This window comes from Equus caballus, chromosome 3 (genome assembly GCF_041296265.1).
Source record: "Equus caballus isolate H_3958 breed thoroughbred chromosome 3, TB-T2T, whole genome shotgun sequence".
In the NCBI taxonomy this organism is placed as follows: domain Eukaryota; kingdom Metazoa; phylum Chordata; class Mammalia; order Perissodactyla; family Equidae; genus Equus; species Equus caballus.
In genome coordinates, this window is record NC_091686.1 from 6,044,253 (window position 1) to 6,620,968 (window position 576,716).

General features: G+C 41.8%; 2 protein-coding genes, 1 long non-coding RNA gene and 1 pseudogene across 4 annotated transcripts; 2 read left to right on the forward strand and 2 right to left on the reverse strand.

Annotated features, from left to right (window-relative positions):
- Positions 1-22,183: 22,183 nt before the first annotated feature.
- RPGRIP1L (RPGRIP1 like) lies at positions 22,184-121,434 on the reverse strand. Its single transcript, XM_005608265.4, has 26 exons — positions 121,198-121,434; positions 118,517-118,608; positions 116,771-116,915; positions 113,314-113,612; positions 109,838-109,940; positions 108,370-108,513; positions 97,352-97,457; positions 95,253-95,399; positions 93,563-93,636; positions 87,773-87,912; positions 82,646-82,752; positions 82,365-82,415; positions 81,508-81,687; positions 80,871-80,988; positions 76,332-76,784; positions 73,254-73,405; positions 69,945-70,323; positions 66,714-66,904; positions 66,506-66,589; positions 63,371-63,472; positions 62,758-62,920; positions 61,422-61,495; positions 39,149-39,332; positions 31,634-31,718; positions 26,219-26,352; positions 22,184-23,641 (listed from the first exon to the last, which is right to left on the reverse strand). Exons 2-26 carry the CDS (start codon positions 118,599-118,601, stop codon positions 23,529-23,531), a joined length of 3,813 nt encoding a protein of 1,270 aa, XP_005608322.2. The 5' UTR covers positions 118,602-118,608; positions 121,198-121,434; the 3' UTR covers positions 22,184-23,528.
- On the forward strand, positions 121,080-469,612 carry FTO (FTO alpha-ketoglutarate dependent dioxygenase). 2 transcript variants are annotated; one of them, XM_023636997.2, is made up of 10 exons: positions 121,445-121,623; positions 170,016-170,156; positions 212,496-212,573; positions 226,385-227,012; positions 243,065-243,208; positions 263,623-263,702; positions 271,094-271,237; positions 278,347-278,466; positions 317,878-318,002; positions 467,295-469,612. In XM_023636997.2, exons 1-10 carry the CDS (start codon positions 121,579-121,581, stop codon positions 467,446-467,448), a joined length of 1,659 nt encoding a protein of 552 aa, XP_023492765.2. In that variant the 5' UTR covers positions 121,445-121,578; the 3' UTR covers positions 467,449-469,612. The 2 variants fall into 2 exon arrangements, with proteins under 2 accessions (XP_005608321.2, XP_023492765.2); XM_005608264.4 differs by lacking the exon at positions 170,016-170,156 and having other exon boundaries at positions 121,080-121,623.
- LOC138923562 (uncharacterized) lies at positions 285,443-296,080 on the reverse strand. The gene is made up of 3 exons (XR_011437308.1): positions 296,018-296,080; positions 295,277-295,362; positions 285,443-285,527 (listed from the first exon to the last, which is right to left on the reverse strand). It is a non-coding gene; the product is annotated as an uncharacterized lncRNA (long non-coding RNA).
- Positions 469,613-494,302: 24,690 nt separating the features above from the next.
- On the forward strand, positions 494,303-502,773 carry LOC100060600 (ATP synthase subunit d, mitochondrial pseudogene; annotated as a pseudogene).
- Positions 502,774-576,716: the final 73,943 nt, after the last annotated feature.

A 576,716-nucleotide genomic window follows, 5' to 3' on the forward strand; every position in this document is an offset into this window, starting at 1 on the left:
CTTCTGGGGAAGAGTCTTGGAGTGGGGCGGGCAGGGGGCTGGGACACGACCAGCACTCAGGGAGGAGGGGGTGACACCAGATTCTTCCTGACAGCCCCTTGGGCTCTGGAACTAAAGAACCCTGAGAATGAGCGGCATCCCGGCTGTGTGCTTGTCCATAATTTCACCCTCCATTTGCATTCATTCCCTGGCCCCCCACTGGCCCGCCCTGAGCAATGACATATGTGGCAGCTTCGAACATCTTCTTCCAGCATTTGCTCCCTGCCAGGCCCCGATCTGAGGATAGAGAGGAAGAAGACACAGCCCTTACTACTGGTGGCTCTGAGTCCTGTGCACGGACGATTAGATCCTGTATATCATGGGAAGGGGGAAAAGGTTGGTGTAAAAGTTACTGCAGTTGCAGCCAGTTGGCCCCCTGGCGGTGCTCCACACAGAGGGAAAATGCTTCTTGCAGTTGCAGAGAGCTTTCATGGGCCTGCTTGACACGAAAGGCGTATGCCCCACGGGCGTGACCTCTGTGAAGAGGTTTAGACAGAGACGAGTTCATTGTGTGTCACGGCAAAGAGAAAGGACTCCTGGAGTTATCCGCTGAGGCGTGGAGAAGGGGTCTGGGGTCTCGGAAAAAGAGGTGAGAGTGAAGAGCCCCCCCAGTGTTGTCTTTTGTTCGTAGGACCTGTGGAGGCTCTGAGACAGGTGATGGTTGATGAGATCTGGGAAAAGTGAGGATTAGAAACTTCCAATTTAAAGTTGTTTCCTGCTAGTTCAGTAACTATTGGCTATGATCACCTGGGGCCTCCCTGATCCGCTCTCCCCAAGCCCTGAAGTAAAAGTCAGTCACCTCCAGTAGCGTGCAGGGGAAGTGACCTGCACGAGAGGTCTGGGGCCAGGCCAGCAAGACATGATGAGATGAACACCAGTAGAGGGACAGGATGCAGTGCCCACCAACCAAGAACAGGTTCCTAATAAACCCTCCCCCATCCTGGAAGGGTGGATCTTGACAGTGTGGGAGGGAGGGTGGGAGGCTGGATCCTGAGCGTGGGGCTCAGGGCCAGGCCAGGGTAAGGCGGGTGAGGCCCTGCCTTGGGCACATTTCAGGGTGTGCCCCAAAACTCAGCCATCAAGATGAATCTTATTTTAATGCAACATTAAAAAAATCAAATTAATGCAAAAATTTGTGATGAACAAAATATCAACATTTTAAACAAAGACAAGGTAAGTAGCACCAATTTTTCCTTTTGCCTCAGGCTCCAAAAGGGCTGAAATGCATTACTGTGGATCCAGCTTTACTTAAAATGTTGACAATTTATTCATCATGGATTTTTTGCATTAATTTTGATTTTTAAAATATTACATTAAAGGGGCTGGCCCAGTGGTGAAGTGGTTAAGTCCACTCGCTCAGCTTTGGGGCCAGGGTTCGCATCCTGGGCACAGACCTACACACTGCTCATCAGGCCATGCTGTGGCAGCATCCCACATACAAAATAGAGGAAGACTGGCACAGATGTTAGCTCAGGGCCAATCTTCCTCAGCAAAAAATTAAATCATATTCTAACGCAATATATATTTTTTTTATCTTGATGGCTGAGTTTTTGGCCCACCTGAAATGTAGTGCCCCAGGTGAATGCCTCACCCTCACCCTGGCCCCACCTGGGGGCTGGAGACATTTTATTGGGCTGGAACAAAGAGTAATCCCTGAGCCTGTGGGTCCATGGGGCAGGGCTGCTACCCGGAGGCTGGTTCACCAGTGACAAATGTCTCCCCTTCAGCCCATTAGTGCCGTCAACTGACAAAAGTAAAACGACTTAGTAATGAGCTTGATGTCCTTTATCCGAGGGGAACAAGCCATGGGCTGGGGGAGGCCAGGGCTCCACAAGCAGTGGGGATTGAGGGCAGGAGCCGGTTTTGCAGAGCGTTAGAAGTGGCACCGTGGAAACAGGGCATGATGGGCTGGTGGTCAGCGATGTCCTTACAAAGCAGGGGGGTCCTCGCTTCCAGGGTAAGGTCAACAAGCCACAGCTGAGTCGCAGGACTGTGCCAGGTGTAGTCAGGTTTCCTTGACAGTGAGTCGTTTCCTGTAGGGGCCGGCAGCTGTGTTTAGATTTGTGATGCGGGCCTGGCCACAGTGGGTGGGCTCTGCTTTGTGGGTCCCCATATAGGAACTGCCTTTCTCAGTGCCCCCACTGAGACAAGCCCGTGTTCACACATCCCTGCAGGAGGCCGGGCTGGGGCCTCCCTGGGCACAGATGGTGGGCACAGAGCCAAGGGGCTGCCTGGTCCAAGAGGCAAGTGTTTGTGGGGGTGGCGTGTTGATTCGATTTTGTCTCAATGGGAACTTTCTTTGGATCTCTTTCCCTGACTTCATGCACATTTCAAAACAACATTCTTTTAGGAACAAGCACCAGGACATCAAATACTTCCACATCCTATGCTAGAAGCGCTTCAGGCCATGTTGTTCTTTTCTTTTAAATAGTTCCATGTAAAATCAGATGTTAACTCTCTTTCAATAAACCCAAGTGGAAAGGCTTTTTTTTTCTTTAATAACACCAATGACAGTCAGAACAGATAGTAAGAATATGTGCCCTAACGTACAGAGCACAGTCATTTAGGAGGGCAACACTACATTGTTACATATGGAACAAACAATTCTTATTTATTGATGGTGAGAAAAATGAACAACAAAGCGTGGAGGGAAAGCAGAGCAGGAAGAATGTCAGCAGGAAGAATGGCTTATGTCTTCGAATGGGGCTTGTTTCTTTTATAAATGGATTTTGTTTTGCATCTTGGTCAACACCGGCTCCGCCTCCCATTTTAATTATTAAAGCTTGTGTTGGGTCCGTCAGTTGGTGCAGCTTTTTGAAACCTCTCTTCAGCCAGCAAACTAGGAAACAGACAGGATTTCCAACTCAAGTGACGTGCGTGTAGTCTGAATCCTGAAATTATGAAATGCTGGAGCTGGACAGGATCTCAGAGGTTACAGCCCCCACCTTGACCACCCCACACCCTTTCCAATTTACTATGAGGAAAATGAGACTGTGAGGGGAAGGGAGTTCAGGCAGATCACATGGTTGGCTGGTGGTGGGAATGGATCATTTTTTGAACAGATTCAAGACCTAGAATTCTAGACTTGGTTTCTTTCTTTCATGTTTTTCCTAAAGTGCTACATGAAAAACAACCTCATTAATTGAGGGGCTGGCCCCGTGGCCGAGTGGTTAAGTTCGAATACTCTGCTTTCGCAGGCCAGGGTTTCACTGGTTTGAATCCTGGGCGTGGACATGGCACCACTCATTGGGCCATACTGAGGCGGCGTCCCACATGTGACAAATAGAAGGACCTACAACTAAAATATGCAACTATGTACTGAGGAGATTTGGGGAGAAAAAGCAGAAAAAAGAAAAAAAAAGAAGATTGGCAACAGTTGTTAACTCAGGTGCCAATCTTTTTTTAAAAAAAGAAAAGAAAAACAATCTCATTAACTGATATTGAGTATAGAATAGGTAGGTGACTTTGACAGTAACTCATACCATCCCAACAGCATTCAAATCTTTGTTTCCCTCAAAAGATTGCCCATGGCATTGTTTGGTCATAACTCTTTTACATTATTATTATTATGTTGTTTTTTTTTGAGGAAGATTAGTCCTGAGCTAACTACTGCCAATCCTCCTCTTTTTGCTGAGGAAGACTGGCCCTGAGCTAACATCCATGACCATCTTCCTCCACTTTATATGTGGGACGCCTACCACAGCATGGCTTTTGCCAAGTGGTGCCATGTCTGCACCAGGGATCTGACTTTTACATTATTAGTGGCAGGTTTAGTGGGGAGTTTCTATTGTATACTGTTTCCCTTCAGCCTGAAGAACTTCCTTTAGGATTCATTGTCATGCGGGTCTGCTGGTGAAAAATTCTCTTATCTTTTAGTTATAGAAAATGTTTTCATTTTGCCTCATTCTTGAAGGATATTTTTGTTAGACATAGAATTAAGAGTTGACAGCTTTTTCTCTCAGCATTTTAAAGACATGGTTCCACTGTTTTCTGGCCTCCACTTTTTCTAATGATAAGCCAGAGGTCATTTGTAGCATTGTTCCCCTACATATAATATAACATTTATCTTTGCTCAAGATTTTCTCTGTATCTTTAGTTTTCAGCAGTTGACTATGATATTTCACTACTTTGCATGTTTCCTGTTTTGGTTTCTTCAAATATTTTTTCAGTTTTGTCTCTACCCTCTTTTTAGGATTCTAATTACCTGTATTCTAGACTTTTTCATATTTCCCATGGGTAAGTGAGGTTCTGTAACTTTTGAAATCTTTTTTCTCTGCGCTCCTTAGTTTCTGTTGATATAGTTTTAATCTCACTGTCTTTTGTTATCTACAATCTTCTATGCATTTTTTATTTCAGATTTTAATTTTTGGCTTTAGAATTTTCACTTGATTTTTAAAAATTGTTTCTATTTCTCCGATCAGATTTCCTATTTATTCATTTATTACAAGCATATTTTGCTTTACATTATTGAGCATAGTTATAATAGCTGCTTTAAAATCCTGTTTGTCAGTCCCAACACCTGGGTCATCTTGGGGTTAGTTCTCATTGATCACCTTCTCTCTTGAGTGTGTCTCTTTTCCTGTGTCTGTGTATGTCTAGTAATTTTGGATAATATCCTAGATATTATGAATGATATGTTGTAAAGACCCTGGATTCATTATATTCCTCTGAAGGTTCTTGACTTTTTTTGTTTGTATATTTAATGAGTAGTTAATTTGGGTGAATTCAAACTCCAAACTTTCTCTCTTCTGTGGTAACTGCAACTGAAATCTCAGTTCAATTCTTTTATCCTCAGTTGGACTGCTCAAAATCTGCCCCTTGCATGTGTAGGTCAGGAACAGCCAGAGATCTGAGAGGAGTTTATACATGGAATAGGGCTCCTCCTCTGTGGATCTCTTCTTTTCATGATGTTCCCCCTGCTTTCTAACTGCTGTGGTCACTCTGAACTCCTCTGATTCTCCATGCCTCTTAGACTGAGGGTTCTGAGTTTTAGCCACCTTCATAATGGCTGACTAAGGCCTGTCCTCAGGCAAAAAGCTGTGTATGTGTGCATGTGTGTGTATGTGTGTGTGAGAACGAGAGAGAGAGAGAGAGATGTTTCTCTAGTTTCTCTACAGAAAGCCTGCTTTGAGGTTTCCTCCAGTGCATTCAGATATTTGTTTTCTATATTTTATCCAGAACTTTTAGTTGTTATTCTGCCATCACCACAAGTGTAATCCTCTTTTTACCTTTTAAGAAGATAAAATATGGTAAATGTTCACAGCTCTTTTTCCTTCCATTTCATAAAGATCTTCTCCATGTGTTTTCTGTTATAGCTGCACCCCTTCAAAATATCCACACCGAATCGTTCAGTTCTCCCAAACTGGGGAGACAACTGTCCTTGAGAACCTCTCTGTGCATCACAGTGCACCTCCACCAGTTCTGGATCTCTCTCTGCAAAGGACAGGGTACTGCCAAGTTTGCTGGCTAATGTCTCCGGGATCTGAACACATTTTTTTACTCAAGTCTCTGGTCCTGCAACATCCTTCCTGTTATTTATCTAATACAAGTGACTTCCTGACTTCCAAAGTTCAGTTCACTCTAGAATAATTGGGTCCAGGGGGACGATGACTCTGAAACCTTACCACTTTCTGACTACGGAGATAAATAATGGAAAAAGGAAATAAAAGAATCACAATTTCAAGGTGCAGGTGATTTTAGAACCTTCTAGTCCAATATGCTCATATTCAGGTTAAAGTGAAAGATCCAAGGAATTTGGCCTGATTATGGACATATGGTCAGTTAGCAGCAGAACCAGTCAACCTCATTCAGTGGACTCAGCTGTTTCTAACTCTTTCATACAGTTTGAAGCTGTATTTTTCTACTGTCACCCAAGAATCTTATACGAAAGAGCTTCTTAATATCTAAACAGCCCCCGGCTTCAAAGAAGGAGGAATGTGGGGAAAACATGCAAGGCTCTTCCATAGTTTTTTCTTTTTTAATACACTTTATTTTTCAGAGCAGTTTTGGGTTCACAGCAAAATTCACTGGATAGTACAGAGGGTACGTAAATCTCTTCCCTTCTGCCTGTCACCCTTCCCTTTGCACACGCAGTCTCCCCCACTATCAACATCCCCCACCAGTGGTACATTTGTCACAATTGATGAACCTACATTGACACATCGTAATCACCAGATCCATAGTTTACATTAGGCTTTGCTCTTGGTGGTGTACATTCTATAGGCTTGGACAAATATGTATCCACTATTATAGCATAAAATAGAACAGTTTCACTGCCCTGACAATCGTCTATGCCTCACCTAGTCATCCCTCCCTCCCTCTAACCCCTGGCAACTACTATCTTTTTACTGCCTCCATAGTTTTGTTTTTTACAGAATGTCATATAGTTGGAATCACGCAATATGTGCCTTTTTAAATTGGCTTCTTTCACTTAGTGATATGCATTTAAGTTTCCTCCATGTCTTTTTGTGGCTCATTTCTTTTCAGCACTGAGTAATATTCCGCTGTCTGGATGGACCAGTTTCTTTACCCACTCACCTACTGAAGGACATCTTGGTTGCTTCCAAATTTTGGTATTATGAATAAAGTGGCTGGAAACTTCCTTATGAAGTTTTTGTGTGGACATAAGTTTTCAGCTCATTTAGGTTAATACCAAGGAGCACATGTTTAGCTTTGTAAGAAACTGCCAGACTGTTTCCAAAGTAGCTGTACTGTTTTGCATTCCCACCAGGAATGTTTGAGAGTTGTTGTGCCACATTCTCAGCAGCATTCGGTGCTACCACTCTTCCAGATTTTGGCCATCTAATAGGTATTTAGTGGTATCTCATTGTTGTTTTAATTTGTAATTCCCTAATGACATATGATGTTGAGCATCTTTTCATGTGCTTATTTTCCATCTGTACATCTTTTTTGGTGAGGTGTCTGTTCAGATCTTTGGCCCATTTTTTAACTGAGTTGCTTATTTCCATATTGTTGAGTTTTAAGAGTTCTTTGTATATTTTGGATAAGAGTTATTTATCAGATATCTCTTTTGCAAATATTTTCTCCCAGTCTGGTTTATCTTCTCATTCTCTTGACAGTGTCTTTTGCAAAGCAGAAGTTTTAAATTTTAATGAAGTCGAGCTTATCAATTATTTCTTTCATAGATCATGCCTTTGATGTTGTATAGTTGATTTTAATAACAAAAACAATGACAATAACAAGACTAATCCAAAATGGGATGTTAATTGCCAGAAAAGCTATCATTTGGTATTAACTAGAGCTTGATGGTAATGTTTTATTTGGCATTTAAGGATGATCCTCAAACATAAATATTTACAATTACTTCATCACTGCAGCTATTTCAAGTGAAATGTCTGCGGTAGAAATAGGCCAGGCTGCATATGTCAGCCCCGGCGTGGTATTAGCAGGCAGCAAGCACTCCCTAAGCTGCTGCTCCTGACATTTTGCTTGAACTCAAAGCTGCATATTATCATCAGAGGTGTTTTCCATTCCCTGGGAAGCTAGTAATGGTGTTCCATGGAAGAATGCCTTCCTTCATTGTTCCCAGTAGCAGAGACCACACTTGCTAATGACTATACCCTGCACACATGTTAAACATCAGAATTTGTAGTAGGAGTTGCTATGCCATGGCAAGAAATCACAGTGATAATAACAAGATAGACAGTCACATTCCAAGGAGCTGGACTCCAGTGAAATACATGTCGGGCAGATTTTCTGGAAAAGATATGGGCAGTCCTGGGCCAAGAGATACCACAGCCTGTGTGTTCATCAGCCAACGAGCTCTGATGGATAGATAACTGAAGAGGAACTCAAAGAAAACGGGGGACTTCTTAAAGGCGATGTTAGGAAATGACATAGTATTACTTCCACTGTATTCTCTTGGTCAAAGCAGTCACAAGCACAGCCCAGATTCAAGCGGGAGAAAAAAACAGATCCCACCTCTCAGTGGAGGGAGTTTGTGCCGCCTGGTTGTCGGTCTCACCTGTGCTCTCTGGATTTCTCTCTGCATAGGGCTCTTGGGCCTGATCCCGAACGGACCATTTCTCCCATTCAGTAGATTGCTGCAGCATGAGTACTGGCTAAGCAAGCTCCTCCTCCTCCTTTTTGGAGAAGTTGCAGAGCAGAAGGCAAAGAATACGGTAGGCACGTGGGGCAAGGTGCTGTCAGAGTGAAGTGAGTTGAAGCCGGCACAGAACTGGCCACCCAAGCCACAGCTGGAGCCTGAGATGTGACAGAAGGGATGTGAGGCGGGGCCCTGGGGGCATCCAAAATGCACCCCATCTGCTTCGGCTGTTGCCCTGGACTGATTTAGATTCTCTGGCCCTGACTCTGTCAGTGTTTGGAGAAAACACAATGATCCACTGGGAAAGCAGAGCCTGAGATCTTGGAGGATCTGGAGCCATCAAGAAACCACGGGATGCCCATGATACATCCCCTCTGTTAAAACAGCTCAGGTCAAGTTTTACTTTGTTGTTTGTGGCTCTCAATTCTTAAGGCTATTCTTTCTGTATATATGCCAATTTTATCCCCTTCTGTATTCCTGTGAGATGATTTTGGAGCTCCCAAGTGTACTCTGAAGTTCATATTAATTTTTTTTTAATTGAGAAATCTGTTCTATTTACTGTAGATCATTATACTTACCAATATAAACCCGAGGACATTCAGTGGGTTCCTGACACCAATCTCCGAGTCTCCAATCCCTCATTTTTGAGAAACTGATAATAACGAGCACGTCAGTGTTCCTCAGGTTGGCCTTGGTCTATTCAATGTATGCTAGAATATGTCCTGGTTCCTGGGCTTAGTGTCTTAGTCCTTAGCTGTTATTTTAATTAATGCACCACTATCTTACTCCCACCTACCCCTTGCCCTTGGTTTCTCCCTCCACCCTTCCAAATCATTGTTAGCACTTCGATGTGCATCCTTCCACACATTTCTCCCTGCTCATATTATCATCTTTCACTTACATGTATATAGTGTCAGACTGTGTTCCCGTTCTTCCTTGCTAGTAGAATCCTGGTTTTATTTGCCATGCATCAAGCTTAGGCCTGGCCATGGGTCATGACTGACCAAGACAATAATGATAATCCTTTCCTCCTATTCCTAGCTTACCGTGAAGCTGGAGGTAGCCACCTGACCCTGTTTTAGCCAAGGAGAAGTCAGTGGAAGTTGGTTGAGTGGGGCTTCCAAGAAAACTTTTGCTGACTCATTTAGAAGGACCTTTTGCCCTTTGCCCTTCCTCCTGTCTAGAATGTGTATATGATACCTGTAGATACTGCAGGCATCTTGTGGCCATGCCACGATAAACCAACGCATTAAAGATGGTGGAGTAGAAATACAGAAAGGATCTGGGGCTTTCAGGGCTGTACTGAGCTGCGGAACCAACGCTAGAAACCGTCTACATTCAGACTACCAATCATGGAAGAAAAATAAACCCTTATTTGTTTAAATCACCATTAATCTGGTTTATTGTCATCAAAAAGCATTTATCACTGATACAAGTTGCATATGCATGCACACACAAATATTTTGGTTTTCAATTTATAAAAGTATAATCATATATATATTTCTCTTACTTTATGGTTTCTTGCTTAAGATCCTTCATAATACATAATGGAAATCTCTCCAAGTCAGTGGGTATAGCTCTAATTTATTATTAAAAAGTATTTCATTAATAGTTTTGAATAGGTAATACTAGCACATGGTCCAAAATTCAAAATGCGTAAATGGAAAGTGGTGCAGCCATTCTGGAAAACTGTCTGACAGTTCCTCAAAAAGTTAAAACATAGAGTTACCATATAACCTAGAAATTCCACGCCTGGATGTGTACCCAAGAGTAATGAAAACATACACCCACACAAAAACTTGTACACAAATGTTCATAGCAGCATTATTCAAAATAGCTCCAAAGTGGAAAAAAAACCTAAAAGTCTATCAACTGATGAATGGATAAACAAAATGTGGTATAGTCATACAACAGAATATCATTCAGCAATAAAAAAGAAATACTGATGCATGCTACAATGTGGATGAAACTTGAAAATATTATGCTGAGTGAAAGAAGCAAGTCACAAAATCACATATTCTATGATCCCATTAATATAAAATGTAGAGAATACGCAAATCCATAGAAACAGAAAGCAGATTAGCGTTACCTGGGGCAGGGCTGGGGAAGCTGGGAGAGCGACTACTATGTGTGTGTGTTTTCTTTTTGAAGTGTTGAAAATGTTCTAAAACTTGATTTTGGTGCAGGTTGCAGAACTCTGTGAATATATTAAAAATCACTGAACTGTACACTTTAAATGGATGAATTTTACGGTATATGAAATGTGTCTCAACGCAGCTGTCAAAAGTGTTCAAATGGAAACACAGTAAAAAGTAAGTTTTTCTTCTACGTCTTCCCCTCGATACCCAATTCCCTTTCCCAGAAGCTACCACTTACCAACTTCTCAGGTATACTTCCAAAGATATTTTATTTATATTCAAACACACATGCACACACGCACACACGTGTTTTTACATAATTTATTGCATAACCCACACACTACTCTTTACCTTACTTTTTTCACTTAAAAATGTATCTTAGAGACGCAGACACAGAGAGGAGAACGCCTCATGAAGATAAGAGGCAGCTCAGAGTGATGGGTCGACGAGCCAAGGAATGCCAAGGCGTTACCAGCAACCCCCAGAAGCCAGGGAGACAGGCATGGAGCAGATCCGCCCGCAGAACCCTCAGGAGGACTGTGACCTTGGTTTCAGGCTTCCAGCCGCCAGAACTGAGAGAAGACATTTCTGTTGTTTTAAGCCAAAAAAGAGACTAAAATATGTCTTGGAGATTATTCCATATGAGCACAACTAAGGTTGACTCCCTCTTTTAAATGGTGGCATGGTACTCAATGTCACGACTGACGAGCTCCCTACTGGATACTGAAGGTGTTTCCAATTTTTGCTTTTTTAGAGAATGCTGAAATAAGTAACTTTTGTCCATCCGTCATTTCTTACATTTACAAATACATCTTTGGGATAAATTCTTAGAGGTGGAATTGTTAGACTAAAAGATGTGTACTTGTCATTTTGGTATAAATTGCCAAATGGTCTCCACAGCATTTGTGGGCAATCGCCCTCCACCAGCAGTGTGTGAGTGTGCCTGTTTCCCACAGCCCTGCTCACCCGTCTATTACGAATTTCTGATCGCGTCAATCTGGTAGTTGGAAAATTATATCTCATTGTGGTTTTAATTTGCATTTTCATTATTATGAACATGCTAAGCATCTTTTCTTCATTTAATATCAATATCAGATTCAACAATTTAATGTTATATTCACTTCATTAAGTTAGCTAAATTTTCTTTTCTGTAAAGTGTTCATATCCTTTACCCATTTTTCTGTGGGTGGTGTTCTTTTTCTTATTGTTGTCTTCTTTAGGAGCTCTGTATTTAATCAAAAAATTAGCTGTTTGTCCCATTTTTGGCAAATATTTTTCCAAGTTTTTCATTCCCTTTTTGATCTTATGGCTTTTTTTTTTTTTTGCCATGAAGAAAATTTTATTTTTTTGTAGTCAAATTTATTACTATTTTCTTTCAGGTCTTCCAAATTTTGTGTCATACTTATAGAGGCCGTCCCCACTTGGAATTGTAAAAATAATTATTTGTTTACTTCCAATGCATTTATGGTTTCATTTTTTACCTGTAACATTTATAGAATTTATTTTGTTTTAAAGTATACGTAGTGACGCAGTTCACTTTTCACAAGCCTTTTGAGTGTTTCTCCACCTTACTGAGTAGTCTCCTTCTCTCCACTAACTCGATACGTCACTTTCCTGTGCCAACTTCTTGTATGTGTTTGGGTCTCTTTCTAGACATTCAGCGACACGTTGCCCCTTCCTGGAATAACACCTCTGGATCATGATGCATTATATTTGAATGTGGTGTTCAATTCTATTTGCTAATATTTTACTTAGGATTTTTGCTTCAATATTCATAAGTGAGATTAGTCTATAGTTTTCTTTTGTGTATGTGTGTGCTGTGTTTATTTGGTTTGCAAATCAATGATATATTCACTTCTTTAAAAGATCATGGAATTTTTCCTTCTTTTTCTATCTCTGGAACGGTTCTAATAGCATTAAAATCATCTAGTCTTTGATGGCCTATTAAAATTCCCCTATAAAACCTTCTGGGCTTACTGCTTTTTTGGGATTAACTATTTAATAGCTGTATTTCTTCTATGGAAATTGATCTTTTAAACTTTCTATCTCTACTAGGGTCAATTTTGCTAAGATGTATTTTCTAGAAAATTATTTATTTCATCTAGGTTTTCAAGTGTATTTGCATAGAATTGTTCAATTAAGATTCATATTTTAGAATAGCCTCTGATTCAATAGTTAATCTCCAATTGTTGTGTTTTAATTTGTACTTGTGCTTTTTCTCTTTTATAGTGATTAGATCTATTTTGTTGATTTTTTCCAAGAAATATATATATATATATTTTTGGCTGAGGAAGATTAGCCCTGAGCTGATCTCTGTTGCCAATCCTCCTCTTTTTATTTTTGCTTGAGGAAGATTAGCCAATCTTATTCTATTTTATATGTGAGCTGCCACCACGGCATGGCCACTGACAGACGAGTGGTGTAGGTCTGTGCCTGGGAACTGAACTCAGGCTGCTGAAGTGGAGAGCACTGAACTTAACCACTAGGCCACAGGTCCAGCCCCCCAAGAAATATCTTTTTATTTATTAGTTCTACTATTTGTTTTCGAACTCAATCATTTCTAATTTTATCTTTATTATTGCTTTCTCTCTACTTTCACTACATTTACTCTTTGTTCCTTTTCTAAGTTTTTAGATATTTAATTCATTTATTGTTACTTTCATTTTCATTCTTATAAATATTCAATCTATGCCTTGTAACCTCTGCTTTAGTTGTATCTCAAATATTGTTATATAGTGTTTTCATAATCATTATTTTTAAAATAAATTACACAATTTCAATTTATCTTTCTGCTTTCACTAAAGAATTGTTTAATAATTTTTAAATTTCCAAATGGAAAAGACCTCATGCCTTTTGATTTTATTTTTAGTCTTATTGCATTGCAATAAGAGAATGTTGTTGGTTTGCATTATTTTTACTTAAAAGAACTTACTGAAGTTTTCTTGGTGACCTCACATATTGTCAGTTTTCATGAATGTCCCACATGTATTTGAAAAGAAGAAATATTCTTTGATAAAGTGTGAAAAGTTCCATATGTATTCATAAAAGCTACCTTGGGATTATGTTGTTTAGGTTTTCTGTATTCTTTTTTTTGCCCATTTGCCCTGTCTTGAACTGAGAGTGGATCTTATACTCTCTTCTAATTAACGTACTTCCATGGGTTTCTCTTCTTAGCTCCTGAAGGCTGCTGAAGTGTTATTTGATGCAGTTATTAATAGCTTTTATATCTTCACTGTGAATTACGGCCTTTAGTATAATAAAGTGTCTTTTGTCTCATTCAGTGCTCTTCCCCCACAAATTTCATCTTGTCAGGGAGTTCACAATCCTTGATTTCTTTATGTGCATTTGCCTGGTATCATTTTGCCCATCCTCTTACTTTTATTGCACTTTGTTTTAGGAGTGTCTCTCACAGTACAGAGTTGAATTTTGCCTTGTAAGAGAATCTGAAAAATCCTTTTTTCACAAGTTAGTTAAGAAAATTTACATTTATTGTTACAACTTAAATACTTGGTCCTAGCTCTGTCCTATTATTTTATGTTATATTTACTGTGCATACTTACCATGTTGTTTTCATTCTCTGGTCTGTTTTGCTTTAAAAAAAATTTTTTTTTTTTGAGGAAGATTGACCCTGAGCTAAAATCTGCTGCCAATCCTCCTCTTTTCGCTGAGGAAGACTGGCCCTGAGCTTACATCCATGCCCATCTTCCTCTACTTTATATGTGGGATGCCGACCACAGCACGGCTTGATAAGCAGTGCTATGTCCATACCTGAGATCTGAACCAGGGAACCCCAGGTTGCCAAAGCGGGACGTGCAAACATAATCACTGCGCCCCTGGGCCAGCCCCTTCTTTGCTGTTTAGTTTAAAAAAATGTTGGTGATTAGAATGATGTGTGTTGTTGTTTTAGTAATTATCTTTCCACTAACATCTTTATATAATGTGCGTTTTCTTTATGTTTCTACTATCTGATTTGTTTGCTTTAAACGATATCTTTGATTCTCACCTCTAATCTACGTGAAATCAATGAATTTATTCTACTTTCCCATTTCTTGTTCTCCTATTCCTCTCATTAAAAAAACTTGCGCTGTGTCTACTTTGTCAGAGCACATAACATCTACATACTATTCTTCCATCTTGTCCCCAGCTTTGGTGGGTCTAGGATCTAAAGTTAAACATTGTCAGTGCTCATCACCAGTCCTTTTAACACTTCCTCATCCATCTCTTAGTTGGATGAAGGTGGTCCTCTAGTAGATTTCTCAGGAAGGACTCGTTAGAACAATATTCCCTGAATTCTTTTTTTTTTTCCTACATTGGTACAACCACTTTGGAGAGCCAGTTGTCCCTCATACATTCCAAGAGGCATAGAGCATATGGCTCAGAATTTTTTTTTCTTTTCTTTTTTTTTAAGATTGGTACCTGAGCTAACAACTATTGACAATCTTTTTTTTTTTTTTCCTGCTTTTTCTCCCCAAATTCCCCTAGTACATAGTTGTATATTTTTTTTAGCTGTGGGTCCTTCTAGTTGTGGCATGTGGGATGCCACCTCAGTGTGGCCTGACGAGCGGCGCCATGTCTGCGCCCAGGATCTGAACCAGCGAAACCCTGGGCCGCCGAAGCAGAGAGAGCAAACTTCACCACTCTGCCACAGGGCCGGCCCCTCCCTGAATTCTTGCATGTCTAAAATTTTTTCTATAAACAAGCACGTGGAAAGATGCTTAACATCATTAGTCATTAGGGAAAGACAAATGAAACCATAATGAGATCCCATTTCACACTCATAAGAATGACTATTAAAAATTTAAAAAGGGAAATAGTGTGTTGAAGAACATGGAGCAAGTGGGGCCCTGTGCACTGCTAGTGGGGGTGTTAAGTGGTTCAACTGGTGTGAAAAACAGTTTGGCGGTTCCTCAAAAATTTAAACAGAATTGTCACATGACCTAACAATTCCATTTCTAGATACACACCCAAGAAAGTTGAAAACAGGAACTCAAACTAGTCCTTGTACTGCAACGTTCATAGCAGCACTATTCACAAGAGCCAAAGGCAGAAACAACCCAAATGTCCACTGATGGATGAATGGATAAATTGTGGTTATTCATAAAATGGAATACTATTCAGCCATAAAAAGGAATACTGAAACATGCTACAACGTGGATGGACCTCAAAAACACTATGCTAAGTGACAGAAGTCAGACACAAAAGGTCACATGTTGTATGATTCCATTTATATGAAGTATCTAGAATAGGTAAATCCATAGAAACAGAAAGCAGATTAGTGGTTGTCAGAGGCTAGGGAGGGAGCAACAGAGTATAAATGTGTAATGTGTACCGAGTTTTAGTTTGGAGTGATGGAAGTGTTTTGGAACTAGACAGAGGCGGCAGTTTCGCGACACTGTGAACGTACTAACCGCCACTGAGTTGTTCCCTTTAAGTTAGTTAATATTACGTTAGGTGAATTTCACCGTAGTAAAAATTGTTTTTCTAGAGCCTTGATACTTGAAGGATGGCTGAGTTGGGTGAAAAAAGTCCTTGGTTCACACTTGGTCTGGGATTTTGATAAGAGCATCTCACTACTGTCTTGCTATATAGGTTGCTCTTAGGAAATCTAATGCAATCAGATTTTATTTTCTTTATAAATGACTTGTTCTTTTTGCCTGGGGGACCAGAGGACTATTTTTTTCTTTAATGTCTTGTGTTTTATTAGGCTATGTTTCAGAGTCAACCATTTTGAAGCAATTTTCCTACATGGTGGGCCTTTTCAACATGTATTCAGGTCTTCTCTTATTTCAGGAAAGCTTTCTTGAATTATAGTCTTACATATTAGTTTTATTCATTGCTTTCTTTTTCTCTTTAGCATTGCTTAATTATGCTTATTTTGCCTATTATAGCTATCATTTTCTGATTCTTTTTCCTTCTTTAATTTCATTTTCTTGGCTCCGTTCATTTCTATTGTCTTCCTTAGTCTACTTTGTTATATTTATTTTCTCTTAGATACCTTACAATTTAGTCATTTCAAAGTTAATTTTTTTCTTTCTTCAATTTCTTTCCTAATATCAGTTCCCATTTTATAAGTTCCAGTTTTTCAAATTCTATTTTGAATTTTTAAATTCCGGATCTGTGCACCTCAGGACTGTCCATCACAGGGGGAGTGTTCATCCACTGGCTCCTGGCTCTCATTGGTCAAGAGTTCTCCTGAGGCATTAACTTCCCCGTTTGTGACTAAAAGATGGGGAGGGAGGATAGGAGCCAGGGGCCAAGAAATGTTTCATACTATTTGCTGACAGCGTCCACTCTTTCCATTAAGAAGTCAGCTATCAGTCTTAGTGTTGTCTTTTGTCTCTGACTGTTTTAAAGGTCTTCTCTTTGTCTTTGGTTTTCAGGAGTTTTTCTGTGATATGCCTTAAGTGATTATCTTTGTGTTTACCCTGCTTGGGCAAACAGGATGAAGTCATTCTTCTATCTGTGCCTGATGTGTATTCTGGAAAGTTCTTGGGCATTATCCTTGGAATATTGATTCTACTTCTTCTTTACCTCTCTTGGGACTTCAGTTATGTGTATAACTTTCCACATAATCCCCTGTCTTTTAACTATCCCCTTCCCTTTTTTAGTATTTTCCATTTTTCTTTCCATGCATCAGAATGGATATTTTCTCGTTTTTTTTTTTTACAGTTTACTAAGTCTCTCTTCAATTGTCTGATTTGCTGTTAGATCTATCTAGTAAATTCTTAATTTCAACTACTGTAATTTTCATTTATAAAATTTCCACTTGGTTCTTTTTTTAACAATGTCCAATTCTATGTCAAATTTCTCAAGATTGTCTTTTAACTCTATGAACGTATTAAACATTGTTTGCTTGAAGTTCACAGATGGCGACTCCATTATCTGAACGACTTATGGGTAGTTCACTTGTCTGTTGTCTTAGTCTTCAGTCACATGGTCTCCGTCTCCTTATGTGCCCAGTTAATTTTATATGTGTACCAAACACTGTACATAAAAAATGTAGGAATAATTTGAGGGCAGAATAATTTGAGCCTGGGGGATTTGCTGGGACTCCTAGTCTTTGGTGGACCCTACATTACAATTTTTGTTCTTCAAAGTCCTGAGTCCGTTGAAAGCTCTGTTTAGCTTCTGACCCTCTTACCCAAGCTTTCCGATGGGCAGATGCCTCCAGGAGAAAATCAGCCTCATGCCTGGCTCATCCTCTGAGCTTTCCTCTGTTCCCAGAACTTGTTCCTGTCATTTCTTACAGCCTAAGTAGCTGGTGATACTTAGATGTTTTCAAACACTTGAGAGAGATATATATAAAATTTGGGTGTGTGTGTCAGCTTTTCTAGTTGTTCTTAACAGAAAGGGTGGTCCAAACCACCAAATTCACCATTACTAAGGTAGAATTCCGTCGTGCTGAAAAGTTTTGATTCTCATTTTGTTTTCTTATGGAATACGGATGCAGGATTCTTCTTTTTCCTCTCCAAATCCCCAGTACTTAGTTGTATATCCTAGTTGGAGGTCCTTCTAGTTATTCTATGTGGTATGCCACCTCAGGATGGCTTGAGGAGTGGTGCTAGGCCCAGGATCCGAACTGGCAAACCCTGGGCCACCAAAGAGGAGTGCGCGAACTTAACCATGATGCCACAGAACGGGTCCTGGGATTTTTTTTTAAAATTAGAACTTATCTGTATTGGATTTTCCTGGACCAGCCGGGGCAGATAATCATATGGGTGGAGGAGGGGTTTGGGTAGCTTACAAGGTTTCTTAATAAATGAGCTCTTTTTATTGATATTGATACCATTTAACGCTACTGTCTTGTTTCTCTGGGGCGCACAGTTTCAGCTGGTTCCTTCTTTGATTTCACTACCACGTCTCCCAGGGAAACCTCCCCTTCCAAAATGCCCCCTTCTCTTTCAGAAGAGCTGTCTTTCCAAGGCTGCTACCTCTGGTCCTAGGCCCTTTCCAAGCCCATCCTTTCACCTCCCGGTAGCCAGTACTCTCATCCACCAGGCCTCAGACTTGTTTTCAGTATTCCCCACGCAGAGTGGACATCTTCTTTGGGGGAACCTTAGTTGACATTTTCTGTGTTCTACCACCACCAGAACCCTGTCACATGCTCTTCTCTTATGTTTAACCCTCGCCTTGCTCTCCCTCTGGTGCAGGCATTTGAGCTGATGTTTATTTCTCCTACTGACACATAAAGTGAAGTGTGTAGAATTTTGTCTCCTAGTTATGTTGCAGGAGTGGGTTATTTCTTGTCCTATTGGAATCCAGAAAAATAATACATATTTTGAACTTTTAGAGAAGATTATTTTTTAGCTATTCTTTTACTACTGATTTCTAATTTCACTGCATTTTGCTTAGGGAAACAGTCTTTAAGATTTCGAGTCTTTGGAAATTGAGAGTTCCCTTGTGACTGAGTACATGGTAGATTTTTCTTTGAATGTTCCATGTGCATGCTATACTCATTTGAGTTTAGTGATCATATTAACCAAATCTTCTAGACTTTTAATTTTTTGATCTGTCACTCTCTGAGAGTTAAAATCTACCATAAATCGATGTACCCACAGTATTTTGCCCATAGTTCTGTCAGTCAGTTGTTGTTTCATGTATTTTGAGGCTATCCTGTTAGGTATATATATATGTGTTCAAGGTCATTGTATCTCTGACCTGTGTAAAATGTCCTTTACCTGTATAAAATGTCCTTCTTTGTCCCTTGTTTTCCATTTTGAATTCTACTTTGTCTGATATTAAAACTGTTACCCTGCCTTAATGTTTACATACTCAATACATCTATCTCTTGTTTTATAGTTTGTCTTTCGTCCCTTGATTAGAAAAATATTCCAACCTCTAGGTTTTATGTAGTCTCAATTTTTCTTCTAAAATTTCCTTTATTTTCCCTATTGTTAATGATGACATGTAGCTACAAAAAAAACATATTTACACCAAATAAAGCTTGACTTTAATGACACATTTCCTTAAAGTTTAAAAAAAATTCTTATGCTTCAGCTCCTTACCAGTGATTCCTGAGAGCTTTCTGAATTATAGCCTCTGTTACTTCACTGTAAAAAGGTACAAGAAGCAGAGATACAAAAATTAGCTTGCTGTTTCCCCTTAATTTCATAATGGCCAAGAGTGCCCCTGTCATGTCAAATGAAGAAGAGTGTTAACGCAAAAGAACATTTTGGGAAAGCTTTGGAGCTCTCACAGATGCTGGCATCTAAAGAAGTGGCTGTAGCACCAAGAAAAGAGGAAGGAAAAAAATGTGCTTTCATTAAAATTGAGTAGGGGGACAGACCGGCAGGAGGGGATGGTCCATTGAAAATAGCTGTGAAGAGAACAGATGACAGAAATGTCAAGATGACAAATTTGGAAACTACTGGCGTTCAGTGAAGAGAGAGGCGGTGCTGTTACAGAGATGAGAACGGCGACTCTCAATAAAGAGTGAGAAGCGACAAAGGCAGGAGAAAGGCCCAAAGGTGTCCACCTCAGGAAAGAGGCCACGTTCTGAGAGAACTGGATTTTTCTTCTGAAAAACATGGTTTAATATGTTAGGCAATGCTATATGGAAAACGAAAGGGCAAGCAGAAAAGGCGTAACAATACCAGGAAGGTGGGCCCACTTTCCCAGGAGGTTAGAGTGTAAGGCGCAGTCCGCTGGCGGCGCCTTGAAATGGAAGGGAAAATTCTATCTTGCTGGATAAAAGCGATTAGGGATGAGGAGATGTTTTCTAATTCTTTATTTTCAGTTTTAAAACAGTTGTTTCTACAGCTTTGATATTTTTTAGCTTTCTGGTTGACCTGGAGGTTGTTTTTGCTCTGAACAAAAGGATGTAAAGCTGTGTTTGCTCCCATTCAAGGATCTAATTCGGCATGTTGCCCAGTCTATAATAAATCACGGGTTTAGTCTTTCTTTGTTAAGGTAGTCAGAGGCCCGCAGGCACGGGTGACTTACCGAAATGTGCTCTTGTAGCTGGGGTGAATTATCATCTTGATATTGTCAATCACTTGATAATTTTATGTCCCAAAAGCTCTCTCCTGGTTGTTTTCTGCTACACAAAGATGTCATTTTATTCTCATGTGTTTTCACAGACATGATTCACATTTTGCTATCTAGTGCATAAGGAAATCATTCTAAATTCAGCAATAGTGCCAGTTTGACTAAAAAAAGCTATTTTCCACATCCACAAAAATGTTAATCAGATTCTTGTTAGAACATGTGTAAGAAGTGGTTTTCACTGTCACAGCTCTTGATGTCAGATTACTACAATAATTTATGTTTTGTTGCGGGAACATGGGTGCACGCAGAGCCTCCCCAGTCACAGGCCCCTCCTCAGCCTGCGCTTCTTCACAACACGCAGAAATTGTTTGTGTTTTGTGGTACCAAATGACTGGCAGGAACAGCAGAATTTCAACGTGGCTGTTCTTTATTTGATTAAATATATTCTCTATTTATTCTTAAAAAAACTAATTTAAGTTAAACGGTAATAAACCATAATTTAGAAAATATGTTGAAACTGAGAGTGAAGAGAAATGTTCTGTATGTAAACCACACTGTAAACCATGAAACTTATTTTTGTCAACTGCCTCTCATGACAGTGGCTGGGAAGCGAACATTTCTACTACAGTAGGCAAAAAAACATGTAAAATACACTCTCCCACATACCGCATCACGTCTCTATTTATATTCCCAAACTAAAAGCATTACAGTTCAAAAAAGTGCTGAGAGCACTGTGTAGGTTTAACCAGGAGCTGTCAGTTCACACAAGCATACCTTAAGTTGGCGTACTTGTGCAGCAAGGCCACTGTTGGCACCCCCTGCCCCCAGGCCACATTTAACGGCCCAGACTCAGCTCACCAAGAGAGAACCACTGCTCTGTAATCCAAAAGGGGATGAACTTTTCACTGAACTCTGGTCAACACAAGACAAAACAAAAACTATTCCTGGACAGATTCTGAAACCCAAGTGAAGCTTCCACATGATAGCATTCAATACCAATTATCCACTTCAAAATGTGTCAGCAGCTATTCAATTACTTACAAAATGAGTTTTGTGAAAGTTTACGTAGTTTGCAAGTATTTTAAAACTAGAAAAGGAATCTTTAATAATCTATTCTGTTAAACATGAATGTGACAGGAACATGGCTAATTCTCTAATTTATCTGAGATATACACTCCACACAGCTGACTGGATCTCAGGAGTTTTCTAATAAAAACTTCCCCTTTCCACTTAGAGATCATAAGAAGTCAGCACAATCCGGCTTTTCTCCCTGCAGAAAGAGCATTTAGTTTGGGATGTAACATTATAAAACAATAACACAAGCCTCCTGGGAGAATACCACAATAAATGTCTCAAAACCACTCAGTCCGGCCCAGGGCAGAACCGGCGGCTTTAAATGACTGCAGGGAATGTTATGGCCTTAATGACACTGTAACTGCACGAAGCCAAAGACAGCTAGAAAGAGAGGCCAAAGAGACGAGCGCAGAGCCAGCTGAAGTGACAACAAACATGTGGCTGTTTACTAGGTTTGGAGAGGTTTAGTCTGCAGATGTTTGTGGTCTCTAGAAGGTTCCAGAGGAATGAGTTGTTAGGAAGATTTGCAGAGTTTGATGAGAGCAAGATCCTTCTTGGAGATGGCAGGCCCCAGACAGGGAGGCCCAATGGTAGAGACAGAATTTATAGATTTCTCTGGTCAGATCATACTCTAGTGGTCCCACAATGTACATCAACAAATTAATATTGTACGGACGTCATTTCAAAGCCCCCTAAAGATGAGAGTCATTATTGAAGCCATTAGAGCACAGATGGTTCAAACTATATGCAGATATTCATACTTGCATTTTTGCATTATAGCTTTTTTTTTTTCTGTTGAACTGTAATGAATTGTCTCATAATCTATTCCATCTTCTTGCCATTAGCAGGCTTTGAATGTTCACAAATAGGAGCAAAGAACTCATTTTCCAGAGCTTTAATCACACAAAGAGGGAATGCCTAATTCTCTAAATGAAATGGTCTGTGATCACTGAAGCAGAGATTTAATATATCACGGCAAATTAGGTAGATTTTAATAAATTACTTATCTCCCTGAATACTTTACATATGCTTAAGAAGGAACATAGCCTGTTTGCAAACAGTGAAAATCCACAGCCTATAAAAATCCTTTGAAGAAAATGACAAATAAAAAAGTAAATTAAAAAAGGAAATGCATTATATCCTAGGCCTCTAGAGACAATTCCTTTGCAGCACTGACTCACAGCTCCATTAAAAATATCAATTAAATCCTTCAGTGAGACTGAGTAAAAGCCAGAAAATTAACTTTCTGAGCTCTTTTTGAGGATCTGGTTATCCAGATACACCCCAGCATTGTACAAGCTTGATGTAAATTTAAAAAATGATAAAAAGATACTCCTTTCAGATCTAACTAAGCATATCAGAATTTGAGCCATACTTTGAATAATTCCTTTCTATGTCATAAGCTAAGTTTTCAAAGTGTAAATTTCATGCATATATATGTATCTACCTCCTCTTTATATACACACATCCCTGGATCCCATATCACCATTACAAATACATGAAAATAATACAAGTAGGAAGAAGTGTAATTTTTAAGGGAAAAAACCTAAGAACTGTTAATTTTTAAGGAAAACACCCAAAAAACTTGCAGTAATTTAATAAGTTGGTACCAAGTCTTATTCTTTATATTTAATTGATAGAAACTGCATGCATCAAAGGAATGCATACTGAGCTTTAATGTGCATAAAATGGATATTAGCATTTTAAAGAGGAAGATTAACACATTAATCCAAGTAATTTTCATATATTGCTTCTAATAAAATCTTCACAGTATAAAACTCTTAATGAGGCTAATCATAGGCATTCCATTTAGTGGGACGATTAGGGATAACATAAAAGTATTTCTTTTTCATAGGTTTTCTCAAATTTATGCTTTTTGCTTATTAAAAAATAAAAATGGGAATTGCATTTCAGTTCTTCATAAGGAAGTGTTGAAAATGCAAATCGACTTTCTCCTGCTATCATGTAGGCATAAATTATTGAGAGGGTGTTGCCCATTGTGGAGAACTTAAGTCCTGAGGGTGGCAGTCAAGGGAAGGAGGGAATAGGAAAATAAACAAATGAAAAAGTATACAAAACTTGAACACTTCACTCCCAGGCCTCCCCCCTCCCAACTTCCCATGAATTATAGATTATATACAACAGAGTAATTACAAAAACCTCGTCTAAGAGCTTTCATGTGCGCATTTACTCAGGAGTAGGAGATGCCTCTGGAGCAGTTTCCTTCAAGCCTCCAAGTCATCTCTGTATTGCTCGTAGACAGACCGCAGAGCACGGAGCGCTTCGACCGTTACCTTCAGCTTGCCAATACCTCCACCATCTGCTCGTGCATCAAAAACTAGGGAGAAAATAACAGAAAAGCGTTAATAGCATTCAACAGAGTCTTCTTCAGATAGGTTAGCTGAAACAGTAGTTGAGAAGAGGAAAACAGCTCTATCAAAGTTCAAGGTTCAGTGGCATCTCAGAAATCCAGAAATTCAAGCTTGTGGCGTGTGTATGAAGATACTTGTTTCAGATGTACTGCATGTATGTATACATATTGCTTACAGACCTAAAATGAATGATCTAATACTGAAGTTTATCTACTAGAAAGGCTACAGGAGAATGAGTCCTATGCAGAATCAGAATTTCTAAGCTAGAAAGAAATAAAAAGTCTAAAAGAGATCAAGATACGATAATGAAGAATTTGTTCTAATATATAGTGTTAGCAAATTTGGTACCTGATCGTAATTTGGATTGTTATTTATCTTTCTAAGGAAGCATTCCATTTAAAACAGATTATATGTGAATTTAGAAAACGTTAAAACGGTAGATTTAGGAATGTTAAGTTCTGTCGATTGACTCTGAGGGTCCACGAACTGAGGCTGAAGGTAAGTAGATACAGAATTTTGAGTGTATGTGGGCTCTCCTTGGAAGGGGGCCACAGCTTTCAGTGGTGTACCCAAAGCAGACTGGCGGAAGCCTTGGGGCTTCTCTGAGCTCAGTGGTGGGGTCCAGACAGGATGCTGATTCAGAACCTGGGACTCCGTCCCTCTGTGGACAATGATGCTTGCTAGTGACTCAAGGCCAGAGTCCTGAACTTTGTAAGTTTGACAGCACTTAGGAGTCCACATAGTTTCCTGTTTATATTTCTTGTGGTTTTCCCCGAACTTTTAGTGTGTGTGTGAGTTTAATTCCAAGATAATCTCTAAGAAAATGTTCAAACAAAACTTGGTACACACAGACAGGTGGAGAAAAAGAGCAGGCAGGGAGGTTGCAGGGGCTTAAGTGGTCTCCACCTCATTCCCCTGAATTTTCATCTATTCTCTGGGACTTCTCACTTCTATGTCTGGCACAGAACAAAGCATTAAGATCCTGACCTGACCAGCGTTTAATTTTTGACTCTTTCCCAAAACACAGGCCACAATAGCTGTCTCTGTCAGACCAGTATGGTCATAAGTGGTCTTGCAGAGTGACAAGATGGGTTGCTAAACAGAACTGACTGGAGAAAAGATTAAGAATATAAAGCATAGGTAATTATGGCTATTTGCATCAGATTCTCTCGGTTCTGGGTATCTTTAATAGAGTTTAGGGTAATATTTAATCTCATCTTTTTCTTTTGTGCTTGCCAAACAAAGTTGTGGAGTTGGATAGATGTAGTTTATAAAGATTTCCCAGATCAGGTTTCTAATTTGGTCATTTGGTCTAATTTGGTTAATTATTTGGCTTGATCTGACTTTTGAGCACTTGACACACATCCAGGTCAAGCAGCCCTGACATATGAACCACGTGGTTCATGAAGCCCTATGGGGTAAGCAGAGCGACTGCACTTAAGAGGTGCTCAGTTAAGAATGAATGAATACATGAGTAAATAAACCAGGTACATTTCCCCAGAGATGGCTCTGCTAATGCAACAAATGAGACTAGGACTTAGCCTCATTTCTTCATTTATTGTGTACAGTTTACCCTTGGTAGCTGTGGCGGACTGGTTTCAGGAACCCCCACGGATACCCAAATCCACGATGCTCAAGTCCCTTATATAAGATGGTGTAGTACTTGCATATAACCTACGCACGTCCTCCTTTAAATCATCTCTAGATTACTTACAGTACCTAGCACAAAGTAAATGCTATGCAATAGTTGTTACGCTGTATTGTTTAAGGAATAATGACAAGAAAAAAAGTCTGTACATCTTCAGTACAGACGCAACCATCGCAGGCCTTTCAATCTGCAGCTGGCCGTCTGAGGATGCGAGACCCGTGGATACGGAGGGCCGACTGTACGGCCCAGGCCACCCCGATTATGATTTTAAAAGTGCGAGTCATGAAGTATAATTCCTTCAGCACACTCTGAACACGTTACACAAGAATAGAAGGTAGACTGAGCATTGTTGAGACTTGCACCTGGTGAGGTGAAAATCGAGGAGAGAGCATTTTGTCAGGAATCCCTTACTCCTTCCTCAATCCTGGTGGGAAACAAGTGACCAAAATTATTCAGAGTTATTTGCAGTGACTATATCACTGGCTTGTACACTGAATGACACTGAAGCCTTGCCCAAGACACTACAACGATCACTCAGAACAAGACGCCTTAGCTGGAAGAAGGCTGTGAGCATGAGGTTTCCATAAACAACATTAAAAAATCCAAGGGCTGAATTTTTGTCACATACACACCCACTACTAACAAAACGCGTAATTCCTTCTGAAATGTAGTTAATTGTTTTTAAATTTCTGTTGATTCGAAGGCAGGCAGAGGGGGAGGGCAGAAGAGGGGTGCAGGGAGAGGCTTCCAGTTTCAACAAAAAGTCAGCTTGAGTTGCAAAAGATTCAACTAATGTGCGACTCAACATCCTTGCAGCCAGCAAACAGGTTCTAATAAAGCAGCTGGATTTCAGCCGATGTTGCTTGTACAAACTGAGCAATACGTCCCCCCATACCGTCGATGTTTTGCTCGATGATGTCTCTCCCCTCCTGAAACATGTCAGCGAGGTCGACGTGAGCAATGCCGATGTCCTCACACTCCAGATCCTGCTCGTCCTCTGGAGGGTCGCTGACCACAGTGAAGCGAATGCTGAGAAGGGAAAGACCAGAGAAAATCACCACAGAGTGAGAAAAATCACGCCGAAACAAACGCCCAAATAGGTTTTTATCACTAAGTATGAAATCTCAAAGTTTCCAATTATTCCAATAAAACATTCCATTAGGTTAGATAAGCTGTGATACGAACTACTAGAATTATTATTACAGCACACTCAGCCTTCAAACGGACATTAATCTCTAGAATCTGAGCGAGTTAATTACCAGGCGAAGAGAAGAACCAGCTGTTCACTCTATTACACACTTTCTGGTCATATGTTGACAGATCTACTTTTAAGGCTAAAGGGATCAAGTGAAAAAAGACCATGGAGGTTAGGGCAGCATTTTCAATAGAAATGCAACATTTTCTACAGAAAAGCACGACTTCGGAGTTGCAACTAAGCAACTGAACCAACTGTCTGTGTTCCATAAAATGCAGGGATTAACGCGAGATCAACGTTGCAGCTCTGCCCGACAGCTATAGGAAAGGTCTGTGTTACTTTAGCAGTCTTTGAACTTACAGTCATAGCATCCAAGCTTTATTTTACTTTTAGACACATAATGGTAGGGTTCTGATGGAACTGATTTGAATTAGTGGCTTGTGTTGAGGCCAAACACACTTGGACTGACCAAATGACAGGAATTTACAGTTAAGCACTCTTTTGATACGTCTTGGCAGCAGAGTTGAAACCATGGATGCTTGGAAACTACCATTTTGACCATTTTCAAAATGTATCCATCCGAAATCAGAAACAAAGCAAGAAACTTGTTTCTTAGATAAAAATCTAAGTCTCTGAGAAATCATGCCTTGAAAAATATGCACAAATAAATTCTTTTCCAAGTGCTGATAGGTAACCACGACACTATTTTTAACTAATTTGCTGAAAGTAAGTATTCAACATTTCATTTAAGTCCTTGTTTTTAGCTAGCAATAGATTTTGATTAGAAATAGAAATCCCTTAAGTTGAAACCAAAGGTAATACCTATTCACAAAATAATTGTAAAGAGTGCAGATCCTGGTCTGCAAGTAGATAAGATGGATATTTTATATGATATATAAAACAGAAGGATTAAGATGGAGTTGTTAAGGGATCCATTCTGGGTTCAAATTTCTGGTTCCCTACTTATTAGCTGTGCGACTGTGGACAAATTACTTAACCTCTCTGATCTCAGTCTCCTTATCCGTAGAATGAGGATAATTATACCTATCTTATAGGGCTCTTGAGAGCATCAAATGAGATGATACATGTAAACAGTGCCTGGAACATACTAAGATAGCACTGAGTAAATGCTCTTTTTATAATTACTATTTTCATCTACATAGAGCTGCTTAAGCGTCTGCATTTTTAAGGGGAGAGAAAAACAAGGCATGGAAAAGGCTTGTTTCAATTGAAAACTGAGATTTCCAAATTATGCAATGACTATACCACTCACTTAAACAAGAAGAACGATGATGGAAGAAATTGTCTTAAAATGAATACGCTTGGAAGAATTAAAAGTGATATTTGATACACTTTTTTACATCCACGAGACTTACAGAAAAGGCAGAGGCTGCACGGACTGTAACAATAAGGTTAAGTGTTACCCTTCTATGATGTCTCACATCTAAGGATCACATCTGTATCACTTTACAAATGAGACTACTACTCCACTGAATATATGAGAATTCTGAGACAAAAAGGAAAAAAACTTCTAACTGCCAGAGAAAGGGCTGGAAAAAATGCAATATTTCTGGCTTTAAATTCTATAGAGAACAAAATAAGATGTCAAATACAAAATTAAAAAACTATAAAGTTAAGCTAAAAAGGGAGGAAGGTACACTAAAATAATTTAAAAACTACAGTTTGGCTCGGGGTAAAGTGTCCATACACAGACACACACAGACACGTCTTATATCTTACCTTTAACCCCCCGAAACAAAAAGGTGAAACGTCCTTTCTTGTCCGGAAGAGCCCACAGTCTAGTCTGAGGATGTACATGTCGGGTAGACGCTAAGAACCCGAGTGGAGGCAGAAACAGCAAGAGCCGCACAGCCGCTCCTGCTCCTTGTCTGCCTCTCCATGTCTCAGCGAGCCCTGGCCTCGCTAACGCACTGCCCAGCCCGGAAACACCCTCTCCGTGTTCCTGCACGCGGGATCCCCTCCACCTGGGATGACCTGCCTTGGGCTGCTCACGACTTGACTGGGTCCTCTCATCCTTCACTAACCAGCTTAAATGTCACCTCCTCAGGTTCACCTTCACCGTTATTTTCTATTTTAGCAACGTGTTTAAGTTTCTCTTAGTACTTCTTGTAATATGCAATTGGTTGATTTGTTTACTTGTTGTCTGTCTTCCTCAGATGTAAACTCCACGAGGGCAGAGACTTCACCTTCTTTACCATTTTAGCTTCTGATACTCATGTAGGGGATCAGAAATATATATTTCTTCCTAATTTTTTTTTTTTGAGGCAGATTAGCCCTGAGCTAACATCTGCCACCAATTCTCCTCTTTTTGCTGAGGAAGACTGGCCCTGAGCTCACATCCATACTCATCTTCCTCTACTTTATACGTGGGACATCACCGCAGCACAGCTTGATGAGCAGCGTGTAGGTCGGTGCCCGGGGTCTGAACCAGTGAACCTGGGCCACTGAAGTGGAGCGTGGGAACTTAACTGCTGTGCCACCCGGCTGGCCCTGGATCAGAAGTATTTGTCGAGTTACTCTGTGAACTGCAAAAAGGAAGTCCTTATTGAAGGCTGGCTCCTCTGTGGAAGGCAGGCCTTGGGCTGGGCCTCAAGATCCAGACCTCAAATGTCACTTGCTGTTATTTAGGAAATCAGAAGGCGCTAAAACTCCTTAAGTCATTCAACATGACTTCTGAGTCTCTTCTCATTCTGAAATAATTCATTTTTATACGAAACAGGACAGAAGAGCCTATGGGTTACATGTGAGTTTTGCATATTAAATGCTGACGGTTACGTTGGATGTGCTCAATATTACAGCATTAAAGAGAAGAAATGAAACCAAAAAGGAACCTTAAGTCAGTGTCAAAACCATGGCTTCAAATAAATACATTTTAAAGTCCTATTTCAGTGTGTTGCCACCCTTTTAAGTTGACACTTGTATGTTTGCAAATGTAGCCTGGGGCAGGATGCAAAGGTATTATATAACTCATTATACAATGTATGTGATCTTATGCACTTCAGGGAAGATGGGCCAAACTGCTCTAACCGTGGCTTTGTAAGTTATCACCAATAATCAAGAGGGTTGCTGTCTGAGAAAACAAATTCTTAGAAACTGGTAGGTACTTGAAGTAATATGACCTCCGAGTACTTCAGAGAGGTGAGAACCTTTTCTGGATGACAACTGTCTTTTGGTTGTGGAAAAATGTAAATGTAAACTCCCCTTTTTCCCCTTAAGAAAATGATACTGTCAGGAGAGGAAAGCGGGACCCGGCTTTTGCCACCACGGCCCTGTCCCTCCCTGGCACTCAGAGGAGCCGGCCACACTCAGCCTTCACGCAGCTGTCAGCAGCCCTGACTCAGTCTGTCTACACCTGCAACACCTCTCTTGGTTTTTCTCAAGAATGACATAAACGTTTGTGTCTCTGTAGGGCATTTAGAGGTTTTTCAGAGAAACAATGATGGGAGAGTAGGAGTCATTACAATTACTGTGGACTTTTTTTTATTTTTAGAACTGTTTTGGTACAGATAAGTAGGTCTTCTAAGGAAAGGAGGGTCTAAGATTAAAGAAGAATCGGCTTTTTAAAAAATACACACTTTTAAGGAAACAAAATTGCTCTCCCCGATGAGGAGTGCTACTTATAATATGTTCCAACATTCCAGAAACAAAGTGGACACAGAGGTAGGCGAATATGACTGAACGGACTGGTGGGTCCAGCCCAGGGTTGTCCATGGGAACAGAGCTCAGTCCGGGCCAGCGATGACCCAGCTTGTTGACCACAGAGAAGCAGAGGACATGGCCAGTGCTGTTTAATCACTGGTGACTTGGGATAACCCTGGGGGACTGGTGGTATTTGAGGGGCCTTGAAAGAAGCCGAAGTATACAAAATAAGTAAGTAAAACCTAGGTGATTATCTGCCATCCTGGGAAAAACAGGACCTCAGGCTAATTAACAGGGTTGCACCAACCCTCCTTCAGAACTGAGATCCAGAGAAACGATATACATACAAGGAGTTAATGCAAAAGCTACCTTCAGATCCTAAAGCTAAGGATTCCAGTCTCCTTTCTTGAAACAGAAGATCAAATGCTAGTTTGGAAGCTCTGCTGAAAAATGTAACATCTTTAACACTTACTTCATGACCTCTAGGAAAGGAAAGAACACGAGTCTCTTTCTAAGGTGCTGGGACAAGCTCCGTTTTTAAGGCAGCGAGAGGCTGTTTCCTCTGGGCCATAAAGGCAAGGAGAAGAGCACAACTGAGAGATGCAGGGTCCACATGGGCCAAGGGGGAGAGCCAGCAAGGAGTGTGGTTGGAACCCAGCTCGGGGTAACGGGCAGCACTCAGATAATCCCTCAGACCAAACCGAGGGAGCTCACATGAAAGCACAGACTTACTAGATCAGGTTTTTTCCTTCTCAAACGGGTATAATTTCTCTACTGAACCAGAACTACAGGGTGTCCTGTTCAAATCTGGAAAAAAAATGCACTCAGAAAATAACATGAAATGATGAATTATTCAACAATAGCAAGGTAAAAATTAGTCTGGAAGGCTGACAAGCTTTCACAACTACTAATATTAACATTACTACTACTTACAGTAATGGTCACAATTAACACTGTGCACTTACTACGTGCATTCTATCCATCTTATGTAAACTATCCCATTTCATCTTCACAACAAGCCTATACGGTAGTAGTATCTCCATTGTACAGATGGAGACAATGAGGCACAGGGTTGCTGTCCGAGGTCAGACAGCTAGTGTGTGATAGAACAAGGCTTCATCCGCAGGCCATCTGACTCCAGTGTGCGCCCTCCTTGCACCCACCTGTTAAGCTCCGTGCGGTTACACCTGAACGGCAACAGAATACTTTAGATACACTGTGCAGTCTTTTGATTTGCAAAGCACTTAATAGGCTCTTTACAGTGACCTGCATGAGAGGCAGGGCTCCTATATTCCTAGGAGGAAAGAGACCCGGAGAGGTCACACACTCATTCCAGGACACAGAGTGACTCAGGGAAGTCAGGTGTTCTGAGTCCTCATCTTTGCTGTTTTTCACCACACCACGCTACAGAGATCTTTATAGAAACCATCAGATAATTTAGATGCTTAAATGTACCTTCTATTAGGCATCTCTTGTTTTAGTAGTACAGCTTTTAGGATGTCTCTCTTTGCTTGGTTGTTTTCTTTATCCACACAGATCACTATACCAAAAAAAAAAAAAAAAGAAATCACAAAAGGAAGTCACTCAGGAATATGCTACATTAGTGCCACTCTGTATTTGTATAAATACCTGTTTTTAGAGACTCAACTCATGCTACCTCACTTGTACATCTGGGAAAAGAAAGCGGCTCTGGAAATCAGAATCAAATCTGAAGAGTCATGTGATCTGATGTCATGTCACTGGCAGGTTTATGTGCACACTGTCAGAAAAGATACAAGCAACATCTAAGAGGGCCACACTGCTGTCACTGCCTGTTAATGGCACTGGCAGTCATGACAGTAAAAGCCAGCAGTCTTTATTGCTTTGTATTTGAGGGATTTACTGCGTTTTCCTTCACCCAAGAAGCGAGTGATAATGATAATGTATGGCAGAGAGCTTGTCCTTCCTGACAGCCTGGGTAATTTAATCCTTCTCTCCTGCCACAACATGCAATCAAAGAGGCATCTGGTGTATTGGGCTGAGGAAACCCACAGGCTGACGTCTGCGGTGTTCGGGTTGGGGGAACAGGAGAGAAACACAGAGGAAGGGAGAGAGAGGCTTTTCAGGGTGTGGAGTTTGTCTTTGGTTTTTCAAGGTACATGCTGGCATGCAGGAATGTGGCCAGACTTGACTTATCTGAAATGGAGATTGGATAACTGATCTAAAGTCTCACCAGAAAGAACATACTTGAAACCAGAAAGAGACCTGAAACTGTAAATAAGTGCACTTCGGGAAAATGGCAACTGAGTGTGAACATTCCCACTCTCATCCTGATGACTTTTTCTCAGCTCAGCAGCCTTTTGGTCACACCTTAGCTCCTGAAGACATTTATTCTTCACATGCCCTTTGGGAGGTAAAGGCTCCCCTGTGACCAGATCTCAACTTAGAGATAATCCCTGATCAAAACTACAGGAAGGGTGAAAGGTGCCAGGACAATTCTACAGCCAGGCCCCACTGGGAGCAGACATTTCACACTGAGAATGTTTCCCTGGACAGTGTAGTTCAATCTCAAATTACGATGTGACTGACTCATTTAATCGCTTGACTCAGTTGAGCAAATATTAACTGAGGGCAAAGATGTGCTGGGCACCAAGTTAGGCACACTGGGTGGGAGACACAAAGGGGTCTGTGTAGGGTAAGGTTTAAGAGCAGTAAAAACCAAGGGCAAACAGCCACTCTCAGCTTACTGCTCTTTGCATGATGCCAGATTAGTAAATATGACTATTTATACAGGTTACTGAGATTTACAGGAATCAAAAAACGCAATGGGTTCAGAGTATTTTGTAAATGTAGTGTTTTACTTATCAATGTTAAAAAGTCAAGCTTACAGATGCTAATAGATGAGTTCCACTAATGCTGAGAGATGTACCTCATTTTGGGCACCAGTACATCAAGCTAAATGGAAAATTTTTTTTTCAAATGGGAATGTTTTGTTTTTGCTGTTAATCACCAATTCAAGACATGGTAGGCCATATCCTCTTTAACTTCAGAGTTCTACAGCTTTTTAAGCCATAATGGTCTACATTTTTTTTTGTGATAATTCTTTCGGTAATTTTTTCCCAATTTTATTGAAATATAAATGAAACATAATACTGTATTAGTTTTAGGTATACAACATAATGATTTGATATATGAATATATTGTGAAATGATCACTACAATAAGTTTAGTTCCATCACCTCACATAGTTACAATTTCTTTTTTCTTGTGATAAGAACTCAACAATTACTTTCTTAGAAACTTTCAAATATGCAATACAGTATTGTTAAGTATAATGGTCTACATTGTTTGAAGACAAAGGTAATCTTAATGATTAAAAAGAAAAGACTGGGGGCCGGCCCGTGGCTGAGTGGTTAAGTTCTCACACTCTGCTCTGGCGGCCCCGGGTTTCGCCGGTTCGAGTCCTGGGCACGGACATGGCACCGTTCCTCAAGCCATGCTGAGGCAGCATCCCACATGCCACAACTAGAAGGACCCACAAGTGAAAATACACAACTATGTACCAGGGGGCTTTGGGGAGAAAAAGGAAAAAATAAAAAAAAATCTTAAAAAAAAAAAAGACTGAATTCAGAGTCTAGCATCCAAATAGTCTTTCAATTAAACCAGACCAGTTCTGATGAATCCTAATAGCTTGAAAAACTTTTAATGTAGTAAAATATACATAACTTAAAATTTACCATTTTAACCATACAGTTCGGAGACATTAATTACATTCACACTGTTGTGCAACCATTACCACTACCCGTCTCCAGAACTTCTTCACCAGCCCAAACTGAAACTCTACCCATTAAACAGTAACTTTCCACTCACCCCAGTCCCTGGTAACCACTACTCTATTTTCTGTCTCTACGAATTTAACGATTCTAAGTGCCTCATATAAATGTCCTTTTGCATCTGGTTTATTTCACTTAGCATAATGTTTCAAGGTTCATCCATGGCAGGTATCAGAATTTCATTCCTTTTTAAGACTGAATAATTTTCCATTGAATATGCGTTTTGTAAACAAAACAAGTTTTGTTTATCCATTTGTCTGTTGGTGGACATTTGGGTTGTTTCCACATTTTGGCTATTATGAATAATGCTGCTGTGAACATGGGTTCAGAGTCCTTGCTTTCAATTCTTTTGGGTATATATCCAGAAGTGGGATTGCTATATCATATAGTAATTCTATGTTTAACTTTTTTGCAACATCTTTACCATTGAAATTGGTAAAAAATGGTATAGTTGGGACACCTTCTGCTTCTGCTTCATCCAGTTGGCCAGCACACTGTATCTCCTATTCTTTTAACAAAGGTAAAAATTGTGAGAGCCACCATTTATTGAGTGATGTTTATGAACTAGGAACTACACTCAATATTTCTCTTACTGCAATCATATGTGTTAAGAACCATGCTAACTCACATTTTACAGATGATTAAACAGACCCAGAGAAGGTAAGTAGTTTGCCCAAGGTCATCTAGCTGGAAGGTGGCAGAGCCAGAATTTGAATCGAGTGATGTCTGCCTCCACAGCTTCCATATGAAGCCAAAACTTTTCCTGCTGTTTAATCAGCAAATATGTTGTTAGCACAGACTGCAGCGTGAGAAAGCGTTCCCTAACTGTAGCAGGTGAAGCCACTTCATTGTCCTGTCACTCCTTCATAAAGGGGTACTGCTTAGATACACCCAGTCCAGGTGCCTTAAACCACTCTCTTGGCTAAACACTTTTTAAAATTCCTTTTTGAAAAAACTCAAGCTACTTACCAATAAGCTTAGTTCTCCAAAGGTGTACCGCGTTACAACTACAACTCTCCTGCTTGCACAGACAAGGCCTACAGCGGGCACTTTAATTTAGCCCAAGGGTTCTCAGTCTTAAGGTGCATCAGAGTGCCCTGAAGCGCTTGTTCCAATGAGATTACCGAGCTCACCCCCAGTTTCTGCTTCACTAGGTCCAGGGAAGGGCCTGAGAATTTGCATTTCTAACCCTTCCCAGCTGCTGCTCAAGACACCGCACAGTGAGAACCACTGTGTAGTCCAACACTCCTTTGCTCAATTTGTGAACAGAAGCAGGAACTGTGAACGCTTTTGTATTGAACATGTGAGAAACAGGGACATTTTGACCACCTCTGGTTAGGCCATGATCCTAAGGACATCTATTTGATGTTCTGAAACTAGATGCTTAAAAAAAAGTCTACATTTCAAAACTTCAAATACATCTTTTAAAAAAGCAATTCTGGTGATTATAAAAAGTAGCAGAACTCTCCAAAAGTTAAGCTATTTACCTTTCATTCTCATCAGAAATCACATTTGCTTAGGACTTGATAGATTTTGACATAAACTTACTGAAAGCATGTCTCTCAAAAAAGATATGAACCAGTAGTCCAAATACTTGAGTTGATCTCAAATAGTCTACCATTAAAAACATATTCCTCACTTCTGCAGGTTGGAGAAATCCTTATATTCTTTATCACTGTCATCCGGCAGAAGTAAGAAATGCAGATGGTTTAATTACAAAGGGTTGATAACCTTGAATCTCAGATAACGTTTGTGTTAAAGTGTTTATCATCCCCCTAATCCTTATCTTTGCCAGGTTTCTCCTCCCATTAGTAACAAAATCTAAAGTTCTGCATCCTTTTCATCTTCTGAATTAAACTTTAATTGTTCCAAAAGATAGACTGTTCAGTGCTCAGAGACTAAGGGCCCAGATCTGCATAAGTCTCATAAAAACTCTGGATGATTTCATTAATCTTTCTTCTTCCCATTGTCAATTCCCTACAAGGCTTTATTCAGCCCAGACAAGATTCTTCAGGCCTCCCATTAATCTTATCTTTTTCCAAACTAATTTCTTGCTTTCTCAGCATTCTCTAAGCAAAATTTTAAAGCCTGATAAAATACAAATGTTTTGTTCTTACTACCAATGTCTAGCAAGTGAGTTCAACTTTATTTTTTTTTCAGTGTTAGTAGCCTTAAGAAGATATATTTTTCCGTAGGTGAAACTGGTATTAACACCTCTTAATAAATACTGAATTAGGCTACGAATAATCCTGGGGATCACTAGTAAAAACTTCTCATTTATGTACCTAATTTAGGCTTCAGCATACAAATCCCTTTTGAATAGATTTAGGTCATAATGCAGGGCAAAATCATTGGGAGGCTCAGTTAACTTCTCGACTGGTATGGTGCTCAAACAGCAGCTAGCATGTACTAAGTGTCCTTTAAATTTTCTGTCTAAATTAAAAAGTTAGTTTGAAAATAAAATTACTTTAATTAATATTTAATAAGATTTGGAAGATGTAAGGCAATATTATATTGACTTTTCACATCAAGTAACAAGTAAATGGCAAATCATTACAATAATTGGATGAGATAGTTACTTATTAACCAAAGATTCAAGAGTCGTCTCCTGCAATGAAGGACACACAAATAAAATAATTCAAAAACATTTCATTCTGCCATACATAAGTGAAAAATAAAAGTAAAACCTTCTACAAGGTTAACATTAATTATTTCTCAAATTTGCTAATGACCCAGGACTTAGTTTTTTATGACACAGTATAGAGATTTAAAACAGCATCATTTTGCTTCCAAGCACAAAGTACATTCCTCTCCTCACCCACTAGATAAATATCCTTAAAATTCTTAATTCTACATGGTCAAATCTCAAAAGGCAGCAATAGAAGCTGAAGAAAGGTACAGTAAACACTTCTACTGAATTCACTTTTAATAAATTATTGGTTTTCTTGTTGCTATCAAATGACGAATTCATTAGAAACATAAGCAACTCTTAAAATACCAATTAGACAGCAGGGTATCTTGCAGTAAAAGGAAAAAATTACAAAAAACCCCAAACCAATGCCACCCAACCAACTGACCAAAAGCCCCAAACAGACCTAGGTCACCGTGTGAGAAGGTACAAAATTCAGGACACTTGAGCATGTGTCACAGGTCTCATGCAAAGAGCGACCTGCATCGCTCCTTGAGCAAACGGAAACATCTGTTCTGCTGCAGGGCCGAGTTTCCCAATGTACAATATATTGCTAAAAGACAATTCTGTTGTCAGTCCAACGAAACATTCTACTCCTGACCTTTGCAAAGAATAATACAAAAGCCAGAAGGTTTGTCTTTTTTCTTGGGGTGTCTTCATTACAATTAGTTGACTAAACAGTTCTTTCATTACTAATAATATTTTGATATGGTTTACTTTTCTAGAACTTTGCAGTTAAAAGATCTCTAGGAAGCCTGAGAAAATATTTTTGGAAATGATTCTGTTATATCAAGTCAATGAAAGGAAGCAGGAATCAGATCCTTGTCCTGACCACATTACTTACTTCCCATGTGATTTTTCGACCTACCTGGTATTACAGAATTTGAACTGCAAGGGATCTTAGAGAGCACCTTATTTAATAGATAAGAAAACAGGGAACTATGACATTTAAACATCTTGCTCTAGTTCACAAAACTAGTAAGAATTGTGGGTACAGGGAAGACTAGATCAGATTTCTGGATACTCCTACTAGTACAATAGCATGATTATACATGCTGATTAAAATGCAACTTAAAATACACCACTACACTGGCCCCGTGGTGTAGTGGTTAAGTCCAGTGCGCTCCACTTCTGTGGCTGAAGGTTGCAGGTTCGGATCCCTGGCGTGGATCTACACCATTTTTCAATGCTGTGCTGTGGCAGTGTCCCACATACCAAATAGGGGAAGACTGGCACAGATGTTAGCTCAGGGCTAATCTTCTTCAAGCCAAAAAAAAAAAAAAAAAAAATGAGGAAGACTGGCAACAGACATTAGCTCAGAGTGACTCTTCCTCACCAAAAAATAAAGAAAGAAATAAAACTGCAATTTATAAAACTGGTGAGAAAAAAATATTAGTGTTCAACTAGTATAAGATGGCCTGTTTTGCTAAAGATAAATGCCACACTCCATCTTTAGGGTTTGTTTTAATAGAGGGCTTTAGGAGAACTGAATAAGTAGTTTTAACTTAAGGACATGGCAGCTTGATATGATTCTTTAACTCCTCTCTAGTTTCACCCTGATACATACTATTCTTAAGAACGTTTTAAAGTTGATTGATCTAAGAATGCACAGGGTGCCTATTGGGTCTGTACTGGTCCAGTAGACGTACATGTCAACTAGCTGAAAGAGAAAGCCCTAAAAGAGAAAAACTGCCTGCTCCTATGAATGTATGTGTGGGCTAAAAAATGAAAAGGCGTTGTAAGAACTTAGGTCACTCAACTAATATCCAGAACATCTAGACACTGGGCGATATATATATATATATATCTCATGAAAACATCTATGTAATGACATTGATCAGAAAGGTAGAAAAAATTAGGCCAGTGAATTGTTTGAATCATATGATTAAAAAACCGAGTACTATTTTTCCACCTTGAAATATCACATTTTTTGATTAAATTCAATTGGAGACCTAGGTGGCACTATTCTCTTGATACTATGATATAGCAGGAACGTCCAGAAACATTTTTTTTTCCTGAGGAAGATTAGCCCTGAGCTAACACCCGCTGCCAATCCTCCTCTTTTTGCTGAGGAAGACTGGCCCTCAGCTAACATCCATGCTCATCTTTCTCTACGTTATATGTAGGATGCCTGCCACAGCATGGCTTGACAGTGGTGCATAGGTCTGTGCCCGGGATCTGAACCGGTGAACTCAGGGCAGCCAGAGTAGAGTGCATGAACTTAACTGCTATGCCATTAGACCAGCCCCCAGAAACATTGTTTTTGTTTTCTCTTAACTTTAGTATTACTTCAGATTTAATTTCTTAATCCTTATGCTACAGCTTTGACTTTTAATAATCTATTCTGACAAGGCTTCCATGATTTTGCGTGAACATTAGAGAATTATCTTTTTCCTTTTGTTCTTTCAGCTTCTTTCACAGATAAGACAGACAAAAATAAAGGTCTATATTATAAATGAACCATACGCACCATTGCTATAGTTATAGTAGACCCACTGCCCTCTCTTCGGTTTTGGAAGCGACACAGGTGTCTCTTCAGCAGGAAGACTGTAGAATCGGCACTCAACGAACAGCCTTTGGATAGTGTCATCCTCGGTTACTCGAGAATCATTAAGGCTTAGAGCTATGATCTCAATCCGAATTTTTTCTGATGGCTGTTTAGAAAGCAAAAAAAAAAAACACAAAGAAACAAATACAACAAATGAACAAAAAATCCTTTACTCTTTTTCACTATCAATTTTAAAATGAAGGCCAAAGGGATTCTTTTTTTGGAATGCATTGTATACTACTGTATAGTTACACATGATAGATTATTCACGACAGAGAGAGAGAGAATGAGATTCTAATGCCCCAGGGTCTCAAGTTAACAGTGTCATGGCAATAGTCTCCTGATTTACATCTGAGCTATAAATACCCCACTAGTAGTCTATCAAGAGTGGAGATTATGAGATCTTCATCTCCGATTGCGTTCAGAATGACAAGTATCAGTTAGCCTGTTTCAAACTATGTAATGAAGTACATGTTTATCACTGATTTTATTTAATCTACAGTACTCGAGAAAGTTTTGGTTCTTCAGAGATCAAAGCCTGTTGAATACTTTATAGCCATTATGCTAATATATGAGCTATCTAAATCCACATTAACCAGAGCAGCAACTACAGTTCATTCTCCTATGTATTCTGCCATAACGTTTCCTTAAATAAGTAATAAGTTTCCAAACAAAAGAAATAAACTTTCTATCTAATTTAACATATATTTTCTTGCAGTTTATTTTTTATATCATTTTTACAGAATTAACTACTAAAAAATATATTTGTATAATTTTCACTTCAATTCTTATTTAACACATTCTGGTGTCACAGATATTATTATGTGAGTCACATATGCTTCTTTGAGTAATGATTTAAAACAAATAATAGACTATGACTTAAAAATTAGACCACACGTGGGGCTGGCCTGGTGGTGTAGTGGTTAAGTTTGTACTTCTGCTTCGGCAGCCCAGAGTTTGCAGGTTTGCATCCCAGGTATGGATCTACACACGGCTCATAAAGCCACACTGTGGCAGCATCCCACATACAAAACAGAGGAAGGCTGGCACAGATGTTAGCTCAGTGACAGTCTTTCTCATGCAAAAAGAGGAAGACTGGCAATAGACATTAGCTTAGGGCCAATCTTTCTCACCAAAAAAAAAAAAAACAACTAGATCACACCAAGATGAACTCCTCAGTTAAATGTTTGTTTATACAATTTCAAATTTGTTCTTTATTACCCTTCACTAAATCAGTTTTTACTAAATTCAGAGGCATGTTACTGTAAATTATTAACTTCAAATAATAATTAGAAAATCCTGAAACTAAGACCTGTTTATATGACCAACTTTTAGGAACTCATTTTCAAACATAAATCAGTGTGCAAATTCACTATAGTGATTACTTAGATATTTCAAAGCATATAATATAATTAATCAAATTGAAAAGCATAAGTATCCTACTGTAAAAATATCCCCATGAAGAACAATTTCCATTGCTGTCAAACCCCCTCAATATTTGATGAAGTAATTTTACCCCCTTCTTTCAAAAGACATTTTCTTTTATTATGTATTCTAAGACACTTTAACTAAAAACCCAAATCTGAATATTTCAATAAGGTTATTTTATTATTCAGTAGATTCATGGAAATTTTACTAGGATGACAGAGAAAATTCCACACCATTCTGTCTCCACTAATACAGGTACAAGGCTGCAGCTGGCAATATTACTAGGATTAGCATAGTATGATGAAATATTTAAAGGAAAATTTTTTCTAAAACCTAATAAATCAAATGACTGCCAAATGTCATTAAAGTGATGGTCTTTGACTTGAATATGCTTTTCATATTCAAATTTGAAAAGAAAGAGATGAAAGCCTGGAAAGGTTACTCGGTTTCAACTAATAACCTCAAGCCCTCTCCGCTCACGTGCATAAGAAATGAAGTGGCTCTATTGTCTAATCTCACTTTAGAACAGCCCTTCCTTGCTTGCTCAAGACTAACATGGGAAAGAAAATATTTTAAATGATATTATTTTTTCCTTAAAATGTATTGTGGTTGTCAAAATACTACACACACAAACATTTTTTATAATTCTGGTTCAAATGCAGCACAATGCGTAATTAAGTCTTTTGTATAACTTGTAATTTGACAAATTAGAATTGTTACAACAATAACATCTTATAAAACATTCTTGCTTCTGCACAAAAGAATTAAAGGAAAACAGCCAAAAATGGGCAAAAGAGGTATACATGGTGATTTCTACATTGTGAAGAGACGAATGAACTTTTAAATAGCAGGAGAGTAAAATTTATTTATTTGATGATTTTATTAATAATATATTAACTGTACGATCCCCATATGAAAACTTGTTTTATTGTAAGAATGAATTTAGGCTGTTAAATAATACAATATACAAAAATATAATTCTAAATGAAAGTAGATACTTGGATCACAGCCAAACATCATAAACAAAAGCAAACGAAGCAAAAGAAAACTCACCATATTATCCAAAGAAATAAAAGAGCTTTAGAATTCTTTTTATGAAATCTATCTTATTTCTGGTCCAGTATTTTTTTTTGATTATTCCCCTCCCAGCCTCATTACCTTTATCATATGTCTTTTTTAATTCTCTGAGTAATATTATCGACAGAAATCACTGGTTATCATTTCTTTGTTCCTTTGATGCTACATGAGTCAACTTAAAATAAATCCAAAAAGGGCTAAGTTCCAAATAGCATATATCTAGGAAAGTATGCTATGAATAAAGAATTTTCCAAACATTATAAATTTTGGCTAATGGGGCTACCCAACTTATTTTTCAACATTAACAATTCTGGTTGTGTTCACGCCCCTGTGAATCAAAAGTTCAACTATATTATGTATGAAGATTTTGAAGATTAGGAAGCACATCAACGGTATAACAGACAACTCCAACTTCACGCCGGAAATGAACTCCTTCTCTCCCTTCCCACCTCCCCTCTCCCCAATCTCACTCATCCTCTGATACTTCTAATCTCAGATGACAACATCACCATCCATCTGGTTACCCGCAACCAGGAGACCTTGGAGCCATTCTTGCCATCTTCATTTTTCACCATATCCTACAGATCACCCATTCCTGTTCATTTTACTTCCTAAATATCTCAATGATTCATTGAATTACTGAAAGCTTATATTTTGACGCTGTGTCAACTATTGGGGATACAAAGACAAAACAAGATGTGGTTTCTTTTCTCATTTTCATCTCTAGAGAAACTTCTTTAGGTTCCCAGCTGATCTGAGACAGGAACTAATACAACAGCTTCCTAGTATTAGAAAGGGGAAATTTGATAGGATAAGGAGAGAGAAAACAGATGGAATCAGAGAACATAACTGGTTGGCAGAACTGTAAGCAGACAGATGGATGATATGAGACTATAAGCTCAGTGATATAGGAACTATTATCTTGCTATTGTATCACTGGTGTGGCATGTAGTACACACTCAAAAAATGAGTGGATCTACTCTCACGGCTGTAAGAGAGGTGAGGCATGCCTGCTGCTAACCCCTTGCCTGCAGCCTCAGCTACTTCTCTGGCAGAACTTTCTCCCTAAAAACAAATCAGCTATCAATCTTTCTGCTTGAAAAACTTTCTATTACCCTATAGTCTAGCTGTTTCCCCAGACCTGCAGTGTGCTGTTTATATTGCTCAGTTTTTTATCTGAAATCTTCTCCATCAGACAAAATTCCACTTGTTTGAGGCGCTGGACCACACATGCTCTTTTTATGAAAGCATTACTGATCTCCAAGAGTGAGTTGGTTCCTCCTCTGGGCCCTTGCTGTACTTTTCGGTCACATTGTACTGAATGGACTTGGTTAGATGTCTGCCTCTCTGTAGTCTGTGAGCTCCTGGAGGCCAGGGCCATCATCTTACTCACCTTGTGCTATGTAACATCCTCCCCAGGATCTGACACACACAGGCTCTCAATAAATACTATCATATAGAGTCAAGGGAGGCTGAATTTCTTTCATATATTACCAGAAATATGTGAAGCTGCAGTTATTAGTGTTTTCTCCTTTAACAAATATTTATTGTGTCTAGTATGTTTTGGGAAGTTGGGGATTATTAACTGTTGAAAAATATATAGAAATCTTGCCATTCTAGATTTTAACTGAATAAGACTACCTCAAAGACAGGTCAATACTGTAGCATCTAGGTGGTAGGGTACTATTATTTCAACTTTTCTGTATGTTTAAAATTTTTCGTAGTGAAAAATGAAAAAAGTTCAATTAGAAGAATTGGAAGGGGAAACAATATACTGATTCAAATGGCGGTAACTGAAGCAAAGCCTTTTCAGATAGATACATAGTAATATCTGTCCAGAGTTACTAGAGAAACATGACAGGTCACACCTCTGCAGGGCGTCAGCATCCTCCAGATACAGTACGCTGGCCAACAGGATAGGCTCTAGGCTCTTGCCGTTTTGTTTCTTTCCTATGTGTGTGAACCTTTGTTACTAGGTATGATGCCACCTCTCAGTAAATTTTTTGGTTTGTTCACCAATGGCTCTATTAGCTTCTCTAATTAACAAGATGTTGACATCAGCATGTAAAAAGATCATTTAAAAATTCTGATTGTGGTGAACAGATGTAATAGAAGTTACTCAAATAAGAACTGCATGCAACTTATTTTAGTTGTCTGTATAGATGGACACTACACTTTATGTGACTGACTGATCTAGAAATGTGATGACAGCTTGTATTACTCTCAGAGAAAAAAAAGCTATAGTTCTCATGATTTTGGCTCAATTCCACTACTCCTTCCTGACTGATGTTAATTCACATTTTAGGCCATATTTTTCCATAGTATTTACTTGGGCTCATTACTGGCATGCTTCAATTTTCTATGTTTTACTTCAGAGGATCATGCTGAGTTCTTCCTCCGGTTTCAACCATCAGAGCAGCCCCGCTGGAGCTGGACTGTGAGGCTTCTGAAAACGAATTCGACTTGACAGCCCTTAAACACGGTACTGCTTAACGGAGAATGGCCTCTAATAAAGGTTTTGCAACTTGTTTCAGTCAGTTAGATTTAAGTCTAACTATGGCGAGATTACATGTGAATTCTATTTCAGTCTAAATTTCTACAATGAATAAGCACTTTAACTTTTTAAATGATAAAAAAGTATAGAAAATAATTTGGCATATTCAAGTACTCAACATCTTAAAAAGATGTTACTATTTTGCTGCATCTGATTCAAACCTTGTTGTTGCCATTGTTGACAAAATAAAACATTATGGATACAGGTAAAGCCCCGCCTCCCGATTCCTCCCCCTTCCTCACGCCCGGAGGGAACCGCGGTTCTGAAGTTGGGGTGGATCATTCTCAAACACACTTTTCTATTGCCTACTACATATGTATATATCCCTAAACAACCTATAGTATTGTTTCCTGCTTTTAGATTTTTATCGTCCTCTATTAATCGTTCTGCAATTTGTGTTTTTTCACTCAATACATTTTTCATTTAAAGAAATTTTTTTAAGATTGGCCCAGAGCTAACATGTATTGCCCATCTTTTTTTTCCTTCTTCTCCCCAAAGCCCCCCAGTACAGATGTATATTCTAGTTGTAGGGTCCTTCTGGTTGTGCTCTGTGGGACGCTGCCTCAGCATGGCCCGACGAGTGGTGCCATGTCGGTGCCCAGGATCTGAACCAGCGAAACTCTGGGCCACTGAAGTGGAGTGAGCGAACTTAACCACTCGGCCACAGGGCGGTCCCTCAATACTACATTTTTGAGATTTATTTGTTCACAATTAAAATCTAATTCATCCATATTAAGTTGTATAGAATTCCGCATATATTGCACAAATAATCTATAGTCCATTTATTCATTTCTCTACTGAAGAACAATCAGTTGTTTACAATTTTTTGCTATTACAAACCACGTTACATTGAATATCCTTTTCTATTTTCTTGTATATGTGGGTGATTCTCTTAGGAGAAGAGTTGCTGGGTGATAGGTATGAGAAAGTCAACTTCATAGGATTATCAAATGACTCCCAAAATGTAAACGACTTTACATGAGGATTACATTTATCACCATAGAAATGTTTTAAATATGTATGTGTGTGTGTAAATAAACACAAATAAAGCTTACCTATAGGAACCACGGCACTTGGTAGAACTTGGTTCTTTATAACAAAACAACAGAGACAAAATGGAAATGGAAGGCAATAATCTACGTCTAGGCCCTCTAATAAGAGTTTAAACGTGAATTGGGGTGAGCTATAAGACAAGCTCAAAATAGTTGGCTCATACAATCAAACTCACCCTTGGTATTGACAGAGCCATCCTGGGATTGACTTACAACTCCCCTTCTTCAGGCTGGGGGTGGGCGGAGTCATCTCAAAGACTCAAAATAATTCCCCTCGACCTCACACTAGGCTCCAAAACTTCCTGTTATTAGGAATCTTATCCACTCTTCATAAAAGTTTTGATTGAAAAGTTTTTGATTTTTTAAAATAATAGCTTTCTGGGAGAAATAAGAGTAAATAGAAACTCAAACTGTTGAGGAAATAATGTTTTTAACAAACAAAACAAACCCAGTTTTTATCAGTGGCAGCAACCTATTTTTTTCCAACATGTTCTATTAAAAGGTATTACACTGAGCAAATAAATATTAAAAACTTCAGTGATGGACATCAAAATGGTGCTGGGGTAGACTGCTTGTTTTCAGAACACGGGCAGGGTCCCCCTCAAACACCATGTAAATCACTGCATCTGTAACGGTCAACCAGCAAATTAGAGAAGCTTGTTACCACGTGTTCTAAAGCAGCGCTTGAATATTTTTTCCTCTCCTAATACACCTGAGGGATGTGACACATTTCCATCATTAACTGTGGCTTACTATGGCATTAGTATGATGGAAGGAGAGACTTTAAAAACTTACCCTCAATTTCAGGTGATTTTGATGTGCTATTTCACTTTCCCATCATTGAGAACAGATGTTATAGTACACTGGGTCTCAATTGCGGCTGCACATTAGAATCACAGGGGGAGCTTTAAACAAAATTCAGATTTAACTGATCTAGGTGGAGCCAGATCAAGCCCTGGCACTTAAAAATGCTCCCTAGGTGCTTCTAATGTGCAGCCGTGGTGATAACGACTGCTCTTCCCCAAGGTGGAGGCTCCCGAACTTTAGCAAACCCCAGAGGAACCTGACAGGCTTGAGAAAACACGCAGATTGAGGCCCCACTCTCAAGAGGTTCTGATTCATTAGGTCTGGAGTGGGGCCCCAAAATTTGCATCTCTCAAAAATTCTCAGGGAATGGTGATCTGGGGACCACACTTCGAGAACCACTGCTCTAAACTAAAAAAGATTCAATCTACATTTGTTGACCTTTTCTAAGATATTTATAGAAAACCTTCTACAATATTCATATTAAACTGTTCCTTAGTTACTATTTAACATTTTAGTACAAAATTAGCTAATAAATTATTTCCATTTTAAAAGCTATCTACACTCATCATTAAAAATATTAATCCTAAAGATCCTCATCAACAATATTAATTCTAAAAAGTAAAATATAAAAGTTTCTCGGGGCCAGCCCCGTGGCCGAGTGGGTAAGTTTGCACGCTCTGCTTCGGCGGCCCAGGGTTTTGCTGGTTCAGATCCTGGGTGTGGACATGGCACTGCTCATCAAGCCATGCTGAGGTGGCATCCCACATGCCACAACTAGAAGGATCCACAACTAAAATATACAACTATGTGCTGGGGGAACATGGGGAGAAAAAGCAGAAAATAAATAAATAAATAAAATAAAAGTTTCTCATTTCCTCCCATTCCCTAACTCCAGGGTTGGCAATTTTTTACTGTAAAGTACCAGATAGCAAATATTTTTTGCACGGCAGGCTAAATGGTCTCTGTTGCAAGTACTCAATTCTGTTCTCATACAGTGAAGGCAGCCACAGATAATATGTAAATAATGGATGTGGCTGTGCTCCAATAAAACTTTATTTACAAAAATAGGTAGAAGGCTGCATTTGGCACATGGGCCACATGCTGACCACTGCCCTGACCCATGTCCCAGAGATACTCATTGCTAACAATGTCTGGATTATATATTACCGTTTTCTTGCTTACATAATCCTAAATGTTATGTCTGTATGCTCATATAAAAAAATACATATGTATGTATGAATACATCTTTTTGTTTGCTTCTTTTTAAATTGAATCACCAGTGAGGTATAATTTCTTATCCATTTGTTTGGCAAAGAGTGTGGTGTGAGGAAACAGGAATTTTCACACATTGTTCTGTATAAAAAGCATTTTAACCCAAAATGTTTGTATTAGCAAAAACTGACAGAAACCTAAGGGTCCATCAAAGGGGCTTATTTAAATAAATATGGTACAGCTATACAATGGAATATTATTTTATGTTACAAGAAATAGAGTATACTGCTATGGAAAGATGTCTATGGTATATTAGTAAGAGATAAGTTGCAAAACATAAAAAGTAGTCTGAAAAGCAATTGTTGAGAGTAATTCAACATTTCTGGTTTTACCTAAAATATACTTTGAAACCTACTCTATTTAGCTTAAGCTTCCACATGTAAAACATTGGGAATGACTTATTTTACCCACTGATAGGATATCATATTTGATTCTGAAGTGATTTAATAAATTTTAATACATGAATTCTAAAACTAGCGAGTTGCTTTATGCATTTTGCCTTTCAAAGTTTTAAAACATTTTGCTGAACATCAGTCTTGCAATCACCTGGGACTGCCAGCGCACACTGTTCAGGAGAATCTGGTTTCCAGGTGGAAGTGTAATTTAGTCCAGTTGAATAGGGCAGCTTTTAGGAAACTCCCATTGGGAGGGCGCGGGGAGGAGGGAGACGGAAAGAAGCACTGCACAGAGCCGCTGCTCTTGCGGCCGTGACTTCCTGGGCTCACCTGTGCGCACACTTGAAGAAATCTGTGAGCTGCCGGCAATACATGCAGTTGTGAAAACTGAAAGCTGCACTGCTTAAACGATAAAACTAGAAATAATGTGACAGATTGTTCATTCTTTTATTTTAATGCTATGGCAGATGCAAATTTTCAGTTTTGATGTCTATTTTGAGGACTTAAAACAAGGCTTTTAATCAATGTATTATACATCAAATTGATACTGTTAACTTCTGATTATTCAAATTAATAAAATATTCATAGAGAAACGTCCAAAGTTTTACATTTCTCAGACTCCCCCACCCTCCATTAATTATCATGCCTAGAAGCTTTTTAGTAAAAGCAGCAGTCGTCAGGCTGACGGAATCTGACAGGCCAGCAAGGCCCAATTACACTGGTGCTCTGTGGCACTTTGATGTCCTGGAAACGAAGAGCGATAGGGGCAAATTGGGTAGCACATTATGTTAATGACTTGATTTAATCCAGCCACTAAACTTTATGTAGCCTGTTAAAAAAGATGCTAACACTAATTATGCCACTTTGGAAAGGAAAGGAGGGGACAAGCATTTCATTCTGACAAAGTGAAGCTCATAAATGTTGTAAATGAAATGAAACAAAATGAAGTAATCTATGATTAATTATACATCACAGACATGAAGAAAAGAGGAAGAACCAAGTAATACGTCTAAGTCCTGGGAAATCTGTTAGATTCCTTTTAAGGATCAATATCTCCAAGAAATAACTATGAGCTGTCAGATTCTGTAATATTAAAAAAAGAAACTGACTGATCTTAAATTGCTTACATAGTGAAGTAGATAATTCAAATTCATAGTGTAATTGGCATAAATGATATTTACCCGGGACACAACTTCCAGTCTCAATTTTGTGACATTATAGGGTAGAGGCAATTAAAAAAAAAATCTATAAAGTGAGGATAACCTCAGAGTAGGGTTATCTAATTACTTTTTAATTAGTCTCTTTGCCTCTAATCTATTCTTACATTATTGACAGCATGATCTTTTAAAATGCGATTTCAAGAGTGTAAACTCCATAAGAGCAAGAGACTTATTTGTCTTATTCCCTGCTACAGCCCCAGTCCCCAGACTAAAGCTGGAACACAGTAAATGCTCACTAAATATGCTTAATGAATGAGCGATCTTCTCCCTCCCTTAAAAATCATCACTGCCTGCTCATAAAGCTTCAGGATAGACTTCAACCTCCTTAGATGATACACAGAAGCCTCAATGCTCTTGACATGCCTATCTTTTCAGCATATTTTCCTGGGGCTCCCCATGTATGTCACAGGCTTAGTCCATTCTAAAACCATTCTGAATTCCCATAACAAGCCATGTGCCACATTCTCTCAAATTCTCATGCTTTTGTTCCTTTGGTCTATAATGACCCCTCCTTGGCTGTCACTAACTCCTAATCATCTTCAATACTTGGCTCAAGCTTCACTGACTTGAGGAAGTCATTCCTGATGAGGGTCCCTTATGCTGAGTTAGGCACCCCTCCTGTACACTCCCACAGCACCCTGTGCATTCCATTCTCCTAGGGCTCACCACCATGCACTGTAATTGTGTTTCTCTCATAGACTGTGAATTCTCTGAGGCCAGGGATTGCTTCTTTTATGACATACAGTAGATGCTAACGAATGAAGAACTGTTGTGAGAATTAAAGGAGATATTACATATAACGTGCTTAGCACCTAACAGCCATTCAGTAATACCTTCCTTCCAATGAAAGCTATGTATCACTGTCCTGAGATTTCTACCTGAAGCAAACAAAGTAAGAGATTAATGAGCCACAAATACTTTTAAGCTTAAAAAAGGTTTTGTGACACAACAACATCAACCAAAGATACCATCATCAACAATCGGACAAAATGACATCCTATGCCTCCTGATATGATACACTGAAAAGGACACAGCATCGCTTCTGTAGTATTCCTACTAAAATGCATAACCTGAATCTAATATGAGGAAACATCACACAAATCCAAATTGAAGGATATTCTACAATATAAATGGCCTATATTCTTAAAAAGTGTCAATGTTATGAAAGACTACACAAAGAAAGACTGAGGAACCATTATGCATTAAAGGAGGCCAGAGACATGAAAACTAAATGTAATATGTGATCTGGACTGAATCCTTGACCAGATTAATAAGATGCTATAAATACTACTACTGAGACAGACAATTGGCAAAATATTAAGGAGAATTATAGATTATAGTACTATATTTTTATTCTGAATATTTAGGAGAAAAGAGGCATGATTTTTGCAACTCAAATGATTCATTACAACTATGTATGTAAGACTGTTTATATAAATACATACATATGTGCACATAATACACATATATAGGAGAGAGAATAGAAATGATAAAAAAAAAGTGTAGCAAAGTGTCAACAATTGGTGAATATGGGTAAAGTGTATGCAGGAGTATTTTATATCACTTTTGCAGTTTTTAAAGAAAAAGGTTCCATGAATCATATGAAATGATTTGCTAAAGTAGCACACAGGAAAACTGGTAAAATCACTAGAAAATGCTATATTTTACCACTGTGATGATCTCTTGAGTTTTTTCCTACACTTCTAGATTATTCTATCTTACTATAATTGGTATAAAATTTAACAGAAATGAATTTCACCTGCTAACAGAAGCTACTGGTCAGTACCTTCCAATAAAAGCAGAATGTTTCCTTTCAATTATTTTATTGAAAATATAAAGGTTTATAACATTGCATAATTTTGGGTGTACATTATTATGTATCAATTTCTGTACAGACTGCATCGTGCTCACTACCAGCAGTCTAATTTTCCTCCATCACCATACAGATGTGCTCCTTTACCCCTCTTGCCCACACCCAGCCCCCTTCCCCTCTGGTAACCACTAATCTGTTCTCTTTATCCATGTGTTTGTTCTCCCACATATGAGTGAAATCATGCAGTATTTGTCTTTCTCTGTCTCACTTATTTCGCTTGGCATCATACCCTCCAGGTCCATCCATGTTGTTGCAAATAGGCCGATTTTGTTTCCATGGCTGAGCAGTACTCCAGTGTATCTATACACCACATCTTCTTTATCCAGTCATCAGTCGATGGGCACTGGGGTTGCTTCCAAATCTTGGCTATTGTGAATAATGCTGCAATAAACACAGGGGTGCATAAAGCTCTATGGATTGTTGACTTCAAGCTCTTTGGATAAATACCCAGTAGCGGGATAGCTGGATTGTATGGTATTTCTATTTTTAATTTTTTGAGAAATCTCCATATTGTTTTCCATAGTGGCTGCCCCAGTTTGCATTCCCAACAGCAGTGTACGAGGGTTCCCTTTTTTCCACAGTCTCTCCAACATTTGTTATTTGTTGTCTTGGTAATCATAGCCATTCTGACAGGCGTTAAGATGGTTCTTATTGTAGTTTTGATTTGTATTTCCCTAATAATCAGTGATGGTGAACATTTTTTCATGTGTCTGTTGGCCATCTGTATATCTTCTCTGGAGAAATGTCTGTTCATATCCTCTGCCTATTTTTTGATCAGGTTGTTTGCTTTTTTGTTGTTGAATTGTATGAGTGCTTGATATATTTTGGAGATTAACCCCTTGTCAGATACATGATTTACAAATACCTTCTCCCAGTTGGTGGGCAGTCTTTTCGTTTTGTTCATGGTTCCCTTTGTCTTGAAGAAGCTTTTTAGTCTGATGTAGTCCCATATGTTAAATGTTTCTTTTGTTTTCCTTGTCTGAGTAGACATAGTATTCAAAAAGATATTGCTAAGACCAATGTCAAGGAGTGTACTGCCTATGTCTCCTCCTAGGAGTTTTATGGTTTCAGGTCTGACATTCAAGTTTTAATCCACTTTGAGTTAATTTTTGTGTATAGTGCAAGATAATGGTCTACTTGCATTCTTTTGGACGTGGCTGTCCAGTTTTCCCAACACAATTCTTATGTTCTTGGCTCCTTTGTTGAAGATTAGCTGTCTTAGATGTATGGTTTTATTTCTGGGCTTTCAGTTCTGTTCCATTGATCTGTGTGTCTGTTTTTGTACCAGTACCATGCTGTTTTGATTACCATAGCTTTGTAGCGTATTTTGAAGTCAAGGATTGTGATGCCTCCAGCTTTGTTCTTTTTTCTCAGGGTTGCTTCAGGTTTTTGGGGTCTTCCCTTGTTCCATATAAGTTTTAGGATTCTTTGCTCTACTTCCGTGAAGAATGTCATAGGGATTCTGATTAGGATTGCACTGAATCTGTAGATTGCTTTAGGTAATATGGACGTTTGAAACATGTTTATTCTTCCAATCCATGAACATGGAATGTCTTTCCATTTCTTTATGTCTTCTTTGATTTCTTTCAATAATGTGTTAGGGTTTTCAGTGTATAGGTCTTTCACCTTTTTGGTCAAATTTATTCCTAGATATTTTATTTTTTTTCTTGCGATTTGTAAATGGGATTGTATTCTTGAGTTCTCTTTCTGTTAGTTTGTTGTTAGTGTATAGAAATGCAGCTGATTTTTGTAAGCTGATTTTGTACCTTGCAACTTTTTGCTGTAGTTGTTGATTATTTCTAATAGTTTTCTGATGGATTCTTTAGGGTTTTCTATATATAGAATTACATCATCTGCAAACAGTGAGAATTTCATTTCTTTCTTGCCAATTTGGATACCTTTTATTTCTTTTTCTTACCTAATTGCTCTGGCCAAAACCTCCAGTACTCTGTTGAATAGGAGTGGTGAGAGTGAGCACCCTGGTCTTGTTCCTGTTCTCAGAGGTATGGCTTTTAGTTTTTCCCTGTTAAGCATGATGTTCGCTGTGGGTTTGTCATATATGGCCTTTACTATGTTGATGTACTTTCGTTCTATACCCATTTTATTGAGTTTTGATCATAAATGGATGTCGGGTCTTGTCATATGCTTATTCTGCCTCTACTGAGATGATCTTGTGGTATTTATTCCTCATTTTGTTAATGTGGTCTATCAGATTGATTGATTTGCAGGTGTTTAAACATCCCTGCATCCATGGTATAAATTCCACTTGATCATGGAGTATGGTCCTTTTAATGTATTGATGCATTTGGTTTGCCAATATTTTGTTGAGGATTTTTGCATTTATGTTCATCAGCAATATTGGCTTGTAATTTTCCTTCTTTGCGTTGTCCTTGCCTGATACCCTGGTACTGGGGTAACGTTGGCCTCATAGAAAGAGTTAGGAAGTGTTCTGTCTTCTTCAATTTTTTGGAACAGTTTGAGAAGGGTAGGTAATTAAATCTTCTTTGAATGTTTGGTACAATTCTCCAGAGAAGCCATCTGGTCCTGAACTTCTGTTTTTTGGGAGGTTTTTGATTACTGTTTCGATCTCTTTACTTGTAATTGGTCTATTCAGATTCTCTATTTCTTCTTGATTCAGTTTTGGGAGGTTGTATGAGTCTAAGAATTTATCCATTTCTTCTAAGTTATCCAATTTGCAGGCCTACAGTTTTTCATAGTACTCTCTTATAATCCTTTGTATTTCTGAGGTATCCATTGCAATTTCTCCTCTTTATTTCTAATTTTACATATTTAAGCCTTCTTTCTTTTTTTCTTAGTGAGTCTGGCTAAGGGTTTGTCAATTTTGTTTATCTTCTCAAAGAACCAGCTCTTAGTTTCATTGATCCTTTCTACTGTTTTTTATGCCTCTATTTCATTTATTTCTGCTGTAACTTTTATTATTTCCCTCCTTCTGCTGACTTTGGGTCTCATTTGTTCTTCTTTTTCTAGTTTTGTTAGGTATAGCTTAAGATTACTTATTTGAGGGAGCCGGCTCCATGGCTGAGTGGTTAAGTTCGCGTGTTCCACTTCAGTGGCCCAGGGTTCGCCAGTTCAGCTCCTGGGCTTGGACTACATACCGCTCATCAAGCTACGATGTGGCAACATCCCACAGAGAGGAACTGGAGTGACCTACAACTAGGATATTCAACTATGTAGTGGGGCTTTGGAGATGGAAAAAAGAGACAACTGGTAACAGATGTTAGCTCAGGGCCAATCTCCTCACCAAAAAAAAGGGGTTGCTTAAAATAAAAATTTTTTAAAAAGAAAAGATTACTTATTTGAGATTTTTCTTGTTTGTTGAGGTGGGCTTGTATTGCTATTAATTTCCCTTTTGCTGCATCCCACAAGAGTTCACATGTTGTATTTTCATCTTATTTTGTCTCGAGGTATTTTCTGATTTCTCCTTTGATTTCTTCATTGATCCAATGGTTGTTCAGTAGCACGTTGTTTAGTCTCCACATATTTGTGCTTTTCCCAGCTTTTTTCTTGTAGTTGATTTAGTTTCATAGCACTGTGGTCGGAAAAGATGCTTGATATGATTTCAGTCTTCTTAAATTTACTGAGGCTTGCCTTGTTTCCCAATATATGGTCTGTTTTTGAGAATGTTCCACGTGCACTTGAGAAGAATGTGTATTCTACTGTTTTTGAATGGAATGTTCTATATATATCTATTAAGTCCATCTACTCAAGTGTTTCATTTAAGTCCACTATTTCCTTGTTGACTTTCTGTCTGGATGATCTAACCATTGATGTAAGTGGGGTGTTGAGGTCCCTCACTATTATTGTGTCACTCTTAATTTTTTCATTTAAGTCTGTTAACAGTTGCTTTATATACTTTGGTGCTTCTGTGTTAGGTGCATATATATTTATAAGTGTTATGTCCTCTTGGTGGGAAGTCCCTGTTATCATTATATATTGCCCCTCTTTGTCTCTCATTACCTTTTTTATCTTGAAGTTTGCTCTGTCTGATATAAGTACGGCAACACCTGCTTTCTTTTGCTTGCCATTTGCTTGGAGTGTTGTCTTCCATCCCGTCACTCTGAGCCTAGGTTTGTCTTTAGAGCTGAAATATTTCCTGGAGGCAGCATATTGTTGGATCTTGTTTTCTAATCCATCAAGTCACTCTCTCTTTTTTTTTTTTGGTGAGGAAGATTGTCACTGAGCTAACATCTGTTGCCAATCTTCCTCTATTTTGGATGTGGGACACTGCTACAACATGGCTTGATGAATAGCATGTACGTCTGTGCCTAGGATCTGAACCCGCAAACCCTGGGCTGCTGAAGTGGAGAGCACAAACTTAACCGCCATGCTACCAGGCTGGCCCCTACTCTGTGTCTTTTGATTGGAGAATTCAATCCATTTACATTTAGAGTGATTATTGATATATGAGGGCCTAATACTGCCCTTTTATGTCTTGTTTTCCAATTGTTCTATATTTTACTTGTTTCTCTTCCTTTGTGTTTCTGATTGCCATCTCACTCTGGTGGTTTTCTGTGGAGGTTCTCTCTCTCTCTTTTTTTTTTTTAATGAATTGTGGCTCTGCTGTGATTTTTTATTTAGTGGTTACTGTGAGGTTTGTATTAAAGATCTTGTAGATGAGACAGTCCATTTTCTGATAGCCTCTTATCTCCCTTAACCCAAGCAGGTTCCATCTCTTTCCTTTTCCCCTTCTGAGTTATTGTTGTCACAAATTATTCTGTTTAGCATTTTGAGTTTGTGACTAAGTTGAAGTGTTTATAGTTACTTTCGATGCTTTCCTTCTCTTCAACTTATAATTAAGTATTTGCTACCATGTTCTGAAAGACAGCTGCAGTTTTCTTATTTTGTCTGTCTGTTTATCTCCTTGCTCAAAGATTTGTAGACGTTTGCCTTTTTGTTTCAGGTATAAGGGCTTCCTTTATCATTTCTTGTAAGGGAGGTCTAGTGGCAATGAAGTCCCTCAGCTTTTGTTTATCTGGCAATGCTTTTATTTTTCCACTGTATCTGAAGGATAGTTTTGCTGGATAGAGTATTCTTGGCTGAAAGTTTTTGTCTTTGATATTTTGAATATGCCATTTCAGTCTCTCCTAGCTTGTAAGGTTTCTGCAGATAAATCCACTGAAAACCTGATGGGGATTCCTTTGTAGGTTATTTTCTTCTGCCTGCTACCCTTAATATTTTTTGTCATTGACTTTTGCCAGTTTTATTATTATATGCCTTGGAGTAGGTCTTTTAGCATTGAAGTAATTAGGAGTTTTGTTGGCTTCATGTATTTGTAGGTTCAGTTCCTTCTGCAGGTTTGGAACGTTCTCAGCTATTATTTCTTTGAACACGCTCTCTGCTCCTTTCTCCCTCTGGAATACCTATAATCCTTATGATACTTTTCCTAATTGAGTTGGCTATTTCTTGAAGAATTCCTTCATTTTTTTTAGTCTTAGTCTCTCCTCCTCCACTTGAAGCGTTTCTGTATTTCTATCCTCTAACTCACTAATTCTTTCCTCCACAACATCAGGTTTATTTTTTAAGGATTCTAGATTATTTTTTCTCATTAATTGTATTCTTCATATCCAGAATTTCTATTTGGCTTCGTTTTTCATAGTCTCAATCTCTTTGGTGAAGTATTTCTTCTTTTCATTAATTTTATTCCTGAGCTCACTGAACTGTCTTTCTGAATTTTCTTGTAACTTGCTGAGTCTCTTTATGACAGCTATTTTGAATTCTCTGTCATTTAGATTGTAAATTTCTGTGACTTCAGGGTTGGTTTCTGGAGATTTGTCACTCTCTTCTGCACTGAATTGTTGCTGTGGTTTCTCATGGTGTTTCATGAACTAATCTTTTGGCAGTGTATTTGTAGTAGTATCAGGTCGCTGATTCCACCTGCAACCGTGGAGGGAAGCAAGAGCTGTGTTTCTGATTTCACCCTGTCTGCTGGAAGCTGTGTGGTATAGAGGATAGTCCCACTGGCTGGGAAAGCATTCCCAACCAGGCTCGAGGTACCGCTGCACCAAGGCGCGTTCCCACTTGTGGGGCTGCAGCGGTTCTATAGGCGCTCATGCTGGCCAGGAAAGTGCTCGCATGTGTGCACATCTGCCACCATCTCTGCTTACAGTCATGCCAGCCACTGTGCTTGGTGGCAGGGCTTCTTCATGGTGTCTGAGCCTGGGTCACTTGTTGGAACTGCGGTGGAAAGGTGGGCTCTCCTACCGTCTGGGAAAGCATTTGTGCATGAGTCCCAGGCTGTTGTGGCCCCTACCCACAGTTGTGCTGAGGCACGTTCCCACTTTCAGGGCTGTGGCGGTATTATGGGTGCTTGTGATGGCTGGGAAAGTGTTCAGGTGCTGCTGGGGAAGGGTAGGGGAGTGCTCACCTATCTCCACCACTTCCCATGGTGCCAGTCCATCCACCTTCAGATGTATAGTTGTGTTGGTCTCTCAGGTGTCCTGTTGTGCTGTGTGGGTTTCCTCCATCAGTCACTGAATGTCCATTTAGTTATAGTTCAAAGGTGGAGAGATAAAGGGAACAGCTCACTCTGCCATGTTGCTGATGCCATTTGTCAAGAGTAGGATTTTTTTTCTTTTGGAAGATTAGCCCTGGGCTAACTGCTGCCAATCCTCTTCTTTTTGCTGAGGAAGACTGGCCCTGAGCTAACATCCACGCCCATCTTCCTCTACTTTATATGTGGGACACCTACCACAGCATGGCTTGCCAAGCGGTGCCATGTCCACACCCAGGATCTGAACTGGAGAACTCTGGGCTGCCGAAGCAGAACGTGCGCACTTAACCACTGTGCGAGTGGGCCAGCCCCAAGAGTAGAATTTTTAAAAGCACATGGGAGCTGACTAATGGCTACTGAGAAACAAAGCATTACTTAGGGAAGTTTCTTGCTTTAAATGATGTTCACACATTCGAGCTGGCATGTAAAACCATTATTGGAAATCACATTTTGGAATGGCAGTAAAGGCTATATTAAGCTGTAGCAAAGCAACACAAATTACTTTCCCAGAAGTAATAAGAAAAAAACCCAGTTTATTCCAAAGGAAAAATATATCTATACATTAGAATTAGTTGAATATTTTAGAGGAACAGTTCTTTCAAGAAAGTTAGTTGTTAAAGTTCTTTATTCTACCTTAGCTAAGAGCAATGTACAATTCCACTGAGACGCTGGCAATGTTGCCAATATGCACATGGTTCTAATATAGGATTTCTCAACCTCAGAACTATTGACATTTGGGTGAAGATAGTTCTTTCTTGTATGTCCTGGGCATTGCAGCATGTTTAGCAGCAACCCTGACCTCTACCTGCTAGATGCCAGTAGCAGTCCCTCCCTGGGTGACAACCAAAAATGTCTCCTGACATTGACAAATGTCCCTTGGGGGACAAAACTGTCCCAGTTGAGAATCACTGGTCCAAGGCAGTATAATTTAGACATTTTCCCATACTATGAAAGTTACTTTTAGATGATGAATATGATGTTTACAACATAAAATTAACTACTGCATTGTCTCTCTGGTATCTATAGGATAAAATCTAAAACATTTAGCCTTCTGCATTGTAACTGAGGCTTTCTATCCCTTTATACAGAAAGTCTGCTCTAGTTAGTGTATTTTTGACTTCTGAAACACACAATGTGCATCCCTGTCTGTATTAGAGATGCAAGTGATTTTTCTCCCTACTGGACACTCCTTTTTACTGTGTGACTGGCCATAGCCGAATGGATCAAGGGTGCACAACTGATAACGATGGACCGAATTAAGAGGCAGACTTGGCTAATCAGATCTTTCTCCTTGGGGCTGGGCATTTTTCTCTATCTTTGGGTAACAAGCAAGTGAAGCACAGAAAGTTAGCTTAAAATGACAAAAAGCAGACATGCAGCCCACAAGAAAGCGAAGGAGGGCGGGTGGGCCAGCTCGTGGGGATATCTTCCATGAAGTCTATTAAAAAATCACTCCAAATTTTTCCTTCTCTGAACTTCTTTAATTAGTGGCATAATTGGGAGCAAGTCACTATCTCTCTCAAGATCTCAGTTTACTTATTTAGAAAATGAGGGTGATGGGCCAGAAAACAGCTAAGTATTCTTTAGTTTAAATATCTGACTATGGTATTAATTATTGGTACTATCTCCTAGCATTGTTTTCTATTGTAATTTAACTGCTGATTACTACTTGACTTTTCACGAGTACATCTTCCTGATTAATGTTGATGCTCCCTGAGGGCAGGAGCAGAATATTGTATTTACTTCTGTAGGGAGGAGTGATCACAAATTGTAGATGGTGAATCCCTGGAAATTACTGAGTTATAACAAGAAGGATGAATGCTGTTACTAGATTGACCAGATAAATATATCCCTTAGTACCTGCCTTTTTAGACCCTAGGACTGATTCGGTATCTCATTTCTCACATTCTTATGTTCAAAAGGCTAAATCATATAGGTATGGCAAAATCCTGATGAAGAAGTCAAAGTCTTGCAGAAGAACTAATGATATGTGAGAAAGAAATGTCTGAATCAAACATGCAGGCTTACTACTCTTGATGCAATAAATGGAGGGTTCTTAGTAAAATGATGTGATGGTTAATTTTATGTGTCAATTTAACTGGGCACGAGGTGCCCAGACATTTGGTCAAACGTTCTGGGTGTGTCTGTGAGGGTGTTTCCGGATGAGATTAGATTTGAACAGGTAGTCTGAGTAAAGCAGATTACCCTCCCTAATGTGGATGCGTTTCATCCAATCAATTCAAGACCTGAATAGAACATACAGGGTGAGTAAGAGGGAACTCCTCTTGCCTAGCTGCACTGATCTGGGACATTGGCCTTCTCATGCCTTTGCACTTGAAGTGAAATATCTACTTTTCTTAGGTCTCCTGCCTGCCTGCTTTTGGACTGGAATTTATACGATCAGTTTTCCTGAGGTCTTCAGACTTGGACAGGAACTACACCACTGACTCTCTAGCTTGTAGAATGCAGATCTGGGGACTTCAGAGTCTCCATAATCACATAGGACAATTCCTTATAATAAATCATTTTCTATATACAGTCATGTGCCGCATAATGACATTTTGGTCAACGACGAACTGTATATGTGATGATGGTCCCATAAGATCAGCACCATATGGCTTAGTACCATATGGTAGGCTGTCCCATCTAGGTTTGTGTGAGTACATTCTATGATGTCCACATAACAGGGAAATCTCCTAATGACACATTTCTCAGAACGGATTCCCACTGTTAAGCAAAGTAGGACTACATATACATCCTTTTGGTTCTGTTTTTCTGGAAAACCCTGACTAATATAAATGGCTATAAAGCTAAATCCCACACAGGAGTCCCATTTTCCCATTATCAAAATTTCCGAGAATTTTGAGATTTCTATTAATTAGCTTGATACGATAATTTAACAATTTCAGATTTGATAAAGCCAAAAAATTAAACTAAATTGACCTAAATGCTATAATTAAAAGTCTTTAGGCAACTATATGAAGATTCCTTCCTTGATTTATGAATTTTGAATGATAAAGATGCCATATATTAGGATGCTATAGTTTAGATGATGTTATTATAATTAATAATTATATAATCATGATAAAACTTTGGACAGATGATATATTCTGTTTGCAATTATCACTCACAGAAACAAAGGATTTCTCTATGGAGACATCTGCAACAACTGAAATGTTCTGTTCTATGGGTTTGTTCTGCAGAGAGATTAAGCTACAAATATGAGATTTTAAGAGTTGAAAGAAATATTGTAATTCTTACCAATAAAGTAGAAATTCTAAAGAAAGGAGTACAATTAATCATTTCAGGAAAATTAATGTAGATGAACAGAAAACATTAGGACTTTTTACTTTAATTACATTCACTTTACAAAAACTTTTTCTCTCCTTACAATAAAAAATGCTCTGGTAAGTGGTACACTTTCCATATAAATTAAAGTATAATTTTCTTTTCAAAATTTCAATTTATATACTACTTTTCAGCAAGGTGCTACAAAACAAGCAAAGTATACCTATATGAGATTCATTACCTTCTAAGAAGGTTTAACTTTTTGGCAGAAATGAAATAACTTTAACAATTTATCAGTGGACATATTTAGATATGAATAGTCTATGAATTCACAAATGCGAGTTATTATAGTGTGAAATGCAATCTCACATTTGGAATTCTTTAAAGTTCAGATTTGATTTAGTACATCTTTGTACAACGGTTCTGAAAAGGAGTCAGGGAAGTCAATTGGTTTTAGCAAGTTAACTCTTGAAGCTACTGATATGTTAGGTACTCTTGACATGTAAGCCAAAATAATGCCTGCCGGTGAAGGCTCATTACGTCGTGAAACTGTAAAGTTTTCTTGTACGAGATGATTATCTGGATAAGATTATGACAAAACATTAAAACTTTTCCAGAAATATTTTTGTCTTAAGATTTTCATATATGAAGATTAACATGCTATGAATGAAAAGCAACTTTATTTCAAACCATTTGTAGTTGGCATTTGGCTGCTGACCTGTTTGATACTCCTGGAGACAGGACCTGGAATAATACACTCATCACTGTCAGAAGCTGATCTGTCTTCTTCATCTGTTAAAAAATAAAATTTTATTGGTTTAAATCTGTTAAACCAAATATATATCTGTACATTGTGAAACAGAGAGAAATAAGCATACCTTATAAGGATAACCTTAAAAGAACAGTAGGAAAATCATGTCTGCACTTTTTTAGCAGCAGAGAGAGTTACATTTACATTACATTTTAGAAAAGAGAGAAAAAAGATTGAAAATCCCAAGTTTAGTTCTGGTAGAAATAAAGGAAATAAAAATATAGCTGTTCTAATATGAATTTAAAAAGTAATTTTTTTAAAGAGAAGGACATGGTAATAGGTGCTTTGTAATAGCTTAACCAGTAGTGTCGTGTAAAAATCAAGTTATTCTTACCACTTACAAACATTTTAAAAAGTTTTACAGTTTTGTTGTGATAAATTTGACATACAATAAACTGTATACATTTAAAGTGCAAAACTTGGTATTCTGACATATATATAATTCCATGAAACCACCACCACAATTAACATAGTGAACATATCCATCACCCCTGAAGTTATGTCCTGTTCCTTTATCATCTCTTTCCTCCCATTTGTCCTACCCTAGACAAGCACTTAACCGCTTTCTGTCACCGTAGACAAGTTTGCGTTTTCTAGATATTTACATAAATTAAATCATAAATTGTCATTTTTTGTCTGAGTTCTTAGTTTTAATTTTTAAAAAGTCAAGTCCTCTAGAATAATCCAGATGATAGTACTGAACTCAAAGAGAATATACAGCCATTTAAAATATAAATTGGGATTATGGCCAGAAATAATACTTGCATTCTGTTGTGGCTCTCCCAGTTGAGATAAGAAGATATGGAAGAATTTCACCTGACCATAGCCAACTACACTGAACTATATCCCATTATTTCTGCCAAGAAATAGGTATTGTGGGGGCCGCCCCCCTGGCCGAGTGGTTCAAGTTCTGCACGCTCTGCTTTGGTGGCCTGGGTTCACAGGTTTGGGTCCTGAGTGGAGAACTACTTCACTCATCAGCCATGCTGTGGAGGCAGCCCGCATACAAAAGAGGGGAAGACTGGCACAGATGTTAGCTCAGGGCTAAGCTTGCTCAAGCAAAAGAAAGAAGAGGAAGACTGGCAATGGATGTTAGCTCAGGGTGAATCTTCCTCACAAAAAAAACCCCAAAGCAGTACTGTGAAGTAGAGCCACTACAAAATGAAGATGTTCCATGAGGTACGCTCTAACGGTTACATGACACAAGGAGTCAAGTAAATAACATTAACAAAAAGAAAGTCACCTTCTGGTTCCAATTCTTCAGTTATTTCCGTTTCATCTTCAGAAGAAGGCAAACTTCGTTCTGCAAGCTGACCCTCGGACAGTAAGGACACATCATCATCTTTTCCTTGTTGCACTTTCTCAATATTCTCTTTTACCTTATCTATGCTGCTTTCTTGAGAAACCTGAAGAAATGAATGCACACTGATATATTTATTATTGCTTAGATCACATTTATAGCATTCTTGCTGATGCATTTGATAATAAAGCATGCAAACTTGAGACAAACATACAGACATGCAACATCTATACATGATTCATTGGAAAATAATCACTTAAATTGTACAAATGAAAATAGGCAGATAAATGAAAATCTGATTATAAACTAAGAATGAAAAGAACACTAATATGAAAATGAATTTCACATTAATACTTTAATTCACATATGTATTTACTATCTGCTAGTATCAGCATAATTGCAGCTGCTACATTTGTCATATTTTTGACTTTTCTATTCCAGGGAAGTCATGTAATAATAGGTTCAATGCTACGATTTCCTGATTCATGTCAATACAAAGACAAAATCTTTAAGAAACAAATTAAACCTTTCAAAATAATTTAATACAAATACAAACCTCGGGAATATGTGAAACAGCTGGCATATTAATTTCTATTTCTGGTGTATGCTCCACTTCTGGTGAAACTTCCTTCATGTCTTCAGGAGGAGAAGAGGTCTCCTTATATTAATGTATAAACATGCATGTATGTTACTTTGTATTTATTGCTAAATCCCAAATCATCCTAAGACTTTTTCATAATATGTATAGGCACTAATAAAAATTAAGAGCAAATATAGTAGTTACCCATAGGACACTGAATTTAGTTAGTGCATTTCAGCAAAATGGTTGATATTCTTCATGATACACATATGCAATGTAAGAACTGCACGTGCACTTCATTGAAGCATCGTTTATAGTTGCAAAAAAGTGAAAACAATGCAAATGTCCAACAATGTGGCATTAGTTAAATAAAATATGGTACATCCAAATACCTGAGTTCTATGTAACCATGAAAAATAATAATGCAGATCTGTACTTACTGACATTAAAGAGAGTACACAATATAATGATGAGTAAAAAAGCTAGCTATAGAAGAATATATGTAGTTCTATACTATTTTGTTAAAAAACAAACATGCAAATAGACAAACGTGTGTATATTTCCATGGGAAAAAATATGAAAGTAAATTCACCAAAATTCTCTCTGATATATAGATTTGGGGAAATTTTTTTTACTATTTTTATTTTTGTTTATTTGTATTTTCTAATATTTCTATGATGATTATACATTACGCATGTAATCTAAAAAACTGTATATGCTAGGGGCCAGCCCCGTGGCATAGTGGTTCAGTTCAGTTCAGTGTGCTCTGTTTTGGTGGTTTGGGTTCGTGGGTTTGGATCCCAGGTGCAGACCTACACCACTCATCAGCCATGCTGTGGTGGCGATCCACATACAAAAAAGAGGAAGACTGGCACAGATGTTAGCTCAGGGCTAACATTCTTCAAGCAAAAAAAGAAGATGGGCAATGGATGTTAGCTCAGGGCAAATCTTTCTCAGCAAGAAAATGAAAAAAAATTGTATATGCTAAAATAGGCATGTACTTTCTATGATCAACATTATCTTTTTATTGTATCAAATGTCAATTTATAGCCAACCATTTATTCAGGGTTTATAAACTGATGTTTATTTTTAAAATAGTTTATCAGTTTTGCTATTTTAAAAGTAAACATGTCCAATATAGAAAATGTGAAAGATAAACACGAAAATATAAAAGACATTAATAAAAATCCATATTCCCATTACCCAATGATAATATCTGTTAATAATTAGTTAGACTTCTCTTTCTTTATAATTACTTTTTAATGCAAATAAAAAACTTTTTTGGTTACACAGTGGTAATTATAAGTACAATATATCCCGTTACGTAAAAAAAAAACAGTGTTACAAAATTTTCTTGTGATATGAAACTCTGGGTAAACATAATTTTTTCTTTTTTTGGAGGAAGATTAGCCCTGAGCTAACATCTGCTGCCAGTCCCTTTTTTTTTTTTTTTTTTTGCTGAAGAAGACTGGCTCTGAGCTAACATCCATACCCATCTTTCTCTATTTTATATGTGGGATGCCTACCACAGCATGGCTTGCCAAGCAGTGCCATGTCTGCACCTGGGATCCGAACCACTGGACCCTGGGCCGCGAAGTGGAATGTGCACACTGAAGTGCTGCACCACTGGGCTGGCCCCTGCATAAACATAATTTTTAATGACAACATAATATTACAATGAGTGCATGTATCATGATTTAATGAACCATTGCACTAACATTGGACATTTAACTAGCTCATGATTTTTAGCTATTATGACTAACACTGCAACAAACACCTCTATTTATATGTCTTTTTTATATTAAGGATCATTTACTTAGGAATCAGGTTACCTGTATTTGAATCCTAGATCTAATACTTTGACCTTGAGCAAGTTACTTAACCTCTGTAAACATTACTTCCTCTATCTTTAAATGGAATAATTCTAATATGGACAACATAAGGTTGTTGTGAGGATTAAATGAGTTTAATGGATATAAAGCATTTAGTTCAGTGCCTGGCAGATAATAAGCACTTAATAAATGCTAGCTATAAAACACGGCCTGAATAATTATTCAATTTATTTATTTAGCACATACAGATTAAACGTTTTGTATATGCCAGGTATTATTTTAAGCCCTGGGGAGAAAGAATATTTTGATTTGGGTGGTGGGTATACAGGGCTGCACATATGTAAAAATTCATTGAGCTGTGCGCCTAAGATCTGTGTCCTTTACTGTACAGAAGTTTATCTCAATTACAAAGCAAACATTTCTTTAAATGTCCGTGAGAGATGACGGTGACTTGAGCGGTGACAGTGGAGGTGACGAGCACTCAGGATATATTGTGCAAGTACAGCTGACGGGCCTTGCGGATGAGCCGAGTTGTGGGATGTGAGAAACGAGAGTCAAGGGGAGGCCTTCAGAATTTCACAGCCGCACAGCTGTGTAAACGATTACGGCATTTACTGAGAAGGGGAAACAACCAAGACAGAAAAATATTGGAAGAGGGTTGGCGAAACCAGGTTTGCTTTTAGACGTAGGTTTAGGTTCCTATTAGAAACCAGACAGCACATGAAATAAGCAGTAAGAAAATAAATATGGAATCTGGCAGTAAGATCAAGACTGAAGATTATAAATATGGAAGTGTCAGCAGATAGATGCTTTTTAAAACTATGGCATGGGCTGGGATCTCCTAGTGAAGATAAAGACTGAGAAGGGGTCTAGGTCTGGAGTTTGACTGCTGAGGCATTTCAGCGTTCAGAGATGTGGTCCGGGAGAGTGAGAAGAAGAACCGGTCAAGTTAGAGGAGAACTAGGAAGGCACGGGATCCAAGAGACCAAGAGAAAAAGCAGCAAGTATTCCACTGTGTCAAAAGTTCCTAGGAGATTCCAATGGGCGCTGAGTATTGACTGCTCGGGGCAAAGTGAAAGTCATGGTGAATTTAGCAAGAGTGAGCACATTTAACACTCTTACACAGTGCCAAGTGACAAAGCTGACATTTTAAAGAGAAAAGAAGCATTTTATTCATCTGTTTCTATTTAAATCAGGTAGGGTATACTATACCTCTATCATTTATTTCTAATGTTTGCTACAGGGAAAAAAATCACTATTTTGAGTGTTTACTACTTACAGAAGGCTGATGTGGTGTGATATCCACAAAAGATACCTTCTTTTCTACAGGTGTTAAACGTTGTCTTGGTTTAGGTGTTGGTGCCTAAGATAAACCAGTACATCAGAGTGAGTATAGTGAACATATATTTTAGATAAACTTTAGCTATGTTTTCTTTTTTTGACTGTTTCTTAAGTTTTATAGGAAATTCAAAGTCACTGTTACTCACTACAATTAACGTGCTAACAGAGGATGCTGGAGGCAGTCTTTGAACAGCTTCTGACTCTGCTTTCAGTATGAAATTTCCTAAGTCTTCAGTTGTTATGGATCCACTTGGGGGAAGGTAAGCAAATTTCCATTTCAATATAACATGGATGGTTCCTGCAGGATGCTTTTTATGATCTGTTAACTCAAAAATTCCTGTCAAATTACGAAAATAATTGTAATTAGTGCTAGGGTGAAGTTTATGACCATAAGAATTAAAGAAGAGCAAAGAGAACTACCCACAACTTTAAAAATAATTTAGGCTTTTACTCACAACTCAAGTGACTTAGAGACTAAAATAAAGACAAGAGGATCTATGATAGGTTCATCTCTCAAGTAGACTGCTTTCAGAAGTCAAAGCATCAAAGATAAAACTGATTCAAAGATGAGAAAATTAACTTATAAATATTTTAATTCACTGAAATTAAATTCAGAGATTTTTCAGAATTCTTAGCCTTCCTCTAATTATCTGGGTTACAACTCAAATACTGATCTTCATTTTGATTTGAATATTCTTGCAAAAGACTTGTCTATATAGAAAAATATATTAAAAGTTCAAAATTTCAAGTAATTTATATATCTAAAGAAGTCTTTACTATATAACTCTATTATAATTTTAAATATGTTTTGCTGGGATTTGTTAAATTACTCTAAATTAATAGTAGCATACCAAAAAAGGTCCATAAAATAAACAAACTACACAAAACATACAGCAATAATAAACAGTATTATCTAGCTGAATCTGTAATATTGTCCCAAATTTTAATTTTGACACTAGATTTTTCAGTATGCAAAATCCCTCACTTGAAGAAAACAAACCCATATTATAAGCATAACTTTTATTTAGGGGTATCCTTTACTTGGTCCTCAAGTGTTTGACACTTCTTTTAATGGCTTGGCTGGGGAAAAAAACAAAACAAGACAAGGCTAGACTTTATGTAGAAAAAAGTATATAGGAGGAATATGGAGAGGTGATAAAATTCTATTATAGGCACAGGTGGGACTTCCAGATTGGCTGAATGAAGAGCTGAATAAACCCTTTCCAGGAAAAGCAATGATAAAACTGGACAAAATGATGAAAAATAACCATTTAAGGACTTTGGAAATTGATCAAAGGTGTACAACAAATTGAGAAGCATTATTCAAAAGAATCTACTGAACCTCAGTAAGAACAGCAGGAGTCAGAACAGACCCTAGTAAGCTACTTGTCCCTGGCTGAACATGAGAACAGTAGACTGCCTAGGCCTACTTTGAATGCATTACCCAAGCCATCAGCTCAAGGTGTTTAATCATAACCTCTGACCACGCATTGGCTGACCATGAAACTATGGTGACTCAGGCTTAAAATTAAAACAAGAATAAAACAAACAAAAAATTAGCAGAGACATCAGTGGCTACAGTGAGGGGAAAAGATCACAGAATTAGTCCAGGTAAGTCACCAAACAAAGAGAAATAGCAACAGTAACCATCACATGGAGTGGGAGAGGGCTGGAATACAATATAGAATCCTAAATATCCAATTTTAAACAAACAAACAAACCCCATAAGACATGTACAGAAACAGGAGAATGTGCTGCATACACAAGAAAAAAGCCATCAATAGAGTTTCTCATGGTGTACAGATGATAGACTTAACAGACAAAGACCTCAGAGCAGCTATTATAAACATATTCAAAGAATGAAAAGAAACCACGTTTAAAAATTAAATAAAAGTGTGATGACAATAACTTATAAAACACAGACTATAACAAAGAGATAGAAATTGTAAAAAAAGAAAACTAAATAGAAACTTGAGTTGAAAAGCACAATTACTAAAATGAAAAAATTCGACTGAGGAGTTCAGTAGGAAATTTGAGCTGGGAAAAGAATGAATCAATGAACTTGAAGATTGATCAAGAGAGATCAATCTGAAGAAGAAAAACGAAAAAAAAAAAAAAACCCAGAAGCCTCAGAGACCCATGGAACACTATTAAGCACACGAACATATGTGAAAAGGAAGTCTAAGAGGGGGAAGAAATAAAGGGCAGAAAAATAATTGAAGAAATAATGGCAGAAAATTTCCCAAATTTGGTGCCTAACAGTATCCTACACATAAAGAAGCTCAACAAATTCTACACAGGGTAAGCACAAAGGGATCCACACCCAGACACATCATAGTTGAAAGCCAAAAAAAAAAAAAAGGGAAAATCTTGTAAACAGCATGAAGCACAAGGGAAGCGTAAGAAGATGAACAGCTGACTTCTCATCAGAAACAATGGATGCCAGAAATCAGCTGTCTGATGTACTCAAAGTATTACAAGAAAAAAACAACTGACAACCAAGTATATTATATCCAGCAAGACTATCCTTCAGAAAATAAAAGCTATGTAAAGACAGTCCCAGATAACAATGACTAAGTGAATTCATTCCCAGCAGATCTGACTTACAAGAGATATTAAAGGAAGTTCTTCAAGCTGAAAGGAAGTGACACCAGATGATAACTACAAATCAACACAAGGGGATAGAGACCAGCAAGATTAATTACATAGGTAATTATAAAAGACAGTAAAAATAAGTTTTCCTCATTTCTTCTCTCAACCAATTTAAAAGAAGGTTGCATAAAACAATTGTAAAATTATATTGTTGGACTCATATGAAGAAAAAAATATGACAATAATAGCATAAAAGAGGGAGAAGACATGGAGTAATCCCGAGTAAGGAAATGACACCAGGTAGTAACTGAAATACATATGAAGAAATAAAGAATTCCAGAAATGGCAAATACATAAGTTAATATAAAAGCCTCCTATAATTATATATATTTTCCCTTCTTTTAACTTCTTTAAAGGACATAAGCTTATTTAAAGCAATAATTATAACATTGTATTTTTGGGTTTATAACATATATAGGCACACAAATATATGACATTAATAGTACAAAGGAGGGGGGAGGGAATGGAATTACATTGCAACAGATTTCCTAAATTTCACTGGAGTTGTTAGTATTAATTTTAAGTAGATTGTGGTAAGTTAAGATGCATATTATAATCCCTGGAACAACTACTAAGAAAATAACTAAAAAAACATAATATTAAAGGTCCAAAGTTTACAATTATCCGACAAGTTTAAGACTAGTTATAAAAAGATCATATCCATAATAATGAGGTATAATTTAGGTTTGTTTTTACAATTTCATAGATTCAAGAAACAGGCTTACCTGAAATACACCTGTCATGTGCCAATGAAATCAGAGGCACGTTGACTTTTCCTATGTAAATATTCTCCTGGGTATCACTATCATCAAACACATAAAAACTCAGAGACTCTGATTTAAGGTATCGATCCAAATCCATATTCATCGGCACTGGGAAACACATATGATCATCAAACTGTGGATCATTGCTACTGGGAATGATGGCTGTATCATGGTCTGCAAAATCAAAAAACTTGTACACAACATATGGGTGTGGCTGAAGGTGCCTTGCTCGGGCCTGCAGGTGGTTGCAGCATCTTATTGTAACATGAAGTTCATTTAAGTTGCCATCTGTGGAATCAGTAGAACTGAGCTGAGCAGTTTTGGGTGCTTGCTGACTTAACTGGAAAAATATACATATTTATATTATAGCAATAATACAATGAAAAGATAAACAACAGTTGCTAACCCTCAAACAAAAGTTTTGTACATGGACAAAAAGCTGCATATTTTCAATTCATAGTGAATTTCTCAGTAAAAGACTTTTGATTCTTCTTCAAAACCAATATTCCCTAGAACATGTGTGAACAGATGCTATTAGCAACAAACATAGAAGAATGAGCAATGCTCTTAAAACCAAATAAACCAAGAAAAAAGTTAATCTTATGCTCTTTAATTCTATTTAGTATTAATGAGTAAATTTTGCAGATAGGTCCAAAGACAAATGTCCTCTAGTTCACAAGTTTATTAAGAGCTAATCCTTCAACCATTCGAGCTATTCTGACCATATGCCATTCTTAAGTGAGAATCCAGTGAATTTGATGGGGCCCACTCATAGAGATGATTTTGTTATAGTTGGGTTGGTCCTCATCCTCAACCAATGGGGTCCGGGGAAACAGATACCGGAGGCCAAGATTAGCCAGTATATCAAAATCCAACGGTTATGAGAATAAGAGAACAGAGTCAGAGATAAACCTCGGAGGGGATAAAAAGCTAGGACTGACAGAACATTTCAGAAGAGAGATGAGCAAAAGGAGTTAGTAGGCAGAGCTAGAAGCTACTCTATGGACCCCTTTGGAACTATTTACTCAGGTAGCCAGTGCACAAATATTTTAGCAAACAATTGCACTGACTAACTGTTAAGCCCACCACAGCTGAAGCAATCTGGGACAAACAAATGTTAGTGTTTCAGTGCCCTGCTTAGTTTTGTGTTGGAGTTATTCTCTACCTTTCACAAAGGGACCCCTCTTTCACTGCATTTCTGAACTTGGATTGAGCATCTGGAACCTGTGACTCTGGAGAAGTTTACTGGAGAAGGAAAAATAGAGCCATAGTCATAATCTCCTTAGTGGAGACATCTGGTGGTGTGGGGAGGGGAAATGTGAGAAGGGAATAACGATACTGCTTTCCCAGGGCTCATTTGCATCCAGCTATAGAAGGCTGAGTGGAATGATTTGCAAAATAACCCCTCTGCTTCTCCCTGCAAGTACACCCATAAAAGCTAAAATACCAATGGCAAACAACTCATTCAAGCCACACGCCAGGAGTCTAAAAATCTTTAAACTCCGAAACTAAATAAATAATCTAGTCTATTTCTAATTCTCTTTTCCATAACAGCATTTCCCAAAGTGTATTCTGAAAAATACTAGTCTAGAAAGATGATTTCTGGGAAACAGGTGTCACTCTTTCTCAGTGTGGAAATCTATTAGTCACGGTTCTTTAGTTGAAAGTTACGGAAACTAAGCCCATGTAGCAAATACAACCAAAAAGAGAATTTGATATAAGGCTACAGGTTTATTTCATGGAACTGTATAGCAGAAACGTAGTTGGGCCTTAGGAAGGTAATGAGACTGGAAAATCATCAGAATTTACTATCTGGTTTCCATTTCTCTCTATATTGCTTGCTCACTATTCTCTCTCCAGACCCATTTTCTTTCCTTTGCTGGTTAACATGGTAGAAGATGGCTGCCCCACAGCTCCCAAATTTACATGTTCCAGGTATGTAAAAGTTCTGCTTTCTCTTGATCTCAGAAAGCAGAATCTGATTGGGTCAACTGTGGTCAAGTGGATAGTCCTGAATCGTTAATTAACTGGGTGGAGAGTGGGAGAGGACAGGATCCCGGAACACACAGCTGGCCACTGGGGGCCCAGCCCCGTGGATTGGGAATGAGGGGAGTTCCAAATGAAAAAAGATACTTATGACTTGAGCAGACATTCCAAAATATTTCTACCATCCTCTATCCCTCTGTTACTCAACACAAGCGCATACTTTCTGCTTCCTCTTGAGGTTCATGTTATACGTGGGAAGTCCTAAAGTCAAGGATCCTATTTAACTTTGCTCAGTTCAGTGCTTTCTGCATTTATTGGATCATGGAATTCTTTTGGAAATATGGTCATTAAGACTGCATGAAACACAGTTTGGGAAATGCTGCTCTGAGGAATTACATTTAAACTTCCAGTTCTTGGTAAGAGAATATTCATTTTGTATTCTACTTCACACTTCAGAAATCTAACATGAGGAAACGGTTGGAAAGAAGGACACTAACAGCTACTTATTTCCTTAAAGTAGAAACTGTAACAAAAGTCACTTGATGGGGCTGGCCCTGTGGCCGAGTGGTTAAGTTCGTGTGCTCCGCTGCAGGCGGCCCAGTGTTTCGTTGGTTCGAATCCTGGGCGCAGACATGGCACTGCTCATCGAGCCATGCTGAGGCGGCATCCCACATGCCACAACTAGAATGACCCACAACGAAGAATATACAACTATGTACTGGGGAGCTTTGGGGAGAAAAAGGAAAAAAATAAAATCTTTAAAAAAAAAAAGTCACGATGTGTGATAACAGCATTGCAATCCATCTTTCAGAAGCATCTCAGGTAGCACAAGGAAGTTCCTTTGAGGTGATGGAACAATTCTGTATTTTGATTGTGGCGGTAGTTACGTGACTAAATACACATGAAAAAACTGCACAGAACTCCTCCTCCTCCTCCTCATACACACACAAACACACAATGAGTGCGTGTAAAAATTGCTAAAATCCGAGTAAGCCTGCAGTTTAGTTAGTAGTACTGTACCAATGTACCAATGTCAATTTCCTGGGTTTGACATTGTACCACAGATACGTAAGATGTTACAGTTGGGAGAAGCTGGGTGAAGGGTACCCAGGACCTCTCTGTACTATTTTTGCTACTTCCTGTAAGTCTATGATTATTTCAAAATAAAATGTTAAAAAAAGTCACTTGACGGCTGTGAAAGAAAATATCAGTTTAAAGCATGACATATAAAGAAATAGTATAAAATTTGTGTCATAAAAGGGTCTTAAAGTTAAACAAGCTTACCCCTTGCGTTTGCCCTGGCCCCTTAAAATTTGATGTTATATATCCCAAAGCCTTTGCCCGTTCTCGATAAAGTCGAATAGCTTGATCCATGGGAACTCTTAATCGGAACCAGTATTCCACTGTGCCAAAATTTGGGATGTCTCCTTTAGTTCCTATAAACCAATACATAACTCACTGTTAAAAGAGTCCCATAAATCAAAATATATACCTGTAAAAAATACATCAATGGTCTTATGCATTAAAACTATAAATTTTATACTGAGTAAAATAATATATGACTTACACAAATGATGTGTGATTGGCAAATAACAGAGACGAGGAAAATAAAGTTACTTCTGCAAGTCTGAGTTTCAGCTTATGTTCAATATTATTAACGAATTATGTCACACTATGGTTGAGATATTCCAGTTTACACCGTTTCAAGCATTCCAAAATATAGAAAAGTCTAAACATTGAATCAAATACTTTACAGATTTTGATGCTCTAGTACTTTGTTTTTAACAAGTTGCACTCAATGCAGTCTGACAGATACAATATAAAACCTCAGAACTATAAGTATGATATTCCACATTATAATTCAGCTTTCAAGAAACCTTTGGCACCTTCCCATTTCTCTACTGCGCCACAAGTACAGGGAAAGAGGCCACAGCTCTGCCAGATATCTATCGTACATAACAGACCCTTGTCTGATGTTCGCTCTGCACACCTTAGGACTCCTTTCAACTCAGGCAGCTCTTCATCTCCCTTCCTCTGTGAAGACTTCCTGCACGGCTCTCGGGGGACTTAACAGCTCTATGCTTCCTTCAGAAAGGAAGAATATGTCCTCATTAGAGCACTGACTGCTTTGGCAACTTGCAGTTCACCAGTCTATTTCTCCACCACACTGTGGGTTTCTTGAGAGCAAGGGCCATGGCTTCTACTGATATCTTCCTACCAGAGGGACGAGTACATAATGGGTACTCAATGTTTGTTGAATAGAGGACATTCTATACATAAACTTTCCTGAACATACCATATTATTAGGAATATTACCCCATTCTCTCCTATGTCATCAATTTCTAAAGATTTTATTTTTTTTCATTTTTCCTTTTTCTCCCCAAAGCCCCCAGTACATAGTTGTATATATTTTAGTTCTGGGTCCTTCTAGTTGTGGCATGTGGGACACTGCCTTAGCATGGCCTGACCAGCAGTGCCATGTATGCACCCAGGATCCGAACCAGCGAAGCCCTGGGCCGCTGAAGCAGTGTGTGTGAACTTAACCACTTGGCCACGGGGTCAGCCCCAAAGTCATCAATTTCTTTCTCACTAATGGATCATTCTCATCAACATACAAACATGACTCAAATCTGCCATCACTAAAAAAAGTCCTAAAAGAAGAATATTGACACAACACACATTTGCTTGTGTATGCATAAAATTTCTTTGGAAGAATTTGTAGCATTTGATGAGGGGACCCATGGTAGGTGGGGGACAGGGTGGAAGACAGACATCTTATGGTATAAACTTTTGTGCCTTTTTGATTTTCAAATCATGTAACTCTATTACCTATGCAATCAACCACTCAACCCATAAAATAAAATCCCTCCCCAGAACCTAAGTCACCCTCCTTCCTTCTTAAAGGTTTCTTCACTTGGCCTCTAGGATGCTGTATACTCTTGGTGTGTCTCCCACCTCACTGCCCACTCAGTTTCCTTTGCTGGCTCTTCCTCTTCTTCCTGAACTCTAAATTTTGGAGTTCCCAAGGCTCAGTCCTTGGCCACATTCTCTTCTTTATGTACATTCACTCTCTATGTGATATTATTTAGGCTCAAGGCTTAGAATATATTCTGTATACTAATAACTCCCACTTTTCTATCTCTATCCCTGACCTTCAGACTAGTGTACCCAACTGCTTATGTGACATCTCTACTTGGCTGTCTAATAGGCTGGTCAATCTTAACTTGTTCAAACAGAATTCCTGCTTTTCTTCTTTACCTTTTCCAGGTCTATCTCAATAAATGGCCTCACCGTTCCCCTAGCTGCTCATGCTAGAAATCCTTGCCTCCTCTATTTCCCTCATTATCCTACATTCAATTGACAAGCAAGTCTTAGAGGAAGAGTTAATCAAATATACAGTGAATATAACCACTTCTTATCACTACTTTCATTACCATCTTAATCCAAGTCACCATGATCCTTCTATAGATTAATGCAATAGACTGATCATGGTCCTATTTCCCCTCTTGGCCCCTACAGACTATTCTTCCCACAGCCCCCAGGGTGATTTCTCTTAAACCTATGGGTGATCATGTCACTTCCCTCCTCAAAACTCTCCAAAGACTTTCATCACTCAGAGAAAAAAAAAAAAAATCCCTACTCCCCAGAACCTACACGGCTCTGGAGTATGATCTGGTCCCTCCCTACTGCTTTGACCTCATCTCTGCTCTAGCCACTGACCTTCTTGCTCGTCCTCCACCTGTCAAGTTCATTCCTCCCTCAGGCCTTTGTACTTGCTGTTTCCTCTGCCTGGAACATTCTTCCCCTGGATCCTGGTATGGATTTTTATTCAGGTCTTTACAATTGTCAACCCTCAGGGAAGCCCTTATCGGAATTAGCAACTTTCCACCTCTCTCTTTACTCTCTTGCTCTGATCATTTTTTCATATCTGACGAGATATATATCTGTTTTATGGCCTGTCTTCCGCTCTAGAAGGTAAGCTACATGAGGGCAGGGGCTTTGTCGGTCTTATTTACCACTGACCACTGTATTCCCAGTGCCTAGTAACAGTGATAACATGGTAAGTTCTTAAAAAAATATTTGATGAATGTACTACAATGAAAGTTTGATCAAACAATGGTAGTAATATGGTAAATAAACATTTGCACTTATAAGCTTTTAAAAAATTAATAGCCATTGTACTGACATCATCAATGACACTTAGCATAGCCCAATCAACTGTGGGCAGCTAAATCAGAGAATGCTGTCCTTACCCTAAAGGAATCTTGAATCTGTAAGAGAAGATACTAATGTGGAACACTATATTAATACATAAACCAAATTAGTGTTTGAAACATCCAAAGCTTATACGACTGTACTTACCAACCAAATTTGCTGTGCAAAATATTCGACCACTTTTTTCCAGAATTTCATGGAATCTCAACTGACATGCTGCAATTGTTTCATAATCTGTGCTGTAAGCTTGGTGCACCTCAAGAGTGATAGTATTCTTCTGAATATAATGTAAGAATAAGTCATTAACATGAACAAGATATTGAGAAGTAAAGTTATATTCTGGGTGAAGGCCTTGCACTATGGGAGTTGTCTGTAGTTCAAAATCATAGAAAGCATAGGTACAGAAAGTGACAGGCTCTTTATCTCCAGATGCTTGTAAAACTTCAGAAGAAAAGGTTACTTTGTTGATATGGATTTCAAATAGGTTTTCACCTCGTTCTAAGTGAACAGTTTCATCAAATTCATCAACTGAGTCATCTGGCATGATTTCTGGTTTAAATTTGTACTGCTTGGTGCCATAGGCAATATCCTTTAATTGGGCTGCAAGAGAAAACACACAGTTTAGAGATTTTTAAATACTGATGTATGAAGATACAGACTGGCTTTTGAAGTGATAGGAAGTCTGAGTGTTTTTGGTGAAGAGTCTCCATCTTAAATGCTATGACTACATGTTTTTCTGTAAATAATACGGTATTATAAAGAAATTCATCATCTTTTTTGAAATCACTTATTAACAATGAAATTACAACTTTAGTTGTAACACAGGTTATATCAAGAAAAAGAAAAAAGAAAAAAAAGGCCTTTGAAAAGCTGAGGTAAATTGTTTGGAGTCCACCTGCTCCTCTGCCTCTGCTCTATTATCTTCTCTCCTACAAAATTAATTTCTCTTTCCAATTGCTCCTTCCCATCAGCTTAGTAAAATACGTACTTTTCTACTTGTGGGGGTGGTGCATATGTTTATTATCTCAATTATGGTGATGGTTTCATAGGTGTATACACAGGCCAAAACTCACCAAACTGTACAATTTAAACATGTGCAGGTTAAATTTATGTTAATTATATTCTGTAAAGCTGCTTTTAAAAATGACATCTCTTTCTAGATACACGTCTTCCCCACGTTACATCCAAATTTCAAGAAAAAGTAATGTATACTTGTATCTCCAACTCCTCATCTAACAGACAATCTTCAAATTCCTGCAAACAGCATGTGCCTTACTTTTCTCGTAAAACTACCACCAATAACCAATTAATTGCTAGATTGAATGGCCTTTGGTCCTCGTGTTACCTGATTTCTTTGCTTCATTGACACTGTTGACCACTTTCTCTCTGGTGAACTTCTGTCCTACTGTGGCTTCCATGTCATCATCTGCCCTGTTTCTCCTCCTGCCTCTCTTCTCATTCTTTAAGGGTTTCTGCTTTTCTGCTAGTTTGCTAGAGTGCTGTTTTTATCCTTTTCTTAGTCTATATATTCTCATGGATAATCTCATGCCCTTTTATGACTTCTGCTATTATCAATATGCTGAAGACTCTCATATTTCTATTTTTAATTCAGATTTCTTTCCTGAATTCCAGACCCACAAACCCAATGGCTTGCTGAGCCCTCTAGCTAGACATCCCCTAGGCATATCAAACTCAATATATCCAAAATAGAATGTATCCTATTCTCTTCTAGTTATTTCTGTACTTTGATTCTCAGTGATGGTGTTAGCATTCATCCAGGTGCCCAAACTAGATAGTACAGAGTCATCCTAGTTTCCTCTTTTTCTTTTACTCTCCCCACATCTGTAGGGTCACTACTGTTCAACACTATTTCCTAAGTCTTTATCAACTTTGTCCCTTCCTCTCTACCTCCGCTGATGCTACCTTACTCACACTCCCAGTGTTTACTACTAGATTACTGTCAAACCCAAACTGCTCCCTGCCATCAAATCTTACTCATTCTTCCCAAGACCTACAGCATGGTCTCCAAAACGCAGCTCTGGGTGCACTATTCCCCACCTTAAAAATTTCTTAGTGGTTTTCTAGGTTAACAAGGTTCAAACTCTTCAGGGTGGCAAAGAGGGCCTTCATCATTTATGTCTTTCCAGCCTTATCTCCAGGTTCTCCCCTCCCTTTACTAATCCTGAGTTCCAGTTAGATGGATCCACATGCAGTTTCTCGAACTAATGGCAGTGCTTCACATTTATGGCACTTTTACTTGCCTCATCTATTGCCTGCCACACCTGTCCATTGCTGTTATTTAGTGGTAAATTCTGTCACTGTTAAAGACTCCAAACCTACTACTGTGTGGAGTCTTCTTGAATCTTCAGGTATAAATAGGCATTCTATCCCCAATCATTCTTGGCACCTTTTGCATTTTCCCAGCTTCACACTCTTTACAGTAAAGTGTAACTGTCTATTTTCTTCCTCACATCTCATGAGTTCCTTGAGGGTGATGCCTGAGCTTTTTCCAGTATTCTCACTGCCTAGTACTTTGTTTTGGATGCATTAGGAGCTTGACCATGTTTATGGAATAAATCAGTAAATTTAAGAGCAGATAAAATATATTGGTAAAGATTTAGTAAGACCTGAAAGGAATGAAAATCCCAAATTCCGTGACCTCTCTGTTATTCAGGAAAATTCCATTAAGCAAATTTTTATTGAGTACTACTTGAAATAACAGGTACACACTGCTCTTTGACTTTTGGAAAACCCTGTTCAGTCGGAAAAAATATTTACTGAGCCCTTTTACTTAGGGCAGTGGTTTTCAAAGTATGGTCTGAGAACCCCTGAGGGCCCCGGAAACTGTTTTGGAGGTCTGTGAGGTCAAAACTTTTTTTTTTTTTTTTTTAAAGATTTTATTTTTTTCTTTTTCTCCCCAAAGCCCCCCGGTACATAGTTGTATATTCTTCGTTGTGGGTTCTTCTAGTTGTGGCATGTGGGACGCTGCCTCAGCGTGGTTTGATGAGCAGTGCCATGTCCGCGCCCAGGATTCGAACCAATGAAACACTGGGCCGCCTGCAGCAGAGCGCGTGAACTTAACCACTCGGCCACGGGGCCAGCCCCTCAAAACTATTTTTATTTTTATTTTATTTTATTTTTTTTTTAAAGATTTTTTTTTTTTTTTATTTTTTCCTTTTTCTCCCCAAAGCCCCCCGGTACATAGTTGTGTATTCTTCGTTGTGGGTTCCTCTAGTTGTGGCATGTGGGACGCTGCCTCAGCGTGGTCTGACGAGCAGTGCCATGTCCGTGCCCAGGATTCGAACCGACGAAACACTGGGCCGCCTGCAGCGGAGCGCGCGAACTTAACCACTCGGCCACGGGGCCAGCCCCTCAAAACTATTTTTAAAATAATACTAACAACCTATTTTCCTTTGTCATTCTTATTCTCTCACAAAGGTATAATGGAGTTTCCCAGAATCTATATGATGTGTGATACCAACAGACTGAAAGAAGAAGCAGATATAAAAACCCAGCTGTTTTCTGTTAAGCCAGACACTAAAAAGATCTGCAAAAATGTTAAAAATTTTTAATAATTAAAAAATTTAAACGATTTAAAACAGTGCCACTCTTCTATTTTTTTTTTGGTATGGAAAATAGAGCTTTTTAAAAATAAAGACTATAACTTATGTTAACATACAATGGGTTTACTATTATTATTTTAGCCTGACTTAAAAGAAGTATTTTATAAATTTCTCACTTTCAGTTTTTAATATGATAAATATCATAAGTATAACTCATATAAGCAAAAGGCCTTTGGGATCCTCAGTAATTTTTAAGAGTGTAAAATGACTGCTGGCACAGATCACTGAATTAAGCACTGTACGGCAGAGAAGAGAGACAAAGTGCTTGTTATTGTAGAACTTACAATATTGCAGTCACAGAGAATAGGCCAAACCCCAGCAGTGAAGGACACATTGTACAATCCCCAAACATATTTTTGGAGTATATCAGAGGAAAAGTGGTGAGTGCTAAGGTAGTGATTTTCAAAGTATAGTCTTGCACCTGTGTCTGAATTGCTTTGAGTTATTTCTAAATACACAGAATCATGGGCCCAGGATCTCTAGGGGTGGGACCCAGGAAGCCACATTTGAAACAAGTTCCCCAAGTGATTTTCACACATGCTTAAGTCTGAAAACCACTGCAAGGGCATTTCAAGTAGAGGCATGGCTAGGAGCAATGGGAGCCAGCCTCCAGGCATGGGAGTGCGCTGAGTCAGATTCTGAAGGCGGGAAGGGTTTATCTTGGAATCAGGGTGGAAAGGAGGTTCAGTGGAGCAGACAAAGGTACAGTGTAGGACTGAACAAGATGCATCCGACAAAGAGCAAACTGATTTTTTTGGCCGAGATGCGTAGCTTGCTGAGAAGACAAATTAGCAATGAGGTGGTAAGTCAAGTCTATGGTACTTTATGAAGTACTTTGAAATCTTGCCTGCAACACTGAATTCGAAAACCAGAGAGAATTACTAAAAATTCTTTAGTATAAAAGAATCAGCTAAAAACAGCCTTTCTGGTAAATTATTATAGTTACGAATTGGGGAAAAAAGAGAGCAAAAAGAAATCATGAGTGTAGATTTGGATGACATTTTCAACTGTTATAAAACCCATTTGTCTAGTTACTGGAGACAAAAAACTGTGCACATTGTACCTTCTAGTTTCTGGATGCGTGCAGCCCTGACATCAAGAAGATGAACGTACTGTTCCACTTTGAGTTCATAATCTTGCTGCAAATTTTCCATCTTCTGGGTCACTGCCTCAACTTCCATCTAAAAAATAAGAGATAACAAGTTGAATACTTATGACTAGTTCCATATTCATTTTTTACAGCATTTCCTAGGGATACCAGGATCTGTAAACCATAGTTTCCTGACCTCAAATAGCTTACAGTTTAGGAAATAACGCTTGGCAATGTTCATAAATCAGAAATAAAATCAACAAAACTCTGGAATCCTTTTTATGGAGGGTTTTTCCCGTTAGTTAAGGGCTAATATAACATGTGGTTGTGGCAGGACCTCAGGATACCTATAACCCATTTGCAAAATGTGCTAACACTAGTAAAGGTGAATTCATTGCCACTATTCTCTAAAACCAAGGACTTAAAAAAAAATTTACTTGTATTTAAACTATTTATTCTAACTAGCCAGTTACAAGGCTAAATTCCAGTCATGTGGTAACACATGATAGTAGATTGTAACAGACGATAATACATGATACTGCTTAGAAAAGTAAATCACCAGTAGACTATTATAGGAAACCTACTCTCCCGATTTAGTGTATTACATTACCTGATAATCTTTATTAATTTTATGTTGCATAATTAGCATGTTTCTTGTCTTTTCAAGTTCTTGTACTGTTTCTGCATGAGTTGCTTGCAGCTCTCTCATGGAGCATTCTAGGTCTTTATTAATTGTATTGTCTACTTTCTCTAAAAAGGAAAGGTCTCCATTTTTTTGTGATTTTTGAGCCTAAAACAAAAACATGTTTTACTACTGAAACAAGAGTTTCTAAAATGTAATCATGTAAGTTAATACAGATACAGCAAGAAGCAATCATTAACTGAAAACAGATATAGTCCCATTTTCCACCAGGAATAAAGCAGTCCTGATATAGAAAATATTTTGGATAGACATTTGGAACAATTACAGAGAAATCAAAAAACAGTTTATTACTTCACGACATAAAAAAGAATCACATACATTTATTTCTATTTCTTCATTTGATTAAAATCTACACTGTGATGATCTAAAAGGAAAGAAATGCACTTTCTCATCTCTTCTTCTAAATAACAGAATATCCTAGAACTGGAAAATACCTCCTGTTAACATTTACAATTCAATAATTTATTTAAGATAATAGGGTGTACCAAGGGCTTTTAGGACAGAAAATTGTTGATTAGTTTTATAGTGAGGCATGTAAAAGTAAAATGATTGTTAGACTGGGAGAAAGTGCTTTAAGTAGAGTTTTTGAGGTCTATTTTAATGTAATTTTGATGTCATTATGAAATATGTATATGCTGTAACTAAATGCTGACCACTTTCCTGAATAATTCATTCTCAAGTATAAGGGTTACAGATAAGGGTCATCATTATGCTGAAACAGTTATACGCAGACATGAAATTCATGGTGAACTTCAGAAAGTTACCTTTACAAGCAGGAGAGCTTCGCTCAATTCATCAGCATTAATATCACTCTCCTGCAAAAGACAGAGCAAGTAAAAGCTCAAAATGAGGTATTAATGGAAAGTACCAGAGACATTCCAACTGTGCAGATTTTCCTCACGGAATAGAAGCTGCCTGACATCACGAATTAATAGACAAAGTAATATATTTGCATTCTTTTGCTTTATAGTATGGTGTTTTCTCTACACATAAAATACTTAGATAAAAACTTGGAGTTTAGTTCCTAAATAAGAAAATAGTTCACCTGGTTGTAAAATTTCATGCGATTTTTAAGTTCGTCGAGTTGTTGCTTTTGTTCCAGATACTGTAACCGGAGTTCTCTATTTTCTTGAATGAGTTTCTCATTTTGGTCTTAAAAACAAAGTCAACACAATTAGAAAAGTAACTGAGAATAAGGTATAAGAACACATTTTAATTAACTTAATTCCTGATACACACCAAGCTCGATCTACTATTGTTCTGGTCAGAGAGAAAACCGAGCTGGCACCTAGACAAAGGCAGCAGGGGAATGAGGAACAAATGAACACTATCATGTGTCTACCATATGATTCACTTGCTTATCGAAAACTTAAGACTTAGGTTCACAGTATTAATATAAGGAAATTGTGGCCTCTGGGACTTCAAAGGAACATTCTATCTAAAATACCCAAGAAAATATGTTTCTAAATCTATGATTTTTACTTACTTATTAAGGGTCCTGAAAGGCATGCAAGAAAAAATTTTTGTCTTTTAGTTTTTTAATTGACTTCCTTGAATTTTCTTTGCCCAATTTAGCATAAAGTCTTTTTATTAAAACAAGATCAACTTCCCTGGTAATAACTCTGAATCCATAATTTTAATCAATCACACTTTTAACAAATCTGTTAAGATAGGAGAAATGGGTTCTCAACCAGTACATGGTAGGATCAATAGTAATTCATGTGTGTTCTTTATTCATTGAGTTCCTGCTATTAATTAGTAGGACATGGACTCACAGCTATTGTTAAGGAGGAGAGGTTACATTTGCCTGGGCACTCATTTGCCATGATCCACAAACGGGCATAGGGCAGAGCTACAGAAGACTATAAATCCATAAAGAGACTAATTTTTCACTCCCTGCAGTAAATATGCTTAACTAAAAAAAAAAAAGCATAACAGCTTGCTAACAAATCTATTCTTTAGTCTCCTGTTCTTAGCTGTACTCTTCACTAGAGTTCATTGTGATGGTCAAGTGTTCTCCTTTGTTGGCTCCCTGTGGACTCACTCTAAACCATGGCATCTAAGGTGTCTCCACTAATTTCATCCTACTCTCAAAGATTTATATTTATCATGAGTCTTCAATTCAAGTTGTATATATTTTTGTTTCCTTTTCTTAAAAAAAGTAAATCAATACATTTGCCAAGAATTCTTCACATGAATATATTTGCACACTGACTGCATTTTATACAAAAATATGTTTCTAACTTTTATGATGCTTTGTGTTCCCAAGCTATAAATACTATATATAAGTAAAAAGAGTAAATTACACAGTTAAGAAGAAATGGAGTAAGTTTGGGTGTTTTTAATGTCACATATTTCCTGGCAAACCAAAAAGTAAAAACAAAAAAACTGTGGCCCTAGGGTATGCAGAGACATTTTAATATCAAATACATAAACACTTTTAACTTATTGATGAAAGGTTAAAAGGTTACCCAAGAGTATAAATTGCTAATATTTAGTGAACTAAACGAAAGAATTTCCAAATGTGAACAATACTTGGAAATTTTGAAGGTAAAAGTCAAATACTTGTCTGTAACTAAAAATTAGGATTAATAATAAAGTCTTGAGATAAACTTGCTTTTTGGTTAAAGAGTAGAATAAGAATGTGGAATTCTTTATTTTATATTTGTTAGGTTATTGGTTAAAGAGTAGAATAAGAATGTGGAATTCTTTATTTTATATTTCTTAGGTTAAACGACATCCAGATAGAATGATTAGGTAACAGAAAGTAAATATTGTCAGAAAGAAGTAAAACCAAAGGTCCCAAGGATGATATAAATTCCTTCTTTGGCCAAGAAAACTTTTAGGAATTTTGAGGGTGAGCTCAAGTGTAAAGGACATTACTGCTCCATCCTCATCCAGACATGGCGTATTTCGATTAGTCTAACTCTGCTCTAGTTTTCCCATTCCTTCCACTTTTCAGAGCAGAGTCTTAAGAATGATATGCTAGTAGGTATAAATAAACTTACTCAAATGTTTCTTCCTTTACTGATTTTTGTTTCAACAACTATGTCTCCATTACACTGATATGTTTTTAAAACTAGGCTGTTATTAGTGGGAAAATAACTTATTAGTGGGAGAAGACATGACTGAATACCAGTAACTTTCTCCCTATTGAGTTTTACGTAGAATTATCTGCTATATTTTTCTTTTCTTAAACCGTTTATTGGGGACATAACTCCTGGGTCCGTAAAAAGTACAGAGACGCTATAGTTCAAAGAGGAAAGAGACTTGCTGAATAATAATATGAAAAATCAAAGCACCCTGTATAAGATGAAAAATAACCTCCTTACCTTATGGTTTGACAAAAAGCAGGGTAAGCTAAACAGCATTTTATTCAAATGAGATAACATTTCACTCTTTTAAAATTATGTTCTTCAAGCACACCATTAATAAGCAGAGTGCAGAGAACAATTCAACTAAACAATTTTCAGAGCTGCTTTGTGCTAATATCTTCAGCTGTGATCAGTATAACCATATGCATTATGCTGAATTATGCATTTCAGCTAAAGATAGAAAGGAACTTTCAAAAGCAGGCCCTTAAACACATGCAGTTAATTTAAGCATTAACCAAATGCAAACTGCATTTACATATCCTTCCCCCACATATTCACACAATCTGAAACTAATTTGTACCTTGAATAAAGAGGTGAGTATTCTCTAAAAATAATTTGCCAGTTAGATGAATGACTACAAGAAGCCAGGGAAACATCTTCTGGCAAAGAACATTTGATACATGAAAAGGTAAATGTGTGAAGAGACTTCAAAGTAAAATTAAACAATTTCAAAATCTGTAATACCAAAAGGAACTATCTAAATATTAAAAGATTTCCTTAAATAGACAATTCCATTTTTTCTTTTTTGTTTAGTATTTCCCTGTAAAAAGTGGTTAAAGGCTGTGATATTTTTCTTATAATTTATTGTAACATTTTCACAAAGAAACCAAAACTTAAATCATTAGACCTGTACATTTCAGGTATGCAAGCAAAAATAACTAAAATAACAGTTGCATTAAAAAGAAAGATTCAGTTTGGGCAATTTTTCTTAAGAAAATAATTGGATAAATATGTAAAGATTTGTGTAGAATGATGTTTATAATACTTAAAAACACTGAAGCTATTTAAAAATTCATCAATAGAAGATTGTTAAACAATCTATGGTACATTCTCACACTGGAAAACTATGACAGCCATTGTAAATGATGATGTGGATTTATATTCACACTCAAGGAAAAATTTCATAATATAGTAAATAAAAAACCATGTTATAAAACCACATGTATACATGTAGAAACAACTCTGGAAGAACATACATAAAAATATTAATAGTGATTATCTCGAGGGTTGTGGGATTGATTTTTTTCGTCTACTGGAATTTTTTTTCAACATACATGAATTATTTTTATTATTCAAAAAATCCAGAAATACATAATAACCAGTAAAAAAGACGAGGAATAGACTAGCTGCATTAAAATAACCCAGCAATTGTAGTTTTAATAATTTAAAAGAACTCCAGAATTAATTCAACAATAAACAAATTTTTTAAAAAGACCACCAAGATTCTATCCTCTTAAGAAGAGTTTCTTTCCAAACACCAATTCAGATGTCTAAAGATAAGAGGTTTGGAATTCTTGCTATCTAGGGAAATAAAGAAAGCACAGAAACAAGGAAGGTTTATTTCATTTCTCTTTTCTTTAGAATGAGCCATTTATATCCGTTTTTGGAAAAGAGAGAGGGAATATAGAGCACTTCCACTTCAGTGAACAGGAATTTATTGAGGAAGTATTAAACAAAGCACTCTGTTAGGTATTGAATACTGCACAGTGAAATCAGGCACTATGACTCTTTGAAATAAAAACTTTTAAATATCCACCCGGTGATAATCATGTCACCATTTTATTCTACTCTTCTAGAGTCCACCCTTGTAGAGAAAAATTCATAAATCATCTGTCATCAAATTTAATCACTTGGTGAATAAATATTGAACACATATTTCATTGAAATTAAGACTCCATTGATTATAAGATGTATTCCACTTTCAGACTTCTTAAAATGTGAAAAAAGGTCAGATCATAATTTTAAGATATCACTTACAAGATGCGGCCCAATCTCAAGATGTTAAAATGGGGAAAAAAAATCTTTCTTATAGTAAATGAAGTTTCTTATAGCATTGTGATCTAAATCAATATATAGATTACTAGTTAGAATGTAATTTTTTAAAAAACTGAGTCTGCATTAAACTTTTAAACGTTCTCAATGCAACTGAACTGCAAATGTTCAAAAGGAGCAACCTTGTTATCACATCAGTTGGTTTATCTAGTGGATGAGTAAACAATACAACATGTGAAGCAAATATTTCCCTGGTTGTGCATTTGTGTGTATATGTATGTGTGTATAAGACAGCAAATCAGACATCTACTTTGATTCTAATTATTTTACTTCTAGGAGAGAAGAAGGGTGAGATCTGTGACTCACAATATGAAACTTACTGATGATTATTATTCCAGCAGGGACATCGTGACAAGGCTTCCTGGTATTTAAGTTCACTGTCACAGAGTAGAATTAGACATCTTATTATCAGAGAGAACCTCCCTGTTCGACTTATCAAAAACAGCAAGCAACTACTTCCGCTACTCTGTCATCTTAAGCCGCTTTGTTTTTACTCCTACTGCACTTGCCATCACCTGACATATTACATATTTATTTAATTATTGTCAGTTTCTCCCTATTGAATTTATGTTGCATGAGGGCAAGTCCTTTGTTTTATTCACTGCTGTATCCCCAGAACTTAGAACAGTGCCTAGCACATACTGGTACTCAATAAACACTTGCTGACTACCGAATAAAGAAAGGCTCAAAATTTAGGAAAATTAAACAAATTAAAGACAATGTGAATAAGAGTAATTCTGAGAAGAAATAATTCCTTTGGCATATGTGATAGGCTGAATACAGGGAAATTCTGAGCAACCAATAAACTCATGAAAATGGGTGGCTGTGAATGCAGGCTGTGTCCCCAGCCACAGCACGGTCCTGGCAAACAGGAGACACCACGGAAGTACTGACTGAGTCAGCGACCAACACCTGATCAATACAGAAGTCTGAAACGCATAAGTCAGTAAGCATTTTCTATGTACCTCTTTCAGTTTTTAATCTGTCAAGGATTTCGGTTTTGTCTGTTAAGTCAGATTTTAAGGCGGTCTCGAGCTGAGCAATCTGTACTCTCAGCTGCTGCTCCTTTAACTTCCACTGCTCTTCCTGGGCAGCACTGAAGGCACTGCAAAACACACGTGACATGCAAGGAAAGCTTGGAAATTAGCTTCACCCGAAAATAATAAAGAGAAAAGCTTTTAGTGGCACAGAGACCACTGTCATCATGTCTTAGGAATTAAGTAAACATATGCTGGTCTGCTGCTGTTGAAACCAAGGCGCCTTTCGCAGGCTGCGGTTAGGGAACATGAAAGAGTTTGTGGGATGAGCAAAGGAACTGGCCTTAATTTAGAGCTCTAAAGTCAGAAAAGTTGGCAGTGTGCAGCTTTTGTGGGACTAGTAAAGGAATTCAGATACTGTACATACTCCAGAGGAATCCACAATCCCAAACCTCAGCAATCGACATCGGACAAAACCACTCTCTCCCACATACAAACCCTCGTATTACAAGAAAAGGGACTCTCCACCTGATCTTTAATTCTAGAATCTGAAACTTTTAAAGAGTCTGTGATGATAACATATTCACAAAATGATAGCATTTTGAACTACAAGATGGCAGTTTGATATTAAGAAGTGGTGATAATGTGGTATTTGTCCTAAAAAACAAAGAGCAATTGGCTAAGAACATTTTACTTGTAACACACGATTGGGATGAAGACCCAATAAGACAACCCTGATAAAAATGACGAAGTAGAATTTTTATTCTGCAATAAAAGTGTAGCAGGTTAAACTATAGTTAAATTCTACCATGACCCAGCATATTGGAAGAACCAGTTGAAAAATAACTAAAGGGTACGCAGAAGGTATACACTAAACATTCATTTAGGCCAGCGACTGACAAATACTGGCCTAAACTAGACACTGGTGTTAGACCAGCTGCACGAACAACACTTAGGACATTTAAAAATGAAGATGCTGGGGCCCAGGAATTCGGAGTTTTATAAAGCTCTCCAGGTGACAGCCAGGTTTCAGAAAAGCTGATCTTGGTCTGTATTTCAGCAGAAAACTATCATCTGTGAAGCCTGATATGACTGAATAATTATCGCAGCTCTGACCCTTCTACTTATTTTAAACCCAGTAAATGAAACAAAAATTTGTAAAATCTGGCTTTGTACTGATGATAAAGCAAATGGAAAAGAAACTTGTTACTGAAAATTGCCCTTAAGGCTGTTCCCAGTTAGTCCTGAGGTTAGTCCAAAAGAGAGACTTTTCTGGGAGGCATAGTTTCAAAAGAACAAAACTGTGTATTCATTTTACATTTTGAGTGTTTTTATTGCATTTAAAGTAACATGACCTTAAAAATAAATGGAATTCTAGAAGTTTCTCTAAATATGACATCTGTTTCTTCTATCAATGGTCTCATTTCACCAATATTTTAAATTAATTTTATCAAAAGTACAAATACCTAAATGGAATCCAAATAAAATATATACTTTAAATGCTAAAGCAAAAAATATTCCTTTATACTTTGATTTTTAGATAAAGAACAAATACAATTTCTGTGTCTGGTCAAATTATATATACCAAACACATACATATATATGCACGTGAGTGTGTATGTATGTGTTTGCATGTGTCTTGTATTATTAAAAACATGTACTACCCGGAAAAAAATTAGCATGATGAAATAGGCACAACTATACATTCTATCAGATGCCAAAAATTAGAAACAGTAGTGTTCCAATAGTATTAGTACCAGCAAAGAGATCACCAACAGTTAATCTGGCAGAAACATCAGAAGCTGTATGTGTTTAAATTAAGAACAATTTAGCAGCCTGGTTTTTCCAAACCCACAAAATACTAGTGTAAATCAGCATAAGTCAATCTGAATTTAGTCCATGGCTATCTTCCCTCTAAATTTAGGATTACATTCCACTGGAGTTTCATGAGGAATTCCTTTTGAATTTACTGTATTCCTCTATGCTTGGAGCCATCTGTGTAACTATAAATGGTGAACCACATCTGGCTCCATTTTCTTTGTAAAGGCTGTGCACATGATTAAATCTGCATAGGAGAACAGTCTTTGAGAAAGTTTTATTCATGAAAATGTTTCTGTACATTGCCTACAGTGACAACTGAGGGGGGATCATAGTTGGTCTCTGCACACATTTCATTGTTACACAATGTCGCAGGAGTGATAAAATGTCAATCTGCAGTGGAAGGCTCACTGGTGCCTGTGGTCACTGGTATGTCCATTAGCAGTCATGGGTCAGCGTACTGTAAATACACACCCTTGATCAACAACATGATAAGACTGAAATAAGAGCTGAAGAATTCCTCTCCACCCTAAGGTCTTTTTTCTTACAGAAGAAATTCCATTTATTCCAACATTCAAGGGTTTCCTAACGTTAAAGACAGGGAAGAATAAGCTCTAAATCATCCATAAAGAAATTCATAGGTACTTTAGTGAGGGCCTAATAGAAATGAAACACATACTTCCATTGGGATATTTCCCTTACTGAAGGAAAAATGGTGCCCCAAATGTACTGGGACCGATTTCTGGGAGGCACAAAGTGCTCAGATTTGATCACATGAGCTTCCGTGATACCGAGAAGACTGCAGGGGACAGGTGCTCACTTTACAGAAATGCAGCACAGAGTCCACGGGCGGTCAGCAGCGCTCCTTTACATTTTGAATATTAGATGACTAGCACGTTGTAAAAACTTGATTTACCCAACTCTTAAAATGGTTAATATCATCTTCAAAAACTAGACCAATGGATTTTTCTAAAAAAGCAGGCATTGGATTAGTGTCTCTCAGGGAGTTAGTATCTTAAAATTACCGTTAACAGATTCTCAATTGGATCCAATCTCAATTGGCTGAATTCATTGGATGGTGGTGGGGCGTGGGGAGGAGGGCAGGTGGGCAGGCTCCAAAGGGGTGGTGGCACCTGCCTTTTGCTGTTTTCCAGGTTATTCACAGACATTACAGTGGAAGGACTACTGCATTCACCAGTTATATCACCCTGCAACTAGACCAACTGCAAAAATGGGACACAGCTTTCCTACATTATAGTATAGATCTTCTCTCTGACCAGGTAGAGAGATTTAATTGCAGAAAATGTATTCTGAATTTTTAAATTGAACATTTCTTAAAGTTATACTTATTTCTTGGCATTGTATAAAAAAAAATTTAGCATATTAAAAAAGGCTCATACCAAATACTAACATGAGGGTTTTATCTTACCAGATGATTCTCTAATATGTCATATGTCAAGTAATAAACACATTCAAAATTTCATTTGAAAAAGGAAGATGAGAATGCAATCTGCAAATCATATTTTTCTCCTGAAAATGAGCCAATTCTGAATAACAAACAAATGCTCTCCTTTTAAAAACATGCTATCACTATGACTAACCAAATGGAGTATATGCAGTTTTTGATGAGCATTAGTTGTTGGCAATGATGAATAACAGTGCAATGAAACACAAGAGCTGTAAAGGATCTTACGGGCGATGCGGATTTTCGTAGAGTTTCTCCAACTATGCTTCTGAAAACATATTATATATTTAAAAAAATTGTATTAGAGAATTTTATAGTTCTATTTACTACCATGTGCGCTTGCTGGATTTTGTGCCTAAGTGACATTAATTTTTTTCTGACACAAAATGTTTTGACATTCATTACACACATTTACTTCAATACACCTCACACAAAATTCAAGGGTAAGCAGCATAATCAAGTCTGTTTTTAACGTGACAGGAGAAAAATGTAGCTCAAGCATAAAACACTAAAAAAAAAAGCCCTTCAAAGTCAGATTTCCACTCTTAGATCATCTTCTAATATGGAAAGATAAAGTTTCATGGTGATACAGTAAATATGAGAAAAACATGTCTTTCTCAAAATTCCATTTATGCATTATTCGCAGCTAAGTTTAATGATTTTTATTCCAAGAAAGTATGCTCAGTAAATCCTCAAATTGAAGGGAAGTAGAAAATGTATAAGTAATGGCCAAATGGCACTTATTTTCTTGTATTAAGACTATGTTAAATTATGTGAAATTACAAGACCTTCAAGATAAATATAAATCAATAAAAATTTCTGAATGTATGACACTCCCATTATTCCATGAATGTTTCCTTTTCACATATAACATTCCCAATACAATTAAAGTCCGAGAGAGTGAAGCACAGGGGAAGAAATTCAAGTTTTAGAGTTAAAAGAATTGGGTTTTAGTCCTGTCCTGGAGTCTCAGGAAGGCCGTGTGACTCTGTACGAGTGTCTTCAGTTTTCCCGAGTCTCAAGTCCCTCATTTATAAAATATGGGGATAACATTATTTTCTCTGCCATACAATATGGTGGTTGTGTGATCTATATACTGAAATTTAAATTTTTCTAACACATAACTACCGAATACTTAGATATATATCAATATAAACCTATGTACTGTTCTATACAGATGGAAATATAAAACAGGAGATATAATAAATGCTTTAGATAAAATTAATCAGGGCTAATGAGAGAAGACTAGAAGAAACCCCTAGAGCCAAATGATCTGGAAGGGGGTCCAAGACAAATCCTACATAAAGATTTTTAGCCAGTTTATCTTGCTGCAGAGCCCCAGATACGATTTTAACTGATGTCTGAACCTACTATTAGTAACCCTTAATATAATGAGCCACTGTGCAAGGATCATCAACACCAGGAGGTAAACAACATAGATAATACACACCACTGGAACGATGCCCAACATTAATTCAAGTATCTTTTCAAAGTAAACCAAAATAATAAGCGTATGCCCACACTCTTTAGGTACAATTTGTTTACCAAATGTCAATTTAGTCTAAAATATACAAAACATAAGGCATACAGTTAAAAAGTTAAACTTATATTTGTAGATCAGTTGGCTATTTTCTGATGTTTGAGAATATCATCATTAGAAGCAATTGTTGACTATCAGCTGCAACATATATATTTCAATATATTTCAATTTACTTTCATGTAAACCTGTGTCATTTATCAGTCTCATATCCTGAAAAGGCTTAAAAATACACACACACAGATATCTGTATCACTTGTCTAAACTTAGCTGTGGAGTAGAAGTTTGCTTCTAACATTATCAGAAGGGATTAATTTTTTAAAATACCACAGTTATGCAGGAGATTAAAAAATAAAATTGAAGCAGCTCTTTAAAATTCATCTTGAGCTAGGATGCTGTGTTTCTCTTTATAAGGAACGGAGACATCTGTAAGTGAACACCTCTGCTTCCCGCCAACAGCAGCACTCTCAGCCAGCAGGCTGGGTAGCCCAGTGGAAGCTAAAGGGCTTGGAGAGACCAAAGAGGCTCACATGCGAGCTCCATTACTCGATGGCCTTAAGAATGCAGGCAAGATACTTAATTCTGGTTTATTTTCATTGTCTGCAAAATAGGCTTTTATAATACCTACATTCCCAGGTTGTTGTGAGGAGTTTATAATAATGTATGTAGAATGTTTAGCACAGGACCTGCCAGCTTTTAGTTTGTGTTCAATAAATGATAGCAGTTGTTACTGGCAACAAAGTGATATAGTTTTTTCAGTAACAAGCTACCACTCAGGTTAACGAACTTATAACCAATGCCTAAAAAAAGCTTATTTTTCTTTTATAACATATATATATATTTCTTACAACCATCTGTTGCTAATTCTTTAATCAATATTAGATATGCTGACATCCAATGCTTTGATATAAAAGACCTCAAACAAGAGAGTGAGAGAACACATGGAATCATGATTTACCTGTTATAAAGTTTATCATAGTTTTCCTTTAAAAGTTCCCGTTCCTTTTCTAAATCATTAATTCTATCCTGCAGCTAAAATGAAAGGAAAATTACACATTAGGTGATTATCATATAAAATCTCTTGGAGGTAAAAAAAAAAAAAAACATGAGAGGAGGCTAACATGTTTCACTCTTGATTTCTAAATTGCAGCTGCTAACTAGCCCACTTACAGTGTCTATTTTTTTTTTTTTTCCTGCTGAGGAAGGTATTTGCCCTGAGCTAACATCTGTTGCCAATCTTCCTCTTTTTCTTTTTTTTTTTTTTTGCTGGAGGAAGATTAGCCCTGAGCTAACATCTGTGTCAATCTTCCTCCACATTAAATGTGGTTCACTGCCACAGCATGGCTGATGAGTGGTGTAGGTCTGTGCCCGAGATGTGAACCTGCGAATCCCAGCCACTGAAGTGCAGTGCCCCAAACCCAATCACTACCCGACAGGGTCGGTCCCATTACACTTTCTGTACTTAATTTAGCATTGATGTCTTCCAAGTTGTTAAGTAAACATGAATTAATATTTCTGTTTTAATTTAGTAGAAACGTATGGACTGCTTTATGGGCAACATGTGCCAAAACTCAATAAAGAATGTGTTAAAAGCTTGCTGTTAAGTCTGGGGAAACATAGTATTTTTCACGTTCCTCCCTGATGATTACACCGTTACATTCATTTTGTACTAATTTCCAATTGGCCCACAAAAAAATAAAAGGATTGACTTTTCTCTCAGCTCATGGTTCAAGCACATTGTGTCAATCACTATTTACTCTGAAGATACAATTTCTCATGTTACTTGATATTTATAAAAAGCCAGTAGCACATCCTGTAAATAAATGAATAAATAAAATTGTATACTTTGTTTTATCCCACAGAAAAATACTTTTAGAAATAAATTCATGGAAATAATTATATCTATATGACTAAAATGTAGTTTTCTGAATTTATTTCTAGTATTTATGTTTAAGTTTTATTCACCAGTATGTTTTGTAGTTACAACCTTTTCCCACGAATCAGAGTACTCTTAAAATTCATTTCCATTCTCAAAATTCTCTTTTGATGCTAATATGAGACACAATAAAAGATTCTCCTAAGATCAGAACAGAAAGTAAGCATCTTATTTCATTTCCGTTCTCTTTAAGAACAAGTTTAACAGACTACAGGAAAAGATTGTGCTAGCTAGGAGACATGAGTAGCAAGAATAATAGGAGGATGAATTTTCAAACAATTTCTCAGAAAAAAAAAATTAAATAATTTCACGAAATTGCTGATGTTGCAGAACAGAACATCTTTCTTCTCAAAAACAGATACGCTCCTATAACTTGTTTTGGTGTCTTAAATCACTAATAAGATCTTAAGGGTAAGAGAGTTAAATTACACAGGTAATCTGGCATCAGTTTCAAAATGTTATGCTTTCTTTTTCCTCAAGGTTATCCGAATTCTTTAGGTAAACTGTGGATCTCAGCACATTTGCAACTATTTTTAAGCAGTGATTTCCCACACACATAATATACTGACTATATTTTGCTGTGCTCAAAGTACCACGCATGTAGTTTAGAATTTTTAAATAAACATAATATTTGAAATGTCTCTATTTTGCTTTTTCAACACAGTGACAGAGAAGTTTTAATGCAAGGAATGGCTAAACTCTGGGATCTTACCTCTTCTATTCTTCTTTCGGAAAATGTCATGGAATGTAATTGTTTCTCTAAACTGCAACATTTTAAACGCTGCTCTTTAAGCTGCATATTTAGCTCGTCTCCATTTGCCATCAACGCATCATGGCTGATCCTGAGAGTTCTTTGCTTCTAAAAAACAAAAAGATAATCTTTTCAAAGTTATTTTTTGGATTCTGCTTTGAATAAATGATCACAATTTTATAAATGAATTTACTCCTGAAGTTCAGGTTAAACAGCTTATTCTTCACCTCACAACGTATACGTGCTACTTGTCCATAAGGGACACACTTGACCTAAGTGTATCATGAGGAAGAAAACACAGGGCTGTCTTAGCACAGAGTCACATAACGTAAGCCGTTTTTGTTCTTTATTTTCTCTTAGTTTTTGACTTGTTGAAGTGACCAGGGAACAAATTCGTTTTAGCAATTAACTTTTTTCTTTCTGCTGTGGTTACAGTGGTTGAACATGCTAAGAGTGATGTTGCATGGGTCAAAAATAAATGCTGACCACAGATATTCAAACTGAAAGGATCTGTCACCATACCTCAAGAACAGCCTTGGAATGTTAGCTTCTAATTTTAACACAATTAAGATTTTCAACTTAGTAAAATAGTTACTAAAGTCTTCCTAAGTTTTAAAATGGCCCATTTATGAATATGTTTTAAATTCAATTTTATACACTTAAATGCCACACACTTCTTTTATAAATAAAAAAAGGTGATTAGACTATAGTCTTTTCATGGAAACCATATGACCATAGCATGTAACGCCGCATCTGCTAATTAAAATCACTTAAGTTCGACTGCAGTGCTTCTTCAGTCCTTTAGAAGAAACATGGCTACTGAGCTCCTTGAGCCCAGTTTTTGCTAATCTTGATATTACTATAGAAGGCTATCTCTAACCTGCTTTCTCTGGGCTTTCTACCTCATTGAAGGTGTCGGTCTGAACCTCTCAAATCTCTACCCAATGTCAATCCTCAAAAGAGGTAACTGTGCTATATCGCAGACTTCTTACTGCTAGTATTTAAACAAATACCTGGCATCACTGTTAAATGGAAATCAGAATAGTCAAAGTGATAAAAAATGTAAAATCACTTTTTAATTTCTTTCATAATTCATTTTAGAAATGGCTTTCAACACACGTATTTTTAATCTGCCTCTTCTATCTATTTGCAGATAGCAATATTATTTTCACTCTCTAATTAGCCTCCTCTCTTTCATAAACTCTTATTTATATGGAAGGCAATTATTACTTGACATTTAAAGAGGTTCCTGCAGGATGGAAAACATTACCCAGAATATGGGTGAAAAATGTTTATCTAATTCAATAATAAATTTAGGCTTCAGATGACCCTATGCTTTGCATCAATTTACTGCTTTCCTTGTCCCAGTACTTCAAAGGAAGTACTGCTGAATATGAATTTTGCTCATCTGGAATGTTTTGGAGTTCATTAATTCCAGAACCTATGTTAATTATGCAGTGCCAATAAACAGGAGCCCTCTGATGGCACATTTCTGTGGGGCCATAGTCCTTGTTAAAACAACCATGGGGAAGAAGAGCCCCAAGTATGTCAACCTGAATGATTAAGATTTAAAATAAATACACTGATAGGTGACATGATAGGTACTCAAATACGTTCTGATAATAGTAGTGACAAAACAAAACAAAACATCAAAGAAAGATTTACCCCAATCTGATTACTGACCTATTCATAACTTTGACCTATCTTGGGGAGCTGAAGATACATGCAAATACATCTAAATCTTCAGTGCTGTGAGTGCATATGAATTCAGACAAAAGGAGTTAAAAATAAATGTTCTTGGCATGAGATGACTTATGATAAACGTCTTTACTATTTTAAGATGACACAGATATTTACAAATAGTCCAAGCAGTTAGTTATTCCTTTAGTTATTAAGTTATAAACAAACAGTAAATGAAAGTAAAATTATATACACTTGAGAATAAAGAGAGCAATCTTTAAAAACTTTTTCGTATCACAACCATTCTAAAGGCAACCTGAACACTACTATTGAACTTCTGTATCTATGTATTACCATAATAAAATAAATGATCACAGTACCTCCTGAAGCTGAACAAACTTTCCTTCCATTACTGAGAGAGCATTGCTTTTCTCCACTAGTTGCTTATGTAGCTTAATCATTTCTACGTTGTCCCGAATGTTTGACCTTGAACGACGTGTTTAAGAAAAAGAGAGACAGTGAAAAAATGCAAGGTAAAAGAAAAAAATCTGTGGTACAATCACAATTTTTCATTGAATGCTATCTAGAAAAAATGTACATATTTGCATATCAATCACTGAGGTTTTCAGTTTATTATGCACTTAGGAAAGATTTATTATTTAACACCAACAACACTCATTCTTGAACTTTCATAAAAACTCAGGCTTTCAGAGTTTGAAGGGAGCCCCTGATGTGACGACTTGTCTCACATCCACAATAAGTGACTGAGGGAGTGAAATCATTTTGCAGTTTCCTGAAAGCGCAAAAGGACATCAGTCTGTAGCACAGAAATCGTTCCACTACCAAACTCCAGACTCATTTTAAGGAGGACGACCATACAACTTTTCCCTAAATGAAAAATATGCAATACAGCCACTCATCTTCTCACCGCTCCCTCAAAATAAATGGTATCATAAGATTACCATTTATTGGCGTTTCCTCCTGGAGTTTAAACTTTTCAAAATATTTCCAAAAAAAGTGACCTAGCATTTTCTACTAATAATGCCCAAAGCTGGCATCTAAATATGTTGCAGATGTGCCTTTTGCTGTAAGAGATCATTTAACGTCCACAGGGTATACAGAAACTCTATATGCTACAATACTAGTTTGTATTTTTTCCTACTGAGATTAAAGCAAATGTAGAATTTAACAGGAAGATCTTGTTAAATGTTAATCATAGATCTAAATGAATACCTGTTTTCAAAAGGCATTTATTTTCCTGACAGAGTTCCTTAATTAAATAGGTTTTGCATTCAAAAGTATTTCAAAAATTGTGAAGCTCGGTATTAGACTTCATTTTTTTAAGAAAAATAAATCTGAAAATTTTAAATTCAGAAAATTATTTCAGTATTTAAAGTAAGTAATTTTACTTCCAAAACTGATCTAGCGTACACATATTGGAAAAATTGTCACAATGCCCTACTGGAACCAGAAAATGGACTACAAAGCTCACACATCTGTAAGCCAGCTGAGGACTTGAAATACTTAATTTTTCTCTTTGCTATTTGCAAGTTCATTGCATTTTGGCTTTGGACAGTTAGTTGTCCTCACACAGAAGATAAACAAGTCTAAGTCCCTGGATCTGGCCCAGGGTACAGTCTTAACACAATGTTAAAATAATTATGTGTCTAAAGCATGTTATCTAGTAGTTCTGAGCACACGGCCAACAGCACACTCACTATTATTCCCCTTAGTATTATCTTTACTCACTAAAACAAACCATAATAGGAAGGGAAAAATATATTTGAACTAGATCTAAAGAAAATATTCACAATTTTCTTCATATTTAGAAGTCAAAATATAATTTATCTGTTTTCCTCAAAATTACTCGGTTTGACCACTCAATAGCGAGCGGCATTTATTGATATGGAAGGACAGAGTACTACTCAAATAATTTCAAATCTTTCTTATATTTTCACTTACACCTGATATTCTATTGTCTTTTTTTAAAGTATGCTAATATTTCCAAGAAGATACATATATATCTTATATATAGCAGATATATTTTAAAATAACTATTACTTAGTAACGTTAACAAAGAATTAAGCCCCAATAATCCATTCAGCCATAGAGGGGTCATAGAAATAACAGGTTTCAGTTTTGAATTTTCTGTGTGAGGCAGAGAACAGTGAGTATCTTTCTGAAACTTTCAGTGGTTTATGCTTTCTTGAATATTTTCCTAAACTCCTTGGAGTTTAAACTTTTCAAAATATTGCCAAGAAAAGTAACTTACTATTTTATACCAATATATATAATATTTAAAAAATAGTTTTTTGTAATTTTATACTAATAAATATAATAATTCATTATATACATAAAATAATAATGCCCAACAAGTGGGCACAAATACAACATAAATAGTACTTAGAAAACAGCAATAATAATGTGGTACTTTATTTTTTAAAGGATTTTATTTTTCCTTTTCCTCCCCAAAGCCCCCTGGTACATACTTGTATATTTTTAGTTGTGGGTCCTTCTAGTTGTGGCATGTGGGATGCTGCCTCAGCGTGGCCTGATGAGCGGTGCCATGTCTGTGCCCAGGATCTGAACTGGCAAAACCCTGGGCCACTGCAGTGGAGCTCGTGAACTTAACCACTCGGCCACAGGGCCAGCCCCTAATGTGGTACTTTAAATGTCAGTTTGCCAGAGAGTACACCTATTATTGGACAATGCAACATCTCCAAGTCGTTAATAATTATTTTTTAAGTGTCAGTTTTAGGGGCTATATACATAATAGTCGTTATTATGATTGGATATTTTTGAGGGTAACAATGAGAAGGAAAGGACGACATGCTGTTAAGCTGAAAATGTTGAGTCACTAATATAAAGTACATAAAAGTTAAAATCAACAACGTGATGAATGTGGTCTGGCCTCTAGGAAAGCATACAATGAAAAATCATCTCAAACTCGACAATCAACTCAAGATTTTTACATAGCTGAAGTATTGTAAAAGAATAAAGGCGGAAGTGAGAGAGAGAAAAGGGAAGGAGATGTCACAAAAAGCTAACAAAGAATGTGAGAAGGATGTTGAAGGCAAGAGGGAGCTAGAGTCATTGCTAAGTGGCCTGTCCAAGATCTCCATGCACGTGGAGGAAGGCCTCAGGTTGGTTTCCTTTGAAGAACAGAGACAGGGCTAATTTTAGGTGACTCCCATATAATATTTTCTTGCCTTGTTCCATGCACTATGATGGGAACATCAAATCTTTAAGATGATGACATTCTAACACAAAGAACAATGCATAGTGAAAACATTCACATGAACGCTGACGGTTGGTCACCCACCAATTCATATATGCTGCACTACACAAGGTGAAAGGATGTACAAACAGACATCACACATACTAATTAAGTGCTTTGTAATAATAAATTTCTCAAATTTTTCAACAAGGATTTTGAAAAAACTACCAACAATTCAGTTGGAAACCGCAGTTTCTTTCTCTTTTTTTTACAGACATATTTAGAATTATGATCAAATCTTCTAAAACTACGAAAAGAATTGTTGGCCATCTCTAGATTAAAAACAAACTCAAATAAATTAGATTTTATGTTGAAAAAAGTAATCCAACTCAACAAGCTATGTGCCAAGTTTCTCTCATATAATTTGAAACAGTCAAGCAATAAACTCTGAAAACGCAATTTCTAATGGAAGCCTTGAAAATACTTGACTCCAGCTTTGCTACTGGGTGCCATAATAAATCCAGAAACTTAAAACCTCAGATATACCGGAGAAGGAAAAACTTTCAGTGAAGCTCTGTAATGTACGGTCTAATAGGAAAGCTTAGAAGCAAACAGTTCTGCTCCAGGGAAAGTCTCTTATACTTCATTCCCCAGACACACAACTGCCTCACCCGCCACTTGCTCCAACCTCCATCGACATTTCGTTCTTTGCTACAGTAAGGATTACAAACGTTAAAAAAAGCATAAGATGTTATACTACTTACCACTATTTACAAGGGAAGGCTTTAGAATTACAGATGCTAGGCTATGAGATTCTGGGAAGTAGTTAGGTAAAATATTTGAGATAGAACGGAGAGGCTCTTTTTGAGCAATAGTTTCAGGCTGACTAAATTTGGGAGATAAGGTTGAAGGCAACGTTAGGACTAAAAGCAACTCTACGGTTTTTTTTTTTTAAACGGTGGCAGACATTCTGTAAGTGTACTGTTGAAAGACACGTAGGTCAATCATAGCTCTTATTAGGGATACACAGATAATAATCACTAGCAAGGTACTACTTCTGAACAGGATTACGGAAGGTTGCTAGTAAATTAAAGGGCATAAGGTTCACAAAAATAGCTGAGGAAAGTCTATTTGAAAGGTAATGGTTTTGCTCAAAGCTGCTACTTGAGTTCATAGGTGAAAACAATGCTCCCTGATTTAAGATTGCATAAAGGAAAAAATTTGTCTGTGTATGTTTATTTGCTTCTGGATCATATCTTTCTAGTGATGCTGGGTCAAAATGTAAATCAGAACTCAGTATTTTCTTACTCTCAACATCCACAAGTAATGGAGGGGACAGCTATGTCGCGCTCTCTACATGCATATAATCAGTCTTATGAAAGTGGAGGGAGCGCTCTCAAGAACTGGTTGGGGAGAGAACGAACCCAAATCCTGGCTCATCACCTCAAGGGGACTATTTTGAGGATCAAGTTTAACTGATTTCAACTAGTAATGAGTAATCTGAGAATTACGTTCAATATATCAAAAACCTCAATGGGAAGTGTAGATTTACTGGCAATTAAGTTGCAAAAGTGAACTAAAGGTTTTGTATTGTTTTTAACTAGTCAGTGTAATGATACAGGTTATTTCACAACTATCAGAAGCAATGATTGGCATGATATAAGTCTTTGATGAATTAAAAAGGGGAATAAATTAATAAATATTGCTTATTTAGTAGACAAAATCTTCCAGAAAGAGTCCTTACTGATAAAAGTGGCTGTTGTTTAAAAGGTAGGGAAGCACATACCCATTTCAGTCTCTTCATTTCACAGTTGAGGTGGCTACCTGAGGCTCAGAGAAGTAAAGAACTTGGCCAGAGTCCTTCCCTGAGGGAGCTGACACTCAAACCCAGTTCTAAGAGAGAAATTCTTCCCATTCTCCTAAGTTGCTTCCTTCCTCTGAGATGGTCCTAAGTTTCAGCTTTGCCTCCACTCTCACGCATGCACTAATACACTAGTTACTATGCATGGTGACAATTTCTGTGACTTATATAAAGTGCTGGGAAAATGACATGCTGCTATCACGGAAAAACCTTAGATACAATTAACAACAAAAAACGCAAGGATAAAAGAAATGGTATTTGAGTGTGATACTTTTCATTGGGCAAATTCTAAGGTATTCAAAATAACAGCTAAGAGCTTGGTGAACATATTTTCAAAAGAAAGCAGATCACCTCCCTGTGCAATAGAATAATGTTCGCACGGTTATCCCCAGCCTGTTACCCTCCATCCGAGAACCAGATGCGCCCTCTAAATGAGGGGGCTGGGCAATCAGACAAATCCAAACTGAGGAGCATTCTGCAAACTATCAATGGACTGGAAAAGACTCGGGAATCACTCTAGAATAAAGGAAGCCTAAAAGACATGACAATTAAATACAACACATGATCCTTGATTGGATATTAGATCAAAACAAAACAAAAATAGCTATTAAAAAAAACAGCTATAAAAGACATTATTGGGACAATTGGGAAATGTGAATATGGACTGTGTATTAGATGATGCTACTGTATCATTCACTGTCAAATGTCTTGAATGTGATAGTTGTATTGTGGTCATGTAGGAGGATGTCCTTGTTCCTAGAAGATACTTCGAAGTATAGAGAAGGTGAAGTGATATATGCACCTAACTCTCACGTAAGAGACAGAGGGAAGGAGAAAGGGAGGGAGAGGGAGGAAGGGCTCTTGCATGAACATGCAGAATGCAGAACAGGCTTGTATCATTCACGAATACACAAAGGGGTGAAAGGTATGTGAGTGTTCACAGCACCATTCTTACAACTTTTCTGTAAGTTTGCAATGTTTCAAAATGAAGAGCTGGGGAAGAACTCAGAGTGCCAGGAAGTAATCCTGTGTCTGTACATAGAGAGGAAAGATGAAGCCCCTGCAGCCAAGCTGCTTTTTATATTGGATGGCTCCAAAATGCCTGTTTTAAGATTTGACAGTCTGCTGTCAACCAAAGCAAGTCACAGTGTCTGAAACATTTATGGGTTAAATTTGCTCCACTGGGACATTATGGCACTTACATGATTTTTAATTAAGAAGGTAAACACCCTAACATTTACTTAAAAAACCAGTACAAACTAGTTACACATTTGGTAAGAGTATAAACATTTTTTGAGTTGAAAAAGTCAATAAAAGGTAAAACCATTCTGATTTTAATGTTCATGTACATGTGTTCACTGGTTACTGCTTTGCATTTAATTTAAGACGGCCTTTTTAATAAGCAGAAAATGTGCATTTTATATTGTTTAAATTTTAATACGGATTTTTGTTCAAAACAACACAGACATTCAGGCTACTTGTAAATGATACAAGATTTTTTGCTAATGAGGCATTATGTAGAACATATGCAAAAATCACAACTCAGTCTTCTAAAATAGACCACAATAACAGGAAAAAACATGATTTTAATAAAAAAGAGCAGCACTGGGCTTTTACTTCAAAGCAATTAAGGGCTTTGGATAACCAAAAGTTTATGTCAAACTGATGCCAAACCAAACTGGTCTATTAAACACATACTATGAAGAGTTTCTGTAATATTCTATGAAAAGGCTCTTTCCCATAAATATCAAGCAACGCACTCTGAAGATTACAACTATGTTAGGTTCATGTTTGAGAACAAGGGGTCCAACATCCAGATCAGACTTCTAGAATTTCAAATCTGAAATAATGGACCCGTGAAAGAGTTTAAATATGTTTTCCATTTTGATTTTTCTCTACAGTAAATTATACCAAGTTTTATATTCTCCCCAACATTTTCTTCAACAGTTTTCCATTAGTCTCAAAAAAACTGCTGCTCCACATAAAATTTTGAGCTATGAGTAAACATATAAGAAAAAAAGACCTGAAGACCCATATTTGAAGTCATTTCTTCAGTTTTTCAACAACTGCATTTCAAGAAACAATATGCTATTCACTACAAGTACCCTTCCTTCCAAGCAAATAACACGTAATTTTCAATTTTAGAAAATCAGTGAGGTGGGGTACAAATTGGTTTATTTCTTTGGCCTCTGCAACAAAAATTTCTTCACCTGTAATACTCATTTTGTTTCTACTTCTGGTTCTTTCTTTCTTCTCTTCTCTTTTTTTTGGTGAGGAAGATTGGCCCTGAGCTAACATCTGTTGCCAATCTTCCTCTTTTTACTTGAGTGAGATTGTTGCTGAGCTAACATCTGGGACAGTCTTCCTCTATTTTATGTGGGATGGCACCACAGTGTGGCTTGATGAGCAGTGCTAGGTCCATAACTGGGATCTGAACCTGCGAACCCCAGGCTGCCAAAGCAGAGCATGTGAACTTAACCATCATGCCACCAAGCCAACCCCCATCTACTTCTGATTCTTGATGTGACAAAAACCAGACTGCTATGGAGTGAACAATACAGCCTCAGGTGTTTTTATGGCAAACTCTTCTATTTTTGTATGTTGGTGTCTCTTTCTGACAATATTTATAGTAGAAAATATGTGTACCTTCTGTCACTCTATCTCTTCTGCTGTTCTAGTCTATTGAAGGCTTTTGGATCTCCCTTTCAATTAACACTGAAAACTCTAGCTCCTAGTTGGTCAGATCCCTTCGGAAGAACAGCCAACACCATGTCCAGCTTACTCTCTGGAAACTTAGGAAACATGACACAGGAAGTCGTCTCTGATCACCTTGTACTCAGCTGTGGAGTAAAGCTGACAGGGCTGGGTCCAAGCTTGGGCTTGGCCTAAGCGCAGAATTTTTATATTCAGATAGTTTATTAAATATGGCTGTTGGCAATTTACAAAGATCACCACATTCAGTGCTGGGGTCTGGTCCTTCAGCACTGTTCCTCACAAGGAGCCATGCCTTGGTTTTCCACGGAGGCTAAGTCTAATCAGTGCTTCTTCCTGGGGGGACACGGATAACGTCTAGTTCAATAGTTCAAATTACATCTCCTCATATAAACATAATTCTCAAAAATATTCATGTTTCTTTTGTCCTGCACTTAGAAGGGTAGATAAATGTCACTAAACATATAAAATTTCATTATGTAATTTAATTTTACACATAACATTTTAGGAACAGAAATTATTAGAGATAATACTAGTCGTTTAAATCTCTGACATATAAAGCTTTTCATATATTTTTAGCCCACTTAATTTTTTTAAAACAAGTCTCATATTACGCATCTGTTCTTAGCTTTTTCAAATATTACTGTGTAAGGTTAGTTTGTTAAAGGAGAATTAAACTCTGAATCTGAAATGAAAAACTAGTTAATCATACTTGGTTTTTTCCAAATAAGAATCGAGCCACATAAGCACGATATCACATAAAACGGAAAGGGGAAAAACAGGCAGAGGCTCTGGGGCTGGTTAGAAACATAAAGGGAGAAATGAGAGAGACATAAGGGAGAGAACGATCAAGCGCAATGTGCAGACCTCATCTGGATTCCAATTCAAACAAACAGTAGAAAGACATCGTCAGGGAAGTTTGAATATAAACTGGTTATTAGACGACATCAAGGAATTGCTTTAATTTTGTTAGGTGTGATAACAGCATGGTGGTTATGTTAAAAAAATTCCTTATCAGATAGAGATCTGTACTGAAGGATAGCCACATATGAAAGAATGAAACTGGACCACTGTCTCAGCCAATACACAAAAATAAACTCAAAACGGATGAAAGACTTGAATCTAAGACCTGAAACCATAAAACTCGAAGAAGAAAACACAGGCGGTAAGTTCCTTGACATACGTCTTGGAGATGATTTTTTTGAATCTGACACCAAAAGCGTAATTAACAAAAGCAAAAATAAACAAGTGGGACTACATCAAACTGAAAAGTTTTTGCACAGCAAAGGAAATCATCAACAAGATGAAAAGGCAACCTACTGAATGGGAGAAAATAATTGCAAATCATATATCTGATAAGGGGCCAATATCTAAAATATATAAAGAACTCATACAACTCAACAGCAAAAAAAAATCTGATTAAAAATGGGCAGAAACTCTGAAGACATTTTCCGAAAGACATACAGATGACCAATAGTTATATGAAAAGATGCTCAACATCATTAATCATGAGAGAAATGCAAATCAAAACCACAATGAGATATCGCCTCACACCTGTTAGAATGGCTATCAACAAAAAGATAAGAAATAACATGTGTTGGCAAGGATGTGGGGAAAAGGGAATCCTTGTGCATGTTGGTGGGAATGTAAATTGGTGCAGCCACTATGGAAAACAGTATGGAGGTTACTCAAAAAATGGAAAAACAGAACTACCATATGATCCAGCAATTTCATTTCTGGGTAGTTATCTGAAGGAAACAAAAACACTAATTCAAAAAGATATATGCACCCGCATGTTCACTGCAGCATTATGTACAGAAACGAACATATGGAAACAACATAAGTGTCCTTCTATGGATGAATGGATAAGGAAATTGTGCAATATATACATATCTATTATATAATGGAATATTATTCAGCCATACAAAAGAATGCAATCTTGCCATTTGGGACAACATGGATGGACCCCGAGGGCATTATGTTAAATGCAATAAGTCTTACAGAGAAAGACAAATACCGTATGATCTCTCTTATATGTGGAATCCAAAAAAAGAAAAAGCTCATAGATACAGAGAACATATTGGTGGCAGGGGAGAGTGGCAGAAATGTGTGAACTGTTTTTCTGATTTGTTTTGTTTTTAGTTTAAATAAATTGAACAACAACAATAATAATAAAGCACTGTGCTAGATACTAGAGGCAATAGAAACATGAAGCAGAACAGTATGTGGCCCCAAGGAATATCCAATCTAGGGATAGGTGGGAAACACCAACATGTGGAATAGCTATAACGTAAGCAAGAATAATACATGTGCCTAGGAGGTATAAGGTTGTGAGAGGGAGGCAGGACATCCAGTTAAGGTTATCAAGAAAAGACTCATGGAGGGGGCATCATTTGTGGTGGACTTTCAAGGATGGGTGAAATTTTGGTGAGTAGAGACGGGGGCTAGAGGCAAGACATTCCAGACAGAGGAGTGAAAAAAAATTGCCTTATCAGATAGAGATATATACTGAAGCGTTTAGAGGTGAGATGACATGGTAGCTGGCTGGGCTAATTAACTGAAGAAAATAAAGGTGAAGGGATAGACGAACAAGATTGGTAATATGTTGATGACTGTTAAAGCTGAGTGATGGGCACATGGGAGTTCAATATACTATTCCCTGTACTTTTGGGTACGCTTGATCCAAAAAAACAAACAAAAAGAAAAAAGTCATAAAGGGAAGAAAATAATTCAAGAAAGAATATGGTAAAAAGATAGGGGTCGGCCCCGTGGCTGAGTGGTTAAGTTTGTGTGGTCCATTTCTATGGCCCAGGGTTTCGCTGGTTCGGATCCTGGGCTCTGACAGGGCACCCGCTCATCGGGCCGTGCTGGGGCAGCAACCCACGTAGCACAAACCAGAAGGACCTACACCTAGAATATACAGCTGTGTACTGGGGGACTTTGGGGAGAAGAAAAAAAAAAAGATTGGCAATAGATGTTAGCTCAGGTGCCAGTATCAAAAAAAAAAAACAGATAAAGTCTTGTTGGAAGCACAATGTTGAAGCACAAAATGAGTGAAAGGTATTAGGAACCAAAATACGATGAAGAAGAACGTACATCATAAAACATCAAAAACGAAGAGGCAGCAAGGAGACCACTGGAGGGCCCCACTGTCATCCATAACCATCAACAGAATTTGATGCAAATTTTGAATATTAGGCGAAGTAACATCTTTTTGGGATAAAAAAACTGGTACCATATTATGGAATTTTCTACTTTTTAAGGTTGAAACAAACTTAAATAAGGCAGGACTTATTCACAAGGCACGCCAATGGCTGAGTCCTGGTCACATGTATTTCTCTCGGTAGGTACAATCAAATGGCGTCAGAACTTCCTAAGTCTTGGTAAATGGGGCAAATGAGCCAAGGAAACAAGATGAGGCAGAGTAGGTCAAGGAGAAACGCCCATGGCCTACAGTTGTTGATAGCAGTTAGCAGGTCTGAAGCAGGCTCATGTGAAGAATGTTAAGTAAAAACATGATTTTTAAACAGACTAGACTTACCCTTCTATGATAAAGTATTTTAAACTAATTTTGACCTTATCAAAGAGATATTTCTGTTTTAACATACCTTTGATCTGTAGCCTGCTGTTCTCGAAGCTGAAGAAGAGATAATTCAATTTCATTTTCTTTTCTCCTCAATTGAGTTTTCAGGATCTCAGCCAAGTGCTCCAATTCTTCTATCTGGCCTCTCTGTGACTGAATAACATTTTCTCTGGGGGAAAAAAAAAGAAAAAACCAAAAACCTTTACAAGAATTTGTAGTTTGAGAAAAATCTGCAGTATTTAATATTTAAGATCGGTACAAAGGAAGTTCTTCATAATAAAGAGCAAGCAAAAGTTAAAAATATTAGTTTAAGTGCCTCAGCACATAGTGAAATCACAGGAGATTAAATGCAACGACTCAGAAATACATAAGGAACAACTCAAGATTCTGCTTTTGGAAGACAATGCTGGAGGCAATGGGTTGGACTTTAGTTCAGTTTGATTCAGTGAGTATTTATTGGTCATCTACCACGTGCTCCACAATCTAGTCACCTTCAGAGAATTTATATGCTTTTGCTCCTTCACATGCACATCTGCCTATACCACCCAAATTAATACTTCAGAGAGGGATGGCAAGAAATTTGCAAAACATAACTGAGTGGTCTCTGGCATCTATTTATCTCTGTCATGTCTGGCAGCATCCTAATGTAAGGAGCCTCAGAAAAATGGTATGAACCCTGGCTTTTCAGCTGACTAATAGGTAACAAGATTAGGTCTAGTCTTTTAGTTTTATTCTCTCATAGCCCAATCATTACTGTAACTGGTATTTAAAATATTCAAAAGAAAAATTTTAAGCCCATATTATTCTTAAGCAACTATCTAAGGTCTTTGTCTCACGTTTTCTCTTCATTCAGAATTGCTCCTTTTTGACGATCCAGGTAGGAGAAGGCCTGTAGATAAGGTGGAAGCTCATTTTTGTGTGACTCACAGACACTGAAAGCATGAGGCTTTGATTAACTGGAAAAGTAAGCGAAATGTGGCAGGGGTAACTTTTTGAAACCATAGTATGATGAAGAATGCGGTACCGTAGAGTCACAGTGAAACAAAATCTGAAATCCATATGTATTTGATAACTCCAAACTTTTTAGCCACTCCTTCCAATTCTTTTTTTTTAACCACAAAAAGGCTAATTAATTCAAGATCTAGAAAAAAAATTATCTGCAATTTTTCTGAGAATGAAAATGTTGCCTCTAAAGCTTATAATATTCTGAATGACTGGGCTTTACGCCATTTTTTTGGGAGGAAATTATAATAAAGAAGACTGTTCTGTAATCCTTGGATTGATGCAATAGTTCCATCAATGCAGTTGGTTAGCTGTTCATTTTCCTGGACGGATGTCATATATCTGTTCTTACCCCACAGATCTAGCTGCATTTTAGTGGAGCAAATTATTTGTACATAAACCAAATTTGTCTAAAATTAAGGAAAGGGAGGGATCAAAAAAGACATGATCAACAAACAAAGTTTTAAAATGACCACAAAAAGAATACATACAAATTTCTTATTTCTCCTCTGGCTTCTTCAAGTAAAGTGTTGCCATATTTTGTAAGCATGGGTTGTAGAGTTTCTGCTACAGCTACATCTTGGAATCTAATACCTAAGAATAAATTAATATGATTATAAAGTGAAATTAGAAATGAAGGACCCTTAATTTCCTATCATAAGGAAATTTGTAATATAATAAAATTTCTTGAGTACTGAGAGATATGTGTTCTATAGTACAGAGAAGCAGACATACTCTGCCAAAGGGACTGTGAGATCTCAGCCACCAGCTGGCATGAAATCAATCACAGCAGCAAGTACTGTCCGTTTAACAATTCCACTACGGAAACCGAATCACCTAGAAATAATCTGATTCAACTCAGATTTTGAACTCCTGAAGTAATTTCTGAAAGAACCAAAGTCTTCAACTCATGTAAACTAAAGTATGAAGGAAAAAGGTTTCAAAAACGTGACTTTCGTTTTTTAGTATTTTTTGATAAAAGTTTTTTGGTTTTTAAATTAGTCATTCACCTCCCTTGACCTTACCTTTTGAATCTTATCTTCAGTTGTATGACTCATAGATACTGTGAGTATAAGTCAAATGTTTCCTGTACTTTGGTGTACTCCACCTCAATAAGAAAATCCACATTTAGTCAGTAACTGGACTCCTTTGTATGGAGCTGCACTCACATGGGGCTATCCCCAAGATAGGCCTAAACAAGATGCCAGCGTAAAAGGTTAACTAACGTTTGTTAAGTCTGTGTAGTGGGCTACTGGGGGGTGTCATTTTCTATGTTTCTTTGGAACATTACATAATCCCAAATTTAAAAATAAAAATTGAAAGCAAGATGATGAACAAGCTACAAAAAAAAAAAATGCGTATTTAAATAAAGGTAATTCAAGAAGGGATCATCAACAGGATTCCTTTAAATACAACATTTTGCTACTGCACTTAGAATACAATTTTTCTTACAAAAACAGTTACATGCAATATTACAAGCCAGGTCTCATTATTAAAAATGAGACATACTTTTACTTACCTGAGTTACTTTACACTTACAGAATAATTAAATGATGAGAATTTAAAGTAGATAAAGTATGAAAAATAATTTAGATTTTTTTTTTCATGGAGAACAGTCCCAGATATAAAGGTAGAGGAAATTCATTCTCTTTAGAAAAGTCTCCTTTCTAAAAGTGAGAATTTTCATTAGAACAATGGAATTATTGTTTGCTATTTCCAAAACTTTCAACACCTATTGCTGTAATCCAAACTAAAGAACAGAAAAGCCTCCGCCGAAAACGTTAAAATAATTTACTGTGTTAAAATTTGCCAATTATACTCTTTTGTCAGTAATGCTAATTCTTAAGCTTTTCCTACATCAATTATGAAAAAACTAAACATCACTAATGGAATTAAAAAAAAAACTATTTATACTCAAAGTATATCTTAAAACTTATAGTCTCATGGTGATTTGACAACGGTTATATTTTAAAACGTATACACTTGACAAAAATCTTTGTTCTACTGGTTCTTTACAATAAGAATTATTTCTACAATACACTGATCACACCTTAAGCCAGTACTTTTCATCCTTTATCCTGACAATGCACAAAAAGAAAATAATATTCGTACAGTAGCTTGGGCACAGAGCTGCTTGTGGCCAGAGAGGGTCTAGGGTTCCCCCCAGCCACCTCAGGCTGCGATATTTCCCACAGGTGTGGCCTAAGTCCCAGCCTCAAAGGCGGTCTTGAAGATCCATCGCTAAGGTATCGTGATGCCCTGACAACGGTGCCTCAAGTTTACTCAGAAAGACAGTGGTTAAGAAAGTATTCATCACTATTTAATGCTTTGGGCAGCTTCTATGTCCTGGCCTCTCTACCCGTGAAAAAGGTCTGAACTACTTAAGAGTGTAAACACAAGGAGAAATTTAATCTCTGTAGTCACATTTGAAAAGAACTCTTTTGCTCTGTGGCTTTTTTTTTTCTATAGGGAGAAACTTCCATCAAACTTCTATTTAAACAGCAATTCATAGCACTAGCTCACCATGTTAATCTAAAATTTGGGCATTGTTTTTCTTTAGTATAAAAGACCTTGGAGACCTTAGAGATGATCTTGCCTGACTATAGTCACTGATGAGAAAACTAAGGTTCAGAGAGGATAAGTAACTTTTTAAAGTTAAAATATATTATTGTGGAGCTACCATCTCCTGACCTTTTCTCTAACCTGGTGGTGTCACTCCATTTTACAGATGGGGAAAATGAGGCTCTGAGAGGCCAAGTGCTATATTCCACGTAAAAAGTTAATTAGTGGCAGAATGTATTTTCTGATTTATAATTCATTATGACTCCTTTGGTTATATTCAAAGTCTACTGCCAATCTCACAGAGATAGGAGTAGCCAAGCCCTTTCATCCTGCAGCTGCCTCTCGCCTGTGTGGAGGCCTTGTTGACTTCAAAGGGACTCTGCCAAGGGAATAGATAGTGTTAACATTTTGGCTTGAGAAAAAAATAGAACAAATTTCTTTCCCTTTCTGTTCATATAGTGTTTTTTTTTTTCCTTCAATGAATTAAAATGAAAGTTTTACAGGATTTTCTACGTCCCTAAAAATGTTTGGTCTTTTTATGAAGATCAACTAGAGCTGAAGTTTTACTTCCTTCCCTTCAGTTGAAACTAAAAAACTGCTACTTAAAGTATTTATCGACTTCACTTCATTACAAATAAAGTTTGTCTGTCAGTGGAGGGAATTGGGAAGTTTCATTAGAAGTATTTACGTTGTTTATATATTGAGTCTTGTCTATGCAACTAAACTGCTTTGTAAGCTGGGTACATTTTAGGTGATTCATTTTCAAAATGAGGAAAGTAAATGACGTATGAGCATTATCGGAGATGGAAGAGACCTTTCTGATCACTTGCTTAAATCCTTTTATTTTACATGTAAAGAAAATTCAAGTTCAGGATGATTAGAAGACTTGTCCAAGGTCACCAGACAGTAAGTAGAGAAGCAAAAACCCAACTTCTTAAATCCCTAGTTATGTTCGCATCCCACTGTCACGCTGCCTCCACACAATGAGAAAGATTTAAACAATTCTGCAAGTTTTATAAAAGGTCTTTGGATGAAGAACTTAGTGTGATCATTCAAAATAGTGCCATCATATATAAGCAAACTAGCTGGCTTCCCCATTTGCCTGAGTCAACGTGATTTCCATCCATAACATAAAAAACCGACTCACTAAACTCGTATTTTAAGTAGTTTCATACATGTCTCAACATTCAATGTCTCGCTAAACAAATAAGAATCTAGTGATTCCTAAATAAAATGATCTTCACATTAATATTAATATGATTTTATCAAAAAGCAAGTCAAAAAACTATTTTTCTCTCTCTTTCTGAAGACAATTAAAAACAAGAATACAGAAATAAAACTGTGTGTGTGTAAAATAACCTATTAAAAGACTTAAATTTAGGATTTAATGTAAGGCTTATTTTACCTTTCCTGGGGCATTCCTGTAAGTCTACATTTTCATTCGCTTTTCTACGCCCAGTGTTAACACGAGATTGCACGTAATTGTATGGTGTTTGCCTGTAACTCTGGATTTGAAGCTGTTGTTTGGCTGAAATTAGTCTGTTTTTGAGGACTTCATTTTGTCTTTCAAGCTCATGAATTTTCTCTTGCAGCTGCTCAATCATTTCTTCCATTTCCACATCTCGTCCCAGCCGCTTGGGGCCGCCACCAACCTGCTCATATCTTTTCTTGTCATTAACTAGCCGTATTAACTTGGTGGCCATCCTAGGGAAATAATAAAAAGATGAAAAGGAATGTGAGAAGTCAGCATAAAATGCATTCTGTTGAAAGGAACATAATCACTGTGAAGACTTCAGTGCAGAACCTGAATAATAAATTTCAGGTTTTGATGTAACTATTACTGCCTGTGAAGAATCCTTTGATGATAATTGAAACCACTGGGCAACAATCTGCTTTATAGCACTGACAAATAACAGTTTCCTAAGGCTTATCATTTAAGGTTAGTAAAGAGAGGACACATATTTACTCCATATGTTCCTCAAATGCAATTTTTAACGCATGACCTTATGTAGGAATGCTGGATGCACTTAAATGTACCTACAGATTGTGGATGTGGTGGGTTTTATCTGCAAGCCACAGTAAGCTAAAACTTTTGAAAAGTGTGCTAAGACTATGTAGCATTTAGATGATATATTGTTTTCAGTTTCTCTAGGATTAAGACATATTACAAATATAAAAATGTTAGAATGCATAGGAACACACATAAAAAAGCCCATTGAAAAATTCAAAAGAAACCGAAAGACCCTATTAAATGTTGCTTAGTGCTCTAAAAACATGCATGTTTAAAGGTAGAAAATAATTGGATGCAAAAAGTATTATTCTAATGCTATCTTTAAATTTAGACATAAATTCTGCTTTTGACATCTCAGGAGTTTCTACCTTTGATTCTTTTAAGTTTTGATAAAAACTGGTTAGACAGAACAAAAGACAGAAAGGGCACATGGGGGTGATGTAATATACACGTACGGAAAACATGCCTGACAGTGAATGGAAAAATCTTGGCAGGACAAGAAAGAAAAGGTGGCTTTGATGAGAGACACAAGTTCAAGACTTTACAAAATTGGTCGCACATCTTCAATAGCTGATTCTAGTTTATAGTGAACCTATTTTTATAAAGACCCAGACAGGAGATTGAAAATAAAAACACACTTCATTTTTCTTTAAACGGGGTTTGCTTTATTTTAGCATGGTTATGGACAGAAGCTTTTACTTAAGAGAACAAAAGTGAAATAAAAAAATCCTTAATGGCTTTGGGATGTCATAGAACCACTTTTTTTTGGCCCTAAGCAGAGTCCTCTGTAAAAGCAGTAGTAATACATGTCTATCTACACTTCTGGCTACTCAGCCTACAGCATGTGGCATCAGGGAGAGCTATGCATAACATAATCAGTTAGGATTGTTTTCTCTTTCCCTTGAGGCACATCCATTAAACATGCTTTACAAGGGATACAGGATAATAAAAACCAAGATGCAAAAGTACCACAAACACCCTGGTGAAATAATCAATGGATTAGTTCCTTTTCCACCTAATCCAGAGAATGACATATCATCAGGAAATGTGGACAGGTATCATGGCCCAACAGAGCCGCACACTCTACCTAGCCCGTTGATGAGTTTAGGATCCTGAGCCTCATCCAGTGGCTTATCCATAGAAATATGGCAGCTGTCTAACTGAGATGTCAACCTAAACATTTGAATCTTCTCCTTCAGAGAGACTTTCACATGGAGAGAAATCACATCCAAAAGAAAGACACAGATTTAATAGGAAAAAGCAGTCAACATCTAAAGAAAAATAAATGACCCCAATTTTTAAGGCGAGAAAAGGACATCAATAGAGTGGCTTTAAATTCCTTCAAAGATGTTCAAGTAAACTTTGTCAAGAAACATAACATTGCATGCATTTGTCTAGTAATAGCAATAATTTTCCTGTTTGATTTGGTTATTTCATGATATTAATTAATCATAAGTGATCTGGTAAAGTTTAAGTACTTATTTGAAAAGGCGGTTTATCAAATCTACATTTATACTAAAGTAAGTGATACTAATTACATCTTAAGGATAAATTTAAAGGCAATTCTATCCACGTGTGTAGATAGTGTCAGTGGTGTGAATGTGAGAAGGAATTTACAGCTCCGGGTCGTAGTGGTCATTGGACCGCTACTCTCAGGGCACAGCAAAATAAAATCTCAGGAGGTTAAACAGCTTGAACAGACCATAGGCTAGTGTCAGAGGTAAGAGAACATATGCTTACAAATTGACTCCCAGCCCAGTCCTTTCTCCATTAAACTACAAGGCTCATTATTGTTATATATTTTCTGGCTAGCACAAATTACTAATGAGGCCAAGGTTATGAATTCAGTTCTTTGACTAATTAGGCTCACAAAGAAAAACAATTGTTTAGTGGTCAGAGACTACATGCCTCCTTCTGACAGGCTGACGTGTGTGTGTGTCAATGGTCAGAAAAGGAATCAGGCAAGTGAGTCACATGTCTTGAAAAAAGCCATCGTCATGACTCCAAAACCACCTCAAAGTATAAGTCCCACACACAGCAGGTCAGTGGGTCACTAAAACAAAGGCTACCGAGTAGAAACTGCACTGGATCACCTCTTTACAATAAACTCTAAGCAGAAAGAAACCCTATCTTCCTTCTTCAATGGCTGTCACCTTTTCAGTGAACCTAGAAGATGAATATGAATACAGACCTGTTCATGCTTACGAATGTGAATGCACTTTTTTGTTTTTAATGCCACACATTCAGAAGATAGTCACAGTGTTCCTGAACAAGATTTAAAGAATACCTACCCCTAAGAACTTATTCCTGAGGAAATTCTTTGCACACAAATCAAAAGTGACAATATTTCTTCAGAAATAGTACAGACTTTTTGACATAAATATAGATTCCAGAATAATCCAAGCAAAGTTAAATATGTTTCAGATACTGATGTTTTCATTAGTAAATCCTAAATCTTAAGGGAACATGCATTGTAACAAGTTGGAATAGATAATTACTTTTTGAAACTGATTTTAAAATCAAGACATTTAAAAAACAGATGCTTTGATGATTGGTTTATTAAACTATAAATACTAAATCAAAAGTTATTTATATATATGATAATACTCATGGCACTCTTAGCTGTTAGCTCTTTCTTTCAAATAGCAATTTCAAACATAATAAACGCGCATAATCTTTTTGGTTTATTATTCTAGTTTGTAAGATTTTCCATTTTTAAAAACTATTTATTACAACCTGCCTAGTTCCAAAAAAGACTCAAGGTGGAGTTTTCAATTAAGTTTATAAAAAAGCATATCCTCCAAACTTTAGAAAGTCAAAAAAAAAAAAGCTAAAAGCTTCTTATCATAACCTTTTAATTTTATCCTCTTGCTTGCGGGCATGCTGTTTAAGTAAAATGTTCTCATCATGCAAACGCAAAAATCTGTCTTCCAGTTCCTCACGAGTGATACGTGACACCGCCTGGCGAGACTTCACTGTCCGTGTTGTTGAAGTTTCTGCAAAAATTCCAAGGTAATTAATAGTAGGATTACTTAAAATAGTCTCTAAAAATCACAACTGTTGATATTGATATAATCTCTAATACACTCATCTCAGATTTCTTCCTTTGTGACCTACAATTAAGATTGCTTTAGAAAATGTTATAGCATTTTCTGTAAGATGTGAACATCACTGATTGGAGGTGAGAATAAAAATCTTTGCTATTAGTACATTATATGCAATATTAAGGATTTGAGCAACAATAGTAACCATTCAAAAATGTATTCCAATAATCATTCTTTAAGAATGTGAGATGGAACTCTGATTCAATAAAGACTTTTCAATTTACATACTGAATGTTGAAAAAACTAAATTAAAAGAGTATTTGAACGTATTTTTATTTTATAAAGGCAAGAGTTATAACAATAATTTAGTGAACATAATATGATTGAGATATTTTTCTGAGCTATGGGTGTTGAGTTACAGAAAATAAACTAAAAAATTTGCAAGACTAAACAAACAAAAAACCCTTTACAAATCATTTATAAGCTGTCTTACACACTTTTGAAGAACTTTTACACCTTGTAGCATGTGTATATATTTGTTTACATATGCTTAAATTTGGTATTTTCCTTATCACTGTGAAGTAGGTAAATTTTCAACAATCCTCCAAAAGAAACAAAGAACAAATGGACAAAGATTAAAGCCTTATGGTGTGTTACTAAGGGCAAGAACTGAACTTAGGGTATCAAATCCCAATAAATAGCTTTGCACCCTTAGAATTTATTTGTATTTAATCTCTGATACGCCCCTAAAGATCTAAAGCAAAGCTTACACATACTTTTTGCTTTTAACCATAACAGCGGTATAGTCAAATTTATCTTTTTCGATGAACAATACATCGACCACCTTTCTGTGGTAGTTCAAGGTGGCCACTTGCATTGTTCTGATTAACAGGTGCACAAAAATGCCTTAGTGGAATATACTTTATACCACAGCCTTCTCAATGGCAAATGCAGTGGCATGACAGCAGGGCTGACACATTGTACACGCAAACAAAAACCTAGCTCTAACTCTAAATTGTTCCTTAAAGCAGTGCTTTTCTTTTTTATTTTGAAAGTGCTTTTTAGCTCTATCGTAACCACTAAGTTATAAAAGGATAAAGGGAACCTTTAATGTATATTAATTTGATAAAACAAAGTGAATATCACTTGGATAAACAAACCACTTTGAGATACTCTACTTGAAAGGCAAAAATTTTAAATATGGCATTTCCTCCCATATAAAATTTAAACACAAAGAAACATTTTAATGGTGAATGTGATTTAAACCAGGCAATTTGGTTTGGAGGCTTGATACTCTGTGTAGTTTCTACGGAGGTGTGGAATTTTAAAAAGATGATTTATAACAATTCTTTATCAGAAGAGGGGGATTTTACATCTTCTATGAGCTGTTGATAATTGATGCATGCAGTAAAATACCATATGTTGTTCTAAACGCTCCATCTCCTTGTTTAGTCCAATCAAGAGCTATATACTTAAATGTATCAGAAATACTTTAAATTAAAAGAAGTTACTGATCAAAGTTCATAACGATAATAAATAACAGCTGGCCCTACCTTGTAACCCTCCCATTCCACAGAGGTTTAGACCTGTATCTTTCACAGGCAGGTCTCCCGCAGTCTCATCAGCTGGACCGGACATGGCCTATCTGTGGAGAAAAGAAAACTCAAATAAAATCTTTCCAAGTTACAACATTATAACTATGCAATGGAATGAACCAAATAAAATGAATAAAGCACTTGAACTTTAATGGGCATCTTATTGCCCACATGTGCTGCTTGAAGAAGATGAAAGCTTCTATTTTAAAAGCAATACTACGTTCAATCATGGAGATAGTGTTCCTTTCAACAGTGTATTTCCTATAGTTTGCTTAGGAAATGAGGTAAGATTATCATTCTTCCTTCTCTCTTCTTATTCCTCTATCTGAAACAAAAATAAACTCCCTCAAATTTAAGAAATACCTCTTCTCCATCTGCCATCCCCCTCTCTGCCCCAAAAGAATGCAGGGATCTTGGGAAAAACTCAAGTCAGGAACTTGATTCAAATGACTGTTCTGTTACTTACCAGCTGGTCAAGTCTCCTAAGCTTGCTGAGTTTCAGTTCCTTAATTTTAAAAATGGAGAAATAACACCTATCTCACAGAGTTATTCTAAGGGTTAGTGAGATGTTAAATTAAAAGCATTCAGCACATTTGCCTGGGATGTCAATATTACTTAAATGCTAATTTTCAGCTTGATGCACAAATGACTGGATAGTTCCAAGTTTTGTAAGAGATTTCATAAATTCACTCACTGGGTTTGTTTTTGTTCCATCCTGTCTTTGTTGCCATGATGCACAGGTCCCAGAGCTTCCTACTTTAACATACAGGTTGTCCAGCTAATTGTGGCATTTTTACAGTTTCTATTCTTCACAGAGATGCACTACAGTAACTAAGTGTAGTATGTGGATGTGAGTGGTCCACGAAATATCCAGTATGCAAAAAAAAGGATTTTATATTTTCATTTTAATCTATCCGGAAAGCCAAATGCAAGCTGCTAATGAAGATGCCCTAAGGCACAGGTTCTCAAACTCCAGAGTGTTGGTCCTAGGATGTAAAGTCCAAGAGAGCAGCAAGCTTTTTGTCTTGTTTACCTCTGTACTCTCAGAGGCTGGCACAGAGCTCCGCACATGGCAGGCATTCACTAAATAGTTGAGTCCACGAGGCTGATTCAGGGTCTATGGACCCCGAGATGGTTTACAAAATCTTGTATGCATATATGTATATGGAATATCTTTTAGGGAGAGGGTTCATAACTTTTACTATAACTCCTCAAAGGTTGAGAACCACTGCATTTTCCTGTGACATAAGCAGCTAACAGACAAATGCCTGGGAGATCATCTACTTCTTTTGGAAACACTGCTACAGAAAAGGTCAATTTTAGGAACCAAATTACCAAGAAGTTTAAACACAGGACACCTGTGAAAATGATAACCTTTCCCTGATAGGTTATGGTAGCTTTTATAATAATAACAATGATGATGATAAAGGTGTTAGCATTTATTGTTTACTAAAATGTGCTAGGCACTCTTCTAAGTGCTCTGCTTATATGAATTAATTAAATATCTCACAACATCCTTGTGAGGTTGCTACTCAAATGATGCCTACTTTACAAATGAAGACACCAAGACGCAGCTTAGGTAACTTGCCCAAGGTTATACAGCTAAGAGGTAGTTTCCATGTTGTTGATTGTCACAACTGGGAAGGGGGGGCTGTTACTGGGATCTAGAGGCCAGAGATGACGCTAAACATCCTACAATGCACAGGAACCACAACAAAGAATTATCTGGCCCAAAATGTTAATAGTGTGGAGGCTGAGAAACCCTTCACAATGCAGCAATGCTTCTCCAACACCATCTCCTGCCTCCTTGTTCACTATGCTCCATTCACACTGTTCTCCTTTAGGTTCCTCAAGTCCATGGTACCCTTATCTTGCTCAAGGCCTTTGCGTTAGTTGGCTCCTCATTCTTCGGTGCTCAGCTCAAAGGTCACTTCCTCAAAGAGGTGTTCCCTGATCATCCTATGTTAGATATTCTTCCTCCCAATTTCATCATTGCTTATTTCTTTATAGCAATCATCTCTGTCTGCAAATATCTTATTTGTTTGCTAGTTCATTACTAGTTTGTCTTCACTAATAAAGTATAAGCATCTTGAGATTGCTATCAGTCCTGTTAACAGCTGGTCGGGAACAGTGCCTGACACCCGGTGGGCGCCAAAATTAATATTCCTCGAATAAATAAATGAATACCTGGCAGTGAGACTAAAACAGTAAACAAAGTCTCCACCTCTATGGAGTCAACAGGCTATAGAGTAATTAGACAATAAACAACTATAATTAAGCAAACAATAGGCCACACAGGAGGCGGCTTAGGGTTTACCAACCAACTCCTAATCCAAGTCAAACGAGCGAACTGTTTGTGTGACCTTCTACTTGAAGGAGAACTTGGATAAGAACGGTAATTAGCATCAACTCTCAACAGCTAGGGTTTCCGGCTGGGATATAAAATTTCAAACCTGTCCTGGGCGAGGGGATAATGGGGGGACTGTGATTCAGGCCTGACGATGTGGAGGTGTCTCGTGCTGGGCTGCTTTTCACGCGAGCAGGACTCTAGGACGTAGAGCAGACCCCAGGACCCCCGCTCTTGCTGCAGATAGAGGGTTGGCCACCTCCATCCCCCTCTCCACCCCCACAGTACTCACCGACACTCTCTCCCCGCCGCTAGCTACCGTTGCTATAGTGCCCACGCCGTGTCGGGCTGCTGGCCGAGAGGAGCACGGGAAACACGTGGCAGGCCCCGTTGCCTCCTGGGAAATGTAGTTCTCCCCGGATCCTAGCCCGCCAGCTTGAAGCGTAGCGGAATACGCTTGCCCAGCTGTCCGACCTGGGAAATTCCCGTGCTCCAAACCCCGAGGCGCTCTCGGGCGTCGCCGCTGTGCATCCTGGGAGTTGTAGTTCTCGTGACTTGGAGGGCGAATGGCTCCGGGCGGGAGCAGGACTGCAAGAGAACTACATGCAGGAGGCGGGGTCGAGGGCGAGGGATGTACGCGGCTAGCAGTGGCGGAGGCGGCTGAAGCGGCAGCATGAAGAGGACTCCGACCGCCGAGGAACGAGAGCGCGAAGCTAAGGTATGTCGAGCCCTCCGGCGTCTGGGATCTTCCGTGCACTTGTAACTAGGGGCAGGCAACCGGAAGAGCTTGGATGGATGGCGAACGGACGTACGGTCTTAAGCCAAGGGATGACAGGGCCTTGTCAGCAAGGGAGCCAAGAGACATTGAGGGGTATAAATTTGTGCTGCTCAGGATGCAGGCCTAGTCCTGTTGGATCACAAATGAGAATCAAGCCACTCAATTCCTTGTCCTTGGTTAAATTTATAGCTACCCTTGGGACTTAGTTTACCGGACTCTCAGATGGCTGTGATCATACCAATTTTTGAGGACTGAGATTGGCTTAGATGAAATATCTATGTGGTCAGATGTGTTTATTTGGAACAGTTGTCTCAGTGGCAAGCTGATATGTTCTGTGTCTTCAGCTTAGCGGATGCAAATTTTTAATTGCAATCTTATTTTCTTCCTTTATGGTTCTGCCTCTGGTAGTTGCCATTCCGTGGGATGACAATAATAATAGCAGTAGCGATTTTTTTAGCATTTATTACGTGTCAGGCTCTGCATTAAGTTCATAATATTTATATTATTTCATATTCTTATCACAGCAGATTGCAACATAGATATTATACAGATGGAGTATCAACAGTCCTGTTTTACAGATGAAGACTTGAGGCTCAGAAGAATTGAGTGTTTTCCATTCCCTCATTCCCAAAATCAAGTCCTATTGATTTGTCTAAATATATTGGTGGTCTGTCTACTTTTTTCCATGTCCACCACCTTGGACCAAGCTACCATTATCTCTTTAATGGGCTGTTACACTTGTCTCCTTATTGGTCTGTACTCACTCTACACCCTAACACTCCATTGTCCCCTTCTCACCCTCCTCCCACACAACCAGTCTCTTCTCTACGCTGTGGCTGTGATCTTTTCAAAATGCAAATCTAATCCTGCCCCTTTCCTTCCTTCCTCCTCTGCCAACGACCTGTTTAAAAATCTTCCATGGCTTTCTGTTACTCTTAGGATAAAGACAAAACTTCACATGGCCTACAATGTCCTGCATGATCTGGACCCTACTTGCTTCCACAGTCTTATTGGATGTGACAGTCTCTCTGCTCTCTGCCCATCAGCCACTTTGGCCTCCTTAGAAGTCCCTCTTTCCTGTGCGCTATCTGGTTACAGGGCCTTTACACATACTATTTGTTGCCTACTCTATATTAGGCAGATATTGGAAGTGAGGACTAGTGGTAAATAAAACAGACACAGTTCTTGCTTTTATAGAATTTAGAGTCCTACAAGTGAGTTTGCCTTATAGCAATACCTCTATGGATGTAGAATACAAAATCTGCTCTATATTGCCTGAGTTATAGCAAGCTTTCACTAGGGACCTGAAGTTTCCATGCTTGAGTCTATATATGATATGGACAGCATACTGAAGATGGGCACAAAGGGGAAAGATCCTTCTGTGTTGGTCTGCAACGGTGCAAAAAGCAAATGTCATCCAATGGCGTCGTGTGTAATGTCTTTCTCACCTTTTGGGTTTACGTTTAAAGTTACTCGTTTATTCTGTAAAGATTTATTTAGCACCTCTTATTTGCCAGACACTGGGATTATGATTTTGGCTAAGATAGAATCCCTTCACTTTATTTTATTTTATGCACTCAACTTTATTGAGGTATAATTATGTACAACAATTTGTACATTTGTAGTGTACAATTTGATGAGTTTTGACAGATGTATACACTTGTGAAACTACCGCCATAGTTGACATAGAGGACATTTCATTCCCTTCCAGAAATTTCCTCTTGCTGATTTGCAGACAATCTCTTCTCCCACCTTTGTTCCCAAGCAACCACTGATGTGTTTTCTGTCTGTGTGCACTTGATGATGTTCACACAACGACAAAATCACCTAATGATGCATTTCTCAGAATGTTTCCGTGTCATTAAGCAACGCATGACTATAAGCTATTCTTTGTTCTCAAGATTGGCCATTTGTGGAGATTGCATATAAATGGAATCAGACAACATGAGGTTTTTGTGTTTGGCTTCTTTCACCCAGCATAATACTTTTGAGGTTCATCTGTGTTGTAGCATGGATCAGTACTTTGTTCCTTTTTATTACTGAATAGTAGAGTGTTCCAGTGTCTGAATATACCACATTTTGTTTAATCCATTCACTAGTTGATGGGTATTTGGATTGTTACCACTTTTTGGGTATTATGAAAATGCTGCCATGAACATTGACCTTCTATGTGGACATATATTTTCATCTCTCTTCGTAGATACCTAGGAGTGGAATTGCTGGATCTTATGGCAAATCGGTGTTTAGTATTTTAAGAAATGGCTCTACTGTTATGTTCTGAATGTTTGTGTCCCCCAAAATTCTTAAGTTGAAATTATAACCCCTAAGGTGGTAGTATTAGGAGGTAGGGCTTTTTGGATGTGATTAGGTGGTTAGGCATGGAATTAGTGCGCTTATAAAAGAGGCCTTAGAGAGCTCCCTCAGGCCTTCTGCCATGTGAGGACGGAAGAAGAAGCTGGGAGTGTGCAGCCCAGAAGAGGGCCCGCACTAGAACCCAGCCATGCTGGCACCCAGGTCCTGGCCTTCCAGCCTGCAGCACTGTGAGCGATGAATTTCTGCTGTTTATAAGCCACCCAGTCTATGATATTTTGTTATGGTAGCCCGGATGGACTGAGACATCGTTTTCCAACGTGGATGCACCATTTTACATCCCTACCACTGTTGTTGGAGGATAGCCATTTCTTCACATCCTCGTCATCACTTGTTATTGTTTGTCTTTCTGATTGTCCCCATCTTAGTGGCTGTGACATGGTATCTCATTGTGGTTTTGATTTTTGTTTCCCTGATGTCTAATGATCCTGAGCTGCTTCTCACGTGTGTATTGACCACGTATATATCTTCTTTTGTGATGTGTCTGTTCAAATCTTTTGTCCTTTTTTTTGTTGGATTATGTGTTTTCTTAATATTAAATGTTATGAATTCTTTATATTTTCTAGATTTAAGCCCTTTGTCCGTGATATGTATTGTGAACACTGTCTCCCATTCTTTGACTTTACTTAATGGTCTTTTGAAGAGCAAAAGTATTTAAATTTGATAAAGGTCCAATTTATTGATGTTTCTTTTTGTGATTCATGCTTTTTATGTCATATCTCTGAAATCTTTACCTATCCCAAGATCACGAAGATTTCTTTTTTGCTTTTTAAATTAAACTTTATCAATTCTGTAGTGAGTAATTACTCTTGCTTTTCCTTTTCTCTTTGAAATAACTTAGAGTATATTTTGTTCTTGTGATTGCTTATGCTATAGACTTTTATGCAGTTTCCAAGTCTGGAGGGCGAATAAAAAGGTTGGCCTAAATATTACCTAGCTTTCCATGATAACATTCAGTTAATTTGTGTTAGAGCATAAGCGAGCGCCAAAGTGTATACATGCATTTTTAAAATGATTTTTTCTTAGAAGGTCTATAGTGGCATGGTCTAGATTAGGATTCGACAGGCTGAGTTAGAACCACTGCCTCTAAAATTTCCTTGCCGTTGGGATGGAGAGTTGGCACCCTGTGCCTCGGTTTCTCCAGCCAGAAAATAGAGTCAAGAGTAGCTGCTTCTGTGGGTTGCTGTGAGAATCCAGTGTGATTAGTTTTGGACGCTGTGGCAGGGACAGAATAGGTATGGCCTTGATTGGTTTGGTTGCCTTAAGGACCCTCTGCTGGCACAACTCTGCCCCTTAGGTTTTTTTTTCCCCAGATGAGGAACCTGGTTAAGTGCCAAGTAGTGTATCAACACTGAGGACGTGGGTCAATATGGCAGATTTGGTGCCATGGAACTGGCTGCCTTTCCATGGAAGGTAGCTAATTAAGCAAGTACCAACAGTAGAGTGGTGCCTTTTATTGTGGGAGCAGGACCTCGTAGCAAGAAGGATCTGATGTGGTATGGAGCTCATGGAATTCCTTCCTCAGGAAGATCCATTTAAGCTGGTCTGGGGGTCATGGAGTTCCCTCCTAAGATCTCTTTAAGGGCGTATCCTTATGAGCGGCTCGGGACTCCTTTAGAGGTTGTGCAGCAATATTAGACCTGTTCTTGAGTTGTGAGCTGAAAAGACGTGGATGTTGAATTCCAGGTTAGCTTCACAGGTTCTTATGCTGGCTTGGGTGAGATCGTATTTTTAAAAAATATTGAATATAGAACTAGTTTAAACTTATTACTCAGAGGGTTATACACTTAATAGGAACATCATAATTTTAAGTGATGTACATTTTTATCAGTGAAGGAATATATCCAGAATAGATAAACTTGCTGTTTCAAATAAAAATCATGAAAACTCTTCTGTTTTTGGTGACAGTTGTCTCAATATTATTCAAGAAGGTAAATATTAAGTTATGAGGCCTAATGAGTTATAAATATAATAACAAAATAAGAGGAAGTTTGTTGTTTATGTGTGTAGCCACTCGGTCTTTTTACCTCATTTTATTTTTTGCAGTTTGACATTTTAGTGAGTTTCTGAGAAGCTTCTTTTGGTCCTTACCTTCTGCCTGGGTCATCCTGGATTATTTCACCAGTTTATCCGATGGCAATTTAGGAAACTAAATGTAGGACGTTTTTGGTGGTGGGCCAATGATCATGGGGTTTAAAAAATTAAAACTTCACCTGACAGATTCTACTGTTTTTTTCCCCCCAAGTCCATCTTTATCTTTTATTTGATCTCTCTTTTAGCGTACGGGTCAGCTTTTAATCCCCATTTAGTAGTTTTGATTGCCTTCTCTAGATAGAAGAAGGGGTAGTTTATTTGTTCATAGTTTCCAAACCACTTTAAATACCTTCTTTGAAAATTAACCAGCCAGACCATTGAGTCACAGTGAGTTCTTGTTACTTTCTGTTATTTCCAGGTCTGTTTCTTACCATCTTAGTGTTGGTTTTGAAAAATAAATTTACCATTAGAAAAAAGTCTTAAGACCCTTTAAACAACCATCAGCTTCTTTGAAGACAGCATCGGTGTCTAATTCATCCTTCTGTTTCTCCACTGTACATAGCGGAGTGTCTTGCATGTGAGAGACATTTGTAAGTGTCTGTTGAAGAAGGATGGATGGTTAGAGCCTGCAGTCTGATACATGTTACGTGTGACCCTTAGTAATGATCATACTGGCTCCTTGGCTGCTGATTGGATTTATTGTGGCTCAGTTTAACAGTACAGCTTTTGGTGTTTAGACTGGATGCTTCAAGAAAGTAGAGACCATGTCTTTTCAGTTTTGTTATCACCATTCTGTCCCCGGTACTGCCAGGGACATAGTAAATTTTCCATGAATATTTATCAAATGAATGAATGAATTCCTAAGGGCGTCACCTGTTATTGGTCATTAGGCTTTCTATTGAGAGATGGAACTGGAACCTGAAAGAAATGATGGAAAATGGTTAAATACTTTATGGATTTGAAATTACTTAACATACCATAGATATAGGTATTAATTTTGAGAAACAAGACTCTTCTCTTCAGCATACGCTTCAGCAACAGTCAACAATTGTTTTCTAGAGTTCACTTTCAAATTTAAAATGCTAGTTTGCCCTCCAGGTTTAGTGTATTTTGTTGTTAGTTTATTATAGTAGATTTCTTTTTTTTTTTTGAGGAAGATTAGCCCTGAGCTAATGTCTGCCACCAATCCTCCTCTTTTTGCTGAGGAAGATTGGCCCTGAGCTAACATCTGTGCCCATCTTCCTCTACTTTTTTATATTTGGGACACCTGCCACAGCATGGCTTGATAAGCGGTATGTAGGTCCATGCCTGGGATCTGAACCGGCGAACCCCAGCTCCCGAAGCAGACTGTGTGAACTTAACACTATGCCCCCGGGCTGGCCCTTATTATAGTAGATTTCTTGATAAAGTATATTTACAATGTGACTTTCTAACTTGTAGAAGAAAAGAACTTTATAGTAGAGATGGTACTTTTGGAACCTTAAAAACAAAAGGCTCAGTTTAGAGAAGGTGAATTTAAAGTTCTGCTAACCTCATTCACTTAACCTTCTGTTATAAACTGATTTGTGTTATTTTACCAAATTGTCTCCCCAGTTGATTTTCCACTATAAGCTAGGGGGAATCTTGGATTGGGTCAGGATGTGTTCAGGAGATTAAGATTTGCATTGGGAGGAACTTGCTTCCAAACGTTTGTCCTTGGCATAATGTTTCTCTGCAAGACCCGCGCATGTGTGAAAGCTAGGCCTTGAGTAGGTGCTGTAGGCTTTCATTTTTGTTTATGCTCCCAGCATCTGTCCTGTTGCCGTGTGGATTGTTTATTTGCTGTGTAGTTTTGGAAATGACCTGCTTGTAAAGTGACCATGCCTTCTTTTATGTTAAAGAACTGCCAAATAAATAAGTGATAGTCGAACCTTTACAGCTGGTGGAAACCAAGTAGAAAACTCAGTTTGTAGGACCAAATTATGTTGCATCTGGTCTGAGGAGGAGATTGGTTGCCAGTACATGAGTGTTTTCATACCTGTGATCAGAAAATTCAGAGCTCTGATTTCTGCATTAGCCCTAAGTCTGCCTTTTAGCATCTTCATTTAGTGACTGGTTCACTCAAGGCTGAGCCTCAAGGGCCAGCATTTCTCCAGTAGTAATATAAAATGGGCTGATGTGGCAACCTCAGCTCACTCTGCTGAATTGGGCATGATTAAAGTCTCAAGGCTGCATTAATATAGATTTTCTATTTCTATGTACAGCGGCCCATTATCTCACGGTTTTCCAGTTTGCCATTTTTTGAAAACAGAGATGGAAAATTTTGCTGATGAATTTTTCTTTCCTGTCAGCATGAACATTCTGTTTTTTTTTTTTTTGCTTGAGACCAGCACCGGGCAAATGAATGCAAACATTACAGTTTATGTGGACTCCAGCCTGTTGTCATGTCAGTCTTGTTATTTAGGTAAGTAGTGTGCAATTTTTCGCCGAATCAGCAGCCAATATGCTGCGAGCAATTTTTGTTTTAGTCACATTATTGGCTGGTAACACTATTAATGAGACAATAATTGGGAAGTCGTAGTCATTGTTCTCCTAACACATAATCCTTGTGTTGGAATCAGCCAGGCAGAGGAGTTGCATATGCAGACGGAAAAGGAGCAAAGGATGAGTAGCCAGTGTCCAGCTTTTCAATTCATCAGACTCCTGCTGCTTAAATTGCCCCAGCTGTTAATGCTGGAACCTTTACAGTAATGGACTCAGCAAATGAAGGAGAACGAAGACACGCACACTTTATTACCAGAGGGGCAATTTTCTCTTCATCTGTAATAGCAGCAGTGCCTCATATTGATCAGACCATCAAGATACTAATCCTCTGTAAAATTACTTGTTATAACTGAAAATGTGTTAATCCAAATCAGTCTGTGTCCTGACTGTCTACTTACTATTGAATACAGACTATTAGATGGTTTATTTTTCATGATTTAAAGCCTTTGCTCTGAAAATGGTTGGCGGTTCCCTCGCAACACTGAGTGCTTAATCTTAGCTATAGCCCAGGGTTGTCTTTGTTTTAAACAGAACATCACCCACTTAATTAAGGAGTGAGTGTCTGTCTTGCTGTCTGAGTTATGTTGGTGTTTTATGTACCTCTGGATTTATTAAGCATCTTGTTTTACATTCAGTCTGTGGTTTGTGCTGTAAATAAAAATAGTCCCATCTTGCACGTATTAGAAATTTGCAGGTAGCAAATGTCAATAAGTACCAGGGATGTAAGGTTCTTTGATTTATATTTCAGGCACTGGGTTGTGCTTTGTTGATTGAACCCAAAGGCAGGATGCATCCTGGTGTCTTCTGTGTAGCAGATGTGTTTTTGCATCATTGTCTGAGAAAGTTTATGGTTATTTCTGCATCCTTGGTTCAGTAGATTGCTTTTTAGACAATGAGGCATATCTACTCTCCCCCTTATGTTTTGTGAGGAATGACTACCGCTAAGGTATTATTATATTATAAAAAGACCTGTTAAATACCGAGTTCTGTCTTCCTTAATATTTAGAATTTTAGGAATTATTCCTTAAAATTTCTATTTTTTTCTATTATAGTCTCTATATACGTTATGTGTTTATTTGTATACAGTCTCAGACACCCTCTTGGCAATATTTAATTTATTCTAAAATATTGTCATTGCTCAAAGCATTCCTGTGGCGTGCTCCATAGAGTTCATTCAGAAATACTTTATTAGTCCTCTTTGTGTGCCAGGAATTGTGTTAGGGGCTGGAGACTCAAGGATGAATAAGATGTTCTCTTTGCCATTGAAGACCTCAGCTCAATAGGAAGATAGACATGTGAACAAATAATTACGATAATGTGGGATAGTAAATGTTAAAATCCACCAGTTATGGGCGAATAGCAAAATCAGCCTCATTGATTTTTCTTGCTGTGTTACCCAAAGCAGAATTGTGCAGTTTAATCACACTTTGAGACTTGCATCTGAATGATTCCTAGCTGTTTGAAAGAAATCGCATCTTTCCTCAGGAGAGACTGACTTACTGCCCCCTGGGGACAGTCAGAGGAAGGATTGCCGCAAATGATATCATCAGGGACCACATCTTTGGATGTGTATAGAGTTTCCCACGGAGACTACTTTAAAGGGGATAGTGCTTATTTGATTGTTTATGTTCTGGCATTTATATTGTAACTCAGTCTTGTTGCTTTAGAGTATAGTTTATCAGGAGAGACTGGTGATCAAGAACATGGATTTGGAGCCAGGCTGCCTTGTTCTTCCCCTGGCTCCCCTACTTGCCTGCTGAGCGATCTTGGGCAAGTTGCAAATCTCCTTGAGCCTCAATGTTCATCTGTAAAATGGGGATAGTAATAGTTGTGAGGATTGAATGGCTTAATATATGTAAAGCAGTTAGAATAGTGATGGGCATATGCATATAAGTGCTGTATGTGTAAGCATATATATGACTGTAGGTAATGACATTTTTTTCACATGTAGTTTGTGAAAGTCCATTTTGTAAATGTATGACTGCAATATGTGTGGCATATGAGATGGTGAAACATTTCTTATTTAAAATATTATTTTTTCCTGATCACATGATAATTTGTGATTTAGAAAAATTTAAAAATACAGAAAAATAGCAAGCAGGGAAAAAAAAGTCTCCTATAATCCTCCAGAGATAATCACTGTGTTACTGTATTGGCTTATTTCTTAGAATATTATTATTATGCCTATTATATGTACAATATATACAATATCCCAATTTTATCTAAAATATTTGATACATATTTATAAAGATACATTTTAAACAAAAATTGGAATCATAATGTGCATATTTTATACTCTGCACTTTTTCACTTACAGTATCCAGTATATTGTGATTATTTTTTTGTGCCATTATAATTGTATAGTATTTCATCATATGGATTTTTTTCCCGCTGTTATAAATTTTCCTTCAGTGACTATTCTTGCACATAAATCTCTGGTATTTTCCATAGGGTAAATTAAAAGAAGGCGAATTGTCAGGTTAACATTTGTAAAGATGGTTTGTCTGGTTGATGCCAGTTTTCACTCTAACAAGCAATGCATGAGAATGCATATTTGGTCGATCCTCTCCAACACTGGGAATTATCATAAAATAAAAATATTTTCCAATTTGGAAGAGATGAAGTAGGAGCTCATTGTAGAACTAATTTATGTTTTCTTAATTACTAAAAATATGATTGAATTCCCGCCTACTGCTTTTATTGGACAACTATAATTCTTTTGTGATTTGTTTATTCATGTAGCCTTTATTTGCTTATGTATGTTTGTCATTCCTTGTTGATTTGTAAGAAAACTTCATAGATTAGGGACGTTATTATTTGTTAATTGTGTGATGAAAATATTTTTCATAGTTTGTTTATTGCCTTTTACTTTTGTATTTTTATTATTCAAAAATTTTCCTTAATTTATTTATAGGGAAACTTTTCCCACCTAATTATCAGATTAATGGTAAATTATATGTTCTCCTTTTATTATATGTTTTAATTTTTTTCATGTAGTTCTTGGAGTGCATCTAGAATTTAGATGATTTAGTATCATCTGTATGATATGGAGTAGATATCTGACTTTTTCCTCCCAAATGGTTAACCAGTGAGCCGTGCTGCATTTATTGGGTAATTTGAATGCCGAAATACTCAGACCAGTTTTTTCTTCTGTTTCTTTTGTTTTGTCTATTACTCTTGACACACCATTTTTTTTTTAAACATTGGCACCTGAGCTAACAACTGTTGCCAATCTTTTTTTTTTTCCTGCTTTTTCTCCCCAAATCCCCCCAGTACATAGTTGTATATTCCAGTTGTGGGTCCTTCTAGTTGTGTTATGTGGGACACCGCCTCAGCATGGCTTGACGGTCGGTGCCATGTCCACGCCCAGGATCCAAACTGGCGAAACCCTGGGCCACTGAAGCGGAGCCTGTGAACTTAACCACTTGGCCATGGGGCTGGCCCCTTGACACACCATTTTAATTACCAGAGTCTTATGATACCTTTTGGTATCTGGCAGTTCAGGGCCTCCATGATTATTTTTGTTTTCAGAAGTTCCTTGGCTCTTCTCTACACTGAGAAGACAAACTTAAAATTTTTTCTAGATAAACTTAAAAATCACTTTTTCAAGGTCTCCTGTATACTCCAACACTTTTGTATTTTAATTGTTATTGTATTAAATTTATAACTTAATTTGGAAAGAACTGAAATATTTGTGGTAAATATTTTTTCTCATTCAACAGTGTTATCTGTGTTTACATTTATCTAAGCTTCCTTTAATGACCCTCAGGAGGTTGTGTAATTTTATTCAATTAGGTGTTATTTATTACCTTTTGGGTTTATTCCTGGGTATTTTACATATTTGATTACTATTTTTGGTTACTGTTGCAAATGGAGGATATTTCTAAATTATATTTTTTAACTGGTACATGAGAAAGCTTTGTGTGTGTGTCTGAGTGTGTTATTTTTGTAATTGACCACAATACAGAATGCATCCTTATTCGAATTTTTTTGCTTGATTTTCTTGGGTTTTCTAGGTGTATACTAGGCAGATAATTTAATCATCTGCAAATATAATTTGGTCCTGCCTCTTTCAGTAATTATACTCTCCTTTTTTTTCTTGTGTTGTTACATTGTCTAGAACCTGTAAATAGTGGTGATAGTGGATAGTTGTGCCTTTAATAGTTATGCTTTGGGATTCTAGTATTTAAGTATAATGATAGTTGCTGGCAATAATCTTTGATTCTTGGTTTAGTTTTTTTCCCATGGACTGAAGTTGGATTTTTATTGAGTATTTTTTTGATTTATTTAGATAGTGATGTCTTTACTTTGTCTACTGGTAGAATATAATCTATTAATATGGTTTCTAATATGGTTCCTTGGGAGAACTCCTACTTGGTCGCATTATGTTGGCCTTTTAATGAACTGCTGAATTCGACCTTTTACTCTTTCAATTAGGAAAGTGAGATGGTCTGTAGCAGGGATTATCAAGGAAGCTAGAGGGTGGCACCCCCCGAGGAGTGTATCAGAATCTTCAGTGAGACCTGTTTAGTATACATGTAAGGTCATAATTCAAACTACAGTTAGGAAAACTTATAAAACCTCTTTTGGCTGATGAGGATAAACTAAGAATAGAGGGGGGTAAAATGGGTAAAAATATTGAGAAACATTACATTCCTTTTTGTGCTTTCCTTTGTCAAGTTTCGGTATCATAGATAAACCTGTGTCATAACATGAATTGCACCATTTTCCTCCTGTAGTGCTCGAGAACTGGAAGTTTGAACTAAATTACTTGTGAAACTCTTCATGTGATGTTGGGGAAGATAATTTTTGAATAACTTTTCAAATACCTTTTCTACTTATTGGTCTGTTTGGTTTTCTTCTTCTAGAGTAAATTTTGGTCATTATGTTTTCTCAGAAATTGAGGTTTCAGATTTGTGGCATGGCATTGAACATAATGTTCTCTGGTTTACAAGATAGATTTGTGCAGTTTTATAATTAAAAAATTCCATATGCATCTTTTATGTCTACTTTTTTTTTTTGAGGAAGATTAGCCCTGAGCTAACTACTGCCAGTCCTCCTCTTTTTGCTGAGGAAGACTGGCCCTGCTAACATCCATGCCCATTGTCCTCAACTTTATACGTGGGACACCTACCACAGCATGGTGTGCCAAGCGGTGCCATGTCCGCACCTGGGTCCGAACTGGCAAACCCCGGGCCGCCGAGAAGCGGAACGTGTGAACTTAACTGCTGCACCACCGGGCCGGCCCCCTATGTCTGCTTTTTACTATAACTTTCTATAATCATGTAGTCTCTTCAAAAATTGGTTATATTTGCCTGTGGTCTATTTTTTTTAAAACTATCTGTTGAATTTGTTTATGTTAATTCATGAATTTCTACTTTTATCTTTGTTTCCTTCCTTCTGTTATGCTTAAACTTTGTTTTTATTTTGCTAAGTTCTTGAGATGAATACTTACTTCAGTTTATTTTTGTGCTTTTTTAATGTGGAAAGGATTTCAAAATCTTAAAAATAATTTTCTCTTCTGTGTTCCCATAGCAATTTGTGCATGTTTTTGTGGCACTCATCATTCAGTATTGTGATGATTTTTTGTTAATCTATTCCTTCCTTCGTTATGCAGACTATATGTTATTTATCTTGTACTCCAGTGCATGCAGAGTCTTGAACACAGGAGACACTAAATGATGTTTCTTGAATGAATAGCAGCCCCCGCTTTACACACACGCGCACACACACCCTCCCCACACAGGTATTAACCAAATCCAAAACTTTTCATCGTGTCATGTAGACTTCTAGAGGTTTTTATTACAGGAGGTAGCTGCTGTGGTGCAAGGAGCATGTCACTGGTAGTTAGCAGGCTAAAATTCTAGTCTTCCATCTGTCACTTACTAGGCATTACCTGGTATGAGTCCCTCAATCTCTGTGAGGTTTCCTCATCTGGAAAGTGGGGATGATCATCAGCTCCCCTCCCAGCTTCATCTGAGATGTTGTCAAAAAGATAATGAATGTGAAAGAACTTTGAACACTAAAAATATTATATAGATATAATGAGGTTTTAAATAGAAGGCTTTTAGTATTCTTATCTTATCCACCACTACACTACCCTTACTCCCCAAGATGGAAATCCTTCAGTTCTTTGGAGCAGAAACTATTAAAATATACATATATATATACATAGTTATGCTGTGTCTTCTTGAGGTCTAGCACAGAACTTTGTTCACAGATATACAATGAATGTTTGTTGATTGAATGTTTTCTGAGACTCACTTTTCAAACATGTTACTCTGTGATCTTTAAGTATACTAAGATCTAGGAGCCCTGCACCCAACCGGGGAATTTCTAGTTCCTATGAAGAAAAAAGCTTCCAGTTTACTGAGGTGACCTAGACAACGATTTCCCACACAGCCAGTGAAATGGCCGTGCGCTGCTTGAGAAGGTAGACCTTTGGATTCAGTCCCATTGCCTCTGCAGAAGAAAGGTGGAGAGTTGTACTCTGTTCCCCAAATACAGACTATAAATTAATGACATAAAATTGATAAAAATTCTTTTCCACTTTCCTAAGTCTTAGAGCAGTTTTTTAAAACAAATTTTATTTGGAGGAAAGATAAATTAATGATTATTCCTTCCCTTTCAGTTATGCTTACAGTTTCATAGCTTCCCTTGCACTAAGACTTACTTTTATTTTTAACTTACTTTGTTTATTGCTATGGAGGGGTAATAATGTATCACCATCTCTTTTGCTTAAGATTTCCCAAGTTCTTTGCAGCAGTGAATGCAATCTGATAAGTCAGCCTTAGATTAACAGGTGTTTCTAAATTGCTAAACGCTATTCAAGTGCAGAGTGTTAGTAGTTTTCTGTGTGATTATTAACTATTCTTTTTTAGAATAGCATTCACCGAAGGACTTCCTGTCCCCGCTGACACTGCAGTGTTGTGGCTTCTAGTAGACTGTGTGAGTGAGCATTGCCCTCGCATGCCCCAACCCCGTTTCTTAACAGTTCGTTGCAGCGGGAAAAAATGGGTATAACTTTTTGAAAACAAATATACCCTTTAGGCTACTTTGAAAGATTCCCGTGAGACGTTATATCTCAGATAATTGACGATAAATTCTGTTTGGTTGGTTTTAAGCTCAAACTATGGGGATTCACAAAAACAGTTTCATCTCAGAGAAATAAAAATTAATTTGATGATGATGTGTTAGATCCACCAATCCCTGAGGAATTGTCTCAAGTTCCCCCTTTTTCATGGAGCTTTTGAGTATTATTCCTTTCATCTCTTTCCTTCCTTTATTTCCTATGTCAAAGTGTCTGGTAATAATAGTATGTGTGTATAGTACACTTACTGGTGTATGGTACTGTACATCTTGACATTTGGGCATGTTAAATTTGGCATTTTATTATTGCTTTTAAAACCTATTAAAACTTACTAGTGTTTTATGTAATTCTCTTTTCCGTAGGGAGATTATAAACTCCCTCTGGCCAAGAACCGTGTTATAAATTTGTTTTATTTATCTAGCAAGGTGCTAAAGATATGGTTGGCTCTCAGCGTTTCTTGTCAAATGGAAGCATATGTAGGCTGGAAGTTGAAGTTTTTTTACTTTACAGACCATTTATTAATCCTCATCTCTCGATTTGTTCTCCATCAATAATAGAAAATATTTTGTTTAGAAATGTTTTGTGTAAAACCACGATAGATCTCAGGAAACTGTATTTGTGGACCATAGGAAAATCTTAGATTTTGGTGGCGCTTTAACCGTCACTGTGTTTTTTGAAAGAGTTATATAGCTGAGGCGCCTCTGTGTCCCGATTCGTTTTGCTGTTTTATCTGCTGCTCTTCCTCCTGTTTTATTTAAGACTATAAAGTTACTTTAGTGTAACTGCTGCTGTCACCTTTGCCCTTAGCTAATCAAATAGTTTACCTTGAGGGAAGCATTTATCTCCCACTTTCATTATTATTATTTTTGTAGCTGTAAAGATATATATTTTATGTCTGCAGAAGGCTGTAACAGTGAAACGAGGTATTGATCTGCTGTATTTAGCAATTTCTTTCCACCTTGCCATCAATAGCATGTCAGCATCTGTCTGTACCGTGGTTGACCTCACAAATAGCTCTTTATGCTCCCATTGGATTCAAATGATATAGTATGCTGAAAACGAAATCAATGAATGATTATAAAGTTTTTAGTATTATTTCATGACCCGGAGGCAACTGGTACTCCTTGCACTGAACAGTTCAGTATACAATGAATATGATAAAATGAGTGTGTCTGGCTTTTGTTCAGCTGAAAGGAAGAAAGCAGGGCACTGCTTGGGTTAGCTCATACTTCTGGACTGATGCTCTCAAAGCACTTAGGCACCTTGTGAAGCATCTTGCTGTACAAAATCAGACCTAGGGAAGAGCAGTCCCTCCATTTAGCTTTATTTCCTGACTGCTCCCCCACCCCCTACCCCGCAATGAGCATGTAGCAATGTTTCTAAAATTATTTGAGCTATGAGCATAAAGACTTTTGCTTTCATTTACAGAAGAAAGATAAACAAAATTAGGTGCTGTGTCACTATATTACTGAGAACCTAACAAAAAGGCACATGGTAAGAGGAGGGGGGATAACCTTGGTTTGGGTCTAATGGGACTCCCGGCTGCTATCAGCACCTGGAACAAGTACCAAGATCCCCCCTTCTCCAGCCCTCAGCCCACTTGTGGCAGTTCTGCTCACCTCCCTGATCTGAGGAACCCTGCAATAGCAGGGGCCACTAATTTGACTGCTTGGGGATGTTGCTGAATCCAGAACTTTTTCTTTAATCTTGCTAAATCTTTTACATATATGTGGAAGAACCTTTTAGATGTTGAAATTTGGGATACGTGGAGGTGGGAGGGGATGATAGTGGGCGAATGGGGAAAGTGGAGCACAGCAGTTGTCATCCTGACCTCTTGAGGATATGAATCAAATGTATTTCTCTCTAAGAAAATGCCATTTTGGTGCATTCCTTTGTCAATCAACCCAGTAGAAAGTTTGACAGGGAGTATGGAGGAATTCATTTATTGATTCATTCCTCAGACATTTATTGAGTGTCTTCTTTGTCCTGGGCTAGAGAGATTAGATATGAGGGCTAGCCCTTCCTCTTGAATGTTCTTAAAAAACTGTCAAGCTCAGTATTATCAAACCCAAAATGTGTACCTGCCTTATTCCTACCAACTGCCACCAACCCCCCTGGCCCCCCAAGATATTTGGAGAGGGGAAATAAAGGGTGGGTTTGAGGACCACAGGTTGATGTCTAGCCAGCGTCTCCTCTTATATGTCATCTGCATGAAAGGATGAAGTAGGGAACCCCCTCATGCAAAGTCACAGAGCAGGAAGGCCTGAGGAGGGAATTTAGCGTAGCTGTCTGAATCTGGGTTGAGAACAGCAGATTCAGCCAGCGTACCTTCTTTTTATAGTGTAGAGTTTGCCAATATTTCAATAGTTTGAGCATTGGACTTATCCATGTAAAGTTTTTCTTGGGACCTGCCTCTCCTAAGTTGTTGGTTTACTTTTGTTACTCATGAATCTGTAAGCGATTAACCAGGTAATCTGTTTTAAAGCCATTTAAATTTTTATTCTGTGTTATCCCTTAGAATATGAGTGCCATTAGTTGACTCTGTGGTGTCTAAAGGAGTACTTCCTTTTATTTATCCTGTCTCAATGCACATTAAACTTTGAGGTTTGCAATCCAGGTCTAAAATAAAAGGATTTAGGGAAGAAGTTCCCGTCTCTGAATTCAGTCTTTGTGATTTTGTGTATCAAATATGCCTGTATATGAAGTAAGGAATTTTCTCTCTAAAATTATCCCTTAGGAAAGAGAAGTCATTTCATGTTCAAATTCTTATCAAGTTCCTTCTATTGCAGAATGCTCACTTAGTTACTTTATTTTGGACAACAACGTTATTTAAATAGCTGTCCTAGTAGAACGTGAATAGGCATATCTGGTAGTTTGACTGCAAACTTCTTTGCCGCAAGTATTTCTGCCGCAGACATTTTCACCGCATAACTAACTGGCAGTCAGGCAATTTTGCCATAAAAGATAAAATCTTGAAAAATAAAAAAGGAACATTAATTGAAAAGGACATGATGAAACATGAAAAAATGAGTCACAAAATTAAAAAGACTTTAAGCAAAATGCAAAGTATTTGAATACATTTAAAATGTCTGTATGTAGATTCATGGCAGTACAGCACAAATAACTCATTGTATGTTTCTGTGTGGAGTGTACCTAACTAAGCACTTGTGTTCATTCTATGGGAAATGTGGGTTCAACTCTGTGCCCTCAAAGAGGCCCTTGGTCCTCTCTCCTCCGATGTGGTGTGTTTCAAAATAAGAAACCAAATCTTGGGGCAAATCGTCACCATCTGTCACCTTGATAAAATTGTTCAGTGACGATGCCAACTGGAAGAAATGCTAACTATTTTCAGACCACCCCCGCCACCACCTCTACTCCTCAGTGTATAGACCAGTATGAGGGTTAGCTGAGATTATATCATATAAAAATGGGAGTAACTGGGAGAAGCTTCATCAATGAGGAAAGGAAATGACAACAAATCAAACTATACAATTGCCTTACAGCCAATTAGTTATGTGGCAAAAATACTTAGGGGGAAACTACCTAGAACCAGGAACAGGTACTTGTGGCTTGAGCTATTTTTCTTGATCAGCATTACATATAGTAGTCTGGGTTTATACACATAATTCCTGGTTTGGTCTGAGGAGTGGAAGGTTGATACCTGCTCATATATTACTTAAAATAACTTGTATTTGGTCATCTGCAGCTCTGTATTAGAAACTAGCTCTGCTCTTGTTGCTGGGGCGTGGGGCGGTTAGTTGACCTCTGTCTGTACAAGCTTTAGTAATGGGCTGTCTTGGCTTTGGTCCTTAGAGTCGGTAGGTTATCTCCCCTCCCCAGGCTGACTTAAGAAAGGGTGAGTGATAGTGATCATGGCTTAAAGAGTGACTCTAGTACTGCAGTTGGTGTAGACCAAGACCTTTGTATAACTAGTTCATTTCCAAGTTCATACCCCTAAAGGCTGTCTCTGATGAGAGCCACTTATGGCTCTGTTGGTGATTTGAAATCCTGTTGTTGGTGAAAAGGGTATAAGAAGACCTGTCTAACTTAGTTCTTGATCTTAGTCAGTCACTTTTACTGACAATCATACGGCTTCTGAATAAGATGAGACATTTCTTTTTACTCAATAAAGATAAAGAAGAAATCTCTTTCTTAATATACGTTAATACACATATATGAGTGGGATCATGTAATTTCCACTGCATAAAAAAGCAATCAGATGTCACACTTAGAATTGTAGAAGGATGTGTTTGTGTCATATGCTAAACTCTGAATCATTTGTTAACTGTTATAAACAGACTCAAAAAAATTATAAAATGTATTGATAAATTGTGTACTTAAAATTATATTCCTTTCATTAAATAAAATTCTACACATATATAGTTACATTCTTATGCTCTTATAGTAATATGAAACATTAAGATGAAGTGATTCCTTTTTAAGATTATTTTCTTTTGTAGACACTCATGAACTTTCCTAGAAAACTGACACGTGGATTCTTCTTTGCTATTTTGTTATATACTTTAGTAGAAACTCCCTAAAGAAGAATAAATTAAGTTTGCATTTTCTTTCCTTCTTTTAGGACCCAAGAATGTGCATGTGTCTGAGGCTCCGTATGTGTCTAAAAGCATAGCATGCTTAAGACCATGGCTGAAGAGTTATGCTTAACTGTATACTTTGCATGCATTTGTGATTTGAAATAGGAAAAAAAGTCAAATCGGAGACAGCTTGAATGGCATGCTGTCGGTTTGGAGCTTCGTGAATTGGCACCGGTCTCATTTAGGACCGTCAGACGTGTCTCTGCATGGACAGAATGAGAAGGTTTTGCGTGTTCTGGAGGAGACAGCCACTCCTTGCTGCTCCACGATAGGCAGTGGTGCATGACAGTTGCCCTTCATTGCCAGCTTCTTGGAGCTTAACCTCTGACCCTCCACTTAGTCGCTGTGCAGCAGTTGGAGCAGGTTGGAGATGTTGGTGAATGACGGGCATTGGCCTGCAACGTGCTTGTCATTATTTGACTGTCAAAAGGAACCTGCCATTGGTTTCCATCAAGGTTTGAAACCTCTGTGCAGCAGTCCATATTACTTAACTTCCAAGGCTGTCAGCAGCATGATCAAATGTGCATAAGAAATCAGAGCACTGACTATATCTTCAATCAGGAGAGAGGAAGTTTTCCCCTCTTCTTTTCTTTCTTTTTTTATTTCTCTTTTGGTTAAATATATTCAGATGACTTTCACAGGGCCAAGAGGTTGAATCTGTTGCCACAGTGAAAAAAGTGAACTGTTGTCTCCTGTGGTCTGATTTTCAAATAGCACAGTGTAGATCCCAGCAGCTCTGCCAGTTAAACTCTCAGCCTTGTCTTGTGTATTCTGTCAGCTCCTGGCCATTGGTTTAAGGGACTAGGTTCTAGCCCAGGTACCGGGGGTTAGCTGACAGCGTGAAACATTTACTTGGATCTTTGTGTAACGTGGCAAAGGGTTAGAGAGGTCAGTTTGTGTGATTTGTGAAGCAGCAACTGAAATTTTAAATAGATAACGGAGCGGGGGATGTTGGTGGTGGATGATTATTATCTCATTTAAGACTTTTTTTTTCTCATGGTGAAGAGGTTCAAACACAGGGAATTTAGTTGGCTGTGATGAAGTCTTAGAAACTTCAGAGGTCAGTCTTAGGCAATACATTTCTTAGATATAGACAGATATGGCCGTGAAGTTTATCTTTTCTTATAAATGTGAAACTTGAAATTAAAAAGCATCTTGAAGTAGAGAAAGATGAGGGAAAGCCTAACAATATTCTTAAAGTATATGAAAAGTTCTGGCAACTAGACGTGGTTTGCTTCTAGCGCGGTGTAGTGCCTGGGGACGGGAATCGGAGACCTGAGTTGTAGTTTTGCCTCTGCTGTTTTTCAGCCAGTCACCTTGGGTAAGTGAGTGAACCCCTCAGTCTCAGTTTCTTCATAGACAAAAGTAGGAATACTGCTGCCGTGGTGAGGATGAAAGGAGGTCCTGTTTGAAAAGGACTTGCTTCTGTGTAATACTCTAGGCCCTCCTTGGGCACCTCCTCATCTCCTTTTTGTGCTTTTCGTAGCAGGAAAGACTTATTCAATAGTTATAAGGCAATGCTTGGGCAGGTAAAATATTCTAGAACTCAAAACTGTCAATCTCTTTGTGTTTCAACTCTTTTTTCCTCCCATGTTATTGATTTTAGTTCTAATATCCTGTTGTCAAGCACTCAAACGACAAATCTGAGTGGTCTGCCTGTCTTCTTCCTCCTTCCCTCCCTCCTAGTCATTCATTCATTCGCTCCCTCAACAAATGTTTTTTGAGCTTTTACTATGTGTCAGGCCCTGTTCTAAGTTCTGCAGCTCAAATTCTGTAGGGAGAGACAGAAAATAAACACATAAACAATTATCTACTTTTTGGTTGTTGTAAATGCTGTGAAGAAGAAGGAAGCAGGGTAAGAGGCTACAGGGTCGTTTGGGCTGTGGGGGAAGAGCTCTCAGGAGAGGCATCTTTCCAGCAGAGAACTGCTGGAGGGAGGGAGAGAGCCCTGGGAGGGTGTGAAGAGGGGCTTCCAGACCGAATGGGGCAGCACTTCTCTCTCTTGCTTCTCTCCAGTTGGTCACCGTGTTCTGGCCTCTGTCCTGATGTCTTTCCTTCTTTCATCTCTTCATCTTCAGGCCAGTCCTGTGTTCAGGCCGTTTTTATTTCCTGAGGTTCTCAGCCTGGGGTTTCACTTCCATCACTTCTTCCTTGCCGTCTTTAAAAATGTAAAGTGACTATGTCACTCCACTGTTGACAATTTCTCAGAGATTTGCCACCGGTTACATGTTCAGATCCCTGGGCTTGCCATAGGAGGTTCCTATTGTCTCAGTCTCGTTTATTATCTGTGGCTGACCCTCTGCCCCCGCCCTCTCGCCCCCACAACTTCCTGCCTGATACTCCTGCTGTGAGAAGGTGGGGCCCCCCTGAGCATACACAGGCCCCTGTGCTCTGACACACGCTTTCTCTCCTCCGCCGTTCTCCTCCCACCTCACTGGCACCTGGAAATTGAGAAAATGATGTATCTTTCCACAGTTTCCTTAAATGCCACCTCTACTGAGACTTCTCTGAATCTGGCATCCTCAGCGTTTTCATCTACTTCCTTAGCTTTTACCTCACTATACCTGTTCATCCGTTTCCTTGACTAGTCTGTGAGCTCTTTGAAGACAAGGACTGTTTTTGTCGTCTCTTGTATTTTCAGTATCTGGCAGTGTCTGGTACAAAACAGACACTCAATAAACTGTCACCTGTTATACCATAATCCATAGGCATGTTTAGGGACAGATTTATCATGGAGTTTAAATACGGAGTGGACATAAACCTTTTGAAGAGCTCTTTGGTCAAAATATTCTATTGTTGTTAGCGGGCTTTCTTCCTTAGGCCTGGTGGAAGGGAGAGAAAGGAACGGGGGATGGAGCATGAACACATTAGAAAATACAAATATTATGTCACCTTCCCACTAATTACAATAATACCAGGAGATAGTGTCAGTGAGCAAGTTAGCGCCAGAGAAACTTTTATATTGCCTTTTTTATAATTCAACATGTTGTGTGTCTTTTGCCAAGGAGGAAGTACTAAATATTCCAATTCAGTAAGTAAATTTTATAATTTAACCATCCGTTTATCTTTACATTTTCCAGATGATACTCTATAGAGTTATCATAATCTTTTTGCGTTTTTTATTATATTAGAAGCATTTTAATGCCAAAGCACAGTAGACCCATCACATGGATATAATAATTTATTTGAACAGTTTCCTATTGTTGACCATCTAGCTCATTTAATTTATTTTTATTACATAAACAATGCTGTGTTGAACCAGTTCATTCACATATCTTTATGTGCATTATTTATTTATTTTTTTAATGAATAAATTCCTAGAAATAGAACAACTAGGGCAGAAGACAGGACTATTTTTGATGGCCTTTTGATGCATGTTGCCAAAGTATCTTGCAGAAAAGGTGTGTAAATCTTTGTCAAGGTAAGTTGTAGAAAGTATCTTGTTTTATATGGTGTTTCTTAGATTGCCTGTGAGTGAATTTGAGATCTCATTGGGAATTTTAAATGTAAGAGATGTTCTAGAGGACAGTTGAGTCATGGCTATTAAGAGAGGGAAGACAATGAAAGAAGAACGACAGACTCTCTGGCGCTGCCCTCCTCCGAAGGTGTGTAGGCTCTGGTGCGCTGATGTGCACACTGTGTCCTGACACTCCTCAGACTCTGCTGCAGGAGCTGGGGACCTGAGACCAGCTTGGCTGCTTTTTAGGTATTTTATATGTTTATACTTTGGGGTAAGATTTCTTTCAAATTAATGGTTTAAAACTTCAAAATTTGAAAGCTACTGATTAATGGATCTCTGAGTTCGCTGGTACTATTTTCAGACGTGAGTTAAAATGGATTTCGTTCATGTCTCTGCTATTTATTTAAGAAGTCAATGTCTTAATTTGTTCTTCCTTCTTAAAGGAACCATCTTGTTAGCCCAAATGGCAGAGGGGTAACCTCCTGAGTTAGTTGTCCCTCCTGTGCTTTACCTGTCCTGTTACCTGGTTGAGATCTGTCGGGTTAAGGCAGTGTGGTGTCAGATCACTTTCCAATTCCAACTCCAGTGTAGGAACTGTGAAGTATCTGTTTTAGGCAAGGTAGAGGTTAAGACACCTTAAGGGCAGCGACGTCTTATCTTGCTTTTATTAGTAGTGGTGTCAACATGCACTAAAATTGCACTAAAATGCGATGACCTGCTCTCCTTTCTGATAAAAGGAAAATGACCTGCCTGGCCTGGATGGAGAGAGAGGTGCCTGAGGCAGATTACGTTGTCACCTCTCATAATAACAGCAGGCATTAAAAAAAGCAAAAAGGCTAGCAGATTTCTGTTTACCCATGGAAATGTTTGACATTTTTGGCTCCTGATGAAATGTGCTGGAAGGAGGGGAAGAGGGAGCATTGTAACATTGGAAGGAATGAATGAGTAAGGAAAAAAAGGAGTCTGCCTTCATAAGAGAGACTGGAGGACACGAAGGGACTTACTTAAAACGCAGCACTGTAAGAGTCTGTTGGCCTCAAACCCTAGAGGGAGCTCCTCTTCCAGTCTGTTTTTTCTTTAACCTACATTTATTTACAGCCAAGATCTCTAACATGGGTTGGCTGACTTCTCTAAAGGTGAACTGAATACAGGGCTTGTGGAAAATTAAGTAATTACCCACTCCGCAGCGAAGGAGGATTTTCTCCTCAGTTAAATGTATTTACTTGGGTTTGAGGACAGAGTCTGGGAACTCTTGGAAAAAGCTCTAGTTATTTTGAGATGTTTGGTGTAATTTAAGTCTTTTTTTAGACAGTAATTGTGTGGTTTAACCTGCCATCTTGGAATCTGAATTATATGGAGATAACATAAAAAGCAAGTTATGTGTGACACTTTTAGGTGTCTCAGAAAAAAGTTTGAGTTTGTCTCATGTCTACCATGGCAACATTCTTGAGTTAGTATAAAGAACAGTATATAAAGATTTCCTCTGCAATTTTAAATCTTAAAATGTTTCTTATTTTAGCCAGAATAAGAAAGTTTTACTTTAATGAATGACTGCTTGGAAAGAAGGTAGGAAACATACAACAATAACAACAAAAACACTACTTAAGCCACGTGATCTAAGCACTCAGATTCGACAGAGTGCAGGTGTTTTTAGAAATTTGTGTAATGCCCTCATTCGAATCAACTCGTGACAAACCATTTTTTAAAAAGTGTACAGAATGGAAAAGTACTAAAAAAGCATTTCTTGGTTTAGTGGTACTACCAGGTCAAATCTAACAGTGAAGCTCTCTGCCAGACCGTTTCTTTCTCCTCAAGACATGAAGTTTTGCACTTGTTAACATAACTTGCAAGTGGTAAAAAAGCTGGATAATACCACAACCTCAGATTCTGGATTTCTGGTCTATTATTTAGGTTTCTTATGAATAAGAGATTCAATCTTTTATTTTTCAAAGGAAGTAATTTTTATTCCTAGCACTGTCTATTCTGTTCTGCATGTTATGAACCCTCTGTATAAAATTTGAGAGGAACAGACTTTCTGTGGTGGTGTAGGGACTCTTTAGTATTTCCAAAATGACAATTCTCTTCCCCTAGAATAGAGTTTAATGTTCACTTGAGTGCAAATCCCAAATGTCTGCAACTCAGGTTGGGTGGCCAGTATCACATTAGAGGAGATAGGCATTAAAGTGTTTTGTGCATTTACTCAGCATGAATTTGATAAACAGTGGCTACAAGTAGCAGAGTTCCCATTTGACGGTGGATTAAACATGACTTTTCTGACATTATTAAGCTGTCTGGAGAAGAAAGTTCATCTTGAGCAGTGGCTTAATGCAGTCAAGGACGCTGGCTCTTGCCAGTTTTCTCCTTTGCCGTCTTTAGCACATGGACTTTTTGGTCCATTGGCTTGTAACCTGATGATCACAAGGTGGTTACAATACTGCCAAGCATCACGTCCTCACATAACTGTGCTCAAGGCAGAAAGAAGAGTGAGAAGAGTGTGAGAAGATAAAAGGGAGTTTTTATATTAGGAAAATCTTTCCCATAGGCCTCCTAGCAGACTCCTCCTTATGTCCCATTGGCCAGACCTGGATTACTTGGCCAGTCCTCGGTGCAAGGGAGGCTGGAAGATCCAGTATTTGGCAAAAGAGAATGAGATTTCCATGTGTTATGGGCTGAATGTTCCTGTCTCCTCAAAATTTGTATGTTGAAGCCCTAACCCTCACTGTGATGATATTTGGAGATGAGGTTTGGGGGAGGTAATTAGGGTTAGATGAGTCATGAGGATGGGGCCCTCATGATGGGATTAGTGTCCTGATAAGAAGAGACGTCAGAGAGGTCACTCCTTCTGTCAGAGAGGTCACTCCTTCTCTCTGCGTGTACACACAAAGACGAGATCACATGTGCATACAGTGAGGCGGGGCTGCCCACAAGCCAAGAGAAGAAGCCTCAGAAGGAAACCAACCTTGTCAGCTCCTTGGTCTTGGACTTCCCAGCCTCCAGAATTCTGAGAAATAAATTTCTGTTGTTCAAGCCCTCCAGTCTGTGGTATTCCATTATGGCAGCCAGAGCTGTCTAAAATGCTGTCCCCGGCTTAGAACGCTCATCATCCAGTCCTTGGCATTGTGCTCAGTGCTGCTTTGCTAGCAGGGGAGGAGAAGGAAGGGCTGATGAGGAGGTGGCCAGTGGTTTCTGCCGCACTCAAGGAATGACTGGAAATGGGATTTGTACCTTTTATTCCAGAATGACTAAGGAATGTGGCCTTTGTTACCATATAATATAACCTTTTGAGACAAGTACATGTAAAACCAGGATTGGAATTTTGAGTTATTTATTCAACACATTTAATTAGCACTTTTAGTGTTCTAGGTTGTTGCCTGAAGCTGAAGATGTAGTTCCTCACATGGACAGTCCTGGAACTCATAGGGCTTATAGACAAGGAGGACAGAGAGACTGGGAAATAGACAGTTTCAAAGTAGTGGCGTAAGTGCTCATAATGGGAGAAAGTGCATTTGTGCTGCAGTGAGTGGAAAGCAACTAACACAGGCTCAGCTGGTTAGGAAAGACTTCTTGGTGGAGGTCACATCCTTGCCCGAATCCTGAGGCAGGACTCCGTTCATCTCAGAAAATGATGAGTTGACCACCCTCTTTTTGTTTGGGTACTCTTGGAAATCAAGGCAAAAAATGAGTCTGCTGTTCATGTGGAAACAGCAGCAGTTGGAGAATTCCTTGTGCTTGGGGTGGTTGATTGAAGCAGCATGGCACAGTGTAAATAGCATTGCCTTTGAAGCCAGACAGATAAAAGTTTTGCCTCCAACTAGCTGTGTTAAAAACAGGGTTTCCCTGAGCCTCAGTTTCTTATTTTATAAAATGGAAACATTACATCCCTGTGTAGACACCATAGTAGAAACAGCAAGCACTGACATGGCACTTAATATGTGCAAAGCACATCTTTAAGTACTTCATCTCATTTAATACACGTTAGCCCTGTGAAATAGGTCTTATTGTTATCTATGTTTTGCAGAGAAACTGGGGACAGAGAGGTTAAATAATGTGCTTAGAGATTTCCGGCCAGGAGCTCTTGGAGCTGGGTTTGCACACAGGCTGCCTGGCTCCTGAATCTGTGCTTTCTGTTGTACTGACAAAAGTTGATTGTCCTTCTCCATACTCTGCTATGGTGGGACAGACCAAGTAAACCCCTAGCTAGTGTCTTTGAATTACTCCACCATCAATTAACAATTTCTGCCCTTACCCAGGTCAATATTGATTCCTTTGTGGAGATCTTGAGGCCATCCTTCCTTTCTCTCACCATCTATCCTCAGTCAGTCACCAAGTCTTTCAGGCTGTCAGCAGCTCTGAAATCTGAGCCCTCCCCATTCCTACTGCCTCTCCTCCAGTTTAGATGATCTCAAAATACCTCCTTCCTCAACTTTCCAACAGCCTCCTAACTGGTTTTCTTGCTGCTGTCTTCCCTTCTCCTCAGCATCCCCGCTTTTTGCCGATCCATCTTTTATTTAGCTAATAAGATGGTTTTTCTTATTATTTGACTCTGGTCTCAATTCATGGTAGGTCTTAGTTAAATGTATTCCTATTGCCTATAGGATAAATTCCGAGTGCCTACAGGTGTGTTCGTGTCCTTTCATTTCTAGGCCACAGTCTAACGTAACCTTTCCCCTCCCAGCTCTGCCCCTGCCGACCTCCCCGCTTCCAGGCCATTCTGTTTACTGTTGACTTTGTCAGGGATACCCCCTTCAACTTCACTTCATCCCTCCCACTGTCCTCCTCCCTTCCCCACTTCATCTCGGGGAGAATCCAGCTCCTTCTCAAGATTTAGCTCTGAAGTTTCTGCCTCTGTAAATCCTTCCTGCATTGTGCCCACTTCAGTTCTGATCACTTGTCCTTCGCCATTGTGTTGGTGTACTTTGTGTCTCTTTGATGGAGAGGCCCTAGAGAGCAGGAACCCTATCTGTATCGTTTTCTGCAGAGCACAGTCCAGTTTTTGCCAACAGAAGGCCTATCATGATACTTACTTTTAATTTTCCATGATGGACATATTTTGCTTATTTCTCTGTGTGAGGGAGATTCGTATGCACACACGTGCGCACAAACACAACACGTATATCTGCTGGGTGCTCCTTGTTACCCAGCAGCGATATGAGCCTTCATTTATTTGCCTGCGTGGTGCCCTCCAGGGAAACATGTTGGTTCTCTTAGACTGATTTTATGAGGAGAGACTGTATACTCAATGATGTCTGTACAGTTTTGCATGTACTTTTCCCAATACTTTTTATTTTTTCATCACATTATTCATATGTTAAAAGTAATCACAATCTACAGAGGGATTATAATGGAAAATAACAATCTCCCCCTAGGTTCTCCCCAACTTCCCCATTTAGAGACGAATACTCTTTTTTTTTTAAAACAACTTTATTGAGGTATAATTTCCATACATACAGTTTACCCATTTAAGATATACAGTTCAGTGGGGTTTTTGTGGTATATTCAGAGGGTTGTGCAACCATTACTACTGAAATCTAATTTTAGAACATTTTCATCTTCACTAAAAGAAACCCTGTACTCAATAACTGTTACTCCCCATTCACTCCTATCAACCACCCACCCCCAGCTCTAAGCAACTACTAATCTACTTTCTGTGTTTGTAGATTTGCCTATTAGTAGACACTTCATATAAATGGAATCATATAATATGTGGCCTCTTGGACTGGCTTCTTTTACTTAGCATAATCTATATGTGTTCATAGTTCATCCATGTTGTAGAATGTATAAATACTTTATTTCTTTTTATGCCTGAATAATATTCCATTGTATGAATATACCACATTTTATTTACCCATTCATCACTCGATGGACATCTGAGTTGTTTCCACTTTTTGGCTATGACGAATAATGCTGCTATAAACATTTGTGAACAAATTTCCCTATAGACATGTATTTTCATTTCTCTTGGGCATATACATAGGAGTGGAATTGCTGAGTCATATGGTAACTAGGTTTAACTTTTTGAGGAGCTGACAAACTGGTTTCCAAAGTGGCTATACCACATTACATCCCCACTAGCAGTGTAAAAAGGGTTCCAATTTCTTCACATCCTTGCCAACACATGGTATTGTCCATCTTTTTACCTCTCTCATTTAATTCTCGTAATTCTGTGAGTTAGCCAAAGAAAAGTGTTCTGCTATTTTGTAGATGAAAACTCCAAGTCAGCAGGCAGTTGAAATAAGATGCGCCTAGTATGAGTGTGGACAGAGGGGACGGAGAGGCATGGGTAGTGCAAAGCAAGTCATCCACAATTTAAGTGTTTGAGCCAGACACTTAGAACCATGTTGGAGATCATATTTCCCATCCCCACATTTTTTTTTTATCAGTATGATTATTTCTTTTGCCTGCATTTAAAAACATTGAGATATAATTCACATAACATAAAATTAACCATTTTAAAGTGTATGAGACAACAGCTCTTATGCGTATTTCTTAGTGCTTCTAATAGTTTAAAAATATTTGCTTGTGCTAAAAATACCTTTTTTTGTTTAAAAAAAGAAAAAAGAAGGAGAAATACAAAGTTGATCTCCAGGGAGCCATCATAGATGTAGAGAAGGAACATGAATATAAGGACCAGAAGGCAAACCAAAAGTCACTTGTTTTGAAGTAATTAAGATAATTATGTTGACTTTCTTCCCTACTTTAGATATAGCCTTTTCAAAATTAGAAAGATATGCCTGCCTTGTATTCTGACATGAATATTTAGCAGTGTCATCTCTAACCCTAGGATCATACGGTAAATGTTAACAAGAAACACCAGAACTTGTGTTTTCCCTGTCTTACTGTTTTTCTACAGGAATGGTGACAGCTAGAATGGCTTTATGACACTGTGCCTACAAAGCTGAATATTACATGTGTAGTTACCTAGGTAGGTAGGTGTAGAGTGTATTTTTTTTAAAGAGCTGGACATAGTGACTTCATGTCATCAGTTGCATCTGTTTTATAATCCTGAAGAATTTTACATATACTTTGACGAAAATTGCAAATAGGAATTTTATAACAAATTATGTTTTCATGTTATGTTTCTGCTAAGTGAATAGAATATTTTCTGAAAATATGAAACTTTGAAGGTTTGAAGAAATGTTTTATATAATATTTTCAGGTTCTTCTTGTGTTTCTATTCAGTGTGGCATAGTTTTATTTTTTGTGAGAAAACAGGCACATTTTCTGGTAGGTTCTCCTAGTCTGTTTGAATTCTCCATCGCATATTGCTGGTTTCTGTGCCCTTTGGAGAATCATTATGGCTACTGAAAATATTATCTCTGGTTTAAAGAAGAAAGTAAAAGTCATCCTTAATCTTACTTCCCAGACAAACATAATTACTGTGGATATTTTGGCCTTTAACAGGGGTTAGTCAGCTATGGCCTATGGGCCAGCTCTGGCCTGCCACCTGTTTTTATATGGTCTGTGAGCTAAGAGTGGTGTTTATGTTTTAAAATGGTTGGAAAAAAAAATCAAAAGAATAATACTTCATGACATAGGAAAATAATATGAAATTTAAAGTTTAGTTTTAAATAAAGTATAGCCATGCTCATTCATTTACTTACTGTATATGCCTGCTTTCATGCTAAAACGGCAGAGTTGAGTAGCTGTGACAAACCGATGGCTCCATAGCCTGAAGTGTTTACTATCTGGCTCTTTACAGAAAAAAGTTTGCTGACCTCTGGTCTATAACCTTCAAGACCTTTTTCCTGTGCGTTTGCGTGAATATACGTGTGTGTAGTTGTTGAACAATGGGATCATCTTGTGTGCTTTTGGCATCTGCCCTTTCTATGGAATGTTTACTAGTAAATCCCGTTGAGTTCTGTTTGTTTGTTTCTTCCATTGAATTAAAATGTGAGAACTACTACTTCTCTTTTTATGTTTGTGTTATGTAAACTCATTAGGTGTGACCTGGGAACAGAAATAATAGTAGTATTTACTGGATCACTTGAAATTGATTTTAATTGTTTAATTAAATAAAGGTTTATTTTCCTTACCCCAATCCTGGGAAAGGTGGTCATGAAGCTGCCCACGAGGGTCATGAGGAGCTGGGATCTTTTTAGTGTTCTGTTCTGCCGTTCTCAGCATATAAGTTCTTTGAAAGATGGTGAATAGACTCTGTCATTGTTGTGTGACAAATTACCACAAAACTTAATGATTTGAAACAACAGATGTTTATTATCTTACGGTTTCTGTGGGTCAGGAATCCAGATACAGCTCCGCAGGGTGCCTCTGGCTCAGGCTCTCTCGAAAGGCTGCGCTCAAGATGTTGGCTGGGGCTGCAGTTATTTTAAGACTTGACGGGGTGGAGGGGCTCTGTTTCCACGCTCGCTTTTGTGGCTCTTGGCAGGCCGCAGAGCCTCACTGGCTGTTGGCTGGAGGAGGTGCTTCTATTTCATCAACCAGAACTATGCCACATGGCTCCCCCAGCTGCAAGGAAGTCTGGGAAAGCAAGGTTTTTGGGTGTGCTCACTGTTGCCCAGGTCAAAATCAGGATTTGTTGACCAGAAAAATGGTCAGAATAGACAGTGGGTGAGCAACACGTGGTATCTACCATACCCGCCTTCTAAGGTGGTTGTAAGGGTTCAGTGGGGTGACAACCCAGCACCTGTCTGTTTTATAATATGCACTCAATTCAACAGAGCTATGATGATTACTTGTAAGGTATATAATCTAGCTTAGAGAGTTAGCTTGTTGGTAGAACAGGATCTCTGTGCACTGATACTGAAAGAAGTAGCAAAGAGAGAATAAAATGAACATTTATTGAGTACTACCTAGTATATGCCTGGCATTTTATTAATATAAGTTATGTGATTTAATCCTCATAATAAACCTGTGAGGTAGGTATTACTTGCCCCATTTTACAGATGACGAAACCAAGGCCCAATAGTATTAACTAGATTGTTTAAGGAGTGCATCCCACTGGTGTGCCTTGAATGGGTTATAGGTTGTGGAGATATTGGTCCCCTTAGCTCTTGGAGTGAGCAGGTGGGGACTGGGGCTGCTGGATCCTCCAGGCCCTTCAGCTGTAGCCCCGGCAGCCTCTTCTGGTTACTCCAGTGTGCCTCGCAAATATACTTTTCTATATGCTTCACGATGTGGAAAAGGTTAGAAAATATTGCTCTATCCAGCAGGTGGCAGAGCTGGAGTTTGAACCCAGATATGTATTAACTACTGAAGCCTGCCTTCTCTCCATGGCTGGGCCCTTCTTAATCTATAGAAGCAGTGAATTTTAGTTAGGCTGAAACAGGGGTTAAGATGCAGCTTTGTTTAATAAATAAAATATTATATTTCTTTTATACTTAACGTTTCTCTCTTGCTTTTAATATACATATTGCATGCTAAAAATGAGGTTTTCTTGGATTGTAAAGTTATTTAAGCTAACAGTATTTGCTATTTAACTGTGGGTCTAAATAGAATCTTACTTGGCCACTAGGTGTCTCCTTTTGGTTCTGTCCTTTCTCCTGGGCCACACTCTTAGAAGGAACCTGAAATAGATATAAGGAAGATTAGACGAGGAGATTAGAACATGGACGGGGCCTGCACTCTGAAGATTCCAGTTGCCTTCTTTGTCCTTTACCCTCTACTTCTCTTCCTTCTTGCTCACGGGCTGGTATTTAGGTAATAGATCAATTCTCTGGAAACTTTGATGAATCTTCGATACCTCTTTCTTGTTTATAAAAGTAGTAAAGTGAGGGGAAAGAACATCTGTGCTCATCTAGATATGTTGGGTAATAACGTAATTGTAACCTTTGCAGGGAATTTTAGGAACAATTTTAATACAACCATGTGTCACTTAACAACGGGGACACATTCTGAGAAACGTGTTGTTAGGCAATTTCATTGTTGTGTAAACATCATAGAGTGCACTTACATAAACCTAGATGGTATAGCCTACTATGTACCTAGGCTGTATGGTACTAATTTTGTGGGACCACCATGGTATGTGCAGTCCATTGTTGATGGAAACATCGTTACGTAGCATGTGACTGTACAATTTATTATGGGAATACTTGTGTTACTTGGCAAATAATGATTGTATTATCAATATTAATTTCCCTGTTCTTTAGTAATACTGGGTATAACTTACATGTATTCTCTTCTATAATCCTCATAGGAACCCTACATAGTTGCCATTTTTCCCCTGATTTTAGAGATGTGGAAATTGAAGCTTAAGAGAGATTGGTTAATTTGCTCCAAGTTTAACACAGTTTGGTTGCTTTCAGAATTCCCCCCTTCCATTTGGAAATTGTTAACTCATTATAGTGGTGGGGAGAGTTTGGCTTAAGTCAATAAGTTTTAAAATTCCTACAAGATAATTCAGCAGAAACTACTTCTGGAACCGTGGTTTGGTTGTGAGAGCAGAAATCCATTTTCTGCAGTTGTCTTGCAGAAGTGAGCTCTGTGCTCTGGATATGGGCTCCCTTTAGGAAGGCTACAGGCTCTTCGCAGAATTACAAATCATGTACACTCATGGATCACTTCCTTTCACTTGCCTGCAGTGCAGCACCCATTATTATAGAAACAGCTCAGATTCAGACCTGGGGCTGCACAGAATGGAATTCTTCTTATTCAGTTAGAGACACACTAAAAAGATGGGGAGGCACCTGGGCCTAGGATGTTCTCTTTTACCTTAATTTAGATTCTCTGTTAATTTCCAGATTTCTCCAATTGTCTTTTAAAAAAATTGAGCTCATTCTAGGTTTTTCTTAGTCTCGAATAATTTAATTGTGCTTAGTATCTCTGCAGTTGACTCCCCAGTTGTGGTGGTGATTTCTGCAGACCACAGGAAAATGTATAACAAATATGAGATGAGAGAGCTTTGTCAGGCAGGGAGCACTTTCTTTGGGAAGTCGGAGCTGGAGCGGGAGCAGTCCCCAGCGCTAACAGGCACACCCCCAAGATCTGCCGCCAACACTGTCAGTTCTCTCTCTTTGTTCCCCTTCCCAGGCTCACTTCCTGCCAGGGATTTGTGACATGTTTCGTAGCAGATCAAATGAGCCCCTGACACCTGATTGCCGAGTGCTTCTTGTTTACAGTTGCTTTCCAAGGACACCTAGACAAGATGGAAAGCTTAACGCACAGTAATTAAATTTGCATCTGCTCTGTGACAGGACTCAAAGGAGTTTTTTCCCCCTCCACATATGAATCTCATTGTAGCACTCCTACTGTCTTTGACCAGACAACATCTAAAAAGGCAAGGTGTGGACAGGTAAACAAACGTTGGTTCAGGCTGCTGCCTGTCATTATAATGATGAATATTAAATAAGATCTCTGGTATCTCTTTCTTACTGACTTTCTACTCTTCCCCTACTTGTTTAGGCAGATTTATAACTGGTCTTAAATATAAGAACTGTAGCTTGGAGGTGATTATTTTAATTTTTAATCTTTTTAAAGGAAAACAAACATTGCTGAACAATCTGGATTGGTTTAACACCCCTTGGATTGTACATTTCTCACAAATGCTAATGAATAATTCAGCAAAGCCAAACACAATCTGCTGGTGGTATCTAGTGTTATTCACACTTGCTAATGAATAATTCCCTTTGGCTTTTATAGAGCAGCTCTAAGGAGTGACTTCTGGGACTCAGATGGGTTATTATTGGGCTATTTGTCAGTGTCCTTGGGGCATTGTGAGCCGAAGTCCAACTTGGCTTCCCACTCCACATATCTTCTCTGATTCTTCTGGGAAGCTCTTTCTGTGCAGCTCTTTCTGTCCCAGCTTTTTAGTGCTTGAATGTTGCTATGAAAGAGGCAATGCACTAACAGGATGCAGCTCCACTATAATTTTGTTGATTCAGTTCCTTCAGTGTTTCATTCAAATAAAGAAGTGTTTATTGAGCACCTTACTAGCTACAAAGTACTGGGCATGGCATGGTGTATATACAGAGGTAAGATAGAGGTTATGTGGAATGTCCTCAAAGGGAATGTAGGGTATATAGGAGAGGCATGGGGTCCTGGAGGAAGATGCTCAGGATCTTTCTGTCAAAATGATCAGTTACCATTTTCTCATCATGTTCTCAGGTATGCATTTCAATGCATATTTGCTGTTGATGGTGCTGTGTGAGGGTTGTATTGCTTTGGATAAGCCTCAAATTTGATTAATTTTGGAACTGCTTATAGGAAAATGATCCTAGAGACAATTGGGTAAGTGACCCCTGTTCATTTCTGCTGCATTGAAGTCAGGAATGTGGTGTGATGACCTGGCTTTTCCTGCCTGGAGTGTCTAAGGATGGTGACTGTGGATTTATTTATGCCTGAGTGGTCTGTATACTGTACCTTAACAATCATAATGCATAATGTATAACAGAGAAATCATTGAGGCACATCCAGCCTTGGTTCTTTCCAGCATCCTTTATCTACTTTAGCTTTTTCTATTCAATTTTCTATTCTATTCAATTCCTTGTTTTTCCTTTTCTTTCTGGGCACACTGGAAGATACAATTCCCAGCTTCCTTGCTTATAGGTGGGATCACATAATTAGTTTTGACCAATGAAATGTAAGTGGGAGTGATGAATATCATTTCCTGGTTAAGACATTTAAGAGCCACTGTGCCACTTGCATGCTTTTCCTTTCTCTGCCACAGCTACCTTGGGGGCTAAGTGTTCTACATGGTGAAGTCTCCATTAGGTTGGGTCCATGAATGACTGTGTGGAGTAGAGCCCACTCCCTCCCCCCATTGGCCCATATTGGATGGGGAACTTGAGCAAGAAAAACCTTTGTTGTAGTAAGCCCTTTGGATGTGGGAGTTTATTCACAGTGCAGCCTAGACCATTCTCACTAAAATAGAGGGATTAGTACAGGAAGAGAGGTGTGTGTGTGTGTGTGTGTGTGTGTGTGTGTGTGTGATCCAGGGCCTGGTATTCAACAAGATTTCAACCAGCTCTGCAGAATGTAGCTTGAATTAGGAATTGAAGGATAGATCTAATTTAGGGACAGAAAAAGAGGGTATTTCATCCATTACCAAGGAATCTGTGGGAGAAATAGCATTGATATAAACAGAGTCATGGAAATAAGAGAATAATTAGTGAGAAGACCCAGAGTGGAGTTGAGGCTATTATAACTCATATTAATGAACTTTAAATTGTATCCAGCATGTTTAATTGGTAGGGTTGTGAACTTGTAGTATTTTTCTTTGCTTATGGGTTATACCAGGGGCTGGCTCTTGAGCTAAGAAAGGTTATTTACATTTTTAAAAGATCGTAACGAAAGAAGAAGAAGAAGAAGAATATACAGCAGGGCCGTGTGTGGCCGACAAAGCCTAAAATGTTTACGTACTGGCATTTTACAGGAAAAGTTTGCTGACTCCTGATTTAAAATCTCCACACACTATTATCAAAAAGTATCACACTCGCTAAAATGTGAGTTCCTGGAGAATAGGAACTCAGGAGTTTTATTAATCTCTGTGTCTTTCTGCCTAGCAGGGTGCATGGCAACATGGTGCAAGCTCAGAACGAGTTTGTTTAATTGCGTTACACACAGGCCATGGGAGATGAGACATTTCAGGCGATGAGAACTGAGAAGACATCATGAAAGGCCATAGAGTTGAAGGAATGGAACTTTTCCTCCTCTATTCTCTTGGCTGGTGACAGTTTTGGATTTGTTTAAACCTAATATTTATGGACATTTATTTAATTTTTATATTCTTTCAAAGAAATGTCATATTTTGGAAAATTTTAAAGATATTAACTTGTACTCTGGCTTTAAAGTATCGTGAGAATCTCGTTAGTCTATTGGATGTTGATATTTTACTTTCTCTTCTTCTCAAGGCAACCCTTAATTTTTTGGGGGGATAACTTTTATTTAAGTTTCTATTGGTTCGCTTACGCATTCGCTCATTTGCTTAGTCACCAGTATATACCCGCAAGAAATGAAAACATATATCCACGCAAAAACTGGTACCCAAATGCTCATAGCAGCATTGATCATAAGAGCCGAAAAATAGAAACAACCCCAAATTAGCTGATGAATGGATAAACAAAATGTTGTGTATCCATATGGTGGAATATTATTCTGCAATAGAAAGGAATGAAGTACTGATACATACAACATCGGTGAACCTTGAAGACATTATGCTAAGTGAAAGCCAACTACAAAAGACTACGTATTGTTTGATTCCATTTATATGAAATGTCTCTAACAGTTAAATCTATAGAGACAGAAAGCAGATTAGTGGTTTTTGAGGGGTGGGGATGGAGTGAGGTGGGAATTGGGAGTGATCACTACTGGGTCCAAGGTTTCTTTTAAGGGTAATTACAAAGTTCTAAACTTAGATTTTGATGTTTGTTGCAACACTCTGTGGATGTACTAAAAACTGTTGAATTGTACACTCTAAATGGATGAATTTTATGCTATGTGATTTATGTCTCAATAAAGATATTAACAAAATTAATTATGCAGCAGATTGCTCATTTTTTCGTTATGCTGCTGATTATACACCCTCTTATTCAAGCAACAGTTAGGATTTGAATCTCTTATATTTTACCTTCTTGAATTAAAATTTTCTGAAAACAAAATTGATTTAAATTAAAATCTCCTTTGACCTGGCTATTCTACTTACGTAAATTTATTCTACTTTATATACTGGCACATGTGCACAAAGACATATGTACAAGAATATTCATTGTGGCGTTATGTGTAGTGGCAGAACATAAGAAGCAATTCCAACATCCATCTGTAGGGGACACGTTAAAAAAATACGTTAAAAAAATTAAGGAAGATGTAGCCGGTAAACTACTTTAGTACCATTAAGAAGAGACAGTTTTATATGTGCCAGTGTAAAACAGTCTTCAAGGTATTTAAATTAAAAAAGCAACGTGCAGAATACTTGTGTTACTATTTGTCTAAAATGCTTGCATAAAGATAGAATATCTCTGGAAAGATTCAATAGTAGTTGCCTCTTTAGGAGGAAAAGTTTGGGTGGATCAAATAGACAGCTTTTTGTAGGGTTAGGGTTTTTTGTATGATTTTTTTTTCATAGAAGCATTATGCATAATAGCCAGAAAGTGGAAACAACGCAAATGTCCACCAACTGATGAATGGATGAACAAAATGTGGTATGTTCATATATGCATATAAGTAGAATAGCTGGGTCAAAGGGGATTTGAATATAAATCAATTTCATTTTTAGGAACTTTAATTCAAGAGGGTAGTGTTCAAATATTATCTTAAATTTTTTTTAAGTTGATTTCTATACTAGAGCTCAGTAACCAATCTTGCATCTGTTTGTGCATACCCCTTTTCAATCCATGTGGAAGAATTTGTTTTAAGACTTATCCCCCCCAACCCACCCCCCCAACCACTAATGATGGAGCAATTATGTGGTTCCACAGTAATTTTAACACCGTCTTCTAAACCAGCTGTGTGGTAGCAGTATGTCTGCAGGGCAGGAATGTGGCTTGCAAGGGACAATATCAGGTTGCCCACAATTATTTTAATGTCTCCTGTGAAATGATAAATGAAATTTATAGTTATAATAAAAGTAAACCGAGTTCCCCCAAGGTATAAAGAGTTTGCAAGTAAAATTCACATAGTCAGATGTGACTTTTTTTTTTTTTAAAGAATCCTTTGTTGAGGGTTTTTTTTTCTTAATCCAGGTATAGGCTTTCAGTATGGGCATTTATTTCATCAAGCATGATAAAGATGAATAAAGTATGAATATGTTAAATATATTACAAGATTTATAGCTGCTTCTGTAGGAACTTACGCTGTTTTGTTGTTGGTATAATTGAAAAAATTCTTCCAAGTTTTGCATCTGTGTGCATGCTTTATAGCACTAAGTTTATGTAACTTGCAGAACATTCGCTGGGATTTTTTGTGATCCTAGGAGGTCCTATAATTTGGCTGTAACTCCTGCGTTTTGTTATTTGGCGCCACTTTGGTTTGTGTCTTTCCTACTTATGTAAACCCTCCAGCCTGCCCCTGCATTTGCTTGGTAGGACTGCCACCTTGAGAGGTGAGCAGTTTCTGTTCTCTGAATTTGACACAGTGCCCACCACTGTAATTTAGATGTCTCTTTGAAAAAGAACTCATGGGGCAAAATCTCACCATTTCCTCAGCTGGGAGGTGTGGGACTGTAGGAGCGGCTCCCTTTTTCCCTATGTCTGAAGCTTTCTGCTGTCACACGAAGCTGGGATTTCCATGCTGTCTTTCCAACTGCTGGAGATCGGGCTGCTGTGTTTTCGTTTAAAGGATATTCCACTTCATGTTCCTGCTGCTTGCTACCTACTGACCCACAGCTAGAGGCTGCTCCTGCTGTAGTTTCTCTATTTGCATGACAGGGCTCCTTGCTTTATGCAATTGATGTCTTCGTTTAATTTTTATATCTTATGTGTACTGTTAGTGAACTGGGTTTGGAAGTGTCCCTGACTTAAAGAAACCCTCCTGTGAATCCTCTTAGAATCTCTCTTCCAGGTAGGTCCTATTTATGAATTTTATAAGTTTAGATAGATTATTATTACTATTACTCTTAAGTAATATCACTTAATATGGCTTTATACAAACCCATCCATTTGTACTGCTATATCTGTGAGGAACCATATGGTTTTTTTAAGTCAGACTTCCTCAGTGTACAGCTGAGGCGTGGTGAAGCCCACAGAGTTTGTTGCCTTCCCCAAGATTACACAGCTGCTTAATTACAGAGCTCTATCTGCAATTTAAAATTCCAGGTCCAGAGCTTTTTCCATAAACCAAACTGATTTACAAGTTCAAAAATAGCTTGAATTTAAGGGGGAGTCTAGAAATTAATGGTGAATTAGGACAAACTCCATTTTAACTCCATTAAAATACCCTATCTTCCAATGAAATACTTTGCAAAAAGACAATGCTTCAGTATTTACAATTTTGTTTACTTTCATTATAATCAAAGAACATAACAAATCTTCTAAAATATTTCTAATGGACTTTCAATATTCTTCCAGGGACTCCTGCAGCTTACTGATAGTATGACCAGATTGCTGGTAGTCACTCTTCCTTTCGGTATTATTGTTAGATGAGACTGAAGAGGAACGTGGGCTAGCACAGCTGTACGAACACCGTTTCAGATGGCTGTAGGCAAGCCAGAAGCCACATCTTTCGTAGGTAAAAGGGCTGACCTGTTAGTATTGCTAGTTGGTGTGTACAATATGCGTTAGAAGAAGTAATTATTTTTAGCCGACTGACTATGACCAAGATTAATAGCTCTTGAAAGGGCTATAATGAAAGGCTGCCCCAACTGGCTTTTACATTATTCTTTATTTATCCTGCTCTCATCCCTGTCACCTTTGGGCATCAGCCAAATGTCATTTATGTGAGATTTGCCCCTTGGATGTGAAAGGCCTCTCTTTCTTAATGATGGGAGGTGACTGGGCTGCAGGCTGAGGATCTTGGACAGTTGACACGACTCAGAGGAGAGCCCCTCTGGGTCTTTGGGAGTCAGGAACAGGACACGCACTCCTGGGGGAGAAAGAACATGAGAATATTCAGCCATCTGATCCAGATCATTGAAGTGTCCTTGAGAGATTATAGGGCGTAGTTCCAGGGCTCCATTTTCAAGTCCATATATTTCATTGGCTCTTCCGTTTGGAACATTTGCAAGTTTCTTATTCCAAAGAGGATTTTTTTACTGAAATCATCAACTGTTTCTACTTTGATAAAACTTGGAAATCTCCTTCTGATAGAGACTACAAGTTAACTCCCAAATCCCTTCTTGCCTCCTCCTGTCTTGGACATTTCATGGCAGTTAGCTACCCAGAATACAGACTGTATTTCCCAGCCTCCCCTCAGCTAGGTGTAGCCATGTGACTAAGTACGAGGCTGCATCCTATGGTAGTTTCCAGATGTTTCCTTAAGAGAAAGCTGGTGTGGCCCTTTGCCCTTTTCTTCTTAGGTCCTTCCTTTTATCCTACTGCTTGGAGAACACAAATACTGCATTTGGATCCTGAGGGTGAGCGCCAGTCCTGAGGGGTAGCAGAGTGGTAGCTGGAAGGGGCTTGAGTCTCTGAGGACAACAGGAGAAGCACCCTGTCAGCCTGGTTAAGCCACTGTCATTTTGGATTTTCTGTCACTTGCAGCCAAACCTAATCCTCGATAATACACGGTTTCTACACATTGAAGAAGAGGAAAATAAATCCCAAGCCCTTAGATTTCCTTCTCTCATCCTAAATATTAATGTCAAAATTGAAACAGATTCCTCATTCTTCCTTCTTTCAACTCCTACAAATTAAAACAACCTAGAAAAAGATAGTGCATTAGTTTATTTAAGGGCTAAAGACATGGGAGATATGTTAATATGAAAGATAGATTAGCAAGAAGGCTGAAACAGAAAATAACTCATTTAGGAAAACGATCACCAGGCCTGGTCTCAGTGGCTGCCTGTGGGAGTTAGGTCCGGGAGCCCTCACCAGCTTCCCATGTTGGAGGCAGAGACAGCTGCTTTTCTTAGGTTATTAGAGGCCCGTAGGGATTCAACTTCATCTGCTTCTTCAGGACTTGGGGAGCTTTTGAAAATTTCAGGTTTCAAATGTCAAGGCTATTCAGTGCTTTCAGTTCCCTTGCGTGACACCGCTGTTGGTGTTTTGCCTGCCTCGTAGGTTTTAGGCCATAAGGTTTGCATGTGGCCATCCTTCCTCTATTATTATCTGTATTAGATAATATGTACTGTATTAGCTCTGGTGGGTTGCAAATTGTTGTTAATACAACCCCTTTAAAAAGAGATGATGAGATGTGTAATTATTTTTCACAATTTTTAAAACTTTTGAAAGAGAAAAGGAGCTATTTGGTTCACTGTTCTCATTAGCATTTGTAAAGTGAACTGAGAGAGGTTTTCTGTGCAGTGTTTTTCCTTGCTGTTTCTTGCCTTTTAATTTGAAGAATAGCAGGATCTTGTCTTTTGTTCACACGAGTAAAAGTCCATTCAGCTGGAAACCAGAACAGTGTGCTCTTTGTGTACTCAGAGTATTTGAATGCTTTTGGTCACACACTAGTTGCTGTTTAACCACAATAAAATTGTGACCAAAGGAGATAAACATTTAAAGGATAAATGACAGGGCTGTTAATCCAAAAGCAAGTTTTGTAGCATTGTTGTTTTTAGCTAATAGGTATATAGCCAGGAGTCACAGAGATGTCTTTTAAGTCTGAAACTGAGTAAAATCTGTGTTTCCAACTAGTAAAAAAAATGATGTCACTGGAGGTTTTTAATGGCTGATCATTATGTGTTTTAAAAAGTCATTTGAACATATCTGAACTGTCTTTTGGAAACTTCTAGGTATTTCCCTGATGAGTTTGCTAAGCTGGGCCAAGTCATTCATATCTATATATACACACACATACATATACTTGAGTATATATAAATAAAAAATAATACCAAGTCTATTATCTAAGGAAAGAGCCTTTAGGGCTTTTGTAATCTATGAACTCAGAACTTGATCCATCTTTACCCGTGCAAAGCATGTGATTTGTCTGCCTTTTGGTGGAGGAAAAGCATTTTTGAGAATTTTTTTTCCCTCTAGGAATGCAAAGGACAAGTGTCTATTTCTTTCTCCTCTCTCTGCCTTCCCTCCCCCCCGACCCCTTTCATTTGATGGAGCTAAAATCTGGGTCTTTGGTATATGACCTTTTGAGAAGTGCTGGTTCTGGTGAGGGCATCAGATGTTGCAGTGCTGTTTATTTTCTGAGGTATGAAATATACAATGTTTAGCTTGTCGTTGCCAAGTACTGGGGTATATTTTGCCTTATCTTACTGTTCCATTGCATTATTCAGTGTTTTCCCAGGATACCAAAAGATAAACCAAAGTATATTTTACAGATGTCGTCTTTTAATTTCAGGTTAAAAGGTCACATCTCATCATAGCAGGAATCTTAAACTTTGCCTACCTACAGGGGCCAGATAGGGGTAAGATGATTAATGAAAGCTGCACCTCTGTCTGAGTTTAGGAGAGACAGCAGGTACTGGTGGTGCCAGGGGTGAAATAAGAAGCACCTGGGCTGCCTCACAGGGCCAGCTGTAACTTAGCTGCAGTGTGTGAATGTGGGCCTGGTGCTTGCAGATACTGACTTTTCAAAAGAAGCTGAAAATAATGGCTTTTGATTCAAAAACTCTTTATTTTAAAGAGCTTTGTACTAACTGAAACAAAACGCATACCAAGGAAGTTGACCAGATCAAAGAAAAATATGTAGGTTGACATTTGGGGACACCTGTTGAAAAGGCCAGGTTTTCACTATATCATCCTACAGCGATCCCCGCCGGTTGACAATCTCAGTTTGTGCACATACAGCTTCCAATCCTATTTGTATTGCCTCATTTGAAATTATGAACTGATAGTCAAGGGTCATCAAACATTGAGGAGTGTCTCCCGTGAGCATGACAGAGTACAAAGCAAACAAACAGAAGGAGAGGAACGCAGAGAACAAGGACGGTGTGGAGAGCAGACGACAGCCTTAAAACTTCAAAACAAATTAGACCTAATATTCTTAGAGAGCTGAGGAAAGATACTATGTACACGAAACAGGAACAAGATGTTAATTAGAAATGTTCATATTGTTAATTTTTAGTTGTGATAATGGATTGTAATTATATATTTTTTAAAAGGTTGGCCTTATGTATTAGAGATACATACCAAAGAATTGCAGGTGAAATATTATGATGTCTGAGGTTTGCTTTGAAGTAATTCAGAAAAAAGGTAGGATGAGGCGATAGTTGAGATAAGATTGGCAAAATGTTGATAATTGTTGAAGCTGGGTAGTGAGTACTTGAGGGCTTGTTATACACTTCTCTCTGCTTTAGTGTGTTCGAAATTTTCCATTGTACAATGTTAAAAAAAAAGAACATTTAGAGAGCAAGAAAGACCTCTCAAAAATTAAAAATATGATAGCAAAAGTGAAAATTTTAATACAATTAGCAGGCTGGCTCTGTGGCCGAGTGGTTCCTGTGCTCTGCTTTGGTGGCCCGAGTTTCACTGGTTCAGACCCCAGGTCTGGACCTACACACTGCTCATCAAGCCATGCTGTGGCGGCATCCCACACAGAAGAACTAGAAGGACTTACAACTAGGATATACAACTATGTACTGGGGCTTTGGGGAGAAAAGGGAGGGAAAAAAAAAGAGGAAGATTGGCAATACATGTTAGCTCAGGGTTAATCTTTCTCACCAAAAAAATTTTCAATACAATTAGAAAATAAAGTAAAACTCATAAAGTAGAACAAAAAGACAAAGGAATGGAAAATGAGAGGAAAGATATGAAATTTAGAGGATCAATCCAAGTGATCCAATATCTAACTCTAGGAGTTGTAGAATAAGAACCAAAATATCAGAAGAGGAGAAAACATCAAAAAATAATACAAAGTAATTTCTTTGATCTGAAAGACGTATGTTTTCAAATCAAAAGGGCCCACTGAGTGCCCAGCACAAGGGATGAAAAATGACCCCACTGAGGCACTTCATCATGAAGTTATAGCACCCCAGAGAGAAAGAGGAGGTCCTAAGAGCTGACATGTGGCTCTCACTTCTGCCCTCAGCTGGGCTGGGTCCTCCAGGGTCCAGGCCTGCCTAGGTCAACTGCTTCAGACAGTGAACCTGACTTTTGCTGGTCAGGGCTGTGCTGGTAGCCTGGCTGTTGGGATTGAGAGAGTGGGTGTGGGGTCTAACCTCTGTTCATAGACTTCTAACCAGGCTTCCTCTTTGCAGCTCCATTTCTAAAATGCACCTGCCTACAGAGGTACCTTGTTCCTGTAAATCCTGAGCCTTTGTGGAGATGGTGGCATGGATCAGCTCACTCCTTACTGTTCCTCCTCTCTTCTCTCTGAACCCCTGCCCTGCCAGCAGGCTACAACTTTTTCTGTACTGTTCCATTAGTTAACACTCCCCCTTTACCTTCCAAAATGTATGGTTGACAACTTTCATCTGCTGTTATCTTCTCCCTCGTTCTCTTTGTCCTTGAAGATTTGTGGGGATTTTTTGTTTAGCTTTTTTTGTTTTTTTGCTTGTTTTATTTTAATTTCTTTACAGGCATTTCAGTGAGGTTTTGGAAGGGAGCTAAGTGTATGTTTCATATCTTCCATGTTTAAATGGAAGTTAATTTGCTGTGTTAATCATTAATTTGGGTATAGATTTTCTTTACCTAAGGTTTATTTGGAAATGAAAGTAAGAAAACAAAATTTAGTATGTCGAAAATAGTTTCTTCTTTAACATCTTCCTTGACTACTGTCACTCCAATTGGCTTGTTTCTACCTTCTCTGAAATACTGTGGCCCTCGAAGACTCCTGCTCAATTCAGCAATGAATTCTATACTGTTTCGGGTCTTACTCTGAACACCTAATGTGTGCCTTGTCACCCAACTAGATTTTGTTGCTTGTGAACATAGGGTGATGTGTTAGTCTGCTTATGTTTTTCCTATGGCTCCTGATGGATCTGAGTTCAGTAGACACTTGCTGATCAAAGTATGCTACTCAAATTTTTATTCCTTTGCTTTTATATGTGTTAGATGTGATTCTATCTCAGGTCCTCTCAGCGTATTGCTTGGAGATGAGTAGGAAGGAGTCAATATAATGAGTAGACTTTGGGAATAATGTTAGGTTAAAAATGTCATTGGCTTTACAGCTTCAAAAGTATTTTATTGAAATTGCAAATTTTCAGTTGTATTTAGAAAGAGGAGAAATGGAGATCTGACTAGTCATTATATTGAGGAAGGGGAAATCTGGAACTTGAGTTTTTTAGACTTCTGTAGTAGCCTCTTTTACTGTGTGTTTGCTTAATGACTGTTACCTGTAACCGGGTATTTTCATGTTTTATTTTCTGCTCTTCTTAGCATAGGATAGCTTCAACTATTCAGAGAATGCCTTTCTAGTATAAGTAACAATGCTGTCATTTTCTCTAAAGTCACCTTTTTTATTAAAGAAACTCTTTAATAGTTCCCCATATTCTGTAGTTATGCATTTCTGTGAGTGCTTACCAAGCCAGCACAGTGTTTAATAAATTATTGAACTTTGAAGAACCTTTGAGAAGCGAGGGCTTTATGTGACTGAGCAGCAGACATGAAAAAACGCTATCCTCCAGAGTATCTAACAGACAGAAATAGAGGCTTGATCAGACAATATAAGCACCGAGTGAATGATGGTAATACCATGAAATATTTACACTGAAGAGCCCGCTAGGGTGTGGGAGTAGGGGCGGGGGGGGAGGGTTTATCATTTTGGGTTGAGCCTGATGCCATACAACTCACCACTCTATGATCTTAAAAGCAAAAAGAAAGACAAAAAGAGAGAGAAAGAAAGGAAGAAAGGAAAAGGAAGATAAAGAAGGGAAAGAAGAGTATTGATTTGGTGATATTTTGTTGTTTGCAGTAGCTTTTCACAGAAGCAAGGCTCCTTTTGTAGACAGTAACCTTACTAAGAGCCAGTTTTAATCAGTCCTTAAAAGAGACTAGAAAGTCATGGTTTCTTGCTGCTACAAGTTTAAAGTTTTAATTTAATCACATCTCATGATTTAACATGCCTTACAAGCCTTCATTTTATTATCTGTAAAAATAGAGACTTGAATAGCAAACAACTAAATAGCCTAATAGGTTGTTGCTTTCAAATAAAATATGTGATTTATTTATTTTTTCATGGAATGCTATTTTAGATTGGCTTGTGGTAAATTTATTTAATAATGATCCGTAGAGAAAATAATGGAAGAAGTGTCTGGATTACTTAAGAGAGGTTTGGAAGATATGTATCTGAGCTGATATATTTAGAGAATTTCTAATATCTTCCAGTATGGAAAAGGGCTAAAATGAACATGCCAGACCAATTTGTTTTGCCCCTCTTCCTGGTATTTTGTATGCAGATTTTTCTTTTAGTGATAAATATTTTTAGCTTTCATGGTGTTATCTAGTATTATTGAAAACATTTATTGTTGATGATGAATAAAGGTTAAGAAATAATTTGATTTATTAAATTTAATTTTTTTCATGATTTATATAAAAAACCCACAGATTGTATTTGGGAGGTGTTTTAATGTTTTTGCTTTTGCTTTTTAGTGATAGTAGAAAGAATTGAATTATGTATTAATAGGGCAGTTCAGATTCACCATCGACATTGGCCCTTCAAAGATAACCTGGCTTTGTGGGCTTTCGTATCTGTCATGAGCTCCCTGGATGTTTGATATCTGCTAGGCTAACCTAGGTTATTTGTCCCCATGGTCACATTGACCTAAAATGACAGGTTTCTGTCACGTGTAAAGTCAAGGTAATAATGTTGGAAGGGAAACTTTGGTGAGACTCTCCTTTGTAACTGTAATGTTTTGTCTGTAGATTATAAGTAAGGGAACTTTTAACGGAGTTTCCTATTTGTAAGGCAGGAACCATGGCATACAAAGGAGTTTGTGGTCTAAGGGCCCAATATCACTGAAATGTGATATGGGTCTATTTGTGAAAGCATGTATTAATCCCCAAATTGAAACAGTAGAAGTAAGATTACATTGGTATGTTTGTTATTTTTGTTGCTAAAATGATGACTTGGAAAGAATTGGGATTTTAGGGTGTGGATTTAAATTCTGCATCTGCTGCTCACTTGTTTGACTTCTAAGTCACAGGCCTAAGACTCAGTTTTGTCATCTCTAACAATGGGGCTAATGATAGTTTACTTTCTCAGTAAAAAAGCTTCTAAGCATTCAGCACAATACCCAGCAGGTGGGAGGTAGTCGATAAATATTAGCTTGTTTCCCCTTCGTTTTCAGTTTGATCAAAAAAGCTTCATCTAGGAAGTGAGACTTTTGGAAGCTCTTGATTGATGGCTGGAGGGAGGCAGTGAACCAGAAGGGCACCCTGGGCCTGTGGACCGCTCCATGAGATTGGTGAAAAGGTTGTGACGGACAGATATGGAAAGGAAGGATTGAATTCAGATTTGTAGAGGCAAATGTGATGTTGGTGATTTGAGACATCATCTGAACTTCCACTGTCCTTATTTACTGCTCAGAATTGGAGTAGAGAGCATATGCCAAGTTGAGAATTTATTTCTTCCTGCTGTCTTCTTGAAGATCTCTTTTCAAATGCAAATGTTAGAAATGTTTGATCTGATATAGGGCAAATCAAGGGTTTATCTGTTCTTAAATTCTGTCTCTGCCCATAGTACTTTGAGAACACATTGCTGATATTTTTAGCATGAATGGTATCAATAACAGATTTCCAGGTACTGCCCATGTATTCATTCAGCAAATATTAAGGGAGGCCTATTATATGCTCAGTGCTGTACTGTACTCTGGGGAGTCAGTGGTGACAGACAGACCAAAGTCCCTCCTTTCATGGAGGTTAACATTCTGTTAGAGGAAGAAAGGCAGTAAACAATATTTAAGATGATAAATAAATAAGACCATGTCTAATAGTGATAAACAGTATGGTGTGATAATGACTGAGAGGAGGGGGCCACTGTAGATAGAAAGGTATGAGGGGGCTTTTGATGTGGGATCTGAAGGATAACGAGGGTATTCATTCTAGCTGCAGGGACAAGGCTCCAAGGTGCTGATAAGCTTTGCATGTGGGAGGAACAGAGAAGGTCAGTGGCCAGAACTTAAGGAGAAAGAGAAAAAAGGGAGAAGGAATGAGGCCAGATCATGTTAGGGCCTTTAGGCTATGGTAAAGATTTAGGTTTTATTTCAAGCCTAAGGGAACTCATTGGAGGGTTTTAAGGTGGAGACTATGTGTGTGTAGTGACCACATCCCATTTGCATTTTTAAACATCACTCTGGCTGCCATGTGGGCAATATTGGAGGGCCAGAGCAGAATTAGGGAGAAAAATCAGGAGGCAAGATATGCTGATGGCTTGGCCCAGGTGGAGCTTATGGAGTTGGAGAGAAGGGGAAGGATTTAGGATATATTTTAGAGGCAAAGCTGACAGCGTTTGAAAGAACAGAGGAATCAATCAAGGATAACTCCCTCATTTTTAGCTTGATGGACCGGATTGTGACCATTTACTGAGATCAGAAGACTGAGGAAGCAGCACGTGTGGATGTGAAATCAGGTGTCCTCCTTTGGACATTCACGCATCTGGTGCCTTTTGGCATCCGAGGGGCTGTCAGTTAGGCTGTTGGGTAGGGAGGATCTGGAGGTCGGAGGGGAAATAGAAATTGGGAGTCATGAGCATAGAGCTGATGGATTTAAACCTTGGAACTCCTCTGTTCACGAATTGTTGTTCCTTGTAATGAATCTCTAGGCCCAGCTTTCCTGAGCTAAAGCATCATTCCTTCACCTTTCCTGTCTCTGGGTTGCAGTGCCAGACTGTCTCCAAGCCCAACAAATGTGTTGCTTCCAGGCAAAAACAGAAGATGACACACGCCATGAGCCAGATTTTCCATGACAGACTTGTAAGGAACAAGATAATCTCATTGTTCTTCCTGCTACTTAAAATAAAGGTAATATTGATTTTATAGTAGCAGTTCAGGTCCTAAGGCATGATATTGATTAAGCGTCTGATGAGAATTTGCAGGGTAGCCTTCTAGACCTACAGCTACAGGGCATCTCCCCACTGGGTCAGGCCTCTGTGCTGACCTCCACTGATGTAAGTGGTGTTTTTCTTAGGAATTCTTGGCCCTGTTTAGTCTAGGCACTGTCCAGAAGCATTTATTTTACCTGATGGATGACTCAATCCAGCCTATTACCTTAATCTGACCTTAAACATGGGAACTCTTTTGTTCTTAATAAATATGAAAACTAATTTTGATACTGTTTAGAATTATTTTCTTATCAGTAGCAGTGGATTTTACGTTAAATCTTTTGCTGTCAAACTTCCTATTAAACTGCTATAATCTGACTTGCGTCTTTCTTCTTTTTTCAATGCTACTTTTGAGGAAGACTCATTTTATGGATTTGTTTTTTCTTTAAACAGGGGAGGGTTCCTCTTTTAAATGTGCCATCATTAAGCCCATGGAACTCCTCAATCTTACGGTTGCATAAGGTTAATTTCCTTGTGGTTATTGTCATATGATGCATTCAGCATATTCTGTTTACAGCTTAGGTTTTATAACATTTGCGTGTCAGGTTCTGAGGATATTTTGAACAATTTAACAACAGTCAAGGGATACATTGTTTACTGGCCTAAAGTAGATAAACAATTCCCCAGAAATCATCCAAACATAACAGTTTCATATAAAAAGTTTTGGCTTTCTACTGAAGTAAGACTCATGTATTTTCCCCGTGTCTAGAAAATTTTGAGTGGACTGTTCATGGGGTTTATGTGAGGTTTAAATGAGTTAATACAGGCTAAGGCACTTAGTATAGTGCCTGACATAGTAAATGCTTAACTCATGGTAGCTATTATTAGCTGCTGTGATGATGACTTAGCTGCAACTCCTTTTCTTTCAGCTACAACAGCCAGCACAGGCCTAGGTACTCAGTATAATATTTAGGTAGATGCTCTGTGTCTGACTGATGTCTCCAACATTTAAGATTTCCTTTCAAACTTGCAACATCATAGCCAATTTTATGTCTTTACTAAAATGGTCTAAGTACCTGACATCCTTTGATCCTTCACATGGTTGCCCTCAAAAGGGGCTGCATGAATTTTGACAGTTTCCATATCTGCCTGTCTTCTTTGTTAGCTGCCAGGTAGAGCTCAGTCTTCTCAGTGTCAACTTAAAAAGCAAATTTGCCTGCTATTTTATCTCAAAATGAGTTTGTTTGTGAATAGCGAAAAGAATTCAATTCAGGATGTGCATGCTATGGGAAACCAAAGGCAAATCCTGCAAACAAAGCAGGGGAGCTGCTTTTGTAGAGAAAAAGAGGGAGTAGAGAGGGCTCTTCTAAAGGAAACTCCATAGGGGGCAGTAACAGTTCAGGGAGGCAACAGCTTCTTAGTGGCTGAGCTGTGGTTTTCTCATTGGCTGAGCTGTTGCTGGGTAGGGAGAGAAATCTTCCTTCAGTAGTAAAGTAGTTTTACTCCCTGTCCAAGATACAAGCACCCTCTCTTCCTGTTTGGTGTAGTTGAGGATGTATGATAGGGCATGAGAGCTCCCCCTACGGGCCTTCCTAACTCCACTTTAATTAAGGTTTCTTTTATTAATTTCCACAACAGTTAGAAGATTTAATAAGTGTTAGCAGTCCTAGTACAGTACTGGCCACAGAATAAGTAAATGCCCTTAGACTCGATGTCATGACTGCTGCCTTTAGGGAGACAGTATGGGAGGTAGGGTTGTGCTCCTTTTGAGGTAGAAGGTGAAATAGTTATTTCTTATCCTGGTAGATGATACCAAAGGGATCTTATGCTTCTTTTAAATTCTCTGGTTGTTGCACAAAGGGGCAACTCTGTGCAGCAGAACGTTGGTGGGATGGGTAGGGAACTTCGTAAGTGGAGAAGTGGCCTCTGTTTGGCTCATGAGCACAGAGTCATTTGGTGGCTGGTTTATGAGTCATCTGAAATATGCATTTAATCTAGACTTGTGGCCTGCTGGTGAGGCCGCTGCTTTTTTATGATCTCAAATGTCTTGTCCATGTCAAAACTTGCCTTGTTTCTTTGTGTACTTTGAATCAGGCAAATGTTCACGACCACATTTGGAATTCTTCCTCAAGTGTGCACTTGGTCACATCACCCCTGACTGCCACCAGTACATGACTGTTTATTTTGGATGTCCTTTTCTGATGTTCAGCTAATTTAACCCACAATGAAGTTAATCCTTGCTTCTTTGGAAAAGTACAGATTTACTTATTAGCTTTCAGAGATATTTGCATTTTTGTGAAAGTGAATATATAATTCCACTGACTTTTGGACCCATCTACCCACATATGCAGTGGATGCCTTTTTAAAGTCAGAATTTAGATAGAGCAAATCATAACTGTCCTGAGTTATCTGAAGTTCTCTTTAAGGTTAATAATGAACTTGTATGTGACAAACATGGGGAAGTAGTGTTGAATATTCTGTTACGACCATTTATCTTGCCACCTTGTGGGTAAGAGAAAAGACAATTAAGTTACTTTGGAATTCAAGTTTTTACCTCTTTGTCCACATTTATAGTATACTGACTAAAAGCAAGGATGCCACATCCGTACTACTTGGTCTTGAGTCCTGGCTCTACCACTTACTGGTTATGTAACCTTGGGCAAGTCACTTAATGTTCATAAAATGTAGCTTTATATCAGCTTTGAAAGTCATTACATTTAGTATTCATAAAATGTTATTACATTTGAAATTAATTTGTAAGTTGGATTTTCTGTTTTCTCAAGAATTCCCAAATACACCCAGTAATTGCTGAGAAATTACAGTCCATCAGAAATGAGTTTCTCAAAGCCAAATAAATTCAAATGCAAAATTATAAAAATCCACTCTAATTTTTTCTGTTGCAAAGAAACCTTTTAATGTGAAATGTGGGTACAATTTAATATGTTTGTTTTGGTGTTGAGTGGGGCCTGCAAAAGTAGCAGTGATCATGGCTTACAAAGGACTTAAACAGTCCTGTTGTTGCGCCTTCATATATACAGACACATTTAAAAAAAATTATTTTATTGAGGTCATAATAGTTTATAACATTGTGAAATTTCACTTGTGCATTCTTATTTGTTAATCACCGTATATATGTGCCCCTTTATCCCTTGTGCTCACCCCCTAACCCCCTTCCCCTCTGCTAACCACTAACCTGTTCTCTTCGTCCATGTATTTGTTTATCTTCCACATAGGAGTGAAGTCATGTAGTGTTTGTCTTTCTCTATACAGACACGTTTTGATTGCTTTGAAAAGGCGTATGATGGGGGTGACTAAACATATTTTGCATGTTGAGCTCAGATGTGTTCCTCCTTAGGCTCCTCTTTTTTTCCCCCCTTTGCCCCTCTTAGTTTCCAGTAAAATATTTGTTGCTGTGATATCTAAGACATAAATTACTCTGCTTTTAATACCCTGGGTTCTTAGTCTTGGAGTTGCTCGAGAAGAAAAGTGCCCTCTCTTTTTGCCTGTCCTGTTTGAAGGTGAGGGTCTGATTGGCCTTCCTTTTGAGTCGTCCCTGGCCTCTTGATTTGGTTTCCTCTTCCTGAATTCTCCTCTTGTCCTAAAGTGAGGTGCTTCTGAATGGGTGTTTGGGAGATGAACTTGCAAAAACCGCTTCTTACGATGAATCTTGTCAAGGGTTATTTAATTACAGTAGCTTTTGGTTCTTCTGTTTTTGCTCAGTCCTGCCAGTTGGAATTTGGTTTGCTGATTACATAAGCAATACGTCCAGAATAGCTCTGAAGGGACATTGATGAAGGCTGGGTTTATGGCATAGACTTTCTTGAAAGGAATAGGCAAAATAAGAAATATGACAATTGCTTCTGATCAAGCACTGCAGGAATCCCTGAAAGTGGAGTGTGGGGAATTTCCAGAGCGGGAAGGGAGTGGGGAGGGAACTAATATTTATTGTTCCTCCTACAGTCATCGCCGCCTCAGTACATGGCAACTTCATCCTTCCAGTTGCTCAGGCCAAAAATCTTAGAGCCTTCCTTGACTCTTCCTTTCATAGTCCACATCTCGTCTAGTAGCAAATTCTGAGGCCTTTATCTTCAGAATATATTTAGATTCCACCCATTTCTCACAACCACTACATCTGCCATTCTTCTCCAAGCTACTAGCATCTCTCTCCTGGATCACTGCAGTTTCTTCTTAACAAGTCTCCCTGCTTCTCTCCTTGCCTCTCTCTATATGTAGCAACCACAGAGAATCTTTACAAAAAACCTCAGATCATGTCATTCCTCTGCGCAACCCTTCCTTTGGGTCATTAAAATGTTAAACAGAGTTACCATATAATCCAGCAGTTCTCCTCCTAGTTACCCAAAAGCAGTGAAAACATATGCCAACAACACGTGTCCACGAGTTTTTATGGCAGCATTATTCACATAGCCAAAAAGTAAAAACGACCTGAATGTCCATCAGATAATGAATCAGAGTGGTATAGCCATATAATGGAGTATTATTTGGCAGTAAAAAGGATGAAGTACTGATACATGCTACAACATGGATGAATTTTGAAAACATTTGTTAAGTGAAAGAAGCCAGTGACAAAAGACTACGTATTATATAATTTCATATCCAGAATAAGCAAATCCAGAGAGACAGAAAGTAGATTAGTGGTTGCCAGGAGCGGGAGAAAGAGGTATGAGGAGTGACTGCTAATGGCTACAGGGTTTCTTTTTGGTGTAATGAAAATGTGAAATTAAGTTGTGGTGATGATTGCACAACTCTGTGAATATACATTCTGAATTGTCTACTTTAAAAGGGTGAATTGTATGGTATGTGAATTATATCTCAATAAAGCTGCTACTAAAAAACCCAACCCTTTTGGCTTTCTCTCTGATCTATCCCCCTGCATCCTCTCTTACTTCCTCTCCGACTACACTCCACCTCCTTCTTTCTAACCCATCCAGACTGGCCTCAAACAAGGGAAGTGATTCCTGCCTCAGGGCCTTTGTGTTTGCTGTTCTCTCTTAGAACTTTCTTCCTCCAGATATCTGCATGGCTGGCTCCCTCACTTTCTGTAGGTCTCTATTTAAACATTACATTCCCAGGAAGCTTTCTCTGATTACCCGAAATAGCATTGTCCTCCTCAGCACCTGTTCCCTTCACCCTGTCTTATTTTTCTGTCACTTAGCATCATCTGATGTGTATTTTCTCGTTTGTTTTTTGTGTATCTTCCTCTATTAGAATGTAAACTCCAGGAGGCAGTGACTTTGTCTTGTTCATTACTGTATCTGCAGCAATATGGGCTGGATCTCTTTTCATCAACTGTTAGCATGAGAAAGACATGGACTTCTGTGGCCCTGTCGCTGTTTTGGGAATACACTATATTTGTGTGCAGTGTTCAATCTATCTAACTGATGCAACGTTAGAAATTAGCAGCCCGGAAACAGTCTTTATAGGAAAAGTATTTTTGGTTCAAAGGGTGGAACGAAACTTCTCGAAGTTGCTGTTGGATAACTCTTGCTATAGGTCAGTAAGTTTTCCTACTTTTTTAACCATTTGCATTATGCTAATATATCATGTAGAGTTTGCTAATTTTCGTATTTGCCTTATGGATTCAAAGCCTTTAGTTCTATTTAGTCTTAATTTGCCACCTCTCTGCTAGCTGGATGTTCTTAAGGTTTAATTTTGAAGAAGTTTTCTACCAGAAGATGATTGGCAAAATAAAATGTATTTCTGGAAAGCAACTGGTTAGTTTGGGCCTTTGATTTGGTTTTAGAGGAGTTTATGTTGAGACATACCTACTTTGTGGTTTCTTTAGGAATACAGAGGTGGGAAAAAAAGAAAAGAAAATAATCTATGTGTGCTTTAAAAAGCAAGTATTTAGTTTGAGGAGCCCTCAAAATTCCATTTCTTTCACCCTTGTTTCCTTTTCCTACTTCCAGGCTTAGTTTGTGAAAGATATTGCCAGTTGTCCTAACTCTGTAAATTGAAACAGGCGGGTCACTAGGTGGCGCTGAAGCATCGTTCTCCACAGAGCCGAGTCAAGAGCGCTGGCGTTATCTTGCTGCAGCCGACTGGGTCTCTAGGTGTCAGGGAAATTGTTTTATTGGTAGAGGACATAGTGTAATATATTCATCTCCACCCTAGGCAGCTATTTAATGCCCTGAAACATGCCCCTCTGGTGGCCATGGCCTGTTAACTATGCTTATTTGGTGTAATAATTAGCAGAATTTCTCACTAACAGGGGTACTTACCAACACCTCACATCTTCACTGCGCTTTTGTACGTGATGGATTGTACATTCTGTGGAAAAAGTTGGGAAGGTCAAAGCTTGACCTCTAACACGGCTGCTTTCTGCACATTTGTTCAGAACGGGTTTATATTAACCTGCTTTTGAGCCTCTTCAAACCAGAGTTGTGAGGAACAGAAACATATTTCAGCTTTTACGTAATGGCCTAGTGAAGGTTTGTAAACACAACACTGTTAATTTTCTAACTCAGAATGATAGAAAACTAAATGAATAGCTGCCCAAATAATTGGATGACACTTGCTGCTCGGACTGTGTGTGTTGGAAGCATGTTATAGGAACAGTGGGCCTGCCACAGGCACCACATTTTAGGATAAAATTGGAGAAGAAAATTACCCATGGAATTTTAATTTTTTCCATGGTTGTAAGTTAGGCCCCATTTAATTCTTTGTGGTTTTACAAGGCCTCTTAGGCTCCTAATATTTCTACAGCAACAATTTTAACATTTACTTTAGAAACTGGTTAGAGTTAACTGAAAGAAGACCAAACAGGAGAAAATAGGTTTAAAGCAGGAAATACTTTAGTTGGACCACTAATTTACCCTCTGTGACCTCAGGCAAATTGTTTACTTTCTCTGTCTGTTGGTTCTCTCATTTCTTAAAATTAAGATTATAATACCTACCCTTTTGGTATCCTATGCCAGGTAAAATGAAATGAGAACTCTTCAAAATACCTTTGCTCGTATTCACAGCTCCAGATGAATGAAGGTGTTGTTGTAATTCCTTAGGAAAGCTAAGAGGATTTTTCTTTGTTGGTTCCAGGTAGAGTTGTGGAAGTTTTAGAGAATGGTTTAACATAGTCTGGGGTCTCTCACTGCTGCGTGTGTGCAGGTATTACCTATTTTCTATGCTCTGTCCTGGCTTTGCTTCCAAGGGTTAGTTCCCTTCTTTTAACTGTGTATCAGATGTTTTCACTTGGTTGTTCTGTCTTTATTTAAACCCACTTTGCCTGGATTTAGTTGTGGGAAACAGAAACTATGTAAGATAGGGAAATAGATTCTTACAAAGTCATTGAGAGGACCAGTGACAAAAATGGGCTCAAGACTGAGCCTCTAGAGGTAGGCTTCTGAAACAAAACTATAGCCTGCCTTGCCAGGTGGCCTGCTAATTCGTCATACTCAAGAAGACCAGGAATCAGGAAGCTGTTACTAGAATTGTTGATTTTTAAGAAGGCATCTCTGTAGCTGCAATCTTGGGAACAGGAAAGTACTACCGTTACAACTGGCGTTTGATAACCTCAAAGCTAATGGCCAGGTCTTGAAATGTTGTTGCAGAATTCTCCAATGTGTGCATGACTATGTTGCCTACAGAAGAAGTCAAAACAGCAAGAAGATAAGCTCCATTTTATGTCTACCTTCTAAATTTCATATGGGGCCATTTAATTGATAGAGCCTAATTCTTATCCAGAGCCCTAGCTGCAAAGGGGTCTGGGAAATGTAGTTTTGAACTTTCCATCCTCTGCAGGATAGGAAGGCACAATAATAGGATATTGGAAGGATGCTGAGTGCGAATCCCTCATATCCATTTCTCTCCTTCAGCATACTTAAAATCACCTATCTTTGCCTCCGTATCAGTATTTCATTTACTGCCTAGCACAGCAACAAGCTTAGTAGGCCCTCAGTAGATGTATTGTTAATGACCTTGACTCCTTTATTTCTGTGTATGGTCCCATCTTTCTTTACAGTCTTGGCTCCATGTTAGATTCCAGATCTATCTGCCTCAGTGTAGCTCTTGATTCTTTTTCATTTCCATTGCCATCTCCTTGTTCAGGCCTACCTCCTGTTTGCCTGGGCTTTTTAGTAGTCTCCTTATCTGGCCGCCTGGGCTCTAGTCTTGGCTTCTTTGAACTCAACCATTTTATTAATAGATTAGTGTTTAAAAAACAAAACAACAAATAAAAGAGCGGACTTCCATTGTGTTCCTGTCCTTCTCAAAAGCCTTTTGTGGTTCCTCGTTACATTCAGGATAGAATCCAGAGTACTTAGCTTGACTTTCAGGACTTCCAAAAGCAGGGCACAATCTACCATTGTAGCATTATCTTCCGCTTCCCCCTGTTGAAACTGAATTTTAGCCAAAAGGTCTAATCACTAATGCCTGAGAGTGTCTTCTCCTTTTCTTCAGCGCTGCTACCCTTTCTATCTGCGTTTAGTGTTTAATTCTCTACTTTCATCTTCCCATTTATTCGTGCCCTTGGTCATGTTGGGGCATAGTTTTTTCCTCCTTTCTTCAAACTTCTATAGCACTGTTTACTTGTGCATTTTTTTATTACCTGTATTGTTAGTTTTCTTTTTATGACTATATATCCTCCTTTTTTCAGGTACATAGTATAAATATTTGTTATGGAATGATTGACTTGTTGATTCTTTGTCGTGTAGACATTTGCTTGTGAGGGAAAAAGGGAATGGCGGAGGGTCCCTTTGGGGGGTGAAGCAATACTGTAGCTGTGTGGTTTTGTCCTTTTGGTTTCTAGTGAAAGGACAAGTTAACTATTTTCTTTGAGCAAGCTAATGCTGTGTTTTGTGGATTTAGTGTTTGAAAGGACCCTTGGCTGGAAAGCCCTCTGGTTGAGCTCCTGATCCCTGTTTTCCAGGCTGGAGGAGCTCTGTGTCTATACCACTGCACTGCGGTTTGCTTCAGAGTGGGCTGTGAAATAGCAGTGGAATTCGTCTGTGGTTTCTTGCCAGAGAGGAGGAGGAAGAAAGGATTCTGGGGAAGTCAGACATGCAAATGAGCAAGGCCCATGGTCTTAAGTAAATTGCACAATAGAGTCCAAAGAAATTCAGCGTGCCTTCTTTCTACTTTGCGTTTGTGTAGGGTGTATGTGAAGAAGGCAGCTATGATATATTTGTTTTAACCCAAAATTCTCAACATGTTGGCTTCAGAACCCTTTTATACTTAAACTTCGAAAAATTATTGAGGACCCTAGAAAGCTTCTGTTTTTATGGGCTATAGCTATTGATATTTACCGTGTTAAAACTAAAAGTGAGGAATTTAAAAATATTTATTGATTCATTTTAAAAAGAGCAAAAAAATTCCACAACATGTTAAAATAAATAATTTTCATGAAAAAAATATCTATTTCCAGTACAAAAAATTGGCAAGAAGAGTGACATTGTATTACATTTTTACAAATCTCTTAATATCTAGCTTAATAGAAGCTGGCTTCTCACATGTACTTTTGCATTCAATTGTTGCGATATGTTGGTTTGGTTGACGTTTATGAACAAAATCCAGCCTTACACAGGCACTAATGAAAAAGGGGGATATTTTAATTGCTTCTCCAACTATTAAATATTCTTTGATAGTACACCAAAATTTGACAAGTCATAGTTTCTTAAAAGAATCTGAAACCATATCAGTTGTCTTTTCCTACCCTGTTATTATTATCTCTTGATCTACTCTGCACTTTGAGTGGATCTCTTACTCATGGATGACAGTCGTTTGGAAAATTATTGGTTCATTGAGTTATACAGATCTTCCAAGTGTTGACACATTTCATTATACAGTGTCAGAAATCACGTCCGTGAATATCACCACTGATCTTATCAGAAAAGTCTTCAAGTATTAGGAAACTGTCAGGTGTAAGCTGGCAAATACAAATTTTTCAAATCTTGAATTTTTGCTTGAAAACTCAGGTTTTCTCATTGGCAGCAAAAGGGGTCAGTAGAAGTGACAGGCTCACTTCGTTAAGTTTTGAGAAAATGTCTGCTGAATACCAAAGCCTGATAACCATATTTTGTTTGTCAGTCATTTTCTGAAATAAAAATGGTGTTCCATAAAAAGAGTAGCTAGTTCGGCCTACAACTCAATTGCACAAGTACTTTTCTTTGAGACAACTATTTTACTTTGATATTTAGCAGAAGAGCTTTCTGTATACCTCCCATTTGTCACACAGAGTAGTAAAAAGACAGCTATTTAACATTCAAGATATTAAGATTAATAATTTTTACTGCTTCATCAAGGACATTCTTAAGTGAAATTAAGTTCTTTCTTCACTTTTTGCTGGAATGCATGGTGGTGAAGAATCCAGTGACTACCAGGGCAGTGTGGTGCTACTGGCTTGATTGTGCCAAGGCACCTGCAGTTTTACCCATCATTCTTCTGAACCATCAGTTCAAATGTCAACACAGTGAAAAAAGCCAATAATAGTATTATTATGGAAATAGTGTTGATCTTATGGATCCTTGGCTGAACCACTGCATTAGAGCAATTAGGAAGATTTGAATAGTGAAAAATTCAAAGAATGGAATAAAGGTCTTGTTGGTTATATCTTCAAGGCTAATTTCCTCTTCATTCTGGAACCCTGCCTGAGTGAGGCAATCCAGAGGAAAAATTTCTGTCCTATTCTGGGCTTGCTCTCAGCTGAGGGTCTAATTCCTAGGGCTTGATTTTTTTTTTTGAGTTTAGGAAACACAGAGAGATTCTCTACCAGCTTTTGATGATTATTAGTGTTTAACTTAGATCAATTGTGGTTTTGTTGTTGTTGTGAGGAAAACAAAGAATGATGAGTGCTATTTGCGAGATGCTGAGGTCACCGTAAGACCACCTGCTTGGGACGTTTGTGAGGCAAGGCTTCTCTAAGAAGAGCCTCTTTTGGGCAACATGTGAAAATTATTTTAGTCAGTTGGCCTCATTTACAAGCTTTTGATTGCTTAGTTAGTTTGTTGGCTTATTTATTTTTTTGTGTTTGGAGGTACTCTTCCTTCTGCTTCTTGAATGGCTGGCAGACTCTCCTGTCTCCCAGAGAGCATCATCCCTTCCCTCGGGTGCAGATAGCCTGGACTTGAGGCTGCAATTAACTGATCATGTAATAGAAGAATCCCAATTTTCCAGTTTCTTTTTTTCTTTTTTTAACTTCTTGGGTGGTTGGGGCACATTATTGAAACAATTATTACATTTACTCAAGAGCTTGTCTTTTCTATTAGAAAAAATTCCATCTAAGCGCCTCCCGGTGAGGAGGAGGAGATTGTGTAACCGGAGTCTCCTCTTCACTGCTCTTTATTGTTGAAGAAGACTGATCCCTTTGTGTTGCAGCTTGGCACACAGAAACGGTTTTAATTTAACAGTCCAGCTCCTTTGGTAGATCAATTCTCTATTGTGTTTTGAATTTGGTGCATTCCCAGGTTACTCTGAGCTTTGGGCTCCTCTGAGAAATTGCGGCGGGGGTGTCAAAGAGGCTTAGTCATTTTGAGTATGATTTATAGTTTCCCAAGCCTCTTATTAATTAATGTTAGTCAGGGAAGGTAATGAACACTTGTAAATGCCTGTGTGTGTCAGATCCTCTACTAGGTATTTTGTCTGTCCTCATCTAATCCTCATGGTGCGTCCGGAACCTGTGTGTTTTCTCCATCTCCATTACTACTACCATAGGTCAAGTCACCAGTGTCTCTTGACTGGACTTCTGTAACCACAAGTTAGTGTCCCTGCTTCAGCTTTTCACAGCCCCCTCCTCCTCATAATGCATTCTCCACAGATCAGTTGGACTCATTTTTTTTTTTTTCCTTTTTGCTGAGGAAGATTAGCTCTAAGCTAATATCTGTCCCAGACTTCCTCCACTTTATATGTGGGTCACTGCCACAGTGGGGCTGACAAGTGGTGTAGGTCCATGCCTGGGATCTGAACCCATGAACCCAGGCCGCCGAAACAGAGTGGGCCAAACTTAACTATTATGCCACAGGGCCGGCCCCTGGACTCATAGTTTAAAAGTGTGAATCAAATTGTGTCACCTCCCTACTTAAAGGCATTCAGTGGCTCCATTGCACACAGAATGAAGTCCTCGTGCCCTGGCTGACAAGGCTCCATACCATCTGGCTTCTGCCCAAACTGAGAACTCGTCCACTGTGCTTCAGACCCGCATGCCTTCTTTCTGTTCCTGGAAGCCACCAGGCTGGTTCTTCCTCAGGGCCTTTGTACCAGCTGTTCTTCCTGCTTGGCACACTCTCCCCAGATATTTACTGTGGGCCTGGCTGCTTCTTGTGATTTGTGTATTACCTAAAATGACACCTGCTCAGTGTATTCCCTGACCAACCACGCTGCAGCAACCTCCCTCTTTGTATCATTACTTTTATTTTCATTAAATCGCTCAATTCAATGTAGAGTGAGGTTCTGCTGTCAGAGTGTCTGGGTTCCAGTCTTGGCCCCGCCACTTGCTGGCCATGGGACTTTGGGTGGGTTACTTAGTCTTTCAGTGCTTTAGTTTTCTCCTCTATAAAATGGATGTAACAACATTATGTCCCTCCATTGTGAGAATTAAATAAGTTAAAGCTTATAATAGTTTCTGACACATTGTATATGCTCAAGAACTATTATTTTAATGATATTAGTGTTAGTAAAATTATTTTATATTTTCTTATTTATTTGGCTGTTTGTCTCTTCCATCTAGAATATACTTGATGAAAGAAGGAACATTATCTGTTACAGTCACACATGTACCCCCAGAACCTAGAACAGTGCTTGGCACGTGGTAGGTGCTGACTAAATCCTTATTGATAGTTAAAATCTGAAATATCGTTATCCCTATTTTAGAAATTGTATGATCAAGGTTCAGAGAGGTAAAGTAACTTACCCAAGGTTACACAGCTACTAAATCGCAGTCCTGAGAGTTAGACTGAATCCTGATTGCAAAGACCATGTTCTTTCTATTACACCACAATATGTAAGTGGTATTTCTTTACTTCAAATTCTTTCATATTTGGCACCTGATTTTCAGGTTGCCTTTTTATGTCAATCCTGATATGACTTATGAAATGGAAACAGACCTTTGTGTGAAGATGAGGGGTCAAGGCCAAGAGTTAGACCTGGTGTCGAGTTCTGAAAGTGAGATGTAGACACACCAACCGAATTCAGGGAGTGGAATAAAACTTACGCCCACTCCTGCCTTGGGAACGTGCAACAGAGTGACCTTGGGGTTGGGCTGCTTGGGGAGGGTCATGCCTGTTGACTTCTGCTGAGAAAGGATCCCTGAAGTCATAAACCCCTATTCTGGCCTCTTATACTTCTTCTATCATCCTATGCTAGTGGGGTGGAGGGGGCAGTTGAAGAGTTGAAATGTTGGCTCCTGTAGCCTCTAGGAAATAGTAGACTTGAATCTGCCTTTGTCACTCATGGCACGTGGTAATGGTCCTTGGTCCAAGGGGGCTTCACTGACTCATTCTTTTAAACAGCCTTTTATTTTATAACCTCTGAAAACAGTTTGAGAGGGCATGACACAGAGGAAAAAATTCAAGCTTTGGAGATTGGCAGATCGGGGTTCAGATTTCTTCTGTGCCACTTCTTAGCTGTGTCTTGCCACGTAACTTCTCTAAACCTCAGTTCCCTTGTTTATATAATACGGGTATGAATGAAGAGTAAAAGAGAGAGCTTGCCTAAGGTGTCTTGTGTAGTATCTCCAGTTTGGATCATGGACCCTTTTGAGAATTTAATAAAAGCTGTGGATTCTCTACCTAGAAATGTGCTCATATACCCAAAACTTGGCACTTAATTTCATGGGGTTCATGGAACCTCAAAACCCGAGTTAAGAATGTCTGCAGTGGACCAGGGTCCTTATGGAAGGAGCCTGTGGGTTTCTCTTTTCCTTTCTTAGGAACTAGACTAGTGCTTGACTTCCTGCAGTCTCTTATTAATGTTTGTTGAATAAGGGAATTGAACTAATTTCCGGATTCCTTAATTACCTTCAGCTTGATATTTGGTTTCCTTTGCCCTAGAATCTGTGACAGTGCCAGCTTCATAAGCTAGTCTGGGCATGCTGGTAGCCGTTGCACTGTGGCAATAAATATCTGAACCTGTGGTTTTGCCTTAGGTAAACTGTACAGGTGGACTTACAAAACGCTTGGAAAATATTTTCGGTTTATAATAATGTGTAAATGTCAAATGCCAACCTTTGAGGAATGACACCTCACAGTATTTGGACACTAGATTGGGCATGACCATCATAGTCTGTGAAATTCTGCCAACGCTTCTTTAGTCATAGCATATAAAATCACGGCTAGAATGTCTTGGAGATCATTTAATCTAATTCCTCCAGATCAATTAAGTGATTTGTCCAAGGTCACTCGGTATAGTGGCAGAGCTCAGGGCCTGTAACTCTCAACCTATCTGCCTCCTCTGTGCTCTATGAAGTGAGTGTTCTTCAGTTCCTGTAAACTTCCACTGACTTCTGTGTGGGTTAACAACCTTTGAGACTAAATGCAACTGTTGTAATGCTGAATCGCATCACTGTGATTGGCTTATTTGAAATTGACTTATTTATGAATGTTTATTCCCTGTCTCTTCCTTCATCCTCCCCAAATGTTAACCCCACAAGGACAGGAATCTCGTCTGTCTTATTCAACTCAATATCCTTAGAGCCTTATACACAGTAGGCATGTAATAAATTTTGGTTGAATGAGTGAATGAGGAGGAGTTTCCCTGGCAGTTCGCCAATAGTATCAGAGGAATTGGGATTTCACCCCATTTTTATCAGTAATTTAGCAAACGTTGATTGAATACTGTATATCAAACACTATACCAGGCACAGAAATGAATGAGATATCATGCCTAGCTTCAGGAAGTTGTGGTCTAAATCGAAAAATAACAAAATCAAGAGCAGTGGACCAAATTTGGCCCCTGGTATTTTTAAAAAATTTAATCTGAATGTGTGCTCCATCGTGTCCTATGTCTTTTACTTACCTGCTTTGCTCATTTAGCTGCCTGGCTTCTGATAGCAATTGAGTTCAGGTTTCGGTCTGTAGATCAGTGGTTTCTAAATATGGTTGATCATCATGTCACTCAGGGGCTCTAGAAACAGCATGCAACACACAAGCGTCCACACTCTTTTCCTGGAGATCTCAATCAGTAGGGCTGGGGTGGGGTATTGGAAGCTGTACTGACAAGTAGTGACTCCATAGGCAAAGCTGCAGTGAACAGCCAAATTTAGCTAGATAACCTCTGCTTTATAGGTGAGCATTGAACGTGAATACCTGGTCTTAGAACCTGGCCCTGATATTCTGTATTAATATCTTCTTCTTCCTCAAAGATTTTTATGTCCTTTTCAATACATGCTTTGGCTCCAGGGGACTCTGCAGAGTCAAATAGTCTGTTTGCTGTCTGTACATTTACACTCTGAAAACCCCTTGAAATCACGTAGACAGTGAGCGTGAAACATCAAACAAATAATACTTGAATTGGTAATAGTCCCATTTGGCCTTCTTTGTATCTTTTCGTGTGTGTGGGTTTGCTCTTTGACTAGATTCAGCATATAAATTGAGAATGAGTTGGTTACATGGTGACTTTCAAGAGTGAATACTTTTTTGTGGAACAAAAGAGATGGATTTGTGGTTTTCCAGGATTCCTCTTCCTTGACTTGGCAGAAAGATAGCCAGGCATATCTCAGCAGACCTGAAAATAGGTGAGCTGTCAAACTCCTCTGGGTGGGACTCAGGGCATCCTACCAGCAAAAAGGAGACAAGGCTTAAATGATTCTCATTTGGGCTTTGCTTATTATAATTGCTTGAAGTACTAAATTGGGTCTGACAAATCTAACAGGTAATTGCCAAGTAGGTTTCATTACCAGCCATTGAATAGATAAATGATGTTCCTTATGTTAAAAAACAAAACCCAACTAAAGAAAAAAATTAGACTATATTTGGAGTTAGAATTCAGATATTGCGGATACGTTCACATATATCAGAACAGTTTCGAAACTGTGTTGATTAATTCGGTTACCTCTGTCAAGGTGGAGGTTGCAGAGAGAAGAGAAGTGGGGAAGGGTCGTGATATGTGAGAAACTGTCAAAGAAACTAGGATTAGTAAGCCAAGATTTTCTTATAGGAGTGGTACATATTAGGTAGCCTTTGGACCCTACTCAGCTCTAAATACCTGTGTTAAATAACACTCACGTTTTTGACATTATCATAGTCTATATATTATTTAAATGTGTGTGACCCGTCTCAATAGATTTCATTCATTAGTGACTTGATTGGTTTAATGACAATATTTTTAACAGCCATATCGAAGCACAGTAAAATCTGAGCATCACATCACTGTGATGTTTCCTTCCTTCAGCAGATGTCTGTTGAGTGCCTACTTTGTTCTGGGGCTTCAATATGGGCGGAATGGCAGTCCATGAGGAGAGGGATATTTGCCTCCTTGGTTTACCATTTAATCCTAGTAACTAGAACAATGCTTCACACAAAATAGACAAAAAATAATCGCTGGATGAAAAAAGAAAGGAGGATATACTTGACTTCTGCCCTCATGGAGGGTACAGTCTAGTGGGGGAGACAGACAAAAAATAAGTACAAATAAATAAACAGAATATGTGATAGATGGTATCTGGAGTGAGGGTGCTGTTTTTGAAAGAATGGCCAAGAGTGGGCTGGTTTGGGAATGGATCGATGAGAAGGAGACAGTCTTGCGAAGCTGGGGGGAGAGTATTATTTAAGGAACAGAAAGAAGGCCTGCGTGACTGGAGGATGGTGAATGAACCGGAGACTTGGTATAACTTAGGTAGTCAGGGGCTGGATCAAAGAGCTTGGATTTTATTCTCTGTGCAGTGAATACTCTGTGCAGTGGGAGCCCGATAAAAAGGTAGAAGGTTTTAAGCAAGGGAATGACATGATCTGGTCTGCTTTTTTGAAGAGGTTGCTCTGACTGCTGTGGAGAATAGACCATAGGCAGGGGACCAGAGGAAGACCAGGAGGAGGCTATTGTGGTGTCATAGCCTTTTGCCTTTGATTCATAAATGTCATGAGGGTGGCTTGCCCCAAGCGGGTTGCAGTGGAGATGGAGAGCAGTGGGTGGCTTTGGAGTGTATTTTGGAATAGAGAAAATTGTTTAGTGGTCTCAGAGAGTTGTGTGAGAAAGTTGATAACGACACACACTCTCTCTCTTTTCATGATGAGCCTTTTTAAAAAAAGTGTTTGTTGAATTATGAAATTATTGGCCATAAATGAGAAAACTACTGATTTTGACGTATGAGGAGTGCTAGGAGAGGAGAAAGCGAGCTGTGTGTGCTCCCAGGGTGGTGCACTGCTGTGATTCTGTGGTTCCAGGCATTTTTGACAGCGTGGATTCAAGGCAGAATGGCAGTACTCACAGTGTATCTTGTGGCAGATCAGAGCATAATGCAAATAAAATCAGAAAATTCAACTCGGGCTCTTAAACGAAATAGGATTCAGAACAGATTATCTCAAATCCAGTTTATTAGATAATGTGCTTTCTTATAAACACAAACATCAGTTATGCATTTAGAATGTCTGATTTATTATTCTGGATTCTTTTTGACTGCTGTGAATTCAATGATCCACTTGGATAGTTTCTGTTACTGTGAAGTTTTAATAGGTAACAGTCAGAAATGGAGTGGAGAACATAAAAGCAGACTGAAATGCTAATAGCTGGTACTCTGGAACCATTAACTTTAAGCCGGTTATTCCTGACAGAATGTTGGAACGCAAGAACTAAGCAGAGAGGCTGAGTGTGACTTGAGCACTGGTTCTTTAGAAGCATCCTCCTCGTAAAAAGCACACACCTTCACTTTCCAGGGCAGCAGCATTTCCTTTACAACCTGCATATCTTTGTGGAGGAGCTTGCTGTCCACACCATCACCTTATGAATCAAAAGCAAAAGGCTCTAAAGTTGTTGGAAGAGGCAAAGCAGGACAAGGGCTTCTGCTTAATGGGACATGCAACCAATATTTGCCAGCTTATTTTGATTTTGATAGTCATCAAATCACCCCGGAAGAGACCCTAGATAGCGGTCATCTTCTAACATACATTTTACAGATACGGCAACTAAGGGTTTGCTTGACGTTAAACGCTAAGTATAGCTGTACCTGTTGGCCCAAGGAAAGTTGGGCAACTAGAATTAAAAACAAAATTAACTTTATTTTTTTGTGTTAGTTTTCAGAGGAGTTGTTGTCAGTAGGAAAAACCTGATTGTTTATTTCTGGCTGACTCATAATTTTTCAGCAGATTAAATTTGAGACCTCATGTTGAACAGAAAGGGGAATGACATTGATAAGAATGGATGAGATTGATGCTATGTTGGCAGGTGAAATTTTTTTCTGAGCTTTTGCATTTTACCCCCCTAATTTATATCATCTGCAAGTCTGCTGTATTTAACTAATCATATAAACATCTTTCATCTTAGACTGTATAGTGTGTCCCTAGCAGACCACGTAAGTCAAGTGAAATTATAGTTAAGCCAAAAAATATAATATCCGAGAGAAGGCAGATGAGTCTTGACTCCATGGTGAGTGGTGAGGGTTCAGAGCAGTCAAGGACACTGAATTATTCCTTGTCGCTGGTTTATGACAGAACAAATCCAGAGATGTGTTTCACTGATTCCGTGTGATTGGGTGATTCTAGGGCGGGCCCCTTTGCTTCCTGTCCGCTCAGTCTCCTTCACTGAACCGTAAATCGTGGGAATTAGAAATGCGGTGGTTTTGTTTAGAGTAGCAGCATTGATGTGAAGATCAACAAGAAGCAAAATGAGCCACGTGTCTCTCCTATCAAGTGATGTTCTGTCAACATTTATAGAGTATGTGCACTGAATTAGGAATAAACTGTACAAATTCCTAAATTTAAGAATTATAATCTGATGGGTCTTTTTCGATTTAAGGCTTCACTGAAGTTTATAAATTCTTTCTCTTTCATCTTTACTTTACTCTTGACCTCCTCATCTTTTCACCTCCTGGGCTATGTGCCGTTCTGCTTTTGATAGGAAACTGACCGTATTCCTGCTCAACCTCTATCTCCATTTCCCTGTCTTCTTGGAAGATACTTAGTACCAGGTGCTTCTTTTGCCTCATGGGGACAGTTACCTCCTGGGGAGTAGGGAGACCGTGGGTATGTGTCTCTTACTTGTACATACACTGTGCTCTATCAGTAAGTGTGCAAATACATTGTATTTTCCCATTCAAACATACTGTGTAAGTAATAAGGACCAGGTGTTCAAATAAATTAATCACATGACAAATTTCATTTTGGAAATGAAATATTTTACTTTAAGACTATAGTACATTTGTAAATATATTTGCAAAGCTGTAATATATTGCAGTGATGCAGGCTTCTTAAAATCTGTTATAGCTGTGCACCTTAAAATTATGCATTATTACATGTTTGTGTGTGTGTGTATGCTCATTTACCTACATACAAATGTAGAGTTATTTTCTGAGCAAGGACTTTGTGTACAAGATTTTAGTCTGAACTGAATTTTACGGATGAGAGAGAGACCCTGAAAATGGAACCATTGGCATAGCCTTGTGTATAATCTAACCAGCAGGCAGAGCTGTAATGATCTGCAACATGAGCTCAAGATCTACAAAATATTCAGAGAACACAGGCAAAAGCCTTTTTTTCTTGGTGAGCTAGGTTGTTCTCCAAGAGCAACAAACACTGCTTGTCTTTTCAGAGAGCTGTCATGGAGCCCTAAGACTCTCTGTGGTTTAGACTTTAATGTGAGATTTCTCTGCACCCTCAGCCTAGAAAAACTTTAAAAGTGCCCTTGGAATTTGATGAAAGTTTCCTAATTTTGAAGCTAGAGAAGGCTCTCATTTCTGATTAGGCAATTGTTAACATTTTTTCTGGTCTAATTCCATGATGCCAAAAAATCATGCATGGTTGCTTTATTTGGAGAACGGTATGTGACCTCAGACACTTAAGATCATATCTAGTTTAGAGAGTGTGTCAACTGCATATGTGTGTCTTTGGTCTTTTCTCCCCAGCCTTCCTGAACTTCTCTTTTATCTGGAGAGATTCTCCATGTTCTTTTTTTTTGCTTTCTGATCTTCACATATACTGTTTACAATGTCTGGAAACCCCCCCTTTTTTTTAAATTGTGGTAAAATACACGTAACATAAAATTTATCATCTCAACCATTTTTAAGTTTACAGTTCAATGGCATTAAGTGCATTCACACTGTCGTGCAACCATCACCACCATCCATCTCCAGAACTTTTTCATCATCTCATACGGAAACTCTGTACCCATTAAACACTGACTTCCCATTTCCCCCTCTTCCCAGTTCCTGGAAACCATCATTCTACTTTCTGTCTTCATGAAATGGACTATTCTAGGTACCTCATATAGGTGGAATCAGACAGTATTTGTCCTTTTGTGACTGGCTTATTTCACTTAGCATAGTGTTCCTCAAGGTTCATTCATGTTATAGTATGTGTCAGAATTTCCTAGAAGAAGGGTAGGGAATGTGTGCTATTAAGGGCAGAGGAAGAGAGACCTGAAACAGAGACTGAGAAGGAGGGAGTGTAGGCTAGAGGAATAAAAGAGAGAGGATGTTATAGAAATCAAAGGGAAAGAGGATTTTGGGAAAGAGGTGCCGGTAACTGTGCCCAGTGCTTCCCAAATGACAGAGGATGATGGTGTGTTTTAGCAAGTAGAGTTGGTCATTGACCTTGGAGTGCATTTCTTTGGTAGAATGGCAGTGGTAGAAGCCAGATCATAGTAGGCATCAGGGCAAAAAGAGAGTAGGAATTCTGGGTATTTATCTTAAAGTGTTCTTCAGAACGTTGGGTAGGGAATGAAAGGATGCAATGGGTTGGTAGCTGGAGTGGGAAGTAGGAAAAGCTATGGAAGGGTTTATGTAATTAATTAATTAGTTAATAGTTAACTTTTTAAGGTGGCAGGATTTTTTTCTGAAGTCTGAGATAATGTAAGCATGAAGGATAAAGAAGAGAGACCTATGGAGAGGAAAAAGTTGCTTGGTGATGTAAAATACAACTGTGTTGACTGGCATATGACCCCAGGGAAGGCAGGAAGGAATGAGACCATGAGGACAGGCAAAATGGTTAGTCTTTTTAGTCTATTTTTAAACTTTTATTAACATGTATAATTAAAGAAAATGTTCCAAACACTTATATAGTGTTTAGTTTGTTACAGGAATTGCACACACAGTCATTTTTTTTCAAATAACCCAGTTAATTTAATCTTTATAACAAACTTATGAGGTAGGTATGATTACTGTATTTTATAGATGGGCAAAGCCAGGCATATGGAGGTTAAGTAACTTACTCAAGGTCACACAGCTAGTAACTGGCAGAGACAGGATTTGAACTGATACAGTCTGATTCTGGAGTCTGCTCTCAGCCATTATTTTAGGCTATGCTCTCCCACCCATTTCCCTGGTGTTTTGGAGGCTGCTTAAACAGTATCTATACATCTTCAGGCAAAATATGAATAATTAAGTGGAAAACCTAGTCTTCTGGTTATTACATTTGTATTTTACAGTATAATTAAATTACACATGTGATGGTTAGGTTAGGATGTAAGCGTTAGCATACTTTCAGAAAAAGAATAACTTTACTAAAATTATTATTCGCTTTTTATCAGATGAGCCAGCAATGGTAACTTTTCATTAGTGTAATTGGAAGAAGAAACTTGGGAACATAAAATGCACATGGTGAAATAAGATCAAAATACATGCTGATGAAGTTACAGAGTTTTACACACCTGCCTTAATCAAGACATTTTGATAGTAAAGAATTGTATTGACTTTCTGGAATCCTAGGATGGATAAATGAAAACAAAAAGAAATGCCTACTTTGTATTATAAACCTCTAAAATAGTTACTAAGTAACTTATTCTTTTAGGTATTTTTCTTTTTTTAATCACTGCTAGGCAAAACTAATAGTTGATATAGCTGTGTCAGCAGCTAGGGGATTTCTGTTGTTGTTGTTAAAGTAACACATCATGTCTTGCATGATTCAGCTGTGGCTATGTGCGGGGAACTGTTTAATTTCTCATTGTGCAGCACTTGCTGTGGAAACAGGAGAGAGCCAGAGAGGGACAGTAGAGAGCTAACGATTATTAAATGGACAGTCACTGAGGTTACTAACTGATGCCTTTACTGCAACATCATGAACATCTGCTTTCCCGTGGCAGGTTGTTTGATCGTGGTTTAATGGTTAAACCTTTGTAAAATTACAAAGAACTCAGAAATCCTGCTGGTCTCAAGTGTTATTATTTACAGCAGGATGGTGCTTAGTTTGATCATACTAATGTGAAACTGGGCCAGACACATGGTGAAATCTCATGGAGCTCTGTCTTCTGACCTTTGAATAGACTACTAAGGTGTGAAATTTCAAGGTGGAAAGTTCCCTGAAGGTTGAAATCTGATTGAGAGAATTTGACTTTTTCATCTGAACAAGTATGGCCAAGTGGAGAGTTTTTTTCCTCTTGGAAATGTAAAGGGTGCATTATTAGGTCCTTGGAGCTAGAATATAGATACAACAGCAATGAGGGAGTTTTAATTAAACCGTTCTCTCTCTTCCTCTGGTTTGTAATGGTGTTGCCCTTGCTCTCATATTTACTTACAAAATTGTGGGCAGTATTTTGATTGCGAAGAAGAGTCTTGGTAAGTGATTATCTCTGTTTTCAGTAGAATACTTGCAGGTGGCTCAAGGAAATTATAGTTTCTAAGGCAATTTCTCCAGATGAAGTCAAAAGAAGTTAAAATTGTTCTAAGCCATTATCCCTGAGTAAAGAATCCAACATTTTATTTTGTTAAAGCTACTTATTACTTTGATATTAATAGTGTATTGTTCAGATGTGTAAATTGCCCTTCCCCCAAAGTTCCAGTCCTTTCCACATCAGTCCCCAACCTTTATTTCTTTTTAAATTCTGTTTAGCTGCTTTTCATCATGGAAATTTTTCTCTTCAGTAAACTCTTCCTTTTGAAACTTGGACAACATTCTTTAAAGTTGATGATCATAGGTGGGAACTTAAGATCAAGTTGATGAGACAAATAGGTTTTGATATTCAAATTATTATCTGAAGAGCTAAAGGACATATTTTGTACCTGTGGTTTTATTTATTTTAAACAATTCCCCTTAAAAAATTATTTATGAGATCAAGGAATGCCATAGCCAACTTTGTGGAATACTTGGGAAAGTATGAGTTATAGTGAAAGGTACAGCCTTAGGGAGGACGGTTCAGAAGTCCTGGAAGATGTAGTGTTATAGCTTGATGCAAGAGAGGAGAACTGCGCTAGGAGCTAAGTAATTTGTTAGAAAGGTGCACATAATAAAAGAGTGAAGGAGAAAGGAAGAGAATTCTAACTAATCAACTTGCATAAAACTCAGATTCATTGTCCATACACAAGAAACAAAGTACAGCTTCTTAGATTTAGAACAAGAAAAGATAAATACTCCAGCAAAAAATGGACAAAGACATGAAAAGAGCTGCTGCAAATGGCAGTTAATGTGTGAAAAGTTACTCAACCTGATTAACAATCAAAGAAATGTAAATTAGAGTGAACTTGTTTTTCCGTTTATCGACTTGCCAAAGATTTAAAAGGGTGATAATAACTGGTGTATATGAAGAATTGGGTATTGTCTATTGATGAGCATGAAATGGATACCGTTTTCCTTGAGGGCAATTTCACAACATGAATCAAGAGTCTTAAAAGAGCATACCTTTTGACCTAGTGAGTCTCCTGCGAAGAATTTTTATCATAAGGAAATCATCTGTGCCTTCTTGTCAAATGGTGCAGTAAGCTCACAGTTTGTTTATGCCTGCTGCTCCAAACACATATCAATGACAGGTAACACGTTAAAAAATAAAAAATAATAAAAGAGTCATAGCTGGGCTTACAGCCCAAATATTTTTGTGGACCAGAAAGAGAACTAAATATAAAGGGATAAGCTGGATTGAAGCCATTGTCTTGCAGGGCTTTGGGTGTGGAAACAAAAGGCTACTGTTTAAGTCCTGTGGGATAACAGGGACTAGAAGTTTACCGCTTGAGATGGGACCAGAACCAGGCTTTACTGTGTGAAGCCAGGAGTGGAGGTGAGCGTGTACTTCTCATAAAAGGAGACTGAAGAAAGACTACCATGTTGAGGAAATAGCTTATGTGGAGCTATGAGTTTTGAGGGGCAGGAGAAGATAGATATATCTTCAAGAATAGAAACTGAATCAGTCTGATTGATTGTGGAGTTACGGAGGGGAAAATGTGGCTCCAAATCACTATTATGTGAGGCTTGGTCCTGGACTGGTGATATAGGGATCCTAGTGGAGGCAGCTGTTGAACCGCTTTGGAGGGGATGTGAGCACAGATGGAGAGGGAGAGGAGGGGAAGTGAAACAAAGACAAGCCATCCACTAGAATTAGCCTTCAAAACAAAATACCAAAATACTTGAAGAAAATAAATGCTGATAAAGATAGCTAAGAAAATCAACAATAACAAAAATTTATTCCAAATGAGATTAATTTTATAGAAAAGTCAGTCAAAAGACTAAAGCATGTTTAGGAAATTCAAAAGGATAAGTAAAGTCATCACATTGATAAAAATGAAATTTAAGAATGCCATGAAATATGCAAAAATGGAACAGAAGCACCTATTCGTGAAGGAGAGCCAGTTAAAAATTTTGGAAATGAAAAGTATAGTCATACAAAAATGAACTCAATAGATGGGGCAAACTTTAGACCTGACACAGTTAAAAAGAGAATCGGTGAGCTGGAAGAGAGTACTGAGGAATGGATGCACATCTGGAAAAATGCACATTACTTAAATTGCCTCCAGAAATAGTAGAAGCTCTGACTAAAGTAGTGAAAGAAACTGAATGATAATCAGTCTATGCCCGAAATGACAACAGGTCCACTTTTGCAGGCTAGATGTACCATATTTAGGTAATCCTCATTTTCCTCCCTTCCTTTTTTAAAAACAGTTTTATTGAGGTGTAATTGACATACAGTAAACTTGCTTATATTTAAATTGTACAACTTGATAAGTTTTGACATATGTATACACTTGTTAAACCACCACCAGAATCAAGATACTGCACATATTCATTATAGCCCCTAACTGCTTCGTGCCTTTTAGTAATTCTCTCCCTCTACCTCAAGCTCTGGCTGTAGGCAACCACTAATCTACTTTCTGTCACTATTGATTAATTTGCCTTTTCTAGAATTTTTCATGATTATACAGTATGTACTCTTTGTTTTGTCCTGGCTTCCTTCACTGAACATAGTGATTTTGAGATTCATGCATGTTGTGTATATCGGTAATTCATTCCCTTTTCTTGCTGAGTGATGAATGTTTGTATTGACATACCACAATTGCCTTTTCTTTTTTTCAGTATACTACAATTTCTTTACCTATTCATTTGTTAATGGACATTTGGGTTATTTCCAGTTGTTGGCAATTACAAGTAAAGCTGATGTGAACATTTGTGTACATGTTTTTGTATGAACATATACTGCCATGTTGTAGATATATATCTTAACTTTTTAAGAAATTGGCAGATTGTCTTCCAAAGTGGGTGGACCATTTTATTTTCACGAGAGCAGTGTATTAGAGTTCTACTTTGAGCATTTTGAGAGTAGAAGTTCTTGAATTTGATGAAGTTTAATTTATCTTCATTTTTTCTTTTATGGATTATGCTTTTGGTTTCATATCTAAGAAAACTTTGTCTTGCCTAACCTAAAGACTCAAAGAATTTATTTTTTTCTAAAGATTTTTTCTAAATTAGACGCCTGAGTTGACATCTGTTGCCAGTCTTCCTTTTTGTTTTTATTCTTCTCCCCAAAGACCCCCAGTTCATAGTTGTATGTCCTTCTGGGTCTGCTAGTGGGACACTGCCTCAGCATGGCTTGATGAGTGGGCGAGGTCTGTGCCCAGGATCCAACTGATGAAACCCTGGGCCGCCGAAGCAGAGCGTGTGAACTTAACTGCTTGGCCAAGGGGCCGGCCCCTCAAAGAATTTATGTTTTCTTCTACTAGTGTTGTAATTTAGGTTTTATATTTATAGTTAGGTTTTATATTGAAATAGTTGTTCGTTTAGAGTTAATTTTTATATATGGTACAAGATGTGGATTTTTTTTTTTAAATATATGGATATCTAGTTCTTCAAGTACTATTCATTGAAAAGTTGTTTTTTCTCCATTGAGTTAACTTTGAATCTTTGTCAGAAATCAATTGACCACAAATAGGTGGGTCTATTTTTGGATTCTATTTTGTTCCATTTATCTGTCTACTTTTATGTCAGCACCACACTGTCCTGATTTCTGTAGCTTTATAAGAAGTTGTGAAGTTCTTGCACTTTATTCTTTTGCAGAGTTGTTTGGCCATTTTAGGTCTTTGCTTTTCTATATGAAATTTAGAAGTCGTGTGTCAGTTCTCACAAAAAAAAAAGCCTGCAGGAATCTTGGAATGGAATACATCAATTTGGAGACAGTTAGACGTTTTATTGAGTCTTCTGATCCATGAACATAGTATGTCTCTCCATTTATTTAGAACTTTAATTCCTTTCAGCAATCTTTTATAGTTTTTGTTTAGTAAGTCTGGAAAAGCTTTTGTCAGAGTTATCTCTAAGTACTTAATAATTTTTGATGTTATTGTAAATGGTATTCTTAAAAATTTCAGTTTCAGATAGTTGGTTGCTAGTATGTAGAAATACAACTGATTTTTGTATATTGATCTTGAAACTTTGTTGTCCTGCAGGCTGTATCCTGCAATCTTGCTGAACTTACTAGGTATAGTAGCTTTTTTGTAGATCCTATACGATTATATATTCAGGTGCTTGTGTCCTGTATAAATAAAGGCAGTTTTGTTTTTTCCTAGTCTGGATGCCTTTCAGTTCTTTTTCCAGTTATATTGTACTGGCAGGAACCCTCAGTACAAGCTCGAGTAGAGGCATGCCAGCATCTTGCCTTTTTTCTGATCATACAGTGAAATCATTTAGTCTTTCATCCGTAGGTATGATGTTAGCTGTGTGGTTTTCACAGATTCTTTTAACAGGTTGAGCAAGGTCTCTAGTTTGCTGAGTGTTTAGCAGGATTGATGTTGGGCATTGTCTTATGTTCTTTCTGCATCAATTCAGATGACCGTATGATTTTTCTCTCTTAGCCTTATAATATGATGAATTATATCGATTTTCTAATGTTAAGCCTCTCTGGCATTTCTGGTATAATACTTAGTCATGATGTATTATCCTTTTTATGTGTTGTTCCATTCAGTTTGCTAAATTTTTTTTAATAATCTCTGTATGCATAGTCCTGAGGGATATTGGTCTTAATTTTACGTAATAGTTCTGCTTAGTTTTGGGATTGAATTTCATTAATTTTCTGGATGAGTTTCTGTAGAATTGACAGCATTTCTTTCTTAAATGTTTGGTAGAATTCAACAGTAAGGTTCTGGGCTTGGAGTTTTCTTTGTGGGAAGTTTTTGAAATATAATTCAATTTCATTATTAGATAGAGGGCTATTCAAGTTATTGTCCTCTTGAGTGATGAACCTTGCTAATTTGTGTCTTTCAAGGAATTTTTCCATTTTGTCCCAGTTCTAGAATTTATTGGCATAAAGTTCGTAATACCCCTTTATTATCCTCTTAATTGGTATGTTGAACCCTCAGTGTTGTTTTCCTCATCGGTCTGGCTAGAGATTTTAAATTTTCTTTTCACAGATAGCTCTAACTTTTGATGTCATTGATTTTCTTTACTTTTCTGTTTTCTATTTCATTTATTTCTGCCCTAATCTTTTATAGTTTTCTTTCCTCTGCTTACTCTGCGTTTCTTTTTCCATTTTCTCCAGGTGGAAGCTGATGTCATTGGTTTGGAACCTTTTTTTTTTTTTAATCTAGGCATTTGGTGTTGTAAATATTCCTCTAAATATTTCTGTAGCTGCATCCTAGAAATTTTGAAGTGTTTTGTTTTCATTTTTATTCAATTTAAAATATTTTCTAATTTCTTGTTTGGTTTCTTCGTTGACCAAGGATTATTTAGAAATGGATTATTAAATTTCCAAATATTTGGGTATTTTCTAAATATATTTATTATTGATATTTAATTCCATTGTCAGAGAACACTTTTTTCCCTGGCTTTATTGAGATATAATTGACATATAACATTGTGTAAGTTTAAGGTGTAAAACATGATGATTTGATACATGTGTATATTGTGAAATGATTACCACTATAGGGTTAGTTAACACTTCTATCATCTTTCTTTTGTGTGTGTGATGAGAACATTTAGGATCTGCTTACTCCCTTAGTAACTTTCAGTATTGTTAACTGTAGTTACCATGCTGTACTTAGATCCCTAGAACTTATTTATCTTGTTTGTACCCAATGTCTCCCCATTTTCTCCACTCCTAGCCCCTGGCAACCACCATTCTACTCTCTGTATCTGTAGTTTGACTTTTTTAGCTTCTACACATAAGTGATGTCATACAGCATTTGATCTTACCTTTCTGACTTATTTTACTTAGCATAATGCCCTCAAAGTCCATCAATATTGTCCCAAATGGTAGGATTTCCTTCTTTCTCATGGCTGAGTATTCCATTGTGTTGTTTCCATATCTTGGTTATTGTGAATAATGCTGCAGTGAACGTGAGAGTGTAGATATCTCTTTGAGATCCTGATTTCATTTCCTTTTGATGTATACCTAGATGTGGGATACCTGGATCATATGATAGTTCTATTTTTAATTTTTTGAGGAACTTCCACGCTGTTTCCCATAGTATCTGTACCAATTTACATTCTTACCAACAATGCACAAATGTTTCCTTTTTCCCACATCCTCACCAATGCTTGTTCTCTCTTCTCTTTTTGATAATAGCCATTCTGACCGGTGTGAGGTGATATTTCCTTATGGATTTGATTTGCATTTCCCTGATGATTAGTGGTGTTGAGCACCTTTTCGTATATCTGTTGGCCATCTGTATGTCTTTGGAAAAATGTTTGTTTAGGTCCTCTGCCTTTTTAAAAATCAGATTTTTTTTGTTTTTTGGTTTTTTTTTGTTTTTTGCTATTGAATTGTATAAGTTCCTTATGTATTTTGGATAATAACACTCTGTCAAATAGTTTGCAAATACCTTCTCCCATTCCATAGGCTCACTTTTCATCTTGTTCATTGTTTCTTTTGCTGTGCAGAAGCCTTTTAGTTTGATGTAGTCTCGCTTACTTATTTTTGCTTTTGTTGCTTGTGCTTTTAGTGTCATACCCAAAATATCGTTGCCAAGACCAAGTCAAGGAGCTTTTTTTCTAGTTTTTCTTCTAGGAGTTTTACAATTTCAGGTCTTATTTTAAGTCTTTAATCCATTTTGAATTACTTTTTGAGACTAGTGTAAGATAGGGGTCCAATTCCATTCCTCTGCATGTGATTATCCAGTTTCCCCAGTACCATTAGTTGAAGTGACGATCCTTTCCCCATTGAGTATTCTTAGACACTTGCTCAAATATTAATTGACAATATATGGGAGGGTTTATTTTTGGGCTTTTGATTCTGTTTCAGTGGCTTTTGTGTCTATTTTTATGCTGGTATCATGCTCTTTTTGTTACTATAGCTTTGTGGAGTAGTTTGAAATCAGGAAGTGTGATGTCCCCAGCTTTGTTCTTCTTTCTCAGTATTGCTTGGGCTATTTGGGGTCTTTTGTGATTCCCTACAAGTTTGAGGATTGTTTTTTCTTCTTTTGTGAAAAATGCTGTTGGAATTTTGGTAAAGATTGCATTGAATCTATAGATGTTTGGGGGTAGTATGGACATTTTAGTAATAATTCTTTCAATCCATGAACCCAGGATATCTTTCTGTACTTTTCTGTCTTCTTCAGTTCCTTTTATCAAAGTCTTAAGGTTTTCAGTGCACAAATCTTTCATCCTCTTGGTTAAATTTATTCCTGAGCATTTTATTGTTATAATGCTGTTGTAAAATGGGGTTGTTTTTGTTATTTTTTTCCAGATATTTCATTGTTAGTGTAAGAAAAGCAGCAGATTTCTGTGTGTTGATTTTGTATCCTGAACCTTTACTGAATTTGTTTATTAGTTCTAACAGCCTTTTTGGTGGAGTCTTGAGGATCTTTCTATATAGAAGATCATATCATCTGCAAACAGAGACGACTTTATTTTTTCCTTTCCAACTTGGATGTCTGTTATTTCTTTTTCTTGCCTAATTGCTCTGTCTAGGACTTCCAGTATTATGTTGAATAGGAATAATGAGAGTGGGCACCCTTGCCTTTCTCTTGATCTTGGAGGAAAAGCTTTGAACTTTTCACCAATGAATATGAAGTTAGCTGTGGATTTGTCCTATATGACCTCTATTATGTTGAGATACATTCCTTCTATACCCAATTTTTTTGAGGAGTTTTTATCATGTAAGGATGTTGTGTTTTATCAAGTGCTCTTCATTGGGATGTTCATGTGATTTTTGTCTTTCACTCTTTTAATGTGGTGTATTATATTATTGAGTATGTTGAACCATCCTTGCATCCAAAGGATAAATCCCACTTGATCATGGTGTATGATCCTTTTAATGTGCTGTTGAATTTGGTTTGCTAATATTTGTTGAGAATTTTTACATCTATATTCCTCAGGAATATTGTCCTGTAGTTTTTTTCTTGTAGTATTTTTATTGGGCTTTAGTATCAGGGTAATGCTGGCCTTGTAATATGAGTTTGAGAGTATTCCTTCCTCTTTATTTTTTTGGAAGAGTTTGGGAAGAATTGGTGTTAATTCTTCTTTAAATGTTTGCTGGAATTCATCAATGAAACCATCTAATCCTTGACTTTTTGGGGAGGTTTTTGATTACTCATTCACTCTTTTTACTTGTTATTGATCTGTCAGATTTTCTGTTTCTTCATGATTCAGTTTTAGTAGCTGAATGTTTCTAGGAATTTATCATTTCTTCTAGGTTATTCAGTTTGTTGACATAATTATTCATAGTAGTAGTCTCTTATCTTTCATGCTGCTGTGGCATCAGTTATAATGTCTCTTCTTTCATTTCTGATTTTATTCGAGTTTTCTCTTGTTTTTTCTTAATTAGTGAGCTAAAGGTATGTCAGTTATACTTATCTTTTAAAAAGAACCTAGCTGTTATTTTTTTTTTTTTTTGCCTGAGGAAGATTGACCCTGAGCTAATGTCTGTTGCCAGTCTTCCTCTTTTTTTTGCTTGAGGAAGATTAACCCTGAGCCAGCAAGCGTGCCAGTCTTCCTCTATTTTATATGTGGCTTGCCAGCACAGCATGGCTGACGAGTGGTGTAGGTCTGTGCCTGGGACCTAAACCCATGAACCTGGGCTGCCAAAGTGGAGAGTGTTGAACTTAACCACTAGGCAATGCAGCCAAGCCCTTAGCTCTTAGTTTTGTTGATCTTTTCCATTGTTTTTCTGAACTCTATTTCATTTATTTCTGCTCTGATGTTGGTTATTTCCTTCTTTCTACTAACTTGGTTAGTTTGTTTTTCTCTTTTTAGTTCCTTAAAGTATAGAGTTAGGTTGTTTGAGATCTTTCTCTTTTCTTTATGTAAACATTTGTCACTAATAACATCCCTTTCAGAATTGCTTCTGCTGCATCTCATAAGTTTTGGTATGTTGAGTTTCCACTTTTGTTTGTTTAAGATATTTTTAAAATTTTCTTTTGATATCTTCTTTGCCCTATTGGTTGTTTAGGAATGTGTTGTTTAATTTGTACTTATTTGTGGATTTCCCAGCTTTTCTTCTGTTAGTAATTGCTGGTTTCATACCATTCTGGTTGGAAAAGATACTTGGTATGATTTCAATCTTCTTAAATTAGCTAAGCCTTGTTTTATGGCCTAATGTATGATCTATCCTGGGGAATGTTCTATGTGTGCTTGAGAAGAATGTGTATTCTGCTGCTGTTGGATGGAATATTCAGTATATGTCTGTTAGGTTCATTGGTTCTAAAATATAGTTCAAGTCCAGCATTTCCTTATTGATTTTCTATCTGCATGATCTGTTATTGAAAATGGGATATAGAAGTCCCCTACTATTATTGTATGTTGTCTGTTTCTCTCTTCAGGTTTGTTAGTATTTGCTTAATATATTTAGGTGCTGCAGTGTGGGTACATATATATTCATGATTCGTATATCCTCTTGTTGAACTGACCCCTCTATCAATGTATAATGACCTTCTTTGTCTCTTGTTACAGCTTTTGAGTTATAGTCTTTTTCATCGAGCTATAGCTATCACTGCTCTCTTTTGTTTTCCACTTGCATAGACTATCTTTTTCCAGCCATTTACTTTAAGCCCATGTGTGTCCTTAAATCTTAAGGGACTCTCTTTTAGGCAGCATATAGTTGGGTCTTTTTTTTTTCAATCCATTCAACCACTCTATGTCTTGATTAGAGAATTTAATCCATTTACATTTAGAATAATAATTAGTAGAAAGGGACTTACTAATGCCATCTCATTAATTGTTTTCTGGCAGTTTCATGGTTTCTTGTTTTTTTCTTGTTTCTTTCTTCCTCTCTTACTGTCTTCCTTCATGAATTGATGATTTTCCATAGTGGTATGCTTTGATTACCTTCTCTTTGTGTTTGTGTATCTACTGTAGATTTTGGCTTTGTAGTTACGATGAGACTTACATAAAACATCTTATAGATGTAAGAGTCTGTTTTACACTGACGACAACTTAACTTCCATGGCATAAAAACCTCTACTTTTTACTCCTCCCCTTTTATATTTTTGATGTTACAATTTACCTCTTTTTATATTGTGTTCATTAACAAATGATTGTAGCTATAGTTTTTAACAGTTTTGTCCTTTAATCTTTTTAGTAGTGATAGTGGTTAGCCCATCACCATATTACAGTATTAGAGTTCTGAATTTTACTATATACTTTGCCAATGTGTTGTATAGTTTCATATGTTTTCATGTTACTAATTAGCATCCTTTCATTTCAACTTGAATTCCTTTCAGCGTTTCTTGTAGGGCAGATACAGTAATGGTGAACTCCCTCAGCTTTTGTTTATCTGAGAAGGTGGTTATTTTTTTTTTCATTTTTGAAAGGCAGCTTTGCCAGATAAAGTATTTTTGGTATTCCTGGCTGGCAGTTTCTTCGTTCAGCACTTTGAATATATCATCCCACTCTCTTCTGGTATATAAAGTTTCTGGTGAGAAATCTGCTCATAGCCTTATGGGAGTTCCCTTGTAGGTGACAACCTTCTCTTACTGCTTTTAAGATTCTGTCTTTGTCTTTGATTTTTGAGAGTTTTATTAGAAGGTGTTTCAGGTTAGATTTTTTGAGTTAAGTTTGTTTGGGGACCTGTGAGCATCGTGAATTTGGATGGCCAAGTCCTTCCCCCAGATTTGGGAAGTTTTCAGCCACTATTTCTTTAAATATGCTTTCTACCCCTTTTTCTTTCTCTTCTCCTTGCAGTCTCATAGTTTGCAGACTGCTTCTCTTGATGGTATCTCATAGTCGCATAGGCTTTCCTCATTCTTTTAAGTTTTGTTTCTTTGTTCTCCTCTGACTGGATAATTTCAAAAATCCTGTTTTCTCCTTCACAGATTCTTTCTGCTTGATCCATTCTGCTGTTGATACTCTCTATTGCATTTTTATTTCATTCATTCATCATATTCTTCAACTCTATAATTTGTTTGGTTCCTTATTGTTTCCATCTCTTTGTTTAACTTCTCATTTTCTTCATGTGTTGTTTTTCTAATTACATTGAATTGTCTTTCTGAGTGTTCTTGTAGCTTATTGAGCTTCTTTAAAGTAGCCATTTTGAATTCTTTATCAGGCAAATCACAGATCTCCTTGTCTTTGGAGTTAGCTGCTGGAAAATGATTGTGATCGTTTGAAGGGTTTCCTTCAATTTTTGTGTTCCTTGAAGTCTTGCATTGCTGTCTTTGCATGTGAAGCAGCATTCACCTCCTCCCGTCTTTATTGACTCCCTTCCAGAGAAAAATAACTTTGGTCAGCCCTGCTAGGGATTCTGAGGCTTTCCAAAATCTTCTGTGGATACCCCACTTGTGGCACAATTCTTAAGCTTGTATGTCTTCTCTCAGTCTTGCAAAGCACCAGGTTGAGTACTGACAGATCTCCCTTTTGCTTTGCTAAGTGTGGTGCTAAATGCTCAAGTTTGTGGTCTTTGCCTGGTCCACAGATTTGGAATGGTTTTCTCTGCGTGCTAGCAGACTAGCTGTCTGCAAAAGCTTGCTCTTGCCGCTGTTAGGGATGTGCACAGAGAGCCTGCTACAGAATGGGGGTGTTTGTGAGTGAGGCCTGTGGAGCTCTGGGGTAGCCATGGGCCAATTGGGGAGATCAGCAGGTGGGGCAACTCCAGTGTCTTGTGGGTGGGCCTCTCAATGGAGACCCTGATGTGGTTAATAGGATATATATCCCTTTAATACTTTGGTTACAAACCCTGGCAGCTGTTCTCCTGGCCACTCACTGCGTTGCTCCTCAGAGCTTAGTACTCTCAACGGGGTGAGAGAGAAATGTGCCTCCTTGGCAGCATCCCACACAGCTGGGGAAGCTGGCTGCTTACTCATGGGGTTTCATTTTTCCCTTGGGAGAAATCACAGCTCTTGGCCCTGAGCTGTGCCTCCATGGGGGAGGGGTATTTGGGTAAAGTCAAACCATTCCTCTTACCCTCTTCAATGAGTCCAATCTCAGACTTTTTGACCAAACAGTGTGCTAGAACTTCTCTATTGGACTCCTAGACTTCCAAAAGTCTCTCTTGTCCGTGGGTGATTATCTAAGTCAGTGTTCTCCAGGGCCTCACAGACCTTGGCTGACATGGACTGGAGCCCATTCACAGGCCACTTCAGGGTCCACAGCCAAGATTGAGGTCTCTCTGTGCCTATTACCTGATGATGGGTGGGTGAGTCTCCTCCCTGGTCCTTTGTATATGGTGCTGGATCCACAGCTCTCATGAAGGCACTTTTGTCTGTGGATGAATGCTAATTTTTTTTGTTGAGGGGGTCATACAATCAAGTGACTTCTTACTCAGCCATGTTCCTGACATCATTCTTTTCCAGAGAACGTATTTTTTAGAGATTTGAATTCTTTTAAATGTGTTGATATCTTGTTGTGGTCTATCTTGGCATATGTTCTCTGTGCATTTGAAAAAAATGTGTATTTTGTCATTGTTTGATTAAGTATTATATAAATGTCAATTAGATCAAGTTAGTTTATAGTGTTCAAGTCTTCTCTATTCTTACTGAGTGTTCTGTCTACTTGTTCTATCAGTTATTGAGAGAAGGATATTGAAATATGTGATTAATTGTGCAATCATATATTTCTGTTTGCTGTTTTATCAGTTTTTGCTGCATGTGTTTTGTAGATCTGTTGTTAGTTGCAGAGACGTTTAGGATTACTGTGTTCTCTTGATGAATTGATTTCTTTATCATTATGAAATGACTCTTTACCTCTTATTGTATTCTTTGCTCTGAAACCCATTTTGTCTGGTATCAATATAGTAACTTAAACTTTCTTTTGGTTAGTGTTACTGTGGTAAATATTTTTCCATCCTTTTACATTTTTTATCTTTTTTTTATTGTGATAAAATATGTGTAACATAAAACTTACTATTTTAACCATTTTTAAGTGTATGGTTTTATGGCGTTAAGTACATTGCCATTGTTGTGTCTGTCCTTTTGCTTTTAACTTATTTGTTTCTCTATATTTGGAGTCAATTTCCTATAGGCAGCATATAGTTTAATATTGATTTTAACAATTTAATCTGACAGTCTCTTCCTTTTAATTGAGTTGTTTAGACTACTTACATTTAATGTGCTTATTTATATGGCTGGATTTAATTCTGCTCTTTACTGTCTTCCCTTTGTTCTCTATTTCTGCCTTTTTTCTTGATTTTTCATGATTCCATTTTATTTCCCTTGTTGGCTTATTGCCTATAACCATTTGTTATTATTTTATGATTGTTTTAGGGTTTCTAATATCCATCTTTATCTTAATAGAGTCTTCCTTGAAGTAGTACTATTGCATTTCACATATAGTTTTAAATCTTGCAACACTGTGCTTCTGTTTCTTTTCGACCATTGTGCTGCTGTTGTTACACATTTCATTTCTGCGCATATTATAAACCCCAGAATGTGCTATTCTTTTTGCTTTAAATAGTTATTAATCTTTTATAAAGATTTAAATAGTAAAGAATAAAGTCTTTTGTATTTCCAATGTAGTTCCTATTTCTGATGCTTTTCATTCCTTTCTGTAGATTTCTATCTTGTATTGTTTTCTTTCTACCTGATGAGCTTCCTTTATCATTTCTTACAGTGAAGCACTGCTGATGTTGAATTATTTCTCCTTCTCTGTATCTGAAAAAGTGTTTATTTCACCTTTGCTTTTGAAGGATATTTGGGCTTGGTATAGAAACCTAGTTTGACAGATTTTTTTTTCTTAGTTCATTGAGAAAGTTTCTTCACTGTCATCTGGCTAACGTTCTTTCAGCAGGATATTTTGTTTTATGATTTGTTCCTGTGTACATACTATTTCTCTTTCTTTGACTGCTTTTAAGATTTTTTCTTTTTCACTGATTTTAAGTAATTTGCTTGTATTGTGCCTTAGTGTTATTTCCTCATGCTTTTTGTGCATAGGTTTCTTAGAACATCTTAAATCTGTGGCTTCATAGTTTTAATCAAATTTGGAAAATTTGTGGTCAGTAGTTTTTCTTTCTTCCATTCTCTCTCCTCTTCTTTGATGACTCTAATTACATGTATTAAACTGCTTAAAGCCATCCCACATCTCACTGATACTCTTCATTTTTTTCACTTGTGTTTCCCTTTGGGCAATTTCCATTGCTGTGTGTTCACTCTGCTTTTCTTCTGTGATAGCTAATCTGCTTTGAATTCTGTCCAGTATATATTTCATCTCAGACATTGTAGTTTTCCTGTCTAGAAGCCTGATTTAATTTTGTTTATTTCTTCTGTTTCTCTACTTACCGTATTTAGTCTCTCCGCAGCTTTTTGAACTTGTGAACTAGTTATGTCACTGTTTATGATGTATTTGTCTGCTAATTCTGTCATCTGTGCCATTTTGGGACCAGTGTCGATTTATCGATTTTTCTCTTCATTGTCAGTCATATTATTTTGCCTTGTAGTTGCCTCTTGTTTTACTTGCCTTGTCATTTTTGGTTGGAAACAGTTTTCTCCTTTCAGTCTTGCTTGTAAGCTTTGTTTGGAAGGAACAGAGCAGCATTCTGGGGCTAATTTTTACCACCATGGAGGTAAAATCCTCCTGAGAATCCTTCCTGATGTTTTGTGGATTATGAGTTTTCTGACTCTGGCTGGGTTTTTGATCAGTTACAGCATAGGCTCCCATTATTGGAAACTGAACAAGAAATGCTAAATAGATTTACAAGAAAAATCTTGAAAGCACTGTAGATCTCCCAAAGCAGCCAGGCCTTGAGGGTCCAAAACAGTGATTATGAGCATTGGTTTTAAATTTTAAAAATAGGGTTGATTTTAATTAAAATTACTTAAAACTTTTGTGTTTGTATATTCTTTTTAAGTTAAAAATTGAGCAATTCTTGAAAGATAAAAGTTCTCTTGCCTCAAAGTTGCCATGGTGGAATGTAGTGGAAATGTCCTTGTACTTGGGAAATGAGAAGACGAATTGTGATGCTCTCATGACCAGTAGTGTAATCTCTTGCCAGTCACTTTATATCTCTGGATAGGCCTTAGTTTCTTTATCTGTTCTAAAATTTTACAATAATTTTTACTTTTATCACCAGTATAGTCAATTGATGCATTTTATATACATATATATATATATATAAACTTTTGTGGAGAGTTTTTATGTTTCTGTTGTAGTTCACCTGGGCAAATTAATATCTGAATTTCTCATGTATGTATTTATTTATTTATATTTATATATTTATTTATTTATAAAAGAAGTATTTATACTTCTTTTAGCATTACTCTATGGCATAAAGCGTAATTTGATGGGTTACACATAGGTTCTTTCATAGATCATTCATAACCAGTAAATAAAAGCGTGCTTTTCCAGAAATGAGTAGGCAACAATAACAACAAATGGTTGCCAAAGTGTCTTGAAGGTTTTTTTATGTGCTCGCCACTGTTCTTAGATTTCTATATGTGTTACTTCATTTACACCTCACGGGGGATAAGAAACTAGTCCCAAATCACGTATCTAGACTGGTAGGACTGGCCTTAGAACTAACAGCATCCCTTTTTTAGCATGTGCTTTGTTATACAGACCCCTCCCTCTATTTGAATACTGTTTCCCTAATATCTGTATAGTGTAGAGTTTGTGAAATGCCATAATATATATGATTAATTTCATTTCTTCTTGACAACACCCTGTGAAACACTGTTTTACAGATGAGTAAACTGAGGTTTGGAGAGGTTGATTGAGGTGTGGTACCAAATCTAGGAAGTGATAAGAGTCTGGACTCAAATTCTGCTCTTGCCTCCAAATTCTGTTTATTTTTACCATGCCGTGTTTTTAGTGAGTGTAGGAAAGCAAATGCTGAGTTTGTTAAAATACTTTTTCTTTTCATTTAGAACAATTATGTCATATGTACATATGAAGTATTTATTTATACTTCTTTTGGCCTAGCTGCTTCTCGCTCATCTTTCTGGTGTTAATTTTATTGTCTCCCTCACTCATGCCCCGCTTAAGGACTAGGTCAATTTTCTTAGTTAGTATTTGAAATCCTCAGAAGATCGGGGGATTATTTTTACAACAGTCATAAGCCTTTATTTGTGATTGCATTTTTAAAAGACTTTGACAACAAAATTAAATTTTTATTGAATCTGACAAAATATGATGCATAGTTTAAAAAGTATTATGTGGAAAATGAAAAACATAAAGCATAAAGCATAAGAGTTGTTAGCAGCACAATCTGACAAAGCTATGGGACCGAAAACAGACTTCATTTGTAGGTGAGATACAAGGTCACATTAAGACTCATAATCCAGTTAATCTTTTTATGTAATCACTGTAAGATTCTCAAACCATCTCTCCTTGACAAGATCTGCAAGCTCAGATACAGCTTAACTTTTCACATCGAGTCCGAGGCTTTGGGTTCAAGTTTCTGAAGTCCACCTTCTTAAAAACTTCTTAAAACCTTTATAGTTTTGAGTTGTACTGTGTTTTCCTTAAGGTCTTGTGTCCGTTTCTTTTACTCTCTTGAGCTCTGGAAATGGGAGGAGCCCTCACGGAGGGGCCTTCATCTGCTCCTCCCGCCCGCTGGGAGAGCCAAGGCTGTGCACTCTTTCTAGCTTTCTGTGTGGCATTTGTGAGCAGCTCGATGTATCTGACACCAGTGTGACAGCAAAGAAGCGCGTGAGCAGAGCAGGGTGCTGTAGGGCCCGGCCGTGAAGGTTTATCTGTACGTCAGGCCACGGAGCAGCAGTTAGCCGGATCTGACAGTCAAACAGGAATGAGTCTGCCTTGCTCCATAGTGCATTTTAATGTTGGATGTGTTTACCGACTGGTTGGCATTTGACACAAAGAAATTGTCAGACCTGTTTTTTTTTTTCCCTCTTCACTCTTTCGTGTGCTAGTCTGTGATAGTTTCCCAAATAAATACTTGACTGTACATCTCAAAAGTATGCACTTTTTAAAACAAAGCCAAAAGTCATGTCATCGTCATATTTATACTGAATTCTGTGTTAAGAATTGATAGATAATATGTTTGAGTTGATAATAGGTAGTAGTTGAATAGGCAGTGTGTTTACATAGTTCAAAAAGCAAAACAAATAAATGGACTATTTTGACTAGCCCCACCCCCAGTGCCCTTCTAATCATTTCCTGCCTCTGCCCCTGACATAACCCCTTTGAGAGTTTGTCACATATCCTCTATGTTTCTGTACGCAAATACGAGCAAATGTTCTGTCCCTTGCCTTTTACTTCCTGGAGAGCTTTTTATTTTGCTAACAGGGAGCTTGCCTGTTTTCTTCCGTGTGGCACTGTGTTTCATTGAGTGGATGGACCCTAGTTTGTGTAACCGCCCTCTGTGGATGGACACTGGGGATTGTTTCTAATCTTTTTGTTTGGTTGAGATGTAATTCACATACCATAAAATTTGCCCTTTTAAAGTGTACAATTAAGTAGTTTTTAGTATGTTTCCAAGCTTTTGTTCTACAGATAGTGATCCAGTGAGTAAACCTTTGCATACATTCTTCTGAACAGGGTATAAATATATCCATAGAAAAAATCCTTAGAAGTAGGACTTCTGGGTCAAACGGGACATGCATTTGCATCTTGATGGGAATTGTCAGTTGTCCGCCATCTGTATTGTATTGTTTTGTACTCCTGAGCACGAGAGGACTTTTTTCTCCATAGTCACCCCGAGAGTGACTCTGCCGTTTTTAAAGCAATTTTAATTTTAAGAATGTGTCATGTTCATGAACTACCAATTTAATCTAACATTGATTCCTGATTGATTTCACCAAGATAAATAAGACCAAAAGTTTTTTTAAGGTAATAAGCTCCTTATACACAGATTAGCTTTATAGATTCTCCCAAAGAGATCTTAAGGTGGAGCCATTTCAAGATTTGAAGTATCGTGTGCATTTGAATTATTCAAGGCTTTTAAAGATGGGTTAATATTTTGGGTATTTAAATATCTGTCTATAAAAAGGACTGGTAAAAGATTCATAGGAAAATGCAGGCTTTCCTGAGCTTGAAGTGGAAATTGAGGTATAGATTTTGATTAAATTTGTGATGGAGTGCATAAATATGCAAGTATGTTCTTGGAAATATCCTTAGTTCTTTCTATGTCCTAATGATGAAAACAGATAAACCGTTTAACCAGTGATTTATCTAAATGAATGGCTTGTTTTGGTATTATAGGTCCTGTGTAAGGGAAAACTGTTCATAGTTTAATCGGTAAACCAGTCCTATCATTACAAATGAGAAAATACCTATAGTCAAAGCAGAAAACTTTAATTAAATGAAGACATTAGAATTTTGCATAAGAGTAAAGTTTAATTTTTTCCTTCCTTAGGTCAACTGGTTGCTAAATTTCTATTCCCTTTTTCCTTTCTTCACTTTGGAAAATTATACAGAAGATACAGAAAGGATTTGAGTTCTGCTCAAAAGGGTGTTTGCTCTGGCCTGCTCTGTGATGGGTTTGTGAGAGAAGGCTGCTTTCCTGGGGTGGGGGAGGATGCTACTCAGGGCCACCGTGTCTGATTGAGCAGGTTGTTCACTGCACAGAAACAGTGCCCATTGGAGCACGTTGGGGCTCAAATCCAGTTATGATCACCCAGCCATGTCCTATGGAATGGGGCTGCATCGACTCAGAGCAAGGCACACCATTTTCTAATTCTTAGAAAGGTCCCTTAGTGGCTGACAACAGCCTGATGATCCATTTTTATTTGAAAATAAGATGTTTCTGCCTTTCCTCTTTTTTTTCTTTCAGAAAATTTCTATAGTATATAAATGTATACTATACAGAAAATTTCTATCGTATATAAATAATTTGCATACACACATATATGGCATTTAGATGTCATGGACACACACACACACACACACACACACCCCTCCCCCAACACCCCATGTATGCTTGAATGTAAGGTCAGATATTCTTTGGGAAAAATCCCTCAGAAGGGGAGGGTGTCACTGTGTATGTATTTGATTCCTTATAAAGTACTTTATAATTTGGGGTCCTCTCTTAGTTACTTTATTTGAAGAGCAAGGTACTACTTGGCGAGACTAGTATCCTGAAATGGTCTCAGACACTGCTAGCTGTGGATGCTTAAAAAACCTCCTTCTTAAAATTTGAAAAGAAGCAAAGATGCTCAACACAGATTTAGTAATTATTCTAGAGATGAAAGATCACTTTAAAAAAGTAATATGTAGGTGGATATGATCTCAAATAAATGTTTACAGGATGAATAAATATTCCAAATCTCCTGACATTATGCTAAGGGATACTTTGGCTTGGTTTGGTATTTCCAGTGATCGTATCATAGGAGGAGTCAGAAACTGCTGTGTCTCAAGCAGATATACAGATGGGAAGATTGGCTCGCAAGCCGAATCGGATGACTCAAAAGGCGACTCTAGTGATGAAAAAGGCCCTGATTTAAAGACGCATGTCAAGAGTGAATCAAATTGTTCCATGAGATGTGACAGTGAATAAAATCATTATTTCTAAATTAGTGCCTTATACAATGTGTAACTTAAATGTGTGTAATTAAATTAATACTTTTTATAATTTGCATTTGACTAATTTCTATCTCTAAAAGTTTATACATTGAAGTTGGCTAAATTTTTTTGGGTAGTCTCTATTGGAAAAATAAGGGATTCTCTTATATTTTGGGTCACTTTATATTCAGTCACCTATAATAATTATTATTTTTAAACAGAAACTGAGGCTCCTTGAAGAGCTTGAAGACACTTGGCTCCCCTATCTGACCCCCAAAGATGACGAATTCGATCAGCAGGTAAGGCCTCTTAATGTTTTCATGAATTTGTGGTGATTTGTTCTGATCTACCTGATTTTACCTATGAAGCCACTGTGGTCTGGAGAGGGTACATGGGAGGTGAAATGGTCTGATTTGGTCCTCCAGTGGGTCCTCATTACCCGGAGAAGGGATAAATTCCTCACAACCTGCTTTCTGCTGTGGACTTAGTGCTTTAGCAAAGTGTGCTGAGTCTTCTTCCCCAGACATTCCATGCTCTTCCCTTCTTCCTTGCTTCTGCTCATTCTGTTTCTTCTGCATAGAATAGCCTTCTGCTCCTTATCTTGTTGCCAGATGGCTACTTCCTCAAGACGTCCTTGTGAGAGTTTCCTCAACTTATCTATAGGTAGGCTTGAGTGCACTCTGCTCTGTGCTGCTTGTACCTTATAAATCGCTCTCTTGTACCTATCACATTATATTGCATTTAGGGGATTCTGTGTCTCTCTGCCTGAATCCTTCAGCCCTCTTTCAAATTACAAGTGACAAAAACCCCAACAAACTCATTGTGGCAAAAAAGGGAATATATTAACTTACTTAAATGTCTAGGAGTACATAGCTGAACCAGCTTCACAAAAGATGTCATCTGACCACTGTTTTTCTCTTTCTTGGCTTGGCTTTCCTCTGTGTGACTTCGTGCTGGATACGCTCTCACCTGCTAGCACAGGAGGACTGACAGCCTGAGGAGTATGTGGTCTTAGGCACGTGGGCTCTTAGAAGAAGGTGATGATTTCTCTTTCCCTGGTTCTATCTGATTCCTCCAGGCGTGATCTTGTTGACCTGGTTAGAGTCCTGTGCCTGTCCCTGAACCAGTCATTGTGCTCCAGGGCATGAGATGCTTCTGTTTGCCTGGCCTGGTTCATGAACCTAGCAGAGTGGGAATATGACCACTCCCACTGCATGGACTGTGAGTCAGAGACGGATGGTTTTCCCAAAGGAGAATTAGAGTCCTTTTCCCAAAGGAGTGGAAGGCATGCAAGGCAAGCAACAATAGTACACTTTGACCTATCCTTTCCTACTAGAATGTAAGCCCTTGGGGTATGAGAATTGGGCCATGTCATCTTTGTTTCTCCTGCATCTAACATGTGGTTGTATATAGCTGATTCTCAGTAATCATGGGAGGAAGAGAGGAAAGAAGATTCTAGACTACCCATCTAGAATCCAGGTCTCTGACTTCCAGTTCACTGTCAGTTCCAGGACATTGTCTGTCATCTCCATTCTCATTAGATCTTCACTATCTTTCACATCATCAGCCCTTTTATGGGTCGTTCTAGTTTCCTCTTTGCCTCTCATTCTTAATCCTCAAAGCTGCGGTATGTTTTCTAACCAACACATACATCTGAGCATGTCAACCCCCTTCTTCAAATCCTGCAGCGGTTGTTCATTGCCTGGCTCCTGCATTTCCATCCTCACCTCCCTCACTCTTTCACCTTTTTCCCGGACTGGACTTTTGCAGGACCTCATACCAGCTATGTGGTTTCATGTTTGGGGCCTTCTTGCTACATCCTCTGCTCATGTGCCGCCTCCCTTCCTTGGTGAACTCCTCTGTTACCTGACCTGTTAGGAACAGCTCGTGTGCCGTCTCCTGTAGGCCGCTTCCCTGACACCTCTGCTCCCTCTTGTGTGCACCTGTAGTACTTTATGTGTACCTTTATTATCTTAGTTTATTGTAATGATTTTTTATACGCTTTTCTCCCTTACCCTCTGTCCTTTTTACAGTGCCTGGCACCTAGTAGGTGTGTAAGTAATTTCCTTGAATGGACGAATGAATTAATGTGTAAATTAGCTAGTTTAAAAAGCAAGTAATAAAATAATGATTAATATGATTTGCATTTTGCTTTTACGTACATGCACTCCTCCCCAGGGCATCTGGAAAGATTCGCAGGAAGTATATAGAACTGTTATATGCCAGAGGTGGTAGGGTTTTCTCTCCTTTGAGCTTTCTAGTTTTCCAAATTATCTTAAATGAACATGTTTTCTTTTGTAATCAGGAAAACAATAATTTTAAAAAGTACCCTTAAAACGGGTAAACCCACAAAGTGCAATCAGTTCTTAAATCCTTACTAATATTTTCATAGATAGAAGCCTTCTGGTACATGATTACACACATTGTGTAAAGCAGCTGCCAAGCTGTTTGAGCTTTTGTGTGGTGAGAGTAGTACATGAAGAATTAAACACAGAGGTTATCAGCCACTGCGCTCCGAGCAGCCGCACACTGGGGATAAAAGGAAACTCAAGGGCAAACAGAACGACTATCAAGGTTCTCTTTTATCTTCCAAGACGCACAGCAAACCCGATACCAATATCTAATCACTTTAAGTGCACCTTATAATAAGGCTGAGTGCTTCAACAAAACCTTAGTAAAGTCAATCTCTGCTCTTTAAAGATGAAGTGAAAATGCTTTTTAATGACATGAATAAATAGAAAGTTCAGCCCTGACATTGGGTCCCTTAAATAGGCCCTAGCCACAGGAATGCCAATCCAGCTGCCAGTCATAAAAACAAGACTTTTTTGTAGCTTCCACATTGGATCTGTTTGTTGACCTTTTGCCAGGGACTGCCCGTTTGCCAGGGCCCATGCACCATGTTTTTTTGGGGTTTTTTTTTGAGGAAGATTAGCCCTGAGCTAACATCTTCTGCCAGTCCTCCTCTTTTTGCTGAGGAAGACTGGCCCTGAGCTAACAGCCGTGCCCATCTTCCTCTATTTTACGTATGGGATGCCTGCCACAGCGTGGCTTGACAAGCAGTACGTAGGTCACACCTGGGATCCAAACCGGCGAACCCTGGGCCGCTGAAGTGGAACGTGCGAACTTAACCGCTACACCACCGGGCCTGCCCCCACCGTGCTCCGTGTTTTATGAGCACCCTCACATTTAATCCTCACGGCAGCCTCATTCATTCATTCCACAGGTAGATGTTCCGCAACTGCTCTTCTTCAGCCTTGAGGTGCTTGAGGCAGGCTTTATCATTCCTCTTTTAGAAATCGGGAGACTAAGGTGGTCACGTTTCTGAGTGGCAGAGCTGGAGTTCAGGCCCGTATTTATCTGACTGCAGAGCCATGCTCTTTCCGCTGTACTGTACGCCTGCCAGTATGCAGGCTCACATTCAAAACACCTGCAGACAGGTTTCTTGGTTTCTGATAAGACCATAGAGGAAACAAACACAACAACAAACTCAAAGCAGAAAAGCCGAGAGAACCTCTGTTGGTTCACCACAGAGCACAAGGGAATGAGGATTACACAGAAAACAACTCTGGCCTCCAGATCCACAAATGCCACCCCTCTTACCTAGAGAAAATGCTGCTCTCCTCGGTATTCCCCACTGCTTTCAATTCTTGTGTGCTTTCCATGTGCCAGGTTGTTCTGGCACATTCTCAGTGCCTCACACATATTTGCTCAATTAAATCTTACCACAACCCTCTGGGGCATGTTTTTTTAAAATTCCGTTTTAGAGAGGAGGAAACTGAGGCACAGAGAGGTTTAAAACTTTGTTCAAGATTTATAAGCAAGAAGTGTCAAGATCAAGGTTTGAGCCAAGGCTGTCTGGCTCCTGGGTCTGACTGTGAAATACCGTCCCACTGTATTTCTTGGTGCTTCTGGGACTCCAGTGCTTCTGTCCCGCTGATCCCAAACCTCGTGTCTCGATCGCTGCTCTCTCTTGTGCCCTCCAGTGCTCCAGTTCCAACTGCCCACTGGGCGGCCCCACCTGGGCGTCTTGCGGGCACATCTAACTCAACAGGATCCATGTGAATTTATTACTCACTTAATGAAACAAATGCATTTGGCTCACCCACTCTGTGCCAGGTAATGTTTTTGGCATTAGAGATGGAGTTGTGAAATGGACAACTGATTCCTGCCTTCTTTGAGCTTATTTCTTGTGAGGTGGGTGGAGGAGAAAGGAGTAGAAATTAAAAAAAAATAACTGAAAAATAAACATCACAAGGGAAAACTGGTGTGGAGATAAACAAAGCAGGTACAGGGGATGGGAAATACCACGCTAAGTGGGGGCTTGCAAATAGGGTGGTTACAGAAGGCCTTCTTGTGGTGACATTTGAACAAAGACCTTATGGAGGCATAGGAGCAAGCCATGTAGATACTTATGGAAGAATGTTCCGGACATAGGGCACAGCAGAGCCTCTAAGATATGTTTGAGGAAGAGCACTTGAGCCTAACATATTTGGAGCGATGTGAGAGAGTTGGGAGAGTAGAAGCAGATGAGATCAGAGAGCAGTAGCCCGACTCTACAGGGCCTTGCTGTCTGTGAGAACGCTGGCCGTGACTCTGGGGGAGATGAGGCGACATGAGAGGGATTGGAGCACAGGTGTGACAGGATATGACTTACATTTTGGTAAGGATCCGTTTTACGTGGAACCTGCTGTCCATTCTTCTCTCTAGTGGCATCCCCCTTGTCCTCCTCTTCAAATTAGAAACCCTGCTATCCTCAGCTTCTCCCCACGGCTGCCATCCTTCGTTCAGCCGCTGGGCCCTGGCCATCCTGCCTCTTCAGAATCTCTCAGATTGTTTCTTCTTTTTCAGTTCCACCAACACACTCTCAGTTGAGACCCTCATTTATCACCTTCCACCAACACGGTTTTAACATTCTCCTAATTGGTGTTCCTTATGCCCTCTCCAGTGCCATACGAATTGTGTCCCTATAAATATGTCTGGCTTGTCACTCCTTGCTTTATAATTTTTGCTGGGTCTCTCTTGCCTCTCAGGTAAAGTTCAGACTCCTCAGCATATCCTATAAAGTCATTGACTGTGTGACCCCAAACTGCCTCTCTGGTCTGATCTCCACCCATTGCCTAACACGCTGTCCAACCTTCACCTCGTGTCATACAGAGTTTCTTGCTGCCTCTTGGCTCCTCTGTGCCCTTCCGTCCTTCCGTGCCTTTGTGCCTCTTATGCCCTGGGTCTGGAGTACCCTCCTCCCCCTTCCTGTCAGGTGAGCATCTACTCACCCTTAAAGACATTGCTTAAATCCAACCTCTTCCGTGAAGATACCAGGAAATCCCACTTGTTTTGCCTTCAGAATATGTTAAAAATCTGACCATTTCTCATTACCTCTGCTGTGAACACTATGGCCAAAGCTGCCATCATCTCTTTCTAACAGGGTTGTAATAGCCTCCAAACTTTTCCTGCCCCCGCTCCAGGCTGTTTTCGGACAGCATCTGTAGTGTGCTCTTTTTAAAACAAATCAGCTCGTACACTTTCTTGCTCAGAGCCCTCGGATAGCTTCCCATCTTGTTCAGAGTAAAAGCCTAGGCCCGTACGTTCACCTACAAAGCACAAGATCTGGTTCCTGACCTGGTTCCTGACCAATTCTCTCCCCTTATTTCCTGATTTTCTCATTTTCTCCCCGCTCTGGCCTTCCTGCTCTTCCTAGAATAAACCAAGCACACTCCTCCCCGAGGCCTTTGCACTTAATGTTCCCTCAGCCTGGAACTCTCTTTCCCCAGGTGTCTGCAGGGCTGCCATCCTCATTTCTTGCATTCCTCTGCTCAGTTGTCATCTTATCAGAGAGGCCGTCTCTGACCATCCCGTGTAAAGTAGCAACCTTCACCTCTCCTACTCCTATCCTGCTTACTTGGATTTATTTCTCTCCATAGCACTTAGCACAGTCTAAAATACTATATATTCTACTAAGTAAATAATAAATAAGGAAATTACTATATATATGATGAGCTATATATACACTATATACTTATATACTATATATATAAATATGAGCTCCCGGAGAGCGTGTAAAGTTTTGGTCTCTCTGTATTCCCAACACCTCATGGTTTGCAAATAGTATGTGCTGGATAAATATGTATTCAATAAATGAGAATTTCCAGATTTCCTTCCTAATTATTTCTTCCCTGCTCTGTAGTAGTATATTCATACTTCTATTATGATAAATTCTTCTCTAACTATTGGTTTATATTTTTGTGTATACAGTTAAGACTGTGAGATGCTATAAAACAGAACCTAACTAGTTTTTGTTGTATTTATGGCACTTTGTACAGTGTCTGGTACATAGTGGATATTCAGTAAATTTTAAATTAAAAAAACTGAACTATTGAATGAACGAATGAACAGGCATCTTTGGGTCACTTTGTAGCATACCACATGTCATCACAAGACTGCTTGTGATAGCTGTAGCAAGGCCTAAACAGTGATTTAGAAGAGCTCTTCCTTTGGAAGACAGCTCAGCATCATGCAGCTAGAAGCTGGGCCAAATAAGTTTCTAGCCCATTTGTCTTGGGACATAAGCTTTTCTTTTTCTTTTCTTTTTTTTTTTTTTTTGAGGAAGATTAGCCCTGGGCTAACATCTGCCGCCCATCCTCCTCTGTTTGCTGAGGAAGACTGGCCCTGAGCTAACATCCATGCCCATCTTCCTCCACTTTATATTTGGGACATGTACCACAGCATGGCTTGCCGAGCAGTGCCATGTCTGCACCCAGGATCCGAACGGGTGAACCCCGGGCCCCCGAAACAGAACATGTGCACTTAACTGCTGCGCCACCGGGCCAGCCCCAGGACATAAGCTTTTTGTAATAAAAGTTATGTAGAAAATATTACTACCAATATAGTGCACATTTCTATAGAGTGCAAAATATAAAATGTTACCAGCAAGATCTATGAACAGCTAGATTAGAAGTATACTCCCATGAATCAGAGTATCCTAACACTATTAAGTGAGGGGCATTTCCTAAGTCATGAAGATTTTCAATTTTATTTAGCTGTATTGAAGGTTGAGTTCCAGTGGGCTTCATGTAGGTGAACTTTCACCTCCTGTAAACTTCTCTCTTATTCATTTAACACCAGTTCTGACTTCTCAGTATGATGAAATTCTTTCAGAAGCATCCCTTGATATGAGAAGAGGTAGAATTTTTATATAATGGTTTAAAATAGGTAGAAAAGAAAGCCTATTCTCCAGAGAACTTAGCATTCCACATCTTTCAGCCATTGATAAGGGCCTGGCATGTTGGCAACTTATATCGAAAATACCCTTCCAAATGCTTATTGAACTATGTAATCGTCATTTATGTCAGATTCTTTTGTAGATCTCAAGAAATATATTCTGTGACCAGACAACTATTAATATAATTGCATGACTGTACCCTCCCTGGAAAAACTTTAATGAGTTTAAACGAAAAAATTCTAACCTATTTGAAGATCTGCCAGCAGCTGTTCCATGTTATTGTGTGATGTCTGCTGTTCCACACGCACCTGTCCACAGTGGAGAGTGCGCTTATTTGTTTGAAAGACTGAATTAATAGTAAAGTATTTAACGTTCCCTTCATTTCTCGAGTAACTTGTTCTCTTTAGAGAAAAATTTAACGAACGCTACATGACACTTTGATGTGTCAGGCACTAATGTAAGCACTTTATAAATAATAGGAGAGTGTGTAGAGGTTTGGGGATTTTCTCTCTTGCGTTTTCTTGAAATAGTGACAAAATTAGCCAATTTTTATTGGCTAATTATTTAAATTAGCCAATTATTATTATTTCTGTTCATTTGTGTATTCATTGAACAACATTCCAAATCAGATTTAAATAGTACCAGAAGTTATATTGAAAATTTTTGAAAATTCAGGGTCATCAAAAAGAATTTGCCGGGGGCCAGCCCCGTGGCTGAGTGGTTAAGTTTGCACACTCCGCTTCGGTGGCCCAGGGTTTCGCCAGTTTGGATCCTGGGCGAGGACATGGCCTCGCTCATCAGGCCATGTTGGGGCAGCATCCCACATGCCACAACTAGAAGAACCCACAACTAGAATATACAACTATGTACTGGGGGGATTTGGGGAGAAAAAGCAAAAAAAAGAAGAAGATTGACAACAGATGTTAGCTCAGGAACTAATCTTTAAAAAAAAAACAAAAAAAGAATCTCCTGGCAAATATAAAAAATATCATGAATTCGAAAATTTCAAAAATTTGAATACAACATCTGTTCCTTGAATTTTTCTGATTTAAAAGTATTTTACATTTACTTTGGAATTTTGAAAAATATGCACATATCTAAGGAAGAAAATTAAAATTACACTGAAGTTCACTACCCAGAGATAACCACCATGAACTTTTGACCATATTTTTGCCAAATCTTTTTTTCTGTGAGTGTTTACAAATATACATTTTTTTCTTTTTATGAAACTAGGATTCTGTTATCTAAATATCTTGTTAACTAATTTCTTGTGTAACAACAGTTTGTTACTTAGATTTTTTCATAAAAAAATAAAAAATTCTTCTAAAATGTGTTACTTTAGTATTCCATCACATAGATGTACCATTTTCCCCTCTAATTCATCATTGGGCATTTTGGTAGTTTTTAGTTTTCAATTATTATAAATAACAGTATCATAAATATCCTTATAATCTTGGTATATTTCTCTAATTATTTCCCTGTGATAAATTCTTAGAATAAGTAGGTGAAAAGATATGCACATGTTTAGATTCTGATAGATTTTGTCCAATTGGCCTTAAGCAAGGTTGTAATAATTTGCATTCCTAATTACAGACTATCAGAATATTTGATTTTGTCTTCACCAAAATGTGTATTACTATGATAAAATTTTATTTTTTGCAAATATGATAGGGAAAACCAAATTAAATATAATTTAATACAAATTATCTTAATTTGTATTTTTCTGACTTTGGTGCAGTTAAATTTTTTTTTCTATGTTTAAGCACCATCTCTATTAATTTATGTGTGAATTTTTCTATTTATATATATGTATAGTTTTGTCTGTATATATATTTGTGTTTAAATTTGGAATGGTTCTTTATTAAGAATATTAAGTCTATTTCTGTCATATAGATTGTGAATATTTTTCTCCAGTTAGTGTTTGCCTTTTCATTTTATAATTCTTTTTATGCAAAAGTTTAAAATTGTGTATTCATATGATTCAAATATATCAGTCTTTCCTTTTAAAACAGTTTATTGATGAGCTTTGTGTATGTCCAATTTATATACCATAAAATTCATCTTTTCAAATTGTTTTCAATTCGTTAATTTTTGGTAAATTTGCAGAGTTGTGCAACCATCACCACAATAATTTTAGAACATTTCCAGCATCCCAGAAAGACCCTTCATGCCTCTTTGCAGTCAGTCTTCTCTCCCATCCACTGCCCAGACATTCACTAATCTACTTTCTATCTGTCTTAAAGCTTTTATTCTGTTGTTCTTATAACGAAATCTTGAGCACTTATATTTAAGCTAAGTGCCGGGGATATAATGGAGAATAAAATTGCTACCATCTCCTTCTTCTAGGAGATTTCAGTCTTGTAGGAGAGATTATTAAACAAAAATAGTTCAAATGAATATATAGTTAGAGATTGATGAGTGCTATGAAAGATAAGTAATGTGTGTGATGAATAATAATGGGGGATACCTATTTGAGATCCGAAATTCAGGGAAGGTTTCTCTGAGAAAAGTGACCTGGAGGATGAAAAGGACCTGCCAGTAGAGAGTGGGGGAAAGAGCCTGGCTTGAAGGGGGTGAGGTGCTGGGTCCTAGAGGCCTGTAGGAAAAGAAGCAGATGTGGTCGGAGGGCAAAGGGACATGAGATATCAGTGAAAAAAATTTTGTTTTTAATACTTTCCCATGTCATTATTATTGTTTCATTTTTAGAGTGCTGCTTTCATTTATTTTTTTTAAATTTTATTTGTTTTTTTATTGAGGTCATATTGGCTTATAACATTGTGTAAATTTCACGTTTACATTATTATATTTCAGCTTCTGTGTAGTCTGCATCCTGTTCACCACAAGTAGTCTAGTTTTTATCTGTCACCATACATGTGTGCCCCCTTATCCCTTTCACCCTCCTCCCACACTCTCCTCCTCTGGCAACCACTGTTCTCCTTGTCTATGTGTTTGTTTATCTTCCACATATGAGTGAGATGATACAGTATTTGTCATTCTCTGACTTACTTCGCTTGGTATAATACCCTCAAGGTCCATCCATGTTGTCACAAATGGCATGATTTTCTCTTTTTTTTGTGGCTGACTAGTATTCCATTGTATATATGTACACCACATCTTCTTTATCCATTCATCCAGTGACAGGCACTTGGGTTGCTTCCACATCTTGGCTGTTGTGAATAATGTCGCAATGTACAAAGGGACGCATAAATCTCTTTGAACTGTTAATTTCACATCCTTCAGATTACTGCCCAGTAGTGGGATAGCTGGATCATGTGGTATTTCTATTGTTAATTTTTTGAGAAGTCTCCATACTACTTTCCATAGTGGCTGCACCAGTTTACATTCCCAGCAGCAATGTTCCCTTTTCTCCACATCCTCTCCAACACTTGTTATTTCTTCTTTTCTTGATCATAACCATTCTGACGGGCGTGAGGTGATATCTCGTTGTTTTGATTTGCATTTCCCTGATAATTAGTGATGTTGAACATCTTTAATTCTTTGGCAATTAACCCCTTATTGGATATGTCATCTGCAAACATTTTTCTCCCACTTGAGGGTTATCTTCTCATACAATGCTGTTTTTAATGTCAGAGTGTTTACATGTGATACTCAAATGGTTATGTGAGTTCCCAGGTCCTAAGAGTTCTGTGTCACTGTGTTAGGTATATCTTCGAGTCTCCAGCCCCGCACGTGTGGAGCAATAACAGCAGAATGGCATGTGTATGTATATATGTGTGTATTTTTTTTCCAGTCCGCTTCCTCTCTCACTCCTCGAGGGAGTGTGTTCCCAAACAAAGTTCTTAGAGGTTATCTTATTGTTCTTTAAGATTTTATACTAAGGATTATTTGAAGAACACTGGAATTGTTAAGAAGGTATAAAGACATTCCCTTCTTAAGCACTGCTGCTAGTTAGATATGCTTCAAGTATACTGAGGCCTCATGGAGCTCAGGGAATAGCCAGTTTAGTGACAACATTAGAGTTTGCTCATGGATCCAGAATGCTCTGTCTCTTGCTTACTAGATTACGTTGCTCTCTTCATGAGCTATGTAAGCAGGAAGTATGATGTTTCTGTTTCTGTTTATACATGCCATTTATACATGCCATTTATTTATTATTTGTTTATACATGCCATTTATACATGCCATCCCCACTTCATCCTCATTCTTTCCATCGTCAGCCTACTCTCATATGACTCTCATTCTCACCACTTTGCTGAAATTGCTCTTGTCATTGTCATCAGTGATTTCCGTGCTGCCAGGTCTAGTGGGTAATTTCTGTCCTCATGTCTCTCGGCCTCTCAGGGGCAGCTGACATAGTTGACTACTCTATCCTTCTTGCAACACTCCTGTCTTTTGGCTTCTGCAGTAATACTCTCCTGGTTTTCTACCTGGTCTCCTTGGCTGAGCCTTCCTCTGTGACTCAGAAAGTGGCTTTGGGCTGCCTTCTGTATTCGTGCTGTTTCCCTAGGAGATCTCATTTCCAGGTCTTTAAAAATCAGCTGTGTACTGACAATTCCCACCTTGGTTTCCCTAGCCCCACTTTTCCCTCTGAGCTCTAGGTCTGTATATCCACTTGCCCCATGGCTATTCCCGCCTGAAGATTTCATGGGCATCTTAATGACTACAGCTTTGAAATGGAGCCCCTCCTTCCTTCTTATTCTTCCCCTACCATTCCTGTTTTATCCTAGTCTTCCTTGTTTAAAAAAATTGTAAATTGTTTATTCAGTTATTAAATACAGAAATCTGGAAGTCGTGTATAACTTCCTTCCTTTCTTCATCCCTCACATCCAATCCATAAGTGCATCCTTTTGCTCTGCCTATAAAATATGAATTTTATCTGGCCACTTATCTCTGTCTCTAACTCAGACCGTCATTACTTTTCTTCTGGACGGTTGTAATAGCACCTAATAGGATTCTTCACTTTTACATTTGCCTCTTTCCGACCCATGCCCAATATTTTAACTGAATGATTTTTATAAAATGTAAATCAAATGACTCGTCTCCCCTTGAAGTGCTCCAATGCACCTAGAGTGAGATCTGGAGTCCTTTCTTTGACCTCCCAGGCTCAGTGTGATGCAGCCTCTGCCTTCCTCTTCATCCTCATCGCATTCACTCTGCCTTTAGCTCTCTGCTCTAGTAAAACTGGCCTTCTTTTGTCTCTAGAGTAGTCTGGTCTCCACCCTCAGTGCCTTTGTAATTTTTTGGTCCCTCTTCCTGGGAAGCTCTTTCCCTAGCTCGTCCACAGCTGGTGCCTTCTTCTGAAGATCTCAGTGTAAATGCCAGCTCCTTAGAGTCTTTCCTTCTCTACTGACAGGTTTCCTATTGGTTTGTTTCTGTCCTAGTACTTAACACGATTTGGGATTGCTTCTCCATATTTATTTACCTGATTTGGTATAAAGCTCTGTGAGGGCAGGAAGCTTATCTCTGTCTAGTGTTTGATAGGTGCTAGACATATGTTGAGTGAAAAAAAATGTGTAGAAGAATAAATCGTCTTGCCCTGTTTATCATATAAATGGTAATTATTGAATGAAGATATAGAAGGAATGTGTGTCAGAAATGGTGGGCAACACGGTGGCGCAGTGGTTAAGTGCGCACGTTCTGCTTTGGCGGCCTGGGGTTTGCTGATTCGGATCCCAGGTACGGACATGGCACCACCTGGCATGCCATGCTGTGGCAGGTGTCCCACATATAAAGTAGAGGAAGATGGGCACGGATGTTAGCTCAGGGCCAGTCTTCCTCAACAAAAAGGGGAGGATTGGCAGTAGATGTTAGCTCAGGGCTAACTTCCTCAAAAAAAAAAAAATGGTGGGCAACACAATGCTAAGAAGGAACCGGTCAGATTAAACTTTATAGAGGTAAATGTAAAATCCTGTGCTTTGGTTAAAAAATGTCAGTTTCATATAGAATCAGGGAACTCTCGCTTGACACTCCTTTGTATGTGCAGCCCTAGGAGCTAGAAGGGTAGCTGAGAAGATAATGCAGTCCTAAACCACATCAATAAATGCATGTACTTCTGCTTTAGAGGAGGGAATTATCTTATAGTACTCTCCTCCAGTGACACCAGTAGAATTATTCCAACTTTCTGAATTGCAGTGGAATACTCATTCATTCATTCAGCATTTACCGAGTACATTCTGGGCACTGGTATTATAGTTGTGAACAAAATTGTCATGGCTCTTGTGTTCACAGGACTTAGTGTGTAAGTCCCAGAAAGAACTCATTTCTCTTTTAGTGACAGTGTTGAAGCAGAAACTAGCTTGTCATTTATTGAGAGGCAGTGCAATCTCGATATTAAGAACTCATGCTCCTGGAGCCCGCCTCTGGAGCCCAGTGGCTTCGAATTCCAGCTCCAGTGTTTATCAGCTGTGTGGCTTTGGGCCCATTTTGAAAATTCTCTGTGCTTCAGTGTTCTCCTCTATAGACGGGAGATCCTAATAGTGCTACTACCTAAAGTTGTGAGAAGTAAGTGAGTTAATGTGTATAAATCGTTTAGAATAGTACACTGCGCTTAGTAAGCACTTCAAACTAGGTGTTAAGCAGTTAATTAATAAAATTGTGTTTTCTGGGAGGGCAAAGGCTGGAAGACAGACTGAGGGTGGGGACAGGTGGTCATACAGGGAGGCTGGTAGATCAAAGCCCAGATTATTATGACTGTTTTGTTTACATTAAAGAGTTTTAATTGTTTGAGCTTGTGCTTGAAAACCTTGGCTGGGGAGTTGATGACGCTTGTTTTATTTAGTCTTCTGTTTTAGGCCAGAGAGATAAGAATCCTGTTTGGAAATACTACCTGATGGTTTTTTCTTTTCTTAGTGCTTGCAAAGAAACACACTTTTGGAAAGAATAAAATTATAGCTATTCATAACCACCTCTTTTTGCTTTGTTTTGTTTTAGTGGCAGCTGAAATATCCTAAGCTGATTCTCCGAGAAGCCGGCAGCGTCCCCGAGGAGCTCCACAAGGAGGTTCAGGAAGCCTTTTTCGCACTGCACAAGCACGGTTGCTTATTTCGGGACCTGGTTAGGATCCAAGGCAAAGATCTGCTCACTCCAGTGTCTCGCATCCTCATTGGTAACCCCGGCTGCACCTACAAGTACCTGAACACCAGGCTCTTCACGGTGCCCTGGCCAGTGAAGGGTTCTAATGCCAAATACAACGAGGCTGAAATAGCTGCTGCTTGTCAGAGCTTCCTCAAGCTCAATGACTACCTGCAGACAGAGACCATCCAGGCTTTGGAAGAACTCGCTGCCAAAGACAAAGCTAATATCGATGCCGTGCCAGTGTGCATAGGGCCAGATTTCCCCAGGCTTGGTATGGGGTCATCCTTTGATGGACAAGATGAAATGGACATTAAGAACAGAGCAGCATACAACGTAACTTTGTTGAATTTCATGGATCCCCAGAAAATGCCATACCTGAAAGAGGAGCCTTACTTTGGCATGGGGAAAATGGCGGTGAGCTGGCATCACGATGAAAATCTGGTGGAAAGGTCAGCGGTGGCAGTGTACAGTTATAGCTGTGAAGGTACCGTCTGCTCTGTGAAGAGGCAGCCCTGAACGTAGCATCACCGGAGCCGTGTAGGCTCTGGAGACTTACGTGCTTGTGTGTGTGTTTGTGTATTTGTGTGTATCTACATAGGTATCATGTGGTATCTAAACAGGTATCATGTTTTAGGCTTGCACACCCGTATCTCTGCAGAATATACCTCTTTCTCATCCAGCTGTGCTATCTAGCTCTTTGTTAGATTGTACTCAGATAGAATGTTTTCGTGTTTAAGCACTACTGTTGTTTTGTCTTTCCCATGCCCAGGAGAGCAGCATCTTGGTTTCATACAGCCAACTGCCTTTCTCTAAAGCTCTGAGTAGATCGTACAGTTGCTATAATTAACTTGCTGATAAAGGGCCAGGAAAGCAAAAACCTGTCAAATCTTTCCAGGTTCCCACAGGTGCGCATTTCCAGCCTTGCCAAAATATTTCATTATGGTTGATATCGCTGTCTTGATGGGAGTGATTTGTCAAATATGGATTTATTCTCGGCCTCATACAGTTTTGACTACTGTCCTTCCTTGCCAGAAGCAGTTGAAGTGGGTTTTGTAAGCAGACAGTTCTCTATTTTCAGGAAACCCTCCAGCTCCCTGCCCCGCCCCCCTACCCCCCATCAGATCTGCAGTTTGAGACCTAATAGGAATGCTGTGGCAACCTCATTCTTGCAGTTTCTGAAATCTGGTCCCCTTGGAACAGAGATCATAGACTATCTTTTTTGTGGTCTGCCAGCTTTTCCTTCTTTTTTCTTCAGTTTCTGTGTGTTTAGGACAGAACAGGATTCTTTTTCAGAACAGGATTATAAAAAATGTAGTTGAACATCTTGAGGGCAGTGTGACCATTGCTGACTTTCTTCTTTGCCTGATAATTTGATAAAGAAATACAAGACAAAGTGTTAGCTCTTTCACCTCTTTAACCCTTCTACTTGTTTATGAAAGATGCGTTGGGAACCACAGTTCTAGATAGCCCATCAGGAAATGATCTGGAACTTTTAAGGGTCATTATTTTCTGAAGACTCTACTTTTTTAATGGGATTTTGTTGTGGTGTTGTTTTTTATTTAAACGTTTTATTAAACTAAAACGACTGTTTTGGAAAAGGGATTTTAATAAGAAATTTTCTTGGTTCTCTTAAATTTCTTACCATTTCCCCATCTCACAAATTTCCTCAGGATAGGTAAAATATTTCCTAACTTTACCTTATGTCTTCAGCCCAAAACAAGGAGCTAGTTGGGTGGTTGGAAATGTCACTGGTTTCCCTGGCATCTCAAATAATGATGCTGACCTAAGAAAATTGCTTGAAGGGGATTTGATGCTGTGCTAATGGGAAGAACCAAGATCCTCTGATCTTGAATAAGGCCTTGCCAGGGACTAAGAACTGTCACATCCAAGAACTCTGATGTGAGCGAACAGTGGAGTTTGTTAGTTTCTTTCTTAAGGAGGCATCTCTCTGAAACTGAGGCAGTGGTATGTGATAGCTCAGACTTCTACAAAGATGTCTTTGTGCGCCCTCAGCCCTACAGTTTAATAGTCCTATTGTACTTCCAGAGCGTGGGTGATTGAGTCGTTTTTGAAATCTAGAATATCGTTTAGAAAGGAATTTAATTTTTTTTTTGAGGAAGATTAGCCTGAGCTAACTGCTGCCAATCCTCCTCTTTTCGCTGAGGAAGACTGGCCCTGAGCTAACATCTGTGCCCATCTTCCTCTACTTTATATGTGGGACGCCTACCACAGTATGGTGTGCCAAGCGGTGCCATGTCCGCACCCGGGATCTGAACCGGCGAACCCCAGGCCGCCACAGCGGAACATGCGCACTTAACCACTGCGCCACTGGCCCGGCCCCTAAATTTTTAATTAGTAGTTTGTGTGGTTGACAGTAGTTTAGACTGATAACACAGACAAATATATGTAAATATATAAAGGTTCATCCTTCCAGTTATCACCTAGGGGAGGGAAGTGCAGACTTTGAATCTGTGCGGTGTAATTCCTTTGTTCTCTTAGCCCCTGAGATTCCCGGAACTCTGTCTAATAATGACAGCAGTACTGAAAGCTCTCATTTCTTGAGCACCTACTATGGGCCAGGCAGTGGTATAAGCATTACATGTATTCAGTTTATTTTTCCAACAACTCTATGAATGAAGTAGTACTCTTATCTTCACTTTACCGATGAGTAAACTGAGGCACAGAAGGATGATTAACTTTTCCAAGGTCATACAATGATTAATTAGCAAAGCTAAGATTTGAACCTAGACATTCTGGCTTCAGAGTCCCAACAGCTAAGGCTAAATGCCTTATGAGCAGGTATCTCCTATCCCTGCAGTTTGAGTTTTTGAAATGTCTGCCTCTGGAAAGGTTAAGGAAACGTTCTACTTGCTCTTCCTTGCACATCCTGATGCCCTCCCCTCTCTTGGCCACCTCACTTCTCTCTCCCCACAACATCTGCTGGAGCTTTTGCTGATTGGAAGGCGTTAGATTACCTTCTTCTATGAACTGGAACTCTAGGTCTCTGCCTGTGTGTGTGATGTTGGGTCAGATGGTTTACAAAGCATGTGCCTTGAAAATTTGGCGAGTGCATTTCTTCCAGGTGACTTCTAGGTGACAAAGGATCTGTTTATTTCTCTGGCCCCCTGTAATCCTGCCAGAGGTGTGGTAAGGGTAAACTTGAAGAGGGCCATTGGGTTAAAATCATGGTTGTGTTGGGAAGGGCTTAAAGCGGGCAAAGAGAGTGGAAATTTCAACCAGCTGTACTCTTTTCTGCGTGCTTGAACGTGTTTGTGGAGCAATTGCTAAGGGAGGTTCAGTGGGCTGTTCGAGACAGTGTGGAGACTCCAAAGGTCAATCAGGTGCCCTTCATGCCTTGCAAGGATAGGTGAAGTAACGGATGCTCTCATGATCATAGTTGTGACATGATGAAATGCCAGATCTGGAAGGGACTTTTGAAATTACCTAGTTCAAGCCTCTCGTTTTTCAGATGAAAACACTGAGGCAGGGAGAATGGAAGTGACTTGTCCAAGGTCAAGTAGTTACTTAGTGACAAAAAAGTGTTACATGCCACAGGAGAAGTTTATTTAAAATGCATTGGCAGTTCAGAAACAGAAGTGATTACTTCCTGCCGAAATTAAATTCACTGGAAGCTTAAGATCTTTTAGGAATGTGCTCTCAATATCCTTTCCCAGTGACATCTTCATGTAGATTTATAAAGAGCCAATCATCCCTCTTTGGTTTATTTCCCTGAGTAGAGGTCATTGATCAGTAATTGTATAGGATATGTGTAATTATGTACTAAATTCATTGGCTTCACAAGCAGTTCTAGTTAATAGATATCTTCCAGTAGGAGGATTGAAATGGTACAGTTTTTAATCAGGAATGGCTCTGGGGAACCATGTGTAAATAGGCAGAGTATTTGATTTTCCTGTGCTAGCCTTGCTGGCGATTGCTTGTTACTCCTAGATATAAGAAAACAAATTGTAGCGGGGGAGACATTAACAACCCACTGTTTAATATAGTCCTACACCTTGTTCTTTGCCTGGAATACCTTCAAAAAGACCACCTGAACAATAACTATTGGTTACCATTTTTGTTTGGAAGGAAACATTTTCTGCAACCATGGTCTTTATACAAAAAACAATTCTTAAGAATTTTAACTAGTGTCAGGTATTGCAGATTCTTGATACTAATTTTTCAGGTTTCCCGTGAAGGGCACAGCTGGAGAAGGCAGAGAGGCCAAGCTGCGATTCCTGCTAAGGATGTGATAGTCTAGAAAGCAGAGACTTCACAACACTTTTCTTGGAACTCTAGGATTCTCGTTTATGTCTTTGACTCAGGAAAGGTTGAAGCCACTTAAGGATGGGAATTTGTTCCCATAATTCTTAAATCGTTGTTTTGAAATGAGTAGCTCTATATTTCTTAGCTCACATTTGAGACCATGAAAAGATAGAATGTAATTGCAGCTAGGAGTTTTGGAGCATTCATAATTTAAAAAAATGCTATGATACTTAATGTTTTGCTTAGCCTCCCAGCATCCCTGTCTAAGGTCTCAAAGCGCATTTGACCTTGTTTGTTTGATTGTGTCATGCCACGTCCTGTTATTTCTGAAGTCACTTATATTGCTCAGTAAAACTTGTTTGGTCTTATAAATCACGTTTTTTTTTTTGTTTACCCCCATGCAGTTATTTCTTCGGTTAATAGTAAGCATCTGCTATTTGTCAGGCACTCTTCTAGATGCTGAACATACAACAATGAACAAAAATCTCTGCCCTCATGGAGCTGATGCTTTAGCAAGGAGGGACAGAAAATAAGCAAAGAAGACGACTGTGTAACAAGGGTGAGGCACAGGCTCACAGTTCTGAATAGGAAAGTCAAGCTTCCTTTAGAAGGTACCGTTTGAGCAAAGACTGGAAGCAGAGAGTGAAGGAAGGGTGAACAGTCTAGGGAGATGGGACCTGATGTTGGGATGTTTCAGGAAGAGCCAGTGTGGATGGAGTAGAAGGAGAGAAGAGGAAAAGTAACAGAAGTGAAGACAGAGAGGGAAGCCTAGGAGTGGGCCTGGGAAGGAGATAGGGCCTTGTGATACTGTCATACAAGGCGCCGGGCTTGGCCTTGGAGTGAGATGGGGAGTAGAAGAAGGGAGGCACTGGAAGCAGGAGAGCTGAAAGAGGCTGTTGCAGTAATCCAGCCTAGAGATGGTGGCCCAGATTAGACGAGGCAGAGATGATGGGAAATGTTCGTAGATGGTCCTGTGTCTTTTCACCAGAAAAGAGTGGGAGTGTTCAGTGCAGGTGAGAAAAGAAGACCAGCGGTCAAGAGGAGGCCAGGCCTACAAGAATGGCTGATTATTTTTCCCTTGTACAATAGCTTTATTGAGGTGTAATTTACATACAATATTTAAAGTTTACGGTTTCCTAAGTGTTAGCACACCTGTGAAACTGTCACAACAATCAAGATAGTGACCCAAGTTTCCTTGTGCCCTTGGTAATCTCTCTTTCCTGCCCTCACTTGCATCATTCGCCTCTTGCCTCAGGCAACCACTCATCTCTTTTCTGTCACTGTAGATTAGTGTGCATTTTTTGGAATTTTAGAGAAATGGAATTATACAATATGCACTATTTTTTTGTCTGGCTTCTTTCACTTAACATAATTATTGTGAGATTTACCCATATTGTGTGTATTAGTAATTTATTCTTTTATATTGTGGTAAGATATATATAAGATAAGATTTACCATTTTAACCATTTCTAAATGTATAGTTCAGTGGCATTAAGTACATTCACATTGTTGTGCAACCATCGCCACAACTTTTTCATCATCTCAGAGTGAAACTCTGTACCCATTAAATGCTAACTCTCTGTTCCACTTCCCCTAGCCCCTTGCGACCTCTGTTCCACTTTCTGTCTCTAAGAATTTGACTGCTCTAGGTACCTCATATGAGAGAAATCATGCAATATGTGTCCTTTTGTATATGGCTTATTTCACTTAGCAAACGTCTTCAAGGTTCATCTATGTTGTAGCATGTGTCAGACTTTTATTTTTTTAAGGATGAATAAAATTTCACTGTATGCATATGTCAGATTCTGTTTATCTTCTCCTCCATCAGTGGACATTTGGTTTGCTTCCCTCTTTGGGCTATTGTGAATAATGCTGTGATGAACATTGGTGTACAAATGTGTGTTTGAATCCCTGGTCTTAATTCTTTTGTGTATATACCTTGAAGTGAAATTGCTGAATCAAATGATGATTACATGTTTACTCTTTTGAGGGACCTCCATGCTGTTTTCTGCAATGACTGTTCCATCTTACATTCCCACCAACAGTGCACAAGGATTCCAGTTTCTCCACATCAATGCCAACACTTGTTTTCTGGTTATGCTTTTCTTTTTAAATAATAGCCAATTCTAATGGATGTGAAGTCATTTCTCTTTGCATTTCCCTAGTGATTAATGATGTTGAGCATCTTTTCACATGCCTGTTGATCATTTGTTTATCTTCTTTGGAGAAATGTCTATTCGAATCCTTTGTCCTTTTTGTTTTTTAAATGGTTGAGTTTTTATTTTTTATTTTTTTGGTGAGAAAGATTGGCCCTGAACGAACATCCACTGTCAATCCTCTACTTTTTGTTTGAGGAAAATTGTCCCTGAGCTAACATCTGTGCCAGTATTCCTCCATTTTGCATATGGGATGCTGCCACACCATGGCCTGATTAGTGGTGTGTAGGTCCGTGCTGGGGATCTGAACCTGCGAACCCCCAGCCACTGAATCGGAGTACGTGAACTCAACCACTATGCCACTGGACCGGTCCCTGCCAGTTTTTAAATTGAGTTGTTTTATTAGTCTTTGAGTTTTAGGGGTTCTTTATATGTTATGGATGTTAATCTCTCATCAGATATGTGATTTGCAATTATTTTCTTCAAGAATGGCTGAGTTTTTAATGATGTATTGGTGTGGTGAGCAGGAGATAAGAGAACAAATTGGATTGGAACAAGCTTTATTGTCTATGACATTAATTGGGCAGTTTAGTTCTGTACTGTTGAATGACGTCATTCATATTGATATTAATTAGCTGTGGGACCTTAGGCAAGTTACTTAAATTCTTTGTGACTCAGTTTTCTCATTTGTAAATAGTGATAAGGACCTAGTGAATCCCAGCTCAGGACTGTTAGGATTGAATACGTGTAAAACTCTAACATAATAGTGTTCAGCACTTACTAAGGATTCAATAAATGTTAGTTATTTTCAGTTTTTATTAAAACTATACATTCATGTAATTTTAAAAAGTCAACTATTTCTGTGTGGTTTGTTAAGAAAAAACACATTTATCTATGCCTTTTCTCCCCATTTTCATTTCCCCAGAGGCAATCAGTTTTATTCTTTTCTTTCAGGTAATGCTTTTGATAGTTAATAACATGCATATATTGTTTGGGGCGTTATTTATGGCCTTCCTGATAGGGAAAGTGAGGATTTACTTAGCTCTCTTTCCTCTTCCTGTCCACCTCAACGTGCTCACTCTTCTGATTTCCCGTGGTCCTGGTATAGGAACGTTGTAATTTTGGTTATGTCAGTATTCAACCTTATTGTTATCATGTCCATGAAAATGCTCTTCATAGCCTTGTCAGAAACTTTGATCAGTTTTCCTTTTCTTTAAAACTTCTTAGTTTTTTCCTGTGTTAATAGTGGTCTTGGTTGTTTTTTGTTTGTTTGAGTAGTTTTCTATGTAGTTATCAGCGGTTAAACCCTGTACTCTCTGCCAGTTATTTAAATCTCCTCTCGAGGGCTTTGGAACCTAATCAGATATTCTGTCAATTTCATTTTCTTGGAGAAATATCTTCGAGTCTCCCAACCTGCTCCAGTCTGGACTGGTTACCTCTATGCCTTCTTCCGTGTGGGATAGGAAGTTTGAGGGGCTTGTCAGAGAAGATGAGCACAGATGTCCCATCTTGTGAGATCCCTTCATTGTAATCCAGAGGATTCCCTTCATCTTCTCTCCTTTCTGGAGCTTCAGATTCCTGCATCCCATGTCTCTCTCTTTCCTGACTTGTTTATTTCCGTGGTACACATCCTCTAATGGTTTTCTGAGAAAGGGTCCTTAGGAGGTAAATTTTGGAGACCTCGAATGTCTTAAATTATCTTTATTCTGCCTTGACATGCATAGATGATTTAGGGTGTACAAATCTTGGTAGGGAATAATTTTGCTTTAGAGTTTTCTTCAGAGGGCATAGCACCATCTTTTATCTTCTGGTGTTCATGTTGAGAGTTCTGATTTTTTCCTTTATCTTTTATGTGACTGTTTTTGGTTGGATTATTTTCAAAAGTTTTATAACTTCACAGTGATATTTTTTCATCCATTATACTGAAATTCGTAGGTCCATTAAATCTGGAAACTCATATCCTTCAATGTGGGACATTTTCTTGAATTACTTTGTTAATTATTTCTTCCCCTTCAATGTTCTCTTCTCTCTAGAATCCATGTGGTTTGGTTCTTGAACTTTGGATTGTTCCTCTAATTTTCTTATTTATTTTCTTATTTTCAAACTTTCATATTTTTCAAATCTACTCTCTGAGAGATTTCCTTAACTTTATCTTCCAACTGGTCTTTTGAGGGTTTTTTTTTTAATTAGTGAAATATAGCATATAACATAAACATACAGCTTGATAAATTTCCACGAAATATCTGTGTAACTAGCATCAAGGTCAATAAATAAAACTTGCTAGCACCCCGCAAATGCTCCCTTCCAGTGTATTCTTCCCCCCCACATAACCACGTCCTGACTTCTGAGGCCGTACGTTAGTTTTACACATGCTTGAATTAGCACTGTAAGCTCTTTGAAGCCATGGTTTGTGTCTTGATCCTTCTTTGTATCCTCAGATAATGGAAAATCAGTAAGTATGTGTTGCCTAGAATCAGTAAGTATTTTTTTGTTCTTGAGTACTTGGGCTGTTCAACTACATCGTGGCCAGCGGCCAGTAACTCTTTGATTTCTGCAGCTAAAATCTTTGTTTAGAATTAGGATTCTTTTGGTTTCAAGTTCAGATACTTGACCTAAAGACCTGACCTAAACAGGCTTTATTTAAAGAGATGAATTGTCTCCCTTAATACTAAGACCAGAATTCTCATTGGTTCAGTGAACCTTATTTCAACGGTAATAGTGTGGTCAGTTTCTAAGTTCTTCTCCTTCATCTTTTGGCTCTTCTTGAGCTGTTACTTTCCTCTCTTGTGGCGAGCAAACTTCTCATGGCCCCCATATGGCTGCCTCCAGCTTTTGTGGCCACCCTCTTTCTTTTTCTTGGACTTTGGGGAGGAGAGAAACTGGGTCTTGGACATGTGCTTTGAACCCTGGATAAAGCTTTGCTTGACGCTAGGTGAACAGTTAATTATCCTCTTTTGCTTTAATCCAGTTTGGTTCTGGTCTTCTGTGTCATTCAAGACCTGACTTTTCCTGTAAGTCTCCGTGACTCTCTGTCCCCTCCTGAGGTTGCCCGAGGGATCGCAGCCTCTGCTGTTAGAAGCTCTGGTTTGGAGGAGGTGCTCTTTGAGAAGTGCCTCTGCTTCCTTTCCCCCTTTCGTATTTTACTTCAGATAATGTAGTGGCCTTGAAGCTTTAGCCAAAAGGCCCCAGAGCAGTTTTTTTCTCCTTTTCTTGCTTTCACTTTCCCCCCTAAGTCCATGAAACATGATGTAATAAGCTTCTCCTGTGTATGTGAATATTTATATCTTAAAAAAATTTTTTTTCAAATGCTTAATCTGAAAGCTGACAGAGCCAGACGTCACGTTGAAGGGCTTTAGATTTTTTGGTAAAGAGTTTTCAATATTTCTTCTGAAATCCCAGAAAACTTATAATTACTTTTACAATTTATCTGTATCGAGGGACTATGCTTGTCTTGAATTGCTTGTTTCGAGGCATCTGAGAGCAGCTGCTTGTTATAGATTCTGAGCTGGGACTGAGGAGAGGTTCCCCCGCCTTCAGACTTCTCTGAATTCTCCATTTCTTCAGACCATTCATTCGTCAGTGGCTGAGAAGGAGCATGCTGCGTGTCAGCAGCAGGCTTGACTCCTTGTTCCTCACAGCCCATCAAGGAAAGCATTCCTAAATTGTAGACCTCTTCCAGGGAGGCTTCTGCTTGGCTAAGCTTTCTTTCCTAGGGATATAGTCCTTCAGGAATGTTTCCACAGTGTTCTCTGGCTTATTCCATTTGCCGTTACTTTGGAAACCTGTCCAGAAAAATTATACGAAGTCTGCTCATAGTCTGCCTTCCAGAGGGATGGTTCTGAAAAACAGATCTGACCAATGAAGAAGTCTATAGTGTCTGTCATTACCCTCAGTATAAGTCTAGGTTCCTTACCAGGCTTCACAAGACCCTGCATGTCCTGGCCTCTGCCCACCTCTCTAGCCTCTCTTGCAAATACGTGTCATTGATGTCATACTCTTGCAACACAGAATCAATTATGTTCTTATACACCCACCATGCCATTTCCCTCCTCGAATGTGTCTTCCCAACTTCAAGCCCTCGCCTTTCACCTTCTGTCTCTTTCCATTTTTGACAACAGATTTCCTGTCCCAGACACTGGAATATCATAGATCAGTGCTGGAAAGAGAAAGTATCAGTGGGCTTCATATACCAGCTGACTGTCTGCAACTTCTAAGTTTCTCCTGCCTCAGGATCCGTGACATGGATGGGAAGGGACCTGCTACTTCAGCCCCTCTAGGTGTGGGGTTACGGAAACAGAGAAAATAATTGCCAGGGCCAGAGTCTTAGAAATCTTGGCCCTTGGCTAGGGAATAGAGACTAGGAAACAGGGCTATTTTTTAGTATGTGGTGACGATGAATATATACTTACATATCAGGAAAATTATTGACATAGTATTAATGGTATGTGTTATTAAATATGGTACAGAGTTTCAAGCGATACATTTTATTTGATTAGAACTGTCATCTCTTTCTTCATGCTCAGGCTTCTAGCTTTGTTTCCTATGTAACAGTGGTTGCATACAGCTTTAATAATGTAAACAAAATATTTGATGGCATTTATCTTCTATTAAATGGAATTAATTTTTTCTCAAAAACTAGTTAGCATAAAAACCCAAATTGGTTAATTTTGGGGGGAGGTTTTGGACATTTTAGACTTGACATTTAAACTTAGTATTCTTTTGTATTCTGTCACAGCTTTTCCTTCTTTAACACTTTGGTTAGCGGGAGCCGGGATTGCACCCAACTCACTGAGAGGCTTAAAATCCTTTCATTGTTACTGAGGTTTACAGGCAAGTAGGAGCCTATTGCCTCTGCTTGAGGCAGATATGGCAAGAGTAATCAGTTGCAGTTGTTCTAGATAATTACAAGTTGATTTTATTGAGAAAGTGAGCAACACTATACTTATGCAGTAAAAAGTTTATCAGACATACATCTTCCCGCCTCCCTACCCAGCCCAAGGAGGAAACAAACCTTCAACAAAACCTTGTTTTAATGAGCACATTTCAGAGGTGCGGGATTTATGGGAGACATCAGGAAACACTGATTGCAATTACTGTCTCTGTTTGTCGTTCAGGACTTTATTGGTGCCATATTGAGAAGAGTGCTAGGATGAAAGTTAGAGAGGAAAGTAGCCAACCAGCCTGTTGGCCTTTGAAGATTACCACTTACTAGAGTAGCCAGATGCAGTGGCATTAAAACCGCCTGAAAACCGTTGTCTTTATAATTTAAATCATTTCTTTTTAAAGTTAAGTTATAGTTGATTTGACCAGAGAGGGACATATGAAAAATCTTCTTAAAATAGTTCTATTCTTTCTTCTTGTGCTGCTTGCTACACCTGTTGTCATTAGGGCCCCCTAGAATGAAGCAGCCTGAAGTCTTGGGACATCACAAATACAAACATATGATTTCAATATGATATCAATATTCTTTTGCTAGGTTGATCTGGATATCAAATAATTTAGCGTTAATTACTTTGTTACATTGTATGACCTTGTTCATCACATTACGTTATTAGGTATTAGTCACATTACGTCATTATTATTTTATGCAGCCTCGGCTTCCTCACTAATATGTGCAGTAGACATCTCTATCAGATCACATATATCAAAACTCAAGAGCAAGGGTTGGCAGACATTTTCTGTAAAGCGCCAAATAATAGATATTTCTGGCTTTGTGGGCCTTGTGATCTGTGTCTCAGCGACTCAGCCATACTGTAAAGTGTGAGAGCAGCCAGGGCCAGTATGTAAATGAGTGGGCATGACCGTGTGCCAGTTAAACTTCATGAGTAAAAGCAGGTGTGGGGCCTGATTGCCTGTGGGCTAGAGCAAGGTTCACAGACTTCAATGCCTGTAGGGGCCAGGCAGGTCCCGCAGATGAGGGAACTGGCTGACTGGGGACTGCCACTTGCAGAGAGCCTTGTCTAAAGGGGCAGCTGCTTCTTACGTATAGCCACTTGTGACTGGCTCAGTGATACCAGATCTTGTAGTTCAAGAGTAGCTAGAAATTTGTATTTTTATGCAAAGTACGTTGATCAGCTGGCAACTAATTTAGATTTCTCAAGGACATACAGTGCAGGTCTAGCTGTACACATTTGTGAGCTCCTTTCTGATTCATGGGATCTAGTTTTGCAAATTCTGCTGTTTTCAGCTGTAACTGTGTATTATGTACAAATAAGAACTGGCTGGAGAATGTCATCGGACATGGACAGCAAATATCTGGTTCTGCTGCTGCTAACTAACCCTTCTAGTGCCTACGACCAGACGTCAGTGCTTGATCATACCACTCTTTCCTGCAGAGCCTGGAGAAAATTGCAGAATTCTCCACTGAGGCTCAAAAAAGCCACAACCAATGAATTAGTAGTATCCACTGCTATGTAAGGTATTTGTTGTTCCAGAGGATTCTCTTTAAAATGTTTTTGAGATTAACCTAGAAAATGGCTTTGAGCTTTTAATATACGACTTTATTTTTAAAGAAACCTAGCTAAAAGTTCCTCTTAAAAGAAGAGTACTTGAGAAACCATGTATCAGAAATAAGAAATATGAAAAAAGGTAAGATTCTGTTCATACGGCATTATCAGATTTTAGATTCAAACTTAAGGAATTGAAGATTACCCAAAGTTGGATGTGCCCTTGAAGGTCATTCAACAGCACTGCTTCCTTGAAGAGACCATGAATTTGGATTTCTGGTCTGGTTTTTCCCATCACACCTGTGGAATGTAATGTGAATGAATGGTTATAAAGGGGAGTTCCTTTTTTCCTTTTTTTTTTTTTTTTTTTTTACTGCTGTTGACCCTTGTGCACAGTTCCTGTAGAGTAAGATGTTCAGGCTGTAGGGATCTGTGTATGAGTGTGTGCCATCTGGGATGCATGCACTTTTGGATTGTGTATGTGACATGTACACGATAAGAGCCTAAGTAAAACATGCCTTATTGTCCAACTGATTGCATGAATTAACATTTTCTTTTCCTGCCATCTAGCGCGGTAAGGACTGTGAATGGTGTGAACTGAAAGAACATTTTGTTTTTAAGCAAGCAGTTTAGTGCGAGTGATCATTGAATGCCTTCTGTGTGCCAGTTACCAGGGCTCTAAATACGGGTGAAAAAGAAAAACGGACCCTGCCCTTGAAGACCAGAGTCTAGTGGATTAAAGTCTCGTGGAATTCAAAATGTCCCCCTGCTAGTCATCAGTGAGGAACATTTGCAGTTCCGCTGGAAGGAAGGCTCCACTAGGGGAGGGGTCTTTGTTTCATTCACCGATGGATCCCAAGTGCCTGGGTCAGTGCCTAGTGTGTAGTAAGTGCTCAATAAATATTTCTTACATGAACTTTGGCAAGTTTTTATGTAGGGCCATCCCTGTGAGACTGGTCATGTAGGCAAATCATAGCGTGTGCCTTCCTCTTCCTTTCTGTCTCTCTCCCACCACTGTATCTCAGCCACGTGGTTCTCCTCCCAGAAAAATAAGTCTTGAGTATCCTTCCAGAAATATCATACGTACTTATGCACACATAAGTGTGTGCATGTGCTTATATTTTTTACACAAATTATAGCCTATTCGTTTCTTTCTCTTAAACATATGCCAGATGGATGGTTGAGGGAAACGGGGTAGGGGAAGGGTGACGGGTAAAAGGGGGCACGTGTACAGTGAGAGATGGTAATTAGACTTTGGGGGTGAACATGTAGTCTACACAGAAATCAAAATAGAATGATGGGCACCTGAAATTTATACGTTATAAACCAATGTTTCCTCAATGAGAAATGTGTGTGTGTGTGTATAATATATCAGATGGTTCTGTATCAGTGTATAGGCATATTACTTTTAGTGACTACCTAGTGTTTTATTGCTGGGACATTTCATAATTTATTTAACCAGAAACTTATTGATAGTTGTTTAGGTTATTTCTGATCTTTTGCTCTTATAAGCAGTTCTACAATAAATATCCTTGCTCAAAAGTCATTTGGCAATCTCTGCAAGTATATTTTAGTATACATTCCTAAGAGTGGAATTGTGGAATTTGTATAAGTTCAAAGGGTTTATGCATTTGTGGTGTTGATACGCTTTGCCAAATTGTCCTCTACACAGAGCATGTGTGTGCCATTTTGTTACACTCTTAACTAACACCATATTTTATCAGTGTTTGATCTTTTCTGATCTGATAGGTGAAAAATATCTATTGTGGCTTTAATTTGCATTTCTCTTACCTGAATAAGTTTGAACATCTTTTTATATGTTTACGAACTCATTTTATTTCCTTTTATGTGTTCTGTCTTCATAACTTTTGCCCATTTTCCTTTTTTTTTTTTCCTGAGGAGGATTTGCCCTGAGCTAACATGTGTTGCCAGTCTTCCTCTTTTTGCTCAAGGAAGAATTACCCTGAGCTAACATCTGTGCCAGTCTTCCTCTATTTTGTATGTGGGTCGCCACCACAGCATAGCTGCCAATGAATGGCGTAGGTCTGCACCTGGGAACCAAACCCAGGCCATCAAAGCAGAGCGCACTGAACTTAACCACTAGGACGTGGGGCTGGCTCCAGTTTTTCTTTTTAATTATTGATCTTTATCTTATTGATGTGTAGGAGCTCTTTATTATGTTAAAAAAAAAATTTCCTGGCTATGCTTCCTTCTTTATATTTCCATGTGAGTTACAGAATCATCGTGTCCGGTTACCAACCCCACTCACCTAAAAATCAATCCTGTTGGTATTTTTATTGTGTTTATGTCAGACTTGTAGATGAGTTTAGGGAGAACTGACATTTCCATGATGTTCGGTCTTATCTCCCAAGAACATAATATGTCTTTACATTTGTTTAAATCTTCTTTTGTCTCCTTCAATAATATTTTAAAGTTTTTCCTCATGTAGACAGTGCAAATGTAAGAATCTTACTAGATATTTTTACATGCATACTTTTATAGCTAACATTTTCTTAACTGGCCTGTTGCTTGGGAAATATTTTTCCTGATTGATTTGCCGATAAATAATCATATCATTTGCAAAAAAATATTTTTTCCTATTAAAAAATCTTTTACCTCTTCTTTTGTCTAATGAGGACTCCTCTGTTATGCAACTCCAGAAGGCACCAGAATAATGATGAGTCATTGTCATGATAAGGGACATTATTTGCTAATGCTTAACTTTGGCAATGTTTCTAATGTTTCCCTATTAAAATATGATGCGGGCTTTGGGGTTGAGATAGGTGAGTATTTTATCATGGTAAGGAACTGGCCATCTGTTCCTGTTTTATTGAGGTTTTTATCATGAAAGCCTGTATTTTATTGAATACTTTTGTGTATTTCAGGTGACTCTGGATTTTTGTTTTGTTTTGTTTTGATCTCTGAATTTGATGAATTTTAAGTATTAAGGTTTTATACAGTGAACTATCCTTGTGTTCCTGGAATAAGTTTTACTTGGTTATGGGATGTTATTCTTTTAATATGCTGCTGGATTTGGGTTCTATTTCCTTATATTTAGAAGTTTTGCGTTGATTTTCAGATGTGATATTTGTGTGTGTGTGTGTGTGTGTGTTCTTTTTGGATGTAGATACATATTGCTCTATCTTTGTGAAAAGAATTTGGGAACTTCTTTTTCTATGCTCTTAGACAATTTAAAGTATATTGAAATTACCACTCCTTAATTTGGTAAAATTCTCCTTTGAAACTCTGTGGGCCCCTGTTTTCCTCAGAGAGAGTTCTCTGACAACTTCCTCTAGACCTTCTGTGGCTTATTTAAGCTTTTCTACGTCTTCTGGGGTCAATTTTGATAATTAATATCTTCCTAAAAATCTATGCATTTAATCCAGATTTTCTAATTTATTTGCATGGAATTGAACAAAATAATCTTCTTTTATTTTTCTTGGTATCTGTGATAATTTCCTAACCATTTTAAGATTTTTTTAAATTAAAAAATAAATGATGTGTTAAAAATAGTCTAAAGAAGTTTTTTTTAAAAATATGACATAAAGGAGGATATAGTTCATAGCATCCATATTTTAGTAAAACTTCAATTACTCCTAACGTAACTATTATAACACCCAGAACTTTAGATGAAATATTTCCTTTCTGATCACTTTCTTCTCTTTTGACAGGCCCTGAAGAGGAAAGTGAGGATGATCCTCAACTCGAAGGCAGAGATCCTGATATCTGGCATGTTGGTTTCAAGATCTCGTGGGACATAGAGACGCCTGGTTTGGCAATACCCCTTCACCAAGGAGACTGCTATTTTATGCTGGGTAATTAGGAGGATTAGAACTATAGTGATGCTCTAGTGTCTTAAGTGTTAGATTATTGGGTGTATATTTTGAATATGTCTTTTGAAATAAACTTTTCAAGTATTTTATAGTGATAATGAAACTTGTATATGTACGTAAGTAGATTTTTTCATGGAGATACTGCTAATTTTTAAAAGTTACTTTTCTTTTCATTCTCTGTGTTCATGGAGTTCCCCAAAGTGTGCTAAACGGTTTTCAGGATTCTTCATCAGAGCTACTAAATCATCTAAATCAACTTATCAGTGTGAAATTTTTAATATATTTCCCTGTCTATATAAGTTCTCAGTGAGAACGTTTTTTCTAGTTTTGCATTTAATTTCTTTTCAAGAGCAGCTGGCCTAACACCGAGGCTTTCTCTCCACTTGTCATTTGGTTCTTCAGGAAGCAATATTTCAGCTGTGCTTAGGCTAACCAAAGCTGGGGGGTTTGTGGAGCTTTGTTTGCTTCTTTGCTGTCAGTTTTTTGTTTTGTTTATGGTCTTTCTACTTGTTTTTCAATGCACAGTGTGCAAACAGTATCTTTTTTACTCAAAAGCTTCTCAGTCTTTGTTCTCTCCTTGGCTCTGGCTCTTGATTATTCAGAGTTATTTAATTTTAAGTTCATCCCACTCTTACCTCCTGGGGGAATCTGCTGCTGTTGGTTTTAGAGCCAGGAAGCACCATGGCTTTAACCCAGCGTTTATGATGAGAATGATTTCCCGATTAACTGAGTATTTGTAGAGGGCCCACCGTGTTCCACGTGCTGCGGAAGGTTCTGGAGGACGTTGGAGATGGATAAAACTTGGTCCTTGCCTTCCAGGAATTCAGAGTTTTGAATAGCTCTTTAGGCCGTTATCTCATGAAGTGTTTTCCCAATTTCAGTCATTCGCACATCAGCTTCAAGGTTCTTCTCATATCCATGTGCTATTGCACTATTACTTATGTGATAGTTCTCTCTGAATAAACTCACTTTTTTCTTTGACTGAAATGAATTTATTTTAGGAGATTTTATATCACTGTCTAAAATGGAAAACCAGTATCACTTGGCATGATTAGAAGAGTTTCATAAATATAGAGAGAACTGAAAGCGGTGTTAAGTGCCTGCTCCCTTTGTTTGCTGAGGACCCTGAGTCTGCGTCCAGTTCCGTCTTTGTTTAGTGACTGTTAGAGAGGTGTTAACTACATAGTGGTACCAATCTGAGCCTTTCTCCGTGATGTAGGAGAGATTGAAAGGTCATTATGCAGGCGTTACTTTCTCCTGGTTGATTAGATGGTACTTAATGCTGTGTCCCTTTACCTCTTAACTTCTTCTGGTGGAGTGACTCCTGTATTTGTTGAACGCTAATCTAAATAAGCCCTAAATCTCTTGCCTTCCATTTGCGTGTTGCTTTACAGTTTATAAATCAGTTTCACTTAAGCAATCTCATTCAGTCTCCAAACAACCTTGTGAGGAGACGGGGCAGAGAATGTTCTTTTCCTAAGTAATTTGCCTGACGCCACTTCGTATGAGGCAGAGCAGGGACCAGAATGGGTTGCACGTTTCATATACAATGCTTTTCCCACCCCAAAAGGGACCGTTTGGACTTGGTCCCAGTACACTGAAGTCTCCACATGGCAGTGTTTCGAGGGTTCAAGTCTTCTCCCCCTGCCCCTGCCCTGCTTGCCGCAGGCTGAGTTCCTGTTCTGAAATCTTCGCCCCATCCTTCAACATCATTTGAGTTACCTCAAATGATTATTATTTCATTTTTTAATGTACCACCTAGTTATGGACTTTGTCTTTTTTTCTATACATATATATGTCTGAAATAAGAGTAGAGTGTGAATAACAGTCACATTTTGGGGAGACTGACAACAAGTCAAGACTTGTTTTAATCTTCTCAATAACCCTGGGAAGTGGATGTTAACTATGTTGCAAAAGAACAACTGAAGGTTAGATTGCCGCAGCTGCTTAGCCGTGGTTGCACAGCTGGTAAGAAGCAAGCGTTGGAACTTGGCATTTTATCCCACTTAGGCTCTGACACCCCATGTCAGGCCATCCTCCTCCCCCACTCGGGCACTGACCCTGCTCTGGGCTTCCGTGCCCTCCTGTCCCTCCCTCACCCGCATCCCTCTGCCTCACCTGATGGCTTTAGGACGAAGTTGTTCAGGAAGGGAGGAAAAGAAGATGACGACAATGTTCTGTTTGATTCTTTCTTTTCCGCTTCTTTTTAAAGTTTTTTTTTTTTTGCCTCAGAAATAGATTAATAAAAATATTTTAAAATTACATTGTCCTTTTGACTTATATTTTATAATGAATATACATTTTTAAATATACATTGGGTCCCTTAGGTATTGTAGGTGATAAACAAGAAGTGAGTGTTATTATTTTATAGGATCGAATATCTCTTTCTGATTTCCCAACTCCTGCCTTCAGATATAGATGAAATAGCTGCTACCCTGCTGAACTGGGTCAAGCACAGCACAATGTACCCGAAGTTTCATTTAGAATATATTTTCTTAGTAAGGTGTCATATTCAATTTCTAAAATGAATTTTCCTCCATCACCTCTTAAACAAAACAAAAATAAAAGCAACCATGGTCTGAGCCTACGTCTTCTCTTTACTTTTTAAAATCCGAATACCATAAGGAGCCATGTGGAGGGACCGCAGCCCGGTGCTGATATCTGAAATCTGAACTTCGTAGCACTTATGAAAAGGAAACAGTTTAGCTCAATTTATAATAATATATTGGTCTGCAGAGGAAGTACAGACTGAACCCTGCTGTCTCAAGTAAATACTCCAGGGGTGTCTGCTGGGGCGCGTGTCGGGTGCCTGCAATAAATCCTCTGCCTGTGGAAGTGAGTGAAGGCCCTGCTGGCAGTGCCTGAGGATACGCTTAACTGGGGTTGTCACGGTTTTACCTTTAAATTGGAATCTTTGCCCTAATCTCACAGTTAGACATGACCAGATTTGCAAACAGATTTACAATTTTCACTAATTTTCCAACCAGGACTTCAAAACACACTTAGAGGAAAAAAAAAGTACACTCTGGTCTTTCTCAGAGTACGATGATTTACTTTGCCACAGATGTTTTCCATAGACTGAATGTAACCAGGGAGTTAGGGACTTAAAAGTGGCTTGGAGACAAACCGTGGGTTTGTTTTTTGTGGAACAGATTATACAGTTCAAGGGACATCAACCCAGTTATGTTCATTAACCAGGAGCTGGTGTGGAGGTGGGATGGTTCGGGACAAAGGTGAGTGCTCTGTAAACGTTTGGGGCAAACCTCCTTTTATCCTCCCTTCACTTATTGTTATTATTTTTTACGTGTCACTCTTCAGGACTCTGTTCTATCTGGTCTCTTTACTTCTGTTTCCTTAAATCCAACTAAATCTCATTTCAAATATCTGTTGTTTACTATAACAATCAGGCATTTTAAAGCTTCAGTTATCAAGTAAAAATTCCACAGCAAAAAAAGAAAAAAGCAGTATAAATTGGAATGCACAGTATTTCTCTCTGGTTTTGCTTTGCCTTCCCAACAGTTTAGGGTAGGATAATGCAAAGGCCGTTTTCTTTGAGGTAACGGGGTTCCAGACTCACTGCGTTGGCTATTGGCCCCTCACCGTTAGCGCCTCTTTGAGTCTCCTCCTCCACCTCAGAGCCAGTGCTGATGATACCTGCCTCCCAGGGTTCTTGTGAGGCCGAGTAAGAAAGTGTGTGGGAAAGTGCTTTGCAAACTACCCTTTGAATGTGGGGACTTAGAGTGACGAGTGGGACCTGGGCCATGGCACATTGGAGAATCAGTGAGGCAAGTGGGTCACAGGAGAGTGCTGACTGTTGCGTTCTTATCCTGCTTCATGCCCTGAGTTTTGCACCTACCTGTTCCAGATAGATGTTTCCATAGCCACATAAAGGAACGACAAGGAAGTGAAATCTCACCAGTTGATTCTTGAGGGTGAGGGGATCCAGCATCTGGCCATTGTTGAATCGGAGCTCTGTGGAAGCCACAGTCTTACCTTGGTGGAGGCTGAGTTTACTTAGAAAGCCTGACCAGTAGCCTTTTATGGATTAGGTTCACCTTCTTTGAGATACCTATGGCTTAGGGCAGCAAGGCCCAGAGCACTGTGAACGTTTTGATGTGGTGTAACCGGAAAACCGGCGGGGCTTCTATTTTTGGAGTCAACGTGAGCACTCTGGTCGGAGTCTGTAGCCCTGTGAGCAGGAAGAACAGAGGCCTGTAGGCCTAGGGCTCCTCTGGGACTTAACTTGGAGACTGTGGTATCTTTGTAAATCCTCCAGGTGTCCCTCAGTCCTGCCCTGATTTAGACATTTTGTTCAAAGGAAAAGGCTTTTGTTATTTCTTCCTCTGATCCCTTTCCCTTCCTCCCCCAACCTTTGACTGACCAACTGAAGTAAAAAGTACCTATAATTTATGGCTTAATCATAAATTCTAAATAATTATACTTTATTACCTCTCATGGGTCTTGAAGTGTAGGTGCTGTGTTCTGCTTTCTGCCGAGGCAAGGGAATAATAGAGAAACAGTAATAAATTATAACTTGAGGCTGCAGTCGGTAAGCTTGAGGAATTGCCATTTAAGTGGAAAGTGCTTGAACAGCCAAATGAGCACCTGTCATGCTTATTTTCACTTTGAAAAGTAGAAACATGACAGTGTAGTCTCAACTCCTTGTCCAGTATGAACTTACCGTGTTCTTCTTGCCTTCTCAGCAATGCTGCACTGGCTGCTGCTTGCTGCTCACTTTCTCAGGGTTGAGAAGGCATCTCTCCTCCTGGAACTTTCACTCTGAAGTATGATCCTGAATGCTGACATTTTCAAACTCCTGCCTTTTGGTTTGATACCTGATTTTTTTGTATTCAGTAAAACTAGGGAGAGGGCCTGGTTCCTGGAGGCCCTGAGGATAGGAACGTGAGTGTATTCCTGGGTACTTGAAAGGGTTTGCCTCTGTCGTACACTTTCTGTCATATCCAGTCTTTTTGCTTATCTCCACGTCATTTATGTCTTGAACTTTACTTGGAATGTGTGTGATGGGTGCCTACTGAGGGCCAGGCACTGTGCTGCAGGCTTTAATATATTTTATTTGTTTCTCATAACAACCTATCAGGTAGGTAGTCCTATCTCCATTTTTTCCCAGAAAAGAAAATTGATGGGGATTGACTGCGAATGGGTATGTGGTTTCTCAAGGGGTATGAAAATGCTCTAAAATTAGTTTGTGGTGACGGTTGCACAATCCTGTGAACATACTAAGATACAGTGAATTGTATACTTTCAATGAGTGCATTGTTTGGTATGTGAATTAGATCTCAATAAAGCTCTTTTTAAGAACGGAAATTGAGGCTTAGAGAGGTAAAATAACTTTTTGAAGGTGACGTACATAGCACAGCTTGTGTTTGAATCCAGGTTTCTCTGAGACCAAAGCTGCTCTTTCTTCCACTGAACTCTGCTTCTTCACTAATTATATAGTCATGGGATCTTTTTTCTTTAAAAATGTGGAAAAAATAATTGAACAATTAATAAATACACATATATTCTCGTTGCCAAGGGTTCACATAATATGGAACTATAATAGAATAAAATGTGGACATTCTGTTTTACCTGCCTCTCCTATCTGGTCTTTTTGTAAGCATTACTTTGTAAGCATAAATATAATTATGTTAATATGTTTACATATATGTTGCTGCTGCTTTAAAAAAACACAAATGAGACTTTATAATGTATATTACTAGAGTACTTGTTTTTTTTTTTTTAAACTTAATAATATGTCCTGAAGATCTTTTCATGTTAGTACCTCATTCATATTATTTTTGGTATTAAAAAATAATATATGCATTAGGAAATAAAAATTCAAACAACTGGATGATCTAAAATGGAAAGTGAAAAACCCTTTGCCACCTGTCTGTAGGTTTCATTTCTTAGAAGTGAATACTTTTCACTGTATATGCATTTTATTCTTTAAGTGATTGCCTCTATAGCTCTTAAACATGTGCTTAATGCTCCTCTTTCTTTATCCAGCAGCTTTGAGCACTCTCAGTCTCTCCATTAAGAAAAATGTGGAATTGGCTCTCTTACACTATTACACTATTTCTCACTCTTGCTAACTTTTGTTAGTTAACATTTCTTTTTTTTTCTTTTTCTTTTTTTTTTTTAGAGACTTTTATTTATGTTTTCCTTTTTCTCCCCAAAGCCCCCCAGTACATAGTTGTATATTTTTGGATGTGGGTCCTTCTAGTTGTGGCATGTGGAGTGCCGCCTCACCATGGCCTGATGAGCGGTGCCATGTCCACGCCCAGGATCCGAACTGGCAAAACCCGGGGCGGCCAAAGTGGAGTGCGAGAACGCAACCACTCGGCCACAGTGCCGGCCCCTTAGTTTTTTTTCTTAATCGATTACCTTTATAACCAGTATATAGATACTTTCTGTTGACTTTTAGCGTGTAAGATGGAGAATTAAAGTTCTCTTTCAGCCACATCATTACTTTCACATTTCTGAAGTTTATAATGTTTACATACTAATCTGTAATTTTGATAAGACTGCCATGCTTTCTCTGTACAATCATTCTGAAATTTGAAAGCCGGTACGTAACAGTGCTTGTAATGTGTTATTTATTGCAGAAGGCAGTAGAGTGACTGGATCCGTAAACAGGAGATGTAACCCACTGTCCTCACTAAATTTGTGTCCGTTGTAGGGGAATGTTGCAATGTCAGGTCAAGAGTTTAGTCTTCATCAAAGGCTCAGAATGCATTTTGGAATTTTCTAAAAATGCCTTCTATCTGCTATATTGTAGATTCCTAAAACTGTAACTCTGCGGCACTTAAGACAGTACTCTGAACGGGGTAGGTGCTTTACTAAGTAATGATTGAATTAATGAGTGAATGGGTGAACCAAGGATTGGCTTTTTCTCTTCATTTCATGGCAATATATTTTTGCCATATAGGCAAAAGAAAATATTTATTCTGTCCTTGAAAGCTCCTGGCTGGAAAAGGTTTTAAAGTTCCTCCCCCAAACAGATGGCTGCTCACCTAATACTTAGGAATCTCCAGGGAGTCCATGGCGTTCTCTTCCTTCAGTGGCCCAGGCTTTATTTCCTTACATCCAGTCCAAAAAACCATGTGACATCATAGAATTTTCCAAATGGACACAGTGTCCGGATCAATGTGTATTATATTCTCTTCCACATCTTTTATAAGAAAACCACCAAAGGTAACAAAAATGTGTTGGTTTCTTTTGGGCTGAGGATAGGTGTTTGCTCTGAATTGTGAGGTCCTTGTCTTTCACGTGTCATTCAGTTAGAGTCGTGCTGCATTGGGGTAGTTCTGCCTCTGGGTTGGCCGGGTGGAATTTTTCCCTTTGGCTGCCAATCTTAATGTGCCCTCTTTGGCTCTCTATCTGTATAACATAAGTCCTAAAAGCATGACCTGTGGAAAAGAATTTTTCAGGCTTTTAATTTGATTGCATATCCTTTGTGTGCTTTTTGCCATTTCTGTAAAGACAGTGAAAGAGTGACCGTGAATGAAGCTTTTTTAATTTTTGCATCCTTGTTGAAGGTTTGAGCTCAGGACTACACGTTCCTCAATCAGTCAGTCCCTGCAGCAGATTTCACGGCCAGACTATATACCCCATGATGGAAATTCAGTAAGCTCTTCCTCTGGAATACTTCTTCTAGGCCCTATAAATATTTAAAACATTTGAAAAAGATATAAATCATAGTCCTTGGTCAATTCATTATAGTGACTTTGTCCTAAAATTTTGTCCTGAAATTAGTCCAGGCACAAACCTTTTTCCTTATCTTTGTCACACTGTTCCCTCCCCCTTTCATGTTTTTCCCTTCGTCTAGGTATATGGCTAACTAACCTGTTTAGGGGTGACAGTAAAAAAATGTAATACCCACAATGGCAGGAGTACCAGCTCATCAGGATGGTGGCCATAACTTTTCCTTCTGGACTATAGTGACTGGTGTAGTCTTGTCTCAACTGCTAGAGCTAAGCTTTCTGAGAGCCAGTACTGTATGACATATATTCTTGTGCTACACACAGCACTTAGTGCCTTGTACATAATAGTACGTACACCGTGTGTTTGGAGAGCGCATCCTCTTTTACTCCCTAGGTACTAGCTAGAAATCATCTTCCTCAATTGCCAGTGGAAAATCAGATGTAAGATGGGAGTGAATAAAAAGGGAAGTCAAGGTGAATGAAGGAACAGAACTTAGAGGTTTGAGTGGCTGCTTCTGTTTCATTCATTAATTTTATTTGGGAAGTTCTGGTCCCCACAGTTCACTGCCCACAGTTCAGAGCAGGGGGCCGAAGTGATGGCTCTGGGTGTACAAAGGGAGAAAAGAAGAAAACTACTTCATTGAAGTTTCCTGGCAACCTAACCTCTGTCCCTTCTCATCTTTCCGTTTCCCCAGCCCCCTCTGCCTTCCTGTCTCTTGGGAAGAGTTGCAAACTTGGAAGAGTAAAGGCAGCCCTTGCCAAAGTGGGATCTAAGTTCTTTTTGCATATTTAGAAAGCAAAAATGAATTATTAACCTCAAGAATCTATTCTCTTCACAGCCCAAGAACAAATTAAGCATTCCATAAAAGTTAATTTAAAAAAAAAAGAGGGGAAGCTGTGTACCCTGAGGTCATCTTCACCTCTGTACTTGTTTTTATAAAAGAACCTTTACACCCGTGGAAAATTGTATTTGGGGAAGATTTGCAAAACTCACCAAAGCTCTTGCTGCCTTCACAGATGGCAGTGTGCCGGTCTTTCTTTGGGGAATGAATAGTCTTTTCTGAGGATCTCTTCATTGAACATTTCCCTTTGGACCTTTTAAAAATAATAATACTTAGTGTTTTATATTTTATTGCTAAACACAAAAGTAATAATATATGTCATCCAGTCAAAGATGCCATCAATTTTAAGATGTATTCCAATTTCAGAGAGGTTGAATATAAAGAAAAAAATGTGTACGTTGGAATTAATGAAATATGGTATGTGCACATTGTAGAGAATTTACAAACTATAGGAAAGTGTAAAGTAGATAATAAAAATACATAATATCACCACCCAGAGATAAGATCATTCTTAACTATTTGGTCTAGTTCCTTCTAATGTTTTTTTCTATACTTGGGAATATATGTTTATTTTTTTCTTTTTAGAAAATAACGTCATATTAGATATAATGTTTTGTGTCTTTTAAAACATACTTTATATCTTGAGCATTTTTCCTTATTAAATATTACTTGAAAATGTGATTTTTAAGAATGGCTCAGATATTAATCCCCTACTTTTGTTCATTATACTCATTTCCATTGTTTTGATATCATATGCATTGCTCTGGTGAACATTTTCATACATATATCTTTGTCTATGATTAGATTATTTAGGATTTTTCTATGATTATTTCTTTGATTATTTAGAAATAATCGTAGATTATTTAGGAAAATTTAGGAAAAATTACTAGAAGTGGAATACCCAGGTGAGGGTTAGGAGTATGGATATTTTAAAACTGTACATATTATAGCGTTAGAGTGTTATTTAGAAGATTGTTTATTTTACATTCCCACCTGCAGTGTATGAACTGTGGTTATCAGTTAGTTCCATCAGCCTGCTTTACCTCACACTAGACGATAGTAGGCATTACAATTTAAAAATATTTTTGCCAGCTGAACCGGTGAAAATAAGATACTGCAGTTTTAAATTGCATTTCTTTATTTATTGATGAGGTTGAACATTTTCTGTGTTTCTTGGCCATTTGTATACTTCTTTCTGTTACTATTCATTGGTTCATCATCTTTTGCCCATTTATCTGTTGAGATGTAAATGTTTTTCATGACGTTTACTGTATTCAACCCTTCTGCCCACTTCCCAGGTATTTTTTAATGTACTCTTTTGGATTTTTGACTTAGATTTTGTAATATATTATTTTTTTAGGGGAAGCATCTTTGCTTTCAAGTATTATTTTTTATACTTGCATTATGTTAAATAAGCATATTTGAAATTATTTAACTACTTATATGCTCACTGGTATTCTTTTTATACTGGAGTTTTAATTATTTTGGTTACTCTTCTTGGTCAGCTACAGTATAGGTTCTGACCGTGTTTTCGTGAAGACTGGTCGCAGAGGAATGGCAGTAGCACATTCTCTGAGTCCTTGCATCATCCGCAAGTGAGTTTCTCTGCCTTCACATGTTCCTGTTTCCTTGAATAGCTACAGGGTTCTTGAGTAATAAACTTTCCACCTTAAAAACTCTGTGGCTGTTGTTCCGTTGACCCCTGATATTTAATGTTAGGGAGGTGACTGAGGCCATCTTCATTTTGATTCTGTTGTGGAAAATTATGTTTTCTTTGGACATTTGTATCATTTTATGTTTAGTTTTTGAACAGAATATGTTTATCTACTTGGTGAACCATTTTGAAGTGCAGACTCAGGCCTTTTCACTACTTTGGAAATATTCTTCTGTTATTTCTTTGATTGTTCTTTCATCTCTCTGTCGTCTTTTTTTCTAAGATTCCTGTTATATGTATTTTGGCTTCCAGAATGTATCCCTCATGTGTTATCTTTTCTGTCACTGATTTTCATTTTCCCTCTCAGTTCTAGGAGAATGTTTTGGAGTTCACTCATCCACGTCAGTGATTTGATTTTTCTGGAGTGTGTGTTCTCTTGTTCGTTCATCTATCATCATTTTAAGTGAAGCAATACTGTTAGAAAAAACCAACTCCAAGCAATCTTTCCTGATGTCTTACTGTTCCATCTTCATGTCTGATTGCCGCATTTTCACAGATGCAGTGGCTTCTTGAATCAAGTGTCTTCTTGAAATATTGAAAATTTTATAAAAATTTTTTCTTGTAGTTTGAGTAAAACTTTTTCAGAAGAAACAGTTTCAACCAAAGTGGTTTCTTTCCTTTGAACTGCAGTATTTTTGCATGAGTTTAGCGACTTGTCCTTGTCTGTTTCTCCTTACAGGGGGAGGACTGGTACTGCCTCATAGACGAGTAAGTGTTGAGACAGCTTCTGTGAAATCTGAGTATTAGATTCCTGGCCAGATCCTTCACTTGAAGAAAGAAGGAAGAAGATGCATCCTTATATGGCCAGATAGGAGATTTGTGAAACTGAAGTGTACTGAATAGCTTGTTTTTGGCTTTATGTGGTATAGATGCTTGCAGTATGAGCAAACCCTGGCAGCCTTGGGCCCATCCCTGGCATACCTGCTTGCTCCCATTTCTTACCTCAGTGATGCCTGCTTCTTTTCTCAAAGTGGTGGCTTGTGCCAGCAACACATCCTGGGGTCTGTGGGTCACAGGTTGTGTGCATATAATGCTGCTCTACAGAGGCAAGAGGGCTGCCCCTGGTGCCCCTAGCCTCTTGTGCCCCCCTGCCCTTCCCCCTCTGAGTTAGAAGGTGAGCACTCCTCTCAGGATCTTCTCGATATGTTTATGGAGATGCTGCTCTTTCAGAGTAGACAGTCAAGTGTCAGCCTTCTTTAATCTCATCCCACCTATACTATATCCAGCACAATTCCTTGCAGTTTCTGGCATATTGAGCACTTTTCCCTAATATTTAGTGCTGAAAGAAGTTTTGATCTCTTTTAATATTCTGTTGATCGTCTCATCGGGAATCTAGGAATGGGGCAGGTAGAGGCCTGAGTCTATCCTGACATCTTGCCAGGAAGCTTCCCCCCCACCCTTTCCTTGCCTATTAAATTCTGAAAATGTTCTCAGTCATGGATGTCCCCACATCTAGGAAAAATAAGGTCATAAATATTAAGATTGAGGGATGAGAACGGACAGGTGAGTGAGAATGAGAAGCTTCAGTGACTGTGCGAGGCTGGCAGATTGGATTTCAGTATTGAGCTCGTTTAGCTCAGGAGTGCCGTTAGCAAAGCTCCTGATTGCTACTTTAAGAAATTTGGGATGAAATGGCCCTTGTGACACACTGCACAACAAAACCAAGGAAGTAAGGGCTGGGTTAAATTTAGGGTGACCAACTGTCCTGGTTTGTCTGTGGGGAGGGGGTCTCAGGAGGTAGGACTTCAGTGTTAAAACCAGGCAAGTCCTGGGCACCAATCGATCACCCCAGTGTAAATTATACCCTTGCATCTGTGGTCTTTTTTATATGCAATGAGATTTCATGCTACAGTGAATGTCCAGAGCTCTCTTCACCCGCTGGTAGAGCACGCAGCATTTAGCCAGCAAAGAGTGAGAGCTTCTTTTCTGTTTGTTTTTTTGAATAAATTCTACAAACTCTGATTTTCCCCTTGAATATAAATTTTTAGCTGTATTCTGAGATAGCTCGGGCAAATAGGCATTCTTTAACGTTTTTCTTCTAAAAATTATTAGCAGTAGTCTTTTAAAGCTAGGAATGTCATTAGTATATTCTTTGAGATGTACAATCCGTGAAGCTTGAGCCACTTTTATAGACTTAGAGTTTTAGATAAATTAGAAGCTCTTAAATGAAAATTACAGGGTTCTTCCTAAAAGTCATAAAGGATTAGAGACAGTTGGGAGCATTTTCAAAAGAGCTGTTTGATTAGAGAGTTGCCAAGGATTTAAATAAAGGTACAGCCCCCAAGTATTGCTTCTGATGTGTTTGCCACTCGGCCTGCATCAGATTCGTTGCCCCTTAGCGGCCCTTAACAAATCTGTTCATTAAAATGGTTTTTACCCCCAATGGGATCTGTGTATCCTAATATTAATAGCATAGCCACAATAAGGATTTTATTTGGGTAGATGAGAATGGCATTTACATTTTTCTTAGAAATTGTTACAACCCGTCATGGGAATCTGGCCTGGGGAACTTCCTCCAGCCTCTGCTTTTTGTTTTGTTTTTTGTTTGACTCTGAAACCCTCTTTAGGCAAAATACTCTGGATTAACCAGAAATTCTGAGGTGTGTCCTTAACCAGAATCCTCAGAGAGGGCAAACTGGAAGAGAGAATGGTCATTCCGTCGTCTTCATCAGGCCTTAGGCTGCGCTTCTGAGCCCAAGTCTGCAGAGGTTGGATCAAGTTTGATCCTCTCTATTAGCCTGCCCTGCTGACTCTGTATTTGCGTTTAAGACTCTCGACACATCCCCAATGTTCTCATCCTCACCTTTCATTGCGTTTTGTAACACCGTTTCTACAGTGTCCTAATGTTTTGTGACTTACTCACCTTCAGTCAGTTGTTTTTGTGAAAGTCCCCAAAGTTGCTCTTCCCCTCACTTCTCTTGTCCAGTCCATTAGTGGATCCTGTTGTTTCCTTCTACAACATTCTGAATCTGATCACTGCTCACCGTCTCCCCTGCTGTCGCGCAAGTCCAGGTCACTGTCAACTGCGTGTATTACTGCTGCAGCTTCCTGACCGGTCTTCTGCTTCAAATCTTGTTCCGTTTCAGTCTTCTCTCTTTTCTGTAAAGCTACCACGGTGGTCTATTTTCAAACCTAAATCAACTTTTTTCCCTGCTTAAAATTTTCTAAAGGCTTCCCATTGTATCTAAAATAAAACCTAAAGTTTTTACCACGACCAACAGAGACCTTAATCTGTCCCACGCCCCCTCTCCCCCTTGCGCCCTGTGCTGCAGTGTGCTGGTCTTTCTTCTTTCTCAAGTACAACAAGCTCATTTCCACATCAGTGTCTTGGCCTCGGCTCTTTTCTCTGCCTGGAATTCCCTCATCCCAGATCTTGGCATCACAGGCCCTTCCTCGTTCAGAACTCCTCTCAGCCGAGATGTCACCAGTGAAGCTTCTGTAAAAGTAGTGCACTGATCCCTTGTACCCCCACTAACTCTTATGCTTGTCAGATTCTCCTTTATTTTCTCCATAACACCTGACATCTGGATTTCTTGTTTATTTATTTTCTATCTTCCCCATCATAATGTAACCTCCACGAGAGCAGGGACTCTCTTTTGTTCACTGGGCGTAGAATAGTACTTGGCACTTGGTAGTTGCTCACCCGAATATTAAATTAAGTAATGCACATAATAGTTTGCCTTTGCCATGAGAACACGCTGAGAGAATAACTTTATATGTAACTGTATATATCATTGGTCTCAAGATGGAGAGTAAAGAGTTTTCTGAAGAATTTTCAGTTGATAATTTTTAAAAAAATGAAGTTTATGTTTTAGAGCAGTTTTAGATCCACAGCAAAATTGAGCAGAAAGTACAGAGAATTCCCATATACCCCTGCCCCCATGCATGCACAGCCTCCCCCACTGTCAACATCCTCCCGCACTATCAACATCCTGCCCCAGAATGCTACACTTGTCACAATCAGTTAACCTACATTGACATGCCATTATCACCTAAAGTTCACATTTTGTGTGAGTTCACTCTTGGTATTGTATATTTTATGGACTTTCACAACGTATTATGATGGATAGCCATCATTACAGTATCATATAGAATAATTTTACTGCCCTAAAAATACTCTGTAATCCTCCTATTCGTCCTCTATCCCCCGACTCCAACTTCTGGCAGCCACTAATCTTTTTACTGTCTCTATAGTTGCACCGTTTCCAGAATGTCTTATAGTTGGAGTCTTACAGCATGTAGCCTTTTCAGATTGGCTTTTTTCACGTAGTAATATGCATTTCAGTTTCCTCATGTCTTCATAGCTTGATAACTCATTTCATTTTAGTGCTGAATAATATTTCATTGCCTTAATGTGCCACAGTTTATTTATCCATTTACCTGCTGAAGGTTGGTTACTTCCAAATTTTGGCAGTTATGGATAAAGCTGCTATAAACATCATTTGCAGGTTTTTGTATGGACATAAGTTTTCAGCTCATTTGGGTGAATACCAAGGAGTGCAATTGCTGGATCTTATGGTGAGAGCATATTTAGTTTTGTAAGAAACCACCAAAGTGTCTTCCAAAGCACTTGTACCATTTTGCTTTCCCACCAGTAATGAATGAGTGTTCCTGTTGTTTCTTATCTGCATCAACACTTGGTCTGGATATCGGCCATTCTAATAGGTGTATAGTGGTATCTTTTTGTTTTAAGTTGCAATTCCATGACAAATGATGTTGAACATCTTTTCATATGCCTATTTTTCATCTCTATATCTTCTTTGGTGAGTTGTCTGTTCAGGTCTTTTGTCCATTTTTTAATAGTCATTTGTTTTCTTATTCTTGAGTTTTAAGAGTTCTTTTTTCATTTTGAAAAACAGTCCTTTATTGAACATGGCCTTTTGCAAATATTTTGTCCTAGTCTGTAGCTTATCTTCTTATTTTCTTGGCAGTGTCTTTCACAGAGCAGTTTTTAATTGTTTTGAAGTCCAGTTTATCAATTATTTCTTTCATGGATTGTGCCTTTATTGTTGTTTCTAAAGGGTGTCTTTACCACACCCAAGGTCGTCTAGATTTCCTCTTATTTTATCTTCTAGGAATTTTATACTTATATATTTTACATTTATGTCTGTGATCCATCCATTTTAAGTTAATTTCTGTGAAAAGAGTAAGGTCTGTGTCTAGATTCTTTTTTCTTTGCATGTCGATGTCCAGTTGTTGCAGCATCGTTTGTTGAAGATACTATCTTTGCTCCATTGTACTGCCTTTGCTCCTTTGTCAAAGATCAATTGACTGTATTTATGGGGGTCTGTTTTTGGGCTCACTGTTCTGTTTCATTGATCTATTTGCCTGTTCTTTTGCCAGTACCACATCGTCTTGATTACTGTAGCTTTATAGTAAGTCTTGATGTCAGGTAATGTCAGCTTTGTTCTTCTCCTTCAATGTTGTGTTGGCTAATTTTGGGTCTTTTGCTTTTCCAGATAAACTTTAGAATCAGTTTGTCGATATCCACAAAATAACTTGCTGGGATTTTGACTGGGATTGTGTTGAATCTGTTGGTCAAGAGATCAAGTTGGGACAAACTGACATCTTGACAATATTGAGTCTTCCTGTCCATGAACACGGAATCTCTCTCCATTTATTTAGTTTTTCTTTGATTTGTTCATCAGAGTTTTGTGGTTTTCCTCATGTAGATCCTTGTACATATTTTGTTAGATTTATATCTAAGTATTTCATTTTTTGTGGCGCTAATGTAAATGGTAATATGTTTTTAATTTCAAATTCCACTTGTTTATCGCTGGCATATAGGAAAGTGATTGACTTCTGTATATTAACTTTGTATCCTGCAGCTATACTGTAATTGCTTATTAATTCCAGGAGATTTTTTTGCCAGTTCTTTTGGATTTTCTGTGTAGACAATCACATCACCTGTGACAAAGGAGATTTTATTTCTTCCTTGCCAATCTGTATACCTTTTATTTACATTTTTGTCTTATTGCATTTGCTAGGTCTTCCAGTACGAGGTCGAAAAGGAGTGGTGAGAAGAGACATCCTCGTCTTGTGCCAATCTTAGTGGAAGATCTTTGAGTTTCATACCACTAAGTATGGTGTTAGCTGTAGGTCTTTTGTAAATGTTCTTTATCATGTTAGGAAGTTCCCTCTAGTCCTAGTTTACTAAGAGTTTTTGTCATGAGTTTGTGTTGGATTGTCAAATGTTTTTCTGTGGCTATTGGTATGACCATGTGGCTTTTCTTCTTTAGCCCATCAGTGTGATGGATTACATTAATTGATTTCCAAATGTTGAACCAGCCTTGAAAACCTAGATAAATTCTATTTGGTCATGGTGTCTAGGTCTTTTTATCCATTGTTGCATTCTATTTTCTAATATTTTTTTGAGGATTTTTGCATCTGTGTTCATGAACTATATTAGTCTGTAGTTTTCTTTTCTTGTAATGTCTTTGGTTTTAGTATTAGGGTGTTGCTGGCCTCTAGAATGAGTTAGGAAGCCTTCCTTCCACTTCTGTCTTCTGGAAGAGATTGTAAAGAATTGGTATAATTTCTTGCTTAAATGTTTGGAAGAATTCACCAGTGAACTCATCTGGGCTTGGTGCTTTTTTGGGAAGGTTGTTAATTATTGATTCAATTTCTTAGTAGATGTAGGCCTATTCAGATTGTCTGTTTCTTCTTGTGTGAGTTTTGGCAAATTGTGTCTTTTCAAGGTATTGGTCCATTTCATCTAGGTTATCAAATTTGTGGGCATAGATCTGTTCATAGTATTACTTTATTATCCTTTTAATGTCCATTGGATCTGTAGTGATGTTTCTTTTTTCATCTCTGGTGTTAGTAACTTGTGTTTCTCTCTTTTTTTTTTTTAGTCTGGATAGAGGCTTATTGATTTTATTGATCTTCTCAAAGAACCAGCTTTGTTTCATTGATTTTCTCTATTGATTTCCTGTTTTTTGTTTCATTGATTTCTACTCTAATTTTTATTATTTCTTTTTTCTTCTTACTTTAGATTTAAATTACTCTACTTTTTCTAATTTCCTAAGGTGGAAACTTATATTATTGATTAGGTGGAAACTTCTATGATTGATTTTAAACCTTTATTCTTTTCTAATATATGCATTCAATATTATGAATTTTCCTTTTAGTAGTGCTTTTCCTACGTCACAAGTTTTGGTAAGTTATATTTTAATTTAGTTCAAAATATTTTTAAATTTCTCTTGAGATTTATTCTTTGACCATATATTATTTAGAAGTGTATTGTTTAATCTCTTAGTATTTTGGAATTTTCCAACTATCTTTCTGTTACTGATTTGTAGTTTAATTCCTTTGTGGTCTGAGAACAGACATTGTATGGTTTCTGTTCTTTTAAATTTATTAAGGTATATTTTTTGTCCTAGAATATAGTCTATCTTGGGGAATATTCCACATGATCTTGAGAAGAAGGTGTATCCTGCTGTTGTTGAATGAAGTAGTCTATAGATGTCAATTATATCCAGTTAATTGATGGTGCTTGTTGAGTTTAACTATGTCCTTACTGATTTTCTGGCTGATGGATCTGTCCATTTCTGATAGGAGATTTTGAAGTTTCCAACTATAATAGTAGATTTGTCTACTTCTTCTTGCTGTTTTATTAGTTTTTGCCTAAATATTTTGATGTTCTATTCTAAGACACACACACGTTAAGGATTGTTATGTCTTCCTGGAGAATTGGTCCCTTTATCATTATGTAATGCCCCTCTTTATGCCTCATAATTTTACTTGCTTTGAAATCTGCTCTAAAATTCATATAGGTACTCCAGCTTTGTTTTGATTAGTGTTAGCATGGTCTATATTTCTCCATTCCTTTACTTTTAATCCATGGATGTCTTTATACTTAAATGAGTTTCTTGTGGACAACATACAGTGGGTCTTATTTTTTCATCCACTCTGACAACCTCTGTCTTTTAATTGATGTATTTAGACCATTGATGTTTAAAGTGATTATTGACATAGTTGGATTATTTATCTTGTTAATGTTTTCTATTTGTTGTCCTCATTCTTTATTTTTAGTTTTCTCTTTGACCATCATTTCAAAAATTTTTTTCTGTCCTTGTTTCTCCCCTGAGACTCAAATTACATTTATGTTAACCTGCTTAATATTGTCTTAAAGGTCATCAATGCCCTTTTATTAATTTATTTTTTTGTAGTCTTTGTGTGCTTCATTTTTAATAGTTTCTCTTTCTGTGTATTCTGGTTCACTTATCTTTTCTTCTGCAGTGTCTAAAGTGCTGTTAATCTCATTCAATGTGATCTTTATTATTTCAGATACTACATTTTTCAATTTCAGAAGCTTCATATATATAGATATATATGAAAGACATGTATATGTGAAGGAAAGGAAAGATATGTATATATCTTATATATCTTTCAGTTTTCTCCTCTGTTACTTTTTGAATGGATGCTGGAAATTGCAAATTTTATTTGTTGGGTGCCTAATTTTTTTATATTCTTTTAAATAGCATCAGACTTTGCTCTATTGAGTAATTAAATTACTTGGAATAAGTTGGATCCTTTTCAGCCTTGCTTTTAAGCTATTAGATGGCTCTAGAGCAGCCTTTTATCTAGAAATAATTTAGCCCTACTACTAGGATGATGCTTTTCTAAGGATTTTATCCATTATCTCATGTAGTAGGAGCCATTCTGGCTGCTGAGAACACAAAGTATTCATGGCCCTGTATGAGATCTGAAATTTGTTCAGCCTACTGCTTTCTGGTGCTTTCTTCCTGCCCATAGGAAGTTTTCACGAATGCACAGAGCAGTTCTCTGCCAAAGACTTGAAGGAACCCTTGAAGGAGACAGATATCTACTTGTTCTCTCTCTGTGCAGGTTCTTCTAGTCCAATATTATGCCATCCACATCCTGTTGCCTTGGCCTTCCTAAACTCCAGTCTCTGTCTTCACGCTCAGCAAGAAGGATAACTGAAAACTCTGGGCTCTTTTTGACTCTCTCCTCCCTGCTCTGTGGCTTTGAAACTGTTTCCAGGTAGTAAGCTAGGGCAATTGTAGAGCCCACCTATTTTATTTTTCTTATCTTTAGGATCATACCTTGCAGTGTCAGAAAGCTTTGTTTCCTATTTTTGGTCTGTTTTATAGTTTTTTGAGGTAGGATGGTAAACCTTGTCACTTTTATTCCAGAATGTCCAGAAGCAGGAGTCTCTCAATTGGCATTTTGTGTCTCCTTCCTTATGTATAGAGAGAATATCATAGGTTGTTTTCTCTGACATGTAAGGGGTGTGGTGGTCTTGGCCTCTTAGTTTAAGTCATTGCCTTTCTTTCCATCTTGGGAAGAAGTCTCTGCTGCCTGTCTAGGAAATCTTGTGTTGCTGGGGAACAGAACTGTTCAGTTCTCTTCTTTGTCACAGAGGAAGTGATGTCTTAAACAGAATTGATACTTATTTTGCCTGACTTATGGCATCATTTCTTAGAATATGCCATAACTCAGCTGTTGATTTTCCTCCCACTGCACATGGCTTTAGGCATATTCTTCAGCTGATGAATTCACCACCTACTCCAATCTTGGGTTGTGAATCCATAGGCTTGAATTCTGCTCTGAGGGCCAGAGCTTTGTAACATGCTGACTTGGTTGGTTTGTTGCCCGGAAAGTTTTTAGGGTGAAATTGATACTTTGATTGGGGAGAGAAAGAGGCAGATTTTCAGAAGAGACATGTTCAACTCCAAATAATATAAAAGAATTTTGGCTTATTCTAAAGGCATAGTTAGAATTAGATATATCATGAGAAAGAGAAAGAAGTTCAATCCGTAAATAGTAAACTTTGTGGTAAGTTGGCATCATAAGACCGCACATAAGTAGGGTAACCATATATCCTATTTGCTAAGTACAGTCATGATGTACACTGCTTGTCCTGGAAGAAGTATTAATAACATCCCCTTTCACTCTTGCAAGTGTAATGGTTTTGATGGTTTTATATGTGTGTGTGAGTGTGTGAGTGTGATGCTTCTTGTAAAGAATGGTTTAAAGAATACAAAGTGTTAATTCCTCAGTTGTTGTCGTTCTTCTTGAATGATGGATTTATTGTTTACTTTGTATTTTAAATAGCATATAGTGACTAATAAGTGTGTGTGTGCTTTTTAATTTTTGGTATTTTTCCTGCAGATGATCTCAATGCCACCCACCAGCACTGTGTTTTGGCTGGTTTACCACCTCGGTTTAGTTCCACCCACCGAGTGGCAGAGGTAAGTGTAAATAAAAATGTGATTCAAACTTAATTGGATGTGACAGAAGTGGTTGAATGAGCAATTTATCATAGAACTTTGGAAGTGTATTTGATAGGATAATTGCTTCCATCTAACTTGACTTTGCCTCTGTTTACTTGCTTTTTTAGCTTTGAGTTCGTTGGATACAGTTTTAAAAAGTATCACAGCCTGGGATAAGTATATTTTGCTTCTTTGGGGTTATGTTTCTTGGAGATGGTAAATGCCATTGGCAGGTGTTGCTGGTTAGAGATTTTCTAAGGGGTTTGTGTCTGTCAAGGTCAAGGGCAGGAGATGGCCAGAAGGAAATGGGGTGGATTTGTGTGCTTATGCATGTGTTAGCTGTGTCTGGGCTCAGATGGTTGAGAATTTAAATTTCTCTTAACTTTTTGGTCAGGCTTCTGGGCATGTGAATGTAAATTAAGGACAAAGTTACAGTGGTGCCAAGGAATTTCTGAGCTCCCCAGTTGTGTTCATAACCCAGACTTTATTGCTAAGTTCTGCCACCACTTGCAGTGGCTGATGGTCAGCTGATTAGACTAGTTCAGAATGGAAGCTTAAAAGAGGAGGAAAACCCTTAGTAGTCACTTGGGGGTACTGTGTGCTCAGTTAAGAAGAGTTCCAGAGAGTAGGGGAATAATCATGAAAAGGATTACAAATTGACCTCATAACCAAGCTTGTTTTCTGAGCTTTGCTTTGTAGCTTGACTTATCGTAGCACAGGGGGACCAGTGTGAGAAAGCTGGGCAGACGGGGTACAAGAAAGTGTCAGGGACGCACAAGCATGAGCCCCTTTCCGTCCGGAGACTGTGAGTCTGTAAGGCATTGTGATGACCTTTGGTAATTAAGTAGCTTTTCTAGTGGACTGATCATGTTGCTGTGTGGCAGAGAGGGCTTGAGTGTCTATGTAGATCAAGATGCCAGCCATCCCTTCAAGCATTCCTTTCTCCCTTTCTTCTCTCCTCTGTTCACTCATTCGTCTAAATATTTGAGTGCCCGTTATGTGCCTCACAGCACTGCAGGCTTCAGAGATGGAGCCATCAATGTGACAATTATGGCCACTACCTGTGTGGAACTTGCATTTTAGTCAGGAAGACAAATATTAAACAAACAAACACACAAGTAATTATCTTAGACACCTAAAAGTAAGTTCTGTTAGGGAGTCAGGAAGGAAAGAAGAAGTGAAGGAGCGAAAGGAGGAATGAGGGAAGAAGAATGAGCAAGCATTTATAGAGCATCTAATATGTGCTTTGTATTGTACAAAAAAGACTTCATTTTTGTGCAAGACGTTATAGGCATCTGTCTTTCTAGCTATAACCCTCCCAAGAGTCCTTTTCTCCTGGATCAGTTTGAATGTGTGGCTACTTACGTGTATTCTTCTTGCATCTTTCCTGATCTAACCTGGAAGAGTACACAAGCTGATTAGTGCTGTGCTCCGAGGCCTGGTCCAAAATGATGAATAAAGGGTTTGAGAAAATATATTCGATGAGGATAGCAATCATACCTAATTCCTAGGGTTCTGGTGAGGATTAAATGAAGTAATACATGTCAGTCTCTTAGAACAGTGGCTGCTATAGAGTGTGCATTCAAAGAATGTTGGCCCCTACTCCTATTATTAAATGACTCTTATTACTGTCACTGCTCCTGCAGTAAGCTAATCAGAGACAGGGACAACCAAAGCTCTGTGTGGAAGGCTAGTCTGTCTCCATTTACACACTAGAGCATGCAGAGTACAGCAGGAGACACTCAGTTGTCAGTGAGTCCTGATTGTAAGAGTTGGTATTGATTGAAAGCTACGATTCAGAAGAAGGGAAGTAATTTTAGTTCACTCATGCAACTCTGCAAACTGTTGAACTCTCCAGTGTTCAGGGTGCTCTTTTAGGCACTTGTGAACAGGAGTAGCTGGCATGTTTGGTGTCTTCAAGATGCTTACAGTCTAATAGAGAGTAGCAGACACATGAGGCTTCCCGGATGAGGTTACATGGAAGACTTGAACGTGTGGGAATTAGGGGATTTTAAGACAATTTAGGACAGCTAATGGGCTGAAGACTCAGGTGGAATCTTGTGATTGGGATGGCATGGGAATTCTTGGGCTGTACTCGGACTGGATATCAGGATGCCAGAAGGGAATGTTGGCAGATAAGGCTGATTCCTGTGTGGGACCAGATTGTAAAAGTTCTTGGATTTCAGATTAGGTGTTTGACCTTAAGTTGGTTGGCATGTGGGGGCTATTGATTATTTACTATCTTGGTAGTGACATACTGGAGATGTCTTTAGGAGGATGAAAATGATAGAGACATCCATTAAACCTATCAGGGTCTGAGCTAATGTAGTGGCAGCAGGAAAAAAGAGGAAATTCCCATGACTCGCGTAGGAGACATAGTGTTAGGCTTGACGACTGACTGACTGAAATGGAGGGAGGAATGTAAGAATGAATGAATGAACGAATGGACGAACAAACGAAGTCTTTATTGGATGTTTTCCATGTGCCAGGCTCTTGGATGACTCTGAGGTTCCAAGCCTGGGTGATTTGGGGATGCCATTACCATTGGTAGAAACAGGGAGCCTAAGACGTTGGGGGAAGATCATAGTTCGTTCAGTTTTGAACAGGCTGTGTTGGAGCTGCCAAGTAGAGAGGTCCAGCAGGCAAATGGAAATATGCAACTAGAACTTGTGAGAACTAAGGCAACTTCTCCTCCCGCTTCCTGCAGTAAATACACACATACACAGAAGCCTCCAAAAGGAGCCCTTCAGAGTACAGTTTGAAAAGTATCCCTCTGACCTTATTTCCTTTTTTCAGTTGGACCAATTTTATTAGAGTAGCAGTGCTTTCAAAATATCCTGAAGTTTAGCTTTTCTGCTTAGTCATCGGTGTATTTGTATCTTCTAGTTTTTAGATAAAATTTTGAGCAGTAACTTTTAGTGAAGAGGTAGGTATGTATAGTGATGCTTTTGGGAAAAAAACATTACCCCAAATCTGTGTCTTTTATATTCTCTGAACTTCAGTTCTAGCTACATGATATTTTACTAAGGGGACACACATAATGTGAATGATGCGACTATCCTGCGTTCCCTGTTACAGATCAGGGTTAGCAGACTGTGGCCCGTGGGCCTGCTGGCTGTTTTTGTAAATAAAATTTTAATCGGAACACAGCCACACTCCTTTGTTTACATGTTGTTTATGGCTGCATTGGAGCAACAGTGGCAAAGTTGAGTAGTTGCAGCACAGACCTTATGGCCTGCAAACCTGAAATATTTACTATCTGGCCTTTTAAGAGAAAGTTTGCTGATGGTTGTACATGATCCTGTGTATACATGCTTTAAAATCACCTTAAGTTAAAAGTAATTCTTAAAGAAATCACCATTTTAAGGTAACTTTTTATTTCTACCCAATAGTCAAAAGTAATATTTAATGCTGGTAAAGTTACAGTGAAACTGGTACATTCATATACTTCTGGCAGTTTTTCTAATTGGTATACTTTTTAGAAAGCTATATGGAGATATGTATAAAGCACCATAAAAATGTTCATATCTTTGATCTTATAACACTCTTTTTGGGACTCAAACCTAGGAAATAATTCAAAAGAAGTATATATATATGTGTGTGTGTGTGTGTGTGTGTGTGTGTGTGTATAAAGATGTTTATCTAGTGCGATAAATAATAGTGAAAAGTTGGATAGAACCTTAATGCCTTTATAGTACGTGACTAGTTAAATTGTGGACTATCACTTCAGTGAGCAACCATTGAAAATGGTAGTTTTGAATACTTGTGTACAGCCAGTGAGAAACAGCATATACAGTCCTGTGTCGCTTTATCAACAAGGATGCATTCAGATAAATCGTATAGTTAGGTGATTTTGTCATTGTGCAAACGTTATATAGAGTGTACTTACACACACCTAAATGATATTGCCTGCTACACACCTGGGCTATTTGGTCCTAATCTTATGGGACCACCATCATATATGCGGTCCATCATTGACCAAAATGTCGTTATGCAACGCATGATTGTAAATTGATATGTATATACGGATCACAACTGTGTATAGACAAAGGATCACATGCGATAAAGATTATTAAATAGGGTGAGATAATGGGATTATGTTTTTATCTTATTTAAAAATTCTTTCATCTTATATTATTGTTTTCAATAATAAAAGAGGAAAAAGATTTTTTCCCAGCTCTGAAGTTGCATTATTGTTTCCCTCAATAGAAGGGGAAAAGAAAATCCGTGCACGTTTATAGCCCTCACTTAGTCGACAAATGGCCTCTCCTTCATCCAGTATTAACATGACATGTCTTATCTGTGCGAAAGAAAATGATTTGCTAGTTTCTGCCCATTCACAATATGTAGGAAACAGACTGTCCTTCGGAAACGATGTTCTGAAATTCATTTTAGTTAATCAGAGAAGAAATCTATTCAGGTTTTCGGTTGCATATGACTAGATTATGTCTGATGGCTCTCAACTTTTATTTGATTTCAGTTTTCTTCTAGTTGTGACAGATTGTTCTTGGGATTCAACACTGAATATTTTTTTTAAAATTTAAATTTTATGTATAATTATACTTTAAATAGGTAGTTACTCAAATGGTTCCAAATTCAAAAAGTACCTGAGAGTATACAGTTAAGGTCTCTTTCTCCTAAAGCCAAACAGCTCCTCTTGCCCAGCGGCACTCAGTGTCATCTGATTCTTGTTATCCTTTCAGTGCCATTTAATATGAAGCAAGTACGTGTGCAATTTAAAAAATATTTTTTATACAAGTGGTAGCCCGCCCTACACACTATTCTGCACTTTTTGTTTTGTTTTGTTTCAGTAAACCTTGGTGATAATTGCTTACCAATATGTAGTTTTTATCTTAGAGTAGGCAATGGGTTTTTTTTAGATATGACACCAAAAGCACAAGCAACCAAAGAAAAATAGATAAATTGGACTTTATGAAAGTTGAAAACTTTTATGCTTCAAAAGGTACCATCAAGAAAGGGAGAAGAAAACCTACAAAGTGGGAGAAAATATTTGCCAATCATACATCTCAGAAGGTACTTGTATCTAGAATATATGAAGAACTCTTACAACTCAATAATTAAAAAGATAAATAATCCAACTTTTAAAAATGGCAAAGGGTCGAATAGATATGTCTCCAAAGAAGATATACAAATGGCCAATAATTACATGAAAAGATGCTCAGTATTATTAGTCATCAGAGAAATGCAAATCAAAACCACAATGAGATACCACTTCACACCCACTAGAATGGCTGTCATCAAAATCACAGTAACAGGTGGTAGTGAGGATGTGCAGAAACTGGAACCCCCGTGTACTGCTGGAGGGAATGTCAAATGGCGCAGCCACTTTGGAAAACAGTCTGGCCCTTCCTCAGAAGGTTAAACACAGACTTAACCGTGTGACCCAGCAAGTCCATGCCTAGGCACATATCCAAGGGAAATGAAAACTTGTATGCAAGTGTTCATAGCAGCTTGATTCATAATAGCCAAAAAGATGGAAGCAACCCAAAGATTTATTACCTAACAAATGATACACAAAATGTGGCATATACGTATAATTGAATGTTATTTGGCAACAAGAGGGAATGGAGTACTGATACATGCTACAACATGTGTGAACCTGGAAAATAATTATGCTGAGTGAAAGAAGCCTTCCCCAAAAGATCACGTATTGTATGATTTCATTTATATGAAATACTCAAAATAGTCAAATTATACACACAGAAGCTAGATTAGTGGTGGCCTAGGGCTGAGAAGGTTGGTAGAAATGAGAGCACCTGACTGCTAAAGGGTACAGGCTTTCTTTTTGGGGTGATAAAAATGTTCTAAAATTAATTGTAGTGATGGTTGCACAACTCTGAAGATACTGAAAGACATCAAATTGTATGGTTTAAATGGATAAATTTTATGACATGTCAATTATATCTCACTCAAGCTGTTATAAAAAAAATTGGCCTGATTATAGGTTCTTTACACGAGATAAAACTCTAAACACCCAGAAAAGAAAACATATTTCCCCCTCCTTTTTCTTTTGGCTGCAAATATGGCTCCACCATAGTTCATTTAACTGGTTCCCAGTTGATGGGAAATTTAGGTTGTTTCCAATCTTTTGTTATAATAAATGGCATTGCAATTAATAACCTCTTAAGTAGGTCACTCCATGCTTGGGAAAGTAAAGTAGAATGTCATTTTTTAAAAATGCTGTAGGGGTGGCTGTGGGACAAAAGTGAGTAGTAATTCAACTCCGTTTTTTGTTTTTTCCCTGTAGCAAATTGGAGCTGCCTGCCCTTGTGCTCCCAACACTCTGGGATCTTCATATTAATATACATATTAGTCAAGCTTCTGTTTTTGGCACAGAAACTTTGTTTTTCCCGGGCTTGTCCATTTCACATTGTATAAAATGCCAATAAGTGTGCAAAGAATTTTTGTACCAAGGGATTAGCCTTCAAGGTTATTTCTAAGGGATCAGTTTAAATTATAAATATTAAACTAAAAATACTTTAGGGATATGTTTCCCTCATTGGGTCTAAAGGCTATTTATAGCTTGCTTTTTATCATTCTAGGAAATCATGTCGTTATCCAAACAAACGGATGCACACTCCATCTGCATCCTCTTCTTGTCTGACATAGGATCGTTCAGAGAAGGAGCTTGTCCATTTGACCTCTGTTTTGCTCCCACAGACTCAGAGAGGTTCAACTATTTATCTGTGCCCTTGCTGATACCCAGGTACTGAGTTATGCCTTTGAACATGCCTTGAGGGCATGAGCCACATATTCTCCATTATTTGAAGAATCTATTCTGCTGAGGACTGCAGTTGCGTAGTGCTTTTTGCAGAAAAGGAAAATGAATTCTTTGCCCTGTGTTTATAAGTTCAATTTTTTTCTACCATCACTGTTCTGTTTTTTGTGCTTTTGAACCAATTCCACAATCCTCTTACCTTTCTTTCCCATTGTTGGGTTCGGGGCCCTTGAGATAAAGTCAGTGTCCTTGATTCTTGGTTAATTAGTTATTCATCCAATAACTACTTATAAGTTTCTTTTACACTTAGCACTCAGTTCTAGGTGCTGCGGCATAGGTCGAATATGCATGTAAAAGTAGGACTTTACCCTGAGGGAGCCTCCTGTTTAGTTAGAGATATGAGACCCACATAATAAAAGAAAACCAGCAAGATGAGTGGCCCTGGTGAGGCCAGTCGGCAGCACGGAGCCCAGTGACCAGGCCACCAAAGTAATTCTTAAGGAGTACGGGCTGAGTTGTAAGGGTGACAGGTGAGTGTGCGGAAAGGGGACCAATGTGAACAGTCCTAGAAGAGAGGCGTGCTAAGCTTGGCTTTTGCTTGTCATCTTGATCGCTGGCTCTGTCTCTGCAGTGCTCCACGGGAACCTTGGATTATATCGTACAGCGCTGCCAGTTGGCTCTGCAGAATATTCGTGATGAGACGGACAATGGCGATGTCTCTTTGAAATCCTTGGAGCCTGCAGTTTTGAAACAAGGAGAAGAAATCCACAATGAGGTGAGGACTTTCAAGAACTGTGAAGGGTGTGAGGTTCTGTCTTACTTACAAGCTAACACGTTAATCTGTCACAGTTTCCTATGGGTATAAGACGTGAGACTCGTAGATCAGAGACAAAGGACAGTTTATTACTTACCACAGTAGCAGTATTAGAGTATCAGCGTTTTTCTCTTATTTTTGAGGAAGATTAGCCCTGAGCTAACATCTGCTGCCAATCCTCCTCTTTTTGCTGAGGAAGACTGGCCCTGAGCTAACATCTGTGCCCATCTTCCTCTATTCTGTATGTGGGATGCCTACCACAGCATGTCTTGCCAAGCAGTGCCATGTCTACATCCAGGATCCGAACCAGCGAATCCCGGGCCACTGAAGCAGAATGTGCGAACATAACCACTGCACTACCCAGCTGGCCCCTAGAGTATCAGCATTTTTGTGCCAGTTCTCCAAGCTTTTATTTCCATAGGGCAGTGCAAAGTGGGCCAGATAACATGTGCACATGGAGGGGTTGCGTTATTCGAGAGGAACCCGAATCTTTTATAATGAGTAGTAAGCATGCCTGTCCTTTACTCCAAATCAAGACACAGCCTTTATCCTTGAAGTTTGTGAGCAGACCTGGCCTTTGTTCTAGAGGAAGAAACTCGATTTTCCAAGGCTGTTCACTAAACGAACATCCTTGCAAAGAGAGTCTGAAACAAAGGGCAGTCGGAAGCTTGCTCACAAGATATGCAGAAGCACAAGACCCCATGAAGAATAGTCTCCCAACAGGACCGGTGGGAATTATGGGTGGACCCCAGGAGCAAGTGTCAGTGCCTGGCCTTTTGTTTATTAGTGGCACTTCTGCAGTCTGTGAGACCAGCAGGTCTGGATCCCATGAGTCAGTGCTTCATAAGCTTTGCTGTTTTCATTAATACCTTTCCAATTTTTGCCTTATATTTGAACTACATATCTAGTTTTTATCCATTTAATAAATTTTTTAAATTAACTCATTTTTTGTATAAATAAATTTCTCTAAAAAAGAAGCCTCATTTTACCCCTTTAAGTGGAAAGCTAGTATCACTAGCCAGAAGAAAAAGTAACCAGAAAAATATAGCCAGTGAAAACAGAGAGCAAGGTTATTAAATTCTGGCAGATGCTCTTGCCAGGAGAAGGCTCTGAGCCTAAAGTCTTCATTCCTCATGTTAAGAAGAGAGATTGGCACACAACTTCATAAATATTCTAAAAGGCATTGAATTCTACACATAAAATTGGTGATTTTTGTGGTGGGTAAATTATACCTCAAAAAGAAAAAGCTATTAAAAGGAAAAAAGAGTTACCAAGTGGTGAAGATTATCACCCATCTGAGACTTTATCTTTGATATAATTAGGATTGATGGAGAATTTGGAATACAAAAATGTTCTCATTCATCCTTTCAATAAATAATTGAGCATGTGCCAGGCACTCCTCTGGGTGCTTTAGGATATATTGGTAAATAAAATAGATGTTCTAGTGCAGAAAGGTGACAATAAATAATAAACATAATACATCAGTTAATTATGTAGTATGTTAGAAGTTGATAAGTGCTACAGAAAAAACCAAATAGAGTGAGTTAATGAAGATCGAGATACCTAGAGAACATCTCCACTGAGAAGTTGTCCTGGGAGCCGAGACTTGAAGGAGGTGAGAGAGTGAGCCATGTGGACATCTGAGGAACGGTGTTTTGGGTAGAGGGGACAACCACTGCAGAAGCTGTCAGGTGGGAGAATGCCTGCTCGTCCCGGCCTAGGTCAGGGACGGTCTGGTTTGATGGCAGCAGTGGGCTGTGAGTTACAGGAGATGAGGACTGAGAGAGGCTGCTGGGGCGCTGGAGAGCAGCCGACGCTATCAGTGCCTGGGGGTCCCTGTAAAGGACAAGCACCTTCCTTTTTACTCTGAGGGAAATGGGGAGTCATTCAGGGATTTGGAGCAGAGGAGAGATAATGTCTGCTTCCACAATGTCATCCAATATCTTTAGAAAGATGCTTAATATCTTACGAGCTGCTCCACACTTTGTGAAACATTGCCTTAGTCTCCAGAACCAAAGGCAAAGAAATTCATGGAAGTAATAACCATTTCTAATGCTAAGCTGAACCCAGGACTGACTTTCTTCCCTTCCTTGTGCCTCTTAAGTGTCCCAGCTTCTCTCCCATCAGTCCTTGTTAGAGACATTGCCGATAGCTGGGATTTCAGGAAAGATAAGCATTTATGGGCCTGGTCACCTCACTGAATTAGACTTGGGAGCAAAGTTATGTCTTCCTCCACATTTGTAGTGAAGAAATTCTACTCTGAAAATGTAGTTATTTCCTTTCCTGACAACCTCGCAGTTTTAGGAGTCAGGCCGGCAGAATGGGTGATCTCTTTAACATGCAGGTGGCTATTTTTTTTCGCGTGTTCTTTCTGGTCTTCATCTGTGACTGACTGTGATGTTTTATCGTCATCAGTGGGTGAGGGAAATCTGTAAAATCACACTGTTTATCTAACAGAATATTGTCATGAGCCCCTCTGCTTCGGAAAGTGGCTGACTGCTTTTGACATTGTATATGTTAGCAAAGTGGGGCAGAGATGTACAGAAACCTTAGCCCCTGGAGGCTGGCCTCGGGTTGAATGGAGAGGGAATGTAAATAGCGTGTGTGCCAGCCTCCTCCACCCCCAAATCTTTGACTCTTCAAGGTCATCTCCTTACTTTAAGATTAATTCCAGATGCCAGGGCACGTGGTCAGCCATTGTTCCTTCGCCATACAGGTTGGCCTGGGATGAGCACTTGCACGCTCACTCTCTGCCATGTTCTGTTGTTAAGCTGAAACACAAATGTCCATAGTAGTTACCCTGGTTTCTTGTTGTTTGCTTTCCTCTTTCCTAAATGCCTTGTGCCTTTGCTGGACTCATTTTCAGGGAAGTCCTTGGTTTTATGCGCTGCAGGCTTTCAGGCCATGTGGGATCAGAAGTAGCTTCTTTTCCTTGACTGAGACAGTTTCCAACCAAGCAACTTGGGAACTTTGGGATTGGCACTGAGTACCTTAAGAAGACGTTTTTTTTTTTTCTAATTTAAGATGCTTAGAAAAGACTTTCGTTCAGATAAAACAGAATCTTCCTTTGTGTTATTAAATAGTCTGTTTTCCTTCTTAAAAATGTAAAATGTCGAATTTAGTCTCTTCACCTAGAAAATTTCCCCGAGGAAAAGGTACTGTGTGATGTCATCATTCGGTTCTCCTTTCTTTCTGATCAGAACTGCATCTTCCTGAGAGCTGTTGTGAAAGGGCCTTCATAGGGCAGCTCCTTGTAGATTGGACCTTAGCATCTCTCCCTGGTCTAATGTCTTTCTCAGTGAAATAACTTATTTCAGTTATCCGAGTGGGACATTAACCCCCGTGAGGGTGTTCACACACCTCAGGAGGGAACCGCATGTACTGACCTGGGACCAAATCAGGAGCACAGGCTAACTTGGCAGGAGAAAAGCAGGCGATGTTTGCTTACCTGTACGAGTAACGAAGAGGAGTTATACCCACATGGTGATGCTGTGGCTCAGAAGTGTGACTTTGGAATCTTATAAGCTTTGCTCCCCAATGCCTGAGTGCCCAGTGACCAAGAAGGTTCAGGTAGGTCAGTGGATTCTGTTTCTTCCTCCCCTTCGGACTTTTCCTAGCCATTTCTAGAAGTGCTTTTTTGGCTTGATCTCTTTTTTGACTAATCCATGGAAAAGGCAGGTCTAGGTTAGTTAAGAGGGCAATCAAGATGGTTTTTCTGGGTCACAGCTGTGGAATGAACACTATTAGGAACATGGTTTCATTTTTCTCTGATGATTCAGAAGTCCCTTCCAGATCCCGCAGGGCCTCCAGGCTGTCAGTATACCACCTGATACCTGTGAGCAGTACTTGTCATTGTAGTGTAATTGCTCAAAAGATTGAATAGGAGTGAATCTCCATTAAGTGCATGTCTGAAATCTAGGAGTTTGGTTTTTAAGCATGGTGAACTCTGAGAGAACTCAAGAGCTCCTGTGTGTTTTCTCTCTGCTGCTCTCATCCTCGGGGTTCTGCGTCCCCGTGGGTGGTTCCTTGGCCACAGGTAGCTGCTGCCCTCCTGGTGGCTTGTCTCTCATTTCTGTTCTGGTAGCTGTGAGCCTCCCTGGGGGGCTGCACTCTGGAGAAGGGAGGAGGACCCGAGTCCTGTTACGGCTGGGACTGTATCTGTCAGTCAGTATGGTTAGACTTTGATGTTTTTAGCCTGAAGCAATAAGGCTTCCATTCTATTCTGAGTCCTGCTTTTGTGCAGTGTCCACCCTGTAGCTTTCCTTTCTCAACCTCAGAGTTTAGGGGAAAAACAACAACATTTCTTTTGGTAACTCAAACTCTGAATCAAGCACCTGGAAATATTTTTTGCCTCCTTAATTAATTTTAAGAAAGGAGCCAATTACTTCTCTTGGCAGTGGGGGGACTGGTGAGGGTGGTGTTTGATGAAAATCCTGTAGTATTTTTTGCCCACAACATTGAAATGAAAAAGTCAGGATATGGAGTTGAATAAAACGCAGGCCAATAGATTTGATGCCGCCAAGATTGTTTCTTAGGGGCAGTCCTTCCACTCATGATTAAAACTCCGTGGGGACTAGGTCTTCAGTGTTAGCTTTTCTGACTGGCTTCAGTGAAAGAGGAGTGGGCGTGGGTTGACGTGGGCGGTAGAACTCTTCCTGCTCAGAAAATTCCTGACTGTGAGATCTTTGTGGACATTAAGCTCTAGGCCTTGGGGCCTTGTTCGGTCGTGTTCTCAGCGTCTAGCAAGTGCCTGGCGTATAGGAGGCCGTTCATTATTAACCCACTTAGTCCTCACCGCAAACCTATGTGGTTATAATGTCATCATCCTTATTGTACAGATGACATGGCTCATCAGTAGTGGAGCCCTGTTTTGAGCTGACGTCGGAGCCCTTATTCTTAACCATGACACTGTCTGCCTCAAGAGATAGTTGGGCATCGGAGGAGAAAGATGCAATCGTTGCTTATTAAAAAGGACAGTGGGGTCTTTCTTTGCTTGTTTGTCTGATAGCAAAGTCTCCAGGTATGCCCCCTCCTTGTTTCTGAGTTTTAATTGACTGAAAGACAGATAGTAGCCTGCCCTGATGGGCTGAATGTGAACTCATTACGTGTGGGACTCTGTTTTATTTCCTGGCATAGCACAGTTGCCAAGGCTTACGTGCCCTGTCCTCGTCCGTGGAAATAACCCGCCCAAACATAGGAAAACCTTTTAAAAGCTTTTCGCTCTCCCTCACATAGGGCTTGATGCTCTGCTGACAGGCTATTCCTGTAGTGTGAACAAATTTCGTGTGAAATCTTTAAAAAGAACTCTTTGTTTTTTGGTAATAAATAATGTTGTTGAACTGGTATCTTCAGAGAAGTTGAACTACACTTGTATTCACTCTGCTTTCAAAGCAGTCAGGTTTACTTCTGTTCACCGCTGTCTTTTAATACCACAGATAAGGTTTAGCAACTATTGTCTTAATATTGTCTACATTCCTTTTTTTTTTTTTTTTTGTTTAAACAGCTTTAACTGAAATCAGTTCTACATTTCAAACAAACATTTAGTTAATGTAAACTAAAACCCTTTCATATGACTTAGTGTTCTCAGGTTAGTTATTTGAGCCATTTTCACCATTGTTCAATCTTCACAAGTTGCTTTTGTTTGCCTCATGAAAGTTCAATATGGATAAACAAACAAAAAAATTCTTTGTGGTAACAGGCGAAGATTATAATAGCTCTGTGTCTGTATGTGGAACATGATTACCTTAGCAAAGTCAGATGACCCAACATTAAGCTGTGAAAGCTCTAAATTTTTTTAGAGGGCAGAGGTAAAGAGAGTTTTGGGAATGAATGGAGTTGTACTTTGATGTACAATTTGATTTTTTCAAATTCAAGATGAGTGATAGAAGACTTAGAATATAGATAGGAAACAATTGCTTATCCTCCCAAACTTTACCCGGTCTCTCACTTATGTATGTTGAGATGATTTCAATTGCAAGGACAGAAAACTCAACCTGCATTGGTTTAAGCAAAAAGGGCTTCAGGAACAGCTTGATCAAGGGTCAGTTGATGTCACCAGGACCTGGTTTTTATCTGTTCATCTTGTAGCTGTTTCTTACTGTGTTGCCTCCATTCTCCAAGATGGTTGCAGAATCTTCTTCCTCTATCTCCTGACAGTCTTAGGACTTACTCTGATTGAATATATGCCTATTCCCCTTCAACTCAATTCTGTGACTAGAGAAATGTGATGGGCTGATTAGCTTAGATTTGGGTTGCATGTTCCACCCCTGGTATTAGAGCTGGAGCTCTACCCAGATCACATGGTCTGAGACTGGGGCAGCAGGGGATGGGTTACCAAACGAATAGTAGGGTTTGGTTAGAATAGAAGGAGGAGTGCTAAGGAGGCAAATAATAGAAGTTTACCATTGTAGGTTCTTAGGAAGGGAAATAAATTATTAGTGTCTTTGCTGCTCTTTGTACCTATTTTCATTTGCCCTGACTGACTTGAAAAGTGACAATTTGAATGGCTCTCTAGGTTTAATGTATGTATGCCTTCATACTTAACTTCATATCGTTTAGTTATGTGGATGGATAGTATCACCAGCTCCTCCTGGCCCACAGGTAAATTCTTTATGTATTTTAAATCTAAGAAACTTAAAACTGATATCTCCTAATATGTCTGTGTTTTGCTCTTAATACTAGTCTTTAATAAAGATTTTAATAAAAACATTGTGCTAGATTATATCTTTCTCGCTATACATGGTACAGGCTGCTCTATACTTTGAGATCTCAGTATTTGTTGCTGATTGACTTCTAGTTTCCTCGCGTCTGACTCATAAATGTGATTGAAAGCCCTCCCCATCCTGACCTGGGCTATCTTACTAAGCTTTTAAGACTACTCTTTTCTTGGCTTTGCACAAATGCTCTGGAGACTGCAGGTTCTATTAGGAACTGGTTAGGCTGAACTTTTCTCATCTTTTCTCACCCCATGGCTATTAAGTTCCTAGAGGAGAATTGAGTGACGAAGTTATTGTCCTTGATTGTCCATCGCAAGGGCATTATAACCGCTGCCTTGCCTTTATGGTCCACAGGTCGAGTTTGAGTGGCTGAGACAGTTTTGGTTTCAAGGCAATCGATACAAGAAGTGCACTGACTGGTGGTGTCAACCCATGACTCAGCTGGAAGAACTGTGGAAGAAGATGGAAGCCGTGGTAAGCACCTGACAACTGGGACTGTATTTTCTGATACCTTGTGCGATATACATCCTCTGCTGCCTAATTTGCATGGATAGATACATGTTAAATTATTGTAAATTATTGGTCAGGTTGGTTAGATTCCTCTTGGTGAGTTGATGGGAACAGATGGGATTTTGTCGTACAACCTCAGTTCAGTTCAGTGAACATTCATTGAGTGTTTCCTACATATAAGGCACTGGGTTGGCCATGTGCTGGGATGTGACGATGAGGGGAGAGCAATACCTTGGTAATATCTAACATACATTTGCATTCTTATATGCACCAGGCACTATTCTGAGAGTTTTTCCTCTATTAACTTGTAAAGTTCTTACAGCAGTCCTGTGAGGTGCAGAAACTGTTATGAACCTTAATTTATAGATGTGAAATCCGAAGCACAAGGAAATTAAGTGCCTTGCCCAAGGTCACCGAGTAAGTGGCAGAGCCCGACTGAAACCCAGGCCGCCTGGCTCTGTAGCTTCTGCTTTTAACCACTGCATTCTGTTCAACAAGGAGAGAGACGTGAATACAGCCAGGTGTTACGTTAGCTAGAATGAGATCCTGTAATAGAGAGTTAAAAAATCACAGTCCCGAGGAGGGAGTATTAAATCCAGACCACTGGCGCTGGGGATGCTGTGAAACACCAGAAGTGGCTTTTGGGGACCTTCGATGGGGAGGAGTAGGGTCGGATAGGGTGTTTGGAGAGGAACTTTAGGCTCCAGACTGTAAAAACGAGGTCAGAAGTGGGAAGTGCAGTGTGACTAGAGCAAGGAATTCAGGGGATGGAGGAGGAAATGTAGCTGGAAGGCAAGTGGAGGCCACCCCAAGTGGCCACCTCCAAGGTCTCGAATTAAGTCTGAATTTAAATAATAGTAATCATAGCAACCACTTGCATGATACTTATTAAGTACCAGACACTATTCTAAATGTTTTATATATCTTATTTAACTTTTATGACAACCTCGTAAAGTAGGCGTGATTTTTCGCCATTCTCCAAACGAGCAGACTGAAGCACAGAAGGCTCACATGTCTTCCTCAAGGTCGTGCAGCCATGAGTGGAGAGCTGGGGTTTGAACTCGGAAGGCTGGCTCCAGGGTTGCAAGGCTGGCTCCAGGGTTGCGTCGCCTTGCTGTCCTGCCTCCAAATAGCTGAATTTGGAATGTAGTGGAAAAGTGATAAAAGCCTGCTAAACTCTTGAGATAGTACCCCGCATAGACTTTTAAATGTGCTGGAAACAATGAATGAATCTGCAAAAATGGTAGCTATTGCTAATCCCTATTCTGTAATGATGAAAAGATCAAGTCACAGCCCTAAAGGAGCTCCAGTTTGCAAGTTTGGGTCAGAATCCAGAAGTCCCTGCCTTCCAGACATCTCAGATCCTTAAGCCATGCCTCTTCATGGAGGTACGTCTGAGGAAGGAATGTTACAATCCTTGTTTGTATCACAGAAATGGGTTTCTCCAAAGACACGGATCGGTGCACAGCCGAGCGTTGTAAACTGAGTTGGAGGTGAGGAAGAGTCCGTGCCGACGTCTCCTGAGTTAGTTCTGTTCCCAGCTCCAGGCTTTGGAGAGGATGCTCCGTTTTTACGGGATGGTATCTATGCAGGCCGCTTCAGTGTCAGAGAATTTTTTTTTCATTGTGTAAAGCTGGTTTTGTCCATTTACATCTGAGTCAGAGCTGCTTTCCTTGCCGAACCTTGACTCTAAGACATCAGCTAGACTTTGGGATTCTAATTTGTCAACTCTACAAATTAGAGTCGGTGAACAAATGAGAAAGGAACTCACTGATTTTGTAAAAAAAAAAAAAAATGCCTTTGAATTGCTTTTCTTCTAGGGTTGTTTTTTTTAGTGAAATCTTTGGTATTGTGAGCTTTCCAATGATGTTCGTTATCAATTCATTTAAAACATTCAGTTATAATGTTCTTTTAATTTGGCGGCGATGGCACTAGATGGAATATCTTCTATTTACTTTGTAACTGTTGTGTAAGAAATGCTAAGAAGAAGAGCAACCTTGGGGATTCTCCAGAGAGTTTCCTTGCGGTGGTGGGGCATGGCTGAGTGTTCTGAGAGCAATCAATGGCCTCAGTGTCTCTCAGCAAACCTCAGGGTGATCATTATCAGCAGAGTGAAGGTTTGGGCCAAAAGAAAAGGGACGGTACTTCTAAATTAAATTTAAGCATTGCTTCAAGCCCTTTTAAGTGTCTTTTAAACAAATTCATAATAATTTGTTTTTGCTCTTGGAAGAGGTGGAAGAGAATAGTCACTGGAAGCGTCTCTGGCTCTGTTAGCACTGTGCCATCTGGTAATTGTGCTCGGGCTGGAACTAGCACTGGCTGGTTAAACTGCTTTGTACCAGCCCACCTCATATTTTTTCAGTTGCAAGCAGTAGGGGGCAATGTTGAGCTACCAGTTTGAGACCACCAGATGCTAGCCTTTCAGGAAAATGCATACAAATGTACCATTAACTGTCAGGAATTATCCCTGTTGCTTCAAGTTAGCTGTAATCTCCAAGATTCCATAACACAGGAAATCAGTTGTGGGTTAACAAATTCAACAGCAATTTGACATAAAAAGTGCAGTGTTTGGTGCACATTTGGATTCTATAGAATTAGACTAATCTAAATGGTGTTTCTGAATATACTCATTTTGCTTCCAGGGAATATATTGCTCAAAATTATTATCCTTTCAGACAAACGATTCTTCTTTATGCTTTTTTGGAATTGTAAAATCGTATGTGTGTTGTGGAAAGACTTCTCTAATTAATGTATTTTGTCTGTTCTGCAAAATAGCACCGATCTCTTTTGGTGAGAAAATAAAGCAAAAAACCTTGGGCCATTTGTACATTACTTTTCGCCTTTTGCGTATGAGTAAAGCGCCCTTTGACTGCCCTCGGACCGGGGAAGAGACTTGTGCGGCAATTTCTCTGTCTGTGTGCACTTTTCCCACTTCGTGGTGGGAAGGTGTAGTCTCGGGTCGGATGTAGAAGAAGACTGGAAAATGAGCTTTGAAATCGCGCTTTTTCCGTTAATTGTAATTGCTTCACGTGTCCTAACCCGTCCCATATTTCGGAAGGTTGAGTCAGCTGTCCCCAAAACTCCCTGGCCTCTACTTCCCCGTCCCAGCCAGCGCCGTTTTTATCACACTGTTCATTCTTGCCATTTCTCTCCCCGAGGATGGTTTTACTCTTTGCATGCTCTTGTGATGTAAATGTTAGACCTTATATTTGAATGACATTCTGATAAAATATCACATTTTCCCTGAATATTACCTCATGAATTTATGAGCCATTAAGCCCAAAGCAACATAACCCTTCCTCACAACCCAGGAATTGAGCCTAGTCTTTCCTCTCTTTTTGCTCCCTATTCAGGAAGGTGTGATAACACTATTCAAATATTTGTATTTTACTTTATTTCTTTTACGTCAACCGCTACCCCACATCCAAGATTAGCGTACTACGAGGAGACTCTTCAGGATAAGAGAGTTACCATTTGAAAGAAACGGTGCGGGCTTTGCTTTCTGGGTAAAGGGAGTTATGAAAAGCTGCGGTCTCCCGTGAGGCGAGGAGGGCTCGTGGCAGCCCGAGACCCGGCGGCGAGACCGTTTGTCTCTCCGGGTCTGGTATCGCGCTTTGCAATGCTGACATTTATTTTACCTATAAAAATGTTTTAACACTATCAAATTCACAGCGATACAGAAAAGAATGTTAGGTGTGATGTCCTCTAAATTGATGACATTTATTCATTTCCTTTTGACCTTAAAAAAAAAAAATCAATTTGGTGTAATCCAATGGAAATATTCTAGAATAGTTTCCAGGGCAAACATTTTCAGAAGTACTGATGATTTATATACCGGAGAGAAATTTGTTCCTGCTGTTTTCTTTTAGGAGAGAAGAGGAGATCCCGGTCATTTGGAATGTTTAGAATTGCACTTCCTGTCCTGACAGTCCTCGCGCTGGGCCAGCAGTGCGTTTCTATGGCAGTTGGCCTTAGTAACCGTTATTGACTTGAGTGGGTAGGAGCCAAGACTGGATTATTTTAATGTATCCGTTTTGAAACAGTGTAAAACACAACATATAATTATGTTAGGTAAGCCATAGGCTACGTTTAATTCTCCCCATTTATGTTAAAATTTGGCACAGGAGAGCAGAGAGACGTGGAAAATGAGTAGGTGTTTTATTTAAGACCGTTACCAGTTTCTTGTTGTTAAAGTTTTAAGAGAGAAAGGCACTTAAGAATGTAAAGGTTGTCCTTTACAGGTTCGTTATAATAGTTTCATTTCAAGATGAGTCATGCCTTTTCCCTTGTCATTTGGACCTGCGTAAATCACCTGGGAACGCTCCTGCCGGGAGCCTGGCCGCTGCGGGAGGCTGAGCCCTCTCAGCGTAGGCTCCGCAGTGGCAGGGGTGCTGCAGCGGAGGCGCAGTTTGTTTGTTTTTGGAGAGATTAGTGAAGCTATCATCACAGTGCTTTAGATTAATTTCTCTGTAACTGAATAGAGGAACAGGCTGCTTTTTCATAGACCGAAATTTATACGGACTATACTGGTATTTGCTATCATGTTGTAGTTCAATTAGCTAAGTTCATTTTAAACTTTCCTCTAGGATTAAAGATTTTTTAAGGTGTGAGGAAGAAAGTGATATAAATATAAATACTAATTTTTTGTTCATATTAATGATGCAGTCACCAACTTACATATGTATATGTCTGTGCATATACATTTATATAGATCTCCCCACTCGTGTTAATGCATATACTAAATTATATCTGCTAACATAATCTCGTCTTCCATTTCTCAGAGTTAGCATTTCTGATATAGAAGCAGAGTGTATTAGAGTAATTTAGGATCCAATGCGAGATGTCTGGTGGTTTTAAATTAAAATTTAAATTCCCTTCTCCCTTTTTTGACTGGTACAGTGCTGACTAGCTCAGGATGAGCGCAGATTGGAGGCAGGTAAACAGTCACAAGCACCCGATAATTCAAATTCTGGAACAGGTATGCAGATACCGATTTTGGGGACATCTATGTTTAGCTTTGGAAATTTGGAAAAAAGAGAAAAAGTCACTTTTCAGCTTAAAACACTTAAAATCCTTGGCTCACGTTTTTGGTTATCTTAGCTGCATTCCCCGCAGGTCAGTTCTTTCCATTCTCCCTCCCCACCCACCACTTCACTTCCCCACAGCTGTATTGTTCTCTTAAGAGTGAAAAATCTGGGGGGGGGGGGGAAATCGTACATGTAGTTTAGCAATGAATTTCTAACAGGTTTTGATTCCTTCTTTGATTGCCTTCTGCATTTCTGTCAGAGTTTTCCAATTTTTCCCTTAGTTGCTACAGACTAGGTTAATGAATTTTTTTTTAAGTGTTGTGTGTCCTGCCTATTTTGGAAAAAATTTACAGTTCCAAGAGAATTCAGGCTTAAGCCTTAGAAACTGAATGTGCATCGAAAGCACAAAGGACTATGTTTATGATTCTCTTTGAAGTGTTTTTCAACTGGATAAGGAAAATTTTAGAAACCGTCTGATAGTGTTCAGGGTAAATACTTAAACCCCTTTAGAGAATTTCACACACAGATACTGTGCAGCAGAAAAAAGGGATACTTATGTTTCTTAAAGCTGCTACAGCCTACAGCTTTGTACTTAAAGACAGAGGTGTTGAATAGAATTCTACTGAGGATACATCCAGTGACAATATCTCCAGGAACATCAGAGCAAACCAGTGGGTAGGACTTTCTGTTTTTAACCCTTACATGAGCTGTGAGAGGTGAGCTTCACTGGTACCAAGTACTAGGATGTGCCTGTTACATCCCAGGAATGTTCAGAGGATCATTCGGTGCCTCTACTCTGCACACAGTAGAAACAAGGCTAAAAGTGCTGAAGATGGTGAGATGAAGTGACAGGAGCTGGGAAATTCCAAGCTTAACTCTTGTTAGTGTGTGGAGGGAAAACTAGAATAAACAGCCAGGGTTTCTAGTACAGCCTTGGTTTCATAGGCTTTAGCTAAATTTTGCTAGCCTTTGTTAAATACACTCACACACGTGTTTCACACAGTTTTTTTTTTTTTTTTTTTACAAAAATAGATGAATTCTGTTGTTTTAAATAATTTGAACTGCACTGGAATTCAGCTTGCTGTAAAGGTGTGACGATCCTGCTACTTTTCCCTAGGGTGCTATCGTAGCCTTGGCTGCTGGAATTTATTTTGGATTGCTTTGACTAGCAGACTGTCACAGCATTGCAGATGTGAATTCAGAAACCCTGGTGCCAAATTGGGGTGTTAGGGATTTCCATCTTTCTTGAAAAAGATACAGAATAAAACAAATGCATACTTTATTTCCTCTAGTTTTTTCGGGGGGTTGGGATGGGGAATGGGACATTAAATTCAGCTCTAGTCTGTCATTTATCTTATTATAAATACCTTCGAAATATTCTAGAAGAAGCTGTGTAAAAGAATGAAGTAATGTTTAAAAAAACCTCACAGACATACAGTTTTGAAAGGAAAGCAAGATTTCCAAAAGACGTTGTGCCAATTATTGAGAGTATTATCAAGATTTTAGGATCTTTTTCCCCCAAGTTGATTTATGAATGGTCCCTAAAGCTGTTACCTTCTGAAGAAAATTGTTAGGATAAAATATAAAACACTGTATACATGAAAGTCATCACCACCAGTGATTTTAGAAGGAAACGTGAACCGCCCTCAACTTAGGAAGCCTGACTTTGGAGGTCACTGGATTGAGTCTTCCTTAGTGGTAGCATCCCCTCCTTTTCTCATCACCTTCCTCTGAAACTGGGCTCCTTCCTGGAGCCAAAGGGGTTCCAGTAACTTGGAGCTCAGTGCTTCTCTGGTGATGTTTCTACTCCACTGTGGGCTAAACACCCCTGGAGGCTGTCCCAGGGATCTTTCCGTGTTTTGCAAAAGTGTCTCTATGGAGAACTGTGCTCCAAGGGCCCCAACTTGACTTACCAGAAAGCTCTGGGAACACACAAAGTTGGCTCTTGTGTGCGTGAAGAGTAACATAACCATCATCCTGCTCTCTTTTCATTGACTTCTGCAAAAGAATGACCCTTTTTTAAACAAAAGGAAACTGTGATGTTTTGCCTTTTCGGAACTCCTGAAAGTCTCTCTATGATCATTTGTAGACGATATCTTGAATACCATCTTTTCCCTAACACGTAAATTATGATGGACTTTTTTGTATTTTCTCTACATGATCTCAGTCTACCTGTGACAATCTCATTTCTAAATTTTTCCTTGATGTGTATAAAAATCTCAGATAGTCTCTAACTTGTTTTTGATTGATTGACAAAATGAGCCTTCAAGTAAAAATCTGGAATATTAGTGAAATATCAAAATTAATTTGCAATGTTTTAGACATAGCTGCTTTGGTTATAAAGACTTGGAGCAGGTGGAAGCTTGATAATATATATTCTTCTTACTTAAATATTATTAATTTAAATGAGCAATTATGAAAATACCCAGAATTATGCGTCAGATCTTCTTTAACAGATTTTGGGGGATTAAGAGGGCTTCTCTTTTATTTAACATCATAAACTTTTCATGCAGTTAACAGTGAATTTTTTAAAGGATGGAAATGGTGGGATATGCCAATGCCTGTGATTAATATTTTCTTGAGGGGCCAGCCCGGTGGCATAGCGGTTAAGTGTGCACGTTCCCACTTCGGTGGCCCGAGGTTCCCTGGTTCGAATCCCCGGTGCGGACATGGCACCGCTTGGTAAGCCATGCTGTGGTAGGCGTCCCACATATAAAAAATAGAGGAACATGGGCATGGATGTTAGCTCAGGGCCAGTCTTCCTCAGCGAAAAGAGGAGGATTGGCAGATGTTAGCTCAGGGCTAGTCTTCCTCAAAAAAAAAAAAAAAAAACTTTCTTGCTACTGGGGTCTCATGTCCTGGGGCACCTGAAGAGTGGTTGGGAAAGGCGGGTAGTATTCGGCCATCTAGTAATAAGTATCTCAAATGTAGCATATCCAAAACCAAACTCTGGATGCCCATAATCCCCCAAGCTTTTCTTCCCATATTGCACAGTTCAGTAATTTGCACTGTCTAGTTGCCCAGCTTAAAACCTTGGAGTTCTCCTGATTCACCCCTTGATTTATCAGCAAATCCAGTTAGTGCTATTTTGAAAATATATTCCTAATCTCGCCACCCTTCCCCACCAGCCCTGCTACCACCTTGGGAAGAACCACCATCCTTTGTAGAAATAGCATCCCTGCTTCCACCCCTGTCAGTGTTCCTTTAAAATATCTGTCGGGTTATTTCCCTCCCTTGGCTCAAACTTACCATCACTTTCAGAAATCTAGCTTCCTTGCAACAAGCCTAGTGCGCTGCAGAACCTGTCCATCTCCCTTGGCCCTAAACGCGTCTCTTCCCCCTTCCCGTCCTCTGCTAGCCTGCTTACTGTCTTTACAGCATGGCCCACCCCCGCCTGCCTCACAGTCTTTGCATTTACTGTTGCCTCTGTCTGCAACGTTCTTCCCTGGTCCTTGCATGACTCACTCCCTCACTTCATTCAGGTCTCTCTGCGCATGTCTCTTGCTTGGAAAGAGTTTCTTTGACCAAGCTCTCTCTTCTTGTAGAGAGCGCCTGCCCTGTTCTCTGCTTCGTGTCTCTCTCTCCCACCTGCCATGATACTATGCAGTTGTCTGTTGTCTGCGTCTACCTAGGATAATCCCCATGAGGGCAGGGATTTTGCTTTATTCACTATTGTTTCCCCAGCTCCTAGCACAGCGTCTGGTACATAGTGGGTACTCCATACTTCCTTGTGAAAGAAATGAATTAATGTGAGGTCAGTGTTCCAGTCTTGCCGTTTCTTCACACCTGTGTTAAGTAGCATGGCCTTTAATAAATTCTTTTCAACACTGCACATATTCCTAAAATGTTAGGTCCTGTGCAATAGGAATACTTTTGGGTTTGTTTTATTTTTATACAAGCATAACCCAACCTTCCCAACAATACCCCAAAGCATTTTTAACACTTAAGAAAAAAATAATATCAAGAGCACAGAGGATGCACAAGAATGTCCTGTTTTATGCCTTTAGCATTTGCACTGAGAAGATTGAGCAGTCACTGGCAAACAACTTACGCAAATATGAAAAATCTTTTTTTTTTAAATGAGAGATGTAAGTAGCTTGTTAGTTTCCCTGAGTAGCAATGCTGCTAAAACTTAGACTCATGGTGTGTTGTCTCATTTGTTGGCATCCTTCATATTTTAGATTTCCCTATTCTTGAAAAACTTAATAGAGTAAAATTGTCATAAAATTAAGATCTCCAACAAAGCTTGGATTTTTTATTACTAATTTCCAAAGTTATATAGGGAAAGCGGCGTGTACTGGACAGGTATTGGGCACAGAACTAGAGAAATCTCTGAGGAGTAAACTGACTTCCGCTACACAAGATGAAAACTGATTAAAATATTTATCATCCTTTGGGTATGCAATGGCTTTTGATGATGGCAGGCATATTAATATTCATCTTTGCTGCTTGTCTACACTTCAGACAGATCCTGGGAAAGGATGTTCAGATGACCAGTTTTCTTTCCTCACCAGGAGTCCTTGAGACCCAGTACGGCTTGGAACCAAGAAATGCCTTATGATGTGCTTGAGCTTCTCTGGGGCATGGGGCGGGGAAAGGACAAACCAGGAGAGACCTTTGGACCGGAAAGCTTTGAAGGATTACTGCTTTCTCACAGGAAGTCTTTTGCTAGAACAAAGGGAAAAGTTTGGTCGTAGTTTTATAAGCAGCAGAACTGCTTCTGCTGTCTGAGGCCACGAGGCTGACTTGGCTCCTTGGTGAAGTGGGGGAGGTAAGCCTTACACAGGATTTGGATGTGAACCCCACTGGAAGCAGAAGAGTCCCCTCTCCTTGCCTCTCCTCCCGTCCCCTTGTTGAGGAAGAAGGAGAAATCAGTTGTGTTTGCTGCTGACGTCCAGGTCTTCTGACTGGCTGTTCTGGAGTGCTCTTCTCTCTTTTGTCTCAAGACAGAGACTAGATATGGTGTCCACGTAGCTAGGCATAAGTAGCACAAGCTGGCCTACTGGGGTTGTCAGGATCTGTCTTTAAAATTTTTTTTTCTTTAGTAGGAGAAAGAATCCAGCTTAATCACTTTAGTTAATTAAGCAGTGTTGTTTTCTGTCTAGATTGAAATAGGCTCAATTACATTTTTGGGGGCAAGTAAGAGCTCCGAAAGAACCTGACCTTTTTGTTGAGTGTTCTGAAAAACCTGGAAATTGAATGGAATATTCTCATAAAAAGGTCAATATGTTAAGACACTTAGTTTCTGTCTTTTAAAAATCTGAGAATTCAGGGGCTGGCCCCGTGGCCGAGTGGTTAAGTTCGCGCGCTCCGCTGCAGGCGGCCCAGTGTTTCGTTGGTTCAAATCCTGGGCGCGGACATGGCACTGCTCATCAGGCCACTCTGAGGCAGCGTCCCACATGCCACAACTAGAAGGACCTACAGTGAAGAATATACAACTATGTACTGGGGGGCTTTGGGGAGAAAAAGGAAAAAATAAAATCTTTAAAAAAATAAAATCTTTAAAAAAAAAAATCTGAGAATTCAGAAATCCTTCCCCTTCTGCTTTTAGTTTTTATTGTTCCACGCTGAGATATTTTTATGAAAGATATCTTAAAAAATTGGACAATAATTATATTTGAAACCTATTTTAATAGAGTGATATCAGAAGAGAAATTTTCTTTCTTCATCCTAGTCATTTCATCATTCATCTGCTCCACCTTGTGCAGATAAGTGAAGTTATACAAATGGCCAGAACTTATGTCTCCCAGGTTGATAAGGCCCAAGGTGGTAAATAATTCAGAGGAAGGAAAATCAAAGGAGAAAAGTGGATTCTGAGATAGGCCTTTGGGAATACAAAGGATTTTGATAGATGGAGATGGATGGAGGATATTCAAAGATGGTAGAAGCAGAGACATCATGGTGGGAAAACCCGAGATCCTGTCACAAACTTGACTAGCCTGGATGGAGCATGGTTTGTGTGAGTCCAGGAGTGAGAGAGAAGATTAGGAAGATGACTAAGGCCCTGCTTATTCTAATGCATTTCTTTGCGAGGTACAGTGCTTCCCCCTTAATGACAGGCTTGCTCTCAAAGTTGGGGAGGCCAGGTACTAAAGTGTGGGACTAAACATAAAATGAAAACTGTTTTGTTACCTTGCATTTGCAAAGGTTTTCCTTGGGAAACAAGTCAAAGTTGTCTCCTGTACACTGATTTCACAGCCAGTGTGCGTCCTGAATGCAGGGAACAAGCAGCGCTGTCCATTTTCAGAAGGAACGTTACAGCTGAGTTGAGGTGCTCTCCTCCCAAGGTCTTTTTTTTTTCCTCATAATTTGAATACCAGCCTAATAATTTTGGACTTTGATCAGAGGCAAGTCTTCCCACGTGTGAGCCACTTACGGCTCTCTTCCTCGTTTAGGTCTAATTCGTTTTATTTTTTTGTGATTGGGATTGTGGTTTGGAGGAAATGACATCTCCATGGCCTCTTGTGGAGGTGACCGTCTTGGGGACTGAAATCCTTGCGGAAAAGTATGTTGAAATACAGCCAGAGTATCGTTCATGAGTTATTTGATTTGGTTCAGGATAGCGGATGTGGTAATCTGTCATCTCCACTGCTGAAATCAGGTAGTTTCTTTCCCACGCGTATCTCCCCATTCTTTGGCTAATAGCCCCACACTAGAGATTGTGCACTCCATGCTGCCCTGTATTTGCCATCGCACTTTGGCATGTCAGCCATACCACTTGAAAGACTGAATAAATGTTTGGAATGTAAATGGTGGTTGTTCATTCTGGTCTCTCCCACCTTTCTATATAGATTTCTGCTAGACTCTCTCTTTTTCCCTCTGTGTGATGTTATTATTTTCCAGTGACTGGTTTTATTACTTCTAAGGCACAAGTGTTAATTCTTGAGTGATTAATAACTCTCTCTTAGTTTGTTCTTTAGACTTGGGCTTCTGCAAGATTGCCTTTACTGTGATTCTGTTCAGGAATCTAAGGTCTTGAGTTAATTTAGGGGCCACCATTCCCCTATACATTAGTGAGATGGAGAAATGACACTATGGGGCTACTGTTTCATTTTACCAGAGAACCCTATGAGAGTCACCAAGTCACACTTCCCTAGAGAACAAATGGGCTTAATGCTCTTTAGAATTCTCCTTTGATATGTCTTTATTTCCCACAATGCCAGAGAAACTGGTAGCAGAGATGTAGTCAGATTTGTCATTGCTTAATTGCTTTCAAGGCCTGAAACATTTATCCTCTGCTCTTTATTTATTGACTGTACTGGTGCCTACTTACATGACAAAAACTAGCCCAATATCAGTCTTGTACTGAATCTCGCCATCCATCAACCTAAACATCCTACTGACTGCAGCCATACCACACTGGGTACCACACTGCTAGGCTCTGGCAAGCTGAGGTCCAACGCCATGGAATCCTGGAATGTCAGAGTTGAAAGGGACCCGAGAGATCATCATCCCCTTCTCTTCCTTTTGGAAAAGGAAGGGCCCAAAGGTACAGAGGCTTGCCTGGGGGCAACAGAGCCAAATACTGGTGGACATAGAACCCAGGTTTCCCAATTCCCAGTTCAGTGTTTTCCACCATTCCCAAAGTGCTCAGTGGCTGTGCCTTCTCTAATGCTTTTACCAGCTTTCAGCTGGATGCTACTAGCAGAGTATAATAAAATGAGTGTTCTCTGGAGCTTTTTCTTTGCCCTGTGTTTGGGCCTGACATATCAAAATTAGGCTCGTTCATGTTGAGATGGACAATTGTTTTGTTCACCCAGCATCCCTTCCTCCTTCTCTAATAGCATCTGGATGTTATCTTGTGGATCAGCTTCCTTCAGTGGCTACAGGTAGAGGTGCATTGCCTTAGTCGGCTACTCCATCTTTCAGATGAGCTTTCCCAGGACTGTTTGCCGACACATGCACATGGTGCAGAATTCAGAAAGTGTAAAAGCATGTACAGTGCAAAGTAAGTCTTTCTCCCCACTCACTCCCCCAGCCTCCCGTTTCCCTTTCCCAGAGACTAGCACTATTCGCAATTTTCTGTACCTTTCCAGAGATATTCTGTATGCTTACAAACACTTATGAGCTTTTTTTCCAAATGAATAAATACTGTCTTAGTGATCTTTCCATATTTGTGCATTCATTTAAATGACTCTGTAGCTTTTCATTGTGTGGTTTCATAATTTATTTAACCAGTCCTCTGTTGTCTTCAGTCTGCTGCTTTTACAAAGAATGTTGTAAAGAATATCCTAATACAGAAGATTTTCACATACAACATCTATATTAATACCTAGGAGTAGAATTGTTGGATCAAAGGCTGTGTGTATTTTTAATTTTAAGGGAGATGGTCAAATTGCCTTCCATAAATAGAGCTTGTAGCAGAGTTCATACATGTGTGTATTATATATATGTATTTATATGTAGAGTTTACGTGATATAGTGCCTGTTTTCCCCACATCCTCACCAGTGTAGTATATTAACAGACTTTCTGACTTTTTGCAAATGTGATTGGTGAAGAATGGTGTCTCACAGTTTTCATTTGCAGTTCTCTCATTCCTGTTTTGCAGATGAAGAAATTGAGGCTCAGAGAGGTTAAGTGACTTTGTCAAGCTCACAGAAGTAGTGAGTGACAGGGCTGGGGTTTGCAGTTAGCCGAGGCAGTCTGGCTTGAGTCTGCTCTCTTAATCAACATAACAATCTTAGCTAAAGCTCCATTCTGTTACTTGCAACCAAAGAATCCCGTTAGATGTAGAGCTTCTGCTCATGCTTCCTTGGCCGGTAGATGCAGGAAAGCTGTTCTCTTTTGCTGTGGAGTGGCGTGCCAGATTAGCTGAATCAGTCCATGTGATCAGACCGGTTACCCTGACCTCCGGTGACGTTGTTGTGTGGTGGAGTTGACTTCTACGCGGGAAGTATGTGGCCCTTTATCTTGCCGAGTCTTAGGGCTCTCTGCCTTGGCTGATTTTGTCAGTGGAAGGTGAAGGGAAGCTCTTTGCCCCTGGAAACATGGCACGTTGCCTGGTGTTTTGGTTAGAGTTCTGTTCCTGCTGGCTTCTTTTCAGGTCTGAGTTTCAGTTGTTGTGTTCCGATGTGGTGAGCCTCCTCGGCGTCTGCTGCTCACCTCCGCTCTTCCTCGCCCTGTCTGTCTTCATTAGGCCATTTCAGCGTGACTCGTCCTCTGTTCTGGGCCCTTTTCTGCCTGGCTGCGGGACTGCGGGTTGAAGCCATCACCCTGCACACGTGGTTCCTAGGGGAGAGTTTGTTTCAAGACGACTTTAGGGAGGGTTGAGATGACTGGGGAGTGGTTAGAATTATATTTTCAAGTAAAGGCAAGGATGAAAAGAGGTCTCAGGACAAGTGGAGAGCTTTCCTTTGACCCTTCTAAACTGTGTTGGTAAACTAATTCTCAGGAGGTGAAGCTTAGATGTTTTGGGTTAAGAGCTTCAGCTCTCAACTTGGTGAAGCTAGGGTTTGGCTCCATCATTTCACTGGGCACGATATTGGGCAATCACTCTAGGCGTCTCAAACTTCCTCACCTGTGAGATGGGGCTAATGAAAGTGCTTCCCTTACGGGGTTGTTGTGAGGGTTGCCCGAGGTGATAGATGCAGTGTCTCGCACATTGCCGGACGTATCTTTAGCATTATTATTTTGCATCTCTTCTCTTCTTTCATTTCTCCAGCTCCCTGCTACTTCAGTGCCCCTAGCTCTCACCTGCCTCACTCCTGTAGGTCTCCTGGACTCTCCCCTCATCCGTGTCGGTGTGCGTCTGGATGCGTGCTTTCAGTCCAGGTGTCCGTTCAAAAGTCATCTCAGAGGGGTCCTTTTTCTGTCTTTTTACCCGCTTTATTTTTTCTCAGAGCATTGCTCAGCCTCTGAAATTATGTCTTATATGTTTACCCGTTCTCTGTGCTAGATCATAAGCAGCTGAGGGCAGGGACTCTGTCTTCCGTAACTGCTGTGTTCTCAGTGCCCACAGAGAAGTGGGTGAGTGAGGACGCCAAGGCTTTGTGGGCGCAGGCTTCCTCCGAGGGGCCTCTCTGTAGCCTGCCAGTGCTTTGTGCATGATGTTTGTTGAATGGCCTGCTGCCCCTTCTTCTTGGTTTAATCAGTTTTACAAACTCTCCCGTTTAAAAAATGTATAATAATTATGTCTGTTACCAACTGCAGACACCTTTCTTTTCAGCCTTCTCTGGAGTCTGACTTCTCTGCCCTGGAGGCTGCAGCATTAGGAAGGACATGAGAGACACGCTGCAGCTTTCTAAGGACATCAGCAGCGTCTCCAGGGACTTGGGTTCAGCAGCTGTGGCTTTCAGACTTGGCTGCGTGAGTCGCCCAGGCTTAGTTGTGGAGCAGCACCGCGTGGGCCCCATCCCCGCCAGTGCTGCTGTATCTGGTCTAAGCTGCGGCTCCCAGTGGATGCCGATCGATCGCCAAGTTGCAGTGTGTTCGGAAGGCCCCACAGGTGATTCTGGTATGTGTTCAGGGCTGAGAACTACTGTTCAACAGGTGTCTGACCTCTCACTAAATTAGTTTGCTTGCGTGGATGAATACAGGAACATATTAGCAAATGAACAGGAAAGCTCTCTCACTTTAAACCCACGCGAATGTATTGAGTACCTGCTGTGTTTCCTGAATTCTGTGCAGGACTCGGGAGGGAAACAGACATATTTATAATTTGTATATAAGGTGGAAGATGACGTTGATAAAAGGTACCAAGAGTACTATGAAATCTTGGAAGATGGTGGGATTTCAGAAGACTTCGTGACCAGCCGGGACTTTTGAGTTGAGTCTTACCGAATGGGGAGAATTTGGGCAAGTGGAGATGGGGACGGGAAGAGTAGCCTTTCCCTGTGGAGGGAGTGGTGTGTGTAGTGGTAGAGGCAGGGGTGCAGGTTCTATTCAAGGCTCCTAAAGTGGGACTGGCAGTCCCCCAAAGCTAGTCTCCTGGAGTTCCCTAACTCGGGAAATGGTACCACTGCCTGTCTCTCTCTTCATTCCAGAAGTAGAGGAATCATCCTTGAACCCTCCCTCTCCCTACCCCACATATCCAACCTGAGAACTTTCACCCCTGAAATATCTTTTGAGTCTGTTCACTTCTTTTCAAGTCTGCTGTTACTAGTCTAGTCCAAGACACCACGCTCACGCCCTTGGGCTCTTGCAGTAGCTTGCTGTCTGGTTTCCTGTGTTCTTCACATGGCAGCCAGGGCAGTGTTTTCAAATGTAGATCTAATGGTGCCCCCTCCCTGTGTAACCTCATTAGTGGTTTCCAGTTGCTCTTAGCATCAAGACTAAAATATTTTAACCTCAGCCCACCTCTCCTGCCTTACCTTCCCTCCAGCCACTTTACTTATTCCTTATGTGAAAGACAACATGAGTAGAGCTAAATGAAAATTTCCGAGGAATTGCCTTGCACATCTTGTTTTCTTTATCTTCCAAACTGGACCAAACTGCCAACATTCCAAGAAGTCAGTATGACAAGAACATCCTGTTTGTAAGGACTGGGGAACTGCACTTTGCTGGTGATCAAATCTGAAGGCAATTTATGAAGCACAAACCTAGCCTTACCTCATCTAGCACCAATTAACTCTTCTTTAATACAACTGACCTCATCTTCCTTCCTTTTCCCTGTAAAAACCCTGAGCCCCTCTCCTCTAATCGGGACATTATTTGGGTTTTTACCTGAGTCGTTGCTCGCTGAATTGCAATTTTGTGATCCCTAAATAAATGCCTTTCATTTTGACTCTGTTTGTAGGTTAACACTTACCTTACTGGCATTTTTTCAGTGAGTCCAATGCATTGTGCTCCTTTCATCTTCAAGGCCTTTGCACATGTTTCCTCTTCCTGGAATGTCTTCTCTCACAAAAACGTTTATATATATATAGATAGATAGATAGATAGATAGATTATTTCTACTCATGATTCAGATCTCAGCTCAATTTGCCACTTCCTCAGGAAAGACTCCCTTGACCTGTCTGATAGATCAGGTCCCTGTGCTATGCTTTCCTGTTACCCTCGTGAAAGCCGTGCCCGGGAGCTCAAGCTTTATTCTGGAGGCATTGAGTATTTATGGCAGATAGAAGTTGAGAGCATTTAACTGTTCCGTGAAGATCCACTGCTACTAGAGACATTCAAATAGCTCATGTGATTTTTGCTAGTTAATTTCTCGTTAACCATCCCTCGACAAAGAACTGGGAATTGTTGATCATGTTGTAAAATAGAATGTAAATAGCCATGTACTTTCTTTGTACATATTCCTCCCAATTATTAGAATACAAGTCAATTCCATAGTATTCATTTGTACTGTTATCTGCAATAAGACAGCCCTCATCAGATTTTCTTTGTAAGAGGCAAGTCCTAAATGTACAGCCATTCCATGTAAGCCTATGGTGAAACCACTGTCCAACTCTTAACAAATTATGAATAGATGAGTGAATTGGTAAGGATAAGTTATACACTCCCTGTAATATTCCTTTCCTAATTTCAGTATCTTCCAAACATCATTCACCTTAGACTTTAAGAAAGGCCAAGGTTCCTGGGGGTGGTCATATTTTCCTTTTCCTTGACAGACATAAGCAACCCTGGGAACCTTGGCCACAGCCTTCTTGTGTCATAAAGGTCAGGAGCCATCATCCTTGATACTGCCCTGTGCTTGTCTAGGTTGAGAGTTAGGTGACAAATCAGGAAATATCAAGGGCCCATATATTGTGGCACTTAGGAGCCATGCAGAATCTAGATAGTGGTTTCAGAAGTGTCATTTAGATGCCATTCTTTCTTATTCTTCTTGTGTTGATATCCAGAATCACCATCCAGCTTGAAGGGACCAGGAGGTTTTCTGGCCCAGGGTGCCCTTGGCATATGTACAAGAATCCTCATGCTGACTGAATTGGAGTCTCCTGGTGAGAAGTGATTTGTTGTCCTGATTAGAATGTAAACACTTGCTGGGGTTGAGTTTGTCTCTCATGTGAGTTTTATTATAGCCTCTGTGTTTATAAACACATCTTGAGCATGAGGGGGAAATGTGATAACCTTCAAACCCCCAAGAGAGTATCCATTTGTTTTCTCTATGGGCTGAAATTAAGATAACTTAGCATCCTTCTCTGAGAGCCCCATATCCCTCTTGCTTTTACCAGCTGGCCTGGGATGGTGCCCAGATTGCCATTTCCTAATTGTTCCATCTTCTAGTAGAGTCCGTAAAGTCTTTTGACAAAGTACATTTCACATTCAGCTGGCATCTACTAGGTGGGCACAAAGTCCAGGTAAGGTCAGTTCAATCCAACAAATAGTTGTTGAATTTTTTTTCAACACTTTATGGGTCAAGCACTGGAGAAAAATCAAGACTTGCTGCACTTATAGCACCTACATGCATGTTAAAGAAATAGACATACACAGAAATACGACATGGCGTGGAATGTCAAGTGAGAGGGAGAAACAAAATGTTATGAGAGTGTCCCAGAGAGTGTAAGTCACTGAGAAAACTGGGGAAGCTTCGTGGGAGAGGAGGGGCCTTTTAATTCTGCCTTGAATGAAGGGTAGCTTTTAGTGGGCAGAGTTTTGGCAGCTGAAGAAGAGGGACAGGGCCCGTTTTAGGCAGTGTATACAGTAGGCACGAGGGCACAGCTCTAGAACGTGCCAGACCATGTTTGTGAAATGATGGAGCACCTTGTCACTGGCGCTTCAGGTGCCTGTTTGGGATGGGGTGGAAGAGAGAGGAGCAGGCACCTAGCAACTAGAGAACAAATGAAAAAAGATGACAGTTTATGAAGAGCCTTGAATGGCATGCTTAGAAATTTGGCCCTTGTTCTGCAGATAATGGTGGGAATTAGTGTGAAAGATTTTTGAATAGGAAAGTGGTCTAGTCGGATCCAGTTTTTCGAAATTGTAACTGGCAGCAGCACGGTGGATAGAATGTAGAGAGGAGAGGCTGGGGCAGAAAGGCCTGTTGCAAATATTCTGGGAAGAAATACTGAAGCTCTGAACCAGGAGAGTAATGCAGGGAACGAAAAGGACGGATGAATTCCAGAGTTTTGTTCTGTTCTTAAATAGGTACATAGAACTTCACCATCAATTGGCTGTTGAGGATGAGAGATGAGGAAGAGTCACAGGCGGTTTTATAAGATATCTAGTTTTAGTTACTAGTTGGATGATGATACCACTTACCAAGCTGAAGAACAGACAGGAGGAAGTTTGAGCGCCTGTGGAGTTTAAGAAGCCAGCAGAGCATCTAAGAAGATCTGGAAATACTGATCTGGAGCTCGCTAGAGACATCAGAGCCAAGTGTTGATTTGGGAGTTTGATTCATGTCTTCAGTCAGCCTTCCTTACGTGCCTGTCGTGTGCCAGGCGATGTTCTCCCATATGTCAATTCATGCTTGAAAGCACCTGACACATAGCAGTCATCTCCATAGAGGCAATGGCTGAGGTCTTTGGAGGGAGTGAGAGCGGATGTAGATTACAGAGTGAAGAGCATCAGAGGCAGCGGGGAATGATCTAGTACAAAGGGCAAGCACGGAGATCCAGTGAGACAACTGAGGTGGCAGTCAGGGGTCCGAAGAAAACCCGGAGTAGATGGTAGAATTGGGGGAGATTAATGGTGCCAAGCCCTGCAGAGACGACAGAAGGGTCAAAAGCAACCCCGCTGTTGCGTTCAGCATGGAAAGAGTTTCAGTGGGATGGTAAAGGCAGAGGGACGTGGTCAGAGAAGATAGGTGGACTGTGTATATGTCTGTGGTCTGATCTGAGAGGAAGTTTCTCAGCAGTTCTGTCTGCTGGGGATGTTCGTAGGTCAGCCTGAGGTGCTGAGAGGGAGCACGTTTCAGCTGGAGGGAGGTGTGGCAGTCAGCTTTCTTCTGAGTTCCTCCAGAAATTAGCCTGGAGACATGCGGTTGCCCAGTAGTGGACTGAGTAAAGGCTGACCTAAAGCCGGAGACATTCTAATCTGCAAAACCATTGTTGTGTTAAATCTCATATGGGAGGCAGTTTAGCAATGCCTCTCCCAAGCTGCACTGGGCACTGGCTGTGTTTTTGCACTTTATGTTGAAAGCTAAAATTGAACTCTGTGGCATAAAAACAGATTGTTGATTTTGTGATTAATTTGGTCTCTAAGGCCGAGGAAACTGTTAATGCTGTATAGCAGTTACAAAGTTGTGGTAGTGTTTGTGGAGCAAAATGAACAACCAATACTCTTAACTACAGGCTCGCTCTCTTAAAATCCAAGGTGGGCTTTGTTGCAAATCGCGTGGAAGAAACTGACCCCCACAGGGACAAACATACCTTTATTATGTGTCTCTGTGGAAAAGCCCAGGAAGGTGGTTGGGTATTATTCCAGTGTAGTGGATCAAATTGTTGGAGAAGGATCAAATTGTTGCAATTTCCAGTGAAACCTCACTTTCCGTTGCGTGTGTCCTAGGGCAACCTCAAGTGGCATCTCTAGAAGCTTGTGCAGTCAGAAGCCAGGACCCCTGGGTTGTATTTTAGGCTCTGGTGTTAGACAAGTCTCTTCCCCTCCCGAGTTTGTTCTGTGGTTCTCTGTGCTGGCACCTCAGAGATGCGCTGACATACTTGAGCATAGAAGGTGTGTCTTCCATTAGCGTCATTATGGATGAGACCCCAGCGGGGTTTGTTTACGCTTCCACGCCTAGAAGTGGGAATGTGCGCCTTTTCTCTTAAACCTGTGCCTTTAGAGGGGGCTCTAGGGAACTCCTTTCTCCTTTGACCTTTTGTTTTGGCAAAATTGAATGATCCCTGCTTGCCATGGCGAAAGAGTCGTCATCAGCAGACTGCATTAGACGTGTCGAATGCTGGGGTAGAGCCTTTTCTGGACGAAGTGTGAAGAACCGGGAAATGACTTGCCCGCAGTTCCTTTCAGTTGGCAGTGGTGCCAAGGTCAGAAGTAGGTATCCCCACATCCAGGCAAAGATTCGTTTGTGATCCTTCCTGCCATTTCTCTAAGTCGAGCTGAAATTGTGATCCATGATCCAGTTGAAATTTGCTGCCAGCTTCTTAGCCTAGTGCCTTATAAGGTTCTATCCCGATGGGTCAGGTCCCACTTTGAGGTCAGAACCGTTAGAGCCAACTTAAGGAATGGAGTGTTAGTGGAAATGCTGAGCTCCTCCCAGTGAACTGCACCTCCCGGGGCCCCTTTAAAGGGCTCAGAATTGTGCGAGTGCAGGGGTTTGTGGGGTTGCCCTTGAGGCAGAGGTGCTGATCTGTTTCTTTCTTTCCCTGTCTGTTTTGCTTTTCATTTCGACTTCAGGGATGAATTGTGTGGTCTTTTATGATATAAGATTAGTGCAGCCATTTTTAAGTCACTTTTTGTGATCGCTCTTAGGAGCTGACTCTTTGCAAAAGAAACACTTCTGTCTTGTCAGAATGACAGTGATTACCCCACAGTTTGGATCATCTCCAGCAGCTTTGTTCCCTGAAAAACGAACTTGATTTGATGAATAAAAGTTTGGTGTATTTGATGAGTCAGAGGGCAGGAAAATGTCCTTGTCTCTGATGAGGCCCTTATAGTCAGACACACTGAACATCAGGGATAAAATAAACCTTAATCTCTGAAGGAAAAACCCTGGAGCATGAAACTGTTCCCACTAGAAATGCTGTAAATCTTGCAAACCATGTAGGTTTTCTGTTTGGGGCAACATCAAAGCCCAGCGACTTTAGAGATTAAAGTGTGTTTGACAAGCAAAACTTTGCCTGTGCCGCGCTCTTCACGAGCTTTGGCCTGCCTCTCGCCTTTGTTCCACCTCAGTCTGCCTGCCTTTCTTCCCGAGAAGTGGGAAGTCTCACCTCCTCAAACCTGGAGCGGGCTGCGAGGTTTGTTCCTCTGCAGGCCCCGGCAGGAGTCCCTCGTCGTCCAGCCCTGTCCTGCCCCAGCGCTGGGCAGCACCTCCTCGCGGCCCCCTTCCCAGGGACCCTCTTGTTCGTGGCAGTTTCAGAGCCTGGTGCTGACTCAAGAAGGCCAAACAGCAGGCAGACGGCGTTCCCTCCGTGTGAAGGAATCGTCCTTTACCTAACCGTCGCCTTTTCTCCTGTCTCGGGAGAAATTCTAGGGGGTTTTTGTTTTTGTTTTTTGGCCTGTTTCTAACTGTGTTTGGAATGTCTCTGTGCTTTCTCTTTTGTAGATTAGAAATAAGTAACTGTATTTTTGTTAAAATAAAGAAAAATACTTTTCAGATAAATTATTAACAGAGTAAAAACTTTTCTTCAGTAACAGCTATTTTGGAAAGTAAGGTGTGATAAGATTTTGCTTTAAAAAAAATCCCAACTATTTTAAAGGAATTATGCCCTCTAAAGTCAAACATTCCTGCCTTCTGCCAAGGTCCTATAAGATCTGGCCTCTGGCTTCTTCTCAGGGCGGTCAGATAGCAAATAGAGGACAGACTGGGGAGGCAAATGGCTCTCAGAGTAAACCCCACAGCGTAAACTCTCATTACTGGAAAAGCGCCTTGTGTTTAAGGATAGGTATTCCCAAGTGGAAGGATGGCGATGGAGAATGGTTAAGGGACTCAGTAAAATATCTTAAATTGTCTCCCTTAAACATGTAGCATCCTTAGAGGTCAGACAGAGCTGAAACTCGAACAGCTGTACGACAAGCATCTGAGATTGTTTTTAATTGTGTCCCCTTTCTCTAACAGCAGTAATTCTTGTTTATATTGTCAAGAACCTTTCCACTGAGCACAAGCACACCATACTTGAAGGTCAAATGCTTAACCCTTCTGCATGGTTACAATGAAAATGGACCCTTTTGTTTTCATTAATGTATACCCTAGCCGCCTATACGGGGAGAATGGGGGCCTCAAGCGTGCACCAAGCTGAAGTAACTTATTGTCAGAGTGCCACAAAGAGAGCATATTTTTATCCCCGTACAACAGTTGCTCAGCCTTTGCCTGTGCAACCAACCACAAGACAGTGTGCCCATTTATCAATAGGCAGAATTTTTGGGTGCCATTTTGTTCCTTTGACCTGTGTTACTTTGTACTGACCCGACCAAATTGCTTAAAAATTTTCCCTTTCTGCTGTCAGTGTTTAAAGCTGCTTAATGTCTCTGAGGTGACCTCCCCCTTTCTTTTTAACACTTTGCATTCCTGTTTACCACAGCACCTGTTACTGTAGTGAACCATGAAATCACAAATGTTATGCGGCTCTTCGTGACTGCTCATACTTTATTAAATATAAATAGAGCATCTCCTGACTCTGGGTGGTGTAGTAAGGTGAGCAGGCAGATGCACATGTGTTCACAAATCCACACAGATTTGTTTGTGGGGGCCACTCAGGAAAGTATGGTGGTGGATTTATTTGTTTGTCAGGCAAGAAACGCTGCTTTTTCTGCTCCTTAAGAGTTAACCAAAACTAAAGGGGCCGGTTCAGCAAACATTAAATATGAGCCTCAAACATGAAGGCTTCTTTGTTACTGAAACAAAAATACCGCAGCAGGTGGTGGACTCGAACACAGGAGGGAGGAGGAGGCTCAGTTGTTGCCCATTTTTCTAATCCTTTCAGAATACCCATTGTCTAAACCCCGAAGTTGGAGTTCCTGCTCAGTCTCATGGAGACAATTGCAGCCTGAAAAGACTGTGCCCATCGCTGGTTTTCTACAACAGTTTAATCTTTGGGTATGGAATGTATCACCACCGAACAAGGCAGGGGAGGCAATTATCTCTATAAGACGAGCCAGTAATATCTGCTTATCAAAGCATAAAGCCGTTCTGAATGTGGCAAGTTACAGTTAAGTAGGAATTCTTAGCTACAGCGGAAGTATTTTGCAGGTCTTAGATTATATTACTCAAGATGGAAATGTGGCGTGTGTTGTCCTTGGGGCTCTCAAAGCAACTTTGTGGCGACCGCATTACCTATTTAACGCCAAGGCCAAACTCCACACAGTCTCTACCTGTTTATGTCAAGGTGTTTCATTACGGGATACAGCTTTTAAAAAGTATTAATAATCGAAGTTGGAATAATTACTTTCTTTCCCTGAAAGTGAACAAAATGTAGTTTAGAACTCATCGTGCCCTGAGAGGGAGGCGTTGAAAGCGGAGTTAAGGGCAAAGGCAGACTACTACATGGATTCTTAGTAGTGCCCGTGCTAGAGGACGCCACATAGCCCGCTCCTGTGCTGGGTCCCTCTGTCCTCGTTGAGCTGTCCTGGTGGTTTCTTTTCTTCTAAATCATAGTTGGAATGATTTAAGGAAATGAATGCAGCGTAGTGATAGTTTTCTTTTATAATATCTGAGGAGGCTGGAGTTGGAACTCTTGTTCCCATGAACTGTAGACACAACTTCTGATAAACTTGGAGATGCTAAGTCATCTTCTTACACTGATTGCTCATGTGAACATTGGATCTGTTCTCACTAGAAAGAAGCTACGTTTGTGCTGCTGAAGCCACACAGTGGATCTCATGGCGGTTGCTTTCAGTGGCGCTGAACATAAACACAATAGCATCTGCCAAACTCAAGCACCTTCTGGATGATGCTAGCATTCAGAAGTTAGTGTTTCTGTCTGACATTCTTATTCCTTTCATATGTAATGTTCATAAATGTGAGAAAGGGTGACCAAAAATCCTAAATGATATTATCACTTTCAGCCTTGATTTGGGGCGTTATAGCTAGGAGGAGCTGAGATATCTGGAGTCGATCTAGGTGGAAAGGTAGTTTGGTAGATATGAGGCTCAACAAGTTGGCTGTTGCCTTCTGTATTCAAAAACGGATGCCGTTCCCTGTGACCTCGGGTCCTCTGTCCTTGTGTCCGAGTGGGACTCCAGACAGGGTGTGAGGCACTGCTTCTTCCGCAAGTTGAGACCGTCTCTGAACTTGCTCTAGTCTGTTACTGAAATCGCCGTCAAGAACTTAGCCTCATTTACTCCACTTTCGCTAACCACCCTTACTCTGCCCCCACTGGTAGTGAGGTCCTGGGCCAGTTCTTAACCACTTGTAAAATGAGTTTGCTGATGAGGCCAGCCAGCCTCGTCAGGTTGTTGGAAGGATGAAATGAGAGGCTGTGTCTCCGTCTCATCAGAAGCGCTCCCTGAGTTATTAGTCATTCCGTAGTTTAGTGGGTGACAGGGTGAGCTTGCGACCACGCTACCTGGGTTTCAATCCTGGGCCCCCGCTTGCCAGTTGTGTCATCTGAGGCAAGTTGCTTCATAGCTTTGTGCCTTGGTTTTCTTATCTATGAATTGGGAGAATAATACAACCCATTTCACTGGAAGATTTAATGAGGCATGTACGAAAAGCGATTAGGATAGGTCCTGCACATGATAAATGTTCAGTAAGTGATAGTTTTTGTTATTGTTATTAATAACTTTCTGATTATATTTTATGTAGCCACTGTAAAGTGTCTTCCTTTTCGTAGTTACTGTTAACGCACTAGTAATATGTGCTTAAATCATTGATTTAATAGGCATTTAAATAAGTCCTGGATTCCTGTTTGAGAACTATATCCCCCAGTTGTATGTGTGCGTGTGTCTTATCTGTCCATCTCCTCTGAAGACGCATGTGCCTAGTAGCAAGTCATGCAGACACTGAGGACTTTGTAGGTGGTGGTGTTTACGGAATGGCCTCGGCAGGGACTGCGTTTGTCTTAGGTAGATGTTATCTGAAGACGAGTGCGGCATCTCTGCCCACGTGATTTTCACTGAATTATCTTTCCCTAGGAGACTGTTACTTCATTTAGAGTTTTAATAGTCATATTGTCAATAGCATGAGCTGCTTCGTTATAGTGAGACATAGCTCTGACCTCAGGAATCTAAAGAAAAGTACGATTTTTTAAGGGTGGGGAGATACATGTGGTGAAATTTATTAATTATATCTTTGTTCTTATAGATCTACAGTTTAGTTTTTATTGCCTCAAAATGAAGAGGATAAGAGTTCTTAGCAGATCAGTGTTAAATGATAACGTTAAGACTATGACAGGCAATGATTAGGACGTTCTAGTCAAGTAGATAGCTACTTTATAAATGATTTTTATAAGTCAAGTTCAATTCTAAGAGCTTTACTGAATTCAACAGTTATTTTATATAACCCCCTAGGTCACCCTCCACCTCGTGTGTGTATTTTATTTCCCTCCCTAGATCGTAAGCTCCTAGTGGCCGGGTCCTGTGACCTTACGAACGTCCACCATATGGCAGAGACTCAAACCGATTGATTGATTATTGGGCGTTTGCCTTCAGTACGTTGTGTTCCATGTTCAGTTTAAATGGGTTGGGCCTGGAGTTAGAACACCTGACTTCCAGTCGTAGCTCAACTCGTGGACTAATTTTGATATTGAATGATTGTTTAGTTCAGCTGAGCTCAGATTCCTTGCGTGTAATAATGTGGTTAATAATATTAGCTCTACCTAACTCACTTACCTTTTACGAGCATTAAATGAGATGCCGTTCACGAGAGCACTTGGTAAAGTGTAAATCCGTTTTCATGGATGTTGGCTTTGGTCACTGGAGTCTGATGCCGGGTTTAGATTAGGCTCTGTTGCTTATTATCATGTAAAATTTGGCAAATTGCTTAACCTTTGTGCATCTCAGTTTTTTCATCCACAAAGTGGAGATGATAATACCTTTATCTCATAGACTTATTTTTAGCATTCAGTGACATAATGCATGTGAGCAGGACCTGGCATGTAGTAAGTGCTTAATAATGTGAGCTGCTATATCGTCGTCGTCATCATCATCATCATCATCATCATCATCACCACCACCATCCAGAAGGCATCCAGGTTAGAGACGTTGGCTAATCTGGTAGAGATGGTTGATGCTGAACAGGGGGAGAAGGAGAAATAAAGGCTTAGGTAGTATAAAAATGACTATCGATTTTAGTAGCTTTACTGTGGCTCTAAGTGCCTAGTACTCTAAATAGCTGACACTTATTGACTGCTTACCATGTGTCAGGCACTATTCTAAGGGCCTTACATATGAAAAATTGAATCCTGTCAACCCTCTGAAGTAGGTGCTCTAAATATCTTCACTTTACAGATGAGGAAACTGAGGTACAGAGAGGGTAAGTCACTTGCCCATGGCCAGCTCAGCCACAGAGGCAGTCAGACTCCAGAGCCTGTGTTTTTCCTCCCCATGCTAGAATCCAGAAGGACAGGACAGACTTCCTGATGCGCCAACCATCATTTTCTCTTCGTTGCAGCCAAGACTTGAGAAACTTGCCACATTGGCTTCACTTAGAGTTCTCTGCCATCCCAACTCAGACACAGTGAGATTTAAAGCACAGAATGGTGTGTGCATGTGTGTATGTGTGATGTTCCCAAATCTGCAAGTTCTAGATGCACGTTTCTCTGATGCGCCATGCCCGTCTGCTCAGTGTCCCACAGGCATTTCCAACTCCACGTGTCTAAAACTGAGCTCTTCCCCTGTGGCTTTGGGGACTGACTGACTCTCTCTGTGCCTCAGTTTCCTCATCTTTAAAATAGCAGTGCCTCCTACGTGGTTATTGCTGGATTAAATGAGATAATGCTGATAAGATGCTTGTTGCAATGCCTGGCACTTAGTAAGCACTGAATGTTCCTCTTGCTGTTATTGCCACTGCGGGGAGCACTTCTCCAGGCCTGGGGGCAGTAGAAGGGTCTCTCGGCTGGGCATTCTGGCTTCACTCTCCCCAGCAGTCAAAATGTCCAGGAGGGCTTTGGTTTGGATGTTACCGGGAGAGGGAATGGGCAGGAGGAGGGGAGCAGATATATACAAAGGAGTGAATTATAACAAAGAGCCTTTTCTGCTTCAGTTCTTGTGTAGAAAACATATGTTCAGTGATGCAGGCAGCAGTTGGGTTAAAGACACACTGTAGGGCTACAGACAAAGGCTTGCACTCCTCCTGCATTCACAATGTTTCCAGCATATTCACTTGTCTCACTTGTTAGGGACTGAGCTGTCAGCTGGATCCTCTTGCAAGTGTGATTTCTTTTTCCCCTTCCCTTTCAAAGGCCTCCCTCCCCCTTCCCTTCTCCCCCAATGTTTTACACTTCATATAATCCAGTGTGCCTGACAGACCACTTCAGCCTTTGTGCTACTGATGTTGGGGAAAGGAGGGAGCTGATCTGATGGAGATCTTGGGTAACTTTTCACTTGCCCAAGGATCAGAAGGTGCTAAGCCACTTTCAGGCCAAACATCATCAGTGGCTCAGTTATTTGCTGCTTGCTGTAGCTACCCATTCTTCACCTTCGGTTCACAGGTTGGCCGTAATAGATTAGTGCTGTGAGATTCTTAGAAGTGGCGGCTGGGAATCAGGGGCATGTGTACATGGTGGTGGGGTTCGGAGAGTTCTTGCTTTTATTTGTAAAGTGAATAGTTTTTGATGAAAAGACAAACATAAGGCAAGACACTGCTGAAGTAATTGGAGAGAAGTCAGCTGCCATTCTAATATTCATTATGCGAACTATATGCGTATGTTCATACTTAATTCTGGATCCAGGAAGCATTGCAGTGTCCCGTGACTGTTAAGCCTTTTTATTTTCTTTATTGAAGGTTTTGCGGCTGTGGCAGATTTATTTTGATGGATGAGACTTTAGAAAGATACTTTTATGTATATTACTTTTTTATTATGTATATTGTATAATATAAAAGTATTATGTGTAATATTTTGTATATTTCAAAGTATACACACACACACACACTTTGTATAATTTATTAGAGCTTCCGTTGCTTCCGTTTGTTACATTTATCATTCTCGTTCTATTAACTATTCTCGAATTTGCAGTAGCCTTAATTCAAGCAGCCAACAGTGAGTTAGAAATGTAAAGAATTAGCATCTGTGCTTTTGCCACTAATGTGTATTGCTCTTGGGCATTTAACCTTCTCAATCTTAGTTTTTCCGTCTGCGAAATGGGAATTACATTATCAGCATACCTTATAGAGCATAATAAAACAAAATAAATATTTATAAGGTAATGATCAATGAAAACGTTCTCTCGTCCTTACAAGAATCTTGCATCTTCATTGCCACATCATTGAGTTCATTTCAATACTTTTCTTTCTTTTTTCTTTCAAGACTCTTGCTCATGCTCTCTGTTTCATGATTTCGTTTATTAGTTGAGCCGCTCATCCTGGAAAGCACCAGCGTGTTCCGAGGCAGGAGAGGCAGCAGAGAGGCAGGGAATTTCCCATTGGCTTGGAGCTCTAAATGGGCTGTTAGCTCATTTCAGCAGTAGAGGCAATTATGATCGTGCTAATGAATAGGCAGTCAAGTGGAATTTCCCATAGATGGTGTCTTCTGGTGTGAGGATACTTTCAACACCTAAAAATCCTCAGACATAAAACAGTGTATAAATATTTTCTAATGAAAAGTGCCAACAAAGTCGTCCCCGCCAACACATGTCAGCACTGACAAAGGAAACTACTGATGGTCTTACAACTTTTGGTGCTGTCATTTGAAAATCCTTGAAAGGAAAACATTGTGGAAATGTATATATATTCCCCTCAGACCGAAAATAACAGTCTGCAAAGATTTTAGTCATGGATGAAGCTAATAGACTGCAAGTTGGGGTAGATTTGCACCTGAAGTGGCACCTTCCTCTTTTGCCTGGAGTGGAGCGTCACCCAGAGCCGACAGTGGAACAACTGCAAAATAAATTGATATTCTTTCCCACATCAAATGGATTCATTTCACAGTGATGGGAAAGGGAGGTGAGGGTAATAAGAGTGTGTTTGTGAGGCTTTCTCCCCTCGTGGATAGGTTTTGTTTTTTTTCTTGTTTTTAAAGAAAGCTAATGCTTCAAAAGCTAGAATGATTCCTGGGCTCTCTTGGTAAGACTAATTATGCTGTTCCTTTCACCTCTCTGTGAATCAGCTTTATGATATGGGCTGCATGTAATAGTGACTGAGAGTAGACCCTTCTGAAACAAACGAATCTATTAGGCTACTTGGAAAACTGAGGGAAAAAAGAACAATGATTTTTGTAAACTCCATAAAGGTCAAAAAAAGGCTTTCGCTAAGTATGCAGAGACTAGAAATCAAATCCCATTTCCTATCATAAGAAGCCCGTTGTTTTAGCCACAGTAGTTAATGTACTGTATGTGAAAGATTTAAGACTAGTTGGAAAGCTTTGCTTCTGTTTTATTAGGCTGCTATTGAAAAGCCAACAGCGTAACTTCGACTAGGTGCTTTGAGATTTCTTAATGGGCTGTCAGGGGCAAGACACCAGGGCTGTGCTATACTAGCTCCTTCCTGTACATTAAAACAACAGGGGCCAAGCGATCACATACAGAAGTATGAATTACTTGATGCTTTCTCTGTTCCATATGGCCTGCCATGTCTTTGGCAATTAATCATGTACAAAATCAGTCGAGTGCTCTCTGAAGCATTGAAGTCAACGTTTCGTTGTACCTGTGCCAGTGGGGGCAGTGGGGTTGCAAGCGTAAAATAGCAGAATGAGGGGCTGCTGGCGCCAAGGCCCAAGCAGCTGGCTTCTATAAACAACACTTTTTTTCCTCTTCACCATTTTTTTCTTTTTTCTTTTTCTTCTTTTTTTTTTTGCCTTCCTTGACAAACACATGGACCGTTTTTCACCATCATCTGAAACACCAAAGTTGCCAGCTGGAGCTCTGGGGTCTAGCTTCTGTTTGCTGCCCCGGCACCCCAGGTTAAACGTATAGGGCTGGCCATCGTTCCCTCCAGCAGCCTGGGCATTCCAGCGGTCATGCCACAACTGTCTTGAGAGTTCATGTGGTACCAGGCAGACTGCTGGGGCTCTGTAGCTTTTGGTGAATCACATGAGATATAGTGATTTGTGTCCTGGGAGGAGGAGAAAAATGGGGAGGTACTATGAAAGTACTTTGGGAAAAAGTGAAGTAATTATTCAAATTCATGGCTGTTGTGTTTTAGGATTTTTAAAAAAATCAGTATCTGTATCTTCTGTGATCTTTTCTCCCCAATTTTTTTACACATAATGCTGCTGATGATAGTACTAGTAACGATTTCTGACATTTATTGGGCTTTTTGTATGTGCCAAGCACTATGCAAAGCGCTTCAGATGGATGATCTCATATAATCGTCACCAGAACTTTAGCTGCTAGCCCATACACCCCTTTACTGATGAGGAAACTGGTCAAGGAGACGTTCTCCCTGAGTTCTTTCCCCACAGACATTCTTGATTACTCTCAGCCCCCTTAGCTTAATAGAACATGACACAGAAATACTAAAATACATCTTACTGGTACATTCAAATAGAGTGGATCTTTGAGCTGAACTGAACCAAGCGTATCTTTAGGTGGGAATAAAAAGCCACTTCGTTGGCAGCCTCCAGGATGCTTCTGCCTTTGTGCTTTCCTTTCAGGACAGTCTAGCTTATCTCCTGCTTTCCGTGGTCAGGAGAATATGAGGGGTGGGGGAGGGGAGGGCAAGGATGAGGCCAGCAGCCTGAAGTAGTCCAGTAGACGTGGCACCCATGGTGACTTGGTGTTATCTCTTAGCTGAGGTCATCCAGGATGTGTTTTCTCAAATTCAGGAAACAGGGGAAAGAAAGTTTTAACATTGTGTAAACATTAGCACCCCCAAAACCTCCTGCTCCTGGAGAGGGAGATAAAGTAGGCAAAAAGGCTGCGAGGGATGTTTATTTGTTCTGCTGGGCTGTGGATCCAAGTGCGCTGGAAATCTTTGGTGGTGCCCAGTCCGGTTTAGAAAATGTGAAGGCATCACTCAGCATCGAGCTCCAGAGGCTCACAAAAGAGCCATCTGAAGCTGACAATCAGTAAATGAAGGAAGACCTGAGATCGACCTTTCTTTGATGGGACTAAGGCTATCTCAGTGGGTTCTGTGCCTTTCTTCTTTAAAAAAAAAAAAAGGAAAGAAAGAAAGAAAAAAAAGTGTTCCTGGACTTTTGAAGAGGGAGCCCTGGTTGGTTTTTTGACAGCCCGTGGCAATGTTGATGTGAGGAAATAGCTTTCCCAGCTGATAACATCTTAAACCAAGTTTCTTCACAAGTTGGACCTTTAGCCCTCATTATCAGTCAGAGCATAGCTTTGTAATTTGTGTGTGCAGAGGGGAAATACAACCCTAACATGAGGCAGATACGGAGGTAAAAAGTGTTAGGAACAGCGTTTTCCCCATGATGACAGCGTTACTTTTGGGTGGTGGTGAGGGTCGGGTGATGGGAAGGTGGGAAAGGTATGCAGTTCTGGCTTCCTGGTATTTATATGCCTTTTGAAATTGGAAAAACAGCAGCAGAATTTTTTTTTAATGAACTATGCAGAGGGATGCGTCTCCTTAGGCAAAGTTCTCTGATTTGTAAGAAGGATGGATTAAATCTGAGTTTTGGACTTAAAGGCCTATCAGAAGCTGTTACCCAAAATCAGAAAGGAACCAAAAGATTTAAAGAGTTATATAAAATGATTAGTAAGGTGTAAATGCTGTAATTCTCCTTGTAAATCTCAGAGTGTCTGAAAACCTTATGTGCTACAAATTCTGCATGTCACACGTATGTCCATATGTGCTTTTCTTGTGATACCCTAGAATTAGGACATACCAAAAGTTACTGAATGTAAAAATATATCCAACAAGAATTTAGGTAATTTGCTCAGTTTTAATTGAATAAATTCAGAATTTTCTAAGAAAGATGTAAAACTTAAGCCTAAAAGTCAGAGCTTCTTAGAGCCTTAGAGTTTTGATTTCTCTTTTCTCATTCTCAGTCTCTCTCTCTCTCGTTCTCTTTCTGGTTGTGGATTTTTTACTTTGGTTTTAGGCATAAAGTTTTCAGCCAGGAGAAACTACAAACACTGGGGAATTCTTGGAGGTCCTTAGGATGCTATGGGATTGCCAGAGTCCCAAGCAGTTTTCTCTACAGAAATGGAGAATGTGAGACTTCTTCCTTTGGCTTATTAGGAGGGTCTCCATAGACTAAGTGTGATCATAGTGTAGTAAAACTGTATATTTTCAGACACATTCATCCCAAGGAGTAGTCCTAAGTAGTCACCTAGGGATTGCGTGTACTTACTTTTCTTGATGCTATTGCTTAAAAATAGTTTTTACAACTGTTTTCTTAGAATTATCTTCAGGAATAATTTGAATCAAACCAAAGCTTGTTTCACGTATTATTTTTGATCTTGAATAGTACTTTCTGGCTTCATTGTTCACCTTATTCACCAGACATGCTCTGGCGTGTCATTTGGCTTCATTTATTCAACAGGCATCTATCAGGAGTCTACTTTCATGAGATGGTGCCAACTAGGCACCTTGGAGGATATTGAAAAATGGATATGGACCGTATCTGTTCTGATAGAGCTCACATTTTGGAGCAGGAAACAGCTAATGAATAAATGTGGGCAATGGAGTGTAACACGGTTTAGGAGATGCTCAGGAGTGACACCTGAGAAGGGGTGATCAGCTCTATCTACTTTGGTAGTAGGATGTGTTCATAGACGACTCCACAGAGGAGGTGTTATTTAAGATGTTTCTTGAAGGATTAGTATCACTGGTAAGTTATACAACCAGGTACAAGTAAATGTATAGTATAGAACAGCCATGTGTTTTCAGGGAACTCCTGTTAGTTTTATATGGAATAGAAGAAGACAGGAGATAAAATTTGAGAAGTAAGCAAGACCTATATTAAGAAGTGGTTTTTCTGTCAGGTTGAGGAATTTGGACTTAAAAAAAAATTATTCTCTTTATATCCCTCAAATACCAATAGCTGAAGCACGTATGAACAGAGCTGCTTTGGTTTAGGTGAGATTTTGGAGTCTGAAGCTCCTTGTCTCCTTCGACCCTAAGATACTTCCTGGAAACATCAGGTCTTCATGAAGACAGCTTGAAACCACTGCTGAAGGTAATGCTGAATTTGAATTAGGAAGGAAGTAACATGTCCCACTTGCCCTTTGAAAAGATTACTCTTTTAGGAGGAAAATTCCTGAAAGGGGTGAGATTGACGCAGAGAGACTAGTTTGGACACCGTTTCGTGGTCCAGATGAGAGATGGGCGTGAACTAAGCGTGTGGCAGCGGGAAAGAGTCATCGTGATCAGAGAGGAAGGAAGACAGGATTTAATGTTTGGGTATAGGGAGTGCAGGGCGGGGAAGAGGAAGAGACTAGGTCACTCCTAGTTGTCCAGTTTGGGTGATTGCCTTGAAAGTGCTGTTTCCACTAGGGAAATACAGGAGAAGGAGCAGGTTGATGAGAAGGAAAGAGATTGGAGAGCAAAAATAGTTCAAATGTTTGAGGTGTATGTTTAAGGAGAGATAGCCAGTCATTAGCTATATGGGGCTAGAGCTCAGTGGAGAGGTCTGTTTGAAGGTAGAAGTGTGGATATCATTAGTCTACAGGGGACCCTTAAAGCCATTGGAGCGAGAGATCACCCACAGAGAGAGCAAGCAGAAGAGATGAGAGGAGAAAAATTACCCCAGGCTGCCTTTTTATAATAAACCCTAGCCCCGCCTATTCCCTGCCAACCACTAATTTGTTCTCTGTCCCTATAATTTGCCTTTTCCAGAATGTCAAATACATGACATCATACCCTGTTTATCTCTGGAGACTGGCTTCTTTCATTCAGCATAATGCCTTTGCGATTCATCCAAGTGGTTGCAAGTGTCAGTTTCTCTTCCCTTTTTATTGCTGAGCAGTATTCCATTGTATGGATGTACCAGTGTGTGTTCATCCATTTACTCTTTGAAGGACATTTAGGATGTTTTGAGTTTTGGGCAATTATGAATAAAGCTGCTGTAAACATTTGTATACATGTTTGTGTGTGAACATAACTTTTTATATCTTTAGGTAAATCCCTAGAAATGGAATTGCTGAGTCATATGTTAAGTGCGTGTGTAAGTTTATAGGAAACTGCTAAACTGCTTACCAGAATGGCAGTATTTTCCCCACGAGCAAAGTATAAATTTAAAAACTCGAACACTGTTTTAAATGCTCTTGGGTTGAGCTTGGCAAATTTTGTTCCACCATTCCTTGGGGTTTTGAAGAGACGCCCCGTGACAAAGGAAGAGCCTCTAGGTCCTCCATATCATCTTCGAAGCAGACTGCTCCAGGTTTTTTGTTTTATATATTGAGTTCTGTGTAAGAATACATTTGGGGAGAAAAGAGGTTTCTCTGTGAGATATTTGGAAAGCATTGCAGTAGGGCAGTGCGTCCAGAGCGAGGGTTGTGGACCATGGCTATTTCCCTGGGCGATGCTAGATGGTACTCCAGGACTCTGCACACAGCAAGGACCACACTGAGAAAGTGATTCCATCTTCAGCTCCTTCTTAATCCATGTGATTATGTCAAGGAGGCCTTCATTTAGACTGATGTGTCTTTAACATTCTCCAACACTTGTTAATGCCCTCTTTTACAAAGAGGGAGCAGGCTTCCAGTCTCAGAGCCTTCAGCAAAAAATACTATCTACAGTCATGCACTGCATAATGACGTTTCAGTCAACGACAGACTGTGTATAACTCAGTGGTCTCCTAAGCTTTTAGTACCAGGTAGCCTAGTAGGTGTGTAGTGGGCCGGCCCATCTAGGTGTGTGTGAGGGCACTCTATGATGTTCGCACCACGATGAAATCGCCTAAGGGTGCGTTTCTCAGGATGTGTCCCTGTCATTAGCAATGCGTGACTGTAGAATGAAACAAATGTATAGCTTTTAAAAAAAGTATATTGTTTTTATGGTTATCTTCTCATTTATGGTTTTCCATTTTTCTTTTGAAGTGAATTTATATTTTTAAAAATGGGTCAATTTAAAGAGAAATATTGAATATTATATACCTTATACACAAATATGGCAAGAATTATGAGAATGTGCTAGAACGACTGTTTGGAAAACGCTGAACTGGGGGATCCAGTTATTTAAATAAATCAAAGTGGGTCCTTTGTGAAGTGAAGAGAGCTCCTTGGAAAAGCTCAGTAAAAACTAAGTCTCTTAGTTTATCTATTTTATGAGTTTATATGTTTATATGTATAATAATAACTTCTTAAAGCCAGTCCTGGTGGTCTACTGGTTAAGATTCTGTGCTCTCACCACCACAGCCCGGGTTTGTTTCTCTGTCAGGGAACCACACCACCCATCTGTCAGTTGTCACACTGTGGTGGCTGCATGTTGCTGTGATGCTGAAAGCTGCGCCACTGGGATTTCAAATACCAGCAGTGTCACCCATGGTGGACAGGTTTCAGTGGAGCTTCCAGACTAAGACAGACTAGGAAGAAGGACCTGGACACCCACTTCTGAAAAAAATTGGTCGTGAATAGCAGCAGAGCACTGTCTGATACAGCATCAGAAGGTGAGAGGATGGCGCAAAAAGACCAGGCAGATTCCACTCTGCCGCACGCCAGGTCGCTAGGAGTCGGAATTGACTTGACGGCGCTAACAACAAAATTTCTTAAAAGAAGACGGTGTTTCCATTACTCTTTGTTTTTGCAGTGCTTGCTTTTCAAGTTCCTTCTTTATTCACTGATTTTAAGTCATTAAATAAGCAGTGAGGATACAGTGGTGAACTACACAGACAAGGTCCTCTGCCCTCGTGACACTTATTTCCTTAACTCCTTCCTCCTTCCCCTCTTCGAGGCTGTTCAGGACCCCTGCAAAACAAGGGCGTCTGGATAACGTTTAAATGATGTGAAAGACAAAGAAGTGATAAATGGCTTTTTAAAAAAGTTATTTTGATACCGTCAAATAGAGAAGTAATTTTATTTTCATCATGTCTTTGGAACCGTCTAGATGTGCTCTTCGTCTTCTGTTTGAAACATTTTTGCATTTTGTTAAAGTAATACGTACCTGCAGACGTCGTGATGAACTACATGACTTTTTGGGGCACCTTCTAAGCTTAGGTACGTGAGGCAGGGTGTCACAGAGGAGCAGTGCTGTTGTTAGAATGCACGTTGATGCAAGGACCTTTCTGAAATTAGACATCTTTTACACTAGAGGTCACAAATTGGCATCTACCTGAATTCTTTTCAGCCATTGGTATTTCTTGTTTGGCCCACGTGGTATTTAAAATTAAAAAAAAAAAAAATTAGTGGGGCTGACCCAGTGGTGCCGTGGTTAAGTTCAGTGCAGTCTGGGCTCTGCTTTGGTGGCCTGGAGTTTGCAGGTTCGGATCCTGGTCGTGGACCTGCACCACTCATCAAGCCACGCTGTGGCAGCAACCCACATACAAAATAGAGGAAGATAGGAGCAAGATGTTAGCTCAGGGCCAATCTTCCTCACCAAAAGAAAAAAGAAATAGTTTCCAACATTTAAAAATCAGGAGTTTTTATATTTTAAAAAAACCAGATTTCTTGTTTTTCTTTGAAAATTCATGAATCTGGCACCATTGAATCAGCTTTTCTGAATGGCAGGGTTGGCTGTTCCTGAATAATGGCTGCCTCTTTGGACAGAGCATGTGCTCTCTTCAGGTAACCTTTGCTTAACTCATTCATGTTACCTTCCTGGCCCTAGTGGGTATTTGAAATTGGAACCCCTGCTTTAGCCATTTGGAGCCTGGGCTTCATGCAGTAGAAACTGAGCATTCTTCCCTGTGCTGAAAATGTTATTGCCCTGGAAGCCCACTGAGTGTCCAGTTGGGTATATCTCCTGGTATAGTAGATGTAACTCTGGACCTGGCAGGCAGAGGTCGGGGTGCTTTCCCTATGTAGTGCTAGTCAGGTTATCTTGGACCCTTGACAATGGAGATACCACTTCCTGTCTTAGCTGTTTATATCAGGTAGGGTTTTTTATTGTAATCACCAGAAACTGATCCTGGTGAATTTGAACGAAGTAGGATTTTATTGAAAAGATATTGGACAACTCAAGGTATCAAAAGAAAGGAGAATGATCTGGACTCAAGAAACTTCAGGAAACCAGGACTACTTTGAGGACCATGGGTGGTAGGAACTAAGGAAATTGATAAATTGCCTCCAGATTGTTTCCCTTCCTTTGCCGTTCTGCTTAAGGGTCTAAAGTCCTGGAAAAGAGAATCAGGTTGCCCTGGCCCACATCCTTGATGGGGGACAGTGGGACACTTTGGTTGGCAGTCCCTCTAAGACTCGTGTACAGTAAAAGACTTCCCCAAGAGATCTGGGTGCTCTTCCAGGAAAGGGGAACTGGGTGTGGATGGAAGGCAACCAAAATGACAAATGTCCATTACACCTCTTCTCAAGGTTGTCGTGAAGATATTAAATACACACTGTAAAACACTGTAGAGGAGTAAGGAAGGAGTATTTCAACTTACATGAGAAGCAAAGCGTAAGTGTGCTCTGTAAGTAAATGAAGGTATTGGCATCAGTTAGATAAGGCATACATTGGGTGACTAGAACAGAGAAAGTGACAATTTCATTCTTTCTAGCAATTGCTTTGGTTATAACATCTCCCAAGAAGCCACATTAACTTTAAATGAAAAACAATGTCTGTAAATCCTAAAGGTTTCTGTTCGTTACGTGAAGATAAATACTGTGATGAAAAGTTCTGTGATTAAAACTTGAAAGGCATTTGCTCACTCAAATTTCAAGAATCAGTAGAATACCTCTCATTGTTTTCTTAATTGTTTTTATAATGTTACATAAATTTGCATGTTTAAAATACATGCATTCAAAAAGAGCATGCAGGGGTGACTTGGAGATGAAATTGAAATGACAGTTTCAAATTCAAGTTTTCCTGTAATGCTACTGTTGGAGCGAGCAGGGTGTGATGTGCTGGGCTTCGCTGATTCTGAAAGCAGCTGACATTTCCCAGCACTGGGGACAGGCGTGGGTGTTTTTGTATTCACCTGTGAGCCTAATTTCTTCTAAGGACCATAGTCACGATCATAGAATAAGTGATTCTTCCCAAAATCGTGAGTCTACTGCGCATAAGAATCCTGTACATATTATTTGAAATATGTAGTGGATTTTCAAAGCCGAGAAGACAGTCATTGAGATACGATAGTCTTTTGGGTTTTTGAGCTCTTATTCTTTCGTTCTTTGCAAGATCTTGATTTGCAACACACAAGGAAAATGAGTGAGCCAAAAACAAAATTGCTGGCATGGCTGGAAATAGAAATTAATGATTCAAATAAGAGAGGCAGTACAGACAGCCTCAGCTGGGTGGCAGGAAGCGGAGAGAGCGAAAGTCAGAGACTGTTCTTTTTTAAAAGGCAAAACAAACAACTCACAGTGAAGTGTACGTGAAAATCATTTCTAATAATAGCTCATGGTAGGCAATTCCCAGGAAAAAAATCGTTGGTGCGCTGAGAAAATGAGAGTGAGAATGCACAGTATCTTGATGTGTTACTTAAGGCAATGGAGCTTTAGAGTTTACCTTCTGTGCCATGTACATTGATTAAATACAAAATATATGCTGGCCATTTTTGACCATCATTTACTGTATTGATTTGTTAGCAGGGGAACTGTAATAAAAAAGCCATTGATTTACTGTCCTTATTTGCTTATGGGCTTTTTTTTTATTATTAATTTTTCACTTTTTCTCTCTCTTTTTTGGATCATTTCTTCTAGACAAATGCTGTGCTTCATGAAGTTAGACGAGAGGGGGTCCCCGTGGAACAAAGGAATGAGATCTTGACTGCCATCCTTGCGTCGCTCACTACACGCCAGAACCTGAGGAGGGAATGGCATGCCAGGTTAGTTCTGTCATGAGATGGGATTTATTGTCCCTGAAAAACAAGAGCTATATTTGCTCAGCCCTTCTTCACAGCTAGTCTCATCTCTCTCATTTGAGGGGCCATGAAAAATAAGCAAGTTACAGATGCTTTCAGCCATGAGGTTAGCTTTCCTGCACGTGGTACCTACATTAATTGTAATGATCCATGATGTCATCTGTATGTGCGTATGATTTATCCCTGAGTATAACGTTCAGTATATATGTTTGCATCTTGAGCATAATGTAATATAAGTACCTGATGCGGAAGAACCCTTTTACTCAACAGTCTAAAATACCAACATTGCTACTTAGTTAATAGTGCTCTTATATCACGCAATGAGAGGCAGAGTGCTTGGAAGTCATCCATTGATCAACCCCATTTTTAGAATTGACCAAGCAGGAATTACTTTGGCTTCAACCTAGTTTCTTTGCACATGGACTTACCTGTAGGTAGAAAGCTGTTACTGGTAGAGAGTTTCTACAAATCATCACTTTTTACAGAATTGATGCACGCATACTAAGTATCATGTTATCCTGCTCTTATTTGAAAAACAATTGATGAGTGGAAGGATGGAACTGGTTCCCCCAAATGTTAGGGTTATCTTTGAGAGCTGTAGTTTGTAAAAATTGTTGCATTATCATCTGTCTCTAAGCAAGAGGGAGAGGAGTCAGAAAGATTATGCTATATTTTGTGTCAGAGTCTTATTTGATGCTTAAAAACCTATGTGCCTGGGAGTCAAGAACATTTATTGATAGCCATAATATTCTCCAAATGAGTTCATGCAACAGAATTTACAATAATTGATGGCTTTACTAGTAACAATTATCATAAAAATAGATTTGTCTGAACAGAGCTGAAGATGAGCATTTTCCAAGAAGGGAGACAGTAAAGAGTATGAACTATCCTTCTGATTGGGTATCGAGAAGCCACTTTTTCAAATAAGTGTGTTGTCTCTGAATTTAGACTTGCATTGAAACAATAATTTCTGAATTCCCAGTGATATTTTCCCCTTCCTCCCTTTTTCCTAGTGTGGTCAGAGTAAATGACGGACAGTTTTAACTGTAGTAATTAAGTGAGTTCTAATTTAAGTTTCAATAATTAATTTTTAAATTTCCCTTGTATTACAATTTAAGTATGTATATTCATTAAAGTATGTGTATTTTATTAAATAATGGAATATGAGTTGGGGGGACATCTAAGAGGTTTCTCTCTCTCTGTTTGATCTTTTATATCTTTTCCCCCTGATGATTCGTATTAAATAGGAAAGGGAGAAAGAAAGAAAGAATTTCCCTGTCATCTCTCTTCCATCCCCCATCCCTCCAAAGCCCTCACAGTCCAGAGACCAAATGTGGAGAATGGATGTCTTCTGTTGAGTGCATTTGGTTTGTTAACAATAATTTCCTAATACACCAAATCATTGGACAACATGACCAAAATGGCCTGTTTAAAAGGAGTCTGGTTTCAGCATTTCTGGCCCCTACTGCTAACAATTTAATCAGGACCTGGAGCCAGTGTTGAAGTTGATGTAGTCTAGCCTCTGAAACAAAAATTCTCCAGTCCTTTGTGGTAGGGGAGGAGAGAAGAAAGGGCTTAGCAGCTGACACTATGCAGACCTCCTTAAAACTAAACACCTGAAAGAAAATTTCAAGAGGGTGGTGTCCGGAGAGCTCAGAAGGAAAAGTGTCCTGAGAGTATTAAATAACCGTAATCCTCCCCCACCCCTTCTGCACCCCATTTGATGTTTCCCATCCGGGTGACCCATCTGAAAGACTCATCCATATGCTCCGTATAAACAGACTGTTACCACACACCATCCTTTTCCTCATCAAAGCTTCATCGGGCCGTCTGGAATTGGGCATTGCCTCAAGTAGCCATCAGGCATGTGGTGGTGAAAGTTATAAACCATCCACGGCAGTGCTAACCGAGCTGCCTGTGTTTTAGAGATTGGCCTATTGTGTACTTTGGAATTACACGAGGAAAAATGTGCTTTGACAGAAAATAATTAGCGCTCGCCAAAGGCCAAGCAATAGGTTACAGTATTTTACTTTCATCAAAGCTATCAGGGGATCAGTTAGATTAGATAATAGAAATTTTTTCCTCTGAAAGTTAAATACAGATGACTCTAATTACCTTATATTGCACGTTAGAGAGTGCGTTATGAATAGCACAACTCCAAGAAATGTAGGCCCGCGGAGCCTCCGCAGCTGGCAGTGACTGCAGCAGCGTCCGCTGTAGTGAGCGTTCCCACCCCCTCTCTTCAGCAGGTTCATTTGCAAGAAGAGTAGGGAGAATATTTTAAGCGAAACTTGTAATTTGGTTTTAAAATATTTGTCTCTCTCTCAGGCCAGCAGCCAAGCCATTGTCTGGGGCTCGCTGAAGTCTCTTAAACTAGAAGCATATGTTCCCTGTAATTTAGCTTTTTGAGGAAAGTGTCAATTCTGCATGACTCGGGGTAACTGAGTTTGTCACAGTGTCACACAACGCTGCAATTCTAGAGACACGTCTGAGTGCCGTGGGTTTCCTTCCCCAAGCTCGGTAATCCCAGAAACAACCCTCTCTAAATCGGCTTATTAGGGCTGTCTATTCACTGCCCCAGAGCTGAATGATCCAAAGTACATGGGGAGAAGCTGTGTGAATGCAGGGTAAGTGTTAACAGAAGTGGTACAGAATTTTTGAAGATTTAGCTTTGTTTATACAGTCCACTCTGCCTGATGGACAGCTTGTTATAGCTTTTAAAGAACTGAGCAAGCCTCTGATCTGACCCCTTCTTGACCTCTGCAGCCCAAAGGTCAGTCTGCAGCTAATAAACTCTGAGGTTCTTAGGGTCTACTGTAGGAAAAGGCAGAAAAAGAGCAGCTGCAAGACTGGGTATCCTAGGATAGGCTGCTTTAGGGTCACTCTCTGATAATGAAAATGATTACCAAATTATATGGAAGTTTAACCGCAATAGTGAGGGAGAGGTGGGTGGAGCCCAGCGTATTAGGTTTGATAAATGAACTGTGAAGAGGCCCATCTGGCTCTCAACATCTTTTCTCCCCCTCTTTCCCTACCAAGGGGAAACATTTTAAAATAACAGCAGTACATATAGACTCAATGACCCATGCAGGGAGCTGGAATGGATTAAGATTTAATGGTGACAGTGGAGGAAATTATCATTTGAAAAGTGGACTAAAGAAAAGGTACAGTTCAATGTCTATGCCCAAGTTGCTTTTCTAAATAAAATATGGTAAAAATCAGTGCCTTTGTTTATTTTACACAAATCTCTAGCCTCTTTCCTAAATTGCTGAGAATTTTGAAGCCGTGTTCATCACGGAATAATTCTTTGTAGTCAGCTTAAGGAAAGGAGTGGGCTGCCTCTGCCTTGAACATGTCAAAATGAGAATCCCCTTTTGTTTTTTTTCTGCTTGGTTGCTCAATTTAGAGAATGTAGGTAAATCAAGTTTTAGAGAAAATGCTTTACAAAAAAAGTGTGATCCATTTCAGCACTTGGCCACTGAACGTTGTGCACCTTTTGATACTGACTGTGCATGTGACTCTTGCACACTGTTTTATTCTTGCTACAATTTGGCAGTTTTCCTGTAAAAATAAGAAGAAAGCACTTAATTGAGTAGATATGTTTGTTCCTTTCTTCATTCCTTTTTCAAAGAAACATCACAGCGATGGTAATTAGTGCCAACAGTTAGTGGGTCACAAGCTATATGTCCACTCACTGTTAATTGATAAAGTCATCTATCTAAAGCTGTCTCCCAGCGTCCTGTGAGCAGTGAGTGGCCTGGTTTCTGACCAGTGACATTGGAGTTCACAAAGCTCTGCACTCTTCTTCAGGGCCGGTTAGCACATCCCACGACGCTACTTTCTGAAACAAGAAAGATTTTATTCAATAAGCATTTTTTCATATTTTGTGTACTATTATATACCAAATACTGCATGAGAGAGAATGTGCTCAGCAGCCCATTTAAGTATGTCTCTGGGAATGTGACTTTAGCCGGTTCCTAGAAAGAGGCTGTGGAGGGCAGTGAAAAGGAAGGAGGTGGAGCCATTGTTTCCGCAAGAGAGAGGCAGGTTGCTCTAACCCTCTCAGGAAAGCATTGAATTGGAGATGTATTTTGAAGACTGGCATTGCTGTACTGTTGGAAACCCCTTATATTGAACTACATTGTCTACATAATACAAGCCTCACCCAGACAATAATTATATTTAAAATAGAAATAAAAAGCTTCTAAACCTTACCCAAAGTTAGCAAATTTGTCATCTTAGGTTTTGACTTGAGTATGTTTGTTCATGGGGATTTACGGTGAGCAGAAAGCTGGGTGAAGGATAATGCAGAGAGATGAGGGGCACTTTTAGAATTAACTGTGCTTTTTAACTTTCAAGTAGTGGCTTTACATTTTTGCTAAGTAAGGTCGAATACAAAAATAAGATGAAAGCCGGGCCATTAGGGTTTTAAAAATTGAGATATAATTCATATAACATAAAACTAATCATTTAAAAGTGTACAGTTAAGTGATTTTTTTTTAGTGTATTTACAAGATTATGCAACGTTATCCAATTCCAGAACATTTCTCTTACCCCAAAATGAAACCCTGGACCTATTAACAGCCACTCTTAGTTCCCCTTTCTCCTCAAAGTCCCTGACAACCACTAATTTACCTTCTGTCTCCATAGATTTGCCTGTTCTGGACATTTCGTATGAATGGAATCATACCATATGTGGCCTTTTGTATCTGGCGTCTTTCATTTAGTGTAATGATTTCATTTAGCGTAATGACTTCATTTAGCGTAATGATATTGTAGCATATCAATATTTCATTCCTTGTTATGGCCAAGTAATATTCCATTGTATGGCTAGACCACATTTTATTTACACATTCGCCGGTTGATGGACATTTGGATTGTTTCCACTTTTTGGAAACAATCTACTTTTTGGAAAGCATTATGAATAATACTGCTCTGTACATTCACGTACAGGTTTTTGAGTGAATGTTTTTAGTTCCTTTGAGTGTATACCTAGGAATGAAATTGCTAAGTCGTATGGTAATGCTATGTTCACCTTTTTGAGACGTTTCCAGACTGTTGTCCACATCTGCTGCACCATTTTACATTCCTACCAGTAGTACACAAAGGTTCCAACTTTTCCACAACTCATCAACACTTGTTATTTTCCTTTTTTTTTTCAATTATAGACATCCTAGTGGTATCGCTGTGGTTTTCTTTTGCATTTCCCTGATGACTAATGATGTTGAGCATCTTTTTATGTGTTTATTTAAGACCTAGTTTTTTATTAGGAAATTTTACACTGTGGCAGACTTAAGGACTTACTGCTCCTGTCAATCGTAAGGAGGTGACGAGCCCGTTAGGGGTGTTGGGCTTGTTGACCAAATGGAGTTCCACGTAAAGCCGTCATGAGAGTACAGCTATGCCATTTCCCCGTTACCATGGGTGGGCTGGGCCCTTTAGTTATTTGCATGTGGCCCAGCTAATTTGTTTCTGGAGAGTCCCGGCATATTCCTTTTACCATTCTCTTGTATTTCTTTCATTACTGGACCTCTGAGCCTTGCACACTGTGTAGGAATGTAGCCTGATTAAATGGAAACTCTGTCCACTTATAGCTCCTCAACTTCTAGACTCAAACAGGACTTACTGAATTCCCACAGTAGACAGCTTCATTTGGGTCCAGGGAGCTTTAAAATGGTTCTGAGAACAGTTTAAAAAAATATTCATGGAAGTTGCCTAGAAAAGCTTTTAGAACTACTTACTTCCAGTTAAAAGTAACTCCCTTGACCTAGATGGCCTTACAGACATGACTTCCCCATATTGGTCTTTGGCAGCTCAAAAAACTGACAAGTTAGCAATTTTTCTGGATAAGTAAAACTACCATCTTGTGACTGACCATCCTCCTGTTCTTCACAACCCCAACCAACTTGCCTCCAGGATGGATCCACTTCAGGCATCTTTGTTAGGGCTCCAAAATTTAGTTGTTACAACATCTTGTAATGAATAAGACTTCTTTTTCAAGTGAATCAGCTTCAGAACTCTGGTCTGGACAGAATAAGCAAAAACAATTCGTGTAAATTACTTGTGTGGATCAACTCTGGCTCTAAGACTAGCGCATGAAGGTTTTATCTTTGGATTTCTAGTCTCTCCTTTTACCTCGTGGCAGGCCTGAATTATACTCAAAACTGACAAGTTGGCCCTGTCCGGTTCGGCAATTAACTATTATTTATTGAGTGCTTATTATGTACAGGTAACTAAACGCTATGGGAAATATCAAGATGATTATGAAACAGACGCAACTCTGAAATAATCTATAGTTTAATGCAGGGGAAGGTTAGTAAGAGCCCAATGGCTTTCATGCAGATTTTCATTCTTTTTTGTGTGAGGCACTGTAGGAAACTGAAAGATGGCTTAGCAATGGAGTCTGCTCCAAGGGAACTTAATAGTTTGTTAGAAGCTTATGAAAAGGAGTAACCTGACATGTATTATATTTGTACTTGATTCTGTGTTTACATTTGTGTCTTTGCTACCAGAATGTAAATGTCACTGGGGCGGAGTATTTTTCTGTCCGCCAGCTGTTTACCTGCACCCCAAATCGTTGTACCTGCAGCTGACTCCTCCCTTGGAACAGTGCCCTGCACGAGCAGGGGTGTGTCCCCTTGCTGCCTGCTCAGCAGACGTCCCCTGCCTCTAGAAGAGTGCCCTGCACTCAGGGTTATTCAGTGGCTGACTGAATAAAATCGCTTTCCTCTCAGCCCATTCCTGGATTTAGAAGTACTCGGTGTTCATTCTTAATTTTGAAGGGTAATGGCCATTTGAGATGTTGGCCTGTGGCTTGTTTGGGTATGTATTCATCTAACCTTGCCAGAGATGGAAACCATGAAATTGGATAGAACGAGAGATCTCTGACGCACAGTTTGCTGGTGTTGTAAGTCCCAAGACAGCACCCCGACCATTGCTTCCCGCATGAAGGAGGAAGGACACTGCGTGCTCACTCAGGGGTCGCTGAGGAAGAGCCCAGAAGTGAACACTATGGAACTGAGCTGGGACCAGGACAAAAAAAGCATGGTCTCATCCCTGAGCCAGCCATTCCTGATCCCCTGCCCTTCCTGGAGGTGAAATAGAACTGGGTGAGGGAAGGAAAAACAAGGGGAGGGAGCGAGGCCTCTCTGGGGATATTCCTCTGAAGGAGGGGACGGGTTTCAGACCAGGAGGGGAAAAGCTGAGGCTAAATGTGGCTTCAAGTCCATATTTCACCGACTCTGGTTACCTGCTGATGTCCTGATGTAGCTATAATGATGTCAGTGGTGAGCATCAGCCTTGGTGACTTGACATTTGGGCCAGAATTTGTTTTCCACCCTAGGGAGTTGTGATCACCAAAAGAGGAATCACTAGCCTTGAGGATGGGCTGTGGGATAATGAGGCTGATGTAATTATCTTCCGAGACAACATTCATTCATGCTAGAGAGAGTGGCTCCTGCTTTTGGCAGGGTTAGTTGGGAACTAGAAGTTGCCACATCTGCAGGTCAGTAGCTGTCCACTCCAGCTAGCTGCATGTGTTTGCAGTGGGGGTGGGGTGGGAAGTGGGGGGTGGTCATGAGGAATATGTGCAGGAGACTGCAGGGAGGAGCAGGGAGGCACTGGCCTGCTAGTTGCCATCGATGTCTTTCTTTTTTAATGCATCTGTCTCATCTCCTTTAATAATTGCAGTCTCTGCTTTCTGCTGCCCTTAGCAGAAGAATGTCCTTTGTGTCTCTGGACCAGATTACTCCATAAAACCCGATAACTCCATAAAACCTCCTCATAAATGTGTAGGAATTGAAACATTGTATAAATTTAGAGCAAAGATTAAATGAGTCTAGAGATAGGGTTACCTTTTCTCCAAGATACAGCAACTTATCTTAAGGAGGCAAGTGTTGTTAATGTTATTACCATTGTTACTGTCATTATTTGAACAGTTTTATGGGGGACAAAAGCCAATTGACTTCTGCACATCTTATTTATAAAATCAACACATCGGCTTCAGTGTGAGCTCTGCTCCTGGTGGTTTCTGACTGTGATTGGTTGCTGGCTGTTTGTTATAGTCTTGAACTTTTTGAGAAAACATTGATTCATTCATTTATTTATTCAGCAAATACTTATTAAATGCCTACTATTTGCCAAGCACAGTTCCAGGTCCTGGAAATACAGCAGTGAACAAAACTGATGCGAATTCTTTCATGGAGCTTATATTCTACTGGGATGACAGACAGAACTGTTTTTAAAAACGTACGTAGTTGTCACATCCTGCGTATTCGACAACACCCAGCAGAACCAAAATAAGGTCATTCACTTGAGATAAAGATATAAAATTTTCTTTTCTGATCTTCATCATAAAATGGTCTCTTGTTATAAAACTTGCATTTCTCGTTCTAGTGGGTCATATTTGTGAGATAGTCATGGAATACCAGTGTGCTGAGGAATACCATCTTAGGGGATCCACAACATAAATTTCTCCTTAGATAACCTGCACCCAGGTTCCCAGTGACTTCAAAAAAATGTGTCGCCTTGAAGGCCTTCACTTTAAGGAAGGCTTAAGTTCAGGCCATGTTATATTCTCAAATATCTTTTAAGAGAGAACTGGGGAACCTGTACCCATCTGGTAGGTGTTGGGGGATTACGTGTGATAGATACCCAAGAACTTAATAAATGGGGGTGGGTACAGTGAGGGAGCTCTCTGGCGTGCGCTGATGCAGCCAGTGTTCAGCGAGGGTGTCCCTGGTAGCAGACTCTACTGTAGGCCCTGAGGTTATAGAGATGGGTGGCACTTGACTAGAGGAAATGTGCCATACCGTGTAGTATCGTAAGTGCTATGGAAGGGTGAAGTCAGGATTCTGTGGAAAGCCTTGTCCCGGGGAAGGAAGAGGCAGGTTTTCCTGAAGTGTTCTTGTATGACTCTCCTTATATGCCCAGACACTGTGGGGAATCCTGCTCCACTGTGAAATTGTGTGGGTCGGGAGCTATTTGTCTCCAAATAATGAGTGAGCAATAGGGGAGAAGTCTATACGTGATTATGGGTCATAGGATAAAATCAGGTCTGCCTTCTCTGCAGTGGGACCTCTTTCTCAATGTTAAATGGGGAAAAAATGTTTTCTTTCAGAGTAAATTTCACTAATGCGGCATAGTGATTGGGAGCATAGATTCTGAGTCAGATTGCCTGGGTTTGAATCTTGGATCCACTTCTATGACTGCAGGCAAGTTACTATTATAGATTATAACTAGACAAGTTACTTAACCCCTCTGAACCTCAATTTTCTCATTTATAACTTGCACCGGCAATAATAATGGAACCTATTTCATAGGGCTGATTAAGGGATTCTTTATAAAACCCCTAGAGTGAGTACCTGTAACATACTAGGTGTTCAATAAAAATGACCTGTCATCTTCTTCAGCACAAAACGAAAAAGTCAAGAAGCAACCCACCCACTCTCATGCACACTGGCCTCTCCTTTGAGAGCATGCCCTCTTGTGAAATGCTGGGGCCTGATGTTGCTGATTGGTAGGGAGGAATGCTAGACAGAGCTCGTCCAGTGCCAGGCCCTGCACTAAGCACTGCCGCGGAGATTGACAGACGGAGGCTGAATTCCAGTTTGAATCGTATCCCAGCTATAGACTCTGGGCATGTCGCAGACACTCTGGATCTCAGCAACTTCATCTCAAGAAGTGCCTTGATTCAGATGACCTTGAAGGCATCCTCTAGCTCTGACAAGGTACGACTCTCTTAAGTTAGACCCCAGGGAGCAGCTAAAGGAAGGGTAGGTGTTCTTCCTGATGGCTTTTACCCTTCTACTTCCACTGTCCTTGGAATCTGCAGTTGTACTAATTTTAACAATTATAGCAGCTAGCATTTATTGAGAACTCACTAGGTGCCAGACAGTTTTCAATGCTTTATAAAGTGAGAAAATGGAGGCGTAGAGATGCAGAGTAATTTGCCCAAGATAACACAGCTATTAAGTAGCGGAGATGGAGTTTAAACCAAGACAGCCCAGCTCAGACCGTGCGCTGTATGGCCACTACAAGAGCAGCAACAAGGCTTTACTCCTGTGGTTCACACAGTACTCAACTCAGGTCTCGCAGTACCGGGCTTAGAGAGACCTTCCGGCATCCTTCTCAGTTTGGAGATGTGCCGGGGGTGTGTCTGTAAATGTTTATTTCCTCTGGTACCTAAACATGTTTCACACTTTGTAGTTGTAGGTGCATCTCTCTCTATAAAGAAGTAGTTTCTAACTCATGCTTTTATAAATCTCCCTACGTAAATCTTTTAAAGGAAAGTTATTGCCTTTATAGCTATGCCATTTCTTTTGTGTTGGTTACAATCTTTTAGAAGATGGAAGAGTAGAGGGCAGATGAGAACATCAAAGTTTAGCCTCCAAGAATCTTGTAAATCCTTTAAGTGGAGTAATTTTGGGCCTGGGTTAGTCAAGGCTGATTTGAGTAGGTTCCCTTAAGGTGAACGGGTAGCAATGGATCTACTCTGTAACAGGTTAATCACCAGCTGTACAATATGTTTATATCTAGCAAACAATGTACCGCACATGAAGAATAGTAATTTTATTCTATCTCAGGGGTGTCCCCAATGTAGTTTACAAATTGACTCTGTAATGTATAGTCTAGGTTACAGATAAAGTTTACCTCTGGCTTTCAGTTGAGGAAGTGATGGGGGGAGGGGCTAAGGAACAGCTCTGTTGGCCTGTAGGGGACACTGTTGCATCATTTATCAGAATGATTTTCAGTATCTTGTCCTAGGACAAAAAACAAAACTAACAAATCAAAACCCCAAAATAGGTCAGTCACTTTAACCTTGCTCATTGAGATTATTTGAGTGATTCCAGTGTGTTTAAAATATTCAGTATTTTTCAGGTATTGATCAGACTATTTAGTACCATACATTTCCAAGCTGGGAATGATGGACACGACTTTTCGCATTAGCTTTCTCTCCGTACTCTCCTCAGGAAGGCATGCTCAAGAGGGCTCGTTTTAGCTTCATAAACCTGTGGGTGTAGTGGACCGCCTTAACTTTTTACTAGGTGTGCCCATGTTAAGTTGAAAAGCATCTCAGTTCTGTTATATTCTAAATAAATATCATAAGCCTTTGAAGGGCATTGTAGAAGTTCTCATTCTCTTCTTTTTATCCATATCTTTTTCTTCACTGAAAAAGAGTCTATTTACTAAGAAAATGAAGTCATGTCTGCAAGGCAGGCTTGTGTAGGGATCGGTCTGAACTCCAGGAAGCACACGGCCAGATGCTCGGCACGGCTCATGGTTCGGCATGCCTCTCTTTCCAGACGGTCGACAGCCTCTGTATCCATCCAGGTGCCCTGTGGCCTTGCCAGCAAAATCTCCACCCCCCTGCCCAGCTCTGGCCTCTTCCCTAGCAGAATATGGGCCCTGGAAGGCGATTGTAATTAACCCTCGGAAAGCATCGGTTTTGCTAAGGCAGTGTGCACAGTAATGATATTGTTAGCCTGCTTCATTTCCAGTTCCACCATCAATTACGCCATGTGTTTCATCCAGTTGGTGCTACCCTCCCAGTGTTAATTATAACCTACAAGACTGTTACAGTTAATTTTATGGCAAGCATATTGTCTCTTCAAGGCTCCAGAGCAGCTCATAAATTATCTTGAAGGTAAAATGTAACTTGGGGAACTAGTTATGAAAATTCCATCCATCTCGCTTAGGAGCTGCAGCTGCTACTGTCAGCTGCCTCACTGCCGCATTGTGAAGGAATTACGGTGGGTCAGGTTGAAGAGGGTAGGCCCGGGCTGTCACTGAGGAGAAGGGCTGTCCTGGCCCTGTCAGACAAGTACCTTCTGCCAGTCCCTGGTGGGTTCACTCTGCAGGCAGGAAGAGGCAGGCAGCGCAGGTGGATGGTCCCCAAGCTGTCTGTATTCATTACCTTACAGAAACTTGTTGTAGGTAGGCAGGTCCGGAGACCTTTTCTCTTCTCTGTTGTCATGATGTTAGGCATCATCTGCAAAGTGTGAGCGAGATAACTCTATAACTAACTCTGGGCTTGGTCCAGGGAGCCACAAGAGTAGCAGGCGGCAGTTATTAGCAGCAGCACCTCCCAGCAGCCCCTTGCTGGTCTCGCCCAGTGATTTCTGTCTTGCAGAAGCCCTGGGCTTGAATGAGCATTTGATTTGTGGTTGTGATTTTTCATATAATCTGATAAAGTGAGATTTCACTGTAAACGAACATACTCTAAAATCGCCTGCTAAATAAATTAGCAGGTTATCATATTGGGATAATAAACACACTCCTTTTCTGTTTCTTCACACGAAGTCTAAACTTTACATTTCAGCCCTCGGGGCTTTAGCATTATTATTTTTAATGACTGAACACAAGTCTTTCATTTAGCTTGTTTGTATAGCTACTGTAAATGATCTTTCTGCTGTTGGTTCTTCATTTGAAATTCTGCATGTTATGCTCGCTTTAAAAGCTTTGAGGGGGCCTCTGAGAATTGGGAGCTGTATTAAGCACAGCATCTTCTAGCAGTGTTGGAAATGGGCTGTGGCAGAAAAGTCAGAGAGAGTGCGTTGAGAAAGGGTGCCTGAATGTGTAAGTCTAAGCACGGGTTGGAGTGAAGCACACACAGGCAGGACCAGCCTGGGTGGTGGGTTGAGAACCTGCCTTGTGAAGGAAGCTGGCCGTTCCCTGAGCTGGGGATTTCTCCTTGTGTGTTTCTGAGGATTTGTATGTGTGTGTGTGTGTTCACACCTGTACTAGCCTTTGTACCCAGGGCACCTCAGGCCATTCCATCTGGGCTGTCTAACTAAGAGAAGGAGGCCTGGTTTTGAGGGGTTAGGAGGGCACCTGGAATGGTGAAATCGTGCCCAAGGAGGCACTGGGCTTTCTTGAGGAAGGTTCTTCTGAGCTCTTGACAAAGTGGCATGATACTTGGCTATTTGTGAGTTTTCTAGTGAATTCAGACAAGGGTTGAAAACTCAAATATCTGCAGGGCCTGGAAGGTAACCTAGACGAGTGAAGCCAGAGAGGGGGGACTGAGGTGACCAGGGAGTTCACACTCTGCCTGAACTGGGCAGCAGCAAGGAGGCTGGATTTCTGCTCCTAGGTCATCTACATTTTCATGAGAAGTGGAAAATCCACATTGGATGTGTGTGCTTATAAAGTCTCCTAAGTATTTAAATGTTGGCAATAGTTCAAATATTTGTGCCTCTTATTCAGGCTAATCAATAGATGTCTGGAGACTGGATGGTGTGGATAGGATTCTGGTATAGAATGGCAGTCCCGCCTGCTTCAAATGAGAAATCTTCTCAGCCTTCTCACGCTTCTCGAGAATAGAGGCAGTGACCCTGGCCAGGAGTCCGGAATGCACTCTTGGTACTGCCTCCTGTGACCTTGTGACATTATTCTACTCCATGTAGGTTCTCACTTGGGGGAAATAATTGTATGTATTTTTTTGTCTTTGACTTGGCAGGCTTTCATCCTTCCTTTTACAGAGAAAGCACATGAAAGTTTTCAACAGTGAATGAGGTGTATATGGTACTCATTGTCACCATAAAAAGGGTGTCTGCAAAAATGTTGGCCATTTTGAATCTGAGAAGAGTTTGATTCTCTGGAAGGGAGGGCAGGAACTCCATTGCTAGCGATCACCATTTCTCCTGTTACACCCTCGAGTTTGCGCCTTATTCCCAGCCCCACCATGAGGGAACCTAGCCGTTCTTTCATGGCACAAAGATGTCTTGTGGTCGGAATAATCTTTTAGTCTCACTGCTCCAGACTGATGGCCACATGGAGGTATGGTCTGGGAAGTTGTTAAATACACGTGGGTTTGATCTTCTGTAGAAAAGGAAAATATAAAAACTGTTTCTTTCCTTTAATAAAAAGAAAAAAAGTAAGCCTAAACCTTGGCTGCCATGAAAGTCAGCTGTTACGCATGCGTGGTTAAATTTCATTGTAAATATTTCATAAGGGTTATTAGAATGGAGCCAGATTGACATCACAGCCCCAGTTGTACCAAAGGAACCATTTCACTAAAATAAGCCAACATTTCTTAAGAAACATGAATTTCTAATGTAAAGTTAACATCAGGTCAGAAAACCCTCTGGAAGAAATGTCTGTATCAATGTTTATAATCTTTGCATTTATGGATTTGCAGTTTGTGCAGAAAACTCCCAAAGAGACTTTATTTTGGTTGAATAAGACTAGCTTGTGAAATAGTCTGTGTATCCAAATCCATCCTAACCCAATGTCTTGGCAGCCTTTTGTATAAATAATATCTTTTCCAAAATGTGTGCATTTGAAAAAGGAAGAGGAAAATTAAGTCGCAAACTATCTCTGGGTTGCCATAAACTGACAGAATCCTAGAAACGGAAAGCAAAGCTTGACAGTTCATTCGTTCTTTGAGCAAATTAAAGAGCTGTACATTCATTTATTGATTTTGTTGATGCATGGAAGATTGCAGGGAAAAGCAAAATGTTTACCCTATCTACTTTCATTTTCTGTTTTTTGCGGGGAGTAAAAGTTTATTTAAGCATCTTTTTTTTTTTTTTTTTGGTATGTCACACAAAATATGTATGAGGTTTAAGGCATTTGGCAGGGAAAAAAATGAGGGATATTCACATTTTGTAAAAACTTAATCCACACTCACAGATGGTCCTGTTCAGGTGCTATTTTAATTATGAGGTAAAGAGCATCCCCACACAGTAGGAGGTCGTCTTAATAAATGGAGAGGGGCTTTTGTCTTCAAGCGTCAGAAAGCCTTGTTACTGAGAAATTTAAATACTTTGTGTTACAGGGGAGAGTCTCAAAATGACCAAGATAGTTGGAGAAAGCAAAACGGTGGACTCTTCTCAGGATCAGATGAGTGCACTAGAAATGGTTTACACGTGTGTAGCTCTGAGCTTCCTCAATATCGGTCATTTTAGTGATGGCTTTTCCAGTGATAAACGTCCGCTGTAGATATGTTCGTGTGATCAGAGGGAAAATAAACAGAACAAATTGCAAATACGTTTAAAAAATTTTAATCCCAAGTGGGAGTATTTCTCTCCAGTGCTTGAGCTTGAAGGGCTGCTTTGCCCTTGGAGTGATAGAGTGCTCAGAAGAACTAATCATAATTCACGTGCTGCTGTAACGTACCGCTCGCATTAGTAACACACAAATAGAACAGTCGTCTTATTAAATATTAGTAATATATTATAATAATGTTTTACTGTCTTTCCCTGAGTGGGGAATTATGAGGACCTCATGTTAGGACCTCAATGTCCTGACATAGTTAATTATCCATGGATAATGCTTCTCAGCCATTGCTGTTCGGAGTGATGTGGCTTTGTTGTTGAGGGCTTATTAGTATTTGCAGACTCAGATGCGGTGCACCTATGTCCTCCCCTACAGAAGCAAACAGCTGTGTTTTCTTTACCATATTATGCATCACATAGAGTGTCTCATTTATTATAGCTGAGCTAATGATGCAAGTGCAAACCTTTATGTCCTGTTCTATATAGCGATAATATATTTGCTGTAGAGATGTTAGCTTGTTTTTCATAAGTAATTAATCTTTTCTTGTACCAAATGTATCAACTGAAATTGGGTTAGCGCAGGGGTCAAAATACATTTAATCCGGGCTGCAGAGATTGGATGAGACCTCTGGATACAGTGTCATTTTTTTCTTTCACAAGGGGCTCACCCTGTCGGCAATGTACCCACCAACACAATGCTCACATTACTAGGAACTTAGGCTAATGAAAGGGAATTATTTTCAGTCCTTTAGCACCGAGACAGGACTCAGAGCTGAACATGTGCCAAGGGAAGTGAGCTTCGCTGCAGTCACCCACGTTCAGTCCCTTGCAAAGGCTGTGTATTGTCCACGCGGAGAGTTGTCGTGGTGGGTTTCTGTCCAATTGAAAATGTTTCCCAGTTGCATAGTTAGCCCCTTCTGGAATGTGCCGAGGCCTAGCTCAGGCTCTGGAAGTATAATACACATGCTCCTGGTGACACACAAGATAATTGTGTAATACAGTGAGGAATACTTTTATTTTAAAAGTTACATATTTTGCATTAGATTAGAAAAGCATAATTAGCATTTGTATCCATGATTTGCAAGTAATATTATTGAGGACAAGACTAAAGTCAGTCTGTAAAGTTTAAAAAAAATTTTCTAAGTCGATTTAAAGAAAAATGGCAGCACTGTAATAATGTAGGTAGTTCATGGACATCACTAAAAATCGTGATGGTGGATCCCATCATCAAAGCCTGGGAAACGCAGGCCTGACAAACTGGAGGGAGCAAGAAACATTTATCTCAATCATAATTATGCTATGGATTATGAAGAAGAAGGTGATTATCACATCATCACCATAATTAATAACAGCAGCTAACTTCCAAAGAATCTTTACTGTATGCCAGGTACTATTCTGTGTTTTACTCATATTTCCTTGTTTATTCTTCGTGTCAACCCAGTGAAGGGAGTGCTGCTTTTATCTCCATCTTACAGTTAAGATAACCAAGGCTCAGAAAGGCTAGGGCATGTACCCAAGATAGCACAGGTTATAAGTGGCCAAACCAGGACTGGAGTCCAGGCAGTGAGGTTCTAGTATCTTCTTCTGAATCATCGCATTTTTCTACATCTTGATGGATTAAGAAATATTACCCTCTGTCTGTTCTCTAAAGAAAAAGAAAGATGGAGGACCATGAAAACATGCAACACTGCCTTTAATAATATATATTATAGAAATGGTATGTAATTTGTATGTATATTATTTACATATGTAATTATGCATAACGTAGTAATGTAGTAGTCATCCATGTTTTGTGAGGGCTCTAACCTGTGCTGCTGATTGGGCCCTGCTGTGACTGTATTCTGAGCCCTTGCCTACCTTAGAGAGCACCCTGGCTGTGTACTAGAAGAGATGCCTGAGAACCTGAAATTCTTTATCTGAATAAATGAAAAAAAGAGGGGGAGGGGCAAGGAGAAGATGACCTTACTTTTTCAGTTATGCCGTAGAACCGTCTGAACATGTACAACTGGGGACCAGTGGCACAGATTTCTTCCTACATAATGTCTATGGAGCAGAGTCTTTGACAACTTATCGTATTTCTGTCCTTAGAAAAGCATCAGAATTCTTTTCCCCATTCACTTCAGATATATAGAAACAATATCTAATCTTGTCTGAAACTTAAAGTGAGACTCTTTAGCAAATAGCATGGTTATATTCCCAGGAAGAAAAGACAGACAGTTAACCTATGAAAGTTAATCTCAACTCTTAACAAATGTGCTGAAATGAATAAAAGAACACAGCCCACAGCACCAAGATGGAGGTGGGAATTAGGTCTCCCAGGTCCCAGAGCAAGACCGAATGCACGTCTTTGGAGGTCTTCTGTGACTCTTGGTTTCTTAATTTAAAGTCCCAGAAAAATGCTCAAACAGGCAAGAATTCTCATCTGTCTTTCTCATCTGATATTTTTCCACGCCAAAGTGCTTAGTTTTCTTCAGTAGTATTTATGACGAGTTACACTTAGTAAGGAAGCCATACTTGGGCGAGGTGTTAAGGTACGGAGAAATGAGGAATTGGGCCACTTAGCAAACCTGTCCAAGCCAACCTCCCCACGGGCCAAGAGTCATCATGAACAATTACTCAAGAATTGTGAGGTGCTCAAAGAGGAAAATTGCAGAACAAAATGGGTTGGAAGAATTTATATACTTTTGTCATTTCAAGGTGAAGCCAGGGGCTAAAACTCATGTCTTGCACCACTGTAATCTACAACCATTTAATTTGCTAACAAGACTGACTGGTCAGGATCTGCAGCCTCCTCCTGCAGTATAATCAAAACAAGAAGGTTTCGGCTCGAGAGAGTAAATGTTGTCGATCGTTTATTGTCCAGCCTGCCCGTTTTCTTTCTGGCAGGCTGAGATGAAACAGAAAGCTGATATTTGGAGCCACTGGAATTGCAGGCCTTGTAATTTAGAAATATCCATTTTATCCCGTGTAATTTCTTCCCTAAGATTCCTCAGTCTAAATCTGATACAGGTAGGAGCCAAGACAAACAGTAACCATTTATAGTCACCCAGACCAGTTTGAATTTCACTCTAATGTAAAGCAAAGAGAGTTTTTGGCTTCATTTCAGGTGTGTAACAGGGGTAGAAAATGCGTTTAAAATTTAGCAGCAAATGTTACCATATGTTTCCATAACAACTGCAAACTTTTATGTTAGAAAAGCAATAATATAAACACGTAGGAATCTTGGAACAGTAAACTATTAATTTACCAAATATAAAAAATCCAGCATGAAGGGGCTTTTATAGCCACAGAAGCCATGAGGGGGCCCAGCATCCTGTGAATTTCTCCATTATGTGGCAGAAAATGCTGTCGGTTGGTTTAAATGAGCAAATCTTTTAAAATTATAGGTACACTGTCAGTTCTCCACAGTGCATTTTTCTGAAACAATGTGTGGTGGTGCCAGCTATGGCTGATTTCTTTTACCATATTGAACTAGTAAAATACCCTGGAGTAGCTGTCCCATGCGCATCTGTAAAATAAGGGCATTTTTTTTTCCTTCACCCATAGTTTCAAACTTAATAATGAAGCCTGGGGCCCTGCAGAAAGTGTGATGCCCGGGAGCTCGCCCCAAAGCTTGCCAAGGACTGGGTGTTCATAGATTGTTGAGCTACGTGAAGATGGCTCATAGTTTTCTTCCCTACCCATTTTAAAATGTAAAAGAGACAAGGGAAAAAGGGGGAAAATGGATCTACTTGACCACATCTTAAGAATCCAGAGTTAGTAACTAGAGTTGTTGAAATCACCATCAAGCGAAATTCATTATTCTCTGATTTCTCTGTGGGGCAAAGAAATAATCTTCTTTTAAGGGATGTGTTAGATACATGGCAACCTATGGATGGGTCTTTCATTTGGAAAGAAGCGTGATTTTTTCCCCTAAACGTACCGCAGCGTGTGAATAGGGTTTTGGATCTTTTTCTATAGTGAAACGACGTTACCTTGTCATTTAAGGTAAGATGATGTACCTTGACGAGCCCTGAAGCCTGGGTTAGTGAGATAACTATCCCTGAACGTACTGATCAATGAATGTTAAGGTTGAGGAGAAAAGGTCAGAGGGATGTAGCCCGCCCTAAATATTAAGTGCAGAACTCCAGAGAGGGCGTGCATTTAGAAAGGGCCCTGCTGTGCTTACAGGTGAGAGGAAAGGCTCACAATTTTAAGAGGTGGAGTAAAGAGCCTCCACCCTTTCAGCTGGGGTCAGGTGTGCAACTTGGCCTCCCTGCAGCCTTTGCAGTGGGGCTCACAGGCCGCTGAGCCAGCAGAGAGGCAGCAGGGGCATTGGTTAAAGCAAGGCTCACAGTGTTAATGGCCAAGAGAAGATGGAAGCTAATGTTTAAGGAGCTGAGAAAACTTGGTCAAGAACGAGTGAGAGTGAGAGGCATGATTTAGGGTAGAAGACACGTTTTGTGAAGACCTGATTCATTCCTGGATCCTTGGTGGGCCTCTATTTAGGGCAGAAACCCAGTTTCCCCAGGTTATCACCTTCTCTAATAGGGTTAGTAAGAGAGTTTCTCAGGTTTCTCTCAGTGCTTTGCCAGTTTAGGGTGTTTTATGCTATAAAGCACCTCTTTAAGTGTTAGTGAGATTGGAATCTGGCATCAATCTTACGGATCCTTAATTTGTGTCTGATTCTCCAGTAGCATGGAGATGGATGGATGGTTAAGAAGAAAGCAAAGTGCCATTCATGCATTCATTCATTCAACAAATACTTGGTAAACACGTACTGTGTGCCTGGCCCTGGTATACAAGGATGAACAAAAACTATGGCCTGTTTCCTATGCTGGTAGAGCTGATAGCCTAGTGGCGGGAGAGAGAATGACAGCAAGTAAACAAAGAAATAAGATAATGCCAGATAACACGTACTATGGAGAAAAGGGAACAGGTGGGCAATTCGGGAGGGGCACGGAGCTTTTTCAGGATCTCCCAGGAAGCCCCATTTGAGCTGAGCTGAGAAGGAGGAGAAGGAACCAGCCAGTGTGACTGGAGCACAGTGACTGAAGGAGGAAGTAAGTGAGATGGAATTGGAGAGGCAGGAGGGCTCAGATCTCAGAGTTGGGGTAGAGATTTCATTTCATCATGGTGTTTGCTGACCCAGAATAAAAATGAATCCAAAGTCCATTTGCAAAGTATTTTGGAAGTTTCCATTGTGTGTCCAGCGCTGCGATTGGTGTTCTAATCAAGGCTTTTAGTGTGGTTGTCAGAAAACATTGGTTGTGAGATAAATGCCAAGTTGAGTGGTATCAACCGTAAGTTGGAATAAGTAGTCGTTACGAATTGGGAAAGTTTTTACGGAAAGAAAGAGGGAATCAAACTGGAGCTCAACAGGTATTGAGCACCTGCTGTGTGTTGATGCTTTGTGTGTATTTTCATATTTTTTCCTCACAGTAGTCATACAAAGGTTGAGTCCTATTTTCTCCATTTTATAGATGATGAAACTGAATTCAGAGAAAATTAGATATAGTTATTGACAAAACTTCAACTCAAACCAACTTAACCTGTTAGAAGAGAATCAAACCCTAAAAATCACTAACCACTAATCAAAAATATTATAGGCTTTGGAATTACCCCGTGATATGTTCTCTCTCTCTCCCCTCTCTTTTACTGTTGATGTGCTAAAATGTCAAAACAAAAGGATCTGTATGTTTGTCTTTAAGGAATATGGGGAAGAAAGAGGACTCTAGGGAGATTGTGGCCTGTGAAGCCAGTCTTTGGGAGAAAATCCTCTCAAACAGAGTAGGCAGTGGCAGCTACTAAGTGGCAAGAAAAGCAGACCTAGTCCCCGGAGGAGGAAAAGAGAATTAATGGAAGAAGTAGGTGCCGGGTGTGACCTGGTGGGGTTGAGGCGGGCATGGGGGTAGAAAGACCCTGAAGATAGTGGAAAGTAGAACACAGAACCACTGGTGTTATTTCCTGGAGACGAGCAGAAATGCCACAAAAGGAGGCATAACACAACCAGGAAACACCAACATGTTCCTCTTTGGTCTTAGAATCTCTAAACAACCCTGTTTAAAGTTTGTTTCCATGCTATTGAGATGTTTGCTTCAGGAGTCCTTTCCTTGGGTTATCTTCTGAGGGTTGGCCCTGGGTGTAGAGAGGTCAACTTTCAGGTGACCTTTCTTCAACTGAGGCCATATCCCAATAAAAGTTTGCTTCTCCCCTGGCTTCAGCTGGGCTGGCATTTCTGACAGACGTGTAAACAGATGCGAGCATTGTTGCTAATGACAGGTGATTATAAGAGGCATGGGGGCCAAGGTAATTAAACCACGATTTGACAGGAACATTTGGCAATGTAATATTTCAGCATTAGAAGTATCTTTGCAACACACTTCCCCCACTTGGTTTGGGGAATATAATTCATTTTTATTCTTCGGAGTGTGGTGCTTTGAGATCTGAAACTGTCCTGTCTGAATTCTTCATGGTTGATTGTCAGGCTCTAGAAAATGGTTACCACTGGACTGTGTGGGGATCCACTCCGTGTCTAATTTAACTCCGTCCGAAGTCTGCTCTAAAGCAGTAGTGGGAATAGGTCTGTGACCCTGTTGCTGGGATTGTGTTTGACGTATTATGATGTCCAATTTGATAGTGATAATGCCTTTGGAGAGAAGCACGAATTAGTTTTATACCTCTCTAATTTTGGTTTCTCTCCCTGGTGCCTGGATTTACCTGATGGTTGCTCCCATGAATCAAAAGATAGCTTATTCAATTCTCTTGTCCCCTAAGTTCCCATTACTAGAAGTAGGGAAAACATCTCCAGTCACCAGTGACCTGTTGTTACAAGGAAGGACAGTGGGAACAGTCATTAATATATGGAGTTTGTTCATTTATTTAGTAGATTTAAATGTAATGTATTTTTTCTAAAACCACTACATTCTTTTTGCTGTCAGGATGATTAGCAGTGCCTGTGTAGATGCTTAGAGACCACCTCCTGCTAACAGTGAATGTGGCTAGTTTGTCATTATGTGCTGTGGGAATCCTGTCTTCTATTGGAAAAATAGGAGACCTTCGTGGATTTAATATTTAGAGGTTTGACTATTGGACTAGCTGCACGAGTCTTATTTATAGCAAATGTGGTAGCATGATTTCTTGGAGTAAAATAACAGCTAACATTTACTATTTGTTATGGTCCTGGCACTTGTCTAAAATGGGGACTTTTCTGGAGCAGGTTAGTTCATTCCTTTACTGCAAAACCAGCTTTTTAGCACTCTTGGTATAGTGTGTACCTGCCTATCTTAAGAGATCAGTGAAGCTGTCCGTTCTGACAAGGCCAGCTCTGGCAGGCTGGCTGTTTCTTCCCTCAGCCTATTTTGATTTTCTCCAGGGAGGGGGATGGAGGAGAGGAACTTGTGAATGCAGTGCTGAGTGGTTGTGACTCTTTGAGGGGTCGCCCCCTCCAGCGTGGAGAGCTCACTGCAGCTTTTACATTCTGCTTCGGGCTGCAGTCAGTTCTTGAGCAGAGGCTTTGTTAAAGCTTTGTCAGATAGGTTAAAAGGTGTCCCACCCCCGGTGCATTAAAAGAGAGAGAGAGATTAAACTCACTAAGCCTGCCATGTTCCCTGTAAAATATCAAGTCAAAATGAGTTTTAAATCCAAAGTTACCAGGCTTAGGGGGTGTGACCTTTAGAGAAAGCAGCCTCGGACCTGGGGAGGAGAGATCTGTGCAAAAAACAATTGGCCCGCAGGCTGGTGGCCTTGAGAATGCTGCTGAAGCCAAAGTGAATTGGCTTGTTTTTCCCCTTCTGGCCAACAGAGCACCACCTCAAATAAATACCCAGCCTGACTCCTCGGCCTCTGGAGTCACCACAGAGCTCCAGGTAGCAAGCCTTTTTCAGAGTGCCTGCTTAGTGCAAAGCCTGGGCTGAGCTCCAGGGGTTACAGAGATGAATAAGGCCTAGGTCTCTGCCCTCAGGGGGCTTACCATCAGATGAATACCACTGCCAATAATAACTCTTACTGAACTCCTGCTGAAGCATCCGAGGGCTTTACATGTATTATTTAGTCCTAAATAACAGTAGTACTAGCTTATCCTTATTTAGTGTTTCTCCATGTCAGGCATGGTTTTTTTGTTTTTGTTTTTGTTTTTTGCTGAAGAAGATTCACCGTGAGCTAACATCCATTGCCAGTCCTCTTTTTCTTTTTCTTGAGGAAGATTAGCCCTGAGTTAACGTCCATGCCAGTCTTCCTCTACTTTTTTGTCTGTGGGATACATACATAGTTTTGTATGTATGCTCCACCACAGCATGGCTGGTGAGTGGAGCAGGTCCTCACCCAGGCTCTGACCTGCGAACCTGGGCCTTCAAAGCTGAGCACAGGGAATGTTAACCACTCAGCCACGGGGCCGTGCCCGAGGCACTTAAGTGCTCTATGTGAACTAACTCAACTATTAAAACTGTGAGTGTGTTTTTATTGTCCCTAATTTTAACAGGGGAAAACCAAGGCAAAAAGACGTTAAGTAACTTTCCCAGGGACACAGGGCAGGAGGCAGAGGCGCTGGGATTCCAGAGCAGGAAGTCAGGTCGCCAGGCCAGAGCCCTACGCCAGTGTCCTCAGAATCGGCATCAGGATCACTTGGTGGGCGTGTGAAACACAAATGGCAGGCCCTTTGGGGGCGGGGGGGGGAGGGGCTTGAGAGTTGGCGTTTCTAACAAATTCTGAGATGTTACTGATGCCCACAGCTCCATGCCGAGTGGAAGAGAACAGAGGAAACCAGTGACCATAAAGTCAAGAAAAATAATGTGAACAGAGGGCTTCGAGAACACCCATGGCAGTAGTATTTATCATTATTACTGTTATTATTGTCGTTTTAGCAGACATTTGTTGAGAGGTTGCTCTGTACTGGGCACTGTTTTGTAACCATTGTAACGGTTACTATGGGTTTCTCATTCAATCCTCACAACAGCCATGTGAGGTAGACACCACTGTCAACTCCATTTTACAGCTGAAGAAACTGAGACCCAGTTTACAAACTTGCTTAAATGCCAGGATGAGGATTCAAACTACCCCAGTGTGATTGCAGGGCCCAAGCTCTTAACCACAAAGAGAGCAGCGAACAGCTGAGGGGAATCTGAGCCACAATCCTCCAGCAGGCTGTGTATGAGCCGGGCCCCGAGGGAGGAGGGGAGGAAGGGTTTCTCAAGTGGAAGGGGAATGTGCCAAGGCCCAGGGGCGTGAAGTGCTAGATGTGATAGGGAATGAAGAGCGTGGGGCCTTCTGGGTAAACTGCATGGGAAGGGATGAAAGATGCTAAGGCTGGAAAAGTAGGTTGAAGGCCTTGAGCGTGAGGAGTCGGTGGTACTGGAAGCTTTTTCAAAAAGGAGCTTTTGAGCACCTGTTAGGGGCACACTCTTCCTCAGAACTCATCTTGAGCCTTCCAAACAGAATTCTGGAGTCATTCTTTGTCAAAGATGCTGCCGGCCCTTCTTTTCTCCACCTTTCCTAGTTTGAGAGTGTCAGAATATGTTCTGAGGAGAGTTTGGCTCCGGAGGTTAGCGACCCTGTGACCATGACTCATGCCCTGCCAAGGGAAAAGTGAGTTTTGTTCACAAGCCACATCAAAAACAAGTGGGAACGTGTGTGCACGTCTGCAAGTGTGTCGGGGTATAAATCCATATTCTGCCCTTAGAAAATGCCTGCCATGGCACTGGTGAGGGGTATCGTCGGAGCTGCCAACTTGTTTTATTTCTGATATTGCCTGGCAGCCCCTGAAGGAGGGAAAGTATGAATTTTTATCTCCCATTTACTAGACTTTCATTATATTGTGCTTACAGACACAGTGTCAGCACATAAAATGTTAAACATCACTGGTCTGAAAGAGGCTCCCATTGTCTTACCTCTGGTGCTGGGGGAGTCTTGCTAGCCTTGCTGTAGTGGTTCTGTCAGTGTAATATGACATGAAGCATTTCTCAGTAATGACAGACATTGAATATGAGTGACAGGAGCTCTGACCGCGAGCAATGGGTTCAATTACCAGAGACAGGGGGGTTACCTGAGATAAAACCAAAGGGCCCAATTGTGCTGGGTTTTGACTCCTTGACTCCCAGATCCAGAGCAGCAAAGACAAATGGCTGATTAACCAGCCCCTAACCCTCTTTTTCAGCGATAAACTTGTTTGGATTTCCCTGTCTGAAAAAAAATCCATGGGTGGCATGTTGCTAAAGGAAATGTGATCAGAAAACAGTAGGGCTGGTGCTAGTCATTTTTGTCTCTTGCAAGCACAGAACCGAAAGCTGTCATTCTATCTTGGAGTGGATCTAGGACACGGTGTCCAGAAATCAATACAAGATCAATGATTGCTCTCTTAACCCCACCTTTTTTCTGCCACAGCGGCTACACTGCTCCAGTTCACCTGTAGCCAGCCTGACGCCAGTGTCAGTGAGAGAGCCTGCCATCGGGAGCTCTCCTTTTTTCTTTGCTCCGGCAGGCTGCTCTGCTCAGCATCGAGAGCAGCTTTGTGCTTGTTTATAGTCCACTGCTTATAGCCCCCAGATAGAGTTCTAGCGAGCAGCCCAATTAAACTGTCGCGGGCCGCCCTCACTTGACTAGCTCTGCGGAGTCATTTAGCCAACAGACATTCCTGACTATTAAAGCTAGTAGCAGCATGTCTCCAGAGCTGGAGATAAAATGAATGAAATTTGTTATTCTGGGCTGACACTTGATCCCAGCTGTTGAACTAATGCTGTTGCACCTGAAGTTTTTCTTTATAGTAATTGCTGTCTGTGTTATTATTTCATATACTAAATTGGAGAAAATTGCAACAGGTATTAAATTCTTTGAGCTAATTCACGGGAGTTCTATTGTGCATTCTTCCAAGGTGGATTTCCACTTCTGTTCAAGGCCAGGAAGACAGATTTTGCTAGCCAGATGCACTGGCTTGTGTTTCATTATTATCAGAGACATTCCAGCTTTAGGTCTGGTCAGGCATTTATCAGCTTTACCTGAAATCTGTTTTAAAATCTACTTCTGCTACTAATTCAGCCAGCATATGTTGGAAGCGGCTCTGGGGAATTCAGCTATGATGACCAACATTGTCGGTGGTTTGCACTAGATTGGTTGATCCATGACACATCTTTGGCAGTATGGTTAAGTCTCTTGTGTTGTATATGCTTAGATAGATGGGCACTGTGAAATAAGACTTCCCACAGGGCGCCGTTGGAATCCACTACTCTGACTGGTAGTTCTTGAACACCTCAAATAATCCCACTTCAGTGAGTACTCATTGGAGCAGGTATGCCAAGGCTATCATGTCCCTCAGCCTCCCAAAGCATCTGAATCACCGGTCCTCACTGCCTGTTAATGTTCACTGTCTCCTCAGTTCTGTTAAACTCTCATCACGTCTCTTCCTGGAGTTAGGAGAGCTCATTTGTAGACTTGCCCTAATAGCATATGAACCATACCCAGAGTTTAGCGCAATCTCAGAGGCCTCTGTTTCTGTAGTAGATAGCATAGGGGACCATTCCTTCTACAGCATTTACTTGTTTACTTAGTGTATGGTCAATGCTAATGGTGAAGGCTCCAGGCAGGACCCCAAATGAGAATTCAGATCTGGTTAGGGGTGGAAGTACTGTGCTTGCCTTTAAGTTAATGCTGTGGGGAGAAGTGACGCCAATGATGTTGTCACTTCAATTTCTACCTGAAGACCATACCCAACAGACATAGCAGAGCTCTTTCAATTTCAGGAATGTACTCACATCTTTAGAATCCAAAGCCTTGGGCACTGTCCCCAAAGTAGACAGGCTCTACTCCATATTTTTATTAGAGGCAGATGTAAGAAGTTTGAACGTCAACGTAATGGAAGATAGACATAGGGCTGTGTGATCGTATTTGCTTCATCATTCTACCCCTACACTTAGGGGCAGTCCACAGACGAGTTCGTGGGTCCCCTGATACAAAGATACCTGGGAAGCCCATAAAGAGTCCCACTCAGGTGCCTTCTATCCCAATGTGGACATCTGTACTTTGACTACTGATGGCTCGTATCAGTTACCTGTGGTAGAAGGTTTATATTGCAAGTTGAGGTCTATGTAGTTTTGGGGATCTCAGACATACCGAGTGCATGGTGGTTCGCATTACTTAAGATATTTCATAAGGTTTGTTTAAATGAGCTGTTTTGAAAACTCAAATCTGCTGAAATTGAATTACTGTGATTTACAGCAAAGTTCGACATGAGAAATATATATTTTCTTTCCCCACTCAGAAAATGAAAGAAGCATGAGTCATTTATTTAGGAAATGTATAGAATAAATGTAGAGTATGAAGTATAGAATATGTTTTAAAATCCTGGGGAGATTTATTTTCTCACCCTCAAATCCAGTAGGAAAACCTGGCATTTTCATCAAAACTAAAGTAAGACTAATCTTTGTTGTATTTGTTTAAATTACCAAATGTACAACGGTTTTAGTTTAGTTTTCTTTTTGAAGAAGATTGGCCCTGAGCTAACATCTGCTGCCAATCCTCCCCTTTTTTGCTGAGGAAGACTGGCCCTGAGCTAACGTTCATGCCCATCTTCCTCTACTTTATGTGTGGGACGCCTCCCACAGCATGGCATGCCAAACGGTGCCGTGTCCACACCCGGGATCCAAAGCGGAATGTGCAAACTTAACTGCTGCGCCACCAGGCCAGCCCCAGTTTTAGGTATTTTTAAACAATATATTCACAGACAAGCATGGGCTCGCTCCCAGAGGTGCTTCAAATGCACATTCATTCCTGTCATTAGTATTTGAGGATGCTGATACCATAATAACACAAATAAAACTTGTTATATACTAACCACATGTGCACATTTCAGATCCAGAACTTTCCAGAATTCTCCATGTTTCTGTCTCTCTAGCATAAGTGGTAACCTCTTTTCTCCAAATCTTACCTGGACTTGCTGTTCTCTGTATTTCGAGTTACTCTTAGGGCCTGGAGTGTTTGATCTGTTTTCTGTGGGCTGATGGAGAACGTGGTGACCACCTCAGCAAACGAGCCAATGTAAGAGCTTGTTTGGCAGCCGGTTATTAGAACAGTATATATAAATAGAGGCAGAATTTGGAAGATTCCTGAGATGAAGGCAGCAGAGAGGATGAGATTTGGGCTCTCAAAAGGCAAAATGAAAGGAAAACAAAGACCTTTCTCTGTGGAACGAGGAATTCAGACACCTATAGACAGGTCGCTAGAGGACAAAGCTTCTTAAGATGGCAAATACTTGGATGAGGCGAGAGTAGTGCATGAAAAGGCAGACTCTTGGAAGTGTACCCTGCGATCCTGAGAGAACTCCTGTCTTCTCCTCTTATGCCTTTAGAAGAGTCATACTGTGGGTTCAGTGCCTTGGCTTTACTGTAACATCTCATCTCCTTCACCTTCGTTCGCTGAGGTGGACCACAGCGAAGAAGCTGGGCCTCTGAAAGTCGAAGTAGTGACTCCCCCTGGAGATTTTTAGAGCGGTTTTAGAAGGGGGAGCCCGAACCTGAGTCTGTTGCTTCTAAAGCCGTGTCACCAGTTTTGGGTTTGTGTCTCTGTGAGATTAACTGCTCTTATCCTGGAAAGTAGAACTTTTAGCAAGGAGCTTCAAGCAGATTGCTAACATTCCTCGTGGTCATTCCCGATAATAGTGCCAACCCAGTGCCAGGCTTCTGGTCACTGCTGTGAAAACTAAAACCTGCCAGGATATAAAACAAAGTGTATTTCTTAAAATTTAAACTTTAAACCAGTTTTCCTAAGGGTGAATTATTAAGAATTGGTTGAGCTGTCTGCCATGTGGATCGTACTAGGTCTTTCTCAAGACCAGGGATTGGCACTCTTTTTCTGTAAAAGGCCAGATAGTAAATATTTTAGGCTTTGTGGGCCACAGAGCCTCTGTCAAAACTGCTCTACCCGCGATGGTAGCACAAAAGCCGCCACAGACAACGTGGAAATGAACAAGCATGGCTGGTTTCCAGTAAAACTTTATTCACTGAAACAGGTGGCAGGATTTGGCCTTCGGGACATAGTTTGCCAACCCCTGGCCTAGGCCCTGAGGAAGAGCTCTGTTTAGGGGAACCAGAACATAGCAAATGTTTTCTTTTCTTTTCATTTATTAGTTGTTTATGTAGATTGCTAGTGAGAGAGATGTCCTCTCAGCGTAATTTGAAACCCTTTTCGTTGGCTTGGATTTTAAAGTTGTTGTTTTTTTTTTTTTTAAATCTCTTATTTAAGCACATGTTAAACGTGTCCATGTTCTTTCCATTAAGTATCTTGGTTGCCTTCCCAGACTTCAAATTGCAGTGAATTTATCCCCAAAGGATGTTTGGTATCAATTCTCAAGATGCAATTTGAATGTAGTCTGTTTCTGTGATGGAAACAGGATTCCAAATCTTCATTATTTAAGTTCCGTAGAAAATACTGAATTACTGAAATGGCTGTTACTCAGCGCTGTTAAGGTATACTGAATCCTTTGTTTTATTTTGTCTTATAGCTTTATATCAGCTCAAAGGATAAAACAGTATGAAGATTTAATTTTAGGGCTGCATATGAGGCATTAGATTATGATTTCGAGCTAAGCCAGGCTGAACAGAGATTATATTATAATGAAACTTTTTTCTCACTAAGCATTTTCCAACAGGTAAAACTGAAAAAACTAAGAACACACCACAGCCAAAAAAAAAATCAGTTTATGAATCCCAGAACCATTTACCCTAACAATTGTAATGGTTTCTTTGTTGTTACTCAATTCCTGTAGTAATGACCCGCTTTTATAAAACATCCCATCATGTTGTCACCACATAATAGGGATTAGTGGTGTCACCTTCTTTTACAAAGAGCCAGTTGCAGTGGTACTAGGGACAGCAGCAGTAGTAGTTAACTGGTGGCACGTTTGGGTAGTTAGCTTTTCTCTTTCAACTCCCAATAAAGTAGCAGTGGTGTCGTCACCTTCCTCACCCCAGGGCGGCGGTTTTGGGGAGGAGAGGGAGGTATCAGCAGGAATTGCATCCTCTACGCCTTGGCTTCCTTGCTGCCTGCCTCAAGTGCCCGCCTCCTGACCCCTAGTCTTACTGTAAAGTAAGGTCCTTGTGTTCTCCTGATTTATCCAGCACTGTACGTGTGAAATATTTACCCTCATTCTGTCTTTCCTCCTTGATCTCTAGAGCAACAACATAGGACAGCAGAAAAAGGATGAATTTTGTAGTCAAAAACCCAGATCTTGGATGAGCATCCAATTTCTCTGACCTTCAGTTTTCTCTTGTGTAAAAGCAGAAGAATAATCTAACCTTATATTATAGAGTAATTTTGAAACTTAATGAGAATGTATGTTTAAGTACTTTGTGAATTGCACTTACGTGTGAGTCATTTTTACTGTTTAACTAGCTAATCTGGCCCTGCCGTGTTCAGGAGGCTCCTCTGCCATCATTAAAATAACCGCATCCGCAGCCCTGTTCGTCTTGGAGCATCCCACGTGGAGCTGCCTGTGTGAGAAGCAAATCGACCAGGGTCGCTATGTGGCAGAATGCCAGGGGGCACTGTTCCCATTGTGTTGAATAAATGGTGCCCCTGGAAACACAATTTCAATACTAATATCAACAAATAAAATTCCCAATGCCTGCCTTTGTAACTCCTGATTTAGGGCTCATATTTGAAACTACTGGTTGTTTTCTCAGTGTACAACATTTTAATACATAGGGAGATCTTCTCTATTAAGCACTCTTTCAGAATCTTTTGTTAATCTTGGTTTCTGTTGTTCTGGAGAACAGGTGCCTTCCACAGCTCCTTCAAGTGAATTCAGAGTTGGAGCAAACCGAGAATAGCCTCTAAGTTTAGTGACCATCTTTACTGTCGCTTAACTGTGATATAATCACAAATAGAAAGAAACTTAATTAGGTGTATGTAGGTATGCGGGACAGGTGGATATGAATGTAAGACTCTCGTACCTTCTGCCCATGTCAAATGAGCTAAACCCTTCCCAAAAAGCCGGCCAGGAAAACATATGATCCCACTTGCAATAGTAGAATGTTGCATGCTGTTCTGTAATTATAATGGCCTGAGCCGTGTGGGGTGGTGAGTCTGGCTTAACAATCATTAATCTACTGAGTCCTACTATCAGCGGCCCATCTTGAGGAGCAGCAGTGCTTGGCTGGATGAGTAGGGCTTTGATTTCATTGTAATAAGGATGGCTTTGTGAAAATGCTGCTGCTCAGTGGTGCCTAAGGATTCTGGGAAGAGAAGGTTTTTCTTTTCCCCTTTTTTCCTTTTCTGCATGGTGGGGATGAATTGTTTTTCTCTCTTCTATCCTCTAGGTTACTATTTATGCTCTCCCTTGATCTCCTGCTTGTCCCTTTATTTCTCCACGTTGTGAAAGTTTCTTTCTGTGTGACCAGGAGTCTGTTTAGCAGACCATATTGTGAGTGAAGGGCCAGCGTTTGTTGCCTGATTTTGGCAATGCTGGGCAGTCAGCTGGGATGTAATTAAGACTCTGAGAACAGGCTGTCTTCTCCACGGGAAGGGCATGTTAGATGGTGCTGGGATTTGGGGCTGTCAGTTTGGCCAAGGCTGGAGACAGAGAGCTAGGGACAGAGATATTTCCTTTCATTTATAATCCCTTTATGTACAGTGTATGCACTTGGCGGAGTTTACATATAACCTAGTGGCTCGAGCTTACAAGCCAACGCAGTGAAATTAGCATATGTTACATGTATATTTTAGTAATATTTTAAAGCAAGTGCATATTTCCAAAGTGAATTATGCATGGATGACAGCAATAGGGTTGTGTTGCACGGGGTGTCAAATCCCACAACTTTTTGTCGAGACCGTGGATTTTACACTAAAAAGGCAGAAAGACTAAACGAACTAAAACAGTTTTAATTTTTAACAGTTTGGCTCGGCCCAAGGAGCCAGGCTGTGACAGATAGAACTGGCATTTGAATAATTGGATTAATTTACAGAAGGGCAAATCCGGTTTTGACGGTTGTGCTTGTGTGTATGTCTTTTTTTTTTATTTGCGGGAATGGCGTTGTGTGGCTTAAATATGCACTTTATGCGATGCCAAGCGAAGCTTGAGGAAAGTCCACAAAATTTATAAAACTGTCATTTAATTAGTTTACTGTATATGTGTGTATATGTCTTTGTGTTCACACAGTATCAGGCACTCCTCATATGTTGTATAAAGGAAATCCACGTTATTTACTTTATTCAACTACCAGTGACTGTCGGTGACATACATCTATGCATACTGCATATACAAGCACACTGTGTGCTCTTGGGAACTTAGTAAATACAGTTTGAGGACAATATACACTTTATAGGCTGTATAGAAAATGTGCAGACAAGGAAACTCACCGTGACATTGGCAAGCCCTTTTTATCCCTATACCATTGTGTTATAAAATATCACAATGCAGCAGAAGAAAAGCCTAATTTGGTATCTGGAGGTATCAGTAGCCAAATTCCACATGGTTAAGTTCTCAGCCCTAAATTCCTTCAGATTATTGTGGCTTTTCAAGCTTCTTGTATGGAGATAATCTCAGCAACTTAAAACCAAGTACACCACCATAACTCCCCCTCTCCCCCCACCGCCCCGGAAATTCTTTAAATGAAATACGCCACCTAAAACCAGCACGCCAGGACTAGAACTTGTGGCAGCAGGCAGTCTTGAATTGTGGCTGGGGCTGGCTCCAAGTGCCTTTTCCCCAGCAGGACATTAACAGACATTAACACTCGGGCAAGAAGTGTTGATGTGTGGTTTATAATGTTCGCACCCAGTTAGGCAGGTATAACACATGCTGTAGGAATCTTGTACCAACACATGTGTGTGTTGAGTCAGATTAATGAGAACCATAAAAGGAGCGACATTCCGCTCGCGCTGGGACTTCATCCTGTCCTCCTTTTACCAAGCCAACCTGGTGCTCAGCTGAGGGGAGATGTCCTGGTTCGACATTGTCGATATTAGCATAAAGAGGATGTTTGAAAGTTTTGTTTTGCTCTGTTGTTATGTGATCGTGGAGCCCAATATGTTAGTCCATACTTCACGTTAAAGCACCTTTTCCTCCCCTACCATTCAGGCTGAGAGGAAAGGAAACTTTTACGATACTCACAACTCAACTGCAAAGCAAACATTATTTTTCTTTCTCGGCCTTAGCGGCTCTTCTTCTGAATGGTTCTGAGACACTTTCTGGTTTACTTTGTAAATGGGGCAATGAGGCATTCTTGTCTCCTGACTGGCTCTCCTTAGAGGATTCTCAAAGCCTTTTAAAATTGTGTGTTTTTCTGGGGCAGCCTTGAAAGTCCCAGGAGGGAAGTTACCATCTGTCCTTTATATTAAAAGAATCTTCTGTGTTGTAGACCTGATGTGCTTGTCCCAGAGATAGATGTTGTTAATTAAAGGACAGCATTTGTCCTTTATCTGAAATAAATCATCTTTCTTGTCTGAAAAACAGTTTTCCGAGCTTTAGGAAACAGTTAAGGACGTTCTGCCTGGAGTCCCGGTGTTGGCTCAAGGTCCTTGGTCCAGTATCACCCTCAGCTTGCACTTGATCAGATGTGTAGAATAGTAAGGGACTTTTTTTTTTTTTGGCTTGTTTTCTAGTTAATTTGTCCTCCAAGGTTATAGGTTTTGTAGCGGCTTATGTAAATGAGTATAACATGTAGTGTTAGTGGTAATTTGTGACTTTTTTGTAGAGACTTACAGATAGCAAGCTCCCAGACATTCTCATCACACTGTAGCTTTGTGCAATAGATAGGCTGGCACCTCTGTCCTCCAGTGCCACCTCTCCAGTTTGCTACCACACAGTCTCTGTTCCTGTACCCTCTGCACTGGGAAAAGAAAAATGCAAACATCTGCCCGCAGCAAACAGAGCCAGAGTGCTGTCAGATCACAGCTAGAATACAGACCGGGAGGAAGAAAGCATCTTCCTTTACCTGCTGGATCTCTCACAAGAAACTCAGAAAATGCTGTGGATTTGTAATATGGAAAAGCAGCTAGGGTAACATGGCTCTGAACTGCTATCTAAAGTGTGTTAGCCTCTGTAGTCCTCTGAAGCTCGAGAAGGAGGGTGGCCAGGGCCTGGCCGGGGACTAGCTTCGAGGAAAGAATGAGATAGTTGCAGCAGCAGACACTGTGGACTGAGGAACACGTCCAGGGGTAGAGAAGATGAGACGGGTCCAACTGTCCTTTTGTTGGTAGGAAAGAGCCTGGAATTGCCTGTGCCCTGGTGAGGAGAATAGTGGCTTGAACCATGATGTTCTAGTGATGTAATGGTCCAAACTAAAGCTCAAGTTTAATATGCAACGATTCACCTTTAAAAGGGGATTTACTTTTTTCTAAACATTTTTTCCCTGCTTTTTCTCCCCAAATCCCCCCAGTACGTAGTTGTATATTTTTTAGTTGGGGGTCCTTCTAGGTGTGGCATGTGGGACGCCGCCTCAGGGTGGCCTGACGAGCGGTGCCATGTACATGCCCAGGATCCGAACTGGCGAAACCCTGGGCCGCCAAAGCGGAGCATGCGAACTTAACTACTCAGCCACGGGGCCGGCCCCTAAAAGGGGATTCAAATTAGGTGTAAGTCTTAGGTCTAAGAGTCAGGGTAGTTCTCCATCATCTGTGGTTTTTTTCTCTTAATCTTGCAGACCAGGAATGGAGCAGGTGACATGAAAGAGTAAGCAGGCTTATGTGAAAGGACAACAGGAGTCATAGCAGCCGTGACAAATAGGCCAGCACTTACACTGTCTGCAAGCGGCAGTTGCTTCTTAGCCCCAACCAGTTGTTACCTTTTGGGGATGTGAAAAATCCTCAGATTTCTCAGTAGAAGCTGTGCATGTGAAACTTTTGGCATTTTCCATGTTGGCAGATAATTCACTGTTTTAGAATAGTACAAGCCAGATAAAATTCATCTGTAGTAAGATGCACCGTATGGGCTGCTGACTTGCACACGTTGATATACGTAATACAGTAATATTCTCAAAGTGACGATATTCCACATAATAAACTGACAGTGTGGAAAGATTTTTTAAAAATAAAAGGAAACTCAGCCTCAATTACTAATCTTTCTGGGTATTTCCCTTTGAGTCTTTGTCTACTACATGTGCGTTTTATATGCATGTTTTAAAATAGTTGTAATCATAGGAGCCTGCATTTTTTCACTTACCATTATAGGCAGTTTCCTTATATAATGTATAATGGCTACAGGATATTCCATCAAGGCAATGTATCGCAATATGCAAAGTCATTCCCCTCTTGTTGGACATTTAAGTTGCTTTTGATTTGACACCGTTATAAGTAGTGTTGCAATTATGTATTTGCTCATCCTGCTTTGTCCTTATTTTGGATTATTTCCTTAGAATCTGAAAGGATTGCTAAGTGAAAAGATATCAGTGCATTTACGGTTTTCAGTATATATTGCCAAATTGCTTTACAAAAATGTTACACCAGTTTACACTGCAATCAGCAAAAAATGAGTACGCAAGTTTTCGATATATCCTTGCCAGCATTGTTATCTCTTATGAATTTCCTCCCCTAAATTGGTAGGTGAAAATTGGACTTCATTGTTTTTTGAATTTCAGTTATATTTGAGATCTTCCCATAAATCTGTTGATGAATTGTATTTGTTCTCATAACATCTGTATTTTCTGAGGCTAAGTCTTGTTGGGGTTTTGTTTGCCTTCTGTGCGTTGTTTTAAAGTTCCCTCTGTTAACAATCGATAAGTAGTTTGGGAAGAGCCTTCCTGGCAAGGCCCTTCTCCAGGGGATGCCCTATCTCAGCGTTGCTGCAGCTGCTACTTTTAACTGGGCATTAACTTGGAGCCAGGCCAGGGCCCAGGCAGGAGCTCCTTCCTGAAGAGGGGTTCTCGTGCGTCTGTCTGGTGAACCACAAGCTCGGGGCTGTATCTGCCAATATGTTTTTGGCAGAGCCATCTAATAAAATCCCGTCCACACTGTTCTATGAAATGCAGTCACAAATGTGGATGATGATTACCTGATGCCATTTTTTGATAAAAGGTCATCTTCAAGTCTTAGGTGGTTTTGTCCATTGCCTCCCCCTTTCCCTCCTTCACCACTCTGCTTGGTGCATGTTCTAACTACGGGTGATAGATAATCTGAGTTTCTTGTAGCATGGTCGAATGGAGGGGCACTGAGCCAGTAGTGTGGAGACTGGGCTTCTATTACTGGCTCTGCTCTTTGTTTAATAATAGCTTAACCACAACAACAACAACTATTTTTTACATACTGAAATGCTTTTTAGCATTCTTCGTATATCGTTGAATCTTTATAACAATCCTATGAGGTAGGGAATATTACTATCCCCATATAGGTGAGGGGACTCAGACTCAGAGAGATGAAGTACTTGTACGCTATCATACTTCATTTCTCTGGACAAAAGCGAGTTTTTCATTTCCCAAGGACTCAGTCTCCTCACCTGCCAAATAGAGTTGCTTCTCTTTCCCTCAGCGATTCAGCAATGGTGTGGGACTCAAATGACATCATGTATATATTAAATTGCATTGAGTATTGAAATCCAGAACATATAATAAGTTGTAGTTATTAACAAGTTCACCTCTCTGACCGTCAGCTTATTCATTCCTAAAATGTAGGTGCTGAATTATTTTCATGGGTTACTTTCAGCTATGACATTTCCCCTTTGGCTACAGGCTCAAATCTTGAGTGAAAAGAGCCTGTGCAGTTCCCAGGGGCTGTGCATACTGCATAGGAAGTCAGCTGTACATTTCAGGGCTCTGCATTCCAGGTACATCCGTTCCTCGGAGCCATTTTTCTTGGGAAGGAAGTGCAAACTTTTAGGAAGGAGGAATTTCATTCTTTGGTGTGCTTGGAGAGTATAGGGAAATTCTCATAATGGAGTAGTTGAGACACCAGTTCCCATCGGCCATTTTAAAGCCATATAGAACTGCTTACTTTGGCTCTGAGGACATTATGATCTCTTATGTAAAACTAGGAATATACCTTATTCCTGTTTTTCCTCCTACCTTACCCTCAGGTGAGAAGGTAATTAACCAACGCAGTTAATGGAGAAAGTAAGACGCTGAGTCAGATCTACACAGAAATGCATTCAGGCTTAATTTCATACATATATATGTATTTTTAAATAGGGTTCAGGATCCCATATGGTACTTAGCCTCCTAAACAAAGATCATCAGCCCTAGGCGAAACGCAGGCGGCCTGGCACAGAGAGCAGAGGTTATTTTTGCCGCTGGGCGCCTGCCATTTCGGAGTTTAACAGTGGCAAGGCTACCCAGCCGGAGGCTGACCCCGGATGCTCTCCTCTTGTTGGGATTGGCGCAGTCCCACCTCCACTGCGGGGAGGAAACTTGCTGAAATGTAGGTCACAGTTACCCTCCCAGAAAAGTCTCTGTCGAAACTTATTCCCATTTGCTACTTAATTGCTACTTCCAAATCTGATTCATTTGGAGTGAAGTAACAGCCTTAATTGTTCACCCATCCCAGATGTCTCTTTAAAGCCTGTGATGATGGTATCTTGGCGTTTTCTTTCAGGTCAACCCTTGGGCAACAGGTTGAAAAGGCTTAGTTTTGAGGATGGTGGTTGAGACCAGAAGTTTGGAAACCTCGATTCCGCTCCTGGCCCGGCCCCTCCCTAGGGTTCACTTTTCCTGTTTGTAATCTGAAGAGATCTGGACTAGGTCAGGAATTTCAAATTCAAATGCTGATGGGCAGGTACCAAAAATGAGTAAGAAGGACAGAGAAAGGAAGAGGGATAGTAATTGGAAAGGAGCGGGAGGGGACTTTGGGGATGGGGCTAGAAATGTGAATCTTGATTGGGTGGAGGTTACATGGGCATATACACTTTTCAAACCTCCTTGAACTTCTACTTAAGATCTATGCATTTTACTGTATGTAAAATGAGTGAAATGGACTGGGTAGTGAACTCGAGAGCACATACTCTAGTTAAAGGGAGCAGTGATAAACTTGAGCCAGTTGCTTCTCTGCAGAATGTGGGCCCAGTGTTGCTAAATTTTCAAGAAAAGCCCAAAATGGAGATGTTTTTGTAAAATCTCAAGATATGTAGATTTGTAGGCCCTCTTTGATCAAACAGAACACCAGTTGGTGATCTCTGAACTAGGAGTTCTTAATTTTATCATGAGAATCATTTCAGCTCCAGCATGGAATGGTTCTGGCTTGCTATGAGACCTTGAAAAAAAAACCAAACTTGCCCACACCTCAGTTTTCCTCACATATAAAATACTGATAATTCGTGACTAATCTTACAGGGATCTGGTAGAGAGCATATGAGGTACCTTGTAGAAGACCGCTTTGCAACATGAATAAGTAGCATATAAACTCATGTTACCTCTATTATTATTATAAAAAATTATTTATATTTTTAGAATTACTATTGTACAGAATCGAAGCGCTGAGCTTTTTAAAGATGACTAATGAAAACATCAAGAATTCACCATGAGTAAATTGCTTGCCTGCAAATGAACATGCAGACTTTTCATTATCCTTGGAGCCAAATGTTTCTGTAGTGTGTGACAAAAAGGGAAGGCATTTCATTTGTACAGCTGCTCATATAAATTGCAAAAACTCTGGGAGCCGAAGTCCAAGGGACGGCCATAGCGTATCAGGAAATGAAGTTGATGCTGTATTAAAGATTCCGTGTCACATGCACTCACTGCCTAGGAATCCGACGACTCCAGCCTCGTCGCTGACATTTTGTGAACAAGCAGCCTGTATTGGATGGTGATAAATGGATTATCTTAAATGTCATTCTGCACTGTTTTAGAGTTGCAAGGAGAGTTTTGATATTGAGTTGTTGGTTAGTATATTCTATACCAATCCTTTATGATGAAATAATCTGCTCAAGTTACATCCAGAAATGTCAAAGTTGCTTATTTCTTCAATCACCCGTAGCAGTGTTTCCATTACGAGATATGCAGAGAAGATTGTGTAATAATGTCAAACTATTTATAGAAACGTTTCCCAGGAATCTCTACTCTCCTTGAGTTGTTTGTGTATTTAATACTAGAGATTTGTTTTTATATTTATATATATATTTCTGTTTCTAAATTGACTGCAGCTGACACCTGGTTTGGAGAGGACACTATTGTGTAGTTTTTTGCAGGAATGTCAAATATGTGGCATACCTAGGTCTGCTCCCCTTTCTCCTGCCCGTGGCAGATATCACTAATTTTAACGCATGTCTTCTTCCTGGGTTCCTGTATAGCCTTCTCAACACAACATATCAAGCAGCTGCTACCAATTGATTGGCACCTGCAATTTAGATGCAACCTATTTGCAGTCCTCAGTGTCAGGGAAACGGCATAGATTGGAAGCCAGGAGTCCAAGGCTTTTAGTCTCTACCTTGCAGTGTGGGATCAAGCCATTGCAATACTTAATCTTTGTTTCCACTGCTCCACAATTGTGGAAGAGGTTAAACTGAGTGATCTCTAATGGATCTTCTGTTTTGAACATTTTCTGATTCTGTTTATACATGCTCCTTCAACGTTTCCGGGCTCAAATTTATATATTTTCAGGATTTGTAAATCTCCACCAAACTGTACATTTGTAATTTTGAGATCACCATTTTGCTGTTTTCTTGTTCAATTATATGTTTTTGAGATTCTAAATATATCTGCTCTTTAGCTAATTCCTTTTTGGTTGTTCAGTATTTTCTCCTTTTAAATTAATAAATGCTCATTGTAGAAAATTTGAAAAACACAAGAAGAAAATAAATATTGCCCATATTCCTACTATCCAGAACTGTTAACATTTGGTGTATGATTAGAAATATTTGTTTTTAAAATTTTTGTAGCCTATCTTTTTCACAGAATATTTGTTTTGTTATCATTTTCTCATTATTACACTTCATTCAAGAATAATTTCCCTCAAAATATACAATAATTTATTTAACCATATCTCCATTGTTTTTCACTTTTAAATATTATGATAGACATTCTTTTATTAGAATTTTTGATCCTTTGTTGAACAGATTCCTAGATAGGGAATTATGAGGTAGAAGGGACTATGCATTTTAAGTTCCTAATAAATCATAGGTCCTTGATAAATATGTGTGCAATGAATGTTTGAATAAAACATTACCAATTTGATTTCCAGAAAGATGTACCAGTTTACACTTCATCAACAGTTTTTGAGAATGTTTCTCCCTTCTCCTGTTTGGGAGCATGAAATGTTACCATTAAAAGAAACTCTTTGCCAATTTTATGATCAGAAAGTAACATTTATTTCATTTCTTATCACTACTGTGGTTGAACATTTTTCATGTTTATTGGCCGTGTATGTATGCGTGTGTGAATTTCTTGTGTCTTCTGCCCATTTCCCCTTCCTTTTGAGACATACATGTAAACTGTCAATGGCTGTGATGGCTATGAACTCATTTTCAAGGTGCAGCTGCATAATTTACAATAGCAGCTAATACTTGGGGGAAAATCCCAATGTGGAGGGTGAGAAGAGAACTAAAAAGTCTGTGTATCTGGCAAGACTTTGCTGTCACTAACTCTGCTTTCCTAAATTACATCCTCTAATTAAGAAGTGCTAGTCTTGTAACCAGCTCTTTCAGTAGTTTTTTAAGCTCCTTCGATGCTTGCACCCCCCGGGAGGCCTTCAGTTTGCCTTCTCCTTGGGAGCTCATTTGCCTCCACAGGAAGCCCTAAGCCAAAGTGTGTTGGCTTGTTAAGTCTGATCTCTGGACCTTAAAACCTGGCTTCCAAATTTCTGATGCTCACCAGTAGAACTCCACTCATGGCTCTTCCTACCACTGAAAGAACCAAACCTGCTGATCTCAGCTCTGTGTGTGTTGTCCCTGAGTCAAAATACGAAGAAGATGGAACAGTCCCACCCTAAGTCAAGAAGAACTGGTTACTCATGAAGTGTAGCCACATGACTTTGCTCTTTTCTATTATGTCTCCTAATTATTTCTGACTAGAATCTCTTGATTTATTCCTCATTCTTCTAACTTGATGCTCTTGGGGTCATTTTATCACATAATTGTGAAATTAGTCACTGACCTCTGCTTTCTGGTGAGATTATATGACAAGACTTTTGCTACCTGGAAATCAGAGTTTGAAGAGACCTGTTTATGCATTTTCCGTGTTCACTAGTAGGCAAAGTTGTACTCTGCATATGGGCTCCTTGCTAAGGGGGCGGACCTGAGGGAGAGGGGCTGGAATCCAGTGCACACGCCCCTCTCCAGACTGGGGCTCGCTGTATGCCATTGTGGCACCTTTTTCTTATTTGCTCAAAGGTGCTGGAAAGCCTTGCCGAGGCCCTGACCAACATGCTGTACAACTTACGGTGTGCCTCTCCTTCCAAGCAGGTTAGGATCCAAAAAGCTGTTTGTACAACCTTTTGTTTCTAAATCCAAAGTGGTGTTAAGCATCTACTGGCAATACAGTCTGTTGAGGACATACATTTGCTCTGGGACATTCACGCGCTACATAGCAACGTTTTGATCAACGATGGACCGTGTGTACATGGTAGTCCCACAAGAGTAGTCCCACAGAGCCTAGGTGTGGAGGAGGCTATACCAGCTAGGTTGGTGTAAGTGCACTCGGTGATGTTCACACAACGATGAAATCGCCTGACAATGCATTTCTCAGAACATGTCATCGTTAAGCGATGCATAACTGTATTTAGGTTTGTTCTTATCAATAAATCTAAATCGAAAGTTCTTAAGTAGAGAAACTTCTGTATTTAAATAGTTCAATATACAACCAGTTTATTTTTTACTACAACATTGTTTATTTTCCTGAAGCAACCATAACTGATACAGGATTAGATGCAAAAGCACTTTCTGACACAGCTTGGAATTACAAAATTCTGAATTCCCGCAGATTCACGTTGCGCACAGTCTAAACAGAGTCTAGCCAGTTTTCCATACTGAGAAATAGCATGGATTCTCCCCGGTATTTTAGGCATAGTAGCTATTGTTAAATTTGGAGGTAAAGTTCTAATGGATCTAAAGGTAAAGGCCCATATTCCTTTGTGTTCCCCAAATCATTGCACCAAAAAAGCAAAGCAGTTTCCCCTCTAAGTACTGTCAGTAGACATGAAAGAAAACATGAAGCCTTTCTGCTTTGTAGAGCCATTCTGAGCTCTGTTTCAATCTCTCAATCCTGGGCCTCAGAGAAGAATTAAGCAAAGGCTCAGCCCACCACACCCTGTTGTTAGGAGGCGTCATGGAGGAGGCGTCGGGGTTAACTTCGTCCTCAATGCTGGTGAAGGTGCAGGGGTGCACCCTAATGAGAGGGCGTGTCAGCTGCACCTCTTTCCTTTTGTCTGCCCAAATTTGTGACTATGATGTACTAAATCTTTATGTGAGATTTAGATTTTTCTTTTTCATAGCGGGAATTAAATTTTAAGGAGTTCTTGTTAGGCCTTTTGTTCAAATGCCGTACTCAGTGAACAGATGCAGGAAGACTTGCCTTGATGATACGCACGTGCTCTAAGGTTATAATCAGAAGCTTGCCTTCAGGATTCGGAGAGGCTGCTGCTCTCCCACACCACATCCAGAAGTTACCATGATGACACCTGTGTGCAAGATCTTGCTCCTCTTCACTGGTACAAATTCATGTCTTCAAGTGACAGATGCTCAGAAATATTGCTCTCTTGGAAGCTATGCTCAAGAAACACAGTTTCCTAACGGGGCTTTGCAGCTGCTGAAACTCATCACCTTTCACCTGAATCTCAACTATGTTTTGCAAATGAGGAGCTGGTGAGGAAAATAGGCAGCTCGAAGCTGGCAAAGTTTTAAGTGGGTAAAGCTTGCAGTGTTTAGATCATAGCCCCAAATTACTTAAGGGCTTCTGCTAACATGGAAATAGGACTCTTTACTGCTGAGAGATTGGATATTCAGATAGATTTTTTTATGAAGGAAATGAATATTTCAACATGCAGCCGCTACCCGAGCGGGTGGTGATGCTTCAGAGCAGGGTCAGAGGGCAGGGTTTTCTGTTTGTTTTTTGGGATGGCTCCAACTTTAAAGGTATTGCACATTACTGCCTACCCTGAGCCTCACATGGTAAAGTAATTACTGCTAGCTAGTGCAAAATATGTACATTCATTTTTATTTCCAAAGATCCTGAGATTTCTCTCTGCGTTTTTTGTGGTCCTCATTATATAAAATATATCATGAGGAATGATGGTTTTTCTCCATCATAACCGTAAAAGAGTCAGGCTGAAAATGTATGGCTGATAGTTCAACTTTTAACAAACTTAATTTCAGAGTAATAAATAAGAATAGAATGTATTTTTCCTGTACAGAATAATATGGTTCATTCTCATAGTTCGCCTTTAAAACATGCACCAGACCCCTAGAGTATTGGATCCTTTTAGAGGAGATGCCGACCTGATGGTCAGCCAGCCTGCGTGCGTGAGGGACCAGGATGTCTTCAGGCAAGCATAAGGATGTGCGGCATGCGTTGTTCTGAAACGCCAACACTGACTCGCTCAGTGGGGTGGAATTTCGGTCACAGTTGGAATTGCTAGACAGGACTCAGAGCTTCTGAAATCCTTTCCTCTCTACCTTCAAGTAGGGAAAAGAATTATTTGCTAGGCAATTAATTAGTCACACACAACGTCAGAAATGGGAAGCTCAGATCCATACAGGAGTCAGCTGGTAAAGTCAGTGAGTAAAGCAGGATGGGTGTGATCTGGGAGGGAGTGGTGGGGACAAGGTAGAACCAGAAGGCCACCTTCAGTCTCAAGAGGACAGCCAGTACTCTGCTCCGGCCAGTTGTTCCCAGGAGGGAGTGTGGGCCCACTGTTGGGGACTTGTCAGATTTCTTTCTTCCAAAAGAAGCCAGAAATCCAGATTTTTATATGAAATATACTTACACAAAAGTTTTTGCAACTAATTTTTTTTAAATGTTTGAAAACATATTGAGGGCTGGATTTGGTCTACAAGCCGCGTGTTTGTGACTTCAGCTTTCAAAAATTGCAAATGGTGGAGGTAGGTGCTTAGTACTAGTACCTTCTCATTCTCCAAGGGAGGTGTTGATAGCCTGGTATATTCTGAACAATTTCTTCTGTCTGTGGTTTAGAACCCTATTCTGAAGAACACAGAGTTACTCTGAAATTGAAGGCAGCTTGTCACATTTATATCATTGCTTTTTAGTGACATAGATCCTTTGTCAAGGCGATTTAAGGGAGTAGAGTTCCAGGAAAGTTTATAGGGCAGAACTGCCCCCAGCTGTCTTTTCTTACCGACTTTTAACCCGTCACAAAGTAATTACTTTCTCCCCACCAGCCCCCTCCACCCATCAGCCTTTGGAATGTGGTTATTCTTTAAAGTTCCTTCTGAGGCAGGACATTATTCACGTTTCCTTTCCCAGAGGTACTAAGCATCAACAGAAGGTAGTGTTCGTACTGCGGTCAAACGGATAAATCATTGCTTAATGTGTGCTTTTGAGTAATGACTGGTTTAGTAATGATCAGATAGACAAGAGAAGACCTTGACTAAGTCAGTGGTATCGTAATAGGATTATTTTAATATTGTTTCTTTTGGGTTATCTAGCTGTCACTTTTTCTCCTGGCATCTGAGTTTCTTGGGCAGAGAGTGTAATGATGGAAGTATGTTTGTTTTTCAGGGCAGAGAGGAGTGGTGGTGAGTAAAGAAATTACAGTGTATCCTCAGCTTCTGTTGATGTCCTTCCAAATAGGTGAAGTTGAGTTTAAAACCTGCCATTAATTCTTGGCCTCTGGCAAAGTGGTACAAGGTTGCCTGTTTGTTCCAGTGGGTGTATGGCAGGGAGGAGGGAAGGGCAGCAATTAGTCAATGACATTTATGACTGATTTATAAAATACAAATGAAATAATTGGTTACAAAATCGTGACAAGCCTTCGCTTGTGTTTTGCAAACCTGTTCTCAACACATTGTGAAACTTGATGAACACTTTGCAGAAAACAAACAGGAGCCAGTCGGAAGAATCAAGTCACAGTGCTCAACTTTAGGAATAGCTATGGGATAATAAGATTCTCGAAGTATATTTCCTGTTCTCTTCGAAAATAAACCTCATGGTTATTTCAGATCCAGAGACAGTCTCAGATAGGAAATGACCACAGTTTGGGTGTAGGATGCCTAGACGGGGAAAAGAAAGAGAACATCTCGCCCACCAAGTGTTAAACGCATGGGAGCCCTTTTAGGTCTTTGCGAAGATTCAGGTACAGGGTGTTTGTAGAGTAGTGAGAGGCAGTGTGCACATTGGCTGCCCTTTCTTCGCCCATTAAAATGTGTGTGAGGTGGCACTGAGAAAATTAATGCCAAGGTTCACACCAAATGGTGGCCCTGGGTGATTTTTCTGTTTTTCAAATGTCCTTTCAGTTCCCCACCTCTAACCCTTAGTCTTGTCATCCTTTCCCACCTCTAGAGATAGGACATTTGCCAAATAAAATGAAAAAGGAAGCAAGAAGCTAATCATATGTTTCAAGCTATAGATATATTAGAGTATAATTTGAAGCTAATTTTTAAAAGAATTTGTCCACATCTTTGATAAGGAAGTGCTCAGCTTGAAGAGTGTAACCCTCAGTTTTACCAGAGATGCTCCATTTTGCTTTTCAAAAATTCTTCTTAAACATTTCAGACCCATGACCAAAACGGGCTGACTGGATCTAAGTCTTATTTTCTGTGCTCCTGAGCAAAATTCGGAAAAACTGGCTGGTCTAGTTTAGAGAAGAAAGCTCATGCGGGAGTATTTTCATCATGCCTTCCTACTCGAAATCTTTTGCTTTTAGTGATAGATTATTCTAATTTTGAACTAAGTTCATAGTGCCCCAGCACTAGAAGTTCAGTTTTCTTCTCATGCTGCTAACAACCACCAGCTCCAAATACCTGAAATTCACTTTGGGTAAAAATGTGGTTGAAATGCAGAAGGAAAAGCTAGGCATGGATATTACCTAGCAAATCGAGGTTAAACCCATTTGAGTTTTTCCAGAGTACACTGTTGAGGATTTCAGCCATCTCAGACCAGCAGCTTGATGTTTCCTCTGCTCCTTTGTGAAGACTAGCCACGTGTTCCCTTCACCGTGCTCCAAAGCTGACTATCATCCCAGATGCTCCGGATCCTTGTGACGAGCCTTTGTGTGGCCACAGGAAGGGATGGGTCATGAATATGCAATGACTGACATATAATGTTGTCTTCTGCTAAAAATCCAAAGAGGGTGCTCTGATCTCAGAGTTGGGAGCTGACTTCTGATTTCGGCCTAGACAGGTCTGCTTAAAACTATAATCAAGCTGATTGTCTTGCCCTGGAATTCTAATTTCCAATTTAGGGTTTTGCTATATAATCTCTAGTAGAGTGTGTCTAATCTTCATGAAACCCGGAGTCTTTATATAAACTCTATGGATTTTCTTCCATGCGTCCAGGCTGAGCTGAGCTGTGTCTGTAGGCTGAGCTAAAGCGACTTTAAATTACTGAGTAAATGAAGGCAGTGTTGTTATGTCACTCTGTCTTTTTGAAAGACCAACTCAAATTCTATATGCTGTAGCTTTGATCCTTTTCATTTAATTCTAAGTACACTTGTTATTATAGTAACTGTTGTTTGTATGTTATTTTAGCTTTTTACTTAAGTAGCTATTTAGCAATTTAAATGAAAATGTAATTAGGTTACATCTGTTTTACATGCATGTAATACCACGCAGATGTAAACTTCTATTAAAGCCATATTTTCTTTTTGGCAAGGAAAGGCAAAAACAAAATTGCACCAATCATTGGAGTATGTCTTGGTCTTAAAATAAAAAAATAGTATATACAAAGTGCTGTGCCATTATTTATGTGGTGGTGAGAGTACATCACTTCTAGTTTTTAAAAAGTAAAAAAACAAGTGCCTTTTAATTTATCTGGATACAGAATTTAAAAGGACGGTTAGTATAGCTTCCCCCATTCTGTGGGTCTGTGCGGACAGGGGTGTACCCATATCTACATCATAAACACTGGCTCTTATAACTCCACGGGCTGTGGAAAGAGTCAGGGAGCCGCCAGGAGTCGACCCCAGCTCTGCTTTAAACTGACTTGGTGAAGCCACTTTCCCCTTCTCTATTATTAGAAAAAACCTAAGAGTAATAATATTTGCCCAACATGCCTCACAGGCTTATTGTGAGGAGCATGTGAGATAATAAGTGTACAGGTATTTTGAAAAGTATAAAATGTAATTGTTAGAGAGTATTATTAGTATATTAGCCTGAAAACAGCATGAACAATAAGCTCCCTTTGTCCCCCCCCCCCGACATTTTTGTGTGTGCAATGGGGATTTACTCAGAAATTAATTCTCCTGTTTTGGGAATCATTGCCTCCCTTATAGCCTGTTAATAGGATTTATAAAACATCATTTCAGACAAAGTCATTTATCTTATTTGCTAACGAGACACAACATTTGGACTGTCTGGAACCAGGTAATATTTTAAGAGTTGCCCATTTGTTCCGTACATGTTCAGCTTTTCAATGCAGTCATTTTTAATGGTGGTTTTTATAGCATCAATAAAAATATTTTCATATAATTCTTCCTTGTAAATATGGTTAAACTTTCAGCTTTCTGCTACTTGGTGACCTGTTAAATAACTTAATGTACTTTCAAATTGATTGTTCAGTGCCAAGACAATAAGAAGCCAGGAGGAGCCAGCTTTATGGCATTGCTCTTTTATGTTGGGGCCTTAAGCTGAGCTATGAAGAAAAAAATCCTAACAGAGTTTACAGTATCCAACTTTGTAGAGTTTTTTCATTTCTGATTCTGAAAGAGGGAGCATGGACTGTAATGCTTACTTCTCCTTCATACTTGTCTTAAGAAGTTAGTATTTTAGGTGGCAAATAAAGGAAATATTCTACCCTTGTAATGATGTATCTGCCAGTTATTGAGCACTTATTATTTGCCAAGTGCTGTTCTAAATGCTTCATATAGTGTTTAATCCTTTAGAGCAAACTCATGGGGTAGTCACTGTTGTTATCCCTCTTTTTTGCGGTGAAGAAATTGAAGCCTAGAGAAGTTAGTCTTTCCCAAGGTTATATAGCTAGTAAGTGGTAGAGCTAGGATTTTAACCCTGGCATTCTGGCACCAAGGCCTAGATTTTTGCCCACTGTGCTTCTCCATACCTCATATAATGCTAGGGTTTTTGTTGTTGTTATTTCTTTGTTTTTATTGGTTGTGTCATCTGAATCAAGTGTCTGTGACCTGGAAAGAATCTTAAGATATTCTTCTTCCCCTACCCCCTTTTTTCCAGTTCAGAAAACCATATTTGGAAGACCTAGGTACCACAGAAATAAAAATAAATAAGACACGGTGCTCACGGTGCTTACGGTTTAGTTCCTGAGGGATTTGGGTAAGGGAGTCTGGATAAGTAGAATGCCAAGGAGGATGAAATACATACTAAATGAAGACCCAGCTCATGTGCTCTGGGGGCACAGAGGAGAGAGTAAGCGAGGTCGAGGGAAGCTTTGTTTGACCTGGGCGTGGAGAATGTATAGGATCGTGATACGCAAAGGAGGCAGGTGGCATTTCAAGCCCCAGGAATAGAATGAGCAACGACTTGGAGAAAAGAAAGTGCAAGCTGGCCTATTGCAATAGTTAAAGCAAGAGATGGTGAAACCTCAGCTTGGGCGCTGACAGAAAGAACACAAAGCAGAAAATAAAATGCCATTGCAAAGGTAGAGTGATGAGATCTGGAAGTTAATTAGCAATAGGGAGGGAGAGGGAGAATTCAAGGAGGGTACTGGGGCCTCTAGCCCAGTGGGCTAGTAGTAATGTTAATCATGAAAGCAACTCAAGGGCCGGCTCCATGGCCGAGTGGTTAAGTTCGCAGGCTCCGCTGCAGCGGGCCAGGGTTCGGATCCTGGGCGCGGACATGGCACCGCTCGTCAGGCCACGTTGAGGCAGTGTCCCACATCCCAGAAGGACCTGCAACTAAGATGTACAACTATGCACTGGGGTGGGGGTGGGGGGGCGGTTTGGGAAATAAAGCAGAAAAAAAAGAAGGGAAATAAAAAGAGATTGGCAACAGTTGTTAGCCCAGGTGCCAATCCTTAAAAAAAAAAAATTAAAAAAGCAACTGAAATTCAAGAAACTCATTCAGTTGGGGAGGCAGAATGGAGTAGGTCATGGACCTGATGGATTCAGAGTCCTAGGTCTGAACCTGTGGTCTGCCACTTACTGGTACAGCGACTGTGAGCAAGTTACTTGTTTAATTTCTCGTCTCTAAGATGGAAATAACTGAATTCTTAGCCCGTAATGTTGCTGGAGAAAAGCTAACAGCTGTAGAGTGCTTAGCACAGTGCCTCATAGCATACGTTAAATAAATATGTTAGTAGCCTCTTATTTTGGGTGCATAGGCTTTTCTCCTCATTTTATAGATGAAGCTACCGAAGTTCGGGTAGGGAGAGTAGCTTTCCGAAGTCCTGTGGCCAGTGAGGGCTTCCAGGGCTGAGTAACTCGTACTCTTGCCTCTTGGTGCAGAACTCTGTCCTGCCAAAGTCTAGGCACTTCAGCGCCCTCCCGTCAGTGAGTGTCAGGCTGAGTCTTGTGGTGGCATGCCTTTGACCTTCCTTCCACAGAGGGTGGACGTGGCAGAAGCAGGCGCAATCTCTTCCCTTACTTTCATGGCCATTTTAGAGCGTGTCTCGTGTCTGGTATGCTATTACATGTTTTGCATACATTTCTAGTAGCTGAATATAGGTTTTCATTTTCTCCCTTTGCTTTCTTTCTCTAAATTAGCCGTTCATCTTTCCAGAGTCCTTTTGGGTACACCAAAGGCAGATGTATCCTTCTGTGCGTGCCCTGCAGAATTTTCACGGCAGTGTAAATTGTATTTCTTGATGACTTGCTGGTACAGGAAGGCCACCCAAAACGTACCGTCTTCTGTAACCTAAATCTGTGTGTGTGCTTTTTTTCTTCTTTTCAATGTGCCCAAGTTAAGCTATTAAGTAGATAATACACCGTTAAACTCAGATCATGGTGCTTGGGAAAACACCACCCAAGCCCCGTGAATGGTAAGCACTGTTAATTGTTAAGCTGCTGATGCCAGGGTGGCTGAGCTCGCGGCGTTTGTGTTGTGACAGCTCTTTTGCATTGATGAGGTAAGCGAATATGTGCTGTGGTGGCGGGACTCAGGGATGAGTCTGGGAAGCCTGGACACAGCATCAGATCCTGTTTCACCGAGAGAACAAGATTGATTTATTGTGTTACATGAGGGTGAGGTGGACCCGGCACCACTGTGCTGCGTGCTTTTTTATTCCCTTGTCTGCTAAGTATGCAAGTACAAACAGCTTTAACACAAATTTCTTACCTAGAAAGGAGCCTGGGGCTGCATCCAAGTACATTTAACATATGAAAATTGAGCTGCTTTGAACTTGTATGTTTTTGATAACTGCTTGGTATGCTTCCTGGAGGATCACCTGTAGGCTTTCCTTTCCAAATTCTAATCCCTTTGATTGAGCGCCAGGACAGATAGCTCTCGCTGAGTAACCCCGTCTCATAATTCTTCCTTCATTCAGAGTTGAAAGGGAGCAGCTCCAGATTCAATAGGCAAATCCTCAGATTTAGCTAAAGTAATTCAAACACTTTAAAAGTGAAATTGTTTTGTTCTAAAATAGGGTTCAGATGGGCTACTGAATGTTTACACAAGCTGGTTGCTGCCATGAACTACAGGATGGGAAGAAAAACACTCTCCTCTCCACCTCCACCACCCCCAGCCCCGGCTGGCTTTTCTCCTTGCTGTCTCTGTGACCAGAGGATTAAAAGGGGACGACTGTGAGAGTTAGACATTTCAAAGCAGCCTGGCATGATCGTTTTAAACGTGGGCATAAGAACACACTTGACTCTTCTTGTTTTCTCTCCTCCCTAAGACCAGGCTGAACTTTCCTGTTCTCTCCTCCCAACCCCCTTTCGGAGGAAGGAAAACAACCATGTTCTTTTTATCTTTACAAATGTGCCTGGTGGGGACTAATCTAAACCAGTTCAAGATGCTTTTATTGAAACCTGTTGAGAGGAACGGAAGGTGCTGCAGAATTAGAAGTAGTGGCATCTGGGCCTCTTTGCCGTCCTGCTCCTGAGCCTGCTGCCTCTTTTGTTTTCTTGTTTTTGTTTTTGTTTCCTTTTGGCACCAACCTGGATTTCTGCTGAGATCTCTGTTTCGAGTCTTTTCAGAGCTCATGTTTACTAAAAGATGGTTCCTTTCTGCTGAACATCCTGTGTCTGTCCTATTTGGCCAGAATGTGCTTCTGTTGGGAAAAGCCATCTTCTTTCTCTTTGTGCCTAGTGCCCTATTTCAAAAGGAGGCCTGAAAAGTCATTTCCATGTTCTGTGTGTGACTGGGCCCCACACAGTTTATCAGAGTGGGTGTTGCCTCCTGGGTAACCAATCCCTACCCTCCTGTGGGCCACCAGATGAAGAGAAGGACTGTAGCACCTTATCAGAATATTGGGGATCTCAGTGCCCCACTCACGCTGCACTTGAGGCAAGACTAGGAGATTTATTCTCCCCTGGCTACTTTCCCACTTATAAAATGGGGCTACTTCACTAACTTGGATACCAAACCTTTGTAAAGAACATAGTATATTAGTAAAGCGAAAAATGTTATGAGATTATGAAGAAGGTTCAAGCCTGGACTCCACCCCATAAGGGAGACGCAAAGCAATTCAACAGTGATCCTTACAAATCTCACCTGAACCCATTTTACAGTCTCCTGCTGGAAAAGTTCTATCCAGATCTGCACTAGGACTTGACCCTGCTTGGCTTGAGAATTTTGACCCGTTGAAGGTGCAAGTTTATTAACAGCCTTGTTCATTAGATCCTTGCCCTGCTTCTCCTTTTCTATTTCTCTCCCTGGAAGGTTTTTATGACATTGTAATCATTTATAATTTTAAAATGCCTCTAATAATGCTTAAAAACAGCACTTGATTTTAATGAGTGCCGCTTGCCCATAGAAGGATTGCATCTGCATTACCGGCGATTCTTACAACAATACTGTGGAATGAAAGCAGAAAGTTTATGACACATTTTATTATATTCCTAAATGTGAAAGAGGATTCTAATTTAAAAATAAGTGGCTATACTTTTTAATTCTTCTTTAGCCTCTGTAGCTGTTTTAATATCCCTTTTATGGTTGACTGGTCGAGGTTTTAAAACAAGTTCTTCAGGGACTCCATGCCCATTAGTCCCTGGCAGTAAAATCTGAACTTTACTAAAATAAACCATGATGCCATGGGGCAATTAAGAGGAGAACTTTCAGAGATGACTGCGAATATGAAATACACTGATTTATTTTATTAATGGATTTCGGGAAAACCAGCCTACCTCTTTTAAGCTCAGCTATGTGTATTTGGGGTTTTTATATTTTTAATTTATTTCTTTGTTTCTCTCAGGGCAGTTAGGTGTTCCACAGCAGGCTCTTAAGGTACACCAATCCTCCTTTTGTAGCCTACTACTTCTGAATATGAGCCTTTATTTTTTCATTTTATATGGAAAATGGGGTGATGTCACTTAGGAAAGCATTTTTTTCCCCAAAGTGGTTTCGGGAACCAGAATCTGGTGATGTGTTATTTAAAAGCGATAATGTAGTAAAGCTGTGCTTTGTGCTTTAAATAATTGTAGGATTTATGGGATATATCCCTAACCTGTTCAGTTTTATGGAAAGACAAAATACAGGTATTCATTTCATCGTAGTTTCTTAAAAACTTAGAAACGCGGTTGACGGTTATTTCTCTAACATTATAATAACGTCTTTGTTTATTAAATGTAGTTTGTAATAATTTAGGAGTGCTGCAATTTAGTAGTTATTTAATTTGCAAGTGGGATTGGCCTCTCTAACCTTTGAAGGAAAGAGTTACTTTTCATGCTTTAAAACTTTCTTTGACTCTCAATTACCATCTAAAGGAGAAGACTGAGGTTTTAAAAAGCCTGCCATACCTTTCAGCCTCCTCTCTGTTGCCTCCACTCCCTGCCCCACCTCCCGATGGCAGGTCTGCTTCAGAGCATGTCCTGTATCCCCGATTTTCCATCTACTGTGCGTTCGGGTCCTCGTTCCTCTGCTCATGTTTCTCTCTCTGTGGATTCCTTCTTCACCTTGTCCGCCCTCTCCCCAAATCGCGCTCTTGCTTCGCCTCCAATGCAGATGTTTCCTCCTTTAAGAGGTCTTTTTGACTCATATCCAGGGTTTCCTCGTACACCTCTGCCAGATGCGCAGCACACAGTCCACACCGCTGTGTGCGGCAGCCCTGTTGGCATCCATTCCCTGCCCAGCAAGCCGACCTCCTCTCCAGCCCATGGTACTTTCTACAGATCTTAATTACTGCATTGACCACGTTAAGCTTAGCTATTTGTGTAAACATTTTTCTTGTTCACCAGACAGTCAGCCTCTTGAGGGCAGAGGTTGTCTGAACTCTCTTTGTGACCCAAACTGCCTCAAGGGAGATGCACAGAAACTATCAAATGAATGCATGAGCAAATGTTTTCTGGCCTTAAGAAATGTCAAGAAGTGCCTAACGTAAGAATTTGGGTGAGTGGAAGCTTTTTTTCTGTTTTAAAAGTCATTTATCAGCCCACATGATACTACTGAGGAAACTTCATGTTAGAGCTAATGAACGTTAAACTCAGATCAACAGGAGCTGGCCAAGAACCCATGGTTGGCTAGTGAGAAACCTCGGCCTAGAAACTCGAACCTTTTGGTTTCGCAGCCAGATAGCCTGGCAACCACACCAGTGTTATTCTGGCAGGCACACTTTGTTGCCTGTCCAGCAGCCAACCCCCTCCCTCCCCTGCCCTCCTCACCTCTGCTAAGAGAATCTGAATTGCGTTTAGCCGGCAGATAGAGGGCCCTCGATGCTAGGGAAGGGCAGCCCCTGCCAGCCCCTGCCAGGTGGTAAATCGAGGCTGGGTTAAGCCAGTCCTGGCATTCCTGTTCTTCTTTGCTAGATGCTCATTTTCCCAGCCTCCCTTGCAAGTAGGGGGGCCACGGGACAGGTTCTGACCTATGAGATATAAGACAAAGTCTGCTAGGGGTTTCTAGGAAGGATTTTCTTCCTGGTAAGAAGAGAGCCTTGTGTTGTGAAAAAGACAGAGCCTTATCCTCTGGCCTTTCAGAGACTTCCTGCCTTGACACACAGGGAGACGACATGATGCTGGAGCTTTAGCAGCTGCTTTCAGCCACGAGATGACAAGTCTGAGGACAAAAAGCTCTTGCGCTAATGTTGGTAGAAAGAGCCTGGATCCGTGATGTCCAACCTCAAAACCTCCCACCTCCAGACTTCTTAAATAAGTAAGCATCCTGATGGTTTAAGCTTTGTAGTTTTCTGCTGCTTAAAGCAGAGCACACCCTAGCTGATTCAGTTGTTTTTAGAGGGAAAAATAAAAATGGAGACAGCACCCTAAGAGGAAAGACAATGACTGGATAAAATGTATAGAAGTCATGACAACATAGTAGTCAAGAAATTTGGTGGCTGATGTACACTTCTGTTAAGTGCAGGGGAGACTCCCAGAGAAGCCCTGGAATGGTCACCATTCAAGAAACATTCAGTTATCATCTCTGATATTCCTGGCACAGTTCAGCATGTTGAGGACACGGTAAGAAAAGGCAGTTTCTATCCTTAAGGAATGTTTAGTCCAGTAAAGGAGACTGGTGAGTAAGCAGACTATTAACTAAGAATATGATGATTACTGTCTTTTGATGGGGGTGCATTCAGGGAACTCTGGGAGGACCATGGCCCCCCGACAGTCCCGGAAATAGGAGGGAGAGATCAGGACAGGTTTCCTGGGGGAAGTCACAGCCGAGCCAAGTCTTGAAGAAGGAATAGGATTTCTCCAGGCAAAGAATGGTGGGGAAAGGAGAGAAGGGGTATTCAAGACAAAGGGGATGTGTGCTAAGGCAGAGGGGCACGCGCGAGAGAGAACATTTAGAAACCGTAAATCTTTTGCCATATTTGATTTAAATCTTTTTCTTTTTCATTAAGATTTGGCAAAGCTGGTATTAGCTACAAGGGTGTTAGATATTGTTCTTTATACTTTTGGTATTTAAAAATATTTTATAATTTTTAAATGAATAAATGAGATGTGAGAGATGACGGCAATGAGTCTAAACCATCATTTCCCAATGTGTGTGCCTCAGAACTCCAGATCCTTGCATGTTAAATGATTTTAAGCAGAATGAAAGTGGGGGAGGGGCTTCTACGGTCAAATAAATTTGGAAAACATGGGAATAAATTGCATAGTCTTCATTCCTGCAAAAATTCCCAGAGCCCTTAATACTCTCGTGTTAATTATTACTGTCCAAAAGGAGGCTCCCACCTACAGCATTTCCCAAAGTATATTTGACCATGCACTCTTATTTGTGTAACCGTCTGCAGAACTGATGCTTTGGGAAGGGTTGGTGTAGACTACTACTTGATAAAGAAAGTGTGGAAAAAGGGGGGCAACTAGAATGGGGTAGGAGTAAAGGGAGACATTTCATAAGATGGGAGAGTCAAGAGCATGTCCATATGCCCAGGGCAACAAGCAGTACCGAGGGAGGTAAAGGCTCAGGAGTGGGGTTGCATGATTGTAGATGCCGGAGGTTGTAAGAGGGATGGAATATTAAAGGACTCCTGCCAGCATCTCTGTTCAAGGTGTCAAGATTGTTATAATACTGTGTTTCTATGTTCTAGGAGAAGGTGGGACTCTAGATCAGAGACTTAGTGTATATTCCACAACCTACTTACTTAATTTAGATTTCAGTTAGTATTCTTCCAGTTGAAAGAGACAGAAAACCCAACTCAGATTGACTTAAATAAGAAGAGTTTATTGGTTCATATAATTGAAAAGTGCATGGTAACTAGCTTCAGGCATAGGTTAACCCAGGGATTCACCATATCACTAGGACCCATCTCTCCACTCTTAGGTTCTTCTTAGTTGGTTCCGTTCTTAGTTTGCTCATGGCTTCTGGCAGCTTTAGCCTCTTCTGGTTGCAAGATAGTTGCAGCTCCAGACTTAACATCTACCAGCACACCACTAATCCTATAAAAGAAGAAATACTTCTCTTTCCCAGAAGCCCCAGCTTCTTACCTGCCTCCTTAGTCTGAGTGAATTCTGTGTCAATCCCTGAATCAGTCCCTCTAATCAGGAGATAAGGCATATATGATTGGCTTCAATCTGTCAGTCCCCAAGCACCCTCACCCCCTTCTCCCAAGTGGTGGAAATTCCCAAAGGAAAAGAACCAGGAGCTCTGTATCTCCGAAGTAGACTAGGTTAAGAAGGTAACCCCCCCCCCCAAAAAAGGGAAACTCCCCAAACAGAGCCCTTAGATTTTACCCAAGGTGATTTTAAATTGTAAGTGTTGGGATGTTTAGGGTCCCAGATCTGACAGCATGAATTAGATTCCTCCACTGGGAGCACCCCAGTAAATGAAGAGTGTTGACAGCCATCATGGGGAACACTGACACTTCCTGAAGAATCCTGCAGTAAATCCTCTTTGGAAATAAACAAAAAGCAGTTTTTGAGAACCCAGCTTTCACCAAAGACCAGAACCTGTCAGCCACAGGCAGAAGTCGTTAGCAGGATTTATATGTGCCCGTATCCAGCACTAAGTCCAAGGGAGATACGCAGAGGAGATTTCTCTCTTCCGGAAACCCAGCAGAGGAATGAGGAAGACTTTCCGGGTAAAGTTTCAGAGAACCTAATGCATAAATCCCCTTAACAAACACTGGGATTTGGGTTTGTAACTCATCCCTCTCAGCTTGGGTCCTGTGGAGACAGGCTGCCATAGCTGCGAGGGGGCCAACAAAACCAAACCCAGGAAGAAAGGGTGGATTCACCATGGAATTTATGGTGAAAATATGGAAACTGCCTAAAATGGTGACTTTTTCACAATGTGGCACTGTGCACATTTTTGCTTTGAGGACGCTCGGTAGTCCTTGAACTGTTTCTAAAGACCCCATGAAAGCAGCCAGGTGCTGGCTGGTAGGTGTTGTCCCTTCTCTGGTTTACAACTTCATGGACCTTCATTTCTCCTCTAAGTAGACCGTGCCATAAGTTGGCTGGATTCTCCCAAATTCTGTGGCAATTTAGAGTGGGACAGTCTAGATGCCCTCCATGCAGGCATCGCAGAGAATGTCATTAATCTGCTAAGTTTCTGCCTCACAGGGAAATTTTTAAAACCAATGCACTTCTTTTTCCCCTCTAGATTGACACACATTCTTCATGTAGATGCCTCTGGCTTCAAGAAACATAGCCAGGGTCTGTATCCAGACAGCATACCACAGTCTCTCTTTACTTGTTTGTTGCCATAGATAGAAAGTCAGAGAAAATGGTGAATCCCAAAGGAAAAGGTCCAGAACACAGCCTGCTCAGTAAGAGAACAGGAAGGATCTAGAGCGATGAGAAACCTGTGCTCTATTGGTGCTTTGGCCATAGATTTGGCTGCTGTTCAACAGCCTCCACGGCTGGCTTTCTACATGCTTTTTCTTTTCCTTCTCCTGTTTGGTTGCACACTTATTTTGACTGAGGATTTACTTGTCACTTCATGTTGACTTTTCAAGTTATTGCATTAAGAAAAACATAGGAGAAAGCAAACAGCAAGTATATTCCAACAGGTCACCAGGCATAGAAGTCATACTCAAATTTCAAAGAAAAGGACGGAGGTTGGGGTGGAGAATGGAGAACAGATAGATTTATAAGGGAAAAAATTCTAGCTTTTTGGACCCAAGTCGGATCCTGGATTGTGAAGTTTTCTCAGCCCCTGGTTACTCCTGGGCCTGCTGAGGGGGACAGATTCTGGTGCAACTGAAGTTGCCACATTATTCTATGGAATCCCTCTACCATTCTGATTTCTCTGATTGTAAGTGACTGCAACAACAAAGAGAATAACTCTGCTTTCAGAATGGTTTTCACAGTGTCTCCAGGGGACAGGTTTGCTTTGGTCTATAAATTCCCCAAAGGCAAGCTGAGACTATGTAAATTAAAGAAATAGAGCCAGTGACAACTGACTCTGTGGTTTTATTTAATTTTCCAAAACACATGTCCATCAGCATGTTGTAGACAACACAATAGGATTAAAGCTCAGCAATAATCACCCGTATATTGCGTTTTAATTGATAGAATGTGTGATGAATAGTAAAGTTGGAACCACTAGGTATACTTTTACCTTTGGGCTATTTCTTTGATTAACCAGAATTTATAACAACATAAAATAGGAGTCGGGAAGTCTGCACTCTGAGCTGGGCACTGCCACTCATCAGCCTTGTGACCTTGGATAAGTCACTAAATATCTTTGGATCCCATTTGCCTCTGCTATAAAGTGAAAGCTTTAATCTAGATAAGATCTAAATAGCCTTCCACTTCTGAGTTTTACTATTCCAAGGCTTTTTCTAGTCTCTGGAATTTTATTACTGAATTCTGTGATCGTAAATCTTTCTAGCAATTGAGTCTCTTCCTGCATAATCCATGACAAAGATGACTTTTGTCTAAACTTTGGATTTCTGAAACTGATTTCAGTGAACTGCATTATACTTTTTTTTTTTTTTTTTTTTTTTTGCTGAGGAAGATTAGCCCTGAGCTAACATCTGTGTCATTCTTCCTCCACTTTTTATATGTGGGTGGCTGCTACAGTATGGCTGATGAGTGGTGTAGGTCTGCGCCTGGCACCTGAACCCCTGGCCCACTGAAGCAGAGCATGCCAAACTTAACCACTAGGCCACAGGGTGGTCCTGCATCATAAATATTTTTAACTAGCTTGTATTAAATGAGAAAGAGAGAGAAAAATAGCAATAGCCATTTAAATAGTTCTTTCCCTGCGATTCCATTCCATGAGCATTTGCACTGGAGTCAATGTGAGATAGGAGTCAGGAATCCATGCCCACCTCTCAGAGAGTGAATATCTGCCTATTTTGAGTGTGATTCTACACCTAAAAGATATGCATTGTTTTTGCACAGTATGGGTCCTAAACATAAGGCAACTGTGTGTGCTTAACGAACATTTAGTGCTTAAGCAGAATAGAAGAAACATGTCTATTCCAATGATGGAGGAAAACTTTGCTCTGTTGGACTTAGTGAAAAATAGTATATTGAGGTACAAGTGACTGGGAAATATTTGTGTTCCACTTAAGGGATTTCTGATTGTAATTTTGACTCTTCAAAATTTTTTCTTTCTCTGATCACTTTAGAATCTGATACTCCTGCCCTTTCCTCTATTCCCCAAGCACAAGAAAGGAATCGTCTATAAGGTCCATTAGATTTCATGCTTTTTCTCCTCTTCCAATTGGTCTGTGAAATGATGAGAGTGGAGTTGGGAATGGGAAAGCATGTTAATCCAACCCACTGTACTTGATGGCTTTTAAGGCTACTGAACTAGCCTCCCAAACTCATGCCTTCCCAGCATGCCTTGGAACTTGACTCTCTGCATGTGATCACCAGGTTGTGCTCTCAGACAGCGTGGAAACCACCAGGTTCATACTCAGCCTTCAAACTCCAGCAGGATTTGGCCTCAGAAGGGGCTTCTTTTGGCCCAGATGATTGGGACCATTATGTTCCAAACAATTCAGGACAAAGACAACAAATTTCTTCTCAAACACATACTTTTTACCACTTATGAGCAAACGAATAGAAGAAGCCTAGGCAAAGACCCTAGCAGGAGTACTATAGTCTTTTTATCTGGTCATGAAGCTAAAAGCATTTTTGTCAAATTCTAAACAAAGATATATATTCCACTTTAGCCTCTTTGTCCTTATTTTCCACTTGGTGGATGGGTTTCATGGAAAGAGATCTCTACTTCTCTTGATATCAATTAGAATTCCAGAAGTTCTTCAGATCTTCAAAGCTCTCAATAAGCAATGACTTTTACAATTATTTTTAAAAGCAATGATACAAACAATTGTGTGATCTTTTAAAAATGTATGTCATCGTAAAGACATAATAAGAAGTGTTGATGAGGATATGGAAAAATTGGAGCCCTCGTACATTGCTGGTGGGGATATAAAATTTGGAAAACAGTGTAAGATTCTTAAACATGGAATTACCATATGATCCAGCAATGCCATTCCTAGTTACCCAAGAAATGAAAACATATGTCTGCACAAAACTTGTACACAAATCTCCACAGCAGCATTATTCATAAAAGCCCAAAATGAAAACAACCCAAATGTCCATCAAATGATGAGCAGATAATCAAAATGTGGTATATCCATACAGTGGAATGTTATTCACCAATTTAAAAAAATAAAGTACTGGTATGTACTACAATATGGAAGAATTTTAAAAACATGCCAAGTGGAAGAAGCCAGTCACAGAATACCGCTTTTATGATTCCATTTATATGAAATGTCCAGAATAGGCAAATCTGTAGAGACAGAAAGTAGATTAGTGGTTGTTGGGCTGAAGTGGGCCAAAAGGAATATACTATAAATCACGGAACTGTCCTCTTTAAATGGGTAGATCATATGAAATGTGAATTATATTTCAATAAAGATGCTACCAAAGACTTTTTTTTTAATTAAGAAAAAAAAACACCTTATGTCGGACCGTATCATTTCCCCTCTTCTCTGTCACACCCAGAACAAAAACCCATCTTCCTGCCAGCACCTGGCGGCCGCCTGCCCCACTCTGCACTCACCCCTCACTTGTCTTGCACACGGCCCGATTGTCTTCCTCCAGCATGTAAAGTGTGTCTGTCTCTAGGCCTTTGCCCTTGGCCTCATGTGCTCTGCTCCTCTGACCTTCGAGCTTTTGTCATTCAAATGTCACCCTGGCGAAGTCTCCCCTGACTACCCTCCGTAAAGTCGACTCTCCCTCCCCTGCACAGTGCTGGCAGTTGCATCATCCTGGTCCTTTTCTTCAGAGCGCCCAGCCCTTCTGAAATTTTTGTCTATTGATTTATTCTGGGTCTCCAGCACTAAGTGAGAGCTTCTCTCGAGAGAGCAGGCATTTTGTCATCTTCTCAACAGTCATACCTCCAGGGCCTAGCTCAGTGCCTGACACATGTGCGCTCACTCCCTGTGTGTTAGGTGAGTGAATGGGCAGTGCAGCATGCTCTACGTGTCAGCAGAGAGCGGATGTCCCAGTTTTGTTACAGCGGCCCCTGCATTGGGAATTGCTCAGAGCCATTTACCTGGGTGCCTTTATTTCCATTCTCTGACATATCCTAAGATACCCGGAAGGCTGAGGTATAGCATTCTTAATTGGCAGAGGGGACCCAGAAGGATGGGGAAAAAAACTAATGGACCTTGAAATTGTGATCTAATTGAGTTTGCAAAATATTCATAATTCACTTTACTCACTTCCATCCCGTCTCTGAGATACTCTTTCTCCTCTTAACACTCCTGTAATTATACATTGTATTTCTGTTGACTTAAATTTTCTTTTTGTCTGTGACATCATATTGGAAGCCCCTTGAAGTCAGGAAGTGTGATTATTCCTTCCTCGGTGTCCTCAACACGTGTACACTGTAGTATGTCTCATAGGCACACCTGGACTGCCATTTGTAAACTCAAATGACTCCGACATCGAGATGTTGAATTAGCTTGTAGAGTCTCTTTCTGGCAACCTGATGCTTTTTTCCATGCACGTTTTGCTATACAGAGTGATCCCACTTTCTGTCCATCTGGAAGGTGTTGTGGAGTGTTGGAGGTTACCTGCATAGCACCTGGCCTGCTAGCAAAGAGGAGAGAGACAGGCTTGTGTTGACTTTCCACAGGAAGCAGGTGGACTCCCTTTGGTGCTCTCTCCCTTGAGTGGCTCTGATGTGGAAAGCCAGCTGTCCTCCCATTTCTGTATGCAGCCTTGTGCTGGGTCCTGGGGAAAGAAGAAATTCTGTGAGATATATCAGCCCAAGCTTTCCAGTGGTGATTCCTTATGGAATGCTGGGAAAAATCCAGAGATAATGGCGCCTTTTATCCAATCTGGAGCGAGGCTCTGGGTCTGGCTGCCTTGAGGACACTGGCCAACTACTGATGCCGGGGGGCAGACATTTGTGTGAGAGAAGTCCACCTCCAAGGGTTGTGGTTTGAGCCCCGAATCTAATCATGAGGTCCTAGATATGGATTTATGGGAAGAGAGGATCTAGCCAACATCTTATATTATGTTTAAACAAAAGTAATTTATTGACATTACTGTCACCCATTACGTTCAGTTAACTGTTAAGCATACTGTAGAGAAATGAGGTTTATGTTGCTGTTCCTGGTGTTGCATTTCCCTGGTCTACCTCTCCATGAATTTTCTTTAGAAATATTGTCCTTAGAAATAGTTCATAGATATTATCCTATCAAACTCCATGAATTTTCTATAGAGATATTGTCCTAGGAAATATGATAGAAATAGTTCAAGTTTTAAAAAAAGAGTGCTCTATGTCTGCTCCACATAAATATAACCTGTGGTTGATAGCCTTGCTATAAGAAAATTACCTTAAATCATTTACGTTTTATATTCTGACTTCTTTTTAGTTGATGCCATGTTTAATGTTGTTAACTTCCTAAGAACGAATATAATTTCTGTGAGAACCTTAAGCTATGCTACTCTGAATCAGAGAATAGCCTCTACACCTCGGTTCTTGTCAGGATAAAGTAAGATCATCTTATATGACTCACATACCACCTTGTATTTGTATAACACTTCATACTTTTTCAGTCACTTCCTTCCAAAGTTTATGTTGAAATACAAAAGACATTGTACCAAAACTGATTTTACTTTTGATTCCAAATAATAGATAATTTTTATTGTGTTATAACTTTAAAAAATGATAATTAAGAAGTAGGCTCGGAAAATGTTTAATTATCTTTACTTAGCATGTTACATCTTTAAGAAAAGACCCTATTAAAAATTTCACAGTTTTCCATTTTGAGTCATTCTATGGATATAAGTATCTTCAAATCAGATTTAAGTTGATTGCTCATCATTACTATGAGCTAAGTGACCCCATGGAAGTAGGGTACAACTATCAAAACTATCTAGTAATTATGAAACACTTATGTTGGGCACCACATACCATTTAATGTGTTTGTATCCTTAACAAAAGAGGACCAACACAAAATGGGATATGTCACACATATACATGAGGATTTCCCTATAGGCCAGGTGAGCCCTCTGTTGGTTTTGATACTAGACATCAACCGTAATGTGAGGAGGCTATGTAGCCTGATGACATGGACGTTCAGTGGAAGCCTTAGCGTTATGGGATGCCTCAAGGCAGTGCCAGGTTTCTTATCTTCACATCAAAGTAGATGTAAAAAGGAGGAGAACCTTCTTTCATCTCATTTTTCAATGGCCTTCATAGGACTTGGCTTTATTATATATATACTGTGTATATAACTATTACATTAATTATATTATTAGCTCTATTAATGTATTAATAGCTATATAATAGTTGTTTCCCAAGCACTATGCTAATATAATACATGTAGTACATATTGCTTGTATTACCTCATTTCATCCTCATGAGGGTTCTTCGAGGGAGATATTATTCCCATTTTACAGATGAGAAAACCTGAAGAAGACAGAAGTTAAGTAGTATGCCATGCTTACCCAGCTAACTCTCATTCATTCATTCATAATTCATGAAGCATTTATCAAGTAACTACTATATACTTGCATTAAAGATACAAAGAAGGATCAAACACAATCCCTGCCTTCAAAGGACTTTAAGAACCAGAGCAGAATTTAGTTGTGTCATTTCAAAGGTAAAGGAACTCGCATTGGAGAGTTTTCTCGCATCTGCCTTAGGACTATATGGCCAAGATAAATGTGATATATAAGTGTAAGCATCGGTGGCCTAGTCAGAGGAAGTATCCTGAAATACGTTTTTTTAACGCGTCTAGGACTCTTGGGAACTACTCATTCTTTATTAAGTTCTTTGATGACACAGACCATTGCTCAGGAATCTCTTCCCAGAGCAATTTATAAGTATCAAATAATTTTTATGATGAGTAGTTCCAGAAAGGGTTAAAGTTAGCTTCTCTGGGACGCATAATGGGAAAGTAGCTGAATATGATTTCAAAGGGATTTTTTAGGAGAAAATTCCAATTACAGAGAAGTAATTTCCCTTTCCAGCTTACTAAGCTCTATTTCAGACTCATGCAGTTTCAAGATCCATATCCCTTCTCTCCTTATTTCAACAGATATTTTGAATATGAAAATCTTACGTCAAAACTTAGCTGAAGCCTTCATCGGGCTTTTGAAAGACTAAGTAAGAATTCTGTTTCTAGGAATAAAAAGATTTGGATCAGAAAGATTCTTTGCCAGCTGGAGTTCCTTTTTGGATGGTAGTTCAAGCAGTCTTTAATCATATTTTTGTTGATTATTTATTAGTTTCCCTGGGAAATCAAAGACTCAATAACATAAAATGTGTTTTCCTTAAGATATTATATGAATCAGAATCCAGAGTAAAGAAATAATGGAAAATACATTTCCTTTGCTGATATGGATTAATTGGGAATTAAAATACCTTCCTCTAGTTGGTGCCCCGCATGGAATCGCTAAATGACCCAACTGGCCCGACTGTACCAACCACAGTCTCTGCCCAGACAAAACTCTCCTGCCGCCAGTAGATAAAGAGAGTGCTTTGTCAGTAAATCACAACTGTAGAGAACTAGAACTAATTTAAGTGAAAGGATAGGCTTCAAGCCAGCTGTTTGGGTAAACCCACACTGAACCAAATGGGGGACTGATGAAACTTAAGACATGTGTATTCCAGTCATCGGCCTAGAGTATGTGTAATGCAAGCTAGTGGTGTTTGTCGGTGTGAGAAGTGTGAATGCAGGCTCCCCTCTCCACCATGTGGGGCTGCCAGCCTGTGGAGCTTTGCTCAACACTGGGCTTGCTCTTAGAGAGCCAGACTTTGGCTAGTTTCCTGAAGGAGGTTAGGGAAATTGTGAAATGTGTTTACTTACACATCTTCCTGATCAAGTGGAATCAAAAGGTATTTGGGGAAAAAAATCTACTCAAGTGCAGCACAAAGGATATCTGATGCATTTTGTGCCATTGAGGCCAGTATTGCTTTGGGGAATACAAGATGTACATCTATAAAACATTAGGAAACAAATCAGAGCAATAACAGAGGCAGCAGCCCATGATGGTGAAGAGCATGACGCTGGAGCCAGATGGTCTGAGTTCAAAACCTGCTCCACACTTACTAGATACAAGAGCTGAGGCAGGTAATTTGCCCCTTCTCTACTTGGATTTTCATCTGTAAAAGGGAGATGATAGAATACCCACCTCATAGGTTGTTGTGAATTAATAGATATACAGGTGTTTAGAATGGTACCTGGTACACAGTACACACTGTATAGATTGATTATTGATATTATAGATCAGATGTCACAAGCTCAGATGCCTACAATACCCAGGAGCACCAGCACAGTTATCACTGGCAACAGGGACATGGCCTAGTGGTATGGAGTAATAGAGAGTGGTAGGGACTGTGGCAAATTGCTCTTCAACAACAGCCACCACTCTGCTCTCTACTGAGTGTGGCCTTATGGGAATGCTGCTCTGGTGTTGCCATATCTTCTGATATTTCAGAAGACGCTGGAAATCTGGATTTTGTTGAAAACCTCCCAGCTCTTAAATGTTGTCAATGTATTTTAAAACCCTCTACAAGCCAAATAAAACACGGTCTGTAGGCTGTGGGCCACCAGCTAATGACCTCTTTGGTCTGATAAGGAAGCATTTAAATGTAGCTTATGGAAATCTATCTGATGAATTTATTGTCATACTATGAAACGGATTCCTTTTGATTTCAGAAATATTTGTTGAATTCCTACTACGTGTCAGACCCTCTGCTGGTGCTGAGGATACAACAGAGACCAAGACAGACAATGCAAGAACACACACACGTTACAAGGTTTTTGACCAGAAAGCAGCACCTGGCACTTAATAGATACTCAATTAATGTAGGTTCCCAGGTCCTTCCATTACCTCTGATAAGTCTAGGCCTGATCCAGTGAGCATTTGGGAGCTAGTTTAGGTTTCTGAGTGGTAATAGTGTGATGAAGTTAAAAACTAATGAACCTGCCAACAATGCTGTGGAAATGGTCTGCTAAAGCTCTCTTCCTCTTGAGCTTCTGCTCTTTCCCTGATTATCATCCTCACTCTCTTACTTGATGTTTCTTCAGTACTGATGGACATGCGCTGTGATATTATGCAATTGTTTGCATGCTGCTTCACAGATTTTTCTAATTTTTTCTTTGTGAGTGTGAACTTCCTTTACTCTTCCAGGGGTGTTCAGTGGAACACTAATCCTGTGAGCTAGTCAATGTCATTTGGGAAATAGGGAATATTATATATCCCCACCCTTTCTTGGAGATTCACGAAGCCCATTAGTAGAGCCCACTGAAGGCTCTGAGGAAAAAACACAGTTTAGAAACTACTTGATAAACATTGTCTAAATAAATGTTTCCCAAACATATTTGACCAAGGACTACCTTCCCCTTTTTACCCCCACTCAATGCATCTTAATATACCGAGTTATTGATACTGTTTGACTGATTTGGGAAATACTGAATTGCCAAATTATAGCTCCTGCCGGGAACTATAGTTTCTTTCAATTTCTTCCCCACCCCAGCATCCACAGATAAAGATATCTCCAGAGGCTCAGACTCTATTTTCAAGGAGTCTAGCAATTTGAGCGTGGCAGTGGCCATCTTGTTGGTGCCTAACAATTGAATTGTAAAGTCTTTGAGGAAAGAGACTGTTGTCCTTGTACTCTCCCCAGCGCCAAGCTCAGGGTCATTCTACAGGGGGTGTTTAGTAAATGCACTCTGAATGCTATTGTCACTGTGGTGGTTTAACCAACCAGTGAATGGCCCCAGCAAAAAAGTAATCCAGGAGATGCTAATGATAGATGAATTTGGATAAAGAGTAGACAGGTGTTTGGGGGTACTATTCTTATAACTTTCTGCAAGTTGAAAATGATTTCCAAATTTGTAAAAGTTCTTTTCAGTTCATCAAATCGTGCTCTTAAAATGTATAAATTATACCTCAATTAAAAAAAAAAAAAACATGTTGCAAGGCTTGGCAAGCCTGGGAGATAGGAGCAAGAAAGAAAAATAGAGGATGCCCATAAACAGATCAAGAAAAGGGAATGAAAATTTACTGGAAAGAAGAACAAGTGAGCAACAAAGTCAGCAGGTTAGGATTTCCCCAAAGATCAGTGCATGATACTGGTTCCAAGATGCTATCTCCCAAGAGCCCGGGCCCAGGCTGCATTCCAGATTGGGTCTGCCCAGCCTCCCACCAAGTCTTGAGCCAGTGGTATTTGCCAGTACGTTCTGCCTTCACAAGTTGCTGACTCCTCTGCCACCCTGTCTGACCTGCCTCCTACCTACACATCTGGCCTGTCTGCTTGAATCCATCCCAGTAATCTCTCTGCTATCAGGTAGCTGTCTCCGTGACTCACCCTACCCAGCCACACTGCTCAGGGCTTCCTGGCAAGACTCAACCTGACCCTTCTTTGGAGAAAGAGGAATTAGTGTCAGAGTTGAAGGTTCAGCTGTAAAATGATGTTTCCCACACTCATAAGCTTGCATGCCACTGAGGAAGTTGAGTTTATTTTTGCCTGTTGCTTTGAGCTTTGTGCAGGCCCCAAAAGACAGGGGAATGCTGAGCCGCCCTTCTCAGCCTCGGTAGCTCTAATATGTCTTTCTGGTTGTGGGCAGAGTGCTAATTCTTCGGCCTTAATACACTTCCTTCCCTCCTGGCTCTTCACATTTGTAAATCTTCAGTAAAATGTATTTTGGGAAATCAGTAGGACACACTCCAACCCAGTTGTAATAGACAGAGGAAGACCATCTGAGCCTTTAAAAGCAGTCCCATTGACACTAATATTTTTACAACCAATCCCTGCCCCCTCATCCTTACCTCCTGATTTTTATGAGGGCGAGCAATTTAGGACAGTGAGAGTCACAGGATTTTAAATAAGTTAATTCCTAGGTGTGTTTCGTATGGAAACAAAGATAACCCTGTTCAGCAGTGAATTTGTGCCTCTGGGTGAATGGCCAGGTGTTCTTTCAACTGAACTGTGAGACTAATTTCTTCCTGGCCTCTGGAAACCAGCTGAAGCAGTGGGCCAGCTGGTATATCTTCAATCTTGCATACCAACATCTTTCTCTGATTCACAGATTTCCTTTATCCCCAGCACTTCCTCTGGTATGTGCATCCCCGACAGTAAGCGATATCTCTTATTGGATTTGGGCATTTTTAAATCGTGAGTCTTTCGGAAGGGAGGGGAGTGGAAGGAGGGTAGATGGTTCTATTAGAATATTTCCAGAGGGAACCTTGCTTTCATCTCACCCACCTCTGAGTCTTGTGCATCAGATGATCTCCACATCACAAGGAGAGGCCCCTGAAGTATGTGAGGATGGCATTGTGAACCGCGCTCTTTTTAATATTTAAATAATCTCAGAGAAAACAAAGTTAATTTACATCCAGTTGTTATAATATCCACGACTAGGAGTATAAAACAACAAAAAGCTATGGAGATTCTTGTCTGGGGGAGAAATTTCTTTTGGAAATTTTCTGATGACTTTCCATTGCAAAGCACAGCTTTTTTGTATTAATTGACTGACTTCCAATGATTTGCGACGTGGAGAAGGCCAGGGATTTACCAGGTGAGTCACAGAGTAAAACTTGACGTTAGGAAGCAGAAGCCTACGCTGACAGTCTGGTAGTTCTCAGAATACCAGGTCATATCCGTAATTTATTTTCCCAAATAGTTGTGACACGTAAGATTCTCCATGCACTAAAAAGGGTATTTGAAAGTCACGAGTAAGTGATAGAGGACCTCTGGTGACTTGAAGCATGTCTCCTTTTGCAGCAGCGTGTGCTTGTTGACACTCTGGTTTAATCTGTATCCTGTCTTACTCACACAATTTTAAGGGAATGCATTTTTCCTTTGCTGGTGATGTATGCGCTTGGTGTTCAGGAGCCCGCAGTGCTTTGGTTGAAGCTCTCTCGGTCTGCATCAGGGAGGAGGTTTACAGGGGCCTCCCAATGTGAGCTGCACCATGAGGCGGCCTGGGGACCTCCTTTAGTCTGGTGTGTGTGAGGATTTTGGTCAACCGAGCCGAGTCATCACCCTTATGGCTCGACTAGAGAACACCATTCTCCTGTCATTCGCACAAGTCTCGTTTGCCTGAAGTGCATGCTAGAAGACGTACATGGATCTTCAGGCGTTTTTAAATGGAGAGAGATGTCCTGGACATTTCCACCGCAGCTTCCCTTGACCTGGGTGTTAGCAGACATTTACATATTACAGAAACAGTTGTTTCACGTAAAGCATGGTAGCCACTTTCGCTCTGAAGAATGAGCCTCGCCTAGACTGTTTATACACAGCGCTGTTGGTCACAGCATTTCTTTCACTTGCTAACAGTTGGCATAGTTGAAGTAGCACCTTAAGAAGCAGCATAGGTTAATTTTCAAAGGGGAACTTCGCATGGTTAATAAGTAATAATAAAATAATAAAGCTATATGCCCATGGCAAAAATGCCCAGAGCAGAAGGGACTGGGACAAGAGCAGAAAATGGGGACCAGTTTTTTAAGAAAGAATCAAAGTTCTAAAACTTTGGAAAAATTCAACTTAAAAAATAACGTGAATAATGACTGTTAATATTTATTGAGTGTTTACCATACGCCAAACACCGTGCTGCCTGCACGTTTAGATTTTTCAATTTCATTCTCCCAGCACTCTCAGAAGCAGTTTCTTTGTTAGCCCTATTTGCCGGATGAGAAAGCGGAGCCTTCATCAAGTGACTTCCAACTTCAGACAGCCTCCAGCCAGTAGGGAAAACAGAATTCCAGCTCACGCGGCCAGCCTCAGAGTGGTTGCTGGTGGGCATTTTTCTCTCTTGCCTCGTACGTCACTTCTTCCTACAGCAGAGGTCACGAACTAAGAGCCAGCAGGCCAAATCTAGGCTTCGGTAACAATAGTAGCTGTAGAGTAATTGTTATGTGTCAGGATCATTTCATGCACCTTCATTTATTCCATCATTTCGTCCTCAGAACAACTCCCTGAAGCGGGTAGCTGTTATTATCCCCATTTTACGTATGAGGAAAACTGACATTCAGATTAAGTATTGTGTCCCAGATGTTGGCAGAGCTAACATCCAGCTCCAGGCAGTCAGGTCCCAGAATCCACTCTCTTAACCGTTATGCTAAAAAATGCAGTTATTTGCAAACATTTTAAAACCTGATATTTCACATACAAATGAAGACGTCTGACTTCTCTTGAAAAAACAGAAGATTGGGCAACGCTGGTCCCTCTCTGCCTGGCAACCATCAGTGGCAACAATGACAGCTGCCCGTTTGAGAGGGGAAATCTCTTGCCTGGTTGCCAGCACCCTTCACGGTCGCTGCTTTCCTCTTTGGTTGCCCCGGAACTGGGGGGCGTTTTATGTTGCAATCCTGTTTAGGGTGCCCCGAGTACTGGAGCTGCGTCCGCAGCGCCTGAGTGTCTGTTGTACTGTAGCCCGAGTCGTTGAGTGCTCTCTAAAGTACTCCCCCAGAATAACAAGACTCCTCCCCGCGCCCTTCCTAGCTGACCTCTTCCCTCAGAGAAGGGCGGCTCTGCGGGTGCAGTGTTTCTGCCCAACCCTGTGGGGAATGTGTGAGGTTTACAGGGTTTCCTCTCTGCCTGGGGGATGGCACTCTGGCGGTGCTTGGTTGGTAGTGTCCGAGGGTAGAACAGTATCTCCAGGCTTTGGTGTACAGCTTGGCAGGCTGTTGTGTGACACTGAGACACCCAGCCTCTGTATCTGTCAGAACAAACTACAACTATTACATCCAGAAATGGGGAGAAAGATGTTGGCAGGTACATGCCTCCTCCTCAAACCAGAGATTTATATATTTAAAAAGGGCTTTTATAAGAACTCAGGCTTGATTATTTGTTGCATGTTGGACCAAACCAATGCATTATTGGTAAGATAATGAGTGGCATTCACCCCAGGGTAATGGTTTCAGGGATTTGGAAGATGCAGTAAATCATGAGTGTGGAGCCTGAGTGGTTTATGCTATTAAAACCTCAAGATAGAATTAGACTTGTAATCACCACTTGCCCATGTTTTGTCATTTATGATAATTATAGTAGTAATAATCCATGTCTGTTGAGAAGTAGCAGTCAGAAGCATCCATCAATTTTTTATCGACACCAAATCAAGTTGATACTTCATCTTTGCTGCAAAAATGTGGATTGCACCAATTAGTCCAAAGAAATTGGGCAGTCATTAGCAATGAAGTGAGCAGTTAATCTACAGAACGTTTCTGGTCCCTCTGATGCCAACAATCCCTCTTAATTAGGTGGAATATCGTGAGCTTCTTTGGGACTCTGTCAATAGTGCCATTGTTGGCTTAGATTAGAAGAATCATCTATGTCCCTGCTTTTATTTAAAAGAATGCACTAATACCTCCCAGCCCCCACCTTGCACCCCTCTGCGCTTCCAGGCAAATTTATTCTGGAGCAGAACACTCGAATCAAAGCACTTGGCATTTTCTTTCTCTTATTTAGAAATAGGGGTTTTCCCCAATGGTCTTTCAGTGATGCTGTGTCAGCTCACCACCCCATATTCGTTAGCTATTCTTGCCCACCTTACCCAAATCGTGGAAGGATCATCTCCTTAAAAAAAAAAAAAAGAAGAAAAGAAAATTCAGAATTTAAAGGAAAACTCCAAGTTGTGAAGAAATCCTGGTGCTAATGAGCTTTCTGTGTCTGCCTCAAGTCTTTTCCTCAGGCCAGCCCAGTCTCTCCAGACATTTTCAATCAGCATTGCCCACAAATTGTATTAAGCAGCTGAATAATATAGGGTGGAAATTTCAAATATATATATGTATATATATATTTTTTTTCTATTTAGGAAATTTGGAAAAGAAAGAACAGGAAAAAATAACTTACCCCTAATCCTCCACCATAACACCAATTCTGTAACCTTTTTGGGGTAGATTTTATTCCGAGCTCTTAAACAGACACACATAGTGAGCTTTGTTGTTGTTTTAGTGTTTTTATAGTCTTCTCTTTTTTGCTTGTCATAAGAATTGTTTCACTCTACCAGCAGGTTTACTTGTCATTTTTAATGGGTCATAATACTCTATCAGATATAGAGGATATATTTCCCCATGTTTTGGATTATTTCCCTGAGATAAATTGCTGAACGTGAAATACTGGATCAAAATTTATAAGCCTTTTTATAACTCTTGATACATGTTGACAAACTTCTCTCCGAAAGGAGTGTACCAATTTTAAAAACCCCAGCAGTGATATATGCAGATACCAGTTTAATTTTAGTGCAGGAGATTTACATTCAGGTGTGTTGTTATGCTCGTAGCTAAGATAAAAATGTAAATACTACCCCCTATAATGGACAAATGGGTACAGTATCAAATTGTGCTCTGACGCAAATTGGCTTAAACGAGGGCAATTATTATGCTACATTACAGGAAGTTCAGAAGTAGGACAGCTGTAGGTGTGATATGATCATAGGTGTAATGATCTTACTGAAGACCTGGAGTCTTCTCCTTTAAGCTCTGCCTTTGTAACCTTTACCCTCCTGCTGGCTTCCTTCGTGTTTCAAAGGCTGCAGCTGCTCCAGGCATCACATCCAGATGTAGAAACAACAGAGATGGAAAGAGATCAACTCTTCTAGTGTCTTCTTCTCAAGAGTGAGGAAATCCTTCCTGGAAACTCCCATTTGACCTCTGCTCCTGTCTCATTGCTTAGATCTGGGACAGATGCCCACTCCTAAACCAAAGACTGGCAAGGGAAATGGAAACACCATTATTGGCTTATTAACCAAGATTTACTCCTGAGCTGGCAGTGGACTCAGTTTTCTCTGCGTTGAACACGTGAATAAAATAGGGGTTCTGTTAGCAGGGAAGGCGGAGGAGATGGTTGTTGAGAGCTAACCAGCGGTGCCTCCCACTGACACCAAGATTTTCCTTCTCAGTCTCTGGCACCGCCCCTAGACCCATTTAAAATTCTTTAGTAACAGTTTATATGTTTAATGGATATATGCAAAATATATGCAAGTACTGGACTTTGACCTGTGTGTAAGGTCCTCACGTACGTGTTCATGCTCTTTATTTCCTTTACGTTTTCCTAAAAACCTACCTCAGTGCTGCGGCCCTAAGACAGAAGGCAGGAACTCCTCTGTGTTCATATACCTCTGATACATAGGTTTCCCATGGGACAGAAGCAGAGCTGGCTTTCCTCCTGGAGAATTTCCTGTTTGGTGGAGATTTGACAGCTAGTAGTGGCATTGTCAGGGCTTCCGCTGAGAGCGAAGGTTACAGCCTGATGAAAGCGTCTCGCTTTCCAGTCTGAATCACTCAGGCTCTGTGCATCTTATTCCACCGCGCAGCCCAACGTTTTGAACATTTCACTGCTCATTAGCACCTCCAGTGAACGACCAGGGAAGAAGGTGGGACTGAGGAGTTCAAATCAGTCAAATACTTGTTGTTTTATGGAGTTGGAGAAATGGCTGAAATTTCCCACCTCAAAGAGTATTTTGAAGATAATCTAGTTTATTCATATACTTATTTTCCCACTTGGAAAAATTATTAGGAACATTACATTTTAGTGTAAAATGAGTAAGAAAAATTTTGAAAAGCAATGACAGAAGAAAACATGTCCCTGCATGGATTGAAGAAACCAGCCTAGATACTCTGTGCCTCAGAAATTCAGTACTATTTTCCATTTCCTGCATACAGCTGGATCAGGTACAGATGTTATCTGTTTATCAATGCCTGACTTGCAAATACTGTTTAGCATCAGGGATACTAAGGTGATCTTGGATCAAAGCTCTCATTCCTGGGTAAGTGCCCAAGTAGACCCATTTCCTGCCACATGACTCCATCACTGCTTCCGTTTTTTTCTGGGTGGAGACCAAAAAAAAAAAATCCACCTACTGTACTTGTGTACTTTTTGTTTTACAGTTTCATAAGGATTTTTACAACATAATTACATGTTCTAATTATGAGATTACATGTATTTCTACCACTTATATACCCAAGTGTAATTATACTGACTGCTTGAACAGACAATGGTAAAAATTACTGGAAGCAAAAATTATACAACAAAATGCTATTTCAGAAAGACTTTTGGAGCGTGTGCTCCACAGACCCCCGAAAGAGGTGGATCAAGATGAATATAACGCCTTCAGGTAGCTATTAGAGTTTTCATAGGTATGGCACCAAGAATGATTTGTGTCATTTTGGAAGATTCATCTTTTTAAAACTGTTTTTCAAACATAGCCCTCGTGGTCTATACCATAGCTACCTGAGCAGAAGCTGGTCGAGTTCTGGGTTGTCTCCTTCCCCTCACCGGCTCTCCCTCCTTCCCTCTGTACTTCCTTCTCCTCTCCCCTTCCCATCCTTCTTTCCTCCTCCCTCGCCCCTCCTTGCATTGAGGGCCCAGGAGAAGGGTTTGAAACAGTAGGCTAATGGGGAGAAATGAGAAGATTCCTGGGACATTATTTCCCACTCAAGTAATCCATGGATCAAAATGTTTGAAGGCAGCTGGCTTAGAAGAGTTAATGTTGTCCTAAAATTTCCTAACTTACTCCTCAGAGGGTAGACTGGATGTGAAGTCCAGGTCCATTGGCTTTTGCGGCCTTTAGGAGAATTTTTAGCGTGGGGTCATTGTTATATAGTACGAAAAAGGAAGAGAGGAAAGACAGACTACACTGTGTGCAAACCTAGGAGCCTTTAAGGTGAAGGATGATATTACAGACAGTTCCTTAGAAACAGCATGCTAGTTTATTATAATTGTTTCTTCCGTCACTGAAAACAAAATGCATTTAAAGGGTCATTTTTCTCCCAGTCAACTCCTTTTCCTCAGGTGTTTTTTTCAAGAACATTTTCGAAGCAGCATGTTTTTAAATAGATTTTTAAAGTTATTTGTTTGTGGGCTATTGTTATAGTACTAGGATTTCTCCAGAACCTTTCCCTTACTTCACCAATTGAGTTTTCTTTATTAGCAGAATAAAATCCCTAATCACCTGTCCTGAGTTTACAGGTCAGATCAGTTTTGGGGCTGCGTAGTCATGCTCTCCTAGAACAGCCTCTCGTAGGTGTGCTGCTCATAGTTCACATGGAGCAAATTAGAGAGTGAAAACATGGAGCTGCCACTGTTTCTGATTGGTTACGGTAGTATTGAAAAAAAAGAAATTGACTTGCCCTGCTCTGGAGAAGAAGGATGGATAAAATGCTCTTTGAACACACTAGTCCTTTTTTTTTAATGTCGGTACAGAAGGGTTGCATTTATATTTGGCTTTCCAGACCTGTCTCTTGACCTTCTAATTACTTTATTTGAAACAGCACTGAGGGTATAATAACCCTGGAGGTTGCCTCTCCTTTGCTTTATCATAAATTAAAGCTGCTGGTTTGTTGAGGTGAAAGTGGAGGCAGAATGTTCATTACCGCTCAAGTGACGGCTTGTCAATAGCAGTGCTTTTTAGTTTGTTCTAGTCAGCACTTGCTGTGCATTTTGTTGGACCACTGGGAAATAAATACAACAAGATTATACATTTGGAATACCACAAGAGTTCACGAAAAAAAACACAAATGATAAATTATACACTTGGTAGAAAGTGACATGCTATCTTGTGCTATTAACAACCAAAGATAATTGCAACGGATTGTAATTGCAGTTTGCAACTTACAGTACAGTGTGTCCAACATCAATCTTAATAGTGAACAAAGCAATTTATATTAAAACTTAATTCACTTGGTAACTTTCTGCTGTATACACAGGAGCTAACAGATGTAGCTTTTCAGAAAGTTCAAAGGCATTTGAAACGTGGCAAGAAATGCTAATGCAGTAAGCCTTGGAGAAATATTGCATTACTACTTGTAATGAAAACAAATGTATGTCATTATCTCCTAGTTTGTGTTTATTTAATAAAATATGCAGTTTGCACATTCGTGAATCCAGTGTTTCTGAATGGATATAAAATGAAGTTCTATTTGGAAGCAAAGGCCAAACAGGACTAGCAATTATACGTCTAGTAAAATAATCAGCTTTACTATTTTAGTAGCATGCACCTTAATGCTTCAGTGAGTTTTGTATGAGGAGTAACAGCAAACTGGGGTAACTTTATTCATGCCTTTCCTTAGATTGGATGTCTTTGAAGCAAGAAAGAGCCATCTCCTGGAATTACTTAAGAGAACAAGCATATTTGTTTTGTGAGCTTGACTGATGGCCAGCAGAGCAGTTGAGTGAAATCTCTAAACTGATTAGGGCTTTAGTTCAAATAATCTTCTACCTTTTTCATTAATTTATTCCTTAATGCTATTTTGCTGCTCTTCTACCAAGGATAATAATCTCGCACTCGCTGACCTCCATGAGTGGATGACCTGGAGCCCATAACTAATCTTATTTACTCTCCTGACCAGCCGAACTTCATTTACCTTGACTGGATAAAGAGCCTCGCGTTGCTAAGCTTCCCCTCCCTCGTAGCTTTCTGGTTAATCTGCAGTGAAGGCAGGACGATAGGCTTTCCCAGTTGAGATCTAGAAGCATCCTGAGGCCATGGAAACTTTGTGCCATTTCTCGTCTTTTCTTGAAAGCATTTTTCCAACTTCGTTTTTCCTCCTTTTTGAAATTTGGAAAATGATAGAAAATGCAAGGCAGGACTTGTCCGCAGTCCCACTCTCCTAACGCAACTATTTTCATTTTGAAAGTCAGTTTCCAGCCATGAGCCATATGAATACATTGTTTAATTTAGGTATAGTTGTTGAATACATGTAACTTTGTATCCAGCTTTTTTATTTAATACCAAAGTGTTTCCCATGTTGCTTCATAATTTCATAATTATGCATCTTAGTGACAATAATTAAGGTTACATATTATATTTTATCTAATCAGTCGCCATTATTGAAAAGTTGAGTTACTTCCACTTAGTTTCACTATTATGAATAATGCGTAATAAAAATCTCTTTGGGTGTTTTCTTCATTTAGATTGTTTCTCTGAAATGTATTAGTCGAAGTGTAATTGCTAACTGTGAGGCATAAACACTTGTGTAGCCTTTTGCCTTACACTACCGAAACGAAACGGTTCCTGGACTAGTAATAGTAGTTTATATTGCCAGGAGCAATGTTGGAGGAATATACAGTTTTATCACAGTAACACTGAGATTTATCCTGCTTCTTTCATTTATAAACTAGGTGGTATTGGGCAAGTTACTTAACTGCTCTGCCTCATCTGAACCTTCTTATTCCCCATCTGAGTAAAGGGGATAATAATAGTGCCTATGTACTGGATTACTATGAGTATTGTATTACTTTATATATGTAAAGTTTTTAGAATAGTGTCTGCCACCTAGGAAGCACTCAGCAAAGGTTAGCTGTTATTATTAATACTAAAATTTAATTTTTCTCCTAATTTAATATTACCTTCTATTTAAGCTACAGTTTTTAGAGAAAATGTTGTGGTCGTCCAATGGAGCTAAGTGGTCAGTAGACTCCATGATCAGCAGCTTTGGTCTATATTCAGTGAAAAGTTTACATTGCTTAGACAATGAGCCATTAGAAAGAACTTTGCAGTAATGAGTATTCTGTCTGTAAAGTAGAGGCTTTTGGAAGCACCTTCTCTTAATTTATAATAATAATAAATAACTCTATTCCAGAACAATCTACGTGGGCCTTGAAGCCTAGAGGCCGGAAGCCTGCTGATTCTGTGATTCTCGTATTCAGTGAGAACCCAAGATCCATGCTTTTAGATATTGGGCTCTGCATTAAGAATGTCAGGTGTTTGTTGATTTTTTAGTAAGACAAAGAACTGGTTTCCTGGGTCCCCTAATTTTGGGAAATTGATTTCAAATTTATTATTTTTCAAAGAAAAACTGGAACTGCTTTTATTATTCCACAGAATGATTTGGGTGAGATGCATCTGTTGCATCTTATTCAGACTTGAAGACAGCACCTTCTAAAGCGGGGAGTCAGAGCAGTTTGCCCTGGGGACCGTGGACTCCGGGCCAGACTCTGCCCTCAGATGGCCATTACCTACCCAAGGCCAAGGCTGGAAATTACTTTCTCAAGACCTTCTTTTAAATAAAAGCAATGTGGTTGCCTTATAGTTTGCTTCTTATGATCATTTCTGCGTTAGGATTCTTTGTTTACAAGCAACAGAAGCAAATGTTGGCTAACTTAAGGAAAAAAAAAAAAGCCACAGAGAAAAAGGTTCTTTTTTTGGAAGGCTAGGGCATGGTTTACAGTACCCATGAAAAGACCCAGGAGAGGAAGCAGTGCTGCTCCAAGGATTCAGGCAGCGGGACAGCGGGTACGCTCCTCGGGTGCTGCCGTTGGAAGGAGAAGCTTACTCCACTCGAGAGTCAAAGACTAAAGGGGTCCAGCCTGGGGCTTGTGCCTGTTTCTCTGCTAGGAGAGCCCAAAACACCTTGATGACAGTCCCACTAAGACTGTACACCACTGGGGGAGAAGTTTCCCAAAACAAAATTGGAGTCCTGTTACTAGAAGAAAGGGAAATGGAGGCTGGACAGCTAAAAATAACAGAGGTACACCAAACTTTTTAAAGACCATATTAACTGTAGGAACTCCTCAACACTGATGATTAAAAAACAACTAAATGATTACACACACCATGAAGTGTTTGGACCCTCCAGTGACCACTGCCTGACAGTAGCCCTAGAGATAAATGTTGACTCATTTTTTATTAGTCAATATGACTTTGAGGACCCACATGATCAGGCATTTTGTAGAAGGAGTAGCTCATGTTCGGCTGCAAGTATCACAGACCTGTAAGACACTGGCTTAAACCACACAGGGATTTGTGTTTCCTTCATGTGAAAGAAATCCACAAAGAGCGGGGCTATTATGGTGACCTCACAGCGTCACCAGTGTTCACGGCTGCTTCACTCTTTCTGCTCTGCCATACTTCTGACATAGCTTCAATCTTCAGGTTTCCTTCATGGTCCCAAGAGAACCCCTGCAGCTCTTATATCTCATCTACTTTCCAAATAGGATGAAGAAAGAAAGGAAGGGAAGACAAATATGCCTGGCAGTTGAGTCACCGCCTATCCCTCTTTTAGGGAACTTCCCCAGAAGTCCTACCCAACAATCTCCATCTAGATTCCATTAGCCAAAACATAGTTACTTAGTCACACCTATTGATAAAGGAAACTGAAAAATATTTTTCAGCTGGGTACATTGCTGCTCCCAACAAAATCAGGTTTCTGTAAGGGAGGGAGAGGAGGAGAATGGATATTGAGAAGGCAACCGGCAGTTTCTGGCACAGCCCCCTTGTCTGAAGTAGACAGACTCCAGCTCTGTGAACTCTCCCGGCAGTCCCTGATGTGGGCTGATAGCATAGACAGGAAGCCAGGAGAGTAATAATGCAGCATTTTCTAGGGTAGAGAGAGAAGTAAGGAGATTGAACGATGAAAACTTTAGGTCATTAAATAAAGTTCCAACATTTTCTTCTTGCCCAAAACATTCACAAAAAACTCCGTGGAGTAGGAATTGAAGGAAAATGTGCCATGCCATTTTTCTTTAGCCTTTTTGCAATGCAACAGGACAATCAATACCAATCTTTGCGGTAATCATATATTGATTTTCCTAGAATATAACTCCATTTAAGCACTTTTATTCCCAAGAGTAGAAACATTGGAGGCTATCAAAGGAGGAAGTAGGTTTCCTTGACCCCATCTGCAGTGCACAATTGATTGAGAGAGGATAGTTATGAGAGAGAGAGAGAGAGAGAAAGAAGAGAGAAGTCACTGAAAGGTTAATACTAGCTAAAGAGAAACATGATGATAGGACATTAGGCTTTTGGTAAAATCATAAGGTTGGGATAAGATAATGATACTGTCTAAAATTACATGAGAGTCTGAGTCCTTAGCATCCTCTTACTCTGCATAACCCTCGGCACCGCCCCCAACCCCCGCCGCCCGCATCCCCCTACAATAACTACAGCTGAATTTGGGGATTGGCAAAGCTGTAAATGGACAGGGACTGGTTGATATGTTTGGGTTCGGGGCTGATGAACTGGCTTGATAAGGGAATGAGTGATACTGTTTTAGTTTTCCCTCAGTCATTTAGTCATGAAGTACTAAACTCAAACTTTAATGCATATCATATTGAATGTTTCTTTGCTTCAGACGAAACTAAAAGAAAAAGGAAGAAAAATATTTAACTCTCATTTTTATTCCTTTTCTTAAGAAAACAAGACACAAAAGTACGACTCCCATCCCTCCTCTTCATCACTTCAGTCCCTAGGGATAACAAAAAAAATCCACCTCTGAAAACCCCAAGAGTTTAGGTCTGCTGATTATGTCTATATGCAGATGTCTTCATCCTGCAGACAAGGAGAGTTAACTGGATGGTAATCTAGGAAAAGGGCATGCAAGTTCTGCTCTGCCTCTGGCCACACTAACTGGGATGTCACCAAAACTGAAGATGACCCCTCCTAAAGACTTCCCGAGTTACCCAGTTACCGTCTCTTGCATACTCCTGGCTGAAAGGGCAAGAGGGCGCCCCATTGTTCTCTTATTGACAGTATATTGTTCTCAGTATATTTCTCTCCCTAAATCCCTATTGTTTTTGTATCAAGGCCGGGTTCCCACAAGCAAGCTCTTTATTAAATTAAAAGATACATGTAGCCTCATCCTTCTCAATGTGCTGTGCTTGATACTGTTTCTTTTGCTAGCAACTTTGAGTTGGTGTTTTGTTTTGTATGTTTTTTCGTTTTTGGCTTCAGGCAAAGCAACTAGTACACATTGTCAGATAAAGTATCTTATCTGTCAGCAACACCCTTGTGAATTAATCATAATTCAATAGGCTTACTAATCAAGATTTGAGATGAATGTTTTGATAGAGCAATCAGATTTGTCTAATCTATCATTAGTTGACAGTCGCTGCGGGCAGAGTGCGAACTTGGCAAAAGTAGACCTGTTTCTGATCCCTTTGGCTTGGCCCACCAGTTGGGTCGCATTACTGATGGTAGCAATGGACCCGGGCCTGCACCTCATTAAGTTCTGTTTCTCACTCCCCCGAGTCCTCCCGCCTCTCCCACCAATTTTTAGAATACTTTGGATGCAGTTCAGCTCTTGTGAGTCTCCCCTTGTGATTAACAGGTTTGGGGACGTGGTGTTCCCTTTGTCATTTTTACCTGATAACAAAGGTGTACCAAGCCAAGTGACAAATCTCAGGGATGCTTTATGATGTCGCTTGCAAATAGTGGTCAGAGAAAAAAATAAATGCAATGTATGTTAAACGTTACTGATTACAACTCTTGTCATATCACATGTCACTAAAATCTGTACCCCATTTGACTGAACTGTACATTCTTGAGAGTAATTTACAGCATAGTTTGAACATTTGTTCAATTTGGTCATGTAAATGAAAGCTTTTGTAGTAGATTAATATTTTATTGTATACAGTGTTTCAAGTTCTGGGATAAAATCCTGAAATAATAAGTTACACTGTATAGATTACATGGTAGTCATTAATATGTTACTGTGGGAAAATTAAGGCTGGGATCATTTTATAGAGGAGTCTTTCACCCATTTTTCTTCTCCTCTCTACATTTTTCTTACTATAAAGATAATATTTCCTCATTATAGAAAGCTTGGAAAATTCCAGAAACTTCTAAAGAAAGAAATTTTAGTTTCTCATAATTCTATCAACATTAACAAGATATCATCCTATTAAAATTAAATAAATAACAGCACAAATACCTCAATGAGTGACTGCCTGACACTGTCATCAATAAAGCATAATCCTACCTGGCACGCTGTTCTAGAATCTGTGGAACACCAGAAGGAAATCCAGAGGCATCCAGGAAGACCCTGCTTTCTTTAAGCTTTCAGTTTCTGCATCAAAAGCACATGGGAAAACTCATTTAGGCTGTTAGTGTATCTAACATGTTGAAAGTGACAACTTTTCCATTTCACAGGCACGTCACAAGCCTCACTAACTGAACGCTAGCCACACTTGGGGAGATTTGTAGTGTGGGTGATTTAGACAAGGGATAGTGGAGAGTTACCTAATTAGGCTCCAGGTGTAATTATGTAAGGCGTCGCAGGCAGCCGTGCGCTGTGTTAATTAACTTTCCTGCTGAACACGCAGCGCCACCTGAACAGAGAGCAGTTCGCGGAGGAAGCAGAACGTCCTCCCTTGCCCCAGCCTTAGTGATGTTCTCACCGCCGCGACCTCGCCTCTCGCCTTTGCTCAGCTGAGACGTGAGACATAGGGCAGGCTGCCCTTCCTACTGTCTTCCATGATCCCAGCACATTCTTTGGAATGACCTTTTACAAAATAAAATGTATCTGTGTTTATTTATGTATTTATCTGTTACTGGTTTTCAAAATGCAAATGATTTCCAACCTTGATTCTTTGCTCTTCATGAAACTCCACCGATGTCTTTCTGTGGTGAAGGGAAGACGGGCGTTCACCGGACCACAGGATTCGCTCACATCCCGTCAACAGCCTTGTACTGTAGTCCTCCTTGCTTCCTGTCTCTAGGTAACAACAGTGGGAAGGGCACTGGTTAAAGAATATTCTTTCTTCTAGTAAATTAGTCCACAGCATCATTTGTGCTGGCCTCTGCTGTCGATTGCTGCCCGAGTCCTTAACCAATGCAATAAACTTTGTAAATCCATATAAATCAGCTCTACATACTTGCATAAGAAGAGATTTCAGGTAATCAGTGAAGCACTGTGTGTGTGGATAGTGGCCAGTTAATTTTCCAGTCCTCTCACAGTTCTCAAGCGGGAAAATCCCATTTTGAGGTTCTCTGCTCCTTCTAATCCTGTCTCCTTGACGTCTCCCCCGGCTTCATTTTGCTACTAATGAAGTCTAGGATGACACACAGGACTGCCACATTCATATGGGAGATGAACAGTAGTTCTAGAATTCTCTCTACACTAGCATGAAATTAACATAGATTAAGAAATTACCAGAAAGGTTAATAGGTCAGACTCAACACCTTCGTTTATTCTGGTACCTCTTAGTAGTTATGAGAAAGAAATGTGTCCATTTTACTGCTTAGTGCTATTAAACAGTCTTGAGTTTTATTGTCTTATTGGAAGAAAGGAATAATAAAAACCTTTCTTGTATGAAAAGCATCTGGGAGCCTTTGGACTGTATGGGAAATTCTATGTGATGCTGCCCTAGAGAGGATGAGGGACTTTTGGAGAATTTGAGTGCTCCTTTTCCATAATTTCCAGTTGAATGTCTAGTAAAACTCTGTCTTCATTGTTTTTTCCCCTCTGGCATCCAGTGTGGACCAGATCAGGCCTTCATAGTCAAACCCAGAGCAACGGATTTTGACCAAGCACTTGTTCTTTGCAAGATTTTGTTTGGTGCATCAGGAATCCAAAGAAGTCTGAGAATAATCCCTGTCCCCAGAGAGTTTACCATCTGTGTGGGAAGATAAGACATAAAAACATGAAAAGTAAAACCCTAGTAAAGGATTTAAATAACAGTTCAAGACAACACTAGGGAAGATATGTCACGTGACAATACATGATTGTCAGATCCATTTACAGATTTCTTTTAGAAGAAAAATGTTCTTAGATCCTTCCAATGGTAGGGGCTCATAGACACCAGTTGTGAATCCCTGAAATATTAAGAAACCGAAATATTACTCCATAAAAATGCTTTTCAACTTCAGAATTTCAGTACAAAAGATAAATGAAACTGGCAAAATAATTATTTTAGATTATCATTGAAATGAGGGCATAAAAATCTAAAAATTCTCATCAAACTCACGGACCTCTGAGAAAATACCAGGGAACCTCACAGACCCAGGATAGGAAGTCATTTCATTAACGAGTTCCAAGTTCAAATAGTGGGTTCATCTCCAGCTCCAGAGGTGAGATTTTAGGGAAAAGATGACTTTTGAACTGGGTAAGATGTAGACAGAAGGATGGGGAGAGGTCATTCCAGTTAGGTAGGATTCATGATGAGGGTAGGAGTAAGTGTACACCAGGTTCAGTGTGTTAGGCTACCCGGCTAAAACAGAAAGTTCAAGAAGCTTAGACCAAATATGTGAGAGATACTAAAAGATGGCTGAGTTCTAGGAAGCATTCAGAGCTTTCCGAGGCTGAGAGTGATATCATGCTGGTGATGTTTTAGGAAGCTTAGTTTGATGGCAGAGTATCCAATGGATTGGGGTTGTTGTTGTTTAAAGGGGTGGATTTGGAGAAGAGCAGTGTTGCTGAAGTGCATTGATGTGGGCATGTACAAAGTAGAGCAGTGCTAACAGAAGAGAAGTAGGAATTTCAAGGGACTTCTAATGTGAGAGAACCTCATAACCATTGGTTATGGGGATGAGGAAGAGGATAGAATCAATCAAGGGTGATTCTGATTTGAAACTTGGAGCTAAATGGACATTTTGGGGAGGGCTTGTGTGCTCCAACACTAGTTGAAGTATAGGGAGAAGTTTAAGGCTACAGCCGTGTAAACAGCTATTGGTGAGACCTAAAAAGCAAGGAAAGAAACACAGCCGTCACATTCTCCCAGAGAGAAAATTATGAAATTATCCCATGAAGGATTGCTTTAATCTTTGTGTCAACTCAGCGACCCGAGATATATTAATAACTAAAGTCGAAAGCCAGTAACTGAAAGAAAAGGATTTCTAAATTTTTTAGTGATTTTGATATTTTATTGTGGGTTAGTAATTGTCTTGACTGCCTTCTCGCAGGGCTGGTAGTTAAGGGCTTCCTCATGGCCTCACCAGCTGACCCCCGATTCCCTCTTTGTTCCTATTTAGGTTAAAAGGCTTGCGTATTACCTTGGTTTTTAGAAACTGACAAACTGCCAAGGGCCTGTCAATTCTGGACTGACTTTGTTCACTTGCTTAAAGAGATACTATTGTCTCTGAAGAACTAGTGCTTTTTTCTTCAGTGATCTGACTAAGGCTGTGCGTAGTCTTTGAAGAATTTCAAGAATTGGCTGCTTTATATCTAACAGAGAAATGAAGTTGAGACTGTGGAGCTGGGAAATTTCTGGGGCAACATCCTCCAGTTTGAAGAGTGAGGAGAAGTGGAGCAGAAAAACCCTGTGCCCTTTGCCACGCCCATTGCCTAGATCTGAGCAAAAGGTTGAGTTGTCTGGTCTGCATTCAGTTCTCTTGCGTAAAACTCTCTCTATAAAACTTGCACTTGTCCCATTCCAAGGGATCAGAGAAGTTCACATGGGTCAGAAACAACTGCGTCTTGTGATCCCCAAACAATGTAACTTTTTAATAGGTGAATTGCCTTTGAAGTCCTTCTTACCACTTTCCAAGTGTCTGGCCTATGATGTGCTCAATACTGTATTGTCCCCATTTTAGCCATCTCAGCGTCACTTCTGAGTGGTGGAGGTAGAAGACGTGTTGCAGGGGCCCGCTGCCACTCTTGGAGGGCATAGCAATGCTTCCAAATTTTGAAACCATTTAAAAATCCGAAAATAAAAAATTAAAGGTGGTTATTTCCCCTATTACTCAATGGTATATGTGAAATCTTGCATTCACCTTTTTAAATAGCCTTGAGAATGAACATTGACTTTCCTCTGTCTAGGAAGGCAGATGTTTGTGGAACAAGGACATAAAGCTGCTCTCAACAGCACTTTTCTAATAACAGATCTAGTTGCTTTTCCATCTTAAAACCAGAGTTTAAGAGCTTTATGATTCTAAAATGAAAAGAATTCCCTTGCTATATAAGAAAAAGAAGGAGTGATGGAAAACTTTGCCAAAGAAACGTACCTTGCTTTGCCATCTCAGCGTAGCCTGTTGGCATGAGTACCTTGGAAGGAGGAAGCTTTTATTAGGAAATAATCGTTTCCAGTTCTGTTCCAGTCATTATCCAGAAAGCTCCCAAATGCTGTGCACAATACCGTACCCTGGAGCCTGTTTAGCCACAGCTGGAGAAGGAACTGAGCTTTTGAAACCAATAGGATGGTGTGAACATAAGACCAGGTAACAGAGCTGTTGTAGTAGTTTTAGGATCTTGAAAAGGGTCCCTAATGCTTTCAAAGCACTGAAGTTTCTTTAATTCCTTGGGAGCTGTACTTTTGAGTATTACTGTGACCGTTGAATTCAGAAAATGCAGAGTTGATTTCAAGTTTTTCCTTGTGGTTTGAAAGAATTCGCACATCTCTCAAAGTGTGTGATATTCAGCAGGAAGTGCTTTATTGATTGAACAGGATCTGATTTGTCAATTTTGTTATTTTTGCTGTAAAACAGATATTCTCTTTAGTCAGATTCTCTACTTCAATTTAAAGGTATTCCTTAATACAAATGTGCAAGATAAGGAGCCACATCAGTACTTCATAGGTATAAAAATTAAAGCATCAGAAAAACAGGTGTCGTTTCCAAGACCACATAGCCATTCACATCCAGAAATGAAACGAGACCCCTAAGAGGCCTCTCCTGCATTTTGGTGGGGTCACTGTGGTTCTGGCCGTTCTATCTGGTTTATGGCAACACGGAGGGGCCGGGGTCTCAGCTGAATGCAGAGCCTTCATTAAATGTCCTGTAACTATAACCATGACTTCACAAAGATCTCTTAGCCAGACACTGGCTAAAATGACTCCTCCCCTGGGAGAAAGGGTCTTTAAGGTATTTTGAGGGGAGGAGAAGGGTTAAGAGGTCTAATCCATAACTCAATCCCCATGCTTGGGGAGCTCATTGACGTGGTAGGTTTTAAGGGCTCCTTTGGAGCCATAATGGTTTGTCATGCTGAGGCCCACTGGAGAACACTTAATTGAAGATCATTGTCCCAGTGTGTTGCAGGGTCTTTTCAGGGCCTTTGACAAAGCAGCTTCCTGCCACTTATGGGAAACCTTGGGAAAGTTTTGATGTAGACAAGCCCAAGAACATTCTTTAGGTTTGTGCTTTTAAGTTAAATAACTGGAATTGTCAGATGTTTTTGTATCCTCCCCTCATTTCCTTCCTCGTTAAATCAAACCTCAGTTGTACCTAGATCCCTGGGTGCTGGATATATGTTGAACACATTTCTTTCCCTTCCTGATTTCTTTCTTTTTGAGCTTAGGGTTTTTTTGGTTGGTGGCGGTAGAGATAGTGTAAAGAACAAACACAATTATCACATCCAGGGGCTGCAAAACTTTAATTTAGAAATATAATAGAGATCACATCACTTCATGGAATATGCAACCAATTCCTCCTTGCCCTCTTCCCCCCGAGGAGTGAAGGAAGTATCTCTGGCATATGGTTAGACACCTGATAGACCAGACCTTCAGATAGGTTGGTGGATTAAGGCAAAGCACAAAAACAAGCTCATGTTTTCAGCTGTCCATCCTATATTAAGGTTCCTATTGCCCCTCAGTATTCTGAATTTACCAGATTAGTCCTAATCTAATATTTACCTCTTTAATGTTTTAAACATATTGGCTGGACTCAGTTCCCAGCCTCCATGTTGCCTATCTCTGTTAACATCTCTTCACGCATAAGAAGGCATTCATTAGGGCTGGATTGAGGGAAAAACACCAAAAGACCAGACCCCATTTCTTGGGGCTGGGAATCCAGTGTCCTAGAATTGAGAGCAGAATGAATGGAAAAGATCCAAAGCCATAAAGATAGAGCCAGGGGTCAAAACTAAAAACCTTGAGCCTCTTTTTGCCCAGAACTCCAAGTTCATTCAGAAATGAGTTCATTTCTGAAAACACTGAATTTTGGGGAGCTCTAGCTCCTTCTCATGTTTTCCCACACTGTAAAGCAGAAATTAAGCTATGGGGTCAGAAATAATTAACAGAGTCCTTGCGCTAAGCAAGAGTCTATGGATTGAGTTTTAGCTCAGTAGATGTCTATGTTATTTGGGTTTTTACAAGCTCATTGCCTTGGTGCTTCTTCTTTAGCTGGAAGTAGTAGTACTGCTTTCTTTCTTTCTTTTAAAATTGCCAAGAGATCTAGATGTGTAGTAATACAGAGGACACTTAGTGGAGACTGTTAACTATTAGTCTTTTTTGCTATGTGAGATACACCAATGAAATAAGGGACATGATTGTTCCCCTCTTTGGGTATGCCAGCCTCTGCTGTATTTCTGGTCCACATGGCTGAAAGATGGCTACCACTTCTGGAACAATCACCTCTGGCTAGGGGCTGAGGCCACACTGAACAAGCATGGCTGCCAGGAAGCTGCTGCTGAAACCATGCACGTTGGAGAGGTCAGTTCCAAAAAAAAGGAACAAGGGGCATACCCCAAGGTATTCCCACTACACCACTCTTTTAAGGAATGAGTTAAAGTACCTACAGTTCTTTGTATTTCTCAGAATAAAATTGCTTTAAGGAATGAACATAAAATTTTAGAGCAGGAAAGGATTTTAATGTTCACCCAACCCTACCCTCTGTGTCTCATTGTGGAAACTAAGGCAAAGGGAAGGTGATTAATTTTCCAGAGGTCCTAAAGCTGGTTAATAGTGTCCAGTGCCCATGCTTTTAGGTAAAAGCATCTAATATACCTTTTATTCAATTTTCTTCTGCCATATCACAGCTACACATATTTCAGATGTTATTTTTTCCTATTGCCTAGAAGTTTTTGAATTACAAGGGATTTATATTTGTAGTCCCTCATTTAATAGATGGTTTAAGTTTTACAGACTCTTCTACTCTAGAAAAACATAGGTGATGTTTCTGAAGACAGCATAGAAACAAGGGAAAATGCTTATGATGTACCACTAAATGAAAACAGCGAATTAATGATTATATAGACTTTATGTTCAAAAATATGTAAAAATTATGTGTGCATGTGGATGTCAACTAGTTTTGTCAGAATGATGGTATTATGTATAACTAAACTTTTCTTAATACTATCAATAAATTATTTTTAGAATTTTAGAAAGCATATTCAGTAAGAATACACTCTACTCTACTTCTCCTCATCTTAGAGCTACCTGAACGTGCATGCCCAACGTTCTTGCTCATGGAAGTGAGCTTTCCCCAATGTAAGGCATATATATTTTGGCACAGCTGGAACCTTTATTTCAGTAGTGAACACGTTGAAAATGAAATCCTCGTAGCTACGGCTGCAGCTGCCTTAAATTAGAGTCTAAGCAGAGACTTGGCCCCAGAAAGATGACCCACCAAAGGCAATCAGAAGATAAGATGCTTTCAAGCATGAATAGAATAAGATTCTAGGAGTTGGGAGGACTCTCACATCACGTAACTTGGCTTGCGTGGGCTTCAGAACTGGCGATGGAAGCAGAGAACATTTCAGGTCTGTAGAGGCACAACTTGGTTAAAATCCAGATGGAGGACTCTCTGAAGTTCTTTCTGCAGCGATGCCAGATGCATCAAGATCGGGCTCAACCTGGAAAGCGGCTTCCCCACCCACTCAGTTACCCCCACCCCCCAAGCTTTACTGTCTACTTCTGACTGCAAGCCTGAGGGAGAAAATCCAGTCTCATAGACCCCGTCTGATTTCTGATGTGCCCTCACCACAGTCTGTATGTAAAGCAGGACAGGAATGACAAGAGCAGCCGCAGGGCTTGCGAGGGCAGGAGCGCCCACCTTGGAAAGGGGGCCTTTTGGCTGCTCGGCTCCTCTCCTTCTACCTCTGAAAAGGGCAATGGGATTCTCAAGGAGGATGAGAAGTGGAGGGGAGGCATCAGAGCCGAGCTGACACTGCATGTGCCGCACCTGTCAGGTGCCTCTAAACCTTTAGCTCCCAAACCCCAGGAACCTGCTCTTTCTAGCTTTTTATACAGCATGTAGCAGAGCCCTGTGTGGTCGTGGCTTAATGAAGGCAATGTTCAATGAATTTGATGAGGGGGACAGGTTGTCAGGAGCAACCTCAGAGGTGGCTCTGCTTCTCCAAAAGTAGGAGTCTTTGTTTCAGAGTTGATACAGAGGGGTGGAAGGAAGAACCGTACTTCGCTTTCTAGAAAGAAACTGTGAAGAGATCGATCAAGGGCGAAACGTGGGGGACGGAGGAAGCGTTTCCACCTCTGCAGGATTGTCAAGGATTTCAGCCCTCCAGGGGTGAGATGGCCCATTTATTCACTGACTGATCTCTTCACTGATTTATGCTTTTCATTCAACACACTGTTACTGAGCCCACTGTGCTGAGGGCTGAGCGGACAGGACAGTGGAGAACTAGAAAGATGTGGCCCTGCCCTCCTGGAGCTTACAAGGTAAGCCTGTCCTCAGGCTCCCTCCTCTACATGTATCTTGAGTGCTTAGTGTGTTGGATACCACAAGGAGCTACAAAGAAGAACCAGACACAGTCCTCAAGAAGTGCAGCTGTCATGGAGGATTTGTCCTCATCATCGTCCTTCCAGAGACTTTATCACATCTATAGTCACTTGTTAGCCCTCTCACTTCCTGTCGGTATTTGTTTTTTATATTGAGTCAGATCTTCCTGTTCTAATTTAAACTTCCTTTCTCCTGGCCCTGGCCGGACTTCAGTGCCCGAGATGCCTACTGGTACCTGCTGTTTGAGGCGGGAGTGCCGTGAGCCAGTGTGTCTTCCCGTGGCCACGGATGCTCAGCTGCTCCTCGGAGCCTGCACTGAGCAGGGATGCGGCTGAGCCTCTGCAAACCTCAGTTCCAATTGAGTTCAAACCGAGTGACTCGGGAGTGAACTGTTTCATCCTTGCAGTGAAAAAGATGACTTTCCAATAATCCTTTTAAGGACACAAGTTGCAGTGGCTTGACCTTTTATTAATATTCTTTCCTTTCCAATAATAAAGGTTTTAAGTCAACATCTCTTTAAATTTGGTTAATTCCATTAGGATCACTCTAGAGGAGCAGTTCCATCAGTGGCTTTGAAATCCAAATGGGATAAAGAAAAATCATTTGTATGGTAAAAATCTCAGTTATACTAACCAGATTAAAGACCTTCTACTGAATTAAAGAAAAATTTGACACATAGATTATTTGAAACTAATTGTAGATATGTTTAAGCACATAGAGAAATCTTTCCTGAAGTATTAATATTGCCAGGTTCTCTTGGAGCTTATATTCCAATGGGAGAGACCCATATTAAACAAATATATAGATAATTTCAGATGGTGAATTAGGAAATGGGCGTAGAAGTATGGGTAATGTTAGAGAGAGAGGTCAGAGGAAGCTTCTCTGAGAGGTGACATTTAAGCTGGGATCTGAAAGACAAGGAGACGACCACATGAAGACATGAGTTAATGTTCCAGACAGAGGGAACAGCAAGTGCAAAGTCCCTGAGGCAGGAGTGAGCTTGATGTCTCGGAGGAACAGGCAGAGAGTGGGAGCATTGTTCAGGGGGCACTGATAGGAGTTGGGAGCAGTCAGAAAGGAAGGCAGGGCCACAGGCAGAACTGTAAATTTTATTTGAACTACAGAGAATACTTTAGAAAGGTAAACACTGCCTTTTCTAAGGCATCAACAAAGGAAAAACGTGCCTAAAGTGTGTGTTTTATTTAGGACTGAAGAAGAAAGTGCTGAAGTTTCTCCTTTTTTTGTACCTCTACGTTGAGTTACGCAAGTATTAGTAAAATGAAATTATATTTACCAAAGTTCTTTGAAAATTTTAAAGCACTCTATAAGTTTCAGAATATTGTTATTAAAGTGGTTAACGTAACTGAGGGCATTATTACTTTCTTGTGGAAGAATCGTGCTCAGCTTGAAGCAGACTCCCCGGATTAGGCCCATCTGGTGGTTCCCTGAGACCTGCGCTGCTCTGAGGACTCCAGGTCGGAGGGGGGCGATTTCCACCATGTAGACCCACAGGCCCCGATGAGAGAGTCCTTGCTTGGCGCACTGCTCTCGTGTGAGTCCACAGGGGCAAAGGTGAGGCTGTCCTGAGGTTGTGAGTCCCAGGACGTCTCCACTTCTGGGGCCACATGAGCTAAAAGGAAATTATGAAAATATCCAGGGCAAGAAGCTAATAAATAAGAAGTGACAGGCATCGCATATTAGGGGATTACTGCAGCACTGACTCTCCTGCGAGACACACGGTGAGGGCGGAGGGTGTCTGATAATCCCCCTGCAGTGCGCTGCCTGATGCACCGGTGACGCAGCAGGAAATCTGCTACTGGGAGAGCAAACCGAGAGACTGATGTCCTATGGACGCTGTTCCCTCTGCCGTGGATCTGTGGGATGTTTCTAAGAGCTTCTTTGTGACCCTTGGTTTCTAAATGTCCTTTGCTCTGATCTCTGGAAAGGATAAAGGAATCTGTTCCAGGTTTCTTCAGTGGTACCAGGAATAAGAAAGCTAAGACTTTGTTTCTCAGCTGGTATGGGTGCAGGATGGTGATTACCATTCAGGTTGCTGTGGTCTGGGCATGTTCCCTTCCATGCAAGGCCCTGGCAGGGATGCTGTAATCATGTGCTCAATGAAGGCAAAAGTCATTTTGATATCTTTTTCCTAAATAATTCCACCAATGCTGCCCAAGCCATAAGCGTGGCACAAATTAATTGAGCGAAAAAAGTGACTTGCATACAGTTGGCACTTCTGTTCTTATTAGGATCAAAAAGAGCAATTGGATGAAGATCATTTCAGGAAAAAGAAAAAAGCATATGTTACTTATTGTTTTGGGTGAATGTTTTTATGAGAAAAGGGGATGCCACGTCATTAATAACTGGCACGCCATACCAATTGTGGTTGGCCTGATAGATTAAACATGAGCCCTCTCTCATTATTCCAGCAGCATTGGCTCTCCCTCCAGCCTGATAAGTATTCCATGCACAGTCAAGCCTCTCAGTTGACATCTTCTTCTAAAATTGTTTGGCTGTAATAAATATAAAACTTTCACCACTGATGTAAAGCGTTGCTGGTTGGCATCATTTCCTACCCCCTTTTAATTATTCCTGACACTGTGGAGAAACATCTAATATAAATCTGTAATGTGCGCTGATGACAAACTACACGGTTGAAAGACCATGTAATTTCTCCACAATTAATTAAAGTGCATGGAGATTTTTTTCTCTCTCTCTTTCTTTCTTTCTTTTTTTTCCCCCCAGCAGCCAGATGCCACTGACTGGCTCAAATAACACTGCTGTCAACTGTAAAAAATTAAGATCCAAACCGTAAGAAAGGTACTTAGATAAAGAAACCAGATGCCGGGTTATTTGTGATACCGCATACATCTTGATGTGAGCCACCATTGTTCAACATCTGTAGTTCCACAGCCTTAATTACGCACTTAACTCAGCAAGTCTGTCAGCAGTTTATTTCCACAAGTATCTCACTTTTGTAAATCTTTTATTAAAAATTGAATGGTGCCAATCAGCAAAGGGAAGAGAGACACAAGAAGACCTTGTACAAAAAAGAGGCGGCTGCCTATTTACGCCGGTAATGCATGCTGGTGTTTACAGGCACGTGCGTGTGGTCACTCAGAGAGAAAAAATGCTCTGCTGCCATTTCAGGCTGATCTACCACCTGGAATTGATCAAAAGCAAATTAATTTTCATCTTCAATTAGGAATACAATTAAATCCAAAGTGGTGAGGGGGGAAATCGTACTGTTTACATATAGCTCATGTGGTGGGAGGGCTGGAGGAAATACCAGATGAAATGAAATACATGTCTTTGTATCTTTGCATTTAATTCATTCAAGTGTTAAGGTCGTGGCTTGAGCTGCTGCTGCTGCTACTGCATTTTACTCTCCAGGAGCTGCCCCTCCTTCCTCTCAGGCAGAGTTGTAGGAAAAGCGAGGAAGGAGGGCAAATCGGGGGGTAGCAACTGCAAGATGTGTGTCTGTGGGGCCCTGCCCTGTTGCTTTGCAGCGCTTCTCCTGGCACTCGGCTGTGTATCAGGGATGTGGGTGTTTTAATGAAGAGCCTGCCTTAGGAAACAGGAGTTTGGCTTTGCATTCTGCTTCCAGCTTGCTAGCTCTCAGGGTCAAAGCGGTACCTGGCAAATGGATCCCGCTTCCTAGCCTGGCCATCATCAGAGATATTGAGTGATTGTGTGAAAACAATCTGGCTGGAGAATGCCTCATGTCACAGGATCCTTGCTCTTTTCACTTGACTTTTCTCTACATTCAACTGCTGCCTTTTGTTGGAGAAACTGAGTGGGGGCCTGTGGGGCAGACAGGATTCCTCCCGGCTGCCTGGGGAACAGTTGGCCCAGTGTGTTCATCACCAAGGGTGGTAATTTGGGGAGCTTTGACCCTGATTTTAAGGAAAGTCAATTATTTGTCAATTATGAGACCTAGAAATCCAGATAGGAGACTCAGATGTTAAATGCCCAGCTCTCTGGTTTGGGGACAGATAACAGTGTCTTGGCAAGTGTCAAGCAGAAGTTTCCTCTCCATATCTACCCCCTCTCTCCCAGGGCAGGCACGTTTGGCTTTCCATAAGCATGCTGCTGCAGTGCTGATGAGAAGCCTCTATCCATCTCAGAGATCAGCTTCTTTGAAAAGGCAGAGTGGGTGATAAATATTTTGTCGTATGAATAACAATGAAGATGGCTTCAGGTAATAGCTCACATCTTTCTAAAATCCTGTGGGTGATGGATTAAGAGGAAGAGAAGGTTCTGGGTCATGGAAACAGCTGCTTTTGGTGAAAGATTATCCAAAGCAGCGTGGTGAGTGTGGATCCCCAGCACTCCAGTCCGTATTTTACTTCACTCCACCCCCACCTTCCCTGTCCCAATGCAAGGGTTTACGTTTCCTCTCTGCATGGTATTTTTGCTTTAAAAGAAGATTTTATTACTTCTGCTACAGTGGAATTTCTCTTTTTACTAGACAGTTGGCATGACTGCAGCCTGAAACCGCGATGGAGTTGTTAACACGCTGGGATCAGTTTTTCCCCCCTTTAAAGCTATTCTTTTCTGTTCTTTATTTTTTTAAAGAAAAAAAATAGGTCCAACAAATCAACAGAACTATTAACTTTCTGATTTATTTGCTACAGAGAGCAAAAAAAGTCGATGTGAAGTGACAGCAACACTAGCACAGACAGTAGGCAAACATTCTCCGCCAAAGTTTCCAACTGAAATCGCGCCCCAAGCAGCTGGTTATCTGGAGATAGACATCTTCCATTTCCTGATTGCATAATAGAAATGGGATTTCTTTTTCCTCTAAAAAGAGCATGATCCATAACATTGACATAAAGTTTTCTGTGCTTTGGGTTCCAAAAATCCTCCTCTCAAGAACAGGCTTGTATTTTCCCAGTCGCTAACAGTTTCCACCATTTCTTCTTCAAGGGAAAAGGTAAATAAATGCTGCTAACACGATGAAGGCCAGAAGAAACCCTCAGGAGCCTGGGAGATTAACTCTGCCCACCTGACAGATATTGTGGCATTTAGTCTAGAGACAGATTCACCCCCCCGAAAGTGAAGTAGAGAAAATCAATCTGGATGTGGATTGGTGACGTCATAGCTGCATTATTGCTTTGCAAGCATCTCAGGGTTAGAAGTTTCCAAGGATTTGAGACTGTGGTTTGGACAGTTCAGGGCAATTTGGACAGTTGTCCTGGCTGGGCTTGGGCCAGGCTTTCCAGTTGACCCTCCCGGCTCATGAGCTGGCACGGGTGATGTGTGGTCTTCAGATTTACACGTCTTCCCAATGCAGTTGATGACAAGGCATTTTATTTTCCTCACCCTTAAGTTTCTGCTGACCCACTTCTCAGAAAATTCTTGGCTTTGACCTATAGCTTACATCACTTAGACAGTTAAAAATGCCCATGATCTCAAAGGCAGTCCTCATTTTTAAATCACTCTGTATATCGATACTTCATTTTATTTAATACAATGTATTTAAAAGGCAGCCTCTTTCGTCTAGTGTGCCCTTGGCTGGGAAACAAAGGAAGTCTCTTGTAAGAGGTGTTTTACATTTTATGACTACTGAGAGAGAACATGGTTCTTTAATAGGTGTACATGTAAGGGAGTTCCACATTATAGGTTTTCAGAGATTAAAGGTTCTGGAACAAGGTCGTTTGATAACATCTTTGAAGGGTGAAGGAGCAAATGGAAAGCTCAGTGGTTTGAATGCCAAGACAGAACACTCCCTAAACTTGTGGGCAGCAGGAGCTTCTCTGATCTCATATTCTTCTCACCGATAATAACATCCTGCCTTGACTGCGGGTGAGGGCTGTGCGAGATGGCTCATTCTTGTCTTATACTTCATGGTTATGGGCATGTAATATGGTCTTCATTGAGCCAGGCAATTGACAGAGACGCCAGTGCATCTAAGACTTGAGTCTACTGGAAATGAGACTTGCATTCTTGCCAGGAATGGATGCTATTCTGTTTCCACCACTATCACACATCTTGATTTTTTTTTTAAATCCAGACTATTAAAACAATAATATCAAACAACTCCAGGGGAAAAAAAGTTAAATATTTCCATATGAAGAGCTGATTAAATTTGTATGGTTTTCTTTTCAGTAAAAATTGATATGTGATGAAACACTATGTGGCTGGATAGCTGGTTGAGGCTGATACTCCCACATCCTCTGATCTCTCTACCCAGCTGTACGAGCCACTGCCCAGGGTCCCGCCATGCTTAGCCCAGATTTTGAAATGGCGATTCCCAGGCCACCTGGACCACAGCGTGCAGGTGCTAAACACAGTCAGTGGTCACCTGGCTTAGGTCTTTCCTCTTAAATCTCATGGTTCTCCCTATCCATTCCTCATCAAGGGCAGGCTGAGGTCATGTGAAGCGTTATGGTTGACAGTGGGCATGTGATGCTCCATCAGTTAGGATTCTTTCAGTTGAAAATGGGGAAAAGAGCCTGGCTGGGATGTGGGGGGAGGGGGTGGGGGAGATGATTTATTGGCACGTGTCTGAAAAGGTGAAGTAATTGGCTTTAGTACAGTATGATCTTGGGTTCAAACGAGGTGGCCGTGACCTCTGTTCTTTTGTTCCGTAGGCTGCATCTGCTTCCTTAGTGTTGGTCCCACTCTCCTCTCTCGGTCACAAGATGGCTGCTGCCAGGGGCTCTCGGGGCTCTGTCCTCTTGTGTTCATGTCCCGTGGGGAAAAGCAAGAGGTCTTGTCCTGGTGTTCCCAGCACATGTGCTTGTTTGCCCCGATTGTAGCCAGGGAAGTGGGGTGATGCCAGGGCTCAGATGACTGCACTAGAAGCCCTTGGGCTGAGAGTTTGTGAAGGAGAGGTTTCCTGGAGGGAAGCAAAGACAAGGTTACAGACTGAGTTGGTGACAAAAACAAGAATGTCCCTCACCTATGCCAAAGGCCATTCCACCAAACAGGGAGACGGGGAAGTAGACCTCTTTGATCAGGAAACGTGAGTGTCTTAGGGGAATCACATGCATTGCTTCTGTTTTCATTTCCTTTAAGATATGAATAATAAGAGGATAGGGCTTCTCGATGATTCGCGTGACTCGCCAGCCCTCACTCTCGATTTCCCAGTGGTCAGAGGGGGTGGGCCTCTCCTGCCACTGCATCAGTGGCCAAAGGTAACAGCAGTATATTTTGTTCAGCAGACTTGAGGGAGATGAAACCATCCTGCCATGTTTGTGCTTTAAAACCATGTCCATCTTTCGTCTCTGCAGAGAGTAAGTTGCCAAAGGCAGGGACTCCTCCAGGCTTTGTCAGCTTTGGGCCTTTAGCCTTTATTCTGATCTTTCTTAGCCCTGTCCACCCTCCATTTCTCCCTCGCACGAGTCCCATATCTCTGTCGGAATTCATTATACCCAGTTTTCCCTTTGTCCTCCTGGTTTCCAGAGCTCATCCCCTACTGGGCCTCAGCTCCAGGTTAACGTGGTCCTATGGCCTTGCTACTGGAAGCTGGACTGACCAGAACCACCTCTGGTAGTTGTGACTCTTCCTGAGTGAGGTCAGGCACTCAGGCATTTCCTCAGTCGGGGATGGGAAGAGCTGCCCACGCAGAGACCTCAATTTTGTGATAGAGAAAAAGACAGATTTGACTCTCACTGCGTGTTAGGCTCCAGGGAAGTCCTAGGTACAGCTGAGGTGTTATAGGTCTCTATTTGTCAAACGAGCGTTTCCTGGGGGCTCCCTTACAGCCCTCCCCACACCCCCACCCACACCAGTCTACAAACATAGCCTTTCCCCTCTGAGGATTGCCTTCTAATTAAAATTTTACATATACCAAATAAACAAGGGCACTTTTGAAATGTAAATTTGTCATTTTTGTAGGCAACTTAAATCAGCTCCACCTACCTTGAGACTGGTTTCTCCTTCAGCACAAAGCGACTTGTTCCCGGTTTCTCTTGAGTCTTTTACCACTCAGACTCCCTTTACACTTAGATCCTCGTGTGGGTTGTTTTTTTTTTTTTCCTTGAACACTTTCTGCAGTTTAGTTATTTGTTGTAATTATCAAGTTCATTTTTCTCTAATAGATGTGATTAAGTATATTTAGCGCTGTGTAATGAGTTTTCTGCCTGGTTGCATCTTAGCTAATAAGGAATTCCTTAGCGGCATCTCTGACAGCTGCTGCGAATCCCAGGTCTGCGCTGCCACAAGAGACCCCTTCCATGAACTGCTAGCATTAGAGAAATTAACTCTATTACACCCACCATAAAATTGAGGCTGAAATTTGATTACTGATAGATCCTCAATTCAACTAGAAACTGTGGAAATGGGGTGGTGCCAGGAGGGAGGAGAGTGAATGTGTGTGAAATTCAGGGATCCGCATTTTCAGCGGTGCGTGTGTTCAGATTTTGCCAACCATACCTCCAGTTTATTTCCAGAGCAGGACCAGAGTACAGCGCCAAGCTGATGGGTTTGTAATTGTGCGATTCAGTGGGTAGGAGATTGGAAGTCTTTGTGACTGCCATGATGAAAGTACCTTGTTATTAGGGCCTCTGTCTTCTCGGAGCTAAGAAACCTCTACGTATGTTTTTGGCCATCGAAAGTACTTGCCATTGTTGCAGATGGTCCGGATTTCTAAGGCTAAAGTGCTGAGGACAATTAGTAATTGGTGACTGGCTGCTATGATGTATGGTTGCTTAGCAACAATTAAGTCTCTGGAAGGGGCACTCGGGAAGAGACAAGACAGGAAGATGAAATAGGTACCATTTCAATGTGTAAGTGAGTTAGTAATGAAAAAGAGTAAAAGATATTTGTAATCATAGAAACAGCTAAGTGGAAAATTGGGACCAAAGGAAAGAAAAGAAAGAATGTAGTTCCTCTCTTGCTAAATAAAATGAGTAAGTGGCAGTTGAACCAACCCCATTGGTGTAAGAGCTCATTCTCTTTCCTTGACACTTTACCATGATTCCAATGCAGGCAGAGCTCAGGGAGTGTTGTTTACCCAAAATGCAGTGTGAAATTCATGGAAGGAAGAGATGGAGAATGAAGTTGTGCTTGATTCTTGAAATCCTTGGAGCAAGCTGTGGGGGGCTTTAGTGAGTTCACACCAGGGAACTGGGCTTAACTGGACGGGGCCCAGCTTTGACTCAGCTGTGCTTGTGGTACCCGGTGAAATTGGTGCTCTTGGGTACTGATGTTCAGCCCTGCTCCATTTGAAGTGAGGAAGTATCTTGAAGAAGCCAAGGACAGTAGCTCCATTTCATTAGACCTGGCTGAATTTAGAGACTCGGAGACTGAGATATCACCCTGAACTCCGTGATTTAGTGAGCTGGGTTAGCCTCTGGAAGGCCAGATGAACAAAAGAAAGTGGAAAAGGGTAAAAGACCTTGATCCAGATACTGAGCCTTGTTCAGGGGCTGCCTTATCTGCACAGCGAGCTATGTCCAGCGGTCTGCAAAGGCCCGGGGACTCGTTATTGGTAGTGAGGGCTGTTTTGCAATTAGTGTTGAAACACTGAGATAAAGAAAGGATATATAGGAATTAAAAACAGATAACGTAAACACTAACAAAGAGTCTTAATCCCCTTGGCCGAGTGTTGTGCATGTTTATCTCTGATCAGAATTCTTAATAATATCGAGTGTGGTGCCATTCAATAAAGATTCCCTAGGAAGAAAGCAGTCGATTCTTGTATTAAAAAACAAAACAAGAAAAGCAGAAACCAAAAGACTTATATTCATGATTTTCTATTACTTTAAAAACAAAAATTAAGAAAATAGAAAATAAATTAAATTACACATGAAGGTTTGGTGTTGGTTTAGTTTAGTTCAAATCACCATGGGCGGGGGCCGGCCCAGTGGTGCAGCAGTGAAGTTCGCACGTTCCGTCTCTCGGTGGCTCGGGGTTCGCTGGTTCGGATCCCGGGCGTGGGCATGGCACTGTTTGGCACACCATGCTGTGGCAGGCGTCCCACATATAAAGTAGAGGAAGATGGGCACGGTTGTTAGCTCAGGGCCAGGCTTCCTCAGCAAAAAGAGGAGGACTGGCAGTAGTTAGCTCAGGGCTAATCTTCCTCAAAAAAAAAAAAATCACTATGGGCACAATTCAGACCCCCATTATCTAGTGATTAGAAGGGTATCTTCAGGCTCAGAAAGCAGATTTTCTGTCTCACCTATAACTTGTTTTCTCTCTGAAGAATGAAGGTGTTTTGATACAAAGTTATTATTGTACGATTGGGCAAGTCTGCCCTCCTGTCCTGAAGTTCCTCACTGGAGAGAGGAAGCTGATAACCATCTCTGATCCTTGCCTGGTACTTATAAAGGGCTCACCCTCACTTACAATAGAGCACTGTGTTTTCACGACAATGTATAATTATTTGGGAAGAAGCCAGAATGATGGTTAGTGCATAATAATAGCATGTGTAATAACACAGTCTGTCTAATGGCCTATGGTTCCAGTTTAAATGTCTTAAGCTAAGGGTGCTCTGTGCTCCTACATGCCCACCCCCACTCCCACCACTTTCCCTTAGGTAACACTCAAATTCTAGTTAACACCTAGCCCTCCTACTGGATTGTAAACTCTGTGAGGTCAGGGGCTATATGTTCTTGCTTTCCGCTGACCCGTTGTATCCCTAGCACCTGGCACAGGGTCTGCTGTGTAGAGGGAACTCAATAAAAGTTGGTTGAATTAATTGTTATCTTAGAATCTAGCAGTGGTGGCCAATCTCCAAGATGGCCCCCAATGATCCCCACCTCCTGCTACTGATAGCCTTATGTAATCTCCTCCCTTTCAGTGTGGGCTGGACTTGGTGACTTGCTTCTGATGAACAGAGTAGGGAGGATAACTAGGCCATGAAAGGCATTGTGGGCACTCACAGTCTTATTCCATCTGGACCACTCACCCTGTGGGAAGCCTGCTGCCATGTTCTGATACGCCCTGTAGAGAAGCCCTCATGGTAAAGAACTGAGGCCTCCAGCCAACAGCCATGTCAGTGAGCTTAGAAGTGAACCTGCTAGCCCAAATCAGGCCTCAGATGACTGTAGCACCAGCTGATGCATTGGACTGCATTCTTGTGAGAAACCTTGAACCAGAGCCATCCAACTCCCAAATTCCTGGTCCTCAGACACTGGGATAATAATGCTTATTGTTTTAAGCCCCTGATTTTGGGGGTAATGTGTTACACAGCAGTAGACAATGAATTATCAATTACTGGCCAATTACCACATGTATCTCTTCATTCACTTATTCATTCAGTAGGTATTTGTTGAATGCCAACTCTGCCAGGGACTGTGCTAGACGCTGGGAATATCAAGAGAAATGAGGCAAGGTTCCCGCCTTCAAGGCACTACAGCCTGGGAGAGGGACATGGACACGTCAACAGAGAGCACTGAAGTACTGTCTATAGAGGTGTAATGGGCATACACAGGAGGGAGCCGGCATAGGGGAGCCATGAAACTGACAAAGTGGTCTTTATAGAGCTTCCACTCAGCCCAGTGCGCGTACACAAGTACGGCAGAGGAGACACTGTTTCCTAGCTGCACCTTAGCTTAGGTTTAGACAGTTCTAGCAAACTTTGTTCAGCATCACTCCAGATAGCATTGATTCATTATGGAGCTGGTTGGCCACTACAGAAGAAAGAAGACTATCACTAGTTCTTGGCCCTGGGCTGTGAGCATCCCGTGCTAAATTTGACTCCGTTTGAAGGGCCCTTCCCAGTCCCTCAGTTTTCTTTATCTCTCCCTGGTCTCTCTGTCACTAACACCCTGTTGTCTAGGGGTCTTTTGATTAGAAACAAATGATTTGATTATTTTCTAAAGAACAAAAAGCCATGAGATTACTTTATTGCTTTGTATGTTTGCTGGATGTTTAAAGGCAAATTTCACTGTGGCTTGAGGCTGAACGTGGCAGGCGGTTGAGTCATGTCTTGGGCCTACCAATAGAATACTTGTAGGGAATACCGAGAAGATAAAGACATCAGCCAATAAAGCCCTAATATATTGATGGTCAGTAATAAATCACAGTGGAAGGAACATATCTCCATGGGGACCCTGCTATAATGGCCCTCATAATGGCTGATTCATTAGTAGACCCATTTCCAGGACCTCATCCTCTGGGCTAAACAGAGCCTGCCCTGTACGCGGATGGCGTTGTCTGGCTGACCTAGGGCCTGAGGATGAGCGACACAAGTTGTAGAGGGGGAAATCCACTTTGCAATAAAGAAGCAGCTCTGCTGGGCCTGGGTCCTCTACCCTCTAGGGGTTGGGGCTCAGGAACAAGAAGGAACAGGCCCAGGCACCAAAGAACCCCAATAATTCTGTCAAAATGCTCCCAGGTTTAGAGATGACTTCAAGGAGGAAGAAAGGTGACACATTGTTTTTCCATTTGCCGCAGGCTGTAATGGGAAAGCAATAAATGCTGATAGCATCCTCTTGCAGGTATGACTGATTTAAGTGGGAGAGGGGAGATAGTCTAGGAGAGACACCAAAGGTGATTTGGCTTTTCCCCACCTCCTGTGTGTGAACAGGAGAATGACGGAACAATTGGTTGTGTTTAGGAACTTTATTTGCTTTTTTTCCTCCCCTTTAAAAAAATTCTTCCTTTGTATGCTGCTGTGGTGTCTATTTTTGTTTTGGTGGTTGTTGTTTTAAATAGGAGAACTTGTGAAATGAGACTGCATAAAAGATGGACTTGTTTTATATATGGGATATTGCCTGTCCTTCAGATCTATGTGTCTCGCTCATGGAATGAACCAAAGTAGGAGAGATAAACTAATATTTTGTATAAGCTCAGCCAGACAATACAGATGATAAAGATGTTTCATCTTCTTATGCATGCAGAAAATATGAAAAATCGTAGTTTACACATATTTGCTCAATTCAAGTGTAAAATTGGGCCCCTCGATTGCCCTGGGCCACAGTGGCTGTGGTAAGGAAGCTCCATTTACCTTGCAGCCGAGTGAAAAATGATCAGAATATTAGACTCATCTAGCCCACATTAAGGAGCCATTGCATTTCCCGACAATTTTATGCTATCTCAATATGAAAACAGAGCAATTTCAACTCATATCAGGTTATGATCGGCAATTACAGTTGCATAATTCACCTAGTCGTCTCTTTGCAGGGCCTTTATTTTCCCTCTTGGTGACATTCCTGAGAAAGTGCCTGATAAAAATGTCATATATCATCCCAGCTTTAGAACTCGTGAGGGGGTAATCTGCTATGCCTTGCTGAGCCCATATTCATCACTGGATTTTTGACTTGGAGGGGTCATGGCACTCATAATTTCCTGTTTGATATTGTCCTCACCAGCTCTGACAAGGGCCGTAAAAGCCTGGTTGCAGGCAGTGGTTAAGCGCTGTTCCAGCGGGGCCCATCACCGGCAGTAACAGTGCGCTACTGTGGCTTGTGCTGTAGTTGGCCGTTTCGAAGATAATTAGATTTGATGTCAACATTTCTTTATCACCTGCATCCTTTTGTGCATCTGTGTGTCAAGTTGTTATTTCCGGATTTATTAGCACCCTCAGAGCTCCTCTCTATCTGTCAGCCCGTGTGCTGTTTGTGTTGACAGTTGTAAAGTTAATTACTAGTACTAATGAGCATCGGGCTTTTGGTGGACATGGCGTTTTGGACGTTTAAAACTATAATTAGTTTTTTTTTTTCCTTGTGTAGTGCTTCAGTACAGAAAAAAGTGTTTAAAAAAATTCCCTCCTTCCATTCCATTTTGACATTCTGTGTGCAGTCAACTTATCTTTTATTCAAAGGCTCCAAAAATTCAGTTCTGTTTATTTTTAAAATAGACTTCCTTTCCATTGTAACTCCATGAATAATTTCTTTTGTTCCTTACTTCTCTTCCAGTGTGATAATGTGACCATTTCATATGCTTTGAGAATTAAAGATAGTGATGGTGGAATGATCAAAAAGTGTGCTGGGTAAATGTTGACCTCCACCCAGTCGGTGGACTGCAAATTTTCTACCTATAACTCTCCCCTTTTCAGATCTTACTCTGGGTTCAACTGAAAGATTCAGTGAATGAAGAAGATTGGATAAAATTAAAAGAGTAATAGTAGCTCTCTGGGTGGCTGGTCCCTAAGTAATAGTAATAGCGAATATGTACGTGCTGTTAATTCGGTGTCAAGAATCATGGTAAGCTCTTTCTGCAGAGCCCAGCGTTCAATCCTTACACAAACCTCAGCGGTCGATACTCTCATCTCCATTGTACAGATGGGGAAACTAAGGTCTACAAAGGTTAGGGACCTCACCAAGGTTTAACAGCCAGGGAGGTGTGCTGGGATTTGAATCCAGTCAATGCGGCTCAGAGCCTGTGCTCACAACTACTACTCTGTAGACACAAAGTATGCTTTCAAGAAAAATTAGCAGGCTCCTGGGCCGTGCGTTCTAGAACAAGGCACAGCAATCACTTACTGAATCGGCCGGGCTCGTTTGTACTTCCCTCCCCGTCATGCCGGGATGCCAGCTCCAGTGTCAGGGCAATTATCTGCGGCGTGTACTTTATGGAGGTATTTTGTCGGGTCTGTTGTGGCGGCAAAGCGCCACTCCCTTGCTGCTATTCATATTTACTTTCTATTCATCATTATCTGCCATTTTGCTAAATAACCATCCTTCCCGGACATAAATCATCTATAAAAATACTCTGGCTCAGAGAGAATCTCGCCCTGGCACTGCAGTGATGAGATAACCATTTTCCTCCTTGTTGAAGCATTGAGATTTATTGGCTTTCGATGGGCAACAGACCAGGCATCAGTCTCGGCGAAACAGACTCCCACTTGCATTTATTCTTATTGCATTTAGCGATTCAAAATGGAGCTCTCGGAATCCCTCGAGGGTCCGTTCCCAGCCTGGGTGGGGTGTTATTACTTTATATTAGATAAGGGAAGGACACACAAAGAAGCATGTGGTGATTCAGATGATTTTTTATTTCCGTTTAGCAGTGATGACAGAATGTCATAGTGAAATGACTTCCAAAGTCATTTTTCCCTACTGCCCCGGTTCTGCAGCCCTGTCCCTTGAGGGCCCTTCCATTGTACAGTGTTATTAATTCTGCTAACTTTCAGACTTCATTGCTGACAACAGGCCTCTTGGCTTTCGCAGCCTATTACATTAAATTTCCCATCAAACCATGTCAGCCTCTGAGGTCACAGATTTCGAGAGAAGCTTTAGATATTTTGCCATCTGACTTCACGGGCAGGTGTTTTCTAAATTGCTTTTAGGTTTGTTTTTCCAGTGTCAGAAATCAGATTGAACCTATTTAAAAAAACTCAAGCAGTGAGTGCTCATCAGGATAAGAACAAAGCGGAGTTTGAGGCATGCCTGAACTGGCACGCGCGCGCGTGCGCGCACGCGCGCGCGTGTGTGTGTGTGTGTGTGCACGCCCGCACGCGTGCACTTGTGTTTCAGTTGACCTTTCAAAAGGAGAGCAGAGCCTTCCAACTTGACTTCATCCCTGACCCCACCTGGTGAGTAGAGTGTCTTGTTGACTATCTGTTTTTCTAACACGGATTGAAGCCCCACAGTACAATGCGTCCGCCCTGGTGAACGGAGCTCTGCTCCACTGACCCTGAATTTGGAGGAATCTGTGAAACTGTTGAGTGGCTTTAGAAAGCTGCTCTGGGCAGGCCAGTGAAAGGATTGTGGACCTGGTTTAGGACTAGCACATGTCTTCCTGTGGGATCCTCGAGCAAATTCCTCGTGGCAATAAAAATTCAGTGTTTCCCCTGATGCGTTAATTTTAGCATGCTGTTGTGGGATTAAAATAAAGGAAAAGCAGAAACCTTCTTTCCAAGTAACATGGCCACAGGCACCACATTGCTGTCAAAATTACATTCTGAAGGAAGCCTGTGGAGGAAAATGGAACTGGGACTCCATTTAAAAACAGAAAAGAAATGAGATGTTATTTTTGAAGCAGTCAACTCACGAAAATGATTACGAATCATTTGGCAAACGCGACACATCCTTGAAATTCCTATTTATTATTAGTTCCAGTTAATATTTCTGCTCTAAAAATGACAGCATTCGAATCTGGGCTTGCTGTTGCGGTTCAGATTTATAAGCTTGGCGGTTAGCAGCCTTTTGGTTCCTTAACTGTGTATCTGTATGTGTGCTTGGGAGGACGGGAGAGTGACAGGCCTGGGCAGCTGAAGAGAAGGGAGGATCCACTCTCTGGCTTCCTCGGCGATGGTGTTAAACACTCCTACAAACAGGTGACAGGAGCTTGGGCACCTTGCAGGAAGCAGTGCAGTGAACGCCAGCCCTGCCCCTTTTTTCTTTATAATTTTTAGAGCCCACACAAGCTGCTCTCCCTGAACCCATCGTTAGCTAGCCCTCCCTGCAGGAGGAGGTGCCGAACCAGGCTAGGGCCTGAGAAGGATGAGCGAGGCGAGGCAGTGTCACTGTGCTTCCCCTGCTAGCAGCCATAAGGAGAGAGAATCATTTGTGGCACTCTGGGGACAGTTTTGTCACCCTGACAGTAATGCTGTTATGCGCTGGCTTGACACACAGGATGAATCCATAAAGACAGATAAGTAACTGTGAAAGTGGCTGGGGATCAGGCTGAGTGCCACCACTCACCTGCAGTGACAAATAGATAGTCATGAAGGATTGGAAATCCTGCCCAACACGGAGATCTGTCAGCAAAGAGATGGACTGCAACCCGGGTGACACAGGCAGTGGAGGAAGGCAGCGTGTGCACGTGCGCCCCTGCGGGTGTGCGGGGCATGCAACAAGGTTAACTTCAGAGCCTTGTTTCCGAGGGGTTAGGATTTTCTGAGAGGGGTGTGTGTTGGTGCGGGTGGGAGAGAGGATTTCAACACTGTATTTTTCTTTGTGAAATGGAACTGTGGCTGTTCTGTCTTTTTATTGGTAAGTTCAGGCATATCTGTTTGAGATATTGTGTTTAGTTCCCATTTTCCCCGGGATTTTTTTCATACCAATAGGGGTCCCCATCTGCAAATCAAATGAATCCAAGTTTTGATAGTTAGCAAAATATTACTGCTAAGCTGCTGATGTCTGCGGCACCAGGCGAGGGGCGGGCGGAAGCCGGGAGCCCCACGTTTAACTTTCATGCTGGAAAGGTTTGTTATTTCTGGTTGGGAATCTGCTTTTCTTCAGCGAAAGAAATTCTTAGGGAGTCGTTTGAGAAAACAGGCTCTGTGCCGGAACTTTTATTTCCCAGTTGGGCTTGAGATCCAAACAGCACGGGGTTGTACAGTTTTGGAAAGCCACTGGTGTTATTTGGAAGATGCTAGCTTTGATTTGATTATTCTTGAGATCGTGAATGCCTGGCTGTGCCCGTAATCTTCCTGGAAAGTTATGAAATAGATTTGAGGTGAAAAATAAGCATAGATGAAAAGAGGAAAGCCTCCTTAGGTCAGTATCAGGCGTTGGGACAGAAGCCTAGAGATTTTGTGCAGCTGTTCAGAGCTCTTGTCTCTCTTTTACCTAGAAAGACTATTTCAACGCCAAGGATAAGGATGTGCCTGTATTGGGGAACCAAAGGTTTCAGACAGAGTGAAACCTGTGTCTTACGTGCAGTTTAGCGGGACGTGGACCGGTGTGCAAGGGTCCGTTTTCTCTAACAGTGGTCAGGATTGCCAGCATCAATAAAACGGCTACATGCAGCCTACCGAGAATCATCTATCAACTCCTCATTCTGACAGTTTGTAACGTAATAATTTTTTTAAAAAAGGAATTACAGTAATAACCTTTTTTCCTCCCCAAATGAGTCCTCTTGCCCTGTTCCTTTGCTGTCATTTTGTCATAAGTGGAAATGTACTTGATCTATCTGAACTATACTCAACCTGCTAATTTTACTTCCAGGTGCTTAACAGAGGGTACTTGTTTCTGGAACTCTCTTCCTCAGCAGTGGTTACACGTAGCTTAAATACTACTGATGCTGCTGTCCCCCTGCTTCTGCTGTTCCCACTTCTACTTGCGTGCTATGTATTTAGACATTTGTTCTCCTGTCCAGGCAAGCCCTTGCAGCCAGATATTTCTTTAGAAAACCCTGGGGCCTATTTGTTGGTTTTAAGGTTCTTTATTTTAGTTGATAATTTTTGGAGGCTAAGAATGTTTTAAAGCAATTCGGCTGTAATGAAAACTTTTTTTTTTTGACCCTAGGTGCTTAGTTTGACATGTTCTGACCCCATCATTCGAACCATGATTTAAATTCTGAATTTCCAGAAGCCTTATTAAAGATGTCAATTTGTGCACCAGAATGGTAAATGTTCCTGTGAACTTTGACTCTGAAAGGAAACTCCATTTTAAAAGAATAAAAGATTTTCCTGATAAATATGTTCCTCATTTTGGGCTAATACCTTCAGTCTGAATGCTGGAGTGGGGAGGGCCAGCCCACTGCCTGACCCCACTTGCTCCCTCACTCTGTGATCTGGTGCTGGTTTACAACCCACAGCATTAGATTTTTATTTTGCCAAGATCGCTTTTGTAATGGGATATAAATCTCCCGGTGCAGCGCTGATTAAAGGGGCCTGTACGTGAATAAAGAAGAAGGTGAGTCACTTGCCATCACGGGCCACAGGTAAGCATGCCAGATCCCGGGGCTCAGTGGACTGAAGGGAGCTGTGGGGCTCTCTTTATTAACTTGGGAGCCCAGGTCACGCTACTTCTCGGGGCCTTCACGTGAAATGTGAGCCAGGCCTTTGCCCAGGTGCAGATTTCCTCACCTGGATTGCACAGATTCTCCTGGAAGTTGTCCAGCTCCTACTCACCGAGGCTCATTGAACGGCCACTGTCATTAGGGCACTGAAGGCCAGGGACAGTGAAGCCAGGGATGGGCTGAGTTGTGCTAACACTTGTCACCGTTACTCTATTGTCCTTGGCTGCCTCTATGCCACTCTTCCATGTCTATGCCAGCTTCTTGAGCAGGACACTGAATACCATTTGTCAATAGAATTTGTCAGTAAAAAAGTGTCAAATGATGCTGATTGCCTCCATTTTAGCTCTAAACCCAGCTTCTCAATGAGAGTGCTTTGGGAGAGAAATTTCTTCTGGAGAGTTTCATTTACTTTGTCCCTGGCTCTCTCTGTCTTCACCAAGTCAAACTGTTCACAGAGAAACTGAGCCACCTTTAGTCCTTTCCCGGGAATGGAAAAATCATTTTGGTAATAATGTACAATTTTTACAAGTTAATGTGCCCAGCCCGTTTTGCATCGTGCCCGTCAACCCTCAGCATTACCTCAGCCCCCTCACAATCCTCCATACCTCCTCCTTTGGGCTGAGTGACTGTAAGGGACTTTGGTGTATTTGGAACCCCAGCGACCAGCATCACCTTTGGACACTATCAGGAGGAGACCTTGTTCAAGTAACCTACAGGATAACACTCTTCAGAGTTGACTTACCACTTTTGCACACGTGATTTCTCTTGGTCCTCGTAACGTAGTGTAGTGAATAACGCAGATGTCATTGGCCCTTTTTCACAGTGGGGAGACTGGGGGATGGAGAGGTCTCACCACTAAGTGCTGGGCTGGAATTCACCATAGCATTTTTGCTGTCCCAAGAGACTTTTGTGGGCACTGTTTCCCTGAGTCCTTACAGTAGTCCATTTAATAGATATGACAGGTGATGATGTCCCTCTTTGCAAATGCAGAGGCTGAAGCTTAGGGAGTCTGACTGGCTCTCTTGGGGACATGGCAGCTGACAAGTGACACAGCTGGGAACGTATCCCAGACCCTCCGACTTTAGACCAACACCCTTTCCATTACACCAGGATTAACTCCACAATCAAGAAAATCTCAAGAACAAAGCTACTCTTAAGTCTCTGTATAGCATCACCCTTAATATGATTCCAAATTCCCATGTCAATCAAGCTGCAGTTCCCTGGGGGAGATCTCATGAGGGGAAGGTCTCCTCTGGCTGGCTGCTCAGACCGAGCCAGGGAGGGCTGAGCAGAGGGCCCCACACCTAGGGCATGCTCACCAAGTGCTTGGCCTTGGAGATGCTGACGATCTGGACCTCCATTCTGGCAATGCTTGCCTTTTGCTGACTCATGCCCTGAGTATTTGCAGAGTGTACGGGCTGTAACACAAAGATAGAGTGGATGTATTAAAGAAGGGTGTCAGGTGTTGCTAAGGACCAGCAGGAAAGGTGTCCGTGTCAGCGGGGACAGAGAGCAAAAGCAAGCTTCGCTCCCGGCAGACGCTGAAGGCAGGAGCCTGCACTGCGGAAGCCTCCCATCCCTGGAGCCCTTGCGTGGATCACAGGGAAGCTGCTCCCTCAGTGTGCTGCATTTGCAAAGGTCAGGCGTTAATTACATGCACAGTTAAATGGAAATACTGTAGCGAGGTCACACTCATATTTCTTTGGCCTTCATTAATGTTATTGCTCTGTCACTTTCTCTCTCCTTGGGTTTGTAAATGAAAGTTCCTTTAGTACGTTTAAAAGGATTATTTATTTTTAATTGTTTTACCTCTGGACAAAGAGGTAACTTTTTTTTTTTTTTGAGTAGTTAAAAAAAAATTTGCCTATGCATTTCTGGCTAATTTATTTCAAACCCTGTGCTTTTTATAGTCTTATCTACTAATGCTTTTGATTAAAACACAAGCAGAAACCAGCCAACATGAACAGGTTGAATGCCACATCTGTGCAGAAGATAGCAGCTCACTTATTTATGGCTCAAAGAAATGGAGCCTAAATTAAGCTAGCTATTGCTGGAGAGTGGATAAGCGGCCATTATGAATTATCCTTAATTATAGCGATTTCCTAAACTAATAAACCTGCTAAATCTTTATTGCAAAGGTTAGTTTACGCAGCGCATATAAAATCCGCATGTGCTCCGCATCAGCCACCAGCTGTCTGACAGTGTGTTGCTATTTCAGTGAGTGTTCACATAAATTTTATGTTGGTTATATTAACAGTCAGTCCATATCACTACCCACAGATGCCAGTAGACATAAAAATTGCTCTCTAGTGAGCCTAAATATCCCTAGAAGCTAGTTGTGTCTAATGTTCCATGTAGTATTTGTACGTGAGAGCTCCAGATTGGAGGGTTATTTACAGATGAATATTTCAATCCAGTTAGTTCATATAGGCCTACTTAGCGTTCTTTGCTGGTTTATTTGTATGCTAAATAATTCACCAAAGGTTCCTGTTTACTTTCTATGGCAGTTTCTATGAAATGCAAACAAGGGAGCCAACTTTAGGTGTTCAAAGGGCTAAGCAGCTGTGTTTAAATGCAGGTCAGAGCAGCAGGCGCAGTCTCGCCGCCGGGCTGTCACTCAGTTTTACACATTCTTCTTTTTTTTTTTCCTTCCTCCTCCAGATATAACTGGAGCTTGCTGCTTTCACAGGAATTTTTGGCTGGGCTCTCTCTATTCTAAATTTATCTTTTTCAATACCTGCTATATACCACCTTCAGCTTGCACAATTAGCCACTCAACACCAGCAGCAAAGAGCAAAAAGCACATCCTTGGCTTTGAGAAGCTTCCCCACAGCCCTCTGGGCTGACAGGAACAGGTCAATCCTCTCCTATTGAATGCCCTTGTTTTCTTCCCCTTTTTTCTTTTTCTTTTTCTTTCTTTTCTCCTTCGTGATTTTTTCTGGTGCATTTCCAAATCTCGACATTTGAAAAGACAGCCAATAAGGACCTTTCTATTTTCCTGGAAAGCCCTGAGTCAGCCTGACCTCTCTCACCCTGAAGGACAGGGGAGCAGAGTCCAGCTCTAAATGACATAGCCTGTAGTGGCCCTCAGAACATATGTGCACCTGGGGGGGAGGAGCGTTGTTTACTAGCAAGGTGACAATTAACCTGGCCCTATTGTTCACATGTCCCCATGGCTCAGTTTGTATGTGAAAAATAGCTATCTGCTCCCACATTTTGCAAATGTTTATGATCCTAAATACTTGCCCCTAAAGAGATTGGAAAATAGCCTCCTTCATTTTCAGCCAGGCACTGCCAAGATCATGAGAGAGTTCAATAGCAGTGCTAACTTTTTATTTAATAATATTGATTTTATCATTTTTACTACTTACAGTGGGGATTGGTCGGCTGATAGTTATTTGACCTCCTTTTGTGTGTGGCGGTGGAGTGCTTCGTTAAAGCTATTGACATGTCTCTCTCTTCCCCCACTCCTCGTACAGCAGCCCATCTCGGCAAATAATATTGAGATGCAGTAACTGTTCTCTGATATTGATTTCAGATTGTGTTCATCACACCCTTCCCGGGGCCAGGCACAGAGCAGCAGCCCAGTTCTGTAAACCCTTGACTGCTGCAGGCTAAAGTATCATTTCCATCTTCCAAGCAAGAGGCTCAACCATGTATGTTTCAAAAAAAAATTAGGAAAATGAAAGTGTTTTTTGATCTTGATTTTTTTAATGCATACATAATTAAACTGATGTCTTCAGTTTTATGTTGGGCTTTTTCTATAATTTTTTTTTTAAGGAATACTAAAAGATCCATGGGTCCCTGAGCTGGTAGAGGAACTCCAATTACGTCTTAAGCTTCTGGGGTTTGGAGTTCGGTGCACACAGCCAGACCCAGCCCTCTTTGACCTTCAGTTCTTGACCGCCTGGGGCTGTCCTTACCACCCGGGCCTGAAAGGAAGTTCCGTGTTTTGCCTCCATGGAGTCAGTTGAGATGGCAGCACGTTTAATAGAACCAGGGGTCAGCCGGCCTGATCTGGTGATTGCAATCACTCTGTCCATAGGAAGGATAGGACTCGTGGGCTGGGTGGGTTTGCATATTCACTGAGAAAAATGCCAAACACTGAGCAAATGATACTAGAAATCCTGAGTTTTATAGACCAAAAAAAGGCAGTAGAGAATCTGCACCAAGAGTGATTATATCTGGGTGGTGGAGTTGAAGGTTATTTGTATTTTCTTCTTTGGGCATTTCTACATTTTCTAAATTTTCTTTTGTAATTAGAGAAAGAACCCTCCTAAGAAGAGTTATTTTAGAAAATGGAAAGGTTAGTAGAAGGATTGGAACTCCAGAAGATTCCTGTCCACCACAGTGAATGCATTTGCCAGGGCTGGAATTGACCCACTGGCTGTGCTAATCGCTGCTCCGAGGGGGCAGGGCAGGCATCACTCCTATTGCCGTGTACCTGCCAGTTTTTATTTTGAGAATCCGGTGGGGATTGCGCTAGCCTTTGCCACTGAAGCGTAAGTGCAAAATGACTAGGAAGAGGGCTGTGGAGTCGGACAGGCCCGGGTTTGATTCTTGGTCCTTTCTCCTGCCAGCTGTGACTTTGAGCAAGTTACTTAACTTTCTCTGCACCTCGATCTCCTCGTCTCAAGATGGCTCATTGAGACGCTTCACTGAGGTAGTGTGTGTAAGCTCTTAATATAATGCCTGGTATCTAGTAAGCAATCAATAAATGGTAATTGGCATCAGTATAGCAATTTCTTCATCAAACCGGAGCCATAACGGGAATTAGTATACTCATGGTCTTTATAATGGTGGGGTCTTTTTCCTCCTTGAGCCCAACTGGGACTCAATTGAGATCTATCCAGTGTCTAATACATATCAGATTTTCCACGACAAACCTGATTTCATATTCTTTGATTAAAGGCAATTCATTTTTAAACTTATATCTAAATGAAATTTTGTTTATATATTTTTTGGGGATTTTTAAACAAATAAGTGTTTGTATCAGGAAAAACAGTTACAGGTCTTTATTCGTGGTTGTGAAAATATGCTCACCATGCGGACAGTTCTTTAGCACAGAATGTACCCTCCCAGACACACGTGCATGTGCACACAACACAGACTTCCTTTCTAAAGCAGGAATTATTCCAGAGAAATGCTAGGAAATGTAGCAGGAACCCGTGGAATATCATCTCATTTTTGTCACAGAGTCAGTCCTGCTCTTCCCAAGCGTTTTCCATCTGTGTGGTGCGAAGCTCTTTCTGATAGCGCGGACGGCAGAGGATTCTGCCCTGCAGGCGGCCATCTTCAGGGCCGAAAGCAGAGTAGAAAAAGCAGCTCAATTAGAGACTTTACACAGTTGCTGGAAGTGGCTTAATGAGAGACAGCAAACATTATGCAGGCTACTGAACTTCTGAAATGTGACAATCCAAGCAAATGAAATCATGGTACCTTTCATTGTAGTTTAATTGGACTCAGACTTGGCTGAAAGCTGTATTCCAGGAGATAGACAGCGATCGTGCAACAACTAATTCAGCCCACACAACACATCTTACAACTGTCCACGCTCCACACTGTTCTCAGGACTGACTCTCTTGGTCGAGAGAGAGATAGTGCTGCAGTGAATAAAAGCCAAGATTATAAGGCAGACCAAATATTGGCGTGGTGAATGGCATACCTGTCACCCCCAGTTATGCACTTGAAATAACTCAGCCTCATGGCAGCCAGAACAGGCCAATTTATTTTAAAGAGGCAAAAAGAAGTGAAACAAACTTAGGCCCTCTCTTCTGCCTGTTAGTGTGTCAAGATATCAGTGTCAAGGAGTCCTCGTAACAGAAGGATGAGGATGAGTTGAGCATAAACACTAACAAGAGAAGAACTAAGCACGGGCCTCCTGTTGAGTGGAGCTAAATGGGAATCCCAGTCAAGTAACCCAAAAAGCAGAAAATTACCATAGCTGTCAGGAATGGGACCCAGATCCTGTCAAGCCATGGTAAAGGGGATGGAAGCTACAGGAGGGAAAGGTAACGTTCTGAGAGTGAATGATGTTAAGAAGCCCATCGTTTTAGGATGTGCGCGTCTGGAGTTAGGGGGCCCTTGGAAAGTGCAGAAGGGTATGTATCTCGGCTTTCTTGCTTTGTTCATGTATCATTTGAGTTCTCTGGGTTGAAACTGATTATGTAATCTCAGCTGTTTCTGGTCTAACCATCCCACCTGACCGCTTGAGTCCATGTTTACAGTTATTATGGCTTTCGGTTTAGCCAGTAAGGCTAGGAGAGTGGACAAATTGGGTGCCTGCATGAAACAGGCCATCCTGGACATTGATTTTTGAAGGTTCATTAGATAAATGCTGACATCACAGATTGATGTCTCTTTAAACCAGTACCTAGCACAGGACCGTCGAGGGAATCAAAAATATTGATGTAACATGTTTGAGCAGAAGGCCCACTGGAGAATTCCCCTGCCTAAATGGGATCCATCAATTTAGGCTTTCTTTAATTATTCTAATTCTGTGCATCACATCCAAAGGGGAGTATGACTGCAGAACTGGGTTTTCTGGGGAATGCTGCCGCACTTTAGGGGCAAAGGAAGGCCAGACGGGGTGCGCACATCTATTTTTCATTGTTGTTTTGAGCAGCTGTTTAGTAATTAAAATTTTTGATCATAGCCTAATTTTCCCATACAGGGTGGCCATGGAATTGACAAGGGACTGATTAATGGGCCGACCCTGGGGCCAGGAGGCTGCTGGGTTGTTCTCTTGCGGAAGGCATGCCGGCAAAATAAAGTTGATGGTTTTGCTTGGGTTTAACCCTTCACCTTGGCACTATCAATAGATTGAAGACATCATTTGTATCTGCAAGTGTTTCTTTAATTAAGACCTTCTAAAAATCTTTCCTATTGATTCATTCCATTATCCTATTGATTAACTGCAGTGGATCATGTACTTGGTCTTCAGTGGAAGGCAACCGTCTCGGCCGTCTGTCATGACTACAGATGCAGACCACAGGCAGCTAGCATCCAGCGCCCGGGACTGGCAGGAATGTCTTGCGTTCTAATGAGGCATCGGCGGTGGCTCGGTGGGGCTCACTGAACACCACCGAGAAAGCCAGTTGCCTCCTGCTGGAAGGGTGGCCAAGCATAAAGCATTCCTTCCAGTTATTTATACAGCAGCTGCTTAGTGAGCAGTATGGGGCTACTGGCAGGCTTGAGCGGGGGAAGGGGCAGAAGGATTCTACTCTGCATCTGAATTTGGAAATCTTGAGCGTTGAAATAAAAGCAAACTCAGAAATCTAGATGCAAAGCTTGGTTCAGAGACAGGCTGTTCATCTTCCTTTGCCCAGGCTGTCACTTTGGGCCCTCTCTCTATGTTAATCAGTCTCCTCGCCAGACTGGCTACAGGTGCTGCAATGGGCTTCCTGTCTTAGAGGAGCTCCTCGCTGCCTAGTTCAGAAAGGAGAGCTGCCCACTTTTTTACCTTCTGCCACTGCACGTGGATCCAAATCATCCCCAAGTATTAAAAATTAAGAACCTGTGGCTAAACTAGTTCTTAACTTTGTGTTTTGAAATGTTCTTTAATACTGACAGTCACAAAGAATTATTGTAGCTGGAATTTAAGGAGAAAAGGACTTTATGAGGCTGGAGTTTGATATTCTGGGATATGTAAAATCAAATGAGATAAAGCCCTCAGCACACAGTAGGTGATCATTCAATGCATCGCTCATTGTTGGCCTGTCAGAAACTCACTTTTCTTCCTCTCATACATGTCCTCTTGCATCCCCCATGCATTCCTGCTCCCCATTCTTCAAATACACCAGAGCCGATGGCCTTCTCAAGGGTCAGGATGTGTTTCTTCCCAGATGGAATCCAGCGGCAAAGAAAAAATGCCAGAGCAGAGATGCTGGACAGGAGGCAGATTCGCGTAGAGAATACGATGTCTCTCTGCCCTGACTCTTCAGTAAGCGGATTAATTAATGTTCTCTCTCGGAGTGAGAAATCCTAAGACTTTAAAACGTCTCACCTAAGCAAGGTCACAAAGGTCTTCATCCTCACACCAGGCTGGGGTTTTCAGTAATGTGTGTGGTCTCCGAGTTTGTGCCAGTGGCTTTTGTAGTCCTTGAGAAGGGAGTCAGAAAGTCCCTCGGTGCGAGTTTTGGGGCCGAGAAGGTGGGAGTGGGAAGAGCTGATGGTTGCTGGGAGGGACACTCCTTTCAACGCTGAGTATTTAAAATGAGAGTTTCCCCCACTTAGAGAATTTTAAAATCAAAACTGAGCACAAATGCAGGGCTGAGTTTTGTTTCTCCTGTGAGCTGGTATTAACAGCCAATTGTTTGTGCCAAACCAAATACTCAGTTTCCCTTGGCACCAAACATCATGTTTTGGGTGTCCTACATTCTGTCCAGAATTGTATAATGTATGGTGAGCAAACTGTTTTCCCAGGCCTGGGGCCTCACCATTCTGACTGCCAGCTCCACCCTTGTAAACTCTTTAAATGCCTCTTTCCACATCTATAAAATTGGTCATTGTGAAGACACCCCATACTCTTCTCCAAAAAAATAAGAAGAAACATTTAAATTTAACTGTGCTTTCCATAAAGTAAATTATTTAGAAAATACACTAGGAAACGTTTGTAAGTCTCAATATTTCTGTTTGCTTTTTCAATGAGCATGTTTTAAATTAACATGCAATCTGTGCTAATTAAAATCATTTTGTGAAAATTCAGAGAAGTATAAAACAGAAGAGACGTCTCCTGTAATACCACCATCTTGAGATTACCACTGTGAATAACATTTTGGAACTTGCTGCCTTTCAAAACTTACTGTATCATGAGCAGTTTTTCATACCTTTAAATATCCCCTGGGAACATGATTGTTAATAGAAACTAGAATTCCCTTGTATGAATATGTCATGTTTATTTAATTTTTCTCCTGTTTTTGGACATTTAGGTTGTTTCCTATTTTTTCCTTATTATATAAAATGCTGAGATGAATATTCTTGTCCAAAAATTTTGTATGAATCTTTATCACCTTAGGATAAATTTGTAGAAATTGAATTACTGGGTCAAAGGACACGTACATTTTTAAGGCTTCTGACACATATCGCCAAAATGTTCTTCTGAAAGGTTGAAACAATTACATAGGCTCCCCAGTAGCCTCTTAGCATGGCTGTGTTCCTGTCCCTTTACCAGCCCTGAAAAGTGTGTGTGTGTGTAAACTGTTTCCATTTGATAGATTAGGAAAACATTATCTCCTTGATTTCATTTACATTCTTTTGATTGATGAGTTAGAAGTGTTTTCTTACATTTAAATGGCTATTTATATTTCTTCTTTCGTGAAATATTTGTCCATGTCTTTTGCCCATTTTTATTGTAATTTTTGTCTTTTTCTAATCGATTTGAAGAATTTTTTTCTTTTTAATTAAGAATTGTAGCCCCTTTTCATAGATAGTCAGATTGGATTTTTCATGTAGATGTTGTTATATTTGGAATATCTGTTGATAATGGCAGTGTTATTAATGCACTTTTTTACTTTTAAAAAAATGGCTAGTTTGCCTCTGATAAAAAAGATATATGAAATGGAATCTGACAGAGTCAATCCAGCTCAAGTTAACTATCCCCGGACACTACCAGCATTTTATTACAGTTGTCAAAAAAAAAAACCAAACCAACACTGTTATTGTTTTGATTATTGAGATCCAGCCACAGATCAACTGAGCAATTAAAATCTCTAAATAGCATTCTCTGAATTGTCAAACAAAAGCTTAGTTCCCAACGGAAAGGACTTTTTTTAAAGAAGATAGTTTTCTCTGTAATGTCTGTGCCAGTAAATGGTTGCACTAATTGGAATATACAGAAATATTTTACCAGTTTAACAATGCATGACATCCTAATAAGATTGTGATGACAAGCTTTTCTTTTTATGAAAGGTGATGTTACTGCATGCTTCTAATATACATGGGCTCACGTGTCTTTTTATGACATTTTATAAATGAAATTTTTAGAAGAAATTCATCTGCTTTACTAAATCTTTCCTGTATATGAAATTATTTTTTAAAAGCAGGACAACGGAATCTTGATTTCTGTTGTTTTTATTTAAGGACTTGGAAAAATATATTTTAAGGAATCCTGGAGTTGACTAGAAAAGGATCACAATTAAATGCATATTAAACTGCTCGTCCCACATCCCACTAATCTGCACTAGAACGTGTGAAGCCAGAATCCCTGTCTTTCCCAGCTCAGGTGGCTGGCTGAGTGCAGGCTTGGGACAGTTAATGACAATCTTCCAGGACAAGCAGGACTTAACATCAATATCCCTGGCCCTGATAATCTATATACTCTGAAGGTGGTGAGCTCTGATGATTTTATGATGGCTTGTGTATATTTACAGTGTGTTTAAAATACTCTTTTTAATTATCATTTGAGTGACAAAGCTTAATCTTTCGATCTTTATCTGCACCTCCTGCTGATGTGTGTTTGTTAGGTAACTAAAAAGAGGAAATTTAGCAAAGCCAGAGCTTTACGCCAGTAATAAGACTGAGGAGTCAATAGATGATTAACCTGCCTTTCTCTTTCATAAGAAGAAAGGAGTCACTTTATAAAACCTTTGAAAGTGGCCCAGATTTTTCAAAGCAGCTCCTAGAAACGTATAATAGCTATCCAGAAATGGGCAACATTTGAAGTGCAGAAAGCAAGCACACATAGAAAAGAATATCAGAAAGTCATTCGAATACTGTTCTTCAAACACAGTGATATAAACCCCACCATTGAAACTGTCTATGTCTTACATATTTCACATACACATACACACATACGTTAGTGTGTTTATGCATATACACACACGTGTGTGTATATATGCAGTGTATCTATGAGACACATATAAATCATCATGTGGAGTTAAGCAGTATGTGTGATTGGACACTGATATTTTGTTAGATTTTAGGGGCTATCTAAACAGGATACAATCATTCTTTAGTCTAGTATAGCTACACCTTAAAATGCTTTTTTAGTATTATTTCATTTGAAGTGAGATGAGAGGCTGGGGTTAGTATTCCTTGCTGCAAATGAGTGAAGGCACGTGTGTTAATAATGGATGCTTAGGATGTAGAATTAAATATTGAACCTCTGTCTTGATTTTCCAGAACGATGAGGCACAACCACTACCCTTTTTGAAAGCGCTTGTTTCTCATAATAGTAGGTCAAAATTTTAAGCCAAAGCAGAGGAAAACGATTTTAGTTAACTGGCCTGTGTGCTTACTGACATATGTGATTCACTGATAAAGATAATGAGCGTCATCATCACCATAGGTAAAGGAACTCCAGGCTGCCTAAGACTCCTCTCAGAGAAATCTGAAAAATCATGGATTGATTTGCAGATTTAGTGGGATATTAAAAGCTGATGCTGTGCCTGAATAAGATAAGCATTCTGGAGTAGACAGTACTGGAGAAAACCCTCATGTGACCGTGTGATTTTATTGACGTCTCAGAACTAAAGACCATAAATTCTGCTATCGGGCAATATACTGTCCTAAGAAATGGACATCATGAATGCCAAAGCCACCCTTGGGAGCCCAATAGACATATCATGGAGTCAAATAAAGCATTAAACCCCAGACTAAACCCAGCACCTGCAGAGTTATCGCCTGTTTTAGCCTTGATATTGGTAAGCTTGTCTGCCATTTGTAACTCATCCATTCCCTTGAGCAGTTTTTCTCTAGCATCACCTGTGAGTCATACTTAAGGCCAAGTATGCATCCCTAGCCACCTCCGCCACCAAGCTACTAACATCAAAATGATGCTTATCACGTGATTGCCTCTTTGACATTTAGGCGGCAGTGGGACCGTGTGGAGTTTGTGCCAGGAGTTCAGCTAGACAGGAAAGAAGGCTTACTGAGTCCCCTCGGTCAGGCAGGCAAGTGTTCGTGTTCAGAGAAATCATCAAAGACAAAGGATGGTGAGCTGAAAAAAGCAGATAGCAAGGGCACAGGTAGGTGAGGGTTTAGTCTGGGGAGCTGAGTCAGAAGAAGAGGCAAGCAGGGTCTGGAGGCCAGAATGGTAGGCAGTTGGATCACAAATCCAGATCAGTGGATTTGGGAAGAAAACATCAAAGGCTCAGACCAAAGTCCTGGACCAAAAGGGTCCAGGAAACCGGACCAGAATGTCTTAACAATAAAAAAGCAGAAATTGAGATCAGAGATGGGAATGACATACCAAGGGTGGGGCAGTGGGAGCAGTCTGCCCCAACTCTCCTTCTCCCGCCCGTCCATGCCAGCAGTAAGGGGGTACACTGTCTGTAGAACGTTTAAAAACAATAATAAAACTCTGCTTTCCATTATCACCATTTGCTGGCAATTCTAAACCATGTCAGAATGTCAGTGATAGAATATTCCTCTCTAAAACAATCTTTTGTTGTGTTGGTCTAATTTCTAAACAATTTATGAATTACTTCTGAAACTTATATATGTGTGTGCATATATATATATGTGTGTGTGTGTGTGTTTATATATATGTGTGCGTGGGCTTCATTTAGCATTTTTAGTAATATATCCTTTAATAAACAGTGTATTCTACATAGACATTAATTCAGAGAATTCTCATACAGTCAGCCACTGACACACACAGACTCAACTACACTTGTTCATTTCAAGATAAGTTCATTACCAGTGGGAATTATTTGCGTTCACTTTGGGTGTAGTCTATGTCTGCAACAACTGTGGTGCCACATACTCGTGCATCTAAACAGTAGATTGAAAATAAACAGTGATAGACAGTGATTAAGACAAAGCAGTAACAGTTGGAGTACTTCAACTCTGTCATACCATGTGACCACTTGAAGTTTTTATTTTTGTCTAAAATTTAAAGCAGTGAAATAGTTTATGAACCCGAACCACTCTGTAATATTTTTTATTTGATAAATGAAAATTTTAGCTCCCTACATAAAATATGTGACTGAACTTGAATAATATTTTTAGGTTGAAATCTATTCTTTAATTGTTAATCGATTATTTTAAACTAAAGAACAAATCAGGAAAATTATTATGACTGGTTCTTATGTGATTGTTACTGAGAATAATTTTGTCTTATAGAGGAGAGGGGTGTAAAAATGACGTGCGTCAGCTGTCAGATATTCTAAATACATCCCTGCAGATGGGGTAGTGGTTCTGAGTGCGTAGTGAATTCACTGCTTGCTGACATGATCAATGATGATAAGGAAATAGAAGTACAGGATAGCCAAACCAAGAATGAAGCTTGATTCTGAGTTTTATGATCTGATATCTCCCTCCATTCTCTGGGTCTGAACTGGCCTCAAAGTGAAGCCAGGGCTGATGCCGCAGAAGGAAATCAGTAAGTAAATTTGGCAAGAGGGAATGAAAACAAGTGATGGGCAGACTGATTGTTGATGGTCACTCTAGGAAAAGCATGTAGATGCCACCCCACTAACTGCTGAAGAGCGGAGCAACTCATGAGACTATACTAAAGCAACTCCAAGGCCCTTCTGAGCTAAAATTCAGAAAGCAAAATGGTGGAATTGTGCAAGAAGCCAGCGATGGCTAATAGCAACAGAAATGGTCTGGCTCTTTTACAGCCGAATGTACTGGAGGAGGACCTGGAAAGAGATGAATGAAGCGGGCAAGCATGGAGAGATGGGATTTGTTTCAGGCTGGAGCGTGTGTGTCCTATCTAAAGAGGGCAGCCACTATTCAGCTCCGGCCAGTTATCACTGTGGGGGAATATTGGTCAGGATAGGCAGATCTCCCAATTTTTCAAGCAAAGCCAAAAATCTGGATCTTTGAGCAAAATCTTTGGATTTTTTTCTTTTTGTTTTTTAAGTGACGTTCACGTTTTAAAAAGAATTATAAGAGCCAATACTGTTTGGGCCAAAATAAATGTGTGTGAGCTAAATCTGGCCCCTGAGCCACCATTTTGTCACCTCTGCGCCAGAGCATTCAGCTGTTTCTGGTGGCTCTAACTACCAACCATAGGGTGGTTTTCATGCTTTGGAATACTGGAGAGGGCTAATAATCATGCTTATAAGAAGAGAAGAAGCATTCCTGACTGTTAGAGACAATGATGGAATGACTGTCACAAAAACAGTCACAGCTTGCAGTCACCAACTGCCAGGGAAGATATTACACTAGTAATAATAGCTGGCATTGATTGAGCTAGTTCCTGTGTGCCAGGCTTTGTGCCCAGCACTTTACAGCGTGATCTCATTGAACGCACTCTGCAACTCTATGAAAGAGAGATTTGTATCCCCATTTACAGATAAGGAAACTTCACAAGGTTTTGTAGTTTTCCCAAGTTCAGTCGCACAATCAGTTCTCCAACTTAAGCCTCTCTTGGACTTCAAAGCTCAGAGCCTCAGCCACTGAGGCTAACCTGCCAATGGTTAGGGGACTCTGTCAGCTACACCAAGAAGCCAGAGCTGGGTTGTCTTGACGATCAGTCTGAAGGACCCATCACCCAGGGCCTTGGTGGCTTTCCCAGCAACACAAAGGTAACAGAACCTGGTTGATAATCATTGTTTGAACACTAAAGTTTGCCCCTCCCCTTGCCCTATTACAGAGAGTTCTCTGTAACAAACCCATGGGAAAAGGGACTGACTTTGTGCAGTTTGGCCCGAAGCACTTGCATCAGGATTCTGCTCCTGGAAGAGTGTACTTTGACTTATGCACTGCTTGCTTAATAGACCACAAAAGCCAACATCCCTCTGGAAGAACAGCTCGTGCTTAGAGGCATCACAGGCTCCGAAAGATCCTGTTGAGGCAGGATGTTGTGCAAAACCCACAAGTGGAGCAAAACCCCGCGTCTCCTAATTATAACGTTAGTATTTAAGAAAGCTTCAGAGACTGCCTCTGTGCTTTATACCAAAAAAGGGCTTGGGATTTTTTTTTTCCATTTTGCTTTTAGGACCTGGAAGCGCATCAACTTTTTTTTTTTTTGACAAAAGAATGTGTCTCTTGTCCCTGGGTATGACAAGGGTACAAAGAAGGTGACGCCAACTTGTAGAGGGGAGGGAGAAAGGGTGACTGACAGAAGTTAGTGCATGTTGAAAAAAGATACAAGAACGGGGGCTAGCGATGCAGTCCCACCCCCCTTCCCAAAGGAGGCAATTAAATATTACTTCAGATAGTGTCTCACTATGTCCTCATTCCATTTTCCAGAAACACTGTGGCAGGTCCCCAATTTCTCTTGTCCTCCAGCCCAGTCTGGGGTTGGGCTTGTACAAGTGGCTGAGCCAGCCATGCAGGTATTGGCATGGCAGACACAGATATGAAATCCAATCTGACACCCAATCAGGACACATTCTTAAGTGGCCGTGTGGCCCCAGAGTACCTGATAGGCCCCCACTGGCCGCCTCTTGTGCAGAGTGAATCTAAATAAGTATCAGCCGTGTTCAGTCTATGCCAGGCCCTTGTGTCAGTAACCAAAGAGGAATCAGATTTGAACCAAAAATAACAAGCACTGTAAATCATTAAATGCCCCCAAGCTCTATGGCATTGTTTGGAGATTATGGCAGGCATAGGATGATAGGAGGCATCTAATCAGAAACTCAAAATGAACATCCTCCCGGAACAGATGGGCAAACTCCATGGACTTTCCTTCCTTTGTGAGAGGAGGGGCCATTATTTAAATTTATATACAGTGAAAGCCACTGGAACCCCATCCTGATGATTAAATCTGGATGATCACAACATCCAGATGCATTAAACAGTGACCTTCTCAAATCAGACGTGAGCAGAGATGCCACATGGCCCTGGCCAAGGACACAGAGAGTTCATTCAATAGGCATTATGATGCTATGTCAGTAGAGACATAGCAAAAAGCCAGGCTGATTTCCACCAGCACCTGCATGCCCCTTCACGCTGGGGGCGTGCGCTGTTCTACCCAGTTAAGCTCCACCCTCACTCTGTTTATCTGAGAAATTACTTCAGTCAGATTTTTCTACCTAAATAATCATGAAGGGGCATGAGAACTGTGCGATGTCGAGTAAAGGGACCATGGCACATAGAAAATACAATTTGAACTGTTGAGTCAAGGGTGGCGTCACTCCCTCCAAGCTGCTCGGCTCCTTTCAATAAAGCTGTAGAAAGCAGACCACCTGATGTCTCAAACAGCTGGATTCCAGCTCCACTTAATCCTTGCTCCAGAGGCTGGGAACTTAGGAGCAACTTCACATGGAAACCAACATTACCACGAATACCAAAGTTTTAGGTAGGCAGCATGACCTCTAAGAATGGCCAAATTGAGTGAAACCTGGGGCTCAGGGTGGCCAGTGCAGAATTCTGCCTTTGGTTAAGTACTAGAAGATAGGAGTGTGTACTCAAAACGTCCTTACATTCACCTTTGTCTGTGCTTTAGGTCGCTCGTGCTCCATCAATTTATCACACTCTTGGAATTTCTGGCCCCCCGTAGGCTTAAGGGAGAGCCCTATCTTCACCTCAGGGTTTGCTGATCGTCTGTGATGGGAAAATTATGGTTAGATTTACAGATGTAGGACCCATATTGTTTCTCATACAGTTTTAGGAATCCTTAAAAGTCAGTTTCTCATGATAAACAAATTTTAGTTTAAAAACTTTATGAGGTGGGAGGGGTCGTTCTTTATTCCTGCATTCAGGTTCAAGAACCCCTTTTGGTTGCAACTGACAAAAGAAAACCTTTAAAAACAAACTTTATGAGGGGGAGAAACAGTTGCAGTTTGGGGGATGGGTTACTGGGTTTGCCTTCTTGGCCCTTCCCTTGAGCGGTAAGCAGAACACGTCACACACATGTGTTTTCTTAATTGTAAAAAGTAAATACTCTAAAATGTATTTTTTAAATTGTGATCATGTTACAGTGGTTTCTATGTACCATAGATTAGATTTTTATTAAGGGTTTTATTAAATAACTGGTGTTTCACCAACATCTAATTAAATCTTCTATCTAAATTGAACAGAAAATTATGGGTGAAAAGAAAGCATTTGTAGCAGACTTTATTACAGATAAGACTATTATTTGTTCATCTTAAGAATTTGAGATCAAATTTACAAGCAGCATCCTCATCAAATTTCTTTTCTGGGCTGCTGAGCCCTGGCCCCTTGAAAGCAGCCCATTATCTCCCCCCTCCTTTTTATTATAGTGTCCTGGTTGTTGGCAACATGCCCGCTGTTTAAGGTTACTTTCATTAATTAACCGAAAGTTAATTTCTTTGCAAGCAAAATCTCTGATCTCATTATGTTGTCTTTAAAGCTGAAAGCTTCAGGTTTTCTGGTCTCCTTTGATGGCACAATAAAAAGCATGCTCTTTATCTTAAGGGAAACTGTCTCCAGGGTTTAATTTAATAGTCCTTGAAATAGTTACAGCACAGCCAGGCAGAGTACAATAATATGCCCGTTTTAGAAAACCTTGGCTTTGTCATAGTTAGAGAGCCCAAGACTGGTATGGATGTGGACTGTGAGGGATCCGTGCCCAAGTTAGTTCAGCATTTTGCCTAAGTCCCATTTTCCCAGCCCCATTATATCCTATGTGAGAACAGAACAAACACCGCCACCAGTGTTCCTTCCAAAGGGTACCACTGCTCAGCCATCGTATTTGCTGGGATTTCAGAAGTTTTGGGGCGTTGGCATTTTTTCTGTTTCCCTTTACTACACTTGGGAAGAAATGAGGCAACACGGGTGGTACAAAGAGTTTTGGGTTGTGGTTTGGAGCCTGGCAGCCCTGGGTTTGAATCCTAGTCTTTCCTTGGACTGGCTTGTGTCCTTGGTCAAATTCTTTAACCTCTCTCTCTAAGCATCAGTTTCCTTCTCAGTAAACTTTGAATGACTTTATAGAGTTAAGAAAATTAAATCAGGTAACTGATCCATAGCAGGTACTTAACAAATGTTAGTCCCCTTCCCTGGAGAGTCCTGTTCTCGTCTTTACCAACTACGAATGTGTTTCTAGATTTGGGGTTCACTCTGCTATTTGGGGGCTGGCCTCCAGATTGCTACACCAAGAGGAGCAGTGTAGGGAGACGTTCGGACTCCACCGAGTGTGTTTGGTGTGGATTCACTGAGTTGGGTTCTGTATTGCCCTGAATGCTCCTTTATAGACTTGGGGACATGAAAAGTGTATTCTCTTTGTCTCTCTGAGTTAGCTTCATCCCCAGTGATGAAATCTGGTTGCTTTCTGGAGCATTAAATTCAGTGAGTTGAGAGTGGCCAAAATGTCTTTTCAGAGCCACCAGGTATAGGTCACACAGAGGGGCCAGAACTACTCAGGTGGCTCAAGTCTCAGGAGCCATCCAGATACTCGGAGAAGCCATTTGTATCCCACGGAGTCCAGGGATATCGCGCACACACAGCTGAGATTTGCAGAGACTTGAGGGGAGGGCTGCCGGGAGGGGGTAATGGCGTGACCCAACATGCTGCTTCAGAGGCCTGGGAGACTGGTCTGTGCCATTTGCATACGTCATCTGTACCAGTTCCTAATGAAGGATGCAATTGCGTCAACTCAAGCAGGTCAGAGTCACTTAGGCAGAAAATCCCAGGTCTTGGGAAGGGAAGTCATGCGCCTCTTGGGCCCTTGGCAGAAGTCAAAGGTCCAAGGTAATGTATTGGCAAAGATCCGGTCTGCTTTGGTGCCTTACTTACTGCTCCCCCATGCTTTTAGGCAGAAATATTGTCAATGCTATTGATTAGTTGATCTGATAATCCAGCAGGCTCCCTGATGTGTTAAGTTTCCTACTTTGGGATGACTGTAAATGCGGGCAGAGTGTACGCTCAGCTGGGGGAGTCTCGGTGGACCTTTCTTAGACGCTGCTTCTACAGTGAGATTGCTGCAGGCATGACAATTCCAATTATTCTTTTGGCTGTCACATTTAACCCTTCCCAAGACAATTTTTCCCTAGTTATCCATTTCTTCTAGCCCTACTTTTGATTTGGAAAAACACTTTGTCTACTGCATTGGGCCTCTAGGGTCTCCTGATTTATTAGCATATATTACATTTATGTGTTTAGATGTTTATTTTTTAATTTCCTTTTCTGTTGTGAATATACTCCACTCTCTACGTCTTCCCCTCCTTCACCTTCCTTCTATGGCAAAAATCATATTTGTCTTTCTCCTTGTCTTCTACCAATCTTTAAACATTGCTTCAGCCATATCCCTCATTTAACAAATACATAGCAACTTTATGAAAGGTCTGTAATTCACAATGTGTAGGTATCAAAAGAAAGGGTGACCTTAGGCCAGGGGAGGGGGGTTTTCCATAAGGAGCATAGTGATGATAAATAAGCTACCACCACATCCTTGAAGTTTGTTTGTAAGTTGTTTATTTAGCCCCTGGTCTAGAATTAGCTGGAAACTTAAATACCCTCTGATTTGTCTTTCTTTAGTTGTTAGTTGTTTACCCCACCCTCTCTCTGGCTTCAGCCTCCAAGGGTCTTCAGCCTTGTTGAAAGGACATAAAGGTACCCTTGGAAATCCCACCCCCACTTGGATAAATTATGCCTTCAGCGTCGGGGTATAAGGGGCCATTCGTTCAACAACCCAGCTTACTGTGCTTGACATCAATTACATTCTCCTCCTTGATGCAGAGAAGGCAGGGTGACTCCTTTAATCCCCTTTGCAAAATAATAATAACAACAACAATGACAATAAGGCCTCCAGGCAGAGCACGTTAAGCCTAATTCAGAGTTTTTACAAGTGGAAAACAAATCATAAATACCTGAGAAATGAGGTTCATAATGGAAGCCCCAAGAAGCCCTTTAACCTGGGCAAAATCCTATAACACAATTATATACAATTTCACACTTGACTGGAGCTGTTATTTGAGCAAAAATAACCATTTTTCTGCTTGCACTAAATGAACCACGAGATCCCTGTATCCAGCTGCAGAAAAATGTGGGGATCGCCGGTTTACCCTGCATGTAATCAGCGTGCTTGATGGCAAGGGCATTGGAGGCGCAAAAGAGTTAATCATTGGATCCTGCCCACAGCGACCACACAATTAAGGGCAAGATTAGCAGAGATGAAAAATTTATTGTGAAAATGCAATCCTAGTCTAAAAACAAAATGATTTCACTGAGCAGTTGTTCTGCTGCCATAATCCTAATGATCAACTCTATTGCACTAATAATAGGAGAAAAACTAATTGCAGCGAGGACAGGACAAATCTTTTTTAATCTGCGTTGTCATCCCCACTAAGTCCCAACCCATTTGTATTAACCTCTGCTGACAGAGTCACATGATGGACATAATTTCTTATAATTTACCAGCAATGGATCTAACCTTTCTTCATCAAATATTCATAAAGGCAGGATTCTCAATGATTTTCTGTCTCTCTTTATATTTACAGCTTGTTGTCTTCTTCCTTTTTACAATAATTTGGACACAATTGAAGTCAAATGGAATTAAAGTTAAATGCCTTTAGCCACTGAGGTGCCTAAAAGCAAAGACTTAGGGGAGGGGTCGTGAACTGAGAAGGAGAGCTTGTGTTCCCAAGACCCATTACATCTCAAAGGAGCCCTTCCCCAAAAGGGAAGAACAAAGTCAGCGGGAGAATAAAATGCCTTTGCCCTCTCTTGGCCTGCTTAAGCACGCTCTCGGGCCTGTTGTGTCAGATGCTCTGAAGCTGAGTTGAGACTGAGAGCCCCAGGCCTTTCTCTGTCTTCAGGGCTTACTGGAAACCTAGGCTGCTGTGGCCAGGCCCCGTGTGAGCATGTGTGCCCAGAGGGGCCCGAAAAACATGCCCGGGGCTGTAATGGTGGACAAGAAAAGTCGGTTGGTACAGTTACTTAGCAAACAAACGTGAATATCTGAAACCATTCCTGAGAGCGTTTTTGGTAGAAAAACATCTGTTTCCACTTTGCGTCTTTGTTGCTTTGACGGTTTTCTGAAGAGACGTGTAGATGAAAGATTTATAAAGCTTAGGTGTTTAAAATAAGTATGGCCACGGGCCCTTTGTTTTGACTCTTCCCCTTGTGGGACTTGAGTTTCTGTGGGTGGCGGAAGTTTGGGGAAGGTGAGACAGACAGTCAAAAGACTCTCTTTTTTTCCTCCAATCCTCAGATGACCCTACCTTTACTAAAACAGCTAAGAATGTCGTAAGTAAAGTCTCCCTTAAGATGCAAAGGAATTTTTTACCTGGTTGACTTCAAAGTCCTATATTGACCAAGCCAAGAATTTACTTCCTGCTGAGTTCCCAGAATTCTGACTCGTAGAAAGAAAATTAGACCTGAAGGCAGTTGTATTCTTAAACAACTGACTTACATCCCCAGCTCTAAGATGTTTTGTGTTCTTCAACATCACTTAGTGTCTTTGTCTATTTTGAATTACACAAGTAATACACAAATACATTCACTTATAAAAAATTAAAACTTTATAAAGTGCTCTTAGACCGCTACGCACTGTCTCCAACCTTCCTGCCCTTCCAAATATTTTTCTGTGCATTTACAGGCATATAGATGTACTGTAGACAAATCCATGTTTTCTTTGTTTTACATAAGTACTTATACATTTGTTTTACATAGTTATCTATACAAATCAATACCCAATTGATTGAGAAATTGCTTCTGTTACTCAATAGTATGTACTATGTTTGGAAATCTTCCCATGTTAGAGCATGTAATATAAATCTGTTCTATTCTACTTTATTGCTGCAGAGAAGTCCATAGTATGGCTATCACGTAGTTTACTGGCATTCTCACAATGACGGACATTCAGGTTGTCTCCAGTTTTTCAAATTGTAAGCGATTCTACAAAACATCATTATCTATTTGGAACTGAGATAGTTCGTATAATTGTTTTAACAGCATGCTGGCTTTTGCAAATACAGTTTTGAGAATGTTTATACTGACCTGATAGCTCAAAATACTTTTTGTTTTCTACCAAGCCACATCCTTTCAGATGGTAAGGACAAAAACAACTGTAAGACATTTGGTATCCTAAGTGCCCCACAAATAAGTAGACATTCCAACTGGCAGTGAATTAAATGTTTGCAATGGGGGGAAATGATAATCAGCTGTCAGAAATGCGCAAGTAAAGCTTGTTACACGAGGAGAACATCGTTATGATAAGTTTCTTGTTACACAGATTCAGTTATACAGAAGGTCAGATTCTGCCCCCTGGGCTGCAGCTGCGCATTGGGAAAGCCGCGATGACAGCGTTCTCCCACACATATTGAGTTCTTCCCTGGCCTTCTTTGCTAACACTCGTTATAAACAGGTGTCACTGATTGTGTAAAGGATGGTTTGCCGATTAGGATATGCGTACGTGCGTGGTCTTAATAACCATTCTTCAGTTTTTTACAAATCCAATAGAAAGTGGCAGAAAATTGTTTTAAAGGACCAGAAAATTTTGCCAGAAGGTTTGACAGGTAAGTCCCACGAAGTTTTACTGCGGACCTCAGATACTGTCATTCCTCTGGACTGGAACTGGACAGGTACGAGATGCCCACCAGTTCCCTCTGGGTTAGTGGAAGAAATGGGCATATATACACTCAGATCTTATGCATTTGTAGAAGTGTAGAATGGAAACTTCCAATCTGAGTGAGTGTAGATTAAAGATTCTAGAATATTTTTTAAATAGTTCACGTTAATTGCTGTTAGGTTTAAGGAATAACTCAGAGTTGAGTTAATAGCGTTGTCAAGTAGAGGTTTTGCTTTGGTGAAAACCAACAACTGACTTGAGAATGGCACGTATATGGAATGATCCTTCCAGAGCACGTGAAACATTGAGTGTCTCCTATTATTTCCACTCCATCTCATGCTGCGTAACTGCCTCAGTCTTTCATTCTATGTTGGGCATTCTTATCCTTATAAAAGAGGAAATTGAGAGATTTTGCCAAAAGTTAATAGAACCTAAGAAAAAATAGATAAATATGACTTCATCAAAAGTGAAAACTTTTGACTTTGTCAGACTAAAGAGCTTCTTCAAGGCAAGGGAAAACAGGATTGAAACAAAAAAACAACCCACTAATTGGGAAAAAATATTTACAAGTTATTTATCTGACAAAGGGTTAATCTCCATAATATATAAAGAACACACACAGCTCAAGAACAAAAAATCAAACAACCCGATCGAAAAATGGGCAGGGGACATGAACAGACATTTCTCCAAAGAAGATATACAGATGGCCAATAGACACATGAAAAGATGCTCACCATCACTAATCAGGGAAATGCAAATCAAAACTACACTAAGATATCACCTTACACCTGTTAGAATGGCAAAAATAACCAAAACAAAAAGTGACAAATGTTGGAGAGGCTGTGGAGAAAAAGGAAACCTCATACACTGTTGGTGGAAATGCAAACTGGTGCAGCCACTATGGAAAACAGTATGGAGATTCCTCAAAACATTAAAAATAGAAATACCTTATGACCCAGCCATCCCACTACTGGGCATCTACCCAAAGAACTTGAAATCAGCAATTCCAAAAGTCCCATGCACCCCTATGTTCATTGCAGCATTATTTATAATAGCCAAGACGTGGAAGCAACCTAAATGCCCATCAACTGATGATTGGATAAAGAAGATATGGTATATATATATATACAATGGAATACTACTCAGCCATAAAAAAGACAAAATCGTCCCATTCACAACAACATGGATGGACCTTGAAGGTATTATGTTAAGTGAAATAAGCCAGACAGAGAAAGACGAACTCTGTATGACTCCACTCTTAGGTGGAAGTTAAACATAGAGACAAAGAGAATTGATTGGTGGTTACCAGGGGAAAAGGGGGGGGTGGGGGGAGGGCACAAAGGGTGAAGTGGTGCACCTACAACACAACTGACAAACAATAATATACAACTGAAATTTCACAAGGTTGTAAACGATCATAATCTTAATAAAAAGTTTTAAAAAAGTAAAAACTTTTGTGCATCAAAGAACCTTATCAAGAAAGTGAAAAGACAACCTACAGAATAGGAGAAAAAATTGCAAATCATTTTTTGATAAAGGTTTAATACCCGGAATATGTAAAGAACTAAACAACAAAAAGACAACCTAATTAAAAAATGGGAAAAGGACTTGATTCACCATTTCTCCAGGATGCACAAAAGATGCTTAGCATCATTAGTCATTAGGGAAATGTAAATCAAAACTACAATGAGAGACTACTTTACACGTACTAGGATGGCTATGATAATAATAAGAATAAAAATACAAAGCGTTGGCAAGGATGTGGAAAAATTAGAACCCTCGTACATACCGGGAATGTAAAATCATGCAATGCCTTTGGAAAACAATTTGGCAGTTTCTCCAAAAGTTAAACATAGATTTTCCACATGACCCAGCAGTTTCACTCCCAGATCTATACCCAAAAGAATTAAAATAGGGACTCAAACAGATGCTTGTATACCAATGTCCATGGTAGCATTCTTCACAATAGCCAAAAGTTGGAAACAACCCACGTGTCCATCAACAAATGAATGGGTAAACAAAATGTACTATAAACATACAATTGAATATTATTCAGCCATAAAAATGAATGAAATTCTAATACATGCTACAACCTGGATGAACCTTGAAAACGTGCTGAGTGAAGTAAGCCAGACACAAAAGGACAAATATTGTATGATTCCACTTACATGAACTATCTAGAGTAGGCAAATTCATGGAGACGGAAAGTAGATTAGAGGTTAGTAGGTGCTGGGGAAGTGGGGAATGGGAAGTTATTGCTTAATGGGTACAGAGTTTCTGATTGAGGTGATGGAAAGTTCTAGAAAAAGATGGAGCGATGCTTGCACAACACTGTGAGTGCAATTAATACCACTGAATTGTATACTTTAAAATGGTTAAAATGGCAGATTTTATGTTATATATATTTTACCATAATTTTAAAAAATTAATGGAACCAGATATAGAATTTAAGCATATCATCTAAAGTTACAAAGGTATCCACTTAAGGAAGTAAAAATAACAGAAAACACTATTTTAGTTATCCATTGCTACATAACAAATCGCCCTAAAACTTAGTGCCTTAAAACAACCACAGTTATGATTTCTGCATAAGACCAGCCTTCTCGGGGTTGACTGGGGGTCTTCCCTATCACTTTGGTCAAGTGGCAGCTGGGGCGGGAAGGCTGGGTGCAGCTGGGACTCTGGGATACCAGGGCCTCTCCCCATGAGAGCTCACGGTTTCAGTAACGGTCTAGGCTAGTGGTGTGGAGTATAGCTCCGGGGCCAGACTATCTAGATTCCTGTCTTGGCCACATCACTCACAATCTCTGTGACTTTGGGCAAATCACATAACCGCTCAGTTCCTCAGTGTCCCCATCTGCAAGATAGGGATAGTAATCATGCCAACCTCATAGTAAAGCACTTAGAATGCCATTTGGCACAAAGTAGATCCTCAAAAGATGTTAGCTATTAGCAACTGTAACATTAAAAAAGAAAAAGCAAGCAAGCTCAGGGTGAAGTAAGGCCTGAGACCTGGGTTCTAATCTGACTCTGTCAAATGTGTTGAGGAAGTCTGTTAACCTCACCTATAAAGCGAGAGGGCATGAGATAAGGTGAGCTCCAAAGAACAGAGATTGTGTCAAATTTGCAGTCTAGAACAGCTAACCATGACTGTTGGAAATTATGTCGCTGAAAAATGAGAATTCCCTCCCTTTTCGGAGAGAGCTGCAGATTTGCCGCAGTTGAACCCGCTCCTTCGTCCTTGTGCTATACTCACTATGGAGAAATAATTCGGGCTCACTCGATGCCTGTCCAAAGACCTTTCTCCTGGGAAGGAACTTTATAAATCGTTTTAACTTGGTGGCCATAACTCCCAGGTGCTTACATGAGACCAGCTAGCAAAGGACATTAACTTGGAATCAATTAAAATGCTTCCAGTCTGTATTTGCTGGCCTCCTGAAGGCGTCTCTCCCTGGCACTTCTCGTGGTCAACTCTCGAGAAACTGTGCGGAAGGTGAAATTGGGCTTTGGCGCTCCGCCCCCCCACCCCCAGGAAACGCAGAACCCACGTGCTTCTGTCACACCAGGAAGCAGCGTGATTTCTCTGAGAGGTGACTTAAAATATAATCTTCCCTAGAAGTAGTTGCCTTTTAAAATGCCTTTCCCACTTTTGTCCCCCGTACACTTGAAAAAATGAAGTAACAATACACTTTCTGGCATTGATTGGAGGCCAAAGCAAGAACTGTTTTCGGAGGGAACACTGTCCTGGAACCTCTCCGTTCACACCACACAGGCAGGCCACTTCCTGATGGCACTTAGTCAAACGACCCTGGCCTTGTAACTTACTGATGGGTGCCTTTGGGCACTAGGACCTTTGTGAGTCCGTCTCCAGCTAGAAGGAGCAATTTAAATTAGGAAGAGCAAGTGTCCCTGGGCCTGTGGTCTCACTAGAGCTAATCCATCAGCTAGCCCAGCCGAGAAAGCATAATGGACCTCAGTAAGGTATTCCATGCCAACTCCCAGGTGGTCTGAATGCAGAGCCGCTCTTCCAAAAAGTATAAATTCTAACTTAGCAGTCTGCTGAGAAGCCTGGCTCTCTGGCAGGCCAGGCACAGGGCAGGAGGTTACAGCAGCTAATCGAGTCCTTGCTGTGCTGCCCTGACTCGCCAGCAAGCGCTGGCCGGTTCCCAGCTGACCCCACTCCTGTACTGCTCAGTGAGGAGCCGGACTTCTCCATTAATCGGCCTGTTTTCTGGAGCTGGAAAGGTGACTTGTAACAGGCCTCTTGTTCCCAGACTCTTCTATAATGACATTCTGCACAAGCAGATGTCGTCCTTTGATTCCTTATGACCTTCTGAATTTTGGCAAATGAGAAAGCGCCTGGGATCCACAGTGAGGCCTAAGGGTGTCTTTCCTGCAAAGAGACACTCTCATCTTCCGCCCCCTCCCCGTCTCTAACTAGCACGTGGCAAGGACATGGCCTCAGTCATTTTCCCCGTTGGAAAAAGCCTTCTTCCCGGAGCCAGGGGGCTTTGAGATGAGGTGGCCAGTACTGGTCCTCGCTTGAGTATTTACCAGATGTGACTGCGGGGCTCTGTGGCTGTCTCAGCTTGACAAATGAGAAAATGCCGCTTAAGTGCCCTTCCCAAGGTCACCCCCCAAGCATACACTGGTGCTGGGAGAGTGAGATCACCCAGACGGGGAAGGAACTGCAGAGCCAAGCTTTCAAAGCCCTGAAGTGTGAGACTTTGCACCAGCCGGTTGAAGACGTACAAGACTCTAAGTCATAAATAGGTAATGGCTTGTCTCTGCTTGCTGTCTCCTCAGAGGCCCAGGTGGCACAGTTGTGGTTGTGATGATTCATTAAGAGGCCCACCCGGTTGACCTGAAGTTTGGAGGCCACCGCGCAACCCTAAGGCAGTCTGTTTGTGGCTCATCCTCCTTTCCGAGGCTGCAGTGGGCCTTGTCCACTGGTGGCGTCGCCAGCAGCACGGCAGACACTTCCTCTGGGCCATTTCAGCATGTGGTCTGCTTTCTATTGAAGTGCAATTTTTAAAAACTCCTTTCAAACCAAGGCACTTTAGGAGCCAGCCCCGCGCCGACCCAGAGGCCTGCTCAGTCTTCCGTGGCTGTCAGCGTGTAGGATTACCCTTCTTCCTCAGCCTGCACCCAGGGCCCCCAAAAGAAAAGGAACAGCATAAACTGGATGTGCATTGAGTTCTGCAGATACACATCAGGCGAGCTGAGGACTACAGGAGGCTTGGCGTCATCTCTCCTTTGCTGCTCCGGCGCAGAGGGAACAGAGCATCAAAGCCATCAGGGCGGTCAGGGTCAGAGCCCTCCCTCTCAGCCCCACGTGACGAGTGGCCTCTCGGGCCAGGGAAGAGTCTTAAGAAGGATACTTCGCTTCGTTAACCGAACCCTGTGTGTGGGTTGAGCACAGAAGTTTGCTCTCATGCAATGACCCAGTTCGTAAAGGAGTGAGGCTTTCTGCAGAGGCCTGCAACGGAGACCCTGTCGCTCCTCTGCTTAACCCCTCCGTACTCTCGCAGCACACTACGAATGAAATCACTGTGTAGAGTGGCTTCCGAGACCCTGGGCCTCTCTGACCCCATTTGCTCCTTCCCTTCGTCACCCTCCCTTAGCAACAGTGGCCTCCTTGCTGTCCCTTGACCATGCCTCACTCATTCTCACCTGACACACGCTTTCCCCGGAGAGCTGCCCACCGGAACCCCTTAGCCAGAGCCCTTCCCCGTCTCTCCCTTCTCTCCTATTCGTTTCCCCTTTTGATTTGCTTCAAGGCATTTTTTTCTAGCAGAAATGACCTTAATATCTATTTGCTTACAGTGTGTGGCAGAGAATACTAGTTCCTCATCCTGCTCCCCATTCCTTTCCTTCCTCCTTAGCATAGAATCTCAGTGTTCATGGAGGAAAGAAGAGGGCAGTGGGTCCAGTTAAAAGCCGACACTCCCCGTCCTCTTCTGCAGCCCAGTGGCTGGCTTCCAGCCCGTGCGATGGAGGGAGAGATAGGCTGGCTGTCCTCCTTGAAAGAGGAGGTCGGGGCATGTTTTACTCCCCTCCCCTTCCTCCTGCTCCCTGCCTGGGCCCCAAGATATGGTGACTGGAGCACCCTGGACCATGAGGTGACCTCAGGGATGGCAGCCATCAGCTAAGAATGACAAGAACAAAGAAGAAAATGGACCGGCCGAGGTCCTGGATGCCTGTGGACTGCTGTCATGTGACCTCCTCGGACTTCTTTAATGTGAAAGGAAAATAAACTGCCATCTTCTGTAGCCACCAGGCTTTCTAGTCCCTCTTGCTGGCAGCTAAATGCAGTTTATAACTGATACACATGTTTGTTATCTGTCTTTCTCCACCAGAATGTAGTAAGCTCCGTGAAATCTGGGACTTCATTAGTTCACTGCTGTAGCTCCAGATGCAGGTACCTAGTAAACATTTGTTGAATGAATGAATGCATACAGTCATACATGCATACATATGGCAATAACAATGCTCTTCTGCCCAAATCCTGGCTTTATCAGTAGGCAGGCCCCTAGTAAGCTACATTGAGTTGTCATCCTTCTTGATCATTGAACCTAGGAGCATGGATAATTATGTCGGCAAAAGTAATTTTAATTTCTAAATGTTAGTTGCAGAAACAGTGTCATTTGGTTCCTCGGGGTATAAAATGCAGATTTTCTTTGAATTTAAGACGAGGACATTTGTGACGTCTTTGGGGTTCGGGGGCCTTGTTAGCACAGCAGTCTCGATGCTACAGTTGCTTGGACTTCTTGCCCTTCTACAGAAGAGCTGCACCGAAATACAGTTCTGTTCCTGTCATAAAACGGCAGTAGATGATTGGAGTGATTTCTTATCTCTGATCTTGGGATGAAATAGCAGCTCAGAGAATTCATGGATTCTCTGGCTAGTCCCCAGTGTGGTCCGCGGTACACATGTGTTACCTCTGAGGGACTTAGAACTTGCCTGCAAAAATAGTTTTTGAATCAGAGTAACAGTGACTAGTAGTATTTTCAGTTCTACCAACACAGGAAGTACCGTTTAGTAGAAAATGCTGGACTGGCAAATGACCTCAGTTCCAGTCCCAGCTGTGTGACATGCTAGCCGTGTGACTGGAGCAAGGCCCCTGCCTCCCCATCTTCCAACCTGGGAGAATGCCTCTCTTTCCTACCCTAGCATTGAGGATTACATGGGATACAGAATGCAAAGGAAAACCGTAATGTTTACATAGAAAATCCCAATTTTTTAGAGATGAGAAGAACCTTAGGGATTGTCTAACCCAAACCTTCATTTTACAGATCTGAGTACTGACAGCCAGAAAGTCAAGGTTTTTTGCCCAAGGTCACAGGGTAAGGCAGTGGCAGAGCTGGGTCTCGAATTCCCAGACAAGTGTTCTTCCTACCGTACCATCCTCCTCGTCAGTGGGTAATAACGATGTTGTTGTTAGTCCCCCTTTGATTGTGCCTCCTACTTTTACTGTTGGTGTTATCAAATTGTTATACAGCAGGGAATTGGTTCCATTTTCAGGAGGTGTACAGTTCAGATGCAAGTTGCTCTCAATCACTTGTGCATTCCACTGTATTTCTTGTGGCTTCAATGCGCCAAACTCTGCTGTAGACTTGGAGGATATAGCAGTGAACAAAATGGACAGAGATCCCCGCCTGCGGGGAGCTTAGCTTACCTGTGCGTGCATAAACGCACGTACATACACACATCAAATGGTATCAAGTGCTTGGGAGAAAAATAGGGCAGGGAAGGAAGACGGGGAGTGCTGGAGTTGGGGGCAGCAGGAATGGGAGGTGTCATCTTGAGTAGGGCAGTCAAGGAAGTCCTCCCTGGCTAGACTATGTTTAAGCAGTGACCTGAAGGAGCGGGGTGGGGAGCAAGCCACCTGGACATCTTAGGGAAGAGCTTTCAAGGTAAAGGAAACTGCAGATACTGATGCCCTGAGAGTGTTCTCTGCCTGTAAGGAAGAGCAAATAAGCCAGTGTGACTGGAGCAGAGCAAACAATGGGGCAAGTGGAAGGAGAGAAGGTCAGAGAACCAGGGGTGGGAGGGGGTGGATGACATAGGGACCTGTGGACCTCTGCAAGGACTTTCGCTTAGTTTTGAAATCAGTGCAGAGCATAAATTCATCAGAAAACTAGTGTGTCTGATAAACTGGCGTTTTATTTTGGCCCACCATTTTCTCTCTCATTCTGAATTTGGACTGCTTCACACTGTTGGTATTGGGCTAATGCTGAGTTTTCTACTGTAAGTACTCTTGACCTTTAGTGAATGTTCTTAAAGAAGACAAGAGAAACAAAGGCCCAGTGGCCTCATGTTCTGACTGAGGTTAAAATAAACTTGGGAGATGTTTCTCGGCATCCAGGAACCAATTAAGCAGGTTACGCGGAAGTATTTCTAAAAAGAGCAGCACAGTGGAAATAGACTGACAGGTGAGCAGATGGGGGAACCATCAACTCAAATTTATTTCACAGCTTACAACTCAAATGAGCATCCCAAAGTCAGAACAGCTGGCCTTTTATTCTGTGGGCCATTGTCCTTTGCTTTGCTCGTCTCTCAGGAGTATGAGTCGATTATGCTCCAATGGCTGTCTGTCTGTCGGTCTTTGACTTTGCAGGGAAAAAATCCTTTGTAGAAAACAGACTCTTAATGTAAGTCAGATTTCTCTGTGATGTCTGCTCTCACAAGTTATGAAGTTTCTAGATTATGGAAATCAATAATGTTGATCTTTTAGCTTTCATTTTCATCACTGTATTCATTACCACATGACTGCTATTATCTGATTCTGAGTAAATGGAATTTAAGCAAATAGTCAAAAAGCAAATCTTCAGATTTGCAAGAAGAAATATTTTTTTAAATGTTATGTTGCATCTAAAAATCACAGCTGCCCTGAATTTCTGATTCCATGTTATTCTGGAATCTTTCTGAAGTTTGAGACTGTCCCATGCAAAACTTACTTGAGTTTCAAGCAACAGGGAAGTCATGAAATTTGGAAAGGGTTATCTTTTGTCAATCATGTCCTTTGTGGGGTACAGTGCTGACAGAGGACAGCGGAGAGGCTGTATTCTATGACTGAAAGGAGGGCTTGCTACTACCCAGTGGGGATTTTGTTCCAGTAATTGCATCAAATTGGACCTTCTGCCATGTTGCAGGTATAGCATTAATATCACTCATTAAGTCGTAGGCCTGTATGCCTTCCCTCCCAATGGCAGAGTCACTGGCAGAATATATTTTCTTCCAAAGTGTTTGTTTTCATTGTTGCCCTTTAAAAATAATGAGTTCATTCTATTCCCTTGCAAGGAAAGTTACTGTAGACTGCTTTGAAATTGTATATCTTTTGTTGAGCACATTTCTGCTGTGGTTCCATAGCTTTGTGTGCTGGGGAACCCAACCCGACCTCTCTTAAAGCTCCTAACCAAGCTGCCTTAGACTTGATACATATAATCGTCCAGCCCATTTGACCTTTATATTGTTAGCCTTGGCCAGGTAGAAGTCACGCAAGTTTCAGGTGACCCTATCATGTGACCGGAGATCAAAGGTCACAGCTCCTAAATGTTCAGCTGTCAAGGTAGCCCATTCATCACTATCATTATGTAACTGACAAGCCGACAAATGAACCTGGGGATAGAATTGTTCTCAACCCTCTACCTCCTGGGTTTACACCCCAGTGGTGGGCCAAGCAGTCTCACATATTAAGTGGTTCCACGGGCCCGTTGGAGTCCCTGAAGGAGGGGGAGGGATCCCAGGAGACCTGTTTTATGTGCTGGGCCCTGTGAAGTCACCAGTTGCCTGCTTAGGGTGTCAAGTTGCAGGTCTACAAGAGCCAACCCTGAGTCTGGTGTCCTCTGAAATAGAAGTGAATTAAATGTGAGTTCTTCGTGGAAGCAAAGACACCCACATGTCCTCCCCCGACATTCCACCTTCAGTATCTTTGTGATCCTTTGTGGCAGGTCACGATGTGCAGCCTTGTCACAAACTGGCCCGATCCAAAGAGTCACTTGTGAAAGTTCAGGTTGACGAGGCCCTCCTCTGGAGAGTCTGACTTGAGGCCAGGTGCCTTTGGAAAACTGTATTCTTAACAAGGACCTAAAATGATTGTTTCCATGTCTGTATTTTAGAATGGCACAAAGAGCTTGAGATTTGGAGTCAGACAATGTTGCCAAATCCTGATTCTATCCTTTTTTTGGCTGTAAAATCTCAGACAAGTTAGCTAATCTTCTAGGCCTGTTTCCATTTTGAAGACAAACATTTAAATAGAAGGTAAGTATACAGTGCCTGGAACTTAGTATTTATTATTGGCTACTTTTAATGTTTTTATTGGCATTATTACCATTCCTTTGGTCTGAGAGGAGATGTCATTGGAGGAGCATTGGCATGAAGTAGAATTTCTTTAAAGTTATCTCCCATTTCAACAACAACCTCTGACAACTTACAAGGGCAGTTTCAGAGGGGAACGGCCACATGAGGATACCCAGCCCTGGAGGAAGCGGCATCCACCAGCAGTGGAAGGGAAGGGGGCCCAGACTGCCCTGGACACTGAAAGGTAGACAGCAGGTGCCTTTGAGCCATTCCAGTACCAAAGCGTCCCTGATCTTCATTCCAGCGGGAGGCTCCTGCGACCAGTCTCGTCATTTCTTGAATCCTGAGGTACCGTCTGGGCCCCTTGATCCCTCACCCCAGGGCCTTCTCTCCTCTGGTGGAGAGAGGCGCTCATAGCAGTGACTTGAAGTGGCTTCCATAAGCCAAGAGGATGGGAAGCCATTATCAAAGGAAATTCTTCTTGGAGTCCCAAGTTGGAACTCTAAATGTTCTTTTTCATTAAACAAAACAAAACAAAATGCCTCTGATATTCATGCTTATTGGGCTATATAGTATATTAATGTTATATTTCAGAGGACTTAAGGCAGTGTTGGTGTTGAGGGGAGGAATCGGGAACTGTGAAAACCATTGTTTCCAGAGAAGATGCCTTTGCGCTCCGAACCGCTGTGGGGAACTGTAGTCATCCACAGCAGCTGGGCGCCACCTGCACCCTTCCCTTCTCCTCCCAGTGAGAACAGCAGAGACCTACAGTGGGTGCTCCAGCAGTATGCGGATTGGTTGGCTAAGATCCAGACAGCAGGTGGACCCGTGCTGAATGACACAAGGGTTTCCTGAAAAATGGCTGGGTATCCATGTGGCTGGATGGCACAAGTGTTCAAAAGCATGTGGGGGATATCTGGTTTGTAAAGCATCTAAGCAGACTCTCTTACATTAGGCTTTTCACTTCTCGCCTGAAGTGTGAGGCCCAAAAGTAGATTCTTATACAACTAGGAGTTTAGCCAAGCCTAGTTTTTCAAGTGGTCGTGAAAAATACTACCTACTGAAAAGGTATATTGACCTGGGAAAAAAAAAAAGGCTGACCTTGTGGGCCAAAGTTTGGCTTTTCCACACTGTGACGCGTGTTGACTTTACTGATCTGGAAACGTTAACATGTGGTACAGAGGCAAGAGGTTAAAAGCCTTTCAAGGAAAAAGTGAACGTGTCCTTTGTTAAAACTCATTTAGGAACTGGATTTGCTCAGTGGTTCTGCAGTAGGTAAACTGAGTTAAACAAATTGGACAAGCTGATTTTAGAAACCTAACTTTGTCAAACTAGACCGTTTGGATAGCTGTGACAGGGCAGCTGTTTATGTGCAAAGTTGTCCACAGTGCAGTGATGGCAGTCACAAAAAGTCCAAGAAGACAAATTATAAATTCATTGACTCACTCTTTTCTTTTCAAAGGCTTTAGAGTGTCAAGGGTAGCTTATTACAAACTGGACTGCATACTCTTTTCACCACTGACTAAGACACAGTATTTGGAGCGAAGCATAGCCAGACCATGAACACAGTAGAATGGAGTGGCCTCCTTCTCAAGGTGAAGTTTGAAATGTAGTGTTTAAGGTTGACAGCATGGAGAGTCGGAATTATGCACGAAAATCCCTGAAATTGTGCATAAAATGGTGTCAGAGATTTAGATACCATGTTTTGTGAAAATACTCATCTTTAAACACTGGAATCACTCTCTGTGGCAACATACTGTGACTCTAATGGGCCCAGAAAGACTGAGAACAGAGAACATTCGGGTCCCACGTGGGTCTCATGCTCCCTCCAAAGCATAAAAAGGCCATTGAGGACATTGTTGTCCTTTATGTGGTTACTTCCTGCTTTTCTCATGCTGCTCCTGGCGTTGGGTTTGGCGGGTTAACTGTGGGTGTGCTGTGAAGCCTCTGCAGTGTCTCCCTCATGACTCAGGCCTCCTAAGCCTTGGCTCTGGCCCCGTGCTGTCTGAGGAAGGGCCTTCTGAGGGGCTCACACCCTGAAACAGACTCCTGTTTGACATTAGCCAGAATGACTGTCAACTCCTTGTAAATTTCATTGTAATTTCGTTTCATTATAAGTTTCAGAGAAAACTCTGACTTGAAGACAAGTGTAGCTTTTTAGTCATTGGACATTTTCTGATGAAGTTAGTTTAAATTGCTCTAGTCTTTAGAAGTGTGATTTCTTTCATTTTTATTTACAAGTGTTACCAGTGCCTCTGGCCAACGTTGCATAATCAGCTGTGTCTTTAAACTAAGACCTGTATCTATACACATAGGAAAGGGATATTGAGGCATAGTTATACATTTGTGGGGTATTTTACATATTTTAAAGGGTTTTTATTTACATTATTTGATTTTGTCTTCACATAACCCAGTGAGGCAGAGAAGCATGAGCTTCGTGTAACAGTCAAGAAAACTAAGAGGCCACCTAGGATTATAATAGGAAGCAGTCTCTGCTCTTAGAAGATGAACATGTATCTTTTGTTTCCGTAGACGATAGATGCTTATGCTATAAGAACCTCAAAATCATTAGAATGAAAAGAAAAAGAAAGTTTTGTCAGTCATTTGCCATAATAATAGTCCTTCTAGAAATGTGAAAAAAAAAAATTTGCTCTTTTCTTTCCCCTGAAATGGTTTGGAATCACCTGAATTCTCTAAATTTGGCAAGAATAGGTAAGTAATGAGGGAACAGGGACCGTTTTAGTCCAAAAGGAAGTCCATGAAAAAGATGGAATATGTGGAAAGGGCAGCCAGCCAGATATCCAGGATCTGACCCAGCCCTCAGACTCCCACTTACCACTGGGTTAACCTTGGGTAAGGCAGCCCTCACTCGAAATGGGGATCAGGTATCCACCTCCCCATCTCTCTCTGGTTATTGTCAAAATCAAGTAAAACAGTGCTGGGTATTCAGATTCTTTGGGACATTTAAACAGTGTACAAAATGTAATTGTTATTTTAATCAGGAGTTGCTCTCTTCTTTCTTATTGAAGAATTCCCTCGAGTTCATTTCTCTTGTCTCCTCCTCAGTGGCCTATGCTTGGTAATATTTCTCCATTCAAGTTTTAGTTTTTTGTACATTTTTTCTTAAGCTTGCTTATCCCAGTGGATCTTTTAGCAGACACCATTTCTCCTGAAATCTTCTTTATCATTTCATCAAGAGTCATGGAAATGTTACCCATCCTTCTCTATTTGTTGCAAAATTTAGGGACAAGGGGGAAGACCGTATATGTTTTCTTAAAATCAATGGCAGCACATTACTGTAAAACCTATTGATTAAAAACACAAAGTATAATGTTAGTCATTTAGTCTGTGAAGTGATGCAAGAAGGGAAGAAATTTATCCTTTGACTCTTGCATTAACCTTTTATTGACTGCTTGCATACCCCTAATTAACACACACTTTAGCTAAAGTGGTTAATTTTAGCATGGCGACCAGTGTTCACTAATGTAGCTGCGATCCTGGTCATCCAAATGGGAGGGTAGCCCTGGGGGAAATCAGGGGGCACGGCGCCTTGTATGAGTTACACCTGTTGGGGGGAGACGAGGGTCTCTGGACAGTCTGCTAACAGGCCAGACAATGTGAGACCTTCCAGTTGCTTCCTGTTGCGTCACCAGATCATTCAGGAAGAACCATTCCTAAGTAGCCAGAGTTTTGAGGTGGCTTATAGAGTCCTTTGAACTGAAATAATGTGAATTTGGGAGGGCGAGAGATGCAGTGTATACTATTGGCCTCTCCTCCCCTTGCAATGCTTCACGAAAGGAGTAGGGTTTCTGAGTGGATCCCAGTTTGTTTGCTCTCAGACAGGAGTAGAGAGGACAAGGTTGAAAGGGGAAACTGAGACTTTCTCACTGTTCAGCATGACCTGCTATCCTTGGGAGCACTGAGGTTAGGGAAAATTTTGTTAACTTTCTTTAGAAAGATCATCCAGCTCTGGTTATTAAAACTGGCTTGTTTTCATGCGAAGACCAGTGTGGATGACATCACTACTTCCTTGTTTTCAGGGTAGAAATTTGTCTCAAATATTTGAACCAAAAACAAAAGCCAGTGTTTTCATGCTTTCATGCCCAGCTGGTCTCTGCACACGTGACCGGTGTCAGCAGCAGCATCTTGGTTTGGAGGCCCATCAGCATCCATGTGGCAGGCAGGGCCATGGCAGTGGAGGTTATAAAAGGCAGGAGGCCACTGAGAGGTGGGAAGCATGGCCAACATATCAGCCAGGACTCCAGATTGCAAGTGACAAGAAAACCTAACTCAGACAGTAACAGCTCTTGAAACTGAGAAAGTCTAAGCATACGCAGCTTCAAGTGAGGCTTGATCCACCTACTCAAAAAATATCACCAGGACCCAGCCACTTGCTGCTTAGGAGCAAAATGACTGTGGCAGTTCCAGATTGCCCATCCTAATAGTTCACAGACCAGGAGATAAGGTCTTTCCCCTTAGCTCCCATCCCGGTCCTCTGGTTTACTTTCTCACTCTTGCCCCCGATTGGGTCCTCTGCCTTCCGCTAACCCATGCCCTGTGGCTGGGAGATGGGATGTTGATTAGGTTAGCTAGTCCGGACTCTCCCCTGGCTGTAGAGATGGAGCCCATCCCACCCAAACCACGTGGCTGAGCTGGGGAAGGGATGGATTCCCCGCAGGACCGTTAGAATCCTCTTAGTAGGAAAGGTGGGAATAGACACAACAAATGTCCACCACAGTCAGCATTCCTAGAACATTTCTCAAGAGAACTTGGCGCCCTTTTGTTTTGCAAAGGACTGTAGTATGTGTGTGCTAGGAAATAACCCAGCTTTATCCCCCGGAGATGCCAAATCAATCTGAAACAAGCGCCGCTTAGAGAGCTCCTTTTATTAGTTATAGGTCTTCAGGAGCAACCACTGGGCCTGACTCTGAGCATGGTAGCCTGTCCCTGGAAGGTTGTAGCAGCTTGGATACATAGACCTCAGCATCCTGGAATGTCACATTGTGATGGGATTCAGCCACAGGCTCAGTTTGATTCAAGCTGGAAAGAGCTGCCTCTGTGTCTACAGAACCTCTGCCAGAAAGAGCCAGTCCAGAGACCGCCCGCTGGCTAGAGTGCAGCGAGGGATCTCCGCAGCTACCGAGGCAGCTCTCCAGTTGGCATCTCTTGTTGTCACTGGTACTCGTAGTAGAAGTAATGGTAGCAATCATAGAATTTAATAATTATTGAGTGCTTACTATGTGCCAGGCAGTGTTCATTTAACCTTCACAACAACCCCATAAGTAAGATACTATTAGCATCATCATCGTTAGCATCATCATCATCTTTCCCCCTTGACAGACAAGAAACTGAGGCTCGACGAGGTTAAGACATTTGCCCAAGATGTGACTCCCCTAGGGAGCGGCAGCGCCCGATGCTCAGAAAACACGCTTAACCACTGTGCTGCAGTCTCCCTACTTTCTTATAGGAAACTGAGATGCAAGACAGACAGAATGAGTGACCTGAGCAGGAGAAATTAAAACCTACGGGGGGAGATATGCCTGCAAGTAATTCTCAATTCTTTCTTTTTCAATTCCATAGTCTGGCGTCGTGTTGAACCAGACAATATAATTTGAGTTGGGATGACTGTCCTTTCTCATAGATAAATACATCACCTCAAACAATGAGCCTTCTGCTGGGCCTGGTCACTACCATTTAGAAGTTGGCAAGGAGCACTGGGCGTTAAAGGAGGAGTTTTAAAGTGACCTTGGAAGGTCTGAATTAAGGCCCTGAAGGAACCCAACGAGGGTACTACCCGTAGCCCAGAGGGAGGCAATGCACGTGCACGACTCGTGGTCTATCAGGGCCCGCAGGAAAAGGAGGTAGTTCCCACACCCGCTGGTCTGCTCCTTCCATGAGGAGAACAGAGGCAGAAAGTCATGGAGCAGCTTCACCCAGAGGAAAAGCTGGCAGGCTCAGGATGCTCGCACGACACGGCACAGTATTGATGTTTGCAATACCTTCTCAGAGTGAGGGGGCAGGACCCAACTGACGAGTGAGAAAGCATCTCTATTGACTTTTTACAAACCTTATGATATTCTAGGTGGATCGACACTTCCCACAGCCCTTTACTCTGCCAACCAGGATAATGTGTGCACAGATAACTTATCCGCTGTGAGACTGAATGCTCAATTTGGAATAACTTTCCCTCCCTAGTAAATTGAGCATTACTCTGTGATTCTGAGGCGGAGAGAAAGCACAATTTAAAGAGCTTTGCAGAGTTCTTTTGTAATTAGTCCCAGCTTCCCTTGAATATTAATTTCCGCCATCCCTTTCATGTGATTTGGAGACCGTCTGTAGAACTGCAGAGAGGTACCCTCAGAACCACGACAGCAAGCGGCAGAGCCTCCAACACCGCTTCTGAAGGAGTCTGCAGAACACACCCTCTGCTCTTCAGTGCCGTGTGGGGCTTATCAGTGCAAACAGTTTAATATTTATGCTAAGAGGATTGTCAAAAGCAGCTTCTGTTGCTTTAATTCTTGTTTTAAATAAATAATGAGAACATTTAAACACATTACTCTTCTTGGGGCCCTGAGGTCAGCTAATCTTATTATTTATGAAGTGATGTGCTACATAGTAGTACTTAGTGCATGTTAACAGGCGCTATTATCAGGGCCTGATGCGGAGAGCTGAAGATATATTGGAACGTTCTGTGTAATGTACGACGGATTGAGTGCACAGGATGCCGGTATAGCAATTAACCACCCGAGAAAATAGGTGTAAAGTTGAAGTATGTTTTCCCGTGGGGATCCCCTCCCATCAATAATTCCCCAGAGAAGGAGATGTCTTATAGTCAGGAACCTTCTCTTCCATCAGGCCTGGAAATAGGGCCAGGATATTCCATTCTTTGATCTTTTCATAGTTAGTCCTACACAGAAGACAAATAGTGGGTATGACCATTTTCTAATTGACGTGGGGGCCAATGCAGGGAAGGGGGTGAGGAGCTGGGGAGACCCACACGCCTCTTCCAAATGCAGGCAGAGGGTTTGGTTGGGTCACATGCTTTCACCACCATGTGCTCCAAGAAGGAGAGAAATTGTTCATTCCTTATTGCAATTTGTGCTTCCTTCTCTCTCATCCTCTTTTTTCAGGTAAGTAAAGCTAAAGCCACTGAGCTTTCCCAGACCGATTTTTAAGAAGCTGGTCTCTGACAGGTAGAGATGCCTGCCAAGGTGTGAGGGTGGTGCTCCAACTTTTTTCCTATAAGACTATAATGTAGTTGCATGTGATAATTAATTTGTCTACTATTGATGAATAATCCATTTAATAAAAACCGTGATTTAAGTGTTTTCCTTAGGGAGTAACTCTTGCTAGCCTCTTAATTTAATTTTGTGGAAGTTTCCCCCACCTATTCATCAGTGGAAATGATTATTAACCTCTATTTGCATATATCCTTATAAATCGGTCTCTCCTTGGAGTGCCTTTTTCTGAGCACAGTAAGCTGGGACACTTGCAAATCTCCAGGATCCCCAGAGTCAATCCTGGTCTGTAATATTGTTTAATCTATTCTTGGACATTTTAATGCAGTAAATTCAATTTAATCTTTCCCAGTAATCTAGTAATACATTGAAATCCCACAAACATTTAAATCTGATAATGGCTTAATCACACACTTTAAATAACAGTTGAGATAATGAAAAAATAATTCACCATTTTAAAGGCAGAGTAACTGAATTTCCCTGATGGTCGGCTTCTACGGAGCCACTAGAGATAATGCAAATCCGGGAATCAAAGAAAAAGAAGTTCCAGCACCATATAGAACAGTTCTTCCTTCTTATAAACACCTGTTTCTGCCTCACAGACTCCTTCTTCCATGTCAGCCCCGCCACCATGATTGTCTTTGGGGCATTTGCCAGCGTTGCTCCAAGTTGCCCATGGGTTGGGGTCTTCCAGGAATTTCTTCCTGTGGATTACTTGCCTATTCTTTCTCTTCCAGGTGCCAGTGCCGAATTGCCCGAACTTTACCGGTGGATCAGAAGCCGGAATGCCGGCCATACTGGGAAAAGGATGATCCTTCGATGCCTCTGCCCTTTGATCTCACAGACATCATTTCAGAACTCAGAGGTCTGCTTCTGGAAGCAAAACCCTAGAAGGAGCACAGGTCTTAGGTGGAGGAGGAAAGGATATTTTTGGCTTCTCATCTCCAACCTGTCACGGGCCAGGCAAGGGCACTATGGGTAGACGTGGCCTTTAGAATGTAGAACCTGGGTCCCTGTTGGAAACAGCTGGGCAATGGAGCCCATAATATTCAAATGTTTAAAAATGACATAGTCTTATAATCTGATTTGGTATTAAACAAGAACCTCCCCCCAAAAACTATTCCCCACTTGGATTTTTAGTGTGAGCCATCCAGCTCCCAAGGCCGAGGGAGGTGACAGGCAGGCCCAGCCTGAGGCAGAGCCCAGCCCCCTCCTCCTCCCCGAGCCATTCAAGACGCTCAAGTGGATGACTCGGAAGTCGTCTGGGGGCAGACAGAGCTGTGCGTCTCCTTTTCTCACCACGCCCTGTAGAGGCTGTGCTGTCCAGTGTGGTAGCTGCTAGCTGTGTGGCGTCTTAAATTTAAAATCAATTTTAATCGTGGTTAAAAATTCACTTCCTCAGTTGGGCTACCCACGTTTCAAGCGCTTCATAGCCGCGTGTGGCCAGTGACTACTGTACTGGACAGCACAGGCACAGAACATGTTCCTCATGGTGGAAAGGCCTACTGGACAGCCCTTCTGTAAAAGGTCCGAGGGCGGGAGGTCGTCTTTTCCAGTCCTCTGTAGCCGCCATCCCCATGGGCGAAATCAGTTGAGAGAGAAATGACTGGGTGGAGAGCAGCCTTTTTCCCTTCTCTCAGGCAGACCCGAGTCAAACCTGACTTATGAGTCCTGTGCTCCGCACACAGGAAAGGAGAGGTGTTGAAAATTAAAGTTGACTCCTGTCCTTAGGAAGTCTCCCTGATCTGATGACGGAGACACCGCCCCATTTACACTGCTCCGCGACTTTAGCCAGCACACCACGCTTTCTTCCGGAGTTCCCCCATTCGTGTGTCATGACAGGTGGAGTTGAAGAGGCCCAGTGCCCCGTCCTGGTGACACTGGAGCAGCTGAGAGACGACAGAGCAGAGAGGTTAAACCTGGGCTCTGGTTTGAGAGTGCCTGGATCAAACTCCCACAGGCTTTGTGACCTTTGGCATGTTACTCTGCCTCAGTTTCCTCTTCTGTGTAATGGGATACTAAAGGCACCAACTCACAAGGTGAAGATTAAATGAAATAATCTAGCTACAGACTTAGAACTAGTTCTGACACGTAGTTAAACACCCAGTAAATGTTAGTAGTAGTATATATTGATAAGCTGAGCTGACATAGACGTCCCTCCCCTCCCCCATCCTCGTGCCAGTGCTGTTTCATGATGCTCTTAACCCATCCCTCCCCTTCGGGCCTGGCTCCTGCCCTTTGGCGACCTCAGAAATCGTGAGCATAGTTACCCTCCGCACCTGTGGCCTCCTCCTGTAGTAGTCTGCGGCAGTGTTAAAGCTGAAGAGCTCTTTGCGCGTTGAGAGGTGCACCGAGAACCAGACTCCTGCCGTCAGAATCTCCCTGGGTCAAGGCGTGCGTTCATTCGCACCGAGTCAGCCACACAAAGGCCACACTGCGCACAGCAGCCAGGGTCTCATCACCTCGAGACTCGAGTCCCTTAGACCTTGGATGAATTCCCTGCTGTCCTTCGCCTCGACTTCCTCATCAGAAGAGATGAAGCACTGCCCCCAGGGCTGTTGTCGAGAGCACGTGCAATCACGTAGGGGAGGGCCGGGTGGCAGGAGAAGGCACCCTCGAGGCCGGCTAGCCTGGTGTTTCCTTTATCCCTCACAATATTCATTAGGTGCCAATATTTAAAAATTGGGAGATGTCATATGAAATAAACACGTGTGCATTCCCTTCAGAATTCAGAGCACCTGGCGGCCTGAGGCCTCCGTCCTGGCGTGGCAGCGAGCCAGGCAGGGTCTTCCCGCTCTGAGGGGAGGCATGAAGCCCCCATGGCCGTATTAGCAGTTACTGTAAACCCGACCTGCTTCGCCCCTTCGTGTCAGCGCTCCCTCAACCTGCTTGCTTGCACCCCTGTAGTAGAAATGAATGGCCCTGTTTAGTCTTTCCCCAAGTGTATGTGTATTACTAGTGAGCTGCATCTGTGCACTGCTTGTACTAATGTGTCATGTACATCATCAAAAAGTCGTAAACAATAAAAATATTAAAAGGGTGACATAGAAGCCAAGAGAGGCTCTGCTCTTTTCTCTGCGCGTGCCAGTGGGTGGCTGCTTCCTTGGCCTGGGTGGGGCCCAGCTGGAGGAAGTCCCCCGTGGGACCAGGTGATGTACAGCCGAGGCTGGAAAAACCAGCACCTAGCGTGAATCCAAGAGCTAAGATGACATTTTCTCAGAAGAAATGGTGGCTTTCAGTGAGCGTGTGCTCCGTGTCTGAGGATTACGTGTGCTCTCCAGGGAGGCTGCAGGGGGAGAAGGAGAGGAGGCAAGAGACAGTAAAAATAGGGCTGCTGGGGGCAATGACAGTCGACTCGTCCTGCAAGGTCAAGGGCAGGCTGGCCTCTCCCCTATGAGCCAGTGAAGGACTTTCCTGGGAACACGGGCTGTGGGTGTGGTTTAGGGAGCAGGGAGGCCTTGCCCCTGCACCACCTGGAGTCAGCGGCCCCCACCTGCCTCCTGCCAGGCTTCCCCATGCCCCGGTCCCCACGATCTGGGGACAGTGATCTGAACAGACCCCTTTGCACTAAGGTGCTACTGAGTTCCCCTCCTGCCCATGAGCCTTTCTTTTCTTTCTTTTTCTTTTTTTGAGGAAGATTAGCCCTGAGCTAACATCTGCCACCAATCCTCCTCTTTTTGCTGAGGAAGACTGGCCCTGAGCTAACATCTGTGCCCATCTTCCTCTACTTTATATGTGGGATGCCCCCACAGCATGGCTTGATAAGTGGTGCGTCGGTCCACACCCAGGCCGCCGAAGCAGAGCACTCAAACTTAACTGCTGCACCACCGCCCGGCCCTCCCATGAGCCTTTCTTGACCACTTGCCACAGCTCAGTGATGTGGTGAGCCCTGGGCATCCAAGGACAGGTCCCTGCTCTCCAGGGCTCCTCTGGGCTGGCCCCCAGGCCGGATGCCTAGCATATGTAGGGACCAAAATAGGAACTTACCCTGTAGTGGGGAGATGGACAATAAGCCAGCAAATAAATAAAAAGATGGTTTCAGATCACTGTAAGTGTCAGAAAGGGAACCCCCTGGGTGAGGGGACAGAGTATAGCTGGGGACTGACGCAGGTGGCTTAGATTAGGAGGCCAGGGAAAGGTGGTGTGGGGAAGAGCTCTCCAGGAAAGGGAACAGCCAGTACGAAGGCCCTGAGCAGGAAAGCACCTGGAGTGGGGTGCCCTGTGGCTGAAGGGGAGAAACAAAAGGAGAGAGGGAGACGCAGCTGGAGAGGCATCCAGACCAGCGTTGGGATCTGATTTGGACACTGACGGGTTCTGCGCAGGGAGGGGCGTGGGTAACTTGATATGATATTCTTATGCTTTTAGATGACACTCTGGCTACTCTCAGGATCCAAAGGGTCTCAGAGAGTGGCGCTCAGTCCAAAGGCACAGCTTTCTAGCTGGGAATGTCCCCCATCCTGGGGCGGGATCTTGAGAAGGGGAAGATGTCCCTCGAGCCCCTCCAAGCACACGAAGCGGTGCCCCGCCCTCCCCTGCGCCACCTACAGCTCTGCAGCCACCTCCACTCCTGCTGCCACCCGCCGCCTCCAGCCCGGGGGCTTTGCCAGACAGAGAAGAGCAGGGTCATGGCATTGCTTGTGACACAATTTTAGTAATAAGCTTCTAAATCCATCACTAGCTGAATCGAGGGAGGCTAGAAATGAGATTCCATAGGTCCTATTTAATGGACACCCCACACTCAGTACAAGGTTTTTTGTGTGTTTCAAGGGAAGATATTTTCGAATGCAACTTTTTTTTCCTGCTCTAGTTAAGGCTGATTTCACCACTGGGCAAATTGCATACATTTGGATCCCTGCCATGCTAAATACTGTTTATTTTGGAGATCTGTCAGAGGCAAGCGCATGGAAGACGGGGGTATTCTTATTTGAAAAGGCAATTCTCATCCAGACAGATTGGGAAGGAGAGGAGGCGCGCGGATTAAGACGCGCTGACGTGGCTCTGCCCCTTACAGTGCGCCTTGTAACTTGGTGATTAAATGGTATTTTTAATTAAGTTTCATTGGGAGCCATAGGTATCGCGGTGGTGAAATCAATTTGACAACCATAAAGGGGGAGGGAAGGCCCAGGAGTGCTGTCATGATTGCGGCTGCGGGGGGAGCCAGGGCGCGAAGAGGCTGGGGTGGGGCGGGGGGAGGCAGGAGCGGGGCGGGAAGGGCTCCCCGCGCGACAGCAGCACCGGCCGGGCCGCGGCTGTGTCTGGGGGAGGGTGTCAGTGGATGTCCGGAGAAAGGATGCTCACCTGAGACACCCCGACAGATTCCTGGGCTGGCTGGGAACTCCAGGAAAGGGTCTGAAGGACCTGTTTCTCGCTTCTCTTATTAACGAGGAGAAAGTGTGAGTACCCCAGAGCCCGTGCCCCAGCCTGGCTCCCAAACAGCGCTGCCCCACAATCCTTCATCCGCCGCCATCCGCACACGACGGTTCCACTTCCTGCTCTCTCCTGTGGAGGCAAGAAGTTGTTCTAGCTCTCCTGCCCACATCCTCCTACCACTGGACACGAGTCCCCTCTGCACCCCTGCTCTAGCGACCCTGTGCCCACGGCTCGGATTTTCAGCATCTCCTGATTCCTGGGGGGCAGTAGAGGCTTCTGGCTGCAGACCTCCGGAGTTTGAATCCTAATTCTGTGTCACCCTAAGGCCACCCACCCTTTCGAACCTTTGTTTTCTTGTCTACGAAAGCGGAACAGTGATGTATCTACCACCCAAGGTTGTTGTGCAGATTAAACAATGTGCATATAAAAGGCCTCCAGTGGTGCCTGCCATACACAGGTGTCCAGGGAGGAGCCAGTTCTCATGAAGATTAGCCCAGTTTTCTGTGATAACAGTTGCAGCTTTGTGACTCGGGCACATCACTTGGCCTCTCTGTGCTCCGGTTTTTGTTTATATAACAGCAATGATGAGAACGCTTAGCTCATTGGACTGTTCTGTCACCCAGACCACACATGTTCCGTGATTCACATCACGTCTGGTACTTAGTACCCAGATAGTATGTTACCACCCCACATTATCCCATTCGCTCCTCACAGCCTCCGTTTTTCCCTAGGCAGATGGTCTGGCCCTTTTATAAAGGAGATACTATGAAAAATGAGTCTTCAGTGCTCCCATTACTACAGCAGGATAAGGTCACCCATTGCAATTTTAGATTTGCTTAAAAAATTCTTGCCATCCCCTCCTAATGGATGATCTGTGTACAACAAGTGTTTATTGACTGGGAATGGAGCCCGTGTCAAGGGGAGGGAGGCGTGAATTAACGCGGAGCGTTAGATTCGGTGAGTCCCTTCCAATGATGCGGTTCACGACTTTTCTTGCATTTACTTTTCATCAGTCCTGAAAGAATCGAGGTGAAATAGCCCGGCCGCACATGTGTGTCAGGCTAAATGGATAACAGCAGATACAGATCTGTTTGCCTGTCTGCACTTGGCTTTAGACAAAATTCATCAATTTTACAAAAGCCACTGACTACACATGGCACCAATACAAATAAGTGCTCTCGCGTGCGGGTTTTCCCGTGGTTTTTAATCTGGTAAGTGCAGTCGCTTCCTGCCCAGAGATGGGAAGTGCTGGCTGAGGACAGCCCTGTGCCCCACGGATGGGGACAGAAAAGTCAAGGCCATTCCACAGGAAGTGTAGGAAAAGAGTGGTGGTTCTGGACCCTGGGCGCTCAGAACGGTTCTGACCAGTTGGTTGGTGACTGTCCGCAGACAGTCTTGCTCTGTGTTAAAGATTAAGGAAAGGCCACAGATTCACTTGTCCTTACTGCTGCCTGTTCCAAAGGGACCCTGCGTGCCCTTCCCAGCTTCCGAGACAAGGGCGGATCTGCAGCTGGATGAAGCCCTGCAGGAGAAGCTCACCAGCGCTTCTGGGAGCCGGCGCCTCTCCCCAGTGGGGACAGAGTTGGGAAGGACGTTGTAAATGCTAAAGTCCTATGCGAATCCAAGGAAGGAGGATTACTATTATTTATTTCGTGAAACCTGTTGAATTTTGGTGGGGAACGGAAGAGTCTGCGTACGTGTGTGTGACTGCTGACCAGGCAAGGCCAGTCTGTCCCGGGGTGGCATCCGGCTCCCAAGAAGCAGCCAGGACACGGGGGAATGCCCAACATCCCTTGCAGGACAGTGGTCTCAAAAGATAACGTTAAGGCCTCTTTTAAAATTTCTTCGGACTCCACGCACCCTGTTAGACTCACGGTCCCCGAGTGGAGGGGTGCCCAGCACCTCGGCAGGCACGGATGGAGGGAGCACGGTTTGATTAGTCGCTTTGCAAAACCGTGGTCTGCACCTGAAAACCCTGGGTATCCTTTCAAACAGGCAGCTGCGTCTTCACTTTGGAGGAGCAGCTAACGCGCCCGCCCCGGAGCCCTGAAAGAGTGGAGTCGATTTCTCAGAGCAGCTAACACGACCGTCCGAACCACATCCAACACAGAAACCGGGCCCCTGGTCCCCCTGCCCCTCACCCCCGCTCCTCAGACAGAGATTTCCCGTTGATTAGGTCTTGATTAGAGCCGGGAGAGCAGCAGGCAGGTATATAGGATTCCCATTGTCCTGCGCAGCCTGCTGCCACCAGGGCCGGCCGGAGAGCGCTCTCAGCGAACATGCGAACAATCAGGCCCTGTTTACCGGGGACGTTTAGTTTTCTTTTCTCAAAATCAAAACAGAGTTTAGTAGGCAGCATATTTCATCCATGCCTCTTGATCAATGGAAGGATCTGTCAGAAGCCATTACGGCCCCCATTAGCCTGAATGCATTCAAAGCGAAACTATTGGATCAGTTAAGGGCTGCAATGATGTTTTTAATATTCTGTACATTGATTTCTCCCTGTGAGCAGCAACCTAAGTTTGAAACTAACTGTGTATGACTGAGGCTTCACGTGCCGTCTCCAGCCCTCTGTGAGCAGCGTGGTTTCACTTCGCCCAGAAATGTCTGTGTACAGTTTTTAAAGAGATGCAGACCCTGGTAGATTTCCCAAGGTTTAGACTGGGTCGGGTTGTTATTTTTTCCTGAGCTTTCTCCCGTTTCTTGGTGCCCATTAAGTGAGCTGTGCGTGCAGGATGGGAGAGACGTCCCTGCCAAGGCCCCGACTGAAGGGCGGTGGGGGAAATTGTTCTGAAGGCATGAAGCCCCTGCTGAGGCCCAAATCAGAGTGAATTTGACAGCCCTGGGCCGGCTGAACTCTGCACCGAGCACAAAGCAACAGAAGTGTGGCTGCACCACGGCGTCCTCGTGGGGGCACGGCTTGTCCAGCTGAAGGTGGAAGAGCAGGTGAGGAGGCCAGCCGAGGCCCCGGGCCCGCCGTCGCCTGCCATATTGCCAGCTCATGGCGCTGACTCTTCATCTCGGCCTTAGCCAAAATGGATGCTTCTAACAAACGTTCATTGATTCCTTCCTAGACACTTGACTCTGTGTTGGGGCCACAAGATCCGTGTCCTCACAGTTCCCTTCTTCACCAGCATTTCTGCTCTCAGCCTCTTGCTCATTTTAACACAGAGCCCAAGAATAAGAGGGCAGTTAGGTCAAAGAAGCAATAGTTAGCACATTTGCAAAGGCATGTTTCCGAAAGAGAAATTTTTGTATATAGCACCCATTGTACAGATGAGGCAATTAAAGCCCTGATGAGAGAAGTTATTTAAGGTGAGTTAGAGAAATTGGATTTCATGTTTCTGGTATGTATGGAGATTGGAGGAGAATGTGAACACTCTGAAGCCCGCCTCCCCAAAAACCTGAAGTGTGTTGCAGAAGAAGATGGTTCCAGATTGCTCACGGGAACAGCCTACCCCTCCAATTCCAGCACAGAAAGGAGAAATTTTGTTAGCCTAGAAAACGGTTTGTGTGCCATTAATTTTTTTTCCTGGGGCCACAAAGGTCCACAACGTTTCGGTGATTTTAACCACCCAAACAAGTCACTGGAATTTCTGGTGCAGGATATTAATACCAAAGAGGCCAAGATACATCATCCCGAAACTGGCAGGTCAAGCAAAAGTCACAATAGTGAAATCTCGAGCAGGAGGCAGCAAATTACAGCCCATGGCCCACTCTGGTCCCCGGCTTGTTTTTATAAAATAAAGTTCTATTGGGACACAACCACATTCACTGGGTTATGTAGCATCTATGGCTGCTTCTGCGCTCCCACAGCAGAACAGGGGAGTTTTAACAGAGACCAGAGAGGCCACAGAACCTAAAACATTTGCTATCTGGCCCTTTACTGAAGAGGTTTGCCGACCCCTGGCTCAGAGGATCGCTGTTTGACTTGCAATCGTGCATGTTAAGTGATCAACACGGTATCTAGTACTTAGTAACTACTCAACACGGATAAATGATGATGATAAATCTGCTTGTGGTTGCCTGACCAAAACACTCAGGCCAAGAGCAACATGGGAAAAAAGCATTCAAGGGCCAGACTGTTGAGGGGCACAATAGAACCAGGAGAAAACCTAAGGCTCTTCCTGAAGTAAGTGATGCATGAGGGGGCCAGGGAGCCATCCCAGGAGGGTGGAGAGCCCTCCCTGGCTTTTAGTTTCAGGCATCTCGTCTCAACAGAGGGCAGGCCTGGGAGGAGCGAGCTGCAGCCTGAGCTCTCGGCAGAGCTGCTGACCAGACCAGCAAAGCATCTTTTCCAAACAAGCGCTCCGGAGCCCTTCCGCTCCTGTGACGGGGCTAAGATTAATCTAGCGCCTCGTTAGGAGAGGGGGTGAGCTGGTCTGCGAGTTTTTTTCGGAGGGGTCTATGCTGTCTAACTTACAGGGCTGACTGACGTGTCATCATAAAGGGTCAGTAAAACACTGCTGCTGCTTATTGGTGGTCGCGTGTTACGCAGAAGCCGCTGGCTGTGGAGTTTCTGTTAAGGAATTCCAAATTGCTCGTTTGTGGTCAGACGCTGTACAGGTAACAAAGGTGCAAAGGGAGGCTTGCTGTCCGCTAATTTCTTCTCTGTCCTGGGCGTGCTGCTCAGTTCTTCCCGCCTCCTTAAAGCCGCTGCATTTGCCCCTGCGGTCCAGACTCTCCAGGGCGCCCCAGGTCTTCACGGCCACGCTGCCTCTCCTGCCACCTGAACCCTTGGATCTCTTGTAAGTTGCTCCGTGTTGATCATTTTCCTTTGTTCTGTCCACAGAGTCTTTATGAATACAATTGTACTTGTCAAATTTGGTTTCCACATTGAACCGTAAAATAGTAGAGAGCAGAGCTCACAAGATCAAACCTCCATTTCAGTACGTTCCACGGTACCCAGAATAACACTTCACATCCCCAAGCCATTTAATGTTTATTAGCCGTCAATCCAGCTAACTTTTATCTGACACATAATAGGTGCTCAATAAACACATTTGCCGTGTGCTGGAGTGAAATTACTGTGCCATCCCCATCCCCTGCTGTACAGTCTCCCCCGTGCCCCTTCCCCAAGGGTTTTCTGGCCACAGCTCACAAGGCTGCTCGAAATCTACCCCCGAAGTCCCTCTAATATCACCTGGCAAAACTTGCTTCTCACCCTCGCTCCAGCCACACCCGATTTGACACCATGTCCTGAGTCCTTTCCTGGCACTGGTACTGAGTCTTAGGTGCTCTGGTCTTGAGCATGATGGAGTTTAGCAGCAGGCATGAGGGTAAAGCTGAGAATGGGTGGAGCTGGGGGGAATTCAGTCAGCAAACTTAGTGTCCCAAGGGGGCATTTGATCCAGGAGGTACAGAGGCGACAGCCAAGGTGTCAGAGCTAGTGGGTGGGGTGTGGCAGCAGGGGTCTACAATAGGTCTTGTCCTGTCTAGGATCCCAAAAGGAAGCCCCCCAAGAAAGGAGTGGACAAGGTCTCCATGTGGGGTCAGGGCCCAACCAAGCCACATGGCATTCGGTACAGGGATCCTGTCGGGCACAGCTCCAGAGAGCAGATTACAGAAGACAAACTGCCTTGGCCCATGGAGGTCGAGGGAAGACTGGAAGAGCTTGGGGGACATGGACTTGGGACCCTGGGCGTGGGTTGACAAGACTAATTTCATATCCCACTGGCCTGGGGTCACAAGGCTCCTCAGACAGTGGTGTCACATCATAAACATTTAACTCAAGAATTCAATTACATGTGCTCAGCAAACGCACAAACAAAAGGGCAAAACAGTACAGTGCTTCCGCCCCCAAATCGTACTCAGTGAGCACTCAGCCCCGAGTGGGGAGATGGGAGACGAGCATCTCTGTTCCCTCATTCAGGAAGTTACCACGTGGCTTCGAAACACAAGCCAGGTACTTCACCTGGTGCTCAACTGGAAAACCACAATCCATTCCAGCCCTGGAGGAAAAGCTGTCCAGACATTTCACCAAAGAGGACATATAGGTGGCAAAGAAGCCCATGGAAAGGTGGTCGACATCCTTAGCCGTTGGGAAAAAGCAAACAAAAACCTATGAGAATGGCTCTAATTCTAAAAGTAGTGATGACACCACATGCTGGCCAGGATGCGGAGACACTGGGTCACTCCTACATTGCTGGTGGGAGTGGAGAATGGTACAGCCACCTGGAAAAATGGTTTGGCAGTTTCTTATAAAATTAAACATGCAATTACCACATGACCCACCAGTTGTACTCTTGACCACCTGTCCCTGAAAAGTGAAACCTATATTCACACAAAACCTGTACATGAATGTTAGTGGCAGCTCAATTCATAACAGCCCAACACTGTTAACAGGCTTCAGTGGGGGATAGTTAAACGGCAGTGCACTTGTGTCCTGGAATACTACTAAGCACTGAAAAAGGAATAAACTATTGATACGCACAACAACTTGGATGGATCTCAAGGGAATTATGCTGAGCAAAAAATCCAGTCTCAAATGGTTATATGCTGCAAGTGTGTGTAAACAGGTGATTCCATTTCTCACACAGCCATGAACTAACGAAAGCATAGAGCTGGAAAACGGATTAGAGGTTGCCAGAGGTGAGGGAGAGGAAGACGTGGCTGTGAAGGGGCAGTGCAGAGGCTTGGGGGGATGGAACAGTTCTCCGTCTTGACCGTGGAGGTCACGTGATAAAGCTGTGTAGAACTGTGTGCACACGCACACCCCATGGTGAAATCTAACAAGCTCTGTGGGCCCCGGCAAGGCCGGCCTCCTGGGTCTGATACTGTAGGACGGTTACACAAGTGTTTCCGTCTGACAGTATCAGACCCAGGAGGGTTTCCCTTTCCAGGGAAAGGGGGGCAAGAATACAGAGGACCTCCTGGACGTTTTTTTTTTTGTTTTTTTGTTTTTATTTTATTTTATTTTATTTTTCCTTTTTCTCCCCAAAGCCCCCTGGTACATAGTTGTATATTCTTCGTTGTGGGTCCTTCTAGTTGTGGCATGTGGGACACTGCCTCAGCGTGGTTTGATGAGCAGTGCCATGTCCGCGCCCAGGATTCGAACCAACAAAACACTGGGCCGCCTACAGCGCAGCGTGAGAACTTAACCACTCGGCCACGGGGCCAGCCCCCTCCTGGACGTTTTTGTTGCAACTTCCTGTGAATCTCTAACCATTCCAAAATAAAAAGTTAAAAAAACTGGCCCGGCTGAACAAAGTAAAAGACAGTGTACCCGTTTCCAATGTGGCACCTCCTTCGGGGACTCTCAAGAGTAAAGGTCACTGTCCACGATTTCATGCACGGACCCCTAGTAAGATGAGACTCTGTTCTTGAAGCACAGGGCTGGCCAAGCCCGGCGCCCAGGACCACACCCTTCCCGCGGGAACTGACGTCCCTCGGGCATTGCTGCCACGTGCCCGTGAGCCCTGCCAGGAGGCCCGCCTGCCATTCACTGGGGTGAGACCCTTTCACACAGGGTCACAGGGACCAAACATCTCTGGGATACCCTGGCCTCGGCTGTGCTCCTAGAAACCACAGCCATCGCAGACGCAGGCGCTGTTCCACGTGCTCCGCGCTCCCGTCCCACAAGCTTTTCACAGCAGCCCCGTGTGGCAGTTGCTATTTTTATTTCCATTTTGCAGGGGAGGACAGTTAGGCCTGGAGAGGCTAAGTCAGTCGCCCCCGATCACACAGCTGGGAGCTGGCAGAGAAGGGCTCCAAACCCCGGCAGGGTGGCCCCAGAGCCCGAGCCTTTCGCCTCCATCTCTCTCTACTTCCCCTGAGCACCATTTTCAGTTCCTTCCAGGTTATTGGTTCCACCTGACATAGAAGGCGCCAGATCTGGTAGAGACGGGACGCAGAGGCGCTGCCCGCCGCTGCCCCGTGAGAGCGAGGCGCCCCAGCGGAGCACTGGGATCCCCGCTTTGGGGTAGATCTTACCCAGATCCGACTCTAAGAGTCCTCTTCTGTTCTGTTCTCAGTGCCTTCTGTTAACCGGGCAGCTAACAGCACCTAGGACATGGCATCGTCCGAGGGTCAAACAGGGAGAGAGGGTACACGATGCTCTTAGCCTCGCGCCAGGCTTAGTCCCGGCTCAAAAGGAGACCTGGCTTCTCGAGGGCGGGCCTTGCTCTTTGCAGCTGGGCGGTGACTTGGGGAGGGGCAGCATCTTCGTGAGCATCATTGTATGAAAGAGCAGTTTCTGATTCCTGAGGAAACACAAAGGCCCCATCTCAAGAGTCCTGCGGTCTGGAAGCAGCCTCCGCCCTTGGTGGCCTGGAGGTGGCCAAGGAACTGTCCTCTCGGAAGGAGCCTGAGCTGGGAACCGTGCCTGTGTGAAGGGGGTTCTTGGGGAGGACCACCTGCGAAGAGGCAGGGATGCTAACGGACTGATTATTACACTAGTCTAGAAGCTCCCATGGTAGGGTTTTGGAGTGAAATTGATGGATAACCTATACCCCCCAAATTTTAAAAGAATATTTAAAAATTTTTGTTCAGCTTCACAGAAAACTGGAGGAAAATTTATTTTTGCTGTCCCTCCCTGGTCTCATCTCCTATGACCCTCTCTACCTCCACTCCCACCCTCAGCCATCTCTCTCTGCACCATTCATTCTGGCTTCCCTGCACCAATACTTACTCACCACAGGACCTTTGCATGTGCTCTTTGCTTTGCCAGAACTCTGTTCTCTCAGATATCCACACAGCTCCCTTACCTCCTTTAGGTTCTTCCTCAACTGTCATCTTCAAGTAAGGCCTTTCTTGACTAACTTTTACAAAATCAAAATAACATTTTTTAATAACACCTTTACTGAGCTATAATTCACGTACCATAACCAAGATAACAGTTTTAAGATTGATGTTAATCTTCACCACATCTAATATTATGGACTGTATCATGTGGATTCTAAAACACTTTTTTTTCAGTTCTAACAGCTCTGATATCAGGACACATCTCACAGTGATGGCATGTGATAGTTTAATTGGCAGTGTTTTATTTTTTCTTTCTTAGTGAGCCATAAAATAATCGTGTACCTTATAAACAAGGGCACCTTTGAATCAATGAAATATGCTAAAATTTCCATCACCATTTATTCTAAAGAGCTCGAAGTGCAGGTTTCAGCTGGACTGGTGATAAAGATGTAATACATCCTTAAGCTGCCACCAAAAGAGATTCCATTTGGGGTTCGATACCATCACCCGGGTGGGGGCCGTCGTGTCTGCAGATGGTTCTAAGTTCATCTGTGCCAGAGGGTGGGAAATGTTTTTGTTTATTTCTGATTCTTGCTGTTCTTTCTAGAATCTTTTCCGTGTCTTCTCTCCTGTTTCTCTTTCCCTAATGCTTGCTGGGGGACTTCTTTTCTTTTGAGAATGTTAAAAACGATAATAATGAAAAACTTTCGCTGTGACTCAGTCTTTGAAAACTGACATCAAGGTGAATGTGGAAATTTGGGGCTTGCCAGGCTGCCACAGGCAGCTTGCATTTAAACAAGTTGTGACTTTGATTTAAGAATTTGACTTGATGGGTAATCTATCCAGAGCAGGAGAGGATGTATGTACTGTTTCCATCAGAAACATCAAGTTCTGTGTGTGATGTGTTTATTTCTGAGTGGTTATGTATTTAATAAATAATGTGTTTCAGCGGGAATTATTTTCATTTCAGTGTTTAATACCTCCACAATATGTCTCAGATTCGGGGTTGAACGACACCTCATAAATTATGAGTTGTTATTAGCTGCTTTCTCTTTGCATCTTAATTATGAGGCTGGAAAGAGAGGGCAGACTTTTATAAGCATTCATATTTTCTGTTTACAAGGCTTTTACTGACGTCTAATAAATTTAATTACCTCTAATAAGAAGAGGAAATGAAGTTCTATTTAGCAAATTCATAGCTTTGAAATGCGTCTTGTAGCTTTTATGAGCATGGCAAGCCCAGGAAGGTGAAAGCCATTTAAGGAGCTGTTGCTGGGTTCAACTAACTGCAAAACTGTTAAATTATTTTTGTTTCCATTTTATTGCTTAACCTCCAGGGTAAACTGCAGGCTACCTGATAAAGCAGCCACTCAGGAACTTTAAACTCTGCATGCTTTACCCCACAGGGCCGAAGCAGGCTCCTGTATTCAAGGTACATTTTTCAAACATAATTTTAAATTTGGAAATTGATTGTGTCTTGACCTACTTATTTCCAAGAGCTGCTCATTCCCGCCTCCTTTGTTTTGCTTCTATTATAAATCTATTGTTCTTTGAGGAGGGCTCTGGCTGCTCGGGGCGGAGGGGGGAATCAGTGAGCAGAGACGGGCTCGGTCTGCCCACACCACTGTCATGTGAATCAGATCCACAATTCACTGGACTCAGGCTGCAGAGAAGACCCGTCATGTCGCGGTCGCAGATCAGCCACTTCCTGCAGAGGGCGGGATGCAGAGAAGAGCGTCTGCTGGCTTATAAAGACTGTTGGGGGCACAAGAGAGCCTGTAAAATACTTAAAGACTTATTTTATAGAGCATCAGTTAATTTGGATTTATTTATCTTTTGGTCAGATGTCTTCCCAAATAATCATTCTAAAGCATCCAAATTTTCATTTGTTGCAGTATATTGGCAGACAGAACCTTGGGAAAACCTTCCCACTTAGGGATAACTCTTTCGTTTCTTGGTCTTTCTTCAAAACCTAAAAATAGTCTCAATAGGACGGTCTTGTGAATGAGTAAGCGTTTCTTAAAGGCCTCCTTGGGCCTGGAGCACCTCTGTCTGTCTGTCTGTCTGTCTGTCTGTCTCGCTGTGACTGGGCTGCACTCCTGGAAGCGCTGCCTGGGGCTTGTCCTCGGCTCCCTCTTGGTCCTCGCCACCTGCTCTCCACCCCTCCATTCGGTGAGTCCACAGCCTCATAACTGCCTCAGAATCTGTCCTTCTTCCATTTGCCAGCTTCTGCTCCCGGTTCTTTCCCATGGGATGACGGCGACAGCTGTCCCCTGGGTCTTTCCACTTCCAGTCTTGACCTTTCTAGTCTGTCACCGCAGCAGTGGCCACACTAGCTTCCTCTGGAAGAATGAACGTGTGGCCCCACAGCCGTATTGGGCCCAGCACCCTCTCGTCTCATCTCCCATCTCTGTGCCCTGCTGTTCTCCAGCCCCAGGCCCCAGCCTCCGGGTCCAGTCAAACGGCGTTTCTTGTTTCCCACAACCACCTGGTCCTTCCAGCGAGTAAACGGCTCCCACGGTGCCTCTGCCGGAGAGGCTCCAGCGGACATTTTGGAGTCAAGACTCGATTGCAATGAATTTAAGAGAGAAGATAGCGGACGCAGTGGGTAGACCATTTTACTGTTTCAAATAATCTTTATCAGAAAGGAAGAAAAGAGAGGGTTAAGGAAGGGTATTTTTTTAGCATGATTTATATGCATATTGGTCATTTCAATTTCTTGTTTTGAGAACTGTCTGTTCATATCCTTTGTCATTAAAAGAATTCAGGCCTTTTCTCTCGATTTGTGGGAGCTCTTTATATATTTTGGGTATTATCCTTCCTTGTATGTGTCACAAATACTTTATTCCAGTCTATCATTTGTCTTTTAATGTTGTTTATTTTATCATATATGGTGTATTTCATCTTATATAAAAATTTGGATTTTTGATATAGTCAAATCTGTTAATATTCTCCATTATTGTTTCTTGTTTCTGTCCTATTTTCTCTCCACATCACAAAATACTGTGTTTTCTTCTGATGCTTTCTTTTTGTTTTATGTTTTTACCTTCAAATCTTTAATTCATCTCATGTTTATTTTGGTGAATGATGTGTGAGAAGGTTCTGGCTCTTTCTCCCTCCCCCCAATGTGTCCGCCAGTCAATGGACACTCAGTGATTCCCACACTGATTTGAAAATTCATCTTTTTAATGTTCTAAATTCTAACTTTTAAAGGCGAATCACCTGGAGCACGTCTAAAGATGTGAGGGAAGAATCCGCATTACAGGATGAGACTGAAGAATTCAGGAAAGCTCAGAGGACGCCGGGGGAGGGCTTGGTTCGGATCTGTCTTGAGTGGAGACTGGAGGGAGGGAAATGAGGATGGGCGTCCGCGTGAGTAACGCAGAGATGAAGCCAGAGGAACTGGGAAAGCTCACATCCAGACGTCTCCATTTTCACTGTGAAGGAGCTGGCGCCCTTCACTGAGAGAGAAATAGAGCAGGACATCTGCGGACAGTGACCCACCCGGCACGGTGGGAGAGTGTTGGGAAGAATGGCGGAGTTTGTCAAACGCACCCACAATCCAGTCCTCCCTCCCCTCCGCCCCGCGGCGCCCCGTGCAGCCCCATCTTCTCACGGGGACTGACCCAGTAGTTCCACAGAGGCAAGGACTTCATCTCCACTGCCTGAAGCGGTGCCTGGCTCACGGGAGACATTCAATAAGCACTTACTGAATAAATGAATGGGTGTCGAGGAGCTTGTTTGCAACGGAATGAAGGTTACAGAGGTGACAGTAGAGTGGATTGAGAGCAGGACGTACAAGAGATGAGAGGATAGACTGGGAAAGATGAGGATGAAAGGCACTGCAACCTACTGGCCTCTGTTCTGGGCAGATACGCGGTATGAGCCTAGATGCCACCACTGTGCTGGGGAGGTAGAAATGTGCTGCCCCAGCTCAGCATTTGCTCAAGATGCCAAATAGAAGGCTGCTAGGAGGAGTTTCTGATGCCTCTCCCCTGGGGCAGGACGGGGAGTTGCTGGCTCTGAGAGCTTTCATCCTCTCTGGGTTTCCAATGGCTCCTCAGAGCTTGGCTGCCTCTATCATCATAAGAAATAGCTGGAGAGTATCTTAGGTGGCAAGAGGTGACGAGAACCCTGAAGAAGCCCTTGTCCAGGTGGGTGAGGGGAGAGGATTGACTGCCACCGAAGACCACGCACCCCTCTGTGGAATTAGGTCTTGGTGACTTGGAGACTGAGCCTTCCCTTGGTGGAACCAAAACCCATCAGTGATGGCAAGAAGTGACAAGGCCCACCAAGAAGGTTCTGTCCATACAGCAGACCCTCGGGAAGGTTTGTGGAATGAATAGGTGATTAGATGAACGGAAGGCTGGACGAATGGTTGGATAGAAGGACATTTTCAATTTCAAAGGGAATGGGGGCATGATTTCCTCTGGACTCTTCTACGTACTTCTAAAGAAATCGTTAATGCTGTTTGTCAAAGACTTCTGGCTCTCCGCCTTCTGAAAACATGGTGATACTGACTTCCCAGCTTTAGGTAGAACCATGTGATGAGTTCTGGCCAAAGAGTTTTGAGCAGAAGTGTCATGAGTCATGTCCAAGCTAAAGTATTTTCTCTCTAGTACAAGACCCTTTCGATGGACATCCTTTCCCTCTGGCATGTGCTGCTGTCAGCTGGAGTCCTTGAACGAGTAGGATGAGCAGAGTGCCCTGACAACCCAAGTTGGACGTGTAGGATGGGTGAGAAGTTGGGGGGGTGGTGCTTGTTACCTAGCAAAACCAAGCTACCCCAACTGACACACCTTCTGCTCTAGTCTGAGCCCTGATAACTGTGTTCCTAGAGGAAAGACAAGGGAAGTCTGCTTTTCAGTTACTGAATTTCTCTTCTTTTTTTTAAAAAACACCTTTTGTGTGTGGTAAAACATGCATAACTTAAAATTTGCCATTTTAACCAGTCTAACTGAACAGTTCAGTGGCATTAAATACATCCACGTTGTGTACAACCATCACCACTATCTATCTCTAGAACTTTCTTATCTTCTCATACTGAAACTTTGTACCCATCAAGCAATAACTCCCTATAACTCCTTCCCTGGGGCCCTGGTAACCACTGTTCTACTTTCTGTCTTTATAAATTCAACTATTCTAAGTATCTCATATAAGCAGAATCACACAGTATTTGTCTTTTTTTGGCTGGCTTATTTCACTTAGCATAACGTCTTCCAGATTTAGCCATGTTGTAGCCCATGTCAGAATCTCATTCCCTTTAAGGCTGACTAATATTCCATTGCATGCATAGACAGGATTTTGTTTGTCTATTTATTCACCAGTGGACGCGCGAGTTGTTTCCACCTTTTGGCTGTAGTGAAGAATGCGGCTATGAGCACAATGTACAAGTCTGTTCAAGTACCTGCCTTCACTTCCTTGGAGTACATAACCAGAAGCGGAGCTGTGGGATCGCGTGGTAATTCTATTTTTAACTTTTTGAGGGACCACCACACTGTTTTCTATAGCAGCTGCCCCATTTTGCATTCCCACCAGCAGTGCACAAGCGTTCCAATTTCTCCACATGCATGCCAACACTTGCTGTTTTCTGGATTCTTTTAAAAAATTATATATATATATATATATATATATAAACCATCCTAATGGGTGTGACATGATATCTGTCGGTGGTCCCAGTTTCTCCTGGACCCATTCTTTGCCAAGTGAAAATGAAGACATAGTCATCATTGTCCCTACAGATCAGAGAAACGCATTCTGTTTGGCTCGAGGTATGAAAGCAGCCCGCGGCAAAATTATGACATGGATGACTTCAGTCTTTTATACCTATTCTTCCTGTGTCGTATGCCCTTTCCAAATGCCCCTTCCTACAGTCTCTCTTCCCCGTGAAAGTACTCATTTACACTAACAAGAGAGCGAGACCTCCCAGGAGTGTTTGCTGTTTCAACACAGGGAGGGTTTCTCCCAGAGGAATACACTGCTGATGACACAAGCTCAAAATTCAGTGAGGAAAACGTTTGGGGGTGGGGCACCCCTGAAATTCAGTCACACAGACAACAATGCCTCCCAAAAAGGATGCCCCGTTCCCGCAAGCCACATCCTGAATCCTGGCTGTGTCTAGTCATCGTGCTGTTTTTTTGTTTACTGTATGTGGCATTAGGCTGTCTTGGATGTGCTCTTTAAAGGACAGCATGATTATATGACTTTACCCAGAAGTTTCCCTGAGAAAACATAAAGCCCAACTGTAAAACTCAGCATCTGTATTGAACTAAGCCTTTAATAGGATGGAAACGGAGTCCTAACATTCTGGGATGTTCTGAAGGCTCTGCCAGGTGATGGGTCCCTGTGGCGTCTCTGAAGACTGCTGGAGGCACTGTGAGGCTGAGGCCCATGAGAGAGACCCAGGCTGACGGGGTCTGGTCAGCCAGGCCTGGCAGAGTCCATCTTCAAACGTGACATCCATTGGCTCTGGCAGTGCTCCTGAGTGACAACCGCAGTGGCACTGTGGCTCCTTAGCAGGGTGCCTCTGGACCTGGATCCTAGGGTTTCTGCTTCCTGCCACCACTGGGAGGTCCAGGCCTTGGAGCTGTGGCCAGTGAAACTGGGGCTGCAGGAAGGCCAGCATCTCCAACTCCAGTCACCCATTTGATCCTAAGAAGCTCTGACGGCCGTGGCTTTTTGCTGGAAAGCCAGTCGCAGGAGGCAGCCCCGCCAGAACTCTGGGTCTAAGAAGTGGGACAGTGTCGGCTGCCAGGATAGGCAGCCCTCTCCACCCCCCACCCTTTTCCTCTCGAGTGTCTGTGGGCAAGAGCCATGCCACGTGTGGACCCCGAGGCCACCTGCCCCCTCCTCCATCCACTTCGGGTGCCTCTCGCTTTTCTCCTGGGCACTCCCTGAGGTTCCAGGGCTGCATCTGCTCCTGCCACAAGAAGAGCCATCGTGGGAAAAACACTTTCTTTTAGATCCTGCCTAAAAGGAAGACAAGGATCCATCCCATAATTCCTCATAAGAAAGCCGAGACTGCCCAGCAATGATGAACAAGGGTTGCGTCCAGGTTGATGATAACTACAGGGACCTACAGCACCAAAAAGGAAAACCCAACACTGCAAGTGAGTTCTCCACTGGAAACCAGCAGTCCTCCCTGCCACGAGGGGCTGCACCTGCCCCCTCCCTCTCTAGCCCCCACCCTCTCTAGCCCCCACCGTGCCACCATATTGCAGGAGCAAGATTTTCTTCCCAGGCAAGAAGTCCCTGCCTAATTGTTCTCTCTCTCCTCACCTCTGGTCCAAAGGCCTCACTGCTGGTCCCTTCTAAGAGATAGTTTTTTTAAAAAACAATAATATCATAATTTTCTGCAGAGATGAGCCCTGTCCTCTGTGTGGCCAGCCTTTGACACTAAGAAGCACACGTTTAGCATCTCATCTGAAGCGTGTGTCTCTGGATGACTCCACTCCCGCAGCACAGCGAGAAGGGTCTGCATGAATAAACTCGCCCACCGAGTGGTCCCTCCCAAAGGAGTTACCCCGCAGAACAATGCCAGCGTCCACTCTTGGAACTGCCAAGAGTTCAGGAATACTGGGGTCCAGTCTCAGACCACCCTGCTGAGACTTCCTAGTTCTTAATATACAGAGTGACCAGTCTCCCCCATAGCTGCAGGGAGACACCAACCGGAATCTTGGAGAACATTTCAACCCGCTGTCTGAAAGGCATTCCCTGAACCCTCCCGAGAGCCTCCCCTCCTGCTGGGTCCTATGCGGACTCAAGGCCCGGCCTGGACAACCTCCAGTCCAGTTTGAGTAGGAAAAGGAATGTGATGGAAATAACACAGTGTGGCTCATACTCCGAGACTGATTCAGAAGGTGAGACTTTGGTAAACAGGAGGCGTCCTAAAGCAGTATCTGAGTTCATTGGCTCTCGGAATTTTGTTACAGAATCCCGGAATTCTAGAGCTAGAGGGATCCTGGAAATCAACTGTTCCAACTTCTTCACTTTCAAGGAAGGAGGCTGAGATCCAAAATAGTTAAATGACTCGCCCAAGGTCATACAGCTAGTGCAGTGAAAGCTCGGCCTATCGCCTAGGGATCCCGACTTCTGGACATGAGTGTGTCTCATGGGCAAAACTGATGTCCTCAAGCGATCTCCCCATGGCTCATGCTGGAGCCTTTAAAGGAGATGGAAGGATTTGTTCGTCTGCCTTGAGCTCACTGGGGCTGGTGTTAGCTGGAAGCAGATGGAGTTTCGTTTGCCTTTAAAGACCCGAGTCTGACTCAGTTAGGACTGGACAACCAGCCTGGGAAGCCAGCAGCATCCTGGCTGGTCTCCCTGCTCCGCCTCTCCCCTTCAGTCCACAGCCCTCTTCCTCACACCCGGCCTGGTCAGTGCCCACCCGGCTCAAGCTCTTACAATGACTCCCATCACCTCCTCGGGACTGGCTAAAGCTGGTGGGTGCACCCCTCTCTGGGTTAAGTCCTACACTGATCTCTGTAATCACTGCCGGAGAGTTTTCTTAAATTGAGATATAATTCATATACCATAAAATTGACCCTTTTAAAGTATATAATTCAGTGATTTTTAGTACATTTTCAAAGTTATGAACCATCACCATTATCTAACTTTAAAATATGTTCATCACTCCCGAGAAAAAAACACACCCACTAGAAGACTTCCCACTGTCCTAGCCCCTGGCAACCACTAATCTATTCTGTCCCTATGGATTTACCTATCCTACACACGGAATCATATAACATGTAGCCTTTTGTGCCTGGCTTCTTTCACTTAGCATAATGTTTCCGAGGTTCACATTGCAGCACGGATCATGCTTCATTCTTTTTTATGACTGAATAATATTCCACTGTATGGATAGACCACATTTTCTTTACTTATTTATTAATTCTTGGATATTTTGGTTGTTTCCACTTTTTGGCTGTTATGAAGAATGATGCTATGAACATTTGTGAACAAGTCTCGTGTGGATGTATTTCAAGTTTTCCTGGACGTACACTTAGAGTGGAATTGCTGGGCCATCTGGGAACTCTGTGTTTAACTTTTTGATGAACTGTCAAACTGTCAAGCAGTGCACAATTTTACCTCCCCCCCCGAAGATTGTGAGGATTCCAATTTCTCCACGTCTTCACCAACACTTATCATTGTCCACCTTTTGACTACAGCTGTCCTGAGAGGTGTGAAGTGTTACCTCGTGGTTTTGATTTGCTTTTCCTTAATGACTGATGGTGTTGGGCATGTTTTCATGTACTTATTCACCATTTGTAGATTGTCTTTGGAAAAATATCTGTTCAAATCCTTTCCTCATCTTTCGAGTTATTTCTGTTTTTATTGTTGAGTTGTAAGAGTTCTTTGTATATTCTGGATACTAGGCCTTTGTGAGATATATGATTTGCAAATATTCTCCCACTCTGTGGGTTGTCTTTTCACCTTCTTAATAGTGTCCTTTGAAGCACAGAGCTTTTTAATTTTGATGAAGTCCAATTTCCCTGTTTTTTCCTTTGCTGGCTCTTGCTTTTGGTGTCAGATCTGTCCAAAGGTTTTTAAGAATCTCTTGACTTCCTGTTCAAGGCAATCCTGAGCAACATCCAGATGGTGACTGCACATCTCTGTTTGAAGGAGCGATCTTCTTCTGTTTGAGCTGACCAGGGCTCCCAGATGCTCTTGAGGGAGGACACAGAGCGGCTGCACTGTGGGCGTAACTAGGAAACTGCTTCCAGGGCTCGAGTGGGAAGATATTCAAGGAATAAATTGTGGGCCAGGGTCACGTCCAATTACAACTCTCTGTTACCTCATTTGAGAGGAGCAAGCACTTCATGTTTGCTTTAAACTCTTTAAAAGTTAGACAGAGAGCTTTCCTCTGTGGGCTTTTCCGAATCTCCTGTGGCCTCTTGGCTTCTGGTCAAGGTTTGGCCAAGTGAGCACTTTCTCCTCCCAGGACACCAGGCTTTGGGTGGCAGAGAGGCCTCCCAATCTGGCCTTGAGTCCAGCTCTGTGGTGGACTCTGCCAATCCTGATGGCTCAGGGGTCCCCTCTGTGCTGTTCTCTGTGGAGCACACGGTCTGAGCCATCACAGTCCTTGGCTCTTTGAATGACCAGCTATGGCTTCTGCCCTCTGGAAGGCTTGTGACTATGACACCGCCTGACTCTGGGCCCTGGGGGAATTCGCTCATAGAGCTCCTTGGAGTCCTCACAGGGTCCTTCGGGGACACAGTCTGTCCCAGAGCAGGAGTCCTGGGCAGGCCTTGGCACTCGGAGTTTGGGAGATGCCCACGGCCCGCTCAGGGAGGTCATCTGCCACTCCTCATTTGGCGAAGATCCCTGAAGGCTGACGTGTGGGGTATAAAGTCAGATTGTTGCTTTCCTCCCACCTGGCCCAACTCTGTCTGCCAGCTGCCAACCAGCGCAGCCCCAGTTCCAGGTCTGTAATGGAAACACAGGAAGCATGGCCTTCAAAGAAGGAGCCCTGGTGTTGGTCAAGTGAGGTATTTGAGGCCACCGCCCTGTGGCTCGGCCAGTAGCTGTACCATTGCGGAAACTGTATTGAGAGGGAGACAAGGCGCCTTCAGCCGAGGAGCTGCCAGGAAGGCCCTCACAATGGAGACGAGAGGTACAATGAATTCACCGCCGAATGAGACGGATTTGCCCTGCTCCCAGCCTCACGGCAGCATCCCCAGGACGAATCTTGCAGTTGAGCAGCGGGCGATGAAACAGCCTGGCTCGTCCTCATTATTAGGACTTAGAGAAGAAGACTCAGGTTTGGAGCTCTTGGGGTCCACATTGGGCTGGATTTCTTTTCACAGGGAGGCGGAGGGTCTGGGGAGGTCGGCATCCTGTCTCTGGAGCTGCTAACCAGCGAGCTCAGAGCTCAGGGAGGGGCGCACCGACGTTGGGGACTGGAGTTCGCCGTCTGACCCCACCGGCCTCGAAGGTTAAGGAGCTGGTGACAACCGATGATTTCTCCAGGGCCTTTTGTTTGCAGATGGCTTTCTGGTGATTCTGGCTGATCGTTAGCAGATCGATACTTTTCTCAGGAGCCTCTGAAATCCCTGGCTGCTTGAGGGTTGAGCCCAGGCAGTTATTTCTAAGCAGCAATTGTGCCCAATGGTGGGGGAGCCTCCTCGCAATTTGTAGCCGCCATCTGATGGCCTACTGTGTGCCACACAGTGTGCTGCATGTTTTGTCAGTTTGTATCATTGTGTAGATGAGTCACCTGAGACTCAGAGGCGTTAAGTGTCTTGACCGCAACCTGAGAGTCAAACCGCCTGAGCTGGAATATTCTCTCTGCTTGGGAGCTTATCCAAAGCACTCAACCTTCCTCAGCCTCAGTTTCCTTTCCTGTTAAATGAGGTAACACAGGCTAAGTCCTTGGCCCTGTGCCTGGCACATGGTCAGCACTCAGTAAATGACAGCTGTGGTGCAGCCCGGGTCTGCCTGGCTTCAAAGTCCGTGTTCTCTTCATAATTTCACAGGTTCCTTGAGGCAGGAAGGAAGGAGTGCTGTCGGATTTTGAAAATGTGTATATTTTCTTGGAAGACGCGCTGACTGATGGTGTTTTTTCTGGTTGAATGTGATTGGGAGAGCCCCACAGGCCCCCGGTCTGGTCAGGATAGCACAGTAGTTGAGAGCCCGAGCTGCCTGGGCTCCAATCCCAGGATCATCACTCACTAGTTGTGTGACTGTGGGCAAGTTAGATAACCATTCTGTGCCTCCGAGGTAAAATGGAGATAATAGTCGTTACCTCCTGAGGTGCCCGGGAAGATGAAAGCAGTTAGCATATGCAGGTGCTCGAGGAACCAGCTACAGTATGAGCATCCTCAGGGCAGGGAGTGGAGGCGGGGCTGTTTCCTTTGCCAGATTCTTCACAGGTGAGGGTGAGTCCAGCGGGGACAAGCCCCTGCTGGAGAGCTACGTGTCAGACACAGAGAGGGAGCTTCTGATGCCTCCAGGCGTGAGAGGAGGGAGCCACGAGGAAAGGAGACTGAAGGTCTTTCGAGGGAGGAGGAGGGGGCTGTGGTGTAGAGGGGAGCACCGGGTGGAGTCAGGAGATCCGGGTTCTTCTCCCGGTGCTGCCCCGAGCTAACCGGGGGCAGAGGGCCCTCCCGGGCACACACTCCCTGGGAACTGCTTCCCTCATCCAGAAAATGAGAAGGTTGGCTAAAGTCCATCCATTTATTTAGACATTTATTCAACCAATATTTACTGAGCAGCCATGTGCTGGGAGGCATTAGAGGAAAAGACGAGTGTCCGTCCCCTCGTGGGGTTTGTGTTTATGGATGGGAGGGGTGGCAGCAGGATGAGAAGGGCGGGTGGATCCAAGACAGAGCTGACGGTGGAGATGACAGGATTTGGTGTAGGCTGACGTGGAGGCTGAGAGAAAGAAGGCCATCGAGGATGACCCTTCCATTTGGGGCCTGAATTCTTCTGATCTTGCTAAGTTATGCTGCGGTAACAAACAACCCCAGAATCTCAGTAGCTCACAAAACAAAGTTTTACATCTCACTTAGGTCCCGTGTTCTACAGGTCACTGTGGGTGCTGGTGGAACCTGCTCCCCAAGTCCTTTTCATTGCAGATCCAGCCTGAAGGAGCAGCCTCTCTTCTGGATAGACTGGAAAAAAGGAAATGAATTGGCAGAAACACACAATGGCTCTCAAAGCTTCTGCCTGCTTCACACCCTCTCACGTGCTGTTGGCTAAAGCAAGTCACGTGCCAAACCAGTGACAAGGGCAGAGAAGTACCCTCCCCCACGGAACACACTGCGGGTCTCAGGCAGTGAGCAGGACCGCAGGCCCCTCCCGCAGCAGAGGGGTGACTCTCTAGGAGCGTCACAAGACTCGCCGCCGGGCCTGGGCTACTGGCGAGTGCCGTTTATTGAGACGGCAGTCGGGGGTGGTGGAAGGAGGTAGGGAGCAGTGAGTTTTGGGGGACAACGTTGATAATTGTCTCTTTACCTCTAGTCATCTGAGTGCCCTGCAGGGGCCTCCATCCAATGTGAATTATGAGTCAGATCTGGACCTGCCTGGGAGAGCACCTCGGAGACAGCACGGAACTGTTCAGAGAAGACTACCCGTCTGTTCTAGCGACCAGAGGGCACCTGGGTTAACTGCCCCCAAGAAAAAGGCCGGCACCCCAAGCCCTTCTGCTTTTTTTTTAAGGTATGCTTTTTGGTGAGGAAGATTGGCCCTGAGCTGACATCTGTTGCCAACCTTCCTCTCCTTTTTTTTTTCCTCCCCAAAGCCCAGAACATAGTTGTATATCCTAGGTGAAGTCATTCTATTTCTTCTATGTGGGATGCCGCCACAGCATGGCTTGGTGAGGGGTGCTAGGTCTGTGCCCAGGATCTGAAGTGGTGAACACCAGGCCGCTGAAGCAGAGCACAGGAACTTCACCCCTTGGCCATGGGGTGGCCTCGGCCCTTCTGCTTTGTTCAGCCACTCATTTCAGTCTGACCCCCGGGTTCTCCCGGTGAGCCAGGGCCCACTTTCTTCCCTCTCCTCGGCTCCAGGCTCCCCGTCTCCAGGGCTTGTGGGGAGGTCAAGCGCTGGTTCCCTGCCCTCTTTCTAAGAGATCAAAAGCTGGTTCTCTGGGTGAACAATGGCCCGGCCATCTGCGAGATGTTAACTGCATAATGGAATGTAACTCGAAGGGCTTTTAAAAACACGAGGAGAGATTTTATTGTAACTAATCGTGATGGATGGTGAGTGTGGCCACACTAGCAACATAAATCTCGATGCCAAGCCTCGGACTACAAAGCCAACTACCTCCTCAGTTCAGACAGCCTCGTCTGCAGCCACAGTCACCTCACACGGGAGAGGGCTGGGGACCTTGTCTGCACCAGGGGGGCAGGCGCCCTCCCTCGCTGGGGCCCCTGCCCAGCCAGCTCCTGGCTCCTCCGCAGCGAAGTCACTCTGGCTGCCTCTGCTCGAGGGACAGGCTGCCCGGCGGCACCCGGCTCAGGCCCGTGAGTGGACAAGGAGGCAGGCTCACTGTGGAGGACAGGGCGGGGCTGCGGAAGCTCTGACTGCTGCCCCATTTAATCAGAGAGAAGACTGAGTCGAGGGCTGGGCGAGCTCTCCACAGGAAGTTCACGTGCAACAGCTGCTCCCGCTCCTCATGCTCACTCTTAGGGCCACCTCAGCTCCCGTGAATGGGGTCAAGGCTCTTCCTTCGTAAAGTTTATCTATGGATCAGGTCAAGGTTTTCTGGTCATTGGTGAAGGAGCAGGAACACTGGACTCAGAGGCAGAAGTTCTGGACTCAAGAGACAGCTCTATCACTCTGTGACTCTGGGCAAGTCACTTAACCTCTCTGGGCCTTAGGTTTCTCATAGATAGTCTGTGGAATGTGTGTAGTAACACCTGGGCTACCTAATTAAAAAGGTTAGTATAGGAGCAAATGAAATTACTTATGCCTCAAGGCATTTTAAGATATATTATTTTTCATAGTAGAATTTATTATTAGAGTATATTATTTTTATTCAATTTGAATTTGGAAAACAACTCAAAAAGTATCCCTAGATATTTTTTTCCTAGAAAAACAAAAAAACAAAAAGAAAATGAGATAACTGGGTTGGCCTCACTTTCAAAATGGCAATATGGCCTACCTTCCCATTCCGGCCCCACCTCTGACTTTTTTTTCCCATCTCAGCATTTTGGAACCTGAGAATGAAGATGCTACATTTTTCACAGAAACACTGTGACAAATTCGTGCTTTGAAAAAATATTCCACGATGATGACTTTTCTGTGGGTCTTTACCACTGAATACTTTAGTTTATCTGCAGGACAAGGGGCCAGAGCCTGGGGCTACAGGGAGTACTGTCGGCCAGGAGGGGCACCGGGTGAACCTGCCCATCATCCGCAGTGGCTGGATTGTCCTCAGGAAGAGCCGGGCTCAAGGCCAGGCGGGCCCGGCCCGAGTGCTCCCTTGGCTGGTCCCTGCCTCCTCGTCCTGAGCCTCCCCTTCTGATATCCGTGTCCCCTTCTGTGTCCAGAGTCTTCTCAGCGTCCCTCCATGTGTGCGTTGAACGCAGGCTCTTTGTGCCTTAGACTAGTTTTCACTTCTATTTCTGCAGCCTCCAGAAGTACTGTAAAATTTGGGTTTATGGGGCTGGCCTGGTTGTGTAGTGGTCATGGTCATGTGCTCCGGGGCTCAGCCGCCCAGGGTTCACAGGTTCAGATCCTGGGCGTGGACCTAGCACTGCTTGTCAAGCACACCGTGGGCATCCCCTCCCCAACACATTGGGGTTCATTAGTTACATTCTTCTCAGTTTTCTAGGATAGGAAACCAATTGTTTCTTATTCTTAGATTTCTTCAAACATTTCTATGGAATTTTGGAAATGAGGAGAGAATTGTTGGGCTCGATTCTCCATCTTTATAGATATATATATATTTTTTTCCTTTTTCTTACCAAAGCCCCCTGGTACATCGTTGTATTTTTTTTTAAGTTGTGGGTCCTTCTAGTTGTGGCATGTGGGACGCCGCCTCAACACGGCTTGATGAACGGTGCCATGTCCGCACCCGGGATTCGAAGCGGCGAAACCCTGGGCGGCCAAAGCAGAGCATGTGAGCTCAACCACTCAGCCGCAGGCCAGCCCTCGATCCTCCATCTTAAAACCACCCTTCAGGAACCATATAATTCTTTTTGAATTTATTAAGGTCGTCCTTGGAAGCCAAAAGATAACTTTTGTAAATATTCTATGGAAAACTTAAAAGACTATGCTCTTCCTTTGTAGGGAATATAATATGTTTATATTAAATCAACGTTATTATATCATTCAAATTTTTTATATTGTTATTTAATACTTTTGAGTCCTTTTGTTTTACGATTATCTAACTAAATAGCATTTTTTTAACTCCATCTTAGAATCTCTGAATTTAATAGAATTAACTCATTTATATGGTTTGGTTTTGACAGTTAATCTGTTTATACATTATGACAGCAATGTTTGGTTTTCTATTATTCTGTTTTGTTCTTTAGTCTTATTTGATTTCCCATCCTCCCTTTTTTTTTAAAAAAAATACAGATTACGTTTAATTTCTTCCTTTTATTAAAAAAGTAATTTAGAAGGAAATACCCCATTTTTGTTCTGATAGTGGCAACCTTTACGTTTTTTAAATACATCTTTGATCATTTTCTCTGTCACTGTAAATCGGTATCTATCCAACTTTCCCATGTGTATAATGGAAAATGTCTTGAATTTGTCTTTTACCTCATTAAATTGATTTTCTGCAGTATCCAACCTGCTGTTCAGATGATGGTCTTTAATTAATCAATTGTATTTTCTCTCCATTCACTCTTCCCTTATCTCAGAGTGTTTCGTCCTCGTCCCGCTTGCTCTAGTTTCTGGATTCAATGTCCTCTTGCATATTGTTGCAAAGACAAATCAGAAATTTCCTGAAGCTGCCTATCGCTTGCAGTAAGTCTCTATGGCAAGGAGCGGTTGCCACTGCCCTTCGGGTGGCCTCTTTGCCCAGGCCTGTGGGGGCTGCTATGTGTACAGAGATCTCTCTGCCCATTCAGCAGGAGGCCGCCACTTCCGCCGTCCGCCCTCCATGCGAGGACAGTTCTGAGGGCTTTTGTCAAGGTTTCCTCCACTTACTTCCTGGGAAGGCTGCTCTGAAATGGGAAGAGGGACGGAGAACTGGTCCCCTGGGCCCTTGCCACATGTCTCCGGGTCATCCTTATGAAGAGCACTGACATTTGACTGACAAGATGGCAACAACCAATTCTTTACTAGCTCTCTGTTGCCTTGTGCAAGAAACAAAATAAAGCCATAGAACGTCACTCGGTCACTGTTGGACCTGTCCCTACACCATGGGTATTGTCTGATCTCATGCAGAAATAATAACAGGTTTCTTTCAGTGACAACTTTGATGTTTTTTCAAAAATACATCAGTAGCTGCAGCAACTCCAGTTCCTGCAGTTGACTCCTTAGCAGCAATCATGGCTGTACACAAAGATGCAGGCCGAGATGCTGAGTACATAGTCTTACCTTAACACACAACTGGAAGGAGCCCAGAGGCCCTAAAATAAAGGACTGGTTGATTGACTAAAGCTGGGTGATGCAGCCCTTAAAAATAATGCAGGAACCTACAACTAGAATATACAACTGTATACTGGGGGGCTTTGGGGAGAAGAAAGAAAAAAAAAAGAAGATTGTCAACAGATGTTAGCTCAGGTGCCAATCTTTAAAAAAAAATAAAGCAGGCATATTTAATGATACGGTAATATTTTCATTTTCATTGTTTAACAAGTAAAAAGTCACAAAACCTTGTTTGGTCTCATTTTTGTAACTAGAGTGTGTGTGTGTGTGTGTATATGTGTGTGTAAGGGGGAGAAAGACAGACAGAGAGGAGAGAGAAACAACTGAACAACACACCAATATGTTAATCTCTGGGTGAGGTAATTAAAGAGATTTCAACATTTTTATTCTTTGCGCTTTCCTGAATTTACCTGCGTTCTCTTCAATGCACACGTAGTACTTTTGTATTAAGTGAGAAAAGACATTTTAAAAACTCTGTTCATTGGAGGATTTTGGGAACTCTTGCAGATGTCATCTCCATTTCAGATGATTTTGCTGTTATCTTGCTGTTTTTCCTCTAAAAGAACAAAGTGAATAGAGCTGGATATTCTGGAAATACTGTTAATGAGAAATGATATTGGTATTCATCAATATAATTCTGTTGTACTGGAAGGTTCTGAAATAACTTCTGAGTTATCAAAAAAAGATATAATTCACTTCCTGTGTATGTGCGTTTAAATTTTGCTTATCTTCTCTGAAAGCTGGTGAGCCAATAGACATACGCCGTTCAAAAACTCATGGAACTCGAACTAGACGGTCTTCGGGGCAGTGGTGAGCTGGAGGTGGTTTGAGGGGCTCAAGGCATCTGTCCGCAGCTGTGCATGCAGTGCCGTCAAGTCAGTAGCTGGGAATCAGTTGTGGTGGGAGTATTTACACCATGGGAATGGGCAAACACTACGAATCAGGGCTTCTGCCTCCCAGAGCTGGTTATCAGAACACCATGACTTCAGGGACGATCTAAGCCATGAAGGAACTGGAGCTGGGAGAAGTGGAGTGATCTGCCCAAGGTCTCATGACAGCTTGAGGACAGAGCTGGCCTGACAGCCGGCCCAGATTCCCTCCAGCTTCCCACGGTGCCATGAGGGCTCTGTGAAAAACAGCACTTCAGTCTCGGCCGGGGCTGGAGAGCAGTGTGTTCATTTCATTTAGGAGCAGGGAAAACCTCGCTCCTAGAGTCTAAAGAAAAATGAGCAGGGTGCCCATAACCATCATTTTACTTTATGTGGATTCACAGACAGACTTAGAGTGATAACTAAAGACAATTAACCTACATGTGAAACTGAACATTGATCAGACAATTGTAAAAAAGACCACCCAGCTTAAATCCCTGTATTAGACATTACGATAGTCTTAGTATTTGTGCAATGATTTGTTAATTAAATTGCTGCTAAAACAATATTTATTTTTCCCTTTAAAATCAGCTGAATATCAATCTACGATCAATACTGTGTCGCCTGGAGGCATCCCCTGCTTCAAATTTGCTTCACAAATCTGCTGCAGGTAATTTACACCCAGTCAATAAGACATGTTTCAAAAGCCACTTTTCCCTCCCAACAGGCAACCCTGGTCTCATTTACGATTGGATAAGAACTGGCAAACTATACACACCTGAGTTAAATCTAATTTGTAATAGGATCTTTTTTTCTTTTTAAGCAGCAGTGAAAGATTTGATTTCCTCTGTTCCGTATGCAAGTAATCTTGGGCTATTTCTGGGCCAGTAACTGGAAAACATAAATTGCTTTTGTTTCCCTTTCAGGCATAATTTTTGGTGGTTGTGATTTGGGAGGAAGGGGGGATCTTCAGGGAAGTGAACATCGGAATTGCTGTCTCCAGTACACATCCACAAAACCCACGGTAATCATTTGAGAGGTGTTGTTATTATTTGGGTTTATTTTTTAAGGAAAGGAATTTTCTATTCCGAGACAAATCCTTTCCTTGTTCCTTATATTTTGGGGGAGGCAAACGCAGAGCAAGAACTGTCAAATTTTGGCTGAACCCAAGACTTACAAATTAATCCCAGGGCTTGAAATCGCAACACAGGTTGAAATCTACAATTAGTGTTAGAAACTGCAATTCACTTATTAGAAAGCCCTGTGCAGTCTGGGTCCATATTCCGCCACGGGTGATTCCATCAGTAGAAACGTTTTCGGGGAAGTGGGTCTCTTAGCTCTCTCTCCTCCATTTCATTCCGCCAGCTGCCAATTTGATTGGTTAAGTAGTTTAGACTGCACAATTCTCTCTTTTTCTTTTGGATTGATGTGTTTATTACTTTTTGTGACAGTGGCTCCCAAGGCAGATGTTCAATAAAGAAAAAAAAAAAAATCTGATACAGACCCAAGTCAAGAGAGAAGCGGTGAAGATTGCAGAAAATTGGGAAAGTTATCATAAGCATGGAGCTGTTATTGGCGATTTTGCTCCCAGCGTTTGTAGCCTTGTGTTATTTACTCTTCCGCAGACGGAAACCTAGCAGGGAATTATTGAAAGCTGAGTTTCCTGAGTTTTAAATTGCTCTGGTTTTGTGCACATCAAAGGGTGAACTAAATTGAAGCCCTGAGAAATGGGAGCTGTTCTGTCTCTCTGTCTCTCTATCTTTCTCTCTCTTTTTTCCAGAGTGAGAAGAATGGACTTAGCTTCTTGATAAGGAAGTGATGTTTATTTGGTGGCATCAGGGAGCAGAGTCAGGCTTGGGCACAACTGAACTCATCTTCAGTGTCCTTTGGGGCCCCAACTCCTCACCTCCGCCCGCCTTGAAGGCTCTGCGAGGCCCCAGTGCTCTGTTCCACGGCTCCCTCTCCTTCCTCACCCTTCTCCACTCCGTGTCTGTTCCCTGATCCCCATGAAGATTTACCTGCTGTAGACATCTGCTATTCTGCTGGGGACCAGGTGACAAATTCATGCAAATCAACTTGCTCCGAAACACTCCTTCGTTCTTTCTCCACCCTGATGTTACCAAAGCATGTGACTCAGGTACCTTCTAGAAACAGTGCCTTCAATCAGCATTTCCTCCAATGGGCTTTGAGGACCTCCAGGTTCCCAAACTTCCAGGTTTCCCATCTATGCAACTGCTTCTCAAGTCACCCCAAAGGCCATTTTCCTCAGGTTTGTACCCTTCCCTTCCCCTGCAATCTTCTTCAGCACAGCGTATGAAGCTCTTCATCTATAAAGCGACCCCACCAGGGAACAAGAGTATTGCAGCCTGGCGGTTAACAGCTTTTGGGAATATTGGACCCAAATAATATGTTTGCAGAGAGGCCCCCACTAAGGCCCGTCAGTTCACCAAAGCTCTGAGAAGGCCCGAACTAAGAAAACTCACTTAATTTTGGCTTTCGTCTGGTGTTTCCCAAATTTCTCTGGCTGATTTAATGATCATTCCACGTAGATTTATTGAATATACTACGTAGCAGACCTCATGCTCGGATCTGGGAAAATGACGTATACAAGAAAACGTAGTCTCTGTCCCTTCCCCAAACTCTTCCTTACCCCCAAGATGTTCATGTGAATCCAGTGTTCCACGGAGCACACTTTGCAAAACGTTTCCTTAAATCAAAGGCATGGCTTTCATGGTGGAATTCTGAGGCACAGTGGATATTCTGGGCGAAGACGGCCTTTCATGGCTCTGAAAATACACCATCCAGAGGGCAGCTTCCTTGGCTCGCTTGGTGTCCTCCCTGAGAGCAGATGGCGCTTGCAATGGGAGAATTTAAAGCGCTGGTGGTGCGGCTTGTAGAATGCCAGAGCTTACTTTTCTAACTGTTGTTCTCTGGCTTCTCCATAGAATCCTTCAGAAGGGATGGGAGACGAGAACCAGACTGGCAGGCTGGACAGTCATGTGCTGACATTATTGCTCACATTCTCTCTCAGGGAGCTGAGACACGCACAGCCCAGTGGGATGGATCTGGCTTCATCTGGGTGTTTATCACAGGCTGGAAAGAGGCCTTGGAAATTCAGAGCAGAGACTGGTGGTTTTGCTCCTGAGAACACACAATAATTTGAAATTCAGCTTCAGGAAAGAGGTCAAAATGCAACAAACCATGGGGGCTCTCAATGTTCCCACCATTCCTAATTGGCAGATTAAAATCACAAGTCAATCCCGTTACTTATCTTTCTGTCCAAAGAGGCTTTGTAGTTAGAGAAAGGTGATCCCTGAGAAGGTAAGTATGTGGCATGTGCACACAGATAAAATATGAAACGTGGCTACGAAATAACAAGAATGATGGTTACTCAACAATCACGCCCCTCAAAGATAATTCACACATCGTTGCCCCCTTACTGTGGAGGTTCATTGCCACAAGTCTCTGTGGAGCCCCGTCTGCTTTGAGCAGCACGTGGGGTGCTGACAGGGGCATAAGAGCTGTGTGAAGACAGACCCTCCTTGTTAATAGGAAGCTTAGTGTCTAGCCTGGGAGAGTATTATGGGCTGAATTCTGTCCTCCCAAAATTCCTGTGTAGAAGTCCTAACCCCTGGGACTCCAGAATGTGACAGTATTTGGAGGCAGGGTCTTCAAAGAGGTAACTAAGCTAGAATGAGGTCTTTAGGGTGGGCCCTAATCTAGTCTGACTGGAGTCCTTTTAAAGAAGAAATTTAGGTCAGTGAAGGATCACAAGACGGCTGGGCAAAAACTTGCTCTAAACGCCATTGACTGGGTAGCTTTTGGGGAGATCAAACCCTGAAACCAGAAGCCATTGCCAACTCCCTGAAATCCTGGAATGAGAGCCTCACCTCCAGGTTGGCTACTCTGCCTAACTCCACCCGCTATCGATGGCCATGCTACAAGGCCAGCGTGGCAGAGGCGGGCTTGGTAGATGACTTTGAGAAGAAGTTTAACGCCCCGAAGATGCCTGTGCCAGGGGATGACTGTCCAGGTGGATGCTGAAGAAAAAGAAGATGTGAAAAGCTGTGCTGAGTTTTTGTGTCTCTCCAAGGCCAGGATTGAGGAATACGAGAAGGAGCTGGAGAAGATGAAGAACACAATTCCATTTGATCAGATGACCATTGAGGACTTGAAAGAAGTCTTCCCAGAAACCAAATTAGACAAGGAGTATCCTTATTGACCTCACAAGCCAATTGGGAATTTATAACCGTGAGCTGGGGAGAAAGCTCTGGCCCTCATATTATGAACTCTGGACATTAAAAATAATTATATAGTGCTAAAAAAACACGAAATTTAGATACTAGACGTGTGCACACAGGAAAAAGACCAAGTGAGGATACGGAGAAGGCGGCCGTGTGCAAGCCCAGGAGAGAGGCCTCTGAAGAAACCAACCCTGCTGACACCTTGGCCTCAGACTTTGAGCCTCCAGAGCTGGGAGGAAATAGATCTCTACTGTGTAAGCTGCCCAGTCTGTGGGCCTTTGTCACAGCAGCCCCAGCAAACTCTACAGAGGGGAAGCTGGGTTCAGGAGCAGAAAACAATGATAATTAAATGTCAAACCATTGCTGGAGAAAGTCAATGTGTGGACCACAAGGAAAGAGAGAGAAGAAGCGGAGTGGGCTTGAGCGAATGTCAGGAGTGGGGTTGGGCTTTCCCTGACTCCCTCAAGAGCCCCCGTGCGTCTGGTGATCCCTATTCTCCGTTGAGACACACTGGCTGAGAGACCAGCCTGGGGAGCTGGAGGCAGAAGCGTGTGGGTATCACGGTTGATTTCCTGAGTGGTAACGTGGGTCGGGCTGATCCTACACTCCTGCCCTGTTATCAGATGAAAAGTGAGTTTTTGAACTTTCCAGTAGCACCACCTGTCAATATGTTCAGTTATTTGCAACCTCCACTTTTGGCTACTTTCTGCTTAGAAAGCTGGGTGCTGGTTTCCGCAGAGATGAAATGATGGGAGGGAGATGTGCAGACTCTCAGGTACTCATTTCAAAAAAAAAACTTTTAAAAATTGAGAAACTGCCACACGGCCAGATGATCAACAGAGAATCTGGAGATAAAATGGGGGTTTGGTGGGGGCTAGGAAGAAATACTCTAAACAGTGCTGGAGAATGACCATTTTTTTAAAACAAACCTCCCTTGGATGTCTGCATCATATAAATCTAATAAGACAGAGTGAAAAATATTGGATTTATTTTTACAAGTTAGCTATGACCTTCCGACCTTCTGAATGGATTCACCTCGCACGGTTCCTCTTAGGGGCCTCAGGGTGACGACTAACTCATAAAAATAAATCCAATATTTTCCCCTTAGCCATGTCATAGCCAGTGTAGGAATTCAGACGATGGGGCAAGGGAGGCGGGTTTTCATTTCGTTTGACCTCGCATTATGAGAGGTGCTGAGCCCTCAGCCCTGGCGGGGCCTCCAGCTTCCTGCCTCCCCATAACCTGTGTACAAAGGAAGGAAAACAAGGCACTCGTGCTGGGGCCAAGCCCGGGGCAGGGCACTGTGAAGACATGGTGGCCAGGCAAGGGGGCCTGGGGCACCTAGAGAGAGACACACGCTCCTGGCCTGAGGGAGAGGGGATCCCTTCCGCTTGTCTGCGGGGTGGGTGGGTGGGTTGGTAAGTGGTCTGCTGTTCCTCAGTGAGGGGGTAAATCCCTCCTTTGAAGAAGGGTCTTCTTCCCTGCGAGGGATTCAGCCTCAGAGGAGCAGTCTAGGTGGGGCCTTCATTAGGCCGGAAATGCCACCTGGATCAGAGCCTCGACCTTCGTTACTTCCAGGGACGTCGTTCATTAAACAAACACATCCTGATGACCTACTGCGTGCCAGGCATGTGATGGCACCGAGGATCAGGGCGAACAAAACGAGACACTGCACCTGTCTCCGTGCGGCCTGTGGGCTAATGCAAGGTTCAGACAATCCCCACATAAACGTAGCAATCCATGTGTAAACACAAACTAAGGCAAGTCACCCAGAGAGGACACTGGAGCCCAATGGAAGCCAGTAATGGCAGGACCCTGACTGCAGGTGGGAAGAGGGACAGTCCCCAGGGACTTCCTTGAGGAAGAGATGAGCTGAGAGAGGAAGGGGAGCTCATGGGCTGTGGGAGGGGTGGAGGAGGAGGGACCAGCCTCCGTGAGGCAGGCCAGCTTCCCTGAGGATGGCTCTGAGACTGGCAGTGTGATTGGGATTACCAGGAAGGAAGGGCTGGGAGAGAGGAAGGGAGCAGCACTGGGCAGAGGGAGAAGCTGGGCTGCGGTGCAGGGTCAGTGAAGGCCTCAGCCAAGCCCCAGGAGCTGTGAGGCTGTGAGGCTGGGATGGCCCCCCAGACTAGTCCTGAGTGGGATGAGGGTCCCGGGTCTATACACCCCATGCAGCTACTAGTCACTGAGTGCAGGCCATTCTGGGGAGGGTGTGGGGCCTTGAGCAGGATAGCTTTCTTCAGCTGAGGCTGTTCTTGAAGAGGGTTGACAGCTGAGCTGTCTGCCACCAGCACTGCCAGTGGCTGGGGGAATCCGCCCCTCAGTCCTGAAGAGGGATCTGGTCGCACGTCACAGCATCCACTACGATGTACGAAGGTCTTGCCCCAGGAAGGAGCATGGGGCTTTCTAGCAACTGAAAGGAGGCCCCTGGGGCAGAGACTGGAAGGGGCCTGGAGTAAGGTGGGACTGGGATGAGCACGTCCGAAGGTCCCTCATGATGTGAGCTTCAGAAGACCGGACAGGAGCCCCACAGCACCTGGCTGCCCTTATGGTTGGAGAGCCCATGCTATCGACAGGTACTGGTTGGGTTCCGTCTGTGCGCTGAACGGGAGGGAAGAGAAGAGAATAGAGCCCAGGCTTCAAGCAGCTTGCACACTCATGGGGCAGACAAGACGCACACACTCACACGCATAAGCTGATAAAACGTTCAGAATTGGATAAATTGTTGTCTGCACTTGCCGGCTCCAGCTGCTCCCCTCTCGTTTCTCTTCCATGCATTCCGGTTGGGCCAATGCACTGAACCCGCTCTCAATGAAGACCCGATGACCTTCATGCAGCTCAATGCGATCCTCAGTCCTCAACTTCCGTGGCCTATCGTGTGTCACTGGACATACTGGACCAGTTCCTCCTCTACAGCACGCCTGTCTCGTTGGCTTCCAGGGCCCCACACTCCTGGTTCTCTTCCTACCTCCTGGGCCATTCCTCCTCAGCGTCCTTCACTGGCTCCGCTTCTCCCCAGCCTCTTTGTGGTTCCCCCCGGGCCCCTTCTCTGCTCCATCCTCCCATCCCTGTGTGATCAAATCGTTTCCTGTGGCTTTGAATACCATCTATGTGCTGATGGTATTCTACTTGTATCTTCTGCCCAAACCTCTCTCCAGACTCCAGATCTGTATATCTGATCGCCTACTCAACATCACCCTCTAGACGGCCAATAAACCGTAACCTGCCCCAAACAGAGCTCCCGGTCAGCACGCTGCCAAACCCGCTTCTCCCTCAGCCTTCCCCGTCTCCAGCGATGACAGCGCCATCCTCTGGTTCCTTAGGTCATAAACCTTAGAGTAATCTTTGATTTCTTTCTTTCTTTCTCTCCCCACTTCCAACTCATCAGCAAATCATGTTGGTTCTCCACTGAAAATATATTCACCAACAATCGCTTTTCACCGTCTCCCCTGTGACCATCCTCATCTGAGCCTTGGTCCTCTCTGGCCTTGATAACTACTGTGACTATGTAGCCTTCTAAGGGGTCTTCCCGCTTCTACCCTTGCCCCCTCCCATGGTCTGTTCTTAACACATAAGCCTAGTCGTGGTTCTCTGCTCAAACCCGACAATGGCTCCTTGTTTTGCTCAGATTAAAAACTGAAGTTGTATAGTGGCCTGCGAGGCCCAGTGTGACTGTCCCCATTTCCTCTCTGAACTCTTCTACCATTCTCCCCATCACTCATTCTGCTCCTACCACAAGGGCCTCCTCCTGTTCCCCAGAACACCAGGCTCACTGCTACCTCAGGGCCTTTGCACCTCTGTTCTCTCTGTCTGGCTCTCTCTTGACCCTCATTGCCTCTTGGATGATGCTTGTGTGTTCTTCAAGACTTTATTCCAGTGCCACTCTGCCCATGAGGCTCACTCTGACCCCCATACGTAATACTGCAATGTGGTCCTCCCCTGGCACTCCTGGTCCCTCTGACTCTATTCACTTTTCTCCTTTTCATAGTGTGTGTCACTTTCTAACGTACTTTATTGTGTTCTTATTTGCTGTCTTTGTTGTCTACTGTCAGTGTCTCACTGGCACATAGTGGGACAGGGATCTTCCTTCACTGATGGACGCCAAGTACCCAGAACAATGTCTGACACCAAGTAGGTGCGCAACAGATGCTTGTTGGGTGAACGGATGCTGAAACCCAGCTTGAGCGGTGTATCCCCTGCATTCCCTTGTGGGAGGCACCTCCTAGAGGGCCGGTGATCTCTGCCTCCACGCAGCCTCAGCCTGGGCGTTGCCACCTCTAGAAGGTGCACTGGACCTAGGGACTCCCTTATTTTTTATTGTGGTAGAATATACATGACATAAACTTTACCATTTTAACCATTTTTAAGTACACGATTCAGTGGCATTACGTGCGTTCACATTATTGTGCAACCATCACCACTGCCCATTTCCAGAACTTTTTCATCAACGCAAACTGAGGTTCTGTACCCATTAAATCGTGACTCTCTGTTTCTCCCTCTCCCCCAGCCCTCGTGTTCTCTATGCGGTCTCTATGAATTTTCCTGTTCTAGGCAGACTCACCTTGAATGAGTAGAATTTGATAAAAGTGATGGGATGTCACTGCCAAGATTAGGTGACAAGAGACCGTGACCTCCATCTTGCTGGCTCTCTCTGACTCGCTCTGAGGGAAATCAGCTTTCTTGTTGTGAGTGGCCTGTGGAGACAGTCACGTGGCAAGGAACAGCCAACGGCGAGTGAGGACCTGAGATCTTGGATGTGGATCCTCCCCCTGCTGAGCTGCGAGATGGGACCACAGGCCTGGCTGACACCCGAGGGCAGCCTTCTGAGAGATGCTGAGCCAGAGGACCTGCTAAGCTGTGCCAGGAGTCCTGAGCTGAGACAGTAAAGGTTTGCTGTTTGAAGTCACTAGGTTCGGGGGGAATTTGTTATGCAGCAACAGATAACTGCTACATCGTGTTTCTTGATTTAAAGTAGAGGGTTGCATACGCTCAGGCTCCAACTTTCTTAATGCCACCTGACCTTCAGTGCCCCTGACTGCTTTCTCCTGGGAGGGCGCCTGGCTCATCTGAGCCTCACTTCTCAGGCTGGGCAGAGCTGAGCTGCCCCAGATGCTGTGTGTAGCTCTGTTGCTTGGAATCGTGCCTGCGTCCTCCTTGTATGTGTTTATTTTTTTCAGCCAACCCCACTCTGGACTCGGGGAGCACTAGCAGTTTATCTGCTACCTTGTGAAGGAGGGTTTATTCCCCTTTGGACCGATCTCTCCTCATGCACCATGGTCCTCCCCAGAGAGCTAAGAGTTTGGGGTGCTCTCCTCCTGTGCAGGGTGTTGCCTCCCCAAGACATGCTCTTTTCTTTTCTTGCTGCTGTTGTGGCTCTTTCTCTCCCAGAGGTCTCAGGGAGGCCAGCATGGTGGGAGAGTGGGGGCAGGTGCGGGAGGCGTGTCTGCCAGCACTTCATACCAGCCTGAGGAAATGTCAACTGCACATGTCAAAGACGGCAGGGGCGGGGGGTTGCTGCAGACATGGGGCGGCCTATGAAAGCATTCCTCACCCCGCTTTGGGGCCACCACCAGAATCTGGGCCCCATCCGTCCGCAGAGGCCCCACCTGCCTGCCCTACGGGGAAGCAAGATGCCCCATGTTTTACTCCCCAGGAACCTCTCTGGCATTCTCCCCATCCTCAGGGCTCCATTTACAATCGACCCCTTCTCGGTGTAGCAGAGACATAGAGCAATTTGGAGAGGACATGGCAAAACTCCCAGCACTGTCTTTTGTAGGTAAGGTTTGCTTTTATTTGACCCCAAACAACCTCTCCCAAGCCCCAGGGGAGCCCCCCCGCCCCGGGGTCTGGGCGAGCGGGTTACTTGGTATTCTCCCAGCCACACGTTTTTGGATGCTTTGCCCTTTGATCCTGTCTGCTCTCAGACTTTCTCTTTCCAGACTGATGACACCTACTTTGGGGTCTTTCATCCAACAGAAGCCCCTTCGCCCCTGGGACTTCCCGCATCTTCACCTGTTTTTTTTTCTTTTAAAAAAAGTTTATTTTCTAATTATAAAAATAAAACACTTTTTTTTTTGTTTTGGTAAATCTTAAAATAATTTATGAGTGTATAAACAACACAAATGAAAGTAGATATCTCTCTGAGAGTAGAGGGTAAGAATTGCACGTAACATCCACCTAGGGTGGAGACAAACGAGGATTTCCTACAAGGCAGGGTTGCTGAGTGGTCAGCATCACAGACTTTGTGTCTGAGACGCTTGTGCTCAAATCCTGGCCATTCCACTTCTTTAGCTGTGTGACCCCGGGCAAGTTACAGATCCTCTCTGAGCTCCACTTGGAAGGTTTGATGAGGACTAAATAATGGAGGTAAGCCCTGGAAAATAGTGCTTGGAACAGGGTGAGCAGTCTCATATTATTAGCATGCCCCAAACTGAACTCCTAGTCGACTTGCAAACATGGTCCTCTTCGGTATCTCCCCCTCCCTGAAAGGCACCGTGTCCCACCCAGAAACCCAGACATCATCAGCCTTGACACCTCTTTCTCCTTCGCTCCCCACAGTCAGTCCAGCGGCAAGTCATGGTGGCCTCCCTTTCTGCTCTGTATGTCTCACGTTTGTCGCTTTCGAGCCCTGTGCATCTGGCTGTGCCTCGCAGGGTTATTGGAGCCCTGAGACATTGCTGGTGGGAATGTCACAGTGGTGCAGCCTCGGCGGGAACTATTGGTGGTTCCTCAACAAGTTAAACATGCAGTTCCCGTAAGATCTGGCAATTCTACTCAGAGGTATATACTCAAAAGAATGGAAAACAGGGGTCCAATCAAGACCTTGCACACCAACGTTCATGGCAGCTCTATTCACTACAGTCAAAAGGTGGGAGCAGTGTCCGTCAGTGGATGATGGATAAACGAAATGGGGTCCATCCACACAATGGACTATTGCTCAGCCATAACAGGGAATGAAGGGTGGATCCATGCTACCGCATGGAAGAAACTTGAAAATATTATGCTGGGTAAAAGAAGCCAGACACAAAGCCACCTATGGTATGATTCCATTTACAGGAAATGTCCAGGATAGGTAAATCCGTAGAGATGGAAAGTTGATTCATGGTTCCCGGGCATTGGGGGAGGGAGCAATGGTGAGGGACTGATTAATGGGGTACGGGTTGGGGTGAGGAAAAGCTCTAACACTAGAAAGTGGTGATGGTTGTACAATAATGTGAATGTATTTAATGTCATTGAATTGCATACTTAAAAATGGTTAAAATGGTAAATTTTATGTTATGTGTATTTTACCACAATAAAATAATTATGTGCCCTTTGACCAATTCCTCCTCTTTTCCCCCCTCCTCTCCCCCTGCCCACACTCTAGGTAACCACCATTTCACTCTCTGCTCCTGTGAGTTTCACTATTTTGGGTTCTGCATATAAGTGACATAATGCCATATGTGTCTTTCTCTGTTTGGCTTATTTCACTCAGCATAATGTTCTCCAGCTTCATGCATGTTGTTGCAAATGGCAGGATTTCCTTCTTTTTTAAGGCTGAATAATATTCCATTGTAAATATATTCCACCTTTTCTTTTGGCCAAAGGGTGTAAAGTCTCAGTTATGCAAGATGAGCAAATCTGGGGAGCGGTGGCACAGCACGGTCACGAGAGTGACCACCACCACATTGTCTACTTGAAATTTGTAAGAGGATAGACCGGAATTGAGATCTGCTCAACACACACATACAAATGATAACTAGGAAGAGATGATAGATATGTTATTTAACTCGATTGTGGTGATCATTTCACAATGTATACATGTATCAAACCATCAAGTTATACTCCTTAAATATATTCAATTTTTATATATCAGAGATACCTCAATAAAGTTGTTAAAAAAAATGACATGTTGTTTCTCTGAAATCTGAATTTCACTGGGCATCGTGTATTTCCCTGGGCAGCCCTGTCTCCAGCACACTGTAGCTCCTGTGACTGCTTTAAGGAGCCCGGGTGTCTTCTCCCTGGAGGTCCCCTCCCCTCCAGGGCAGGCTCTCTCCTCCTTCCACTCTACCCTCCCTTCCCCTGCAGCCTGATATGATGCGGGCGTCTGCCCAACACTTTGCCCAGCCTATTCCTCTCTGTCTTTGCCTCTTGGTCAGCAATGACCTGGTTGCCCCATCCCCTGGGCTTTGCCTGCAGAGAGAACTCCAACATCGCCGAGAACCTCATGCAGTGTCTTTTGGGCTAGTTAAATGGCTCATCTTGGTGTGTGTGTGGGGGTGGGGAGGTGGGTTGGGGGGAAATTTGAACTTCTGGAAGCCACGGGCCCTCCCTCCGCATCCTGAATCTCTCTGCTCCAGGAGGTCCTCTCCAGCTGCACTGCAGGTCAGAGCTGGTTTCCCCTCATCCTGATCTTTAATATGAGAAATATCCTCCCCGCCGAAGCTCCTACAACAATCATTTGCTTTCAAGAGCACAAATTAAAGTGATGCCACCAAGGGCATTAGTGGTCTTAGTAGAGTCAACATGGAGAGCATCATGCATTCCCCATTTAATATTAAGAGTGTCTAAGCAGAGGGACTGCCCTTCCAGCCAGGCCTGGTCTGAATACCAAAGAGACACGGCTGAGAGTTGGCTGGGAGAAGGGAGGAGGGAGGAGCCCCAAGCTGTCAGTCACATGCAGCCACACAGCTCCTGTGCTGGCCCTGTGGGGCTGTGGGACAGAAGGTAAAGGTCAGGAACTCTCAGCAAATATTTGGAGGGCTGTTCCCACACCCAGTGGGTTTGGACACAGGTAATCCTCTCCTGGAAGGGGCCCAGTAATCCCTGAGCAAATGCCCAGCCTAACTGGTAACTCCATGGTTGAGCCAGCCCATCTCCCCTGCGACAGTCGGGGAGGGAGAAGGTGAGGCCAGCAGCCCAAGTCGAGGCTTGAAATGGGAGCACCTGCTGGTGGATGCTTTGCTGTGAGACCTGTGGCATGGGGGTGTACAATATTTTGTTACCTGTAAAAACATTTATGGAGCAGGTACCATACACCAGGCTCTGAGCTAAGGACAGGGCTTCAGAGATGAAAGATGTGGTCCCTGTCAGGAGCCCAGAGTCTGATGGGGGAGCTGGTCTGTAAGCTCCCTGAGGACAGGAAGTATTTTGGATTTTGCTCGCTACTGGATGCCCAGCAGCTAACATAGCAAATGAATGATGAATGAGTGACTTGTAATACAATGGGGCCCTCCACCTCATCCCATGGGACTCAAGGCTGGCTTTCTGGAGATCGACTTAGAGAGAAGCCAGAGAGAGCTGGACAGAGAGGTGACGGAAGGGTAGACCCAGGCAGAAGGAACAGCATGTGCAAACATGTGAAGGTCCCATGGGGTGTGAGACTTGAGGCTGGAGTCACCAGTAGGATCCAGGTCTGGAAGGGCCTTGCAGGTCATGAGGAGGAGGAGCTTGAATTTCTTCTTGAAGCTCCCAAAGGATTTTAAGTAGTGAAGCAACAAGATCTGATTTGCATTTTAGATCATTTACGGGGAGGATGTTTGCTCATTTTTTAAAAGGAACACATATTAAAAACAATCCCCTATTATAAACCACATATCACGTGAGTCTGCATTGGTACTGTCCGGCAGAAACATAATGCGGGCCACATGAGTAATGTCAAACGTTCTAGTAGTTGCATTTAAAAAAGAAAACAGAAACAAGCCATATACTTGATAGCATATTTTATTTAACCCAATATATCTGAAATATCACAATACATTTGACATTATTTTTTTTGTTCTACTTCTTCGAAATCCAGTGTTTATTTTACTCTTACAACACACCTCAATTCGTACTTGCCTCATTTCAAGTGCTCAACAGCCACATGTGGCTATCATATTGAACAGTGCATCAGGTGTAGACAGCCGTGTACAAGGCGATCGTGGGCTCTGTCCTCACAGAGCTTAGAGCCTGGTGGGGAAGACTCACAATTAGGCCAGCAAACAAAACAAAACAGTGGAAGTTACAGCGATGGTGAGGGCGGAAGGGCGGGTCACCACACCCAGGGAGCCTGGCAGAGGGACCTAGTTTAGGGAGAATTCAAGGTGAGCTCTTGAGGATGAGCGGGGTCGGTTAAGTGAGGAGAGGGGGTGAGCCCGGCAGGCAGAACTGAATGTATGAAGGGCTGGTGGCCACACTTGATAAGCTGCCCTACACCTGAGGAGAGCAGCTTGCGGTGTCTGGCCAGGCTGGCAGGGGTCTGGCCTGCAGCCATGGCAGGCATGCGGGCTGTCTTCTAAGATCAATGGGGAACCACCAGAGGGTCGTAAGGAAGTGGGGAAGTTAGCGTGAGGAGATCATTAGAAATACATCTCTGTGGGGTGTGCACATGTGGATCGGAGGGAGCAGACTGAGGAGGACAACCGTTTGTCTAGTGCAGGGGTTGGGAGGAGAGTGGGGGCACCGGAAATGCGGAGCAGTGGATGGATGCAGGCGAAAGGATTAGAACCAGTAGGACATAGTCACGGCTTGGAGGGTGTGTGTGTACGGGAGGTGCGGTTTGAAAGAAAGGGGCAATAGCGTATGACTCCCAGGTTTCTGGTGCTGTTTCCAAGATAAGGAACCTAAAAGAGGGGCAGCTTTGGGGTTCGGGGGGGTGACAGGTTCAGTTTTGATTGTGTTGCGTTGGAGGTGCTTTGAGACATCCACGTTCTGGTTTTAAGGGATGAAAAGTAAGTCCAAGCTTGGGAGAGAGGTCTGGGCTGGACAAGCAGACTAGGGAGATGGTCAGTATCTAAACGTGTGGTTGGTGATTAAATACATGGAAATGGATAAAATCAACTAGATCAGTGGTTCTCAACCAGGGGTAATTTTGCCCCACCGGGGGACATTGGGCAATGTCTGGACACACTCTTGGTTGTCACAGTTGGGGGGATGGTGATATGTGCTACTGGCACCTGGTGGGTAGAGGCCAGGGATGCTGCTAAACCTCCTACGATGCACAGGACAGCCTCCACAACAAAGATTTATCCAGCCCCAAACATCAGTAGTAATGAGATGGGGAAAGCCTGATCTGGAGAGACGATGCAGAGTGAGAAGAGAAGAGAGTCTTGGGTGGAACTTTGAGAAGCTCTGACATTTGAAGATGAGCGAGCAGATGAGGACGGAGTGAGCAGTGGAGTGGGAGGAAATTCGTAAGAGGCCGCAGGAGACGGGAGCGAGCAGGAGACGGGAGCGAGCAGGAGACAGCAGTCCCAGTTAGGAGGCTATGATTCAACCATGAGAACGATGACAGCGCTATATCTTCTTAATTGAGATCTTCCCTGTTTTCATTCTCCTTCTTTGAGCGAGAGCTATGGGCATCGCAAATGTCAAATACCTGGACTACAGAATCGCACTCAAGGTAGGCAGTGTGGCAGAGTGAGAAGAGCGTGGGCTCGGCTCCTTGCCAGCTGTGTCTGCTTGGGCAAGTGGCTCAGTCCGCCTAAGCCTTGGCTTCTTCATCAGGAAAATGGGTTTGTGATGGTGATCAACTGAGAAGATAATAAATTTGGCACATAATAAGTGCTTAATTAGTGGTAGTTACTTTTCTTCCTTTCGCTTATCATCTTTTGGCAGGCTTGGTTATAAGTTATTCTTAGACTTTTATTCAGTCTACTCTCACCTCTGCCAAAATCCTACTGAAAACAGGACTGGTTTTGGGGTGAGGTCTCTGGCTACCCCTTACGTTGCAGGTAAAGTTTGGCTAGATGTTTCCTAGGCTGTTGATGTGACTTATTTTTGAAGCGTGCCCTCTTCTCTCACCAGTTCCCTCCCCCTCCCCCAGCTTTCTCTCCCCTTCATTTTGGTTCTTTGCTTTAAAGATTACCCCACTGATAGGACCAGCTCCTCTGTGACACGGTTTGGCTCATTTTTTTTTATCAGAGTAGGAAGAAGGAAAAAAGGCACCACACTGGAAACTCTTTTCAAATTATCTCACTGATGTTACCCTGCAAAGGAGAACAAACTTGAACCATCCTTCACCCAGCCTCCCAGGGTTTGGCATGTGTTGGGGGCAAGGATTAGGCCATACACTCCAGGGAAACATTTTCTTTCAAGTCCCCTGTTTCATCTTAAAAAAATTGATAAATTTACACTCTAGTCCATAATATATCATGGTTCATATTAATATAATATTAAAATGTTATATTCTTTTCTAGCTGAGTTGCATGATCTCCCCCTGCCTCCCATTAGCTTTCCCAAGGCTCTGAGATACACCGTCGTGTAACCCTGGGCGGATCGGAGGATCTCAGCTTGAGATCAAGTCCGACTTGATCCCCATAAACACCCACATTTTCTCCTTGGGTACCATGTGCTTCTTGAACATCTGACAGATTCCTAATGATGCAGAGGATGATGAGCGTATGAAGGCAAACAGCCACGGAGAGCATAATTCTGGAATAAAGAGTTCTCCTGGGAAATGGGAAGAGTCCTGAATTTTCCACAGCTGCAAAGAGAATTTGATTTGATTTTCCCAACTGGCAGAATTTTTCTAAATAGACTTTTGGTAGTTAGCAGAAAATGTTTCCGACTTATTTTGGGGACCTATTGAAGGTGCTTGATGTAATTTCTGTTTGGTAATGGTTGGCCGTTGCAGGCATGGAAGTGGTGGCAGTCGATCGCCCACTGCAAAGCCATGCATTACAGACATCCCCTGCGTTAGCAGACACCGCCAAGCAAACTGGCTGTCACAGCCTCTCAAGAATGATGCCAGGAGAAACAGAATGTCAAAGACAATGTCCTATTCTTTGTCTCTTGAGAAAGAAGTCATCCCTGGGTTGCTCAGGCACGGTGGAGCTGACTGTCTCTGACACATCACATGCATTGCAGTTAAGTTTGCAAAGATTCCAAACAGAGATTACAGTTCCAAGAAAAACACTGTCTGCTTATTTTTGGCTCATATGCACAAAATGGCTCTGAATTTACATAATTAAAATTCTGGTGTCTTTCAGATCATAACAATGGGTAATTAACATTGTTGCTTGTCAGCTGGGAAATACGGCGGGAGGAGGCTAGGAGAGCCCAGCCGTTTTATTTTGGGCCACATCTCATGGACAATCAGGACTAATTGAATCACCCCCATCTCATCGAAAATGAATGTAAGAACAGTGAGCGTTGCTAGCCCCGCTCGCAATCAACTCAGAAAGGCTGCTCCCTCAAATAAGCCTGCTCCAGATCAGAACCTTGACCCCGCGTTGAGGATGGCGGCCTGACAGTCTAATTTAGAAGCGTTGCTTAAAATCTTAATCAGCACATTGAAATTAACAGAGGCGAGTTTCGACACCATGTTTGTTGTTTATGGTTATCATTTTTAATAAACGTTAAAATGTTTTTACAGGTGTGGAGAAAGGCACATCCCTGGGACACTGCTCTCCTAGGTTTGCACTCTCTCTCAAGAAAAAAAAAATGTCATCGTCAGGAATGAAGATGTAACATATTCATCAGAGCTTGCCTTCCCTTTATTTTCTGGTTCCCTGAGAGCGATCTGCAATCCTAAGCCGGAGTCCATCTTCCCTGCACAAGTGATATCTTGATTGACACATCTCCAAATAAGCTTGTGAATAGCTTTCCGTATTAGCCTGAGAATAATTCAGATGTCAAATTACAGCTCACAGACTCCCTGACTCCTCTCGAGCCCCAGAATGAATTTTTTAAATATTTGGGAGAAAATATTAAATTTTGTTCGGGTTGGGTCAAAGTTCATATCACTTGGTAATAAAGAGCCACAGAGGGTGTTTGCACATGGTGGGCTGCGTTGATTCTATTTTGTGCACCAGCGGCAGGTCAGGCTGACCCCGGGTGAGCGGTTTGGAGTTTTCAAGCCTGCAGCTTTTGGCATCTTTGCAGTTTGCCATGGGCTTCCTTTGGACAGAAAAGGGAGCAAGAAAAGAAAGAAGGGGAAAAACTCAATGCATTTTCTCTGCGCAGGACTCCTGGTTGATGTCATCTCTAAATATGCAGCTTTAATTGCTCCTCTGTGCAGTAGCAAGGGAAGAGGAGCTCCTGGGTCCTTGTTTTCATCATCCTTGAACTGCCCTGCCCACTCAGCCTGGATTCCCGTCCCGCAAACCATGCAGAAGCATTTCTCGCAAGCAGGAAGGCAAAGCTGTGCTTGCCGGGCTGACCACGACCACTTTTCAGAATATTTGTTGAATGCTTGGTAACGTGTGGCTGCGAAAACTCTCATTATGACTGGCTGTTTACGCAGCTGTAAATATTCAACTAAGAATGCTACCTGCTTTGTGGAAAGACTTGCTAATTAACACCTGCTTCTCCCTGTAATTACATATTGTTGTAAAATTCCATGATAATGACACAACTGTGTCTTCCTCGTGCAAGGGGGAAATTTATACCAAGTGCGTCACCTGAATTTCCATAAGCAATTAGCTTACATATTTACATCCTGTGTTTTCCTGTGATTTTATTGAAATGAAAGATAATGAATTAAATCCAATTACGGCAAGAAGACAGCTAGCTACTTGATGTTCATTTTGAACCACAGGTCCACTTCACAGGCAAAGTGAGGAAGGGAACTAGACCGCTGCTTGACACAGTGGAAGCTGCCTGATAAATTAGGAATATCAGCCTGGTCGCACAGACCTGATGAACAGTGCTTGTTGGAGACTGGGGTTGTCTTGACAAAATGCTTCTCGAAAAGTCGCATATTTTTAGTCTGATGAAGGTGAGGTACTGCTCTTGGCTTGTAGCCTGATTATTGGTGGAACATCTCTATAAAAAATGTTTCCCCAGATGCCATAATAAAGCCCAAGACAATAATCTATAGTTCACAGGGTTTGTTGAGGAGAATGAGAAAGCCAGCCCTGGAATTCAGGAAGCAGGAGACAAATAATATCCTTATCTTATTACTTTCACACACGAGCATTCTTATTCTTTTGGAAATCCTTGGCTCTCCGGGAAATGTAGAAAGATGTTACCCCATCGAGGCTACCGAAAGGTTCACCCGGTTTAATCAGGAGCGTGTTCAAAGATGCAGAGCCGCAGTTCCCGAAAAACAAAACGAAACGAGCGGAGTGACGATACACTTTCAAAATGAATACGTCTCTGCATCTTGTTTCTTTTTCCTTTTTGCCCCCTCATCGTCTTTTCTCCCCACCCCCTTCTCCCTCTGTATAAAAGGCAAACATCTTAAAATGTCAAAAGCGGAGAATTGACCCATCATTTAATGGCACAGGGGACCATCTCCATGTCCTTTCAGGCACGTCAGGCACAAACGCCATTCCCAGGGTTACAGGCTCTCCAGAACAGTTTTAAACCTGATGAAGAATTTACTTATTTATTTAGTGCTTATGACTATTCTTACTAAGACTTTAGTAAATATGAGGGTGATGGTGTAATGATACTGGGCTGAGAGAGGTTGGTCAGTGACAGCCCTGTAGCCCGGGGACCCGGAACCGAGAGGTTGCCCTGCCCAGCCCAACCAGGGAACTAGTCTCTTCGATTTCCTCTCAGTGGCAGGGCTGGAGTGTGGCTGCCTAATGGTTTGCTGTCGATATGGTAAAAATGCTAACCCGTCTTTACATCTAATCCATTCTGAGAGGGCTCTTTACATAAATGGCCTATTCCATTTCTTCGTTTTCAGAAAAGCCAATCAAATAACATTGAACTACACAGGCTGTTGGTACAGTGTTTTTGTAAGTGTGCTTTTTTAAAAAAAGCACAATGATTAATTTTGAGACACAGCAGTTTGCGTTGCTGTCTTTGACTATTTTCTTCCTCGCCATTTTTTTCAAGGGCTCTGAAAATCAATGCTATGCTTCACTACCATCCATCTTTATATAGTAATAAATTAAGTGGGAGGTATTGATATTTTTGACTGAGCTTTTAAAATTTACATACTAATGACAATTATACCCTTGTGACTGTTGATTTCTGCTGCTGTTTACCATTTGTGACTTGGGAAAGGGGCATTTGAGTTTTGCCTGTTGGCTCTGATGCTCCTGCGTGTCCTGGCACCTCCATTCATGTCTCAGAACAAGGTCAGTCAGAAACCAGGTGCCAGGGAGGGGAGAGCTCAGGAAAGCCTTGCCCATCGGCTGTCTTTCTTGGTCTCCTGAAGAAGTCCTGCAAGAACTCAGCCAAGGACAGGCCCAGTGACCTCAGGCTTGGCAGTGATGTGGTGGAACTGAATAGGGTGATATGAAAATATTTAGCAATGACAGATCATGGCCCCCACCAATCAGCACTTGATGGGGATGTCCTGGAGGTCCTTCTGCTTTGCCAGATGTTAACCCTTTAGGCGCTGAATTAAGGGAAGGGAGGAGGTTCTGGGGAAAGGCCAGGGCAGTGGGCAGCAGAGAGCTTGAGAGAGGTGGCTATTTACCAACTGGTACAAAATACCCGATATTTAATTCTGGTGCAGACCGGGTGAATTTTAGCTCTGAGTATGAGCCCCCTCCGCACACACAGATTTAGGAATCTTGGGGAGGTCACAGGAGTATTGTGTGCCCTTCCCATTACTTAAGAAAAAATAAACTAGAATGTTGAAACCACGACATTGAGTGCCTTGCTTACCTCGTGCTTCCATAGTATTTCTGATAAACTCTGAGTTTGGCCAGAAATGTGGACAACCACCACCTGCCCCCATCTTCCCTTCTCCCTCCCTCAAGGCAGGCTCAGGGCATCTCCTCCACATTCGGCAAGAGCCTTGGTGCTGAATCTGAGACAAAGCCCCAGCAGAGAGGGCGTTAAAGGAACGAGATTAGGCCGCCCTATGATTTTATTTTATGAAACAGAATCCCTCTGGACAATCTAAGTGCTACCCACAGGTAGACTGCAAGGAAAAACACCAACAAACTGAGATAAAAGCCTCCACTTCATTTAAACAATTATTTGGGGGACTGGGATGGCCTTGAAGCTGACAACAGGTTATTTGCAGAGATTAATTTGTCAGTAATATTGATTGTCAGAGGCCTGTTCATTCTATTTAAGATTCCACGAGGCACAGACAGCAGCCACTCGTGCGTGATTTTTCCCTCTAGAATTTCCAGGACGTTGAGGAGGCGAGTCCAGGAGACGCCGCCGAGCAGCAACTTCTGTCAAACTAGATACTGCCGGGCGATCCCCAGGGCAAGGTGCGTGGATTTTGTTTACATTTCACCCAGGCAGCAATAAATTGTTTGTTTACATACCCGGGTCTTTCCTTTTTTTCCCTTTCCCCCTCCAAAGCGGTTACCCAGCAATCCTAGCACGTAGAGGAGCCAGTGGAGGTTTCCAGACTCGACCCTGAAATCAGTATGCAGGATTATCCAAATATTAACGCTGCTGAAAGTTCAGCTTCTCCGGTTTCCCACTGCACGGACATTGCTCAGTTACCTCCAACTATCCAGGAAGTGCCTTTGCAAGAGTGTCTGTAAAGAAAGGACAGAACACACGAGAGGTGTGGAGGAGAACTCCCTTTCATCAGAAGATCGGCTTTCAGGACGGTTCGGGAGCCCAGAGCGTTATTGTATTACACACGGCACTGAAATGCGCCTTGTTCCACTTTTTTCTCCCCCTCTCCTTTCTTTTCTTTGAGTGTTTTCGAAATAAAAGAGTTTTTTCTTCCAAATTGCGCTGGGAGGCAAATTCTTGAACAGTGTAATAGAAAATGTTAGACAATATTCCTTACCGGAGCTATTGACATTTTGGATGGTTGTGACACTTTGATTTTTCTCAAAACACATGGATCAAGCCTGGCTGTATTATTGGACAGGAAGTCCTGATGAAAGGCCTGCCTTTATCTTCCTCTGTATCGTCCCCCTCTGTTTGTTCGTGGCTTTCTCTCTGAATATAATCGTGGTTTTCTTAAGCTGTCCAGGGAGTCGTTATTGCCTTACTAAATATTTCATGGTGCACAGCACACCATACCTGCCAACCGCCTCTTATTTGTTGTCAAAAATAAAGGGCTCGTCCTTCGGAGGGGGGAAAAAGAGAGCAGGTTTATTCTACGGATTTGATTTTAAAGTTTCTCCTGTGCACCCAACGCATGGAATCCCTGGGAACCGAGGAGGGGTGCCTTTTCTTTACGGGGACACGGCTGGCCATTTATTTATTTATTTGCGGCTTATTTATTCATTTACTGCGCACTCTTTTTCTATGATTCCCAGCCCTTGTTTCTTTGCAGTTTCCCTCCCTATTTGTTCAAAAGGGAAAAGTTCAAAGAGGCTCCGTCCTCGGAGGGAGAAGCCTGCTGAATGCCCAGCCTCCAGCGCCTGCCTGCGCTGACCTTGGGAGAGGCGCCCTAAACGGCCGGCCGCCAGCATGTGTGTCGCGTTAGCCCAGGTCGCAGGGGTCAGGGCTCACCTGAGGCCAGCGCAGGCCGCCCGGGCAGCGGGGTAATGCATTTTTAAAAGGGACATTCTCGCCTCTGAATGGGCCTAATATGGTCTCTGTTTAAAAACCTGTCAGAATCCCAAGCACACACTCCATAAAATATAAATAAGTACTTACTGTTTGCAGGTGTCGCTTGTTTTCATAATGTTTGTATTTGAAGTCTCGGATCCTCACTTCCTGTCAGGCTCCCTCATGCCTCTCTCCTCCCTTTCCTGAAGGAACAAGGGGGAACTTCAGACCGCAATTTCTCAATGAAGACACTTTCTGTCACATCTGTGTGCGTCCCGGGCACAATTAGCATTCTCTTGTTTTCCTTCTGCTTTCTCTCTCCCTCCCTCTCCCTCTCTCTCTCCCTCTCTCTCTCCCTCTCTCTCTCCCTCTCTCCCTCTCTCTCTCTCTCTCAGCGCTGAGGTGTGCTGTCTGCCACAGCTTTGCCTGGGCCGTGCAGAGCCACAGTCTTGTTAGAGCATTTGAAAGAGGCTCAGGTCTTAGGCAAGCGTGATTTTTGAGGCCCTGAAAAGCGCTGCTGTAACTCAATAGGCCTGTGATCTGCACACTGAGATTAATTGGAAAGAATTAGGGATGGACTGGGGGAACCTCCAGCATGGTTCCCGGGGAAATTCATCGATGGGGCCTCGTCCATCTTCGCCGTGCCCATCCTGGGAGCCCCGTTGATAAATTCAAGGGCAGGCGTCTGATTAATTTATAGGCGCCTCTGGCTGCATCCGGGTGGCTCAGCCCCCGGCTCTGACCCGCAGTTCTTACAAAGCGGTCTTCCTCATGCCTTCCCCGGCCTGCACTCAGCTCACCCAGCGCCTACCTCTTCTCCTGCCTCCTGTCTCCCTTCTTGGTTACTACCTGCTGCCCCGCTGCGGGTGCTGGGTGACAGGTGGGACCTGGGGCACGTTTTTTTGCACGACAAAGCCAAGTAGGTCATTGATTCCAGAGTTCCTGAGGGACAAGGTGTGAAGAGGGCTGTGGAAGGTGCTGTTTGTCCCGCAGCCCTCCCAGATTCGCCTGAACTCGTTGATAACCCACTCTCTGTCCCACCCCACCCTGCGTGTTTAGCGACCCACGAGCTCTCCCCATGAGCCTGGGGACTTGCTGAAATCGGCAGCTTAGGCGTGAATGTTTCTGTTCACTATTTTTTTTTACTGTCTATGCAGCCCTCTGGTTAAAAAGGCCAGCACAGTCCTTATTTCTGAGCCCCTTCCTCTCTTTGCTTAGGAAACGGCGGTTTAGAAGGGCCCCACGGCGAGGTCCCGCATGCGCACCTCCTATCTGAGGTGCCCACTTTGGAACCCAGGAGCTCATCAACATCCTCAAAAACTGGAAGCCGCTGCCCCAGTCCCAAAGGACTGCTAAGACCCAGAGGCTCCTCTTCACCCGCTTTAGCTGGAAATGCATGACAGATGCCACTGACTGGCAATTTGCTTTAATATCTATTATTTAAAAAAGAAAGAAAGAAAGAAAGAAGGACAAGAGACCCACGCCAAGCCTCCCCTAGTTCCTGGCGGTTTCAGGAGTATCTGATTATGAACACACGCCCAGGACGGCGGCCCCCGTGCTTGAATCAGGTCAGTGGAGCTCGCTTCATCTTTAAAGCACAGAAACCATAAATCAAGATGAAAATTCTTCAGCCCCAAAGCCTTACCAATTGATACAATTTGAAAATGGGCAGCCGGAGAGGCTGGGGAGAAAGCTGACACGATGACTTTTATAATAGCAGAACGTTTAAGGTTATAGAAATAAAAGGAAGAGGATGAAATCAGGCGCGTTGATCTCTGCCTGCAGGCTCTCTCAGCTCCCTGGAAGCTCCAGCAATTATTTCTGCTCTGGCTTTCCCCTCCTTTTTTCCAGCAGTCTGTTTGAAATGAAGCAGAACCGGGCATGGCAGGCTTATCAGTGTCGTTAGCTGACAGGGCGCCCAGCACACCTGCTTTTACTTGCTGCCATTTCAGGCACTAATGCCACAGAGAATGTAGCTTGGGTCCTTATAATGTGTAAAGATTCATTTATTTCACCTTTTGAACCTGACTGACCCCCTGGGCTTGTGCTGGGGAGGGGGTGGGTGGCTAGAGAGGGTTTTTTTTCCTGGCACTTAGAAGAGGCTGGCAATTAGGGGTCTGGCCCTGGGGCTGTTGCTATGATAGAAGCTTAAAAGGGAGGTGGGGGCTCAGCCAGGGAGGCGCTGGGAGCTCGGGCCACTGAAGGGGCCTGGGGGATAGTGACGAGCAGAATTCCCCCGGCTGGCTGCTGCCTCCCTGGCTCCACACTGTCCCACGAGGCACCCTGACCTTCAGACACTGCCCCCACCCCATCACATCACAGGGATCAACATTCACCCCGCTCTCGCTTTCACTGTGATTGTTGAAAAGATTTTTAAAAATCAGTTTGCCTTTGCAATGATTTGGCTGTGAGGACCTCATTTCATTTATGATGGCTGAGATTTCTTGGCAATCATTGCGCGCACCTAGGAATTCCTGCAAAGGGAGAAATAGCTACCCTTCAAACGGCTTTCCAATATAATGGAATTTTTATGAATACTAAATTTAGCCATTAATGAAGTTGATATAATATTAAGTTTTGCAGACATTTTAATTAAACACCTATTAATTTCAATTTTATGGTTTTCTTTTCATATTTTGGAGCCAATAAATATATATATTTTTTGGGTCTCTGACACTTTAATAGGCCCCTGGAAAGGAGAAGCTGGTAACCCCACACCTGATGCGTCAGGTGCCTAATGATTTTTTCTTTTTTCCTATTTTTCTACCTTCCTTTGGTGTGGGTTTGACTCACACATTTTTCCTTCTAGAAGTCTTGGGTTAAGGTCTTAGCTTCCTAGGAATAAACAAGTAGTTCTTGTTGGTGGACATTAAACTCTTTTAGGACGTTGATTCCAGTTCTTTCTATCTTGTATCTCAGGACTAGTATGAAGGAGTGTGGGGCGTATGCCTCAACCTTGGCCTGGAAATCTGGGGTTTCTTTCATTTCTTGATTTTTCCTCCTTTTCCAGAGGTGGACTGTGCACTTCTGTTGTCTATGCCTCATTCGTGTTGCCCCATTCTTCTGTTCATAGAATTCTGATTTCCTAGGGAGAACAACCCCTCCCCAGTGATCTGTCTCCAGGAGTGGCCACATGACTCAGCCTGGCCAGTTAGAGCATCCCATCACCCTGGCCACGGGTATTGGTTCCAGGACTTCTACAACTATTTGGAAAAAGGAAACTTCTTTTTATGCAGAGATTGCTAGCTTAAGGAGCCACCAGGAAAACATCTATGTAGAAACAACCTGCCTGACAATAAAGTCAATGCAGAGAAAACAGTTAAAAGGTTGAGATAGAAAAGCTAAGTCATAATAATATCATGAGAGCCCCTGGATCCAGCCATACCTGAAGCCTTTCAGCCATATCACTCCTAAAATATTCAGTAGTATGAACTGGTAAATTCCTACTTTGCTTAAGCCAGTTTGACTTGGGCAGCTGTCTCTTGTGACCAAAAGATTCTTGAAAAATATATGTTCTGGTGTCACTAAGGGGCAAGGCCTGGTAGATAGATTTTGTTTCATCTACTTTTTTAGAAAACAGTTTGAATTAGAAAGTGAGCCTGGTGGGTGTAGACGTGAAGGGAGGGAGAACAGTGTTAGTAATAAGGAGAATAATGTGACAGAGCACTTCCCATGCACCAGGCACTGTGTTCAAGTCTCCCAACAACTCTCCAAGGTTCACTGTCCCCATTTTGCAGACAGGAAACTGAGGCTCAAAGCCACCTAGCTAGTAAGAACACAGCCTGATTGGTTCAGATCTATCTCATTCTAAAGCGGGCACACCAACACTGAGGACGAAAAGCTTGGAGCTCGTGTTCCTAGTCATTAAGGCACAAAAGGTCTTGGAGGCCCAGGGCCTAGTGTTGGTTCCTACGGTCTTACTTTCGTTGTCCCATAAAGTTTTTGAATTCGCCATCTGACTTTGTTCTCACTGCCACCCACATGAAGTTCTTGCGATTAAAATTCCATTCCTTTGAGTCTGCTTTACGCTAGTTGGGATCTTCTACTGAAATGCAAGCTCTAGCTGGCGTTTGGTAATCAGACTCTTTGGATGTGTCCTTGAGAGGAGTTTGGGGAGGACGGGGGATGGGAGCAGGTACCAAAGGAAGAAAAACTTGCCTATGTCCCAATTATCTCAAGACTTGGCCCTGCCAAGGGGAGACAGGCCAGACCCTGAGCCTATAAAGAAGAAGTAAGGGTCTGGAAGAAGTGGGTTCTGGATTATTCTGCTAGTTCTATGGCTCAGTGTAAGTTCTCGTTCATATAAATCCCCTCGCCTTCCTCTTTCTCATCCTCCCAGCTGTGCTTCTGACAGCTCTCACTCATCAAAGCGAAGGAATCTCAAAACGGATCTCAGAGGCGCTTGATTAAATGCATTGACTTGACTTCTGGGTTCTTCTATTGATAGACTCCCAATAGAATGCGACCAAGTCTCTGATCTTGTAATGAGGGCAGATGTGTGTGCAACCAACTTCCTTGTTCCCAGGCTGCCCACGTGGGGCAGGTACCAACAGGAGGGTCTCTGTGAGAGTAACAGTCTCCTTGCTCTGAGTCGGCTGCTGCTAATTCTGTGGACCCTTAAACTCATTCTGTCTCATTCTGGGAGCAGCCAGAAGGCATCTCACATGTACTTAGACTCCAGTCTTCTCAGCTACCATCAGGAGTCCACCATCTTCCTGCGTCCTACTCTCAGTTGCTTTGTGCCACAGTCACTGCTGAAGCCACCACGTGAAGTGCTCCCCCATTCCCTTCCTGTGTCTGCAGGCTGTCCAGTCTCCTGAGTTCATTCATTGCTCTGACATTAGCTCCTTCCCCGACCCCCGTCCTCCGTGCATCCATTACAGAGCGTGTCTCACTTATGCTCCAGACAGTTGACAGAGCTCTTCGTGAAGCTAGCCTTATTTTCCTCTTAACTCTTTTCACTTCACTCACTCTTGCTTTTGGCTTCTTCTTCCTAGAACTCAGACATCAATTCCTGGGCTGGGCTGGATGACAATCTGAGCAGCAGACGGTCCCTCTCTCCCACGCTGACCCACTGTCCTGGTGCCGTAGGTCTGCCGCTTGGTTCTCACTTCCCATGGGATGAGCTTTTCCCAGGAAGGCCTAGGCCCAGGGAAGCTCACTCTCCCTGCTCTGCTGAACCCGGGTGAAATTATCTAGCCAAGGGCATCACTGTTCTAAGTTTTGGGGTCCTCTTGGAACTCAAAAGAGTCTGTGCCAGGAAAGGACTTGCCGCTCAAATGTAAGATGGACTCCTTCACTATTCCTCAACTTAATGATTTCAGGGGTTTAGCATCTTTTGTGAGTGTGTAACTTTCCACTGGTTCTGTTTTCTCCTCTTGGTGGCAAAGTATTCCTGGATTTGTGATAAGACTTGTTTTGTTATATTAAAAGCTGCAGATTCCAAGTGGAACCATCCATCATTTGACTTCTACCTGAACCCCTTTCCTGGTGGAATTTCATTCTCGCAGACAGTACACAGTTCAAAGTTCATGGACTTGGATTCTGAAGGTGCTTTGGGATGAAAACATCTCAGCCCACGGTACTGGGAAGTGAGTATTGCTTCATATCGTTCTGGCATGTATGTGGCTGCATTGTGAATTAATACTTGTCAGACCTTGTAATTGTAAAATAGCTGTGGCAAGGTAATGACCATCATTCATTTCATTTTATGACTTCTTAAATTTGATTTCATTTAGGCTTTGGCAAAGGTGAGAGGACTGACTTGTATTTCGTGTTTATGTTTGATATGCAAAGGCCCCTTGGGGGAAAGTGATGCTAGCTGAAATCATGCAAATTAAAGAGGAAATTTGCTAAGACACCTCGACAAACTTAGAAATGAGGATATCTAGCTTTAACTCTTTAGTCATCGCAACTCTTGGCTCTTGCGCTCAGGGGAGGAGGTCTGGAGAGGGCGTGGAGCTCATCGGGAGGGGTGCGGTGCTCCTGGTGAGGGGCTTTGTTGTTTGCAAGTGAAATGGTGGTTAAGGATCAGTGTCCATAAACAAAAAGCTGTCTGGCTTATCTGATAACTTAGAATAGGAAGCCAACTGAATGATGAAACTTCAGGTTTCCCCAGCCTAAGCACCTTCCCAACCTGTGAAAGTACTTGAAATTGTGAGCTGGGAGACTTAGTGAGGCAGTGGGGTGCCTGTGTCCTCTGGGAAAGAGCTCAACCTAAGTGAGGAGAGACTCGCGAGCAGACCTGTGGTGCTGGGACAGAAGGCAGCATGGGGTACTAGAAGGCAAGAGAAGTTCAAATCCCACTTCTGACATTGACTAGTATGTGACTAATTTTAAAATAGACTGTTTTATCTCTTATTACAAAAGCCATAGTTTTTTTTTTTTTTTTTTTTTTGGGGGGGGGGGGGGGACACTAACCCAGAGCTGACATCCACCACAAATCCTCCTCCTTTTGATGAGGGAGATTGGCCCTGAGCTAACATCCATGACCGTCTTCCTCTATTTTTTTAAATGTGGGACACCTGCCACAGCATGGCTTGACAAGCAGTGTGTGGGTCTGTGCCTGGGATCTGAACTGGCGGACCCTGGGCTGCTGAAGCAGAGTGTGTGAACTTGTCTGTTATGCCACTGGGCCAGCCCCGATAGTTTTTTCCTTTTTTTTTAAATAGAAGCACAAAGAAGAAAGCAAAAAACACCCTTAATGTCAGACATTCAGAAAAAATCTGCTCTTAATTCTCTCATGGCTATCTTTTCAAATCCTTTTTCGTGTATAGACATATGTACCTACTGACATTACAAAAATAATATTGCACATGGTATTTTTGTAAACTACTCTTTTCTCTTAATGTTCAATTTTGAATGTTATCAACATCATTTTTAATGGCTGCACAATGTCCCATCTTGTGGATATACTTTATTTACCCAATCCTCTGTTGTTGAATTTACAGGTTGTTCCAACCATTTATAATTACAAAATGGCTGTGATAAATACTTGCAGCTAATTGTTCACCCAAGTTCAAGATTACAGTATTTCCTTAAGGAAAAATTCCTCACAAGTCAGATTTTTAGATGAATGGGCATCTATATTTTTCCTACTTGGATTTGTTGAGATTCTTGGATATGTACATCCATGTATTTCCTAACATTTGGGACTTTTGGGCCCCTATTTCTTCAAATTATCTCTCTGCTGTCTCCTCCTGGGACTTCCATGATGCGTATAATAGTCTGTTTAGTGGTATCCCATAAGTCCCTTTGACCCTCTTTTACTTTTATTCATTCTTTTTGCTCCTCAGATTTAATAATTTCAAGACGGGTTTGAATGTTGCAAAGTAGGTCCACTCTGTTCTCTCTGGTTTGAGGAAGGGAACTTGGGATTATGCTGCTGCTTCACCCCAGATGAAGAAATTGGCTTCATGCTGTCCTTGAAAAGGAGGGATCTGCCTTGTGTAGCATCTTCTGTAAACAGGTCTTGGGATCTTGGAGGGGAGAGATTTTATGAAGAAAATACCAACTTGTTCATGAGAATTTTCCTTCCAAATGAAGCCCCAGCTGTCCCACCATTTCAGAGTGGCAGATGTGGCCAGGCCTTTACCCCATCATGGCTGTGAGTGAGAAAGGAGGGCGTGCTATTCTACACTTGGGGCCTGGAATTTCCTCGCTGTTCCCATTTCCTATAGACTCAGAGGTGAGGTAGTTCATCTAGTTTGCACAGCTGGCCAGGGACAGAGCTTGAGTGGGACCCCAGCTTGTCTAACCACTGCATCACATGGCTTCTCGTTTGAGGGCTTCCAGGAGGCGGTGAGCATGTCCTGTGCGGTCAGCTCAACTGGAGTGAAGAACACAAAGGAGAAGAAAACTTCTGGGCCTCTCTGACACACTCTAGGGCACCAAGGAAGCCTGAGTGACGGTGACCTGGACTGGCCAGCCTTTGAAACTATGCTTTATGCACTGGTCTTGGGGCAGACTCTTTGCTTTCTTGTGGAAGTTAAGCTCCAAGCTCCATTCAGCAACCTGTCTCAGATAGCTCTGACCTGGGAATCCTCGATCCTTAGATCACTCACATCTCTATGTTTGGTGTGATCCTTACTTCTCTTTAAGGAGTCCTCAGTGGGGAGAAGAGAACAAAGCCACAGATAGAGACAGGTGTGCAGTATGTGAGTACCCACACAGAGATGAAGGGGCGGGTGACTGGCTGAATAGGGAATTTACATTTGGGTGCAAAGTGGAGTCTTTGCTTCCTGAGCACATGAATAGACTTCCGTGTTCTTTCCTCCAAGAGATATTGTTGTTTGAGCTGGAGCTTTAAATAGTGAAAGTCACCAGCATTCATGGAGTGGCTACTGTGTTCCAGGCACCAGGATGTATTTCCTTGACCAACAGTGACACAGATGATGAGAGGGTAAGAGTTATGCACTTCACACTCATTAAGATGGCTACTATCCAGAAAACAGAAAATCACAAGTGTTGGCGAGGATATGGAGAAATTGGAACCCTTGTGCATTGCTGGTGGGAAGGCAAAATAGTGCAGCTGCTGTGGAAAACAGTATGGCAGTTCCTCAAAAAATTACACATAGAATTACCATACAATCCAGCAATTCCACTTCTGGGTATAAACCCTAAAGAACTGGAAGCAAGGACTAGAAAAGATATTCACATGCAGCATTCACAGCAGCGTTATTCACAACAGTCAAAAGGTGGAAACAATCCAAATGTCTATTGCTGGAGGGATGGATAAACAAAATGTGGTCTATACATACAATGGAGTATTATTCAGTCTTAAAAAGGACAGAAATTCTGACACACAGTACAACATGGATGAACCTTGAAGATATTATGGTAAATGAAATAACCCAGACACAAAAGGACAAATACTGTATGATTCCACTTATACATGGAACGTAGAGGAGTCAAATTCATAGAGAAAGAAAGGAGAATGGTGGTTGCCAGGGGCTGGGGGGAGAGGAATGGGGAGCTGTTGTTTGATGGGGTCAGAGTTTCAGTTGGGGAAGATACAAGGGTTGTAAAGAGGGATGGTGGTGATGGTTGTACAACAACACGAATGTATTTAATGCTCCTGAATTGTACGCTCAACAAAGGTTAAAATGGTAAATTTTGTGTTATGTATATTTTACCACAATTTAAATAAGTTATTATCCTTTTTATAACTGAGGAAACAGGCTCTGGAAAAAGAGAAGCAGCATAAACGTTGCACCTTGCGAAGATCCGGGAGTGCCTCCCTCGGCTCTGCGCTCATTCACTGCTCTGATGACATCTTCAACACACGTTCGCTGGTCATCTAAGGGGCGTAAAACACTCTCACCCCTACTATGTGCTGGGGGCTTGAGAGAGTCTCAAGGAGCTCACATCTTAGCTGGGCGTGAGGTAGGGAGTCGGGGAGGATCGGGAATGAAGATGTGGGGACACCAATGCCTTTCAAGGCAGGATGTCACCGGGCTGAGGAAGGTGGGAACGGGGGCTCCAGAAATGCAGGGAGGTGGGGGACTCACCTCCAGCTGGGGAGGTGAGGATATTCAGGGAGGCTTAACGGGAAGGAGGGATAGGATGTTGATATGCGGAGTCAGAGAGAGGGTATTCCAAGAGGAGGATACAATGTTAATAGGGTAACAATAATGAGAGTATTAATGGTCCCTACTCCATGCCAGGTGCGTTCTGAGCACTCGACACAGTTATCTCATTTTATCCTCATAGCAGCTCAGAGCAGCAAGTACTTTCATTATCCCCATTTTACAGGTGAGGAAAAAGAAGCCTGGAGAGGTTTAGCAACCTGTCAAAGGTCACACAGCTCATTTTAACAAACATACAGCCAGCAGGGTGACCCTTCACATTTTGGGATCTTCAGGTCGTTCAGGTTAGCAGGAACATAGGGTGGTGGAAGGGAAGTGGTAGAAAACAAGACAGGAGAGGGTGTCAGGGCCAGATCCTCTTGGATTTGCAATACAAGATGATAGAGTGGGCGCTATTTTAATAAATGTCTGAATCAACTTATACTCCCTTCTGTTCCAAGAGGCATTTGAGAGATGGTAGCAAGTGGGAATCTGTCTGGGGCAGGTGAGGAGACTGTAGGCCTGTGGTGGGGTGGGGTAGAGCCAGGGATGGTGGTGCTCGGTGTCCCTGATTATGAATGTCAATCACCATGGTACCCAACCTTCAAGATGATCCCCAGTGATCCCTTCCTCCTAGTATTCATGTCCTTGAGTTGTCTCCTCTCATATTGAATAGAAATGACCTGTGTAACCAATAGGATATTGTGCAAATTCCAAGGCCAGGGCATGTAAGACACTGACTTGTACCTTACTCTCACTGAGATAATTTTGCCTGGAGACAGGGACTGCCATATAGTGAGGATGCTCAAGCATGTCTATGGAGAAGTCCACGTGGTGGGGAACTGAGGCCTCCTGCCCACAGTCATAACAGTGAGCCACCTTGGAAATGGATCCTCCAGCCCCAGTCAAGACTTCCAATGACTGCAATCCTGGCTGACATCCTGACTGCAGCCTCTTGAGGAACTCCACACCAGTACCTTCCGATTCTTGCTCTCAAATTCCTGACCTGCAGAAACTATGTGAGATAATAAATGCTTACTTTTTTTTAAGTTTGGGGCTTAAAAATTTCCCCAAGGTAATTTTTTATGTAATACGTATGCAATAAATAACTAATGCAATAACCAAAATGACTCATTCTCCGGCTCCTTTCTGGACTATAATGTTTCCTTCAGAAGGGAAAGTGTGTGGGTCGTTGGTAGCTGAACTTTTAGCTTAAGGAATATTTCATTTCAGCAAGGAGTAAAGGAAGCTCACAGAATAGTTATTCCATGTTGATACTGTTCTTCTTATCCTGGAGACCTTCCCACCATTCCTCATACTTGGCTGCCAACTGCCCCACATGGATATGGCCGTGTCCTCTGAGTGAGGGGAACCCCCAGGGGCCAGGTGAAGGTGTCAACAGAGAAAGGATACCATATACAGCTGCAGAGAGCTGGGGCAGGTGAAGAACGCAAAAGCAACAAGCAAATTCCTTTCCTTTTCAGAACTGCAGGTATGTTCCTCTCTGTCTTGCCTACCTACCTGCCTGGCCGGCCTCCCGACTGGCCTGTGAGCTCCGGGGGAGGGGCTGGGTCATTGTCTCTACTGCCCCAGTCCCTGCTTTGTTGTTACGTCTTGGATACGTGAGCTTCTAGTCAACCAGGCCCTGGTGACGGGCAATAAGGTTGTTTCCAGTTATTATGCTGTTATAAGTAATGCTGCAGTGAATACATTCTGGAAAATTTTGTCTGGCATAGCCATAGGGTAAATTCCTGGTAGTGGATGTCTACACTGGATGCCTAGTTATTAACTGTCTGAATTTGGGGAGATATCCTTATGGCAGAAGACCCAAGAGTTGTAAAGAGAGGGTGAGCGGGTGGACATCTTAGAGGAGAAAATCAAACCTTGAGTCAGGGGAACGGAGGAGAGGCTTTCTCGAGTCCCTTTCCCATTGCAGCCCCCAGATTTGGGTCACAATTTAAATAAACAAAGGCTGTTGGGAAGGGGGTGTGCCTAGATGGAGGGGCCCATGCTACTTCGGCAAGCTAGTCAGCCCCACACCATTGCTCCTGGATGTGTGTGCATGTGGGTGTGTTCACGTGCGCACGCACATGGGTGTGCATGTGTGTGTGAGTCCCTTAGGTGCTGTGTACCAGTTCTGAGCCCTCCCCTTAGCCCGGTTCTGGCCTTTCCCTCTGCAGTGCCCCTGCACTGCCTTCTGGTGTCACCAGAGCGCACCTCCTCCTGGAAGGAAGGCCTGAACAGGCCGGATGCTGAGGAAGGAGGCCCGGAGTCAGACAGGCTGGCCTGCCAGGGGGCCGGAGCAGGAAGCTCAAAGGAGCCTGAGTCTTTCTAGAGAGCACCTACCCAAGGCCTGGGTGGGCCTGGCTTTCCCATTACCTGGAAAGGAAAGGCAGAGACAGAAACAGAATGAACGCGCTGGGCCCAAGGCTGCGGTGGCCCTGGAGGGTCATGAGCATTCCGGTCCTCCGCTGGGTTGAGCTTTGAGAATCTGTTTGTTGTCAGGCGTGAATAATTTGAGCCAACCTGGGCCGCAACTCATAGTGTTTCAGACTCTGAGGCCAAATTGTCTAACGATTGATTTGGGGGTGTTGATTTTCTCTCTCACCCTCTCTCTGCCCCACATCGTTCTGTGTCATCCTCCCCACCTTTCCAAATGTGCCTTTAACCCTGAGCAGTCTGGCTACCCTCCTCTTATTCTGGATGCTGGTGGGTACGTTGCTCCAGGAATGGGAAGCAGACTGGGGCAGGCTCTGTGCCCAGTGTGGTTTGCCTGAGCCTGTCATTCACACGGCATGGCCCCAGATGTGCCCAGGAGGGGTGGTTAGCACAGCCAGTCACGTGGGAATCTCGGGGAATTGCCGCCCCCAGGAAGCCGTTCAGCCCTGGCTGTGACAGCAGTGCAAGTCTGCGGTGTCTGGAGGGTTTCTTCCAGGGCTGTCTGTGGGCCTGGGTGTGTAGGAATCTGGCATAAGGCACTGGGCATGCAGCCGTGGAAAGGGTGAGGCACACAGACCTGCGATTTCTCTGAGGCCACCTCCTTGAGACCCTGTGTTCCATCCTAGGCAGGTGTCCTGCCCCTGCCAAGCTCTGTCGCTGTTCCCTGCAGGACCCAATCTCCCGGGCAGACCTGCAGGTGAGCCCAGCCTCTTCCCTGGGTGAGGGGGGAGCTGACAGCCAGGCAGGGCCGGCATCACCAGCCTCTGCAGAGCCGCAGGCCTCCTTCTGAGGCCTTTTGTTTGGCTCCTGTGGGAGGTGGTGTCCTGGGGGAGCCGTGAGGGTGTTTTCAGAATTGAGCGACAAGGAGGGGATACAAACCAAAAGGGAGGAAGGGTTAGCTTGGGCCACGTGGACCTTGTCAGAGAAAGTCCAGCTCCATGCGAGAGGACCTTCTGTAAAAAATAACATCAAATGTGGAAACTCTTTATTTTGTAAGTTGCCAGTGTTTGGGCCCCAGAAGCTGCTTCTGCCGTGGGCTGAGATCTGTCTTTGGCTGAAAGTGGCTCCTCAGGCCAGCGGTGGGGGAGGGAAGGAACTCCAGGGACAGGCCCAAGAGAGGCGGCTGGAGCTGTAGTGGCTGGAGCTCCCAGGCGGGGACCTCAATGACAAGCCTGGTCCAGATCCGGCGTGGCCCTCAAAGGGAAGAAGGAAAAGATGCTGAGAGCACCCACATTTCCTCTGACTCTCCATGATTGTTGGAGGGCCTAGACATTTGCAGCACGGGGCAATCCACACGCCAAATGACTTGCGAGGGGCCTTCAACCACATTTGTTTCTGTCTGTCCTCCCTGTCTGCGCCGGCCTCCCCACCCACCCACGCAGCCCGCCGAGAGCCGGGAGATAGACGATCAGGCAGCCAGTGTGAAAGGCCCTTTTGTGCTCTTCGGCTGGAAAGGTCTCTCGTGCTTCTCCGAGCACACTTGGAAAGGGGATTTGTCCCTTTAATTGATAATGAATATCGGAAAGGTCATATTTACATTATGAGCTGGGTGGGAATTGCGTGTGTGCCAACAGTGGGAAAAAAACTCACAAAAATGAATGACATCCTGCTCTCTGTGTTTGCGGCTGGAGGAGTGCGGAGAAGGTGGGAATCAAGGGAGGCTAAGACGGGAGAAGTGGCAGAGATGAAGAAGGGGAGAGGGAGGAGGGAGAGTGAGAGAATGAGAACAAGGGAGGGAGGAAAGTCAGACCTAGGAAAGGGGGCCCAGAAAGAGAGAGACAAGGGTGGAGGCGAGGTGGAGGCGCAGAGAGACAGTGGGACTCAGGGAGCAGAAGCAGCCCAGGGCCTGCCCCCGCATGGCCCTTGGATTAGGTGGGTTTAAGTGTTAGTCATGGGCAGGGAGGTGGGACCATCATCCTCCTGGGGTCATTTCTCGAATACCCACATTGTGGCCAGAGGGTGTGCAAACAGGATCACATCACTGTTGTGTCCAAAGCTGTCCAGTGGTTCCCCGTTGACCTCAGGAGTAGCTCTCAACTTGGCTCCCCAGGCCAGGGGGACCTGGCCCTGCCTACCCTCCGCCCTTGCATGCCAGGAGTTCCCTGGCCAAGCTCACCTCCCCCATAGGCCTTATGCGATTCCTGAACACTGGCTCTATGTCATGACATGCCTGGCCTTCCCCGATCCCAGACTTCTCATGCCTTGTCGTGTTGCCTGCTGCCCCCAGGGACTCCGAGCTCCCTGAGGGGAGGGACTGTCTTAGTCCCCACTACATGTATGTACACAGTCATGGCCCTATGTGCATACATGGGCCTGGCCCTCAGTGCATATTTGTTGAATGTGTGGCACCATTTTCATCTCTTCCAGTAGAGTCCCCAGAAAACGGTCTTTATCCTTATTCTATGTGGGGGCTTTGCAATCTTTTGGGGAAAAAACCTTAAGGAATGGTGCATCTAGTTTCCGTGGGAGGCTCAGTGGGGGAGAGGATAAGTCAGTTTAGCCTCGATTTCCCTCTGGCTGCATTTTGGTTGGAAGAGCATCCACAGGCGAGGTCCCCTGAGTCCCAGGGTGCTGGTAGCGAGGGCCCAGGGGGAGTTGGGTGAGCCAGAAGGGTCTTCCTGTTTTCTCCTGCAGACATCACTCATGACACTGGGCAGGACAGAAGGATAGGAAGCTCGATGGGGATGAGCCTGTCAGTGGGACCATCACAGAAAGGTCCCCACTGCCAAGGCTGAACCAGACCTTCCTCCTGGGCTTGGTGTGTTTAACCTCCAAATGATTTGATGCTTCCTGACGTCACTGACAAGGAAAGGTGAGAGTCAGCGGTTTGGGGACATGGCTTCCAGCTGGTCCCCAGACTGGGGAGTCCAGCATGGCATCGGTGGGTAGTTGATGACTAGCAGGGGAAATCCAGTTCCCATCCACCTGGGAGGGGAGAGCTTATCAGGGCAGGAAGAGAGCTGTGTGTGTGCGTTAGTGTGTGTGCGTGTGCCTGTGTGTGTGAGAGAGAAATGCAACCGGGGGATGGTGGTGGAGAGATGTGGGGGCCATGGACCTTGTTATTGTTTATTTTTATAAATAATGTTATCATTTTCTTTGAAAATATAACTTCTGGAAGTTATTTTTGTGTGTATTCATTTCCATAAGTGCTATCACACAATAGTCATTTGTTCCTGTCAAACCGAACTGAGCAGCAGGAGACGGAGGAAACCGTGGGCCCTGTGAAGCCGGCCCCTTGGTGGCTGGGAGGTCCTCATCCTTCTTTGGCAGCACAGCTTGGGAGGCTCGGGCCTGGCCAGGCACGGAGGCAGCCAAGAGGGGCGGGGAGATCTGAGCATCCGTGCAGGTGGCCACGCTTGTTTCATCTTTTCATCGAAGCATCGGGCAGGGAAGGAGCAGCGTTTAAGCGTGTCGCCATGATGAGTCATTCTCCGCATTTACTGACTAGCTCTGGGCAGCAGGGTTCTAGGCCCTTGGCACCCAGGATGCATAAAGGTGAACATGTGCTTGTTATAGGTACAGTAACATTCGAAAATTATAAAAATTTACTAATGTTAGTGGTATATTTTACACAAAGTCTGATATAATCTATTATAAACATCTGCTTGTTATCTTTAATGGTAATAATCATAATCAGTGCCCTCATTAATGGACCTCTCACCGAGATCAAGGCTTTGCTATTTCACTTGATTTCATCTTCACGACAGGCTTCTATATGATTATTTAATAGTCCCATTTTACATGCTGGAAAACTGAGGCTCCTAGAAACTAAGTGGCCAGAGTGGGACAGGTGTGGAAGAGCGGCCTTCGACTGCGCTGACCGAGCATCACAGGGGCTCAGGGTGTAAACAGCAGGCCCCGACGACTGTGCTGGGATTCCTGGGGCTGGAAGCCCCCGAATGCCTGGGGGCCGGCAAGGGACTGAGTGCATGGTAGGGAAGCCCGATCCATGTGAGATGCCCTACAATTAGTCAGTCCCTGCTTTTTGATTTAATCCTTCCCCTAACGTGCGCTCATCATGTCGCCCAGGAAACATTGGTATTCAGGGAAGGCGCGTCAGTGGCGGTAATTAAACTGTCGCCACTGACGCGCTCGTCTCTGGGAACAGACCTGTTTGATTCCGCAAAGGAAATCATTGGTATTTTAACAGGAGGCAGGAAACTTTTGATTAACAAGCGACAGATACACAAATCGATGCCTTTTCTGGCGACATTTTCAGCTTCATTATGGTCACTGGAGAAGAGCCGGGCTGGGGAGGCAGAGGAAGACAGAGGAGGTCGTGGAGCCTCCTTCGGGGCTTGGACCCGTGAGGGGCTGGGGACAGCTCAGAGCTGGGGTCCTGGGAAGAGGCGGCTGCAGCCCGGCCCCTGAGGGCTGTGCCCGTGACTGGGGCGGTGGGAGTGGAAACTCTAAAGCCCCCATTCTGCCCGAGTTCAGGAGCGGCCCTGGACGGGCCAGCGAGATGCTGCAGGCTCCTTTCTGATTGTCTCACTCTCTGTTCCCACCCGCTGCTGCTCTCTCAAGGTCGGGGGAGTTAAGACCAGAGATTATACTGTGTCAGTCGTGCCTTTTTGAAATATGACTCAGTGTAATCTCTTTCCACACCAGAGGAGAGATGCCAAAATCGTACTTCAATCTCTAGCTCGCAACTGGCTTATGGGGATTTGAGCGGGCTCTGGCGAGATAAGACCGTGTCTTCTCTCAGGGTGCCCTTTACAAACTTTGGTCAAGTGAGGCCATAACTTAGCTGGGGCAGTTTTCCAGATGTTATGGACCCTGTGCCCAGTGGACAAAGCAGGGGCCGGGGCACCCAGCACCCTTGGTCCTGGTGCCAGCGCAATGGGGAAGGCGGGCTCCCTGGCAGCCCCCTCTGCTCCTCACCCTCATACCTTCCAATCAGGTTTTCTTTCTGAGACTCATTCTCCTCATCTGTAAAATGGAGACAGCATGCCCGCCTCTCAAGGTTATCCAGAGGCTTAGGCACGATGGAGGAAGAGCCCCGGGCCCTGAGCAGATGAAATCAACGGGAAATCTATTCTGCTTTCCCTGACTTTGGTCCTTGTATGTTAGGATACCTGGTGGAGGATGGGGAAGAGTACAAGGTGGCCAGAAAAGTCCATGATGTTCTCTGGGACGCATACAGCTGTAGATTTGCCGACCCCTTCCTTCCCCAAGCACATTAGGGACACCCCTCGGCAATGTGGTGCCCCCCTCTCCCTGGGTCTCTGTGGTTCACTCACTAAATGGCGCACGTGCCTGCTACCATATGGGGAAAGGGGAAGGGGGTGGGAGGGGGCCCCGCGGTGAGGAGGTGGTGCCGGCAGGCAGCGAGAGGGACCGGCCTGCTGTTTGCGCTCCAGGATCCCAGCCTTGGTTTCCTGTGTCAGCATGTTGGGTCCCTGATTCTCCCCACACCCTCTCCTCTCGCCTTTCTTCCTCTTCCCCCTGTTTCTCCTCCTTAGCACTTTTCCTGAATTTCCCTCACCTGTGCTCCCATCCGGCCCCTGAGAATCCGTGGGGCATCTGGGTTTATCGCATGGGCTTCGGGGTCTGGCTGCCCTCCATCCAGTCCCGGCTCTGGCAGCCACACATGTGGGCCAGTCCCGTAGCTGAGCCCCGTTTCCTCGCCGGCCAAGTCCACCACCTCGTGCGCTGTGATGAGCTGGGAGGAGACCACGAGGGAAAGCACTTAGCTTGCTGCCCAGCACACGGTGAGGGCTCCGAATGCGGCTCCAGCAGCGGCAGTTCCAGTGGCCGCTCTTGCCTCCTGGGGCGGGGGTGGGGGGAGGGTGTGGGGGCGGGGATGCCTTCTGATCAATCAAGAAGGCAGAAGTAGGCACAGAGTAAACTGGGGTTCTTAGGGGAGCACTGGAGCACTGCTGGTCCTTGTAATGGCCATTGTGTCTTCTTTGTTGTCTGTCCCATCCATTCCTGCTGCCCCTCCACCCATTTCTGGTGACACCACTGGGTTTACTTCTGGTGAATGACCTCTCTCCCACTGGGGGTGCTCTTGGTAAGACTGTCAATCAAGGTACTCTGCCAGGGCCTCTCTGTGGCCCAGTAGTTAAGTTCGCACTCCCCTTTGGGGGCCCAGGGTGTCCTGGTTCGGATCCTGGCAGGACATGGCATTGCTCATCAAGCCATGCTGAGGTGGCATCCCATATGGCACAACCAGAAGGATCACAACTACAATATACAACTATGTACTGGGGGGGCCTCAGGGAGAAGGGAAAAAAGGAAGATTGACAACAGATGTTAGCTCAGGTGTCAATCTTGGAAAAAAAAAGATGCTTTGCCAATGGGTGGGGCAGTGACTCGAGCTCAGCCAATGAGATGCTCCTATTGTTTGACCCTCTCTCCTGGCCATTGTGCGGCAGGTGGCGGAGCTCAGCCATTAAGATGCACTCTCTCAAGATGGGGAATGGCTGGGGCTGGGTTCCGATGTGAGGAGGCTCTGTGCGGGCTGTTGCTCCCCAGGCCCCCGTGCTCTGCCCTTTTGAGCCTGGTACTTTGTCCTTATCTTGATTCTGAGAGCTACCCCACGCCTTTCCAGACACTCCCCTCTGTGCTTCCCCAGCCAGGGCTGGTCTCTGTTGCTTGCACCACAGAAGCCGGACAGATCCGACCCGTGTCTCTCAGGGGTTAAAGTGGGGAAATGGGACCAAGAGCGAACATCTCTCGCTATCCGATGAAGGAAGGGAGGACGGTCCGCCGCCCCCTCTCCCTCATCCTACAAAGCTGGGCTGAGCCTCATGAAGTCAGCACGAGAAGCGGGTTGGGAGGCACTGTCCCCCAGTGGGGCCTGACTTCCCTGCCCCCGGGACGCTCTTCAGAGGGGTCCTGGGCTTTGCCCTCTTAATGCATCCCCTGGCTCTCCGGCTCTCGGAGGCCAGTCCCTTCCTCACACGCTGGCGCCCAGTCCGCCTGGGCTCCTCCTGCCCTTGCTGGCATCCTCCTCTGCGTCTGTCTGCTTTCCCAGCGGCTGGTTCCCAAAGCTCGCTGAATTTAGCTGTGGGGCCCTCCTTGCGGGGGCTGCCCCTGCTTCTGGGAGGGAGTGCGGGCGGGGGACTACATGGCCAAGGGGACACACTGTGATTACCCCCTTCCTGAAACCCTCGGGGGCAAGGGAAGAGTGAATGTGTGCGCGCGTGTGGTGGAGGCGGCCCCTCCCTCCCGCCTCCGCAGTGGACTCAGCTCCTCAGCCGCTGCCTCCTCCTGCCGTCCTCCGTGAAGCCTCCAGGTCCTCACGGGCCGGCCCGCCCTGGGGCAGCTGCTGCAGTCCCGGCTCCGGCCCAGAGCGAGGCTTAGGGGTGAGGGGCCCTCTCCATTCTATCGACCCCCGATTCATTTGCTGCCTGGAGTCAGACGTCCCTGGCGGGTGGCTCCGCGGGGCACGCAGCCCGGAGATGGGTCAGGCCGCCCGCGGCCCGGCTCAGGCGGAGGCTCCCGTGGGGGCGCGTCGATTTCCCGGCGCAACGTGGAAGCTCCCGTTGCCTTTTCTGGCCCAGCCTAGCCAGGGATATTTCCCTCCACTTCTTTGGGGAGTGCTCTGTCGTTTCTAGAATACGGCTCTGGCTAACGCTAGGGCCTCCGTGAGGGCAAAGGAGAAGGCCATGACTCTCAGCTCCAGCAAGGGGGGCAAGCTGGCTCCTGAACTCCTCCAACCATATTCAGAAATTCAAATTCTCTTCTCCCTTCCTCTGTTTTAAAGGCCCTTTTTGCAAGTCACCAAACCCAAGTCAAACTAGCAAGGAAGGAAATATTTTGGCTTAGGTAACTATAATGTCTTGGAATTCTGGCTTCAGGAATAGCTATATCCAGGGGCTAAAACAATGTTATTGGGACTGTCTCTCACCCACTCTCAGCTCTGCTCTCCTTTCCTTGGCTCCATTCTCGTGGTAGCAAGATGGCGGCCAGCTGCTTCAGGCAGACCACCTATACCCTCAGGCATAAGTTCAGTGAAGAAGTCTCTTCCCCGATCATGCTACTGATAATCCTGGAACTGACTCTTTCTTTGCTCTGGTTTGCTTAGATTTGGACATGTGCCCATCCCTGAACCAACCACAGTATCTAGACAGGTGTGATGATCACATTGGTCAGACCAAGGTCACGTGACTGCTTAGCGTTGGCCCCACTCAAGCCTTCTGGACAGAATGTGTGATGGGTGGTCCCTGAAAGCCACACGGGCTGCTGCTTCCAGGAGAACGGGATGGGTGCTGGGCAGGCAGCTGTCTGCGACATCCCTCTCTGCCAAAGCCTGGCTGTGGGGCAGGGGCGGCTCCCGGCCCTTTCTGATACAGTTAGGGCCGGAAGAACCTCACTCAGCTCTCGAGGGGACAGGCGGGGCCCTGCCGACGCAGCAGCAGCCGTGGCTGTGTGTGTTCTTTCCCTTTCCCACCGGACCAAGTCCTGGCCTCGCAGGCAGGCAGGTAATACGGGGCCTGGAAAGGAACCAGGATGGAAGTATAGGGTTCTGGGGGGAGAGGGGACACAGGATCAGGTGACCTTCTCCAGCAACCTGAGCAAGGGCTCCCTTGGGCTTGGCACCCAGCCCATGCCCATGCCATGCCAATCTCAGCTCCCTGGCCAAGAGGTGTGGCAGTTTCTCTAGAGCCCATGGGAGTGGCCATTGGTCAGAGAGCTCTCAGGGGGTAGCTGGCATGGGGTCCAGAGCCCCTGGGATCTGGTGGGAAGAGTCGAGCAGTTAGCATCTGGTTACAGGCAAGGGCTAAAGTCAGGCCAGTCCTGGGTTCAGATCCCGACGCTGCCATTCCATGGGCAAGTGCTGTTGCTTCTCTGGGCTTCAGTGTTCTCATGCAAAGTGGGGTAACGGTGGTGTTAATAACGACGGGTGACACTTACGAACATGTGATATGCTTGGTGCCGTGGACTGGACTGTGCACCCCCCAGTTTATATGTTGAAACTCTAACCCCTACTCTGACTGTATCTCCAGATAGGGCCCCCACGGGCGATTAAGGTTAAAGGAGGTCGGAAGGGTGGGCCCTGATCCGATAGGGCTGGTGTCTCTAAGAAGAGGAGGGGACCCTGGGGCTCGCTGTCCCCATGAGCACAGAGGCGAGGCCGAGGGAGGACACAGCCAGGAGGTGTTTGTGTGCAAGCCAGGTGGAGAGGCCGCCCCGGAAGCCCACCGGCTGGCGCCACGGTCTGGACATCCAGCCCCCAGAACTGGGAGAAGTGAATTCCTGTTGTCTGAGCCGCCAGTCTGTGTGCTTTATTATGGCAGCGGAGCTGACTAATATACTTGGCTTTGTCTTAAACACTCTTTCTGTCTCTCTATTACCTTATTGAAACTTCACAACAAATGAGATGAAGTCACTCGCCCAGGGTCACACAGCTGGTAAGTGGCAGAGCTGGGACTGGAAACCAGGCAGCCGGGCTCCAGAATCTAAGCTTTAACCCCTGCACTGTCCCTCCTTGCCTGGCTTGGTGGCAGAACCAATGAGGTACTCTCTGCACAGGGCTTCTCATGGTGCCTGGCGCTCGGGAAGTGACAGAAATCTCTTTCTTGCCGGGCTGGTGGCAGGCCCCACGCCTGTGAGTGGAAGAGCCACATCACGGGGTTTCCATGGCGGGCTGTGCTGAGCCAGTGGCACGCGGCCATGAGGCTGGCCAGCTCCCAACAGCGCCCATCAGAGCCCTGTGGCTGGAGCACCTGTTGGCCAGTGTCACCTATCACCAACTCCGTGTTGTGGGGAGGCTGAGTCAGCACACGGGAAGTGACAATGGCTCTGGAGACAAAGAGCCAGCATGGGATAGGTGTTTGTCTATCTCCATCTCGATGAACCGTGTTGGTGGGGATGAGGCAGCAGGGGCTGGCAGGGGCTGGCAGGGGCGGGGTTAATGCCACAGAGAGGAAGAATGCTGGGAGCAGGGCTGACCACTCAGTGTTGGTGGGGCTGGGAGGGACCCTGCAGGGAGCCTGACGGACAGTTCAGCCCTCAGACCCAATCTTTAGATCACACTCAAGTCATGGGAGCACAAAGGCGACAGTCCATTTCTGAGACCATCCTCCATGACCTGGGGAGGCCCCAGGCTGGAGAGAGACCCCTCGAAGGCTCCCACCCACCTTTCCCAAGGTGACCCTGGCCTGGAACGGATGCCCTGTCTCCTTCTCCCTGTGATGGAGGGTGGTTATTAACAAAAGTGGGCCTCCCTGCTGATTACCTTCCCCACCCCATTAATTTTCATTTTCCCTGGATCCTTCGAGGCAGGCTATGGGCTGAGGCAGTGGGGACCGGAGTGTGCAGGTTGCACAGAAATGCAACAAGGTGATTTGCTCCTGCTTTCTGGGTTAGAACATCTTGTCCCTCTGCCAGGGGTTTTTTGCTCAGTGCTCTGACTACACATCCAAGCTCACTTATCAGCTAATTCTTCTCTTTCCCCCCATATAATCCAGAGTCCTTGGCTCCAGCCCTCGTGCCAGGAGCATTGGGAAACCACAGGTAGTTTAGGGGATCCATCTCATGCCTGGCCAAGGGCCTCTGCCAGCGGAGAGAGCTCAGCCAGGGGAGAGAGCAACACAGCCTCCAGTCTGAGCAGTTGCTGGCTTCTCCTCTGGGCAATCTGCTGAGGGCAAGTGATCAACAGGGTGTCTCCTGTACAGGTCAGAAGGTGAAGCTCTGCCCACAGAAGTAGGTCTCGGCAGTCATAGTGCATCAGAACCACCTGGAGAGCTTTTGCTAACTACAGATGCCTGGGCCCTGTCTCTAGAGACTTACTTTCAATTATTCTGGAGTGTGGCCCCGATGATTCTAATATATGGCCAGGGCTGAGAACTACTGATTCATGGCCTCCTTCCCTTCACATGGGTGAATATGTGACTTATGGACCTCCCTCAAGTAATCTGTATTTTAAGACTGCATCTGGTCAACACAAAGGAATGAATCCCTAATGGTGAAATGTAGGACCAGTGGAAGCCGTATTTTGGGCAGAGTGGTGACAGTATTTTAATCTCTTGAGAGGCCTAAGTTCCTCTGCAATCCCAAGGAGAGCCCTCATGGCCATAATTTGCACTGCTGCCTGTCCTTGGAGGGGGTGCCCTGCTAGGGATTGGACTTGTATTTTTCCCTTTTCTTTAACAGGAGGAGTTCCCAGGTACAGGCACAGTGTCCTCAGAATCAGTGAGAGTGGCCTCCTTGGAGAGGTAGCAAAGGGTTACTAGGCCAATCGCCCTGAGAACAGAAGCCCCCCAGCCAGAGTTGGGCATTCACCATGGGGAAGGGGGTGGTGGCCCTGAATCTATGGGTGGCGGGGAAGGGCCCAACTCGAAGCTCTTAGCGTGCCATTCCAGGCGTGGAAAAGCCAGACGCTCAGAGCACTGGCCTGGGGGCTCATTCGAGGTTGCGTGGACCGATGGGAGCTTGAGCATCGCACGATGGGCAGAGGTGGGGTATGTGTCATACTGAGCCCCTCGTGGTTGAGGCCTCAGCCTGAGGACGTGGTGGTCTTGACTGTGCTCCTTTTTCCTGAGGTCGGGGGGCTACTTGCTCTCTCTGTGATTGGTGACCACACCACGTGTCATCTCCTGGGTCTGCGACGGGCGAGCAGTGTGGGAGCTTCAGAGACCTGGGCTCGCCTGGATCTCAGGGTGAGCTTGGGCAGACGGGGCTCCAGAGAGCACACTTGCTTCTTTCTCCTTTCAGCAAGCGGGGTCCTAGAGAATATCCAGCAGCAAGAAGAATAGTCTCCACTCCTGTGACCTTGTTGCCACTGAGCTCCCTTCTTGGAGCTCTTTCATTCATGCATGCATTCACCAACTTTTTCTGAGCACCTGCTGTGAGCCAGGCGCTGCTCAAAATGCTGTGGACAGAGCAGTGAGCAGGAGAGGGGAGTCTGTGCCCCTGTGGAGCCAGCCTTCTGGTGGGAAGGGGACAAGAGCACGTACACAAATGAGATCAGGCTGTGAGGAAAAGAGGCCACTGTGAGGTGATGGAGAATGGCCGTGGCGGGAGGGAGACAAGGGCTGGGAAGTGACGTGAGGTAGGAAGTCAGGGAAGGCTTCTCTGAGGAGGTAACATCTGAGCTGAGGCGGGTGTAAGATAAGATAGCTATAGATATAAATACAGAGCTATCTAGATATATATGACATATTTTGTGACAACACATCACATCACATCATATCGTGTCCCACCATGTGAAGATACAGGGGAGGCACAAAGAGCAGTCCAGGCAGAGGCAGCAGCCTTAGCAAAGGCCCTGAGGTAGGAATAAAGTTGGTGTGTTCAAGAAACAGAGGGCAGACCGGAGTCTCTGGAGCACAGCTGATGGAGTGGGAGAGGAGCCGAGAGGGGCTGGAGGGGCGGCCTGGGCCACTCCTGCAGAGCCTTGTCCTTCCAGGTGCGCTGGGAAGACGCGGGAAAGCTTTAGACACAGGTGTATGGAGACCTGACGTCTGTTTAGAAGAGCACGTTGGTGGGCCTGTGGAGAGTGGATTGGGGCGGCGAGCGTGGGAGCAGGGACGGCCGGCACGCTCTCTGGGGGTTTCTCCGTAGTCTGGGCTCCAGGCAGCGTAGGCCTGGTGGCAGCAGAGGACAAAGAGGGAAGCGAGCAAACTCAGGACATGCTTTAGCAGGAGAGCTGGGGGCGGTTCCAGGACCCTTCACCAACACGGAGGCTGCCATCAGTAGGAGCATCTCCAAGAGGGTCCCTGGAAGATGGGCCTGCCTCCCTGGCAGTCCTGCAGGCCCCGGCGGCTCTGGGAGTCTTTGTTTGCAATCTGCTCTGGTGTTTGTGATTAAATTGATCTGCATGTAATTGATGTTGCTTCTCGCCAACCTGCAAACCAGACCCGTATCCATGGGGCCGCACTGTTTACCACAGCACAACCGCTCCACAACGTCCTCCCCGCTTCCCTGAGCTGGCGAAGGGGGGTGACCGGAAACGACAACAAAAAGCTTGGCCCCTACAATTTTTATGATTCCTAAAGAGGGTCAGCCAGGGTTTCAAGACAATACATGTTCCCAGAAAATAGCCCTGGCTTCGAGACGGTACAGGCGTTACCCGATTCAAATCATAAGCAGATAAATGTTTGCCCTCCCCCTGGCCCGTTAGCTGCGTTGGAAATTAGGAGAGCCTGCGTCTTCACTGGAGTCGGGGTCTGTCCAATTGGAAATGCGTATGATAATCGGGACGCGGCATCGATGCTAAGTTGTGGCGTGTGTAAATAACCAATTATGAGGTTTTTAAAGGAGAAGCTTGTTTGGTTCTGAGAGACAGGGCCTCCCCGTGGGACTCGCTTGGCCTCTGCGTGAGATGGATGTAATTTGAAGAATCCCAGGGTGTTGTCCTGCTGCTATTTATTTAAGGTATTTGTACGAGAATACACTCTATCGAGACGAAGCAGCGTGGATTGAGAGGGGCTCACTGGAGCCCGAGTGATATTGATCAGGACGGCAGAAGATTCTGGTGCAGGTCACCTTCCCGCCATTGATTGTTGATTGCTCTGTAACACCCCTTCTCCAGCCCTCCTACCCCTCCCCTCTGCCAATCACAGACACATTAATTGTGGGGACAAATTTAATCATTGCTCCCTTGCAGCACTGTTGCGATACCAAGCCGTTTTTTACACACAGTAAAATTGTGGTCAGGCTGTGGAAAGGGGGTATGTGAGAGAAGCAGGCTACTGCAGAAAGACACGATGCATTTCCATCGTTTAATGAGCAGAGCTGGAAGGCTGGTTAATTCTCTCTGATTAAGCTACAGCTCTGTCTGGGTGTAGGCCTGGGCAGAAGAATGCAGGATTGACTCTTTCAACTGCCAGGAAAATCCTCTGTCTTTGTCAATAATGGGGCGGCCCTCCACCCTCAGGGGGTGTGATGGCAGAAGATAAAACAGCCTTGCAGATTAGCTACCCGCCTGCTTAACCAGGGGCCAGACCAGCAATTACCACTGCGGTTGGTGTTAATTTCATTGTGTCTGTAGCCTGTTTGGAAAAAAACAAACAGACGAACTAAACACTTTTGGACCGCAAAGATTTTAATCTTGCTAATACAGACAGCTAAGTGAATCCTTAACTAACTCTGCAAGGTAGGATCTAAATCCTTACCAGTTCAAGTTTTCTTAATGTAATGGAAACAGCAGCAACATGTTGCAAGTAGTCATTCATCTGTTCGTTCATTTTATACATATTTTGGTGTTAGGGGCTGGGAATACAGAGGTGAAGAAAACTTGCCATTGCGGAGTTTATATTCTAGAAAGAGTAGTGTTTTTTTTTTTTTTAATTGTGATGAGAACACAACATGAGATCTATCCTCTTAATATTTTTTTTTTTAAAGATTGGCACCTGAGCTAACAACTGTTGCCAATCTTTTTTTTTTTTCCTGCTTTATCTCCTCAAATCCCACCCCCCTGTACATAGCTGTGTATCTTAGTTGCAGGTCCTTCTAGTTGTGGCATGTGGGACGCCGTCTCAATGTGGCCTGATGAGTGGTGCCATGTCCGCGCCCAGGATCTGAACTGACGAAACCCTGGGCCACTGCAGCGGAGTGCGTGAACTTAACCACTCGGCCACGGGGCTGGCCCCTCCTCTTAATTTTTTTGAGACTAAAAGGATATTTAATAAAACTCAACATCCATTATTGACATCATAGAAACATGTTGAAGTTTAAAAATAGGTCATGTCTAAGGTCAAACACTAGAAGCATTTTCCATTGAAGTCAGGAACAAGATAAGAGAAACGTATTGCCACTATTTAATATTATTCTAGATGTACTAAGAGTAAAAAATAAGTTTAAGAATTCCAAAGTGGAAACAATATGATGATTATTTGCAGCTAATATAATGAAAGGAGAGAAGGTTAACAATTTTTAAATGTACAATGTGTTATTGTTAAGTAGGGGTACAATGCTGTAAGATCTCTAGAGCTCACTCATCTTATTTAACTGAAACTTTATGCCTGTTGATTAATAATTCCCCATTTCCCCTCTCCTCCACCCTTTGGTAACCACTATTCCAGTCTTTGCTTTTATGATTTTGACTGTTTTAGATACCTCATATAAGTGGAAGCATGTAGTACCTGTCTTTCTGTGTCTGGCTTATTTTACTAACATAATGTCCTCAGTGTCCATCCATGCTGTTATATATTGCAGAATTTCTTCTTTGTTAAGGCTGCGTAGTATTCCACTGTGTGTGTACACACATTTTCTTTATCCATTCATCTGTCAATGGACATTGAAGTTGTGTCCACATCTTAGCTAATGTGACTAGTGGTACGATGGACATAGGAGTATACAAATGGCCAACAGGTATATGAAAAAATGCTCTGTTACCAATCATCAGGGAAATACAGACCAAAACCACAACGAGACATCACCTCACGCAGGTCAGAATATCTTTATCAAAAAAAAACAAAGACAACAAGTGCTGGTGAGGATGTGGAGAAAATGGGACACTTGGACACTGTTTGTGGGAATGCAAAATGGTGCAGCTGCTATGGAAAACAGTGTGGGGGGTCCTCAAAAAAAGTAAAACTAGAACTATCATATGACCCAGCAGTCCCAGTTTTGGGAATATATCCAAAAAAGTTGAAATCAGGATCTCAAAGAGATGTTAGTATGCCCACATCCAGAGCAGTGGTTTTCAAGCTTTGACATGTTTCAGAATTTCTAGGGCGGGGGAGGGCGCGTTGTTAAAATTATCAGTTGCTGGGCTCCCTTCCCCTGGAGATTCTGATTCGACAAGTCTAGGGTAGGGCTCTGGACTTCTCCTTGCTCACAAGTCCCCAGGTGTTGCTGGCCCAGAGAATCCCGCTTTGAGAACCACTGCACTGGTTTAGAGTGGCGAATGTCAAGCCTAGTTGCACATTCAAATCACCTTTGGAAAGCTTTTGAAAAATACCGACGCCTGGGGACCTACTGCCGGTGATTCTGGGGTCTGGGCAGGGGTGTTTTTTTTTAAAAGAGCTCCCCAGGTAATTCCGCTCTGTGGCTATGCTCAAAACACTTTTCTTAATCTAAAGGCCAAGAGTAGAAGACGGAAGCATTTAGCCTAGAAGCTAAGAGTCTGACAGATGTCACTTGGCACTCGGGTTGCATTCTTAGCCCTGGCAAGGACCTGAGTCTCCTTGCGCCTGCCTGTGTCTTCTTCTGTAATGATAACATCCAAGGCACAGAGCTGTCGGGAGGACGGCGCGAGGTAAGGTGCGTGCCCGGCAGACAGCACGCCCTCAATACACGCCAGCTTCAGTGCTGTTTGCCGAGGGGTGCACGCAGCAGGGCTCCGCCAATTTTCATGTAATTACTCAGTCTATTTCCAGTTAAGTGCCTTACCTGTTAGGGTACCAGCGAGGCGTTCTCTTTGTCTTTCTTAGACCTGCCATTTGTCCTGATGCTGTCCAGAGGAATCTTTGCCACCTTCCTTCTCTTTCTTCATTCAAACACCAATAATAAAGTCCTCCTGCTTCTCCAACAGCCCAGCTTCTTAGCAAAAGTGTCTTGCTTGCAGCTGTGGAAACATTCATCATCCAGTGTAACTAAGCAAAAACCCTGCCCTGGGACGCGGCTCGTACACATGCTGGAGATGCCGTGCCAGGAGTGCAAGTGGTACCCGAGAATAATTCCTCAGACGAGCCACAGGCACGTAGTGAAAGCCATCAGAAGCCAGAGGACCCAGTTTTAAACATTTGATTGGCAGCCAAGTTTTCTCCTCTTTCCATCGCTTTCTCATGACCTGCTGTGGTTTGTGCTGCGTGAAAAAAGAAGTCATTTACTTTAGGATGGGGGTGTGGAGAGAATGGTGGGACCATGAGAAGCTGGGGCAGGAGAGTAAGTGTGTGTGGTGAGGCTGGGTTGAAAGGCCCAGTGAGAGGACCCTGGGCCGGGCTAGGAAGGCGGTGGCTTTGGGGCTCGCAGACGGAGGGGCCGGGAAGAGAATGTGCTTTCTTGCATTAGCCTTGTTGGACCTCACCTGAGCTAAATTTATACGCAGCACCTGCTGAGACCAGGAATCCAGACAGGACGGGGTGGGGAAAGCAGGGAAGTGGTTACAGGACCAGTTGCCCAGAAGCTCTTAGAGAACGGCCTGAACTGCCTTTGACTCGGGTTTTCCGGGAGACACAGCATTCTCCTTGTACGTCCTCCACAAACTGAGGCTGTGTTGCCTAGTGGCTGAGAATGCCAGCCCTGGGATCAGAAACAACTCTGAGTGTCAGTCCTCACTGCCTCCTCTTCCTAGGTTGTGTGGAGTTGGGCAAGTGCTTCATCTCGCTGAGTTTGTTTCCTCGTCTGTAAAGAGGGTGTGATAATAGTCTAGTGGCCAGGATACAGGGTTGTCACAAGGATGAAATGACATCATGTTTGTAAAGTACTGACACCGCCTGGTGTGTGATAACCGCCGCCCTTCATCCAACAACTATTGATTTACTAAGCCCTGCCATGATCCTTGTACAGAGAGGCTGAATAAATAACAGCAATAAACAAACACGGGAAACAGGGAGCTCTAAATGCTATGCTGATGATGAAAGTAGGGTGCTGTGAAAGAGAGTGACGGGGGCCACTTTCCATTGGGTGGCAAGATAAGGTCTCTATGGGGAAGGGACATGTCAGTTGAGCTCTGCGTAATGAGGAGGCAGCCATGCAAATATCTGGAGCAAGAGCATTCTGGGCAGGGAGACCAGCATGTGCAAAGGTCCTGAGTCTGGAGTGCAGAGAGGAGGAAGGACAGAAAGGAAGCCTGGGTAGCTGCCATGGAATGAAGCAGGAAGGAGACGAAATGAAAGAGGCAGGAACCAGATCGTGCAGGGCCTTGGGGGCCCTGGGGGCCCTGGGGAGGACTTTGGATGTTCTTCTGAGCACGGTGGGAAGCCCGGGAGGGTCTGATCAGGTGACAGAGTGACTAGGGTGATTTCTATGTTGAGAGGATTCCTGAGGCTGCCGTGGAACAAGGGATTGAAGGGGCAAGAGCAGAGGCAGGGAGACCAGTGGGAGGGCTCCTGCCATCTTTCTGGGGCAGATGCCAGCAGCTCAGCCACCCCCGATGACTTCTACTTTCAGCCTGCCTGGGCTCACTTGGGGTGGGACACAGAGAGCAGACCCTCCAGTCCTATCCCCCCAACCCAGCTGCAGCGGTGGGAGAATGGGTTTGATCCTCCTCGTTGTGCACCCCCCTGCCTCAGGCATGAGCTGAGATGCAGCTGGAGGGAAGACCCCTCCCGCTCACAGGTCCAAGAAGCCCCCACTTTCCTGCAGGAAGCGGGATACCCGCCTTCAGCTGCCTGCCTGGGAAGCGGCTCCCTGAACACGCAGGTTTTCCTGAGGGTGGTGCTGGGTGGTCTCCAGGGGTTTTCTGGATCACTTCTGCTCTTGGAAGCAAGCACGTCACCAACGTGTGTAAGAAATAGGCTTGCTCTGTGTGCTGCCCGGGCGTTAGGAAGTTGCTTGGAATTTTTATCGCCACCTTGCTAGGTCCATCTGGTTTGGATACCATAGGGGCCGGACCCTGCCATCTGCCTGGCTCTGCCCCCAGCCCTCTGGCCCTCTCAGGTCGACTGCAAGGCCAGGGGCCTTCGGGGTAGACAGGAATGATGGAGACGGGAGGAGGAAGCGTGGCTGTGCAGAGAGTGTCTCTCGGCCATGCTGGTGGCACAGGATTCCCTTGCAGGTTGGCAGCCCCGGGTATCACACCAGGCTCCATGCCCTGGCCTGACTCATGCAGCCGGAGAATTAGAGTTTCCATTAAAATAAATTCCTCCTCCTTGTCTGGTGTCCCATCTAAACCTCCAACTTAAAGAAATCACTTCCCATTCTGTGCTTTTTAAGCCAATCTTTGTATTCCTTCGATTTTTATAGTCGACCATTTTGTACGTGAACTCAGTGCTAAACGCGTTATCACCACCGTGCGCGCCAGGCCCCGCAGAGGCATCCATCCCCTGTCAGCCTCATCCTGGAGAGCGGCTGAATGCATGTGAATAAATGTCCCAAATGGTTTCAGTCTCTAATAGCCAAACGGGATAAAAAATGCACACACATTACAGGATGTTATGCACCTTTCTATCCAAAGTAATAATAAACAGACTCCTTGTTGGGCTTGGGGATTGGGTTACATTCTTAAACAGCGCACTGAGAGACAAATCGAGGTGGGGCTGACGATCATGTGATGTGACCCAGTGGGTGCAGCCACTTCCCGGGGCTGCTGTGAGCAAACGGACATCCCTCTCGCCTCCGGATCCGTTTTCATTCTAAGCTCTCTTTCTAAATGGTACCAAGAGAAATGAGAAAATTAAGAAATCTTTGCTGCACTCAGATATTTATTAGAAGCAGCCAGATAAAGGCAGGGACGCACATCATTTGTCAGCTGAATAAAAATTCAGATGAGGTATTTTCCTGACGCGGAGCCAGGCACCATTAGCAAAGCATTTTATTTTCCCGTGTCGGTGACGCATGCTGTTGGGTCAAACTTCATCTGCCTGCAAGGTGTGACTTGAAGTTGGGCACAGCCCGGCCTTCTGACACGGGCAGCCCATCACGGGGGCGCAACTCTGTCACCAGTATGCCCCTTTGTTCTCTCCGAGGGATTTCCATTCGGAAAGTTTCAGAAGTTAATTAGCCATCTTGATCATCAACCAGAGCAGATAAAATATCACGCCGGTGACCATTTTGGATGTGCAGATGTTTTGGTTCGGGCACATCTGTAGGCAATCACTCTGCTTTCTGGGCAGGAACGGTGTTTTATTATGGGATTATATGTGTAATCTTGGATAAATAGGAGAAATTGGAGTACTTCAGTTGGAAGACTTGTTTTCTCTCCTGGAGAGCAGTGTAAATAGCAAACCAGAGACCATTCGCTCCTTATTGAAGCAATAATCGAACTTGCCAGTCTTCTCCCCTCTGGCTAGACCTCGGAGGTCAGTGTCAAACTCTTGGCAAGGGCGCTGCTGTGGGGCATGCGGCCAGGCTGGAGGGTGGGGCCGTGGCTGGGGCCTCTGCTGAGGAGGTGGCTGCTTTTGCTACCTGGCCGCTTGGCTGGTCTCTCAGTGCCTCCCCGCAGTTTTGGCAGGTAGCTGTCCCACCACCCCTGGCCAGATGTCTTCCCACCAAGTGTGAGGCACGCTGAGTTGTGGAGGTGGCGTGGAGGCCGTCCAGGCTGTTACCCGTAGCTTTCTCCAATTCTGGTAATACATATAATGATGTTACTCAGTTTTGTTTTACATTTCCAAAACAGATGTACCAAATCCCTGTAAACTGATCTATGGTAATGCACTTAATTTTAATCTTCAATGTTAAAAGTAAAAACTGATCACTCAAAGCAGAAACATGTGTCACTTCACCATAAGTTGGCCCAGGACCCAGCCTCCCCCTTGCCACTTAACTGTCTTGGCTCTGCTCTTGGCCTTCTCTTGATTTCGTCCTGGCGGTTATGGCTGCTCCCTTTCCCCCACCACAGAGCCCTTTTCAAGGAGCCTCCGGCTACGACGTGTCCTCTGTGGCTGGGGGATACTTCTTGCCTTGGGTGTTTTCCAGGATTGCAAAGCTTCTTGCTTTGGGCTACAGTGCATGGGCTCTGCAAAGCCCATGTCCATCTGATTTGGAAAGTTGGAAAAAGCCATCTCAAAGTCACGTTCCATTGCGGAGGACTGTTGTAAAAGTCGATGAAAACTGAGTACTCTCTGACCAAGATGCCGGCTAGATATTGCAGCCAGCTGGGTGATAATTACCAAACATCTTTATTCATGAGTAAGGGCCGAAGTAAAAGCCCCCAATTTTTCTTCTAGAAGATGGGTTGTAGCTTCTTAACAGAGAGGTCAATACTACTCAGGGGCTCAACATAGGTGGCAATTAGGAAAGTCAACCTGGAAAAGATGAGGGAGTCTTTGGGATGTAAAAACAGACGCACACCCTAGGGATGGATCAGAGGGGCGTGGGATGGTGGGATGCAGGGTAATAACTGTACCCCCAGTGCAAGGTGTCAGACGCCAAACTTTGCTCATTACCAGCTGAGCATACTACACGGTGCCAGCTTTTTTCTGAATGGCTCCTGGTGGCTATCGCCGAATGGCATGATGTTGCTGAAATGCTCATCCTTTGACCTTAAGGTTAAGAAGAGTTAAGACAGATGAAATCTTTTGTTTTAGAGTTGGGCGGTTGTTGGGAGGTACAGACTGCCATTGACTTCTGGGACTGGCTTCTTGGGAGCAGGTCCCTATGAGACATGCCTGTAGATGACAGCTCAGGCAGAAGGGAAGGCATATGGAGTCTGTGGACCCAGAGACACCAGGCAGAGTGTGGGAACTGGAGGTGGTTGGCACTGTTAGGATGCTCTGTGTCAGGTGAGGTGGTAGGGGCCAGGTTACGGAGAGCCTGTGCTGGGCAGTTTCAGACCTTAGCCTGAGGTTGCTGGGGGACCTCTGAAGGAAGTGATATAATTGATTTGTGACTTAGAAAGATTTCCTTGACAATTCTGTGGTTGGGACTGAAGGCACAGAGACCAAAGAAGAGATGTCGGTCTTTTTCGGCGCTGACGTTCTGATCTTTGCTCACCTGCAAGGACCACTGGCACTCCGGAGGCATCTCGTCCTGCTGTGCCCCGCCCCTTTTGCTCCTGGTTCTTCCTATTCCATCCCTTTCTTTCTAAATGCTTTTGCCTCCAAGATCCAGGGAACTCCTTTCCCCTGCTCGGATCCCAGATTCCTCATCGTGGCCAAAATCAGAGAGAACACTTTCCTTCAAGAAGGGAAGTCTGTCGAAGGAAAGTGCTGAAGGCTGGCAGGGCATCAGAGGCCTTGGAATGTCGGAAAAGCTCCTGAAAGCACAGATTTCTGGGCCCCCCTGCAGAGTTTTGAATTCAGTAGGTCTGGGGTAGATCCTGTGAGTCTGCGTCTCCGACAAGTTCCCAGGTGATGCTGCCAGTGGCGGTCCAGGGACCACACTCTGAGTAGCAGTGACTAAGCTCTCGGTGTCTTCAACCCCTCTTGGTCTTGGCTGGTGGGTTCCAGAGCCTGCAGGGGGGTGGCCAGATGGCCCTGGATGGCACAAGTGGAGACGCTTTCCTAAGGGAGCTTCAGAACTCAAACACAGAGGAAGGGTCTTGTGGCCCGGGCCTCCGAGAGCCTGAGTGCTGCTCTTGGGCGCAGAGTCGTCTCGGCTCCAGCCATCCACAGAGGGTCCTGTTCTTCATCCAAAAACAACCCGACGAACAAGAATTCAATTTGGCAGAGGTACCTTCGGTTTAGGCATAGTTTCTCTTAATTTAATCACCCATGCCTGAGCCTTCCAGACATTTGGATGTAAGTTTTTAGAAGTTCAGCTTGTTTTCTCAGATATTTTCATTCTTGGACATTTGGTGGGGGACGGGGGCTGAGAGGTGGAGAGAGAAACAGTCAGACAGAGATTATTCAACTAGGAATTGGAATGCAGATGGAAAGATTTTTGAAAGACAGACTAATGGAGTTGTGCGAAAGATGGATGTTCTGGAGCCAGGCCTACCTGGTTGGAATTCCAGACCTGCCACTCATTGGTTGTGGCCCTGGGCAAGTCATCTGATGCTCTGAACCTCAGTTTCCTCGTCTGGAAAATGGAATGATAACAGCTGCCCCCGCAGGGATGCTGTCAGGATTAAGGGTGATATACGTACAGCATCGGGCGTCCATTGGAACACCAGTGGGCACTTAGTTAATGTCGTTTATTGTCATAGTGTGGTTGTTATCATTTTTCTTACTATTTTAATCTTTGCCCACCTGACCCTAATTCATTTATGTTGCCGAGGACTGAGAAAATAAGAACATCATGAGAATTAGCCATTTTTCTCTTAAAAGAATCTGGGTCAATGGGCCACATCAGTATTCTCAACCGGGGGGTAGTTTTGCCCCTCAGTGGGCATTTGGCAATGTCTGGAGATGTTTCCTTTGATTGTCACTGTGAGGAGGCACTCCTGGCATCTAGGGGGTGAAGGGCACGGCTGCTGCTGAAGCCCTACAGTGCCCGGGACAGCCCTACAACAAAGATCATCCAGTCCAAAGTGTCGACAGCACTGCTTTTGAGAAGCCCTGGGCTATTTGTGTGTGTGTGGTTCTAGGGTGTAAAAGAAAAAAGCCCAAGTTACTCTTTATTGTGCACTTTTTATGTGCCAGACGTTGGGTTTGGCATTTCTCTCCTTTCTCCTTACAGAGACCATAATGTTGTGGTCTCAGTGTGGTCTATATGCTGATGTAGGTGTTGTGGTTGAGCCCAATTTGCAGAAGAGAAACCTAAGATTCAAGAGACAGAGCTGGATTTGAACACAGGCCCTCTGTCAACTTGGTTCTTTCCTTCTTGCACTCATGTTATTGGTTTGTTTCTTTTTTTTTTTTTTGGTGAGGAAGCTTGTGCCTGAGCTAACATCTGTGCCAGTCTTCCTCTACTTTGTGTGTGGGACGCCGCTACAGCGTGGCTTGATGAGCAGTGTGTAGGTCTATGCCTGGGATCCAAACTGGCAAACCCTGGGCTGCCGAAGTGGAGTGTCTGAACTTAACCACTACACCACCAGGCTGGTCCGCTAGTGTGTTTTTCCATCTGTCCACACTCCTGGAGTGTCTCCTTTGTGCCAGCCTCTGCTCTAGGCAGCAGAGACAGAGTGTGATGGGCAAGGGCCTGCATGGGAGGAGCCCCATTCCAGCCTGGTGGAGGAGATGGAGGGTATACCAGCAGCTTCTGAGGGTGACAGCTGCTCTGCACCTGGGATCATGGGAGGGAGTGGTGGGCGGTCGTGCCAGACCTGAGTTTGGGGGGCTGCAGGGAGGGATGCCCCAGCTTATCCCCGGACAGAGCCCACTTCTGGGGACCACAACATGAAAGGAAAAACATCGTCGAGCCTGGAAAAAAGTGGACTCTTTCCTGCCCCCCAATCTGCCTCACCTACCACTGTGACTCTGTCTACACGGAGGAAAATGGATTACAAGGACTTGTCTGCAGCTGGGCAGACCTGGGTTTAACGGCCGGTGGCCTTGGGTAGACTGAATGACCTCTCTCAGCCCCAGGTTCCTTGTCAAAGCAAGGGACCGGAAGATGAAGTCAGTAATTATAACCCGGCTCACCTGTGTTGGGTGCTTGCTGTCTGCCCATCACGGATTCACGTGTGTCCCTTCATTTCTTCCTCGAGACAGCCCCACGAGGTCAGCACTGCTATCCAGGGCTGAGGCTAGGGTGAGATGAGGGAGCCACTCACTTCAGGCACAAAACTTAAGGGGGCACCAAAAACCTCAATAATCAAGATAACATTTTAATGCAATTTAAAAAATCAAAGCAAATGCAAAAACTCCATGATGAACAAATTATCAAAATTTTAAATGAGACAGCATCCTACCCTGTGCTGGCATAACTCAGCCTCACTTGCCTCACCCTAGTCCTGGCCCTGCATCAGCCCCATTTTACAGATGGAGAAACTGAGGATCAGGGAGACGACCTCCCCTCCTGCCTTATGGTTCAGGGCCTCCTAAGTGAGGTGCCGGGCCAGGCAGGCTGCTTCCTGCTGCTCTGAGTGGTCCTCTGTGGGCCTCTGTTCGTCCACCGCTCACAGGGCACAGGAAGAGACACTTACAGCAAGGAGGCGGGGCCAGCCGGGCATTTCTATTGGGGTCGTCGCGGTCGCTGTTCAACATGCATCAGGAACCTGCGGTGCGCTTTGAAACCGACATGTACCAGGAAGCGTCCTGGTCAGCTGAGCTCTCTAGTCTTTTGGGGGCCCCTGGCTGTACTTCAGAGAGAGGCAGATGAAGTGAAGAGAAGACCATTGTCAGTGACCCCAGATGGGAAGAGGAGGGGAACCGGACACCAGAAAAGAGCATGTGGCTCCTTGAGAGAGACGCCCCGGGAAGGAGGAAGGACAACACATAACAGCATGTTTCCTTTTTTAAAAAATGACTTTCACAAATGTGAGTTCATCTGTTCACGACAGATAGACACCACGATTTCCGTTTTGCTCTTGAGAAAGCTTGAGCACAGAGAAGGCATGGAATCGACTCACGGCAGGGAGAGAGTTGGGTTTTGGCTGGGGGTCGGGGAGACCAGGACTCAGGTCCTCGGCTCCCATTCCTGCTCCCTTTTCTAATGATTCCATTTCTTCAGCTGTACAGACCATTGTGCTCATTCCACAGTTTGTTTCTATTCAACTCATAAACATAGCGCTAAACTCATTAGGTCTTTGAATCGAAAGGAAAGGGCAGTTCTCCCCCCAAAATTTGTGTGCCCCAAACATGCCCACTTTCCCCTTCCTGTGCATGTACTAGCTTTTGAGCCAATATTCTGGACTTTGCCCTCATAACCTGTCACATTTTATTGTGCTTCTGTCAAGACCTATCTGGACGTCAGCACTGTCGTTTCCTTCTGTAGTAAATGGGTATTACAAATGGCCCCAACAAGTCAGGTCCTCTTGCATCCGTGGGCCTCACAATGTGATGTTGCTGCCCCTCCGATCGATTGGTGGGCACTGGTTCTCCACACTCTTGAATCTCGGCTGGCCTTGGGGTGTGCTTTCACCTACGGATTGTGGCTAAAGTGAGGCCGCATTATTCACAATAGTCAAAAGGTGGAAACAACCCAAGTGTCCGCGGACAGAGGAATGGATGAACAAAACGTGGAATATACATACGATGTAATATTTTTCAGCCTTAAAAAGGAAGGAAATTCTGATGCGTGCTGCAACACAGATGAACCTTGAAGACAAGGTGCTAAGTGAAATAAGCCAGTCACAAAGGGACAGGGACTGTATGATTGAGCTTAGATGAGGTTCCCAGAGGGGTCAGAATCAGAGAGACAGAAAGTGGGATGGCGGGCGCCAGGGGCTGGGGGAGGGGGAATGGGGAGTTAGTGTTTAACGGGGACAGAGTTTCTGTTTGGGAAGATGGAAAAGTTGAGAGATGTATAGGGGTGATGGTGGCACAACAGTGTGGATGTACTTAATGTCACTGAATTAATTATACACTTAAAAATGGTTAAAATGGTAAATTTTATGAATATTTTATCACTATAAAAACAAAGTTGAAAAAAAGTGAGAGTGGGCGAGTTTGGAACCTAAACCTTAAGGGGCCTTGTAGTTTCTGCTTTGACTCTCTTGGAACGCTGCTCTAAGACGGCCAAGCAAAGAAGCCAGTCTAGCCGTCCAGAGGGTGAGGGGCCACTTGGAGGGACACAAGGTGCCCCAGCCGGCAGCCAGTATGAGAAAGGCCATCTGGGACCTTCCAGCTCAGCTGACCCTCCAGCTGACTTCAGCTGCATGACTGAGTCCAGGCAGAACCCGTGGCGGAAATGCCAGCCAACCCACAGAGCCAGGAGAGATAACGCTATTGTTGTTTTACGCCCATGCGTGGCTTTCCTTTTAGTTACCCAGATACTCTTCTCCATCTCTCTGTTTGTTCATGGATTTGGGGAGGATATATATGGTGCAATTCCGTCCAACTCCTTCCATTTGGTATTATTATTATTATTTTAAACGCACACTCAGATCTTCCCTTTCATTGTCACATCCCAGCCAGGAGTTTCCATCTTACCAAGTTTTAGTGCTTCCTGGAGGATCAGAAAATAGAAGACCAACCTTAGATCTCATGTCACCCAAAAGGTTCACAGGTCTCGCGTGAACATCTGTTTACAAGCTGTGGTCTCTCTTCCCCATGAACTCTCATCCAGTCCTCCATTAATTAAGGGTGGTTTTTTTCCTGTTGCCCCAGAAGGCAAAGCTCCCAGGAAATCCGTTGTCTACATTTCTCCAGGCTGAACAATAACTTACCCGGGGCTTTCTTAACCAATTAAGTTAGAGTTTAGGTCAGTGAAACATGGAATCTCTCACACTGCTGGTGGAGCAAGTTGTACAACCTTTCTAGACACAATGTGGCATTCCTGACCAAAAGAATTAAAAAGATACATATCCCACAACCCCTACATTTCACATTTAGGGATTTGTCCTAAATAAATAATTGTGAATGTGAGCAAAGATTTAGCTACACAAAAGTACATCATGGTATCAATTACATTAGTGAAAAATTGGGAATAACCTAAATGTCCAACAAGAGGGGATTGGTCAAATACTTTAAGGTACAGCTATGAAAGGGAATGCTGTGCAGCTGTTAAAATTCTGTTATAGAAGACAATTGAATGGTATAAAAAGATACTCATAATCTGTTGTGAACCAACATATCAATAAAACAATTTCATATGATTTCACTTTTATGAAAAATATATTTATATAAAATGTTATACATGTAATATATGTGTATAAAATATACATAAAAATATATACCAAATGTTAGCAATGGTCACCTCTGGGAGACAGAATGAGGATTGATTTTAGTTTTCTTTTTTTTCCCTCACATTGTCTATATATTCTCCATAGTTCCCAAATATTCTACACTCAATGGTTATTATTTTTGGAGGAATTATTATTATTTAGGAGGAAACAAAAAAAGAGGTGGTGGCATTCACTCAAAAATCCCCATCAAATAAAAAATGCATTTTTAATCATGGAAGAGAAGCTGGAGAAATGTTATCTTCCCTCCCTCACCCAACTTTTTTTTTTTTTGAGGAAGATTAGCCCTGAGCTAACTGCTGCCAATCCTCCCCTTTTTTGCTGAGGAAGACTGGCCCTGAGCTAACATCCGTGCCCATCTTCCTCTACTTTATATGTGGGACGCCTACCACAGCATGGTGTGCCAAGCGGTGCCATGTTTGCACTGGGGATTTGAACTGGTGAAACCCAGGCTGCCAAATGGGAACATGTGCACTTAACCACTGCGCTACCAGGTGGGCCCTCACCCAATCTTTTTAATGTATGATTTGGAACCAGTCAGCCAGGAGCAGAAGAGTGAGATGCTGAGGACTGGTCAGTATCACTAAGGGACGTCTGTCCACTCAGCTTCCCGCAGATCCTTGATGAGGGAGTGTGGCTCAAGAATCGTAAACGTGGTCTCCACCTGGATGGCCCAAGGCAACTGGATTAACACCATGGCCCGTGGAGCCAAACTTCCTGGATTGGAATCCTGGTTTTGCCTGTTACTAGCTTTGGATCTTAGACAGGAAACAGAGACTCCAGCCTTTTGCTTACATGAAGCAGGATCAGCCGCCATTTTGCTTGTACTGGTCCATCAGGGGGTCAAAGAGTTGAAGCCGGAAGCTTCCTGGGCACCTATGATTGGTGTGTTATCCCAGGAGAAAGCACTGGAAGTAATTAGAAATATCCAGGCCCAAGGCTTGCTTCCTGGGTGAGTTGGTGTTCTACCTGGTCCTGCCTTCACTGGGGCCTCGGGTTGGCTCTCTGGGGCATTCCCAGGGGGAGGAAGGGCTGTGCCTTGGAACACACCCATTTAGCCTGCACACTGTTCCTGAGTCTGTCAGGTGCTGAAACCCCAAATGGCTTCCCGAGGGGTCGGGGGTAGAGGAATAGCCTATCTGTGCCCCACATGGAGAGGCCAGAAGGAAAGACAAATGTTTTAAACTGCCAGCCACCCTGCCTCCTGTTCTTGATATTTCCCTAACATATGCTAACATATGCTTTCCCCCAGAACTTCAAAAACCTGCTTTTAGCAGCAATGAAAATAGGACCATGCGTCCAATTCAACTCTGAGCTTCATACTTTCCTTCTAATACCATTACCTCATGTACAGAAGAAAATGTAAATCTACAATATGCTGGTGATTATAACCTTTCTTCCTGACAGACATTGTAATATAAATGCACATAAATTGAATTTCTTCTTTAAAGAAATTTGAATACCTTTGGAGCATTTTAGCAAATCATCTGCAGCCCTCATGGCACCACATCAATGATCTTTGGAAAGTGATCTGTCTGTAGCATGACTTCTGCAATAGAAGGATGGAGCGCGGCTGGGCCACGCCAAGGAAAATAGGACGGACTTTATTGATATTCAAAATTTATTTTATTAAACTTGCACAAAAGACAGAGATGCTGGGAGCCGGTGCTACCAGGGAGGGAGCTTCAAATATTAACTCCCTAAGTCCTGCTTGTATCATCTGCCTGCCAGAATTGGGGAGAAAATGGAGAAAGAAGGGGAACTGGAGATTTGCAGTTTTGCGTCGTTTTGACCCCGCTCCCTGGAGCCTCATGGGGAGGCCTTGTGTTAACTATTAAATCAGAAACGGTGCTGATGGGGAGGGCTCGTGGGAGGCTGGGCGCATCAGATAAGACTTCTTGGACCCAGATGTCCCTGGGGGATGAGGGCAGGAATGTTGGAACGATCTGTGCTCACCAGCTTGCACCTGGATGGGCAGGTGGCAGCTCAGATCTCGTCCATCTCGGGGCCTGAGTACAGGGCTTCTTGGGGAGTATTGTTGCTGCTAAGCTGGTAGAGTTGAAAATAATAATACAAGCTGCATCTAGCCCTCAACCCGTTGCGCCCACGGCTTAACCCTCCTCCTGGGCCTGGGTTCATGGTTCAACTCTGGGTTGGCGTTTGAAAGTGACCAGGGCACTGGACCCAACACCTCTTTGGATCTGTGCCCAGTGGGTGCCCTGTGACTCTAAGGCTGCAGTTTAGGGGCTTGGCCTGTGCTCAGCCTGGAGTTACCCACTACCTAGAAACTTCTGGAATGTCAGGAAAGGAGCTGGTGGATTTCGGCTGGGTGGGAGTTTCAAGTTAGGAACGTTGTTTTGATGTCCCTCACCCATAAATGCTGGGACTACATTTACAGAGGGCTACTGTCCTCTAGGAGCAAACATGCTCTGTGTTTCCTGTGGGTGCCCTGCCCTGAGTGAGCCACCACGAAAGATGAATTGTGGGTGTATCCTCTTCTGCCATCACCTCCCGGCTCCAGGGACCTGAGAATCCGCTGTACATGTTCTTTCAGATGAGAAGCCAGCTGAGGCCACAAATCTTGAGGGCTGCCTGGAGGAGGCATCAAGGAGCCCCTTTCTTGGGCCACTGGCCCTAAGTTGGGTCAGGCTCCTGGGCAGCTCTTCTTTGATCTAGCGGACCATGCAGCCCCCTTGCAAAACAAAGCCCACCAACAGCTGACCAGGGATAGGACGACTATGACAGCCAGATGGTCTTCAGGGGGAGCAGGGATCAGAATAGGGCCTCGTAACACAGATTACCCAGGCTGGAATCTTGCCTGCATCACCTCGGGACTTTGGGCAAGTGACTTCACCCCTCTATACTTCAGTTTACTCATCAGTGAAATTGGGACAATGCTATGAGGCCAGATCACATGAAATTGCCATGAGTGTCAGCTGATGGCAATTTCATATGGTTCCTCCCAATAGTACATACTTGAGGAGTCATCGGGAGATTAACGAGCAGAAAGATGAACAGCCCTTGGACTAGTGCAAAGCACCTGGTGAGAGCTCAGTGTGCCTGGTATTTATTCTTGCCTGTCACTCTCCTGCCCATGGCAGAATGAGTCCTTAGAGGGGCTTATTTTCCTGGGGGTTGTCTGGACCCATGGAGTTAGGGAGGGAGAAGGTGCAGCTGGCCCAGATCCACCTTTCCTCCTGTCCCCCGCCGTCCTACTCGCCTGCAATTAACCCGAGCACATAACACAGCAGCCCTGCACCCTGGTCATCTGTGACACGTGCATTCATTCATTCAGCCAGGGCTGTGACCAGGAGGAAGCAAGTGGGGCAAAATTTAAGTGGGTGCCAGAAAACTCAGGAATCAAGATAAATAATATTTTAATGCAATATTAAAAAAAAACAAAATTAGTGCAAAAAATCCGTGGTGAACAAAATATCAAAATTTTAGAAAAGACAGCACCTATAGGGGGAGGGGTGGTGAGAGAGAGATGGATCAGCAAGTGCAGGAGGGGAAGCTGCGGGCGGCCTATGGGGAGGAGCTGAGGAGGGGTGCCGGAGAGGACAGTCTTCCCTCATTTCCTTTTGAGCCAAAAGTTACTGCTGCTCCACCTTTTCCCTCTGTTACCTCCAGTTGGGGCTTTATTTTGTTTTATTTTTCATGAATTTTGATAATTTATTTTTGTTCGAAAAAACCAACTACAAACCATGTGATGTTGTGGCTGAGTGCTGGGCCGGATCGGCCCCTCTGACAGCGCTGGTTGCAATCACATAATTACCTGTTAGGCTGAACCGTACTGATTTATGGGGATCAGGCTTTCTGCTGGTCTCCGTTCCGCAGGGTTCCGTGCCAGGAGGGTGTCAGAGAAGCTCATTTTCCAGAAGAGAGAACAAACAGGAAGAGTCCGCTTGCGGATGTGGAGGCCAGAGAACAGGGTTGTTCCCTCCACCTCCCAAACCTTGATTATTTACCAGCCACACAGCCACAAGCCAGAAGAGGGGATCTTCAGAACAACCCAGACTCCTGCCCAGGTCACCCCACTTCTGCCCAAATCCCCTTCCTCTGGAACACGGAATTGGATGTGAAGTCAAGAAAGCTGCAGATTCCCAGATCTGTTCATCTGCAGACCCTGGGAGGAGTCGACTAAGGGGATCTGTAAGCTCCTACCTTGAGGAGGCAGGAAGGCTCCAGTGGGCCCTGGTGAGAGCTGCTGATCCCAAGGAGGGGTGCGCTGGAGGCGGGGAAGGGGAACGTGGGCACCGAAGTCAGACAGCTGGAGTTCGAATCTAAGACTTCCTAGCCATGTGGTCCTGGGCAGGCCAGTTAACCTCGCCAAGCCTCAGTTTCCCCATCTGTAAAATGAGACTTCCTCGCTGGGCTAGTCTTGTACAAAGAGTTGATGTGAAGCAGTAGGCACAGTGCCTCGCATCTAGTAAGTGCTCAATAAATGCTGGTGGGTACAGAAACGTCACAATCTGCGGGAAGAATTGCCCGTTCCTCTTTCCTTATTTCTGCTATTCTCCAGGGTGAACTCTGGGAATCAGGGCGCGTTTATTCTCTTCTACATCTAGCACAATGTCTTGTATCTGTGAAGCATCAAAAAACGAAGGTTGCTGTGAAAGGATGGGACTGGGAGCTGGGACGTCTGGCGTCTAGTCCCAGTCCGTGGGCGAGTCCCTTCCCCTCTCTGGGACTCAGATTTCTCACCTGTGAAATGAAGGCTTAGACTGGAACCAGGCTTCCTCAAAGTTTGCCCTGTGGCTTAAAGAATGTGTCCCTGCGTTTTAGTTCAGCCGGCAGAGGAAGAGGGAGGATTCTGAGGTCCAATTCCTTTAGGAAAGGTTGGGATAAACAGTCAAACCAGGCTCCTCACAGGACTCCTCAGAGCCCACGTGTATTCAGCATTTCTGGGGTCTCTCTGACCTCAGAGCCCCTCTTTGGCAGAGCATCTTGGGGGACCCATTCTGGGAAGTGCTGGCCTCAGATCTTCTCTAAGTTCTTTCTACACCCAGGTGTGACTTATGAGGGTGACCCGGGAGCGGGTAACTGCTTCACTGGGCTCGTTTCTTGCTTTCCTGTGAGGACAGGAAGTCAGGGGGCAGCCGGGGGTTCTCCAGGACTGGGGGGACCCTGGCAGCAGCAGCGGCTTCCTTCCCGGTGATCGAATGGTCTTTGCAAGCTTCTCCAGAGCGAGGATGGACCGGGGGGCGTCTTTAGACCCCTTGGCTCAAGGTCTCCATGCAGAGGTCTTTGTTCAGGGTAACGAGAACGACTCTGAGTGCCCAGGAAGTTATCTCCGGGAATGTTCGGCCCATCAGAAAGGCAACCCTCCCCCAGCCGGAATGGGAACCCTCCCTGGGAGCCTCATGTCATCTGTGATTGCCCTGAGCCTTGGATAGAGGGAGGCGACTGGAGACGTCCACTCTGCGGTGGGGAGGCTGGCGGACCAGGAAGGGAGGAAGATGGGTAAGGAGTTTGTTTCCTCAATAGGATGAGCATATCTACTGAGGAGTTGCTTCTACTTTCTTAATCGATGGTTCATCCATTGATTCAACACATTTATCTTGAATACCCTTATGGACCAGGCAGTGTTCTAGGCTCTGGGGAATCCCACATTGAAAAAATACAAAGTCCCTGCTCCCGCAGAGTTTACATTTCTAGGTGGGGAGGGAGTAAACAAAGACAGTAGGTCAGGAGGAGGTGATACATGCTAAGAAGAAAAATAGAGCAGGTTAAAAGGACAGAGTGATTAGGACTACTTTAGATAGGGGATCAGGAAGGGTCCCTCTGATTTGGTGACATTTGAGCAGAGATCTGCATGGAGTAAGGAAGCCATGTGGATATCTGAGGGAATATAATTCCAAGGACAGGGAACAGTAAGTGCAAAGGCCCTGAGGCACAAGTGCACTTGATGTGTTCACGGAATGGGAGAGGCCAGTGTGACTTGAGTGGAGTGAGCAAGGGGGAGGGCAGCAGGAGAAAGCAACCAGAAGCATCTGTAGGGCCTGTTGGCTATGTGAGAACTTGGATTGTGTTTTCTTTTTTTAAAAAAAAAACCTTGTGGAGGCATATTTTGCATATCATATAATTCACCCTCTTTAAGTGTACAGCTGAATGCTTTTTAAGGCAAATGTACCAAGTTGTGAAACTGTCACTCTAAATCTGTTTTCGAGCATTTTCATCAGCCCAATAGGACCCCTTGTGCCCATTTAGTGTTCATCCCTGTCCCCCTTGGCCCCCGCCCCAGGCGACCACTCTCCTTTCTGCTGTCTTTGTAGCTTTGCCTTTTCTAGATATTCCACATAAATGAGATCATACAATATGTGGTCTCTTCTGTCTGGCTTCCTTCCCTGAGCATAACGCTTTCGGGTTTGTCCATGTCGTAGCTCGCATCTGTAGTTCATGCCTTTTTATTTCTAAATGGTATTCCGACTCGGTTGTGTTCTAAGCAGTGACAGGAACCCGTCGGAGGCTCTGGCGCGTGCGGGAGACCTATGACAGCACCTGCGCTTTACCCCAGGAAGCATCACTCCTAGCAGGGCGAGCCCACGGCTTTGGCGTGGATGAGTTGCCTCTGCCACTTACGGGCTGTGGCCCTTGGACAAGTCATTTCATCTTTTTGAGTTTTAATTCTCTCATTTCTTTTCTTTTTGTGTTATTCACTTATTTTTATTGTGGTCAAATATACGTCATGTAAAATTGATCATTATAACCATTTTTAAGTGTACAATTCAATGGCACTAAGTCCATTCATATTGTTGTGTAACCATCACCATCATCCATTTTTAGAACTTCTCCATCATCCCAGACTGAAACTCTGCCCCCATTAAACACGTGCTCCCCATCCCTCTCACCAGCTCCTGGCAACCACCGTTCTCCTGTCTGTTTCTGTGGATTTGACTCTCGGTGCCTCATATGAGTAGAGTCATACAGTGTTTGTCTTTTTGTTTCAGGCTTATTTTCCATAGCATAATGGCCTCAAGGTTCATCCATATTTAGCATGTGTCAGAATTTCCTTCCTTTTTAAGACTAATATTCTGTTGGATGTGTAGACCACATTTTGTTTATCCATTCATCTGTGGAGGGACACTTGAGTTGTTTCCACCTTTTGGCTGTTGCGGATAATGCTGCTGGGATCCGTGATGTGGATAACGCACGTCACGTTAGAATGGGGATGACACTTACCTGCAGATTAAATGGAACTATTCACGTAAAGTCCTCAGCACGGGGCCTGGCCCAGGGAAAGTGCTGAATGAACACCATTGAATAAAGATCCGGTAACAATAGAGCCGTTATTATCAGTCATTATCTGTAGCCCAGCACTGGATGGAGAATTTCACAGGACTGCACGCTCGAAGGGGGGCCGAGGGAGTTTTTAAAATATAAACACAGTTTCTATTATAAAAGTAATGGGACCGTAGTTTTTTAAATTTAGAAAATAGAGAACGAACTCCACCCGTAATCCCAGCGCTTTAACTGAGTTTCAATTTGCTTCTACTTCAGAGGGATTAAACAGACTGCCTTGCAATAGGATAGGGGAAAACTGGAAGTGCCTGAGTTTGGGGGGCTGGCCAGGGGTGGGGAAGGTACCCCATGCAAGGCTCTCCTTTGAGAAGAATCATATTGATGTTGTGCTTTTGAAATCCCGGGGCCCGGCTGGTTCAGCCAAGCAGGGATGCATTTTTTGGCTTCAGCCCTGAGAGAGAGAGGAATCAAAAAAAGGAAATATCATTTCCTTAACTGCTAGGTATTAATATCCTGTTTAATTTAATTTCGGCTTTCTGCGCCGGTGAGCTCTGTTCGCTCTAACATACACTGTCAGCTTGGCAGGGAGTTTCTGACTATATCAAAAGAGGATTTAGCTCTGAACCCTTGCCATGAAGGTGTCTCTGTCTGCGCCCAGTGTAGGCTTTCAGAAGAGAGCATTGTGTCCCGGGAAGACGGTAATTGAGTGAATGAGGCCTGGCACCTGGGCCTGCCGCGGAGCACTGATAAGAACATAAAGACGGGCTTAAAGGGCCTGCTTGCCAGAGGCAGAGAGGTGTCCCCGGGAGGAGGGAAGCCCAACCATCCCCAAGGAGCTGGTGTGGGGAGCTCAGCCCTGCTGCCTTGCAGGAGGAGAGTGCCGGGCAGAGCAGAGGGAGGCCATAGCGTTTGTGCCTCAGCAGAGAGAAAGGGTGCCCTGTGGGAGATAAGCAGCTGGGAGCTGTGGGGCTGGCCCAGCCAGCTGATACATCCTCTGTTTCTTGATAAACACGCTGTGTTTCCTATTTGGCCGACCCCCGTCTAGCAAGATGCGTAAGGACAAAGATCCAGCCTCAGTCTTCTGGGCTTGTGTATCTTCAGTCTTGTCTTGAGGAGCTGTGTGGCCCCTGGAAGATTGAACCAGGATCCCCCTGGGTCTGAACGGTTAATTTCCCTAGCGTTTCCGATGTGCAATCAGCTGCCCTTGGCCAGGACTCACAGTCCCGAAGAGGACAGCCCACCTCTCTGCAGGCTCTGGGCTGATCATGGAGCTGTTTCCCACCTTCCAGGGGAAACAAACCCTTTCTGGTGCTTCCTCTGTGAACTGAAGACAACTTAGCAGATAAATGATCACAGGATTCCCCACCCATCTATTCATCCATCCATCCATCCACCACCCTCACATCCATCCAACCATCCACCCACCAACCCATGCATCCACCTATCCACCCACCAACCCATGCATCCACCTATCCACCCACCAACCCATGCATCCATCCATCCATCCATCAGACTTTGGGGGGCCTGTTAATGCTTCATCACTGGTGGATGGCATCTTTTGAATGGGATTTTAGTGGCAAGAGCCTTGGACAAGAAGTTGAAGCCCAAATCCCTAACTAGCTGTGTGACCTCAGCTAAGCCACTGCTTTAGAGTTGGCGTCAACTGGAGCCTGCAGTAGTCAGGGGAAAGCTAACATTTTAAACCATTGCTCTCAAATTTCAGTGGCTTAACATAAGTTTATTTCTAATTCATGATTGAAAATAGGTGTTCTTGATCAATGGATGGCTTTCCTCCACGTAGTGACTCAGGGACCCCTGTGCCTTCTGTCTTGAATCTCAGCTCTCCTCTAGTCCATGGAGTCCTTTCCATTCTGCTGGCACATGAGCAATGAGGATTGGCGTGGAAGGCTTGGAAGTGGGGCACATCCCTTCTACTCATGTTCTGTCAGCCAGAACTCAGTCCGACAGCCACAGCTGACAGTACGTGTGGCTGTGTGCCCATGAAGACAAGGAGAACAAGGACGTTGCGAATGCCAGCAGTCCATGCCACTGGCCTCCAGATGGTTTTTGATCACAAAGAAACAGTAAAATGTTAGATATCATGAAAAAGAGGTGGGTCAAAGGCTTCCAGATGTCCTTTATTCCCTCAGCAGAAAGTTAGGTGTTCCTTGCATTACTTCTGCCTGCTGCCAAGGGTGGGGGGCGTCTTCAACTGTCTGAAGAGCCTGGGCCTTCGGGACTGGGGTGTCCAGGAATGGTTAGCAGAGGACTTTTTCTTATACCCGAATCCAGAAACTTTCAACTATGACCACAGGACACTGTTCCACAATGGAGGTGGGAAGATCATGTTCTGACCTCTTTAAGTACTTGACATTGGGAAGAAATTAAAGTATAGTACCATCTAATCATAATTTTCTTTTATCTGGAATTCTGATGTACAAGTTTATATCTAGTCTTTTCTAGAAACATGTATGAGTATATATTTCAAAAGCATCCCCATCATTATCACCATCAGCATTAGCATCATCGTTGCTAACATTTACTGAGTGTTACTATGTGCCAGGCACTATTCTAAGAGTTTTATATAATGACATGATTTACTTACAACAACCTTATGAGGCAGATAGGATTATTATCCTCATGTTGTGGACCTCTGTGACAGGAAGACATTTACCTAAGATGAGGCAGCCACTAAGTGATAGAGCAAGAAGGGTTTTGCTGACTTTGCCTGAGCCAATAGCATCGAGATGTCATGGGGACCTTGGGCCCAATGCAGGAGATTCTCCTGAAGGTCTTTCTTATCTCCACTTAAACTGTGTGTGTCAGTTCTCTCATCCATAAGGTGGGGATACCAGTCACTGTCCTGCCTTTTTGGGCAGCTTATTGAAGGGGTCATTCAGGAGGATGGGTTTGGAAGCCTGTGTCCAAGTTGATGATGCCACAATGAACAGAATCATTGCTGTGGGTGTACTATCCTCTATTTGCAGGCCTTTTTGTGCTCTTGGCCTCAGAATTGCTAAAAAGCATCAAGTGAGGTATTCAGCAAAGTGAGGGTTTATGACAGAACATGGTGTTCGAATAAAGTCCTTGTCTTTGGAATATTAACGTTGGGAGGCTAGCCTGATCTGGGAAGTCCAGAGCCTTTCCCTCGGTCCTTGGCAGCCTGCTCAGCTGTGCGTGTTTTTCCCGCTCGAGGAGAGACGAGCCTCATTTCCACACTCTAGATGTTTCCAGCCCTGCAGAGTCGTCACCGTCTAAAGCGAGCTGTTGGGCACCGACTCTTCGCGTTACATTCTCCCGCGGGTTCTCTTCAACCGGCCGGGTTTCACTGTAGGAAATGCCAAAGGGACGCAAATGTCTCCCTTGAAAAACACAGAAACCGTAATCTGTTTTACATCCAGATCAGACTGCAGATGAGCAAGAGTGGGTGGAACGGGCGGTGGGCTAGTCAGCCGCAGGAAGAGCATATGCCCCCCAGCTCACTGCACACCTGTGCAGGTGTGATGGACAGCTGGCTGTGCAAGGAGAAGACCTGGGGCCCCTCCACCTGGGGCTGGGAGAAGGGGTTTGTTTTTGTTGTCCGGTGATGCTAGAATCTTTCCTCTTGGAGCATTTCTCGTTCTGTCTGGGTTCTCTGGAAGCACTTAGAAGAAACAGCGGGACGTTTGAGGGAAAATATCTAATGTGCTCGACATCTTTATAAAGCCAGTTCACATGCAGAGAAAGGATGTATCCGGATTGATTTTCCCCAAACCAGCTCTATTCTCCCTCTGCAACGGCTTTCCTGAAACTTCCAAATGTTTATAGGGCGAGTTGAACCAGCTTGAGGTCATAAAGTGCAGCTGCTGTTTAAATATAAGCGTCCAGGGCCCAGGCATCTGATTATTGATAAGTGCTGAGTGCCGCTTGCAAAGTGTGCAGCCGGCCTGCCTTAAATAACTCCAACCAGGCCCAAACGGTCATGGGAAGGCTTCTAGGATTAGATCACAGCCTGGCAAAAGCAGAGAAAGTCTGGAAAAGTCCTAGGAGGAGTTTAAAACTTTTTTCTTTTGTTTCACTCTATCAGATCAAGCAGCTGATGCAAGCTTTGGATCATATTAGACATTTCAATAACTCATATTTTTTAATCACAATCAGCTGGAGGAATTCTGATTTGTAACTGGCCCCGAAGACCATTCTTGGAGATACTTTGAAAGTATCACTAAGAGCAAGGCTGGGGGGCAAATTACTGCCACTGTTCCTTGAGGAAAGAAGGACTTGTTTCACGCCTAACCGCAGGGTACCTGGCGGGCAGAGAAGGGCCTGGCTGAGCATCCTAGTGCGCTCGGGCTGCTACAACCAAACACCAGAGACTGGGTGGCTTACACAAGGGAAATTTGTTTCTCATAGTTCTGGAAGCCGAGAAGTCCAAGATGAAGGTGCCAGCAGATTCGGTTCCTGGTGAGAGCTCTCTTCCCGGCTTGGGGGTGGTCTTCTTGCATAGCAGAGAAAGATGGTTCTTTTTCTCTTGTGTATCATCTTACAAGGGCACCATTCTCATCATCAGGACTCCAGCTTTATGACCTAATTACCTCCCAAAGGCCCCATCTCCAAACACTACGGCAGTGGGGGTTGGGGTTTCACCATGTGAACTTCAGGGGGATGTAACTTAGTCCACAGCACCAATTTTACCTCTTGCGACCATCAAAACATTTAATGAACCAAGACACAAATGCCTCCCCAAAATTATGTCCACTAGAAGTGCTTCTGCATTAAGAAACACAAGGGAGATAAATGTCCTAATCATGGATGCAGGTCACACTGTCACCCAGGAAGTGTCGGCTGGGGGCTCTTACTCCATACCTGGCCTCTGATGCTGTGAGCCAGACCATGTTTGCATAGGCAGGTTGGAACAAAATAAAGTGCCAAAGGACCAGCGCTGTCTGAGGGATTCTCCCTCAATGTTTATTCCATGAAAGATGGAATTTGTCTTTCGGAGCTTCATGTTGGAGATAAATTTGGCCATACAGGTAAACTCTTAAGAGGCCAGCTAATGCCAGGTGATTCTCTCCACTGTGAAATCTCAGCCTTTTACTTGGCCATATTTTCAAAAGAGAAGACAGCTAATGGGAGTAAGTTCCTTACATTAAAAATACACTTACCGTTAACAGCACGAAACCACTTACGTTGGCAACAGACCAGTTATTAATTAGATGAATGGCCTTTTATAAATCCCTCTGCAGCCTCCGGACAACTGATGGGTTTATGGTCCATGCATTAGGGAGTGTGGTTGCTCTGTGGTTATGATTACCCACAGTTGCTGGCAGTTTGAGGGTCACCACACCAAAAACAGCTGCCCTGTGGACATGCTGTCCTGTGCTACCATGGGGGTGATGGGGAGAGAGCTGAAACAGGAGAGGATGGTTTATTCTATTGCCTTTTGCAGCTATCTGATCTTGGCAAAATCCCTAGACTTTTTTTCATAGATTCCTTGTCTGAATGTGTGTCTAATTGATACCTCTAGTTTTCACCTGCCTACTATGCATCCCCCCTTTCTTTTGATAACAGCATCTTGGTTTCCCTTGAGAAACCATCTCTTCTTTACTCTCAGCCCATCTGGTTTGGGGGGAACTGGGTCTGCTCTTAGCGCTGTGGATGGCCATGTGACCCAGGCTTGGCCAATCAGAGCAGTGCATCCTTCCAGTCCAGGTCCGATTGGTTCCAATCTAGTTAGAGGCAAAGCAGCTCAATCCTCTGGCACCAGTGTAAACCACTATTGTTCATGGGGAGCAGATCCGACATGTTTCACTCTGGTGCTCAGCTTTGTTCATGTCTATGAATGTTTACAAGTTGAAAGTTTTAGAAGTTGGTAAGTTTCTATAATTCTTTAAAAAAAAATCTAGAATACTGGAAAAGAAACCCCTTGCTTTTATAACATAAATTTTGGAAAGTAGAGGCCCTCAAGATCTTGGCTGGTGGGGTTGAGAAGCACCGATGTACTGGGGACCCCAATAGTCATGTATTAGTTAAAGGTCTAATGACTGCCATAAAAGCACACGACACTTAGTGGCGTAGCACACAAAATTTAGTTTTCTTCCCCTCCTACCTGCTGGCAGTGGGTAGGAGGGGACTGTCTCACATCAGTTATTCAGAGTCCAGGTTTTTTCCATGTAGTGGCTCTGCCATCCCCTGTACCGGCTGAGCCCTCACTGAATCTTTGCATTCTGACAATCTGCAGCAGGAAGAGAAAGAGCTGTGTACGGTGTTGGCGGTGACGCACATCAGTTCTGCCCACATCCCATTGGCCAGAACTCAGTCACATGGCCACCGCAACTGCAAGGGAGGCTGGGAAATGTAGTCTAGCTTGGTGTCCAGGAGGAAGGGAAAAATGTAGGTGGACAGCAAGCAGCTAGCCTCTGCCACACCCCAGGAACACAATGATGAGTTGGTAGTTCAGTCAACAGCATGTTTTATTTTTATGATTATGGATATCACAGGTGTGCTTTCTTTTGGGGACTGGGGCTACAAAAGAAAATAACAAAAATTTGAAGCCAGTCATTTCCCAGACTTTCTGGCTCCATAAGATCTAAAATATTTAGACATCACAGGCTTCTTGGTTGTCACTGAATGACACATTTGTCTAAGTGATTCATTTGACGTTGGGCAACAGAGTTGAAGGGTCCAGTGTGGCTCCAGTCAAAACTGGGTTTTCCTTTAACTATCTGTTCACTTGCTTATTACTGTCTGGAAACCTAGTTCCCAAGAAAGCTGGAGTTTCCCATATGTCCAGTCATCTTAAGGCTCCACACTGGTTCTATGGGTGACATTATGTGTGTTCATGAGAAAATCATTTCAAGGGCTACAAATGAGTCCTTTAGTAATACCCAGGAGTCATAATGTCTGTGACATAATGAACCTTCCTAAATTACAACCTACACTAATTAGATCACTTATTGCCACATTCCAGGCCCTGAAACAATTTGCTTAAAGTGATAGTTACCTCTAATGAAAAGATACATAACAGAAAATGTCAGCAACCTTTTAAATCCTCCATGACTTATCATGAGGACTGTCTAGTGCAAAGTGCTCATGGTGGAGCGACATCTTTTGTCACCATTTCCTCCTACATTTGGTGACTATTTTATGATGGCTTGGAAACAGACTTCTCTGGGGGTGGTAAGAAGATTAGGTAAGGGCTAGCTTCATCCTTCAGCCCTTTTCCTGTCCCACGCTGCCTCTGTTCCTCCCCCCCACCCCACCCCTTTGCTCACTGAAGCTGAAACACTCTCAGAATCTTGCCTAGAAAGATCTATGGTTATCAGCTAGTTATAGAGTAGGCTTCCCTTGAACATCTGGGGTCCCTGCCTGCCTGGCTGGCGTGAGGTTCCTAGTGTCTCTGCAAGCCTTTCCCCAATGGGGCGTATTTCACAGCCGCCACCTGGTGAGGTAGGAAGCAGGGCTCTAATCACAGGGGCTGTTGGAAAACGGGTCTGGAGAGGGCTGGCGATGTGGATACCAGAATAGTAGGCAGGCCCCCAGCAGGAAAAGTGAGGATTGTTGGAGGAGGCACGAAGGCACTATTAGCAAAGATGTGGGCAAGATGCAGAGAAACCCGAGGAATGACAGTGGAGCTGTTGCCACCTCTAGGCCCAAAGGGACAAGGGGAGGGAGCAGTTATCAGAATCCAGAAGAGAGAATCATATAGAAAGGACCTTCTCGAGTCACCTGTTAAGGCCCACAGCGAGTCCCTGGTGCCCCCCAGGGAGGGAGCAGAGAATAAATGGCCCAGCTCACTCTACCCCTTCTTCTCCGCCTGCCTCCCTCTATTCCCTTGCCTGGCTCCCTGTTGGCCCAAGTGTCCTGTAGGCTGGGGGCGGGGGATGGCAGGGAGAGCCTATGAACTCTTTGATCCTGACCATTTGCATCAGCCTCCTGGGCCACAAAGCAGGAGAGCAGAGTGGAACTCAGCGAGGGGGGATGGGGCCCACAGATGTCCGGCACAGCCATGTTCTGCTGAGGCCTGTTGTTTGGGAAACCGTCTTCCCTGCCTGCCACGGCTCTGTGTCCTCCTTTGTCCCCAGGGCCCCGAGAGGCCACTCTCTTCTGGGTGCACGAGGACCAGCACTCTGTCAGCTTGGGGGCTCACCCTTGGCTTGGCTCTTTCTGGGGACCGATGGCTGCCTGTCAGGGGCATCTGACGACACCTTGTTGTGCTTTCCTGCCCAGAAAACAGCCAGGATGGTGGGCTTCCTTGAGTCTCTGGGCCCATTCTGATGGCCAAGGGTATGTCCCCATGAGAATGAAGGAGTGCCATCAGAAAAATAGATGAAGACCCACACCCATTTATAAAACGGGATCTCTCTGCCGTGCTCCTCATTCCTGAAGTAAGCCTGGAAGTGAAAGGGACATATTTGTTGCCTGGACCTTCTAGCTTATGTGGAAGCACCAGGGGGCCTGGTGCACAGTAGGTGCTGAGAAGTTGTCAGGGGAATTGAGTGGCAGGGCCTAAAAGATAGTTCTCTGAGGTTTGAGTTCTCATTAAAACCTTCCTAGAAAAGAACAGAATCCATTTTGCAACTAAAAACCATTTATTTGCCTTCAGGCTTGAGTGTCAACGATTGTGATAATAGCAATAGCCCCTTTTAATGCATTAGACCATTTATTTATGCTTTCCCACTTGATCCTCAGAACGGCTCCGAGAAGGAGTGAGGCGAAGGAACAAGCCCTGAGAGCTGCATGCGCTTGCCCAAGGCAGCACAGCGTCGGTGGATGGCGTCAGCAGGGCCAGCCGGCTCTTCCTGACACTGAAGCTGGTGTCCTCCTCCTGCAGCACTGCTTGGCAGGCCCTGCTGAGGGAAAGAAAAATCCAGAAGAATTTTAAGATATTATTTCTGCTCTCAAGGAGCTAAAGGTCTAGTTGAAGAAACAAGGTAAACCCTCAGAGAGGAGTTTCAGGTTCTGTGGGATTCAGAGGCGTCTGTGTGTGTGTGCGTGCGCGTGTGTGCATGGGGGGTGCGGTGCAGGCTGCCCTCACTGCTCCAGTTCTTCTGTTTTTCCCTCCCATCCTCTGTGACTCCACTCAAGATTCAAGTTCCAGGGAACAGTCTGATTGGTGGAGCTGGGGACATGTTCACACTCACTGGGCAGGGGAGGG

Excerpts from the sequence above, each read along its gene's own strand:
- RPGRIP1L (XM_005608265.4), bottom strand. The coding sequence starts at position 118,601 with ATGTCCGGTCCAGCTGATGAGACTGCGGGAGACCTGCCTGTGAAAGAT. Across the intron at positions 82,416-82,645 it reads GCATGAAATTTTACAACCAG|GAGAGTGATATTAATGCTGA; the intron begins GTGAACTATTTT and ends TGTCTTTTGCAG. Across the intron at positions 61,496-62,757 it reads TGAAGAATTGGAACCAGAAG|ATGAAGAAGACAGATCAGCT; the intron begins GTGACTTTCTTT and ends ATTTTTTAACAG.
- FTO (XM_023636997.2), top strand. The coding sequence starts at position 121,579 with ATGAAGAGGACTCCGACCGCCGAGGAACGAGAGCGCGAAGCTAAG. Across the intron at positions 278,467-317,877 it reads GGAAGAAGATGGAAGCCGTG|ACAAATGCTGTGCTTCATGA; the intron begins GTAAGCACCTGA and ends CATTTCTTCTAG. Across the intron at positions 318,003-467,294 it reads AGGAGGGAATGGCATGCCAG|GTGCCAGTGCCGAATTGCCC; the intron begins GTTAGTTCTGTC and ends TTTCTCTTCCAG.